This window comes from Lissotriton vulgaris, chromosome 8 (assembly GCF_964263255.1).
Source record: "Lissotriton vulgaris chromosome 8, aLisVul1.2, whole genome shotgun sequence".
Classification (NCBI taxonomy): Eukaryota; Metazoa; Chordata; class Amphibia; order Caudata; family Salamandridae; genus Lissotriton; species Lissotriton vulgaris.
The window spans coordinates 121,552,047-122,128,762 of record NC_141696.1 but is presented as its reverse complement, the minus strand read 5'-3'; the positions used below and the strand labels follow the sequence as shown (position 1 = coordinate 122,128,762).

General features: G+C 44.2%; 1 protein-coding gene across 1 annotated transcript; it reads left to right on the top strand.

Moving 5' to 3' along the window:
• Positions 1–114,557: 114,557 nt before the first annotated feature.
• LOC147693576 (solute carrier organic anion transporter family member 2B1-like) lies at positions 114,558–540,807 on the top strand. The gene is made up of 15 exons (XM_086933806.1): positions 114,558–115,334; positions 167,272–167,383; positions 217,904–218,041; positions 278,255–278,417; positions 304,978–305,199; positions 317,878–317,976; positions 344,270–344,400; positions 385,333–385,444; positions 395,568–395,732; positions 397,931–398,129; positions 462,777–462,936; positions 482,551–482,720; positions 485,481–485,545; positions 495,424–495,544; positions 540,154–540,807. Exons 2-15 carry the CDS (start codon positions 167,306–167,308, stop codon positions 540,314–540,316), a joined length of 1,986 nt encoding a protein of 661 aa, XP_086789932.1. The 5' UTR covers positions 114,558–115,334; positions 167,272–167,305; the 3' UTR covers positions 540,317–540,807.
• The last annotated feature ends 35,909 nt before the right edge of the window (positions 540,808–576,716 follow it).

The following is a 576,716-nucleotide window of genomic DNA, read 5'->3' as shown; positions in this document are numbered from 1 at the left end:
AGTCTTCCTCATTCTACGAAATAAAGAAAAAAGAGCTTTGAACAAGTGCAGTCCAGAAACCCTCACACTCACGACCGTGGTGGATAATGACCAAGGAGCCTCTGAGTGAATGAAAGATACAGACCATGAACATTGTGTGTGCTTGCTCATGATGCAATCCTCCTCACAGCCCTGACCAGAGGACTCTATTATACTGCACTTCAATCTCAAGCTATGAGTGTTTACCTGGAGTTGCTGAACTACTTCAGCACCTGTTTGATACATTTCAAATCAGGGATTTTATTACTTTTTTCAAGTAATCAAATTGCATTTCATGTTAAAGTAATATTTTCTAATGACATGGGCCAGGGTTTAATGCCTTTATACATACCCTGACCCAGTCTTATGCACATCAGTGTGTCAAAAACATGACATTTTCATGTAACTAAAGCACTATGAAATACATGCTAAAGCAGTGCTCTAATCACTCAACATAGAATCACAAAGAACCAAAATTACTTCACAACAGATACACCTTAGCACATATATAAAATCCCAGCAGTTTGTCTATGTATCATACTTGTTATAAAACACTTAGGAGTTCATTAGGATGGCGGGCTGATTGCTACTGCCGGCCCGGAGGTGGTGATCCGCCCGCCATCCCAACCCGATTTCCCCCCACCATATTATGATGCATCCACCGCTTTTCTTCCGGTCCAGGCGGATTTGGGCCTCAAAATGGTGGCGGTGCCTAGCAGTCACTACCATCCATATTAGGATGCAGGGTGTCACCGGCATTTCCATGTCGGCTTTGCCGCCATGGAAAGGCTGGAGGGGAATTGCTTTGGAGGCCATTTTGAAGTCCCCCGGAGGGTGGGGGCTGCACTTGGGGGGTACCTATGGTACCCCCCTACATTGCCATGCACAAGTTGGAAAGGCACCGCGCACTGCCTGCCACGTTGTGCATGGCAATGCACAACAAGGCACTTTATCATTTTGGTGGGTGCTGCTAACAGCCTCCACAATATCAAATATGCAGAATGCGACTGCCAGGGTGGCGGTCGCACCCTATTTATATGTACAGGACCACCACACGTATGGCGGCCTGTCCCACCACCGCGAGGATGGCGGGCAGACTAAAGTCCGCCCTCTGTCCTGATCAGCACTTACTTGCAGTCTTAGGATATAAGATTTTTTCCAGTGTGAAAGGTCATTGCGACAAACGCTGTTGTTTACTCTATTACTTGCTCCTAGAGAGAACACCACCCTAAAACTTGCTTAAAGCAGCCAAAGAGTTTTTAGCTTGGGACTCATTCAGACACCATTAAAAGCAATTAAGAGACAAATCTTACTGCATTGCTGATGCAGCCTATCGGCCAGTCATCCAGCTCACTGCTGTACATGAATCACTGTAAGCTCATGCACTACGGAGGAGGGGTGTGGGTCTGAGATAAGTGTGTGTACATCTGGGAAAAAGAAAAGATAATCACATACTTTCTTTCATGGAGTTTTCTGAAAAGAACCAAGTAGACATTCTTACCATGTATGACACCTGCATATCAAAGGTTATCATAAATATCGGACTCACTGTTTAAGAGGCAGCACCTTTAAGGATAGGTATGGTCACAAGCCTACTTGCCACTAAATAAAAGGGAAGACACTTAGGTGTGTCCAGTAACTGCAGCATGAGGGGGGAAGGGGCTCTGGTCTGGAGGGGACCTGTATACCCACCTGAACTTTTATGTACCCCAATGTACCCCAATCTAAGCCTAAGTAGCTACATGACATTTTACCTAAATGTGTCCTACCTTGCTCTGCATAACGGTTCTAATACTGTCCTTTTACCTAGTTAGGTGTAGAATAAATTTCAGTTTCCTTGAAACTAGCCTCATTTATTATGCATGAGGATTCTTAAAAAAGTCCCTGCACATGATGCACATAACAGGATTACCATACTCTGTGTAAAGGTCATGGTCATCTTCATCCTAGGGCACAATAACTACTTTGCATGATTGCAGGTATTGATTTAGGCTCATTTACATAATGGTACTCACAACATATCGACTGTGTAAAGAAACCCAAGACTATCTTTAAGGTAAAAAATAACCATACCAACACTTGATAGACAGGGGAGAAGCTTCCATTCTGATAATAGATGCTGAGGTCTCTGCCTGCAGAAGCTACAACACACAGCGGTCTGACATCCTTTGCAGGGTGTCCAACTTGTGACCAAGACTGGGTCTTTCGTTCTCTGACATCAGGTAATGGGGTTGGGTCTTTCTTAGGGGACCTTTGGCTTTACACCCACATACATGCTAGGTACACTTAAATATATTTTGCATCGTAGGAATATGCTTAATTACTGTCATTTGTCTATATGCCAGCATATATATTTACTTTTATAGCACCATGGTAGAATTTTACCTTTTATTTACTCTGTTGGTGCATGTCACACTATACATTTGCTTCTGTCTAATGATTGCCACAGCACATATGTTTTGTAATAGAATGATGCTGGTTCAATAAATGCTTATTGAAAATGTCCCCATCATTTATTCTGTGTTTCTCTCTGAGACTAAGTGAGTATGATTGACTGAGTGAAAAGAACTTTACTGTTTCCACGATCCCTGAAGGATCAACGGTTGTCATGTTCGATAGTTGCCAGAAACAATTCGCTCCTTAGGGGGCTTAGGGGGCACTGTGAGCTGGCTGGTCTAAAGGCTAACATATCCTTTGGGGGTGTATGGAATCAGTTTGGACACCAATCCCTTAGTTTATGTTGTCTAAACTCGCAGATCCTATGTCTTTTAAGGAACTACCTGACATGGCGCAGACAACGTTGCTTTGGTTCTTAGTATGACGGTCAAATCTCAGTTGTTCAGTCGTGCTTCCTCAGAAGACCCCTACTCAAAGGGAAAATCTGCTGCAGCTGAGTAGGTATATCCTATGTATTGGCTGTAGGTTTGTCCTAGCTTCAAGGATTATAACTTCCCCACATTGTGCAAAACCTTGTCTCTTTTTCTTAATGCTTCCTTCCATAATCTCTAACAATGGGAACACTGGTACGAGTGGTGCTAGTGCAAAGCAAGTTGAATAGGAAGGTGCTTGTAACATTTCAGAAAATTGCAGATATGCAATTACTATGAAATTAATAGAGTAGGGCCTCGCAGCAATGGGAGGACATGTTACCTTCATGATTGAGGCACACAAGCATTCAGGACAGGGGTATTCTATTTGAGGATCAAATTTCTACCTGCAGATGAACGCACAAAATTGTTTCACGCTTACATTGAAGATGAGACTCCGGAAGAATATTTTCCATATGAGGGAAGAGAAGTCCGATTAACTGACAAGAACATATTAATTGGTTTAAAGGCGGCCTCCCCCACACCACAGGAAATGTGAGACTCAGTACGCTCATCAGAGAAGGAGCGATCCTGCTGGTCCTAGCTGCTTATGCACCCTATCCAGAGGTTGATTCATTGTTGGCAGCAGACTTACTGAGGGAAGTCACTCCCGCAAAACAGGAGTTTGAACTAAGATTATCAAAGGAACATATACTTTGCTGGGTAGAGATAATTTGGGAGCAAGACTTGTGAAACCACAATTAACGAGCAATCCTGAAGAGGATAACTCAAATCAAGCACCCGTCCCAAACTTCTTTTATAACTCTTTGTTTTCTCAATGTCAGAAGGAGTTTGATATCTGTTCAGCCCGAACAGAACGATTAATTTATCATTTTGGAGGCTTTCTCTGCCATTGTTAACACCATCTCGCAGTTATTGAGGGCACCAGTACTTCGGCTACACAATGTGCCCCCAAGTTGGTTCAATTCAGGTTGCTCTTGAACATTGGGAACTCTCAAAAAAGAATTGAGTGCTAAACCTAGGGACCCTATTTTTGTCAAGAACAGGTGTGGTTTGTCTGCAGAAAAACGTGTTTATGTTTCCTGCAACTTCTATAAAATGTTACTTTTAGATCAAAACTGGACCTCACACATGAGTCATGCGACGGTATCACAGTGATCATTTGCAGTAATATTACTGCTGCTGTGTTACAATATTGAAAACGCACCTCACTATCCCTGAATATTAGATATAAACACATACAAAATTTGGAGGAGTGTGCCTGAGCACTGCCAGTGACCTGTCCAAAGAGGAAATGAAAGAACTGAAATTAGATCATAAATTAAAAGCTGTTCCGAACAAGGCCCCCAAAATACTTTTGGCCCAGGGCCCCCAAAATCTTTAAGATGTCTCTGTGGAAGGTGGCAGCACAACCTGAGGTAGACAGTATGGAACAGAAGGTAAAACATGAGTGGGCACACAAAGTACGGAGAAACACCAGAAAAGACTTAATTATAGCCTCACAAAAGTGGTGTAAGTCTTCTAAAGCACTCTCGTAACTCACTGGGTATGTTTCATAATCTAGGAAAATAACTTCACTTATTATCTTCAGTTCTTCCTTCTTGGAATACAACATCACTCATTTGGTGTGACTTGGAGCATTGCTATATATTTGTTGCCTTAGTTTTACTTCTTGGTGCATAATGTCACTCTCTGATTTAGATTCTTGTGACCTAGAGCGCAGTCTTTGGTATTTAGTGTGAATCCCGCCCTTTGCAATTCAGTCTGTCAATGGGTGTGTGCTGTATATCTTTGACCACAGTTTCACTTGTCATTGCCATTCATCCCTCAGATCTGCACTGTAGATTTTAATCCAAAACTACTCAAATGTCCTTCCTGTGAACCCATGTGCAGCACACTAATATATAAATCTTAAATATGTATTTTGTGCTAGGTTATTTAGAGTAAAATAACATCAAATGCATACAATTTACATTTATACCACAAAAGAACCATGTCTGAAAGTGCCAAAAGTCTGTCCCAAGAAGCCACAACCTTAAGCTAAGGCTCCTCTTGCATGGAGCTTATGTAATGATGCTAAAAGCCCCAGAAAGACATTGAATTCAATGTATGTAGCCATTTGGATCTCTCCAAATACTTAAGGGAATATTTATTACACAGTGTGCTGGCCCTTGCGCCACGCGAAGGGGAGCACGGATGACACAACTTCTTCTTAGTTAGATTTATCAAGCCACACAAGGCCACATCGCATAGCTTGATACATCTAGAGTATTTCAGTGCAGCGCGAATCGCTGCCTTGTGTTACTCTGCCTCAGGGAGGCGTTTCATGGGTGGAGCGTGTGTGTTCCTATGCATTTACCCATGGATTTTGAGACATTCACAGATTTACCACTACTAGTAGATCTGGGGCTGAGTTGAAAAAATACGCCTCCATGGTGAGGCGTAATGAGGAGAAATTTCTTTATATCTCCTTGTTCCTTTCTCTTTCTATGCAAATGCTGCAGAGGATTGGTTTTTGTGGAGGAAGGAGTTCCTTCCTGTTCAAAAACAATCTTGCTTCCAACGCAAGCACCTTGGCACCATGGTTCCTGGGTGCCTGCTTTGGCCCTAGGCAGCATATTGTGCACCAGCGCAGGGAAAAGACAGGAATGTACTGTGTAATGTTAAGTATGGCGCATTCCCACCCGATCCCTATCCCACCGTGCAGCAAGGTGACTTGCTGCCCAAGTTTTTGATAAATATGCCCCTTAGTGCTTTGCCCGGCCCTGCCACGCTGAAGGATTTTGACTTCCAGAAAAAAGTCCAATGGAGTGAATTAGGCCTAGATGTATCAAGCCATTTGCGTATCGCAAAAGGTCTATTTGCATGCTTTGGCATGCATCAAAAATTCGCAAAATAAGGAATCGCAAAAATTTGTGATTCCTTATTTTGCCATAGCATTTAAGGAATCGCAATTTTGCGATTCCTTAAATGCTATGTATGTAGCATTTTTCAATTGTGAATTTTGGTTAAGAAATCGCAAATTAACACCAACTTGTAGTTGATGTTAATTTGCGAATTCTTTTAAAAATGCACAATTTGGCATTTTTTAAGGTGGCATGTGACGCATACACATGCCCATAGGGCATGTATGTGCCCCATATGCACACACATGTACATTTCAGGGGTGCAGCAGGGTGTCCTTGAGAAACCCCTGCAACCTTTAAATTATTCTCAATTTGCAATTCGCGAACTGCGAATCGCAAATTGAGATTAATTTCACAATCATTCCTATGGGCCTCCTAGCCCATAGGAATGAATGGGAAATTATTCCTTAATTGAGAATTCGCAAATTGCGAATTCGCACACAAGGGAGATTAAGAAATCGCTAAAAAAAAGCGATTTTTTACATACATCCCATTTTGCGATTTCTAAATAGCGATTCCTTAAAAATCGCTATATAGAAATCGCAAAATGGAATCTTGATACATCCGCCCCTTAGAGCCGGGTGGAGGTCCCGCATCTGGGAACACTAAATGAACTCCTTAAATCAAAAATTAAAACTCTTGACAGGAATAAACTGCTAACTGTTGTCCAACCACTCTTCATCACCAGGATATCCAGGACCCAGTCAAAAATACTCATTGGATCCCATTGGATCCTGGGTTTTATTGTTTTCTAAAGATCTGTATAACTCTTGACCCCTTCACCCAAAATTAACTGTTTTCTGGCATTTTAAATATTGTATTTATTGCTATTAACTAAATTGGTTTGGAAATGCTAATAATTTCTTTTTAGAACTCTGTGAAGGTTTTGCTGTTTATATGCATCCTTCCTCTCAGGAAGGCTTTGCTGCTTATACCAAACTAACAAGAGTAAGCCAGCTTGTTTTAAATAGTGGGACCCTAGCCCAGTTCTTTGTTCTTAAAATATAACCAATTCTTGTTTTTGAGCCAATCACGCCTACCAAACAGGACCTTTTATGGCCATCTTTTCAAAGGAAGAGTGAATCTATTAGTAGGCCGACGTTTACTGCTGTTTTATAACTCGAAGCCATCCTTGAGACAGCCTTGTAGGTGAGGGCGTACAGCAGTGTGCACATGGTTAAGTAGTGAAAACATGAATTCCTGCAAATGAAAACTGTACAAATAAAAATTTACTCATGACACTTAACCTTAAAATATCGAATTCGGCTTTGAAAACAAATCCAAACACTGCTTTTTTATGTTTCATGTAGGTCATCTTTCAGATCGACTTTGAAAATTCCTGTGAAAGTTTATGTGGTGCTGTGCAATTCGGGGCCATCCATTCAGTTGGCATTTCCTCTGCCTGTCATCACTCCATTCCCATGTGTAATGAGGGTGATACATCATCCTCCATCCCGATTACTGTATCCTGCTGTAAAGCAGGGCACATCTGAGCCGCTCTCTTGTTTCAGGCCTTCCTGAGGGACAGGTGAGCACAATTATAAGTACAGTCCATTAACTCCTGCCATCTTTCTGCTGTTCCACTTGAAGTTATCAGTCATTTTGACAAAGAGAGCTGCCTGATTTACGAGGAGCTCTCATTCCTGGACCTTCAAGGCTGGGCTCCCTAAGAGCACTAGGACACTTATAGAATAGAATATTTGCATAATTGAGTGATACATATAATGAGGTCATTAGATGGGCCGGTTTGATAATTGTCCTTTTACAAAATGGAAACAGGAGATTGTGAAAGCTATTTTAGTTACAGAGCTTTATAAAAATGGCTTACAGATGCATTTTAACAAAATCCGATAACAAACCCCTCCCTATGAACTAGAATCAGAGAAAGTCAAATGCAGATCTACTTTCTGATGAGAAACAGCCTTTACGTACTGTCTATACCTTGCAGGACCTTTATCATGCAGACTTTACAACACCTAACATTTACACAAAGGACCTTTACCATGTGGAACTTTACCATGTAGGCAAGTATTTTCTTTTTTTTAAATAAAATTCTGATATGAATTTAAAAAATGGGTAAAGGTGTGTATAAAGAGAGATAAGGGTAATTTTAGGGTTTGGGAGTGGGCAAGTGATGCCACTTATCCCACCAAAACTGCCTTTAAAAGAAGAAGCCAAACAAGAAGACTACTTTCCCCATTGACCATCTGCACAGTAAGTGATATAACTGGATATCATATCATCCATCCTCACAGGAAGTGACATCACTATATTTTCCATCATCCATCTGGACAGGAAGTGACTTCACTGGTTTCTTGCCAAACCATCATTAAAAGAGGAAGCCAAGGAAGAGGATTTTATTTATCATTGACCATCTGCACAGGAACGGACATCACTGGATTTCCCAACATCCATCTACACAGGAAGTGACATCACTAGATTTCACATCATCCATCTGCACAGAAATTGACTTCAATGGTTTCCCACCACAGAACCCTGCTCTCTTCCAAGATCTATGTGGTGGCCGTTATAGCACAGGCACACCAAAGACACGCTAAAGACAAGCCCTGTCTGGGCCCAGCAGGAGTTCTGATCCCAACCACCAATATGCTGCTGTGCTCCTCCATGAACTTAACCCTGGCTGACGCTTGCCACTTGCTGTCACACACACACCACACAATACAGAAGGAACATTCACATGCGCTCCTGAAACTTCTCATGCACTCTCAACACCCTACACGCACCACTCCCACACCAAGAGTACCCAGCACTTCACTCACTCTGACTCACACAAACAAGCCACCCACTCATGCTCACACAGACCAAACACCACCCAAACACCACTCCACACTCGCATGCATGCTCCTCAATTTCCATTCGCTCACAAAACACTCCATAGAGATATGGGACCTACTGCACGGCTATGCTCTGGACCTGCTCTTTCTCACGAAATCATGGCTAAACCCAAACTCACCATCACTACAGGCATCCTGGCTGCTACAAGCTTATTAAGCCCCCATTTTGGAGTCCCCAGGGCACCATCATAAACTCAGACCAAGGGGATGAAGTTTCCGAGTCCATAGCATGGCTCAGGATTGGGGGGCGTACGCAATGTGTCAACTTGTTCTCCATTTGAGCTCCAGTTGCTTTCAGCAGCATTTCATCACCCTGAGTTGCTCTGTGCACCATCTGGCCTGTGGTGGGGCTACGGCTGTTCCGTTGCACTTGAGGGGAGCCAAAGTGTCAGCGCATGCAATGATTCAACTGTTGATATTTCTGGTGGATTTCAGCAAGTCGCTGGCATACCCGTAAAAAGCGTACGTCCACTCCTCTTTTGAGATGCTTTTCCAGCTGCGAATGGCAGTTCCAGAGGTGGTAGGTCTACGATAGTTGGATGAATATGCGAAAACTGATAAGGGCATAGTCTGTCCAGGTCATAGTTGCTGGCTTATTGACTGTGATGTTTATGATTGTGGAGAAAATTGGGCCCAATAGTTGTCCAGAGGTGTGGGTGGGTACAGTAATGTGCTGGGTGAGGCCAAGGTTTCCAAGGTTTTGTAGAAGGGCTGAAGAGTTTGAGTGCAGTGTTCAGGATGAAAGTTAAAGTCTCTGAGAATGATAAAGGTGCCGGCATCGATGATGAGGGGAACAACAAATTCTGTAAGGTCACTGGTGAAATTGGTGTGAGTTCCAGGTGGTCTGTATAGGATGATTCTACCCAGGTAGAAGTTGGTAGTGATGTATATCTTGAATGTGGGATGTTCCATGTAGCTGGTGGGGGTGTGTGTATAGGTGGTGCCACTGATGGCATCTTTAATTATAATGGCGATTCCACCTCTCGGCCTGTGTTGATGGTCTTGCCTAATAATCATAATGCATGCCCATGCTACAGCAACCATCTTTGAATGCTGTTTTGCAAAGGAAACTCCTTCCAAGATATCCACAGTACATGTGGATGCATTACAATGCATTAGCTGCAATTTTGGCATACTATCTTTAACTTAGCATAACAAGTGCTCATAGGCATATTTCTACTGCTTGGCCATCTGGGCAATAATACAACTTAAGCAAATAGGAAGGGGAGGATCAGAGGACAGCAGGTGGGAAAGCAAGCAACCTGGTAGCAGTGTGAAGCTAGTAGGCCTTCCTCCATTGAATAAAAAAAAAAGACCAAAGCAGTGTGGAAGGACAAAGGAGTACCAATGGATGTGCTAGTGGAGTGGGTGCTGCTAAGCTTAAGGAGACATCAGTGAAGAGTGAGAGAGCATGAAAGAAAACAAAAGGAAAGACATAAAAATACACAGAACCAAAATGAAAAAATTGTTCCATTACATTAGAAGTGGAATGATACAAATTAGCCAATCAAAGGTGAAAGTAAAGCCGAATTGCACAAGGAAAAGCAAACACTAGTATAAAGAGCAAAGCCTTCCATTAAAGGACTGTGAAACGAAATAGACAAAAAAGACATCAATTCATGAGAAAGAGGCTGAGAAAAAGCCAACTCTATTTAGTATTGCTTGCAGTGTTGGCTCTATTTTTAAGGAAAATAGGTCCGCTTGTAAGGAACAAATTGAGACCTCTAAGAAGGGGTAGTTTACACCATACTAACTTTTTTTCCACAAAAGCTATCCTCTCAAAATTTGCATAATTTTTTCCAAAATCCAGGAAACCCTAAAAGGACCACGGTTTTGTGGATTCCCCTGGAAGAAATTGCCAAAATATTGATACATTTTGTTTATTGTGAAAAAAATTATGTGAAAGAAAACATATTTTGTTTCTAAACCTTAACAAAAGATTTACTGTGATCACCATCTTCCTAGTTCTCAGAAACTAGTAAAGTTTTATCAAAAATGTTATTTCCCCCGTTATTTTAATTTTTCTGTTTTCCCTAATTTCTGTGTTCTCAGCCTACTTAGTAGTTTGTGGTAGAAACAGGTGTGAAATCTATAGGTGAGTCCAGAAAACTAAAACATTTCTGAAGGTAGACAATATTCTAATGTTAGCAAAGAGTTGTTTGTGTCGATCCCTCAAGGTTTTCTCAAAGAAAAAAAGACTGAAAATGAGTAGGTAAAAAACAGCCATTTGGGAAAATTTTCTCATCTGTAACTTCTTGTCATGCTACCAATTCACAGTAGCAGTGTTCCATTACACCTGACAGACTCTTGCTATACCCAGAGCCAACCAGTGAGTTGCACATCACAATATTTTTTTTATTGTATAACACCTAGATAGCAATCTAAATTAAAAAATATAAATAATAAAAAATGGGCATGCATGAAACCTATGTATAAGGAATAGTAGTTATTTGTACACCTTTGAATTTGTGATTACCCATACTATCGTGTGATTCAGAGGCTACTTTTAAAAATATCTTCATTCTTGCACACTGGTTTACATTTGGAAGCCACAAATGCAGAGAAATCCAATTTTTAAAACTCAATGTTCTACTATCGTTTGTTTTCACACTTCTCCTGACAAAAACGGTAGCACACTTGTGTGGCTGTGTCTAGCGCCAGTAGCAGAAATCGCGATCTGGAGTCATCACATCTCACCCAGCAAAATCAATGCTCTTTTTACAATCTGGATAGCTGTGGATTTAGGCTCTAGCTCAGCCTGCGCCTAACAAAACTAACAAATCCCAGACATTTATGAAAACTAGACACCAGGGGAAGCCAAGGGCGGTGGGACTTAAGTGGATCTCACAAGTTATTTTTGTTCACAAGCCCTTGCCAACCTCACACTTTGTCTAAAACACACATTTTCCTCATATTTCTAATTTCTAATTTCTAATTTAAAACATTTGTAAAGCGCGGCGTATACCGAACGGTTTCTTGGCGCTAGTGGAGGGGATTGGCTACAGAGACAAAAGGTGAACCCGGTGGTTGAGCCGGGGAGGGAGGGTTACACAGGGAATGCCTGTTTAAAAAGAAACGTTTTTAGTTCCTTGCGGAAGTATACATAATGGGTAGCCGCACGAAGGTGGTCTGGGAGGGAGTTCCAGAAAGTGGGGGCCAAGGTCGAAAAGTTGGACCCACCCCACTTTTTACGTCTGAAACGTGGGATTTGGAGGAGGGACTTGGTGGAGGAACGGAGTTCTCTGGGGGGAGCGTATTCTTTTATTAATGAGGAAATGAAGGCGGGAGCGGTGCCTTGACGAGCCTGGAAAACCATACAGGCAGTTTTGAACAGAGAACGTTCCTTGACCGGGAGCCAGTGGAGCTCCCTAAGGATGGGTGTGGAGTGGTGATAGCGTGGGAGACCAAAAACCAGCCGGGCGGCTTGGTTTTGGACTAGCTGTAGCCTCCTTAGGCTGTATGCTGGTATGCCGTTGTAGAGAGCGCTGGCATAATCCAGCCGTGATATCACCAGAGCGGCCATGATCATTTTGAGTGCCTGGGGGGAGAAGAAACGAGCAACAGTGCGGATAGTTCGGAGGGTGAGAAAGCAGGAGGATACTACAGAGCTGATTTGGGAGTGAAGGGTGAGCTTATTATTCATTTTAACCCCCAGTGTTTTGACCGTGATAGAAGGAGTAGGGGCGGGACCAAGGGTAGGGGGCCAGAAGAGAGAGTTCCAGGGACTGGACGGGCCTCCGGTAAGAACCAACTCGGTTTTGTCCGGGTTTAACTTGAGATGGTTATGGTTCATCCAGTCCCTGATGAATGTCATGGTGTGCTGGAAGCTGGAGACAGAGAGGGGAGAAGAAGATAGGTCGAAGATGAGCTGGAGATCATCCGCGTAATTATACACGGTGACCTCCAGCTGTTGAAGAGCGAAGATGAGGGGAAAGATGTAAAGATTAAATAGTAGGGGGGACAAGGAAGAACCCTGGGGAACACCGCACGTGACGGGGAGTGGGGTGGTTGTGAAGTCTCCAAGCCGGACCGCCTGAGTGCGGTCCCTCAGGAAGGAGGAAAGCCACACCAGGGCTGATCCCTCAATTCCGGCCGCCTTGACACGGGACAATAAGATGGTATGGTCTACCGTGTCAAATGGGGCGGAGAGATCAAGGAGCACCAGCGCCTGGTGTTTGTTGTGATCCATACCCATCCTGAGGTTGTCTAGGACTGATACCACGACTGATTCAGTCGAGTGCCTAGGTCGAATGCCAGCCTGGCGGGAAGCCAATCCCCCATTAGCCTCTACGTGGGTGCTGAGTACCGAGGTGACATATCGCTCCAGCACCTTGCCCAAATATGGCAGCAGGGAAATGGGGCGGTAGTTGGCTGAGATGGATGGGTCCGCGCCAGGCTTCTTTAGGATGGGCACTATGGTAGCTGATTTAAGCGTAGGGGTCACTACTCCCTGCGCTAAGGAGCTGTTAAGGAAGGTAATGGGGGGTTCAGGACAAAAGGTGTAAATTAGTTGGAGGATTCGCGCAGGACAGATGTCTGCCGGGGAACCTGACTTTACTTTGGGGAGTATGTTCAGGAATACCTCTTCCGTGAGGGGAGGGATGGAGGTGAGAAGGTTTTGAATAGTGGGAGGAGAAGGGTTGACAAAGGCAGACGAGGGGGGGGGATGTTGGCTTTAATGGTGGCGATCTTGTCAAGGAAGTAAGTATTTAGTTGATTACAGAGAGGCTGGGATGGGGGGATTTGGGGAGAGGCCCTATCGGAGTAGGCCAAGTCCTGCACTACGCCGAAGATCTCCCTAGGTTTGTTTTCAGCAGACATTATTTTAGTAGAGAAGTAAGAAGTTTTGGCGGCAAGAATTGCGGTCTTGTAGTCGGCGAGTGATGTCAGATAGAGGGTTTTAAGTGAGGGACAATAATTTTTCCTCCAGTGCCTTTCTGCCTGTCGAGTAGACAGTTTTAGTTCTTTTAGGTGGTCATTGAACCACCTATTGGACTCCTTGGGTCGCCGAACGGAGATGCGACGCAGGGGAGCCACTGAGTCACAGCCTTTAGCCAGCCAGGTGTTAATAGTGTTGGCTTGAGAGTCGGACGAGAGATCAGAGAGAGAAGGGATAGAGTTCCGAAGGTGGGACGTCAGGGTGGGAAAGTCAACTCTGTTCCAATTCCGCGCCCAGGTGTTTTTGGCGTGGGGGACTTTGGTTATTGGGTTGAGAGAGATGGAGAAGGAAATAAGGGCATGATCGGACCAAGGACAGGGGGAAACCGTCACCGGGGAGACTGGGAGGTTGAGGGACCAGACCTGGTCAAGAGTGTGACCATGAGAGTGAGTGGGGACAGAGATGTGTGATATAAAATTTAAAGATGTGAGAGACTCAGTGAATTCTTTCGAGGCTGTACACTCAGAAGGGTCCGAGGGCCAGTAATTGAAATCCCCTAGTACCAAGACCGATGCATAGTTGACCACCATGTTGGCCAATAGATCTTGAAAAGCCGGTAAGAACACGGGGGAAGACTGGGGAGGACGGTACATTAGGAGACAGGAGATGGGGGGGGGGAGAAGGCAAGGGAGCGAACTGTAAGGAATTCAGTGGAAGGAATGGAGGGAGAAGGGATGATTTGAAAATTTAGTTCCGACTGAACAATTATCGCCACTCCACCACCAACCCTACCTGCTGGGCGGTCAGCGCGTAAGGCCACATAGGAGGGGGGGAGGGTGGCCAGGAGAACGGGAAGGGAAGAGTCACAAAACCAGGTTTCGGTTAGGAGCAGTAGGTCAGGTTTCTCAGAATCGAGCAAGACGTAGAGCTCATGATGGTGCTTGACCGCTGACCTGGTGTTAAGTAAAAGAATGGATAGTGAGGGCGTAGGAGGAAGAGGGTCGGGGGGGAGAGGGCATTGCGGGGAAAAGGCAGGCGGAGGGAGCAGCAGAGTAGGAGTGGATGAGGGTGCGAGCCCTAGTGAAGTGATGCGCCTACGGACAGAGTCCGAGAGAGGCCAATAGCCTTGATGGATGGTAAGTTCCTCAGAGGAGTAGGAGATGAAATTGACAAGGGGTCGTGCCCCTAGCCCCGCCCGACCGCGGACGGGCGCAGACGGGCTTGCCTTAGGCGCGCCTTGGGCGCGCAAACGTCTCGCCCGCTGCGCTCGTCCTCTGCGCTTCCTGCCAGGACACATAATTTATGCCGATGGGTCGGAGTGTTGGAGGGGGTGTGGCCAGCAGAGGGGGCGTGTCTCGCGGCACGCCTCGCCCTCCGAATGGCGGCAAAGGAAGGGGGTCGTTGCAGCGTGTAGCGCTGTTTAAAAGAAGCCAGAAGATGCAGGTAAGTCAGGAGAATGCTTAAAACACAATATCACATCCAATAATTAAAATTACAATATATCCCCGCTCCCGGCTTTTCGCCTCAGGAGCCAATCGTAAGTGCGGCGCCTAGCATCGGCGCGCACTATTTATAAGTCTGGTGAGGGGGCGTGTCTCGCCAACCTCACACTTTGTCTAAAACACACATTTTCCTCATATTTCTGTGAAGTAAAATTTCTGAATCTGTGGAGATCCCAAAAATTCCTGTCATCCAGCATCCTCACTCATCGCCTGATAAAAACTATACCCCACTCGTGTAAGAGGGTCTAGCGCCCGTGACAGAAAAAGGCCCAAAATGCAACATATATCTAAATTTACCACTCAAAACAGACATTTTTTTACAATTTGGGTAGCTATGGAGTTCAGGACCTAGCTCAGATGGCACCCAGTGTACCCTACCAAATGCAGACATTTCTGAAAACTAGACCCCAGGGGATGTTCAGGCTTGTGTGATTTGCGTGGATCTCACAATGTTTTTTACTCAGCCGCCTATACAAGTTTCAAAGATGGGCTAAAAATACACATTACAGGTACTAATTTTGTGGGGATCCACTAATTTACTATTACCCAGCATTCACACATAATCCTAATACAAATGGTACCTTACTTGTGTAACTGAACCTAGCAGTTGCAATAGGAAAGAACCCAAAATGTAACATGGAAAAATCAAAACCTGGCATTGTGAGTTTTGGGCCCTAGCTCATCCAGCACCAAGCGAAATCTACCAAACCCAGATATTTACGGGAACTAGATATCCAAGCAAATCCAGGGCGGAGTGTTTTGGATGTCTCTTATAGTTTTTTATTTTTACCCAGAAGCCGTTGCTAAAACCTCAATCTTTATCTAAAAACATACATTTTCTTCAAATCTATTTGTTGAAAGGTTCCAGTATTTGCAGCGATCCTCAATTTTTTTTGTCAGCCAGTGTTCCCACATTTCTTGAACACCCTGTGGATTCCAGAGGTTTATCTCACAGAAATGAAAGGAAATTGGCTGATTTAGGCAAAGATTGCGGTTTGCAGGGCATTGTGAGTGAGAAAGCATTGTGAAATCCATATGTGGCACTCCACAGTGTACTCCCCTGGTAGTCTAGTTTTTGGGAATGTCTGGGTATGGTGCGTGTCCTTAGGTAGGGGTTGAGCCCGGATCCAATAACCACAGCTTCCCTATTGCCAAATTAGGACATTTTTTGGCAGGAATTGTTTATTATCTCTGCATTGCATTTTGCAGCTTTTCCTGCCATAGGAGCTAGACCCACTCACACAGCAGTGGTGTGCTATTTTTGGAGCAAGTGAGGAACCATTTTGTGGTTGGAATTGTACAGACCCCTGCAGATTCTGGAAGTTTGCCTCACAGAGGTGCATGGAAAATATGTGATTTTAGGCATAGTTTGAGAAGCATTATGGGTAAGAAAAACTTTGTTAGATGCACATGAGGCACTCTACCCTACACTCCCATCGATGTCTACTTTCCAAGAATGTTTTGGTTCGGCGGGTCTCGCGAGGTGAGGGATGTACCCAGGCCCAACTGCTGTTGCTATACTATTGCTGATGTTTTCACATTTAGTTTTGGGACCTTTGTGTTGCAGGCGCTAGGCTGATCTGCACAAGTGGGGTAGGGTTTACTTCAGGATAGGTGGAGAATGTTGGGTGGTAAGAATCTCCAGGATCACTGCAGATTCTGGAAGTTTGTGTCACAGAAATGCGTGATTTTAGGCAAAACTGACGGTTTGCAGGTCATTTTAGGTAAAAGAATGTCATGGGATGTTATGGCACACCACCCTGGACTCCTCGTGGTTACAAATGTTCAGGAATGTCTGGGTTAGGTGTACAAACTGTAACTGACCCAAACCCAAAAACTGCTACCATTCAGCAACACAAATGGGCAATATTGAGGTTTAGCCCACCTCTTCTGGCCCACAAACAATACCCAAAGGAATCACAATGTCCTCTTTGTTGCGATAGGGATGGGGATGCTTTAGTCCTCATGGGAACAGAAAGACTATTGAGGCTTTAGGTGTGGGAGTGAGCCTCATGGCAGGATGGGCCGGACACCTCCCCATTTATTTTTATAGGAAATATTGCTTCACACCAGAAGGTGTCCATTCCTGCACATTAACAATCTTTAAATAAATGATGTTTTACAAGTTCTATGTGTGCTAATGGAGTACACAGAAGTTGAAAACTCCATTTCAGATTGTTTATTTGCAGGTAAGGACACCTTTCTGTGCATAAACAATCATTCTCATGATGCAGGCATTCTTGCACCATGGTGCAAGGGTGCCTGCGTCGGCGCATGGCAGCTAATTGTGCGCCAGTGCTGGGGAGAACAAAGGGATCCGTCATATCCTTGTAGATATGACACATCCCTGTGCTGTGAAAGTGCTGCAACGTGGTGCAGCCAAAGGGCTTGCGGTGCCACGCTGCAGCCCTTTCTTTTAAATGAAGGTCTTAATGTTTTCTTGTTCCCAAAGTCCTCCAGCAGGGTAATGCTGGTGCCATTAAGGGCACCTCAAATCTGAATATGTTGTCTTCGAAGCCTTCAGTTTTGGAGCCAAAATGTCAGAGTGGGAAGGAAATAACAGGATTTTGCAGCCTCTGAGGCTGCTTCACCCTGAAGTACATTTGGTTCCTACCAGGTTTTACCGTCAGAGTTAGTCCCTTTTCTGGTTCTCAAAATCCTTCAGAATGGCAAGGCGGTAAGCTGTAGCTCTGAGGAGGACAAACCATATAGATGCTCCCCTCCTTGGGAAAGATTCAGAACCTTGCCATGGTGAAAACAGTACTAGTTCTAACAAAGTTGCTCCTGTGAATGTTTCTCTTGTTCACTCTTACTGGCCTCAGGTCCTCAGAACAGGCTTTTAGGCACCAGGTTTTTCTCCAGCTATTAGCCTCTTAGAGTCCCATTCCATGCGGTCAGCTTGGCTTTCTTTAGAGTTGGAAACCCTTCTGTGGTTGGTTCTCCTGGAAGAAGCAACAGGAGGCAAACTCTTGATCCCTGGCAAACACTTCAAGTCCCTAGGTGCCAGAAGGGGTCCGTAAGCTTTGGGTCTTCTTTTCCCAAGCAGTCAGACAGAGGTTTCTTTCTTTTGGGTGTTTGTCACAGGTTTCTGAATGTTCAGAGCAAGTTGTTGTGCAGTACCAGTCTAATCCTGTGCACCAGCTGGTATTTGGAGAATTCCTTCACCAAATCATGCCACTTTTTTCAAAGTAAATGTACTCCTTTTTTCTATTGCCATTCGTCGAGCAATTTTCAATAGAATATACTTCAAAAAGCGATCATTCATATCAGCACATTTACTTCAATTTAAAACTGACTAAATACCGCAGTTGTAACATAGTGGGAGATAACACGCCGACCACTAATATGAAATGACTTAACTGGACAACGTCTAACATCGAGGAGCTGCAGGCAAATGTGCAGAGACTAAAAATAGAAAGTGAGGTTACAACAGGTACCCAAACACAAAAATGGGAGAGCTTTACGGGAAAATTAGTAGCAACAACGTCCGTTCCAAATAAAATACATCCTCCCACTAACAAAAATTCTCTGCCTAAGAACTTGGCAAAACTCAAAATAGAGATAAGGAGAAACACCAGAGTATTAAAAAAGACAACTACGTCATCCAAAGACTGGATCCAAAGACAAAACCTTAAGAAAGAATATAAAAAGAAAATGTGGGAATACAAAAGATCTCTGAAAGATGACTTCTGGGAAAAACTACTCTGCTCCGCCAAGAACACCAACTCAAACGCATTTTGGAGGATTATTAACAGCTTAAATCACCCTTCAAATCCAACATCATCCAATGTCCAAGAAGCGGACTGGGTTGCGTTATTAACAGAGAGGTTCGCAGAGACCACATTAGATAGGCCCAACCCAGGAGCAATCCAACAACCTACCAACGGAGTGTCCCAAAAAATAAAGGGCAGCATTACTCCCAGGCTTCCCCGCGACGCGGTTAACCTATGGGAGAAGAGGGACGCAATAATTAAGGTCAAACAAACATGGTATAGCGAGGAGGACATAAGAAGAATCATAAGGAAGTCACGAGGCAATGGAGCACCAGGGCCGAATGGGATCACTCCAATAGTCTATAAAACCAATCCGGATTTTTGGTGCAGAAAATTAAAAATATTATTTGAAGAAATAATAAGCGAAAACTAAAATACCATCTAGTTGGCAGGGCTCCATAATTTCACACATCTTTAAGGGAGGAGACAGAACATCCCCAGCTAATTACAGATTGATCGCCCTCCTAGATGTGGAGGCGAAGTACTTTGCATCCCTCGTCCTGGAAGATCTAATAAATTGGTCCGACGACACAAAGAGAATACCGCTGAACCAAACAGGCTTCAGGAAAGGAACTGGGACACTAACTAATATTATGTCGCTCTCAGTAGTAGCTGATAAATATCTCCGAAGAAAGCAGCCCCTTCACTTATGTTTTATTGACTTAAAGGCAGCATTCGACAGTGTGGATCGGAACATCTTATGGAGGAAATTGCACAGTTGGAACATCCCGGATAAAATCCTGAGGGGGATCTTACTCCTTTATTCCAACACCTGGATGGAAGTTAAATTGGGGGACGGAACACGGCTCTCAAGAAAAATCAATACCAGCAAAGGTCTCAAGCAGGGCTGTGTTCTAGCTCCCCATCTTTTTAACCTTTTTATGGCGGACCTAACATCAAGTCTAAATAAGATCCCATCCCATCCACCTAAACTTGGCTCCATTCCGCTAACACATTTATCCTATGCCAACGATGTGGTACTGTTGAACCTAACGGAGATTGGCATCCAAAGGTTACTAGTAGGGCTGGCAGAATTCATAACAAACAACAACCTGGAGATAAACACAACAAAAACAAAAACAATGCTTATCACCAGGCGGCGGACAGCCAGCACAGCCTCTATCTGGAGGGAACAAAGCTAGAGGCTGTGTCCAACTTCAAGTACTTGGGCTTCTACTTTGATAATCGACACAGCCTTCAGCAGAAAATGTCGTACATCACCCAGAGATCAAATTCACTCTCATTTGCTTTTAGATCTTTGGCCAAAAAGCTCACGGGCCATCATATAAACCTCTACTGGCAACAATAAAAGCAAAAGTTCTTCCAACCCTGTCATATGGCAGTGTAGGACTGCATGGGAAAGATGCGGACCTACTTAACAAAATGCAGACAGCCATCTTTAAATCCACCTTCCAAATACAACAGAGAGCCTCACCAGCTCAAAGAGGTTAGAATTCGGAACAGTAAATGAAACAGTGGGAAGAAAGTACGCAAGTATTAAGTACTGGTACACACTGAAACAGAACACGTCAGCCTCGGAATTGCACCAAGCACTATGGGAAGAAATAAGATCTGACGCTAAGTCCCCATACAATCAGTATCTTGAAAAGTCCATAACTGAGACTGGAACAAGAAAACTTTGGGAACTTAACCTGCCTTACCCAGCGTTCAAACAGGCTATAAACAAGTCAACAAAATTCCATTCCCTCGTACTTGACAAAGCCACGTTTAGTACCAGAAAACACGCATGGAAGGTTATATCAAATTACAAAACACTCGTGGCAGCCCCATACCTAACAATCACATTTTCAGCTCACAGAAAACAGAAACTAATGGGACTCCGTTTTGGGAAATTTCCATCGATTATGGACCAACCAATCTGGGTGCATTATGGACCAAAAATCTGCAGACTATGCAGGAGGAGCAATGAGGACTTCATTCACCTTGTCTGTATCTGCCCGAATCTAGCTCAAGCTTGAAGTTCTCTTTAAAAAAAGTCTATAAACGAGCGGGGTATAAGAATGTGCAGATCTGCAATTATGGCAACCCTGAACCCAGTAGACACGCGATTGAACTGCCTACTACTAAAGTTCCTTGCAGCCCACTCTCAAGCGCTAAAATACACTGCGGCACCCTGTCAACAAAGGGATAATACAACTGTGGTAGCTCGGGGAGTGAGCTTTCCGGAACATTAAAAGAGGAAAAAATCAAGAACTTTAGAACTAAGCTATACAGACTGCATTTTAATCATACTTCATTTGGTTTTAAACAACAAACTCGGTATTAGACGGAGAATGTTATAGAATATACTAACAGAGATTGCACTTATATATTAAGAAATTTTAAACACATTAGTCGATTTTTAAAATGTATTGTTGTGGTTTTAATTAACTGAAACAATAAAAACTTTTTTCACTTGCACTTTCACTTACTCCTTTTTTCATCAGTTACTTTGGTACCTTACTGTAAACCTTCCCAGAGCTCTTCATCCAAAATGGCCCCAAATGTCTTCCATCTTGTTTTAGACAGTCTGACATTAAAATGAGGTACCGTTTCATCTCCCAGTGTGGGAACTAGGTTTTCCTCTTACTGAGAGCATGAGCTGAACGTTTAGGGTGGCTGTAAGCATGAATGGTTCAGTTCTGAGAACACTTTTGAGATCTCCACTTCAAAAGGATTAGCAGGAGGGGAATGGATGGTGGCCCCATCCTAGATGGCTGCTCCCTCATTGTGCTCAACGAACCACACCCCAAAAGGGTGTTTTTCTCAAAGTAAGTTGGTGATCTCTTCAGCTAAAACATCAATATCTGGGTTTTTGAAACAATGTGTATCTCGAAAATCGTATTGGAGCCAATTTTGCTCACTGGAAATGGAGTACATTGCCGGTTGGGCCACATGAGTGGCTGGGAGGTGCAAAATTCTAATGGAATCAAGACAACCCACATTTTTTTAGAGTGCCAAAGGAGTCTCTTGAAGCTTGAAATGCAGTGGCTATCGTGGATTCATTGAGCATAATTCCTCAAGTTTCAGAGTGCTCCTTTCTAGGCAGTCATTATATTTAGTTGCTGCAGCAGGAACCTTGATGCCAATAAATAATTGCACTCTCATCCAGAGATGTCAAGGACATTTGCCTTAGATAAGTATTCTGAATAGAGATTGTAGACTAAGGATTTGGATTTTACTTGCACTTAGCATTGGTTTCGTCCTGCCAAGGATTGCAACCTCAGTATTAGAAGTCGTTGTTTTGCAGGATTACGAACACGTATGCACATGTGCATGGGAACATGTAGTGAAACCTCTAACTCTAAACACTTTATGTATATTTTGAATCACTTTGTGTACTAAGGCATTGCCAGTGGTAGGGACGTTACTGCTTTTGGTCAGGCGTGATAGCCTAATACTAATGTGTATTTCTTATGTTAGAGATGATAACCTACCTGGATTAAAAACCATAAGAAATTACACAATTGAGTTATAACTTGGAGAAGGTAGTTATAGATAATAGTCAGTCAGTCAGTCAATAATACTTTTATTTGATTTAATTGAAAATCATAAAAGAGTGGATAAAACACTTAGTACAGAATGGTTAAAAAATAGGGGTTAAAAGAATACAAAAGCTTAAAACTTAATGCGGTCATGTACTCAATCATCATCGATAGTTAATACACAATGTATACATTTGTAATCAGAGCAAATTTTAAGCTATGCAAGGCAGTTCAGTGAGCAAAGAAGATCGGGAAATAATATCAGTGCAAATGAGAAAGGTCCAAGCAGTCTTGTCGAAACCACTCAGGTTCATTCATGTATGTTGTCTGATTGTTTGGCTGCCATTTTCCAGAACGTGATTGCTTTACAAGATAGCTCAATTGACAGGCCTCCAAGGCATTGTATGACTGTGGCTCTGCATGACCTTAGCTGTTTTTTCCAAAAAGCTCCCGAAGGACAGTTTTTCGAATTTCTAAAAGCAATAATAGAATGTGCAATATAATTCAGGTGATGCTGTATATTTATCAAAAAGATATATTATCTCTTTCAGCTCTAGGAAGACACAGAGGTGTCAGCTACCACAGAGAGTGGTTTATACGAGGATTCATCCTCGACTCCTCCCTCTCCATGTCTTAGCACGTCAACGCCGTCTCCTCCTGCTGCTACAAAACCCTCTGCATGCTCCGCAGGATCTACAAGTGGATCCCGACCGAAACAAGAAGAACGGTGACACAGGCCCTCGTCAGCAGCAGACTGGACTAGGGCAAAGTACTCTACGCAGGAATCCCAGCCAAACACCTATGACGACTACAACGCATCCAAAACACCTCTGTCCGACTGATCATCAACGTCCCCTGCCACAGCCACATCACACCCCACCTGAGAGACCTACACTGGCTCCCGGTCGAGAAGAGGATCACCTTCAAGCTCCTCACTCACGCAAACAAAGCTCTCCACAATTCCGGACCAGCCTACCTGAACAGCAGACTCAGCTTCCACACCCCCACCCAACAGCTCCGCTCCGCCAGCCTCGCCGCTGTCCCCCGCATCCAACGAATGACCTTCGGTGGCAGATCCTTCTCCTACCTCGCCGCCAAGACCTGGAACACCCTCCCTACCCACATACGGCAGACCCAAGACCTGCTCGCCTTCAGAAGACTCCTCAAGACCTGGCTCTTCGAGCAGTAGCAGCACCCTCCTCTCCCCTCAGCTCCTTGGGACCCTCACGGGTAAGTAGCGTGCTTTACAAGTACTCTGTAACAACCTGATGTCCCGGGATCATGGGCGACCCGTAATTACTCACAACCAACGACAACAGTTAAGGGCTTTACCGATTTAATGTAGCAAGGGTAAAGACTGTTGCGTAATACAGTTATTATAATGTTCACATGTATCAAAGTATATATACAACGATACCCAATCACAGCTCCTCTATGGTCTCACCGTCCTTCGCATGAACACCCGTCCTGGTGTTCTACCAGCGAAGGACACCGTGCTAAGTAACGGCCGACAATGCCGTTCGACAGCTGTGATGGGGAGGATACGTGGGGCCTTGTTCCTGATAGTGATAAGGGGCTCTGTCTCAGTATCAAACGAGGGAATGCCCAGCCGGGCTCTCTACCTTCCGTTTGCATGTGGCAGGGAGCAGCCGCTCGACCTGCAATGCTTCTTGACCCCTTCTCTTTTCTGGGCTTGGAGAGAGAGAGCAGCCGCTCTTCTCACATTCGAGTAGATTTTGATGTAAACTCAGAAACGCTGAGACGCGGCAATACACCTCCGTGGTGTGCGTCTCAGCAGCGGTGTGTGCAGCTATGCTGTGGGAGCCGTGTACTCCCTTTTCTGCCACAGCGTACTGCCGTCCCAATCAAAGCACAGCCGTGGTTTTCAGTTTCCGTGTATCAGACGCAGCAAGCACCTCCGTGGTGCGCATCACATACACAGCTCAATGCCGATACCAAAAGAGTCTGAGAGCGGCCGCTCTATCCGACTTCGGCTTCTTCGGTCAAAATCCTCTACGGAGCACAAGGGAGAGATTCATGCAACACCACCAACGGTTCGAATAATCGACGCGGCTTCCTCGAGGCGGCTTGCTTAAGTAGGCGTGTCTTTTCGCTCTGCTTCTCCTCTAAGCTTTCTGGTCATTGTAGTTCCTTTGGCGCCGCTCCGCTCCACGAGACCCTCCTTCCTTCAATGGATGTCCGCGGATCCGGGCGAATCATGACATACTCTGATTGATTGATTGATTGATTGATTATACAGAGATTGTCAAAAGGTAAATCATATGACATAGTAGAGATATTTAACTGTAATATCATTAACACCAAACAAAATTAATTATTCCTTGTTTTAGATAGCCACATCTCTGCATTGCTGGTTGAGTCAGGCAGTAGGAATAGGTGAGGTGAAGATATCCCATGTCTAAATTTCCCCCTCTCTCTCTCTTGTTCCATACCCCTTGCCCCAATCTATTGTTGATCAGCATAGATTTTTTTACATGGTCGTCAGTGGGTTCAGCCAAGTGTGGATACTAACTCCTTTTGGTTCTGGATTGCTAGGTTACTGTAACCTTGACTAGTTTCCTAGCACACATTATCGTTTCAAAAGATGGATTTAGAAGGGACCCTGTCTCAAACCTTAGACCTTACATCAGAGGGCTGGGTTGATGAAATCAGAGAATAAGACTTAATGTTCAGAGGTCATTCAAGTCACAGAGTAAAGACGCAAGTCAGATAATATTACCTACAGAAACTAAGGCCTCTTGTCCTTTGGCATCATCACCAGCAGTAAAGGACTCTAAAATAGACTTATATGCATGTGCGCCCACAAGTAAAACTTGTAATGCCACTAACACCTCCAGCAAGGTTTTCTGGTGATCCAACAATTAATTTTTCCTTACTCTGCCTTAGTTTCATTTCTTATGTAAACCCATGAATTTTCCTGAGGATCAAACTAAAGTAGCCCTTGTCATTTGCTATTTGAGTGGGAATGCTGCTAATAATAGGGTGAAATTAGTTGAGTGCAATGATGCACCATTGTATAATATCTTGACTTAGTGTGAGAAAATGTAAAAATTATTTGATAGGTAATCACATGCTCTTTCATTAGCTAGTGAATTACTGAACTTCACACAGGGCCACCAAGATTTAATAAGGTATATGACCACGAATAATTGTCTGGTAGTTGGGCTAGATCTGGGGTCCTTGGCATGGTTTCCCCTAACTTCTTTTTGCCTTCAGACCTCCTGTTTTTGCTGACATTGTTTTTTCTGTCCTTAGGATTCTGCCCACTTTACTACTTCTACCGAGTGCTAAAGTGCTTGTGGTCTTGCCCTAAAACATTGTATCCCCAATCAGCACATTTAATTTACTTATAAGTCCCAAGTAAAGTACACTACAGGTGCCCAGGTGCATTATAGTCAATACAACCATTAAAATGGCTACAGCTTCCAGGTACAAACATTTTCTAGGAACACTGCTTATAATGATACACACACTGAAGATTCTGATTTAAAAACCTATGTCTAGGGAACAATGAGATCAGAATTCAAATCCATGACACTTTAGATTGCATGCCACATCCAGAGGTCTGCGACTAATCCACATGGAATTGCATTACCAAGCCCATTCTCGTTCTCACCTGTAATCCACCATTCCTCGGGCACTACAATGTGAAATATGGGTTGGCATTGAACGTCAACTATAACTAATAATAAGACATGTTCAAAAACTATTTTAGAAAATACCTATCATCATCTGTAAATAATTCTGTTACAGTGCATGTAAAGGTATGCATAAGAAGGTAGGAGATTATCCAAGCAGCCAGTGACTCCCGTTTCTCTTCTGGACCATCTATTCCTAAATGTAATGCCAACGGACTTCCAATCCTGAATAGTGAATGCCATTAGCATTATACACAGTCAATATATTGTGTGAGATGTCCGTTATAATCATTGCTGACCAGCCTATCTGAAACCATGATTTTGAACTAACTGATGACATTGGGGCCGCTATTGGGGTGTGGGTTGAGTTCTCTCTAAATAACTCTTCTCCAAATCCATTAGAAACTCAACAAAATAAACGTAGCAATAAACCTTTGGTAGGGAACACTCCACTGAGAATTTTTCACCACTGAAGCTATCTTATTACAAGACTGGTGGACCTAGCCCTCTCTGCAGCGTCACCCCCCAAGCATTTTGCCTTCACCCATCTGTTTTTCTGAATTCTTTTTTGTTGGCTTTATGACTCAGTATACTGTACCACCTCTAACCAGTGCTCATTACTTCTCCATTAAATATGGTACCATTGGCACATTTAATTCACTTATTAGTCCCTAGCAAAGTGGTACTAAATGTGCCCAGGACTTATAAGTTATATCCTGCTACTGGGCCTCCAGCACTCAGTGTACCACCCACTTCATAGCCATATTAAACATGTCTCAGGCCTGCCATTTGTAGCCTGTGTGCAGTTTAAACTCTGCAAGAGTGGTACCCTGATCCCCAAGAGGGATCTTTCTAGGTCCTGGGCCCTTGGTTGGCATCAGAGTGTACTCCTCTGCCCCAGAAGGAGAAATCCTGAAGTTATGGGCTCTAGTCTACATGACTGCGAACAGGCCAGTTTGCAACAGGATCTTTTTCACCCACATCAGCCGTTAACAGGCATTTCCGGTGAACCCAACTCTTCACGCAACATTGACTCTCAATGACAACCAGCAATGAGAGTTCTGCACTTTTGCACAACTGCTTCGACAGCCCGTGGTAACTGCCAATGCAAAGCTCTAGTAACGAACATCCGTGATTTCCTGCTCTTCGCACTACAGCGATGACGACCCATGACATTCTCCTTGCTTCTCATGCCCTCCTCCACCACGAACGGAAGATTTGATGCTGGACTTTAGAAGGTAATTTTTTTAGCTGGACTAACTTGGTCCTTGCATCCAGACCTTGCTTCAGCGTGTCGGCCTGAACTTCTGACTTTCCCCCAGATTAGCATGACCAGATGACCTTGAGTGCCACTTTGTGCTTTTAGGTTCTATATTTACCTTAAATCTTTGAAATTGCACATCTCCAAATCTACTTATTGGATTTTTGTCATTTTCAAATAATTTAGTAAATTGTGCTCTTTTATTCCTAAATTGGTGTTGGATTGATAATGTGTTGTATTTACCCTTAATTACTGTTTGTGTGCTGCATAAATACTTTACACATTGCTTTTAAGTGAAGCCTGACTGCTCTTGTGCCAAGGTACCAGAGGGTTAAGAACAGGTTACTTTATTGAGCTGTTGTGGTTTACCCTGACAAGGATTATGGTTGTTGCTTGAGTAGGGTTTTATCCCCTTCAACCAACAACCCAATTTCTCATGAACACAATAAAAGAGGTGAGGTTAACTTCCGATATTTTAAAAATTCTGCATGGCTGGTACTGGTCCCATTAAAATTGCACAGAGCATGCCTTCATGCTCATGTCAAATATTTGCGATGCAACCAAATAATTTCAAGTTTATTTTATCAGCGGAAATACTTAAACTCATTGCTACAAAATGTGTCATAAAAACTTTCATTATAAATTGCAATTTAAGCGTGGCGTGGCCAGGCGCCCAGCGAGCATGGCGGCGTTTCCACGAGACTCCCAGGTCCGGCGCAACGGAAACGTGGTTGGAGAGCATTTAGCGCAAAGCTGCCCAGAGGAATCCCTTCATTAGAAGCTGCTCACAAAGATGTGAGCTTTACCGCTGCTATCCACAATATTAGACTGCCGTATTTCAAGGTAAACGCTCGAAAATCAGGTCGTGTTATCTTGGCCGCCATTTTGTTTACCTGGATCGTGACGCAAGTGTTTATTCTTCCTCATAAACGGTGAAAATGGATTCCCTCTAAAAACACCCCAATCTTTCCTGCATAGAATGGTTTCAATACTTTCCTCCAGTAGCGATTCGTAGCCATGCAGCAACCCAATTTCACCTCACTTTTCCACAAATTCTGAGGAGATGTGGTTGTGGCCGCCATTTTGAGGAGCATCTATGCGATTAATATGATGAACATTTGAGAATTTATAAGGAACGTACCTACTTTATTTGCTTTTCTCTCTGCATAATGTTTTAATAAGGAACCTTTCCTACATCTATTACTTCACCGCCTTTTTGTCATAATTTATGCAACATATATTGAATATGAGGGAGAAGACACACCAAGAAGTATAATAGTCCATTTTGCAATAGTGATTATAGCGGTCCTTGTTGTAAAAAGTCTCTGATTACCTCCTGGATTGTAATATACCTCAATATTCATCTTGGCAGCATTGTTTTGTCTAGCTGCGTCTCGTTTTAGGCTTACTCTGCCCCTTCATCTGCCAATTCCCTCACCATTAAGTTTGAATCCGCCTTCAAGATTCTCTATTTCACTTACCCTATTAGTCGATGGGCAAAACGAAAGGATCTTTCTTCACCGCATCAAAGCCAAAAAACGTTTTTATGAAACATTCAACACTCTTTTCAGAGCTTTCTAAACTGAAAACTCAGGATTTCTTGTGACAGAGAGCAGCAATACAATAATGGATCCCACACAAGCAACACAAGGAAAGTCAAACGCGAAACGCCTGAAAAAAAATCCCCTTCGCCACCCAAACCGGCTTCCCCAGTTTCAATGGAGTTGTTACTACAGGAAATAAGAGCCCTCAAACCTTTTCGTTGAGGAAACCAATTCCAAACATCAAATCCTTTCAGATGATTGGTCACAGCTTGATACCAGACTCACAGCAGTAGAGCAAAATGTTTCCTCCTTTAGTGATACTACCAAGAGTGTTACTTTCCTACACTCTCAAGTTGCAACACTCCAAAAGAAGGTCGGAGACCTTGAAAATTGTAATAGGAGAAACAACATACATATATATGGTCTGGTAGAAGGGGCCGAAGGTACGAATTCTATTGCTGTCTTTAAATCCCTCCTCTCTAAAATGTCTTTAAATCCCTCCTCTCTAAAATCCTTCATTTGCCAGAAGATACAGCACTAAACATACAGCGCACCCACAGATTAGGGCGTTTCTCCACCAACACTTAATCTTCACAGTGACCAAGAGAAGTCATCCTTTACTTTCTAGAGTATACAGATTTGTTGAAACTACTGTCAATTGCTAAAGCCATTCAACGGATTTCTTGGTCTTGTTCCACACTATTCTTTGCTCCAAGGTCACAGCAGCCAGTCTCGATGTCCTTACAGGTGAATCGGACTGTCTCGACCTGCTGGGGCGTGATCAGGACGCTCAATAGAATTCGCAGCTATCTGTCTCTTCAAGCACGCAAGCAGATTGCAGTCGCCCTTGTTGGTTCCAGGTTGGACTATTGCAACTCTCTCTACATGGAATCCAACAAGGGCCTCATACATCGACTGCAAATCGTGCAGAACGCTGCTGCACGCTTTGTCCTGGATCTTCCCAGGTCCTCTTCTGCTACTGCTGCGAGGAGAGACCTCCATTGGCTGCCTATTCAGCACAGAATTTATTTCAAAATTCTGTGTCTGACCTATAGAGCACTCGAGGATGGATCTAAAGGCGCTATCAGCTCCCTGCTTACCCGCTACCACCCCACAAGGTGTTTGCGCTCTTCGGGACTATTCCAACTTGTTGTCCCTCGTTTTAAGCTCACCAGATGGGGAGCCAGGGCTTTTTCAGTCGTTGCTCCACAACTCTGGAACAACCTGCCGATGGAGATGAAGACCTTACCCTCTCTAGCGCTGTTTAAAAAGGCCCTAAAAACGTGGTGCTTTTCTAGAGCCTACACAGGTTGAGCTGCAGGGGCTTTGTTATGAGCTGGATTTGAATTAGGCGCCTTGACGCCCATTGGGCTATGTTTGCGCATGATAAGACCCCTTTTATTATTATTAAAGCCTTCCTCGACATGAGACCAGACCTTCGCTCCATGGGAGCTATATACAGTCTTTTTCACCCATGTCTATTTAATGTCACTTATAACAACAGAACAACAACATACTAAGATCCAGTACGTCTGCAAAGTTTCATCAACTTGCACAAGCAGACCATATAGACTCTTCAAGATCTTCTTCCTCACATAATACATGACTTTCCTAAACTTTATATATAAGATGCCACCTTTTATTTGACTGCAGGTTTTATGCTGTTATTTACCTTCAATAGATTTACAGTTCAGTGCTACCTTTGAAAATCCTAGGTAATGTTACTTGGTTTTAATATTTTCATGTTCATCGTTAAACTTATAAACTATTGTTAAATATTTTTTTTTGTTGCTTCCACAGTTATGTTTACATTATGGCGTGCTCCTTCCCCGGTTCGGTCCAGTCCTCACTAGACGTTTCGTCTCTTCCATGTGGTTCCACCCACCCCCACATCCATGTTCCCTTTTTGTAGGTATGTTATTCGTTTTGTCTTTTGTTTTTTGTTTTGCCTTGCATTTTCTCACTCTTTCCTATTTTGGTGTCTCCTACATTTCCATTTCTTCCTATTTTCTCATATTTATAATTATACTTGTCATTACAAATCTAAATCTTTCTATCTCTCTATCCTTTCACCACCTATCTATTACACATATCTTTCTTTGTACTGCTCTATCTGATTTTCTTTCCTGGCTCCAGCTATCTCACTTTTCTATTTTTCTCTGTCCTGGGATTGAATTAACCATTTATTTCCTTCTTTTCTCCTTTGACATTCTCTATTGTCGTTTTATTGAATTGGACTTTTGCTTCATATTCCTAGGTCAATTTGCTTTTGACAATTTATGTCATTCCACTGATTCATGGAACGTTAGGGGGTTAAACTCCCCCATCAAAAGACAGAGAGTCTTAACTCATTTGGCTAAATTAGATGCTGATATAGTATGTTTGCAAGAAACATATCTCACAGATGTCGAATCATTAAAATTAAAAAAAGGTTGGGCAGGTTTCTTTTCTCAGGAAGATGGTAAATGCAATGGAGTAATGATACTTTGCCGTAAATCACTTCCAGTTACACTTCCATCACAAAAGTCAGATGTTGATGGTAGATGGCTGAATGTTAAACTGTCACTAAAGGGTGTTCCAGTTTCTTTCCTTAATGTGTTTGCCCCTACATGTGGTGACACCTCTTTTTGGCCTACATTGACCAAGCAAATTACCCATTGCATTGAAGACAATTTCATATTACCCGGTGACTGTAATCAGATTTTTGACCCATTATTGACAGAAACTCCAGAATTTCTTTTGTCCCCAATAAGCCTTATAAATCTTTTGTTCATACTATCACTCAGCACAAACTCCTTGATGCTTGGCATCTATATATTCCGACCACTAGAAACTAGACTTTTCATTCCCCAACCCACCAAACTCAGTCAAGAATTGATTATATATTTGTCTCTCATAACATTTCGCAAACCCTCACAAATGCAGAAGTTGGTCCCATTTTACTATAAGACCATGCCCCTGTCTTAATTGGCCTTGACATCCGTCCTAAAGTTACTGTTCATAGAAGGTGGTGTTTTAATAATGTTCTTCTTTTAAATCCAGAGTTTACCGCTTCCTTCACCATCTTTTTTGATGAGTATTTTGAGATAAATCTAACCGAGTCCATGCCATTCTCAACTATATGGGATGCTTTAAAAGCTTCAGCAAGAGACTTCATTATTGGCTTTGTTGCCATGAAATGAAAAAATGCACTTAAGCTTGCCAATGATCTCCTTCATGACACTAAGAGCATGGAACACTCTTATTATACCTCCCACTCGAAATATTGTTTAACAGCTCTTATAAATGCAAAATTGCAATTCAATAAGAGGTCGACAGATGATGCCTCATTATACTTGTTGAAATCTAGTGCAAAATTCTATGGAGGTAAAAATAAAAGCGGTAAACATATTGCCCAATTACTTAAAAGTTCGGCAGAACAAAACATCGAATCTATCTAAGATGAACATTCTGCTTTAACATTTAAAGTGTAGTGTAGTTCCTATATTCCCAATAGGCTCTGCACATTGGAATAACATAAACGATAGTTTAGACTTAGGACTGAAGTTGACTAGGTCTCTATTGAGTATGTTAGACTTAAATGTGAATGCCAGCTAGCTCAGAGGTCACTAGAAACTTTCTCGAATAAACAAGAAGGGATTCGTTTTTGACAACCATATAACATGACAACTGTGTTCCCCAAGAATAAGAAATATATCTTCAGAGTCGTGGAAACAATAGATGGCTATTTCACCCCAGTCAATCGTACATGCTTCGTTTCACCAGGGTTTTTGCAGAGAAATAGAGAGACGGGCGTTTTCAATAAAAAGGTTATTTATTGAGCAGTCGTCTTTCTCATGCAAGAGAAGTTAATTGCTACAATCGTAATACTTGCTATGAAGTAAAGTGCATCCAGTAAAAAGAGTATTATGAAATAATACTGTAAAAGCATTTATATGGTTTCTAAGACATAAGATACATAAAATAGATAAAATACATACAATGATAAATAATGACTAAAAGTACTCAACTGGTGCATCTAAAATACGCCTACCTCGGTGTAACTAACCAAAAGTCTAGTACAAGGGAAGAAGTAAGTGAGGTGTAGCTTGAGTTAAATAGTTTCTGCCAAGAATCTATCCTAGAATTCTCTAAGGGTCTAATCGGCTCAGTACCTTGGTTATAGAATGAAGGAGGTCTTGTATCTCTCTCTCAGGACTCGATCTCACAGTAACCCGCAAGGGTAGAAGGAAAACACTGGAGCTGGATTTCTCGGCAGGAGAAAAGACAGCGTCTCTCTCAGTGTGTCAGCTGGAGGGTCGGCTTCCTTCGGCACTTACTACAGCAGGGCATCGGGCAAGTAGTTAGTTGATCTGCTCCAAACCACCGTGTGTTTGCTAGGGCAGATGTGGGTATATTTATACCTGGAAGGTGATGAGTTTGACGTAGGGGTGGACATAATAACGTCACTAAGAACTCAAAGTTCTTTACACGCTCCAGGAGTTCTGGGAAAAATCAATACTGAAGCAGGGGGAAGTCCCGTCCTGCTGAAGGCTGGTTGTCTTCAAGAACTCGTTGTACTTAAGGAGCTTAGTGGAAGTAGCCATGCCGTATTTGGACTGCATTGGCTGTGCCTAAATATGGTTATGATTCTCATGCCTATATAAGGATATGTTAAGTTATACCTATATGAGGTCATTAATCGGGAAAATTACACTAGAGCCCTAGATACGTTTAAAACACCCACTCCACGTAGAATGTCCATCTTTACTAAATACTAAGCAGTTATAACATTTCTAAGCATGCGTTTGCAATACCACCCAAAAATACATAAAAATGCATTTGAAATGGTTTGTACACGAAAAATGAGTATTGTACTGTACGTTTTCTAAGCAGTGGTATCATTCAAATGCATATAGTTTTACATTTGAAATGCTGGCTGAATGGTTCACGAAATTACATTTATGAAATGGCTCTTAATACAGAAGAGAAGGTTGAGACCATTTCATCACAGATTTATATAATACTGTACATGTGCTAGAGGCTAAGTTAAAATATTGTCTCTAGATATCAAAAAATAGAAATCTTGTTCTCTGAGAATAGTTCTACATTAAGCAAATTACTCTGTGCCAAAAAAAGGTAAATATTTTGTAATTGAGAAAAATAATTTTGTTGTAGTAAAAAATAGTTCCAAATTTTAGAAGTTCTGTTTATCAAAACTGAAGCCCGAAATCAAAGTTCAGGGAATGCTGTGTGCTTGTTTCTCAAGAGTTCATCTCATTGTTAGGAGAAAACATTAACTCAGATAGGCTGGCAAAGAATTTGTCTACCACAGTAGATGAAAGTTGAGCCATTTCCGAAAAAGTAGAAATAGTGCATATATGAGGTGCATTACCAGCAGCGTGATCTAGATCAGTAATGTTCACAGAAAGTTGTATCTGTGTGCCGCTTTGATCTCGTACCTCACCGCCACCTAGTCGTAATGGTGAGGTCTCAACCAGTGCCGTCATCAGAATTGGTAGCCGCTGGGGACAACACGTTGCATGAGCCGTTACTGAACCAAGCAAAGTATCGACATCCATAGGTACTGCTGATGGAAGTGAGAGACAGATGTCTAAAACGTATTCTTCTCCGCAGAGCAGGCATCGTAGAACAGGTAAGATGCAATCTTGCCAGATTGGTCTGAATGATAGAAACCATGTGGTATTCAAATCTCTTAGAGCCAAGCCGAAGACCTGTGTTATCTTATTTCGGTACCGCCTTGCCTGGATCGTTTGTTCCATGGTAATCTGGGTATCGCTGGTGACTGGACTTGCCATATCGGAGCAGAAGGAACACAAATAGAATTCCTGCGACGAGTCCAAAAAAGGAGAGGCAGACCGCCGAACACACGAGTGCACGAAATTCAGGAAAATACTCAGGACTGCTTCAAAGGGTGTTAACAGTCCTGAAAAAAGTGTTTTAAATACATGTGCGATGCCACTGGTATCTGACATGTTTAAAATTTGACCTAACATTTCTACAAAATGTACAAGGCAGTTTCTTGATAATAATGTATGTATATCTGCTGAGGTCCTTGCAAATTGCTGATCATACGTTTCTCTAGACGAGGTCAAAGGCACAGTTTTTTGTAAAAGAATGGCTTTCATTCTGCTTAATGTATCAATGCGAATAGAAGAGATATTCAATGAAGGCCAAATTGTTGCCTCCTTGTCTGGCTTGCTGTTTGGATACAATACTTGCATACAACAAGTAACCCTGGATGTAACAATGACGAGATAGGCCGTTCCTGGCAACATGCCACAACAGCTATGGTCACTTAACATAACGTAGCTGCCGTTGGAAAGCTGCCTTAAAGCAGGTTCTATTTGTGTGGCTGGGGTGCCGTGCAAGTGGAAAGAAAGGTCATTAGATGAACCCTCACAGGCTCCATGTAAAGTAATTTCTTGACACAGAAGTGTACCACTAAGCGAGTTCTCACAATTTTTCCCACTGAGAAATACTTCTTTGTTACGCCCACTCCAACATCCATGTGTGTAAGGTAAATTTCAGGTCGACTTAATGTATCCTTTACCCAACCTTTCATACAGGCTCGCTGGTATATGCTGTAGGCAGTATTGAAACTGGAATGTCGTTATTGGTATTGTTATGGTACCATGTATTTTCCAGTCAATGACAGGCCTCTCGGAAACTGTTAATGGTAATCTTTCTATTTTTTCAATGCTCAGCACCGTATAGTCTGCTCCTTTTTGTGCCAAAGAAATTTGTTTATCTGTAAGGTTAAAGATAGAAAATAATGATGTTGTGTTGATTAGACACCAAGGCACGTAGCCTGAACGCAGATTTTGTAACATCCAGCCTTACTGTACAATAGAACGTAATTGGGACTGGCCATGTTGTAACATTAGCATATCCTGTTCTATTATTTCAATAGCAGATGATACAATGCTGTCCAAAGAATAAATTCTGGAGGACAGAGTCGTTAACCCATTGTCCACTACAGACAGTGCTTTTTCCAAATTAATACAATCAATTACTCGTATTTTTTAAGCAGTTTCCATTTGCGTTACTTTTCAAGCTTCTTTGTAAGCAGCATATATACCGGCGTATATTGAACGTTTTTGACGCTGTTTGGGAGGTCCCAATAATAAATCCCGCAAGTCAGCACCTTCTTTGCGTAAGGTCAAGTGATGCTTAATTTCAGGTAGTGTGGATTTCTGTAGCCATTTGAGGCATAGTTTTCCTACACTGTCTGTTGTTATCATCCCTGGATGTTGTATCTGGGAATATCTTGGGTCTGGCCTATTCTATTTGAACCCCTGTGTTTTGTCCAGGAATCTATCTTGACAGTTATTAGTGTCTGTGGGCCAGATCAACCATTTTTTCCAATCAGGATTAGTTCTGTTTTGGTGTAAAATATGGGACACGTCTAACCCCTCATCTGTAGTGCTATTTCTATCAGGCATAGGCTTTGGTATAGACAGGTTGTTCAAATCTTTTATCTTGGCTAGGCCAAGACAGGTTGTTTGTTGAATGGTGTCCTTCAGGAACATTATTTGTTCTGGGATCATGCAGGCGCTGAATAATGATTCTAATCCCTGTACTTGCCAATCTTTTGAACCCCAGATTGTTTTTGTTTCAATGTTATCTTTCCAGAATTCAAAACCAAATGTAGACAATTGTTCATAAAATTTTGCAGAATATATATGTTTTGTATTGGTCAACATATTTTTCATTCCTGTCTTATTCACATTTTTTAAATAAAACGTTTTTGGATCTGTGACATTAAACCCTGAGAAGTATGGAAATTTCTCATAAAATGTTTTCAAGCTGCCTTTTGGCGGTGTTGGACAATGTTCCCATTGATTATAATTGAAAACATTTCTAGGTTTTGCAGATTTATGCAAATAGTGGTGCCCATAATGATTAAAGCAATACATTTCTTCATAATCAGATGAACCTTCTAAATAATCATGATCTGTAAATTTTGCTGACATTTCTAAATCAGACATCATATTATTTAATAGTCTCAAAGTCCCAATCATCAGAGAAAGTGCTCGGTGAGACAAAGTCGCTTAAAGAAACCTTGAACTGGTGTGGATACTTCAAGAGTTCAACCGGGCCATAGATGCCGTAATCATTAGCTTCCCATGCTACACCACCAGGTATAGGAATGGCTGTGATGTTTACTGATGACAGGTCTCTTGTGTCCATTGTACTGTATTTTCCATCAATCATTCTTCCCAAGCTTAAAACCAAAATGAGCCAGAGCAGGAGGCAGAGTACACCTAACACAATCCACAATTCAACCCATGGTGAAATCAGATATATTTCTCCAAGTTGATGAAAGAGTTCTGTTATTTTTTCTTTGAATGTCTTGTTTGCTGGCTTTTCTTCATGTTCACTGTGATCTACAGAAAAGTCATCGAAATTGATGAAATAGAGGCAGTTTTGTCAATTGTTGGAATTGCATCATGATTCTTATTGATCTTTGTAGTTGCTTCTTCCTTTGTCATATTAGTATAGGCAGAAGCTACATCATTGTAGACAGGTGTTTATTGACAAACTGTTGCAATTTGGGTTTCAAGAGGCACAAGTTCCATGGCTTTGTTGCATAGTCCTTCTTTATTCACTGCAGGTTTATCAAATGTGATTAGTCTCTCAGTTAGAACCTCTTGAATTGTAGCAAGGTGTGGTCTTCTGCTACATCTTGGGAGTCCACTGGGCCTACAACTTATTATTGGCCATATGGTTGTGGTTTTACCAGGTTGATTGATACAACTCTGTTCTCCTTTTTACCAGCAAGGGGCGGTAGTACTACTGATCTTGTTCCGTTGATTGCTAAGACAGGTACTGCTTTTCTGTAAGAAGGCCCAAATTCCTTCTTCACCGCGATCTTTTCTCTGACCAGATCCCCAATCTTTGGAATCCAGACAGGTCTTGCTGGGACAGGTGGTTTTTCTTCAGTGGCCGTTGGCTTTAGCTTTGTGTTACTCAGTCTTCTTCTTGTTTCATTTAAGACCTGTAAAACAGCCAAACGATCTTTGATATCAAAGGTTTTCTTGTTCCACCACTGAAGTCTGACTATCGAGGTCTTCGATTATAATTCTAGTACCAAACAAAAGTTCATACAGAGTGATTCCACCCAGAGAATTTCTTGGCAGATTATTAAGACTACGTTGGACACTTATTAGATGTTTGACCAACCCATCACCCGAACCTAATACCCTCGCTGTTATGGATTGCTTAATGTCACGTTTTTTTCTTTCCACTACCGCATTACCCTCAGGATGGAAGGGACTAGAGTATCGCAATGCAACGCCCAAGCTGGCCATGGCCTCCTTGTAAGCTCGAGAGCTAAACGCAGGGCCCTGGCGAGAATGTTGAGTGCCGATTGCATATGTGCCGATAAAGACTCGCAAATCTTTTATAACAGTTCTGGCGTCAGCCGAGCGCTGGGGCCACATCCAAATGAATCTTGTCTTAATAGTTGTGGTGCCGCATCCGTCCGTAGGGACGTCTGCGTGTAGGCAGTCTAATGCTATCTAACAGAGGTGTCTGGGTTTTTGTCAGTTACCTGGCGGTGTTCATAACTGAGATCTCTGTTGCAGTTCTGACAATCCATTGCAAAGTTATAAATTTGCACGCTCACTCCCGGCAACCAGTACTTCATTTGTAATTCTATTAGAGATTTCAAGATTCCTTGATGTGTCAGACCCTCTTCCATATGTGCTTCTTGAACCAAGTAAGCTCTCCGCTTCCTGTTTGGAAATAATCTGTCCCCCACTCCAGGGATTTGAGCAAAAGGAACGGAGTTTTCATCAATTATGTATGTATTTCCGAGTGGATAATTTAGAGGTAAAGCCGCATAATTGCCTTCCATTGAGGCTTTTACTGCTAGTAGCGTTTCACCCTCTTTTCTTTTTTTAGAACGCTTAATTGTAGCTACCGAAGCTGTGTGGACGGCTGCCTTTGTGGCTTCATCAGCCAATGAATTTCCTGCAACGTGAACGCTATCACGTTGATGACTCAGTGTATGGATCACATGAGTCTTTTGTAGTTCTTTCTGTAAAAGAACTACTTGTTCCCAAAGTATTTTATGCTTTATTGTGCCACCTTTCGCATCTTTGAAACCGTTTTGAACCCAGTTCTGCAAGTATTCATTGTAAGACTGGACATAGTAATACGAATCGCACACTATTAGTGTGGGGAATTCGCGATCAGTATTCTCAAGCGCCATCTTGAAAGCCTGTAGTTCAGCTCGCTGAGCTGTACAGTCTCTGAGTGATTGAGTTTTTGTGACCATCGGTCTAAATTTACCTTTGCGCCAGCAACCTTTTACAATCGCGCACAAGGCTTGTTTACCCCCAATTGCAGACTGTGCTGATCCGTCTGTATATATTATACAGCCGTAATGTTCAAGAGGCAGAATTTCAGTTGGCAGAGGACATTCGTACTCGTATTGGAGAAATTCTTGTGTTTTCAAGCTAGGGTCAAAAACGTATTCAACGTCTGTTGCAGCAAGAGAATTAACCCATTGTATCCATCTTGGATGTAAAGCTTTAGCATTTAGAATGCTCGCTCTTGTCACTGCCTCTAAGGCAGGTACAGGTGTAACGACCGATATGCGTTTTCCCTGTGCGAGGGCTCTTTCTTTTGCTATAGAAGTTTGAACCGCTGTCAGAATTTTCTCAGTTGAAGTGAATTTTATTTCAGCTTGTGTGTACAAGTGTGATTTGTAAGCTATTGGTACCGTTTCACCTTCATTATAGGTCAGGTACGTGAATCCGCATCTTCCTGGGATGACTCGGATTACAAGGTTGCGTACGTTTACGCGTGTTTGCAGCTTTGTTTTAGCTAACATGTCTGTTTGTATTGAACGTAAAATTTCTGTGTGTTTCTGAGCCCAATTAGTTGGTTTGAAATCAGGTTTTATTAATTTGTAGAGAGGTTTAACCCTCTCTGCGTAATTCAGAACGTAGGTTCTTCCAAAACTCAGGAAACCTAGAATTGATTGTAAGTTTTTCAGCATTTTTGGTGCTTGGAGCAGCGCACATTTCTCTAAGAAATTGGCTGCTAGGCTTTTCCCTTAACTTGATAACTCATATCCTAGAAATAGGACAGCGAGGTGGGCAGTCCGTGATTTTTTAAAGTTGAATTTGTACCCTTCAGATGCGAACCCAAGTATAATGGTGTTCACTCTTTTCAAGCGCCTGTCCAAATCATCGTCTGTTAGATAGATGTCATCGACATAAGATAATGCCTCATCATCATACATTTGTAGTAACTCTGTTACTCTGGCTGAAAATAATCCTAGGCTATTCTTGAATCCCTGGGGGAGGTGGCAATATTGCCTCTGGGCCCCCATACTTGAGGAAGCAGTCAAATACCTGCTTTCTGGTGTAATGTTTTGACAGAAGAAACCATTTGAAATATCTAATGTCATTTTATATTTTTGTGCACAATGTTATTCAACAGTGCTGCACTGTGTTAATTTTGTACTGCAAATGTTTTGCAACTAGAGTTTAAGTGTCTGTAGTCCAATTCTAGACGATATGAATTGTCTGGTTTGGAGACAGGAAACAAAGGATTGTTCATTTGTGAGGTGCATGTTTCAATCACCCCCTGGTACTCAAGTTGATCTAAGATTTCCCTGACTTGTTTTTTATCTTCTTGCTTAACAATCTTGCTTAATAATCTGTGCAGTAGGTTGATTTTTTAACTGGATTTTATGGTGAGGGGATTCCTCATCCCATCCTACATGCTTTTTATAAAATGCAGGGGCTTGGGCCACTTCCCATTTTCTTGCATATGTGTATTTTTTATTAATTGGAATATGATTTGAGAAGGCAGGCATAATCATTTCTTCGCCGTGTGGGCACTCCCTAACAAATTCTGGTGGCCAGTCTTTCTCAGCTAGAAGAATATCATAGCCATTAGATAGATTCTCCCAAAAGAGAGTTCTTATTTTCCTAGTTATGTCCCCTTCAATACGCAATGTTATTTCATATAATTTATGGGGTACACTAACTCTGGTGTCTGCAGTTTCCACCTGAATGTATTCATTCGTGTCCACGGTGGAGAAGTGTGGCTCAATGATTAGAGCTGCAGACCCTGATGCAGAGGTCTAGCCCGGGACCAGGGTTCGATTCCCCGCCTCGGCGGGTCTTGGCCTCAAATTTCCACGGAACTGATAATTCTCGCCAGGTCTTGGCCTCAAATTTCCACGGAACTGATAATTCTCGCCTTGGTGCCTATTCCAATCATGGAGTCCCACTCTGCAACTCTGGGCAATAGCTTGCTTAATCTCCACAACGGCCCCCACAACACTAAGGATGCCTGGCCTCCACCTTGGGGGTGCCCAGGAGTGGACGCCTCACAGGGAAAGCCAGGATGGGTTCCACAGCGGTATTCGTACAAGTGCCTTGAGACCCTTGCGGGTGAGTAGTGCGCTATACAAGTATCAATTTACATTTACTGTCTCCAGAAGATTCATCAGGATCTTGCGAGCTATGGTCACTTCTGCTGCGCTGTCTAGCAGGGCCCACTCTCAGTTCTTGAGTTGCATCCTCAGGATCCTCGGCATGTTTTATCTTTATGCTTGCTACCTTCTTTTTGGAAAATTGAGATTTTTTACTTTGGTTCCTCGTCTTTGGACTTGACGCACTCTTTTCTTTATGTTTTGACCGTCCTCTTCTTTCCGATTTCTGTGAGGAAGTATGAAAAGATCGAGAGGGACGTGTATCATTATCTTGATATCTGTCAGCTTTTTTCAAATTATCCCTATTTCTGAGGTTATATCTTTTCTCAGAGGGCTCCTGTTGTGGGGACCTACCCCCCCGTTCTGGAGATCTATCTCTCCGTTGGGGAGCCCTTCCTCTGGACTGAAACTTTTGTCTTTAGGAAGAGTCTGTCTGATAGTTTCCCATTTCTTTTTAGGAGTAATTAAACTATTTTTAATGAAAGTTTTTTCAGGATTTTCTGTCAGTTGTGGTTTTAGTGGTTTCCCACCCAAACTATATCTACCTAATTCTTCTTAGGATTTTTCAATTATTTTGGCAAGTTTAAAAGGTTGTTCTGCTATATCTGTTTCTTTTAATTTTTGGCGGCAGGTTGTACCGTCAATTGTCAATTAAACTAATTGCATATATGCTTTTGTTAATTGTTTAAGTTGAACTAACAGTTCTCTGTCTGACATTTCTCCAATGTCAGGATGTGGTGTATAGCTGGCTAGAACCGGCCATGTGGCTCCTGGTCTACCTAGTGGACCGAGCCTGGTAATGTAATTTTGATGTTTTAGGGTGCCATTAAACCAGAGCTGATGCTCCTGGTAAGTTAGTGGAATTTGGACGTCCTCGAAAGGAACGCATTCCGCTGGAGGTTCCTCTGCTTTGTAGTAGTGGAACTCGCGTGTTACAGCATTCGCTGCTGGAAAAGTTATCCATGAGTAGAATACCTCTGTTATTGCTGATACTCATGTGCCTCTACCACAAATATGCCCATACCACCTCTTGATGATACTCCATTATTTATTAGTTTGTAAGTTACACTCCTTCTTACATTTATCGGGATGATTACTGCATCCGGGTTGTTTTGCTGAAGACTTGTGTCTTCTGCTAATAGTTGAGTTGCTATTCTAGCTCTCTCCCTTTTCAAGGAAACAAAGATTAGGTGCACAATATTTTGGAACACTGTATCCTTCAACGTTGAATAAACCGAAAACTAATACATAGGATTCTTGTCCTATTTAGTTCTGGCGGATACTAACCTTGCACCCACTCCAGACGTCTATTAGAGTTTTTACGGAAAAAGGGGTCTGTGTGAAGAGCACGACTGAGTTACTCTCGTATCTAGCGTTAAATTATCGCCTTACCAAACGTTGGGGGCCATGTAGTGTAGTTCCTATATTCCCAATAGGCTCTGCTTATTGGAATAACATAAACGATTGTTTAGACGAAGGACTGAAGTCGACTAGGTCTCTATTGAGTATGTTAGACTTAATTGTGAATGCCAGCTAGCTCAGAGGTCACTAGAAACTTTCTCGAATAAACAAGAAGGGATTAGTTTCTGACAACCATATAACATGACAACTTTGTTCCCCAAGAATAAGAAATATATCTTCAGAGTCGCGGAAACAATAGATGGCTATTTCACTCAGTCAATCGTGCATGCTTCGTTTCACCAGGGTTTTTGCAGAGAAATAAAGAGACGGGCGTTTTCAATAAAAAGGTTATTTATTGAGCAGTCTTCTTTCCCATGCAAGAGAAGTTAATTGCTACAATCGTAATACTTGCTATGAAGTAAAGTGCGTACAGTAAAAAGAGTATTATGAAATAATACTGTAAAAGCATTAATATGGTTTCAAAGCCATAAGATACATAAAATAGATAAAATACATACAATGATAAATAATGACTAAAAGTACTCAACTGGTGCATCTAAAATACGCCTACCCCGGTGTACCTAACCTAAGTCTAGTACAAGGGAAGAAGTAAGTGAGGTGTAGCTTGAGTTAAATAGTTTCCGCCAAGAATCTATCCAAGAATTCTCTAAGGGTCTAATCAGCTCCGTACCTTGGTTATAGAATGAAGGAGGTCTTGTATCTCTCTCTCAGGACTCGATCTCCTAGTAACCCGCAAGGGTAGAAGGGAAACACTGGAGCTGGATTTCTTGGCAGGTGAAAAGACAGCTTCTCTCTCAGTGCGTCAGCTGGAGGGTCGGCTTCCTACGGCACTCGTTACAGCAGGGCGTCGGGCAAGTAGTTAGTCGATCTGCTCCAAACCACTGTGTGTTTGCCAGGGCAGATGTGGGTATATTTATACCGGGAAGGTGCCGAGTTTGACGTAACAGTGGACATAATAACGTCACTAAGAACTCAAAGCTCTTTACACGCTCCAGGAGTCCTGGGACAAATCAATACTGAAGCAGGGGGAAGTTCCGTACTGCTGAAGGCTGGTTGTCTTCAAGAACTCGTTGTACTCTAGGAGATTAGTGGAAGTTGCCATGCCCTATTTGGACTGCATTGGCTGTGTCTAAATATGGTTATGATTCTTATGCCTATATAAGGATATGTTAAGTTATACCTATATAAGGGCATTAATCGGGAAAATTACACTAGAGCCCTAGATACGTTTACAACAAAAGATGTTGAAATTTTGAATGACTGTTCTCTCCTTTCTAAATCATTATATACATCTGAAACACAACCCACAGACCACTCCGTCACATTTCTTTTCTAACATCCAAAAACCCCAACATACTCTTCCAGACTTGTCTTCCTTGGAGTTAGACCTAACACAGCAAGAACTCTTAAAGGCTCTACAACACCCTAAAAAAGATAAAGCACCAGGCCCAGATGGTTATACAGTCGAATTTTATCTCCATTTCTTCAAACTCCTATTGCCCGAATTATACTCTCCGATAAACTCCTTTTGCTCCTTAAATAGTTCTTCTGGCTCTTTTTCAGAAGCACATATTTGCCTCATTTTCAAAGAAGGTAAAGATTCTAAATATTGTAAAAATTACAGGCCTATATCCCTGGTTAAAATTGACTACAAAATCTTTTCCAAAGTGTTAGCTATACGCTTAGACTCCTATTTACCAAATCTGCTGGGAAAAGAACAATCTGGCTTTGTTAAGGGACGATTCATAACAGATAATACACAACTTTTTTTAAACGTTTTATCTAAATCTTCCAACCGAAAACAACCCCTTGCGGCAATAGCATTAGATGCGGAAAAAGCATTTAATAGAGTTGAGTGGACTTACTTGTTTTACTTGTTTTATACCTTTACATGATTTGGTTTTGGTCCTAAATTTATATCCTTAATATCTCTCCTTTATTCTAACCCCCATGCTGCAGTCTGCACTAATGGTTTGATTTCCTCATTATTTGATTTAGGCAGAGGAGTGCGCCAAGGTTGCCCCCTCTCTACCTTCCTATTCAATTTGGCTTTGGAACCTTTTCTTTCTAAATTACGTCAACATCCAAATTGGCATGGTTTCCATACATTAAATTCCCACATTAAACTTGCAGCTTAAGCTGATGATATTTAGATTTTTATGTCAAGACCAGATGACTCAATTCCTGCCTTTTTAGCAGAAGTAAAGTCATACTCCCTTATTTTTGCCTACAAACTGAATAAGGATAAATGTGAAAGTTGCCCTTAACCAAATATACTTTTAAATCGGAATTTAGCGCTTCTAATTTCACATGGAGTCCCAATCACAATAAATATCCAGGATTACATATTACCTCTTCAATTTCGGACACAGTAGCATTATGCATGAATAAATGCATTCAAAAGATCTCAGACCTAACCACTAAATGGCATCCCCTCTACTTATCCTGGTGGGGTTGTTTAGACACTATGAAGATGATGCCCATAGTTTTATATACTATTTCCAATATCTCAGTCCCTATTCCCGCTAAATTGTTCAAGAAAGTTAACTACATCCTTTCTTCCTTCCTGTGGAACAACAAGAAATCCCGAATGTCTATACTAAAATTAACACACCCTAAGACAGAAGGTGGAGTGAATTTTCCCAACTTTCAAGCATATCAGAAAGCATTCCTCTTATGCCAAGCTTCTCTCTGGTTGCTTAATTCCACAGAAGATTGCCCTCTATGGACCTCAATTGAGCGTCTTTTTTTATCTCCCTTTTCCTTTCATGAGTATCTTTCCTTCTCACGTTGACCACCGTCACTCTCTATTCCCATAATTAAATTGACCTCCAAACTCCTTGAGTTAATTTCTCCTTCAACTCAAAGTACTATAGACTCCTTCTATATTCAACAATTAGGCACAACAACAACCTGCTTATTCGAAATAAACCCTTCTACTGGAAGACCTGGAGACAAAATGGATTACTATGGGTCCATCAGTTATTCTCACATTCGGCCTTTTTACCCTTTTCTTCACTTTGCCAATTATTCAATTCGCCTGCCTCATTTAATCATAAATATAACTTTCTCAAGAAATCTGTGATGGACACATACATCCAACTGCCTTCTGCACATGCTACTTCTATTATTTCGTACACCTCTTTACGACTCCACACTTTGTTAAAAACCATACCCAAAGTTTCCACTATATACAGCTAATTACAACGTAATGATACTGTCAGACAGAAGTCAAAAATAGAAGAGGCGTGGGAACGTGATTTTATGACATCTTGGCCAATGTCATTATGGAAGAACATATGGACCAAGATACGTTAGTCTTCCAGAGCATTTAACACAATGCAAACATTGTTTTTGTATACATTAGACTCTTACTAACTCCGAATGCTGTAAGCAAAAAGTTTAAGACTGTGCCAGATACCTGTTGGACGTGTTCTTCCTCAAATGCTGATTTATTTCATATGTTATTCTCTTATCCATATATATATATACTTTCTGTAAACAAGTATGGTCCCAAATTAACCTAATTTTTTTAACTACATTTTCTTTTTCATTTATTCATGTTTTCTTAGGAAGTCTCTCATCTGTTTGGGAAGATGTTCCGCTTAATGTCAAAATTATTGATTTGTTATTAGACTCCACAAAAATTTCCTATAAGGCCTGGTGGTATGCCGTTTGCCACAATCACAATCATAACGTTTCAACTTGTGGTCACCCGTTACAATATATCTCAACGCAAGTGCCAAACGTTGTTCCCAGCTACAGCCATCTCAGCAAGAAGTTCTTACACCTCCTTGATTCCCCCAAATGTTCCTAGAAGCTTCTATATTCTAATGTTATTCATGTTTCACTTATATCGTTTTGTTCTTTCTATTTTTATTAATAAGTCCGATTCATATAACTTTAATGTAGCAGATTTATAATGTAATGACATGAGTTTAATATTATGTACTATGTATAGACACCTTTATTCTTAGCAATAAAAACTTTCTTCAACTTAAAAAATAAATTGCAATTTAAGAGAAAGATAAAAAAGGATTTAGTAAAAAATCAGTTCAAATCAGTTCAAACCAGTTAATCTGTCATGTTCAAATGCAAGATTTAGTGAGTAATTCGTTAATGTAGCAGCTTTTAACCATTATAGTTTAGGCAGTACTCCATCCGGTTTTAGTGCTGAGGTGTGCCTGCAACCAAATAGGATATGATCTATCACACATTCTGCGGGGTGAGGGTTTCTTGAGCCTACTTTCGTATCGGGCATCCTTGTGGATTGAAATGTCCCACACTGAGACTTTCCACATTCCCTCTACAGCTTACATGTGATTGTTTGCAATACTGACATCTCATGCTTGACCCACAGGTAGGTTGCGACATGTCAGGTGGCTTCTAAGAAATGTATCCTTCATCCCTGGAGACAACTCTCTGTCCCCTCCATGGATGAATGGTTCATAGAAATGATCAAGAACAAACCACCCACATCTGATCCACTCACCCACACCATGCTGCATCGTCCAACTTGGTTTCACATGTCAGAAGCCTAGACTATGGGAAACATCCTTTAGGACGCAACTTTTACAACGCAGAGCCTTTACAACTCGGTATTTACAACGAAAACCATTACAACGCATTGTGCTGGGGGGCGCTCTAGGATAGGGAATACGTTTAATTTACTATCCAACACCTTCTCTAGTGTCCACGGGGACTGGAGTTGGAATAGTAAATTAAACTATTCACTATTTAGCACCCCAAAGCACTATGCGTTGTAAAGGTTTTCGTTGTAAATACCGCGTTGTAAAGGCATGCGTGGTAAAAGTATGCGTTGTAACGTCATACATCCCTAGAGTATGGCTCTTTGATATCCAAGTGCTCTTCAAAAAGAAGGAAAAACCTCACCTTTTCTATCCTACAAACCACTTCCTCAGTCAAGAAGCGCCTGAAATAGATTTAGATTGCAGTCAGGTCTTCTCCTTTACTCATTCATTCAGATGCTACCGCTTTAGTGGACATTGGAAGAGTAAACAGCCATTTATCAGTTCAGTTCCTGCTTGCAAATTTTCAAGCTAGCTAATGATGATTATGTAAACATTTAGGGGCCGATCAGGATGGCGGACGGAAATGGGTACTGTCCGCCATGGTGGGGGAAATTTTACTCCCGGCTGCGCCGCGGAGAAACCGCGTTTGGGATTAGGATATTCATGTGACGAAACTCCGACCGCGGCGGACGGTTCACAACCAACACCGTCCGCGGCGGTCGGAACACAACCAAGTCCGTCCGCGGCGGACGGAGTTCACTGAACAACCACTGCCGCGGACGGAAATGACCGCGGAAAATAAAACATGTACCGCCATACCTGAGAATACTCCGTGGCCGCAATTAGGATAAATCCGCCCGTACCACGGAACGCACAGCCATCCACGTCCGCGGCGGAAACAATGCCACGAGAACCACAGCATCACCGCGGAAGGGCAACACGCACAACATCCCTAGCGCCGAACAAAAGTCAGAAACTGCACCGCAAGTCCTAAGCAAGCATACGAACATTGACAAGCCCCCCCCCCCCAACACCAATCACAAGCCACCATGACAAGTCCCAATCATCCAATAATGCACACACGTCAACACGCCCACCTACCACCTGACTCGCAACAACCATTGAGACACGACTACAAAATGACACCCACACACAACCACAATCCTTTGCACCACAGCATTGCTGCCAGCAAGAGGGCAAATCGAGAAACTGCCAACTCACATAAAATCACATAGAAGACACCCACCCACCACCCTACCACACCCACCACACAAACACCCACCACACAAATCCGACACATCACACACCACACACCTGCACCTCCCAACTCACACAACTCACACACTGAGCACCACACACCATGGCACCCAAAAAAAATCCCAAATTCTCAGAGACAGAGTTGAGGGTAATGGTAGACGAAATAATCCGTGTCGAGCCCCACATCTTCGGGGCCCAAGTCCAGCAGACGAGCGTGGCGCAAAAGAACCACATGTGGGACAGGATCGTCACTCGGGTGAATGCGTCGGGGACTGTGCCGAGGACGAAGCATGACATTCAGAGGCGGTGGCATGACCTGAAGACCAGGGTCAAGGGCATCCGAGCGAAAAACGTCACTAGAGCCAATCATACTGGCGGTGGCACACCCCCGGAGCCATTACCCTACACAGATTGGGAGGAGAAGGTGCTGGGGACACTGCACCGAGAGAGCCTAGACGGACTTGACGAAGGAGAAGAGACTGGTGAGTACAAACCAACACCACGATCAGCACGACATGGTCAGGCTCACACAACTGAGAAGAAACATCCCCTACGCCCCAAACCATGCACGTTCGACACCAACTCACTAACATGTCCATGGCTCCCAACAGGCCCCCATGTTCACGGGGAGGGTGGTGGTGGTGGTGGAGGGTGGGGTGTGTGAGAGGCCCAAACTACAACTCCCAACAGGCCCCCATGTTCACGGGGAGGGTGGTGGTGGAGGATGGGGTGTGTGAGAGGCCCAAACTACAACTCCCAACAGGCCCCCATGTTCACGGGGAGGGTGGTGGTGGTGGTGGAGGGTGGGGTGTGTGAGAGGCCCAAACTACAACTCCCAACAGGCCCCCATGTTCACGGGGAGGGTGGTGGTGGTGGTGGAGGATGGGGTGTGTGAGAGGCCCAAAGTACAACTCCCAACAGGCCCCCATGTTCACGGGGAGGGTGGTGGTGGTGGTGGAGGGTGGGGTGTGTGAGAGGCCCAAACTACAACTCCCAACAGGCCCCCATGTTCACGGGGAGGGTGGTGGTGGTGGTGGAGGGTGGGGTGTGTGAGAGGCCCAAACTACAACTCCCAACAGGCCCCCATGTTCACGGGGAGGGTGGTGGTGGTGGTGGAGGATGGGGTGTGTGAGAGGCCCAAAGTACAACTCCCAACAGGCCCCCATGTTCACGGGGAGGGTGGTGGTGGTGGTGGAGGGTGGGGTGTGTGAGAGGCCCAAACTACAACTCCCAACAGGCCCCCATGTTCACGGGGAGGGTGGTGGTGGTGGTGGAGGATGGGGTGTGTGAGAGGCCCAAACTACAACTCCCAACAGGCCCCCATGTTCACGGGGAGGGTGGTGGTGGTGGTGGAGGATGGGGTGTGTGAGAGGCCCAAACTACAACTCCCAACAGGCCCCCATGTTCACGGGGAGGGTGGTGGTGGTGGTGGAGGATGGGGTGTGTGAGAGGCCCAAACTACAACTCCCAACAGGCCCCCATGTTCACGGGGAGGGTGGTGGTGGTGGTGGTGGTGGTGGAGGGTGGGGTGTGTGAGAGGCCCAAACTACAACTCCCAACAGGCCCCCATGTTCACGGGGAGGGTGGTGGTGGTGGTGGTGGTGGTGGAGGGTGGGGTGTGTGAGAGGCCCAAACTACAACTCCCAACAGGCCCCCATGTTCACGGGGAGGGTGGTGGTGGTGGTGGAGGATGGGGTGTGTGAGAGGCCCAAACTACAACTCCCAACAGGCCCCCATGTTCACGGGGAGGGTGGTGGTGGTGGTGGTGGTGGTGGAGGGTGGGGTGTGTTCGACAGGAAACCGAAATGGCTACAAATCCATATACCCATGTAATGTCCAAATTACTGACCAGCTCGATCTTCTCCCTCAGGTGATCCTCAACTGCCTGCGGAAACCAGTACCCGGCCGCCAGCCTCGCCTCTCACATCTACAGGACTCTCTGGTGACGAGGACACAGTCAGCTCCGGGGCGGAGGATGGAGCGGGACCAAGCACGCAGCCAGGGCCATCTGGCTCACAGGGACTCCCTGGACAGACCAACGTCGCATGTGTGACTCCAGCGGCACCTGTCTCTGTGATCTGCACAGTCCCCACCACCACCAGTACCACCAGTACCACCAGTACCACCAGTACCACCAGCACCACGACTCCTGCCGCTGCCACCCAGCAGAACCCACCGCGCAACGCTGGTCCAACGGCCCCACACACAAGCAGGGTGAGTGGGCCACAAACACAGGCAACGGGACAACATCCAATCAGGCGAGCCACACACCGCCGTGCAGAGGAGGAACAGCTACCCCAGCCAGTGGCACAGTCCCTACAAGCTCTTGCCAGGTGCCAGGCGTCATACGACCGGTCCCAGGCAAACGCTGATCGTGCACACCAGGACTCAGTGGACAACACCAACACCCAGCGCCAAATCGCTGGCATCCTTGGCCAGATGTTGCTGATCATGGGGCAGCAGGCAACGATGTGGAGTGAATGGGTTGACCGGAACAACCCCCCCCCCCCCTCCACCAAGTGTGGTAGCGCCACCGTCACCTCCGCCTCCCCCGCCACCTCCGCCTCCCCCGCCACCTCCGCCTCCGCCGCCACCTCCGCCTCCGCCTCCACCGCCGCCACCACCACCTGAGCCCCTGGCGACGGATGTGGCCCATCAACAACCTGCCCTCCCAGCTGAATCTGTTCCAGGTCAGAGACGGAGGGGCCGTCCGAGTAAGAAAGAGGCTGAGAGCAGTGTTGGAGCGCCAGGCACACGTTCCAAGAGGGGACGACCATGACAATGTCACTGCCTGTGCCAGACATTCACCCAGCTAAGTAGCCTGTCCCACAGACAATCATTCCCACTGGTCTGCTGGTCTACCCTGACACCCCCCAATGTGGCGTCAGCACGGACATTTCATCAGCCAATACCTTCAACTCCAACTCCCTCCACCCCACTGACTTGTAAATATTCACCAGCACAGAAGCACAACCTGTAAATAAAGAGCATTAATTCACACAATGATGTTTTGCCTCCATGTTTATTCACATGATTGCCATCTGATACAGACGTAAACAGGTACAGGGATCATAGTCGTACTTGATCATGGCGCTGCGGGAGTGACCTAGAGAAAACCAGAGACAGCAAACACACGTCAGTAAAGAGATTCACACACATCACAACACAATGCACAGCTACATTACACAAACGACAACCATCACACAAGCATGGGATGAGAGCACACACATCATGGACACTTCCATGTCCAAAGACATGAAGACACACATGTGCAACCATCACAAACAACACCCAGCTGATTAACCCCATACCCACACAACACCAGCAAACATACATGAGGCATTGTCAACCGCCACTACAGGCAGATACTCACATTCAAGGGAAGTAGCGATCTATGAGCTGGCGCCTCTGGTCCACACCTTCCTCCTCACCACTATCCTCATCAGTGGACATGGGTGGGATGGGAGGCCGAGGCACTCCTTCGTCTTCAGGGTCCAACAGCAGTTCAATGCCATTGCGTACTGCAATGTTGTGGAGCATGCAGCAGGCTATCACGATCTTGCATACTTTTCCTGGTGTGTAAGGCAGGGCCCCTCCGGTCTTATCGAGGCACCGAAACCTGGACTTTAGCAGTCCAAAGGTACGTTCGATGACTCTCCGTGTCCTTCCATGTGCCTCATTGTACCGCATGCCACCCGCCGTCCTCGGATAGCGTAGGGGACTGAGGAGCCAGGGCCGGTTTGGGTAAGCCGAGTCGCCTATGTAGGGGGATGACAGAGACAAACATCAGAAATACATATGGTGGGTACCCCATGCAACACAGAGATCACAAGAGTACCCACTGCACACTCACCAACAAGCCACGCTTGACCGGGTCGCAGATTTGCCATGAGTCGTGGGACATTGCTGCTCCGCATGATGTGGGCGTCAACATGGTTCAACATGGCCGGGCACGGCGGTCGTCCTAGGCCCGGCCGCTCCGGCCGGTGTACGGTGGATGATGCAAGGTGACTGTAAGGGGGGTCATGAAATGGCATGTCCATTGACTACATCTACAGGGTGTATGGGCCTGCACCTCCCCCGCTGAGTACGTGCACCGCCATGGAGGCGCCAGTGATAGTACATTGTTGCAACGGAAGCATCCGTGCCTGAGGCTTGCACGTGCGCTCGCCGATGTCTGCCCGTGACGGTCCATGCACATGCAGCCAATGGGGAGAGGGACGCTGGCCGCATATGGCCAATCGCAAGTAGCGGAAGGTGTGCACCGCAACTATGGGCCAGTCATTGGCCCATTTCACGATCACGCTTCCAGGGCTGACCAATTGCTGGCGACGTATGCCACTGACACGTGCAGAGGGCCCTATATATGTGTGTTGGCCAAAACGACGCTACCTACCCTGGGGACCAGTGCTGCCTGTGACCATCACCTCGACCTACTGCTGCTGCTGAGCTGACCACCGACTGCTGCCTGTGACCATCACCTCGACCTACTGCTGCTGCTGAGCTGACCACCGACTGCTGCTCTAGTGCCATACTCCGTGATCTTGCCATGTCGAGAGGCAATGAGATCCGGTCTCGACCCTTCACCGCCGCGGAGCTTGATGTCCTCGTGGACGGTGTACTCCGCAACTATGGACGCCTCTACGGCGCACCAGGACGGGTGGTAAGTGCAGTGTGGGACATGTTGGTGTGCATGAGGGGGCTAAATGATCTTGCCAATTTCTATCTTAGCTGTGTAGTGTGGGCTACACATATGTTCCCGATTGTGCATGGCTGCTGACAGTTACGTCTTGCCCCTATGTGTGTCACAGGCCACCTGTCCACTGACTAAAACCCTTTTCTCTTTCATCATGGTAGGTCAAGCTGCACCTTCGCAAGGACCTGTGGAGGGGCATAGCACGGGAAGTTCGGGCATTGGGGGTGTGCAACAGACGACATACACACTGCCACAAACGCTGGGACGACATTTCCAGGCTGAGCAAGAATGTAGCTGAAGTAACACTGGGCCTGATTCCAAGGACGCCCCGTCTGGCCCGACGCTCCATGACCCCTCTCATGCACCGTATAATTGCAGTGACGCATCCTGAACTGGCCGAACGTCTGAGTGCCGATCAACAGCAAACTAGCGGTGAGCATACTGTCTGTGTAGGAAACTTGTGAGTGCTATGCATGTATTGGTGCCCAGACACACTATTGAGTTCCGTGTTGCGTACGTATGCCTGTGCTGCCATTTTGGTCCCATTGGGTGGTACTCATTTGACAGCCAGGTCCGCCATGTTGACACGCCACTTGCTTAGTACTTGAGTGTTAATGCACATCCCCTAGTGGTCCATGGCCCCATTCCAGGAAATGTGAGGATGACTGGTAGGGGTGGGCCATGTGCAGGATGTGGGCTCCTAAACCTTTGTCTGCTATGTAATTTGGCTATCCTGTTCCATCTGTACGTCAGTCTGCCCATGACTCACACATCTTTTCTGTGCATTTCAGCTTTGACAGAGGACACTCTGCCACAGACGGTGGAGAGTAGCCGAGGAAATGAGTCCGTCTCAGACATCGCACACACGCAGACTGACACGGAGGAGGCCAGCGCCGGAGAGGGGGACAGGACCGTCCCTGAGGACTCGCATGTGGAGACACCATCGTCCTCCTCGTCGGACACTCTTGGTGAGCCTGCACTGTTGTCACAGACTGGGAGTGGGCACTCATCACCTTCTGTCGGAAGACAGCACACAGGGCCCACACTTCCACCAACTGCACCATGTACTGTTCGTGGCCGGAGGAGTAGGGGGAGCAGAGTGGCGTTCGGTGCAGGCACCGCTGCCCCTGCCACGGTGAGCCAAAATGCACTGTGTGCTGAGGCAGTTGATCTGCTGCGACAGCTGTGTGTGGGGCAGACCAATATGACGAATGCATTCCAGGACCATGATAGGAAGTTGGGGCAGGTGGTGGCATTCATGGAAGGGATGCATGGCGATCTTTCAGGTCTACACAGGACAGTGCAGTCATTGGCAAGCAGTGTGTCGTCTGCAATAGTTCAGTCGAATGCACAGGGTCATACTTCTGGTTCCCCATCTACACCGCTGGATGTCTCAGGGGGTAGTGATTATTGTGAGCAAGACTCAAATAAAGGTTATTGCACTCGAAGCAGCGTCAGACAGCACGTCAGGGCACGCAGGGCACAGACCACATCCCCTAGATCACCTACATCTGTTCACGTACACGACGTCAGATGCACTGGAGTACACACACAGGATCCACTAGTGTTGTTGGAGGACATGCCTTCAGGAGCTACACGGGCATTCAACACAAAAGGTACTCCCAAGGCATGGGATACTCACATGTCCATGGACTGTTCCTTGGACAAGGCCAGTGAGAAGACTAAGGCACCTACTAAGAGCAGGGAGACTCCCAAGAGCAGGCCCACAGCAGAGGTAAGGGACACTCCCAAGGACAGTGAGAAGACTAAGGCACCTACTAAGAGCAGGGAGACTCCCAAGAGCAGGCCCACAGCAGAGGTAAGGGACACTCCCAAGGACAGTGAGAAGACTAAGGCACCTACTAAGAGCAGGGAGACTCCCAAGAGCAGGCCCACAGCAGAGGTAAGGGACACTCCCAAGGACAGTGAGAAGACTAAGGCACCTACTAGGAGCAGGGAGACTCCCAAGAGCAGGCCCACAGCAGAGGTAAGGGACACTCCCAAGGACAGTGAGAAGACTAAGGCACCTACTAGGAGCAGGGAGACTCCCAAGAGCAGGCCCACAGCGGTCGATAGGAACACTCCCAAGGACAGTGAGAAGACTAAGGCACCTACTAAGTGCAGGGAGACTCCCAAGAGCAGGCCCACAGCGGTCGATAGAAACACTCCCAAGGACAGTGAGAAGACTAAGGCACCTACTAAGTGCAGGGAGACTCCCAAGAGCAGGCCCACAGCAGAGGTAAGGGACACTCCCAAGGGCATGGACACACACAGAGAGCAGGTGTCTACTGGAGACAGGTGCACCACAGACGACAAGTCTGCTGGCAGGAACAGGGCGGCGAGCAGGGCACAGGCTACATCCAGAGACAACACTCCACCTAAGGATAAGGCACCTCCTACGGACAAGGCATCTAGCATGGACATTGGCGCAATCAAGGACAGGCATACTCCACCCCTGGCTGCACTGAGGCTGATGTTTACTACTGGACGCAAAACTAATGTCTCCGCGGCGGAGTCCCCCCATACCTCCACTCCCATCCAGGCCAGTCAGAAGCAGAGGTGGGTGTCCCCTGTTGTAGCATCCCCCATTACACATCATTCCGAGTCCAGGCGGCAGGCACAGAGCAAACGACAAGCAGGCTCCAGCACGTCCCCAGAAACCAGGTCCCCGGCAGCAGTTGCTCCACCTATGCTGGGTGGTGATTCTTTGGAGTCCCCGCCACTTGGCAGTCCAGTCCTGTCCAGGGTGCACTCACACCTCCATAAGAAACGCAGACACACACCATTGACACCTGCCACACCCGATTTGGCTCTAGATGACCTATCACCAGCTCCCAGGCCCACCCTGCCTCCTGGCCCATACAGCCCTGTGGCTCATCATTTCAGTTGTCCCAGTGGCGCTGGTGCAGTTGACTCTCATGTATCAGATGGTGGCACAGTGTCAGTTGTGCCCTCTCCTGTTGCACGTCCTGGCAGTGTATCTGGGTCTATGGCTCACGTGTCAGTTAGGAGATCTGTGGCTGTGTTGCACACTCCTGTTTCTGGTGCTGCCAGTGTGTCTGGGTCAGTGGCTCACGTGTCAGTGACTACATCTGTGGCTGTGTCTCACACTCCTGTTGCTGGTGCTGCCAGTGTGTCTGGGTCCGTGGCCCATGTGTGTGTGACTCGGGCTGTGGCTGTGTCTCACACTCCTGTTGCTGGTGCTGCCAGTGTGTCTGGGTCCGTGGCCCATGTGTGTGTGACTCGGGCTGTGGCTGTGTCTCACACTCCTGTTGCTGGTGCTGCCAGTGTGTCTGGGTCCGTGGCCCATGTGTGTGTGACTCGGGCTGTGACTGTGTCTCACACTCCTGTTGCTGGTGCTGCCAGTGTGTCCGAGGCAGGTGGGTCACGCAGTCCCCCTGAGTCTGTGATGTGAGGTGCTGTACACTTCACTGAAATGTTACTTCACATGGTGTGTCCATTGGGAACTGCGTGGCACTCTTGTGGTTCCTGTGACGGGTTGGTAGGGACACGTAGTTGTGCAGCCTCTGATGTACCTGCTGTGTACTGCACTGTGCCCTGTTGATGCTCTGATACTGCATACTGCCCTCTCGTTACCTGCTATGATGTACCTGCTGTGTACTGCACTGTGCCCTGTTGATGCTCTGATACTGCATACTGCCCTCTCGTTACCTGCTATGATGTACCTGCTGTGTACTGCACTGTGCCCTGTTGATGCTCTGATACTGCATACTGCCCTCTCGTTACCTGCCTCTGTTGTACCTGCTGTGTACTGCACTGTGCCCTGTTGATGCTCTGATACTGCATACTGCCCTCTCGTTACCTGCTATGATGTACCTGCTGTGTACTGCACAATGCCCTGTTGATGCTCTGATACTGCATACTGCCCTCTCGTTACCTGCCTCTGTTGTACCTGCTGTGTACTGCACTGTGCCCTGTTGATGCTCTGATACTGCATACTGCCCTCTCGTTACCTGCTATGATGTACCTGCTGTGTACTGCACTGTGCCCTGTTGATGCTCTGATACTGCATACTGCCCTCTCGTTACCTGCTATGATGTACCTGCTGTGTACTGCACTGTGCCCTGTTGATGCTCTGATACTGCATACTGCCCTCTCGTTACCTGCCTCTGTTGTACCTGCTGTGTACTGCACTGTGCCCTGTTGATGCTCTGATACTGCATACTGCCCCTCTCATGTGCTGCCTCTGATGGACCTGTTCTGTGCAATGGACTGTTGATTCTCTGTGCCCCTCTCATGTGCTGCCTCTGATGGACCTGTTCTGTGCAATGGACTGTTCATGCACTTGGCCCCTCTCATGTGCTGCCTCTGATGGACCTGTTCTGTGCAATGGACTGTTCATGCACTTGGCCCCTCTCATGTGCTGCCTCTGATGGACCTGTTCTGTGCAATGGACTGTTCATGCACTTGGCCCCTCTCATGTGCTGCCTCTGATGGACCTGTTCTGTGCAATGGACTGTTGATTCTCTGTGCCCCTCTCATGTGCTGCCTCTGATGGACCTGTTCTGTGCAATGGACTGTTGATTCTCTGTGCCCCTTTCATGTGCTGCCTCTGATGGACCTGTTCTGTGCAATGGACTGTTCATGCACTTGGCCCCTCTCATGTGCTGCCTCTGATGGACCTGTTCTGTGCAATGGACTGTTCATGCACTTGGCCCCTCTCATGTGCTGCCTCTGATGGACCTGTTCTGTGCAATGGACTGTTGATTCTCTGTGCCCCTCTCATGTGCTGCCTCTGATGGACCTGTTCTGTGCAATGGACTGTTCATGCACTTGGCCCCTCTCATGTGCTGCCTCTGATGGACCTGTTCTGTGCAATGGACTGTTCATGCACTTGGCCCCTCTCATGTGCTGCCTCTGATGGACCTGTTCTGTGCAATGGACTGTTCATGCACTTGGCCCCTCTCATGTGCTGCCTCTGATGGACCTGTTCTGTGCAATGGACTGTTGATTCTCTGTGCCCCTCTCATGTGCTGCCTCTGATGGACCTGTTCTTTGCAATGCCCTGTTGATGCTCTGATACTGCATAGTGCCCTCTCGTTACCTGCTATGATGTACCTGCTGTGTACTGCACTGTGCCCTGTTGATGCTCTGATACTGCATACTGCCCTCTCGTTACCTGCTATGATGTACCTGCTGTGTACTGCACTGTGCCCTGTTGATGCTCTGATACTGCATACTGCCCTCTCGTTACCTGCTATGATGTAGCTGCTGTGTACTGCACTATGCCCTGTTGATGCTCTGATACTGCATACTGCCCTCTCGTTACCTGCTATGATGTAGCTGCTGTGTACTGCACAATGCCCTGTTGATGCTCTGATACTGCATACTGCCCTCCCGTTACCTGCTATGATGTGCCTGCTCTGGTGCCCACTTTGCCCATGCTCACGCATACACTGTGATTGAACCCCTATTTTGTGAAATAAAGGTGGTCTATCAAATCTCGTGGTTTTTCGTTGTCATTCCTGCTTGCGTACTACAATTGTGTATTCGTATTTGCTTCTCATCAGTGATTACGGTGACATGACACTCCCCCTCCCTACGTCACGTCCCTTGCTGGTATTCACCCCCAGACAGCCAATGGTTTGTGCCTTACCTGCGTCGTCCATAGTAGGCCATGACTAGGACGTGGTGGATCGCGAAGAGCATCGGGAAGGCGTGTAGCGCAGGGTCCATGGCGGTGGTGGTCAGCTTGCGGTGGGTATCTCGGCTATGTCACCTGTGTTCGCTGTAGGGATTCCGACGTGTTCAGACAGGTTGTTTTTCCGCTGCGGTTTTATGTGTGTTTTCCGCCATCTTGATTGGGGGGACGGTCTTCGTCGTCAGTACGTACGGCGGTGCGTCCGGATCTGTTACGTCCGCCGCGTGGTCGTGTGTAGTTGGCCGGCGGAGCGTGCTTTTCCGTCGCGGACGGAAATTTGACAAGTTTTCCTATCCTGATATGGCGGACGGAGTATCCGCGGCAGGCGGACACGGAAAAGGCTTTTTCCACCTACTCACGGGCCGCAGTGGCTCTTCCGTCCGCCATCCTGATCGGCCCCTTAGAACATGCTGGTAGCAATTTCATCTGACCCTTTGAAAAAAAACATATAATTCTATCAAAGCACTGTCCTGCTGTTTTAGTCATGCCATGCGCCATAAAGAGGGAATGGATTCTAGCCCCAGGGTAGAGCTGAGTCACTTTGCAATGGGGTAGGAGGGAGGCATGGCAGCAAAAAATGAACTACTGCTGTTCTTTCCTCTCCAAAACAGAATGCAAGTACTATTAACAATCTGGCTTGGTTTATTTTAAGGTCTGCAGAGGTCGGGAACATAGTGTACTGTATGTTTGCAGCATCGTGTCATGGTAATGATGACTTTGTAGAATGGAACTTTTTCCATGGTTTAAAATTTCTTTTTTTGCAGTTGTATTTTTGTGTGTCTAGGATCACAGCAATTACATGACAGTTGTTGAGTTGTGTGCAGTCCATGGGAAGTGCTGCTCTCCCCGTATTTTCTGTTGAATGTTAAATAATTACCTAACAAATGAAAACAGACGCATTATTACAATACAGGAAACACATTTGTTCACTAAATTATACATAGCATTGGTAAGTATAGAAAGTACCACAATAGGAGTACTCTTTTCAGTACTCTTACATGCCTTGGTGATTTGACCCTGAAACGACCAATCTTAATCGGGCGCATTCCTTTCTATTACTAATAATTGTATATGACTATTTCCTGAATGTTCCCATGTTCTTCCTATTGTTATGGTTGTGAATTGTTCCTTTGCTGCCAAATATTTATGTGTTACAAATTGAGGCCAGCTTAATGTTTCTTTTTAAGTTAACTACCCCCAAGAAAATAAGCAGTATAACAATTACATAACGAATAATATGTTTTCTATACACAAAAAAACACAAAGGTTAAAATGAAGTAAGTTACTGGTAGCCATGGTGTTTTGTTTATATGATTTTGACATACTTTTCAAACTACCTCAGAAATTCACTTAAAAATACTAAATGTAGTTGAGGTTGCAAAACAAAATCTAAAAACTCAGTGACATTTGTGAGTTATGGTTTGGTAAACTAACCATAATTTGCACCCCTTTTGTGCACTTCTTATGAAAATTAAATATAACATCAGTCATGACATTCTAAATCACATCTTTCATGACATCACTGATATTATCTCAAAGGACATCATTTATGACATCACTGGCAGTGTCCTGCAGTGGTACTTTGGTCATGCACAGCAGTGGTTATCCGAATGCCAAGCCCTGTTCCCAACCTTCTGAATGTGACCAGTCCATAGGTCCGTAGTGTGCATGGACTTTGTCAGTGTGCAGCGTGGTTGGACAATATTCTCTGTACTCAGTCTTCAGCTGTATCCATTGGTGGTCAGCAAGAGGCATGGCCAACTCTCCAGAGGTGGCCAATCCCTGCTGCCCACAGCCTTTAGACTATGTGCAGCAGGGGTTGGCCAGGCCCTGTGCCTGTTCAGGTTCACTGAATGGCAGCAAATGAAGTTGGTGGCAGGGCCTGGCCTATTGCAAGACTTTGGGACTAAGCCACAATGGTCAGCCAATGGCCGCTGCTCTTGGCCTTCGGTGATGCACAATGGGGGTAGGCTGTGAGGCCTGGATTTTTGGCGAGAACTGTGCTTATGGTCCGGGATGCCCGCCACCCCTTTCACCACCAATCCCAATGGTAGGAGACAGACACAGTTTGAGCTTTTAGAAGGCGGGGGGGCCTCACGACCCCCCCGGCCGTATTTATTAAAATATGAAACAAAATTTAAAAATTTAAATTAAAACGTTTCATGTATCATGTACAAAATTCAACTTTCATTACATTTGATGAAGACAGGAACCAGGCTAACCTTAACAAATCTCTAATACAAAGATTTTCCTCCCCGAGTCTAACATCATGACATAATGGATTACATAAAATGTTGTACATCCTATCATTAAGGGCCAACGGCAAGGTCTTAACCGGTGTCAGATCGCTATCACCAAATTTCCGCCCTCACGTGTGAGTGGCGCATGCGCAGAGGACTTTACCCTCGTAGCCAACTGTAACTTCCCTTGTCATGGGGGCCCCCTTTCACTCGGCGCCATCTTAAGGTCGTCCGAGTTCCCGTGCGGGGTATCCGTAAGAAGGACAACGTGGACTCCCCCCCTTTCCCTGCACTCTCTTCCGCCGGAGCGGATATCCGGCCCCCGGGAAATTCGTGGGGAGGGGCATATAGCCGTCTCCCCCTGGGAGGGAACTATGGCCGTCTCCCCCTGGGCGACCCATCCGTAATGGGTGCCGCCCCCCCGTGGGAGGGGCCAATGGCCGCCTCCACCCAGGCACTCCCATCCATAATGGGTGGCGCCCCCCCTAGGGACCTTGAAATCACTGCTCACCGATCATGACCTTACCGCCCGACCGAAGACTAAATAAATACGACAGTTAGTTACCTATGCCTAATCTAAATTACAGCTCGGTATATCACATGAACTATAACATTGCTACAAAGGAGAAAAGGTCCTATAGCAGAGAACGTTCTTTATTGCATACATTCCATTACGTTTCTACTAAGGAAAAAAGGCCTATAGGCAAGTATTCAGTTGCATACATACTTTTAGCATTGATTTAAGATGAGAGCAACGATTCCAACAAGACGTTTGGAAGGACACCCTGAAACCATATTCCTCAGATGTGTGGATCGCATCACCTGTCTTGAATATGTCCGCGGCACGCCTCACGTATGAGTGGCCCACGACCCAGACCACTCGTCTTCCATTCCTTGTTCCTGAAGTGGTGGTTAGCTGATACTGGGCCGGTCCCAATTTCAGCCCTGCGTCACAGGCTCGTGAAACTGTAATCCAAACAAAAGACAACAAGTGTGAGTGTACTTCTTCAGTAACTTACAACATGTGCAGCAGCACGTACCATTTGAAACAATTCGAAGACCAGCGGCCTAATTGTTTAACATTGTCTGCCTGCAGACCCCCAGCCATCGCTTCTGTAGCGGCCCCTATCCTGAATGAATGAGTCCCAAAATCACTCTGGTTCAAGCCCGCAGCTGCAATCGTGCTTGCCAGCATCCTCTGGAACTGAAACTTTGTTAACGGGTTTCCAACCTTTGTTTTAGGTAGGCCTCAACATGCCTCACTGGACAACAGGGACTATCTGGAGTGCGCTGTAACACAATGCTATTCCCCTGGGCCTCCTGGTCTGTCTTTGACCTGGCTATCGTGATCAGCAGGGAATCCCCCCTCACTTGCGTGTGGTCCCTGCGCAGGCCCCCTTCGGTGTCCCATTTGTTGGCAGCCACTAGTTCGCTTACCCATAGGGCCCCATAGAACGCCAACGCAAATGCTGCCTGGAATAGGACGACCTCGCTAGGTGAGGAGCATGTCTCCTCCAGTTTAGCCAACAAGGAGGTTAATCTGTGAAATCCTATCGGGTGCCTGGTATCCTTTTTGCGACCCTCTAGGCGCCGCCAACCGCGCAGCGCCTTTCTGACTATAAAGGAGTCCGTCGGGTCCCTGATCCCTTAGAGCTGAGCCATAAACGATATGGCCTTAACAACACCACTGGGTTTGCCACAAGCTAGTAATAAACAAAAGAAGATGCCCGTGCTGCTACCTAATTAATCACCCTACTTCTGGCCAAACATAAGAGGTAAAACAAATGTTTTTTGATCAAAATGTATCGTTTTTTTCTTTTATTTTAACTTCAGTCATTTATTCATTTTTTGTTTGGAAAATTAAATTTAGCCAAGTTCATATTTTAAGACCTTATGTTCAACAAAGAACAGAATAACATATACTCAAATTTCTATTTACAAATAAACAATCAAAAATACATTTCAACGTTATCTCATTCAAACAGTCAGTCAAACCACTTTCACACCACAATATATACAAAATATGTACAAAAACAGACAAAGAAGAAAATATATGAATTATTTCCAAGTTGTAATCTGATAAATTACAACAAAGCCATGAATATTTCTTATGTTTTACAAAAACCTATCAATATTTTTACAATTTTAGGTTATTTCAGGCTTTTAAAGTCTTCGCGTTTCGAACTCATATAATTGTTGAGTTCTCATCAGGACCATAGTCTCTCGATCAATAGAAACCAGAAGAGGTGCGGTTATCTCCGTCGATAGAAAACCATTTAGTAATGGAAAAGCGATCCCAGAGTATTTCTGGGTAGTCCGGTTTTATGTTTTCTCCATTAAGGAGTCGGACTTCTCTTCCTATGGGTTCTGAGCCTACGCCGGGAGTCTCGGTCCACCGTGGCAGTGTACGACGATCATCTCCGTTTGTTTTGGATCGCGTCTTAGTTGCATATGCTTCTGGGTCCGCAAAGGATCATGGGGCATCTTCTTTTGTTTATTATAAACGATATGGCAGCCTTATACCGACTGGTGGTTGCCACCGACCGGCCTTCCTCATGAAGTGCCACTATAAAAATTGGGTAAAGGACCCCTCCTGACCCCATCTATGCTCCCATGTAGGGCCCAAAAAGGCGCAGTACGAGCGGAACGCCCCTTCATAAGCTTTCCTTGTCCTGCGCACTAAACTGGCTGCCACGAGGTTTTGTAGTCCGGGGCGCCGATTTGCCATAATGCTTCGGGAAATGACGCTGCCACTAGCTCCGCTGAGGGTAAACAATCCCTGAAAGCCTGCATTTTGAAACGAGAGAGCACATCAACTGCATTATTCAGTACTCCCGGCACATGTTCTGCCCTGAATTGTACATTTATTCTCAAACATTTCAACACAATTTCTTTCAACAATCGCAATATCCACTTGCAGCGTGCTGCTTGCTGGTTAATGCACTCAACCACAGTCATGTTATCTGACCAAAATACCACCGAGCGGTTTTGGAACTCCTCTGGCCAGGCCGACAGCGCTACCCAGATGGGGAATAGCTCTAGAAAACCAATGTTGCTCGTCAAACCACTTGTCGTCCATCGGTTACCAAGGATCGCGCCAAACCCTACACTGCCAGCAGAGTCGGTCCATAAACCCAATTCTGCTGACGAATCCGGGGCTTTGCTCCAGACTACTCGGCCGTTGAAGTCCGCCAAGAATGCCAGCCAAATGAGCATGTCCTGGCGAACCTCTGCCCACAGTCTCGTGTGATGGTGCCCCTCCTTGAGGCCAACCATGGCCTGGGCAATGGATTGTGAGAAAGGGCGAGCCATCGGCATAACCCTCAATGCAAAGTTAAGCTGACCTACTGTTTGCTGTAGTTGGTGCAGTGTCACTTTGTTGTTCCGGAGACATTGCAACAAGGATGCCCTGAATTTGGCGATCTTCTCCGCCGGCAAGCAGAAGCAACCCTCCACGGAGTCTAGTTCGATACCCAGAAACTCCAGGGAGGTAGTTCGACCCACTGTCTTACCTGGTGCCAACGGCACCCCGAAACCCCGCATGAGCACGCAGAAATCCTGTAATGCCGTGCACAGTCCCGAGAGCCCGCCTGGCCGAGAAACAGGAAATCATCAAGATAATGCATCACATGTTGGTGCCCTGAGGCCTTCGAGAATACCCACTCCAAAAATGAGCTAAACATTTCAAAATAGGCACATGAAATTGAAGAACCCATCGGCATGCACATATCCATGAGGTACTTCCCCTGAAATGCAAAACCCAACAAGTGCTGATCCTGGGGATGAACCGGAAGCAACCTAAATGCTGATTCGATATCCAATTTTGCTAACAACGCCCCGGGCCTAGCCGATTCAACATTACCACTGCGTCATCGAAAGATGCATATCTTACACTGCAAATGTCTGCATCAATCGCCTCATTAACGGAAGCCCCCCTTGGTGCAGATAAATTATGAATGAGCCTGAATTCTCCCTGCTCCTTCTTGGGAACTACCCCTAATGGGGAACACACAAAATCGGCCGTTGGTGGTTCACCGAATGGTCCTGCAACCCGCCCCAAGCGAACCTCTTTTGCAATTTTTGTGGCGGCCACTGCCGGGTTGTGTTTCAACAGACAGTTGGTTTTTGCATGAGGGGGCCCCCCGAAAATTACCCGCCGGGATCCTGAAGCCATTCAAGAAACCATCTCGCAGGATCCCAGCGGACACCTGATCAGGGTATTTGTTCAGCCAGGGAGTCAAAGCCAGAATATCCACGGGTGATTGCCTGGACCTCCGAGGCACCGTGTCAATCCTGCTTGGTACCCTCTTTTCCACCAGATTTATTGCCTCTGGATCGGCAGCTCGGTTCGAGGTGGGAGGTGTTGCCACAACTTGGGCAGGCATGCCTGAACCTGCATGTTCCCTGCGGCCTGCTACACGTTCCTTTGTTAAAACCCCAATATACCCCTCGCTTATTCCCATTCCCGCCGGATCTAGACGGAGTATCTCCCCCGTAGGTTGGTCGAAAGGGCTGTGGCTGTCTCTGTTGAAAGGCCCTGGAGCCGTTTGCACTCGACCCCGATCCACCCGCTGCACCCGGCAGGAACTGCGCATGCCAAGATACAGTATCCAAACAATCCCAAGTCAGTGTTTCATTAAACTCTTTTGCTTTTCTAAATGCCACATCATACCCTTTCCATTCTTCTCCTCCATATTTCTCATGGAAGCCCGTGATACTGCTCTGGTAGCAAGCAAGGTCTCCCAACAGTTCTGGTGTTCGCTCACCCACAATCGTTGCAAAAACAGAGAAAGCCCTGATCCAGTTCATCATGGACTCTTCCACCCTGAATTCAGCCATCTTTGCCCTCCATACACTGGGGTGCCACAAATCCTTCTGAGTTTTGGCATATTCTAACTCACGATTGTCTGTCAACAATGAAAACATATTGATATATTTGTTTCCCCACACCATCTCCTTCGTTGCTAGAGGAACATGTTGCGCCAAGCATTCCCGCCTTGAGGGTACAGCGCCCTCCCCCATTATTGGCAGCGATCTCTTACCGGCTTCCGATGCACCTCCGGTCGTGCCTGTCGATTCCTTCCGATTTTCGACCGCAGCCGGGTTTACCACCTGCGGAGAAATAGAAGGTACATTCGCTGCCCCAGCGCCCCTTGTCTGCCTGAGCTGCTCGATAATCTGCCTAGCCTCTTCGGCTGGGTCTTCCACAGCCGCGGATACCCCCGCTCCCTTCTTCAACCAAGGTAACACAGCCGCCAACTGAATCGCTAGTTCGGGAGGCATTTGGTCGTTATCCAGCGGTGTGATAACCACAGGGATTGGCAATCCCCCATCCGGTGTGGGTACCGGGCTGGACGCTGGCACTACTGGGCCCAGCGGGACCTCCATCGGGACTGGGGCCTCGCTAGGACCCGCTTTCCCCTTCTTCTTTTTCCCCTTATCACCCCCTGGGGTAATGTTTGGCAAAGCAGGCCCCACGATCCTCTTAGGTTGCCCTGAGGGCCCTGCTTGGGCCTCCACCTGTTACTGGAGGGCCACTAAGCCGCGACCCAGCTGATCTACTTTACCGAACTTCCTGTCCATCGCCGACACTTGGCTCACCAGTGTGCGCAGCATTCGTTCCATCTCGGAGCTCTTTCCACTCTTCTTACCAGGCATATCTGCGTTCTGTTTTACCTCTGCCTGTTCTCCAGTAGTGACTTGGACTCCAGCTACGCCTTGACGACTGAAACAGAAAAACAACGATTATAAGTTCAAAAACTGCAGCTTGTTCCCTTGAGGGCTCACGAGCGACGAGTGGTGCAGCCTTCAGAGCGCAGGAACAAGAGGACGCTTACCTCGATTCCCGCGCCTTTTATCTTGTAGCGGGAAGGCGGGGCAGCGTCCTCATCCCACCCAGAGGTGCACGGACTTCCGGGCGGGTGTTAAGACAACCCTTTTTTAGGCGGCGGGGGCGTGCTCCAAACAAACGCCGCTATGGGCATACCGGCCGGGACACGCCCCCTGCCCGCAAAAGGTTTCCCGGGGGATCGGGGCACCCAGCCATACGTTCGGGGTGACCGAGTGGTTTCCCCTTTCCAGAAACATTTGCAAACAGCCATCCCTCTGCTGCACATGGCCTTCAGCCCAAAAGAGGGGGTTAGCTGCAGGTCTTGGCCAAAGGCCTGGCCATATGCTTAAACCTTTCTGGGTACCCAATCCCTGAAGCTCATAACCATAGGCCCCAATTATTTGTAATTGTTTTAGGTTCACAGACTAATGACAAAAGAAGTATCATGTGTGATATTAGAAATTATGTCATTTAACGCGTCATTGGTGATGTCATTAATATGTCATTTAAGATGCCCTAAGTGTTAACATATGTAAGGCCCTACGCAGTGCATGGTGGGCACGAGGTATGGTTATTTTATTTAGTTATAATGAACACATTTTTTTTAGGTTTTTGTTTTGTAATCATAACTGCAATTTGACAGTTTTTTTTTGTGTGAAATTGTTTTGTTTGTTTAGCACACACCTCATCCAACTGCTCCTCGCACTTATCATTTTCTCTGAGTTTGCCTTCAGATGTAGGATGCAACTATTTGTCATAGGTATTGTGGACCAGTTCCACAAAATGGCTTGTCGTTGTTTAATACAATGGTAAATGTGATCAGTTGTTAACAATGGGAGCCAGTGGAGTTGTTATATGATCATTGTGATGTGGTTGGAATTTTCCATACTGAACCAAAACGTTGCACTCTAATTTAGGATTTTTTTTAAATATAATATAGGGCCCATTTTTCAGTTTTAGAAATGTGGAATGTATTGAAACTAAATATTTGTGCTGATATCGGTAGCAGACACAGACCTGGATTTTAGTGTTCCAGGCACAAACTCAGACTTTCATTCTGCATTGTCCCCAGAAGTTTACTGTTTTAGTCTGGTGTAGACTATAAATAGAGGTATGTAAAGATTTTTGCAACATATATGGTAGTAGTTGATATTGATACCATCTTTCAAACAGGTTCATAGACAGTTTCATAGACATATGAATATACCCTGATGAGAGCCGCAGATTGAGAATTTCTCCCTGACACACCTTGTGTTGTATTTTGATTGTTTTCAGTGTAGACCAGACAAATGTTGAAGGATTCTTTATGTCATAATATGTAACAACCTTGAGTGTTTTGTTGGACTCCATCTTGAATTTATATCCTCACCTTGCTTGATCACAGCACCGTCCGCGCTAGCAATTGTTTTTTCAAGTTGCTATTTGATTTCACAACTTCTTATTATCCCACCAAGAGCATTTGTTTGAATGCATTTTTTATTGTATTTAAATGTGTTGATTAATTCCTATAGGTTTGAGATGTTTGCAAAAACATTTCTAATCAGTCCCACTGCACCATTGCACCATGTTACTATTATTTACTAGAGATGGGCGAGTCACCAAATTAACAAGGAGAGCTGAAGCAGAGAGAAGCTATGGGTTTGGCTTGGATCTTAGAGTCCATGCACAAGCCGAGCCCTGACAATATTGGCTATGTAAATCCATGATGTAAAATATGATAAAGTCTCTTCAAAATACAAAATTGTTTATTTCTTTAGTATCTGCTAGCTGTGAAATTAATACGTCACATTATAGCACTATAATGAGAAGTACTTTATTAAAAGTAATAATTTTTAAACAGGAACCTTTAGTGCACTATGAGGCAAGACAACTGTCATGTAAACCCTGTACTTGCTCAGACTATTAAAGAGTAACATTTCTTATGTTAAGGCTTTGTTTTTACCTCTTTGTGCACTTTTCAACACTTTTAAAATAGCCACATTGGAAGTGAAGGTAATTGAGCTCTTTACTTCAGCACCCTGGTCATTGTTTATAGGAATGGGGAAATTACTTGCCCAAAATCACAGAATGTTCAGATGACGCCACAACTCAAACCCGGTTCCCCAGGTCCAAAGATGCCAGTTCTGGTCCTAACACCACATCCAGGTTGGGAGAGAGAGGCAGGAACCCATGAGAGCTAAGCTCCAAAAAGACCTTGGGCCCGATTCACAGAACTAACTTAAGACAAAATCCTAAACTTATTACTTTTGGTATTCACAGAAGTTAGGATTTTGTCTTAAATTTGTCTTAAGACAGACTTAAGACAAAATCCTAACTTAAGTCTGTCTTAAGTCTGTTTTAAGACAAACTTAAGACAAAATCCTAACTTTTGTGAATACTAAAAGTAGTAAGTTTAGGATTTTGTATTAAGTTAGTTCTGTGAATCGGGCCCCTTGAGCTCAGCCAGATCCAGGCTTCAGGCTCGAGTCTGGCTAGATTTTTCAGTGGCTCGCCCACCTCTATTATTTACCCTGGTTCCATATGGGCATAGGTGTTAGTCCTGTTTTCTGTACTAGGTGCCCAGAGCCGCATTATTCACGGAAAAAGAATGAATAAGATGAATCAGAACTTTCAGAATTCATGTCATTATCCATGATGCCACAGCATAGGACCTAGTTAGAAAAGCAAGAACACGTGTCCCTTGTGAGGAGGTCCTTAGGAGCCAGAAATAGTAATGTGTGATTTTTGCTAAATAAGTACACAGTGCTCCCTTTCAACAGGCATCAGTAAACAAGTTTTAAGAATTTGGCACTAATTCCCATATGGATAAAGCCAAACTCTTTCCTGCTGCTTCCCAGGGCCCAATGGCATGCATGCCCCTTTTCATTTGGTAGCAGTATCCTTTCATAGCTACTGTTAGAAATTGGGTTTCTGGTTGGCAGAGTTATGCACCCTGTCCAAGCAGGAACCACAATCCTAGTCCGGGTAGGTCAGATAGAATCCATAAATTCATCTGTGCTCAGCCTCTGGCAGCTTGGCACAGAGCAGGCAGGCTTAACTTAAGGGGCAATGTGTAAAGTAGTTGTGCAAAACATCCCAGAGTAACACAATGAATACACCACAAAAATACTTTACAACAGGTTAGAATAATAGATATGACTTCTATTAATAAGACAAGTCCAACATGACAAAAATCCAAACAGTAGAAGTAGAGATAGGATTTTTTAAAGAATGAAGATATCTGTAATGCTTAGAATCCACAAGTGCCAATGGGTAGTTATCTGGTTGATCTGGACCGGAGCAAAGTCAAGAGTTGAGGCTGACTGTGATGGAGCGCAGGCTTGATACTGGAGCCACGCAAGGCCTCCTGACGAAAGTGCATTTGTCCTGGTTGTTACAGTGTGATCCAGGGTGCAGCAGAGCAATGCGTCAGTATTGATCAGTCGAGGGGATTTGTTGATTTTCTTCGCACATTTGTGGCAATGTGCTGGCTCTGAAAATGATGGGCTGAGCTGAGAGGCATTTGTTTCATAGATGCACCAGGTTTCTCTGTGCAATTCAGGGAATAAGTCGATCTTCCCACACTGCAGCGGCGGCAATCCATTGGTTCTGATGCGTCAGTTCTTCAAGGTGATGTGCTGGTAACTAATGCAATGCACCAATTCTGCTCCAGGACCAGTGACGATACATCGGTTCTGCTGCATGCAGACAGGAGATGCATTGGCTCCATTAGAGTGTGCACCTGGGTTCAATTCCAATGGGCCAGGCAGAGGAGCAGATGCTGAGACTTTGATATTCCTGAATCTCAAAAACACGAGGCAGGCCAAAATGCCCTAAGGGATCACTCTGAGTTCCAAACTGGGTCCAGCTCTCCCTCAGCATGGTCACAGAGCAGCAGGCAGCGCGGCAGCACAGCAGAGAAGCATTTCTTCCAGAGCAGCAGTCTAGCAGAGTGACAGTTGGTGTAGGAGCACAGCAGTTACAGACGTTCATTACAGGTCCAGAACTGTCTAATTTGGTGGGGTCAGAGACCCAGTACTTATACCCATTTGTGCCATTGAAGTGGGGGTGACTTCAAAAAAGGGTCTTTGAAGTGCACAGATAAACTTTCTTTTCAGATTTGGCTCCAGACTTGTCACAGGGTGATAATCAACCCTTTGTGTGGGGACAGAATACTGCCTGTTCAGGTGTAAGTGTCAGCTCCTCCCTTCCATCCTGCCCAGAATGAGTGCGCAAGATGCAGATGGACACACAGACACAACTAATCTTCCTTTCTGTGTGGCTGTCTAGAGGGAATGCACAAAGTCAAGCTTTCACTCACCCCAGATGTGTATTGGAGACAGGCTGCAGGCACACAGAGCTTTACGAGAAGAGAAATGTCCACTTTCTAAAAGTGGGATTTCTAAAATAGTATTGTGAAATCGCACTTTCCCAGAAAAGAGGATTTATTATTACCATTCCAAAGCTATGAAACATGACTCCTTCTCAATCAGAAATTACAGCTTAAAAATGGAATAAGGAATTCCTAATGCTAACCTATGAGAGGAGTAGGCCTCACAGTAGTGAAAAACAAATGTAGGTGTTTCTCATTACCAGGACATGCAAAACTTAAGAGTACATATCCTACTTTTGACTTACAAGGCACCCTGCCCTATGTGTTACCTAGGGCCTATCCTAGGGGTGACTTATGTGTAATAGAAAGGGAGTGTAAGGCTTAGCAAAGGATTTTACATACCAAGTTGACATGGCACTAAACTGCACACATAAGCTCGGCAGTGGCAGGCCTGGGATTAAAGGGCTACTTGTGTGGGTGGCGCAATCAGTGCTGCAGGCCCACTAGTAGCATTTTATTTACAGGCCCTGTGCACATGTAGTGCACTCTACTCGGGACTTACATATATAAATTACATATATCAATTGTGGATATACCTAATGTAACCTTGTTTAGGGGAGAAGCACATGCATTGTAGCACTGGCCAGCAGTGGTAGAGTGCTCAGAGTCCTCAGGCCAACAAAAAGAATCAGCATGAAGAGGAGGTAAACAGGCAAAATGTTTGGGGGAAAACCACCTTAAGGCGGACAGGTCTATCAGCTATCCAGCGTGGTTCCTCTGGGAGAGGGGAAAGAAGATGATCCGAGAAGTGGTACCTATTGTGGTTTCCCACTGCCACTTAGGTGACACCGGGAAACACAAACCACTGCAGGTTCCCTTGGCAAATAAGGAACACTTAGCCTTGTTTTAACAAAGTGCTAATTATACCTATATCAATTATATACCTATATGACTGTGAGCAGAATTAAAAATCAACCCCATTAGCTGAATTTGAAATAGAGAAATGTGGATGCATAAACCCACTTCACCAGTCGATGTACAAGGTAAACATTTTGCACCAAAGAGAGAAGTTAAACATTTGCAGGGTAAGATACAGATACAAGAATAAACCTCCTTGGAAATGTGGGGCATTTCCTTCACACAACCACATGCTCACTATTTTCTTTTTCATGCCAGTGATTTATGATTACACTAGCTTTTGAGCTCAGTGTAGTTTTAGATAATCTCCATTTTAGTAAACAGTCCAAAACTTTGTAATTATACTGCAAGGAGAAAACATCACTTTCACTGAGGCTGACTTTGATTATTAATAACAATGTATTTTTCCATTAGAGTTAGCCTTAATTTGTTAATTTGTTTAGAAAACACTATCAGAGTTACCTGTGAATTTTCAAGAAAGATTTGTAAGGTGCATTTCATGACTTGAATTTCTAAGTGTGTTTGTACAGGTTCTTTTAATGAAGGGGAAGCCTATTTTTTTTTAAATATTTCATTTGAATGAAAAATTCTGATGACTGGCAGATTCCACCTGCTTTACTAAAATATAAGTAAGTATCACACCAGGGGCATACAAATTCCCCGGCAACCCAAGGATGCCAACTAGGGGTAGTAGCAGTTACCCCAGGCTTGCCTATTGGCTCTCCTGGCACTGACAATGAAGGCAGCAGCTTGTCCCACCTCAGCCCATCAACAGTAAACGCAATACTTTTGATGAGCAAAAGGTGGGGCAAGGGATCAACTTGTGATGTCATCAGAGGTGAAAAGGAGTATCATGTCATTCCATTATCCCATGCCTATTGGTAAATTGCTGCTCATGCTGGAGCAGATGCATTGCATATCCTCTCCTGGCCCCCTCCATGGCGGGGCCCATGCTCTGATTTAAGGGTCCGGGTGGGTGCATACAGCTTCCAAAGTGCTACACTAAGGCACCCCTTATTTCTGATGAAATCTTGGAGCATTTGTTACAGCTCTCTGAATTTTTTTGCCTGGACATAAACAGTTAGATTTATGAAATAGCTCAATGTCTTTGTAAAATCACCATTTTAGTCAAGGCTATTCTGCCCATCACATTTAACAGCAGTGTTTTCCAAAACTTTAATTGGAATGGGATAGAGGAAATGGCTCTGACCAGGTTGCCATCTAATATGTCTGTTTAACTATGGTACACATAGATGTCCAGGCAACAGAAGGAAGTTGGTTGCCATCTAGTGGGTACTTCGTTGACCATAGGTCTAGGATCCTGGGTCTTGGTCTTAAAGGGATAAAGGCACAACGTATTCCAGTCTGCTTTCTAGCCCTAATGCTCAGCGAATCAGTGTAGGATCTCTGCTATAGTGCCTGGCACATTATTCATGTCCCTGACATACAGCAGTATATCATAAGCATGCAAGGATAAACGTGGAATCCCAAGGGGATGCCTCAGTCACCTCCTTTCCGATGGAGTTGCTCAGCTAGGGAATCAATGGCCAATGAAAATAATAATTGGGAACAGGTGGCACCCTTCTGGTGCCTCTGTCTATGGCCACGCTCTCTGATATTGTTCGACTTGTGCAGAGCCGAAGGGGAGGTTGTGTATACAGTAGCTTGACCTGACTAAGGAATGTGACTCGGAAACCACAGTGTAGGAGTACTGCAAACAGGTGGGGCCATTCAAGAGAGTAAAAGGCCATCTCTAAACTGAGGACCAAACACCCTGAGCTACACCAGGAGTGTGTGGCATATTCTTGAAGCTAGAAGAATATCTGTATGTTGAGATAGGTGTTACGAGTTGACACAAAGCCATTTTGATCAGGGTGTACCATTGACTGTACAAGCTGTGCCAATCTCGCCGAGATTACAAAGGCTAAAATGTTGTAATTGGTGTTAAGTAGCACCAGCAGTCTGTAGGAGCCTTCCTGAGTTGGGTCTCTGGTTTGGAGAGAATTTAACAACGATTCACATTGCTATCCAAAAGCATGTAGGCTGGCAGTGCAGCATCATACACCGTTTTTAACTGGGGTACTAGTAGCATGGTGTATGTCTTGTAGATTTCAGTTAAAAGGCCAGCATGGCCTGGGGACTTTCTTGTGGCCAGAACACCTATGCTAGCCAACATTTCCTCCGGGGCAACCTGTGCATCAAGTTCTATTCTTTGCTCAGGAGTTAGTCTGGGAAGGGATTTTCTGCAAGGAATTGTTGAATCTCCTCGGGTAGTGTGGTGGTGTTGGATTTGGCACAGATTTGCATAGTGTTGTGTAAATTTCTGCTCTGTATACAGAAGTGTGCTCTGTGGGGATCAGATTGATGTTATGGGGGCCTGATGTCCTCCTGTCTGAAAAAATACAACAACTAGAGAGAGAGGGAAGAGACGCTCTCAGTCCCCCAGGTTATTATTATAAACAACAAAAGAGTGTCAGCAGAAGAAAATTTGCGTAAAGCACAGGTGTGAGAAGAGGGAATGAAATCAACCTATGAGGAAGTCACTTAGGGATTTCTTGAGAAGCCCTCACTCACCACCCTGGGTGGTGACATGCTTCATCATCGGGCCCACCAGGAGAAGCCAAATGCCTCCCTGGTGTGCTGCAACGCCAGATTACTGCGGAGCTGGGTTTTTTTGTGACACTGATGTGAAAAAAGTGGGTTTAAAAAATGCCACCAAGCTATACCGAACAAAAAACTTTATTCTGTGGTTAGCCAGGCATTGATTAAAATGTATGTGTCGGGAAATTTACCAACTAGTGTGTTGGGTGTTTTCCCCTTAGAGTGGGGTCGACTTGTTTCTGCCCTTATGTGTATTGATTTAACTGGGCTTTCATCAGGACCATGTAGTTGTGTACCTCGGTGGTGTGGGCGCGCTAAGGCCCACCCTTACCAGAGGACGTGAAAGTTAACAGTAAGGTGTAAAATTAAGTGCAAAAAACAAACCAGAAAAAATGTGGTGGTTCCTTCGAAATGTGAGGAACCTGTGGTCTGAAAGGAAATGACAAACACACAAAGAAGACAACAGAAATAATATTAATGTTAAAACTGGAGCGTATTTTGCAAACACTGATCTCAAAGTTCTGTGCTTGGACTAGTCAAATGCGTGCCCGTGGTGAAAATAAAGTTATTTTATGCCTGAAACCATGTCTTGGGAGCCAGGCAGTCTCAGGGCATGCTTTTAGAAAAGAAAGAACAATCGCTAGATGGCAGGATGAAATGCTGTCACATCACTCGTGCTTATGCGATCAATGTGCCCAAATGGAGGATCGGTGTTGTTATAGAACAGGAATAGCTTTAACCAAACGTTTACAAATAAATTAAAATAAAATAAAATAAAGATGGCGAATTTCTCACTTGTTAGTTAAAAGATCCACACCTCATGGGTCTCGGGAGGGGAGTGGTGGCGACAATGGCACACCCTAAGAAAGCATGTAAACAACGGAGACATGATTAGCAAAGGGAATTGGGATACAGGTTACTTAGCTGTGCGCTGGTCGGAGTGGTGAGCGCTGATCGGAACCAGGTCTTACGCCCGCAACGCCAAACACCCACTCGGCACCTAGCGATCTCCTCAAACCGGACCCCGTGGATGGGTGCCCGGAGACCGAGTGCCGCTAAAGTACTGTGTGCGTGGTTGTACGCGAGGCTGAGGGCGTTGCAGGTGCCGGTTCAAGGCGTGGCGAGCGTGGGATGACGCTTGCGCCTCGATGTCCAATCACAGGAAGGGATCAGATCGAGGCTTGGAATACAAGTGCTCGCATTGTTATGTTGGTTACCAAAGACTGATTAGGGGAGGCCAAATACAGTCGGGCAGCCCAATGCGGTGAGTTAATCCCCGTACCTACAAATTATTAGTAGCGCGGGACAGGGGAGTGGAAGCATTTATGTACTATATTTAGTAATGAACACTCAAAAATGATTTAAAGGAAAAATTGATTTTAAGGAAAACGAGACCTGAATTATTGGCAAAAGGTATTGAATTAGGCATTTTTCTTGGGTTGGGTAGAGAGAGTAAAAACACTGCTGGTTAGTTAGATCTCCTACTTTATATACCTGCTAGATCAGTGAAAAAAATGGAATAACATCCACATCGTGCATTAGACTATGAGCTAAAAGATTAATTCATCAGAGGGGCAGTGAGCAGCAAAATGCAGTGGAACATAGGTCCACATAAGGAATTGGTCAACGTCTTAGGACTGAAGACCAAGGTATTTGGTCATTCAGCCCATTAATGTGGGTTCCCAGTCTGTACACCCAGCGTTGCTCTTTTTCAAAGAGAATGTTGGTGGTATTTCTTTCCGTGGTGATCTGTTCAATTACTGTCCAGCGGAGATCATTAGGTGTCTGGTTTTGTTGGAGGAAATGTTCACTCATTTTAGTTGTTGACTTGCGGCACCTGATGTTACTGCGGTGCTTGCAGATCCACTGTTTCACCTTTCGTGTTGTCATTCCTATGTATCTCTTCAGACACGGGCATGTTATCATGTAAACAACATTAGTCGAGTTACAGTTAGTGTGTGTCCTCTGTATCCATGTTTTTCCTGTTTCCAGTGAGAGTTGTTTGGTGTGCGTTGTTAAATGACAAGCGCTACAGTTTGCACAAGGAAAATGTCCAGTCAGGGGGGGTAAACCCCATACATTGGTGATGGACCTCACATTCCCGGAGATGGAAGTATCCGCTTTTGGACGTGTGTGTACCAAAGAGTCTTTTAAGCTTATACCTTTTTTGAAAGAGAAGAGGGGTTTCTCCCAGGTTCTCTTGTTGCTTGTTATGATTTTCCAGTGTTTGTTCACTGATTTTTTCATTGCATCTGAGATGGGCTATATGTGGTCACACTCGTTAGGGGTATTTCGGATGGTTCCCTGGTCGTGTCTTCCAGGAGGGCCTCCCCTGGTTGGTTTCTAGCACGTTTGTTTCATTTTTCCAAGATTTTTTTCGAGTAACCACGCGATTGTAGTCTTTCAGTGAGGTCTGAGGCTTGGTCTTGTAGTCCCTGATGTCGCCGGAAGGATACAGAGAGTCCGCCTCCCCCCGTTCAGATCCGAGGCCACCGAAGTCATCTGCAGCGCACCACAGGGATCATCGCTCAGCCCCACCCTCTTCAACGTCTACATGAGCCCCCTCGCAGCCATCGCACGCCAACACAACCTCAACATCATCTCCTACCCCAACGACACCCAGCTGATCCTCTCCCTCACCAACGACCGCGCCACCGCCAAGGCCAACCTACACAAAGGGATGAAAGACGTAGCCGAGTGAATGATGAACAGCCGCCTGAAACTGAACTCAGATAAGACGGAAGTCCTCATCCTGGGATCATCGCCCTCCGCCTGGGAAGACTCCTGGTGGCCCCCTGCCCTGGGAAACGCACCCAAACCGACGGACCACGCACACAACCTGGGCTTCATCCTGGATTCCTCCATCTCCATGACCAAACAAGTCAACGCCGTCTCCTCGTCATGCTTCAGCATCCTACGCATGCTACGGAAGATCTTCCAGTGGATCCCCACAGAAACCAGGAAGACGGTCACCCAGGCCCTCGTCACCAGCCGATTGGACTACGGCAACTCCCTCTACGCCGGAACCACTACAAAACTCCAGAAAAGACTCCAGCGGATTCAGAACACCTCAGCTCGACTCATCCTGGACATCCCCCGACACAGCCACATCTCCGAACACCTAAGAAACCTGCACTGGCTCCCCGTCAACAAGAGGATCACGTTCCAACTCCTCACCCACGCACACAAAGCCCTCCACAACCAAGGCTCAAGATACCTCAACGACCGCCTCAACTTCTACACTCCCACACGCCAGCTCCGATCGACCAGTCACGCCCTCGCCGCCGTCCCCCGCATCCGAAGAGCCACAACGGGAGGAAGATCCTTCTCCTACCTGGCCGCCAAGACGTGGAACTCCCTCCCCACCCACCTCCGCCTGACCCAAGACCACCTCGCCTTCAGGAAGCAACTCAAGACCTGGCTGTTCGAGCAGTAGCAGACCCCCCCCCCAAGCGCCTTGAGACCCTCCGGGTGAGTAGCGAGCTATACAAATGCCTTGATTGATTGATTGATTGATGTCAATACAATTCCTCCGTATCCTGAGGTATTGGCCGTAGGGTAGGTTCTCCCTTAAAGGTCTCGGGTGGAAGCTCGAGAAATCCAACAGGTTGTTTTTAGCCGTGGGTTTGTAGTGGGTTTTTGTTGTTAGACCCGTCCCACTTATTGTGATGATGACATCTAGAAATACCACTGATTCTTTACTGAAGTGGTTGGTAAACTTCAAGTAAGGGTCTCGAGTGTTGATCCAGGTTAAGAATTGTTCAAGGTTTTTTTATCACCCTTCCAGATTAGCAGGATATCATCAATGTACCTTTTCCATAATTTTATGGAAGACTGGAAGGGGTTATCATTGGGCAGGATATGTCTCATCTCAAAATCATGGACATAGAGTCCGGCTATGCTGGGAGCAAATGTACTGCCCATCGAAGTTCCTGTGCTTTGTAGGTAGAGTTCTCCTTGGTATTCGAAATAATTTTATTTTAAAGCCATTGTAGCACATTGGACTATGAATTCCTTTGGAGTTATGAATTCCACTCAATGGAGTCTAAAGCTCTTTCCATGACCCTGAGGGTGTCATCTTGTGGAATGCTTGTATAAAGACTCTCTATATCAAGTGTCACTAAAAAGATAGAGTCTTCTGCAAAGGTGACTTGTCCAAGCAGTTATAAGAGGTTCTTGGTATCCTTGAGGTACGTAGAGGTTTTTTGTACCAAAGGTTTAAGGTAGTGATCGCAGAAGGTTGAAAGAGGTTCGAGAACAGAACCAATGCCGGAGACTATCGGTCATCCCGGTGGTGGATTGATATTCTTATGTGTTTTTGGTAGGGTATAGAAGTAGGGGATGGTAGTCCCACCTCCCGTAAGGAAAGTTGCTTCATGTTTAGAGATCTGGTCATTTTCCTTTGCATCCTTGACAAGATTATGGATGCGTGCCTTCAGTTCTGGTGTCGGATCTGCAGTGAGCGGTTTATAGTTGATTCTATTATCCAATAGGGTGCGGCATGCTTTGTCATAATCTGGGGTATTTTGGATTACTATGCCCCCTCCTTTGTCCGCTGGCTTGATTGTTATATCTTTATCCTTTTTCAGTTTCTCTAATGCTTGAAATTCTAGAGCAGAGAAATTTTTGAACAGTGTTGTTAGAGGCAGAGATTCCATGTCATTGAAAACCGCCAGTTCAAAAGCGGTTATTTCTGCGGGGATGGTGTGAGGTGGTGGAACAGATGTAGATTTTAGTCTAAAGTTGGTGTCAAAGACAGGAGTTTCATTGTCAGTTTCTGTTCTGGCCTCGAAGAAAGCTTTCAATTTCAGTTTCCTAAAGAATTCGGACAACTCACATTGGAGTTTAAATTTGTCCGGTCTGGCTGTGGGGACAAAGCCTAGTCCTCTTTCTAGGACTTTTTCCTCCGTTGGGCTCAGCGTTTTGTTAGACAGTTTTGTTATTAGACTCCTTGGGCACTGGTGCTTGGTATCACTGTTTTGCTGCGGGTGTGGTCGCCCACTCTATCCTCTGTCTGACAAGTTACTTGTGTATTTTGATTGTTCCCTCTTCTCCTTCCCCTTCCCCTCCCGCCTCTCTCTAAACAAGGCGTCTGGTGTTGATGTTGGGGGTAATGGGGTTGCAAGTAGGGGTTCCACCCCATTAGGGGAAATGGTGGGTGTTGTGGGAACATGAATGGAGGTGGGCCGTTTCCTGGTGTTCCAAATTGTGGCCAACCGGATTGTTGATTATGAAAATTAGGTCGGCCTCTACCACCTCTGCGCCCTCTCTGTTTGTGGCCGTGGTTGCTGGAATTGCTACTGTTTGAAGAATTTCTGTCAGTATCATCTGACTTATTGGAATCTCTCCGAGGTGGAGTGTAATCAGGTTCTGAATAAGGATACAGTCTTGAACTCAAATTTCTTGAGGTCCTTCTGGAATTTAGTTACTTTTGATTGCATAAGAGAATCTTTATACTCTGCCATTTCCTTGTTGATTTCGTCCAGCTTTTTTTTAAAGCCAGTAATTGTTGTTTTGAAATGTGATTCGGTCTGCTGGATTTCGACCATTAGTGCTTCAGATAGGCGAAGTGCCGTTTTTATGATAAGCACCAGCCAGTCACGAGTGCAGTGCCAGGCTATCATTGCCCATTCTTTCCGAAATGTGGCGTCGTTTAGAAATATGCGTGGGGCATTGGTCACTAGAAGACCCCTTGGTGCAGTGTTGGTTGATAGATATTGTTTCAGAATAGTGCCATGTAAAATAGTTCTTATGCGGTCTCGTTTTTGTTCCGTTAATTTCTCCCATTCTGCTGTATGGGAAATAGCTTGCGATATTCCCGGATCCGCAAAGAGATTGGGATCAGCTAATAGTGCACTACCTCTTCCTCTGAAAAGGTGAGACCAAAGTTAGCCATATTTAGAGTTTAATTGGTTACGTAATGACGTACCAAGAATAGAAGTTTCTGATTTTTACTCTCACAGCTGTGCGCTGCTAGAACAAATACAACAACTAGAGAGAGAGGGAAGAGACACTCTCAGTCCCCCAGGTTATTATAATAAACAACAAAAGTGTGTCAACAGAAGAATATTTGCGTAAAGCACAGGTTTGAGAAGAGGGAATGAAATCAACCTATGAGGAAGTCACTTAGGGATTTCTTGAGAAGCCCTCACTCACCACCCTGGGTGGTGACATGCTTCATCATCGGGCCCACCAGGAGAAGCGGAATGCCTCCCTGGTGTGCTGCAACGCCAGATTACTGCGGAGCTGGTTTTTTTGGTGACAATGATGTGAAAAAAAGTGGGTTTAAAAAATGCCAACAAGCTATACCAAACAAAAAACTTTATTCTGTGGTTAGCCAGGCATTGATTAAAATGTATGTGTTGGGAAATTTACCAACTAGTGTGTTAGGTGTTTTCCCCTTAGAGTGGGGTCGACATGTTTCTGCCCTTATGTGTATTGATTTAACTGGGCTTTCATCAGGACCATGTAGTTGTGTACCTCGGTGGTGTGGGCGCGCTAAGGCCCACCCTTAAGAGAGGACGTGAAAGTTAAAATTAAGGTGTAAAATTAAGTGCAAAAAACAAACCAGAAAAAATGTGGTGGTTCCTTCGAAATGTGAGGAACCTGTGGTCTGAAAGGAAATGACAAACACACAAAGATGACAACAGAAATAATATTAATGTTAAAACTGGAGCGTATTTTGCAAACACTGATCTCAAGGTTCTGTGCTTGGACTAGTCAAATGCGTGCCCGTGGTGAAAATAAAGTTATTTTATGCCTGAAACCGTTTCTTGGGAGCCAGGCAGTCTCGGGGCATGCATTTAGAAAAGAAAGAACGATCGCTAGCTGGCAGGATGAAATGCTGTCACATCACTCGTGCTTATGCGATCAATGAGCCCAAATGGAGGGTCGGTGTTGATATAGAACAGGAATAGCTCTAACCAAACGTTTACAAATAAATTAAAATAAAATAAAATAAAGATGGCAAATTTCTCACTTGTTAGTTAAAAGATCCACACCTCATGGGTCTCGGGAGGGCGGTGGTGGCGACAATGGCACACCCTAAGAAAGCATGTAAACAACGGAGACATGATTAGCAAAGGGAACTGGGATACAGGTTACTTAGCTGTGCTCTGGTCGGAGTGGTGAGTGCTGATCGCTGATCGGAACCAGGTCTTACGCCCGCAACGCCAAACACCCGCTTGGCACCTAGCGATCTCCTCAAACCGGACCCCGTGGATGGGTGCCCGGAGACCGAGTGCCGCTAAAGTACTGTGTGCGCGGTTGTGCGCGAGGCTGAGGGCGTTGCCGGTGCCGGTTCGAGGCATGGCGAGCGTGGGATGAAGCTCGCGCCTCGATGTCCAATCACAGGAAGGGATCAGAACGAGGCTTGGAATACAAGCGCTCGCGTTGTTATGTTGGCTACCAAAGACTGATTAGGGGAGGCCAAATACAGTCGGGCAGCCCAATGCGGCGAGTTAATCCCCGTACCTACAAATTATTAGTAGTGCGGGACAGGGGAGTGGAAGCGTTTATGTACTATATTTAGTAATGAACACTCAAAAATGATTTAAAGGAAAAATTCATTTTAAGGAAAACGAGACCTGAATTATTGGCAAAAGGTATTGAATGCAAGCAAGTGCCCTGCTTTATCTGCTGTACTGTGGGTATGCACTAAGTGTGATGTATAAATGAGACATCGTAATCGTTCTAGCAATCTAATGTGTTCTGCTCTGTTCGCCTGAAGTTGTGTTCTACTTAGTGGATCTTCCACTACTTGTGTTTCGAGGTGGATAAGCCCTTCCTCCACCTTCTTAAGGTCAGTCTCATTACTCTACAAAGTCCTATTTGCGCACTTAAGCAGTGGCCTCGAAGTACCACTGTGTAAGCACCCCACTCGATTAGGGGTGATGTTGTAGTGCCTTTATTTTCATTGAAATAGCTTATAATTGTTTTGCTGAGTGCCTCTCAAAATGGTCTGTCTTCCAGTTTCTCAGGCTGTAAGCGCCACCTGGGGATTGTTGCAGCGGGGTTATCCCATGTTATTTGCAGTGTGTGAGGATTATGGTCAGAATGAGTTCTCTTCAGATATTCAGTTGTAGTCACTGCTGTTAAGACATCTTTTCTTTTGTACCAAGCAGACTATCCAACCAAACCTGTAAGCCATGGGGTCCTGAATAGTAGAAGTGCACCTTATCTGAGGGATTTCTTTGTCTCCAGACATTTACAAGATGCAACTGTGCCATCCAGTAAGGCTGAGCCCAAGAAACCTAAACAACAACACTCCTGCCAGTACTGAATATGATTGAATGTTTTTTAGAATGATCACTATGGACAAGACATAAAGATACGTTTTTTTATTTACGTCACTAGTTTATTCATTTCACACTAGTGAATCAGAAATTTATTTTCAACAAGCGAAACAATATTCATGTGTATAAACAAACAATTTGAAAAAAGCATTATAATGAAAACCTACTATTCAAAACAATTTATACAATATTTACAACACATCCACACTTTCACTTTGGCCAACGCATTCATCCATCTACATTCATACTACAAAGCAAAAAATACTTAGGGCCTAGTGTCAAACAACATAAGTACATATAAATTATTAAACAATGGATACAGATGGTAATCAATGTACTAAACTCAATCACATTGGTATTAGTCCTATTTAATAAACACTATTTATATACTAATTTCGATTTGACAGAAGAACCCTAAAAAAAAGGGTCGACGCGTTTCGAACTCCCCAATACGGAGTTCTCCTCAGGACCAACAATCTACAAAAACAAACGAAGATTCATTAGGAATTTCTATCCTAAAAGCTCTTACTAACAGTAACACGTCCAATCAAACACCTCTGTCCATACCTTATTGTAAGACAAAAAAACAATCTTCCTAGTAGATGGTGTGCAGCCAATCAGCCACTGTAGGTGAGGAGAATATAACAAAACAATTTATGTCTTGTCCATGAGGATCATTCTAAAAAAACATTCAATCATATTCAGTACTGGCAGGAGTGTTTTTTAGGTACTGTGCCATCCAGGCATTTAATGCCCTCATGACAATTGTTGTGGGTGCGCCAGGAAGGGGATGAAAGGCGCTGTCAAGAGACACAATTACCACACACTTAAAATCTCTACCTAGCAGCCAGGGTATACCATGCCAGTCGGAAAGTTTGCCAGACAGTGTATCTATAAATGCTGCCTGATCTGTGTTGGGTGCGTATATTGAGCCCAGTACGATGTGCCTACTGTCTAGGCAGCTATTTACAAGGACATATCGCCCCTCAGCATCTATCACTGATTCATCTGACTGAAAGAGAGTGCTTGGTCTAACCCATATCAAGGCGCCCCTGGCAGAAGCAGAATATCCAGTGGCATATATCTGTCTGGCATATATCTGTCCTCTCCACCTTCTCTGTAAGAAAACTCTTTCAGGAGCTGCAATATGCATCTCTTGAAGGAAAACTATTTGGGCCTGATGTCTCTTAAGATAAGAATATATTAAGCATCTACCGGAAGGTGCATGTATTCCCCGGACATTCAAGGTGCATACCTTAGTGCCTGTTATGGTGGAGGAGAGAGTAGAGTCAGAGAGTTCACTGGCAGCAGGAGAGTGGCTAGCTTTTATGGGAGGGGCCACTGCGGTGGAAGTCTGACCCTGCAAGTACATAATGGGGTCGATGTGTCATAGTTAACTAAACTTACATAAACTAACATGTGAAATACCGGTAGGGCTAAAGTGCAACATGCATCCGGCCAAAAATTCAAACAGGATGTCATGCCAGTGTTGACTGCTGGGGTCAGGCAATATGTTTGCCTGGTGTCAATAAAATGTAAAAGTGTATCACCCCCAGTGTTAAGGCCATTTGCGAGATCTAGGTTCTGGATAGGGTCAGTGTTCACACTTCTGAAGGCTATGAGCTAACTTAGGCTACCTTCCCTTGTGTGCACCCTAGTAGTATCAAAGGTGAGTTTATACATATATTACACAAATAAGACAGATAAGCAGTTCAAGAAAATATTGTGTCCTGTTATACTTGCATGGACTTAGCAGTTCTTCATGTGATTAGAGGAATAGAGGATTCAGTGTTCAGCTATATGATGTAATCTGCCGTTGTTGGTGTGATCTCTTGGAGAGCACTTGAGTCCTGCGAGTAGGAGGCTGCATCAACTGACTCCATATCGCTCACTCAGTCCGGCAAGCTTTCCTCTGACATCAAGTCACTGTGGTGACTCCTAATTTCAGCTGCTGCTTGCAGCATACTGTGGCAATCCTGGATCATTTGTTCCAAGTTAGATCTGGGGGACATGGATGATTATTGCTGCTTACAATGTTTCCCCTTGTGAGGTGCTAATTTGGCACCTAGATGCAATCTCCTCTGTGCGTTCCTATCAGGGGTCCCATGCAACAATGGGGGTATCAAAGAAATATGACTTGCCTTTCGCCACTACTCGCATGCATGCAGGGAAGAACAGTGAGCATTTAAGGTCAAGACTACGGAGATGTTGTTTCACTTCCAGAATAGAGTGTTGTTGTTTTGGTACTGCTGCTATGTAATCTGAGAAGAGCATTTCATGGCTGTTTGTTATCTGTATTGTTTGAAGCTTCCGTGTGTCTTGCAGGATCGTATATCTGTCTTTGTAGTGTAGTACAAAGAACAGTAGGTTCTGGAGCCGGTTCCCGGGGGGCGGTGGCCTTTCCGGGACCCTGTGCGCTCTTTCTGTGGCAAAGTGCTTCGTTAGAATACCATCAGTTAGCAGTCCTTGTATCCAATTTTCTACATATGTGGCAGAATCCTCACCTTCCTCGCCTTCTGGCAGGTCTATCACTCGCACATTATTTCATCTGAATCACCTTTCGGAGTTCTCTGCCCTGTGTTGAAGGACTTTCACTCGGGTCGACAGCTCTTTCAGGCGCTTTTCACTTCCTGAGGCTTGGGAGATAGCTCGTCTATGCCCATCTCTAGCGTGTGGGTTTTGTCTGCCAGGTTTTGGTGGTCAGCGTGCAAAAGGTTCAGGACACTGACTACTTAATCAATCTTGTTCTCTAGGAAGGTGCATGTGTGTTCTATGGTGTTCACCAGCTTCTACACTACATCCAATACTGCGTCGAGTTTTCTCAATATGGGGTCTGTAGATGACTCTCCAGATGTTTTATCCATCTGGGATCGGGTTGGAAGCGGGTGGCCAGCAGGCCCCTCAGCATCGAAATGAAGTTGGCACATGTCGAACATGGGCCGCCTGAATATATGATGGTAAATGAATGCACCTCAGCCCCTCGAGACCTCCTGTGGCTCACGGCCTTCTGTTGCCAGTTCAATGGCATTGCTCACTATCGTTAGTCTTGGATCTCAGAGGTATGCTTAGCAGAATATAGTTACAGGGCCCCTCCGATCTTCAAGTTATTATCTGCGGCCCCTCCAAATATATCCCTTTGCTCTATAGGTTTGTGAATTTGTCCAGGGGGCGCCCTACTTCGTGACGCAGTGGGCCTCTATTTGCAAGCAGGATGAATGGGTCTCACGCCCGCCTGCAGTATGTGCTCCATGCGCCCATCATGGCTCGTGTGTGGCTGGGGGACCTGGGCAAGCACCTGTCTTACAACGTAGATGTACTTGCCAGGTAGTTAACTGGGACTCTTTCACCCCCCTGCATATAGGCGGGAACAAACTTTTCTCCCTTAGGAGTGTCACGCTGCTCGGGAATTGTATCTTTGCTCTCTGATAAATGTAGCGTATACACCTATCTTGGGGTTATGAGCCTCATGGTCTGCTGAGTTTGTTCAGGTCCTAACATTGTGTTATGGAGTGTTCGCTATAATCTTCTGTTTCCCCCCATTTCAAGGGATTGTCAAGGGACTCCACTGCTGCATGCAGCCATGTTTTGCTAGAGAGGGTGGTTTATCTCTCCGTGGCACACCCTCACAGCAGGCTGCTACATGTGGCTGGGTCCGTTATTCTAACCCGCACCAAGAGTGTGGCACAGCTCCAGCATGTGGACTCCGTGCAGGGTGTCGATATAGATCCCTTGCAGCCCGGGCTCATCTGCTCCAGCTTTTGACTGATGTAAGCCAAAATGGGCCCGATCCTCTACGATTAGCCGAGCACTGCCATGAAACAGCCTTCCTTTGCTGTCCCAGCTCCGGTTGTTCCTTGCCGGCCCAGGTATTTTCACCTTACTGCCGTTTGCTTGCAGGCACACCTGAGGTTCGCCAGCTTGATTGCTAGTGAACCTCTAGTGTGGCCTGCTGTGCCTCATGCGAGGGCTTGGACTTGCGTGATCCATCCAGGCCCGCCTTCAATCTCACATAGCCTCACTGTTTAAAGGTGGGCTCATTGCTTCACTATCAGTGGGTGTGCGCTGCGCAACATGCAACGGCTCCCCACTGATGTCCCAACTTCTGCTGCTCCTCATCTTCACAGGTGGCCCACTGTGCTTTGTGCGACGCTTTGGACTTGCGAAACCATTCAGGCCTCCCCTCTCAACCTCACGGCCTGCCTCGGACCAATCGGGGTCACTTTTGTTAGTCGCAGGTGGTTTATCGATCCTCCTCAGTCGCGGGGTACTCCCAGCATCCTTGTGGCTGCTTCTGTACCTCAGGTTCTACTTTAGGCAAGACAAAACTATTGATTACGGGGGATGGATGGTGGAGCTCTAACAAGGCATGTCCACCATCTTAGCCCAAGTAGCCACACCCCTTGTCAGTTGATGACCTCTTGTATGAGTTGCAGGGACACAACAAGCTTCGGAAGCCTCAATGCAACTGCCCAGCTGGCCTGCAGTCACTGGACCTGTCTGAGCCCTTCTGTGGGCCCCTGCTGGAATGTGTTTTGATCCCATTAGGTGTCCCCAGGACCTAGACCCTTGACTGGCCTCAAAGTGCACTGCTCCTAAAGAAAAGTTGAAAATCTTCAAGTATGAGCTGCTTCCGATTGTGAACGGGCCAGTTTGTGCCAAAACTTTGCTGCCTACGATGACTGCCAATGCAGAGCTCCCGGCAATTAGAGACCTGCACTACGCACTACAGCAACAAAAGCCTAAGATGACTACCAACATGAAGCTCCAGCTAGCACTCGATCTTCGCGATATAGCGGGGATCGTCTGTGATGCTCAACTTGTTCTTCATGCTAAAAGCCTCCTCTTCGCCATCTCCTCCAACATGAATGGAACTCTTCACACTGGACTTAAGAAGGTAACTCTTCAGTGGGACTAACCAGATCCTTTTATCATTCTATACTCCATCGCTGTTGGCCTGAACTTGTGACTTTGTCATCACTGAGTCCCGCTCTTTTTAAAATATAAATGTATCCACTAGCAGACATTGTCTTGCCATATGAAATATCATGGGTGTCATATGTTGATGGCACCCAACTGGCAATATCTCTAAACCAAGGACTGAAGGCTTTTCCCCCCCAATCTGGAGAGATCTAGCAAGATGGGTGGCATATTCCTGCCTCAAACACAATGGGGAGAAAATACTAAAATGCCTAATTGTATACAAGTTTATGTAAATACTTACCTTTGAACCATGAGTACTTCTGTCTCATTGTCACATTCTTACCTTGCCCGGCCTATCGCTGTTCCACTTGTCACCTGCGCTGTCCACCTTGAGTGTCATGAGCACTTGTGTGCACAAAGTTCCTTGGGTTATTTACGTATTTATTGCCTACAGTGCTGTTACAACTGTTCCCAATTTCTCAGTTTTCACAAAGTTATGTTTTCCCTTGTGTTTTCTCAATACATGATGCCATTGGCACATTTAACAAAACAATGAGTCTCCCTCCTTTTTATTCTTGCAATGTCTTGTACATGCCGATTTACCAGTCTTGTAAATAATACAGGTTTAGATATTGTTGTTTGTATGGACAAATCATTAAGCACTCTTTCTGGTGCGAGCTAAAGTTCTACTTCCCCTGGCACATATTGTCACAACATGCTATCCTGGCTTTCACTTCACAGTCTCTGGACACATGGAACTCATCATTAAGTTCCTCTACCTCCATACCAATATTTTGATGGTCACGTAGTGTTTGATGTTCTCTGTAGTGTACTCTATTATTGGGACTAAAGCTGGGCTTCTTCTGTACTTTCTTCTGTCCTATACTTTCCTCTACTATTGTTCTAGTACATCCCTATCCCAGTTTCATTCCTCGCCTTTAGAAGGGTGCCGCTCGAAGCGACGTGCAAGGACTCTTGGAACACTGTGGTCGGTGACCTGAGCGGAGTTTCTCCTTCACCCCTGGAAGGCTGATTTTTGTTCATCAAGGCGTGGGGAGACGAGGGACTGCGAGTCCCAGGACCGCCAGCGGCTCGGCTGGCCGACGCACCTGAGACTCTTCCCTCCCGACCCCGCCCCCACCTGGGAGCACAAATCCGCGCCTCGCGGCCCCCGCTTCGCGGGAGCCACTCGAAGCGACGTGCAAGGACTCTTGGAACACTGTTGTCGGTGACCTGAGCGGAGTTTCTCCTTCACCCCTGGAAGGCTGATTGTTGTTCATCAAGGCGTGGGGAGACGAGGGACTGCGAGTCCCAGGACCGCCAGCGGCTCGGCTGGCCGATGCACCTGAGACTCTTTCCTCCCGACCCCGCCCCCACCTGGGAGCACAAATCTACGCCTCGCGGCCCCCGCTTCGCGGGGGCCGCTCGAAGCGACGTGCAAGGACTCTTGGAACACTGTGGTCGGTGACCTGAGCGGAGTTTCTCCTTCACCCCTGGAAGGCTGATTGTTGTTCATCAAGGAGTAGGGAGACGAGGGACTGCGAGTCCCAGGACCGCCAGCGGCTCGGCTGGCCGACGCACCTGAGACTCTTCCCTCCTGACCACGCCCTCTCATCCCAGGTGACGCAGCATAACTAATATAAAAGTTCTGTGGGCGACGCGGGACGCGCGCGGGCGGGCGCCGGGCTAAGCCCGGGCAAAGGGCGGGCCGTTTTAGGCCGTTAGAGGCCGGCAGAGACCGGACCGGGCCATCCCTCTGACGCCCTGCTTCTCCCAATATCTACCTCCTCTGGATTGCGACCTTTGTTTACTTTAATATAACATGGCCACCAGGGTATCCAGGAGCAAGGCTGCCCAACAGTGCACTGGCACTTTGGAGAAATAAGGCTAATGCTGTGGCTAATAAAGGACTAAATGTACTAGATAGCCAACCTGAGGAGGGTATATTAAATTTGTCACTGGACTCCCCGGATTCTTCAATTGATGCTAGCACACCACCACTTCTTGATGCCACCCACCTGTCGCTTATGGATAGCATTGATCAGACTATTGAGTCAGTCCTACAACAACTGAGGACACCTTCAACTCTCCAGAGGGACAGAGAGTCACTACGCCTCTCTGGGGTTGTAGATCCCTCCGCTAATGTGGATTGTATGGAAACAGAGCTGCAGGAGGGTGGTCAGGTTGCAGCTCCAACAGAACCCGCAAGTAGCAGAGGGGATCATCCATCTAAAAGAAAGAGGTCAAGGAAGCTAAAAGGCGCAAAGAGGGCTAAAGTTGACTCAACTATGCAAACCCTGGATGATAATACAGGCATTCTGGCCTCGCCTGGGGCTACTTCCCCGGGAAATAGGTCGGAATTTTCTAGCCCCCCACCAGCCTTCCTACCAGTGTGTACAGGGCCATTTATATTTGGTGGGCCCCCCCCCCCAATACCACAGACTTGCTCATCAGTTCACTCACGGACATTTTCAGAAATTTACTGAATCCTCTGTCTGATAAATTGGACTCTATAGAGGCTAGACTGATGGCTATAGAAAACATTCACAAGAAAAACGGTCTTGGTCCGGGGGTGGGCTTAAATGTACAGAGGGCCCCCAGGGAGATTGCCAGGAATAGTCTTCCGACCCCTGCAATAATTACCCAGGCCCCAAATGTTCCATCAGGCCAGCCAGGGGATATCTCTAGCAACAATACTGTTTTTGTCCCCCAATTGGTTCCATCGACATCCCAAATGACGAGGCCCCCTGTACCTGCTCCTAGAAGGTCCAAGCAACCGGCCCCGTCCCAGCAACCGAGAGAGGAAAGTTCAGCCAACGGCCACATTGGCCGTCCTATCAGCCCTAACGCCAGGCGCAGGATGGTTAATCTGCCCCCTGAGGCAGTAGCGTACACTGCGATTATGGTGGGTGTGCCTGAGCTTACCGGTGGTGTAAGGGAGCTGCAGGACTCACTGCGCAACAAGGTAATTGGCTGGCTTAATATCAATAGGCCCCTTCCACCTAATCTAAAAGGAGATGTTTTGATGGTCAGAAGGGTTCCATGGTTTGGATCTACTCCTAAGAATAGAGTGGGGGAATGTATAATTGTTAGTTTTAAAAGCCCACAGGTTGCCCCATACATTTGCAACTGGCTTGCTAGGGCTGATAATACCTCCATTGAATTAGTGTCTCTTTCACATTTTTACCCAAATGCATGTAATCCAGTTGTGGGGAGGGAACAGGGGTGGACTAGAGTTGGTTTTGCAGTGGATGGCTCACGATATAGGCCCAAGCACAGTGTATTCTCCACTCATGGTAATTTCATCCACCGAATAGATTTTCCTGCCTTGACCAGGTGGATTGACCACAAAAGGGTGATATTCAACAGGCCCCGGAAAGACCTGTTATCGGGGTGGTAGGCAGATGGGTGTGAGAGATGCTCATGTGACTATCAACAGGGCGCAGGATCCCGCCAAAGAGGGAAGGGCATCACCTAGAAGCATCAGGGGCCAAGCACAGTTTCCACTTAATACCCTGAATGGTACCAATCTGACACCGGCAGCTGTGATTGTTCCGGAAAATCTTGACCCTTCCTCAGGCATTGCACCAATTCCACCTGGCGGGGCAGGATCACCACGTGGCCCAGGGTTGAGAATTCTCTCCTGGAATGTGGCGGGGATTACAAATAAGGTGGACACACCATACTGGGATCTCCTGATAAACGGCAGTGATGTCTGCCTTTTTCAGGAGACATGGGCGAGGGAACCCCAGAGTAGAATGGGGTACGAAATCTTTGAAATCCCAGCAAAGTGGAATGGGAGGGGGAGGCCCTCGGGTGGCTTGGCGATCTGGGTAGCGAGCCACATTGGGTGCCAGGCGGAAAAGATGGATACGCTTTCGCAGGACATCCAGTGTGTGTTGCTTAGATGGCCTGGTAGAACAATATGGGCCATTATCAACGTTTATTCCCGCCCAGTCGCTGCCACTCTAGACGAATTGTCATCCTTTTTGGGACAACTGTCAGGTGACCACAAGATAGTGATGGGAGGGGACTTTAACTGTCACTTCGAACCCCTAGAAGGATTAAAGGAGGGTGCTCTCACCACTGAGGACGACTATTGGGGAGTCCCACCTTCGTCTTCACCCCACCCTAAATCCTGGTCCCCGCTGGCAGTACAGCTTATGTCCCTTACTTTGAACTTCGCAATGAGGGCTTGCAATGGGCGTACCCCATCCAATACCCCCTCATTGTGTACTTTCAACAGAAAGGACCATGAGTCAAGGCTGGATTACATATTAATAGACATTACCATGTGGCCCAAAGTTCACGACTTCAGGGTGCTACCAAGAACAGATAGCGGCCACAACGCCCTACAACTGGAGATACAGCACCCCGCACCTCCAGAGGCGACGACCTGGGGGACTTGCTCCTCTCCACAAACAGGCGCCGCGTAAAATAGGGAAAGTTGCTTAATACAGAAGATGGCATAAATAAGTTATACGGATTAGCACTCCCCAGGTTCAAGGAAGTGGATGATCTTATAAACCAACCGAGACCCACTGACTACAACGAGAAACTAGCTAATATTCATGAGGAACTAGTGAGGGGCCTTGCTGAGGTTTTCCATCCGGTGGTACCGTTACGTAGGAAAAAGACACGTACCCCGACCTGGTACAACTCTTCCTGTAGGAAGATCAAGTCAGACTTAATCGCTACTATAAAAGAGGGGTCTAACAAGGCCAAGGTTGCAGAACTCAGGAGTGAGTATAAAGTAGCAATGCTCAACGCAAGGGCCGAGTGGGACTGGAACCGTTGGCATGATCTGTCTGAAGCCCTAAATGCTAAAGACTCTAGGAAATTCTGGGCCCTGGTGAATACTGGGACAGGGGAACTCAAATCCGCAGTGGAGCCTAACATCGCTTCCTCTGTCTGGGAGACCCATTTTGGGACACTTTATCAAGATACCATCTAATTGCCCGATGGAGTGGCGCTTGAGCCCTCCGTCTCCCCGGAAGTGGCACTGGAATTTTCCCTAGGTGAGGTGGTGATTGCAATGGAGCGACTAGCGTTGGGAAAGGCCCCTGATTTAGATAAGTTACCGGGGGACCTCTTTAGACATCACCCTGAAATCTGGGGCCCGTACCTTCTTATTCTTTTTAATGCCATCTTAGGAGGTATGGCGGTCCCCTGCTCTTGGCTGGGGGCAGAGATTGTGCCAATATATAAGAAGGGGTCTCCTCTGCTCCCGGCCAACTACAAGCCGATTAGCCTCATAGCTGTCCCCCAAAAGCTTTTCGCGTGCCTCATCTTGAACCACCTGTTAGACTGGGTGGAGGCCAATGATATCATGAGCCCCCTACAGGCTGGCTTCAGAAAAAACACGTCGACCATGGATCAGATTTTCCGCCTCGTCCTGCTTTACTGGAAGACGGTGAGGTTGGAGGGGGGAAGGCTGTACATGGTCTTCGTGGACCTGAGGTCAGCCTTTGACCTAGTCCCGCGCAAGAAACTCTGGGAGGTCCTGGAAAAGTTAGGGGTACCCCCTCAGATACTCAGTATCATAATTAGGCTACACGAGAATAATTATGCGCAGGTTAGGTGTGGGAGGGATGGCAGTCTCTCATCCAGGTTCCCTGTTCGTAGAGGGGTGAGGCAGGGTTGTGTCCTGGCACCGACCCTGATTTGTCTCTTCATCAACAACGTTATATTCCATCTAGAAAACGTCAAGGACAATGACGCCCCACATTTGGCAGGCAGGAGGGTTCCGGCAATCATGTTTGCCGATGATACCCTCCTGCTTTCCAAATCTCCGATGGGGATCCAGAGGATTCTGGATGGATTTGGTCTCTTCTGCAGACAACATGGTCTAGAGGTAAACACAGAAAAGACCAAATTCATGATTTTCAACCCACCAAACAAAGCCAGGCCCAATCCCACCCTGGGTACTGCCAGCCTCGAGAGGGTAACTACCTTTACATATTTGGGGGTAAGACTACAGGAAAATCTATCATGGGACCGACAGATAGCAAGATCTCGGCTCAAATTGTCCCAGTTGTTGGGCGCAATCTTGAAGGTGGCCAACACTTCAACTTTTAAGCCCATAAGCCCGGCACTTGAAACGTATCGGACCCAATCTAAGGCAGCAGCTTTGTATGGGAGTGAGCTATGGGGGTATAAAGCAGGCCAAGAATTGGCGAGAGTGAAAAATAACTTCCTTAGATGCCTACTAGCTCTTCCACGAGGCACACCACTCCTGCCACTGAGATTAGATATGGGTCTCCCCTCTATTGCTGAGGAGCTTGAGTCAAAGCCGGTGAAGTTTTGGCACAGGCTTTGGTCCACTAATGAATTACATCATTATAGGCAGGACCTTACCCATGTCATGAGCCTGGCTTGCTTTCGTAAAAAATGAACTGCTCACTATGAACTTATCTGAGCTATGGGAGGATCCCGTACAAGGCTGCCAAAGGGTTTCACGCAAAGGCCTGACTCAAGTGTACAAAGACAAGAGACTCTCACTTCTGTTGAATGCTCAAAATAGCGGCACCCTTACAGTGCGATTTCTGGAATCCAAAAATTCTTATGCATTTGAACCTTTTATGGATTTTATTTTCCCCATCCTTGCGAGGAAATTGTTTGTACAATGGAGGTTAGGCACACTCCCTACTAGAATATTCACCCACAAATGGATTAAGGGGGGTGATAAAATGTGTCCATGTTGTAACACCTACGAGGAAGACGACCTCCACATTATGTTTGTGTGTCCTGCCTATCACAGACCTAGAAAATACTGGATAGCGCCGCTCTGCAGAAATTTGGGGTTTAGAAATTACTCACACGCGTATAGAGTAATGAAAACCAACACTCTTGGCCATATTGTGTTCGCAATAGCCAAATTTCTAATGGCAGTATGGTTGATCAGGAAGAAAAAAGCCCCTTAAACTGTGGTCACTGGTTTGATACGCCTTTCATTTCCTCGCTGGATTAGACGGGAAATTTTCAAAAGACAAAGAAAAGGGAAAAAAAACTGTATGATTTATGTTTTTAATATGTATTTTAAATTGTATGTGTTTTATATTGTATCTTTTATGGTCTATATGGCCGAAATAACGGATTTTTGGATTGGATTGGATTGGATTGGAATGCTTAGGGACCAGAGTCAGCTTTAACACTGGAAGCACCCAGTGCAACTTCTGTGACTCAGCTGCGTCGTAAACAATGTGCCACATTGCGACATATTTACAACATGTAAAGCCCTGCGCTACATTATTCCTGCGTCAGGTATAATGTATGCAGGGTGGGCGTTCCAACGTGAGAAAGTCTTGTAAAAGTGATGCAGTGAAATCTAACTGGGACTGTGCTGACCTCTGTGGGCACTTCCCATGATGTATATTGTTTTGTTTAGATGCAACTAGTATTGGTGGTTTTCCCCGTGGGCGTAACTCAGTATTTGTTTTCAGGGTTCTGTTGTGTTAGAAAATTGGTTCTTGGTTAAGAGGAGTGAAAACATTCTGAAGCTGCAATGACAGTTCTTGTCAGGGTGAAGCTACAAGCAAACCCAAATTAACCTGTGCGTAATCCTCTGAGAACTTTGCACAAAGCAGTCAATCTTAACTTAGAGGCAATGTGCAAAAGTATTTATGCAGCACTTCAAACAATGAAAACACAACGCAAGAGAAATTCTACACTAATTTAGAACAATGACTGTTTGAAGTGCTGCATAAATACTTTACACATTGCCCCTATGTTAAGCTTGACTCCTTTGTGCCACGCTACCAGAGGGTTATACACAGGTTAATTTGGGATTTTCCTGTTCCTCACCCTGACAAGGATTATGGCTGCTGCTGGAGTAGGGTTTCACCCCTCTCAACCAGTAACCCAATGTCTTACATTGGTGATCAGCAGTGAGGATTTGGACTTGCGTATGTGCATTGCCATACAGCGATTGTCAGGATTCCTGCCAAAGCTCACCTATCTTGACTATCACAATATAGCGGTGATCCAGCGGAAAGCCCTTGGCAATTCACAAACCTGATATCTCAATAGGGCCCATACACATTTACTCAAATGTTCATAAACACTCCCAGGAAAAATCCGCTAGGGGGGGGTCAAGTTTTATAATTTGCTTAAGTTCTGATTAGTTAATTCCCTGTAACCACAAACAATTTGTAGTTAAGTGCTTAACTCATCTTTCACAAATCAACACTATTTATCTAGTCAATGGACCAGTAGTTGAGTTAGTTGATGGTGATAGTGACGGTTAACTAACTAATTCACAGATCTCAGTGAAATAACCACAGACTCTGGGTAAGATTCATAAGTTTTATCTAAGATTTCAGTCATAAATTGAACACGCATTAATACAGTTTCACAGTGTAAACTCCATCATTCTTCATAAAGGACAGAAAAATTCATAGATTCATTGACACTCAATGCATTAGAGAGGCTAGATGAAGAGACAAAAGATACCAATCAAAAATACATTTGCAAAGAATATGCCAACTTTTGAGATAGAATACTATTAGAAATAGAGAAAACCATCCCTCCGGCCAAAGGACTGGTGGGGGTCCCCTGAATTAGAATCAGAAGACAAAGACTATAGGACAGGATTCGGACAGGGCAGATACTTACTAGTTTTTTCTACAAACCCTGTTGCATCAGGGCGCATCCCTCTCTTACACTCTCTCCCTCCCTGATGTTCTTCTGCAATCTTCAAATCTACTCAGGCTGTCATTCGGATCTGAATCTTCTCAGACTGCTCTCTTCTTCTCTCTCTCGACCCAGCAGCAGTAGTTCTCTCTCAGTTCTCTTCTCTCTGTGCTCTCAAATCTCTCTCTATCCAGCAGCCGTCTAAGCTCTCTTTCAAAGCTACTCTAGTTATAGTCTTCAGTTCAACATGTCCCACCCTCAATAGTTGGAAATATTAGTAAAATATGAACTATGATAAGACAACGTTAGAGGAGTCTTCATCACACTATGCTGATATATATTCATTGTTATTAAAGTACTATTGTCTTGCAAACTCTTCTTCTTTAGGTCATTGATGATTTTCTCCCATACATATATTGTTGCCATTGGAATATTTTCATTCAATACAGACTACATGGACGAGTGATACATGTCTTCTCTTTCCCACGTCTTCTGTGCTTGATGTCTGGCAGCTATTCAGCCTTTTGGTCATTGGGTCAATTCACGTATTCACTGAGCATGCGCGAATTGTTTCACCCGTTGCCATTTTCTCCTTCTGTTATTGGCTTAACAGGCCCAAATGCACTCTATTACTAAAAGAAACATAAACAAATGTTATTTTCTTAATCATGTAATTCTCAATGTTCACCACCTACTTCTACCCCTTGTTAGTATTATTTCTCTTAGCTAAAGCATTTACAACAGCAGCTTTCTTTTAAGTTCAAGCAAGCATATGCCGGGCATGAGGTGCCTCACAACTACATGTTAGTCCTTCTTGTGCATATGTGAGAGTTTTTCCCTCTCAAAGCGGGTTAGTCATGGTATCTCTAAATAATTCCAGTTTGCACTTGCACAAAGCATTTATCTGATTTAAAACGAGTTTTTGTCACGTTGCATTTTATTCCACATTAATTAAGCATGCGTAAAGCTTTCTCCCCATGTGTCGGTGTTTGGTGCGTATTAGTCTCCTCTCATCCACAGTTTTAGCGGTTAGTAAAAGTTAATGAAGGATTGCTCCAAGCAAGTTTATTTTCTTGAATCCTTGCTCCATCACCGGCATGACTCATATCATTGCTCCCAACACTTATGAATGAACAAGCGTTGTGTACCCTGATGTTTGACCATATTACATGCTGTTGTCAATAGCAGGCTCCTGCTGGTGTTCCCCAGTTTGTTTGAAAAGGCTTGAAAGCTTTTTCAAATGTTTTACCTTGCATATGCAAGGTCAGGTTTCAGGCACCACAGAAACATCCAGAAAATTCACCAGAACAAGCATCAAGCAACTGGCATAGATAACCTCAACGTGAACCTTCCGGAAGACAGCCCTCATCAAGTTAATTATCTGCACCTTTTCCTTGTTACACACAATTAAAATGTGACTTTTATGAATGTTCTAAAGCAGTCTTATTTAAAGATCGTCCACACTCCTCTCCTTCGCTTACCTCTTCGCCTGCCACTTACATGTTTCCTGGCTTCAAGGGCTCTGTCCTGCCCTCTCCCTTCATCCTCCTGCTCGGATCTCACTACAAAGCAAGACATCCATTAGTCTCGAGCCCAGATGGAAAAAAGAACAAAAAGAAAAGGAGAGACGCAATAACAGACTTGATTTTACTATGCGCTGAACTCAGTCACAACATTGTGCTGCAAACAAAAATAACCAGTTTTTTTGTTCAACTTGTGCAAACTGTTGGAAGGGCTTTGCCAGAGATTACTTGGGTGAAGCTATCCCAGTCCAAGTCTGCTTGTGGGTTTAATGTTGAAACCATACTCACTACAATTTCAAAACATTTCAGAAACGAGCCCCTATTGACAATCTAAATGAAAAAATAACAACAAAACTAAAGTTTGGTTAAGATTTGAAAAGCTTTTGTGAGGTGATACCTTAAGAGATAGAGTTAATGCTAGACTAAAGCCTTCCTATTTGTTTGTTTATAGGTATCATATCTGACAGTACCATTCATCAGACTGATGTGAATGCCTGCTGGTGTTGCTGTTAAGTAGATGAGCCACAGCATCTTTGACTCGACCCACTCTCTCCATCCCAACCCCCTTCCCCCTTGGATTTACCACCAGAGCAGTGGCTCCTCCTGAAAACCGAGGATAATTCTCAGGAGGATTCGGGAACTAGCGTGTCACCCCATTGTAATCATTTGGAATCCAGGTAGGTGGTTTATGACATTGATTTTGTGTGACACTCAAATCCCAAATAAGTTATCTGAGACCAATTCAAGTGTTTTCAAATTCTCCTTAGGTTTCAAATTAGCTGCTTTTCCATTTTTCTAAATTTAAATTCCCTAACTCTTTGACCTGTGTCATTGAAGTGGAGAGTATAAATGTAGATAACCTCACCTGGGCTGAGTTGCAGAAACTCTGAAAGGAGAGGGAGCTACATACAGGAAAGAAAGCCACAAAGATGACCCTTCAGATAGCTCTCAGCTCCTATGAGTAAGTCACAAGGATGCATTCCCAACCTGATGATTCTGAGAATCAGGACCCTTACAATCTGTATCCTGATGAGCGGGTGACTTGATTTGGGAATGTAAGGTGACTTGGCTGTATGCCCTGAGCAGGAGCTCCCAGAAGAGGGCGACCATCTCTCCATCGAAAGAAATCCCTGAGTGAGCATTGAAAGCAGTGTGTCATTAAAGGGGCTGTCACCAGAGGGCCTGGAGGACGGGCAGTCAGAAAGAGAGCTCAAGCTGCAGTTGGCTAAAATGAGATTAGAGGCAGAAGAAAAGAAGGCTGAGAGAACCTTAGCAGAAAAGAAAATGCTGCTACAGCATGAAAGAAGCCTGAAAAAACTGGAGACTTAAGCTAGACAGAACATAATCCAGTAGTAATGGTGGCAGCTTACCTGTAGTGTCTGAATGTGATGAGAAGGTCCTAAAAAGACCTGGGGCCCAACTATGTGGTCAGAGATAATACTAATATAATGTAATGTAAGGAGGTTTTTTACATAGTGCTGCAATTACTCCACGGAGCAACTTGGCGCTGCGAGAAAGCCAGGCAGAATGGAAACAGCACTGGATTAACTTCTCATCGGGGGGGGGGGCTGTTATTTTAGATTAGATTTTTGCAAAGAGTGTCTGGTAGAGTGTAGACCCAGGTTTTTATCGACTTCCTAAAGACCAATTCAGAGGTGATTTGGCGAAGAGGAAGGGGTAGTTTGTTCCAGGCCTTTGAGCCCAGGACCGCCAATGCCTTACCACCCCTAGTTTTAAGCATAAAAGGGGGGATGGTAAGCAGGTTAGCGTTGGAGGATCTAAGATTACGTGAGGGTTTGTAACGTTCAAACATCCTCTGATGGTAACTGGGCCTATTGAGTGATAGGCCCTGAACGTGATCAGTAGAACTTTAAACAAAACCCTCTTATGGATAGGTAGCCAATGGAGGGCGTCCATAGCTGCTGTGGCCGATGTTCTCCTATGCCATCTCAACACCAATCTAGCAGCTGCATGCTGGACAATCTGCAGCTTGTGAACAACCACCCTATTGGTCCCAGCATATAAGCTGTTACAATAGTCTAGGCGTGATGTTATGAGTGTAACCGCCACCATTTTTCGAGCTGAGAGGGGTACTAGATTGAAAAAATTTCTCAAGCCCTTTATAATATTGAAACAAGTTCCAGCCACGACCAGGGCCTGTTGTTTGAAGGATAGGGTAGCATTGAATTTGATCCCTAGGTTTCTGACTGCCTTAATGGTATTTGGGGGAACGGTGGCATCTTCTGGCCACCATTGTATGGGACTGAAAAGATTGTTATGACCATATGGCAAAATTTCAGTTTTCCCTGAGTTGCACCTCAGATGGTTATTGCTCATCCATTCAAACCTGGCTTTGAGGCAGTTTTTAGAGTTTTCTTCAGCCTCTGTGGTATTATCATCCAGCACCAGGATGAGCTGCGTATCATCCGCATACGAAATGGTGTTGATCTTAAAGGATGATATTAGCGCAATTGGGGGGCCATACATACATTGAGAAGCGTAGGGCTCAAACAGGAGCCCTGCGGTACCCCTGACGTAAGATGTTTTTCCCTGAGCTGAAATGGCCTAAGGTGATCACTTGCCACCTGTTAACCAGGAAGTTTTTGATCTAGCCCAATGTGTTTCCTGCTATACCCGCCGCGGCTAGATGGTCTACAAGGATGTTATGTGAGACCGTGTCAAAAGCCGCGGACAGGTCCAACAGTACCAGGACGGCCTTTTTTCCCTGGTCCATTGCAGGTCACAGTGTTTCCGTGGTAAAAAGGAGGGCTGACTCTGTGGAGTGTTGTGCCCTAAAACCTTCCTGATTTGGGTGCCAGGCGTTATTTTCCTCCAGAAAGGTAGTTAACTGTTTGTTTACAAACTTTTCAGTCAGTCAGTTTACAGAGAGCTGGAAGCAGCGAGATTGGTCGTAGGTTTGAAAGAGTTGTGGGATATGGTAGTTGCTTTTTTTGCACGGGTTTTACTGCTGCTAATTTCCATTCTGCAGGAATTGAGGCCTGGTCAAGTGATGAGTTTATTATGCTGCTTATGGTGGGGTTGACAATATCCACCATAGACTTTAGGACCAGGGGTGGGCACGGGTCAAAAGGGGAGCCTGATTTAATGGCCAGTATGGCTTTCTGGGTTTCATCTAAGTTGATCGGAGAAAATATATTCATGCTGGCGGAAACTGTCCCTATCCCACTAGCCCGTTTTTCATTTGATGGCATCGGGGGGGGGGGAAGTCTTTGGTAAGGGTGTGGATATTTTCTTCAAAAAAGTCGGCTATAGTATTACAGAGACTTTGAGAAGGGGGATTTCTTTCTGCATAGTTTTGGGGTTCATAAAAGTGTTTACTATCTTAAAAATGTAATTTTGTTTGTTGTTATTAATATTTATGGCTCCTGTGTAGTAGTCGGTTTTCGCGGGTTTTATCAGGGTGTGATACTGTCGTTGTGCAGCTTTGTACGTGTTCTGTTCATTTTTTTTTATACTTATTGCGCCATCTTCGCTCTAGGGCCCTCACCTCCCTTTGCTTTTCTTTTAGGGTCGCAGAGAGCCAGGGCGTGGATGTCTTCTTATTTCGTACTTCCTTTCTGGGGGCTTTCCTGAAGGCAGTGGGACCTGTCTCCATGCTAAGTTCGATTATCCAATCCGTCAATGACTGATTGTCTCCGATCTGGTCTCCTGTCAGGGAAGGTCTCTTCTCTAGAGCTTTATTTAAAAAGTCAGGCTGTCCTATGATGCTCTTCCAACAGGGTTTCCCCTGTGGCTGCATTGTCGCCTTTACTGTACTCTTGCCCACTGGGCAGTTCTTAACTAGCAGTTCAAAAGGGATGAAATTGTGGTCTGTCCATGTTTGTATCAGGGGCCATTTAACATTAAGTATATCTAGGTTAGAACAGATACAATCCAGGATGTGACCTGTCCTATGTGTGGTATCTGTTGTGAGCTGGGATGGGCCTAGGACACTCATTATGTCCTTAAAACAGGTTGCCGCTGAGGTCTGTGGGGGAGTCCATGTGCATGTTAATGTCTCCTAGAAGTGTAAAATTAGCAGACCTGAGAGCCAGGTTACTAAGTACTTCCCCAATACTCTCCAGGAACTCTTTATATTGCCCTGGTGGTCGGTACAGTAATGCTCCAACAAAGGTGAACTAGTCATGGACCTTTATTGAAAAGCCCATACTCTCTGCCCCTTTGAGGTCCGGGAGGTCGTATGTTAGACACTTCAGGGAATCCCGATAGATTATTGCAAGGCCTCCTCTACGTTGGTCAGGTCTATCTGCCCTTGAGATAAGGTGACCAGGGAGGAGAGTGTTTGCAATTCCTGGGTTACACCAGGATTTCAACCATGTCTCAGTTATAAAGAGGCAGTCTACATCCTCCTCCGTTATAAGATCAAAGATATGTAGAGCATGTTTGCTCATTGATCTTGCATTAATGAACCCGCCACGTAGGCATTTCAACTGACTGTCTTCCGGTGCCAGTTTGCAGGCCCCAAACATTTTCTTACATTGGTTGCAACTCAGAAGTCCCTCCCAATTTGCCATGTTCAGGGTCTGAGTGCACGTTTTAGGGTCAGTGTTTAGTGACAGGATGTAGTCCTTCGTGAGCTGTTGAGTTAGGTCTAGTGGTCCTAGGCCCGGTCGTGGTGCGGTGCGCCCGCTACGCGCGTCCGCTGCGCGTCCACGTCATCTAAGCTTTATATAGGGGGAGAGGAGGGGGAGAAATGGTCCTAGCCCGAAAGACTAGACCGTAACCTCGCCCATAGATGGCCTCCAATAATGTGCCCCCGGAAGTATGTCTGATTCACTCCCCGTGTGGCGCGCTTGTAGCCTCCCTCCACGCAAACAGCACAAGCTGCGGTGGACTGGGGAGAGGAAGCGGCGATTATAAAAGTAAGTGCCAATAATTCTTGCACCAAAATACTGTCTCACATGTGATTTAAATTTTAAAAATATCCACTGCTGCGTATTAATACAAACAGTGTGCCCTACTGGTAGTTTAAAGATGCTTTACTGAATAGTCACTCATTCAATATGCATACACAAAGTTAGAAATTCGTGTGTCAGGCTTTCCGCAATGAGCTGGTGTACCTCTGCTTGTACATTTGAGGTAGTCCCAAGGGCTCCCAAGTTTCCAGAGGAGCATGGGGGGAGGAGAGGAGGGTGCTTGTGGAAGCGTATGCCTACAGTGTGGAGGGATTCACTACTCACACTAACAGTAAATGACTAGACCAAGTGTGCCTCCATGAAAACCATCTTGTCACCAATTCTGGGCTAAGCCCTGGGAAATACCACCAGAGGTTCAGGTACAGTCAAAAACTCCCAAACTGATTATGATTGGCTGTAGAACCTGATTCTGAGGGATCAACTACTTAATATTTGTTTTACAGAGCCGCGCTACAACCTGATATATAGCAAGCTTACTGGTCCCAGGAAGCTTGCTGAGGATGCAGAGCTCTGGGTTGGTATTAGGGTATCCAAGAAGGCATCGGAGGTGAGACTCCCAAAGGGGTGGTCAGGGTTCCCAACAGAGAAGGAGGGGGGAGATAAAAGCAAAAATGAGTTCTCACAAGGGCCTAAAAATTAGTTGCAGGGGAAAGGATACCCTTCCCAGTTCCTAAGAAATACGTGTGCTACTATTATGGGTACATCAAGGGAGATAATAAGTAGTCCAGGAGAGCACAGGCCAGCCAGTGGTGGGCAGTCCCAGGGGTTGGCTAGTGTTTCATTTGGTGAAGAAATGGCTCCAGTAAGTGGGGGGGGACAGCTGAGGTTACTTTAGTACTTTAGTGTCCCTGCGTGATGGTACCTAAAGCCCAAAGGCCTGCCAATGCATCCAAGTATAGACACTGGGTAAAAGTCAATGGGCAGAGAGTGGAGGCTCTGAAAGACACAGGAGCCAGAATGACTACTGCCAGGTGTCATCCGGTGTCCTCAGACAAGGTGATACCCAATACATTGCACCAGATTGTAGTAGCAGAAAACCAAGAGCAACTACCCAGGGTCTCTCGTTCCCTTCTAGTTAGGGGAAGTTTTAGGTTATCTTTGGGTAGCTGTGAGCCCTGCTATGCCTGTGGAGTATTTGCTACGGAATTACATGAAGCACACTGCCTGGAAGGAAGTGAAACTCTGGTTGATCCTGGAAGCATTGGGGTTGCCTGAGTTGGTCTGAGCAACCACTCAGTCCATTGCTGCCTGAAAGGAGAATTAGGAGCGCATGGAAACATTGCCCAGGCAGCGGCAGGGAAAGGGAAGACAGGGGCATGGGAAACCAGCCACTGACACTCCCCCAACATACTGGTGGTTGGGGGGCCAGAGGACGTGGCCCCGGAGCTGACAGGAGAGGACATTGCCTCTCTAGGTGACCTTCCTGAGCTTGCTTGGTGGCAAGTTAAGGGCTGGTCCACAATGGAGGAATTCTGTAAAGCACAAGAGTATGCCCAACCCTACAGGGGCAGAGGTGTCACGACGAAGCCTAAGCAGCAGTAAACACTTCTGGAGATCATCTTATTTACTGGGAGAACAAACTATTTTGCAGTCAGCCTAAGGTGCTTGTGCATGTGACAGCAAGTATTGCAGGGCCTGCCTACTGGGTCTGTCTCATGAGATAACCTTGGCAGGACATCTGGGGCAGGACACAACCATTGACAGGCTTGTTACCCACTTTTATGTCCCCTGGATGAGACAACCTCAGTTGCTTTCTGTAAGACGTGTCTCACCTGCAAAGAAAGTAGGAAGACAGGGTAGAAGCTCAAGGCTCCCTTGACTCACAGGCCTGTCATTGGCTTCCCCTTTGAAAGGGTTTTCATAGATATTGGTGGGCCCTTGGACCCCAAAACTGCCTTGCTCAACAAGTGTTTCCTGGTGTAGGTGGACCATGCCACACAGTACCCAGAGGCCATCCCTCTGAGGGTCATCATTGCACCTGCAGTGGCTAAGGCCCTGATGGGGATTCATATCTAAGTGTGTTCCAACAGGAAAGTCAAACAGGGATACCAACTTAATGTCTGCATACAGGATGTCAATGCGGGAGGAATGTTGAATAACCTGCACATTCTCCACACCTTACCATCTCAAGACGAATGGACTGGTTGAGAGGTTCAACAAGGCTCTCAAAGGCATGATTATGGGCCTACCACAGCCGATGAAGCAGAAGTGGGATGTCCTCTTTCCCTGCCTACTCTTTTCATATAGGAAAGTACCACAAAAAATGAGCAGGGTTCAGTCCTTTTGAACTAAACTATGGTCTCCCTCTAAGGAGTCCTCTCAGCTTGTAGATGGAGGGGTAGGAGCAAGTTCCCAAGAAACCCCTCCAGGACATGGTTAGCTTAATGTTAGCCTTCATCAACCAAAGGCATATTTTCTGGAAAAAGGCTTCCAGAGAACCTAACAGCTAGCTAGGAGGTTATGAAGCAATGGCATGACCAGAAGGCCACTTTATTTGAGCCTTTGAGCCTGGCCAGAAATTGAGGATGATGGAGCCAGTTGAGCCGATAGCCTTCCAAGATCATTTAACAGGGCCCAATGAGATGATTCAGCGGAAGGGGCAGGCCATCTACCTACCTACCTACCTAGTGGACCTCAAGATCTCCACCTCAATCCCCTGAAGCCCAACTATGAGAGGTCTGAGATCACCATGTTGTTGGTGCCATATGATGGAGTAGAGGAGAAGCATGAACCTTTCCTTCATCCCCTTTCATCCAAGGAGAAAGATGGGTCGGTTGAGGATGTCAACCTCTCCCCTACTCTTCTGACCCGAGGGCAGCAGAGGACAGTTTGCTTTTTTTCCCTCTAATCCTTGGGCGTTCACACATATGTACCCACAATATTGACACTGGTGGCAGTCCCCCTGTAAAAAATTAAACTCACAGACTGTCAGACAAGGTGAGGGCCAACATCTGGGAGGAGGTCTGCAAGGTGCTGGAGTTGGGAGTGAGTGAGCTCCCAGTTCCATGGGTCAGCCCAGTGGTGCTGCTTCCAAAGGCTACCCCTCCGGGAACCACACCGGAGCTCTAGTTATGTGTGGACTACTGGGCCTCAAATCAGTCACAACGATTGATGCTCTCCCTATCACCTGAGATGATGAGCTCCTTGATCGATTAGGGGCTGCAAGTCCTTAAGTACTTTTAACCTGACCCCAGGGTACTGGAAGATTGCCCTAACAGAGGGGGCTAAAAACAGATATGTATTTTCCACACTAGAGGTCCATTTCCGATTCAAGGTAATGCCCTTTGGCCCGAAGAATTCCCCTGTTAATTTCCAGAGGCTGGTGAACCAGGTTTTGGATGAAATTAAGGCATTCAGTGCAGATTATCTGGACGACATATCTGTCTTCAAAAGCAACCAGGAAAACGACCCGCTTCACCCCAGGAGTTGCTCCAGGCTCTGCAACAGACAGCCCTGACTATCAAGGCCAAAAAGTGCCAGAAAGGGCAGGTGTCTGTGTTATACTTGGGACACCTGGAGGGCATAGGTAAGTTGAAGCCCCTCCAGGCCAAGATAAAAAAGCATCACAGCCTGGGAGCCCCTCAAAATGAAGGCAGAAGCGAGGTCCTTCCTGGGCCCCACTTGTTATGACAAAAGGGTATGGCACCATTGTAAACCCCGTAAAGAGATTCTAATAAGACTTCTACCAGAAAGTTTACACTTGAATGTATGTGAAGACATTAGGAGGGTTTGTAGGTGAATGCTGCATAGGTGTCGTAGAACAAAATTGTACTCATTTACAGAAGGGCACAAAAAAAAGATTCTGCAAGCAGATAATGTGTAACCTATATTAGCAGAAGCAATAAATGAGCTACCGGAAACTATGTTTAAATCAGTAAACCAAAGCATCAGGTTAGCAAGCATATCATGCTGGAGTCACCAACATATCAATAAACATGAGGAAGCTGCAAAGACCAAAGGCTTGAGCTAATACCACTGTGAAAGGGAGGAGCCCAACCTTCCTCACTAAGTTAGTCACTTGCAATCGATGGTCATATAATATTCACTGCAACGTGCAGATCAAAGTTGGAAAGCAGCTCTGAGGGGTGTTGACAAAGGAACTCTGGCATAGTGATAGAAAAATCCTGGTTTCACAGCATACCTAGCCTCCAACCCTCCAAAGCAAGCAGAGCTATAGGAAAGGTCATGAAGCGGAAGGGTTATAGCCTCATGTGGCTGCAGCCAAAGTCTAACTCGCTCCCTCACTAAAGGTCAGCTGATGCAATATGCATGGCTGTCTGGACACAATAGATGTTTCACGGTCTTCTTCCAAGCCAGGTCCGGCTTGCCTCCAATCTGATTGGCTGAGTCACTGAAAGGCTTAGCCAACTTGGGGAGGAGGCAGGAACTTGGGGGATGGACAAGTGAAGAGAGAGGAGGAGGGGCTTGCTTCAACTCACCCAATCAACATCTGAAAATACTGTTACTAACATATCCATGATCACCACACTTCACCTTCACTAAAATAATTTGTTTTTACATATCTAATTGGTTGTGGTCAGTGACTAGACAAGATCAATCAATCAATCAGTGACACTTATAAAGCGCGCTACATACCCGTAGGGTCTCAAGGCGCTGGGGAGGGGGGGTGCCGCTACTGCTCGAACAGCCAGGTCTTCAGCTTCTTCCTGAAGGAGAGGTGGTCTTGGGTCAGGCGCAGGTCGGTCGGGAGGGAGTTCCAGGTCTTGGCGGCCAGGTAGGAGAAGGACCTTCCTCCTGTAGTCGCTCTTCGGATGCGGGGGACGGCGGCGAGGGCGTGGTTGGCTGATCGGAGGTGGCGTTTGGGAGCGTAGAAGTTGACTCGGCTGTTGAGGTAGCTCGGGCCTTGGTCGTGTAGGGCTTTGTGTGCGTGGGTGAGGAGGCGGAAGGTGATTCTCTTGTTGATGGGGAGCCAGTGGAGGTCTCTCAGATGTCCGGAGATGTGGCTGGATCGTGGGATGTCGAGGATGAGTCTGGCTGAGGCGTTTTGGATCCGCTGGAGTCTCTTCTGGAGCTTGGTGGTGGTCCCGGCGTAGAGGGCGTTGCCGTAGTCCAGTCGGCTGGTGACGAGGGCCTGGGTGACGGTCTTCCTGGTCTCTGAGGGGATCCACCAGAAGATCTTCCGTAGCATGCGTAGGATGTTGAAGCACGCCGAGGAGACGCTGTTGACTTGCCTGGTCATGGAGAGGGAGGAGTCCAGGATGAAGCCCAGGTTTCGTGCATGGTCTGTCGGTTTGGGTGCGGTGCCCAGGGCGGGAGGCCACCAGGAGTCGTCCCAGGCGGAGGGTGAAGAGCCCAGGATGAGGACCTCCGTCTTGTCCGAGTTCAGTTTCAGGCGGCTGGTCGTCATCCACTCGGCTACCTCTTTCATCCCTTCGTGCAGGTTGGCTCTGGCGGCGGCGGGGTTGTTGGTCAGTGAGAGGATCAGCTGGGTGTCGTCGGCGTAGGAGATGATGCTGAGGTGGTGTTTGCGTACGATGGCCGCGAGGGGGCTCATGTAGACGTTGAAGAGGGTGGGGCTCAGTGATGATCCTTGGGGCACGCCGCAGATGACTTCGGAGGCCTCTGACTTGTACGGAGGTAGGCGGACTCGCTGTGTTCTTCCGTCGAGGAAGGAGATGATCCATTCCAGCGCCTTGTCCTGGATACCGATGTTGCTGAGGCGCCGTGTTAGGGTGCGGTGGCAGACCGTGTCGAATGCCGCGGAGAGGTCTAGGAGGATGAGGGCCGCTGTTTCTCCATTGTCCATCAGGGCTCGGATGTCATCGGTGGCGGCGATGAGGGCGGTCTCGGTGCTGTGTTTGGCTCGGAAGCCGGACTGTGAGGGGTCGAGGGATCCGTTCGTCTCGAGGAAGGCGGCCATCTGCTTGTTGACGGTCTTCTCGATGACTTTGGCTGGAAACGGTAGAAGCGAGATGGGGCGGTAATTCTTGAGGTCGGTGGGGTCCGCTGTTGGTTTTTTGAGTAGAGCGCTGAGTTCGGCGTGTTTCCAGCTTTCGGGGAAGATGGCGGTGTCGAAGGATGTGTTGATGATGTCTCGCAGGTGGGGTGCGATGACAGCGTCGGCCTTGTTGAAGACGTGGTGAGGGCAGGGGTCGGTTGGTGATCCGGAGTGGATGGAGTTCATCGTGCGGATGGTATCTTCTGTGCTGATCGGGGTCCAGGCGTGGAGGGTGGTGGTGGGGGGGGGTGGCAGGTCGGTCGTGGTGTGCGTTGGTTGGTTGTTGAAACTGCTGTGTATGTCCGTGATCTTGTTGTGGAAGTATGAGGCGAGGGAGTTGCAGAGGTCTTGCGATGGGGTGATGTCGTTGTTTCCTGCGCTGGGGTTGGAAAGCTCTTTCACGATGTTGAAGAGTTCCTTGCTGTTGTGTGCGTTGTTGTCCAACCGGTCCTTGAATGCTGTTCTCTTGGCGGCGCGGATCAGCTGGTGGTGTTTCCGGGTGGCCAGTTTGTAGGAGGTCCTGTTGTCCGGTGTCGGGTCCCTTTTCCAGACTTTCTCGAGGGCTCGGCAGTTCTTCTTGGAGCTCTTGAGTTCGTCGGTGAACCATGGGGCCTTCTTGCTGCCGGGTCTGCTGGGCGGGGTCCTCAGCGGGGCGAGCTCGTCCGCGCAGATGGTGATCCACTTCGTGAGGTTGTCGGCGGCCTGGCTGGGGTTCGCTGAGCTGGCAGGAGGGTGTTGGCTCAGGGAGGTGGCGAGCTGGTCTGCTGTGATCTTGTTCCAGCTTCTGCGGGCGGTGTGTTGCTGGTGTTGGTGGGTCGTCGTTCTCTTGAAGGAGAAGTGGATGCAGCTGTGGTCCGTCCATTGAAGCTCTGTGGCGTGGCTGAAGTCGATGTCAGTGCTGGATGAGAAGACGGCGTCGAGTGTGTGTCCGGCGAGGTGGGTGGGGGTGGACACCAGTTGCTTGTGTCCCAGGTTGGCGAGGTTGTCGAGCAGGGTGCTGGTGTTGTGGTCGTTGTTGTTCTCCAGGTGGAAGTTCAGGTCCCCCAGGAGGATGTAGTCAGCGGAGGGGAGGGCATGCGGGCTGACGAAGTCGGCGATGTCCTCGCTGAATTGCGTGCGTGGTCCGGGGGGTCGGTAGATCAGGGTGCCTCTGAGGGTGGTGTTCGGGTTGGTGTGGATCTGGAAATGCAGGTGTTCGGCGCTGGTCAGGGTGTTGTCGGTGCTGGTCGTGAGGCGGATGGTGTTCCTGTGGATGATGGCGATGCCTCCTCCCATCTGGTTGGCGTTGCGGTCCCTCCGGATGATCTTGTAGCCCTCTGGGATGGCGATGGCGATGTCGGGAGCTGAAGAGGCGTTCATCCAGGTCTCCGTGAGGAAGGCAACGTCAGGGGCTGTGGCGTCTAGGAGGTTCCAGAGTTCGATGGCGTGTCTGTGGACGGAGCGGGTGTTGAGCAGGATGCACTTGAGGTGGGTGCTGCTGGAGTTCGACTTGTCGGGTGCAGGTGCGGGGCTGGTCAGGCTGCAGGAGAACTTGCAGGTGTGGCAGCAGAACGGTCCGTGGGTGCGTTTTGGAGAGGCTTGGTGGCAATCTGGGAGTCGTCCGGTGTTGAGTGCGATGAGGGTGGCGGCTGAGTACGTCCGGCGGGTCAGCCGGGGTCTTCGAGGTCCAGGGGTCCTGGCGCTGGTCGCGATCCGGTCGCGGACGGGCGCAGACGGGCTTACCTTTGGCGCGCCTTCGGCGCACAATCGGCGCGCCCGCTGCGCGTGACCGCTGCGCGTTCGCACGGTCGCCATTTAAGGCGAAGTGCGCGGGTGGGCGGGGCAGCTGGGAGGCGGGAGCGGGGAGGGTTACAGAAGAAAAAGGGGCGGGGACAAGCGGCGGTGGCGGGAAGGGAGGGCGGGGGGTGGCGCGGTAGGCGGGCAACAAGGAAGGAGAGAGCACACTTTTAAAATACAAACAGGCAAGAATAAATGACAAAAAAACGGGCAAAACAGAGAAACCACAGATCGGCAACACAAGCACAAATGCTTGACAAAACAAGGAAAAGCGGCAAAAACACTCGCAGCGGCGGCAGCCGGCAAACGAGGCTCAAACGAGGCAGCAGGGCAGGCAAGGGGCACACGCAGCAGCTGGTGGCCGTGCGGCGCGGGGGTGTCCCACAAGATCTGGGTCTGAATGCTGGATTGACACTAGACCTTCATTTTTAGGTCTGGATTGACAGTGCAGCCGTTGCGAGACCTTACATGAGAAACAGAAAAGAGCTATATATACAACAGATTGAGTGCCTTTGGCTTCACCCACATGTTGAGTAATTTGAGCACACCATTTATTAGGGCAGAAGGTGTGTGATTCCACTGAATAAGAGTCTTTGTTGCTCTCTTTTCTGTGAGTGAAAGGTTATGCTCAGTACAGCAGGACTGAGTTGGTTATGGTGTAAAGCCAATGATCATTGGAATTGGTTTGGCTTGCCTATTATAAGGAGTTATGACAAAGTCAATAGTCCTAACATATATTGTGCAAGGTATAGGTTTAAACTAAAAGACATTTACAAATGGATTGCTATTACACTGTTGAAAGCTTTCAGAGAGGATTTGAGGATTTTTTTCACATGGAATGGCGGACTACAGTCATTTAGGGCCAGATGTAGGACACCAAATACCGGTCAGTAATGGCCGGTTTCGGACATTACCGACAGGTATTTGGTGTTTGACATGTAGGGGTCTTTAAATTTACAGAATCGGTAAATTTACTGATTCGGTAAAATACCGAATCGGTAAATTTACTGAATCGGTAAATCTATATGTAGGTAGCACTAAAAAGAGTGCCACAGGCCCTTAAGAATTCGTTATTTACCACCAAATACTATTTGATGGTAAATAACGAATTCCTGTGTACATGCACATCTGTGCATGTACACCTGTGCCATGTGGCACACATACATGCCCTAAGGGCATGTATGTATGTCACATGGCACACAAGCAAGAATCAGGGGTGCAACAGGGTGTCAAAAGTAACACCCTGTTCCCCTTGACAATTCAGCAATGTTACGGATTCGGTAATTACCGAATCGGTATTTGCCATTGATTCCTATGGGCTTCAAGGCCCTTAGGAATCAATGGCAAATACCGATTCGGTAATTAGTGAATCTGTAAATACCGAATCATACCGATTCGGTACTTTTGACCACATTTTTACCTACATCTCTTTTACCGAATCTAAAATACCAAATCGGTAAAATTCGGTATTTTAGAGTCGGTAAATGAGATTTACTTACATATGGCCCCTAGTGTTGCTTTGTGGAAGTATCTGTACTCAATTGATCACGGCAGTAGGCCTAAGTTTGTTATGGTGATGACAAATCTGCCTAGGTTTGGTAGGTTTCCTTGGGTAGGTCTCAAGCCCATGGTATAGGCGCAACATGAGGCTTATCGCCCTCACTCTATGCTTGTGTTTCCAAAACAAAAATTGGATGTCTAGTGGGCTTTATGCCTTCCAAGGGACAGACTGGAGGTAACCTCTCTCAATCTGCCCCAGTGGGAGGACTACTGGACCTGTTCTGTGGGTGAGAGCACAACCCAAGGTATGGGCAGATGGCCATATCCCTTCTTTTTTGGAGATCAGCTTTTTTCCTGGTGGTGTAGTGGGCTTTCTGCCACTTAAGGAGCAAAATGGAGGCGTGCTCCCCTAATGTATCCCAGGGGCAAAAAAAACTTTATTCATTCTGGGGAGATGCCTGGGCAGCCACACAACCACTTCATGGTTTTGGGCAAATTTCTTCCCTGATGAGCAGATTGGGGATGAACTAATCAAATCTGCCTCGGGGGGCAGGAGGACTGTCTGACCTACAGTGGATAAGAACACAAGCCATTCTCATAAGGAGGCCACTCCCGCCTCCCCCCCCCCAAAAAAAAACCTACAGCTACCATTCCCAGGCTTCTACTGAGCTTTCTGCCCTGGGGGGCAGACAGGGGGCAAACATCCCCTATCCACTCCGTAGGGGGGGCAGAAAGACTGATATCGCTGGGTTGGGGAGGCATGGAGGCACCTTACCCCCCCTGAAAAATAGTGCCTCTACTAAAGCCCTGGAGTCTAGTGGGATTTCTGCCCCCCCCCCCCCCCCCCACTCCTCCCGCAATCACTATTCCTGCTGGTTTAGTGGTGTGAATACCTGCTTGGGGATCACATGCCCAGCGTGTCCCCCAAGCAGGGATCCACCGGGGAAAGGCAGCGCTGGAAGTGTAACATTGTCTTCTTTTCAATGCTGCCTCTCCCATTGTGATACGTGCTAGGGCCAGAGTTATACGTCATTATAGCAGTCTGCTTTTCTCTTTTATTTTTCTGTTACCTCAGTGTGGAAGCTGTTTCCCCACATTCTGACTTTGATTTTGAAATAGAAAATGCTTCTGATATTCAAAACAGAAGCATTTTCTTTTTCAGTACCAGTGATGAACTGTTGATGACCTTAGCACTACAGAGGTAGTGCTGAGGATGTCAATGATTCGTCGTGAGCACTAAATGGATTAAAGGTGAATTGTTATTAGGTAGGGTTGAAAATTGCAGTGTTTTGTACATGGAATCTCACAGAATACTGTAATAGGCTGGGATTCTTGTGTTAGTTGCCCCCTCTGACAAGCCCTGGGTGGTAGGTGATTTAACCTGTGATACTCCTTGGTAGGTGATCATACTATCATCTGTACGTTGTTTTTCTCCCTGTACTTTTGTATATATTTGTGATTATTTGTGAATGTTTGTTTGTGTACTTGGTGATTGCTTTTTGAGAAAGCTTTTTCTCAGTACTGTAGGCCTTAATTGTTTAGGGAGGAACAGCAGTGGTAAACGCTATAGCCCTGATCAGTTCACTGTGAAAAGTTGCGTTGAATGCTCTAGGTCTCATTTTTGTCTTATGAAAAGGCATGACAAAGGCAAAAGGTCCAACATACTTTTTGTGAAAACCATTTGTTAAAATCAACATGCCTTTAAGAGACTGTTGTTATGCATTATGTTAAAGGCTGTAGACAGGAGTTCTTTTAACATGGAATATCATATATTACTGTAGTAGTGGAAGAATTTGTTATTGATTTGGTTTTCTGAAACTCTAGGCTTATAAGATGTTCACAGTGAAAATGCTTGTTGACCTCTTTCAGGAGGAAATGTATATTATTTGGCCAACTGGACGCATGTATATAATTCCAATTGTATTACTACATGCCTGATAGTTGGCTTGTGGGAAAGTTTGTGCTCAATATATAAGGCCTCAGTTAGTTATGGTGGCAATTAGTTTTGCCCTGACAAAAGATACAGCATTTTCAGCCTTTCGGACATGCCAGAGGACATCAAAGAACTACCCGGGAAGTGAAATAATTCCATTTTGGGAACATTTCAAGAGATTTGCTTTTGACTTTTAAAAATTGTACATTTTCTTGCTTTGTACATTTGGTGTCTGCAGCTTGTATCCTGGGTCACATGACTAGGTGTAGCTGGGAGTTGGCCTATGTGTATTCCTCCCAGACAGACAAGGAGGGCTTGTTGTTGGCAGGATGGGCCATCAGCCCAGGATGGGAGTGGCAGACTTTTTTACAGTCCCAATTAAATGTCCAAGGGTTGCATTAGCACACACAAAGCCTATTGTGACTCCCTCTAGGCAAACGGCAGCCAGGGTAGGGAAGCAGGGAATACCAGAAACAACTGTGGGAGGAGAACTCCAAAAGTTTCTTCCACTCCAAAGCTGACACCAGGATTAAAAATAGGAACCTCGGACCAACTCTTCAGTTTCTTTCTGGTCCTGTCTGAGGCTTGGTGTGTACTTCAGAAGACTGCTGTGCTGTGCTGCATGAGACCAGCTTTGCTGCTTGAACCCAGAGCTATCAAAGTGACTCCAAGGATAGTTGACTTCCCTCCCTTTCAGAGCATCAGGGGCAGAAAAAGATCCAACCATCTTGAACCTGCCATATGCCCAGCCTGAGTGAGTCCTTACCCTCCAAGTGGCATCCATCCAATTCTGGACCCTAGGAAGAGGTGCTAAAAGTGCCCAAACAACCCAAATCCAAAACTTGGGACTTAAAACAATTCAGGTATAAGGTGCTCCGAGAACCAACAGGAGACCGGGACTTACCTGCTGACCAAACTGCCCAAGGTGCATTACCAGTTAGCCTGACTTCACAGTAGCTCCTCCGTGTTCTTCTCTACAGCAGCTAATTCTGCTCAGCAGCTCACAGAAGGGGTATCCTGACTCCTGGAACTCTCATTGGTTACAGGCTGAAGCCTCATCCTTCGGGAGATTTTCAAATTCCAAAAGACTGACAAAGTCCAAACTTAGAAATCTTCACTACGACCTCTACAAGCGCTTCCTCCTCTGCTGCCGGCTGCCTTGCCCCATTGAACTTCACCTTCTCAGATATTTCTTTTAGAAACTTCTTCAAAAGTCTGAAGGTAAGCCAAGACCATGCACAGTTCAACTTCATGTATCCAAACCGCGCTCCATCGCGGTCAGCCATAACTTTTGAATGTGGCGCGGTTGCATATGACTGGATGTCAGAATTGGCACTTTGATCTCTTAGGCACTAGATTTCACAAACATTTTTAACAAATCATAACTATGGTAGTACTAATTGGATTTAATTTGTTTTGGTGTAATTTTATTTATTATATTTTTCTAAATTGATGTGGGATTTTTCTTGTGCTGTATTTTTATTTTATGAGTATTTGTGTGCTGCATAAATGCCTTACACATTGCCTCTAAGTTACGCCTGACTGCCTCGTGTGCCAAGCTAACAGAGGGTTAAGCACAGGTTAATCAAGTGACTTTTGTGGTTCACCCTGACAAGGATTGTTGCTGTTGCTTGAGAAGGGCTCACACTACCCTAAACCAGCTACCCAATGTCACACACCACTCATTTCATTGGCAGTGAACAGCACCCAATGTGTCCAACGGATTCTAAACCTGGTGGTCATCTTGAAATAGCATTGTTCATAGTTTATCATTTTATTACAATTACAAGATCCCCTTCATTAATCGGAGTAATTTCGGTAGTTTTGCATTACTCCATTGACATAAAATCACAGAAAATTCAAGATTACACCGGCTTGAATTAGTATGAGTAATTTGGAATAGATACCTTGCCTCAGAAGCACAGGAATGATGGAATTAGAGAGTACAAATGGCTTCTGACTGCAGGTGCTAGTGTTTTTCTGCATTTAGAGCTATTTTCCTAGCACAAAATGCATCCTGGAGTCCATTTTGGACACAAGGGTGCATTTTTCACTGCGAAAAAAACAGTAAATGCTAAATTACATTCTTCAAGTAATCTAGTGTATTTTTCTGTAATTTCATAGAATTACACTACAACAAATTACGTGAATTGTGCTCACCCTCTCACAATACCATTAAAAATAACCTAGTGTGAAGGTATCAAATTATGATTTGTAGTTCCCCGAAGCACCCCTTAATTGATATTAAATCAACCAACTTACTGGAAATCTTCTATATTACTTTGTGCATTTCTGGTGAACCCTCTGTCCATGGGCCATTGTTAACAGAATAGGATTGCTAGCTGTCCTCAGAAACTATGGTCCCCAGGGCGCACTGCTGCGATATGCAAACATTTATGTTAAAATATAATCCAATGTCCACAAAAAAAAAAGAAAATGGAGAAGTGCAGGCTTAGTTCTGGCAGCACAAAAGAGAGACAAGTGTCCCAAGATTTGGTTGTTACCAGCAAGAAAGAGGAACGTTTTCATCCAGTCTTTGAGCACATTGAGTCTGCATCAGAGCTGCAGCTCCCACTAAAAAAAAAAAAAATGTATTCAAGATGTCATGACCACTACTCAACATGTGAAAGGTGAGCATCTTTTTGTTTGAACTGTATACTATATGTGGTCTGCGTGGTTACATAGGTGAATATATTCTCCTGGGAGACGTCAAGCCTCATTTAAAGATTATTCTTTTTTTTTATTTAATTGTTGGGCATGATTAGCTTAACTGGATAAAAATATAAGTTCTTAACTGGTTTTGTGTTTTACAGTGTTAGTAAAAAATAAAAAAAACCAATGATGAAATACCTGGTTATCATAGCCACAGCTTTTTTTGCTACAAGTGCATCTATAATCGTTATAGTAGTTGGCAGACACACATTCCTAATGGCTGATCAATAAAAATGAGCAAATCCAATAATTATTCTTATTTGAAAATGAATTATTTCAAACCACGATATTTCAGAGGCATGGCTCTCTGCCATTCTCATGCTAATCAGGATGGGAACCCTTGGTAAAGAAGACTGATATTTGTCATTATGTCACCCAGGTTTTAGCCCGTGAGGTGGAATGACAGAGACAGAGACCCCCTTCACTGAGCCTCAAGCGGCTTGAGGCTCAGTGAAGGGGGTCTCTGTCCTGGACCTCAAGCTAAGCATCCTAGGTTTGTGTTAGAACTACCCTCTCTTTGATGTGCGCATTTTAAATGTTAACGTTTTTGAAACAAAAAATTATTAACTCTTCATCCCATAAAATAATATGACAACCATGAATCAAGCAAGTGAAAGCAGCAATCCCTTCTTGTGCTCAAAACCAAGACACTGACCAGCAAAGCTCGTCCTCGTGAAACACAACCAAAAGTATAAAAAAATAAACGAGGGAAAACGCAAAGTACAAAAGTTGCAATTAGTACTGCCCAGTTAAAACACACATTCAAACAACCTCTCAAACAAATATAGTTTTCACTAGGACAAACACACCACAAACTGATTAAACATTAAGAATTTGTGCAGCCTTTATTTATTGAAACATAGAGAAAATACATGTTTCAGGCAAAATAAGTCTGACCATTCATAACTACACAAATTGCAAACACCGCAAAATTGGTTCCTCTATTTTTGTTGAGGGTCTTTCTTTGACCATAGTTTTTTTGATAATATGTCTATAACTCATTATATATCAATATAACTTACTTAAAATTATGTATGGGTCAATAAACAAGCTCATGTGGTTTCAGACCTGTTTCTTCATTTCACTCTCGTGCAAAAACCTTCATGTAACATGGACTTATCAATGCCTCTTCATCTATGCAGCATTAGGTGAGCAGAAAGATGAGCAACGGTGAAGGAAGATTTGACGTGTTTCTGCATCAGTGAAATGTTCTGTGTCCCAGCCCCTGTTGGGTGTCATTTGTGTTGTGCTTAATACAATGCTATTCCAATTTGGGACATTTATGCACGCCCTAGAGGAGTTCTACTACATCTGTTTAATAAAACATTTGCATTATTTCAAGGGAGTTTCAAAGTCTGTTCAGGAACGGTCTTTAAAGGCGAATTGTGAAAAGTAAGCTCTGAAACGCCCAGGTTTCCTGGCGACACCTTCCTTTGCAGCATAAATCACTGACCCCCCCCCCCCAACCAAGTATCTGTATATTTAAATAAACCTTAAATGAAATTAGTGGCATGAATAATAGATGAAATTTAAAATGGAAGAAAGAACGAGCATTTGCAATGAAACAGGTCTCTCATTTATGCGAGTTTGAGCGATTGGCATTGACATAGCTATTTACAATGCCAGTATCTTAAATTCCGGCAAATACTAGACCTATTGTTCCAAATGCTTGTCAGTAATCTCTTTGACCTTGCCTGCCACACTCAGTGACCCCTGCTCCAGGGCACTCAAATCATGCTTGGAATAAATGAAGATGGCCTGGAAATGCAGCAAATAAACAAAGCTCGCACTTCCAGGCCATCTTCATTTACATATACTTGGAGAGGCATCTGCTCCCCTGGGAACCCATCCACGCCCCCCCTCCCCCAGGGGGGCGCGTCCCACAGTTTGAAGACCTCTGCCTAGCCTCTAGTTGTGAGAGGACAGCGCCACTTTTGTTGTTTTTTTACAGCAAAACGCTACAATTTCATTTTGGAGGTGACATGCTTTAACACTTATCTATTTATGTTAGCACTGATATTTCATTTAATGTTTGCCTTCCTGCATCGTTATGGGGGAAAACGGTGCTTAATTTGTCAAATCTGAAGTGCCGATGCTCAAATGTTTGTAGGAGGCCACACCTACTTTACTCTGGCTCCACCCACTTACTCTATTAGCCATGGCCGTCGTCACCCACATTTAGAGGTTCTAATTTCCTGTCTGTGTGGTCACAGGTTTAAATCCTGGCAGGTCCCCTTGCCTTTCATCTTTCTGAGGTCTATTAAATGAGTACCATTGAGTTGGGTAACTATAACGATCTGTTGTGAATCAGCTCCAAGATAGATACCCTTGGGTGAACGTGCACTTTATAAATTCTTATGTATACTTTATGTGATGATTTGCAGTATAATATTCTATTCTTCTACGTTTGACAGGCTAATCCAGAGATAAAATAACAAGTAACTAAATGCAAAACAACACTGTCATGGCGTGGTACTACAAGGGCACTGGGCATCCCAATAAAAGTTACAATCCTTTGCCAGGTTCAAGATGGTGCTTCCTTATCTTCCCAGCACCAGTGCGCCACAGAATCAAGTCATTCAACCTCTATGCCTGACATGCATCTCATGTGACCAAGCCAAGGTATTCTATTGAATAATGGTACATATAATATATCGAGTAACCGTCAACTTGCTATTCCTGCCTGTTTCTTATTGACAACAGCATCAAGCATTATGGGACTAGTAGTTCACTACTTATGGTCTACAAGACCGTGCGTGCTGATGCCAGGGGCGGGGTTAGATGTTGAAGTAATCCTAAACGCACGAGAGCAGAGTTCAGTTTAGCTACCTACTTTTAATTTTACTTATGACTTAGTTGTGCTGCTAGCCCCGAGAAGAGCACAGAACAGGCATTCCAACACTGCGAGAGTGAGAAACAGTCAGACGAGCCCGATTTTTGCCAGCCAGCCTGCACAGATTAATTTAGACCAGTTCCCTGAAGCAGGGGAGGATACATACTTCACGTTTGGCCGGGCGGGGGCAGGGCCTTTATCTTAACCCCGGAGAGGCCTGCCAATATCTTGTTATAACCAAGTGTACGGCCGGCGCCAGCTGCCAGGCCAGGCACTACAATATTCATGACCATTATTCACGAGCATCGAATTTTGTGGAGCCAGAGCTACCGTTGCACTGTGGTCATTTGGCCAGGTTATATCCTTGCCTTGCCTACCCTCAAAACTGACACAGCGCAATAACTAAATACCAAGGCGTGAACTGGAAAAATATACACAATAATGTGGTTCATGAAAATAACTTGAAGCCTTATCAGCCTTTCAAGTGCACCCGTGGAACTGAACAGGATTATTAGCTGAAATGCATGACTTCCAAATTCCGATGACCGTCACGCCTACGCCTCCACGCCGCTCCCAAAAAAGCGTTAGTTTGGCATGGTGTTTAAGGCATATTATTGGCAATGCATCGATCACGACCGGCCGTGGTGCAGCGGGTATGCTGGGGCGTGGCACTCACTGAGGGGAAAGCGTGGGCACTGCGCAATGAAAGCTGCCACAACAATCTGAAAAAATCTGTGAGAACGAAATCCAGCCCTGCCCAACAGTGTCCCGCCCACTGGGCCAGCCCAGCGACGACACTGCATCAACATTTGAGCCACGAGCAGTAAGTGAGATGAGATCCACAGAAATAATCTGATGATGATCCATTGAGAACCATCTTGAAGTAAGTGATGACGATCAAGTGAGTGACAGACACTGTCTTCGGAGTCCGGAGTCGGACCTCGGACGAGAAGTGAGTTTTAGTCCTGTAGCGATACGATAGCGAAGCAACTAAAAGCAAATAATTACTATAATTAAATAAATTACGTGCACGGTGCACCAGAGTGTGTTGACCCGACCTTGATAATTAGGTGCCGGTGCTTAGCACCGGCAAGCCCCTGCACAAATTAAGCACTGGTGAAGAAGAGAAAAGGAAAAAGCAATCACTGTTTTTTAAAAATAGCAACTATTGCTAAAAGCATGTTTATAGGTTGTGTAAAACATGCCTTCGTTTTGTCCAGGATCCCAAAAAACCTGATTCGTGGCACTCGATCTGAAGAGAATTAGGGACATATTCTCAAGGACTTATCACCTAGTTATCAGTACTTTATCGCAGCGTTCCCGTGCAAAAAGCAGTGACAACACCACTCCGCAACATTCTCAACGACCAGCCAGATCGGCGATAAGATCCCAAAACAGGTGATATGGCGCGAAAGCAGCAGGAACCTGCTCTGACCTGGCTTAAAGTCGGATGACAACCTGCACCAGAAAAGGGAGCCCAAGCCAGACCAACACTTAAAAAACAACAGATGCCATGGAGCTACTGATCATGCAGATCGGACCCCCAAGAGGTCCAAAACACCCACTTCCACCACACCCAGGCTTGCCCCCCCAGACTACCACAGAGGCAGTGCAGACAAAGACAACTGACCTTCAGAAAATGCACCAGTCTCACAGACCTAACACCAGAGGATGTCATTGCCCACTACAGGCTCAAAAGGACAACCATACTCTGCATCCAGAACATCATAGCCCACAGGCTGATGGTACCAACACAGCGAATAATCAACATCCCACCTCAGACAATGCTGCTGGCTGTGCTGCATCTGTTGGCCTCTGGTAACTTCCAACCAACAACTGCCTAAGTCGGAAGAGTCTCACAGCTAGCCTATATGCTTGGTACCCCAGCACCTTTACTACCCCCACACTGTGCAGGAACAGCTGGAGACCAAGCAAGGCATATACACCATAGCTGGCTTCCGGCACGTGTTGGGGGCAGTTGACTGCACACATGTCCTACTTGTGCCCCCTGCAGACACTGCACACAATTACTGCAACAGAAAGCACACGTATTCCATCAGTGTGCAGGCAATAGTGGACCACCGGGGACTCTTGACCAATGTTATTGCCAACTACCCAGGCTGTGTGCATGATTCATCCATTTTTCAACTGTACACCATCAACCAGCGCTTCCAGGATGGCACCTACAGAAATGCTCTACTCGTTGGCAAGAACCAAATGAACACTCCACACACCCCAACTCCACAATCATGCAACTCAGAACTCTGGGAATGCACATGTTACATACTCACATACAACATGCCAAACAACATGCCCACCCACCAGACACAACAGTACAATTTACTGTGGTGACCTGGGCTAGCCATGTACATGAGACATCAACTGCATGGCACCTCAGCTACACAACAGCAGATTGTGGGAAGAGGCAAGAAGCAGGTATGTGCGAAGGAGGCAAGTGACCCATGAATGAGAATGTCCACAATGCCAAGTGTGGTGTGGATGTGCTGGCCAGACTGCAGTATGCAGACCACAGACATATCCATGTCGACACACACTGCAGGTGTTTGGAGTGTAGTGGACAGTGGATGCAACCATGTCACCCCAGCCAGTGGGGAAGATCGCAGAAATGTAGCTTATTTTGTTCCCCCCGTAAGCGTGAGTGGGGTCAGCTGACCTGGCGTACCCCAGGCCAGTGTAGGGGTGTGAATAAAAAGCACATAGCTCTGGGCGTGGTTCTCTTCCAGAATGCCCAACGGGTCTGCCAGGGCGGTGTCTCTCACCCCGCCACGAGGCCGTCGCCATGAGCGGTTTTGCCCGAAATCCTGTGTGCCTGCTGCACCCCTGGCCGCTGGTCCTCGACCAGTCTTGCCTGCCCCTCTGCACCCATACCTCACTGCTCACCTGCCGACACTGGCATGTGTCAAAGAGGGCCCACCACGTGCCGGTGCAAGCTTCAAGGCCGAGGCCCGCAACCTTGGCAGCCTCCTCAGACCATCACTGCCTCCGCGACACAGGCCTGCAGTTCTCGTTGACGTACTCCACCGCTGCCTCCGGCCTACACTACGGTCAAGTAGGTCACACATGTGGAACTGAGTCTTGATATCCTGATGACCAAGTTCATATGTTAATTGGACGTTTGATATCGTGGTACTCCCTTCGATGTGGTGCCACCAACTCTTTGCATAGCATTCCAACCGCACGTGTCTGTGGTCTCTTGCTGACTACTGCTTTCGGCTCACACCGCGGTCCAGTAGGTCACACATTTGGAACAGAGTATTGAAATCTAAATGGCAGCGTTCATATCATTGCAAGCAAGGAGAGGCGTAAGAGGATGACGCGTTTCAGTCCGGAGGAAAAAAGGATCATCGTTACGGAGGTGATCGAACACTACCAACAACTGCTCTGGTGTCACTAACTCTAAGCATTGCAAGCCAACAACACGTGGCTGTGCACCCCTGCTGGCCACTGCCTCTGGCCTACACTGCGGTTGAGTAGGTCATACATTTGGAACTGAGACTTTATTTATTTATGGCAGAGTTTATATCTTTGTACAGGCCTCATCGCTAACTGCATCCCCTTTCAGCTCCAGTGCCACTAATTGTGTGCCCGACATTCATGGACACTCTCTGGTTGAACTTAGGTGGCTTCAAAAGTAGACCTAAAGTAAAAAATAAGAAGCAACGCTTTGAGCCGGCCCCAAGTCATAGTCTCATTGTCAGCCGGATACTATAAATTCAAATAAAGCTGAGGTAGAAATATTTCCTTCAGGTAAGGAGGCAGCAACATAAAAAAAAAATCAAGAGAGAAAAATTAAATCTTATTAGACTCCACAACAAGACAAAAGATGGGACATTCATTCACTGAATACATCTTTATGGACTGTCCACGTGTTGATGAATAAGCAAGCGCTCGAAGGGTTAAAGACTAAGTCAAGGCAATCATTGATAATGCTACAATTGAGGGCCTCATTCACAGATGAGCTGCTAAATATTGATTCAAGGAAAAGGGATATCATGGAAACAGTCCTTCAACACCACAGAAGAAATTTTCACAGAAGTCTTTGCTGCAATGATGGTACAAAAGGGGGTGGTGATGGACGGAGCATCTGAATCAATCAAACACTCACACCCAGTCAAAAGATCTGGGTTTAATCCATCACCGTTCTTTAGCCCATTCTGCCACCCCAGTTCAGACATGGCTATATGCAAATCAGTCTGACCCTGTGCCTCATGGGAACAGTCCAGCCCGAACTGCCAAGCCATGTCTTCCCTGGACCGGAAACAAGCTTCCGAGGACCGGTTTCTGGCATTCCAGCCGTCTTCAGCCCGGCTTGCTTGAATCCAGTGGCAAAGTGAGCAAGGGACTCACGTCTGAGCATACCCTGCCACACTTATGGCGGCCAAAAGCGGTACAAAAGGGGGTGGTGATGGACGGAGCATCTGAATCAATCAAACACTCACACCCAGTCAAAAGATCTGGGTTTAATCCATCACCGTTCTTTAGCCCACTCTGCCACCCCAGTTCAGACATGGCTATATGCAAATCAGTCTTACCCTGTGCCTCATGGGAACAGTCCAGCCCGAACTGCCAAGCCATGTCTTCCCTGGACCGGAAAAAGCTTCCGAAGACCAGTTTCTGGCATTCCAGCCGTCTTCAGCCCGGCTTGCTTGAATCCAGTGACAAAGTGAGCAAGGGACTCACGTCTGAGCATACCCTGCCACACTTATGGCGGCCAAAAGCAGTACAAAAGGGGGTGATGATGGACGGAGCATCTGAATCAATCAAAACTCACACCCAGTCAAAAGATCTGGGTTTAATCCATCACCGTTCTTTAGCCCACTCTGCCACCCCAGTTCAGACATGACTATATGCAAATCAGTCTGACCCTGTGCCTCATGGGAACAGTCCAGCCCGAACTGCCAAGCCATGTCTTCCCTGGACCGAAAACAAGCTTCCGAGGACCGGTTTCTGGCATTCCAGCCGTCTTCAGCCCGGCTTGCTTGAATCCAGTGACAAAGTGAGCAAGGGACTCACGTCTGAGCATACCCTGCCACACTTATGGTGGCCAAAAGCGGTACAAAAGGGGGTGGTGATGGACGGAGCATCTGAATCAATCAAACACTCACACCCAGTCAAAAGATCTGGGTTTAATCCATCACCGTTCTTTAGCCCACTCTGCCACCCCAGTTCAGACATGGCTATATGCAAATCAGTCTTACCCTGTGCCTCACGGGAACAGTCCAGCCCGAACTGCCAAGCCATGTCTTCCCTGGCCATGGCTTGGCAGTTCGGGCTGGACTGCTCCCATGAGGCACAGGGTCAAGGCTGATTTGCATATGGCCATGTCTGAACTGGGGTGGTGTGGAGTGCAAAAAAACGATGGATTTAGGCCCAGATCTCTGTACTGGGTGAATGTATGACATTGTTCTGCATTCTGTCCATCAACTGTGGTTTTGCATTTTGCTGCAATGACAGCAGCAGAACCACCATTGTTGATGGAGCAAACTGTCTTCTTCTTTTCCCCACAATACCATCCACCATTGATGACTGAGGAGCAGTCCATAGCAGTAAAGACAACATTTACAACAGTGAATAATTTGTCAATTCCAGCAACCTTACCACTGAAATTCATGTTGGGTTCACCAGAACTAGTAGTGATCAGAGAACAAGTGGACTCACATGACTAATACAGCAACAAAGAACCGATTGAAGCCTTTGTTTCATACCAGGATGAAGGAGAGAAAAAACCAACATTCCCAGGCTTTTTGAATATTGAACGAAACAACAGGAAACGCCTCCTGCATACATGTTGCACCATGTGTTTTCTTTAAAATCTCCAGCCACCGCTAGCTTTGAGTCAGTATTGCATGCTAAACATCTTCCATGTGCTCCAATTATTCATGTTCCAGTAGATCAACCATAGTGCAAGGATCCCTGCATTGAGCGGTATGATTGTGTATGTGCAGGAAAGTGTCCCTTCCTGCACATAATCAATCTGAAACAGATTGTTTAAACTTCTATGTGTGCTGCTTAATGCAGCACACATAGAAGTAGAAAAACGTTCTTTTTTTTAAATGATGGTTTATGTGCAGGAAGGGGAACTTTCCCACACATAAACAATCACTAGAGGTGACTTCCTCTTTCTATGTGTGATGCAGAATGCAGCACGCATAGAAAGAGAAATAATGAGGAGAAATTAAAACATTCCTCCTTGTGCCTTCCCCCCCTTTCTAGGGAGGCGTAGTATTCCAACGAATTTCCAGGTTTACAAATTCTCCTGAATCTGGAAATGTGGCAGAAGTCATGGGTGTTTGATGGGACCACCCACAACAACACCCATGGCACGCCCCTTTCACGCAAAGTGTTCCGTGTAAAGTTGCCATATTTACAAGGACACAGAAAGCCACGCACAGTGGCTGTACTTATTCTTGTAAATATGGAGCAGCAGGTTGCACTGTAGGTCAGTCACAATATGTGCTGCACTGTCGGTGCAATGGGCTTTTAAATGGCCTTGATAATATGCTCTATGAATTCCAATCGAAGCCCATGTTAGATGTGTTCACATTGTTTCCTGCCGATATAAGCGGCGATAATGTAACGCCTGTCCTTGATAATATGCCCCCTAGTATTTAATAAAACAGTTTCTTCTAGTCTCCGTAATCAGAGAGCTAAAAGATACCATATTATGCAAAGACAAACAGACATTATCACAAGTTGTCACCATAAGATGCAAAGAAATAACAAATATCAGTCTCAAGTATTAAAAACCAATGAAATTATCATGAGACACAATGGGCTTCAACTTCGTGGTCACATGTAGTTGGACTCTCACCAAATGTATCTTTTAGATAAATAGAACTGGTCTTTTTAATGAGTGTGTTTTAGAGTAACCATCTCGCTGATCGAGGCAGAAAATCAGTATCTGTTCTTTGCCTGCCCTCTCCTCATCGGACACAAACTTCTCATATGTCCCTGATTAAATACATGGGGCAAATCCCTTCTCTGCTGCCCTTGTTGCCCCTATTGACAGGTAGACTCACTCAAGTTTTCAATGTATCCTCTTCGTATTAAGCTACGGGGCTTTTAATTTGCTTCCGCCCTCCCATTCTTGTGTATGTAGTAATCCTGTCCCCTCAATCAGGTCTATTTCAGTCAAAACGCCTTTGCCAAAACACCCCTCATTTTTAATATGTTTTTACGTCATGGCATTGTTTTCATATAATGTATTTGATTAGATGGTCATGGTTCTATGTTGTGATCATCTATTACAATATGTAAATATATTTATCATTCCTATTTTATCTAGAAGTGCTTCACTATTGAAATATTGAGGAGAAGATCAAAAATAAGTATACAAATTCACAAATAAATTAGCTTCAAGAACAGTGACACTTGAAAGTCTGAGTTTATACAATACGGGCCCGATTCACAGAACTAACTTAAGACAAAATCCTAAACTTACTACTATTTACTCAGTTTGGTATTCACAGAAGGCACTTCTTAATTTTGGTATTCACAGAAGGCACTTACTCATTAATGAGTAAGAGCCTTCTGTGAATACCAAAATGAGTAAGTGCCTTCTGTGAATACCAAAATGGTAGTAAGTTTAGGATTTTGTCTTAAGTTATTTCTGTGAATCGGGCCCTACAAATTTAAATCGTAATATATTTTCTTCCTATACTTGTACACGCTTTCTATGTAGTTATGCATCTATTTATTTATTAAGTTGCTCTTACTGTAGAAGTAGAAAAATAACAACTTTGACTCTCTCCAATGCACTACTCTGTCTCACCCTATACCTCTCTCAATTTATCTTCTACCACCACTCTCGGACTCATTCAAAACAAACATTATTTTACTACTATAATCTGAAAAAAACCTTTCTAGACTCTTACCTCATCATTCTATTCAACCAAACTAGCAGACTTGCATGTCCACCACTCAACTCATATTTCCCTATACTAATCCACCACTAATCCTATTTGAGTTCCGAAGTGGTGTGCTTCTCGCCGAAAGGCGCTTCATTGCCTTGTCAGAGGTAGTAAGCACTATATAAATACAAAAACTATTTGTATGTAAAACAAGATACTACAATATTCCTTAATTTGTTTTTATTCATGAACATATCATGATTTCTCTTCATTTTGCTGAAAATCAATCTATTGTCTGAAACAGCTAATATAAGCTATGTTTGTTTTGTGCAAGAACTATATATCCCATATTTCATACCCCCATTAGGCATTGGCACTTGCGGGATGGCAGGGAAACGCTCATGCACAGACCTGAGCCTCCTTTCTGATAGACCTGTGAGAGAGCCTGCAGGACTCCCAGCCCTTCAGAATAAGTCTGTGGCTCCACTAACCAATGCTTTCTGAGGCCTTACAAAGCATGTCATGTTACCTCATTGTGCCGTTTCCTTATTCTCGCAGGTGAGGTTGTAGAGGATGGTGATGACAGTGGAATATATGTGTATTATTTATTACCAATAACTACCACCATTTTATTAGATTCTCACTGATATCAAAACGTGCCTTTAATTAGAAAATAATTCACACCAATGCATACTTGGAATTTTGCCTTTCAGCATGATTCTCTCCTTCCACAATGATTAAAGTTATAATGTGTAGTTATTGTGTCTGTTTTATTTTATGATTTGTCTGTTGTTTGCAATGTTTACTGCTGGATTTATATTAATTTGTTTATTTTCCACAGATTGTTTGAGATCTGTGTTTTTGGGTCAGGGTGAAAATAGGGAGCCATAAAGCTTTCCAATGTTTTCTTGTTTATTGAGGGTCTATGGTTGTTCTTTGTGCTCTGGGATTTTGTTGCTTCATATGGGGCATGTGTGCTACTTGATACTGTGGTTTGGTCTTGAGGGCACATGTGGACTGGTTGTGTTTTAATGGTAACAAAGCAGCATTTGAGAATTTCTGTATATTTGATGATCATCCTGTTGCCAATTATCCAACTTGGGCTGTCTCCACCGTTTTGTTGTGTGGGTGAACACTGATAGGAGTAACAATTGATTTGTACTGTTTGACAATGCTTTAAATGGAAATGTTGTATTGCTTGTGCTCACTATTCGTGGTACCTGTTTGCATCTGAAAGGTGCCATAGCTCTCCCATTAAAAGAATTGTAGCAGTGCTGAGAAGTGAAGCTACTCCCTCTTTGAAACTGAAGCAGTGCAGCAATTCAGTACTGGCCAGTACCAGCCCATTTAGAGAGCTGTTTTTACAGAACATTTTGTATCCAAATATGTGGTTTTGGCACTTTGTTGAATGTGTAGCACGCAGGAAGGTTTGTCTGGCATGTATTATTGGCTCTATTAAAGATGGTTGTTTGAGGAGAGGTTCTCTTTGTTGGAGAGCATGCTTGTCCAACCTTTCTGCTATGGTGTCATGCTGGGCACGTGAGGGCTTAGTGCAGTTTACCCATTGGTTCAGTTGAGACAGTGAGACTTTTTGTATATTTATGGAGACTCCTGAAGGACATGGGGTTTATCAGGAGGGTGCTTTACATCTTTTTCATTCTATCAATTTCATTACATTATTCTGCAATTCATTTTATTCAAATGTGTAGTTTCAAACTATTCAAATGTATAAATGTGTTAAACATGTAACAATTTGGTAACGTGTATTTCCATTACATTTTAGAGCGATGCCAAATATTACCTTTCCTCGTTTCATGTTGAAATATCTTTTTTATTAAGGATTGCTGTTTAACAGATTTTTATACCGAATAATGTTTTATAATTTGTAAATAAAACTGTAGAAATACCTTTGCTGTTATTCTTGAAGGATTAAAATAGAAATCTGGTATTGCCTATTCTTTTTCATAGATTGAAAAAACGAACTTTTTCTCTTCAACAATTGCTTATTTTTCATGCAGAGGGTAGAATGAATCCATCATTTGAGGGATTTCTGATAATATAGTGTGGTGTAAATACCTGCTTCTGAGAAGTTTTGTAATTCTTTTGAGAGATAATTTTGAAACGAAAAAGCCAAACAAAAGAACGTACAGTAAAATTTTAAATTGTGAATTTTGAAGGGGTGCTACTCAAATAGTCCAATACATTCATGATGTAATCTTCCAACTATGAAGATGATGTTTTATTCTTATCCTTCCTAAAAGCTCTCTCTGGATAAGATCCCCCCCCTACTTGCCATCATCAAGGCCTCACTCACTTAAGGATTCTTCTCCAAAGGTCTGACAACAGGCTAGATCCTCCTACTCCTGAAAAGCCCATACCAACCCTCATGACCTCACAAACTACTGGGTTATCATGCACCTACCATTTATCTGTAGGAGCACCAAAAAAGCAGCATTTGCACAACTCTAACATCACATTTGTGCCGAACATCTGCTCCACAATTACAAATTTGGATTCAGATATTACAGACACGGCTAATGTACACATCCTAGGCGATGCCCTCCTGATCAAAGATTAATGATTGCCCTTCCCTTTTGATATTCTGTAGACCTTTTTGTTGCCTTCAGTGCTGTTAAACATACCTCCTTCCATCCACTATCTACAGCCTTATCTAGTATTCAATGGCATTGCCCTTTACTGGAGTTCTTTCCACCAATCCATTCAACAACTGTTTTTTTATATAGGCATCTCTAGGTGCCAGAAAATCTCAATTATCTGCAACATCTCTTAATGTTCAATCTTGTCTCTGTAATCTTCTAACTCTACCAGTGAGCCACTATATATATATATATATAAATGTACTTTCTTCTCCAGACATCCATTATTCAAACACTGCCTACCCCTCACCCAGACCAGAGTAGCCAGCACCTTCCTGAAGCACAACCCCACCAAAACAGGATTCCTCTATTTGCAAAGAACTAGAAGCAACAATTACTTCAAATTTGACTCAAGAACTTGAACCAAGACAGAGTTGAACCCGAATTTTCACACAATGCCAAGTGCCCCTGATTGAGCCTATACAACACCTTCCAAAAAGGCCTGGTACCAGCTTACTTGGCTAAAAAAAGTTAACCATTCCTCTCAGAATGTGACTTCAGAAGTGCTGTTCATGGTCTTGTTCTTGCGCATCTGGATTGGGGCAAAACCCTGCTCCACATACTTCTAGACTACAGACTGGCCTCCTTTAACTGTATCTTACATGCAGCTCATCAAGGGCCTGAAGATGTATCAGCCAGTGAGCACACCTGATGGATCTTCCCTCTCTCCACTTACCTGATCACACCATCTTCAAAGGCAGCTGCGTTATCTACAAAGCTATCACAGCAGGCAACTCTGCCTTCTTGACTCTCACACCCACAGCCAGGACATAGTCAGACTGAAGATGAAGAAGTGCAAAAAAGAAAACTTCTACTCAACTGGCCTTCTACATCTATGAACCTAGGATTTAGAACTAAATTACCATATCCATCTGATTTCCCCCAATACGGCTCAAATGTTGGAAATTACATAAGACACATCTTTCAAAGAAAACTGCATAATGATGCAGTAATAATCCAGTTAAACCTGACAGCCGTAGAGTGGTTTTCTCCCCAAATATGTTGTCTACCTCCTCCATTTTTTGCTGATGTAATTGTTGTTGGCCTTAGGACTCAGTGAACATTACCACTATTACCCAGTGCTAAGTGCTTGTACCTTCTCCTTTAAACATGGTAAAATTGGCATACACTCAATTTTCACATTTCATTTACTTTAAGTCTCTAGTAAGGTGGTACAGCACATACCCAGGGCCTCGAAATTAAATGATACTAGTGGGCCTGCAGATCTTATTGTGCCAACCATTTCAGTAGCTCTCTAAGCACGTCTCAGAGCTGCAATTGCAACTTGTGTGTGCAATTTCAAACTGCACATTTGACCCGGCAGGATAAACCTCTTGCCAGGCTAAAACCTTCCTTTTTAATACATATGAGTCACTCTTAATGTACGCCCTAAAAAGCCCAAAGACCAAAATGCAGTGCATTTAAAAAGTTGGACATGTACTTAAAGTTTTACAAGTCCTGGTAGTGAAACACTTATGTTGGTTTTTCACTACTGCATGAGCTACCTCTCCTGTATGGCAACATTTGATTGCCTTATTACACTTAATAAGATGTAACTTTCAATTGGACGCAGGTAGGAATATTGAGTTTGGTATCTAAAGAATTGTAATTTAAAGCCCCCTTTAATGGTAAAGTTGGATTTAAGGAGTTTAATTTCCGAAAGTGCAACCTTTAATGGTAAAGTTGGATTTTAAGGATTTTAATTTCCGAAAGTGCAACTTTTAAAAAGTTGCCATTTTCTGTTTCTACCCATTTGGTGACTGCTGTATGTATCCTGATTCAAATGACGAGGTACAGCCGGCAGAAGGTCTTTGTGTATTGCTTCCAGACAGTGAAACAAAGGGCGATAGGTGATGGCAGGAAAAGCCATCTCTGACTTGAACATCACACTTGCACCTACCACACCTGCACATCACAATGCATTGGTTGAGCACACTCATGAAGGGTTTGACACCTGCCTATTGTGACTCCAGACAAGTTGGGGACCGGGCAGGGAGGCAAGACGTTTCACACACCTCTGGGGTGGAAGCCTCCAGAACCTTCACCTACTTCAAAGCTGGCACCCGGTATAAATATTGGACCCCTAGACCCAACTCTTCAGTATACCTCTTGAACTGTGGGAGACTCAGAACGACTGCTGTGCTGCTCTGCCAAAAGGACTGCTGCTTTGTTACCCTGCTGCCTGCTGTCCTGCTGCCTGAGGTAATGACTGCCCCTGCATCTTAAAACCAGGACCACCAGAGAGACTCTAAGGGATAGTTGGCTGACCCCTTTATCAGAAACCTCAGGGGCAGATCAGGCTTCAACCATCTTGAAATCAGCACCAGGACTCAGTCTGCTGTGTATCATGTCCCCCAAGTGGTGCCACCTCAGTCCTGGACCCTTGGTGGTCAACTAATAACAAACTCCTTGTCTGTTATTGGACCGGTCAGGCTTAGGGTGGTCTTCTCCCACAACCTTTTCCTAATCCCCTCCTGTTTTGATGAAATTAATTTTTGTGGGCCTTAGAACTCTGTGCACTTTACCAGTGCTAAAGTGCTAATGTTCAGTCCCAAAAACATGGTGAAATTGGCTTAAACCGTATTGCCATTCCTTATTAGTCCATAGAAAAGTGGGGTACCAATTATGCAGGGTCAGTGAATTAAATGTTACTAGTGGCTCTACAACACTAATTAAGCCACCATCGTAATTTGCCCCTTAAAGTTGTCTCAGGCCTCCATTTGTAGTCTTTAGTGCAGTTTAAACTGCAAGTTGATTTGGTAAAAATAACTCCTTTGCCACGCCTAAAACTCCCTTTGTAATGCATATAAGTACCCCTATTGCAGGCCCTAAACAGCCCAGGCAGGGTGCTATGTATTTAAAAAGTTAGACATGTGCTCGTCCTGGTAGTGAAAAACTCACAAAATATTTGTTCACTACTGTGAGATCAACCTCTCCCGTTGGATAACATTGGGTTAGTTTACTATTCCTAATAAGCAAGAACTCGGGTTTGGGAACAGGCAACATGAAAGGAAATAAGAGAATAAAATGGGCAGTACACCACAACTAGATGCTGCACCCTCACTGTTATCCCCACAAAACATTTTTATGAAAATAAGTGTCTATTTAGAAATGTGTGCTCTCTCTATAGACACCCTCCGCCCAAAGAATTCTGTTATAAATAAGTAATCTTCAGTAGCCAGATGATGTGTACTTATATATTTGTGGCGTGGGGTTAGAAATAGGCTGGAGGCTTTTTTTGATCAGTGAAGGTTTTATTTTCAAAAGGGATTTACGACTACTGGAGGTCATTCTCTCCCTAGCAAATTCCGCCCGGTCCGTGATGGCAAAAGTCCTTCCTCCTGCTTTGGACGTTCTTGACCTCTTTGCCGGTCCGCTGCCTCTGGTTTCCGGCGTTGTTCAGCCCCGGAAAGAAAACCAACAGAGGGAGGTCGTCAGTTATGCTATCTATGCACAAGTTGCCCACGAGGACACAGGGGTGTGAATGGGACACCAGTGCTTCCTATCAACAATGCTCAGGGACTGTGAGGCACAAGTGTGAGGGAAGGGGAGTTGGAAGGCGCGGGATAGGTAAGGTAGGGATTATTTACAAAAGTTAGAAGAGAGGACCGCCTCCCCTTCTCCCGACCCAGCCTGCCAAACGCCGCCGTACCTGTGAAACCCATACTCCTCCCTCATGAGTGTGGCATGGCGGTTCGCCTGGATGTTGGCCTCCTGGCACGCTTTCACCAACTCTCCCGTCTTCTCCGCTTTCTTTTCTCTCCTCCTTCGGTTTTTCATCTCCTCCGCTAACGCTCCCGACCTCCTGGCTCTGCTCCTCGTCTTCTCCAGTGACGCCGCATGCTGAGTAGAGGACTTCCGGACTCTTGTCCAGTCCGGACCCCCTGATGTCATATGGGGGCGTGGTCTCGTCTACTTCGTCACACGCCCAGTTAAATGCACCCTCTTCCCATTCTCCTCTGGCAGGAAGCAGCGGACATCGGGACCCATCTGTCTGAGGGGAAGGAGGGGAGGTAAAGTCAATTTTCCACCAGGCACTTTGTGACGCCTCCGCCACCCTGCTACAATATTGTAGATTTATTGATATGTAGACAGCATCAGAAAGTTACTGGAAGATGTTAAGTCCATGTGATGCCCCACCAGGAGCAGCCTCTGTCTTGCTCAGCCTGCACACTCCAACTGACACTCACAACCTCACCAGGCACCCATCATTCCGTGACATTCCGGACATCTCCAGCCACACCAACACTCATTCTGGCTGAGCAGTAGAGAAGAGATATATAGGCAAGGGGAAAGGCAACAGCAGATCATAACAAATTCCAATCTAGATTAGGAAACCCTTATAAGTATAGAAATAGTGGTGCACAACTTTAGCAATCTAAATATTAATACAAAGTGCATCCCCAAATTTCTAAACGTTTATGAACAATCTTCTCTTTATTGTTTCTTCATGAATATGTGCCAAGGAAAACCAGCCAACGCATTTCATCCACATGCAGTTGGACTTCTTCAGAGCAATAAAAGTCTCAAAGCCAAGTCATCATCCAAAGTAAAGGATTTATATGTAGCCAATAGTAGTCTCATGGTTCCGAGTACAGTTCCTTTAAAGGTCCATCCATTACAAAAAATACAAGAAGAAAGTCAGTAAAGAACGTTTCATCTTGCATCCGTAGTGCAAATTATCCAACCTGTGTCTTCTGCTGTCCGATAAAATATATACAAATCTGTCCTTTGTCCAGCACTTCAATTGGTGCTACTCAATGGTGAATGAGACAATCCTTGCGGTCCCAACCGGAACAAAAATTGCCTACTTTGTGGTGTTGTCCATAGTGGAAAGTTCAGACATAGGGTATTGCCTTCCCACCTTATTAATACCTCTCTAGGATTGGATACCGAGGGACAAGTCCCGTAGCAGTTGTCCGCCTATTTCAGCTTGTACTGAAGCACGTTTGGGGTTCGGTAGCCATCCCATTCAGCACATTGACCACTGGAGTTGTGATGATGCCTAGCAGCTAACATAAAATCCTTGGAACCAAAGGTCAAGAGCCGGGCTTTCAGTGACTAGTATTCACAACACTCGCTGGAGTTGGAATCACTATGTTTTTGAAAGAAAGAAAAGGATTTTTCTTTCTTGTGTCCTCTCACTCACCAGGGTTCATCATTGGGGCCATCCGAGGCATGCTGCGACTTGTGAACGTAGGAGCACTTTAAGTGATGAACTATGTGTGGTGCAAAATGCGTTGTGAAGTGGAGTGGTATTATTTAAGTGGGTTAAAACGGATCACTGACATAATATCGACTACAAAAATATAGGCATTTAAAATATCGATTCCAAAATACCGACTACCAAATATCGAAGTCCTATCTACAAACAGGTAAGTACAAAAATATTGAATCAAAAATATCGTTTAAAAATATGTACTTTGCAAAAATATCGAATTTATTAAAATTAATGTAAAATTAAAAAAATATTGAAAATAAATAACTATAATATACTTAAAAATACTTACATAACCTTAAAATTATTAAATAATGAATTTAAGTTATGAGGAAAATAAAATTTTATTTGTTAAAACATATATATATATATATATAATGACATAATATTATTAATAAATATACAATAATATTACCGTAGCATAGCAAGAGTGTTAAATCTACTATTCCCACTCCAATGAGTGCAACAGTAGGGAAAGCGTTGGATAGCATAGCGGTAAAAATTACTATTCCCACTCCAAAGAGTGCAACAGTAGGGAAAGCGTTGGATTGCGTAGGGGTAAAAATTACTATTCCAACTCCAAGAAGTGCAACAGTAGGGAAAGCGTTGGATAGCGTAGGGGTAAAAATTACTATTCCCACTCCAAAGAGTGCAACAGTAGGGAAAGCGTTGCATAGCATAGGGGGTTACAATTACTATTCCCACTCCAAAGAGTGCAACAGTAGGGAAAGCGTTGGATAGCGTAGGGGTTAAAATTACTATTCCCACTCCAGTGGGTGAAACAGTAGGGAAAGCGTTGGATAGCGTAGGGGTTACAATTACTATTACCACTCCTAAGAGTGCAACAGTAGGGAAAGCATTGGATAGCGTAGAGGTTAAAAATACTATTCCAACTCCAAAGAGTGCAACAGTAGGGAAAGCGTTGGATAGCGTAGGGGTAAAAATTACTATTCCCACTCCAGAGAGTGCAACAGTAGGGAAAGTGAATACTTCATATATTATTTAAAAAAATATAAATTAATATCTATAAAAAATTTATTAAAATTAATTACCAATTTAATATAATATAATAATTATTCAATTAAAATTACAAATTAAAAATAATTATTACAATTAGTTACCTATTAATACAAATTAATTACAAATTAACAATTAATTAATTAACAATTAAAAATAATTAACAATTAATTCAAATTAAATACAATAAATACGTTTATTTATTTAATTAATTATAAATAAATTACTTCCCACTCTATTCCCCTATTAACCCACAACCCGCTACAGAAAATAAATTAGTAAAATTACCATAATTAGCAATTAATCAATTAGGTAAAATTAATTGGCAATTAAAATTTTTATAATTACCCATAGAAAATTAATTAACAATTAATTCTAAATAAATACCAATAAATAATTTTACATATTTAATTAAATATAGATAAATTACTTCCCACCCAATTCCCCTATAAACCCACAACCCGCTACAGAAAATAAATTAGTAAGAATTACAAAATTAGCAATTAATCAATTAATTAAAATTAATTGCCAATTAAAATTCAATTAATTATCAAATATAAATTATTTAACTATTAATTAAAAATGAATACCAATAAATAAATGTACATATTTAATTAATTATAATTAAATTGCTTCCCACCCTCTTCCCCTATAAACCCACAACCCGCTACAGAATTAAATTACGCAACAATTAAGAAAACGAAATTCATTATTAAAAGTAAATTATAACATAAATACACACTTTTCACACATATCATAACATAAAAAACACTATAAAAAATTCGATATTATTAAAAATTCGTTAATTTTAACAACCTATATTATATACTTCGATATTTTAACTTTCTATATTTTTAACATTCAATATTACATTACTTACCTTAAAAACGATATTTTTGATGTCTATATTCTGTCCATTCGATATTTTGTCCATTCTATATTTTATACTCGATATTATATCCATTCGATATTTTTTACTGAATATTTTGACTGTTTACCGGATAAAACTACCTTCCTAGTGAGCTACAAATGATTTAATCTTGCTCCTGGGGGGTACATTAAAAATGGGGTGGGATGCTAAGGATCCTACTGGCAATGAGTTAGGTGTACCTAGCAGTTTCTGTCAACATGTTTCGAGCTTCCCCAAGCTCTTCCTCACGATTACACAGGGACCAGCCCTGTGTTCGCCACTCCTAAACGTGCTCAAGTGAGATTAATGTAAAAAAACATATTAAATTAAATGCTGCAATAATAAGGCATGCATTAGTACATACGCAAAATAATGATCCCGGAGGTTGCAGCGTAGGTGATTCAGCCTTGCTATGCTGATATCCAAATTGTAAGGGATACGAGCAGCACTCCGCATTCCATGGGGCAAAGTTAGGTACCTATACATATACTACGTGACCATTATTTTGCCAGTAGGATTCCTAGATTCGCACCCCGTTTTTAATGTCCCCCCAGGAGCAAGAATAAATCATTTGCAGCTCACTAGGAAGGTAGTTTTATCCCACTTAAATAATACCACTCCACTTCACAACAGGTAGTGCTAAAAGGAGTCCGAAATGGTTCTTGTGAATATTTAAAAAAAGACTGATTAAGAAGAGTTCTCTTTATCCCATGTACAAATATACAGTCCTTCTTAGATGTCCAAAAAAGCAGGAGCCTTAAAATTGTGTTTCAATTAATCCAAAGTTTTCTTTTATTTATTCTTTCAGTAATCATCCAAAATAAGCCCAGCCATTGTGTTTTGTCCCCAGTATGGGACTTCATCAAGATTTTGAATATTCACAAGAACTTCTTTGTACTCTTTTTACCACTTCCTTTTTGTATAGGATTCTGTTTTGATCTTGGTGCAATGCTGTCAGTTATAGGGGGGTTAAACTTTTAGCTAGCACCTTCCCTACAATTTCGTCATCAAGATTTAGTAACAGTAAGGGGTTGTAGGATGTTACATATAGCGGATCCTGTCCTAGGTATAGGAGAACCACTATCAGCATTTCTCTCCTAGAATCAGACAATATAACACTTTACAACATACGTTATGGGCACATCAAATAGATCTGCCATCATGGGAGTAATGTGTGGCCCTCTCCTCAAATCCTCTCGGATCTCCTCCATTTTAGCACAGATATGCAACAACAATGTGTCCAAGTTGGTGTCTCAGGTATTGGTCCCTGTTGTGTCAGCCTTTTTGATCACAGATAACACATGGGCTCTCTCAATGGGGGCTTGTTTCATTGTAGGTGTGATACAAACAATCCGGTTTTTGGGGAACCTCCACCTCTACTCGGTATTTATGAAGGATTGAGTCTCTCTTTTCAGTTCCAGTCAGGTCCACGCCGCCTTTAGTGGAGCAAAAAACAAAGCTTTGTGTTCATCCATTACTTTCAATTTTGTTGTGTATAATAGAGTGTACTTACCATATAGAAGGCTGAAGTTGCTGTTTCACTGTGTAAGGAGACTCTTGTGGTCTTCATACATCGGTTGTGTAATCTGGGAATATTGAGACCTTCCAGTTTTCCACTCACTGTGGGTCAATAGCTCTGGCTATCTGTCCTAAAGGTAAAAAGCCTCACTACTCCTGGTCTCGAAGTGGCCTCGGAGTAGGTGGTCTGCCAGGTACCCATGTGTCTGCTTCACTGAAAAGAAGATAGAAGTTTTACCCCCTATTGCTAGCTCTGTCAGCCAGGACTCTAAATAGAGGTACAATCCACAGACAAAAACATGGAATTTGACTTCCAATTTCAAATATTTTCCTTGAGCAATATGTTTGCTTCTCATGTCAGTAATCTCTTCACCCTTTAATACTGTTATCATATGCCATAACCTATGAGCCAGCTGTGAGATCATCCCCAACCTCAAGCAGAAAGCACACCAGTCAAACTTTTCCATCAAAGGATCTTAATTCCTACCTGTTCATAAATATCCCCAGCAGAAAACCAATCTTTCACATGCCAAGATCGCTTTAGAGAATAACCCAGCACTCAAACTACCACACTCTGCAACTTTCCTACCTCCTCCCACTCCACACCAACAGTCCCTTACAACAGAAATCTATTCCTGGCCCAGCTCACTCTCACTCAATATACCCTGCCTCAAGAGCGTTTCCCGCAACTCCGGCCTCATTAGTATATCAAGTGAACATGTTCAAATTCTGGTGAAACACCTAAAAAGAAGAAACAGAACTTCAAACCATTTGACATCAGAGACTAACAAGCACAACTAGACATGCACATTTGTAAAACAGCCAAATGTCCTACACTCAGCACCCTAGAAGCCAAAATGGTACTTTTTATGTAATGCGAAATCTGTTGCAAATATATTTAAAATGACTTTGCTACTGTAAATGTTCTCAAGACCATGGTGAAGCTGAAGTTAAATCCTCCCATTCCTGACCCTTGAAGCCACAATACAAAAAAGATCCTCACACTTGCCGATACACAACCTCCCTAAAAAAACAGTTATGTTAAGACCTTGCTTTGAAATTGACAAAGGTGCAGACCTTCTGATCTCACAGGTACTCATGCATTCTCCACATTGAGTAAAGAGTACTACAACAGATAGAAAAAAAGATATCAATCACAATAACCTATTAGACGTTACAACTACACACCCTTCATAATCTAGATAATAAATCCTGATTCAACTGCCTGCAACATAATTGCATTTTGGCCATAACACATTACAGTGAAATCGGTGATCTGGTCATCTTCAATAATCCGCATATACAATTCACCATAGAAACTTAGCTGAATGAATCATTACAACCAAAACAAGAACTTCTTTTTCCAACAGGATACTTTTTTATCCATCAGAATTAATTAGGGAAACCTAGGGAAGGTGAAATTGTTGACAAAGATTCCTTTAAAAACAAGAATATAAAATGTCAAATTCATGTCACTGAATGTCTTTCAATCGAAGTCCAGTCCATCAACCTAGAACCTGCTAAAATTCATCACATCTGTAACCCACGGGGTAACAACATATCATTTGTAGATAAAACATAATTCTCATAACAGATTAATCTACTTCATAAGGTAAAAATATCTTCTATGGCGACTTCATCTATAATGAGAAGCTCCAATGAAAAATCAGTGTCACTGCATGCCCCGTCCTTAGTAAATAATAACTGTGTGTGAGTCAATGATTATACCTCACATGTTACACGTCAACCCTATACTTCCTAGTTGTCAAAGAATAGATAATCAAATTTGAGAAGTCAATTCAATTGTCTAACCATTTACTTATCCTCTTTGCCATCCTGCCTATATACATCAACCATTAGAGGATCCATCAAGACCCTAATAGTGAGTTAGTGACCTTAAGACTATTAACTGGGGAAACCAGGCTAATAATATAGCTTTCTATTCAAAGGGCATACCCTCAAACAAAGAATTCAACTGTCTATTAACCAATGTTCAAATTCCATGACAGATCATGAATGCAACTTCTGCCTTGAATGCTTAAAAGAGTAAGACCAAAATATCACCACACTAGTACTCCAAAGACCAGAATGTAGAAGGTCAGGCCCTCAGAACTACAGAACGCATTTGGTGTAAACGTTCCTCTCCTTTAACACTTGTAAAAATGATGATGGATTGAAAGACATACAAACAACACATATGCAAAGCTACATAATTCCAGCTTTCAGCCTTGGCTTGGCTCCACTATCTTCTCACCAATAGAACTCAAAAAGTCCATTTCCCACCCTTCCACTCCTCCTCTTTCACCACCATTTGTGAGGTCCCTCAAAGTTATTCCCTCAGTTATACCCACTTCAACATCTATATTAATTCTCTTGCTCCTTTGATTTGGTCATTTGGATTCAGTCTCATGTCTAATGCAGACAATACTGAACTCACTGTCGCTATCAGAGATAACATCATCCATAATCAAGAAAGGTTTTGCCCCTATAGGACTACTGTCACCTGTTGGAACAACAACTGACATTAGCTAAAAGGTGATAAAACTCAGATTATCATCATGGATGCGCAGACCACCAGCTGTTCATCTTTTTGGTGGTCCTCAGAATTTAGCCCCATGCCAGTAATGTTACCACTGCCAACAATGTGGGCATTTTCTTTCATTCCTCTCTATCCTTCAGAAATCAATTTGGCCCTTTAGTTTTCTCATGCTTTTTTCTATTTCTGTGTGCTTCAGAAAAGCATTCCTCTCCATTTAATGTCTTTAAGGAAAACTGTTGTCCAAACTCTTAATCTATTACAGCTATGAGAACTTGACTATCTTACTTACCTATGCCAATGTGTTCACATCACTCAGAATGCAGCTGCCCATTTTATCTATCTTCGGAACCCTCTGTATGCCACCATTTTTAATCCCCCCAAAATTTTAGAATGGGTACCTGTTGCTAAACACTCCATTTTTAAAGCTATTTGAATCTAACATTGGGCTCTTTGAAACACAGGCTCACCGTATCTCAAGTGCAGATTCTAGCATTACACTCTTGGCATCTCATTGTGGTTCTCTTTCCCAATGCCCTTAATCTCTCTCACATTAGGCACACCAGAATCAATGGGTGCGATGTTTCCTTCTTTATGGACAAACATTGCAACTATTTGCACTCTAAACTCTGTAACATTGACAATGACATGTGCTTCAGAAAACACCTCAAAAACATGGTTCGTCCAGCTTTCATTAGTTCTGTTTTGTGTTTGGTCTTTTTTATGCCAAGACTCCCCAAAGGGTATCAGCTCATGCTTTACAGGTTTGATTCATTCCATCCTTCAGCCGTTCCATTCAAGAGAAATTAGCTAAGCAACTTACGGGACCAATCTACTGGACTTAAGGTAAATATAGGGCATGGTCCAAGGCAGCTTCAAGAGGTCATGCTGGTCTGCACTGGGATGGCCAGGTGCAGAGGTGCAATTCCTCGTCGGGTGCCCAGTGTTGTCCTATGGCAATTGGTCAAGTTGAAAAGAGGCTGCAGGCTCGGACTGGAAAACAAGTTGGGTTTAACCAGCAAGTGGGCTCAGCTTTCATGCTGCTAGGGGATGTGGGTACACCTTTGATACTCTTCTCTATGAGCCAGGGGCAACGGGTGCAGTGGTGTCCTGAGGCATTGTGTTTTTGCCACCAGGAGGACTCGCATGCTGCATTGTGGGGTCCCCTCCTGCCAAACACAAGCGGGGTTTCTTCTCTGGAGGGTTGGGGGACCATGCTGGAACCGTTGGACCTCTTCAACTCAACCTTGCAACGACATGTGCAGCGATGCCTATCGGTGTCGGGTTTTTGCAAACTTGGAGTCCTCTCAGGTCTCTTCGGGTGCCTTCAGGATGCAGGAAAGCAGCTCTGCTGCTCCACTGCAGTTCTTGAGTCTTTACTGAAGGTAGGCTTTGCAGGTACAGCAGCTGCAGGACAAGACATCTTTGGTGCAGTTTTGACGGGGAACTGCAGACAGGTCGTCAGGGCTGCTGCATAGTCAGTCACTCTTCTTCAGTCTTCTGCTTTCGCGGCTCTTAAGTATCCTACTTCTTTGTAGGTTGTCAGGATCTGATCTCTGGCTCAAGGGGCTCCCCTAAATATAAAATGTCGAGGTTTTTGGCTCCTGACACCTAGGGTCACTACTCCCCCTTTATAATCACTTTCTATTGGAAGTGGGCATAACCCTATCCCAGAATTCCAAAGATCACAATGATGGCTACTTCTGAAAAGTTGTGTCCACTTCAATGTAGCCCACCTTAGGGGTGGTACTAGCCTGAGGGTGGCAGGTCTACCTGATTATCTAATTGTTCCACTTGTCCAGGTGCCAGAGGGGGCTCTGGACAGGGGGTGTTAGCTTTCTCTCTTGTGGGGGGGAGCCAGATTCCTATTTCAAAGGCAGCAGCTTTTTGAAGCTTGCTGGCCTAGGAAGGCTAATCAGCAGGTCGTCCTGTGGGAGGTGGTGTGACACCCTCTTCCTGGAAAGGCTTTTGTATTGGGGCTTCTTAGAGCAAAAATCTTTCACCCCTGGAGAACAGATTAGTGTCTTGAGGTGGCAGGCTGGCAGTAACCAGTCAGCAAAAGCAAAGGCTGGTAGGTTTTCAGGGGCTCCCTCTAAGCTGTTCTCTGTATGCATCTATTGTAAAATCTAACACTGGCAGCAGTGTGGGTCTGTCCATATGAGATGCTTGATACTAAGCATTCCTATTTTTAGTGAGGCCATCATGTAGCTGGGGAACTCATTTTTACCAGTGTCCTGCACATGTTTGAAAATGGCTTTCCTGGTCACTTGTACTGCAGAAGTAGGACTGGGCACACAGGGGCCTGTCTGCTCATGAAGGTAGGTCCTCATATGTAATACTCAGAACACTACCTTAGGGATTAAATGCCTGCTGTGGGGGTTATTTACAAATATTACATGCAGTGTTTAGAGGGCATAGCACACAAGTGTGTGTCATTTAGTGCGTTCACTGTTTAGAGCACTTTGTCACACAGCCTGCAGTGGAAGTCTGTGAGAGTTTGGTGCTGGGTTGCTTAGAGTGGTACAAGATATGCTGCGGCTCTTGGGGACCCTCTTTAGTGCCTATGCCCCAGGTACCGGAGGTACCACTTACTAGGGAGTTCCAGGGGTGCTTAAGACCTGATCATATTCTTTATATTACCAAGTATATCCTTCATTTAATCCCGGGATATGTAGTGCAGAAAGTCCCCTCCTCGATCATACAGGAATGGTTCAATATAGGAATCAATACTCCTTAGACCCTGCTTCGGCTTCATTGTGCTGGTGTAAAGTGCTCTGTTACCCCCTGGTTCTAATCAGAGTGATATAAAATTACTAATAAAAAACTGCTGATGAATAAATGTACAAAATAAAATTAATGTGAAAAAAGGTGTGAATAAACAGTTTTTACATAGTAGGAGTGTTAAAGGAACCCCTGGTTAAACAAAATACACATACATATATTTCATGAGGGCGTGGGACCCTTCTAGAGGTAAAAAATGAAAATTCAAGCTTGTTTCAAGGGAGTTAATCAAAATGGAAAACAATATGTAATGTTTACATCATAATGAAGTGAGTAGTTTCAATCCTGTACTACTGGTAGAAGATGTGTGTTTGTGACCATTGAACAAGTGATGACCGATCACCACAGATAGGCTTTCTTTTGCATCAAAGAAGATGTTGGATCAGAGTAAGTGTGTGGTGCTCTGGAATGTGGCGCCTATTCAGCATGTGCCTTCTAGCAGTACACATGTTAGGATGAAACACAGATGTTCATAGGAATCCTCCAGTCTCACACTGCACACACTTTGGAGGAAGACTAACGATTGGCTAACAGGGATCAAGAATGCACATAATGTCAGTACTGCAGGTTGATATTGCTGGAACCTACCCATGTGCGCTCCTCAACTCGGTCATTGATGGGGCCTGATGGTGCCAAAGATATTATGTACTGTGTTGGACTGACACCACCCCTCATGATGCTCTAGGCTTCACATTCGTGGTTTGTGCTAAGCTCAAGAAAGATAGGGAACATTTGGGGAACTTATCTTCCCTGTGTCTGCTTCTCAAGGTTTTTCATGCATTGCAGAGATACATTCTTTTGATAATGAGGCTCATAATCGTATAGGTTGTTCGATTTTGGCTCGCTAATCCCAATCAACTAACCAGCATGACCACTAATCCCATTTATTGACATTATTGGCAAGCGCGAAATGGCAAGAACAGGTAGAAACACCAGTAGATGCAGACTGTAATTGCCTGAATGCACTGCCTGAAGACTAATGCACGGTCATCTGAAGAAAACTAAAGGCCTAATTTATAATTTGCCAGACAACACATCATTCCACCAGGACAATGGAGTAATATACTCTGTTTCCGTGGAACAGGAATCACCTGCCAAATTTATAAATGACTGCCAAGCAGATGTTCATTCATTCATGCTCGTTCATCACCACCCTCTCAGGATCGGTTTGTACCTAACCCCCAGCTCATCATTCACACCCCCCTTGCTAATGCTCCAACCTCACAAGTAAAAGGACATGGAACTTAGCCAGTCCCAAATGATCAACTTCCTCCCAAGGAACCATTCACCACCTCTGCGGAACCCACGGTCCTACACCAAGACCGCCCTTCCCCAATCGCTTTCCCTACACCCCCGCCAGTCCAACTCCCTGACTTGTCAGCACGCCTAGATGACATATCTCGCCAGTTGCACCTTATCACCTCTGAGCTACATGACCTGAAAGCCCTATATAATGATTAGCTCTCTCCTCACATCTACGAATTTGCCCAGCACTTCCTCAAGCGCTATTGATCACAGGAACCAGCCTCTAGCCCCCTCCATCATAAAATCCATTCCCCTACCTAACAATCCCTCATGGCCCAGAAGAGGTGTCACCCACCTGACGTCCATTGAGTTCCAGGACCCTCATAACTCTTACCGTACCTGGTCAAACCCCAACATTACCTCACCGAAATACAAACCATCCATTCAAACCCATACCGAGAACCTCCACGCATTCTTAGAGGCAGTAATATTGACAACCTCACTCATGTGAAAGTTACCCAGACGCCTTCCTCCCCAAATCCATTACGTCTTAAATGTGCATTACTCAATTGAAGATCAGCAAGTAAACATGCCTCCGATATCTTAGACCTCATCCAGCACAAGGACTTAGACATTATCATCCTCACTGAAACTTGGTTAAACCCCTCTTCCACTCCTATCTTAGACCTCCTAGTTCCTCCCACTCATACCATAATTAGGCTCGACAGAACCTGGAAGTTGGGCGGTGGCCTAGTTTGTATTCACAGAAACACTCTCTCGATCTCTCAAGTAGAGTCCTCTACTCCTTCCTCCTTTGAATACCTTTGTCTCAGCATCCCAAGCAAGAACCTACTGGTCTGTAAACTTCACTCCTTTTACCATTCCCTGGGAGACAAGTTCCCCTTCATCAATCAACTAATGGAAATCATCTCTGCTAATGTTGATTCAACCATGGCCGAAATCTTCCTCAGTGATTTTAACCTTCACTGGTCCAAGCCGAACGACCTCGCAGTATCCTGCCTTAAGTCTCTTTTTAAAATGATCAACCAACTCATATTAAAAAAGAAACTTTAGACCTCATTATCTCCAAAGAGCAAACCATCACTTTGGATTCCATTACCCCGTGTAAATGGTCCGACCACCATTGCATCCTCTTTTATATCAACAGAGATATTAATGAGGTTGGCTCAACCAACGAAATAAAAGATATGGAAAAGGGACCTCAGATCAATAGTCTCAGTTGAAATAGCGGCCCACTGTAATTTGGCTCTCGCCTCCCTAGCCGACCTGGTTGAGGTGCAGTCAGTCACCGACTCCTACAATTTGACCATCTCCCATCTCCAACATCATGGATGACATTGCTCCAATCCAACAAAAAAACTCAATAAAAATATCCAAACCCTGCTATAATGACAAATTGAACACGGAACGCAGCAACATTAGAGCACTTGAACGTTCCCGGCGATCCAATCCCTCTTCTGAACAACTAAAACTCCTTAGAGAAGCTAGGAGCCTCTATAACAAACAAATCAAGAGCGCTTAGTCTGACTACTTCAGACAACAACTGGACCAGGCGGCAGACGGCCCCAAGAAACTCTTCGAATTGGTTAAACAGCAATCAGTAGTAGGTCTCAACCACTCTGACCCTGGTGGCAACCCTCCCTTTTGCGACAAACTTGCAGCTTTCTTCACGGAGAAAGCAAGACTCATCTCATTTGACCTCGCCTCTAAGAAGCCTCTATTGTCTTCCTCCAGGTGACATACCATCCCATGACCTCTCAGAAAAGCACAGATCTACCAGCCTGATCACCAAGAACAATGCCTCATGGTGCACCTTTACTTCACTTAGTGAAAAAGACATCTACAAGATCCTTATGAATATCAACCCGTCCAACCACTTCAGTGACCTGTTACCCCTGTCCATCTTTAAAGATATAAAGAATGTACTCATCCCCACCTGGACACTGATTGTAAACGCCTTGCTTTCACAAGTTACGATCCCTGACAGCCTAAAAGCAGCTCAGGTATCACCTATACTAAAAAAAAACTAACTCTGACAAAGCGGATCTCAATAACTTCCGGCCTATCTCAAACATCCCCACCCTAGCAAAACTCATAGAAAAATGCGTACAGTCCCAACTCTGTGCGCATATAGAGAATTTCCAACTCCTTGACCATCATCAATCCGGCTTTCGGAAGGGGCACAGCACCAAGTCGGCGCTCACTCATGTCATGGATGAGTTGTTAAAAATGCTTGACCAAAAGGAATTCTGCCTCCTGATCCTCCTTGAACTGTCTTTTGCATTCGACACGGTTAATCAGGACAACCTCCTCGCCACTCTGAAAAATAGGATGGGTTTTTCTGGTTAGGTGCTACAAGGGCCCTCATCTTTCCTCCACCACAGATCTCAAAGGGTCAAGGCAAACCACTAGCTCTCCCAGCCCTCTCCAGTTCTCATGGGGGTTCCCCATGGATTCGCCCTATCTCCAATCCTCTTCAACCTGTTCTTGGAAACATTAGATAACTCTTTAAACTCCTCAAACACTCTTCTCCATATGTATGTGGACAATACGCAACTCTATTTGAAAATCTCTTCAGCCGAAAACATCATCTCTCTCAACTCGACCCTAACGTCTACTCAAAAAAGGATAACTGAGAACCATCTTCTACTCAACACCTCCAAAACAGAATTCCTGGTCATCTACCCTCCAAAACCAATTTTGACCTCTGGTTGAATCACCTTACTGCCTTCAACTGCACTCCTCTCATCATAGGCTCAGCCAAATCGCTTGGAATCACCTTGGATAGGCTCCTGAACATGAAAAATCACATCAGTAAAGCATGCAAGGGAGCAAACCACTTGAGGACATTCATATATATCAAACCTTCACTTCCACAAAACGTTTCAAGCAGGTGGTGCAAGCGCTTGTCCTGCCTAGGCTGGACTACGGCAGTGGACCCTCTGAGGCTTTTGCAAATACTGCCTGGCTCCACTGAGAGCATCACTGAATACAGCTGCTAGACTGGTTACAGGCACTAAGCGCAACACGCACATATCCCCAGTCCTAAAATCTCTCAAATGGTTGCCTTATCAAGCACATATTCAGTTAAAGATCAATGTTCTGCGCACAATGCCCTTCACTTCAATACTCCCAGATACCTGGCGCAAAAACTGGAGTTTCATGAAGCGGCAAGACTTTCCTCTTAAAACCACTCAGCTGTAGGAAAAAAGAACTTGTTGCAGCCTTTTCCGGCGCTGCCCAAAAACTATGGAACTCTCTTCCACCAGAAGTACGCCAAATCTCTTCAACAAAGGTGTTCAAATTCGAAGCCAAAAGATTCTTTATGAATAAATTCTTACCCTAATTGGGCTTGGCGCGCCTGCTCGAAGACATTGTTCTTACTTACATTTGACTATCATTTGCTATGGTTCCTTTTTTGTGCAACTGTCCCTGAATATGCAACCATTCCTGTTTTCTACTTCTACTTGATGTCTATTTTGCATCTATGTCCTTCCTCCCATCCTATTGTAAAGCGCTCTGATATTCCTCCGGATCTTGTTCGTGCTATATAAAATGTTATAAATAAATAAATAATGCATTGACAGAAACCATGATCAGAGAGGGCTGAGAGTTCGGGGAGAGGGCATGAGGTAGGAAGTGGTTGTGAGATGTCTGATGGCTGCCCGGTGGGGGCACGATGTAAGGTGACTGCCTGGTGGAGGCGTGTGAGTCACGTAATTGCGTTCGGGAAGGCGCGGTTGAGGTACAGGGTTTTTATGAGGCTTTTGAATTTTGGAAAAGAGTGTGTGGTTCTGATGTCGACAGGGATGGCGTTCCAGATTCTCGAAGCGTTTCCTGCAAAAGAGCGGGCCGCAGTCTTTTGTTTATGCGTTTTCAGGGGAATGAGTAGGAAGGGGTTGGAGCTCCTGAGGCTTCTTGATTGCCCGGCTTGCTTGAGTTTGGAGGTTAGGTATTCTGGTTTCCCTTTGTGCAGGGCTTTGTGTGTGAGGCAGGCAGTTCTGAAGCTGGCCCACATTTCCACTGGGAGCCATTTTAGATCTCTGAGTGCGAGAGATATATGATCACATTTTTTGATTCCGGTGACCATTCTGGCTGCTGCATTGAGGGTGGTTTTGAGTGGGGCTAGGTGGGAACGAGCTGTACCGGAGAGGAATCCGTTCCCATAGTCCAGTCTGGAGAACACCAGAAATTGGGTGGCTAGTTTGAGGTCGGTAGGAGGGATGTGGGGTTTGATTTTGTTGAGGAGCTTCAGATTGAGGAAGGCGCTCTTGGCGGAGTTCTTGATGTGATTGGTCATGGATAGTTTGTGGTCAAAAGTGATTCCCAGTGATTTGATTGAGATTGCTAGGGTGAGATTTCCGTTGAGGGCATCAATAGCTTTCAACCATTCAACTATTTGCGGGTTTTCTGCCTTATTAGAGATGAGGAGGATCTCTGTATTTCCCAGATTGAGTTTGAGGTGGTTCGTTGATAGCCATTCTTGGACTTCTCTGAGAGTATTGTTGAGTCTTCGGATGTCGTTAAAGGAAGAGGTTTCCAAGTAGATTTGGGTGTCATCTGCATATAGATGAAAAGGGATGTTTGCTTTTTTCAGAATGGAGGTGAAGAGTTCCATATATATATTGAACAGTTGAGGGGAGAGGGGATGGTACAGGAGGTGGCAGTGCACTCGATTATTGTTGGTGGTTTTGATGTTGGAGGTTAGGCATTCGAAAGAGTTGTAAATGATGTTATCGGTTTTGGACACCAATAGGTTATTGTTGTGGATAATTGCCACACCTCTGCCTTTTTGGTCTTTTCTATCTTTATTGATGATAGAGAAACCTGGGGGTACGAGCATATCCAGGAACAGGGGAGAAGAGTCATTGAGCCAAGTCTCGGTGATGAAGGCTATGTCAATGTCATGGTAGAGAATGGATTCTGCCAGCTCTGTAGCATGTTTCGTGGCATACCTGCAGTTTATGAGCATGCAGTTAGTGTGGGGAGTCTCTTTAATTGGTTCCATAGGGATGGTGATGAGGAAGGCCGAGGGTCTGGGGGGTATCTGGACAGAGTGTTCATTTCTGATCCCAGTGATTACCTGGATTGCAGATTGCAGGTCGTGGGTTGAAGGGGGGATGTAAGAGGAGGCCAGCTCGATCGCTTCCTCTGGGGACATGGCTTCCATAGCCCTCTTCGGTCTCAGGGCCTGGGAATAGGGAGGGTGAACTGACTGATTGGGGTACAGGGGGTTGGGCAGACTAAGGTGGGAGTGGGGGCGGAGATGGGGCTTGAGTCGGTGTTGAGGGGCTTGGTGAGTGACGAGAGGTTGGTTAGGATAAGATTCAGGCCTTGTAATAAGGTGGAGAGTTGGCTTTCAATGCGGGCTAGGCAGCAGTCCGTCTCTTCTTGACAGGGGGTGGGTTGCAGCTGGGAGTGATCTCTCTGGCGTGGGGGTGCGCTGGGCGAGTGGTGTTGACTTTTGTTGTTAGTGGATGGGTCAGTTTGGGTTATGGAATGTGACATAGGATGTGAGGGATTGGGATGAGGTGGTAGTCTATTTTCCTTGCTAGCGGGTAGATGACAGGGAAAGGGGGGCGTGGGGTGTGGATTGCGGTTGCCTGGAGCTGATTGCGGGGGGTTCCATGCCAGGGGTTGATCTGGAAGAAGAGGTATAGCAGGGGGACGGGCCATGTCATTGGAGGTGGGGGGATTGCCGAAGGTCAGAGGATGCGCTACGGTGGTTGTGATCACAGCAGGCAGAATGGGGGAGAGTTTAGTATGAGGGATTGGCTTCCCCGGTGGGCGGGGAGCGGAGGGTGGGGGGGTAGTGTGTGGGTGCTGTTTGTTAGTAGAGAGGGGAAGAGAAGGTCAAAAGCCTCCAGGTTGGCATTGTAAGCTTGCATCAGGACTGTGCTGTTCCAGTAGATAGTCACGGAGGTGATCCTGCAGTGTGGCAGGGGAAGGGGCAGACATATAGCCTTTTCTCTTAAGGCCCTTATTGCTTTTGGCTGATGGGGAGGTTTGGCTACAGCAGTGGCGGAATAGTCACCGCCATGTTCAAACCTATAGTGAGCCTGCATTTACATTGGGCAGGCGGACCATTATGTTGATGGTATGCATACTCTGTCACCATTGCCCGGAGTAAACACACCGTCAAAATATAAATTAAGCTCCAGGGTCTCATTTCGAGCATTACCCCACCAAGAGAAAATGTTAGCTTCTTCCATCAAATGTTCCTGCAGTTTGCTTTGTGGACCTCACCAGAGGCAGGCTATTCTTTTTCCCCAAATGTGGAATAGGCAGAATCAGCCTTATTTCTTTTACATCTCTTGCACAGCACTACTGCAGGTCTAACTTCATTCTGCTGCTAGATGAGACAAGCACTCACAATGCTAACAGGTCTGGGTTGTATGTGCTAATGTAGAACGAGACACACAGGAGGGGACATAGAAAGCTACAATTTTAAAGTGCTCCCTCATGCACTCAAGTGAGGCAGAAGGATACACTCATACAGCCAATAGCATTTGGTAAAAGATAAATACTCAACTGGTCTGAGCCAAGATATGATTGACAAAGTCTAAAAATAATGGAGAACCTGGTTGAAGAAAATCAATGGTTAAAAGGAGCAGACCCGAAGCTCACTGGACGTGTATAGCTAGTATTCGGTCTGTTAAATAGCTGTGCTTCCAAACTCCAAAACTTAAAGGGATAAGGTTTATTTCTAAAACACTGTGACATCGCCACATTCAGGTACTGTGCACCACCTGGAACTGTAAACTTTTTAAGTAGTTTTGTGCTGTGCTATGTCGTTCGAATATATCTACCACATATTTATTGGCTGGTGGCAGCCAATCTGAATTGCTGAAATAGTTTTTCTGTTTAAGGCTGTTTCAGAAATTTTGGTTGGTAGTCATAGGCTTCAGAGCCTTCTCATTGGCATAATGCAACATATTCATAAAATATCCTGAAGTCGCTGCCCATTTACACCATCACACAATTTTTCATGACTATCTGGCTGAATAGCGGGAAAGTAATTTCCAACAAATATGCATTTCATTGTGAGATACCACCAGCCTTTCACTGTTTTTCAGTTTAAGCAGGCAAAAGCAAATCATAGCATGAACCTATGAATTCTAAGAACCTCAAAGGTTCAATAATTAAACATATTGTATGTTAGAAGCAAGGAGGTTTCTTTTTTCTGCGGTCTTCCAGACTTTTCTTTTTGTGTTTATGGAATTGTAAGAGATCAGCTTATTAATTGGGGGCGAGGGGGTGAAATCCTTCTCAATCAACAGCCACAATCCTTGTCAGGATGAACCACAAACGTCACTAAATTAACCCATGCTTAACCCTCAGGTACCTTGACACAAAAACAGGCATGCTTAACTTAGAGGCACTGAGTTAAGTATTTGTGCAGCACATAAACAGTAATAATGTGATAAACACTATACAAGGTGCGCCTAAGGTAAGCCCGTCTGCGCCTGTCCGTGCCCGACCGGGACCAGGGGCCATACCCCCTGGTGGTGTCGCTCAAAACCTGCCCGCACTTGTATGTTATTCCCGTAGCGAGCTTCTATCCTTTGCAGATAAAGGGAATAAAGGGGTCTACAATGAGGGGTCCTGCACTCAGATAGGCCCTGGCATGGCTCATGGACCCATTTCATGTCGCTCCTGCAGATGGTCCAGTATAGGGCAACCACAACTTGGCCATCAGTCCAAACACAACGGCACTAATCTTCTTTGCCTATATCTTAATGCAAGATCCCTACCTAGACACTCTCTGGACATCTGTGACCTACTTAATTAAAAAAATCCTGACCTGGTCTTCATTACTGAGACTTGGTTATCTGACAGTAATGCTCCAGATTTAGCTAATGCGGTCCCCATGAACTACAAAATCATTAGGCAGGACAGATCTGGAAATCGGGGAGGAGGGGTCGCTGTTATTTTTAGAGATCACCTGACCTGCCTTTCGGAGCCGGTAACAGTCTATGACGAACATCAAACCCTATCCTTTCAAGTACTTCTTGAAGGCCATACCATTTTAGCTGAATCGGTAATTTATAGCCCTCCGGGACAACAAGCCAATATTGGTGCTAAATTGTTTACTCAACTTCTACCTCTCTGCTTAAAACATAAAAATTATGTAATAATCGGGGATTTTAATATTCATTATGAGAAAAAGGAGACCTCAGCGGTGACCCAACTGGAATACGACATGGAGATTCTTAATCTCAAACAAAAGGTAACGGGCCCCACTCACATAGCGGGCCATACATTAGACCTACTGTTCACCAACATTGATACCATTACTGTTGTGGAGGTCCTGCCACTACTTTGGTCTGACCACTTTCTTATAACTTTTATGTTAAACTTACCAATCAAATCACTTAAACCCAAGATAGATCACTTGATTTCAAAACGAGCATGGATATTGATTAATGAGGCTAGTTTTGATACGCACTTCCAAGAAGCTAACATCGAGCTCCTCGATGACTCATCAGTATGCTTGGATGCAGCATCGCTAGACTCTGGAATACTTCAAGTGCTAAACAAGTTAGCCCCTATTAGGAAATTCAGGACACGAACACACATGGAAAAATGGTACACCCCCCAATTAAAAAATCTTAAAAGAGAATGCCAAAAACTTGAGCATTCCTGGAGACAGTCCAAAGATAGCGCAGCCAAGCTAAGTTATGTGATCAAGCGGAAATTTTACAACCTTACTTTAAAAAATACGAAAAGGAATCACTTCTCACAACACATTTATGAGAATTGTAACTCAGCTAAGGAGCTTTTTAAAATTGTGAAAGAGTTTAGTAAACCCGCCAGCACCTCTCAAACACTTTTTCCCTTCAGTAGAGGCGTGTGAACAAATAAACACCTTCTTCACTGAAGAAATAGGGAAAATGTATTCGACCTTCAACCCCCAACATCTTCAAACTAACACTGGAAAGCCTCCTGACACAGAGATCACATCTAAAACTGTACTAGATTCCCCAGACTCACAACCCATACCAACCTTAAACAGTTTTGAGTCATTTACAATGGATGAGGTCCTAAAAAACATGCGCACAGTTAAATCTGGCTCTCCACTGGATCCATCTCCCCATTTTGTGTTTTCAAAAATTGCCCCTACACTTTGCCCCTTGGTCACACAACTATTTAATAAATCCCTTAAAACTGCAACTTTCCCGGACTACCGACCCATCTCCCAGCTCCCCTATTTTTCCAAAGTTCTAGAGAAGCTGGTCAATGGACAACTGACCAGATACCTAGAGACAAACCTTCTCTTAGACCCTTCACAGGCAGGCTTTAGGGCTAATAACAGCATGGAAGCAACGCTGCTGGCAGTGTGGGACAGTATCAGATCTGCCACCGATCAAGGAGGTGCGGTGGCGCTGATACTGCTTGACCTGTCAGCGGCGTTTGACACTGTCTCCCATAACTGCCTGTTGAACATTCTCCGCAGTAAGGGAGTTAATTCCATTGTACTAAATTGGGTACACTCCTTTCTGAGCAATCGTACCCAGGCAGTACATATGGGACAATTTCACTCCAAATCAAGCCCCATCAGTTGCGGAGTCCCCCAAGTTGCCTCATTAAGCCCCACTCTCTTCAATGTCTATATGTCATCTCTAGCCGATATTGGAAGAGAGTGGGGCATTGGCATCTGCTCTTACGCAGACGACACACAACTGTTGGTGGCTCTGGATGAAAAACCGGAGATTATTAAATCTAAATTGCACAACTGTCTCTCAAAAATGGCACAGTGGATGCATTCACATTGTCTAAAGCTGAATGCCGGAAAATCCGAGATCCTACTATTTGGGGGTGCCAAACGTATGTGGGACATCACGTGGTGGCCACCCTCACTAAGATCAGCCCCCACTCCGAAACAACACTGTAGGAACTTAGGTGTCATTATGGATGATGCCCTTTCTATGAAAGAGCATGTGCGAGTTCTCTGCGGGAAAGGTTTCGCAATCCTGAAGCTACTAGCCAGACTGTTTCCCTGGATCCCCCTGGACTGCAGACGTGCTGTCACACAGGCTCTGTTGGTTAGTCGTCTAGACTATGGTAATGCGCTCTTCGTAGGTATGAATGAGCGCCAGTTTACACGTCTACAAGTTCTACAAAACTTTGCAGCCAAACTCATATATAATAAAGGCAAGTTCGATTCTACCGCGGATTGCCTAAGAAAACTTCATTGGCTGCCTATGTGCCAAAGGTCTGTTTTTAAGCTGCTCTGCCATGCCCACAGGGCCCTCTGTAAAACTGGCCCCATCATCCTCCAGGGAAAGATTGAACTCTATGTCCCTACTAGGAACCTACGCTCCCTGCAGTACGCCCTAGCAAGAACTAAGCGCATATACAAAGCTTGGACTGGTGGACGCTCATTTTCCTATCTGGCTGCAAAGAAATGGAATGAGCTCCCCCTTGATTTAAGGCTAACCACCAATTACCTCCTGCTCCGAAAGAAATTAAAAACCCACTTATTCCCCAAATGTTAATGTTCATCTCAGTACAGCTTGCAGTAGTCTCAGTACTGGTATTAGCGCCTTGATATCCCTCGGGATGAGTGTTGCGCTCTACAAATACCACAAACAAATAAATAATACAAGGGATATTCTACACCACTTTAAAAAACAGAGTAAAATGTAAGAAATAAAATGGGACCAAAATGACAAAAAGGCAGTCAATACAAATAGAGATATTTAATTTTAAAGGTTTAGATGAAAGTAGAGCCAAAAGGCACAAAGTTCCAACTGTGAGTATCCGTTGATGCTAGACCAGGACAAAGTCACAAGTTCAGGCCAACTACAATGTAGTGCAGGATGAGCACAGGGCAACGTTTGGCCTGTTGAGAGCTGAACCATATGTGCTTGGTGTGTGTCTGCACAGTATTGCTTTGTGAGACTTTGCATCATTGGTTCCAATGAGGCTCTGTGACTAGAGTTGGCATTGGTTCTGATGCAGTTTGCAGCTGTGCAGCGAGTTTCAATGGGGCTTTAAATCCCTTAGGGTTGGTTCTGATGAAGCTCATAGCTGTGTGACAAGGCTTTGCAAGGCTTCACAATGCTTTGTTCTGGATTTGATGGAACCTACAGTTAGTCAAGTAGGAGCTCTATCCGATGCCAGCCAATGGTCCAGGACTGGGGGAGGCACCTTTTGGACATCAGGAACTCACTTGAGCAGAGGCTAGCAGGTCTCAGGTGGGTCCATTTTGCAGGTCCAGATGAAGCAGGTCAGCTGAGTTTTTGCAGTGAGGCATCTGCAGCTTGTTGTTTTCCTGTAGTTCAGAAAAGGAGGTTGGCCAGATGACCCTTGGAGTCACTCAAGTAGCCCAGAAACAAGGAGATGGTCCTCTCTCTTTCAAGTAGCAAGGCAGGTCTCAAGCAGAACAACAACAACAGTCTTCTGAAGAACAAGGCAGGCCCCAGGCAGAAGGGCAAGGCACATAGCTTAGACAGTGAGACAAAGGGTGTGATTTGCAAATTTCCCAACTAAAAAGCTGTATGCTGAAGGGTGGAGGGAGGAGATGACCAAGGTTGGGATACACTACAAACAAAGTAACAAGTTAAGATCTTTTATTCTAATAAGGCCAGAGAGAAAAATCAACAAAGGCATAGGAGATCTGACTCAGGGTGCGCAGACCCAACTCTCAGGCCAAGAAAGTATTTTTGTGGGTGGTACACACCAAACACCTCCCTTAAGCTTCACCCCTGAGCAGGGCATTTCTGAGGTTGCAGTAGGGCAATCCTCTGAGAAACAAGGCAGGCCTCAAGCGGCAGGACACTGGGCCCACTCATCAGGCGGGACATACGCTAGACCTAGTCCTAACTAACTCCTTGCAGGTTGAATGTATGCCCCCCTACCAAGTGGAAAGGACAGACCACTTTGTCATAGAATTCTACACTCCTATTCCTATCTTGCATGATATAAGACATAGTGTCTTATCAAGCAAAAGAAGACCTTGGCACAGATTAACCCAGCAAGATTTTTCTAAAAAATTTCTAGTGCCCACACCTTGCACAAGTGAGAACATTGATACTGCTTTAAATAAATATGAAGAGTTGCTTTTAAACACTATTGATGGGATTACCCCATATAAATCTTTTAAACCTAGACCTGCACGTAAACAGGAAATCTGGTTTTCAGAAAGCCTGAGATTGCTTAAGCAAGCCACCAGAAAACTAGAGAAAAAATGGAGATCCTCCCGCCAAGATACAGACAAGCAAATATACAGAAGTTCCTTGACAGCATACCACAAAGCCATTCGCATAGCACGGAAAACCCATATAGCTTCGCAACTACTGATGGCTGGAAATAACCCTAAAGCACTATATCAGATTTTAGAGACCTTTGTTAAACCAATAGCCTGTGAAAGCATGGAGGTGGCCAGTCAACAATTATGCGACAATGTCTCCCAGTTTTTTACTAAAAAAATTGACGCCATCTATGATAAAATTATACTCTCCAATCAAGCTAGTAGGAATGTTGATGACCCTATTATAAATACAGAAATGCAGCCTTAGGTCACGAATTCCCTCTCTGTATTTCCGCCTATTCAGATTGAGGAAGTGTCAAGACTTATCACCCAGATAGAGAGTGGCTGCCCGACGGACATTATTTCTGCACGGATTATGCCCATTCTGGTAACGGATCTAGGTCCTATTATCCAGAGGTTGATCAACCTTTCATTGAGCACAGGACAGGTGCCGAAAGGATGGAAGAAGGCTCTGGTCAAACCGCTTAGGAAGAATACAGCAATTCCTTGGGAAGAGTTATCCAACCTCAGACCTATATCATTACTCCAGTTTCTAGGAAAAATAACTGAAAAATACGTAAACAGGAAACTGTCCGAATATATTGAATCCGCAGGAGTACTGGACCAATCACAATCGGGCTTTAGGCCTCGGCACAGCACTGAGACTGCCTTGATGTCAGTCGTAAACGATCTTCACATGTACCAGGATGGGGGCTACTCCGCTATCCTGGTGCTGCTGGATCTGTCTGCGGCGTTTGACACTGTATCCCACTCCATCCTGACTGCCAGACTGGCCAATATCGGCCTGAAACACGAGGCTCTGGCATGGTTAAGGAGTTTCCTAGCCAACCGCACCTAGCAAGTCGCCATGGGTATGTTCAGGTCAGAGGAAGTTGAAATCTCTAAGGGGGTGCCACAGGGCTCATGTCTGAGCCCCACGCTTTTCAACATATATGTGGCACCCCTAGGTAACATCATGAGAACCTACGGATTCATCCCAATATCCTACGCGGATGATACGCAACTCCTCTTCCCCTTTAAGATCTTTACCCCTGAGGTGAGAAACTCCTTCTTCCAGGGCATGAAGGAAGTAGCCCTCTGGATGTCTACCAATTATTTGCAATGTAATGTTGGGAAGACAGAAGTCAGGTTGTTTGGTGAGGCTAAGTTACTTTGGACTCCAGACTGGTGGCCACAAGACCTTGGACCAGTACCTAAACCCAAATTAACTGTTAAGAACTTGGGAGTCAAACTAGACCAAGAACTTACTCTCAAACAACATGGCAACCAGGTGGTGGGAGGCTGCTTCCATGTGATTGGCTTACTGCGGAAAATCTTCCCCTTACTCCCAGAAACAGCTAGGAAGACTCTGGTACAGGCACTAGTCCTGAGCCGATTGGACTATTGTAACGGCCTGCTTTTGTCCGCCAACGAGGGAGTCACTAAAAGACTCCAGGTGGTCCAGAACACGGCTGCCCGTCTAGTTCTAAATGCCCCTCCACGCACGCCCTCTAAACCTCTGTTAGCTAAGTTGCATTGGTTATCTATCAAACAGAGGGCCAAGTTCAAAGTATGTTGTACCATACATAAAAGCATCAACGGGATGGGCCCTGCATATCTTGCCGCCAAATTCATCCCCTACATACCCTCTAGGACTCTCAGGTCCAGTGAACAAGGCCTTCTCTGTGTACCTAGAGCAAGGAAGGCCCGACTTGGAGCTAAGGCACTTTCTGTAGCAGGACCCTCCCTTTGGAACAGTCTCCCTACAACTCTTAGGCTATGCACTGATCACCTCCCTTTCAGAAAGATGTTGAAGACATTCTTATTCCAACATTAGGCTGGAATAACTGCACCACTGTGCTTCCCCTAAATCTTTTGTGGTAGGAGCCAAAGGTGTGGAGATACTCCTCCGTGAGTCGAAGCCAGCGCATTACAAGCCCGTAAATAAATAAATAAATAAAGTGCTCTGTGCACAAGGCAATCCTTCTCGTGCCTTCCACAGGTCAAGGAGTGTACTGAAAGGTAGGTCTGGTATATACAATATTTATACCTGGTGCCAGCCTTTGAACTGGAAGGAACCTCAAGACTCCCATCCACACATCTGGTTCTGTGAATTTCCTTTTTTCCCCTGCTGAGGCTCCAAGTGGCCTGGGGAGACAATAGGCTGGTGTCAAGTTCTTTGAGTGTATGCATGAGGATACCCCTTTCAAAAGTAAGTGGAGCAAGGAACAGCACCGCCCTTCCCATTCTGGCAGGATGGCCATTCTTGCCAACACAACACCTTATCTCCTTTATCTCACTGTCTGTAAGGTATACAAAAAGGCCAACTGCCTGCTACTGCCAGTCATGTGACCCAAGACACAGAATGCTGGCACCAAATGGTTAGGACAAGAACATTCCAACTTTCTAAAAGAGGCTTTTTAAGACTTAAACTCCAACTTTATCATTATGAAGTTTTTAAAATTACAATTTATTTGAGACCAAGCATGACTTTTCTACCCGTTCCCAATCAAATGTTAGCACATGTTGAATGTAATAAGGTAACACAGTGATACACTATGAGAGAGGAAAGCCTTGCAGAAATGAAATACACATTTAAGGGTTTTTCACTGCCAGAACGTGTAAAACTTAAAGATACATGTACAAAGCTTAAAAACAATGCACCCTGTCCTTTGGCCTGTTAGGTGCCTACCATAGGAGTGACTTATACATATTAAGAAGGAAGGTTTTGGCTTGGCAAAAATGTTTATTTTGCCATGTCGAACTACCAGTTTAAAGCTGCACACAGGCTTCTACGGCAGGCCTGAGAATTGTTCTGAAGGGCTACTTAAGTGGGTGACATAATAAGTGCTACAGGCCCACTAGTAAAATTTAATTTAAAGGCCCTAGTTACATGCATTGCCAATGTACTGGGGACATATACGTAATCTAAATGTGCCAATCAATTGTAGGCCGATGCTACCATGTTTTAGGAAGAGGGTACAAGCACTTTAGCACTGGGTAACAGTCAACAAAAACAAGTTCAGAAAAGAGGAGGTTTGGGGCCAAATGTTTGGGGGTGACCCTGCAAAGAGTTCAACAGGAATTGATTCTTGGAGCTAGAAAATGAATACACAGGTCATAGTACATGGAGTCTGACCCCTATACATAGTGAAAGTTTAGCAACCTCAATTGGATATTTAATTTTTAAGTAAGGCTTTTGTAATATGGTGCTGGAAGTGTATCCATGTCATTCTAAATGTTGCACATGAGAGGCAGTGTGGAATTACACTGCCCTATGAGTAATTGTAAATGTGTGCCTTTAGTCCTCCATTTGCATCTCTGAGCTGCTGTCAGCAAAGTTGCAGCAAGCTCCTGTCAAAGTAAACAGTTTTTTACATTAACTAAATAACATGTAAGCAGTGTGGCAGGGTGTTGGTAAAAATTTGCAAAATTGAGCCATGCCTGACACATAGATTAGTTTGTCCCTGCAGTGACAATGTATAAAAGATCTTTTTACTCCATAGTTGGTAGGTCCGAATATCATATATCTGACTTTTTTGAAAACCTAACCAGGTATGCCTTGCCCTACTGAGGGATTTGGATGTGTATTGGACTGACAAGGTACAACTATTGACCTGTATGCCCCACTAGGCTTAGCCATTTGCATTTTTTTGTATACCTGGAACTTGGACATCACAGTGTAGCACATCGATGAACGGTGAGATGGTGAGGTGAGAAACTGGATGAAACAGCACATAAAATCACAGACACCACCTAATCTTTTCAAAGCGCATTTGTTTAAATGAACAACTTCTAAAATGGAGGCAAAAAATATTAAAGAGTTCAACACATTTTCATTAAGATTGAGTGGGAATTTAGCCAGTTACACTTCTCACTGTGGACCTCAATAATGCAAACCACACAGTTCAGGCACCTCCAAATCTCCATAACATGTTTCCTAGCACAAAAAAGTAACAACACAAACGCCAAGGGCCTGGCCACACTTTGTACCTCCTTAAGGGCTGGGTAAAATATACATGACTCCACACATACAAGATTTCAATCATTTATCCTTTTTAATTTTTACTAAAAACTTTAAATATTTGTGGTCACCAACATTCACTGAACAGAGAAAAACAAAGTGGTGGCTGAATGAACTCCCCCCCAAACTTCCTAATCCTTATAGCCAGGCTGCAATGCAACAATATGACCCAAAAAACACTTTCCGTTTTCATGAATGACAGTCCTTCATCGTATGTTTTGTTATTAAACAGTGTTGCTATGCCTGCTTCAGGCAACCTCGCCCTTTAGAACATTACTCAGTTGTTCATTAGTAAGTCACATAAACCTGCATTGAAATTTGACCGCTTGTTTGCCGGACTCGGAATCAAAAGCAGTCCTGGCAAATTTTGTCAAGCCAGCCCACATACTTTACTTAGCATGAGAGCACAGTGTGTGAGCTTACGCACTGAAAGGGGGATTTGGGGGCAGAGGAGGTCCCCCCCAAGAAATGTTTGATAAAAGTGCAAACATGGTGTGTTTTACAGCACATCTTTCATTAGAGAACCTTGTCCTGTAATTGAAGGGGTAGATGAAGTGTGAAGACAGGGTTGCATGACTTAATTAATGAATAGTTGGATGGTGAGAAGGAGGTGGGCAAATTGAAATTAAATCAAAATAAATTTGATAAAGCGCTTGATTGCCCATAGGTGTCTTGGTGCTGGTCTAGCAACAGAAGAATGAAGAAGATAGCAGCCTAGATAAGAGTCTACAAATTAAGCAGACAGGTGTTAAAGTTCTTTCTGATGGATGGCAAGGAGGGACATACTTTTAAGTGGAGTGGCAATGCATTCCAATGTCTGGTTATCCCATAAATAAAGCCTCTACCACTTAAACAGGCTCTTTTGACTTTGGGGTTGATCAGATTGAAAGCTAATGAGGAACAAAAAGACTGAGGAGGAACATTCCTAATTAATTTCTTTTTTAAATAGTTTGGTCCTACATTCTGCACAGCCTTGTAAGCAATACACAAAGCTTTGAAGTCTATACACTTGTGAAGTGGCAACCAGTGAAAATGTTCCAATGCCTTAGACGCAGACTGATACTTGGTATTCCAAGCAGCAGACAGGAGCCATACAGGCAAGATCAGTGGGGCGTTGGGGCCGGGTGAGGGGGTTTTCGATAGACGATGACCAGCGACAACTAAATAAATCATTAATTTGCCCTGGTCATAGTCCGTCGAAATCCCTCCTCACCCAGCCCCACGCCCCACCGCTCTTACCTGTACGGGCTGCCACTGGGCAGCAGTTTTCTTTCTGCAGGATCTGCAGCTTATTAAATAAACGTGTCTGAAGATTACCATACAAGGAATTGCCATAATCAATTTTGGAGAGGACAAGAAAGGTTACAACTAGTTTTCTCAGTTCTATCGGAATAAAAGTAAAGATCTTTCTGAAAAAATTTAAGTAAGAAAAAGCAGAGAGGCTAACTGCATTCACCTCCTTGTCAAATGAGAGGTGGCTGTCAAAGACAAGTACCACATTTTTCACTTTTGATTGATGTTGGAAAAAGATTATCGCCTAGCTCAGTTGCTTAACAACAAAACTTCAGTTTTGTTAGAATTTAGTTTTAGGTAATTATTTTACAACCAAATAATAACACGTTGCATACAGCTAAGAAAATTAGTGGTGATTCATGCAGATAGCCAGATACTGAAACATCAATTTGGGTATTATCTGCATAGCAGGCAACACAAAAAACAAATGTATTTAGTAAGGTAGCTAAAGGAGTAACGTACAAGTTAAAAAGGGTAGAGCTCAAAGATGAACGCTGGTATACCCCGCAGGGAAGAGAGAATGAGCTAACATTACAGCTGACAGTTGTAACAACTTGTTCTCTCTCTGAAAGAAAGAATGTGAGCAATGCCAAGGCAATACCACTTATGCCCAAGTTTTGACACGGTCAATCAAAACCATGTGATTTTCCGTGTCAAAAGGGGCTGAAAGATCCAGTAAATTCAGCGCTGCAGGGTTTCCGTTGTCCAAAATTGCTCTAAATTCCTTCAAAGCAGTAATCAGATCAGACTCAGTGCTATGCTGGCCATGAAAACCAAATTGAGAATAATCCAACAGTTTACTGGATTCCAAGAAGTAAGTCAACTCCCTGTTAATAGCCTTTACCGCGATCTTCGATGGGAAAAGAAGAAGCGTGATGGGAAGATAATTACTCGCGACCAATTGATTAAGGTGCACATTTTTTAACAAAGGTTACATTTAAGCAGCCTTTAAATTTGTTGGAAAGTATTCTTGCTGAAACATTTCATTAAAAATCGTGGTAAGATATTCAGCTATGATGGCGGAGACCATTCGGAGGGTCACCGGTTGACAAAAGTCCTATGGAGAGCCAGAACGGATGTTAGGATTAAATCCTGAGCTTGGTTCACCGTCAAAAGGAAAAAGAAAGAAAGGGACGGTGAGCTGATGGTAATGTTGTGGGAATCTGAGAAGAAATATTACCAAAATCTGGAACATATGCCATCAGCGATGATGCTTGGGCTGGGCCCTTGCCACTGAAGAATGTAATATATACAACACCTTCTCCTGAAAGGCAGATGCCATATTATCAGAAATGGTCCAACTGCTTGTTTTGGTATCCTGTTCGCTAACATTGGCAGGTTTTTTAATTGTGGCAAAACGTTCTTTATTAGAGTCCTTAGCTGAGATTATTTTTTGTGAAAAGTAATCGGATTTCTCCACAATAATCTGGGCCTTATATACTAAGATTTACTGGTAATCAAGAGTCGTTTATGTGGAATTGTAGTTGAGTCCCCAACTGCGCTCTTGGGGCCCAATTCACAGAACTAACTTTAAGACAAAATCCTAAACTTACTACCATTTTGGTATTCACATAAGGCAAGTACTCATTTTGGTATTCACAGAAGGCACTTACTCATTTCGGTATTCACAGAAGTTAGGAGTCCTAAATGTAGGACTCCTAAATGCCTTCCGTGAATACCGAAAGTCTTAAAGTCAGGATTTTTCTCAGTTTAGTAGTAGTAAAGTTAGGCTTTTTCTCAGTTTAGAGTAGTAAAGTTAGGAGTCCTGACTTTCCTACTCCTACACTGAGAAAAATCCTGACTTTAAGACTTTCGGTATTCACAGAAGGCATTTAGGAGTCCTAAAGTTAGGACTCCTAACTTCTGTGAATACCGAAATGAATAAGTGCCTTCTGTGAATACCAAAATGAGTAAGTGCCTTCTGTGAATACCAAAAAGGTAGTAAGTTTAGGATTTTGTCTTAAGTTAGTTCTGAGAATCGGGCCCTTGAAGTCTGCAGAGCTGCTTTAAGTATCTAAGATTCTGTGAAAACCAAGGTTGAGAGGGGGTTAGCCTCTTCGTAAGGGATGAGCTACATGGGGCTAATTGATCTATGGCTAAATTGAGGCAAGAATTGTATTCAGAGATATCCTTTTGAAGTATTATAGAGGCCTTAGGAAAAGAGGGTAACAGTTTGTGATCAAACTGTTCAGCCTCTATTTTGTGCTAAGGTCGACAAGTTTTAACAGAGCTGGGAATAGCTTTCTTACACAGCTTGGCTATGGGATTAAGATGAAACAATTCTGCTGCATAATCAGACCAGGTAAGGGAAATGTCTCAGATAAGACAAGAGTGCTATTGTCAGAAAAGATGCCATCGAGTGTGTGACCGGCAGAATAAGAAGAGACAGTAACCAACTGATGTAATTTAAGTCTTAATATAAGGTCGATCAAGCTAGCTGAGTCTCTAACCTTCAGGTGTTCCAAATGGAAATATAAACATCAAATAACAGTGAAATCAGTAAAACTGACCTTATTCTCAAACAGATTACCAATATTAACCCCTTCACTGCGGCGGCTATTCCGCCGCAGTGCTAAGGGGGCGGGGCGGTCGCACGGCGGGCGCATGCTGGTGACGGAACCGCTCCGTCACCAGCGGCGGTTGCGCTGTGCTCATGACGGAGCGGTTCCTTCACGGCGCCGCCCGCTCAATGGAACATTCAGCGCAGGCGCGGAATCCGCGCCGCGCAGGCGTTCCGAGCGGCCCGTGACGGAACCGCTCCGTCATCAGCACAGCGCGACCGCGGCTGATGACGGAGTGGTTCCATCACCAGCAGGGGAGGGGTTAACAAGAAAAGCAGATCTTCGTCCTGGTGGGCAATTCAGGAATGGATGACAATGAATATCAACTTGTGTCTTTGTGGAGTAAATGGTCTCAATCCAGTGAACAAGGGTGGGTGCTGTGGGTTTCATTTTATCTTCTGCATTAAAATGTCACCCTACCCAAGCACAACTACCACCGATCCTTATAAAACATTCAGAGCTTGGATGTATTTAGCGCAGTGCACTAATTTAACACCTCAAACTATTAAACAATAAACATTAAGCTTTGCTCTAAAATAGGAGAGTATGAGATAACCAGGAATTGTTTGAATTGCACAACATGAAACCAGGAAACATTACATCAATCCTGGGTTGCACTTGACAACATTGGGTGATCCTCGGCAATTACTTCACAGTGCCTTCTCGGTAAACAACCTTTACAACAAAACTTTTACAACGCACTACCATTACGACGCAACTTTTACAACGCAAACCATTACAACGCATTGCGCTGGGGGGCGCCCTAGGATAGGGAATAGGTTTAATTGACTATCCAACACCTTCCCTACTACCCACGGGGACTGGAGTCGGAATAGTAAATTAAACTATTCACTATCCAGCGCCCCAAAGCACTATGCGTTGTAAAGGCATGCGTTGTAAAAAACGCGTTGTAAAGGCATGCGTTGTAAAAGCATGCGTTGTAACGTCATACATCCTGCCTTCTCTGCCTATCATTACACAAAAACACCTTGAACTACATCACTTTGGGATGGGCACTGTATAAAAAAATACTATATTGTTGCTATATCAATCTCAATAACCTAGGCTTCGTATAGGGGCAAAATACAGGTGACTTTCCTCTTGGTTCACTGATATCTTCATAGTCAGAGCAACCTTGATAGAAGTATAAATGTTTCTAAGTTCATGATTAGAATCTATCACTTCTAGCATTGCCACTCAATCCGATGTTATAATTTAAATGTGTTGCAAAGACCTCATTATAAATAAGCACACTTTTTCGCATTTTGAAGAGACTTTATTAAACATGTACTCAACTCTCTGAGCCAGTCAACAGCAGACTCCTCAGCCCTGTCCTCCTCCGAGAACCATGAAGGTCAGCCCTGCTTGGAGTGACTCTGCAGGAGACAGGAACAACCCACAATGCAAATACAAATGATTTTGAATCACTTGAAAACAATTTGCATTGGTATTTTTTTAAAGCATCAAGTGCTGCAGGCAGAAAATGTGGCCGGATTGCCCCAATCCCCGCAACAAAACTGGCCTCCACCTTGTCAGCCCCCACTGGAAAACACCAGGTAGTGTGCTCCTGGGCCTAATTATAAAAGTGTGTACCTACTAAGCAACAAGTGTTTATTTCTAAATGTTTCATTGTTGAACAGTATTAAAAAGACCAACCTAGCATGTTTGTAGGACTCCCTGGTTTAATGATGTTTTATTTTTTCAGACTATCCGGTTAATTAAAGTATACAGCCAGCAATATGGAAGCCACAACACCAAAAAACTGTGCAGACCAAAAAAGAAAAACATGCTCCAAGAATCCCTTTTCTAGTATAAAGGTAAGACAGTTAAGGAAAGGCCTGTTTTGGGTCGCACGCCAGGGGAATAGCGATAAAACGAAATCCTGCATGATAGTTTTTTTAAGCAAGGTTTGACTTTCTTACTTGAGAAATTCCATTTGTATCACATGCCATAAAATGCTATATAAACAATTGATTAAATGAAAAGCCAATTGTAGACAAACTGTCAGCGCTAAATTAAGCACAACACAATAGGGTGACTCAATATTCCCACAAGAGACTGGGTAGAAACATTAATAACACAAAGGGCCTTATTATGCTGTCGGGCAGTCTTACGTCTGCCCCCACACCGTTGTGGATTGGAACAGATCGCCCTCCGGTCAGCGGTCCCAACCACAGCATTACAACGCGATTGCACATGGTGAGGTTGCATACTTCCATTTCTCTATGGGTGCTTGTACTGCGGCCGCAAACCAGCCATAGCATGAACTCCCATAGAGAAATTGGAGAATCTGTTCATCCCTGCACTGTGTGGCAGGCACCTTGAGATGCCTGCCACACAGTGCAGGGATGATCAGGGGTTTTTTGTAGGGAAAACAGGAGTGTGACCCATAAACCAATCGGGATTAGGGTTCAAGGTATAAGATAAAACAATATCCCAAAAGGTATAAATGTAAGGACAATTTATATTGTATGCACAAGGCATTACATAGATCAGAGAAAGGAGACACTTATTCAAATGATTTTGAAAAACTAAATGTTTTTGTAATTTTGATAATCAAGCAAAGATGGCAAAATTCCTGTAGGAATAGTTATGTACAGCACACAATCAGGTAATTGAGGTGACAACCGGAAAAAACTTGGTGCACAATATGTACAAGTGATGTGTGGCAACTCAAGTGAAAGAGTGAACAGCGGCAGACGGCGCAAGGTGAGCAAAGTGAAATATTTACAGTGAATAGCTCAAAAAGTGACATAAAATCAGTGACTTTCTATAGTACAATTCCCAATTTCAAATGGATTCACAACAGAGTGTGCCTGTAATTTGCGCTGTGAGGTCGACGACGTTTCGGTCCTTAACCAAAGCAGACCATCTTCAGGACGGGGTTGTCTCGTTACAGGTGCTGTAAGCGGAAATATCTCAGCCTAGATCTGAAGGATCCGGCGAGGTTCGTGTAACCGCCCAGGGACTGAATCTTTTGTGTGGTAAAAATGGGTGTCACAGAACGATCAAGGTACTTTCGTATTTCGGCAGCCAGGGACCTGAATGGTATGCAGAGTCAAAGTCAGCGTCTCAAAGGGATCGCGGGAATTTGGAAAATCGGCAACCAGGGACCTGAATCTTATGCAGAGTCACGGAAAGCGTCGCGGGACGATCGCGTAGATTAAGTATTTCGGCAGCCAGGGACCTGAAAAGTTACATGTTCCGAGGGCGCAGTGAATGCGATCGGGCGTACCAGCCAAGGGTCACAGAGCCTTCTGTTAGCGCGTAAGTCGCTTCCAGCTACACTCAGCATTTCACTCTGGAAGCGACTTACGTGCTAACAGAAGGCTCCCTGACCCTTGGCTGGGACGCCCGATCGCATTCACTGAGCCCTCGGACCATGTAACTTGTCATGTGTACAAACTAGTGCATTTCCTAGCAGAAAAAAGGGGCTGATTATGTGTTATCCTTTTTCTGTAGAAGTACCTGTGTTAAGCTGCAACTACCTAATCGGTGTAGTGTTCAGGTAACAACAGTATCCAGCGGGTATAGCATCAGGTTATCTCATCCACCATTTGGTTGGACATCCCTGTGCTGATTCTTGGCACCTACCCCTCGCCGCTGGAATCCTATGTGTGTGTGTGTGTATATACATAAAAATATACATATATATATATATATTCAATGAAAATAACATAGGTTTCAGGGTTGTTAGTTAGCTGGACATTTCACTCGTACAAAACCATAGAAATTTCCCCGTTATAGTTAGTTCAGCTAACTATAACTCGCGTGCCCGCAATGCACTGCTGATGACATCACATATTACATCACTCATGACATGGTCAGCGACATCACTCATGACATCAGTGATGACATGTCAAATGACATCACTGATGACATCCAGTAAATGTGTGTATTTCTGAAAATAAATATGTTTTATATATGTATATCTCAAGGTCGATGGAAGAATAAATGGGTATATAAGTGTCTAAATGGATGATTTTTTGTTTGAAAAATTGATTATATTACTGACTGATTAAGTGTATCTTAGTAAATAAATGGGTTAGTGAGTAATGTTTAAATATGTAAATATCTGTATCAGTCTCTCACTTTGTGCATAAGTGGCTGCATGGGTTGGTGAGTAGCTACGTGAGTGTCTATATGAGTTATTAGTTGTTTTTTTGAGTATCAGTATGAGTGTGTGAGTGTCTGTATGGTTCAGTGGGGGGTATTACTTGGTGCATACATGCATGAATTAAGCATGAGCGGAAAATCCATTCCGCTCGCGGATTTCACAGATTTTCGGTAAATTCGCAATCCGCGAGATTCGCAAATTTCCCGCAAAATCCACAAACGAAAATCCGCGAACGGAACGGATTGGGTCAAAAGTTCAAGCTGACTTTTGTAACTCTTTTAGAATGGCACCAGCAAGCTGCCAGAGCCATTCTAAAATAGTTACAAAAGTCAGCTTCAACAGGAAGCTCTAATAGATAAATTAAAACAGGTGCTGCTCAAATTCAGTTACACAATCATTAATCACCCCAAACTTGGGGTGATTAATGATTGTGTAACTTAATGTGACCTTCAACTGGAGCACCTGCTTTACTTTATCTATTAGTGCTTCCTGTTGAAGCTATTTCTAGCTATTTTAGAATGGCGCTGGCAGCTTGCCGGCGCCATTCTAAGTGGGGCTGAGGGCAGAAGGGCACAAAAGTGGGACAGAGGGCAGAAGGGGACAAAAAATGAGTGGGGCACAGGGCAGAAGGGCACAGAAACAAGTGGTACAGAGGGCGGATGGGCATAAAAAACAAGAGGGTGGCAGTGATTAAGCAGGCAAAAGAAAACCCCCGCGAAATTGCAAAGCGCCTCGCGAACACCCGCGAACACGCAAAGCGCCTCGCGAACACCCGCGAACACGCAAAAATAAAAAAATCCGCAAATTCGTGCGAATTCGCAAATTTTGCGGATTGCCAATTCGCAAATCCGCAAATTCGCGAATTGCCAATTCGCAAAATTCGTCCATGCTTAGCATGAATAAGCGAGTCACTATTTGTATGTGTTGAAGACAGTATGTGTGCAGGACTGTATGGGTGGATAGGTGTGTGTATGGGTGTGTTAGTGAATGAATGATTGCCTCAATAGTGTCTTCATAAGTAACTACATATGTTTTAAACTAGTATATGTGAGTATTGGTGGATATAAGTGAGTATATGTCAGAGTGAGAGATTGGAATAGTTATGAATAAGTATGTGTTTCTATAAGTGATTGTTCTTGTACGAGTGAAATGTCCAGCTAAATATAAAACCCCTGAAACCTATGGTTTTTTCAGTGAATTTCTAAGGTTTTTTAAATACTAATTCCCAACTATAACATGCATGAAACCTATGGTTTTTTCAGTTAATTTCAAAGGTTTTTTAAATGCTAATTTCTAACTATGCCTACAGAGATAGGACATGTGAACAAAGAAGAAAAAACGCACAGAAAGAAAAAATTAAATGCAGAAAGAAGCAACAGAAGTCTTCAAAGACAAAGAAAAGTGCAGGAAGAAGGAAAACATGCAGAAAGAACAAACAGAAAAGCAGAAAGAAGCTTTGTTGCAAAATCATCCTGAACCCTCAACTTTTTCAGATGGGTACTGGTGGTAACTGACTCTGACTAACCAGTCCTAGAGCCAGTGCTATGTTAAAAGACACTTAGAATACAGTGAAAACACCTACATACACTAGGCAACACTATGTGTTGGGGTCTCCCTGTGATTAGCATGACCTCCTCTGTAAGCCCCTACTATATAATAGGGCAGGGGGATTAATACTACTTCTTAAATTGCGCCACAGGGCTTGTTTGCACACGTCACCTCAGGCCCTGTCCCCTCCCTTCCCAATTGTGCAAACACGCCCTGTGGCCATTTTAAGTTGGAAGATTAAGTCCCCTTGAATCCTGAGGGTCCCTAGGGTCCAACTTGCCCACTAGGTACCTCCAGTAAGTGCCACAGAACTGTGTTGCAGAGAGATGTAAAAAGGGGCACGGCCTAGACCACCTCTTGGCAACGCAGCGCAGTGGCGCTTACTGGAAGCACCTGGTGGACTACTTGGTCCCCAGGGTCCCTCAGGATTGAAGGGGAATTATTTCCCCAACTTAAAACGTGCCACGGGGCGTGTTTGCACACGTCACTTCAGGCTCCGTTCCCTCCCTACACCGCTGTGTAAACGCGCCCTGTGGCAGTTTTAAGTTGGGAGATTAGGGCCCCTTGAATCTTGAGGGTCCCTAGGGTCCAACCAGCCCACTAGGTACCTCCAGTAAGTGCCACATAGCTGCGTTGCAGAGAGGTGTAAAAAGTGGAAAGGCCCGGACCACCTCTCTGCAACGCAGCGCAGTAGCGCATACTGGTAGCACCTGGTGGGCTAGTCAGCCCCCTGGGTCCCACAGGATTGATGGGGAATTATTTCGACAACTTAAAACGCGCCATAGGGCTTGTTTCCACACGTCACCTCAGGCCCGTCCCCACCCGTCCCCACTGTGTAAACACGCCCAGTGGCCATTTTAAGTTGGGAGATTAAGTACCCGTGAATGCTGAGGGTCCCTAGGTGCAAATTAGCCCACAAGGTACATCCAGTAAGCGCCATTGCAGAGAGGTGTAAAAAGGGGCACGGACTGCACCACCTCTCTGCAGCACAGCGCAGTGGTGCTTACTGGAAGCATCTGGTGGGCTAGTTGGCCCCAGGGGTCCCTCAAGATTTAAGGTGAATTATTTCCCCAACTTAAAAAGCACCACAGGGCGTGTTTGCACACGTCACCTCAGGCACCGCCTCCTCCCTTCACCACTGTGTAAACGCACCCTGTGGCAGTTCTAAGTTGAGAGATTAAGTTCCCTTGAATCCAAAGGGCCTCTAGGGTCAAACTAGCTCACTAGATACCTCCAGTAAGCGCCACAGAGCTGTGTTGTGGAGAGGTGTAAAAAGGGACGTGGCCTCTGAACACCTGTTCGCAACGCAGCTCCCTGGCGCGTACTGGAGATGCCTGTTAGGCTAGTTGGCCCTCAGGGACCCTCAGTATTGAAAGATAATTAATTCCCCAACTTTTAACTCGCCACGGGGCGTGTTTGCAGACATGTCATCTCAGGCCATGCCCCCTTCCTTCACCATTGTGCAAACACGCCCTGAGGCACGTTTTAAGTTGAGGAATTAATTCCTTCTCAATCATGAGGGTCCCTGGGGGCCAACTGGCCCACCAGGTAACTCCACTAATACGCCAGAGAGCTGCGTTGCAGAGAGGTGTTCAGAGGCCATGCCTCTTTTTACAACACCCTGAAACGCAACTCCTTGGCGCTTACTGGAGGTACCTGGGGGGCTAGTTGGCCCCCAGGGACCCTCAGGGTTGAAGAGGAATTAATTCCCCAACTTAAACAGTGCCATAAGTTGTGGTTGCACACATGTCAACTCAGGCCCCGCCCCCTCCCTTCACCACTGTGCAAACACGCCCCGTGGCACGTTTTAAGTTGGGGGATTAACTCCCCTTGGATACTGAGGATCCCTGGAGTGCAACTAGCCCAAATTCCAAATGTACCAATTAAAACTTTATGTAGCTTACTTCAACCTTGTGAACTGACCTGTGCTGTTGGATATATTGACGGCTGTTGCCCAGCCGTGAAGTATTGCCCACTGCTTGGAGGCGGGTCCTGTGCAGGCTGATAGAATTTGTCTGCATACTATGGAACAAAGACAAACAGCACCATGACAGGATGGTGCTGGTTTGTGGCACTGTTTCGCTGCTGGAAAGCAAGGCAGACAGCACCTTTGGTGAGCTTTCCTTCCACTCGGAACTGTAATAACTGGTTTAAATTGTGAGACTTGTGAAGCTACCCCAATCGGGGAGGAATTTCAGTGCACTGCATTGTCCAGAAGGCTTTGCGCAACGCCACGCCCACTGTGGCAGGTGTGGGTAATATCTACTTAAGTGCGCAAAAATAAACTGCTCCTTACTCACCTCAACTATGCCTCTGAAGAAAGGATGAGAAGATCCTGAAACGCGTCAGGCAGATGATTACTTTGAAAGACTGCCATTGTGTTTGTATCTGCTGGCAAGCGGGGAAATAGATGCAAATTCCAGATGTGCTGATTAAAACTTCCTGTGGCTTTACTTCAACCTTGTGGGCTGACCTGTGTTGCTGGAGATATATATATATATATATATATATATATATATATATATATATATATATATATATATATATATATATATATATGTATGTATGTATGTATGTATGTATGTATGTATGTATGTATGTATGTATATATATATATATATATATATATATATATATATATATATATATATATATATATATGGAAATTCTTTTTCAGAGAAACTTTTTCGTGGGATTTTATCTTTGTCATATCGATACATGGATTTTAACCTGTTAATGATGTTTTTGAATTGTTGCCATTCGAATATTGTTTGGAAAACAGACTAGGCTACCATTTATCAGTAGTTTGTCCTCACTGTTTATCATCACGTGGTGTACTATGTAAAAAAAGTAAAAAAATGCATTTTTTCACTGCCCAGTGACTACTATTTAAAACGCATGCATTAACAACTCTGACTGTCTGTGAGCAAGGGCGGATGCCCGAAACGCGTCAGATTGCCTGGTTCAGCTTTTAAATAAAGAACTGTGCTTATACTTATTGGATCCGCGTGATTTCCTGGGTCGCTGTGGCCGGAGCTCGGGAGATTGCAGTTGTTTGATGTTAATTCGGAAGGTGATTGCTTCCGAGGTGGATCCACTCTCCAGAAGTTGGTTGGCGTGTTCAATCATCAGCAAAGCTTTTCGTGTTGGGAAATCCGTCAACGACAGCCCCTGTGCCTGCGGAGAAATCAGCTGCACGTTGGAGAATATCGGCGGCGTCTTTTTTTCGAAGTTTTGAAAAAAGGGCGCGTTGGCGCCAAAAAAACGCCTAACCTGCCGGAATCCAGCGGAATACGCTCCAGCATTTCAGCGGCACGGTGGAGAGGAATATTAAGCACTTGCCCGTTACCCTGGGAGCAGGATTGTCGAGCTCGGGTATTTCGGTGCAACTACATTTTCTAGCAATTTGAATCAGGCGCCATGTCAGAGGAGACTCTCCGTGGCAGGGAGGCGGCGGCGGCCGCTCTTTTCTCCAACCTACCTAAGGTAACAGCGGGTGTGGGAGGAGGCAGTAACAAAGCCGATCAAGCTGGTGGCTCCAATACTGTCGAAAGCCAAATACGTGTAGTGCTTAAAAGACTCGAAAAATGCATGTATTCCGAGATGTCCAAATGGTGGGAGCACAAATCTTTGACAATGTATTTAGAGGAAAATAGAGTTCCCAGGGGCTTACGTATCTTATTGGCACCGAGTTACGATAGACCCAACCCCAACATGCTGAAAGAATGGGGTCAAACAAATCTGGAATCGTCTGCGAAATTGTTGCAAATTCTTGTAAAATATGCAGTTATAGATCGAGAACAACTAATGAAGGAAATAGTGGAAATCAATGAGGAGTTGAACAAATGGGAACCACACGATCTTATAACTAAATCAAGAAAAGAAATTGATGAGCGTATTGCCAAACAAGAGGAGAAAATTAAAGCCCGCAAAATTTACAAGTTTGCGCGTGATAAAGAAGACTACGCGCAGGGGCGCATTTTTACATTTGCGCGTAAGTTTGACAATGTGAAACGCTCCAAATTTGCACAACAAACGCAGCAGGCCAAACAGGGAAAGCCGGATGGTCAGACATCCACCTCTGCACAAGTTCAAGGTACAGCATTACCGAGAACAGGCCAACTACATAGCGACAACGAGTCATTGACAAGTGCTCCCACCTCAGATGACGATGCCAGTAGCAGCTGGGAGCCTAGTTCAGTCATCCTTGATTTAGGTGAGGAAGTGGATTTTTTATCCAACGAGAGACTACAGTCACTGAGACCCCGGAACAAACAGCCGACAAAGGGGCAGCAGCAGCAGCAAAGCGTGCCAGGAACAACAGAAGACGGGGCCAGCGCCGGAAAAAACACAAAAGTGCCCAAAAAATCAAAGCAGCAATACTGGCGCAAAAACAAGTGAGTGATAATACCGTAGTAAATCTTTCCTCTATTGACCTTACCAAGGCTGAGCAACAACTTTTAAGTCTTGGTCTCTCATACTGTCCTACTACTGATTTCAACTATGCTAAGACCCGCATAGATGTCTACATGTACATTAGAAAATGGAAGCTTAAAAAATTCTTTGAGATCAAGGAAGGCTCAAATAATAAAACAACACAAGGAACGGATATAAGTGCCAACATCCTTCCTAATCCACTGACGCTTCCAGCTAGTGACACTCGTACAGCACTCACTGTATTAAATCTTTTGGGTAACAATGCTCCCACTGAAGAACTTGCATCCACACAGGATGAATTGAGGGCAGCTGATATTCCTCAAATTGGAGCCAACACAAGTCCTTTTAAACCGACGTCTAAATTTAATCCTACCATGCCTAGAGATTCCATTGATGTATTTCAGGACGTGGTAGTTGATGAGCTAAAGCGATTACATCATCAGATAAAGCACAAAAAAAGATATAGAAGCAAACAGGAAACGGACTACTATGCCCTGGTCAAAAAACTTAGCAGTGATCATAACATCATAGTGACCATGGCCGACAAGGGGGGCAACGTGGTCATCTGGCCCCAAGAGGAATACATCAAGGAAGCACAGCGACAACTTGGTGATGACACCTGTTATTCGATCACCAACATGAAACACTATGAAGCTTCAAGGCAATCACTCAAAAAATTACTTTTCAAATACAAAAGGGAAGGTATGATTTCCTTACAAGAATTTGAATTCCTCCACGTCGAATTCCCTGTTTTGCCAAAACTTTATTTACTTCCTAAGATTCATAAACTATCAAGACCAGTGCCAGGCCGACCTATCATTTCGGCCATTGCAGGAGTGGCTGAACATGTCACCGAATACATTGATTACTTCCTGCAGAGCCTGGTCCAGGAATTACCGACCTATGTTAGAGACACTGGCGATTTCCTGGCTAAAATTCAAAATATCCAGTGGAATGAACAAATGCTTTTGATCACTTTGGACATAGAGTCGCTCTATACGAGCATAGAGCATATGTGTGGTATTAAAGCATTAGAATTTTTTCTTGGCAACAGACCTATGAATTGCTACCAGCACAACAAAGTTCTGATCGAGCTAACATCCTGGTGTCTCCACAATAATTTCTTTCTTTTTGGGAGTGATTTATATCTGCAAAGACGTGGGGTCGCCATGGGCGCATGTTTCTCCCCCAGCTACGCGTGCTTGCACGTGGGTTGGTGGGAGGAACATGTCCTCAGGCAACAACACGCCCAAATTTATTCTGATCATGTTTTGCTTTGGCTACGTTATATTGATGACGTTTTTTTGTTATGGCAGGGTGACAAACACAGTGCACAACTGTTCATTGATTCCATCAATGTGAATAACCAAAATCTGAGATTCACTAGTTCCATCAGTGAATGTGAGGCTGAATTCTTGGATGTTAAAATCCAGATCCACAATGGCAGGATTACCACCAAGCTATACCGCAAAAGTACCGCGGGGAATAGTATTTTGCACGCGAGTAGTGCACATCCGCGCCATGTGGTAGATAATATTCCCCTAGGTGAACTATTGAGAATTAAAAGAATCTGCAGCACAGATTCTGATTTGATATCCTGTACTAATGAAGCCTTGGCGAGATTTCGTGCTAGGGGGTACCGTGAATCAGTTCTTACAAAAGCCATGGCCAAGGCCAAGACCAGATCCCGTGCCTCCTTACTCATTAATGACAACAGTGCCGATATATCTTGCACCTCTAATGAAGACATCACTAATCCCAGGTTTCTTACACCATATAGCAGACAGGCCAGACAAATTAAATCCATTCTATCAAAAAGCTGGCCAGTCCTTGCAACAGATCCTGTGCTTAAACCACAGATAGCAGAATCTCCCATTGTCACCTTTAGGAAGGGTCCCTCTCTCAGATCCCACGTCTGCCATGACTTTCCTGAATTAAGAAAGAAACAGGAATGGTTAAAAACTAGATCTGGCTTTATACGTTGCTCCTCTTGCAGGGCTTGCAAATTTGGCAAAAGTACTCGACAATATAACACACCGTTCAGTCCAGACCCCATTCAAATTAGGGGCCAATACAACTGTAAGACTGAATTTGCCATATATGTTTTAACCTGCACATGTGGACTCAGGTATGTCGGTAGCACCCGACAACCTGTGCACGTTAGAGTCCTCCAGCATCTACGTGCTATTGTTAACAACGACTCAGCCTACCCTGTAGCCAGGCACTTCAAAGCAATTCACAACAACAACCTGGAGTGCCTATCTTACTTTGTCATCTCCGCAATAGATAAACCTAGAAGAGGCGGGGACAGGGTAAAAATGCTGAGAAGAATGGAATCGCATTTCATTCTTGAATTAGACAGTAGATCCCCGAATGGTCTGAACAACACAGAAGACCTACATGTGTTTCTGTAACTATAGCCCTGCTTTTTACCGCATACTCTGTATCGCCTGAGGTGGTGGGGTTCATTTGGCTTATGCCCCCGCCTCCCTTCCCATGGTTTTCATTACTTGTCTCCTTGTTGAATTATTGCACGTATCATTCTCATTATTATTCACGGTGATTCATTATTTAGGTGTTCTACATATATTAAAACTTTTTATTTTCTTGACACATTTGATTGAGGACATAGACATTAACAAGCTGTTTTCTGTCATCCATGTATAAATATATTTTTGCAACAGTTCGCTAACTGACTATGATACTCCTATGGTTAGAAGCTATACAGCCCATATTTTATCAATTGATTTTGCTGCAGTCAAATGTTTACATGCTATGCTATTTTGCACGTTGATAGTTACAGATGTAACATAATGTTGTTTACATTCAAGCATGTTTTGCAAATAACCAATAACATTACTATTGGTTTTTAATTGCATCTGGCCTAAAAATACAACTATCATTTCTTAACTATGCACTAGGCACTTTGCACTTTGCACTTTAATATGCTATTGGGACTGTCAATATTAAAAATCAATGTGGGTTTCTATAATATACCCATACTTGGGCTTTACATAATCAACCATCCTAGCTTTTGCATTCTATGCTGTGTATAAAACAAATGTTTTTTCTGGAAATTCTTTTTCAGAGAAACTTTTTCGTGGGATTTTATCTTTGTCATATCGATACATGGATTTTAACCTGTTAATGATGTTTTTGAATTGTTGCCATTCGAATATTGTTTGGAAAACAGACTAGGCTACCATTTATCAGTAGTTTGTCCTCACTGTTTATCATCACGTGGTGTACTATGTAAAAAAAGTAAAAAAATGCATTTTTTCACTGCCCAGTGACTACTATTTAAAACGCATGCATTAACAACTCTGACTGTCTGTGAGCAAGGGCGGATGCCCGAAACGCGTCAGATTGCCTGGTTCAGCTTTTAAATAAAGAACTGTGCTTATACTTATTGGATCCGCGTGATTTCCTGGGTCGCTGTGGCCGGAGCTCGGGAGATTGCAGTTGTTTGATATATATATATATATATATATATATATATATATCCCAAGAAAAGTTACTCTTTGGCCCCGTGAGAGGTGGAACATGCTCCGGCCGAGCATGCTGGTATTAAATTTCACAAAAGATTCCACGTAAGTGAGCTCTCAGCATCAAAGTCACACCAGGCAATCAGTAGTCCAAGGGTGTTTATTCACCAACTAACATGTTTCGGCTTACAAGGAAGCCTTGGTCACGTAGTGAATGTGAGTGAAAGCCATCTTAATAAAGCATGTGTGCAAGTAAAAACATTGACATAAACGAAGGACTCACGTTTCAAATTGTTAACTAAATTACACGTCGGACATTTTGGAATGTGTCAGTGGCAACCTAATGCATAGCAGGTGTGGGTAACGGGTACGACTGATTGCCACATGAAATCCATGATTCGTACATAATGTGTCAAACCCAATACAAAAATGCTAACTCAAACGTGAAATGCATATTCGATATCCTTGTCTGGAGTAATTCAAACCAAACCGCACTGAATGAATGTGCACACAGTAGATGTGCCCGCGGAGTGAAAAACGTGCCATCCATCTTTATAGACTACATTCAGTGAATTAGTAGTCCGGCAGATTGATGCAAAGCATGCAAAATGAAAACATCACAAGGCACAGTGCCTGCTGGCCGCCCGAGAACAATGTCAACATGGTATCTTGTCGCGCAAATAAGGACTCTCACACAACTCTGAATATAGTATAAAAGGTCACCTTTATTACCAGGACAGCCAAAGACAGACCCGCAACATAACTTTTCCAACAAAACTTTATCTTTCTTTTTTCTCCAAACCTTTTCCATATAACCATTTCCTTTTTCCAATTCTTTCTTTTCCGATAACATAACTTGTTTTGATACCATCCTTGAGTTTTCCTTCTTCTTTTTCCATCTCTTCCCCACCTACCCTCCCAAGCCCTCCCCCTTAGAGAAAGGATGAATCCGCTCTAGATTATCCAATCCCCATCACACACGCCGACAAGACAACAAAAGAATCTGCCCGAGTTGTCCTGAGGTGACATCTTGACACTTTGACCTGAATCAAGAGGTAGACATGCATGCTTGACTTATTATCAAGCTGTGAAAACCTTCCATTGCAGCTTGTTATTTTTTTTTTTTTTTTTTTTTTTTATCTGAACAACACAAAGACACGACAGACAACAAAAAACACCTACCCTTGATTTGTTGAAATCAGGGCGGGTGGGTGGGTCAAAAAGCGACTCCACCGTTCCTCTCACTCGCTCAGAGTGACGTCCCCTCCCTCCCCACCCTTCACTTGACCCTAACCCCTCCCACCACCCAATCAGGTCGCGTGAGGTCGTCCCTCGCGCGAAATCCCCCAGGGGGACATTGGCTTTGCCAAGTGCCCCTGGGGGCCCATCGCGCAAATAAGGACTCTCACACAACTCTGAATATAGTATAAAAGGTCACCTTTATTACCAGGACAGCCAAAGACAGACCCGCAACATAACTTTTCCAACAAAACTTTATCTTTCTTTTTTCTCCAAACCTTTTCCATATAACCATTTTGTAGTGAAGGAGGTCCACTCAGGAAGGTGTAATGCAGGATGCTTTATTCATAAAGACAACAGGTTGTAAGGTACAGGACATCATGTTGATAAGTGATAGATCAGAGCCCCACCAGGAGCTGCCTGTCAGCTGCTCAGCCCATGATCAACTGTCGCTATGCCTCTCTCAGTCCCAACATTCCGAGGCATCATCAGACTCCAACATTCTAATGAGTCAGAGCACAGGCACTAGCAGAGCAGGGCTCGTAAAACACCTTACAGTATAATATGCAGGATACTACATATCCCCTTTCATTCTAACAGAAGCATTAAACCACTACGTGAATAACAACTGGCGCGAGAAAACCAAGGAAGAGATAACAAGGAAGAATAGCAGAGGAACAGAAACAACAACAAAGAAAGGTGTAAGCAAAGCAGCTGGAAGAGACATGTGGAAGGAAATGAGGAGTAGGAAGAGAAGAGTAAAGCGGGAACCGATAGAGATAACACAGACTCACGGACATAGAAAAGATGAGGGTAAGATGAGTAATCAGAACATGGAAATAACAAGGGGCAGAAGAACTCACATGCACCAAGGACTAAACCCCAAACACACCCACTGGCCAGGCAGGCAGGAAGGGGAGAAAGAACAAGGCACGATGGAAAACTGACACCAGCCTCCACACAGACACAGGAAAGAGGGAGTAACAGATTTCCTCCGAAACAGGGAAGGAAAGAGTAAAAAAAGAACGAAAGAAAGCTAGGAGGCAAAAGACGGCAACAAGACGTGTAGATCCAGAAACCAGGGATGGCAATGAGAATGACACCACGAGGAAAGCTGGACGAGTAGGAAAACAGAGTAGAGGCAAAGTAGATACAAACAGTATAACTACAACTTCCCTCCGTTTTCAATAAACAATATAGATGCGATGTAAGAGTAACATTGTGTTATTCAAAACAGCAAAATTACAAAATGTAAGAAGACAATATCAGTCATAAGGACTAAAACCCATGACCGTCCTCTACTCCTATGTAAGAGTGTGAGGAGCACTGTATATGGGACTGAAACCCATGTGACGCCCTATGTAGGGTGACCATCTAAATGTAAATGGGACTGTAACCCATAATAAGCCCTGTGTGTGGGTTAGATGTAAATGGGACTGTGACCCATAATAAGCCCTGTGTGAGGGTAAAATGTAAATGGGACTGTGACCCATAATGAGCCCTATGTGAGGGTAAAATGTAAATACACATGGGACTGTAACCCATAACACTGTTCCTTGTGTGAGGATACTCGTGTAAAAGTAGAAAGGGCTGTTACCCTAGCAACAGTGCCCTTGTAAGGCTAGAATTCGTATGTTACCTATGTAGGCACATGTATATGGGCAAAATGGGGTTAGAACCCATTCCCATCCCTTTGTAGGGTAAAAATAATGTGAACAGGCACATATATGTGGGCTAATGGGGCTAATACCCATTCCCATCCCTGTGTAAGGGTAAAGACAGTATGTAACTGTGCCCTTTGTGAGGGTGAAAACCGTGAATGGCCCGTGTAGGCACGTATATGGGCAAATGGGGCTAGAACCATTCCCATCCCTGTGTAGGGTAAAATAATGTGAACAGGCACATATATGTGGGCTAATGGGGCTAGTACCCATTCCCATCCCTATGTAGGGTGTAAAATATAGTGTTTCAATACCTGAAAATAAGCAATAAGTCCTCCCTATGTAGGGAAGTGAAAAGTGTGTGGTATACACTAGTTAAATGAAAATTGAACCCCTAAAAATGTGTGCTCAAAATTCCTAAACACATTATGTCAGCGATGAAAGATAATGTGCCATCATGTTTCACTAAACAATTTTTAAACTATATATTTTTTTATAGGTGTGTGTATCACTGTGATACTGTAACACAATCCAACATTTGTAAGTGAACAAACTAGAAGAGATAGCATACAGTAAATCTTGAAAAATAACAACCACGTGGACTGCCAGTTCAAATAAATGTCAAATCCCATCTTTGTAATAAAAGGAAGACTTGCCTCTATCCAGATAGGGTGAAAGTGTCTCTGAAAACTGACAGTTATGGGATTCATAGATGTGAGATGCTTATAAGGGCCATATAGACGGCTATCTGCAGGAATACACTTTCCTCTGAGGATTTAAGTTTCCAGCATGAGGCAGAGAAATGAATGAAAGCATCTGGAGCTTCAAATTGAAAGAGCTCCGTAGCGTAACAGAGTATTTCACCCCATCACTAAAAACAGGGAGGTACATAAAAGGCACTATTTGAAAAAAACTTCAAGCTGCAGGACGAGATGTGAAGAATTGCACCAAGCGTCTTCTTCACTTCATTTCCACGATGTCCCCGGTGTGATTCCACATCCGTGGTTAGCTGGGAATGATAAAAAATAAACGAGGTTTACTCTGGGAATTCGAAAGTTCGGAGAGTGTGTGCTGCCTGTAAATCAACAGGAAAGAACTCTGCTGCAATTCTGATGGGGGCACGCTGTGGTACGCAGTGCCGGGTGGCTCTCGTCCCGTATGGGTTTCAAGGTGTCCTTCAGCAGCTTTGAAAACTGCCTACCAACAATGACGATGACTGTGAGGCTCCACGCGACAAGGAATTCATTCAGGTAATCTTGCGCAAGGTGCCACAGTTAAATCGGTAGAATTCCAAACCGTAAAACAGCGGTTTAACTGCCAGAGAAACCGAGACTTTAAGCGCTAAACACCACAACTTCCAAGTGATGAGGAATAAAAGTCACACAAAGCATTTTCTTGAGTGAGAGGACGGCGAAAATTAACCCCTCATGAACCACCAATGGTGAACTACATCACAGACAGTTGTAGGCAATCCTTTCTTGAGAACGACATGAACAGAGTCAAAAGTATAAATTACCTTAAACGTTTTCCCTCACTTAGTATACAGCAGATTTTTATTTTATTTGTATTTATTTTTTACTCCCAAGGACAGAAACACTGTAGGTGAAGGGTGATTCCAGCACGATGTATGAGGCAAAGGTTAAAGCCTTTACTCAGTGGATGATGCCACCACAGAAATACGTTGTGAAACATCACAGCAGTCACACTACTGCAACCCCAAACAAAAGTCAGCAAAGGGTGCACAAGATCACACATTGCAGGGAGCAAGTGCTGAGGATCACACAGCTTTATGTAGTAAATAGGCATATCGTTCAGCAGCCACATCTTACCGCTTTTTTTAAATCAAGATGAAACAACCAGGTGTCTGTAAGTTGTAGAAAGCACGTGGTTTTGTAGCAGACTGAGATGATAAAGCCAAAGTCAAAAGTATGTAATGTAGATATCCACAGCACTCCTTGGCTAGGGCTGGCCGATGGTGAGGCCACTGGTGGGGCTTAAAGGCGAAGGGCTTTGTGCTTACTTGTTTCTTGTTGTCTTCTTTTACTTTTCTTTGTACTTCTTGTTTCTTCCATGTAGTTGTCTTCATCGTACTGTGTAGAATACGCATTTTGCTTCTTTGCAGTTATTACCTTCTTGTGGATACCTCCTCTTCTGTAAATTGTGGTTGTTTCCACTGAAGTTTCTTTATTTGTGCCATCTCCAGGTGTACTTTTAAATCAGGTACCTGAGATTTGCTTCTAGCTGTAGGTTCTTCGTCACCTCGTCGCCAAAATATGTAGTGAAGGAGGTCCACTCAGGAAGGTGTAATGCAGGATGCTTTATTCATAAAGACAACAGGTTGTAAGGTACAGGACATCATGTTGATAAGTGATAGATCAGAGCCCCACCAGGAGCTGCCTGTCAGCTGCTCAGCCCATGATCAACTGTCGCTATGCCTCTCTCAGTCCCAACATTCCGAGGCATCATCAGACTCCAACATTCTAATGAGTCAGAGCACAGGCACTAGCAGAGCAGGGCTCGTAAAACACCTTACAGTATAATATGCAGGATACTACACATTTCCTTTTTCCAATTCTTTCTTTTCCGATAACATAACTTGTTTTGATACCATCCATGAGTTTTCCTTCTTCTTTTTCCATCTCTTCCCCACCTACCCTCCCAAGCCCTCCCCCTTAGAGAAAGGATGAATCCGCTCTAGATTATCCAATCCCCATCACACACGCCACCCAGGAAAACCCTTGAGTTTTCCTGCCCCACCCACACAAACCCTCCCCTAATGCAGAAATAGTCCGCTCAAGACGATACCTAATGTCTGTGAAGGAAAACATTTATCCTCAAATTCTTACCTTCACTTCTTTGGTTTGGAGCACCACAAATCGACACACCAAAGATTGGCCCAAGTATCTCGGAGTTCCATCAAGTAATAGGACTGCCCCATTTGTGAGAGATGAACCCCATCCTCCCTTAACAAGTGCAGAATTTCGCCGTTAAAATGCTTGTGGGCAATGACCGTAATGCCCATTGCCACGCAGTATGTCTTCAATGCTTTACTAACTTTCTTGCGGGCCCTCTCAACAGCTGCCTGAACCCTAGCACCCTTCCACTGGCTCCTGTACAGAAATTCTGTCCACACAACCCTGGCCCCGTGCTATCTGACCAATTTGCTGTAACTCCTCTGCCCCCCAACCCACCTTCGCAGCTTCTGTAGCCGCACCTATTCTGAACGAATGCGTCCCAAACAGTGCGCATGTTCACCCACGAAAGTCAATGCTTACCGTAAGACCGCTAAGAATTGGAAACAAGTTAACTGTGTTTTGTTTTTATGGCAAAATATCCCACCCTCTCGAAATACCCCTGAAACCACAAATGCCTCCCATTCCCCAACCGGGCAGCAACCCTTCACCCCACTCCTGCCCAGGCGCACCAACATCCCTTTTCCTGCCTGGTCTGTCTTTGACCTTCTCAATGTGATTTGCAACACACCCTTGCCCAAAAGAACAATATCAGATGAACGGATCCCTTCCTGATTTCGTAACCCCAACAATTCTGATATCCGAAATGCACCGAAAAATAACCATATCATGCATAACTTGAACCGAAACCATTCCCACTCATCATAACAGCAGGAGGGCACACACCCAACAATTTTTTGGAACAAGTCGAACGTAATGGGGTCCCTCAACTTCTTTACCTGCCCAAAGGATCTCCCAAAACCCTTCAGCATTTTCTGCAAACGAAAGCCTTTCTGCACCTCACACCCCAATTCTAGTTGACTATAAAATGAAATGCCTGCCAACTTGCCTGAAATGGTTGAAGGCGACAAACCTTTGTCTATTAACTTCAGAACAAAACACCACATAAACTTTTCATCCCGCACTGCCGTACCATCCCTGCCGTGCTGTGCAGTGTAACTCAAAAACCCAGACCATGCCAGCTGATAGCTGTGTCGCGTGGATTCTGATAAGGACTGCTCCGCAAACTCTGCCATCCTCAATTCCCTAGGTCCCACATGTTCGGCGGAATCGGTGTTCTGCATTGGTCCGCTCCAGGTGCCAAATCCCGAAACCTCTGCCACTGGCAACGAGACAAAGCGTCGGCAATTGAATTGTTGACACCAGGGATGTGTTGGGCTTTAAACACAATATTCAGCTGCAGAACACGCAACATGAAGGCCCGCAACAATTGTAACACCCTTAAATCCTTTGCCCGCTGCCCGTTCACCAGAAAAACCACCGCCATGTTGTCGATATGAAACAACACGCAGCGGTCCCTGAACTCTTCTCCCCAAATCTGCAGCGCCACCAACAAGGGAAAGAATTCTAAAAAAGCAATGCTGCGGCCCTGCTGCAACCACTGTGCCGGCCACTGCTCTGCGCACCACCTTCCGTCCCAAAACACGCCGAAACCTAAGGCCCCGGCCGCGTCCGAGAATATCTGCACTGGCCAGACCGTGTCCTCTGACACAAAATTGATGGACACGCCATTGTAAACGTCCAAAAATTGCAGCCAAATGCTCAAATCCTCCTTGATTTTTGCTGTCAAACGTATGTGGTGGTGTGGCAGGTACGCCCCAGCCATAGCAAAGCCCAGCCGCCTGCAGAACGTCCTGCCTGCCCTGACAACTCGACAAGCAAAGTTTAAATAGCCCAGAGGCCTCTGGACTTGCCTCAGCTGCACTCTTTTAGCTCCCAGGATTTCTTGCAAAAAAGACCTGATCTCTTGTACTTTTGTTCTGGGCAAACGGGCCACCATCTCTATTGTGTCTATTTCTATGCGCAGGAAGGTCAACCTATGCGTTGGCCCTTCCGTTTTGTCCTCTGCCAAAGGCACACCAAACTCTTTAGCCAAGTCCTGGAAACAAGCCAAGACTTTAGTACATTGCTCCGTATCCGCTTTGCCCACAAACAAAAAATCATCCAGGTAATGGCATACAGCTGCGTGATCTGCGCGCTGGACTACACACCACTCCAAAAATGTACTAAAAGTTTCGAAAAGTGAGCAAGAGATAGCACAGCCCATGGGTAATACCCGGTCCACGTAATATTCTCCTGCAAAGTACATACCCAGCAAACCAAAATCGGCTGGATGAATAGGCAAAAGGCGAAAAGCGGCCTGTATGTCACATTTTGCAAGGTCAGCTCCTACCCCTGCCTTGCGCACCAATTCCAAAGCGTCATCCACTGACGCATATGTCACTGCCGAATCGAAAGTGGAAATGAAGTCGTTAACTGAAAGCCCCTCAGGCCAAGACAGATGATGTATCAGGCGGAACTCACCCTTTGCCTTCTTCGGGATAACACCAAGTGGTGACACAATTAGATTTGGCAAGGGGCAAAATTCGAAAGGGCCAACTACTCTGCCTAATTCCACTTCCTTCAGCAACTTCACTTCTACCACCGACGCCATCTCCTTTGCTGACTTCAAGTTATCAGCCCAACGTGAAACTCTGGGGCCTTGATAACCAATCCTAAATCCGAGCCGAAACCCCCAAAACAACTTGGCCGCTCCTTCCACAGCAGGGTAAGCTTCCAATGCGCTCAACCTGGCCTGTAACCTAATTGGAGTAGGCGCCTTTTGGCATAAGAGGCGGCACAGATCCTCTCCCCCCCCTCTGACCCCTCCCGTGATCTCCAGGGTGTTGGTTGGGGAAGCATTGGAAGACAGCATGACTGCCCCCACACTGGGAGCATTCATGTTTAAATTTACAATACTGGCGCACGCAGGAACCTCTGTTGAAGCTCCAACATGCTCCAGTTGTGGGCAACTGTCCACGTCCAACGCCATTTGCCCCTTGTGTGGCGGGACGCTGAGAAAAGGGCCGGTAAGGAATCGGCAACCCACTGGCTGTGTGGATCGTGTTGGCCGAAGAATGACCTGACATCCACTGCAACCACAACTCCTGATCAACCTCCCCCCATGGCTTATCGTGGAATAAACTCATTCGCGCCCGAAATTCTTCATCATAGTTCAGCCACGCGTAACCCCCTGCTTGCAAATGTGCCTTTCTTATGACATCTAAATATTTGAACAGCGAAACCGCCCTCTCAGGGTATCGTTCACTGTATACGCTGGCATATATCAAAAAGGCCGCTGTCCAGTTTTCTATTGTTTTAGGAACTTTGGGACGGTGGGACAATTCAGCCTCCTCCTCTTTAGAACCTTCCTTCGCTTGCAATTCCCTATGAAGGAGCCTGAACACGTCTACATAATCATGGTCCCAAATACGCTGCCTAGTTCTGGTCGACAAATGTATGCCCAATGGCATTGATACCCCCATGTAAGGCAGTCTCGTACCACTCACTCTAGGCGTCTCACTTTGATCTGAACCAGTAACCGATGAACCTGGGCTGTCATTCCCCGGCCTCCCCCCATGCCCCGGCGCTGCCTTTACACTTTCATCCTGTTTTGACCCCAAACCATCCCCAACCTCCACCCTCCCCTGACCACCCTCTGCAGGCGCCCCACCTGACACACCCACCAACGGCCGTGTCCAAGCAGCCCACCAGTCTGTCTTACCTGCTGGTAACTGCGCAGCCCGTTGCCGAAATTCTTCAAGACCGTCACGCCGATGACGTCCCCCTTGCATCCCGTGTGCCGGTGAGAGAACCGCTCCAGAACTCTGTAACACACTGGCAGAAGTTAATCTCCTCTCCCCCCTCCCAGCCCCAGCTCTACCACCATGAGACAGACCACCTCTTGTCCCATAATCATTCTCTTTATCATAATCACCATCATCACCTTCAAGGTGCTGCTCATTTTCCGACCTTGCTAAACTCATACCTGGCCTATTGCCAGACGCCAAGTTAGTAAAAACACTTTGAAACTCCGACTCAGGCCTCCGTGCAAAGCGCCCAGTCGCTGATGATAAATCCGCACCAGATCCGCCTCTCAAATTCGCCCCCCCCCCTAAACACCGCGCTCTGCGGCGCCGCCTGAGAATAGCAGAACTGCTCATCTGGTAACAGACCAGCAGCTTCAGAAGGGTACTCGCCGCTCGAGCGAGGGCCCGCACCATACTTACCTGCCACCTGAGTAGATGAAGTACCCGCCCTGTCTGGCACAGGCAGCTCTGTATGTTCCACCCACACCCATTGGCCTTGCGGAATCGCAGACCCCATGTTATGAATCACTTCAGGGCACCCAGGCGGGGGCCTGGCCTTTGGGAACATTGTAGAGGCTTCCTGCACCTGCCTGCACCCACCCCTGTCACCCATGCCCCCCCACCTCCCACCTTTGAACTGCCTGACTCGAGGCTTCCACCTCACACCACCCAACCCCTGCTCATCCTGTAAAACTTGACAATCACATGTTAAATCAACATTACAATCCTCCTCCACCAATTGTCTCGGGGGGCCTCTAGACCGGGGGACCAGAATGTTCTGGTAGTCCATGACAGAAATCTGCTGGGTTTGACCAACTATATCAGGTTCACCTCCCCCAAAAACGTCAACTTCATCAACCTCTGAAAACTCCCCTTCATCATACTGACTATCGCTGGAATAGTCCACCAGCATTGGGCTCCGCCTGTCATCCTCCACTTCTGGCGCTATGTCAATTCTCCTGCCCCTTGCCTGCTGACCGGCCGCAATCATAAGCACGCTCGTAGCCGCCTCCATGCTGGGTCGGGACACCGCATCCGCAAGCTCCTGTGTGGTAGCAGCGCGCATTACCTCAGAATCGCCGGCAGCCCCGCCGTCAAGAAGCTGTATATGGGCCACTCGCGTGTCAAATCCGCCGCCAGCGCTGCCTCCTCGCCTGCCAGCCCTACGTCTTGGCGGTGCCACACTGACCTTGCGATCCTCCTGAAACTCACTGGGAGCCGATGACGAGCGGGGGGGGCTGCTGCTTCTTACCCCAGCTTCCTCTGCTCGTCGAGCGCGCTCTCCGTGCTCTTGTCGCCGGCATCCTCCTTCCTTCATCCTCCTCATGAGGAGTATGGTGTACCGTTTGGCAGGCTGCTACTGCTCGTGACACACCCTCCGCTGCCAGGCGGCGCGGACGCTTCACCGCCACTGAAGAATCTACCACAGCGCCTGGCCGCAGCAAGTCGCTCCGTCCTACCTCCACCAAAGCGCGAACAGCCTCGATTGTGATATCTTCTACCGACATCCTTCCGTTTGTGACAAAAAATTCCCTTCAAAATACGCTTTCCCAAGCACAATTGACAGCTCTGACAGGAAAGTAAACAGGGCGCCTCAAAAAGCGACTCCACCGTTCCTCTCACTCGCTCAGAGTGACGTCCCCTCCCTCCCCACCCTTCACTTGACCCTAACCCCTCCCACCACCCAATCAGGTCGCGTGAGGTCGTCCCTCGCGCGAAATCCCCCAGGGGGACATTGGCTTTGCCAAGTGCCCCTGGGGGCCCATTGTGCAGCATAAGAATGTTCAAAGCTTAACAACATCCGCTACGCTCTTGAAGAATGATGAAAAATCACATCAGTGCAACCGGCGTGGGGCGTGAAGATGTACAACAAGTGAATATAGAGTGTGTTGTTCAATCTGCGACTAAAGCGAAATGAAGCCCAACTGGGAGAGATCAAATTGCTGGGCACTGGTATTTAGCACGTACAATACGAGAGTGCCATTTCTAGGAAAAAATATCTATACCATGCGTTGTACTAAATCAGCATGGAGTCCCAATTGGATGAGGTCAGACCGCTGGGAACTGGTAGTTAGCACGTGAAATACGAGGGTGCCACTCCTACAAATACCATACGTGGAAAACTGGTTCATGAATCAGCTGTCCAAAAGGATAACAGGACGACTTGCCATCGGGCAGCAGAAGACAAACACACAGTCCGATAGTACACAATGCTGTTTATGAAAGTCAATGGTACTTGCCACAGATGCCCATCAGTCAGGGTGTGCTCAGCGAGACGATGAAGTGAAAATAGTGAAAAGGGTAGGTTGCCCGTGAAAGTAAATGTGATGGTTGGGCCCCTTCCTTTCCTCCTGTGAGAAAAAAAATAAAAAAACAAAAAAAACGAATTAGTTACATTTCATTAAAAGCATGATTCATCACAATAAACATATCTCACATACACAGAAATCATTGGAAGAGGACAGTACGGGCGTGCAACACTGACTATGTCTGAGACCCACTAACAAACTGAGACAAGGTCAAAGAGACCCTGAAGAGACCCTGAGGTGAGAGGGGGTGCTCACTATTCCTCTCTCAGATGTATAGCTAGTTCCTCATCTTGATTGAGGTACCCCAGTTCCTTTGACTGAAAGTCAACGATGTATCTGGACTCCTTTTGTCTCAATTTCAACACTCTATTTCTTCCCCTAGGATTTCTAGTGATTTCTTCTAAAATAAAAAATCTGAGGAGGGAAGAGTTGGAGAAGTGTTTATCTCTGACATGTCTGGCCACCGGATACTTTTCATCATTGTGTGTGATTGCCCTGCAGTGTTCAAGAATACATTTTTTGGCCAATAGGGTGGTACTCCCTATGTACCAAAGCTTGCAGGGGCATTCAATTACATAAATCACAAAGGTGGAGCTACAAGTGAGGATTTTTTTAATCTCTTTTTTGACTCCATTGTATTCTATCATCTTGGTGAAGGTGCTGTTTTTACATGCTTTGCAATGGCCACAGGGAAAAATCAACTGAAGCCATGCTTGTGTCCTGTAGTGTAGGAGGTGATGTTGCTACGTACCAACATGTCCCTGATGTTTCTTCCCTTCCTGTACATTACACTAGGTCTATAGGAGATGCAATCACCAATGATGTTGTCACATTTCAAAATATCCCAATTCTTGGATAAGATCTTTTGAATGTGTTTGGACTCTGCATTGTATGTCAGAATGAGGCGGGTACTCTCCTCAGTATCAAGGGCACCCTCAGATGTCTTATCCTCCAAGGTTTGGGATCTAGGAATGCCATCTGCTCTTTTCTTGGCCCTGTTGATCCGCGCCGCCAAGAAAACAGCATTCAAGGACCGGCTGGACAACAACGCACACAACTGCAAGGAACTCTTCAACATCGTGAAGGAGCTTTCCAACCCCAGCGCAGGAAACAACGACATCACCCCATCGCAAGACCTCTGCAACTCCCTCGCTTCATACTTCCACAACAAGATCGCGGACATACACAACAGCTTCAACAACCAACCAACGCACACCATGACCGAACAACCACCCCCCACCACCACCCTCCACGCCTGGACCCCGATCAGCACCGAAGACACCATCCGCACGATGAACTCCATCCACTCCGGATCTCCGACCGACCCCTGCCCTCACCACGTCTTCAACAAGGCCGACGCTGTCATCGCACCCCACCTGCGAGACATCATCAACACATCCTTCGACACCGCCACCTTCCCTGAGAGCTGGAAGCACGCGGAACTCAGCGCTCTACTCAAGAAACCAACAGCGGACCCCACCGACCTCAAGAACTACCGCCCCATCTCCCTCCTCCCGTTTCCAGCCAAAGTCATCGAGAAGACCGTCAACAAGCAGATGGCCGCCTTCCTCGAGACGAACGGATCCCTCGACCCCTCACAGTCCGGCTTCCGAGCCAATCACAGCACCGAGACCGCCCTCATCGCCGCCACCGATGACATCCGAGCCCTGATGGACAAGGGAGAAACAGCAGCCCTCATGCGGCCCTCATCCTCCTAGACCTCTCCGCGGCATTCGACACGGTCTGCCACCGCACCCTAGTACGGCGCCTCAGCAACATCGGAATCCAGGACAAGGCGCTGGAATGGATTGTCTCCTTCCTCGACGGAAGAACACAGAGAGTCCGCCTACCACCGTACAAGTCAGAGGCCTCCGAAGTCATCTGCGGCGTCCCTCAAGGATCATCTCTGAGCCCCACCCTCTTCAACGTCTACATGAGCCCCCTCGCGGCCATCGTACGCAAACACAACCTCAGCATAATCTCCTACGCCGACGACACCCAGCTGATCCTCTCCCTGACCAACGACCCCGCCGCCGCCAGAGCCAACCTTCACGAAGGGATGAAAGAGGTAGCCGAGTGGATGACGACCAGCCGCCTGAAACTGAACTCGGACAAGACGGAGGTCCTCATCCTGGGCTCCTCACCCTCCGCCTGGGACGACTCCTGGTGGCCTCCCGCCCTGGGCACCGCACCCAAACCGACAGACCATGCACGCAACCTGGGCTTCATCCTGGACTCCTACCTCTCCATGACCAGGCAAGTCAACAATGTCTCCTCGGCGTGCTTCAACATCCTACGCATGCTACGGAAGATCTTCTGGTGGATCCCCACCGAGACCAGGAAGACCGTCACCCAGGCCCTCGTCACCAGCCGACTGGACTACGGCAACGCCCTCTACGCCGGTACCACCGCCAAGCTCCAGAAGAGACTCCAGCGGATCCAGAACGCCTCAGCCAGACTCATCCTCGACATCCCTCGAACCAGCCACATCTCCGGACATCTGAGAGACCTTCACTGGCTCCCCGTCAACAAAAGAATCACCTTCCGCCTCCTCACCCACGCACACAAAGCCCTACATGACCAAGGCCCGAGCTACCTCAACAGCCGAGTCAACTTCTACGCTCCCAAACGACACCTCCGATCAGCCAACCACGCCCTCGCCGCCGTCCCCCGCATCCGAAGACCGACTACAGGAGGAAGGTCCTTCTCCTACCTGGCCGCCAAGACCTGGAACTCCCTCCCGACCGACCTGCGCCTGACCCAAGACCACCTCTCCTTCAGGAAGAAGCTGAAGACCTGGCTGTTCGAGCAGTAGCGGCACTCCCCCCCTCCCCAGCGCCTTGAGACCCTACGGGTATGTAGCGCGCTCTATAAATGTCACTGATTGATTGATTGACTGTTGAGTACCCAAGTGGGATAACCTCTAAATTTTGAAACAATCTAACATTTCAGTGCATTCATGTTGATAAGCCTCCTCTGTGTTGCAGTTTCTCTTTGCCCTCAGCAGCTCTCCAAAAGGAATACTCCATTTGAGAGTTTCTGGATGGCTGCTGAGGGCATGAAGAATGCTGTTGACCGCAGTGTTCTTCCTAAAGAGAGTGGTGTGTAATTAGTTATCTTTTATGTCAAGCTTGACATCAAGATATTCCGCTGTTGTTTTACTGATGTGGCTGGTCAGTTTGATGTTGTTGGTGTTAATGTTCAGTTTCTCAATGAACTGATTGGCATCACACTCAGTGCCCTTCCAAATGATGAAGAGATTGTCAATGTACTGCCACCATGTGGTGACGTGGGCAAAGTGCCCTGCATAGGCGGGGTCTGCAAAGATCTTCTGCTCCCAGCAACCCATGAAGAGGTTCGCAAGGCTGGGAGCAAAGCATGAACCCATCGCGGTACCGACAACCTGCTTGTACAGGACCCCGTCAAACAAAAAGATGTTGTTCATGAGACAGAACTCCTTAATTTCTAACAGCATTCTATTGTGTTCCCTAAATCGGAGTGGACGGGAATTGGGAAAATGTTCACAGGCTGCTAGACCCTTGCTGTGGTCAATTATGGTGAACAGTGACTGTACATCCAGTATAATGAGAAGACAGTCATCATCCCACTGTATGACCTGTATCTTAGTAAGGAAGTCTATGGTGTCCTTAATGTAGCTGGGTAGCCCACTCACCCATTCACGGAGGTAGTGGTCCACACATTTGGAAACATGTTTGGACACAACGCCCCTGAAGGACACAATGGCCCGTCCGGGTGAATTCTCCTGATTTTTGTGGAGTTTGGGCAGCAAGTAAAGTACGGGGAGGATAGGATGATCGTTTTTGAGGTACCTGAACTCCTCCCACTTCAGGATACCCCGATCCTTCCACATATTAAGTTTTTCCCGTACATATATATATATATATATATATATATCTGGAAACACTCAAACCACTTCCTGAAGTCTCCCAACGGCAGTCAGGCGAGTAAAGAGACACAGACCTCCGAGGTTTTCAAGTGGGCAGTGATTTTATTAAGTGACCCAACACAACGCATTTCAAGCTCGTAAGCCCTTGATCACGTGTCACAGATTGACTACACCATCCTCTATATTTAAAGTGCAAAAGTGCCCCTCCCACTGTTTGCGTCATAGATCACATGTGCAAAGACATAGAAAACATCCCGTTACATTTTTGTCATCCACATTAACAACACTATTAGGAAAGGCATATTTCTGTTGACCCACTACAAAATAGTATAGTCATATTTATATATATATACATGACAATGCCCTATACATTGTACGCGTGCCACTGAACTTATTTAAAATAATAAATACAGTTCAATTTATTTAAAACTACTTCTCTATAAAGGCTGAATCCCTTTATAATTGCCATATTTTCCATCCTTGATCATGGGGGAATAAATAACCGGTTAAATCCGTTTACAAACCACCCCTGTGTTGTATAATTTGTCATAAGATGTTAATATAATTCAAAACGTTCTTTTGGTTTTCACACACTATGTAGTCTATAGAATTGGAGGGGTAATTAGAAAATGCTAGAAGTGCATCCTGTTAAAGTTGTAAAGTGCAAGTGCAAATGGTGTAAATTTCTCAAACTCATCAAATGTGTATGTTAGGTCTTATCATCTGTACACCAAAGGAACTAGATTAGTTCATTAATTATACTGGTTAAACAGTCTCTTGGAATCCTAAAAACATTTGAATGTATAAAAAATTATTATTTAACTTCAGCTAATACACTTTGAGAAATTTTTCTTGAGGAAAAATATATATACAAAATGTATATACAGTATTATTTACAAGGACGAATTCATTGATGTTGAATATGTACAAAACCTGAATGTTGAACCAACGTGTCAAGCCCATGCCTTGCCCAGCTTGTTTTACAGAAAGCTGTGCATGTCTTCCGTTGTATTCAACCCATTGGGCCATTTGCAATCTAAGGCCAAAATATATTTGGTCTCCAGTTGCCGGAGTTGGCGTTCTCTATTGCCCCCTCTCCTCTTTCTGCTCACAGCGTCAATTACATAGTAAGAAAGGCAATTGATGTTGTTTGCATGCACTTTCTTAAAATGTCTGGCAACAGGGTATGTTGCGTCCCTGTGCAGAATGGCCCTAATATGCTGCAATATCCTGACGTGCACCTGTAGCTTCGTGCTACCCACGTAGCGTAGCCCACAAGTGCACGTCAGGACATATACAGCATATTCGGTTTTGCAGTTGTAATTACCAGTTATCAAATTGTGTCGTAATTTGACAATGGCCGAGTTAGCGCTTAGCTGTGCTACACGTTTTCCCCCTTAACTTGACTATATTTGGAGACGCCATTTTGTAAATCGTGGCGGCTATTTTAGAGAATGAGCGGCCTCGTGGTCAGCATGCCCTTTAGTCCGTTGTCCGTGCAACTGACCACTCGACTCTGCCCAGCAACAGGCTATTTTTAGCCACGGTCAAGCCCGCACATGCGCAGTTCCAACTGACCAGTCACCCCTTAGGAATGTGCCGCCAAACTGACCAGTGGGGTTGTAACCCCTCCCATGAGTTGGCTGTGCTCCAAAAATGACCATATATGTACATAATCTCTGTAACCCTGTGCCGCCTATCTTTTTATTGCTTGTTAACTGTATAAAAGAGGGACTCACACCAACGTTCGGTGTGATACTTCTTGCATTGCCGAAGGGTGCTGTAGGAATGTACCACCACCCCATGGGGTCTTAATAAACTTGTTCTTTGTACTTTTCAGTTTCCGTGCCAACAGTTCTTTCAGTGTAAGTGGGTTATCTACGGAGCATGTAGGCCTTGGGAACCCGATACTACAAATTGGCGACCACGAAGGGACTCATCGGCGACTCGGATGCCCGAAGGAGAGGTCGTGACGAAGGTTTGGAAACTCGCCATGGACGCGTACGCTGCCACCGAGTGACCCGAGTCTTGGCACCCACGGTGTTTCTTCCCTTCCTTCCGATCTGACCTTCCAGGTGGCGCCGGTCTCCGACTGAGTTCTTGATCATCTGCGTTGCTGGATAAGTGCCGTTTGGCTGATTCGATTAAAGACCTTGGCAGTTGGAATCTGGACCTTTGAGATTTGGGTAAGATTTGTGATCGGTAAGGTAGTCTGCGGACGCTTACTGAAGTTCTATGATTTGTGATCGGTAAGGTAGTCCTCGGACGCTTGCCAAAGTTCTATGACTTGTGTCTATGATTTGAGTTAGCTAACATTTGTGACTTTGTGACTTTTGTGATCTTTGAATTATATGTGTAGTGCACTTCACATAGGCAGGCATGTAGAGATGTTTCTCTAATTTTGTTTTTTTTCCTTTGAGCGGCACATTTGTGTGAAGTACTGTAAGTGCCAGTTTATACGGTATCACGCTTTCGTGATACTTTTTGAACATGCCTGTTTTAAGCACACTCCGAGGGATGTGCTGTCTTGGAAATGGTACCACAATTAGGTTAGCGGAATCACAGCCGGCTCCCCCAGAAGGTACTCCGAATCGTGAAATGTACATTTGAGACTTTGTGAACTTTTGAACTATTTGAGACATTAAGAACTCTTTGAACTATGGCGTCTTCTGCATCACGAGATAAAAGAATACTTGGTGCCATCCTTTTTGTCTTGACCATTGTGGTGATAGCAGTGATAGCTTGGGTAGTTGAACTCGTGGTGCCTGCACGTGCACATTTGCTGCCGACTACCCCGGCTCCATCAGAACATTTTCATTTCACCTTGCCCTACCATGAAGAACGGCACTGGCAGACCTATTTGAACAATAGCTTTATTCAGATTCTGCATCATACGCATAACATGACAAACACTTCCAATTGTTGGGTGTGTGGGATGTTGTCTGGTCATCAGAAGAAAGGGGGCACTCCACTCATTCCGCTTCCGTTTTCACATAATGGGTCTTGCAATGCCTGGTACACTCTGCTATTCACTCTGCGATGGCCAACGAAAGGGGGGGTGCTTTTTCGTTTGAATAAAATTTGCTATCATGACCGGGATGGGTACCCACGAGCTGAGGGTACTCGATTTGAATGGGAAGAATACCACCCCGACAATGCATCTGCATCCCGTATTTACAGTAACCAAAGGAACATTAATGTATCCAGTTCGCATGTCATTAATGTTATTGCAACTAAAGCTGATTTGTGCATACGTAATAAAGGTACAATCCCGGTTGGGAAAAGTGAATGCAATACTACACTTACATTTGACAGCCCGAATGGCATATCGTTTGTGGCATCTCGTAATACTTATTTTATTTGTGGAACTAAGGGCTATCATCAGCTTCCGTTGGGATGGTTAGGCACTTGCTATGTATCCTTTGTATTGCCCCCTGTATTCATTGCCCCACCAATGTATCATAATGACTATGTGCTTTATCATGATTTCGTGTTAAATCGTGTTAAACGTACTGTTGTTCTGGACGATATCGACCAGACGGATACCGCACTGCAGCAATATGTGGACTTTAATTTGGGACTGTTCTCCTTTGTGGGGGCTGCTTTGAATAGTTGGAAAATACGACGATTGACCCGTGTTGTTGAGGCTGTAGCCAATGATACTGCTATTGCATTAGGAAATATTACCGAAGAACTTCAGATATCTAGGATTGTTACGCTTCAGAACAGAATGGTTCTAGATGTGGTTCTAGCCGATCGGGGGGGGGGGCATGTAGAATCATCGGAAGTAGCTGCTGTGTATACGTACCTGATAATTCACCATCCGTTTATGATGCCATTTCTAAATTGCACAAAATAGCAGCTGAAATACACCCGGACAATGGAACTTGGACTCTTTCAGGGTGGTTCTGGTCAATACTTACCACTTGGGGTTGGAAACTGCTAACGATTTTATGTATCATTGTTGGGATACTATTCCTTGTGTGTTTATGTATACAATGTGGCCCAGCATTATGTTCTATGTGTTTGTCGGCTTGTATACCATCAAGACGAGCTCTTGCTCACAACAAAATGATGCTTCATAAAGAAGTAGCTCAAATAATGTTAATTGATATTGAAGATGAACATCCCGATTACGTCCACTATGAGGTAGCTTCAGCTAAACGCTAAAAGGGTCGTCTGTCGTAATTTGACAATGGCCGAGTTAGCGCTTAGCTGTGCTACACGTTTTCCCCCTTAACTTGACTATACTTGGAGACGCCATTTTGTAAATCGTGGCGGCCATTTTAGAGAATGAGCGGCCTCGTGGTCAGCATGCCCTTTAGTCCGTTGTCCGTGCAACTGACCACTCGACTCTGCCCAGCAACAGGCTATTTTTAGCCACGGTCAAGCCCGCACATGCGCAGTTCCAACTGACCAGTCACCCCTTAGGAATGTGCCGCCAAACTGACCAGTGGGGTTGTAACCCCTCCCATGAGTTGGCTGTGCTCCAAAAATGACCATATATGTACATAATCTCTGTAACCTTGTGCCGCCTATCTTTTTATTGCTTGTAAACTGTATAAAAGAGGGACTCACACCAACGTTCGGTGTGATACTTCTTGCATGGCCGAAGGGTGCTGTAGGAATGTACCACCACCCCATGGGGTCTTAATAAACTTGTTCTTTGTACTTTTCAGTTTCCGTGCCAACAGTTCTTTCAGTGTAAGTGGGTTATCTACGGAGCATGTAGGCCTTGGGAACCCGATACTACAAATGGAAGTAGTCTTGAAAGGTGTTGAGTACGAGGACATGCTGCACCCAAAATTGCACGCTCTACATGTTTGGTAAAGCCTTTCTTAGATGGTAGCCAGGTAGTGACTTTTTTTATTTCCGGGGATACTTTGTCTAATCTCGTGCCCATAGTGCTGCTTCTCCTAAATGTGATCACCGGTTTTGCAGCTATTCTATTGTGGAGGATATTATCTGTCAGTACTACGGGCCAATGCTTGTTGATAATAGACCTGATCTGACGTTCCTCCCTATTGAATGTTGTTATTAATCTAGGGGTATTGATCACATTAGAAGGACTATCGATAATGGTAGTATTAGGGCTTTCCTCATCAGAAAAAAGGCTGGTTCTAGATCTAGTTTTTGCCTTTTCTTCTGCCTCCCTAATCATTTTAGTAGAGTATCCTCTGTTCTTTAGTCTAGTAACCAAGTCAGTTTTACATTTCTCAAATTGCTCCTCACTGCTACAGATTCTTTTTATCCTTAGGATTTCTCCATATGGGATACTAGCAATGAGGTGCTTTGGATGCGAGCTGGTTGCATGCAAAGTAATGTTACCTGACGTGGCTTTTCTATAGAGCGTGCTCTCCAGATTATTCTCATGGACAAAGATCTTGACATCAAGAAATTCAATTTCTCTTTTTTCAATGTGAGAAGTGAATCTTAGATTTAGTTCATTGTTATTGATCTTATTAACAAATGACATTGCTTCTTCCTCACTCCCCTCCCACAGAATGAACACATCATCTATATATCTCAGGTAAGATCTTATATGGGTATTGTATTCCTCTTGAAAGGCGGTTTTGAGGACCCGCTCCTCCCACCAGCCTACATGTAAACATGCATAGCTGGGGGAGAAGCAGGCCCCCATCGCCACTCCTCTCAATTGCTTATACAGATCTTTGTCGAACAAAAAATAATTATTGTTCAGACACCAGCTGATGAGCTGCAATAGAATTTTGTTGTGTTCATACAACGTGCTGGACCTCTTTTCCAAGAAATATTTTACAGAAGAAAGCCCTTGCGTGTGGTCTATGGATGTGTATAAAGCCTCTATATCCAGTGTGATAAGAAGCAAATTTTCAGACCATGGGAGATTATTAGTTTTCTGCAAAAAATCGCCAGTGTCCTTAACATAGCTAGGCAGTGACATCACCAAGCCCTGAAGGAAGAAATCGATATACTGGCCTACATGTTCTCCTAAGCTATTAATGGCCGATATTATTGCTCTGCCTGGAATAGGGACAACATTCTTATGTATCTTGGGAATTAAGTACAGCACCGGCAACACTGGAAACTCTACTACCATATACTTGTATTCCTCTGTGGAAATCAGACCCTGTCTTTTCCAGGATGCTAACAATTTGTGTAAGGCTGATTTGGCCTTTTCGTGCTCCCTCATAGTAGACTTAGCGTAACAGTTAACATCTTGTAATTGGCGAGATGCTTCGGCTATATATTCTTTCCTAGGCCACAAAACCAGGTTCCCGCCCTCGTCAGATTTTTTGACCACCACCTCTTGGTTATTTTCAAGTTTCCTAACCAGATCAAAATATGCCTTCCTTCTATATATATATTCACTGAAAAAACCATAGGTTTCACACCAGTTATAGTTAGGAATTAGCATTTAAAAAACCTATTAAATTCACTGAAAAAACCATAGGTTTGCCACCAGTTATAGTTAGCTGGAAATTTAACCGACATAAAACCCTTGAAATTCCCACGTTATAGTTAGTTGGACTCACTATAACTTGCGTGCCTGCAATGCACTGCTGATGACGTCACATATTACATCACTCATGACATGGTCAGTGACATCACACACATACTCAAAAAATACTCTTTTGGCAACAACACCATGATTCGCCATATGCGACGCCGGCACCCTAACAACTATGCTAGGGCAGAGATCAGAGAACTGGCCATAAACCCTCCCCAATCTTCTCCCAGCACCTCCCAAAGAAAAAAACCCACTCCATCGGGTCCAGAGGCAAGGGAGTTGATCCCAAACATTCAACCCAAGTTTGGCGAATTTAAAATCGTTTGCATATTTTGTGGAGGGACAATTAGCTATGGTGAGCAAAGCATTAAACTCATCAACTGTGCTGGTGACAACCACAAGTGCCCCAAAAACCCTTAATTTTTTCTGATTTTTTTTGCTCCAGTTGAGCCGTTTACAATTCCCTGTTTTCTGTTTGTCCCCATAAAAATAACAAAAAAATATAAAATTGTTCATAAAAGCCAAAAAAAGTAAAAAATGTTCCAAAAAACAATAAAAAAATATAAAACAACAAAAAGAATAAAAAACAGTTCTTTTTAGAACTACCTCCAATTTATAAAAAAATGCTTCTTTTTTTAAAAAATCTATCATTCTTTTTCCCCATGGTACGCTCCCCGGTACGCTCCCCGGTGCGTGTACACAGCAAGAAAATGTATAGGGGCATTTGCCCAAATTTGATTAATGGAGACTGCAAACAGATTAGAATTGCAGCATATGGCTGTTTGATAAAGTTTTCTTTGATTTGTACCAAAAGAAAATAATGCCGAAAATTGATTTAAACAGGGAAACAAAATGCATAAATAAAATGAAAGTGCACGATTTGTAAATAGGAATGAGATGAAATCATATGATGTAAATGCTTCCCGTTTTTCCTTTGAATCAACCACATTATTGTTTAGCAGCGAAAGTCTGCTTTTTATTTTTGTTGTTTAGGACAGGTCACATGTTTATTTAAAAACCTATCAGTGACAATACACTGACACTCGTGAACAAGGGAGGAGAGTTCCCGAAACGCGTCTAGTTTGTTTGGCTTTTGAAATGAAATAAAGGCTGTTTTTTCCACGAAGAGGTGTTCGTGTGTTATCTGGGCAGCAAGGAGTGCAGATATTGGTGAGTGACGTCGGCATTTCGGCAGAGGTGGGGAGATAGCAGGCGCGTAGGAAACAACTCGAGATACGATTCGGGTTGTATCAGCTATAAAGACCTAGTAGACAGTATGACAGAGGAGGCTGTTCGCCAGCGTGAAGCGGCAGCGGAGGAATTGTTCTGCAAACGGCCAGGAGCCAATACAAGTACTGTACCCACTGCAAGCACATCGACAGGGGCAGAGGAAAGTGAAAAAGTACTATTGAAGGACCTAGAAAAGTACATGCGTCTGGAAATCACCAAGTGGTGGGAACATTGCTCATTGACAAAATATGTAGAGGTTGGACGTGTACCGAGGGGTCTACGTATCCTTTTAGCCCCAAGCTACGATAACCCCAACCCAGCAATGTTGAAAGAGTGGGCACAAAACAATCTGGAGGCTTCCATGACCTCAGTACGCATTCTAATTAAGTATGCTGCAATAGATCGAGTGGAAATAGTCAAAAAAATAGAAAAAATCGAAGAGGAGCTTAAAAAATCCACCAAAGTGGAATACATCAAAAACGCCAGAACTGCCATTGAGGAAAGGTTGCGCAAACATGAAGAAAAAATAAAACAACGTAAAGCGCACAAATTTGCCAGGGATGAGGCAGATTATAACAACGGACAAATATTCACATTTGCGCGAAAATATAACAATGAGAATCGCAAGAAGTTTGGCGAACGTAAAGATACAAGCAATGTGGAGACCAATGTGCAGACAGCAGCAGTGCAAGGAGGAGCAACTGCTGACAGCGCCAGCCTTGACTCAATTTCCATCTCCAGTGAATCCAGCATAGAAAGCGGAGAGAGGCCCACGCCAGCCATAGTACTGGATGCAGGAGAGGAGTTGGATTTTTTAGTGGCAGAGAAATTGAGGTCATTGAGACCCAGGAAGGACAACAAACAACAGCAAAAAGCACAAGAAAAAACAGACGAAGAAAAGAAAGAAGAAAAGTCAACAAACAAAAAAGGAAAAAGCAAAAAGAAGAGCAATTGGACACGGAGAAAGTAGATCTGGATAAAACTATAATCAATCTGTCCGATGTACCTTTGTCTGAAGCGGAAAAAATGCTGCTATCCTTGGGTCTCAACTTCTGCCCTGGCCAAACTTTTAACTACAGTTCAACAAGGATTGACGTCTTTAGATTTGTAAGAAAGCTTAAACTGAAGAAACACTTCTCTTTAAAAAATGCAAAGGATAAAGACGCAGAGCTACAACCTGAAATGAACAATCATGAGGAAGGTTTAGGCATCAGGGCAGCGGACATTCCAATCTATCTAGACCTGCATGATTTAAATACTGGGGAGGCCGCAAACGACGAGATTGATTGTGACATTCCAACCCAAACCAGATTAAATAACATCAGTCTGCTACAAAAGGGTGCTGGGATCAGCCCCTTTAAGAAAAAATCCAAATATATTCCCATGATGCCCAGGGATGCATTGGACACGTTCCACGACTGCGTGGTTGAGGACATCAAAAAATTGAATAAACAAGTACAGTCTAAAAGAGGCAAACAGAAGAGACATGTCGAACAAAAGAAAAAAGACTATGCCAGGTTAATGAAAAAACTAAGCGAAAACAATGAAATCATCATTAAGAAATCAGATAAAGGGGGCAACCTAGTAATCTGGCCCCGAGAAGAGTACATCAAAGAGGCAAAACGCCAACTGGACAACATTGAATGCTATGAACCATCCAACGCCAAAAAATATAAGGCGGCCACAGACTCTCTCAAAAAGTTGTTAACGGGACTGCGCAGTGATGGCCTCATTTCTAATGATGAGTTCAAATTTATGCATAATGAGAACCCAATTGTACCTGTATTATATTTAATACCCAAAGTGCATAAAGGTATTTCTCCTATTCCTGGCAGGCCTATCATTTCCGCCATAGGAAGTGCAGCGGAACAAGTGGGCCAATATGTTGACTTTTTTCTTCAGAATCATGTAAAGAAACTGCCTAGTTATATCAAGGATACAGGTGATTTTCTTAGTAAAATCAAAGATATTCAATGGTCTGATGGGATGTATTTAATCTCATTAGACATTGAATCATTATACACCAGTATAAATCACCAGGCAGGAACTACAGCTGTAAAATTCTTTTTAGACCAAAGACCGTGCAAATTTTATCAGCACAACAAGGCCCTAGTCAGCATGATGAGCTGGTGTCTCAATAACAACTTCTTTCTATTCGGAAAGGAGTTGTTCAAGCAATTAAGGGGTGTGGCTATGGGCGCTTGCTTCTCCCCCAGCTATGCGTGCTTGCACGTTGGCTGGTGGGAGGAGCAGGTGCTCAAAAGGGACTATTCTTCCATTTTTGAAGAAAACATCGCACACTACTATAGGTTTATCGATGACATTTTCATCGTGTGGCGGGGTAGCAAAGAAAAAGCATTGGAATTCATTGAAATGATTAACATCAACAATCTGAATCTCCATTTTACCCACCACATAGACAGCTCCAGCCTAGAATTCCTGGATGTCAAACTATATGTAGTCAATGGGAGAATAGAGAGTACCCTATTCAGAAAATCCACCGCAGGTAATGTCACACTCCATGCCTCCAGTGCCCACCCTAGGCACTTGATCGCAAGTATTCCCTATGGAGAATTGCTACGTTTAAAACGGATATGCAGCACGGACACAGAATTCAACATCTGTGCTGCGGAATCCATACGTCGCATGCGAGCTAGAGGCTATTCAGAAAAGATCCTAACATCAGCTCTGATCAAAACATCTTCGAGATCCAGGGCGAGCTTACTTCCAGCCGCCACAGTTGAGAATCCAGTCCTGATCATTTCATCTGACCTTTCGGTCAATTCGGGCGCAAGTGACAGGGTCCAATGTCCTAGACTAATCACTGCCTTTAGTGAGAACGAACGAAAAATCAGAGCCATCATCAATAAAAACTGGGGAATAGTACTCACTGACCCCGTTCTTAGAATGAGTTTGCCATCTAGCCCCACCATAACATTCAGTAGAGCAAGAAACATGGGAGCTGTGTTAGACCCTACCAGCCCAGAGATAAGAACCAAACCTAATTGGTTAAAGCCCAAAGACGGATTCTATAAATGCTCTTCCTGTCGGGCGTGCAAGTTCGGGGTAAACACAACAGAATACCGCACACCATTCAGTCCCACACCACACAAGATAATGGGAAACTATAACTGCAAAACAGAATTTGCAGTATATGTTCTCTCATGTACCTGTGGGCTCAACTACATCGGAAGCACCAAGTTACAGGTACATGAGAGAATTCTTCAACATCTTCGTGCCATTTTGCATAGCGATCCCAATTACCCAGTGGCGCGCCACTTCAAACAAGTCCATGGTAATAATTTATCTTGTTTGTCATACTATGTGGTGTCATCTGTACCGAAACTTCGCAGAGGAGGGAATAGAGAGGCTTTGCTCAGAAAATTAGAAACTAAGTTTATTTTGAACTTTGATAGCAAATGCCCAAACGGTTTGAACAACACGGAAGATATGTATACGTGTTTGTGAATAGGTATTCTGAGTGCTACCCGGAGCAATGCAGTTGTTAATATCGCACAGTTTGATCTACATTGGCTTTCTGATCTGAATCAAGAAATTGTACATATGTGTGTTGGTATTGGTAAATTCCGTGGTCAGGATGAAAATGTGTTGTGATCCGGAACAAACCCTTTTATCACAATGGGTGTTTTTTTTATCTATGTATACTTCGGCAGAGATATTGCAATATAGGGAGGACAAAGTGTATTGGTATATTTTACTCAATTTGTTAAGAAAATTGAAAACTCTAATCATGTTCTGAGTTCACTTTGGATAACAGAAATCCTCGAGAATAGATGGGGGTTATCCATTGTCTAAGCATTGCTTTGTCCTACTGAGTGTCATGTCTCGACCGGAGATGGGCCACATGATAAATTTATTTATGTTACCCTCCCTTTTCTTCTTTTTTACTCACATTTAATCAACTCACATAAACACACATGTTTAGAGATTTGAGTTATAGATAGTTCCTCCATGCACTTTATATATTCATTGCACATTACTTCCAAACTATAGTCATAGATCTGTTAATGATTACATGCATTTATGCAGTCATAATGAAATTTTGATACTTGTTAAAAACGGTATCTGGATTTACCCAGAGATTTTTTAGAATGCCAAAAGTCTGTCTTTTTTAATAATTGACTGTAATTCCCAAGAAAAAGTTTTTATTTGGGTCAACATCTCCTTTACAATGTGATAAATTTCCGTTATATTAGGAAAGGTGGAGATGTACAATGTAAATATGAAATTTTTGGCGCTAATGTGATTATTTACATGCTACTGATTGCACTCGTATTTTGTAGTCTGTTTATCATGTTTTTCATTAACTTGTAGAACATGTGACTTTAAGTGGGAAGGGCTTTTCACTTTAAATGGGCGAAAATCAATCACAGCCTTTATGTGAACAAGGGCGCCAAGCCCGAAACGCGTCATCTGTCTGACTGCTGCTAGGCTGTAATTAAAACATCTTGCCTGAGAAGAAGTGGTTCGTTTCTCTTTTCTTCGCCGCTGTTTCAGTGGAAGTGGAAGGAGTGCTGTTTGCATATATATATATATATATATATATATATATATATATATATATATTTATTTATTTTTTTATTTTTTTTCAAAGCAATCGTCCCTTGCTGGAGGAGGAGCGGCCGGCCAGCTGGTGCAGGTGACGAGTCAAGGACAAGTAAATTATTTCCGAGCAATTCAATAAGAACACCGCACTCTTCTCAGAAGTTTCAAAGCTGTTTAATCCATCTCAGTAAAACTTCCTCACCTACGCGTTTCGAACAGTAAAATGTTCTTGATCACGGAAGTAACAAGTCCGTCTTTACTTTTTAGTATTTATACCCGACTGCCCACTTAACAATTAGGATGCATTGTGGGAGGGGTAGTTTGTGCTTGGTTTTGATTGAACCTTTGTCAATTTCCTTTTGCAAATTAACAAGCCACATTTTGTATGACAATTTATAAGCTTAAGTTGGGCTTAGTTGGGTGTTTAAGGGCTGAGTGCCCTATTAGACAGAAGAATTAGGTTAAGTTCTTCTGAATTGCGTATGTATGTAAGACTACTTGCATATATTTGCATATATATGTATGACTACATACACATACTGGAGTGATAGCTGAGTGCTACTAGCTTTAGTGAATTATGGGGCTTGTATGTTGGTATAGGCGATTGACAATAGGATACACATTCTTAAATTACGGGCAGTGCAAAAAACAAACAAAATTCTATCATGTTTTAACTCAATTTTTACCACTTCTCACTTTTAGATTCAATTCAAAATGTACTCAGAGGAGCTTCTAAACTGCAAGGTTCAAGCATAAAGTGTCCGTTTCTCAAATATTCCATTTGTTATTCAAGTTGTATTGTCTATTATCCCATATTTGCCTATTCTGGATATTATACATTTATGTTTTGAGATAAATTTCAGAATACATAGATCATATTAGTCACTTAAATATCTTTTTCATTGATTGTATAAGTCTTTTATAGATGTACATAAAGTTCTTCGTCCCCATTTAGGCCGGTCGGGATCTTGGTCTTAAATCTTATGATTAATTTGGATTCCAACCGTCTGAGTTTTTGTAGGCGATTTCCTCCTCTTTCGTTTTCTGGCACCATGGCTATTCCTGAGTACCTAACATTTTGCCAGGTTTTGTTTTTGTGAGTCATGAGATGTTTTGCCATCGCATATGTTTGATCTTTGTTTTGAATTGCTCTGATGTGCTCCAGCATTCGTTTTTTGAGAGCACATATCGTCGATCCAATGTACCGTTTGCCACAGTCACATTCTAGGAGGTAAACAACATAGTGAGACTCACATGTTATTTTATTCCTGATTTCAATTTGGTTGGCCTTTTGGATCATTCAAGGATTTTAGGTTTTTTCCAATCTTGCAGGCTTTGCAAGATATGCATTTGGTAAATCCCTTTTGCCTTTTTTTAAACCAAGATTGTTCCTTTTTGTCTACGAAGTGGCTGTTAACTAAGGTATCTCCAAGTGATGGTGCCTTTCTGAAAGAGATTAGCGGTGCATCTCCAATCATGTTTCCAATGTCCGGATCCTTTTTTAACACACTCCAGTATTTGGTGACCATTTTTCTGATTTGCACACTTTCCTTGGAATATTTTAGGATGAGACGTGGTTTATCCTGCATATTTTTTGTTTTTAAATCTTTCTTTTTTTCAATCAGTATTTCGGTTCTTGTCTTTTTACGTGCTCGTGTCTCTCCCAATTTGATGGTTTTCATGCTGTATCCTCTTTGTGAGAACCGTTGTGCAGTTTCAGCAAATTTTTCTTCCATTTCAATAGGTTCTGAACAATTCCGTTTCATTCGTAAAAATTCCCCGTAGGGTACATTTTGTTTCAAAGATATAGGATGGAAGCTAGTTCCATGGAGGATGCTGTTGGTGGAGGTCTTTTTTCGAAAAAGGGTGGTATGTATCTTGTTTTCTTTTATGTATACCTTAGTATCAAGAAAATCGATTTCTTTTTCTTGGATATTGAATGTGAATTGTAGTCCCACATTGTTGGTATTCAGAATAGTTATGTATTGGAGCAGCTCTTCCCTTGTGCCTTTCCACAATAGGAAGAGATCATCAATAAATCTCAGCCAAAGGACTATTTTGGCGGTGTACACCCAACTAAGCCCAACTTAAGCTTATAAATTGTCATACAAAATGTGGCTTGTTAATTTGCAAAAGGAAATTGACAAAGGTTCAATCAAAACCAAGCACAAAATACCCCTCCCACAATGCATCCTAATTGTTAAGTGGGCAGTAGGGTATAAATACCAAAAAGTAAAGACGGACTTGTTACTACCGTGATCAAGAACATTTTACTGTTCGAAACGCGTAGGTGAGGAAGTTTTACTGAGATGGATTAAACAGCTTTGAAACTTCTGAGAAGAGTGCGGTGTTCTTATTGAATTGCTCGGAATATATATATATATATATATATATATATATATATATATATATATATATATATATATATATATATATATATATATATATATATATATATATATATATATATATATATATATATATATATATATACATATATATATATACATACATAAATATATATATATATATATATATATATATATATATATATATATATATACATATACATATATATATATATATATATATATATATATATATGTTTATACAGTTTCCATAAAAAAACAAAGTTTACAGAGACATTATAGTTATGTTCACACTTTATATGTACAAAACCATACAAATTCAGCAGTTATAATTTGAGCTTTCTCAAGTAACAATAACTTGTGCCCTAAGGAAACTGTAACTCGTTCCTCCACCATGCACAGCATTCTCATAAATAAATTTACAGCAAATGTTGCAGTGGAATTATCAATGATGTCATTGAAGATGTCATTAGTGAAGTAATATGTTAGGAATTAGCAGTGCATGGCAAGGGTGCGAGTTATAGGTACCTTAGGACATGAGTCCTATGCTCAAAGAATATGTTGTAAAAATGGGAATACATTTGCTTTCAGTTGGTGGTCTTAAAAGTACACAGCTACCAGACTTAGCGGTACAACCACTGGGATCCTCCACAAAAGCCATTGTGATTGGGACTCTTTACTTCAGAGAGCACTAGAGATACAGCGGTCTGGTCGACCGTAGTAAAGCTCCGAAGCTTAACCTAGACAGCCGGAGCAGAAACTCAACTGGAGACACCACGCAGGAGTACACGTGGGATTCTGTAAACAACACCATCTCCAACAAATCCAACACTCCATACCACTGGCCCCTCAGTAGCATGAACTGCGAGCAACCAAGCACTAAAGCTTGCCCCGACTCCAATGGTCGTCGGCGCAAATGCTCAACCACAGCCTGTCCGCCCCCCTTGTTCCAGATCTTCACCCCTTGTTACTATTTAATCCACAAATCACTGTCAAATTCAACTGCTCTCCCTTTCCCCAAAGAACAAGTTTGCTGAAGCTGGCCATGGATACGAATGATGACATGGCCATACAAAGGAGGGAATAACAAGTCTTATAATGAATCAGAAGACAGCATTTGCAAACGACAAGCACACAAGCCAATGGAAAATAAGGGTGGGGGAGTGGGCAAAGCTTCTCTCCGTACTCAACTACCACAGCTCTTCGCAGAGCAGCGCTAGCGCGCTGACTCACACTAGACTATAAAATTAAGAATGGACAAAGAAAGGGGGAGCAGCACCCTTGTTTGTTCTGCCGATTTGACTGACACCATGTGTGATGTTTAGAAGCTGTATATTCTGGCTTTTATTATGAGGTGTGTTATTTATTTGGTTACTTTGATGGTTGTAATAGACCGAATAAAGTTTTACAGAACTGAACTGGCTGATTGACCCCAAAAAAACAACCCCTTGATTGCAAGAAGAACAAATGAATCTAAAGCTCCTTTAATACCACAAATAGGATGTCAACCTCCTCAACCAATTCAGCTTTCTCCCACTCATCCCTGCCCTCTTCATAATCTAACGTCAACTCATTCACACCCGTGTTCACTTCAGTCATGGTTTAGCCTGACACATCATCGCTCTTTAAACCAGGCACAGTCCTGTCCATCAGCATGGGTATTTTGTGAACGAGCCTGCGGTGTGCGGAAGGCCGCCGTAAACCCACTATGTCTTCCAACCAACATCAGGGGACCATCATGCACCTCGTTGGTACCACCAACTGTTCGCCAGCCTCACCTACTGACATCGTCATTCCAGGTACAGGTCGGCTGAACCAACCAGATGGGTGCCCTGCAGTACCTGGCCCTCAAACTACATGAGCTCCTGTGGTCTGTAACCCCTCCTGTTCCTCATCTGGCACCCATGACCATCACCCCCACTATGGCTTCCCAGCGTTGCCCCTGACTCCCTGGTCTTAGGTTTCCTCTATGATCCTGTGCTGTTCCCTTATGCTGGCCTCCAGGTCAAACCCCTGCCACCTGTTAGTGTGTCCCCACCTCAGCCCTTCCGGCCTGTGTGCAACACCTTGACAAGTTGTGGAAGGAGCCAGTCCTAACCCCACCAGCCGATCTACACTCCATGCATCCTCAGTCTGAATTATAGCCATCTCTGAACCCCCTCTCCCAGTGTCTTGCATGGGTCCTTGCACTGACTCCCCTTTCTTTCATTTTGTTTACTGGCATGACATTAGTATGCTCTGATGTCATCTTTTGGCCCCGTGGGCTGCCTTAGCTGTTAAGTCTAGTTGCATATCCAAAAGCGGAGGCCCGACTCCACTCTGAGCCCCCGCAGACTCATCATGCGCATACATGCAGCTTTCTACTTCGGACCTACCCCCATTGCACTGTGCCTCTGAGGCAAGCCGTTTGCTGATGGAGACTGCCGAAGCCATACGGGGAGACTCTGCCCCCTCCCTGGAGATTTCTTAGCTGGTGCCTAAGGCAACACGCTGCAGCCTCCCCCTCCCCACTTGCCATTTTGCTTTCCCCGAGGTGGGGAATAAGCCGCAATTGTGGCCGCCACAACACCTGATTCCATGCGAGTCAGGTTCGGTGCTCAGAGAGCGACTGGGAGGCTGTGCATGCTCTCTACCCAGGCTGTACAATACAGCCTGTGGAGAACATGCAAAGTGCGCATGATGGTTTGGCTGGCCCAGGACGGTTGGCCAAACCATCATGCGCACTTAAGGTGCAGCCACCACTCCTCCTCCCTCGATGTCAGGGAACCCGCACCCACCCCACCTTAACCTAACCTGTCTTCAACAGCAAGCTCAATACAAAAAAATAAAATGATAACAGAATGTCATTACCAATTTAATTTTTTGTATTGAGTTTGCAGTTGAAGCAGTGGCATGAGGCTCCTCTGCCTTAGCGGAGGAGCTGCCGTTGCTATGCACATTGTAGGCCACTTTTATTTTGCACACATTACTACAAGACATGCTTGTTTTTGTGCCGAATAGTATATTCACACAGAACCTTCACATGTTTTCATATTATTTTATTATGTTTCCGGGATCTAGTCTGAACACAGTAGACAAAGTCGAACAACAATGCCCCTTGTTATTTTCTTTGGTCACAAACTAGCACCTAGACATCAAAAGAAAGTGCAGCTGCTGTTTGTTAACACACATGTCTTGTCATATAACCGAGGACAAGGGTTCTGAAAAAAACCAACACTAAGAGAAGGTCCTGAAGCAGGAGTGCTGCATCAGCTGGATGTAGAACACTCACCTATTTGTTGCAAGGTATGGGGTCAGCCACTTATCCCATAGATTTATATTATACTAGCTTACCCGCCGCGCGTTGCGGCGATCTCAGAAGAAAATAAATTCAAGGAAACTCGTTATCATAACATTAAATTTACATTGTGTCATTGTTATTGAAACATATTCATTTTATTTTTGAAAGCATTTCTAAGTATGGCTTGAGCAGTGCGTCCTAGATTGGCTTCCAATATGGATTCTGGTTGCTCTCCTGTTTCATTTGAGCGGGCTTGAGCAGTGCATAATTGATCATTTTCCAATCTTGATTCTCGTTGTTCTCCTGTTTCATTCGAGCGGGCTTGAGCAGTGCGTAATTGATCTGTTTCCAATCTTGATTCTCGTTGCTTGTTCGTTTGAGAAGAACGGGCTTGAGCAGTGCGTACTCGATCGGCTTCCAATCTTGATTCTCTTTGCTTGTTTGTTTGAGAATTACAGGCTTGAGCAGTTTGTATTCGAACAGCATTACGGGCTTGAGCATTTTGTATTCGAACAGCTTCTAATCTTGCTTCTCGTTGCTCGGCTGTTTCTGAAACTCGTAATGCCTTTTTCTTTTGTGCTTCTGATGTAGATTGACCAATCGATTTCCTTTTGGGGGTCATAACTGTCGACGATGCTCGCAAATTCGCTGTCTATTTCAGTATTCGAAAGATTATGAGGGCCCTGGGGGGCCGATTTAAAAAAAATATTCCTGACAGAAACCTTTGCGGGAGTGTACTCAACAACTGCTCAAAGTTTCATGGCGATCAGATGAATGGTGTAGTAATGCATGAAGGACAAACAGACATACTTTTGTTTTTATATATATAGATAATAATCATTTTGCTTCAGTAGAAGGGGCGGGGGCATTTAGGCTATTGTGTCTTATAATATGACAGGGCTTTTTATGGTCAATGGTTTGTTAACCATGCTAATGATATTTGTGGTATGCATTTGTTTTTTAATTGCAGCAGAAATACTGCATCGTAGAGCACGATGATTTGAATAAACATTGCAAACTTCCTTCATGTCTCTTGTTAATCCTACTGTAGACAAGTACGAGTGAGTGAGCGAATGGGTGTGTCCTGTTACCGCGAAGCCTGAGAGGATCAAGAGTGTTGTTTTCTGGGGTGCCAACTCACTTGTTTCTCTGGAAAGGTTAGGAGGGCAATTGAAGCTCTATAGCCAGTCAGACTCAGGCTCAGAGATACTGACATGGTATGGTGACTCAGTCCCTACTTGCTGATGTTCTATGGTCCCAAGTATAGTTCTGTTCCTGAGCATAATCCCTGCAACATGGCGCCACCAACATTTTGGGCAGGTACTTATTTGCGGGAACCTGAGTAGTGCTTGTCCACAATACCCTCGCGCGCCATTTACCAGAGACATCTGTGGTGCTAGGGATTAATCCTCCACAGTTTTTTAAGGATCACTTAGTTCTGTTGGTTTTTCAAGCTTGGATATTAAAAGGTTACAACCCAGCTTGTGCTATGCTTTGAATCCATTAGTAATTACTAATGGCACAACCTATTGCTATTGCGGCCAACTGCCAGCGGTCTATGCACATTTAGTGCAACATGGAGTCCCCAATTGCGGGAGTTCCTGTAATCTTTGTAGTAGAAGCAGATGATGCATACCACTTTGAAGTCTTTTTTGTCACATTTCCAGCTGTGGGAGCTAACACAAACACTTTTCACGAATATACTGTCCCAGAGGCACCTGCTGCATATAGACCATATGCTCTTGGTTAAATACCTCTTTTAGAGTCTGAAAACACTATACTTGGCTTAATGGCCCCTTCCCCATGTGCCTGGGCCAGTTCAAATGGGTTCTCTCAGTAATGAGGGTGATGCTTGGTTGATATTAGCTGGATATACCCCCTACCCTAAATCTAATGCAAACCTGGGGTTTTTAGAATGTTCTTTGCGTCTTGTACAGACGCCTAACTCAGTTTATTTTGCAAACATTATTAGCGGGTCCAGCTAGACTTGGCCTGCAAACACAACACCGGTTGCCTGCAGCGCCTGTTATTAGTCCTATAATTGTTAATTCGGTTATGGGCAAACAACCCACTAGTCATGAGAAAAATCCATTTTAGATTGCTCAAAATAATTGATCAACTTAAAGCTGGGTTTCCCCTTATGGGACCACAAGACAAGCACAGAATTTTAACTATGTGCTTACCCATTGGAGTGGTTCCCACTTTTGGAAACTGAGGGACTATTTTTGCCACAGTCTATACTCTTTGTCATGGCACTCCCTCAATGGTCGTTCTGCTAAACATCCTCAAACAGATACAAAATGAATATAGGGCAGATCCTGCCCTGAATTTGGGGATGACACCAATGGGTAATTTTCCTCTAGTCTCCGAAATGATTCTCTCTAATTTTAAAGGTGAAACAGCATTTCTGGGTAAATGGCAATGACTTACCACAGTAGCAGTAGCAAACCACAAACATGAGTTACCAATCAACATAGCTAATGTATATACATCCTTAGAACACAATAACTTGGGAATCAGATGTCCAGTAAAAGCTCTTGGCAAGCCTACACTGATATGTATGCCAGACCACCCTGTGAGTTTGCTAAAAAACCAAGAGATGAATTTAAACAGCAACAGAAAGGTAAACCTCACAAAGGTTTTCCACCCTCCGAGTACTCTGAGAGATGGTACGATTTTCGTGATTGCACTAAAATCAAGACTGAGCTTGATACAATGATGTGTTAAGTCAGCCGGTGTATCAGGGCAAATCTGACCACTGAATGTGCACAGATTTAACCCTGAAATTAAGAGAGCTGAGTTCTAATCACAAATTCATATATTTCAGAAAAATTGTATAGTTCCGAGATACTGGTGGTACACCTCTGCTAAGTACTGTCTCGAGAAACTGTGTCATCATGCAGTTCAACCTAGAAGCATGCTAAGCCTGTTCTTCCTGTAGCATTGATTCTACACTGGAGGTGCGCAGAAAGAGCCAAATAGATATGCTGACTATTTGATCATGACTTTTAAAGCAAGAGAAGATGATCCCTGAGGGTGAAAGTAGCTCAAAGTTCAATCAATTTAGCCACATTAAACACAATGCAGATTTGCTATTGTACTTTTTAAATTAAGTTAAAATTAATTCACCGTGTAAACATGCTTTACTTTGAATGTTAGAAAAAAAATCAAAACTACCATAAAGTGCACAAAACTATAAACAAAATAAAAAGGGATTATGCATACTACTGGAACACCTCAATATCCATATCACCATCTACAATAGTAACTATGTAACAACCCGCAATCCATAAAGAGCATATGTCATTGTATTCTTCAAAACACTATTAAGCATTAGTATTGCAAGAAGATTCAAAAGGAAAGCAAGCCAACATTAATTCAAATGTATTAATCCATTCCCCCGATTGGAAAGAAAAACTCTTGCCATCACTGCATGTCCCCATTATGACCTCAGCCCATTGTTTGATATTTTATTTAAATAGGCTATCAGACCTAAATGGATCAATTCCCTTGCAATAACCATACATTACTAAACAAACTTTTTTTCACAAAGGGAGACATTGGAGTGGTCTTCCCCAAACAATTTGTCTTTGCCACTCGTGTTTTGCTGAAATTAGTTTTTGTTGGCCTTAGGATTCTGAGCACTTTACCACTGTTAACCATTGACAAAGTGCTAGTGTTGACTCCATAAAGTTCGGGAAAATTAGCTTGCTCCTGATCAGCATATTGTTTTAACTTATAAGTCCTAGTACAGTGGTACACCATACACTCAGGACTGCTAAACTAAATGGTACTAGTTAGCCTCGAGCACTTCTTGTGCCACCCACTTACAGTAGCCCCCTAAACATATCTCAGGCAGCCTGTGGGCATTTTAAAACTGCTAAGTCAAATTGGTAAAATAACCCCTTAGCCAAGATTAAACCTTCCATTTTTAATACATATGTGTCACCCCATAGGTAGCCTTAGAAAGTCCTTTGGGCAGTGTGCAATGTATTTAAAAAGGTTGACATGTACTTTTACGTTTTACATGTCCTGGAAGTGAAAAACTCTGAAATTCTTTTTTCAATCCTGTAAGGCCTACCTCTCTCATAAGATAACATTGGGTTAATTTAATACATTGAATAAGTAATAACTTGTGTTTGGGAACAGGTAGAAGGGTTATGTATGGTGTCAATTAATTTTTGAAATTTTACTTAATTTTTCTACATTGGTGTGGGATTTTTCTTGTGTTGTGTTTTCACTTCACTACTGTTGGAGCGCTGTGTAAACACTTAACACATTGCCTCTAAGTTAAGCCTGGTTGCTTTTGTGCCAAGCTACTGGAGAGTTAAGCGCTGGTTAATTTGGTGACTCTTTGTTAGTACACCCTGACATTGATGGCGCTGTTGCTTGAGAAGGGCTCAGTCGCCCCTTAACCAACGACCCAATTTATGACAGAAACATTTTCCAGTCTTTACATTTCATGTGTAGCGGCTAACTGAAAGGGATGTGAATAGATTTCTACCCCAAAAAAATAATCAATTTCTAATGCTGCAAGACCAGGACCGGTATCATAAAAAGTGCCCTGTGGCACAACAAGTGTGTGCATGTGTTTGTGTGCGTGTGTGTGTGTGTGTGTGCACCCACTTTCTGTTTTCTGCAGCACTTTGGTATTGCATAAGGGGCCAAAGATGCTTCTGCATCCCCTCTTAATAATCCAGATTGCATGTTCTGAGGTGGGACAGTCCATTACATTCTTAAAATTGGCCCAGATCACAGCTTTGAAGCTCATTCTTCATATTGCTTGTTGCTTGAAAATATATCTAGCTTATGTTAACCTATGAAATGTCAACCTTGAGCATTTATCGTGGGTTTTGTATCTTTACAGGGATGATCCCCTAATGTAATACGCATAATCTTCCGGAATAAGGTTTTTTATATTTAGTCATAAAATCGAGCTACTAATTCTGAAACAATGTTTTGGGAGTATAAAAAGAACACTACAGAAAATAAATAAAAAAACACTATTAAGATTTAATTATAAAAAAAACTCATTTTTATGGAGGTTTGCATTTCATCAACTTATGTTCATAAAACCTTTAATTTTTGTCTCTTCCAGTTTTTTGTTTGTTGTCATGGACTTCTCCAGCTCTCCCAGCTCCTAGTTTCCGGATATCTCAAAAGCTCTATTTCAACAATAGAGAAGCGTTTTGGATTATCAAGTCAGATGTCTGGATTACTGGCTTCATTCAATGAGGTACGTATGATATAGCTGTTTATTACCCTATATCAAGAAATATTCCTCTATAAAATTTGAATACACTTTGATTAAAAATCGTTATCACACTTGTTAGAAATGATAGTAAGAAATTGAAACCTGCTACCTTCTTAGCCCAACAAACAGTAGGAAAGATTAGCAAGCTCAGCTATTGTCCTTGCAATGCAGCCAATTTTAAAGATGCACATTCAAATACTTCAATTACAATTCATCCTGATCTGTTAAGGAATTATGAAGAATTCTTACAACCTTATATTTGGACCATGATGCGTTGTATATAGACTAAGCATCCTCTACAATGCCCTACTCCTAATTCTGTAAATCAGAATACGAGAAATAAAACTAATTGATGATTTAATTTTAATAACATGTTTCTGGCCTGCATGATGGAGGAAGATCTCTAACTAAGTTTCCTGGATAGTTTAGATTGCCTGGGTTGAGGTTGAAAAGTGAAGAAGAATTTAGGGTGTGAGAGGAGTAAGTTAATAGTAAGTTGTTGGTTTTAACTATGACCTTCTCAGCTTTTACACACCACAGGCTTCTAATGGCAGGGTCTGCTAGGGCTGTTGAACAAGATATGAGGTGCACCAAAGCTTACTGAATGACAGGAAGTAAGTTTTATCGAATAAGTTGTTAAGCCAAAAAAATCCTCTCCTTGCAGAAGTGAGGAACATCCATTTACTCTGGGCAAAAGCCTGTAGTTTGTAAACTCCAATTTCAGTCTTGGTACATTACTAAAGACCATCAATTTAATAGAATTTAGGGCCTCATTAGGATGGCGGTGAATCTGCATCCTCCGGGCCGGCGGAAGCCACCGCCAACCCGGAGGATGCGAATTCACCGCCGCGGCCACAGAAAGCACCCACCGCCCGATTAGGATGGCGGTGGGATTGCAGTGGGACCAGTGGCGGACGGCAGGTCCTTCCGCCACTGATCCGCTGGTTTTGGAGGGCTATTTGGTGGCGGTGTCTGCAAGACACCGTTAGCCAAATTAAGATGTGCATTGCTACATGCTTTTCCAGGGCGGTTTTTCCGCCGTGGAAAAGCATGTGGTCTTTGGTGTTTGGGGGCCCGTTGCGGGCTCCGAGGGTGTCAGGGGGTGGGGGGTGCACATGCGGGGTATCTATGGTACCCCCCAGCATTTACATGCAGAAAGCGGCAGGCACCGCGAGGTGCCTGCCGCTTTGTGCATGTAAATGTAAAACATGCATTGCGTCCGGTACTGCTTCAAACAGCAACCGCCGCAAGTTTAAAGATACAGGATGTGACCGCCAGGGTGGCGGTCAGATCCTAATTGCACCGGAGGGACCGCCGCTGCCCCTGCGGATGGTCCTTCCACCTCGGGGTGGCGGACGGACGCAGGTCCATCCGCCATCCTAATGAGGCACTTAGTATTGAACATGGCGCATGGCCAATACTACTTATTATATATACCACATAATTTGTTTGAGCACCTTTATTGTTTATGAATTAGTATTATTGTAATGCATGAAACACATGTTATCATATGTTTTTAATCCTTTTTTCAGTGGTCATCCCAAACCTTTAATTGTATGATATTGACGGTGTTTGATGAATTTATTATACAAATAAATATGACATTGAAGGGTGAATATTTTGATAATGAGCTGAAAGTTTGGTACATAGTGGTGAGAAGTGAACTTATCAACAAACTTTGAGTCTGATAATTTCATTGTAAGTCATAAATGAGGAACAGAGTAAATTCTATTCAGGCCTTGTGTTTTGTGGGTCTACACTAGGCTAATTAGACAGAATATCGAGGATAAAAAATTCGACCTATCAGAATATTGAGTTAAAATAGACATGTAATTAATAATTAGTTGGTAATTAACATCAATTCATTAATTGACAATTAACTTAAATGTTTAATTAATTACTAATTATTTGGTAATTAAAAAAAAATTAATTGACAATTAATTATGGTAATTGTGTAATTAATTTCAGGTGCAGGCTGTGGGGTTTATTGGTGTAAAGGGTGGGAAGTAATTTATTTTTAATTAATTAATAATAGTTGGTCATTACTCTTAATTAATTTTTGATATTTAATTAGTGTACTTGTTTATTTTGTGTGTGTGGGTTTTACCTTAATAGGGGTAAAGGGCAGGGAGTAAATTAATTTTACTTACTTTATAATTAGTTGTTAAATACTATTAGTTTTTTAATTGAAAATACGTTTTAATTGTGTATTATTTTTTAACAGTTTAATTTTAGCTGTGGGTTGCGGGATTATGGGGGTAAAGTGTGCGACGTTAATTCATTTTTATGAGTAAATTGTTTTTTAATTAATAATATTTCTTTAATTGGTAATTAATTATGTTAATTATGAAAGTACTTTTTTAAGTTAGATGTCAGTCATGAATTGTGTGGTGTTATTGAGTAGGGAATAAAAAAACGAAATGTATGCAATAATTAACGTTTTTGTTTCTAAATATTTTCTAATGAAAAATATTTCTTTGTTTGAAAATAATGTGTTTGTTTATTTAATATATTTGTCATATGTATTTAACATTACAATATGTTTTTATTTTTCAAATTTTTAATATTAACCCATTAAACGCGGTGGTAATTTCGCCGCGGTGCGGGCGTTTCCGTGCGCGGGTGAGGCCGCGTCGGCCATTGGCAGCACTGGGGAGGTGGTGCTGCCATCGGCCAATGGCCGACGGCAGCAAGGAAAGGGTTAAATATATCTGTATTTACATTTTAATTTTTTGTTGTTAGTATGTTTATTTGTTTTTAATTTTGAACTGACTAGTGTGGGAATATAAATTTACCCCTCCGCTATCCAACACTTTCCCCACTGTTACAATTATTGGAGTGAGAATAGTCATTTTTACCCCTCTTCTATCCAACACTAATCCTACTGTTACACTAACTGGAGTGGGACTAGTAATTTTTACCGCTATCCAACAGTTTCCCTATTGTTGCACTCACTGGAGTGGGAATAGTAATCCTCCCCCCCCCCACCCGCTATCCAACTCTTCCCCTATTGTTGGAGTTTAAAGATTTTTAAATAGTTTAATGTTTTAATTTATAATAGGATACATTTTTTAAATTAGATTTCATGTTATATATAAATATATATATATATTACAATAACACACATATGGGTGTGTGTATATATATATATATATATATATATATATATATATATATATATATATATATATATATATATATATATATTACCTACTGGCAATAGCCAGTAGGTATATATAGTTAGGATTAATTCCCTATGGGATTTCTGAAAATTCTATGTCTAATAACTTTGGCGTTTGAGGACGGAATCGGCTGAAATTTTCAGGAAAATGGCACATTTTGTTTTTGAGCAGCCCCTGAAAATTTGGTAGAGTTTCGTCAAGGGGGGGCTGAGAAAAAAGGGGGGTCCCAAAACGCGTTTTTCCCATTCATTTTTCCATAGGGCGGTTGGACTCACTTTTAGCTCGAACGGCTGAATGGATTTGCACGAAACTTGGCAAAATTGTAGGGACTGTTAGCCCGATGTGCCTTTGCTAGGTCTCAATATATGTGCTCCAGTAGTTTTTGAGAAATTAACGTTCAAACCAAGATATATATCTGTAACAGCGCTCTGGGCAGCGATCCGGTTCGCTTACTTTTCGCGAAACGGAACTTTGCGCGCAGAAAGCTGATTGGCTCTCCGGTGTCTGTCAACATTCTAAACAGTCCGGAGCGGCCGCCATCTTATCTCTCGGTAGGATCGAGAGAGAAGAGGTGAAAAACGAAGGGGGAATTTATTGAAAGGGTGCAAGGTATACCCCTCTTGACCCCCTAGGATTGTTGTTGGGGTTATTAAAGGGTCCCGTGGGGAAAATAAAAAAAAAAAGATTTTTCACGGTAGAAGCGTTTCCCGGGCCGCGAACTGGGCCGCAAACTGGTAGCGAAACGGGAATTCGCCATTTTGTACTTCGTTTTAATTGTTTAGAGACAAAAATTATCGCCGCACATCGGCCACAATGCATGAATATCGTTGAAAAGTCAGCGATATTCATGCATTATCCAGCAAATGCTCTTAGCCATGTTATCCACCTTCCATTGGATAACAGAAAGCTGATTGGCTCTCCGGTGTCTGTCAACATTCTAAATAGTCCGGAGCGGCCGCCATCTTATCTCTCGGTAGGATCGAGAGAGAAGAAGAGGTGAAAAACGAAGGGGGAATTTATTGAAAGGGGGCAAGGTATACCCCTCTTGACCCCCTAGGAATGTTGTTGGGGTTATTAAAGGGTCCCGTGGGGAAAATAAAAAAAAAAATATTTTTCACGGTAGAAGCGCTTCACGGGCCGCGAACTGGGCCGCAAACTGGTAGCGAAACGGGAATTCGCCATTTTGTGCTTCGTTTTAATTGTTTAGAGACAAAAATTATCGCCGCACATCGGCCACAATGCATGAATATCGCTGAAAAGTCAGCGATATTCATGCATTATCCAGCAAATGCTCTTAGCCATGTTATCCACCTTCCATTGGATAACAGAAAGCTGATTGGCTCTCCGGTGTCTGTCAACATTCTAAATAGTCCGGAGCGGCCGCCATCTTATCTCTCGGTAGGATCGAGAGAGAAGAAGAGGTGAAAAACGAAGGGGGAATTTATTGAAAGGGGGCAAGGTATACCCCTCTTGACCCCTAGGAATGTTGTTGGGGTTATTAAAGGGTCCCGTGGGGAAAATAAAAAAAAATTTATTTTTCACGGTAGAAGCGCTTCACGGGCCGCGAACTGGGCCGCAAACTGGTAGCGAAACGGGAATTCGCCATTTTGTGCTTCGTTTTAATTGTTTAGAGACAAAAATTATCGCCGCACATCGGCCACAATGCATGAATATCGCTGAAAAGTCAGCGATATTCATGCATTATCCAGCAAATGCTCTTAGCCATGTTATCCACCTTCCATTGGATAACATGGCTAAAAACCGCTCTGTGCGTGAGCTTTTTTTTTTTTGCTGCGTGACGTTTGTTAACGTTCGATTCGATGGAAATCAGGAAGTGTTGAACACCATTTTGTCACTGCGAGTAAATATTTTGTTATAAATGAATCCTTATTGATAAACATTGTCTGCGCCATCTTGCGTTTTTGTCCAATGCCACAATTTTGTCGTGCACAGCAGCCATTTTAGATGCCTTGACCAGGGCCACTCTCTGCACGCCGTCGATTCTCAGCATGGCTCCCCACCCTCGCACGCATCTCCCCCACGCAATGGTCACCCCCGCTCTCTCTCTCATGCATGGGCCATATACTTCCCCCATCTGCGCTGCTCTTCTCTGAGAATCACACCCTGTGCCCGTTCGACACCTCCCTTTCACCCTATTCACTACCGCACCCTCTGACACTTCTCTTCCTCTGTGTCCGATTGTCCAGGCCGGACCTAGGCTATCACCTAGCCCTGCGGATGTAGTGTATGGCTCCAGCTGTAGAGTATCCAGACATGCCAACCCTCCCGATTCAGGTGTGAGACTACTGATTTCAGTGCTAGTCTTTCGTTTCCCGATTCCTGCAAGGAAAAACCCGGGGGCATATTTCCAACAACTAGCGGTAATTTTTGTCTCTAACTTGTTTAGAGACAATAATTATCGCCGCACTTCGGCGAATTTTATCGCACATAAACCTTGCTATTAGCAAGGTTTATCGCAAATGCGATAAAAAACGGCCGCAATGCATGAATATCGCTGAAAAGTCAGCGATATTCATGCATTAGTCAGCAAATGCTCTTAGCCATGTTATCCACTTCCCATTGAACAAGCGCATGGTCTTTTAAAGATTTGTGAAGTACTCGGGGCGGCGGTGTGTGTGTGTCCTCTTTCAGGAGCGGGCGGGGGGGCACTGGCAGCAATTTGCAGGCCAGGCAGTGTTCAACACGTGCATCACCCTTTCTCTCCCTGCTATTGCGCTCCATGCTTCGGAAAGGTAAGAAAAAGAACGTGCATTTGAGTTTGAAATGTCCGATCTTGTAGCAGTACACTTGCAAAGCCCACACATGACAATAACCCGATTCAAGGCCCCATTCACCCGATTTTTAAAAAAAATATAGTACTCCAAGACAGTTACATTTTAAAACTTTATTAATATTTAAATATAACGAACGCAACAAAAACTGTAAATATATTTAACCATTTTTTGAAATTAACCAGAACTATAACGATAACAACAACAACAACAATAATATAACTTTTATGCCTAAATTACGCAAACATTTAGCTAATCTGCTAAAGGGGGGAGTCGCCATTTCTTTACAATAATCAATAATGAAAAATCCACATCAATAGTGTTGCCCGTTTTGTCGATGCAGCACTATAGTGCAATATACACAGCACCTGGGGTGTCAAGAGTGAACAGGTGTTTCTTTGTTCCTTAAGATGTTATCTCCGAGAATGCTGATGCATTGGTGTCTGTACACTTCTTTGTCAATTCTGTCAAGATGATAACTGCTTTATAAACAGACAATATCTTTGTTTCATCATTAGTGTTAAGTGTGTCTGAAACTACAGTGCCCTTCTGTTTTTTTTTCTTCAGGCTCTACAGAGTTTTGTGTGTTGTTCTTTTGAGCGACAATTATTCCAGAGGTTTCAGGTTCACTTGTTTTGTTCTGCAGTGAGTTAACAGCTTTAGAGAGTTCATGTTTATTTGCTATGTCCTGCTGTTCGTGAACTGCTTCAGAGACGTCAGCCTCATTTTTTATGTTTCAGTAGATCCTGGACCTGCCCGGCCGCGCCCAAAATGGCGCCGGTGTAAATGGGACTCGTAACTGCTTGTTCTGTACTGGTTGCCCAACTTTGATATCACGAGATACATATGCAGTTTTGAAGCACATGGCGGAGGCTTGTCTGCTGTAGTGGGGCGCCCCTTTATCGTTTCAGTCGCCATTCCGCCCGCTTTTGCTACACTGTGCCTCATCCGCCATTCAGCTGTTTACCGCCCGCTCTTACGGCTACAGCGTCTCGCTCACCATGTAGTTGAGTTGCTCCCACTCTTGCGGTGCAGCGGTAGGCGGCTTCCACAGGACTCTTAAAATGGCGGCCGGCTCTTCGGATTTGGGCCTGGTCCAGTAAAATGGCCCTGGGACACCTTGGAACTCGGACGCTTGTCTGCCAGGGCTTGGGTTCCATTCTCGAAAGCGTCCCCTCAGCCTTGAAGATTGTACAAAAGTCTTGGGCGCCCTCGACTCCCGCAGGCTTCCGGTGGGGAGCGGCTGCCATGATTGCTTGCGGAATGGCCACGACGGAGCTACGAGATGGTGGTGCTCTCATGGTGACGCCAGCTTCAGTCTGAAACATCCAGAAACAAGGTGGGGCTTTCATCGTTTGGGAAAAAAAAAGTTTTAATCCAATGAAAAGTGTTATTTTTAGGTCACATGACCTAGTCTTACATAATTAGGAAAAGAAAAGTAAAATGAACCAATGAAAAGTTTTATTAACAAGTCACATGACCTGTTATGCTTACGTTACGCGCTGCGCGGCGCGCTCTGGATCGTTTCCGGGAAGCTGCGCCTTGCGCACCGGAGCACATCCGGGTGCGCTAACGCGTCGCGTCATATGACGCATTACGCGACAATGCAGGTGCAGAATATAGTCAAAATGTCTCCACCAACCAGCGGTCGGAATTCCACCGCTTTCAGCAGTCCAAAAAGTTCGGTCAAATCTTAAGAGCGGGAGCAACTCAACTACATGGTGAGCGAGACGTTGTAGTCGCAAGAGCGAGCGGTAAACAGCTGAATGGCGGAAGAGGCACAGAGTACCAAAAGCGGGCGGAATGGCAACTAAAACGGTAAAGGGGCGCCCTACGACAGCGTGTCTTCAGGTGAAACGGATTGTGGGACAAGGTCCAGAATGAAAGATTCTTCAAAAGGGAAAAAATTCCGCCGGACCCCGGGAGCCGGCCACCTATGCCGGGGGCGATCTCAGGCCTCACCAGGGCAACATGACTTGGGGAGGGGGCAGGAGCCAAGCGCCCCCTCTCAGTCCGCGCCATCTCACCGCTCCTCGGGAGCCTCCGTCAAGCGGTTTAGGGAGGCACCGTATCACATTGTTTTCCAATGCAGTCAGGTCCACAAATGGACCCCACTACTTTGAATAGTGAAGCTGCAGCAGGTGCAAATAAGGTTTAAACAGTGTTACAAGAACTGCTTAGAACTCTGAAGTATGGCACTCAATAACCAGGACTTATACCATTTATGTAAGGCAGTGACATGGAAGCAACTCAGGGACAAAAAGCATGAACGAACATTCACGTATGAAAATCTTATTTGGAGAAGGGGTAGAATCCAAACGCCCCCTGCCAGTTCGCGCCACTACACTGTATGTGGAAAATCTGAAGCCATCATTCTACAAACTCTCAACGCTTGTTATCAGTGCATGACTTTCATGCTCGATCGATTGAGCTAGCCGGATCGGGCAATAAAAAGTATAAAATAGTTATGTAAATAGTTATTTAATAAAATGTTTTATTCTGTTTCTTTGGTGGTGTGTTGTGTATATTTATAATATTTGCATAGGGTTTGCCGTTATTTTGGGCGGTGTGGGTGGCGGAGTCGAGCTGTTTTGCAGCCCTCATGGTGTGGAGCTCAATTCATTTCACTATTTTCGTATTTCTCATGAAGGGTTATTCCTAATGTTTGTATTTTACCGAGGTTAAAAAGAGATCGAATTAGTGGTCTACTGATTTTGCTCGATTACTTTTATTTTTTTTGCACGATTTTTCACTATCTGCAAAGACTAAACAGAGTATTGCGACTTTGTGCTTGTTTGTAAATAGAGAATGATCCAAAGAGAACCAATTGTAAAACAGTAAATGCTTGGATAATAATCAATCAAATGGAGAGACAAGCAGGTACGACGGATTACAACAGGGGTAAAGGTCTGCGTTAACTACCCTTCACTATCTGCAAGGAGAGAGTACTACTAAGAGAAAAGAGGGGAGGGGGGGGCAGCGTTCAAAGCACATCAGCGTGCATAAACACGAAAACGTTTTTACCTATCACGTACTTGACATTTGACAGCTTTTGATGTTTGCTATTAAAAAACCATTGAAATTCACAGAAAAAACCATAGGTTATACTCCATATATAGTTAGGAATTTGCATTTACAAAACCTTGAAAATTCAATGAAAAAACCATTGGTTTTAGGCCATATATAGTTAGGGATTTGCATTTACAAAACCTTATTTTACTCACACAAAACCATTGAAATTCCATATATAGTTATAAGCGCTAACTATATATCGCGCACCCGCAATCCACTGCTGATGATGTCACATATTACATCATTCATGACATGGTTAGTGACATCACTGATGACATCACTGATGACATCTCAAATGACATCACTGATGACATCACTGATAACATCTCATTTGACATGACTGATCACATCACTGATGATATCATTCATGGGATAATACCATGAACCTCTTCAGACTCTAATATAACCTTAGATACAATCAGTGTAAACAGACAGTCACTCATCCATGGAGTTACTCACACACCTAGTCAGTTATGCCAAAAATCAATCACACCTCCATTTTCTCAACTATACAGTTATACACACCTTACTTATTCAAACATATACTAACACATATTTACTTTACTCTCTTATACAATCTCTGATACATGTTCACAATGATCCATACAGCCACTCACACATTCACAAGCTCTTATGCACAGTTATTTATAGATGTCAACTCTCACATGTATTGTGTTTTACATATGTACTTAATATGACATGTAGCACTGAGATATCCATTCACTCACTAATACACTCATGCACAGTCAATCGCCCATACAGCTGTTTCCACATGCAGTTTTGAATCTATACATATAGCGAATCAACTACTCACACATCTATGTACAGAGTCACACACCTCCTAGCCACCCATACACACACACTCAGTTTCCCATACAAATACTTGGACAACCAATCAATAACCCATACAGTTACTCATATAGCTACTGATCAACATATGCAGCAGTTTGTAGAACAACAGATATAATGATGCACAAATTAAAACAGTTTAGTCACTAACCCATGCACTCAGTGAGACACATTTAATCACTCACTCATACAGTCAGTCTTGCATCTACTAAATCCTTCATCCAGACACTTATACATCCACTCATTCTTCAATATGTAAGACATGTTTTAACTTTACAGAAACATACAGTCACTGGATGTTGTCATCAGTGATGTCATCAGTGATGTCACTAACCATGTCATGAATGATGTAATATGTGACATCATCAGCAGTGGATTGCGGGTGCGCGATATATAGTTAGCGCTTATAACTATATATGGAATTTCAATGGTTTTGTGTGAGTAAAATAAGGTTTTGTAAATGCAAATCCCTAACTATATATGGCCTAAAACCAATGGTTTTTTCATTGAATATATATATATATAGTTAGGATTTTATTCCTATGGGATTTCTGAAAATTCTATGTCGAATAACTTTGGCGTTTGTGGACGGAATTGGCTGAAATTTTCAGGAAAATGGCACATTTTGTTTCTGAGCAGCCCCTAAAAATTTGGGGGGGGGGGGTTCGTCAAGGGGGGGCCGAAAAAAAATGGGGGTCCCAAAACGCGTTTTTCCCATTCATTTTTCCATAGGGCGGTTGGAATCACTTTTAGCTCGAACGGCTGAATGGATTTACACGAAGCTTGGCAAAATTGTAGATATTGTTTGCCCGACGTCCCTTTGCTATGTCTTAATATATGTGCTCCAGTGGATTTTGAGAAATTAACGTTTTGAAAAACAGATATATCTGTGACAGCGTCCCGGTTAGCGCCCTGGTTTGCGTACCTGACGCGTAACGGAACTTCGCGAGGAGAAGCGGATTGGCTCCCCGGTGACTGTGAACATTCTAAACAGTCCGGAGCGGCCGCTATCTTGTGTCTCGGTAGGATCGAGACACAAGAGGTGGCAAAAACAAAGGGGGAAATGAGCATAAGGGGGCAGAGTACATCCTCCCTGACCCCCTAGGTTTGATGAGAGGGCTTTAAAAGGGCCCCGCGGGGCAAAAAAAGATAATTTTTATTATCGTTTTTTTTGCGGGGGGAGCGCCCGGTACGCGCACCGGGAAGCGGTCCGGGGAGCGTAATATAGGGAAAATAGAATGAAAGAATGTTCAAATAATGTATGTATATTGATTGTTCTTTTTTTAAAAAATGTTTTTATTTTTTTTATTTAAGTACCAACATGTAGGTACCAATGCAGAGTCTAAAAATAATAATACACCGTTTCCTTTGTAGATATCTTGCATGTTGTTTCAGAAGTTATTGTGGTATATGGAATTCATAGCATAGTCTGTGAGGAAAGCAGAAAGAATATGGAGGCAGGAGATGAAAAAGAGATGTTAAATACACGATTGGAGATAAAATAGTGGGAGAAAGGAAGTAACTATGAGCAATCTTACTATGTAACACAAAAAAGTTGCACAGTATATTTAAAGTCTGACTTTACATTATAATCAATTTGGTACTAGTTTAAAAAATATATATAAAAATGAATAATGTCGCAAACAATTTTTTAATTATTAAATATAAATTTATTTCTCAGATTCTTTTTCAAAATTTAAAAGAACTTTTAATATTTGATTGTCAGAAATGTTCTCATTTTCAATCAGGAAATCTACTGATTCTACACATTGAAATAGTTCATAGTCCTGTGATTCATCCATGAATTCTGAGTCATTGGGTTCAATAACTTTATCTTTGTTGCTTTCCAGAACAATTTCGATGGCATTTGTTTGCTCTCCTTCCATTTTTGTGCTCTAATTTGAATTTAAAAAAAATATATCAGTAGAGATAGGGCACTGTTGGGTTTAAATTCAGACAGGTAGTTTGGTTTTTTCTAACAGTGATTTTATCTTTGGGGAGTGTATGGTATCAGAGTGGAAGTAAAAATATAAAAACGTGTATGTGATAAAGCCTAAGTAAATTCATAATTATACAAGACAAGCCTAACTCCATCCATAACTATAACAGAGAAGTCTATCTTATTCTATAACTATTACAGAGGGATAGTATATATCAGAAAATGTTTTCCTAATTAACTTAAAGTGCACAACATACTTCAGTTTTTAAAATAACATCTTACCTTTCAAAAAGAAGTTTAAGTTGTCAGTTGAAATGCACTTGAAATGTACTTCAGGAAGTAGTAGTCAAAATGGCTGTGTTTCTCTCTCTTTCTTTATGTATATTCAGGTACATAACCAATCAAATGTCATTAAATAATTGAAGATAATGAAAGTAGCATTTTAATTGGTTGTCAATTCTAACACTTCATAAGTGTTTTTGTTAGGTAATTTACCTCAGGATATTTAATCAGGCCTACAGCATAATTTTCTCAATGGAATTCCATCAAATTTGGGTAAATGGTAGGGACTGCTATGTAGTAGGGCCTATTCTATATTTGATGAAAGTGTCTCTAGTGGTTTTTCTGTAAATTACTTTCCCACCTTTTTTTAGCGCGTGCTCACTGGTGCGCGCCCCGGTACGCGAACCGGCAGCGTTACGGGAGTCCTCAATTTTGTGTATCGGTACCGGGGAGCGTACTTTGGTGAAAAAAAATTAAAAAAGATAAACGTTTTGAATGATCAGAGGTAGGGTAGCAATGAAAAGAGCTATTGGGTTCTGTGGCTAATTAAGGTACTTACAAGTAGGTTCCAATGCACAGTTTTAAATTCAGGAGGAATATTCTATTCCCCTCATCGGAGAAGTGCACACAATCTCCTCTGTAGATGTCTTGCATGTTGTAACGCAAGTTATTGTTGTATATTAAAGCCATTGTAAATTCTCTCATGTAAGCAGAAACAGATTTATTCACATGTTTCCGTGCTTTCTCAAATTGTGGAAAAAATTGGTTGGACCACTTCTATTTCTGTCATTGGCATATATTGGAATATACCAAGGCAGTTTGGGGAAAAAGTGTCATCAATTGATGAAAGGTGTCCTTTAAAAGCATTTCCAGACCAACTCCAGTCATAGTCCCAAAATCAATTCCACCACAGTGCACTATTAAGAGTTTAGGGTTTGGCAGATGCATAAAAAAATTATATTACAAACATATAAAATATATTTTTCATTTAAAAGAATAATACATTTAACAGTTTTTGATATTTGCTATAAAAAAACATTGAAATTCACTGAAAAAAACATAGGTTATAGACCATATATAGTTAGGGATTAGCATTTACAAAACCTTATTTTACTAACACAAAACCATTAAAATTTGCATATATAGTTAGTTGCACTAACTATATATCGCGCACCCGCAATCCACTGCTGATGATGTCACATATTACATCATTCATGACATGTTTTAAAATGTACTTGTGAGCTGCAATATGTTGGCAGCATCAAATTACAAGTACATAACCGCATTTTACAGCATCTTCGGACCATAGTCAATTCTGACCCCAATTACCCTGTGGCACGTCATTTAAAATTGGTCCACAATAACAATCTAAATGTGTACAATATTTTGTTATTGACGCTGTCCCCTTATCTAAAAGAGGAGGAGATAGAGAAAAGAAATTAAGACAGTTGGAAAGCCATTACATAGTTCGGCTTAACAGTAAGATTCCTTATGGCTTAAACATGGGAGAAGATCTTCACAATTTCTTGTAAATATTTCTGTTTACTCCATTATTCGCACAGTATTTTAAATGGTTTTTACCTATTTATATGGTTTTACCTATTTTTATATTGTGCTGAGGATGCTCCATTGTTGAACTTATGTGGCTTATCTGTGGATTACTCTATGCAATTGTACATGTTTTATGAAATTCTTCTTTATGATGCAGTGTTATCCTTCTCTGATCAAGTTTTTGGATATATTTGTTATATCCTGTTAATCTATTTCCATAGATTGCAGTAATTTTGTACATTCCCTTTTTTAATTCTCTACTTTTATATATATATCTGCCGGTGACTTGCACTTTATTGCACTGTTGCACTTTATCACTGTTTGAATAATTTTGTGTTTGCTGCAGATAATTTGCTAGTTTTAGGAATTATCTTGCTCTGGTCCATTTCATGGATTTTAATATTTGCACTATTTTTGCACAACTTTAGTATGTGGTTTTTAACGTTTTTACTGGCTTTTGTCCGATGGACCTCCTGGGACTAGATAAATTACTCAACAATTTTATTGTTACCTTTATTGGCTGACTATGAATTCGGGCACTTGCCCTATACTTGCATTTTGTTCATTAATTTTATCGATGTATAATTGGAAATAATTAAGGAAATATTATGGTTTTAAACCCTGTCCTTTATTATGAAATTTCTCCAATATCGCGATATGATGAACTTAGTATTATGAAAAAGTATGTTTATAAGTGAACTTTGACTAGTTTAAGATTCTTGCCAGCCATTTCAGTTACAAGCAGTATTTTTTCTATGTCCGTGATGCTATGGGAGGGGCCATATGCAGTACTACCAGTATTTAACCACATGTATCTCTGGGTTTGTCATGTGATCAAGACCGGGTTCCCCGGACGAAACGTGTCATGTTGACGTTCCCATCGATGGAATAAAAGCAATTTATTTCGCCAAGAAACCCTCGTTGTGGTCTGTACCTGGTTTGTGTTCGAGCTGTCTTTTGGTTGCTGGCACTACAGGATTGTGGAGTCCTATATATATATATATATATATATATATATATATATATATATATATATATATATATATATATATATATATATATATATATATATATATATATATATATATATATATATGATTCAACAAGGTTGCCCCAGTAGAAAGGTCACACCTGGGGAGCTAGAACCTCCATTGTGAGGACAGCATTGGAGCCAGCATTCACCTCCCAGCACTCGCCAAACATGTTTCGGAATCTCTTCCTTGATCACTGGCAACAAGAGGACAAACACCAGCAATGATTGGAACACGCCTCTTTATTGAATAAAGTCCCGCCCCAGTGGGCGTAGAGGTCTCGCTGATTAAGCGCGTGCAAGGTTGCACTCTGGGTCTTGTAGTTCCGCTGATTAAATCCAAGTGGGTGCTGTTGTTATCCTCCTATTAAACAATGTTAACCCCAGTGGGTTTGCTTGAGGGGTTGATACATGGTGCCAATGCCAGTAACTTGGTCACTCACAGTTGTGTACCCCCCAGTCCATGACGGGTCTCCGAGTGAAGAGACCCTGGATCCGCTGGTGTCTGCTGCGGGACCTCTCCGCGACCGAGCCAGCCGCTATACAAGATTCAACAAGGTTGCCCTCAGTAGAAAGGTCACACCTGTCATTTGAGATGTCATCAGTGATGTCATCAGTGATGTCACTAACCATGTCATGAATGATGTAATATGTGACATCATCAGCAGTGGATTGCGGGTGCGCGATATATAGTTAGCGCTTATAACTATATAACTCAATGGTTTTATGCGAGTAAAATAAGGTTTTGTAAATGCAAATCCCTAACTATATATGGCCTAAAACCAATGGTTTTTTCATTGAATTTTCAAGGTTTTGTAAATGCAAATTCCTAACTATATATCCACTATAACTTATGGTTTTTTCTGTGAATTTCATTGGTTTTCTAATAGCAAATATGAAAAGCCTTAAAATGTCAAGTACGTGATAGATAAAAACATTTTCGTATTTATGCACGCTGATGTGCTTTGAACGCTGCACCCCCCCCCTCCCCTCTTTTGTCTTAGTAGTACTCTCTCTTTGCAGATAGTGAACGGTAGTTAACGCAAGCCTTTGCCCCCGTTGTAATCCGTCGTGCCTGCTTGTCTCTCCATTTGATTGATTGTTGTCCAAGCATTTACTGTTTTAGAATTGGTTCTCTTTGGATCATTCTCTATTTACAAACAAGCACAAAGTCGCAATACTCTGTTTAGTCTTTGCAGATAGTGAAAAATTGTGTACAAAAATAAAAGTAATCGAGCAAAATCAGTAGGCCACTAATTGGATCTCTTTTTGACCTCGCTAAAATAGAAATATTAGGAACAACCCTTCATGAGAAATACGAAAATAGTGAGATGAACTGAGCTCCACACCATGAGGGCTGCAAGACAGCTCGGCTCCATCACCCATCCCGCACAAAATAACGACAAACCCTATGCAAATATTAAAAATATAGACAACACACCAGCAAAGAAATAGGGTAAAACATTTTATTAAAAAACTATTTACATAACGTTGGTTTATAAGATGATGTCAGTAGTGGACCGATGTGTGAATAGGTCGAAAGCAGCACAAGGCTCCAAGATCCGGATGGCAAGCTCCTGGATGTTGGGTGCCATAGTTCAGAGTTCTGAGTTTGAGCCTTTTTCAATGCCTGTGCTTTGTTGAATCAAAATGGCGGCTTGACACAAAGCTGACTCAAGCGTTGCTACTGATGCTATGCAGACCAAAACTGGTTTTCAGTTTGTACATTTTTCTAGATTTTTCAATCCAAGTTTGGTTGACTTTGTAGAACGATGGCTTCAAATTTTCAACATACGGTGTGGTGGCGCTGACTGGGAGGGGGCGCTTCGCTCCTGCCCCCTCCCCAAGTAAGATTTTCATACGTGAAAGTACGTTAATGGTTTTGGTCCCTGAGTTGCTTCGATGTCACTGCCATTCTCAAATGGCATAAGTTCTGGATGTTGGGTGCCATAGTTAAGAGTTCTGAGCAGTGCTTGTAACACTGTCTGAAGCTTATTTCCACCTACTGCAGCTTCACTATTCTCAAAGTAAGTGAGTGTCGTTTGTGGACCTGACTGCATTAGAAAACAATGTGATATGTTACCTTCCTAAACAGCTTGACGGAGGCCCCTGAGGGGCGGTGTGATGGCCATGGACTCGGAGAAGACGCTTGGCTCCGACACCCTCCCCAAGTCTTATAGCACTGGTGTAGCCTGAGATCGCCCCCGACATAGGCGGCCGGCTCCCGGGGTCCGGCGGAACTTTTTGCCTTTTGATGACTCTTCAATTCTGAACCTTGTCCCACAATCCGTTTGACCTGAAGACACTCTGTAGTGGGGCGCCCCTTTACCGTTTCAGTTGCCATTCCGCCCGCTTTTGCTACACTGTGCCTCTTCCGCCATTCAGCTGTTTACCGCCCGCTCTTGCGACTACAGCGTCTCGCTCATCATGTAGTTGAGTTGCTCCCGCTCTTGCGGTGCAGCGATAGGCGGCTGCCACAGGACTCTCAAAATGGCGGCCGGCTCTTCGGTTTTGGGCCTGGTCCACTAAAATGGCCCTGGGACACCTTTGAACTCGGACGCTTCCCTGATAGGGCTTGGGTCCCATTCTCGAAAAGCGTCCCCTCAGCCGTGAAGATTCTACAAAAGTCTTGGGGGCCTCCGACTCCCGCAGGCTTCTGGTGGGGAGCGGCTGCCATGATTGCTCGTGGAATGGCCACGACGGAGCTACGAGATGGTAGTGGTCTCATGCTGACGCCAGCTTTAGTCTGAAACATCCAGAAACACTGTAGACTACCAATTCGATCAGTTCCGGTAGCGCCTCAACATGACCCGGAAGAGAAGAACTTGCCCTCCCCTCTTTGACTGATGGTTCTTGTTGCCTGTCCCCTCTGTTGTCATTTAACAGAACTTTTTGGACTGCTGAAAGGGGTTGTGTTCCGAACGCTGGTTGGTGGAGACATTTTGACTATATTCTTGACCTACGTTGTCGCGTAATGCGTTATATGACACGCCGCGTTAGTGCACCCGGAAGTGATCCGAGGCGCAGCGCGCAGCGCGTAACGTAAGCATAACAGGTCATGTGACTTGTTAATAAAACTTTTCATTGGTTCATTTTACTTTTGTTAATTTAATGATGAAAAGCTTGGTCATATGACCTAAAAATTACGCTTTTTATTGTTTTCGAACAATATTTTTTTTTCAAACATATGTTATAATATTCCAGGCTAATGTACTTTCCCGGAAAATTTACAACTGTCTTGCAAGTAAAATATATTCCTTTTTCGAGAAAAAGGGCGTTTCTTCCTTCCATGACGGAGCCGTTGAGTAAAAGAGATTCCGCCTGCTGTCTTAGTCGCCGATACGCCTGATTATCAGATTCTTATCGATCACTTTATGTTGCAGACATGAAAAACACAACTGCCCTTGACCATTTATCTTTACTGCGTTCCTACATATTATACCTTTTATCCGTCATGTAATTGGACTGCTTTATTTCACTTGCCTTTTACTGATTCGAAAACAGTGACTAAAAGTAAAAACTTTACCAATGTAAATACTACTACCGTGTTTTGTTTTAAAAACCTTTATTGTGAAAATGTCAGTATACAAATACGGGCCTATAACCACGTGGGCCAACCACGGAGCAAACTGAAATCGTATATGATGAGGAGACATTTACACTGTAGAAGAACGTAACGAGCGGGCCATTAGGTTGCAAGAACAAAGGTGTCTAACAGTTGCGGAATCGGTGGACGTACATTTTGTAATTAAAATAAGACAGGGCCACTTACAATAACATTTTCTAGATATACATTTGCGGGCAAGGAGTTACGAGTCCCATTTATACCGGCGCCATTTTGGGCGAGGCCGGGCAGGTCCAAGATATAGTCAAAATGTCTCCACCAACCATCGGCCAGACCAGAACCCCTTTCGGCCCTTTATGCTACAAGATGGTGTCTTCCATTCAGAAAATATTGTTGGCAGCATTTTGAAAGGAAACAGAAACAGCCGTTCTCCTAGTGAGTTTCACATTGTTACATTTAGGAAGAATGTTGAAGAGTAGTATGTGGAAAATCTGAAGCCATTTTTCTACAAACTCTCAATCAGACTTGGATGGAAAAAAAAAACCTGAAGAATGTACAAACTGAAAACCAATTTTTGTCTGTATAGCATCAACAGTAACGCTTGAGTCAGCTTTGTGTCAAGCCGCCATTTTCATTTAATCAATAGCGTCCCCCTGCACACATTCAGGGACCTGGTCGTGTCTTCAGATGAAACGGATTGTAGGAAAAGAAGCAGAAAGGAAAAGGAAAAAAGTTCCGCCGGACCTCGGGAGCCGGCCGCCTATGTCATGTGCGACCTTTGGCCACACCAGGGCAATAGTGAAGCTGCAGCAGGTGCAAATAAGCTTCAGACAGTCTTACAAGCACTACTCAGAACTCTCAACTGAGGCACTCAACATCCAGGACTTGCCATTCGGATCTTGGCGCCTTGTGCTGGTTCCGACCTATTCACACATCGGTCCACTACTGACATCACCTCATAAGCCAACGGGGCACCCCACACTGACTTTCGGCGCAGCATTGTAGGATGGCCACACCAGTGCGGCAACTTGCTGGACACGACCTCGGTGCCATCCGGATCTCGGCGCGTTCGAGTCACTGTACCGCAAGAGTGACCGGAACTCAGCTGAACACGCCGTCTTTCGGCGCAGCATTGTAGGATGGCCACACCAGTGCAGCAATTTGCTGGACACCACCTTGGGCAATAGTGAAGCTGCAAAAGGTGCAAATAAGCTTCAGACAGTCTTCAACTTACTCTGATTCTTATAATAAACTTCAGACAGTCTTACAAGCACTGCTCAGAACTCTCAACTGAGGCACTCAACATCCAGGACTTGCCATTCGGATCTTGGCGCCTTGTGCTGGTTCCGACCTATTCACACATCGGTCCACTACTGACATCACCTCATAAGCCAACGGGGCACCCCACGCCGACTTTCGGCGCAGCATTGTAGGATGGCCACACCAGTGCGGCAACTTGCTGGACACAACATCGGGGCCATCCAGATCTCGGCGCGTTCGACTCACTGTACCGCAAGAGTGACAGCAACTCAGCTGGACACGCCGTCTTTCGGCGCAGCATTGTAGGATGGCCACACCAGTGCGGCAATTTGCTGGACACCACCTCGGTGCCATCCGGATCTCGGCGCGTTCGAGTCACTGTACCGCAACAGTGACCGCAACTCAGCTGGACACGCCGTCTTTCGGCGCAGCATTGTAGGATGGCCACACCAGTGCGGCAATTTGCTGGACACCACCTCGGTGCCATCCGGATCTCGGCGCGTTCGAGTCACTGTACCGCAACAGTGACCGCAACTCAGCTGGACACCCCGTCTTTCGGCGCAGCATTGTAGGATGGCCACACCAGTGCGGCAATTTGCTGGACACCACCTCGGTGCCATCCGGATCTCGGCGCGTTGTGCTGCCTTCGGCCTATTCGCACATCGGTCCGCTACTGACGCCGCCTCACGTGCCAACGGATTTTCTACGCTTTTTGTAGCCCTATGCCGCATAACAGGTCATGTGACTTGTTTATAAAACTTTTCATTGGTTCATTTTACTTTTGGTTTCCTAAAGATGGAAGGCTTGGTCATATGACCTAAAAATAACACTTTTCATTGGTTTAGAACATTTTTTTTTCCCAAACGATGAAAGCCCCACCTTGTTTCTGGATCATTCAGACTGAAGCTGGCGTCAGCATGAGAGCACCACCATCTCGTGGCTCCGTCGTGGTCATTCCGCGAGCAATCATGGCAGCCGCTCCCCACCGGAAGCCTGCGGGAGTCGGGGGCCCCCAAGACTTTTGTAGAATCTTCACGGCTGAGGGGACGCTTTTCGAGAATGGAGCCCAAGCCCTAGCAGGCAAGCGTCCGAGTTCCAAGGTGTCCCAGGGCCATTTCAGTGGACCAGGCCCAAAACCGAGGAGCCGTCAGCCATTTTGAGAGTCATGTGGCAGCCGCCTATCGCTGCACTGCAACAGTGGGAGCAACTCAACAACATGGTGAGCGAGACGCTGTAGCCGCAAGAGCGGGCGCAACTCAGCTGGATGGCCGCCACCTGGGGAGGCCCGTTCACGCCGCCTCCCCCACGCCCCCCCCCCCGGGCCGCCGCACGCCAATTTTAGGAGCAGCATTGTAGGATACCAAAACCAGTGCGGCAGTTTACTGGACATCACCTGGGTGCCTGTCGTACATGTTGTGTCAGCCATGGGACACTGGACACAGTGCCATCAACATCTCAACGCGTTCTGCTGCCTTGGGACTATTCGCACAACAGACCGCTACTGACGAGGCCTCCCCCCGCACCACCCGGGACGCCCCACGCTGTTTTTCTGTGCTGCATTGTAGGATCCCAAAACCAGTGCGGCACCCAGGCGACATCACCTGGGTGCCGTCCAGAACTCTGCACGTTGTGCTGCCTTGGGACTATTCGCACAAAAGACAGCTTCTAACCATTGTTGCTTTTTGGGTTGAAAAATGTTTAAATGTTTTTAGTTTTTGTTCCGTTCATTATAGTTAAAAGTTAATAAAGTTTTATAATCTTACTTTGTTGGAGTGTTATCTATTTTTTTAAAAACGGGTGAATGGGGCCTTGAATCGGGTTATTGTCATGTGTGGGCTTTGGAAGTGTGCTGCTGCAGGATCGGACATTTCAAACTCAAATGCACGTTCTTTTTCTTACCTTTCCGAAGCATGGAGCGCAATAGCAGGCAGAGAAAGGGTGATGCACGTGTTGAACACTACCTGACCTGGCAAGTTGCTGGCAGTGCCCCCCCGCCCGCTCCTGAAAGAGGGCACACACACACCGCCGCCCCGAGTACTTCACAAATCTTTAAAAGACCATGCGCTTGTTCATGAGGTTTAAATGGTTTATCACCTCTTCTAGAACCCCTGCATCGACCCTCTGACGTTTCCTGGAAAAATTACCATGTAACACAATACCAAGCCCTGTCAGCTGAAACCCCCAAGGAATCGTGGGGAATATTATCAAGGGGGTTTATCTCCGCTTTTTTGGCTTTAAAAGCCATGAAAGCGGAGATAAAATTATCTCCCTATTACCAAGCTGTCGCTAACACCAGTTAGTGACAGCTAAAAGGAGATAGCGACCATCTTGGGCCCCGCTTTGCATGTCAGTGATACTTATCACTAATGACATGCAAAGTGGCGTGCCAAGATGTTAGCGACTGGAAACAGTCCCTAACATCGCTATCTCCTATTACCAACTTTTGGAGATATTCGCGCTAAGCGCGAATATCTCCAAAATCTAACACCTGCCCTGAGCAGTTCTTAGCCATGTTATCCAATGGGAGCATTTGCTCGATAATACATGAATATCGCTGACTTTTCTGCGATAATAGCAAGGTTTATCTGCGATAAAAATCGCCGATGTGCGGCGATAATTTTTGTCTCTAAACAAGTTAGAGACAAAAATTATCGCTAGTTGTTCGTAATATGCCCCCGGGTTTTTGCTTGCAGAAATCGGGAGGCGGGAGACTAGCACTGAAATCAGTAGTCTCACGCCTGAATCGGGAGGGTTGGCATGTCTGAATTCTCTACAGCTGGGGCCATAAAGTACATCCGCAGGGGTAGGTGATAGCCTGGGACCAGCCTGGCATCTAAAATGGCTGCCGTGCACGACAAAATTGTGGCATTGGAAAAAAGGCAAGATGGCGCAGCCGCTGGAAGAGATGTATCAACATATATCAGCCTCCTCAGCCACCCTCAGGAAACATAGGGGATTAGGATACGTCTCCCGCACCCCCTTATACCTAGTAATTTAAAGTAATTTAATTAACGAAGCACAAAATGGCGAATTCCCGTTTCGCTACCAGTTTGCGGCCCAGTTCGCGGCCCGTGAAGCGCTTCTACCGTGAAAAATCTTTTTTTTTTTCTTTTCCCCACGGGACCCTTTAATAACCCCAACAACATTCCTAGGGGGTCAAGAGGGGGATACCTTGCCCCCTTTCATTAAATTCCCCCTTCGTTTTTCACCTCTTCTTCTCTCTCGATCCTACCGAGAGACAAGATGGCGGCCACTCCGGACTGTCACGCAGCAAAAAAAAAAAAGCTCACGCACAGCCGCTGGAAGAGATGTATCAACATATATCAGCCTCCTCAGCCACCCTCAGGAAACATAGGGGATTAGGATACGTCTCCCGCACCCCCTTATACCTAGTAATTTAATTAACGAAGCACAAAATGGCGAATTCCCGTTTCGCTACCAGTTTGCGGCCCAGTTCGCGGCCCGTGAAGCGCTTCTACCGTGAAAAATCATTTTTTTTTTCTTTTCCCCACGGGACCCTTTAATAACCCCAACAACATTCCTAGGGGGTCAAGAGGGGGATACCTTGCCCCCTTTCATTAAATTCCCCCTTCGTTTTTCACCTCTTCTTCTCTCTCGATCCTACCGAGAGACAAGATGGCGGCCGCTCCGGACTGTTTAGAATGTTGACAGACACCGGAGAGCCAATCAGCTTTCTGCGCGCAAAGTTCCGAAACGCGAAAAGTAAGCGGACCGGATCGCTGCCCGGAGCGCTGTTACAGATATATATCTTGATTTAAACGTTAATTTCTCAAAATCCACTGAAGCACATATATTGAGACCTAGCAAAGGCACATCGGGCTAACAGTCCCTACAATTTTGCCAAGTTTCGTGCAAATCCATTCAGCCGTTCGAGCTAAAAGTGAGTCCAACCGCCCTATGGAAAACTCAATGTAAAAAACGTGTTTTGGGACCCCCCTTTTTTCTCAGCCCCCCCTTGACGAAACCCCACCAAATTTTCAGGGGCTGCTCAGAAACAAAATGTGCCATTTTCCTGAAAATTTCAGCCGATTCCGTCCACAAACGCCAAAGTTATTAGACATAGAATTTTCAAAAATCCCATAGGGAATTAATCCTAACTATATATACCTACTGGCGATAGCCAGTAGGTAATATATATATATATATATATATATATATATATATATATATATATATATATATATATATATATATATATATATATATATATATATATATATATATATATATATGATTCAACAAGGTTGCCCTCAGTAGAAAGGTCACAGCTGCGGAGCTAGAACCTCCATCGTGAGGACAGCATTGGAGCCAGCATTCACCTCCCAGCACTCGCCAAACATGTTTCGGAATCTCTTCCTTGATCACTGGCAACAAGAGGACAAACACCAGCAATGATTGGAACACGCCTCTTTATTGAATAAAGTCCCGCCCCAGTGGGCGTAGAGGTCTCGCTGATTAAGCGCGTGCAAGGTTGCACTCTGGGTCTTGTAGTTCCGCTGATTAAATCCAAGTGGGTGCTGTTGTTATCCTCCTATTAAACAATGTTAACCCCAGTGGGTTTGCTTGAGGGGTTGATACATGGTGCCAATGCCAGTAACTTGGTCACTCACAGTTGTGTACCCCCCAGTCCATGACGGGTCTCCGAGTGAAGAGACCCTGGATCCGCTGGTGTCTGCGGCGGGACCTCTCCGCGACCGAGCCAGCCGCTATACAAGATTCAACAAGGTTGCCCTCAGTAGAAAGGTCACACCTGGGGAGCTAGAACCTCCATCGTGAGGGCAGCATTGGAGCCAGCATTCACTTCCCAGCACTCGCCAAACATGTTTCGGAATCTCTTCCTTGATCACTGGCAACAAGAGGACAAACACCAGCAATGATTGGAACACGCCTCTTTATTGAATAAAGTCCCGCCCCAGTGGGCGTAGAGGTCTCGCTGATTAAGCGCGTGCAAGGTTGCACTCTGGGTCTTGTAGTTCCGCTGCTTAAATCCAAGTGGGTGCTGTTGTTATCCTCCTATTAAACAATGTTAACCCCAGTGGGTTTGCTTGAGGGGTTGATACATGGTGCCAATGCCAGTAACTTGGTCACTCACAGTTGTGTACCCCCCAGTCCATGACGGGTCTCCGAGTGAAGAGACCCTGGATCCGCTGATGTCTGCGGCGGGACCTCTCCGCGACCGAGCCAGCCGCTATACAAGATTCAACAAGGTTGCCCTCAGTAGAAAGGTCACACCTGGGGAGCTAGAACCTCCATCGTGAGGACAGCATTGGAGCCAGCATTCACCTCCCAGCACTCGCCAAACATGTTTCGGAATCTCTTCCTTGATCACTGGCAACAAGAGGACAAACACCAGCAATGATTGGAACACGCCTCTTTATTGAATAAAGTCCCGCCCCAGTGGGCGTAGAGGTCTCGCTGATTAAGCGCGTGCAAGGTTGCACTCTGGGTCTTGTAGTTCCGCTGATTAAATCCAAGTGGGTGCTGTTGTTATCCTCCTATTAAACAATGTTATTGGCCCATTTTAAAAACAGACAGCACATTAGCTCCATTTTTGGAGGACATGCCTAGTATTACTTTCCGTCGAGCACCCTCTATGAGGGATGCTCTGGTAAGTCCAGAGGTCAGTACTAAACCTAATTGGCTCTCCAATGGAACTGGGTTTCGGAAATGTAGCTCTTGCAGGTCTTGTAAATTTGGAGTCAACACTATGGAATATGGTGAGGGGCTGACTAATGCTGTCATTAAGATAAACAGTCTTTACACCTGTAAAACTGACCATGCGGTTTATGTTTTAAAATGTACTTGTGAGCTGCAATATGTTGGCAGCATCAAATTACAAGTACATAACCGCATTTTACAGCATCTTCGGACCATAGTCAATTCTGACCCCAATTACCCTGTGGCACGTCATTTAAAATTGGTCCACAATAACAATCTAAATGATTTACAATATTTTGTTATTGACGCTGTCCCCTTATCTAAAAGAGGAGGAGATAGAGAAAAGAAATTAGGACAGTTGGAAAGCCATTGCATAGTTCGGCTTAACAGTAAGATTCCTAATGGCTTAAACATGGGAGAAGATCTTCACAATTTCTTGTAAATATTTCTGTTTACTCCATTATTCGCACAGTATTTTAAATGGTTTTTACCTATTTATATGGTTTTACCTATTTTTATATTGTGCTGAGGATGCTCCATTGTTGAACTTATGTGGCTTATCTGTGGATTACTCTATGCAATTGTACATGTTTTATGAAATTCTTCTTTATGATGCAGTGTTATCCTTCTCTGATCAAGTTTTTGGATATATTTGTTATATCCTGTTAATCTATTTCCATAGATTGCAGTAATTTTGTACATTCCCTTTTTTAATTCTCTACTTTTATATATATATCTGCCGGTGACTTGCACTTTATTGCACTGTTGCACTTTATCACTGTTTGAATAATTTTGTGTTTGCTGCAGATAATTTGCTAGTTTTAGGAATTATCTTGCTCTGGTCCATTTCATGGATTTTAATATTTGCACTATTTTTGCACAACTTTAGTATGTGGTTTTTAACGTTTTTACTGGCTTTTGTCCGATGGACCTCCTGGGACTAGATAAATTACTCAACAATTTTATTGTTACCTTTATTGGCTGACTATGAATTCGGGCACTTGCCCTATACTTGCATTTTGTTCATTAATTTTATCGATGTATAATTGGAAATAATTAAGGAAATATTATGGTTTTAAACCCTGTCCTTTATTATGAAATTTCTCCAATATCGCGATATGATGAACTTAGTATTATGAAAAAGTATGTTTATAAGTGAACTTTGACTAGTTTAAGATTCTTGCCAGCCATTTCAGTTACAAGCAGTATTTTTTCTATGTCCGTGATGCTATGGGAGGGGCCATGTGCAGTACTACCAGTATTTAACCACATGTATCTCTGGGTTTGTCATGTGATCAAGACCGGGTTCCCCGGACGAAACGCGTCATGTTGACGTTCCCTTCGATGGAATAAAAGCAATTTATTTCGCCAAGAAACCCTCGTTGTGGTCTGTACCTGGTTTGTGTTCGAGCTGTCTTTTGGTTGCTGGCACTACAGGATTGTGGAGTCCTATATATATATATATATATATATATATATATCCCAGGGAGCTCCCAGGGACATAAGATATAATTTGCAGTGCCTGTAGGTACGGACACACTATGTCAGTGGAGTTCCACTACATAGCAGTCTCGAACCCCGCTCGCATCCGACGGGTAAACTACATTACCCAGCGGTATTGCGACCAGTTGCGAGTCATATGACACTAGGCAGAGACACGTTACATCATTGGAATCTCGCCCAATAGTAGTCTTGCTCTTGATGGGCGAACTACATTACCCTGCTGGCCTAGCGACTGCTCACGAGATTAGGCCAGTATACCAAACGGCAGTCCCTCAACCGTAATGGCATGAATTGTAAAACTGTAAATATGTAAATATGAGATCTTATCAACACTGTTTTCTATTTCTATGATTTTGTCATGAAAGACGGACTTAAATATGTTTGAAAACAAAATGGTGGTAACTTGATAAAGGCAAACGCCGAGACGAGTCGTCCTTGTTCCATAAGTGCACAATAAAAGGATTTGTGCTGGATTTTCCTGGTGTGCCGTTTTCTGTGTCCAGCTTTTGGAGGTGGACGGGAAGCAGGTTTGAATAGAGTGTGGCAGCTGCTGCCACCAACGGCGCCAGCGTTGTGAGGCCGAGGATCGTTTCTGCAGCAACTTGGTGGAACTAATATATATATATATATATATATATATATATATATATATATATATATATATATATATATACACATCAATCTTTTAGCTCCTTTCGCTGGCTGTGGCACTCTTAGGCTGTGCGTAACCACACGACTGAGCCCGACCGCCGTAAATTTTCCATACACTTTCCTTCTCCTATTAGACCTTGCCCAGTGGAGACTGAAACACGTTGGTTTGTTTGTCCCAGGAGAAATTGCAACCTGTAGAAATAAAACATCAAAGGTTTTGGAAACCGAAGACAGAGTGCAACCCTCTCTTTTCTTCCGTGGAAGGGAGGTGTTTGGAAAAAAAAATATATATATATATATATATTACCTACTGGCGACTGCCAGTAGGTAGTTATAGTTAGGACCTAGTTTCCATAGGAAAAGTGTCTTTTGTTTTCCCAATAATGCTGGTTGATGAATCTTCACGAAATTTTCAAAACTAGTGGCCCACTCCAGTCGGCTCCTGTCTTGAAAGTTTCGGTGTGATTCGTCGAGCGGGGGCCAAGGAAAAAGGGGAGTGCCAAAACACATGTAATTTTCCATAGGAAAGTTTAGACAAAGCAACAGCCCGAACTGCTGAACAGAATTACACCAAATTTGGCAACAAAGTAGCCCTTGGTTCGGAAAGAGCCCTTTTTTTAAATGGTGTAAATCCGTTCAGTAGTTGCTGAAAAATTTTAAAAAGAAAAAGTTTTGATATCTGGGGCAACTGTAGGTTTGCAAACCCTCCCGACCACGAGCTTTATTCTAATTGGTTGCCAACACTCCAAACCAGGAAGTGTTGGCAGCGATCCTGTGACTCGAGTCACAAGGAAACAGTGAAAAAAAGGTTAAAAACAGAAGAAAAGGGGGTGGGGTAGAAACACCATGACCCCCTAGGCCTGCTCAGAGGGTCCCACAAGTACCTCCAGGGCCCAAAAGAGCATTTTTAAAAATAATTTTGGCAGAAAGCACGATGGGGTCGCGAATTCCGCTGACATTATTTAAAAAAACGAATTTTGGACTCCCGCGCTTCGTTTTGAAAAAGCCCCGGGGTGGGCCAGGTCCCGGGGGCACTCGCAAATTCTTTTGTGGGGCCCCCGCAGCCCTGGGGACTGCCGTCTCCCTGGGGTTTATATTAATGTATGCGTGGGGCTATGCGGTTTCCCGCAGCCCTGGGGACCCCCACCTCACCGGGGCCTAAAAACAAGTGTGTGGGGGGTCTCATTACCCCCATTGCAACCCCGGGGACCGCCACCTCCCCGGGCCTCTGTAATTAATTTTAATAAATGTGTCCATCTCGGAACATATGCCCCTCGTGACACACATTTCACCCATCTCATAGATTGTGACTATTTCCGTTGAGTTTATCACAAAGCTCTAAAGAGGACAACACCTCTTTTCCCCTCTGGCCCAAGGTCTCCAGACCCCCTGTGCTGGCCCCCTAGCCTCAGGTGGGCAGCGGTCTCTTGAAGGGGAAGCTCCAGTCACTTGCCAGGCAGGGGGGCGTGAGCAGTGCTGTGGCGGTGGCTGCTGTGCGGAAGCTGGTACAGCCAGCTCTGTGGGAGGAGAGGAGGACCGTGCTCTTGCAAGAGCTGGGGAGGAGGATGGGGGGAAAAATAGCAGCATTGCCATGCTTAGTATGTGGGTTGGCTTCCCAGCGCTGGCTCCAACCCCTAGGCCCCACCCTGCAGAGGGAGAATCCCACCGGCTAAGGTGAACACCTCTGGAGCCTCAGAGTGATCGCAGAGGACAGAGACCTTGAGGCTGTGAGAGTGTGTGAGTGTTTCTACCTTAGTCGGTGTGCACAGCACGAGTGTGTACAGTGCACATGGGTTCGCATGCATGTATGAGTGTGTGCAGTGTGGGTTGGAAATGATCTGTCTGTACAGTGTGTATATATTATGTGGGTTTTGTGCCTTTGTCTTTGTGTGTGGGAGGGTGCAGTGTATTAAGGAATGACTGTGTGGAAAGGCTGTGTGTGTGGAGGCGTGTATTTGTGTGTCCGCCTGTGTTTCTGTGTTGCTTTAGGAATAAGCAGTGGCTATATTGTCTAAATATGTGCCTTTGCATTTAGGAACGAACAGAGTACATGTGAGCTAGCGCGGTGTGTTTATATGAATTTGAAATATTACGTGTCTGTATGCATGTGCAGTGTGTGCCTATATAGGGTTGGGAATGGTCTGTGTGTTTGTGCGTGCAGTGTGTGCCTTTATGTGGTTGGGAATGGTCTGTGAGTTTGCTCTTGCAGTGTGTTGCCTCTATGGGGTTGGGAATGGTTTGTGTGCCCGTGTACAGTATGTGCCTTTGGGGAGAATGGTATGTGTGGTGCGCCAAGTGAGCACCTTTGATGCTGGGAATGGTCTGTGTCTATGCGTGCAGTCAAACCCCATGTGCGCTTGGAAATAACCTGTGTGTGCCTTCATGTGTGCCTACATGGGGTTGGGAATGATGTGTGTGTTTGCCTGCAGTGGTCTGTGTGTGTGTCAGCGCCTTGAGACCCTCCGGGTGAGTAGCGCGCTATACAAATTTCTTGATTGATTGATTGATTGATTGATTGTGTCCTCTGTTCCTACATGGGGTTGGAAATGGCCTGTGAATGCATGTGCGCATACATGGGGTTGGGAATGTTAGGATTGTACATGGGGCGAGGGCGAGGGTGCATTTGGGGTCCAGGGAGGTGCTTGGAAACAACGTGTGTATATTTGTGTGCCTGCAGGTGACATATGTATGTGAGGCAAGTGATACTTGCACAGGCAATTTTGACTGTGGACATGAATCTCTCAGTATGTGCTTGCCTTTGGGGCCACTCTAGAGGTCTTGTGTGCACAAGAGGCAGAGTGGCCGGCGCACACCCGGGCACCTGCACACTGCAATGGGTAGGTACATTCTAGAGAGAACAGATAATGTAACATTTAGTGTCAGGGTGAATGAAATACTTGCAATTGGGGGCTCTCGAGCTAGAATGAGACCCCCTCGGTGGAGGCAGTGCTTGTTGGGGTGTGGGGAGTGCAACCATCACAGCCACTTCTCTTTCTTTTTTCTTTCGCACTCTCAGTTTCTCTTTTTTCCCTCGTGCTCTCTCTCTTTCTCTATGTCGCTCTTCTACCCCTCTGTTTCTCTCTCTCTCTCTTTCTCTCTCTCCTAGTCTCTTACTCTTTGTTTTCCTCTCTGTGTGTCACTTTTTCTCCCGTCTCTCTAAGTGTTTCTCTCTATCTCAGTCTCTTCCTCTTTGTTTTCCTCTCTCTATAGTCGCTCTTCTCTCCCCTCTCTCTTAGTGTTTTGCACTCTCTCTCTTTCTCTCAATCTCTTTCTCATTGTTTCCCTTTCTCACTCTTTGTCGCTCGTCCCCCCTCTCAGTATTTCGCCCTCTCTCTGTATCTCCGTCAGTCATCATCTATACCTTTTGCTCTTTCTATCTGTATCTCTCTCTGTCTCCCATTCTCTGCCTCTCTCTCTTCTCTTTGTCCCCCTTCCTTCCCACGCCTCCCTCTCTCTCATTTCACCACCTGTCAATCTCTCCTCACCTTCTTGCTCAGCCTCACTCTTCCCGTACTGTCTCTTCTCTTTACTCCTACCCCACCCTTTACCCCCCACCTTCCTTCTCCACCTTATATTCCACTCTAACGGCCAGATGTAGGTGGCCCAATACTGGTCAGTAACTGCCGAAATTACCGAATTTCAGCCGTTACTGACCGGTATTGGGCATTTGGGATGTAGGTGGCTTAAATTGCAAATTCAGTAACTTACCGATTCGGTATTTTAAGGAATCTGTAAATTACTGATTCCTTAAAATACCGAATCGGTAAATTACTGAATTTGCAATGTAGGGAGCACTCAAATGAGTGCTTTTCTCATTTTTGGATTCGTTATTTACCACCAACTAAAAGTTGGTGGTAAATAAGGAATACCTTTGAAAATGCAAATCTATGCATTTTCAACTGTGCCATGTGGCAGACATACATACCCTTAGGGTATGTATGTGTGCCACATCTGCACACAAGACGATTCAGGGGTGCAACAGGGTGTCAAAGTGACACTCTGGCACCCTTGAATGTTTCCCCCATTTTACCGAATCTGTATTTACTGATTCGGTAATTGCCATTCATTCCGAAGGGCCTCCAGGCCCATAGGAATGAATGGCAATTACCGAATCGGTAAATACCGATTCGGTAAAATATTTACCGATAATTTATCTACATTCCATTTACCTATTCTTAAATACCGAATCAGTAAAATTCGGAATTTAAGAATAGGTAACTTGGAATTACCTACATCTGGCCCTTAGTCTCCTATCCATGGTCTACAGTCCACCCAGTTCTCCCAGTTACTTTTTCCGTACTACCCCTTAACCCCCACCTGCCCTTAACGCACGGCTGGAAGAATGCGAGGAGTTGTTGCTACACGAACCCCCTGCAACCCACCCTCTCTCTGCATCTCCTCAGCACCCCCTGCACTTGTCGCTCCATCTTAGACTCTCACCTAGCTCTCTTATTGCTGGGCACCCTCTCTTTTCTGTGCTGCTTCTCCAGTACTCTGGGCTGTCTGCCCCCCCAGGTCACCCCCATACTTCGCTCCCTCTCTCTTTGTTCAGCCACAAGATCCTTCAAATACGAAGGACCAGTGTCCTGGGTGATGCAATGGCATGTGCATAATGTTTTAAACATCACTCTTTTCCTAACTGGTAGCCAATGCAAGGTATCCAAGGCTCTTTTAGAGGCAGCGCTCTTAGGCTGCGCAAGTACCAGCCGCACAGCGGCGTTCTGCCCAACCTGCAGTCTTCCAAGGCATTTAGCAGTGGCGGCCAGATAGATAATGTTGCCAAAGTCCAGGCGAGATGTAATGAGGGCATGCACCAGCGTCTTCTGAGCCTCTATAGGAAGGAGATCTCAAATGTTCCAAGATTCTCTTTTTCACAGGAAAAATAGTGCTACCCACGTAATGCAAACCACAAGCAAAGACCAGAACGTACACAACAAAATCAGTATTACAATTGATAAAATGCCTGATTTTCTATTTCCCGCTGTTAGGTAATGTCACCATTTTGACATTGGTGCAATGCTTGCGTGCTCTGTACTTGCTGCACTTGAAAAAACCTGGGAGTTCCCTCAACCAGGTGATCCTAAGTGAGTGCCCTGTATCCTCATATGAGTGCACCAGTATATCTTTGAGTGAGCTACATCTCCAATATGTTATCTGTGGCCTGGGGCTAGCTAGCTTACCAATGGTTCAGTCAGATTTCACAAAGTGCCCATGTTTACTCACAATAGCCCCTAATTCTGCAGATTTGGAGTTGTATGTGGTAATCAACCTCAATGTTTGCTTTCCTTTTCCCTTGGGTTGGGCTTAAGGAGACTACTCCTATCCACTCCCCTTAATTCTTCTAACTGCTGCCTTAACCACTTTGTGTTTGTAACCTCTGCTCAAAAATCTCTCCACCATCCTCTTCTCTTCCGTGTGATAGGATTGTACAAGACTATAATTCTTCTTAGCTCTCAGGAGCTCCTCATATGGGATGCTCCATTTAAATTTAACTGGATGATGGCTGCGGGCATGCAAAATGTTGTTTCCTACATCAGCCATCCTATGCAATCTAGAAGGTATTATGTCCTCTTTCACTTCCACGAAAATATCTAGGAAATCTATTCTGTTGGTGTCAGTTTTGCTCGTAAACTTCAGATTGAGATCATTTTCAGAAATCTTAATTAAGCTGTACAACTTCTTCTGTGGACCATCGCATATCAGAAAAACATCATCGACATATTGTGTTCACAAAATCAGATGTTGTGAAAAATCCTCAAACTTTTCAGACCAGATGTACTCAGACTCGCATCATCCCATGAACTTGCAGGCATAACTGGGGCAAAGTAACTTCTCATGGCTGTCTTGGTAAGTTGTTTGTACCACTGATTACCAAACAAGAACTAATTATGACCCAGACAGAACTGTAACATCTCAATCAGAGTCATGGTGTGGTCATATGTTGCTAGAGGTCTCTCCCTAAAGAAGTATCTGCAAGCCTTCAGCCCCAAGTCATGCTTTATACACATGTTCAGGGAAACCACATCTACTGTCCCCAGAATATAGCTAGATTTCCAAGGAATGTCAGATGGAAGCATTCTCAAGAAGACTATTCTTGGGGGAAATAATGGGTCTGCCTGGTGTTTCTGTACTGTGTTTGTGCACCTTTGGTAACAAGTAAAAAAATGGTGCTACAGGTTTCTTAACAGCCAAAAATAACAATTAATTCATACTCAAGATTCCCCTCTCATGACAACTGGCCACTATGGTATGAAAAAAATCTAATATTAGGCCTTATTGAGCAGCCTTGGGCTTTTGTACCTACCAGAAATATCCAACTGTCTTCTTGCCTCAGCTGTGTACTTCTTCAATCCCACAGCACAACGCTACCCCCTTTGTCCGATGGTTTGGTTACAAAGGACTTGGCTTTCTGTAGTGATTCCAAGGCTGCTCATTGGCCTCTGGTCAAATTGCAGGCAAACTGATTATTATCCCTCAACCTCAATTTCAAGAGGTCACGTAGGACCACCTCATGGAAGGTATAGATGGATTTATGTGGTGTTTTCAGGTTAAATCTAGATTTGGGTTTGAAAAAACTCCGACTTCTCCTGTTAACCTCCAAATCTCTGTTTTCCAGGAGTTCTTTTTCTTAAGGTAATAGTGCACAGTGGGAATTGTTTGGATTGCTTTGGCAAAGCCCTTGGTGGTTGAAACACATCAGCTTGCATTAAAATGTGTTTAAAAAAACTACCCCTGTCGTGAGGGCTTTCTTTGCTGCGATGGCGTGGCCGTGTCGGCATTATTGCTACATTTAGAATGGGTCCTGCATACATATATTTATTTATTTGTACATTTTTAATAATTTTGAAAATTATACCAAAAAATGAATTGTTTAACGTTTTTAATTACTTAAATTTTACTTTTTTATATATTTAATATGTATTATTTTATTTTATATATATATAAAAATCGATATTTTGTACAACTATATTTTTGGCATCAATATTTTTTTCGACACTTTTGTGCTTACCTGTTTAAGTATATGGAGTCAATATTTTTGCATTCTATATTTTTAGCTCTATATTCTTTCATCTATCATGGAACCCTACACTAGGAGACACTGTATTTAGATGAAATTAATGGTAACAGAATATTTGTATGTATATTCTTGTCTCCGGTCTGGTACTTTTCATCATTTTCATTCATATTTAATACATTTTCCAGTAAACTATCCAACTGGAAGTGTATTAACAAGCATTCACTATATTCTCCAAGTTGATGTGTAAAGACCTGGAAGACAAATTGCATAACTGATAAAATTTATACTGCACAAGTTTGAGTAGTTTAGGTGTATATTATGTAATGTCAGTAACAATGACTACGCACAACAATATTTTGCTACAGAGCTTAATCATAAATTATCATACAGTTTAGCTTTCTAGTCAGATATCACTTGTGCAAACATGTAGTGAGGTGTATTTTTCTGCCCTAACTTGCAAGCAAAGTGAAGAGAAGAATACAAATCTCATTCAGGGTGAAATATGGGACAGAAGAGCTTGTGAAATACAATTCTGCCGACATACTTAATATATGTCTTAACATTCCATATTAGATATTTATATTATGTAGCATTTGCCTGTATTAAGCACCATTTATCAGTGTCTCAACAGTATATTTTTCAAAAGTGAAAATCAAGTATAGGAACTGATAATATGTGGTCATTGGGGGGTTCATAGGTATACGTGAGATTAATAGGACTTGTTCTAATCTTATTTTAATTTCATGCGCTTCACTGACCTTGATATGAAGACTTTTTTCCAAATCAGCTGATAGAAATTAAATACAATGTTATGTTGGAAGACTGCTATGGTTGCATTAAATAGCTCATACATTTGTGTAGTAGAGCCTTTGACATACACATTGTAAATTAAATCAACATTTGTAGCTATGCATAGGCACACTGTCAAAACATGACAAAATATTGCTATCTGAATGCATACAGGTAATTCTTCTTAAACCAAAGTGCTGATCTACTAAAGATTGTACTTTAGTCACATAGAGGAAAAGACTTTGGATCTGACTTTGACTTTGTTGGACAGATTAAGTACTTTAATCCCAACACCGCAAGGGTAATCAGCCTGCAAAATTTTGAGATGTCTGCTGGCCCCGCGGACATCTCATGTACAGGAACAAATGTCACAGCGTTTTCTGAAAATACCTTGAAGGCTTGACGGACTATTCCCTCTACATGAAGGAGTCATACGATAAGCTTTCAACATGTTATTATTTATGCCAAAGTGGAATTTTCTATTTGAAAATAAATCAAGCAATGACCTCCCTCACCAGGGGAATTTTCTCCCATGGCAAGGGGGTCATTTTGCCTCCGAGGTCCCCCCTGGGTGCCTTGTTTTCAGAATTGTCTGGGTTTGGTAGATTTCCCTAGATGGCCGCAGAGCCCGAGACCAAAAACGCAGGTGACCCCCTTGCAAAACCACGTTGTTTTGTGATCGATAATTTTGATGTCTCCACAATATGTTTTTAGCCCTTCCCTGTCGCAGGCACTTGGCCCACACACACAAGTGAGTAAGCATTTTTCTTGGGAGGCCTGGAGAAATGCTGGGTGCTAGGATATTTGTGCCCGGCAATACAGATATATATTCAAACAATTTTTAATCAGACACACGTTAACGACTCAATGTGACCCAAAAGTTTTCCTTTAAATTTCATCTTTGTTTTATTTTTAGGGAAAACTTTTTACTTCATTATCAAATAATATTCAATGTATACAAACATCACAGATAAACTGTTATATATCTACACCCACAATTTTCAAAAAATACATTTTCCAACAATTTTTTTTACAAAAACACAAAAGGACCTAAACAAAACATATTACATACAACTGTTAACGACAAATTCTAGACAAAGACAAAACAATGTGCACACATCAATAGAACAACATTACAGTAATGCCCAAATAGGTTTGGTTCTATAACTTCAATTCTACAACCTTTCTTCTGGGCAAATATCCAAACTGTGCGCTGTTTGCAATATCTCCGATGTGTTTCAAAAAATGGAAGAAATGAATTCCCATTTATATTCCTATACTTGAAAACAACAAGGGGTAGTCTCTTTTTATTCCACTTGTTTGGATAAAGAGAGGTCAACGTGTTTCAAACCCAATTACAAATTTATAGGGTTCTCTTCAGGACCAAAAGCTGGAAAAGCAAGAACATAAATTATTTTTACCAACTGAATTGTTTCGTTTAAAAACTACACAAATGCACCTTCCATGCAAAAAAAAGTTCAATCAAAGATTGCCTATTTTTGAGATCAGCCAATTCCATCTGTTCAAAACTAATCTGACATCATTCTCAATATTTTTCACTCTGATAACTGCAGCACTACTATCGAAGGGATCCTGCTCTCACACAGATATGTGCATAGAGAGTTAGAACCTCAGTGAATTAGGGTGTGCCAAAACTCACCTTAGTATCCAAAATCCCCTACCAGACTAGCAGTCAGTGTCTCATTGGTTCTTATCGACCCCAATGATTTAGACAACCCAGAACTTGGACTTAGAACACCTCAGGTAACGTGGAACACATGAACACTCTTTCGTTATACTAACATATCAATCCAGAACGAGGAGTCAATAAGGACACATGCAAGTTTGAAAGGTTTAAATCTAATGCAGTGTTCTCAAGCGCTGTATCTTAGCTAATACAAGCAAACATATTATAAGGAACAAGGTTATCAGCATGGTTACTATTCCATAAAATACAAAGGGAGAAAGCATGTTAAAATGCTAAAGGGAAAAGGTCTAAATAGAACCTCAGTTTACCCTCCCTAGCTAGTATATTATATTATATCTACAGAAGGTCTCTTTGGGTTTAGAAGGGCGGCCCATACCTTTGGGTTCAGCAGAAATGGATCACATCATCTGCTGCACCAACTCTCTGCATGCGGGTATTCATCAAGTGTGTGTCTCATGCTCTGTGTAGTGCATTATTAATCACGCCTAAACCCAAAGTTGGCCACAGCTGCATACATATTATGTCTACTCAGTGCGCTGATCAAACCAACCAACAAGGGCTGTGTTGAAATAACCTTAAAGGCCTCGGCACTCACTGTACAGACATAGCTTACCAAGCAAGGCTGATATTATAAGCAAACATGTTATTCTCGTGTGAAGAAAAATATCCAACTAGGCAAAAAGCTTTAATAACAAAATGTGTTTTGTGCCGAGGCAGCAGAAAAGGAAAATGGTGTTTAAACTTCTAACAAGCTCAATGCTAACATAACACAGTGCAAAGGTGAAACCAAAACACAAGACACCCTCCCTTTGATCCGAGCACTGATAGGACAAGTAAGAAAGGGCAAATTTAGGACAGCAGAGTTCAAGATTGATAGTTCAATTACAAGTCTCCAATTTGGTACCTTAAAAACAGAGATCAAAGAAACATAATAGTGAAAAAAGGAAAGAAAGTGTTTTTAGGACATTGATAAAGTCAATAGGCAAGGGTTTCAAACAATTGAGGGACCCAAAAAAATCCAATAATGCAATGAAAGGTATCGGTCAAAAAAACGAGACTGCAAACACAGTTCATCCTAATAATGAATATGCAAAATATGCAGCAACAGCCTCCAACAGGAAGTCACTGTTATCTTCCGTAAATAATTCGCCCATCCAATTTAACAAAGGGAAAGAACATACATGCTCTTCAATTACCGGAGCCTCTTGCACCATCAGAGGACAACTCGTGGGTTCTCGAGGATGCTGCAAGCCAAGAAATCTTGCGCCGCTGCGAACATATTCCAACGACCCAGTGTCTCATCGATCGCTTCAAAGGCCATAATCCCTCCATCAGAGCAAAGCAATTCATGAGCAACTAAGGGACTCATAAATTGATTATAATCCACATCGGGAGACACCATATTGCAGAGACACAAATCCAGGGCCCATTCGAATTCGCAACTCAGGCAATGAAAGACAGGCTGGACGCATGTAAAGTAGGAAAATAGAAATGATAATCTATAAGCCGCACTCAGTGTAGCAAGCGGCAGCACACCATAGTACTCAAGCATCCGGGCGCGAAGGAGCCCTAGCCGAGACAGCTCACCGTGTAACACAGGATGAGCATCCATTTTGAAATAAACAAAACAGCAATAGGACGCCAGCTGCAAGAGCCAGTAGTAAGGGAAATCCACCAAACAGGCTGGAGAAAATAGAATGGAAGAAAGCTGGAATGACTCCGAAAATCTTTTGGGGGGAAGTCACTAAGCCACTGTTTACAAATTTAACAAAGTGAGCCAGCCCCGAAGTGGAGGACGCATTGAAGATTGTGTGAATGAATTCACCGAAGTGCAAGGGCAAATCAGTATTTAATAAGGTATGCACCTCTGTGCGGGTGTTAGCCACGTGAAGGACAAATGTTTCACGACCAGATGTGAGGGCAACTTATTTTTGGGACAATGGAGCTCTTATGTGACTCATCTTATTGAACTCTGCTTTCAAGGTCAGAATCTTAGGCCAGATGGAAATATCAACTTTCCCATGCGGGGGTGGATACATTACATTCTTGCAACAAACTACACGTTCACAGACTGTAATGACATAAGCAATCCCTTTTATTAACCCACAACAATCCTCATTGTTTAAAAGTAAATAACTCCCATTTGCCAGTAATGTGAATGTAGGAACAATTGCGGGCACAGGGGTACCTTTCAAAATACAGGCTAAATTAGGCTCGTTTTGATTACAAGAGCCATGTAATTGGATATGTTGACACAATAAGGAATAATCCGGTGTTTCAGTGCATTCTTCACCATTCAAATAAATTTCCTTTCTCTCCCTAAGGCATCTATATGTAAAAGTAAGCGACCAGGCTTCATGGAGATAAGAACTTCCAAGAGGCTCGTATCTACCTATAGCAAAGTACTTCATACAGTTTTTAAACTCGAACAAAGGAAACGGCAGTGTTATTAAACCTTGAATAAGCCACGTAGCAGTATTGACTTCTGCCACAGAAAACGGTAAAGGGTCCAACCTTTCAATGTGCAACATTGAAAAAGAAGCATCTTTCATTGATAGTAAACGCTGCTTGTCTGTCAAATTAAAAGGGGCAAACAATGATGATGTATTCATGTTATGCCAAGGCACTTTACCCGCCTTTAGGGTCTGAAATGTCCATGCAAACTGCATAATGGAACGCAACTGATTTTGACTGTGGTACAAAGCAGACACTTCATCTTGCACAATATCTACAACTGATGACACAATATTATCTAACGTGTAAATGCGGGAAGAGAGCGTGTTAATGCTGTTATCTACAACTGCTAGCACTTTTTCTAAATTAACTTGATCTATAGCTCTAAGGCGGGTAGCCGCCTCAATCTGGGAAGCTTTCCAGAATTTGTTATAAACAGCATATATTCATCTTTTAGATCTACCTTTAGCCGGGCCTTTAATAAAATCATTCAGATCAACATCGTCAGTCAGTTTAAATAAATGCAGTTTAACTGACGCCATGGTAGAATGTCTGAGCCATTTCTGACACAATTTGCCTACAAAATAGGTAGTCACAGAATGACCCCTTTCAAAACGGGGATCTACCCTGACCTGTGTAAAGCCATGTGCTAAACCCAGAAAACGATGCTGGCATGAGTCAGCGCTTCTGTGCCAGAGCAACCAGCCTTCGGGATCCAAACTGGATATGTTAAAGGAGGAATTCAACAATAGAGTTTGTAACTCTCTCATTGAAAATTTAGTAGTATTACTCCAACCGGAATATTCCTCTAAATCAGGAAAAGAATGAGCATTTAATTTTTTAGGAGTAGCCAATCCAAAGCATGTTATCTGTGAAATTGTAGAATTTAAGAACAACATATGGTTTGGGATGAGGCATGCACGGTGCAAAGCCTCAGTGCCTTGCACTTGCCAGCTTTTAGAACCCCAAACTGATTTAAGGTCAATTGTATCCTTCCACAACTCGTAGCCCCCAACAACCAACTTGTCTAGAAAGGACTTCAAATACAATAATTTAGTATCGGTAAGTCTAACTTTGGATGTGGACTTTTCACCCAGTCTCCAAGTACACATCTTCAGCAACAAAGGCAGCATAATATTTCAAAACAGAAAACAATGATTCAACGGCCTGAACATACCAATCATCAGAACGTATATTTTGTTTAACTACATCCCTCATAGACACTCTGAGCACATTAGGGACATTTATAACCTCAGTGGCCCATGGATTTGAAATCGAACAGCATCCCATACAATCCCATCTAAGACAGTCCACGCAGTGATATTAACTAAGGCCAAGTCTCTCTTCAATCTGTGTGATGAAGAATGGGGAGCCAATTTTCCATTGATATGTTGAATGCATGTTCTCTCCTCGACATAATGTCCATTGACCAGACGGAAAAAATAAAACACAAAACCAATTGACATAAAAAGGTAAATCGAAAAAAGCACCATCCAAATATAAGTCCAAGGGGGAATCAAAAAATGTTTTTTAAACAGTCTTGCCAAATCATAAATGTTCGAAGGCTTTTTTGATGTGTGGGAAACAGTGTCAAATGAAAATCTGGATTCTGTAACTAAGCGAGTTTGCAAATCAGGCATCGATAAGTCAGTAGGATAAGTATAGTCAGTTTCATCATGTTGAGTACCAGGCAGTATACTCAATAAAGGACTGGAAATTGCAGGCAACTTGAGAGCAACATCAGGCACAGGATTGGAAACCGGGGCCAAAACAGAATTTCTCAAAATCGAAGGACATGAGACTGCCGGTGTCATACTAAGAAGAATAGGCCACTCTGTGTATCTTGACATTGTCAATGGAGATATACCTGTTCTCCTTACGACCGGGAAGTGGTGGTGCAATGACTGTTCTTGTGCCCTTCACACCAAGCACTGGAACTGGAGCTCGATAAGAGGGACCAAATTCTTTCTTGTTATCGATCTTCTCACGAACCAGTTCTCCAACTTGGGGTTGCCAGCCAACTACTGGGATCTGCAACGCATCATCCGAGGTGGAGGGCAAATGTTCCTTTGCAAGACTATCTCTGGTCTTTTGTTGATCCTGCAAAACATTGCAATGTTAATCTACGTCAAAGGAGGCAGCTTGAGTCTAGAGTCTAGACCGTCAAGGTCCGGGACATACATCTTGATACTAAAGAGCATCTTGTACGGGGTCTGCCCACCCATAGACCTTCTAGGGAGATTATTAATAGCACGCTGCACGCTATTGAGGTGGGACAGCCAGTTCCTGCCAGTGCCTATAACTCGAGCCGTCAAAGACTGCTTTAAATCTTGGTTCACCCTTTCCACAACACTATTACACTCAGGTCTGTCTGGAGACGAAAACTTGACTAGGACCCCAAATGAAGTCATGGCATTCTTATACGCCTTAGAGGCGAAAGCCGGACCCTGATCCGAATGGAAGGTACCACAGGCAAAAATCCCTACAAAGATACGCAAGTCTCGTATGAAGGTCCCTGAATCAGCGCTGCGGTGTGGCCACACCCACACAAAGCGTGCGCATGAATCAACTGCTACTAAGATGTACTTATACGCAGTATCAGAAGAAAAAGGACCGCAGTAATCTCAATAAACAAAGCCAAGGGGTTTATTAGATATGTATAACTGTGTCTGGGGCGGACGAGCAGCAGTCGAAGGCTTAATCTGCTGGCAAATGTCACATTGAAGGACATAATCACGCGTCTGTTTGTACATCCCCCGCCACCAGAAACGTTGTTGTAACTGAGCTACAGTAGCCGAAGCGCCCACATGCGCAGACGCAACACCTTCATGGGCTGCGGTAATCAGTGTAGGCATGCGGTCCACGTTGGGAAGTAACCTCTCACCAACGTCAGGTATTTTCACATAGAGAACTTTATCAGGACTTAAGTTGTATGAATACTTCGAAGGGAATCCTTTTGGATATTTACCTCCCTTCTCAGTTGCAGCAATAGCTGCCAAGATATCATCATCAATCTTACTTTTGGAACGTGTAACTGCTGCAACCAAATATGTCGATACCGCTGATTTTGCTGCCTCATCGGCAAGCGAATTGCCAACAGCGTGGACTCCCCGGCGCTGATGACCGAGAGTATGAATCACAAACACGAGTGGCAACTGCTCTTTAAGCTCAGCAATTCAGACCCAGAACTTTTTATGTTTTACTGTGCTACCCTTGGAATCACAAAAATCATTCTAAATCCAAAACAACAGGTTTTCATTGTAAGACTGGACACAGTAGTAAGAATCACTAACAATAAGAGTCTTCACACCAGGATCAGCGTACTCCAATGCAAGCATCAGAGCACGAAGCTCTGCCAATTGTGCGGTGCAGTCCCCTAGAGTCTGCGTGTGCACGACCCTGGACTTGAACTCGTCATTCACCATGGCTCCTACCACAATAGCGCAAGCGGAAACGTATGCGTGCTTAGACCCATGCGCAACCTGCGCTGAACCATCAGTGTATATGATGCAATGGAAGTCCTCCAAAGGCTTCATAGCCAAAGGGGCAGGATGAACAAACTCGTACTGCAAAAACTCCTGCGACTGTAAGGAGGCATCAAAAATAAACGTGGCATCCGGAGACGTCAGTTATGCTGCCCATTGTATCCACAGAGGGTGCAAAGCTTTAGAATTTGGTACAGTGGCTTTTGTCACTGCCTCTAATGCAGGAAACGGGGTACAAACAACATGCGTTTTCCCTGCGACAGTGCACGTTCCTTGAGAATCACCATTTGCACTGCTGTCAACTTTTTCCAAAGAGGAAAACCGCATTTCAGCCGAAGAGTACAAGTGTGACTTGTAAGCAATAGGTACTGTGTCTACTTTGTTAAAAGTAAGGTACGTGAAACCCACCGCCCCAGGGATGATTCTTATCACCAGGTTGGTGTGGTCATCACGAGTCAGTAAGAATTTAGATTCTAGAAGATCAGCCTGCAAAGATTGCAAAATAGCTGAATGTTCCTGCAGCCAGCAAGATTTGGTAAAAGTAGGTTGTATCAAAGCATACAAAGGCTTGATACGCTGGCCATATTCGGGAATATAAGTTTGCCGCCACAGGTAAAATTGGTCCACTGGGAACTCAGTCCGTCCAAATTATGGGCAAAAAAAACGTTGGATATGTCAAGCGTGGTTTTAAACCGTTTACGTACAAGACCATCCACAAGAGCAGAGCCGTGAGTATTCTGTACTGCACAGGTACGGCAATACGAGTTCAAATGCCGGTAATCCAATACCAAACGGTACGAGCCGTCAGGCTTGGTCACAGTAAAAAGAGGGTAATTCATCGCTGACACACAAGTTTCAATCACACCTTGATATTCCAATTGTTCAAGGATTTCCGCGAAGGAAGCCTTAGCTTCACGTCGGATGGGATATTGAGGTTGAGGCCGTGGCATAGACCGTATTGGAATTTCGTGGTGTGGGGGAAATTTATCCCAACCACACTGTGTATGGTATAAAGCCGGCGCAAGAGCCTTAGCCCACTCTTCTGCAAAATTCAGCGCATTCTCTTTAGAGACTGTGTGTGCAAAACTAGGGAGGATTACCTCCTCCCCTCTCGGAGCTGCGAGTACAAAAGGTGGGGGCCAGTCAGCCTCCGCTAACAAAATGTCATAGGTAGTCGTAAGATTTTCCAAAAATACCCCTTTGATGGTACGCTGTATGTCACCTTCAATTAAAAGTACTATGTTAAAAAGTATCAGGGGGAGCTACTCTAGTATCAGCTGTCTCCACAACAACATATTGGTCAGTCGCTGTCACCTTCAGTAGCGGACTCAGGGCCTCTCGCACTATGGTAATCTCCGCCACGCTGTCCAGCAAGGTCAGAGCCCATGTCTAATTCCGAAGCTGCGTTCTCACTATCTGTGGCATATCTCGCCGTTAAAGCGGCAACTTTCTTTTTCTGAAACTGGGGTCTCTTCGGTGTCGAATCGTCCTGATTGCCTGTACTGTCTTTCGGGTGGGGCTGGTCGCGTCCCTGCTGGCCACCCCGACCTCTGCCACCTCCTCCACCACCGGTCGATGAGGCCGATGAGTCATGAAAAGAATGAGGGGAGCGTTGTTCAGAAATCTGAAAACAATCATGTGATTTTATCATCGCACGATCGCGCAAGTCATAAATACGTTCTGTAGGCGCAGGCACTGGAGATGCAGGATGAGACTCCTGTTTCTGCTGCTGTTGTTTACCCTTTTTCTGTTTTTTCGGCCAATTTTGCTTTTTAGCTTTGGGCTGTTGGTCAGTCTCTGACTTCAGTCCTTGGGTTGCTTTTTCTCTTTAGTGGAAAATGACTTGATACCCAAACTATTGCGGCCCACGGTCTTATAAGCCGCCACAATAATTCTTGGTAACTGTCGGGGTTTGTCCGCATCGGGCGCCGCCTGCAAAGCATTAGACACCTGAAATCTCACAGCATCTCCCTTGACATTCGCAAGAACGAGATCGGAAACTAAGTCAAAACTGCTGCAGAGGCGCATACCCAATTTAACTACTGCCTTAGGTCCGTGCTCATCTTGAACACGATTAACGACCGTCAGAAGGACATTAATTGACGGTGTGCCAAAGCACTTCGTATATAATGCCGCAAAGATCTTACCCCCTGACTCACAGTCACCAGCTTCTGGGATCAAGTCTTTAGGCATGCTAATTGTCAGAATCCTGTCTTTTTCACCAGGAGTCGTTTTAGGAAATAACGCTTCCAACTGGTCAAACTTCTCGGCAAGCCAGAAAGGAAAGTCATCCTTATTCTGGCCCATCACAGCGTTGACCATCACAGGACTAAGTTTCATTCTGCCCTGTCCAGTTGAAAGCGCCTCACCACCTGGGGCCCCACCCAGGGAGATTGCGGGTAATGTATTGCACTAAAGACCTAATTACATTAATTGCGACTGTATGTAACAGCCGCAAATCAGCAACGGCAATCGCTCCATGTCGAGGATGCGGTGTAAATCCAGCCAAAACAGGCCATGTAGCGCCTGGAATGGCCAAAGGACCTAATCTCGGTGCTAACGAAGAGCGGGGAGGACGTCATTAAACCAAATTTGGTGCTGCCAAGCGTTAATCGGAACCTCCTGTGTCCTATACGGAGCATATTCCTGTGGCACAACCGTGGGAGTGTACGTGTTGAACACATTAGTATTTGCGTTCACAGCCGGGAAGGTCACCCATGAATAAAAAATGTTGTATGTGTAAGCGACTTCCGCACTCACTACCATAATCACAGCCATGCCAGCCACGTGAACATTATAATTCTGCAAATGATTGCACACCGCAATGCGACTATGTTGCAGAATGTCTATGGCCGCCATAGTGACACAAAAGGGTAAAGATACTATAAAAACTGTATAGCACAAATGGGTAGTATTTCAAGGAAACCGTTTCGAAAGATTCAAGCTTGAAAAGACCTATGTAAGTATTGGTAGGTTTGTCCGACACCCCTGTTTTCCGGAAACAATAGTGAAGGGTTTTAAGGATCGATATGAGTACTACTCAAGTGTCATGTAATAAGACCACCAACGGTTGGGCGACATGTCGCAGGGGGCCTGCTCTCACACAGAACTTTGCATAGAGACTTAGAACCTCAGTGAATAAAGGTGTGCCAAAACTCACCTTAGTATCCAAAATCCCGTACCAGACTAGCAATCAGTGTCTCATTGGTTCTTACCAACCCCCAATGATTTATACAACCCAGAACATGGACTTAGAACACCTCAGGTAACGTGGAACACATGAACACTCTTTTGTTATACTAACATATCAATCCAGAACGAGGAGTCAATAAGGACACGTGCAAGTTTGAAAGGTTTATTTCTAATGCAGTGTTCTCAAGCGCAGTATCTTAGCTAATACAAGCAAACATATTATAAGGAACAAGGTTATCAGCATGGTTATTATTCCATAAAATACAAAGGGAGAAAGCATGTTAAAATGCTAAAGGGAATAGGTCTAAATAGAACCTCAGTTTACCCTCCCTAGCTAGTATATTACATTATATCTACAGAAGGTCTCTTTGGGTTTAGAAGGGCGGGCCCATAACTTTGGATTCAGCAGAAATGGATCACATCATCTCCAGCACCAACTCTCTGCATGCGGATATTCATCAAGTGTGTGTCTCATGCTCTGTGTAGTGCATTATTAATCGCGCCTAAACCCAAAGTTGGCCACAGCTGCATACACATTATGTCTAGTCAGTGCGCTGATCAATCCAAACAACCAGTGCTGTGTTGAAATAACCTTGAAGGCCTCAGCACTCACTGTACAGACATAGCTTACCAAGCAAGGCTGATATTATCAGCAAACATGTTATTCTCGTGTGAAGCAAAATATCCAACTAGGCAAAAAGCTTTAATAACAAAATGTGTCGTGTGCAGAGGCAGCAGAAAAGGAAAATGGTGTTTAAACTTCTAACAAGCTCAAGCTAACATAACACAGTGCAAAGGTGAAACCAAAACACAAGACACTACCGGAGAAATTGAAGAGGACAAAAGAAGAAGCAAAGAAGAGTTCAGTTTTATGTCAGTTCTTGTGGATATTGCTCTATATGTTTTTGAGACTATCAAAAGGAGAAAGTAACTTACTTATGTCCAATGAAGTGTTGTGTCTTGCGGTCATTCTTAACTCGTTTTTTGGTTGTGTATCTTTAGAAGACAGAAAATGAAGATCCTTTAATTCACAGAGTCAATGAACATGATCTGTCTGACGTTAATTCGCATACCTGTGACTTCGTCCTTTTTCTAAATGGGTGCCATGATTGTTGTTCTTTGCATGAATCTATACAAGATATATATGAATAAATGAATGGTCTACTGCAGGGCATGTCCCTTAATCCAAAGAAAACTTTCACATTGTCTTGCACATTTATGAATCAACCTACAAAATTATCTCACCAATGTAGGTCGGTGTCATGCATTGATGTGACTCGATTTTTGTTGCAAGACGTGGTGGTAGTAAAACTTGTTCAATCACGGCACCTCTAGGTGCACGTGTGTATTTACTACCTAAATGCAAGCCTCTTGCAACTGATAGAAAATGAAGGAGGAAAAAAAGGGGGGCCTACTTCTAATCAGAGATGGAAACTCTGCAACCTAACTATGCAGTGCATTTGGGATCACGGAATGTATCGCGGTCAGTCGCTGGTATCTACTCCTAACCGCAGATAACATGACTGCGGTGTACCTTCCCTTCACAAAAAATGGTTACGGTAACCGTACCTTTAAATTAGCTTCATTGAGCGCTGTGGCGTCCTTCCTCTGTTCCCGGTAGCCGTGGTAGCGTCCCAGTGATGTGTTCTTGCATTCTGCCTTTTCCAGATTAGATATTTAAATTTCCGAATGGCGGCTGTAATCGTCTTGTCAAAGGCCTGCCTATATCAATTCTGGGTGATGTAGTTCCGCTATTGAAATTTGGCTAAATGTGAAGGCTCACTCGGATTATGCAAGGGTTCTGTCTGGAAGCTTCCCTTTAAAAAACTGTGTGACAATTGAATGAACTGCCATCTATTGGATGACTCTTCAGCAAGTAATGATGTAGAAGCTTATTAGGATTTTTCAGTAGTTTCTTTCCAAAAAATAAGTGTGTGTTCATAAAATCATCATGGAGGCTAAAGGACATTGTTCAAACAATCCACTTACTATAAAAAAAAACTCTGTGGTAGATGAGGGTGTCTCCTATCATAAGATAGTTCTGCAATTATTGTCTGTCAATTATACTAGTTGATCACTCTCAGGGTGTATGTCTCTAGTGACCTAAGTCAAAATATATATTATAGTTTATATCAGATAGCTCATTTACTCCATCTACTGCTGTGTTGAATTTTACTATTAGCAAGGCTTCTCTTTGAATTAGTTTTCTTTCCAGGTCTCCTCCTCAGGGTCTTTTTTCAATCTTGGATATTATTGTCCATGATAGGTCCTTCTGTGCATGATTGTTGTTTATCCAATGGTTGACCAATGGGCCCTCGGCACTTTCTTACGGATTTGTGATTTATGTTGTATTATACGTTGTCGTACCTCCTGATTGGTTATCCCAATATAAAGTTTGGGGGAAGGGCACAAAATTCCATAAACCACATTTTTTGTTTTATAGTTAATAAATGTGTCATGTTGCCAGTTAACATATTTGTACGAAAAGAGAAATCCTTCGATGGTTTGATCGTAGCACACGCAGGTACCACACTTGTGGTGGCCCGTGATTGGTGGTAGGCATAAGTGATCACGCTGTGTATTTTTAGGTACTGTTCTTGGTAATAGTGCACAAATCACTTGATTACCAATGCTTCGTTCCTTTTTAAGGGCAAACAAAGAAGGTTTGGAGAACAACGTATCCAAATTTTGGATCAAGTGTCAATTTTGATGGATGACTTAAAAAAAAAATAGTGCTGGGGCAAAATGTAGTTACACAAACTAAGTGATATGTAGATGGTTTCTATTTTCTGTAAGAGGGTCTCTCAAGGTGTCCACTAGCCTCTCTTCATGGCATTTTTCAATAGTCCAAAACTTGAAAAGGAGATTAGTCTTCTCCTGGTAGAGGAAGGAGTCAAATATATTCACAAGCATATTAGCCGCACTTCTCTGACAAGCAAAAGTAGGATAATTTCACATGAAACAATTGAGGTCAGGCAGACCACTGACTTAAGTCATGCTAGGTGATGTTTCTTTGAAGCATGGAGATAAAAAAACATACCTTAGTAGGTGGAGCTTGGCTTGGGGAGAAGGATCTGTGCCAGTTATTTAAGCCTCCATTTTGTTTTTTCCCTAAATGCTGGTACTGTAGTTGGACGGCCTGTTGATTGCCCCTATCAGTGTCAGTTGTGTTCGAAAAGGTGATGTGGTAGCCATGGATTGGGGAGGGACTCCATCTTCTAGAATTCTTCACTTGCAATGTCAACCCCTTCACTGGAAAGAACATTTGTGAAACAGATTATTAGAAGAAGGAATAAAATGACACGCATGCCAGATAGAATGCTGTCTAGAGCATGGAGAACTTATTATGGGCTTGTACTCCTTGGCCTTTGCTGAACTCTGTCTCCAGTTCTGCGGCTCCAAAAGGATGGGAGTCTCCTTAGAATTCTTGTTGTTGTCCTACAAAAATATACTACATGCTCCTGCTTGACATTAGCTCCTTGCATGCAAGTGGCTGAAGGCTTATGGAGCTTGCTCAGCACAGGCAGGGAGAGTGGTCAGCTGTGATGACCATGGGGTGCTGCTTTCAAAACAATCCTGGCCATGATCACACTTGATCACACTCCTGAGGCGGAAGCCGGGAGAGCGCATAGCACATTGCATTGCTTTTTAAAAATTGGAAAAACTGTCACAAATTTACTTGTGCTAGCTTTTAAAAACTCACCACAGCAACTCGGCAAACTGCTAAATCGAGCACTTCACTCAGTTCAGGTAGCGGACTCTAACGCTGCCGGCTGACCCCTAATTGATCTACTCCTCTGACGCTCGCGGCGCGAGGACTCAGGCCACGCCCACTTGTTTGGCCACGCCCCCCGGAGACGACTACTTAACGCTGACTAAAAGCGCCAGGTAGCTCATTGATCACACTGCTGAGGCGGAAGCCGGGAGAGCGCATAGCGCATTGCATTGCTTTTTAAAAATTGTAAAAACTGTCACGAATTTACTTGTGCTAGCTTTTAAAAACTCACCACAGCAACTCGGCAAACTGCTAAATCGAGCACTTCACTCAGTTCAGGTAGCGGACTCTAACGCTGCCGGCTGACCCCTAATTGATCCACTCCTCTGACGCCCGCGGCGCGAGGACTCAGGCCACGCCCACTTGTTTGGCCACGCCCCCCGGAGACGACTACTTAACGCTGACTAAAAGCGCCAGGTAGCTCATTGATCACACTCCTGAGGCGGAAGCCGGGAGAGCGCATAGCGCATTGCATTGCTTTTTAAAAATTGTAAAAACTGTCACGAATTTACTTGTGCTAGCTTTTAAAAACTCACCACAGCAACTCGGCAAACTGCTAAATCGAGCACTTCACTCAGTTCAGGTAGCGGACTCTAACGCTGCCGGCTGACCCCTAATTGATCCACTCCTCTGACGCTCGCGGCGCGAGGACTCAGGCCATGCCCACTTGTTTGGCCACGCCCCCCTGTCCCCTCCCCCAACTATCACTATAAAATGTGCCTATGGCGGAAGCTCAGCGGACGAGCGCAGCGGGAGCGCCTTTTGCACGCCGAAGGCGCGCCTAAGCAAGCCCGTCTGCGCCCATCCGCGCCAGACCGAGCCCAGAGCCTACACCCCCGGCCGGTCCTAATCTCCCTCGAATCTCATATTCACAAGAGACTCTGTACCAACTCAGAGAACCGCTAAAAACCAGGTGCAACTGACCCATCACCCCGGAGGACGAACTTCCAAGATGCCCGAACTGCGCCTATAGGTTTACGCCCTCCCCCCTTCCAGAGCCAGCCTGCCTTGAGATGGCCCTGCTCAACTGTAGGTCACTTCCCAAACACCAGACAGAAATCAACCTACTGCTGACAGAGTCCACCATTGACGTCCTGTTTTTAACAGAAACTTGGCTGTCTACAAATTCCGACCCGGACATTATCCAAGCACTACCACCTGGGTACCTCATCAAAACCCTCAACCGCCCGACGGGTACGGGAGGGGGCCTAGCAATTATATACCGAGACAACCTATCATGTCAGTTTAAAGACAGCCCCATCTTAGATAGCGAAAACGTTCTGTTCTCCTAACACCTGCCGCCATCTATCACCCTATCTGGGGTCCTAATCCACCGCCCTCCAGGACAGGTAGGGTGCTTCATAAACTCTCTTATGGACGCCATTTCTTCTTTGGCCTGCGTTACGCCAAATTTCACAATCCTTGGAGACTTAAATCTCCACTTCGATGATCACGGCAACAAACTTGCTTCAGACCTAAAAACCAACCTAATATCCCTCAATCTACAACTGCTCAGCAATGAACCCACTCACATGAAGGGACATCTGCTAGATCCCATCTTTTCCAACCTCACCAAATTTTCCGTTCAAACCCCTCTCCCCCTCCCCTGGTCAGACCACTTTTTGGTTCCTTTTAAACTCCAACTTCCAGAGAAAATGACGGAAATTCCCCGTCCCCGGGTCCCATCACGCCCATGGAAAAAACTAGACACTAACCTATGGGAACGCTCTCTGTCAACTACTTTACCAATAGTAGACCCAGATCCCTCGAAAGCTGAAGTCCAATTGCATAATTGGATTAGCAACTCCCTTAATACAGTCTTGCCACTCAAACCTCTCCCACCCAGCAGGAAATCCTCCAAACTACCGTGGTTTACGCAGGAATTACGCGAACTAAGAAAGCAAGGAAAAAGGCTCGAGCGCCAATGGAGAAAAAACTGGAACACAGAAGACAGAAGTGAATACAGAGCCCATATCAGGCTCTATAAAAATGCGTTAAAAACAGCACAGGCCTCCTACTTCGAGGATCAAATAGCCTCAGCGGCCAACTCCGCAAAAGAGACCTATCGCATAGTCAAACTCCTCACCAAAATACAAGACCCACCGCCGACTCCAGACCTGGAGGGCAGTAAATGCAACCAGATGGCCGAATACTTCTCGGCAAAAATCGAAAAAATCCTGACCTCTCTACCAGCCCCTTCCATCTCACAAGGACGCCCTATTTCCCCTCCTCTCCAAGACGCCCCGAAGTTATCCTCCTTCCCCCAAATCACCACCGAAACGTTTCTTAACATCCTACATACGGTCAAAAGTGGTGCCCCGTCAGATCCGGCCCCGATTAGTAAACTCAAGCTGGTTGCCGCTACTGTATCCCCCCCTCTCATCAATTTGATTAACGCCTCTTTCAAAACTGGCACAGTCCCGGCAAACTGGAAAAAAGCCACAGTCAAGGCCCTTATAAAAAAGCCTCATCTAGACCCCACGGACCCATCCAACTTTAGACCTATCTCACTGCTACCGGCCATTAGCAAAATCGCTGAACGTGTAGCAAACCAACAACTGTCCGAGTTCCTTGAAACCAATCGCCTTCTCCCCAGTCCCAGACAGGCTTCAGACCAGGACAAGGGACTGACACCGCATTGTTAGCCGTGGTCGAAGAAACTAGGAGCATAATGGACGCAGGAGGATCAGTGGCAGTGATCCTCCTCGACCTGAGTGCCGCTTTCGACAAGGTGGACCATGCAACCCTTATACACCGTCTTTGGCTGATAGGAGTGGCGGACTCCGCATTAGCTTGGATTACATCCTTCCTCGAAGATAGGTCCTTCCAAGTGGCAGATGGGTTCTCCATCTCCAAGGCTCAGGCACTCAAGTGTGGGGTGCCCCAGGGATCTTCCCTGAGCCCCACACTTTTTAATGTTTACATGGCACCCCTCGAGGACGTTGTCAAACCTTTCGGCATCAAATCGATAATGTACGCCGACGACACCCAGCTCGTCGTTTCCCTCAACCAATCAGACAACTCCCTTTCTAATCTGTTCAGCTGTCTTGAGAAGGTGCACCAGTGGATGTGCGACTCCCGGTTAAAACTAAACGGCGAGAAATCTGAAATTCTCCTCTTGGGAAATCCTAATAAAATCCCCACACCCCTTCCCTGGCCGCCATGCATGGGAACTCCACCAACCCCCAAATCTGAGGTAAAGAGCCTGGGGATATGGCTGGACCAGGAACTCAGTTTTAAAACCCAAGCCAGGAAAACTGCGGGAACCTGCTTCGGCCTCATAAAGATGGCACAAAAGATCCTCCATCTACTCCCCCAGCAATCCAGGAAGCTCCTGATGCAGGGGCTGGTGAACTCCAGATTGGATTATGGAAATGTGTTGTATCTGGGGGCCCCAGTCTCTGTAGTCCACAGACTTCAATGTGCACAAAATGCGGCGGCAAGAATCCTCACAGGAACTTCAGCTAGGAGCTCCGCTAAACCATCCCTCAGAAATCTGCACTGGTTGCCAGTGAAAGAACGGGTCAACTTTAAAACCCTGTGCATTGCCCACAGAATAATGCACAATGAAGGCCCCCCCATTCTCAGACCACTTCTGACACAGCACCAGTCAAGCAGACAGTTAAGATCTAACTCCTTATCCCTTGCTAACGTCTCCAGAATCAGGAAGGCCAAAACCGGCGGTCGCCTGTTCTCGTACAATGCCCCGAAACTGTGGAACTCCCCTCCCACTTTCTCTGAGGCAAGAACACAACCACCTCAGGTTCAGGAAGCGACTAAAGACTTTACTCTTCCCCTGATCACTCTTCCCCTCTTTCCTTACCTTGCTGGAGCATGGTCAATAGCGCTGGGATGCCCTAGGGTAGCTACGCGCTCTACAAATCACAATCAAATCAAATCAAATGAGGCTACTAAGGCTGGACAGAAAAGCAGGTACAGAATCTTATAGCCTGCTGGTCGAAAGAAGAGAAAGCAGCAATGCCTGGGGCTGTACAAATCATAACTAAATCCATAAGGAAAGTATGAGGACTTGGGAGGCCCCACAAGGAGACTTCTAATGGTGGGGGAGAGGTCACACACAGAGTAGAAGCTGAACTAACATCATCGACATTGGGTCATCAGTTCCTCAGATATTGATAAAAGTAGCAGTCACACATATACGCATTTTGCTCCCTACAGCAGGTATGCTGAGAACTGTGAGCATATCCTGATTAGAGGTAGGGGAACCCGAGAAAATAGGCCACGCAGACTATGAGAAAGCTGGACTGACAACATAGGGAAGAGTCAACAATAAACTTTATTCGGCCCCATGTAACCATAAAAGTGAGCAATACAGATATAAACAATACATGTTAAAATGTACAATACACATAAAGAATATTAAGAATTATCAAGACAATGTTCCCTCTAAAAACCAAAAAGAACGAAAATCAGCAAAAAACTTCTAAAAAGACCTACTGAAGTGGGCTAAGAAGGGTCCGTCATGCTATCTAAGATATCAAAAGCTAATAGAAATTGATTATTAAACATTCTAAGACATAAAAACAAATCAAATTCCAATTAAGAACACATTGAAATCAAATGCAAAGTCCTGGCCTAGGGACGAGACATTAAGTCATCACTTCAACCTGCAACCTCTTCCTAATCATGAGGGCCCCTATTCAGAAACTGGCTACATTAAAACAGATAAGAGCACTTGTCAGCATTTTTAAATATACCAGTGCTGGTCTACTTGCTTAAAAGGTTGATCCTTAAATAAAGGCAATATGTATGGAAACTGTAACACTCTGTAATAGTCACAGAAAAAAGTAAGATGCAGAGTATCTTGTGGACAAAAGTCATCACATGAGGAAGGCTGTCTATGTTCCACCTTGTGTCTACCTAGTGGGACCACAAAGGACCAATACAAGAGGTTGAATCTAAATCTGGTCAGCAGGGATCGATGCTGATTCACAGAACTAACTTAGACAAAATCCTAAACTTACTACCATTTTGGTATTCACAGTCTTAAAGTTAGTATTTTTCTCAGTTTAGGAATAGTAAAGTTAGGATTCCTAACTTTAGGACTCCTAAAAGCCTTCTGTGAATACTGAAAGTCTTAAAGTTAGGATTGTTTCAGTATACGAGTCCTAACGTTAGGAGACCTACCTTTACTATTCCTAAACTGAGAAAAAAACTATCTTTAAGACTTTTGGTATTCACAGAAGGCATTTAGGAGTCCTAAAGTTAGGACTCCTAACTTCTGTGAATACCGAAATGAATAAGTGCCTTCTGTGAATACCAAAATGAGTAAGTGCCTTCTGTGAATACAAAAATGGCAGTATGTTTAGGATTTTTGTCTTAAATTAGTTCTGTAAATCGGTTCCCAAGTTTTTAACAAGATATAGGACCGAACTGTGGATTTATTGAGTTCCTGCGCCTCCCTTTCTGCGCCCATCATGGTGACAAAATGCTTCTTTCCCCAAATCAAATCCCTAATTATATTTCCATTTGGATGTTCAAATATGTCAAGTTGGCCCAATTTACATGTAACATCTTTTATATATTTAATCCATGGAATCTAGAGTGGCATTTCTAAAGTCAGACAGTACTTTCTGAATGCATGGTTCAGTTTGAGCCCCGGGATACATCAAACCCTGGTCCATCTAAGCAAGGGCGAAAGAGTTAGTTGATCACATATAAACCCAATCCTCAATTCTTTGTGTATTATATAGGTGTGTACTGACTGCGGGACAGCTAATAGACTTCTTAGAAATGTATTTTGCACTGACTGACGATCTCTCATATCATGCTAACCCCAGATATCACTTCCATAGCCAATTGGGATACATTTACCCTGATAGACTTTAATGAATGCCTGCATAGGTTTGGGCCCCAATCTTTTGGCATAATCAAGGGTCGCAACTGAGGCTCTTGAAAATGTTTTTCTGTTTTATTCTTTTTTTAATGGGGCCCAATAGCCTCTCTTATCAAAAAGGGACCCCCGAAAGCATGTTTTCTGATGTTTAGAAAGAAATAGTGGAATGAGCACCCATAGAAAAATAAGTTTTCAAGTCAATTTTTAGAAAACTTCTTCCTTTATTTAAATCCAACTTTAAAATTGTAAGTTCGAAAAACGAAAGCATCCAGCCAATGTGTGTCATTTAAGTTCCATTGAACATCATCAATGCTTTTTCTTATAACTTATTTTACATCAGTAAATGTTATCCATGTGAATTTGGTAATGCATGATATTTGATCATTCGGTGTAATATGGCCTTCTGCATCTAATCAAAGTAGCTCCTATGTAAGATTTCAATAGGCGTCGGGGTACATCCAATACCAGGATCAGTATCGTGAATGCACCATCCGGTCTCCTATGTACTGAGATTAGTGCATAGAGTTTATATGCAACAGTGAACCAGATTTTTTGATATGTGAGTCTCTTATCACAAAGTCAAAATCCAGAAATATATAGCAAGTGCTAGAAGTTAATTGTTGATACTGAGTGATATATCAAATGGAGTGACATATCATTCACTGAACATTAAAAACAGGACTAAAACCCATGTGCATATATGATTGTAAATTTCCAGTGTGCCAATTTGCAAGTTAACCCTTGCTTTATGTATGACCAATCAAGAATTATTAAATGAAGTTTCAGAAAATGTGATAATACAAATGGTTAAGCTAAACTATTGTTTATTAGATTGTTTGTACTCTTCAGTACATATGACAAGAGCCCTTGAATGTTATTGGTATATTAACAATCTATGGACATAGTATAGTAAATAAAGGCTTTGTAGAGTGCTCTATATAGTGCACTAAAAAGAAGTACACTGTGCAGAGAGTCCAGTGAGTCTCAAATTGGCTTACAGAGGCTAAAGTAGATAATATTAGTGATCTGTTTTGTAGTGTGGGTGAGTAGTTAAGCTTTTCAGAGGGTAGTGCTTAGCATTTATAGTATTCTCTGGGCAATAAATGAGACACACACTCAAGAATAAATCCGAGAAAAATAGATCTGCTTGATATATATTGTAACACCAAGAACTTTGTTCAGAGGTAAGTACTGTTATTTTTATGAATTATCACAGGTAAGTAAATAGTTCAAAGTCATGTGTTTTTACGCACAATGTAATCCTATGACAGGAAAAAGTATGTATGCATAGCATTCAGTACAGATGTTTTCAAGGTTTCACCTTCTAAATTCGAAGTAGATGTGAGCCAAGGTCCAAAGTTCTACCAGCAGTTTGTCAGGAGCATCCCGGATTAGGTCGGGAGAATAGTGCTGGGGTAGTTGGTAGTTGGTGGTTGGTATACCCAGGAACAGGCTACACAGTGAGACTTGTAGGCGAGTCAGAGGGCTACTAAATGGGGGCTTGGGTCACAAGGGCCTTTAGGACAAGTGGGCACAGCGGGTTTGTTGTTATCCAAGCTGGGTGGGCTATGTCCAGAGCAGATAGGTCGGCCAGGCTGTGTGTGTACTGGTGCTCCTTGCTGTCAGGGGCAAACAGCTAGCAGGTGCATAACCAGGACTGCTGGGCTACTCTTGAAGTGGGTCTCAGGGATGTTGACATCCCTTGACAGCTGCTTGTTTCCTGGGCAGTTGGAGTCCTGACTAACCTTGGGCAAAGCACTACGCTACGCTTGCGTAGTTTGCAAAGTTTGGCCTACTTCGGACATACACGAATTGCACGTAGCACAGTGCAAACACACGTAGGGTAGTGCAGCTGTCATTTTTTGCTTGCTCGCGGTCCTCAGCGTCAAGTTGGAGACCGCAAGCGAGCAAAATGACATCCCGGCGAGACTTTTACCTCGTTCGCGATCAGCAACATCAGGTTGCCGATCGCGAGGGTGTAAAATAAACCTCCCGGCAAGAATCTCAACGTGGGGAGGTCAGGTTTCTCATTGTGAGTGGTGGCGTATGCTCGCGACCCCTCGCGATGAGAAACTACCAGTCGTGTTAAGAAAGCTGCCGCTCGAGTAGAAATCTACTCGAGCGGCAGGAAAAGACTGCTTGCACTGTGCAATATGCAGTTTGCACTGATTGCACAGTGCGGGCAAGCATCCGGCACTGTGCAATCAGTGCGAACAGCATTTTGCACAGTGCACTACGCAGTTCGCGTTGCTCGCATAGTGTGAAGTGCACTTTGTGTAGCTACGCGTAGCGCTACTACACGAACAACGCCCAGGGTTAGTCCTGACTAGAATCTTTACTGTTGGTCTTTGTTCCTGTACCCAGGGGTATTGGTGCAACACGGCTCTAATTGGTCCTGGTGTCCTCACACTTGGTGGGGAGACATATCTGACTTTCCAGAGCATGGGTACCACTTCCTGTTTCTCAGCAACATCAGATGGACGAGGGTGCTCCAAGGTGGTGGTCCGGACTCTGCTTTTCAGTGCCTGCATCTTCAGGGGAGTAAGTCCACTACTCTAAGAGAGTTCTTAGGCAATCTGCAAAGGGCTGGTAGTGTTCTAGGGTTCTAAGAAGGTAAACGGCAGCAGGACGAGGCATTTCACCATGTTTGTCGAGGCTCGTGCAGGAAGGCAGGCAGGCAGGCGGGGTTTCACACCAAAACTCCACAGGAGGTCATTAGTTCTTGGATCAGCGGCTCTCCTTTGTTCTCTTCAGCCTTAGGTGCATCGAATCTGAAGTTCTGGGTCAAGAGGTCCACCTAAATACTCAATTTAGGGGTGTTAAGAGTAGTGTCATGTAGTGTCATGTAGTTGCAAATGGGTTGCCTACCTTTCAGGTGTCTATACCCTCTATATGACCACCTTCTGTGGGAAGTGGGCATAACCCTGACTTTAATAGGCTAATACTCAGCAAAAAAAGTATCTAAAAAGTGTGGTTCACATCAGCTGCTCCACCTTAGGGGTGGCGCTGGCTGGTTGTGGGCACACCTACCAATTTTTCTGACTGTCCTTCCGCCAAAAGTGGGGTCAGGACAGGGGGTTGGCATCTTCTACTACCTGGAGAGGCCTGGGTTGCATTTCAAAGTCAGCATGGCCTTTGAAGCTTCTTGCCCAGGGAGGCAATACATGCTTGAAGGAGGTATGAACACCTCCACCCAGAGCAGGCTTTCTACCCGGCCTCTGAGAGTGAAGGCTCTTACCCCAAGAGGCCAGAAATAATTTGAGAGAGGCAGCCTGGCTGAGACCAGTTAGTAACCACACTAGTAGTCTGTAGGTTTCAGGGGGCACGTCTAAAGTGTCCTCGGGGTGCATGTATTGATAAATCCACCACTGGATTAAGAGTTGGCTCGTCAATACGAGATGTTTGATAACAAACATCCCTATCTTCAGTGAAGCTATCTTATAACTGGGAAACTCATTTTCACCAGTGTCCAGTGCATGGTTTAAAATGGCTTTCCTGGTTACTTGCACTGGTAGTATTTGCACTGGCCAGCACAGGGGCATATATGCTTATGCAGATGTACCCTCACAAGTAATATTAAGCACCTTTCCTTAAGGATGTTAGGCCTGCTGTAGGGCTGACTTACAAATATCATATGCAGTGTTAGGGGACATGGCACACAGGGATGTGTGACATGTTGGGTTTTCACTTTTATCTGCAACAAGACACACAGCCTCCAATGGCAGCCTTGCATGTACTTGGTGAGGAGTCCCTTGGAGTGGCACAATTCGCGCTGCAGCCCTTAGGGACTGTCTTTGGTACCTAAGCCCCTAGGTATAAGGGTACCACTTACTAGGGACATAGAGGGTGGTAAAGGTTTTGCCAATTGGTGAAAACAACTGTATAATTTTAGGAAAGAGTGCAGGGGATGGGAAATTACATGAAATATCAGGCAAAAATTCAGGGTGACTATGTAAAAAAGGGGCACTATCCTACACAGAGCTATTGGGAAGATGTGTAGTCTAGGGAATTAGCTGCTAATCTCAATTATTCTGAAATGCATAAATCTATTTTTAGCAATCCACTTTGAGTTCAACTTCTCAGACGTTTCAAAGTGGGGGGCATACAAACCTATAATGGCTGTTAATTTGCATTTCAAATTATGACATTTGGCTTCCAAATATGTATTTGAACTAGTGTAATACACATATTAATTAAATTAGAATGGTGTTAGAATGGTTCTGTTGGTGAACTTGTGTTTCAATGTGCGTGTATCAATGGTTGGAATCATGTGTGACTTCCCAAAGTAAAAGTCTTAACGTATGTGGATCATTTCATGGTGTATATGCAACATAATTAAAGTGATGTGTAAACTGAGGATACAACACGTATCTTGCAAAACAACTAGTATGCATTCCTCACCCCAAAGTGGGGAAGTGCAATTAATGGTCAATACAGATCCTTATAATATCAGGCTTCACAAGTTTGGTGTAATGTAAAAGTGGTCGCGTTTAGAGCATGTAGAATGTAGATATAAGGCTGCACTTGTTTTACTAAGTAACCATGTCCATTTTCTTTTGCAGATTGGAAATGTGACTCTAATTGTCTTTGTCAGTTACTTCGGAAGCAGAGTCCATAGGCCTCGCGTGATTGGTTGTGGAGCCTTGGTAATTTGTGTTGCTGCATTTATCATGTCCCTTCCTCACTTTATGGTGGGACCATATGAATATGACCAGTCTATTGCCAGTAAGTAATTACTCTGTACAGATATTGTTTGAAATGCAAGCTGCTGTTGTTTATTGACATTACTTTAGAAACAGGAAGCCAGCCACCTGGGACCCAATACATAAATCCATTTGTTTAGCAGAGTTAAACTTTAGAACGCATTGTCTTGTGGTGCATGCTTAAATTAAGAGTATGTATTCACAAATGAACTAATACCTTCAAAGGGGGTTTACTCATATGTAGTTTTCCACCAGTAAATCTGCTCACCGGAGCACTGATAGGGCCTAGGTCTGATGACATTGAAAGTTAGTGAGTGCCCATTAGAATTTGAATGTCCACAACACTTTCAAATGGCAGGTTCTACCCAGCATGCTGTCATAGATGTACTGCTGTCAGTTGCAGGACTTAAACCCTGTCCTACTTATCTCTTATCCCTGAACTGGTGCACAGACCAAATTGTACTCCACCGGGAAAATATTTTCCGCATGGAAAACGAGAAAAAGATATGTCTTATTATGTAAACGCAGTTTTGTTAAAAATGCACAATTGTGTACATGTGTGCTAGTATATTGGCATGAGTAAATGCTTCTGTATGAGGCTACTGCTGGAAAACTGTTACTGTTGCATCTTTTTGGGTGTACCCAATCCTAGCCACTAGTTTTTAAGAAAGGGGATCTTTAGTACTCTTTGTCTTTAGGTACATGTTACCATCAGCAAAAACCACAAGGTAGAATGCTGTCTTTTGTGAAAAGATTGCTGGGCATATTTGCTATCTTTCATGCCATGCTGGGCAGCAACTAAATATGCTGTTTTGCGTGAAAGGGTTTAAACAGAATAATGCTCTATATTTTCAAAGAAATGGAGCATTTCTGCTCTCTCCTTACGATGGCGCACTCTGTGCAGCCTATCACCAATGCAGGTACATAACAAAGGGGTATACCCAATCACAGTTGTAAATGGGCTAATATTGATTCATGAAACAGATTTACTACTGCCAATAAATATAAGGGTGCAACAGAATGCAGATATTTACAATACCCCAACCCAATAACTCAAAATGACCAGGTTGAACCTGGTTTTCGATACATAGTTTTTGCGGACATGTATCATCCAATTACAGTACATGATATAGCAAAGGATGCTCCATAGTGATAATGTGACATAAAGTGCTCAAGGGTGTGCGTGTGAAGTGAAAGAATAGTGAGGAAAGAACATAAGGTATATGTCTTATACAACATTTACAATGTTATAAGATATGACCTATCTTGCAAAGTATATGAAAAATGAGTAATGAGGCCAACACGTAATGGAAGCCAAATTCAGTAATGAGCTTATCCACCACTAGGCTCAGATGCACATAGTACAGGTCGCTTTAGCAGGATCAAAGTCGACGTTTCAACCCCATGTGGACATAGTTGTTCGATCCCTTCTCTGGGGTCTTCCTCAGGACCAATACAATGGGCAACCTGCAAGGTAGTAAGCTAATGGTCACTACTCCGTCACAGTATTAGGGGGTATTACATTCCAGGAAAATAGCAATGAATGCTCACCTATATTAAGACACTGTATGATGTACAGTGTAAGATAGTGTAACATGTGGGCTAAATAGCTCCAAGAATGAACAGAGAGGGACACCAGCAGTGTCTACACTGAAAAACATAAAATGGCACAGCCTGTCAGTGCTCAATCATTTTCATCATCATGTATGAGTTTGAGATAAATGGCCCATATTCACATCAAAGCTTCATCGTCATTAAAGGCAATGACGCAATTCAAGGCTTAGTCTTGATGAGATAATAGGGAGTATCATAAATGGATTTAATCAACTCGCCTCTAGGAGTAAAATAACATAGTGAGGGACCTCCCTGCAAATACACATGGATTTAATGTGAAACGTATGGGTGGGAAAGCCCAGGAACCTCTATATCACTGTCCGGAAAGGGGTGCTTATGCTGATTGATAAGTGTCAATCAACCCAACATATGAGCAATCTCAATTACCCGTCTGCACCAGGGGCAATTCAATAATCATAAAAAGCATAGAACAGCACCCGACTGGTACTAGGTGTGGGATAACAGTATACACACAGGGGGATCCTCACTCCTATCTGAACGCTTTATAAGTTTCTCATGGCAGGAGAGAAAAAACTGCAATGGCAGCAATCGGGAAGCCTCCGTCCAGTCTATTGATGGGTTAAGAAACCTGCATATCAAAGACCATTGCAAGGGCCCCTCCACCATACCTTATTTACTCCTGGCTCGGCAGCTCAGCTTAAGTCTAATGCGAGGCTGAGCAGACTCTCTTTACATAAATGTCAGGTTGACGTGGAAACGTGCATGCCGTGACCGGGACGCCCAAGTCTTGCAGAAGCTTAATGCTGACACCAACAATGATGCGTATGCCAGCAATAGCCATGGCGATACGTCATCGTGACTACGTGCATCCCTAGATCAATTTTCACGGACACCATCTTAATAAAAATGGTTGTATGGCAACGTAACTCTTGAGTTCGTGTAGGCAACTATACAACCAGGTGTGGACAGACTAAAGATGTAAGAAAGAAGGCCAGTCATGCAGGCATGTGTCGTTAAACACATTAATTCTGATCCGGTGTTGCTATATCAGAGCAATCACGTGGTAATTCATAATGTTGCCATCACAATAAAAACTTGTTATACAGGTGTCAAACAGCACATTCTATTACACACAGAACATCATGTTTGCTGCTGGGATCATGTGTGAATGAGCATAGCATTAGTGTGTTAACATGGGTAATAATAATCATTTAATCCTATTGACATGGATAATCATAATCATATACGCCTATTAACAAAATAAAATGTATGTTGTCTTGTACCTGGACCTGTCATGTACCTCAGGCCCCCCATTATTAAATCTTCTATGTTGGCTAGAAAGAAAGAGGTGACACAGGAGGACAGCGATGTTCCAAAATGCACAGCCCACCAACATTAACAATGAAAAACAGGCACACACTGTGTTAACCGAAGGGTTAGTAATTGTAACTGCCTACTTGTTTCCTCCTGTTCATTAAGACCGTTTTAGATAGTGTCCAGATAATGCTCCATTTGCACTACTGTAGGTTCATAATGTCAGAGATATTGCCACCCCTAGGGCCGAGTGTAATCCTCTAAATTACTACCCATCTGAGGCGATTGGCAGAGTGTTGCTTGGACTGAAAGTGTTCTACTAGAGGGGGCCCAACAACATTGCACTTGATCCTACTACAATGTTGCAATACTCTAGCCTTCACCTTTTGACTGGTCTGACCAATATAGAGCAACCCAACGGACACCTGATTCCGTAGATAACATATGTGCTGTTGCAGTTGGTGTGTAGGGGCAGCACATTCAAGTGAAATACGGAGCAGCTGCTTCAAAGCTGCTCCGTGTTTGACAGTTCAGGCGTTTGAAGAAGACATAATTAACAATCAGAGGGGGGAGAGAGAGAAATCAGAATGGATTCATTCTCCCTGGGCATATTTAAATAAACAGTTAGAATCCACTCCTTGAGATTAAGGGTGTCTCCTTCACAGTGGGGAACACCTTTATGTTTTTAGTTCCCCTCACACACGAACAGACCCCTTGGCATCAGGTGGACAGTAGTTGAACAACTCCCATCTGAACAAGGACTCTTTGAGAAAAAGCAGAGATGGGTTTTTAGACTGGGGACTGACACTACAGGTCTAAATGACAATATCCCCTGGGGTCAGTTAACTTAGATGATGCCGTGATGAATGTCCTCTTCAACGCAGCGTAAATACAATTTATGTAAACAGAGTGTCTCATGAAGATTTCCAGACTTTCCCCACATGAGCATCTACCAGACGAACCATAATATGCCTGGGGGTCTGCATCTTTCATTCATCCTTAGAATATATATCCACTCATCCTGGTAATATGTATCTCTGCCCCTTGGCAAAAGAAAACAAGCAAACAATGAAACGCAGTATTATGAACAAAGTGGGCGTTTTTTCCAACGAAACGCCATGCACATTGTGTCCGTTAAGAGGAAAAACATCATTAGTATTGCCATAACTAACCATCATGAGATATGAGACAAGCGCAGGATAGCGCATGCGCATAACGGGTATCCAAGACACCCATAACAGCGCATGCGCAGCAGGACAAAGCACACCGCATGGACGCATGCGCGAAGGAAAGACGCGAGAAAACAATGACCGTGAGCAAGGAACCGACAATGACCATATATGGCCATAAGGAAACCACAATCATGCAATTAACTAACTAAAACCGACAATGACCATATATGGCCATAAGGAAACCACAATCATGCAATTAACTAACTAAAACCGACAATGACCATATATGGCCATTAGGAAACCTTAGTCATGCAATTAACTAATTAACTCCAACCCGGGAAAAGGTATAAAACCCCGGTTTCAAAATTCCTTCTGGCATTATCACCGGAGCCACGTAGGGAGCGATCGGGAGGTATTTCCTCGTAGAAATTGTGAGTAGAAAGGTCTGATGATTGTGAGCACTGCCACCACTACATGAATGTAAGTTAAACCAAGACCTGAATATGCCTTTGTTTCTCAAACAGGTGCTAGTTAGCACACCAGATCCTGACGTTTTGGCTCATGAAGGTGCTTCTGGCACCGAAACATGTTGACGCACACAAAAAGGAGGTAACGCACATTGTCAGCGTAGTAACCTCCCACCCTCATTTTTAACAGCACCAGCCCGGGGGCTTATTAAATAATTTTTAGTCACCCCACGAGCCAAGTTCTTTTTAACTATCACTATTTCCCAAACCCCACAATACACTCACATTTATTCAAAATACCCCCTCACTAACACCACACATAGTCTAACAAGTGCTCCCACGTCTCCGTAGGTCACAGCACGCCGTACCCCGTAGAGGGGTACGATGACCCCGATGATGAAGCATGACATCAAGGGGCCTGTTGGTGTGTGAGGGGACCTAAAAACATAAAGGTGTTCCCCACTGTGGAGGAGACACCCTTAATCTCAAGGAGTGGATTCTAACTGTTTGTTTGAAGAAGACAGACAGGCAGACAGGCAGGTGCACTGAGTGACTGTACCCATCTGTATGGGGATAACTGGGGGATTCATGGGGCTTCCTTTCTCCCCTTGAGAGGGCCACCTTAAGGAGGCATACTTTTGGTGCACCACAGTTTTGTGGTGCATTTTCAATGAGGGCATGTTTGCTCTGTGCACACATCCATAATATGGTCCGGGACAGAGACAAAGTGATTCCCTCATTTGCATGGGGCCACACCCATGTGCAAATGAAAAACCACTCTGTCATGATAGCACTAGAGCTACATGTGTGCCAGCGCTGTCAGTATTACAGAAGGTAACACACAAGCGTCTGCAGCCCCCATTGTGCCCAGGGGTGCACTAAGCAGACACACAGGCCCGTTGCACCCCCAGGGCATAATGTATAATATGGCCCCTGGTGCACAAACTAGTGTAGAAGAAATACTAATTCCCCCAGTCATGTTAAGAGTAACAATATAAGGGTACATTATTTGTGCAAGTGGCAAGATGTGTGAAGTACTTTGGATTTGCAGGATAAGGGGAAATATCCTGAGATTAAAGTCCTAAACAAGATATCCTAATGACGCCTGTACAGTCAGTGTAGAGGTAATGTGTAAATGTGTCACAAAGCTTTTGCCCCAGTGCAGACACTGTGTACTACTTCTTTAAAGGTTACTACAAATAACCAAGTATTTATGCAGCGTCCACATCATCCACACTCAGCATGTACTACAACCATGGCAGCACTCAATAGGTTTACTAATGGAATTTTTGTCCTTCAAATTTTCAGTTAGTAAAATATATGGTTGATTGTGGCCTGTTTAAAAATCCATATTCCAAGTCTCATCATCTTTGACATTAGTGCTTAGTTATTATTGTGTGAAGTTTCTGTGACTGAGGGTCTGGTGAGGGAATCAGTTTCTAATAATACAGCCCCACTCCCCAGATATGATTCCTGCACTCTGATACACCTAAGACCATATTATCAAGAACGGCAATAACATTGTTGCCGCTTTAGCGGCAGAAAACTGCAGCTAAAGTGGTGATAAGGGGCTTGATAATATGCCCTAGTGAATTCCAATACAGGCCCAGGTTTGTGGTCCTTTAAACCAGAACCTGGGCTTCGATTGGAATTCTCCAAGGCATATTATCAAGCTAATTATCACCGCTTTAGCGCAGTTTCCTGCCGCTAAAGTGGCAATAATGTTTCTTGATAATCTGGCCCACAGTCTTCAGCCAAATCAATTTTTAGCTTAGTATGTTCAACTAGAAATGTTGATCATGCATAACATCATAATCATAACATTTGTTTCCGGGAAAAATATGAGATACATTATAATGGATTAGCATGCAAGTTACATTGGGGAGCCTTTGGAAAGCATACACTTTGTCAAGCCAGTACCTGGGTCCCGAGGCTGTTTCCACAATTGAATTGCCGCCGTCGTCAGGAGCCGCGGTGGGAGCGCTAGCAGTGGTGTCCCCGTGCCCCCGTGTCCTCCCCGCCGCCGCTGTTTGAACATCGAGTGGTCACCGAGCGGGAGGAACAGGACCAGGACTGCATTGCCCAGAATTCTCTGTTTGGGTCCCGCCCACACACACAGCCACTTCCACGCCCGGAGGTGCTAAAATCAACCGGGCTCCCTCCGCGTCGCGGGTTACGTGCAGGACCAGCCGGGTAGGCCCGGGCAATGGGCGAGCCCTCTGTGGCCCTCAGAGGCCAGAGGAGAGCCGGCTGGGCCTATACTCTGACACCCCGGCCAGGACAGATTGTGCTATATTCTAGTGAGCTGACATACATCACTGTCTGGTCTAAGGCATCCTAGAAATACTGTCTGTGCTCCTTCATGTCTGACATTACTCTTATGCTTAAGTGTGTTTAAAATTGTCCCCTACTACTCCTGCCATGCACCATGGCCTCAAGTCTTACTAAAGGAACATCCACGTTGGTAGGAGGAGCAAATAGAGGAACATTAGACAACTATCTTATTAGGGCCTCTGCGGACAACGAAAGGGAAAGCATACTTGCTGAGCGACGGGCTGAGCGACGTCGCTCAGTTGAGCTTATTAAAAACAATCGCTATTCCGTGGGCCCGTTACAGCTAGCCACCTCTCCATACACGAGTTTTCATACTGAAAATGAGGACATTGACATATCTAGTAATGACAGCATCCCAATGCTCCTGCGAGACACAACTTCCTTACCCGATATGACTAATGAACTGCATATAAATGTTTCACCCTCCCTTAGTAACTCGATATCAGAGGTAGAAGTACTAGATGAGTCGCCCCCACCAGTTGTAGAGGTTATCCAAAAAAAGGCCAAAAAGTCAAAGCCACATCAAGTACAATGTTCACCACCAAGAAAAAGGAGAAAGAGGGGGAGCGAATCACAGAGAAGTAAGACTAGTCACATCAACTTTGGTAAATCCTCTACAGCCCCCTCATCAAACGCAGCCACTACACTAGGTTTAGTAACCTTACCACATTGTCCGTTAAAAGAAACATTGAGTACCGAATTAATAGGAAATATGGAACAACTAATTAGATCCTAGCGAAGCCTATACTGGCGCACCAAGCCACTGTATCATCTTCGAACCTTACTGCCTAAAAGGAAGCAAAAACGAATAAGTTAACATACTCAAAATCCCTGAGGCCAACATCTCCCAAATTAACACAGCAACCAGTACAAAACATTGATAGAGAGGCTCAGGTGTGAGAGAAATTACTTCACCGCGGAAATGTACGAAACAAAAAGGGCAGTAACAGTCCAGTCAGGGTAAGGAAGCCTAAGGGGCGTCAAGTAGAATTGCCACCGGAAGCGGTTCCATTTGTGGTGGTCCTTACGGGAGTTCCAATACAGGAGGATGGTAAGAGGGAAGGCTATTCCCAGCTAAAAAATAAAGTTATGCATTGGCTTAGCCAGATTCGACCACTTCCCCCAAACTTAAACGGTGAGCTCTTACACGTCCGGCGTCTCCCCTGGTTGGGAAACAGAACGAAGGACATAAAGGGGGACATAATTGTTATTAACTTTAGAGACCACAGAGCTGTTAAACACATCTTAAACTGGTTCCCAGAAAATGGTAGCAATTCCATTACAGCTTGTGAATTGACGTATTTCCCACAGCTAATCGCGGGGCCCTAACTTGCTACCCGGCCAATCGTCTTGTATCTCTCAAAAATCGGTATACGATTCATGCATCTAACCATTCGACCCTTGATAGATTACCTGGGTGGGATACTGTACCATTTAGGCACCACAGAACTAGGAGGGTAGACACATTGGGACAGCCTACTCCTGTGGAGGTCACAAATAGATTCAATGCCCTCTCAGGCATTGATGATTGTGACTGACAGATGGCGGATTCTATTAGTCATTCGCCTACTATTGAAGAACTTAACGTATATGTAAACCCCAGCTCCCATGCAAAAACCCTGATATTGGACCAGGCAACTCAACCATTAGCCACCACCCTACTAGCTAATAGACACACACCAAATAGTGAGATAGAGGAAAGGGTGGACATGAGTTCCAATCTCACAGCTGGGCCTATCAGCCCATTGGATTATGCACCGATCAAGCTAGGTTTAGCCGATGCACCAATTAAGATTCTCTCCTGGAATGTGGCGGGTTTGAAGAGTAAATTGCCCATCCCAGAATGGGGCACCTTAATGGCTTCACATGATATTTGCATGCTACAGGAAACCTGGGCGTTAAAAGAAAGCATAGTGCCGGGTTTTGCAACATTTGACATTTTGGCAACTACTGGAGGAAGGGGAAGGACCTCGGGAGGGCTGTCTATTTGGGTGGGCACCCATTTGTGAGTTCAGGCTACACAAATCACAACTAATTCATCAGACGTCCAGTGTGTACTACTTACCCCGCAAAACAGGCAAAACATAGCATTGATAAATGTATACTCAAGGCCAGTTAGGCGGGGCCTGGAGTCAGAGGCAATTGAAACTTTATTAAACGTTATCCAGTCAATAGATTCTTCCACCGCGTTAATTCTGTGTGGAGACTTCAATTGCCATTTTGAGCCTCTTGTGGGCCCGATTCTGGGTGACCAGGATGAAGTTGACCAGCTTTAGCACATCCCGCATTCATGGTTTAATGCCTCCTGCCGAAAGTCCAAAAAATCCTTGTTGTCAGTAGTAAAAACAAAGGACACTGGAGCTATTAGGGTCCAACGCTCTCTGTACAAAAAGGCAATCTATGACGCTAAGAAGGAATGGGAGGTCATGTTGTGGGAGGAACTAGGAACTGCACTAAGGTGTAGGGAGTCTAAACTATTTTGGTCCATTATTGCTACCGGCCTCAGTGGGTTTCCTCCTGTGCTTGCCCCTAATATTGCTCCTGCAATATGGGAAAAGCACTTTGGTGTACTATACGGTATTCCTGAGATTGACATCTTAACCCATGAAACCCCTGGACCCCAACAAACCCAAAGTCTCCCCGGGGTTGCAGATTGTGAAAAGATGACCGTAGTTCCTATCTGTCTCCCCCAGGTTGAACTTATCACACTGGGAGACGTTGAGGTAGCAATAGGAAAATTGCTCCCTAATAAGGCCCCCGGACTGGATAAATTGCCAAGGGATTTGTTTCGTACACAACCCAAAATTTGGGCACCTTACGTGGCCGTTTTACTTAATGAGATCCTGCAGGGAGCCAATTTGCCCCCAACTTGGTTGAGAGCTGAGATTGTGCCAATTCTTAAAAAGGGCTGCCCATTTACCCCCTCAAATTATAGACCCATTAGCTTAATAGATACATCACAAAAGCTAATGGGGAGGATCGTTCTCGATTGGATCCTTGGGTGGATTGATGAGAACGGGATTTTAACCACACTCCAGGCAGGCTTTAGGTCTGGCACCTCTACCCTAGATCAAATATTTCGCTTGCAGGTCCTGTACTGGAAAACAGCAAGTGTGGAGGGTGGCAGCCTCTACCTTGTGTTTGTGGACCTGCGGGCAGCATTTGACTTAGTCCCTCGAGCGAAATTGTGGAAGGTGTTGGCAGACCAGGGACTCCCGCCCTATCTATTGGCTATTCTATCTAGGCTCCATACAAACAATTATGCGCAGGTCAGGTGTGGAAGGTACGGCGACCTTACAGATCAATTTTTTGTCCAGAAAGGTGTGCGTCAAGGGTGCGTCTTGGCACCCACACTATTCAGTCTCTACATTAATGGACTTGTGGATCATCTGAACGGTGTGGTGGAAAACGATGCCCCAAAATTGGCCACAGGGAGAGTGCCCGCTCTGATGTTTGCAGATGACACTCTCCTGTTGTCTAAAACATCATCGGGCATTCAAAAAACACTCGCCGGATTTGTAGCGTTTTGCACGCTGCGGGGATTGGAAATCAACCTGGAAAAAACAACGTTTATGATTTTCAACCCCCCAAAGCGGACACGCCCAAACCCGGTCTTAAACGGTATTTCCCTCGAGAGTTTCAAGACTTTTCTATATTTGGGTGTTACCCTGACAGAGAGCCTTGAGTGGAACACGCAGATTGCCAAGTCGGCACTAAAATTATCGCAGTTAGTGGGGGGTATAAGTAAAGTATTTAGGGGGTTAGTCTTTAAGCCGGTGTCTCCGGCTTTGGAAATATATTGTCGCCAGGCCAGAACTGCTGCAATTTATGGTGCCGAACTTTGGGGGCATAAACAGATACTGAACCTCAAAAGGGTGGAATAAAGCTTCATGAGGAATCTAGTTGGATTACCGGCAAGTACTCCATTGATCCCTCTTAGATTAGACCTTGGGATGGAGCAAATAGAGGAGATCACAAGTACAAGACCAATTATGTATTGGAAGAGGTTCTGGTCAGTCCCAGGACTGGCCGACTGCAGAGCAGAACTATTTGAGGTTTGGACCTCCCTTAAATGCAAAAAGATTCCATGGCTGCAGCAAATAAGGGCTGTTAGTATCCGGATAGGCCTTCCGGAACTTTGGGAAACACCCGAGACTTATTGCCCTGAGATATCAAAAAGGGAACTCCACACTCAGATACGTAGGCAGAACTTTCTAACATTACAGAGCTCTGCAACTATGGGCAGGCTAACGACAGAGTTTCTCTTAGTTAAATCGGAATCTAAAATTGAGGAATTCCTGGATGTAATTGAACCCCCACTTGCTAGAAAGTTGTATCTTCATCTAAGGTATGGCACTTTACCTATTAGGTCATTTACATGTAAATGGTCAAAATCTAACAATGAAGCTTGCCCTGCATGTGATTTGCAAGAACCTCAAATTCCTACATTTCACTCAGGCTTGCAGGATACTGACCTATGATTCTCATCCTCCTATTGTGTTTGCCGTATCCCGTTATTTATTTAGTATGTGGCTTAGAAGACAAACTTTTTTAACCTAACGGTAGCAAATATGACATTGTCTATTTTCCCGCTCTTGATAACTCATAGTTCAATTCTCTTCTGAACAATTTGATTATTTATTGTTTTAATATTTCATGCTTGTATGTATTTTATGTGCATTTTTATGGTCTTTGACCGAATTAAAGTTATCAATTGAATTGGTATGAGCTCTTTTTATGCCTCCAATAAAAATGCAGGACTTGATTTACTGAGTCGTAGCTTCACCCTTGCGTAGCACAAGGCAACTCAGGGCAATGCAAAGGCTTATTTGAAATTTACCATGCCAAACAAGACCAGATTGCCAGGGCCTTGCATGGCTTTGTAAAGAAATGTAACAAAACGCAGATGCGTGTGCTGCATTACGTGCATTTCAATCTGGGAAGCTTTCCATGGATGTTCCTTCGTATTCACCTATGTATGGTGGTGCATTTCAGATTTACTAAAGCTAGTAAACCTGAGATTGCATCAAAAGCTCTTCCCCAGTGGGACGCAGTAAAGAGAAATAACTTTGTTTCTCCGTGTTATTTCTTCTTTCCACATGTGCTGCATTCTGCAGCATACATGGAAAGAGGAAAATCTCTATTATGATTGTTTTTGTGCAAAAAGGTTTCCCTGCACTATAGTGCCAGCATGCCTGCATTGGTGATACAGAACCCAGATATTTACAAGACCACAACTCAATAACTCAAATTTACCAGGTGGAACTTGGTTATCGATACACAGTTTATGTAGACATGTATCATTACAATTACAGTACATGATATAGCAAAGGTTGCGCTATAATGATAATGTCACATAAAGTGCTCAAGGGTGTGCTTGTGAAGTGCAAGAATAGTGATATTAGAACAAAAGGTATACGTCCTTTACAATATTTACAATGTTAAAAGATATGACCTGTCTAGCAAAGTACATGAAAAATGAGCAATGAGGCCAACAAGTAATGGAAGTATAATTCAGTAATGAGCTTAACCACCACTAGGCTCAGGTGGACATAGTACAGATCTCTTTCCCACAAAAAAGCAGATGTTTCTATTCCCCAGAGCAGCACCAGTTTCAAGCTGCCCTTGCGGCAGTGCATTCATTGTTACTGTTTGTGCCCAAAAAGCATAGAGAATGGCTTGTATCCTTCCATTATGCAATCAATGAGAAAATCACTCTATAACAATCATAACAACCCTCTTTTTGTGTGGTCACCTCCATTTCTGCTGACTGTTATTGCCAATCTTTGATCTTTGTTGACTGGGGTGCTGCTGAGCGGCCCCCAGTGTATGTGCTTTGACCCATAAATATTGGTAAAGTTGCCACATTCCCAACGGTCATGTTTAACCTGCCAATAAGGCCAGAGAAAAAGATGCAGACCAATAGTACAAACACAACGCAAACTTGGGAGATAAAAGCCTGTTAAAAAGGAACTATAAGTGAGTGAGTGACACAAAAACGCATCCTTCTTACATGCTACTACAAAAAATACAAAAACGCACTGTATGACCTATTTAATGGTGGTGTATGTACCAGCATTGGAAGGATGGAAGCCTTGGTGTAAACTACTATAATTTGAACACTCAAATTTGTGACCACTGCATGAATTCTTGCAGTGTTAACATGAGCAGAGCCATCTTGCTGGCTTGGTCATTAGTGCATGTGGGTCGGGCCTGTTACTTGCATGATCAGCTTACTTGAAGATGCTTTGATGATGAGGTCTGCTGGTAGCATAGGTATTTGAGCAACTGTAGATGTTCATAATCATCTTTATAAGAAGCACAAGTCCACCTTGTTGAATGAGATGGTCCTTGATCTGCCTAAGTGTTTCATTTTGAGGTCCATATGATCAGCTTTGCCACAGGTGTTTTGCAGCATTGTGAATCAGCATGCTTACCTTTGATACACCCTGAGGGCTGCAAGCGCACAAGCCCTGAGTCTTAGCATGCCTGGACAGTGCAAATATGAGTGGTTGGAGGAGCATCAGAGAATTTGCCGGGAGCAGCAAATCAGCATTAAAGTTGTGCTGTGAAGAGAAAATTAAAGAAAAAAAGTGCTGGTGGCAAAATCAGACAATAGGATGCTACAATGAAAAATAAGGTTGTTCAATGAATAAAATACAAGTGTCACATGAGTAACAGAATGTGGCAAAAAGTGTTATGACTGACAATACTCTTCAGATGTAAAATATTCAATTATGCATACTGAGGGAGGTGGAAGAATACACCCAAAGAGGGTATAGAAAGACAGTCAGACTGAAATATTACTGCATGCTCATCAAACATGTGATTGACAATGTCTTAAGCAATGGCTGAAGGGTTCTGACGCAAATCAATTGCTTGCTTAAGGAAGCTGATCCAATGCCTACTATATGCGTATGCTATATATGTTTTGAAAAGTAAAAGAAAGGTCTTGGCTTACCCCAGACCAAAAAAGAGTAGTTCTGTATAATTAGTTATGCGACAAAAGAGTAGATAATAGCAGTTTTGTACTGTTTCATAGTGCATGGTTAGCTGTTTCAAAGCACTGTACATAACAGGTGCTACTATTACCAAAAATAATGCTTCTCAATGTATTTAACTAAAGGGAATCTGAGGTCCGCAACAAATGTGTAATTCACTGAGCCATCTTGTTGGTTGTCGATAGGCCTCTGGTCACCATTACATTCACAAAGATGTCCCACTTGTAAGTACCCTACATGTAGAGTTGAAAACTAAGGTTGTAGGAGACAGACTTTGAGGACTACAAACATTCCCAAATGTTGTAATGTTGACATGATTTGAACAGAAGTGTAGCAAAAATGCTATGGGTCCCCCTGGTGCAAACAATGAAAATGCATGCATGTCAAGAGACCCAATTGTATTGAAGACTCCCAGTTTTGTATGTCAAAATAGTTTTATTTTAGCTGTCTCCTGCCTAAAATTGCCTCAGACTCAATTGAAGTAAATACGTTAAATACAGTACCTCAATTGTGTTTTTGTGAATACTTTAACTCACAACTCAACCCAAACATTGGGTCTTGGCACATGTCTATGTCTGCACTATGTCTAGCCTTCAAGGCTTTGACTCTGGCCTATAAAGCTCTCCACGCGGTGGGAGCAAAATACCTTCAAAAGAGACTGGTCTTCTATCAACCGACCAGGTCTTTGAGGTCGGAATCTCTGTTTTTGGCGGTTGTCCCGCGTGTGAAGAGAGCTCGCCTGGGAGGCCGCTCTTTTGGATTGCTGGCGCCACAGTTGTGGAACTCTCTGCCGCTTGCTCTGCGGGGAGCTACCAGTCTCCTTGCTTTTAGAAAGGGCCTTAAAACCTGGTTGTTTACTCAGTAGCCTGTTTGTCCTGTATGTACTTTTTCTGCATTTCTGTCCTTTCTTTTATCGGTGTTATGTTATTGTGTTGCAGCCTTCCTTTTCCAATAAAGCGCCGGGACACTCTTTTTGAGTAGCCGTGCGCTATACAAAAGAATAAATAACATAACATAACATAACATAACATAACTTTAATTAGTCAGTTATGAAAAAAGCATGCTGAAGTTGAATTGGGATTTGTAGTGCTATATCCATATTATAGAGCATATCTGTTCTGGAAAACTTTACTACAATCATTTTCATTTGTGACTATCTAAAGAACAGTGGAATTGGGAAGATGTAAACAGAAACCAGATGCTCTGTTTTGAAACAAACATTAACTTTCTCCTAAACTTTAACATAACAAACACCCATTAATGTGAAGCCGGTGTAAAAAAACTCACAAAGAACTCGACAGGCAGCAGCAAGAGGCAGATATTGAAAGAAAGAGGAAAAGACTCAAGGCCAAAATGGCCAATGTCATAAAAAAGACTTTTTACAATAGTCTTCAAAAATACCGTTTCCAGAGCAAGTTCACAACTTCGAAAGAGCAAAGGGACAAAGACCTTGAGGAACTTGAGCCTCCCCAAACCCTAGCCTCAGGAAGAACAAGAAGAAATCCATGAGGAGGAAGGGCAAGAACCAGTTTTATTTTTATTGTATGGCATTATTCCACCATCTAGTTGTTTGGTACGGAATATTCCCAAAATCGTGTTTGTCCTTCTACTATGTTTGTGTTTGGTGTTGGTGGGCATCAAAGCACCTCCATATGGTACACCTTGTGACTTTGTTGTGCTTCCTTCGGAAGCTTCCACCTTTGGTTGCCATCTTCAGATTTTTTTTTCCCCTCTCATCTTCTTGGTGGAGGAGGGTGGGTTCGCTTGTGAATCCAGAAATTCTTTAAGCTGCAAAACTACACCGACTGATAAGAAAATATGTTTTAGAGCATGACTCTTTTCTGGATTCACATGCTGTGCATTGATTCTGTAGCAGTTTTTACTACAATGGTGGTTGGGATGAAAATGAGCGTTGATTTAAAAAGAGATCTTGTAATACATTTGTTCCTACTTGTGCTTATTTGTTCATCTGAATGTCCACACAGTAGAGTTTTGTGAACCTGTGCACTGATGAAAAGTTTGCTGCCATACAAATGTCTTGAAGCTGAGTATTAGCTAGGAAAAGCCAATGTAGCTCCCTTCTTTCTTGTTGGGAGTACACCAAGATTTCTTTATTGTGTCACACATACCTGTTTGTCACATAATTGGATTGTTTGCACAATCCATCCTGCAATTGAGTTCTTTGTTACTGGTCTTCCTAGAAAATTATTAGCAAATGACAGGACGAGTTGCTTTGTCTTTTTTTGAGCCTTTGTCCTTTCTATGTAATCCATTACTGCTCGCCTTGCATCTAGAGTGTTTAATGTTCTTCCTGCGTGTGTCTTTGGTTTCTGAAAGGAACTTGCTATCTGAATACTCTGACTCATGTGGAATCGAGAGATCAACTTTGGCAAGAACTGCAAGTCTGTTCTCATGACAATTTTGTTCTTGAGTATCTGAAAGTACGGTTCCTGTAATGTGTGCTTGTAACTCACTGTCTCTGCGTAGTTATGTAAAGGCCACTAAAAAAGCAGTCCTTAGTATGAGCATTTGTACAGATGTCTTATGTAATGGTTCGAAGGGGGCTTTCATTAATTGTGTGAGCACTATAATTAAACTCCAGGTTGGAGTCGGTACACTTTTTGGGGTGCAATTCTTTTTACTCCTTTCAAGAACTGTTTGATGACTGGTGACGGGAAAAAACATCTTCTAATGTGACCTCTAGAGTGTGCCCCTACTGCTGCCAAATGCACCTTGAGGAATGAATTGGTTAGTTTACACTCTAAAAGGTGTGTTAAGTATCTTAGAACTGTCCTATGCTTGTATATTCTTTTCAATAACCCTTCTTTCCTGCACAATAGTGAGTATCTTTCCCATTTTGCTGTATAACATGTTCTAGTTGTTTGTCTTCTTTTCTGCTTCAAGACAGCCATTATCTTTTCTGATACTTTTAGATGTGTACATTCAAAGTCTTCTGTAGCCATGCTGTCAGACGTAAGGACTCTATTCCTGGATGGAAAAACTTTCCTTTTTGCATTGACAAGTCTTGTCTGATTACTAGTCTGTGAAACCTCCCCTGTGACAGGTTTATCAGATCTGAGAAATAAGGCGCTTTGCCCACTGTGGTGCAATCAGCATAGGTGTCATGTTGCTGCTCCTGCATTTGCTGATCACCATGTGGAGCAGTGGTATCAGAGGAAAAGTGTACAAATATTTCCCAGACCAGTTTATTGACAGTGCATACCCGAGTGATCAGTGATACTGTTGTCTCGAGGTAAACTGGTGGGATTTTGCATTCTGGATAGTTGCAAAAAGATCCATTTTAGGTGTTTCCCATCTGTGAAAAATCTTTGAGTACATTTTGGCTCAGTTCCGACTTATGAGACCATGAAGCTTAGTCTGTATGCTTCTGTATTGTCCTTCCCTGCTAGTTGGATAGCTACCATCTGCATTTCTCTTTGGATGGCCCAGATCCATATTTCTTGTGCTAGTCTCGACAGTGGTATCGACTGGGTCCCTCCTTGCCTGTTTATATAAAACATGGTGGTTGTGTTGTCTAGTCGGATCAATATGGATTTCCCCCAGAGCTATTTCAGAAAGGCGTTTCAGTTTAGGAATATTGTCTCCATTTCTAGCACATTGATGTGTTGTACTGCATCCTAGTCCTTTCAGACCTTTTGGACTGCGAGGAGTGACAGGAGCAGAGAGGGATCAGACCTTGTAGGCTTGGGAAAAGAGCAGAGTTTTGAGACCCTTCCGAAACTTAGTGTAGGAGGATGTCATCCGGAGTTCCGTCGGAAGGGAGTTCCAGAACGCAGGAGCGAGAACTGCAAATTTAGTTCCTCCAGCCTTTTTCTTTCGGAAACGGGGGGTAGTTAGCAGGGCCTGGTTGTTAGATCGAAGCTCTCTGCCAGGTATATAAGGTTTGATGGCTGAGCAAATAAACTCCGGAGCGGTGCCCATTTTGGCCTGGAAGGTGGTACAGCCAAGTTTAAACAAGGCTCGCTCTTTTACCGGCAGCCAGTGCAGTGCCTGCATTAAGGGGGTAACCCGATGGAATTTGGGCAGGCCGTGGATCAGGCGGGCTGCCTGATTCTGCACTAGCTGCAAACAGTGAATGGCGTAGGCTGGAGCGCCATTGTAAATGATGTTGCCGTACTCAAGGCGCGAGAGCACCATGGCCATCACTATGATTTTTAACGCAGGCAGAGAGAAGAAGCGAGAAATCTTCCTGATAGTTCTCAGGGAAAAAAAACAAGAGGAAACAACCGCGGTGATCTGTGAGTGAACAGAAAGTGAAGAATGGAGAAATATACCAAGGGTTTTGACCTTGGGAACTGGGAGCGGGGGGGCACCGAGTGAGGAGGGCCAGTGGGAGGGGGACCAGGGACTGCAACCACCTCCGGTCAAGACTAACTCAGTCTTGTCTGGATTGAGTTTGAGGTGGTTGCAGTTCATCCAGTCTTGGATGAACAACATGACGGACTGGACGTTCTGGGAAGAGGAAGAGGAGTGGGAAAGATTAAAAATTAGCTGGAGGTCATCGGCGTAATTAAACACCGTGACCTCGAGCTGCTGTAACATAAAAATGAGAGGGTAAATGTATAAATTAAAAAGAAGAGGGGAAAGTGAGGAACCTTGGGGGACTCCGCATACAACCTTGCGAGGGGCAGCGGTGAAACCAGCTAGGTGAACCGCCTGAGCCCTGTCGCTCAGGAAGGACTCAAGCCAGGCGAGGGCCAGGCCCTCGATGCCCGCCGCCTTGACACGGGTGAGAAGGATGGAATGGTCCACCGTGTCAAAAGCGGCGGACAGATCTAAAAGGATGAGGGCCTGCGGACAATTGGTGTCAATGCCCTCGCGTAGGCTGTCCATCACTGAGGTCACCACCCTCTCAGTGGAGTGGAGCGGGCGAAAGCTGGCCTGCCTGGAGGAGAGGCAGTGGTTGGTCTCCACATAGGTGCTCAGGGTACTGGTCACGTGGGTTTCTAGAACCTTGCCCAGGTAAGGCAGAAGGGAGATGGGACGGTAATTGGAAGGGGAAGAAGGGTCAGCACCGGGTTTTTTTAGAATGGGGATGATAGCCGCGAATTTGTGGGCAGTAGGGACCGCTCCGTTGCTGAGCGAGTCGTTCAAGAGTGTGAGGGAAGGAGTGGGGCAGTTTAGGAAGATTTCTCTTAGGATGTGAGCGGGGGCAAAGTCAAGGGGAGAGCCTGACTTTACCTTTTGAAGCAGAGGGAAGAGCGTGGCCTTGGTTAAGGGAGGAATGGAAGTGAGTTTGGACGTGACAACGGGCGGGGAAGGGTTGGTAAATGTGGGGGAAGGGAGAGGAATATTGGCTTTGATCTTTGCGACCTTGTCAATGAAGAAATCATTGAGTGAGTCGCAAAGCGGTTGGGAAGGGGGAATTGAAGCCGCAGCTCTGTTGGACGAAGCAAGTTCATGTACTGTAGCGAAGATCTCCTTAGTTTGGGATTCCGCTGCCAGTATCTTGTTGGAATAAAACAGGGTCTTAGCATCAAGGATACCTTGCTTGTATGCCTTGAGCGCGGAGAGATAGATGATTTTTTTTAAGGGGCAATATTCTCTTCTCCATGCACGCTCTGCTCTACGAGCGGCCAGTTTCTTTACCTTGAGGTCAGGAGTGAACCAACGGTTAGCTGCATGAGCTCGCTTAACCGTGATCCGCCTCAAGGGGGCAAAGTATTCGCCAGCCCGGGTCAACCACCCATTGATAGTGGCCAGCTGATCCGAGGCGGCGAGGCCAGAGAGATCAGGGCAGGAGTTGGCTAGGGATGAGTGGAAAGATGACATGTCTGCCTTACCCCATTTCCTAACCCAGGTGTTCTTGGGAAGGGGGGGTTTAACCACTGGGGCTAAGGCAAGGGAAAACGAAATTAAAAAGTGGTCCGACCAAGGGCAAGGAGAAATGGTAGGAGAGGAGGTGGGGATGTTCAGGGTCCAGACCTGGTCGAGTGAGTGGCCGTGCACGTGGGTAGAACTGTGAACATGGGGGGTGAAGTTGAGGCTGGTCATGAGATCGGTAAACTCTTTGGATTGGGAGCTTTCGGCAGGATCGTTAGGCCAAAAGTTGAGGTCGCCCAGGACCAACACTGATGAGTTATTAACGACCAGGGTTGCGAGGATGTCTTGGAGGCCAGAAACAAAAGTGGGGGTGAGGTGAGGGGGGCGGTAGATAAGAACAGCAGTTAGGGGAGTCGCGTGGGAGGTAGCGCGAATTATCAGACAGTCGACTTCGGGAATGGGGGGACAGGGAAGAGTCTGAAAGTGGAAGTCAGTATGAGCTATTAGGGCCACTCCACCGCCTCTTCTGCCCTCCGGTCGATCTGCTCGGACGATGGAATATGAGGGAGGGAGTGCGGCTAAGACGTTGGGTAGGGAGTCGGCCTTGAACCAGGTCTCTGTTAAAAACAGAAGATCTGGATTGTGGGTGTCAAGGGACTTTCCTGAGTCTTGTATTTAATCTTACACCCAAGATAACCCTTTCATGTTCTGGTTCAGTTGAGGACTTTTCCATGTGAATTGAAAGCCCTAGTTGAAAAAGAGATGTTATGACCATTTGCATATGGTGTTTGCATCGCTCATATGAATGTTCTTCTAATCTAGGTAGGGATAGATGTGTTTTCCCTGCCACCGTAGGTGTGCTGCTACTATTGCTAGGCACTTTGTGTATACTCTTTGTGCTGACTTTATTCCAAAGGTCAGTACCTTGAACTGATAGTGTTCCTTGTTTATAATGAGTCTAAGGAATCGTTTGTGACTTCTATTCATGGTGATGTGTAGGTAGGAGTCTTTCAAATCTATTGTGGCCATAAAATACCCCATTTGAATTTGTGGTATTACCCCATGTAGTGTGGACATCTTGAACCTCTGAGTTCGGAGCTTCCATCAATTTCACTGTCTCGTGTAGTCACCCAAGACTCTGATCCTCTGGGGGCTTTGTGATCAATACTCTCAATCAGAAGCAAGATAGCAGAGGAGACCACTAGGCTGTGAAGGACTCCCAGTGATGTAGGCCTGACTCCAAGGACCACAGACCTGCCGGAGCCTAAAAGACAACAGACAAGGTGATGCAAGGCCTATAATGAAGGCTTGCTGCTGGCTCTGGGGGATTTGAGGCCTGAGTTAATGTGTGGAGATACTCCTATACCAACCGGACTGATGTTACGGCTGATTGAATCATGGTATATCCCCAGTGAACCCTGAAATGTCCTGAACAGCCATCCTGCTGCCTCTTCGGGGTAGGCACCTCACTACTCTTCATCTCATTGCTGTTTCAAAGGCATCACCACCCTGGAGATGCCTCCAACCCATGCCTGACGCCAAAATGGCCACCTCTGGGACTCAATTCCTAATCCAGAAATGTCCCACTTTCTTAGTAACGTTCCGGCTGTGAGATCCACCCTGCTACCTCTTCAAGGTAGATACCTTGATATTCTGTGTTTTTCTGCTGTTTCAAGGGCACCACCTCCATGGCGATGCCTCAAACCCCTGCCTGACCTCAAAATGTCCACCGCTGGGACTCATGTCCTCCTCCAGGAATGTCTACTTTCTTAGGAGCATCCCAGATGTGAGATCCAACTGAAAGATACGCTCCCTTTCCGGGACGTCCTCAGGGGGGGAAACCTGTATGCACTTGTGATCTAGGGTCTTCTGGCAAGGGTTTTGTAATTATTAGACTCAGACATGAACGGTTTCAATTTGTTCGGACAGTGTCCATCGCAATTTGGCGCCCCAGCAAAGTTATAATTGATTCACCAAAAGAATAACAGTTCTTCCAACAGCAACAGCAGAAAACCCTCCTCTAGTGAACAAACCCTCACCGTGATGGCCACCTGATGCTCCTGCTATGCATAATCAAGCGCACCCGCCGCCCGCCACACATCAAAATGCCAAATCTTGACAATCTTCAGAGGAAATGCTGAGGATCTATCTCCTCCAAGGCTGTGGATGACCTCAGGAGGACCATCTTTGATGTAGCAATGGCTGCTTAGGCCAACTCCTATAACTTCCCAACTGTCATCAGCCTCCAACATGTTGTCGACATCTGTTGCCACCAAGTCCCCCCCCCCCCTCACCCCCCAGGGCCCCTTTCCAAATCCGGTGCAAATGCTTTCAAGATCAAATACACCCCCCCCCCGCAATCCTTCCAAACATGCAATGAAAAACCTGAAGAACAGGACCTTGAGAGACTTCCAGACTTCCCAGGAACCCTCTTTGCTGCCAAAAACTACTGTCAATGCAAAACTGACCTCCTCCTCTTCACACACAACACTGACCTATGGATCCAATCCTTATGCAGTTTTATCCCATCCTCTTCTCTATCTAACATCCCCCTTGGATGCAAACTCAAATTCTGCTCCCCCTTTGCCCTCCCGGGTAACCTTTCCATGTCCATTTACAACAATGGGAACATCATATTCAATGCCAATGATACAATTCTGGACACGATCAACTGAATTTATCTACCCACAGACCCTCCTACAAACTTCCATGATTCCCCTCTCTATCCCCTTCCCCCCCTTCAATTCGGCCCAGGAAAATCTCTCACCCCATACTCTTCTACAATCTGTTATGTCTCCCTCAACCGATAACTCAGCGCCTATTCCAGGCCTTGAATATCCCTCCCACAGATCATCTCCGCACCATTCGTCTACAATGTTCAACAAACCATTATCTCCCATGCAGGTTGCTGCTGCCACCCTTCTTTCATCCCCACAGTTGACCCACATGTCTCCCCTTCCACACTATTTTTTTCATCCCCTGCCCCAACACCAGACTTCAACAACCAGAACCTCCCCCCTCCTGCATACCAACCCATCAGAGTCCACTCCGAACAGTCTACCACCATCCCCTTACTAGTACTGAACAAAACTGAACAAAACTGGACTCTCATTCTCACACCTCTCTTAAAGAATGGATATCTTTACATTGGCTGTATCCCAGCTTAGTGACTCTTTATCTTCTCGCCACTCCTACCCCATCAGCCTCTGCAGACCATCCTCTACACTCCTGTAGCATAACAAAAACTGCCACCTATCCAGACAGAAACAGACACATACACCCCTAGACAACTCAGACCTACCAGCTTCAAATTCCTCTACCCCCTCCTCCTATCTTCCCACAAGGGGCTGCTCAATTTCCAACATCATCTCTGACACAATAAAACTCACACACCATCGCAGAGCACACTCAGCCCCTCTTAACTTGATACAAATCACAACTACCCTCCTGGAACAGCTAAGTCAGAAAGACAACAGCTTCTCCCTGAACTGCATTCTACACACTTGTCAATTTGCAGTCAAACACTGTCCAGAGTTATCAGTTATCAGATCCTGACCCATAATCTCGACATCCTGATCCACACAGAAATCAGGCTCAATGTCTCATCTAACCACGCTCTAGACCTTCTTCTTCCTTGCAACTAATCAATTTTGCGGTGCAAGCGGGAAGATAGATATGGTGGAGGTTTCACACTCATTGACCAAAACTCTCTGAGATGCCTAACACTCCCAATGTCTCACTTTCAGTTTTTGAATGAATGTCTGTGAAACTGTCCTCATCCACTACTTCTATCCTCAGATTGAATGTGATTTACTTCCCACCGGGGCAAAACAGCACCTTCATCAAGGAATCCATGGATTTCTTTACCTCTTAACAATGAGCTCTGACAACAATATCTTTCTTGGTGACTTCAACATCCACCGGGAAAACGTGGGCAACAGCTTTGTAGACACTTTTACCTCACTGCCATAAACCTACACCACTAAGGCGCCTTTCTTGATCTGAAGGTTTTCAGATCCCCTACCTAAAGATACACAACCCCATCCCAGTCGACTGGTCTGATCACATTCAGATACCTTTCCCTCTAACCGCTCTTCCACCAAAACATACAGTCAACTCAAGAAAGAGAAAATATGACTTAGAGACACATCCACCCTTGACAAAGAATCCATGCCATCATGGCCTTTCCCACCCGAATTGTGATTACACCTCATCTTGACATTAACAAGGCCACTGACAAGTACAACTCCTGCATGGAATCCCTTATTGACAAATGTGCACCCCTAGAATGCAACGTATCCAGACCAAAACCCTCCATGCCCTGGTTTTCAAAAGAGCTTTATGAAGAATGAAAGGCTATCAGAAAATGCGAGAAAGAATGGAGACAAGCAACATCTCCCATGAGTATAGCAAAGCTTTGCAAAGCGAGAGACCAATTACTCAGAGCCACATCCTACCATACCAGTGCCCTTGTGAATTCTGCAACAAATAGACTGAAGCACCTATTCAAGGTCATCGAACAGTGGACTAACCCCTCTATCACTTCCCTCCTAAGCCACCTGTGGCCCTTTGAAATGATTTTGTGGATTTATTGATTAAAAAAGTTAGAAACATCCATATATTTCTTCCTGTCAACAACTCCCTTCAAACAGTTGAGTCTTTACCATGCAAGGCACTATAATTATGGTCATCCTTTCCTCCGAGCAGGACATACAACAAATTACCTCCAAAGTAAAACCCTCAAACCATCATCAGGATGCCATTCCAGGCTCTATCAGAAAATCTCTTGCCAAACACCTACTCTCCATTTGAACCACCTTGGTTCAGTCCTCTCTCAAACAGGGCCTCTTCCCAGAATGACCAAGAATGGGTCAAATCACTCCACTCTTGAAAAAATAACCTCTCCATCCAAAGAACCTGAACAACTACTGTCCACACATCCAGTTCATTGAAAGATGCATAGTGTCCCAGCGAGCCTCACACATTCAAACAAACAACCTCCTAGACACTCTCCAATCAGGGTCTGTCAGGGTCACATTAAAGAAACTGCGATCCTCCATATTGTCAATGACCCCACTTAGAATCCTCGACTCCGGTAACTCCTACGTCCTGGACCTCTTCGATCTATCTGCAGAATTCAACACTGTCAACCATCATGACCTCCTTTGCATTCTTGAACTAAGCATGGGAAGTGGAGGCACCGTCCTCAAATGGTTCTTCGCTTTACCTATCAAACTGCCCCGAAATTTTGAAAATGAGCAACTTGTTCTCAAGACCAGTCATCATTCTCCAGGAGGTTCCTCAAGGTTCGATCCTCTCCCCGATCCTCTTCAACCTCTATCTAGAACCACTAGGTGTGGTTCTCAGAAACTCAGGGATTCTCTTCCACCTCTAGGCCTACAATACCCAAATATATGTGAAAATCTAATCCTGGGAGGGCATTGCCCTGCTTTCAAATACACTCTTCAAGATTCAAAACTAGATGTCAAACCACCACTTAAAACTCAACCCAACTAAAACAGAATTTCTCTTGATCTCACCTCCAAAAGAAATAAATCTAGTGCAAGAATTGATGGCAACATTCCATTCCCACCTTCAATGGCTGCTTCACCATTGTTATGAGTGCCAGATCACTCGGCATCACCCTTGATCATCGTCTCAATCTTCACAGCCTCATAGCAGCCAGGGCCAACAGAACACACCACAAACTTAATGATTCAGAAAAGGGGGTGGTGATGAACAGAGTGTCTGAATTAAGCAGACCACTCTTACCCAGTCCAAAGATCAGGGCTTGATCCATCACCGTTTTTTAGCTCACTGCACCATCCCAGCTCAGAACTTGGCTATATGCAAATTAGTCTGACCCTGGCTCAGTGCATCATGGGAACAGGGCAGACCAAACTACCAAGCCAATTCTTATACTGGGAAGGAAACAAGCTTCCGGGAGAATTGGCTTGGTAGTTTAGTCTGCCCTGTTCCCATGATGCACTGGGCCAGGGACAGACTGATTTGCATATAGCCAGGTTCTGAGCTGGGATGGTGCAGTGAGATAAATAACGGTGATGGATCAAGCCCTGATCTTTGGACTGGGTAAGAGTGGTCTGCTCAATTCAGACACTCTGTTCATCACCACCCCCTTTTCTGGAACACCACAAACTTAGGCAGCTTTGGGGAATCAAACAATTGATTTCGATCAGAATCTCAAAACAGTGGTGCAATCTCCCATTCTCTCTAGACTACACTTTGGAATTGCCCTTCTCTCAGTCATTCCCAAAGTTCACTTAGGCCCATTGAGAGCAACACTGCATGCCGCAGCACCCTTCGTCTTAGGCATCAAGAAATTTGACCATATTTCCCCTGCTATGCTAACCTTCCAATGGCTCCCCAATTCAAAATTGCATGCATTACTCACAGAGCGCTGCACTCTTCCTCACCTCCCTATCTAAATGAGAAAATCTCTGGAGCAAATAGAAGCTCCAGAAATGTCCAATCCCTGATCCTTAAACCGCCCACTTTTTGTCGAGAACAATTGAATCAGTCTTTCTCTGGTAGCGCCACTAGAATCTGGAACTCTCTGCCTCCCTCAGTCTGTTTAGCCACCTGCCTAGCAACCTTCAAAAAGAACATCAAGGTTCTATTTGACAGACAAGTTGGTTAATCCACCCTTGACCAGATTTAAGTACTTTCTCCACTGCGCTCTGATCTGACTTTGTGTAACTGTGTATGTCCTCTACCTAACTGTTGTAACTATCTCTTGTGGTAACTTTTGTATGCATCCACTAGATGTCCAAGCTTAAATACTATTACTATAACCTGCTGTAACCCTGTATCCTGTGTGTAGTAAAGCGCTCTGCTGCCTTCGGGTTCATGTCTGCACTATATAAAACTCCAAATAATGAGATCCGTCCTTGACCATTTGTTTTCCAATCTTACAGGCGCGTCCAGCAACTTTACTGACATTTGTCAGCTGGATGGGACCAGCCGGGCGCTGAATAATTCTAGCTGCAACAATCAGTCTGTAAAGGGGACCTTGCACGTCATATCCTTCCTCTTCATTGGCCAGTTTCTCCTCGGAGTGGGTGGAGTTCCTATCCAGCCATTTGGTATATCGTATGTTGATGATTTTGCCAGCAAAAGGAACTCGCCATTTTACATAGGTAAGTCGTACATATTGAAGCTGCCTGTAACTTTCACCCTTGACGTCCATGCCTCTTTTTCTCCTGTTCTTCGCAACATTAACAGTCTCTTTGCATACAGATATTTACCTCATACGTTGTCCCCTATTTTATTGAATTTGCATTTGACTTTGAAGGTCTTCTCCAGTCACTCCTTTAATATGAAACACTGGGGTATGGCTTCCCAAAATCTTGTGCAGGATTCTGAAAGTAGAAGGTTGAGCGTGTGCTTACTTCTAAAATGTGTCCAAATCTGCAAGCCAGGGTGTAGGAAGAGGCCGTGCAGAAGAACCAGACTTTTAAATGAGTATGCAGGAAGGAGGCACGCGACTGGTTGTGCATTAATACAACTGCAAGGAATATCTTTTATTGCATGCAGTATTTTCCATAGGGTCTGTCAGATAAGATCTCATTAAAAATTAAAACAATGTCCTGGGACATAATTCGAGGAAGTGCATTTAGTGATATGGTGAGTGGCGGCTGGCATTACCTGCCTCATTATGAATGAATCACAAAACCAGCCTTTGCTTTTTTTTGTGATATGTCAATACATTCAGCAGTGACAGTGCAGGGCCCTGCAAAGAGTGAGGCCTAGGGCAAACAGTCATGCCACACGCCACATCTAGGGAGGTGCGTCACGTTGTAAAGCCCTGTGTCACATTATACCTGCGCCAGGTATTCTATGCAGAATGGGCGTTCCAATGTGGGAAAGGCTTGTAGAAGCAATGTGGTGAACTCTACAAGATTTCACTTTGTCACTTTTAGGACGCCTCTGCGTCAAAACCCTAAAGCGTAAGAAGTGATGCAGTGTATTAGGAATAGGCCTCCCCATGCATTGTTGGAGTTGCATCCTGCTTGCAACACGACTCCAGTAATGCGTGACTTTTGAGCCAACAGATGTGACAGAATTTCTGATGCATCTGTCAAACCTCCTGCCATGGTGCGCTGTATTGTAAATATGGTGGATCCATGGTTGTTCAAGGGTTTAGCAGGCGGGAGCAGGGAAACTGACGCTTCTATCAAGATGCGTCAGTTTCTTGTAAATAAGCCCTTTGAAATGTGTGTGCATTAACACAAGATTCATACTCTAGCTAACTTAAGGAAAACTAATCCTCAAACTCCATCCTTACTGTGACATTTCATTCTCCTACGTGAATAGATTTGCATTTTTATGTCTAACTCGAATGAAAATTAAATGTGTCTCACATAGAAGGGCGAAGGCCTTCACAGGCTAATCTGAGACAAGGATTCACACTCAAGGTTAAACTCAGCTGTCCCAGGGAGAATCACATGCTATGTAACTTTACTGTTCCATGTGCAGATGTGTTATGTCTACAGAACACAGTGATGTAAGTAGAATAAAATGATGTAGATAGTAATGCGTGAGGTGGTGACAGAACATGGAATGTTCAAGGTAGGAGCTAGGAAGGTGGTGAATAGATAGATAGAGTACCATGGAGTGCTGTGTTGGTCATGTACCTGTCTGCTCGTTAATGTTAATAAAGTAATCTTCAGCTTATTTTGTGCGGAGAGATAAGTACATAATAAAAGTGGCGACGAGGATGGGAGAACCAAAGCTACATTAGCAATACATTCCTTCACGTTACAAAAATCAGATTCACATTCAGGTGACCACTCAAATTTGCTCTTATTTTTCGTTAACACCATGCGCGCTAGCGGAATTCCGCTCGCACGCTGGGATTTGCGAAAACGCACTTTACGTGACGAGCTGGGCTCGTCATCAGTGTGCGAGGAGGCTACGCCATGACGAGCCCAGCTCGTCATCAGCGTAGAAGGGGTTAATTGCCTAGTGTTGTAAGTTCTAGCCTCAAAATTCAGAATGTACTTTTAACACAATTCAGCCAGACCTATGAACAATCTTACTTCATTTTGCAACATGGAGCTGACACATTTTGCATGGCATCTACCAGGGAATGTTTTTGGTTAAAGGCCATCACAATTGGTTATATGTCGTACGTAAGTGACACTACTTTCAGCAACTATACATTTAGAATATTCAATATTTAAACCATGTGACCCCAGGATGTTCAAAACCTCTTTCAAAGACTTATCATGTTCCTTTTTTTCCCAAAGACGAATATATCATCTTAAAACAAATTTGGTGTATTTAAAACTTTCAGAATAGTTGGTGATTAAACCATTGAAAAACAGCATCTGTCAAAGCCAAGCCATATGGCATTCTTTTAAATTCATAAAATCTTTGCAGTGTAATAAATGCAGTATTTTCTATGTTGGCTTGCTGGCTTGCTGTCTTTAGATGGGGGAATTTGGTGGTATGCTGCAGATAAATCAGTCATGGAAAACAACTTAGCTCCTTTCAACAAAGACAGCATTTCCTTTATTTTAGGTAGTGGGAGTGGATCCACTATAATATTGCTATTCAGATGATGTAAATCTGCAGATAGGGGGCGATTATGATCTCGGTCTGACCAAGATCATTGGTTTAATTTCCAACTGCTTACTTACAATTTAGGAGGTCTGAAGTGAAACCGCCCTGTCACTCCGGCTGGATTCCGACGGGCTCAAGGAGCCCATCGACCCGTCAGAAATCATCTGGTAATCCATATGGACAACGTTTAATGCCGTCCAGATTACGATGCTCGGTTTACGGTAGGCTTTCCATGCTGGGCTTTCTGACATGGAAAGCCTGTTGGAGAGCGAGTTTGGGAGCCCCTATAGGGCCCCTTCTGTTTGCAGCCTCTGGTTGGGGGCCGAGGCTGCAAAAGGTGCAATCCCGGAACCCTGCCATGAGGTGCAGAAATGAACACAACCTCCCATTTCCCTATGGCAGCTTGTGCTACGGCCGATTTATGGCACATGTTCCCGTACGGAAATGTGAGTATGTGACCGCACCATGGGTGGTCGCACCATAACTAGGCGGTTGGGACCACTGACCAGAGGTCGGTCGTTCCCATTTCCGCATCCGCCCAACATCGTAGTAAGCCCCATAGTCTCAGTTTGCCATTGCTCCATTGTGCCAACACCAGTGGTGAAACCAATGCAGATGCCTCTATGTGTTCTATTATATCAGTAGCGAGTAGCTCATCCAGTTCCCTTGCTACATCTTTTCTTTGCGAAATGGGTACAGTCCTGACCTAATGAATTTTAGGTAAAGCTCCTTCTTTGAGCCAAATTTCAATCTTGAATCCCTTTAACTTACCGATCTTTTTCTCGAATACTGAAGGAAAAGTCTTTAACATCTTGCTCCTACTTATATAACCTCATCCATTACCAGAACCTGCTCTTTGCCATTAGGATATGGAATAATGTGAACGTTTTTTGACCCCTCCATCCTAGGACAGACGGTCCTTTCTTTGAAACATATAACTTCTGATATGTATGCCAGTTCTTAAACCTAAACCTGAACAAGTGACATCCAACCATTTCGAACTTTTCTCGTCCATAACTCTCTGGTTCAATATCCGAAGGAAATAATTTGGTACCCCCTTTATTCCTGATGATTTTCCTCCAAACTTCTTCATTTGTACTCGTGTAAGGTGAGCCAGAATCAGACTTTTTTAATGCTCTCTCCCCCAGTTTCCATCCAACACTACAAGCAAACATCCATCACTAAGAAATTCTTGAAATCCAAATTGCATTCCGATTCTTTCTCATCATTATTACTGGAATCACTTTCAATATCCTCACAATCCTGGATACATTTCACCAAATTGGATCTCCTCCTACCCACCTTAGTATAATGACCCACAATGAGGCATGTGCCACACTTAAGTTTCTTTGCAGGACATGACTTGGTGAACACAGAGTGATCCGTGCTGCCACATCTATAACACTTTAGTTTTTATCCTTATTGCACTCGCACACCCACTAGATGTTTCAGCCTTGTGTACAATTGCCAGTATATTATCTAAACATGCATCACCATTCATCGATAACTGTTCCTGAATAGCAGGGCTCGAGGCATGCATTGCCATTTGATCACAAATTAAGTCCTCTAATTATCCTCCAATGCACAATGTTATGTTATGTTATGTTATGTTATTAGGGTCTTATAATGCGCACAGCTATCTGAAGGTTTCCTGGCGCTGCCTGACAGGAACCAAGAGGGATATATTATCTATTGGTTAAACAACCAGGTTTTTAAACCCTTTCGAAAGTTACCATAAACAGTTTCATTTTGAAGTGACAGAGGAAGGGAATTCCACATAAAGGGGCCCAGATAAGAAAAAGACCGCCCACCCATTCGCGACAATTTGGCCCTTGGAACAGAAAATTTTGCCTGAGTGGAGAAGCGAAGCAGGCAAGGAGGTAAGTAGGGGTGGACCAAAGCATTGAGGTACTGAAGAGCTTTGCCAGATTTGATCTTAAACATATAGCTCAGGGCTCTGAACTTAATACGGTTCTCCACCCTGAGCCAATGAAGATTCCGAAGGTAGCCTGAGATGGAGACCATTTTGGGAGTCTGCCAAAGCAACCTTGCAGCAGCATTCTGCACCATCTGTAACATACGTATCATATCCTTATTGGCTCCCAAGTACAGATGTTGCCGTAATCCAGTCATGAGGTAACAAGAGCCTGGAACACAGTTCCTTGAGTGGAATCTGACAACATCTAAAGGATTTTCTTGAACCATTTAAGGATAGTGAAGCATTGATAGCTGGTCATCAATGATGAATCCTAGATTGCGCACCCAATGCTTAGGCTGGGAAAAAGCACCCATTTCGGAAGGCCAATGTTGAGTGCCCCAGAGATCTTTATTCTTCCCCAAGATTAACACCTCCATCCAACCTGCAATGTTCCTTAGTCCAGTCTGAAGAGAAGACAACTTAGATGCTCGTTCAGCAGAGAGAGGGATTATCTGGCTGTCATTGGTATAGGAAAAAATAGACAACCCAGCAGCTGAGAATAGGGTCCTGTGGTACTTCATAAGGTGAATCATGGGTTTTGGTACTAGCCATAGGAGAAAAAACCGGGAACGTGTGGTCTGTCAGGAAATCAACAAGCCAATTTAAAGCAGAACCGGTAATGCCCATTGATTGCAGGGCTTGCAATAACCATGTCAAGAGCGGCACTCAAATAAAGTAATATGAGTGCCACAGTTTCTCCGGCATCCAGGTGGCTTTGCATCATTTCTGTCACTTCAAAAAGAGTAGTTTCAGTCGAGAAGCCTGCTCTGATGCGGGACTACAAAGGATACAAAAATTGAAGAGAATCAATGAAATTAGTAAATTGAAGATTGATATGCTTTTCCAAACTTTTGGAAAAAATAGGAAGTAAAGAGATAGGCCGAAAGTTGGATGGTTGCGCGGAACCTAAAACACTTTCAGAAGTGGAAGGATCATAGCGTGCTTCCATTCCGATGGAACAGTTGCTTCCAGTAAGGAGGCATTAAATAGTTCCATGATTAACCTTATAGAAGGCAACTCCAACTTCTGCAACACAGCAGTGGGAAGAAGATCTCTAGGAGAGCTCGACTTGAGGCCATCAAGGAGCGCTTTAATAGTTGTTACATCTAAGAGGGACCAGTTTTCCAATCTATTAGTTGATTCAGCAGTCTGACAGTACAGCTGTTTAGGTTTTCTCAAGGTTACAAAATAATTTGTTGTTTGCTGTATTATTGTAGCTGGTTCAAAATTCAGGGGCCGATTCCGATCTGGGTCGGAAAGCACTCAGACTGAGCCAGATCAGGGGTCTTTTCTGACCGATCCGGACTGCTGCAGTCCGACCGAGCCAGTACCATACGGCCGTATGCTGTCGGACTCAATTTGGTCAGACTCCCATAGAAGTCAATGGGAGCCGGTCGTATGATGCGTACATGGGCTCCCATTGACTGAATGGGCACCTCGCGGGCAAGTGCACCCCCTACTGTGGGTACGCGTCGGTGCCATCTGCACCGTACATGCCTGTGTTGGGGCGACCCATGGGTCTCCCCCTGTGTCCGAGTTGTAAGGCTGCGGGTAACAGGGGGTCCGACGCGGACCCCTAAAGTCCAACTCCGGGAGCTATTGCAAGCCGGATGCTCTGACTCGATCCAGCTGTCCAAATCAAGCATCGTACTAGCTCGGTCGTGATAAGTCTCCATTGCGCGCCACGTTTTGCTTGTGACCGAGCCGTACAGAGCGGTTCGGACCCGGAACCAATTCGGACGGAGATTTTGCACTTCTTTGCATCGTACTTCGACGTCCGGACCCGTGTACGGCTCGGAAGGAAATTCAGCCTCTGAATCGGGTCCGCTAATGCCGAACCTGATGCGGTGCCCTTCCGACCGAGATCGGAATCGGCCCCTCAGTGTTGAGTATACTTTTTCTACTTTACTAAGGAAAAATGTTGCCAAATCCTCACATTGTTGATCCGTAAGCACAGGGAAGGTAGATTGAAAAGATGCCCCGGACAGATCTTTAACTAACTTAAACAAAGCTTTAGTATTATTCTGCGCTTTGGAATAGGGCATCAATAGAGTCAGATTCTAGTTGTTTCCTCTTAAAAACTTTTTATTACGTTATAATGATACAAACCTTTGGGGCAACATGCTTATCTAAGTTAGCCAATGCAATATTAAAAGCATTACCAACACCCCCTCCAGGAACTGGTTTATTCATCTGATATATGTTTTTAGCACTTTGGGTACTAAGGAGTGTAGTAAAATGTGTTTCTTGTGTTCAAAAGACATTTTCTCATCAGAATCTACTGTCTCGATGTAATTAAAAAAATACTCCTTCCACTCTGTCCATCTTAATGCTGGTTAAGATCCCTCTGGCCAAATTGCTTGTGGAGGACATAAATAAAATGTCTGTTGACTCACTTTATTTTGATTTAATACAATTTGGAATTGTTCAGTGTCTATAGTAATATGCAACTTCCAATCACTGTCCTTACTTCACCACATTTATTCATGTAACTGAGAGAAAAAAATACCATACAAGATATTGTTTCTGAGAAACTCTGTAGTAGAATAGTGAGAATCCTGTTAATTGTCTTCATATGTAAATGTTTTACTTTTGCTCTATTTTGATTGGTTTCGAGTCTGTGAACCATGCACTACTGTATTGAATGTATGAAATTCTTTGTTTTGAACCCTATGTAAAAGTGTGATTCTTTGATGTGGGCACAAGCCCTTTTTACCTGCTAAAGAAAGTGAATCTATGCTGGATTTCTTCTCCATCATAAGTGCTGTATTTTGATGAACTGAACTTTACTGAATTCCTGATCGATTCTGTGGTTTACTTGACCATTGCATTTGGATGTATTGACTAACCCCCAGATTCATCAAGAACACATTTTGCTATTCCTTAATAGCGAAAAATACCGATTCGCTATTAAGGAATAGCAAAATGCTATTCATCAAGAAATCACTTTAAAAAATAGTGACTTCTAGTAATTCCTTAATTGCGACTCGCAAATTGCGAGTCGCAATTAAGGAATATCCCCCCATTCATTCCTATGGGCATAGAGGCCAATGGGAATGAATGGGAAGACCATCTCAATTTGCTAATCGCAATTAGCGATTTGCAAATTGAGTTTGCGATTTCAAGGGTGCAGGGGTGTCCAAAGGACACCCTGTTACACCCCTGAAATTGATGTGTGCACATATGTTGCGCACACACATGCCCTTAGGGCATGTGTGTGCGCAACATGAAACTTTGAAAAATGCACTTTAGTGCATTTTTCAACATTTTTGCTATTTACCACGTAGTTAGACTTTGTGGTAAATAGCTGCCACAGATTGCGAATTCACAATTTTAACCGCATCGCTGCTGCGGTGATTTTTGCGCTGTGCTGCAATTTACCATTTTGCTGGTGTCATGACGAGCTCAGCTCGTCATCAGCACACGACACCCGTGGGTGATGATGAGCTGAGCTCGTCATCAGCATCGAAAGGGTTAAAATGGTTCATGAGTTGCATTTAAGGAATCTCAAATTCAGATTCCTTAAATGCAATTAATCGCAATTTAGCGATTTCTAGAATTGCGATTTATGCATTTGGGATGATGAATCCCAAATGCAAAAATAGCGCTCGCAAAGGGCCAGATTCTCAGAATCTGGCCCTTTGAAAGCCGATTTTAGTTTGATGAATCTGGCTGTAAGTGATTTTGACACATTGAAGTAAATATGATAGTACACCACATACATAGGTGTGCGTCCTGTTCTCAGGAGTGCTCTATACCGCTACTGTTAGTCCTCATTTCAAGGGGCTTCTGTATGATGCTAGGGGTACCACCTACATCCTGGTCTGTTAAGGGGTTATTTGGAGCCATCAGTAGCTCATGGGCTGCCTGTTCTTCCAAGGGTGCCCTGTGTTTGTGTGTAAGGCTGCTCCTTGGTTCAGGGGTGCTCCTCATCTCCTGGGGTTCTCTGTACCTCAATACCCTTTTGCATTTCCAGGGGTTCCAGGGATTCCAGCTGTATGATTTAGGTTTTCTCCTCTCCTGGGGTGCACTTGCCGGAATGCTTTGTGTGCTTGGAGTGCTCGTTGCTTCCTTAGGTGCTCTGTCCCCCTAGTGATGTTACTCACCTCCTAGTGTACCCAGTGGGTTAAAGGAACCCCCTCAACTCCTGAGATGCTTGCTCATCCCGTCTAAGGGTACATCTCATCCTGAGGATTATGCACCTGCAAGGATGCTCCACAAGTCCCTTTGAAAGTGCTACGCAATGGCTTTATGGGTGTTCCTCACCTGCACTGTCCCTACAACCGCCTGTGACTCTTTTGCTGCTTTCACTATTTTTGCGGTAATGCAAACTGTCTGACTTCAAGGGAAAAGGCAAAGAGAGGCTCTTACTTCCAAGATAGGGACTACACACATATACATGCTAAGACCACCTCCACACCATCCATCTATATGACAGGGGGACCTCTGCTCATCATTGATAGTTACATTAGAGAAGGTCAGGTCAAGGTCAAATGCTATAAACCACTGCAAATTTTCAGGCCCCTTATTTTCACTTTTAATGTTGTGTTGTTAGCATTTCATTGAGATTAGTATGCAAGCATGTCAAGTTGGTGGCCAGACTACTACTAACTACTAAGAGGGGTCCCTAGACGCAGAAGCCCAGAGGCACACTGGGGTAGGTTTGACGGCAAGTGTTACTGTCACAACTTGCTCCCTGTGTTCTCGTGCCCAACACCAGGGGTCTGAATTGTGGGACTTTCAAGTGTTCTAATAAGCTTCCAGACCCTCCCCTGCATGCATATTCTGACTTCCAGTCATTTGGATGCTACTTGGAATTTGCCATTTATTCCTAATCCATGCAATGTTTTGTGGAAACCAGTCTGCTCATACTTGAAACTCCATTCCCTACAGGTCCCTTGCTCACTGCTTCATCTCGTCCCCTGCAGGCCAAAGATGGTGGAGGAATTCAGCACACCTGTGGCTGGCTGATGCTAGCCTGTTCACACCTCATGCATGTGTTTAGTGTGATCTCTTTTAAGCCCAGGCTCCCTTCAGCCCAGTGTTCACCACTATAGCTATGTTCCTGTGAGACCGGCTCATGTTTCCTGAGCTTTCGATATTCTCGTTTCTTGAGTTCCTGAACTATAGTTATACCTTGAAACCTTGTTCCTGAGTTAGCACTGCCTTCAGTGCTACCTTGATACCCTGTTTTCTGAGCTGCAGCTATTCCTTGTTCCTGTACTAGCACTGCCTGCAGTGCTCTCTTGACTCCTTGATTCCTATGCTGTAGCTATTCCTTGTCCCTGAACTATCACTACCTGCAGTTACCTTGATTCCTATTCTGTAGCTATTCCTTGTTCTTGAACTAGCATGCCTTCAGTGCTACCTCGACTCCTGAACCTTAGTTATGCCTTACTTCTTTGATATCTTAATCAGTACTATGTAGTGCACCCTTGAAGCCTCTCTCTCTTGTATTTCCCTTTCCCAGTCCCTGCTTTTCTTCCCATTACCTTTGTTCTAGTTCCTAGTTTGCTATTTTCCTATTCCTATTCTAGTTTCCTTGTATGTGTGTTACTTGCTTTCTGCCAAGTGTGCGCTTTGTTTCCCCTCTTTTCCTGTTAAGCACTCCTCCTTGCTAGCTCATTGTCTATCTTGGCTGTGTATTTAGATCTATCCCCTTGCTGTTAGCTCCATGCATGTTCCTGTATGATCACCAGGATCTGTGGGCTCAGCTGACAACCTAGGTGGTGTTTCTTGTTCACAGTTACTTTTATAACATCAACATAGGCATCAGCTTCACAGACCCTGCCTTTGCATATATATCCTATATGTGGGTATTTGTAGTCAGTATCTGTAACAGCAATTGTGGGTGAGGAACTTATTGAACTTCAGTCCTACCGTGTGGAGCTCCCGATTGCTTTACCCCACGTTCCCTTCATTGTTAATGTTGTTATATGTGCCTTGCACATCAGTCCTGAGGGTTAGATATTCTGAAGGCTAAATTACCTCTTGAGTGACTGTCCTTTCTGTGTCTTAACCATTGAGAATGCTCTGGGCCAATCCTTCTTGATTTTCTTAGGTCAATGGACCTTTGTTGTAGCCCAAGAGGGAAAGGGATTACCTGAAAGATGGAAAACATGTCAAAAACAGCTTTCAATGACAATGTTAAATGTCCGAACTGTAAGCTTAAGGCCCACAGTCAAGCTAAATTAGCAGGTTACTTCAAAAAGCATGTACATCGTGCAGCGCACATTTAATCCTTTAAATGTATCAATAACATGCACATTATTTATAAATATTGTACTTTCACACATGCATATACTTTTATTAATTGAAACAAAAACTGGTCACGTAATAGGCATAACATCAACACACGCATGATTCATTCTTTTCTAACCCTTGGCGAATGGACTTCATTAAAATGCTTTTTAGCTCACCCAATACAATATTAGCCTATAGATAAAGATTATTAGCAATCCAGTTGTGTCTGTAAAGGAACACATTAATTAATGCACACACACACTCATGGTATAGCACACCATTACTGCACTATCTATACTAGTGCACCAAGTGTATTGATTATTTTTGAATCTCGCAAATACATAAGGCCAAAGGTACACACATATATGTGGCCTTATCAATGTAAAAGGGTACAGTAGAAATATGCTACTCCACCACCTTGTTCCCTTGTGCAGGCTTCCCCTTTGGTTCTCTTTTCTCCTCAGACTGCCTGTGTGATCCTGGGCGATGCTGTACTCTTTCTGCTTACTTTTTCTACCCAGCTACTAGTCCTTGCCTAAGTCCCTGACTGTGTCCCGCACAGAGTTGCGCACCGTCCGGACAGTTAGACCCTTGATCACTGGGCAGTCATGGCATTTGATGCCCACAATATATGTGGTCATCAGTGGCATGATATCAATTTAGACTCCTTTCCTGATAGAGATAGTGATGATTGGGCATGCATGCCAGGATTGGTACATGTGCGGCAGTAGTGCACAGGTGAATGATGAAATATTGATGTTCAGGGACCAAATGTGAATGCGCTAAAAATCAAAAGCTTGTATTTGGGACACAAATCTTATTTGGAATCAAATTTACTTTTATGCCTTAGAGTGAATCGCATTTATTTATGTTGTTTCAAAAACTGACAAGTGGATGCTTGGAGACAAAATGATAGCTTGTTCAATTTTCAACAAGCAATGGCTAAGCCAATGGGTCTTAAATATGCGAGAACTAGATAGGCTCTGTCAATGTCTTTTAGCCATGCTGTACAGCAGCGCTGCTGTGCAGCATGGCTGAAAGAAAAAAATATGGTATAACGCGGCCACTGCTGCCGCCTCATAGTCCTTTTTTCATTGCACTGTAATGCAGTACAGCGCTATTTTACATAACTTTAAGCCATGCTGCACAGCAGCTGCGCTGCTGTACAAAATGTCTAAAAGACATTGACAAGGGGGGCGTGTCCAAGATGGCGATGTGAGCGGTTGCTCTAGAGCTCACTCTGCTCTGCTCTATAGACCCTCACCTCTCCAAACCCAGGTCCTTTTGCCCACTATTCACTCTTGTTGTCTATTTGATGTCACTCAGACCCCTGTGGTGAAAAACATCCCCTTAATTCACTGTTACGCTTCTATAATTCTTAATGTTATCAGGAAAACCCTGCTTGAACAGCACATTCACCCATCATAAGGTGGTTCCTGAAAGGTTGACTAACATTGAGTCCAAAGGAGGGCTTCAGCATTACAGCTCCCTACTTCACTTTCCTCATATTGTGAAACTTTTAACAGTTAAACTGCGCTATTCCTTGCACCAGCAATGCTTGTAAGCACAATTTGAGTATTAATTGCAGATGCCACCACCACGATGACGGATGCAAACTTTGCATGCTGCCCCATGTAGTGCTCTGCAATCTGCTTCAAGAACGTTGATTGTTCCTGTCTCCAACTGTACAAAGACACAATTTCTAAGGTGTGACTACAAAGGACTAGTGTATTCCTTAAACAGTAGCAGGCAAGGATAAATCTAACACCCTTGCACTTCAACCATCAAGTAGAGTCCCCTATTACATTCTATAATCCCCCAAAGTTCACCCACAAGGTCCAAGTTAAAACATAAGTAACACTTAGCACTGCCCAAATGTAAATCCTTGTGGTATCAAAATGTTATGTTACTATATGCTTTAGTATGAGTGTTGCATTGCCAGTTTGTCTACTACTGCCTATGTTAATCTAAACCTAATCTACTTTTGAAATCTCTGTAGAAATTATAGTAAAATGTTTTGTTTTTTAAGGTATACTCTACGCTGTGGCTTTCATGGGCCCCGGGGCCGCCTTCATGTTGGGATCCGCCATTTTGCGCTATTATGTGGACATAGACAAACTCTCCGCAGGTAGGTTGACTGCTCGTGCTGGCTTTTTCATTATCTACACGGTCTTTCAGTGGATCTTTGTTTGGCAACAGAATTGTGATGCATGCTATTTGCACAGAACAATATGATGACGTCAAAATAAATAAATAAATTGAATGGCGGGGACGTTCTTCGATATGACAAGTTATTTTGAAATAAGAGAAACATAAGTGTTGTTTGCTCTTGGATCGGTTCCTAAATCTATATCCTACATCAGTAACTCGCTCATCTGCATTTATCAAATAAGCTGGGACTATGACTTACTTGTTTCTTCATATACAGAGTATATTTTTAACTTCACACCACAAGGTTGGAGGAGAGAAACCCAATCCTATCAATTCAATATTGTTTAAGGTATACTTATTAATAGGTTTATTTCTTAAATTAGGTTGCCAGTGTGGTAATCAACCATGTCAAAGACCCTGAATATACATAAGTGGAAAAACACATTATTTCAAACCACCAAAAGCAGAATGAACAGAAACATCAATGTTTTCTTTTGTAAGTAAAATACAGGGAGACTCTCTAGCACATCAGTTAACAAAAGAAAACTTTTCTTGCACGTGTACATGTAGCAATGGACATTAACTTCTCAGCTGATGGGCCTTCAACCCTTACCCCCTCTGTCCTAAGCCCTTTTGTGGCTATTTGGGGGTAGTTAGTGCTTAAGCCGCCATAACCTTTTGTCCACATAAGGTATCCACAACATGTGTCCTTTTTTCCAACATCCTGGGGATTCTAATGGTACCCAGGGTTTGTCAATTCCCTGGGTGAGGACCGAGAAAATGGACAAAATGTGGTTAAACTTTTTTTGTGGAAAAATAGGGAAAAAATGCTCTGAATAAAAGTGTCTTTTTTTTTTCATTAAAATGGAATCACCAAACGGTTTACTGTGATAATATCACCATCTTCCCAGTGCTCAGGAACATGCAGAGCTGAATTTTGGCACTTTTCAAAAGCAGACCATTTTCCTATTTTTTGTGCATCCAACATACTATAAGTTTGTGATGGAAATCAGTGTAAAACCCATGGTTGATCCAGAAATATATATTGCTGAAAACAAATCACTAACAAAATATCGAAGATCAGAATATCGACCTACAAAAATATCGAAGCAAGAATATCAAACTCAAGAATATCAACATACTATCTACATTATGGTAAGTACAAAACATATCGAAAAAAACTATCAATGTTCAAAATATTGTTGTTAAACATATTGTTTTTTTATTTAAGTTAAAAAAAGAATGTAAAATAAAGTAAATAATACATACAGTTAAAATAAACATAGTTAAAAATATTTTCAAATGTTTAAAAATTATAAGTAATATATATATATAATGTAAAAATAAATTAAACCTATTCATATAATATATAATATATATACTTACTAATAATTTTTAAGAATTATTTTAAAAACATATATTGCAGCGGGTGCGCTGATGGCGCGCCAAAGGAATGCCAAAGGCAAGCCCGTCTGCACCCGTCCGCACCTGGATCGCCCCGAGTGCCATGACCCCTGCCAGTTTTTTACCAGGTAATCAACCAATACACACTTATTCAAGAAGTGGGTTGCTACGATTAAATAATGTGGGTAGGAGTTTAAACTGTCCTTGCCTTTCCTTATATGAAGACCCGATAGATAACCCAACGTTCTGTCCATCAACCTTCCAACGCCCTAGTTTAGCAAAGTAAGGGATAAGACACCAGAGGTTACAGGCGCCGGAAGGAACAATACTACACAGGGCATAAAAGGAATCCTCCTTAACGCTCGGTCGCTGACCAAGCATAGCACAGATTGCACAGCACTGATAGAAGATCTAGGTGCAAAAGTGGCATTTATTACTGAGCGTGGACGGACGAAGATTTAGACACACAGGAATTATTAGACCTCATGAATGGACTAGACCTTTTACAAATAGTTAAAGGGGCCACCCACACGACAGGACATACGCTGGATGGGATTTTCTCAAATTACCCACAGTTATCTGTCATTGAGGTGTGCCCAGTAGTGTGGTCAGACCATGCTGCCATTCTATTTGAGATAGCCTGTTTAGATAAACAGAATCATGTGAAAGCTATAACAATGCCCAGCTACACACGTGCCTGGAACAAGATTGAAGCCAAAGATTTGTCAGACCTCCTGGAATCCTTCCTGCCCTCTTTGGTTGGTGAGGTTGACACGGCTACTACCAGATTTAATGATTGGGTTAATGAAGCTTGAGATAAGCTCGCCTCAAAATACGCTTCTACCCTAAAAGAATCTATCCTTCTTCCCCCTGCTATACCCCTAATCTAAAAGCTCATACATGTATCTGTAAGCACTCTGAACAGGAATGGATGAAGGGTTATAAGGCAGAAGCTAAAACAAAACATAAAGAAAGTATACGGGCATATAAGCAACTATTGCTTACGGCTAAGCAAGAATACTTTGCTAATCAAATTGAACTAGCCGAAAACTCAGCAAAAGAACTTTTTAAGATTGTCTTCAAATTGGCCAACCCAAATACGTCACAAGTGGCAGAGAGCCAGGAACTCTGTGATAAAATTGCCAGGTACTTTCTAGATAAAGTTGAGGACATTTTCTCAACCTTCAACAATGCCATCAATGGTCTCTCTCATGAACCAGGCATGGATATTAACATGGCCTCACAACCGCAGAACGCTTTTACTGAATTCCCTCTGTTAGCCAACACTGATACTGCCACACTTCTGCAAAATCAGGCTCCGCATATGACCCCTGTCCTATTAAAATAGCCAAATTGATTCCTCAAGCTTTCACTACGGCTCTGACTCACTTTTTTAATACAGTATTGGGGGTGGGCAGCTTTCCGGCATATTGGAAGACGAACTCCTTGATCCCTTTGCTAAAAAAAACTAATCTTGACTCAACAGATGTTCGCAACTTCAGACCCATTTCTCGCCTACCTTTTCCAACTAAAATGTTGGAGAAATGGATTAATAGACATCTGAGCAGATACCTGCATGATGCTGAGGTGCTTGATTGTACTCAATATGGCTTCCCTGAGTGCCCCAGTACAGAAACCACCCTCTTAAAATCCACTGACGAGATTAGGAAAACTCTGGATCAAGGAGGTAAAGCAGCAATGAGTATGCTGGATCTCTCTGCAGCGTTTGACGCGGTCCATCATGATCTTCTGATGGCCATTTGTCAGCCTGGGGAGTAAAGAACTCTGCCTGGAAGGTCTTAAAGTCTTTCCTCTCTAATCGAAGGCAGATAGTAGCTCCCTTGGAGAGTTTTACTCGCCCCCTTTTCAACTTCCCTGTGGGGTTCCACAGGGATCATCATTAAGTCCAACTTAACGTGTACATATCATCCCTGGCTCCATTGATAAGATCTTTTGGTTTCCATCTTACCTCTTATGAGGACTATACGCAGATAGTGGTATCCCTCCTTCCAGGACTAGAAGGGGCTGTTAGCCACAAGCTACACGATTGTATGGAAGCAGTTGGATCATGGATGGCCAGTAATTGTCTTAAATTAAACTCATATTTACAACAAGGGGTGGTGAAGGACAGAGTCTCTGAATTAAGCAGAAAACTCTCACCCAGTCAAGAGATCAGGGCTAGATCCAACACCGTTTTTTAGCTCACTGCACCATCCCAGTTTCAGAACCTGGCTGTATGCAAATTAGTCTGTTCCTGTCCCAGTGCATGATGGGAACAGGGCAAACCAAACTACAAAAGCCAATTCTTACACTGGGAAGGAAACAAGCTCCCGGGGACCGGTTTCTGGCATTACAGCCGTCTTCGGCCCGGTTTGCTTGAATCCTGATGGTGCAATGAGCAAGGGACTCACATCTGAGTATACCCTTCCACGCTTAGGGTGGACAAAAATATTTACAACAAGGGGTGGTGAAGGACAGAGTCTCTGAATTAAGCAGAAAACTCTCACCCAGTCAAGAGATCAGGGCTAGATCCAACACCGTTTTTTAGCTCACTGCACCATCCCAGTTTCAGAACCTGGCTGTATGCAAATTAGTCTGTTCCTGTCCCAGTGCATGATGGGAACAGGGCAAACCAAACTACAAAAGCCAATTCTTACACTGGGAAGGAAACAAGCTCCCGGGGACCGGTTTCTGGCATTACAGCCGTCTTCGGCCCGGTTTGCTTGAATCCTGATGGTGCAATGAGCAAGGGACTCACATCTGAGTATACCCTTCCACGCTTAGGGTGGACAAAAATATTTACAACAAGGGGTGGTGAAGGACAGAGTCTCTGAATTAAGCAGAAAACTCTCACCCAGTCAAGAGATCAGGGCTAGATCCAACACCGTTTTTTAGCTCACTGCACCATCCCAGTTTCAGAACCTGGCTGTATGCAAATTAGTCTGTTCCTGTCCCAGTGCATGATGGGAACAGGGCAAACCAAACTACAAAAGCCAATTCTTACACTGGGAAGGAAACAAGCTCCCGGGGACCGGTTTCTGGCATTACAGCCGTCTTCGGCCCGGTTTGCTTGAATCCTGCTGGTGCAATGAGCAAGGGACTCACATCTGAGTATACCCTTCCACGCTTAGGGTGGACAAAAATATTTACAACAAGGGGTGGTGAAGGACAGAGTCTCTGAATTAAGCAGAAAACTCTCACCCAGTCAAGAGATCAGGGCTAGATCCAACACCGTTTTTTAGCTCACTGCACCATCCCAGTTTCAGAACCTGGCTGTATGCAAATTAGTCTGTTCCTGTCCCAGTGCATGATGGGAACAGGGCAAACCAAACTACAAAAGCCAATTCTTACACTGGGAAGGAAACAAGCTCCCGGGGACCGGTTTCTGGCATTACAGCCGTCTTCGGCCCGGTTTGCTTGAATCCTGATGGTGCAATGAGCAAGGGACTCACATCTGAGTATACCCTTCCACGCTTAGGGTGGACAAAAATATTTACAACAAGGGGTGGTGAAGGACAGAGTCTCTGAATTAAGCAGAAAACTCTCACCCAGTCAAGAGATCAGGGCTAGATCCAACACCGTTTTTTAGCTCACTGCACCATCCCAGTTTCAGAACCTGGCTGTATGCAAATTAGTCTGTTCCTGTCCCAGTGCATGATGGGAACAGGGCAAACCAAACTACAAAAGCCAATTCTTACACTGGGAAGGAAACAAGCTCCCGGGGACCGGTTTCTGGCATTACAGCCGTCTTCGGCCCGGTTTGCTTGAATCCTGATGGTGCAATGAGCAAGGGACTCACATCTGAGTATACCCTTCCACGCTTAGGGTGGACAAAAATATTTACAACAAGGGGTGGTGAAGGACAGAGTCTCTGAATTAAGCAGAAAACTCTCACCCAGTCAAGAGATCAGGGCTAGATCCAACACCGTTTTTTAGCTCACTGCACCATCCCAGTTTCAGAACCTGGCTGTATGCAAATTAGTCTGTTCCTGTCCCAGTGCATGATGGGAACAGGGCAAACCAAACTACAAAAGCCAATTCTTACACTGGGAAGGAAACAAGCTCCCGGGGACCGGTTTCTGGCATTACAGCCGTCTTCGGCCCGGTTTGCTTGAATCCTGATGGTGCAATGAGCAAGGGACTCACATCTGAGTATACCCTTCCACGCTTAGGGTGGACAAAAATATTTACAACAAGGGGTGGTGAAGGACAGAGTCTCTGAATTAAGCAGAAAACTCTCACCCAGTCAAGAGATCAGGCTTGATCCATCACCGTTATTTATCTCACTGCCCCATCCCAGCTCAGAACCTGGCTATATGCAAATCAGTCTGTCCCTGGCCCAGTGCATCATGGGAACAGGGCAGACTAAACTACTTGCTCATTGCACCATCAGGATTCAAGCAAGCCGGGCCGAAGACGGCTGAAATGCCAGAAACCGGTCCCCGCTAGCTTGTTTCCTTTCTGGTGAAGAATTGGCTTGGTAGTTTAGTCTGCCCTGTTCCCATGATGCACTGGGCCAGGGACAGACTGATTTGCATATAGCCAGGTTCTGAGCTGGGATGGGGCAGTGAGATAAATAACGGTGATGGATCAAGCCTTGATCTTTGGACTGGGTAAGAGTGGTCTGCTCAATTCAGACACTCTGTTCATCACCACCCCCTTTTCTGATTAAATTAAACTCAGACAAGACTGAGGTCATTCTTTTTGGGAATGATATTAACATGTGGAATCCAGAATGCTGGCCTGATTCTTTGGGACCCCTGCCTATACCCTCCACACATGTGTAAAATCTGTGAGTTTATTTGGATGACAGATTGGACATGAGAAAACAGGTCAATGCCATGGTGTCATCCACAATGTTCACTATTAGAACTACTAAGAAAATCCTCCCTTTTCTGCCTAAGGAGAGTCGACAGACGGTGGTTACGGCACTAGTCATGTCAAGCCTGGACTATTGCAACAGCCTCTATTTAAACATCCAAGAGAGGCTGTTGCATAGGCTACAGATGCTGCAGAACACAGCTGATAGGCTGCTTTCAGGCATACCTAAGTTCTCCCCTATTTCTAGAGAAATCCGTAGACTTCACTGGTTGCCAGGGAGACAACGAATACACTTCAAATCCATGTGCCACGTTTTTAAGTCACTTCAGAAGCAGGGACCACGCAATCTTCAGGACCAACTTCAATGGTATTCACCAACTAGTCCTTTACGCTCATCAGCTCAAAAATTGGTGAGAGTACCGCCAGTGAAAAAAGCCCGCTGGGGCAGGAAAAGCTTTGTGGTGGGCGCAGCTAAACTGTGAAATCAGCTCCCCTATTATCTGAGGAGTTGCACGGATTTGTTACCATTCAGAAAAATGCTTAAAACTTGGTTGTTTTAAATCTACCTCTTTACCGTTCAACTCGTTTTCTCTCTCTCTCAGGAATAAAGATAGCGCCAAGACACCCACGGGTAACAGACGCGCTCTATAAATTAATTAACATAACATAACATATATATATTTTAACAATATACTTTATAAATACATCTATAACATAAAAAATTTTATAAATAAAAATTAAAAAAATATATATAACAAATGAAAAAAAATATTTTTAACATTTGTTATATTAATTATATACTAAAATAACTAAAATAATACAAAAAATATTAGATAGCCGAGGTAATACAATTACTAATCCAACTCCAAACAGTACAGCAGTAGGGAAAATGTAGGATTGAATAGTGGTAAAAATTACTATTCCCACTCCAGTGAGTGCAACAGTAGGGAAAGTATTGGATAGCGTATGGGTAAAAATTACTATACCCACTCCAGTCAGTGCAGCAGTAGGGAAAGTGTTGGATAGCGTTGGGATAAAAATTACTATTCCCACTCCAGTGAGTGCAACAGTAAGGAAAGCGTTGGATAGCGTTGGGGTTTAAAATTACTATTCCCACTCCAGGGATTGCAAAAGTAGGGAAACTGTTGGATAGCATAGGGGTAAAAATTACTATTCCCACTCCAGTGAGTGCAACAGTAGGGAAAGAGTTGGATAGCATAGGGGTTAAAATTACTATTCCCACTCCTATCGGTCCAACAGTAGGGAAAGTGTTGGATAGCGTGGGGGTAAACATTACTATTCCTACTCCAGTGAGTGCAACAGTAGGTAAAGGGTAGGATAGCGTAGGGGTAAAAATTACTATTCCCACTTCGGTGAGTGCAACAGTAGGTAAAGTGTAGGATAGCGTAGGGGTAAAAATGACTATTCCCGCTCCAGTGAGTGCAACAGTAAGGAAAGTGTTGGATAGCGTAGGGGTAAAAATTACTATTCCCACTCTAGTGAGTACAACAGTAGGGAAAGCTCTGGATAGTGTAGGGGTAAAGATTACTATTCCCACTCCGGTGAGTGCAACAGTAGGGTAAGTGTTGGATAGCGTAGGGGTAAAATTACTATTCCCACTCCAGTGAGTGCAACAGTAGGTAAAGTGTTGGATAGCGTAGGGGTAAAAATTACTTAACCCACTCCAGTCAGTGCAACAGTAGGGAAAGGGTTGGATAGCATTGGGATAAAAATTACTATTCCCACTCCAGGGAGTGCAACAGTAGGGAAAGTGTTGGATAGCATAGGGGTTAAAATTACTATTCCCACTCCAGTGAGTGCAACAGTAGGGAAGGTTTGGTGGCCTTGGGGTTAAAATTACTATTCCCACTTCAGGGAGTGCAACTGTAGGGAAAGTGTTGAATAGCGTAGGGGTTACAATTACTGTTCCCACTCCAGGGAGTGCAACAGTAGAGAAAGTGTTGGATAGCTTAGGGGTAAAAATGACTATTCCCACTCCAGCGAGTGCAACAGTAGGTAAAGTGTAGGATAGCGAAGGGGTAAAAAATTACTATTCCCACGTCAATGAGTGCAACAGTAGGTAAAGTGTAGGATAGCGTAGGGGTAAAGATTATTATTCTCACTCCAGTGAGTTCAACAGTAGGGAAAGTGTTAAATAGCGTAGGGGGAAAAATTACTATTCCCACTCCAGTGAGTGCAACAGTAGGGAAATTTATGGATAGCGTAGGGGTAAAGATTACTATTCCCACTCCAGTGAGTGCAACAGTAGGGTAAGTGTTGGATAGCATAGGGGTTAAAATGAATATCCCTACTCCAGTGAATGTAACAGTGTGGAAAATGTAGGATAGCGTGGGGTTAAATTAACATACTTATTAATTAAATAATTTTTATAAAATAAATAACATATTCAAAATTAATCAACTAAAAAATTTATAATAAATACCAATAAAATAAAATTAAATTAATATTTACTTAAATAACAATAAATTACTTCCCTCCCTATTCCCTCCTAAAAACACAACCCCTACACATAAAAAAAACATAAATATTTGAATGGTCAATTAATCAATTAATACAAATTAATTACCAATTAATAATAAATTATCAATACATTAATTAACAATATCAATAAATAAAAAATAATTATAAATTAAATATAATTAATGTAATGATCAAATAATCAATTAATAAAAATATATTATTGATTAATAATTCATCATCATAACATTAATATTCAATAACAATAAATAAAAACATAATAATTAATTCATTATAATTAAATTACTTACCACCCTAGTCCCTATAAACCCACAACCCGCTCTGATACTCAAACGCAAAATGTACATGAAAAAATTACTAATTTCTAAACATTTCATACATATATTAAAAATACATTACAAAAAATGTTAAACGTACATATACCATACATACTAAAATGAACACCACTAATCTAAATATCGATATTATTAATAATAATATTTTTGCTAACGATATAACTTACTTCGATATTACTAACTTCGGTATTACTTACTTCGATATAAAAAAAAAGATATTATTTACCTTAAGGTCGATATTCTGTTCAACGATATTCTTGACATCGATATTCTCTTCCTAAGATATTAAAATCTCCATTTTAGTGTAGGTCGATATAAAAAAATCGATATTTTCACTGCTCACCGCTGAAAACTTGACAAATTCAACAAGGGGTCATAACTGTAGATCCCTCATTATTATCCCAAAGAAAGCAAGTTTGAAAATATAGACACATTGAAAACGAGTAGTTGAAAACTCATTTGTGGCATCTGCAACTTGTTGTCATGATGGCCAATTTACAAAAGCAATGTGCCATAATGTTGTAGGCCTATATAAGGTTTGCAGGTTCTCCAAGAACCCGGGGTACCAAGGGCCAACAAGTGACCTACACCGTACAATGGTTTTGTACAGTCTACTGACTGTAGACCAATTCATATTGTGAAATATGTAGAGTGAAAAATAGGTATCGAAGTATCCTATGTATTTCTGAAATAGGCATATCATATGGAATTTAAGAGCAGGGGTTATTTGTACATCTTTGAATGTGCATATGAGTTAGACTGGTTTTGTTTTCAAATGTCTTATTTCTTAAACACTGGATTACATTTGGAAGGCACAAATGCAGCGAAATCCAATTGGTTATAACAAATATCCTACTGTTCTATGTGCCCCCATTTATTGTAATAAAAACAGTACCTCATTTGTGCAGATAGGCCTAGTGCCACCTACAAGATGCTGTCCAAAATGCAACATGGATACATCACATTTTTCCACTCAGAACTGACCTGTGTTTTTGCAAAGTGGGTAGCTGTGTATTTGGGCCCTGGTTCAGCTGGCACCTAGGGAAACCTAGCACCCCCTGTACATTTTTTAAAACTAGAAACCTAGGGGCATCCAGGATGGGTGACTTTTGTGACTTGTGTGGCCAGGTTGAATCCCCAGGATCCCATGCAAAGCTCAAACTGGCATTAGGTGCATGTATGAGGCAAACAGAGGGGGACTCAGTTACCTTTGACCACCTGTTATCGTCCCGGTGAACATAGCACATGGCCCTGGGCATTTTGTTTATCCACCATAGAAACAGTTCTTGACATATCTTCAAACAAGTCCTGCCTGCCCAGGGTCATGGCCATATTCCTGATAGCCCTCAGCCAGGGAAAGTCTAAGCCCCAGGACAGGGACAAACAGTCCTCAATTATCTTTCTATTTAAATATAGGGCCTCATCAGTCCAGACCCTATGCCACAGCATTATTGTGTGTGTCCTTAAACTATCTTCAAGATATAAAAGCCCTAGCTCTCTATGACAAGAAAGGTGGTGGTAGAAGGTGGGAGGTCCAGTAAGCAGCAGGTAAATGTATTTTCTATAACCTGTAAGGATGGTGCCACCTGTATACTGCAACCCTCCACCCCTAAATTGCTGTACTGACACATTGTGCATGGTAAATGGCCAGCATGTGAGCAAACAATCTTTTACCCAATTTGGCAGCAAAGGAGAAAACGGCAATAATACACCTTGCTAGTTGGTTGTTCCTAATTTCTAGCTGTGGAAGCAAGGAATCTCTGTAGTTAAAGGTTACTCCCAGGTTGCTAAAATTATCCATGTGTTTTGCAGTGCTAGCATGAAACTTGAAGGTTGGTTTCAGGTCCCTCCTATATCTAGAAGGCATTACAAAGGACGTAACAGTATTGATCCTTATATCGAGCACCTCTAAAAAGGAGGTGATGGGTATCTAAGAGCTGCTGCAGTGCAACAGGAGTGCTGCCCATGGTGACAGCTTTGTCAGCTCATAATAAGGCTTTGATTGGACGCTTTCCAATCTGGTGCATGTGAAAATAGAGGGAGAATAGGAATGGTGCAAGGACACACTCTTACCTGTCACCCCTACTTGCCCTAAATGTCTCTGAGCACTCTTTCAACAAACTACAGCTTTTGAGTCACTATATATTTCTCTGAGGGTATTAATAATGGGTCTGTCAATGCCCAGGTCTTCCATTATGCTCCACAGTTTAGTGTAGGATACACAATCAAAGGCGCTGGACAGATCCATAAAACTCAGGTGCCAGGATTCCCACGTAGCCACTGTGTACTTCCCCAAAAGAAGGCAAATGTTGATACATTAATCTTCCATCCCCAACCCTCTCTTGCACCCGTATTGGATATTTGAGAACATACAATTCTCCTCTGCTCATGACTCAAGGTGAGAGAGTAAGGCATGGCCCAGAAACTTCACCATGGAGTCAAAGAGAGATATCAGGTGATAAGAACTATGGTCTTCTTGACTCCCTTTATTGAAGATCTAAACTATTAGCAAGTCGGACCATGATGGGAACTTAGGGGAAAATCTTACTACTCTAACAAGGGGGCCCACAAATCAAGACAACTCTTGAATAGATTTAAAGGGACCCCACCTGGGTCAGGAGCTTTTGATCGGTGGCTAGATCTAATAACAGCTAACACATCTTCCAGTCTGGGGCAGTATTTGGAGAGAAAATAATCCTTTACTGTGTATGAGGGATCACTATCACGTCCCATATCTTTACTAATGGCGAGACCTCCCCAAAAAAGTATCCCATTCATAACAAGATATGGCATATATTCAATCACAGGTTCTTCAGGGCTTTTAAGGAATGGTTGATTTATAATGTTCCAAAAAGCCTTCTAATCATTGTTGAACCATGTTTCCTGAAGATCTTCCCAAGCCTTTAATTTAAGGGCATTTTTCCTTCATGTGTTAGCCATTTAATAGGCCTTCCAGCAACTAGCATCTTCGGGGGCAGTCCTAGGCTGTTTATGAAGAGAGGCCATTAACACTTTGTGGGATCTGGAACATATTGCATCACACTATCCCCTTCTCTTTTGAGGCCCCCAGGCCTACATAATGCTCCCGAAAGCTGCCTCTGAAAGAGATGTGAAGGCTTTCTTTATATTAGCTCCATCAACCTCTGAGTCTAAACAGACAGCAAACAAATTACGATTTCCCATGACCAATTGTGATATGAAAATGTCAGCATTAGCAAACTCCCACTAAATGGGGGTACCCTTTTTCTTTTGAGCGGAGATCCCAGTGACTCTCCTGGTGGGACAAATTGACTCCTTTCTGTAAGAGATGACTAAAACTAGGCATTGAGGAAGGTAATCGCTCTTAACGAGGTTGTATAATAGGTGATCTCCCACCATATTAGCTAATTTAGCACATAATAGGATAACGTCAATTGCAGAACCTTCACCCTTACCCACAAAAGTTGTTCATAGTGCTGCATTCATTGCTGAAACACATATTACATTTCATCATCAAATGGTAAATATTGTTACCAAGCATATCATGGGAAAAATTAAACACCTCAACTGAATACACGTGAGGGGTCTGGGGCAAAGATGGACATTAAAATCACCCCCACAACATTGCCACCTTTTGGTTTAATTGAGTCCAAGGCAAAATCCAGCTAGACAAAACATAACCTTTGTCTGCTATTAGAATGTTGCTATGAAAGTTAACAATGCCCAATTGGAAGCTGGACACAAATTTAAGTCCAAGAATCTGGTAGAATGGTGTGTCACCTGCATAGAGGAAGAGTTTGGCGTTGAGCATTGAGAGATGTAAATCGACAAGCTCCCCCTGGGATGGCCACACAAAGTTGGGAAGGCTGGTAAATGGAATGTTTTAAAGCAGTTGACATGGTTCTTGTTTAATGAAAACAGAGTATCAAAAAAGAACACACAAAATGGGATCATGTCTGGTTCCCAATTTTCTCTCTACACTTGCCATGTTCCTGGCTAAAAATGAAAGTGTGTAAGCATTGCCATTGTTGTTAGCATGGTTAGACCTTGGCTCTTAACCACTTGAAGATTCAGTTGGTGCAATGTTATCCCTAACTCATGTCGGGTTTTTATCAAAATCCTAATTCCCCTGTTAGTAAAAAATACCTTGGACTTCCTGGGTGAAAAATGTAGTGGGAATACAACATTTAGTTCCTTGGATAGGAATGAAATGCAGGAGTGGACAAAGTCCAGGTGCCATTGATCGCTTTTCACCAAGAATAATGCAGGAGATGGAATTGCACACATGGGGGGAACTTTATATATTTTTATTTATTTATTGAGTTTTATATAGTGTTAACTTGACCCGAAGATATCAGAGTGGATGGTAGAGGTCACAAGAGTTACCTATGTGGTAAATACTGTTATATGGGGTAAGCGTCAATATATAGAGACTGTGTGCAAAGCCAAAATCAAAACAATTACAGGTGTTTCATATAAGACATAAAGAGGTTCAAGAAAGAAAACATTAATCCCGAAAAATGTGTGTTGGTCTAACGTGAGCACAGAAGAGGTTGTTTAGGATACAGTGTAGATGTAATCTGCAGTGGTGGGAAGAAGTGAGTGTAACACATATAAGTAAATCATAGCATGCTACATAGTTGAGTGGCAACAATGCATACCGAAAGTATAGGGGGCGTTACATATCTATAAAAAATAACATTATGGAACCTGTGGCATAAAATAGTCCAAATGCATAGGGTTTTAGTGCTGAATGTTAGATACTTTCAGAATATGTCCTGGATATGTCTGAGGACCCCATCCACTAGCCCTGTTCCAGCAGCCAATCCACAAGAAAGGCTTGTGCTGTGCAGGGGTATTGAGCCAGGCGGCAGTTCGGGTGTCTTAGACGTGGGGCCGTATTACAGATGGTGACGCCGAGGCACAACGGGCATTTGCACCCACTTTGCATGCCCCCGGGGCATTTTGGTATTATAGAAGAGGACGCAGATGCTTGTGCGTACCCTTCTATAATACCAATAGCGCTGGCGCACTTAATGCACCAGCGCTAATAACAGAGGGTATTCCGTAATTTGCATAGGGGCGTGCCCTATCTAAATGAGGGAATTCCTTCGACTGCGCATGCGCCATATTACATACGTGGGTACAGAGTCAAAGAAGCCCTCATTGCACAGAAGAGATAGCGCAGAATAAACACTTGACAAATATAGGCTGGTGACCAGTTTACTGGCGTGGTCATTGAGCAAGTTGACAGTTCTGTTGGTAACTGAGACGAAGAGGGTATCAGTTCTTCATTCGATGCAACAGGCATGTTAAGTCCTGAGACGGCAGTGATCGGATTCTTAGAGTGTGCGCTAGCAGTATGAGTATTTATAGCTGATTAATTAGGAGAGGGCAATGGTGCCAAGTCTCTAACTCCAAACTGGGTATCTGGAGTTGGAACTTTCCCATCACTGTCATTGTCAATCTTTTGTTCTGGCTTTAATGCGGAATTGCATTATAAGTATGTTTTTATATTTCAGTAGACAACTGTTTACAAGGTGAAAGGCGAGTGAATGGGTTGCCTACAGAAATCTCATTAGCGAGGAATGCAGACTGAATGGGGGCTACACAAAGATGCAAGTTCCTGCCAGCACTCTGCTTATGTGTTGCTTTCCATAGCCTCTTACATTCCTTTTTAGTAGGTGCCTTCATGGTAGCTATCTGCTAGCCGACATGCTCTACCCCGTGAGTGGCAACACTAATTTTGCTATCATGTGGATTTGGAGGAAATGCTGCTGGAACACCCTTATTCCCACTGCTAGTGCTAGCAGGTGTAGGTTCAGAGATAATACATTGCACAAGTGCTAATCCCACAGATGCCTTGACAAAATTGGATCTAGTGGGAGGATATGGTGAACCTGCACACAATGGATATTTGGAAGTGCCTTTAGACAGAAAAGGGGCCTGACTACGCTCCATCTTGTCCCATTGAGCTGAGACAGAGTTAGACTGTTGGACAGGCATTGAAGTCCGATTCAGGATAACGTCCAATATTTGAGTATCCTAACAAGAAATTCAATCATACTGTGACAGGGGCAGGAGTGATAAGCAACAGCTGGATCTGACTGGAATTGTGTAATCATGTTGTTCAAAGCTGACAGTTTTGTATCAATTCCCACTATGTGGGCTGCCAATGCACTTACAATATCCACCTGCATATCAAGTTTGTCAGACTGATCAAATAAAGATGCAGAAACTGCCTCCAAGTTGTTGAGTAAAGTGCTCCAAATGTTAGCACTTGCGTTATGTGATAATTTCTCTTCAATCTGGCTACTGAGAGGTTTGTTTTTGAGAATCACATTCTTTCTATAGAGGCACTAAGTCGGAGTAGCATTAAGAGGCTATTTCATAAGTCACGAGGTGCTCATTTAAGGCGGTGTAGCTGGTCTCACCAATGACTAGGCTGGTAGTAAGGGGTTTATTAAACAATAAGTTTACCTTGATTGGACATAATGGGGTAAAAGGGATCAAATTACATGTGATTGTAAAATAGCCTGTGGTATTATTCCAATCTGTTAATTGGTCAAACGGGCTTTGCATAATTGGATAAGTAACCTGATATACCGTAAGGAGGTCAGTGGTATTATTATTGGGATTAGTTATGAAGTTTGATAATTTGCTCTCTTTGGTATCTCTCAAATTCTCAGTTTCTGCTTCCAATAGAAAAGAGGCCGAATGGTCAAATTCAGTCTCCAAAAATAATAAATTGCCCTCTTGGTGGTCTGGGGCCAATGCATGAACCTTGGCAGAGATAGTCAGTGCTGTACAGTGTGTACCAGGTTTACCAGGAGGGACGATGCCTCATTCACCCCTCAGGGGTGCAAGACGGTTGCCAGTTGACTTTAAGTAATCCGTAATCTTTGAGTGCTTATGTGGAGGAGGGATAAAGAGATATATTGAGATGGACTGAGAAACTGAAGTATTACAGTGGTTTACTTTATTGTACAGTTAATTAAAACTCACAATATGAAACGTACATCATTAAAATCGTTGTAAGCTTAAAAACGCGTGTATTATTAAAGGAAAAAAAGGTATATAAAACCATATTGAGTTATCGTTCTTGATTACAGTGTCTCTAGCCCACTTGTGAAAATTAAAAGTATGAGTCAATCTTCTCAGCTTGCTTTGGCTTGGCTGAACCTTGGCAGACTATTCCTTGATTGGCGAGTTATTAGATGCTGTTGATCACTGTGCCGTGTAGTTGAGCAAGTCTTGTGGATACAATGTCAAAAAACTTCGTCAGTCTGCAATTTAGTTGGACCTCTTCTGGGTTGAAGCATATCATCACGGCTTGCCTGCAGCTTTTTACACCTTTTTGATTCCAAAGTGGTCGAAATAAAGCGCGCCTTATGTCTATCAGGATAGGGCAAATACAGATTATGTGGATTAAATCCTCATTCCCTGATTTGCAAAGACGGCAAAGATGTTCATCTGGCCTCCTTTTCCATGGTGCCAAGTGAGGTAGAATTGGTAGAATTCCAAAGCGCAGATTTAGAAATTTATCTTTTGTCTTCCGCGTGAGGCCCATTTTCAGATATTTATGCGGTTTCAGGGAATTATAATCTTTCAGCACGACCCACCCATGTGCCCTCTTGGCCAGGGTTTCTTTATCTTCGATAGATGATATTAATTTAGTAGCTTTTGTTACCACCTTTTTGAAGCTGTTGTTGTCAGCTGATGACTCCCAAAGGCTGGTTAGGTCCAGATATTCCAAAGAGTTTAAAAGGTATTTCTTAGCGGGTGAGTTTGATCGTATTGACAATTCTGTCCATAGGTGTGCGTTTAGGGTTCCCCGTTCCGAGCATTTGATTTTGCGCCAGCATTTTATATAGGCGCCTCTTCTCTCTACCGTTTGTTTTTGGATGCCAAATTCGAGACGTATTTGGGCAGGGGAGACATAGTTTGGCAGACGGAAGATTGCCCTGTATGCTCTGCTGATTATTTTGTCTAGGGCGTTAGCGTCCTTCCCTTGCATGGGTTCGCTACCGTATGTGAGCATAGGCTGGAGGCGTGCATTAATCACCTGTAGGAGGGGGCCAAATGATCGTTCAGGGAGAACTTTTTGTAGCGGCTTCATTGTGAATTGAAAAGTAGTTCCCTTCCGTGCTGTAGCCTCTAGCTGGGGTTTGAACGAGCCTCTACTGTCTAGAAGTACGCCAAGGTATTTATAGTTGGTAACTTGGTCCAGCCTTTGACCATCCAAGGACCATGCCAATTTCTTTAATTTGTTGTAATTCACTGACATGACTTTAGTCTTGTTTAAGTTAATCTTCAAAGCGTTTTTTATTGAAAATTGGTTGGTAGTGTCCAAGAGATGTTGCAGTCCAATTGGGGAACGACTTACCAAGACAAGGTCATCGGCATAAAGAAGGTTTGATAGCAAGATATCTCCCAGCCTTGGTGCGTGTGAATTGGTTTTGTCCAACTCTCCAGGCAAGTCTGCGAGGAAAAGATTGAACAACATGGGAGCGAGGACGCATCCTTGTTTTAGACCTTTAGTGGTGTTGATTTGCCTGGAAAGGTGCGTCCCGCTACCAAGTTTGATCTTGACCCAGGTGTTAGTATGCAGTAGTATCAGCTGCTGCAGTAATGGCCCCGGTATCCCCCACTTGTCTAGTTTCAGCCAAAGTTTATTTCGGTCAACGTGATCAAACGCTGCACTATAATCAATAAAACATAGAAATAGTGAGCTCTTGGTTGTCTTGGCAGCGTCTGTCAGTAGGGTTAACGCCATGATATTTGTGATTGTGCTCTGTCCTCTGCAGAATCCAGTTTGGTTAATGGGGATGATGTGTTTTAGGGTTGCCCACGATGTTAATTCCTCCAGGAGGAGGCCCGCGTAGTACTTTGCCTCTGTGTCAATTAGGGCGATGAGGCGATAATTACTTGGGGTGCTCCTGTCACCCTGTTTGTGGATCGGACTAAGTATTGATCCGCTCCAGGTTGAAGGGCACATCGCTGTTTCCCTAACTTCCTGGAAGAGTGGCACCAGTGTCTCGCTCCAGAAGTTGGCTTCGTGCTTATACATTATTGGTGGGACTCCATTGGGCCCAGGAGCTCCTTCCAGTTTCCCTTTGGATATTTGTTTCTTAATCCTAGCTGCTGTTATTGTATGTTTTTTTTCCTCACTGCCTAAAGGTGGTCTAAGGCTTAATGTTCCGTCTATCTCCAGCGTTGCAGAGTTCCATGATGTCTTCACCAGAATTGTGTCTTTGTTTTCATTTGCATTTATTCGATGATTGGATGTCATTTTCATGTTGCTCTTTATGATCTTCGTAGTTAGATTTTTTCCTCTAGATAAGCCCACCTCAGTTGTTTTGTCATTGAAGTGTGTTGATAAGTAGTGGGCCCATTCGGGTTCGGATACATGGGAATTTATGCCTTTGTGGCTTGGACGTTGGAGGCTTTGTATTGTTTTCCAAAACCTGGCACTGTTGTTCTGTTTAGAGTCGTATACGATTTTCGCCCATAGGTCCTCGTTGATTTTCCTTTTCCTTTCCCAGATTGTCTTGTTGAGCCGAGTCTTTAGGGATCGCAGTTCCTCATGCAGGGGGTCGTTGTTTGGTTGTTTACGGAGTTTCCTAAGGATTATGGTTATTTCCCGTTTTAGTTTTTTTATCTCCTGTGTAGTTACTTTTACTGATGTGTAGGTTGATGAGGTCGTGGTATAGAATTTTTGCTCTGTGGCGAATTTTGTTCCGAGTTCTGCTACAAAGTCTTCCCAGGCCTCTAGTGGGTTCCTTGACGCACTTGAGATCTGATTCAGGATTACTCTTGCATTGATTGTAAGCTCTTCTACTTCATCAGTCTTGCACCTTATCCGTCTGAGATTGGTGGAGTGCTCAGTGCCAGCAGTTTTTCTTTCTTCCAGATCAATCCCTCTGGAACCGTATAGTTCCACTTCCTGTGGTTGATGGTCGCTTTCACCATTTACACCGATCTTGAATGAGCAAATTGCGTCAAACAGAGGGAGTGTTACGAGGGTAAAGTCGAGATGCGAAGAGGTAGATGAAGAAAAGTACGTGAATGCTGGAGGTGTGTCCTCTTCAAATCGACTGTTTAATACCCTCAGATTTAGTTGCTCTAGACCTCTTAATAGCTGACTTGAGCATCTTGTTTGCTTTTTGGGAGTAGGTGCGGCTTGGTTGGGAATTCCCCAAGCGATGTTAAGGTCTTGTACCATTTCGTCTTCTGATTTATCTCCGAAGAGTTGAAGGTTGAAATCACCTGCCAGGAGTAAGTTCTCTATTTCCCTTTCTTCCATCAATCTTGCCACCTCATTGACCAATTCTCCCGCTCCTTTTGATCTGTGCTTAGGATGTAAATATGTATTTATTATATGCAGTTGTTGGGCAACCTGGTTTATTTTGATAGTTATTACTATAGCCTGTATGGCACTTGGAGGTGTTATTTTTGCCTTTATTGCTTCTATTTTTCCTATGGTGAGTATCGAAGCTAGCGATGCCAGACCTCCTGAGCTGTGACCATAGGACGAGTTTCTTATGGCTGGGTGAATTTGGGTTGAGTATCCTTGAAGGGAGAACTCTTTCTCCTCCCAGGTTTCTTGGAGCAGAATCAGGTCGAATGATTTTAGGTGGTTTAGTGTGTTTGGGTCGTCTAGTTTACCAGTCAGACCGTTTATGTTCCAAATGCATATTTTTATGTTTGGTGCGTCAGCTTTTGTGGAGGAGTGGCTTGGTGACCTTTGTCACTTTGTGGCGCCTGCGGTTATTGTCCGCCGTATGTTTGCCCAGCTTGGGTTAAGTTGGTAGGTTGTCGAAGATGTTGAAGTGTCATTCGGTCCTGGTGAGTTACTGCGTGCTCCTTTTAGAATCGAGTTCACTTTTAGTGGGTGGTCTTTATTACTTCCTTCTAGGAGTGGGGTGGGATAAGCGGGTTTCTTTCCCGGTACCAATTTTATTCCCCATGTGGAGAATCTGAGTGTTTCCCCTAAAATTCGACCTGCTATTTCTTTTGTTTTCCATACTGACTTTGTTGTATCACTGTCTCGTCGGTCAGTTGGTGAGTGAAATTCAATTGATAGCAGATCTGCTGTGTTAATGTGTGATAGACTTTCAATTGAGTGGATGAGTCTTAGTATATTACCCCTGTTTAGGGTGTCCACTCTACCTCTAGATTTGAATTCGGGGATGAACAGAATGATGTCTGTCTCATTTGTTCCTGGGGACTGTCTGCACGGATAAGTGGGTGTCATGTGTTGGTTGACACTGTTTGGGGGTTCGACACTATGTAACGTGTCCTTGTAAGTAGTGGTGATTCCATGTTGATTCCAGGTGGTGGTGTTCTTACAAAGTTCAGCATGGATTATTGACTGGTTAGTGTTTATATTATCTTTACTGAAGTGGGTCAAAACCCCTTGGGCCTGATCTTTGTTGTGCGTTCCACATTGCGTTTGTTGTGACAATACTGTTGACTTTTTAACTTCTGTTATACTTCCGCTACTCCGTATGTCGTGTGCGGTATCTGTTGCAGGGGTAAGCTGTTTTGTAATGACTGGGCTGGTGACTTCCTGCTCCATCTGTTTGCCTGCTCCCTCTTTTACTTGTTTCAGTGTTGAGGTCTCTGCTAGTTCCAGAGTCGTAGTGTCGGTAGATTGGATATCTGTGGGAGGTGACTTTGTGTCCTCCATGAGCTTCTCGTTTTTTCGTTTTTGTTCTTTATCTCCTGGCGTTGTTATTGACTCAATCTTATTGATACAACAAATGTCTATTGTCTTTCTATTCCTGCCCTTCCTTTTTTGTTTACGGCGGGCACGTGCATTTGTAGATGGCTCTGCCCCTTCCCTGCCGATGGTGGAAGTGATCAGGAGGGAATCATCTCTAATGCTTATGGGTTTTGGGGATAGATCGCCTTGCTTGCTGGAGATGGGGTGGATCTTGCCACCTGGTGTTTTTTGGCTGGGACCTGTGCTGCTGGTCTTTGCCTCTGTGGCTAGCTGTGTTGTGATGTTTTCTTTTAAGTCCACCAGGAGGTTCCCCAGAATTGTCGGTAGTGTTGATAGCTTATCAATTATCGGGGAGCAGATGCACTCAGTTCTTATTATTTGTGATAGTTTTGCTGATTCTTGCCCTCTTTTTATAAGGCCATTAAGATCTGATAGTTTATTTTCTATCCCTGTTGTGGCATCTGCTAGCGCCTGGAGGACGGTTAGCTGCAGGTCCAGTTTGTCTGATTGATACTGCAGTGCTGTGGCTGACAGTTGAATTGTGTTCAGTAAGTTTGCCCAAAATATGTTGGTGGGACCGTTACTCCCTGCAATGGACGGGGAGGCGAGGTCTTCCGTAGAGCTGTTGTGGGTAGGCTTTACGCTGTATGAAGCTACTAAGTCCTCCCATTCTTGTGTTGCCAGAAAAGTCATGTCTGGATTACTGAGGTCCACAGGTGGGAGTTGTGAAGGGTGAGTTGGTGGATTGGAGCTCCTTTGCTGTTCCTCGACTATTAGGTTTTCATGATGCGTAACTGGTTGCATGTTTGGGTTGCAGTGTGCTGCATGGCGAGTTGTAAATAGTCCTTCATGTTTGCTCTGGGAGTTCTGATGTGTTTGAGGATTTAGGGAAGAGGGGGAGTGTTCTCTCAGGTCGTTGGCCTGCTGATGCTCGGATAGATCATTAGTTTGTGAGGCCCCATTTTTCTTGTCTGGGCTCTTTTCATTCACGGGCGTGAGTTTCCCAGAACTCTGTACCGGGTGCCCTGCATGTGGTGAGGAGTTGGTGTGGCGACTAAGCTGGCCGCTGTCCGCATCAGAGGCTTCTGCACTGTTACCATTTTGTCCCCCTTGTGCTGCGTCCCCCCTTTTGGTTTTCCAATGGGCTGTTGTCTCCGTTTCAGTTTGGGAGTTATGAATTTCAACTACTGTTGTTCCAGTTACTTGGAGTGTCTGACGTTCTGCTGCTGACTGGCTTTCCGCTGCCTCCGGTCGCAGTGGGGATTGTAGACCCGTAATGATTTTATTGTTTGAGTAGATTATGTTGCCAGGATCTTTGAGAAAGGTAAATTTTGTGTAAATTTTAGGCTGGTAAAGACTCGAGTGCTTTTTTGTTGACTGTTCATCTGTATCTATGTCTATGTCAACAATCTCGTCCTGCTTTTTCCTTTTGGCTCCTTTAACTCTTATTGGGGTTCCTTTTGGCTGTTTTTCACCTCCTAGGACCATTGTAGGTTGCAAATTCATTGCTCGGCTTTCTATTGGGCCGTCTGTTAGACGGACGTTTGTTTCCAGGGTGTCGCTTATGCTGATGGTACCGTTGCCCTCGGTGTTGCACCCAGTAGGGTCATCTGTTTCTGAGGTTTCTTTACTCCCATTACTCCCATTGAGTGGCTGTAGGGCTGCCTTCTTTTTGGGTTTGAGAGAAGGCCTTGTGAGGGTTCTTCTTATTCTTCCAGACCTCATGTCGGATATTCTATTGACCGTCTACTGGTGCCTTTATTTCTCCTCCACTCTGCCTTATGCCTCTTTAACGTTTAATGTTTTTCTAACTCCCCCCCCCCCCGGGGATCCGTGAGCTGTTCTGGGCCTCTGGCAGTGCTGATTCCCACTATGAATCAGTGGGGTCTCTTTGCGGTTTCCTTCCACCGCTGGTGCTGGTACTGGTGGTGTGGTGTGCTGCTGTATCCACCTTGTGCTCTTTCTAGTGCCTCCTTGTCCCCCTGTAGCCCCTTAATGGTGAGGTGCTGGGGTCTTGGTGTGAGCCAGGACAGACCAACACGACAACGTGACAGTGTGTAAGTGGGGGGCAGTATAGAGCTAAAAGCTTGATGCTCTTCCTCCTCCACTTGTGACTATTTCTTTTTTTGCTGGGGGCTTCCGTGAGTTTTTTTTTTTTTATGGCAGTCGGCTGTACGTGGCACCTCTCTGCAGTTAGAGTGGGGGGGAGGCGGTTGGGTGGCAGACCGGCGCTGGGGTTGAGGTGGTCGATTCCCCCACTCTCGCAGACTGCCCCCGGGGGCTCACAACTGATCGCCGCCGCCGTCCGCGCTGGACCGGGAGCACTGTTAGTGGAGCAGCTGAGCAAAAGCAGCAGCAGCAGCCCCAATCGCCCTGCACCCCCGCTCGCCACCAGGGAAAACAGCAGAGATGGCGGATGGTGGAGGACGGGCGGGCGGGCGGCGGCGTGCTCAGTGGGCTCGGCGGATCACGGCAGTACCGAGGATGCCGAGAGGGTGTCAAAGCCCGGTGTGCAAGTGCCAGCAACTCCGGCTCCCCGTGCATCAACGCCGACGCCGACACCACTCACCGCCGCTGCAGCCTTCCCGCAGTCTCCCGCGGTCTCCCTTGCTCCTCGCTCCTCGCTCAGCAGCAGCTCCTCTGCAAAACACAACTGAAAGTGAAACTGAAGTAGGCGCTGGTAGTATCAAAGTGTCACCTACTAAATCGTCAGTGCAGGTGGATGTATCGTTCATGTCAGTCTTTGTCTTCCCTTCTGCCGCCCCCTTCTTATTAATATGATGACCTGCCCCTAAATTCCTCCTGAACTCATCATAAACCAAAGTCAGAAAATTTACATTGAAATAGACAACACCACCCTAAGCTGAGTTGTGCACAACAGTGTCACGCAGGTCAATCTGAAGAGTTCTCCCTGATGAAGCCAAAGATTGAGCAGTGTGCACACATGGGTTGCAATCCCCCCCAGAGGAGCAAGCCGCACTGACCTGATGCCAGTGCCAATGCACGTCAAGGGAGCTGTAGCCTAGGCCCTCTCAACAGGCAGTCTCCAACCAGGCAAGAACCACACTGAAACCTTACTGGGACCAATGCCAAAACCCTGGCGAAACTGCACAATGTTCCTACTGTGACTACAGGCAAGGTAGAGGGCAAATGTTTCCAGCACTCTTTCAATTTGATTCCAGCCACCAGCGCCGCCTCACCTCCCCTATATTCCAGCTCAGCCTGAAAAGATCGGGGGGGCACGAGCTCGCTGCACGGTGTTGTAGACAATATGAGGCTCTTTCCAAGGGTCAAAGAAAAAAATGTCAAGTGTCTCTCATCAATTATTGGATCTTGTTTTCCTTTGACCTTGAGTCTACTATTCCAGGATTAGAGATGAGTTAGTGGACACCACAAACCACAGACCACAAGCCAGACCTAAACCTAAATGGGCCGCCGCTGCAGTTTCAGGACTTTTGGAACTCTACCGGAATGTGGGGGGCAAACCCTTCTGCCCCGCCTCTCCCTGGCTGCTATTGTGGCTGCTGTAAGCGTCTCTCCCTGTGCCCTTCTTGCACCTTGGTTACTGGTTCATCAGTTCTGTGCAGCCCCAAAACCAGGCACAAAGACCAGGCTCAGCTGCTCACCTCAACGGTCTCATCATTGTCACCCCTGAGGTTGCCAGCTGGTATTACAGGATCTTGCAGGTCTTCTTATTCACACACTCAGTTTGTTTCAGGTGCTCAGGGCTAATGCGGCTGTGGAGTATATCTCCTTCTCCACCTTTAATATCTATGGCCGATCTCCGTGGCCCCCCCAGAGTCGGGCACTGCAAGCTGGATCTTTGGCCTTAACTGGGTCTTTTATTAAAACCGTGCAGTATAACACAGGCTGTTTCATCTGTTTGAGCTGCTCTACCATCATACTGAATACTGTGTGGCTGCGGCAGAATCAGGTGGAACAAAGGGCAGGGGGACAGGGCTGCCAAACCAGATGAGCATGGGAATGTGAAGAACATTGCAGCCTTTTCTACCTCTCCCCCCCATTCAATCCTCTGTGGTCAAAGCAGCCTGGCTGCAGCCCTGCAGTGGCTCTGTGTCAGCCGCCTCCGCTGCGACAGCCCTGTGCTGCGGCCGCTACCTCCTGCTGTCTCCTCGCTATCTCACGCACCGACTAGCTGGCTGTGAATTCTCCCTAGCACGACCCTTCCTGCCATCATGCCTCAAGCTCTATTCCTATTTAATGAGGATCCTTTTGAGTAGAATACGTCCCATCCCTTCAACTTACACTGCCATAGATGCTCAGGAAAAGGAACATTTGGTGACCTCCAGCACACTGTTTCCCTTTTTATTAGGGGTAATTGCATGGTCATGCCCATTCAGGGCAGTCCCACCCATGTAATTTTATTTTAAAATAAATCCCTGGTGCCTAGTATGCTTTCTGCCCCCCGGGGGTGAGGGTGAGGGCAATTTCCTCCATGTGCCCACCGGGGGGGGGAGGGGGGCAGAATGACTGCATTATAGATAAATTGCCAGGGGAAGCTCAAACCCTTGACCAATGAGCTGCTCCCTCATCCCTTTTGGTGAATCCCTGCTCGGGGATCGTACTCTTGTGGCAATCCTCCAGCAGGGATCCACTGGGCAGAGGAACCCTTTCCAAACATTCCTGTAATTTAGAATCAGTGTTGGAAGAACTGAGATGGCTCCCAAGCACTGATTCAGTGAAAGAAATACGAGACCAGCGGATTGTTTTACTCTCATTTTTACTGCAATAAAGCCAGTGCTCCCTGCACACTGATCGTCAACAAAGGACCAGACTGCTTGGGAAGCTCTTTCCCAGCAGCCTGATTAAAAAAAAAAGGACTGTCTCTGGTGCTGAGCATTTATCTATCCTACTCTGATCTATTGTAGCCAGCTGCTCTTAAAATGTTGCAGCATCATGCAGCACATAATACCATGCACATACCTTGCACATGCACAGTCATTGGAAAGGCGAAATGGTTAGAGTTGCACATTACAGCTCATTTGCTCATAACTGCCAACTCCTCTAACATGTGGTCAGGAGGGCCTGATTGGTACTAGATTTTCAGGATGACCTTTGCGTATGCAAAATAGTTCCATTAGGTGTCACTGTGTGTAATTTTTTTTAACTAGATGTCATGAAAATCTGGTATGGATATGGCCCTCTACGTTTAGAGCCGGAAACCCCTGTTATGAGTTTTATAGCACTGCCCCTTGAAGAGCCATGCACTTCATTCTGAAGAAGCTTCTTAGGTGCTGGTCCAGTCTCCCGGGTCTCTCTTCCCTGTGTGCTCAGAGGAGACACCATTTTCTCCCAATTGAAGATGCTATTGTAAATATATATATCCATTTTCTAAACTTTTTCTCATGTTCATATTGTTAACAACATTGTCCTTGTAGTTGGTGCAGTGGGTTGGATGGAAAAGTAACCGTAATCGATAGGTTTTGCAGCTTCTCTTGTGCAATATATGAATCAAATAAATGTTTTGTTTCATTTTTTCGTAGCTGAAATTGTTCTCACTCCAAAAGATCCTCGATGGGTGGGTGCCTGGTGGATGGGCTTTCTCGTGGCCAGCAGTGTGGTGGGGCTTGCTGCTCTTCCCATCTTCTTCTTTCCAAAAGAAATGCAAAAAGAGGTAAGAACTTGTATATGTGTGCAAGTGTTGTAGCAACACTTAGCCCATTTTCAATGTTAGCCCTTTATCTCCTGGCACTACAATTTGGGTTCATTTACTTGGTTCTCCGATGTATCTTGAATTGTGCTGAGAGGGTTTGAATAACAGGGACCCAATCCAGTTAACCAATGAGGACCAGGAATCAGGTAACTGACCTACAAACTCGTAATTAGATTCATATATATAATTTCCAAAACTAAGCTATACAAATACAGTATTGTCACAGCTCGACCTAATCTCCTGAAGAGAATCAGTCGAACCTCAAGTTTGAGGGTGACACCTCCTAGGTCCCCTCATCTGGTCTGACTACTCATTCCATTGGTCAGTTCGTAAAGGGTGATTGTCATGCAGCAGGAAGACAACACATATTATAGCAAAAATGTGGTGATCATCACTTAAGCTGTCAAACCCAGTGGCGGTGCGTCCATTGGGGGCGTTGGGGCGTTGCCCCACTAGCCATGGACGACTGCACTGCCATGAATAATGACTTTTAAAAAATAAATCGGACTTTTTAAAATGAAATTTGAGCCGAGCGCACTGCGCGCTACCTGCTTTGGGAAAAGCCCGGCCGAATCTGGCATCCATAAGGAAGTGGGCCGAGGGGGGCGGGGCTGCAGCAAAGTGACAGGCAGGCAGGTCACACAGACAGGCAGCGAGGTGCTGACTGCGCATGGTAAATCCCGGAGTAGTCAATTTTTTGACTGTCCCGCGCAAGCGTACAGTAGACCTTCCCTCCCCTCCCCCTCCCTCCTTAGCACTCAGATACATAGGGGGACCCGGGGCCTCGGTCTCATGTAGGGCAGATAGTGTCCTGCTCGTAATCCAATCCTGGCGCAGTGGCGCTGTTCACGTGGCGCCAGGATTGGCTGCTGCAGCAGGATGGTGCAGCGCGTGGGTGTTGGCTGCTCGGAAGAGAGTAAGTGTGAAACTGAAAGTCACATAGCTGAGAGGGTCTGTAGTGGCGCCAACGGACCCGGGGCCTGCTCAGGAGTCGGACCTCAGGTAGGATTGTTTAAATATATATTTTATGTGGCGGGGTCTGGCCCAGTAGTAAGCCATCCATGTGGCTATTGTTGTGCAATTGTGATGCAATGCTCGTCTTGTCTGTGCGTAGGCGAGACTCGCCGATCTGTGGAATGAACCGTGTCTGAGTCTGGCTACAGTTCTGCTTACTCATATTTCAGCTTTTTTTTGCAATCAAATACTTATTCACTCGTACCGTACTGTAAATCATCTGACTCGTGCGTTTCTTTACCTATACTCCAGTATACTGATTCCCCCTAGGTCCAAAGTAAGTCTGGCCTGGCTGTTATCCTGAATCCTTGCAAGCATCATGCATTGCTCCGGCACCGCATTCATTGAAATCATGTATGGAGACGAGACAGTTTTGCATAGGGTGCCGGGCGATGCACTATTAATCTTAGAGTCGGAGATCTGAGTTCAGAGAGATGTGAGGAGCAACTACAACGAGTACAGGTGGAAAGGTCAGCGCTGCGGTAATGAGTGGGACTGGGAGTGAATATTAATAATGAACTAGGCTGACATCTTTGACCCTGAGTGACATTCAGGAATTTCTGGTCATCATGTAACTGTGTACAATCTTCTTGTTATGGCTGTCTTGACAGTGCGGTCGGGTTCAGTCAGAGCTGAAGACTTACGATTCCTAGCAGCCCATCCACATACTGCCAGTTCTTTCGTACACCGGAGCACTAGCGATATGTTCAGGCCGTCATCACAAACACAACACTGATGGCTTCTCTCAAACTGTGCAGCTTAGCACTGTCATGCCTTGATCATACCTGTTGCTGTCCCCATATCCACCAACATCCGATGAGTGAGAAACTGCTTTTAATAGGCTTCTCCGCTTATATCTACTTAAATTGAAGCACTTTCTGAAAGGTGTTGGTATATTAGAATGTCAACTGATTGTATGGGAGACACTGACACATGTAGCTCCATTTGAAAGTTCTCGACTCATAGGTCAATATTTTATTGGGCTCGATAATCCTTTTTTTAGGCGCCAACAGGTGCTTGCTTTTGAATCGGGATTTACAAGTAAAGTGAAAGTACAATTTTTTTTTCTAAAACAGAAATGTATCAAAATAATGCCTGGTGAAAACTGTACAATGAAACGCCACACCAATGCATGAAAACCTCTGTTGAGCTCTATGGGTTGTGATATTGAAGCTATACCTTCAGAGTTGGTACTCGTTTCTTTAAACTTTGCTGGTAGCATGATAAATGTGTAGTTGTGCGAGAGACCCAATATTTCTGTGTTGCATGTTCTCATGAAATTAGAAGGAATGAAATGACTTCCCCTCACAAAGGTGTTGTCAGCATTGACTCTGGCACTTAGCACGCGAGCCCTCAATCGCATGGAAACCACGCTAACATCACCACATTGTCTGTAACCAACAGCGCGCCATCGCGCACTATTTGAGGAAGATTCCTTATAGACCAGCAATAAGCTATGTTTTCATTCGCACAGTCTTCCTTTGCAATATTCTATGGGTGCACCCCGAAATTTGAATGCCTGAGGTGTCATGAACAAACATGATAATGGAATGAGAAAGACTTGACAGGGTATAATTAAATTAGTAATTTGTAACTTTTGTAGTCTCTTTTGGACGGCTCAGCTTAGTATCTAGATATAAATTGAAATAAATGCATTCTTGCTGCATGGTAGTTTGGTCTGGGGGCCCATAGTCTGGTGCAGTTTCTACGTCTGGGTCTGTACTCAAAAATGCATTGTATCGCAAAGTCTGTTAAGAAGCTCTGTGGTTATACTGAATACGCAGCTATGTATGTTATGACATCTCTTTATTAATTTAATAACTGCACTTTCACAATTTCTTTCTTTGACCTCCCTGGTTTATCAAATTTGCTTGAAAATGCAACATTTGTCCACTCTTTTGTCAAAAATTTCTTGGGGGGTTATCCCACCAAAACCCCTTCGGTTGTTCCCGCTCGCTTGCTACGGTGCAGTATGAGAATGATTTTACGCCCCACTGCTTTCAAATGTCACCAGCCGCCACTGGTCAAACCATCTAGTATGTATAGCTTCCAAACAACGGCCTTTTAGCAGAAGCATATCTGTGAGTTTAAGAGGTCAGTTTCTCACTGCACGTGTTCCCAAAGTAACAAAATTGTTGCAAACAGTGCTAGTATGCAAATGGGAACTCTATCAATGAGACGTAGTTTCTCTTCACATTGCAAGTTTGCGAAGCCTTTCCATGAGAACAGCATCAAGCGAAGTGAGGAAAATTGAATTTGGTTCATGAAATACAGATTATAGAAATAATGGAATTATGCATTCAGAATCCTTTGGGTCCCTATATATTTTATTTAATCTTTTTTGCACTCACAAAGCACTTTAGTTTTGTTGTAATTAGCACTTGTAACTGCAACATATTACTGTACTTTTAAAGTATCAACGTGTAAAATTATTTCACAACATAAATTATTAATATTGTTTCAAATAATTTGCATTAGTAAGTGTATGAATATTATTCCCTAAAACTTTCAAAGCATTTGGCCTCAGTATAGACATTAGGACCCATTTGTCTTTTCTCACTTGATTTCGCATATGCCAATGTGGAGTTTAAACCTGAATCTTTTCAATATTACATTTAACTTATTTCTAGACCATGTTAGATTTCGTTAGTACTTCACAGACATCATTATTTTGATAAGAATGGTTAACAATTTTATAACACCTAAATGCACCGCATTTTTCTTTTGATTTGATACACATTGGATTACCAAGTGAAACAAGTTAAACTATGAACCTATATTACTTAACCCCTTCGCTGCAGGGGTAATTCCTCCATTGTGATGGGGGGTGGGCGCGCACAGCACACCTGTGCTGATAACGCGCTCAGCTCGTCATGCAGCACAGTGCTGGTGTGCTGATGACGAGCTCAGCTCGTCATGACCACGCCCATTTAGTGGAACTATCAGCAAATTAGGGGAATTCGCCCAGCGTGCGAGCGTTCCACGGGCCATGACGAGCTCAGCTCGTCATCAGCACACGAGCACCGTGGCTGATGATGAGCTGAGCTCATCATCAGCATGGGAGGGGTTAATGTATTTGCTTCTATCTACGCAACGCTTTTACGATGATTTAGCTATGGGTACGATTATGATTGTCAGGCGGAGGCCATCCGACAGCTAGTCGGAGGCTTTCCGCTCAACATTAATGGTTTCTGTTCGACAGCCATATTACAATACTGACGGTCAGAGGGGAAACACGCAGTGGACATTCTGCTCAACTTCTGACAGGCTCACAGAGCCCGTCTGGGCGGCGGGCAGAATGGTAATGCTGATGTCGCTTTAAACCTGCTCCTTAATGGCGGCTCGCCCTTCATGAAAAGGCAGGTGGAAAGTGCATTTGAGGGCCCCTAGCAGAGCCCTTTTTCACCCTGGTCCCCCGCTATAGGGCCTGGCGGCCTTCGAAACATTCATGTACTGTGTGGCAGGCACCTCATGGTGCCTGCCACAAGGTGCAGGGATGTTTGAAAACATCCAGGTAACAATTGTAGCTTGTGCTGTGGCCCTTTTCTGCCTACTGCACAAGCTGCAATTGTAAAATGGATGTGTGTATCGAAATACCGTGGGTGGAACCGCCAATCTACGGTCGGGCGGTTCCATTCCGCAACAGTGGAGGTCGGACGCTTGTCTGACCGACATCCTAATTAGGCCCCAAGTCTTTTCATGATCTATTTCCAATGATTCTTCAACATATATTTTGCAGGGTTGGTGTACGTTTTTGAATTTTTATTTTTTTTAGATTTTTCTCCCAGATATCTCATGATCAGTCTGGCGCCTCAGTTAAAGGGATTCCCCTACCCAAGAATATTTTGGCTGGCAATTGGAATCGGGTTGATCTCAATTCTCTCGGTGCTTCTCTCGCTTCCTCTCCCCCCGATCTTCTTAACCTTTCCCTTGATCTTCAATTAGGCGCCGTGAATCACTGGCTGTCCTTTTCTTCTGACCTGGTTGCCCCCTCAGGAAAGTCAAGTCTTGCCGCCCCCATGATGCCCAAAAGTGGTTTACGGACGAGTTGAAAATTCTTAAACTGGACCTTAGGCGCTCTGAACTCCATTGGAGGCGCAACTACTGTCCTCTCTTGCGAGCTAAATACAAGTGTCTTCTAGCTAACTATAAGAGGGCTATCCTCTCAGCTAAAACCACTTACTTTTCGGAGAAAATCACCTCATAAGCCAATAAGCCCAAAGAGATTTTCTCGATAGTTCGCAACTTAGTTGCTTCTGACAGGGCCAATCTTAACCTCATCCCCTCCCAAGCGTTCTGTTTGTCCCTGAATGATTTCTTTTTAGAGAAAATCGTGAAGATCAAATCTAACATCCCTTCAGTATCTTAGCCACCCCTTCCCCTGCTCTCCCTCCGCCCACTTCTTCCCTTGACCAGTTTCCCCCCATCTCTTTGGACTCCTTTCTTGCTTTACTCCAGAAAGTGAAGTCAGGCTCCCCGGCTGACTGTGTTCCAGCTCACATTCTGAGAGAGCTCTTCACTCACTGCCCTGATCCCCCCCCCCTTTCCCTTCTTAACACCTTGGCTGCTAGGGAGATTTTTTCCTGTGCTGATATTTCATGACTCCCATTGTTCATGACGAGCTCAGCTCGTCATCAGCACAGCTCCGCTGTGCCTCATGACGAGCTGAGCTCGTCATGAGCATCGAAGGGGTTAATGCCTCTATCTCCTCAGGCCTAGTCCTGAAATCCTTGAAATCAACCATAGTTTCCCCCATTTTAAAAAAGCCGGCTTAGACCCCTCCCTTCCGTCCAACTTTAGACCCATTTATATTACAGTTATATTACAACTTGTCTCTCCACTTTCATTGAGGATAACCAACTTTTTGGCCTCCCACCAAGCGGGATTCCGCCCGGCCCACTCTACTGAGTCAGTGGTCCTGTCCGTTCTTGACGAGCTAAAGAGCAAGGCTGATTCCAACCTACCACAAGCCTTCGTGCTCCTTGCTTTGTCCGCTGCGTTTGACACGGTCGACCACTCCATCCTTCTCGGCCGTGTCCGTGCAGCGGGCGTTCGGGGCACTGCCCTCTCTTGGCTCGCCTCTTTTCTTAAAGAACAGACTCAGGCGGTCCATCTTTCTGGTTTCATTGCCCCCACCCGCTTGGTTCCATGCGGGGTCCCCCAAGGTTCCTCCCTGTCCCCTCTTCCTTTTAATCTTTACATCCACCCCCTTATTCTCTCTCTTCTTGACATGGGGGTCTCCATGTATAATTATGCGGACGTCCTCCAGTTAGTATTTGATCTTTCCTCTCCTTTGGACTCCCTACCTTAATTCCACTCTACACTAGCTTTCATCTCTGAGTGGATGAACCACAACCAACTTAAACTCAATCTGGACAAGACGGAGTTGGTCCTGACTAGCCCTACTACCTCCCCCTGGTCTGCCGCCTTTTGGCCCTCCACCTTTGGCCCCACGCCCATGCCAGCGGCCTCTGCAAAGACCTTGGGCATTAAAGTCAGTCGGGACCTCTCCATGCATGCCCAGATTAGCTCAGTTGTCTCCTCCTGCTTCCTTTCCCTCCGGATTATTCGGAAAGTGTCCCGTGTTTTTTTCTTCCGATGCTCTTAAACTTATTATTAATGATTCTTTCTCGTCTTGATTACGGGAATAACCTCTACGTGGGCACTCCGGCCTACGAACTACGCCGTCTTCAGGCTATCCAGAATCAGGCCGCCCGTCTTATCCTTCACTTTCCCAAGTTCCTCCACATCACTCCTGTTTTGAAATCCCTTCACTGGCTTCCCATTTGCCAGAGTTCCCTTTTCAAGATGGGTTGTCTGGCCTTCATGGCTCGTGCCCGCACTTCCCTGGCTTTCATTAATTCCCTCATCATTCCCTACACTCCCAACCGTGCCCTCTGTTCCTCCAATCAGGCTCTTCTCAATGTTCCGTGCTTCAGCTGATCCAAAACTGGAGGCACTAGATTCTCTGTAGTAGCCCCTCGCTTCTGGAACAGTCTCCCACTGTCCATTAGATCCATTCCAGTCTACCTACAATTCCGCAAGACCTTTAAGACCTTCCTTTTCTCCCAAGCGTACTCCTGCTTCCTTTCGGTAGAATTCCATTCATCTCAGCCTTCAACTTTAGCGCCAGGAAGCCGCTAGGTCACAGTGCGCTCTATCAAGAACTTTTAAGTTCAACTTTAACTTCCAACTTTGTCTGCTTCTTTACAAGTGATGGCTTAAAGTTTACCTTATGTGCTTAAAGCTTAGCCTACATGCTAAAAGTGTGACATATATGATTGGGACAGCAAAAGTGTATGCGGCCAAAATGACATTGATTAGTGACAAATATCTCATATTTATATTTCTTGTAATCGCACTAGAAAATGTGTGTTTTAAAGTTCTTCAAAAGTTGTGTATCTTGAGATGTCACATAGTCGAACTGAGAACCAAAAGCAGCCCTGTCAGAAAAATATTCATTTTTCCGTCACTTTGTATTAATTCTCTCTCTCTCTCTCTCTCTCTCTCTCTCTCTCTCTCTCTCTCTCTCACTCTCTCTCACTCTATCTCTCTCTCTCTCTCTCTCCTTTCTCTCTTTCTTCCTCCCTCTCGTTCTTTGCCATCTGCCATAAACCCAGAGGAAAGTCGATGGAATAAATGATCAGTCCAGCCCAGCTAGCCAAAGACCTTTTACTGTGTATAAATGAAATAGAGAGTGGATTTTGGGACAGTCCTCATCAGCCAGGCTCATTAAGCCGCTGCTTGTTTGAAGTATCCATCAGCATCAGCCCACGACATTCCCGATGTGCAACAAACAAACTGTCTGATGAACACATAGACAGCATGAATACATGCTATGTGCCTGGGCATCTGTATGCTCTACTCATGTGGTGCATGTATACATGCTGTATCTGTGTGCCTATGTATTAGTTTGAGTTGCCTCTGCATGTTGTGCTACATTTTTCTTGGGCGTATGTTCTCGGTACATGCCTGTAATGTTGGTGGTCTGTGTCGCACTGTAGGCTTTGCCGGGTCTTTAGCATGCTAAAGTATGGAAACAGTGGCATGTACAAATGCTGTTTGAATGCGGTAGGGCATTAAAGTCAGTTCTATTGGCTTTGGAAGTGCTGGGCTTTTCTTGCAGTGTACATTAGAGCATGCAAGTTCCCTCCTCATTCTTTGGCCCTGAGGTGGTGCATGATGCAGTTACATCTGATAGCATCCCATTGATGATCCCAAGGCCAATGCCAAGGGGAGTAGGATTGCATAGACAAACACAACCGAGTGTTGACATGTTTTTGCAGGCTGCTGCCACACCCTTCTACAGGTTATATGGAGTTTGTGGTTGGGCTATGTTTATTACCATAAAGACAAAAACACTGTCTCTGATAACATTTCCTAATGCTTTTGAGACATTAAGAGGATAGATGTTCTTTCTGGAATTGGAATAGCACTCTTAAAGATGGTCAGGATGCCACTACTTCTTTATTTCTTTGCAAATATATTTTTTATCATACTGAGTATAACATACAACATTTAGAGAAATAGAGTCTTTATTGAGTGAACTGATTCACTGTAATAGCAGGGGAAGAGTAACACTCGGTAAGCTTCAGTTACTCATCTCTGCAAAGAACCTTGGAGCACCTGATTCTGAGCTCTGTTACTTAGCAGCTCAAGGGCAGTGGACGTTTTGGACCAACAATCTGTTGAAAACCTTGGTTGCCATCAGCTACGCCCTTGCTACTCTAGATCTGATGGTTCTTGAAGGTTGCATCAGGAGCACAAAGGAAAAAGGGCTCACAAAGCCCTGTTGACCTTTTTTGGTTTTCTATCCATGTTGTATTCCTAGCCCCTCAGTAGTCATAGGAGTGTGATGCCACTCCATCTATCCTCAAAGTTTTGTTCAACTAAGTTTGACCCATAGAGTGTGTTTTGTTAGGATTCTTGAGCCGCTTTGCTGAGGGGATGCCACTTAGGATCTGAAAAAACATCTCCCTATCTATTAGGATTGCCCCAATCCTGCTTCAGTTTTGTAAATTGCCGAAGGCACACATATCTTAAAGGACAGTACATCATGATGCAATAACAGTTCACTTTTGCTCTTAAAAACAAGCTACCTGTCCAATCACATGTGACTGCGATTTGGCCCTGGACTCAATACAGCACTCTATTCCCTTTCAGCTAGATTTGCACTATATATATCATACCTACAGAGGTGCTGCTGATGTGTGTGCCAAATTGGGACCCTATCAGGGGTTGGCTTCACATACAGCAAGGAACAGCTCTGTTCCATCAAAGGTAAATAGTCATACCTTTAATGTAAATTTATTTTGAAATTTTTGTAAGAGAAATTTAACTTTCTTGTGTCAAAATTTCTATAAAAGACAATACAGCCAAATTTAGAAATTAGATAAAGTCAAGTCAAAGATCTTTATTCGGAATAAAACATCCATAAAAGTGCATACAGGATACAATTGCAGAAAAATACAGTACAATGATATAACAACCAACAGAGACGTAATCTGACCAATTCTACAAAAACGCAGGGATGTTTTAAAAAACAGTATATACAATTAAAAGATTTAGAGACAGCTAAAAATAGCGACAACAAAAGTAAAATCTGAGCAAATATATATACAAAATACAAATGTGCAAATTAGTAAAGATATAAAGTGCGAAGTGCAATGTGCAAATATTATCCATCAATGTGCAAAGTAGCTCGTGAGTGAACAGCAGATTTAAGAAAACAGCTCACTCTGAATATTATTTCATCTGAACCCAACAATAATAAGGTCCTCAATGCTATCCTAAAATCCGACAGGTCATGTTTCCGACAGTAAGGCATTAAATAATGAGCAGTAAACAATTTATAAAAGTCACAGAAGAACAAGAAATGCATAAGACTCTGTTTCATATTTGGGTTACACGGACAACTTAGGGTTTCCAAATGTTTGTTGTAACCCAGGGGGAAGTTTAATAAATTTACAATACTCCCATCCCGAAAGCGGAACAGTAGACTCCTGTTCCATCTACCGAGGTGTAAACGTAGGTATTTCTGGGGCGGGCCAGGGTGACTGCTAGAGGGCTCAAAATGGCCCATATACTTTGTAACAGTACACTTTGAAAAGTTTTTCCTTTCCCGCTCCTCTCTATATAGATTATATAGGGCCCTTTGAATCAAGGTCTTATGAGAACGATTTATAAAACTAGGGGAGGTAAACAAATGACCATGCCCTACACTCATTAAACATTTATTTACAGCTTTTAACCATGGTATACAATGTGCCCTATCACATTTTAAACAGTCCAAGATTATATCACGTGTCAATGCGGCAGCCGGATTCGTCCATATCTTTAGCCAGAAAAGTGCTGGCCTTGATCTAACAAAGTCCTCTATGTATGAGATGTTTAATTCGCTGTGACATATATAGTTTGAGGAACAAATGACTCCACCCAACACCTTCCGACAAAACCTATTTTCTTTGGTCTGGATATGGATACAGTTAGTATATCCCCATACCTCTGCACCATAAGTGCCCGTTGGAATACATTGGGTTTGATAAATCTTTACTAGTGGCACAATAACATCAGCATGATTAGGTTGGCGCAGGGAAGTAATCGAATTTATCGCTTTACCTAACTTGTTCCTTGCATAGGAGACATGTGGTTGCCAGGAACCAGTGTTGGAGAACAGCAGCCCCAGATATGGGAAGGTGCAGGTACTTTTTAAAACATTTGCCCCTGATGTAATCTCAGTAATTTTGTACTTTTTCGGGCCACAACTCATAATAAGGGATTTTTTTAAATTTGTGGTTAAACCTAAGTCGGCCATAAAACTGACAAAACCTGAAGTTAAAATACGCAGTACCTTTGGGGTGAGGCCCATTAGGACCGCATCATCTGCGTAAAGGAGGGTGGGTATGGGGGTCCCATTTACATGTGGTACATCTTTTGTTAGGGTACTCAGGGAACTGCTCAGTTCATTAATATATAAAATAAAAAGCAGGGGGGCCAGCACACATCCCTGTCTGACCTCCCTGCCAATGACAATATTGCTAGAAACTTTGCCAGATTGGTTAATACGCACACGTGCTCTTAGGTCGCTATGAAGATAGGATAAAAAATGAACCAAATAATCATCTAAACCATAATTGAGAAGGACGGACCATAAACGGGAACGATTTACAAAATCAAAGGCAGAACTTAAATCCATGAAACCAAAATATAAGGGGGATTTTTTAGCGATGTTATATTTTGCCATTATCAAATTTAAGTTCAAACATTGTTCAACCGTGCCCACACTACTGCGGAAACCTAGCTGGCTTGGGTGTAGAATTTTTCTTTCATCTGCCCAAATTCTAATTCTTTTAAAGATTACCCTACCCAAAACTTTCAGGGTTTTATCAATTAATGATATTAAGCGATAGCACCCAGGATCCAGCCTGTCGCCTTTTTTGAAAATAGGTACAATAGTACTGCACGACCATGTTTCTGGGATAGATTCGTTTGTTAGGTTGTTAAAAACATTACACAACAGAGGTGCCCAAAAGTTAATTTCACATTTTAGTTGATCAATCGAAAGGCCATCAGGACCAGGGGCTTTATTACCAGCACTTTCTATGATGGCATCCTCAACCTCAAACAGTGAGATGTTCAAGGGGGTTGGGGGGGAAGGGTTGCTGTGTGGTTGCCGGATGCGGCATAGATCTTAGAAAAATGGTCAACCCACACAGGCCTGATGATGTTACAGTTAATTGGTGTTATATTTGAATCTAGAGATCTTAGGTTCTTTACCTCCCTCCAAAACCCCGTGGTATCTTTTAGGTCAGCCATACGTACAAGGGATTCCCAGTGATCCTTGACTAATTCATTGGATCTGATGCGTAAGGTGGATTTGTACTTTGTTCTCAGCAACCTTACCTGGGAAATATCCTGTGGTTCGGACTTGAGTGCAGCTCTTAAATTCCGGTTTGCTCTGGAGCAAGAAGCATCAAACCATCTTGGGATTTCCACGGTTTTCCTAGGTGCTGGTTTGGAAATCTCACTTTTTATTGCGGAGCAGAGTTCACTAAATGATTTAATCACTTTTCCCCCACAACTATCAATAGTAAGGCAGTTTGCGATCAATGCTGGGTGTTTCTTAATTACCTTTGCCAGGACTCCCCTGTTATCCACTCCCTCCAAACAACCCTTAGTCTGTCCGTTGAAGCTTCCAAGTTTGTTGCTCCAATTTCATTTTGTGATAACTTACCCCCAAATGATTTCAAATAGGTCACAATGGGATAGTGGTCACTGTATACTTTACACACTACCTCAGCTTTGGATAAAACATCGGCGAGGGGGGGTGAAACAAATATATAATCAATTGTTGTTGCATTCTGATGGCCGATGAACGTCGCAATCGGGGCAGTGCTTATTTCAGTACCAGCAAACTCCATGCAATTTACAAGTTCTCTAGTTGCAAGGAGATCGGATAGTTCTACGCCTCTCCTACAGGGGGGATTGCTTGAGTGTATGTGTGCGTTGAAATCCCCTCCTAAACAAATGCCATCGAATTTCCCGTATTTCCGTCCCTCCGCTATTTCATCGATAAAATCAAACAAATCTATAAAATTACGATTGGGATGGGATAAAAAATCATTATTGTAGAAATTAATCAGACATAGTTTTACCCTCTTTGTATATATCAATGCCATAAAACTTGGGTGATTAGTTTGTATTACTTCAGTTTTGGCCTCTGCAGTTATTTTTACCCAAATCGATAAGCCCCCACTGGGTCGACCCAGGGAGGGGGCCGATACAATCCTATTATGACAGCTATACCCTTCAAATAACAAGTGGGTTGTACACCAGGTTTCTTGAAACATTAGCACATCGTGGCAGTTCACCCAATCCTTCCAAGTTTTAATTTCCATTTTTGCCTTCAGACCAGCAATGTTCCAACTCAGAATTGACAGGTTTTTATCAGGCCGTGGACAAACATCCTGAGTGGACACTTGGGTAGTTGCTATTTGGTTGTCCAGTGGGTTACATTGTTGGTTTGGAGGTAAGGAAAAGTCAGATGGTGTCAAAGGTACCTCAAACAGTGCTTCCTGTACAAATTCATCCTCAGGGACCACAACAGCTAGATCTTCATCAATAGCTGACAGTCAGGTGCCCAGGTCACAAAGTGCCGAAAATCTATTATGCAGAGGAAACAAGGGAGGTGGTTGCATCATTCTATGTGGGGGTCTGTAAAAATAACTCAGCGGTAAGGGGGTCACCACAGTGGTTGGGCCGTGCTGGACAAAATTCTTGTTCAACAAGAATTTTACAGTGCCAGGGTTCCTGAAATTAATTATGATACAGTCCCCGTTAATGTTTTTGAAGAGAGGACCGACCCAGGTTACCCGACGTGTGGATAGAATTTCTTTAGATATGTCGTAGCCGACCCCCTTGTGCTTGGTTAACCAGTCAATGCATTTGTTGTGTAACTGAACCCAAGATTCTCCTTGTCCCTCCCTAAGCGGTGGTATACCAGCCAGAACCAAGACGTAGGGGCATGCCTCAGGAGGAAGATGTAAAGCAGGACCTTGATGTTTTAACGGCCTGTTGTCCTTGTGTTGAGCCCTGAGCTGGCCAGGATTGGGGGATACCTTCTGCTTGTTTGTGCCTGTGAGAGAATTACACTTCTGGTTATTCTTTATGACGCTAGGAGCGGTGGAAGGTGGTAGAGAAATAGATGACAAGCTTGAGGCAGAATTGTTTTGCCTTATATTTGCTTCCACTGAGGGTGTTGTGAGTGAGGACGGACTACTAGCATTAGGTACTTCTTTGGCCCCATTTGCTGTGAGTGAATTACAGTTTTTAATAAGGTCACCACTGGAAAAGGCGCTGGTAATAGACTCCAAGTCTTTTAACAGACGTTCGCCTCTGATTTTATCTAGGCATACCGTACCCTTTCTCTTGGCGTCGTCATTTTTCACGAGGGTTTCCAATCTATCAAGTCTCTTAAAAATAGTATTGAATTGCTTGATCATTTGACCTTCAAGTTGTTTAAAAATTGTGTCAGCAATAGTCTCTATAAGATTTCCCTTTGATTTGGATTGAAGGCTACTTTCATTTGGGAATTCTGTCTGTGTAGAGATGGAATTTGTGCCATCATTTATTACAACGGTGTCACAGTGTTCTCCTCGGAGCAAGCTGACAAAGACCCTGTTTGTTGTTGTTTCTTCCCCCTAGTCCACATATTCTGTGGGGTTGGCTGGTTATTACTCCTAGGGGGCTGCTTCCTCTTATTTATTGTGGACTTAACTGGACCCCTTTTTCGCTTAGCTCCAGTGTTCTCAGTTGTATCAATGTTCGTAGTTATTGGTGGTGATGCTGGTTGCGATACCAGATCAGGAGCAACAACAGTGGCTGTATTAGTGGTGTTTCCCTCTATTGGTAGATCAGACAAGCTGACAGCAGGAATTGCTTTTACCACAATTACTTCAGGGAATAAGTGCGTGGTGTGATTAGGACTGGCTGTTGTAGTAGGTTGGCTAATATTAAGTGAGCCCAAAGAGAGCCTCCTCTCGGTTTCTGCAATCTCATTGAAGGCAGTATCTATTAGTGTCTCAAACGAGAGTTGAAAAGACACAGGAATTACAGTGTCTTGTGTGTCTGTGTTTGTGGTGTTACTTGTGGCGTTGCGTTTCCCCATTATTAATGCAGTGGGCTCACCTTGAAAATGAAAGTTAGATATGTGGCCCGCCCGACCACTGTTGACCTCTGAGGGCCTCAGAGGGCCCGCCCTTTGCCCGGGCTTAGCCCGGCGCCTGCCCCCGCGGTCCCGTGACGCGGGAAGTGATGCCCCTTTTTGTGCGCCTCCTGGCGTGCTCAGCCTCGACGCGACTTCCGTCCAGGTCGCGGAGGCTTCTGGGGCTTGTGGTCTCAACTCCCCCGCTCGGCGGCAGCACAGATGGTCAGAGGCTGCGACGGGGGGAGGAGACCGGCGATGTCAGGGCAGCGTACTGGGCGATACATGGCAGGTTCCCCGATGATGAGGGAAAGCCCAGCCAACAGCAGCAGCGGACAGGTAGGGAGCTCCGAGCGGCAAGCAACCGGCAAAGACACACCCGCTCCCCAGCAAGGGATGCCCCTTTTTGTGCGCCTCCTGGCGCGCTCAGCCTCAACGCGACTTCCGTTCAGGTCGCGGAGGCTTCTGGGGCATGTGGTCTCAACTCCCCCGCTCGGTGGCAGCACAGATGGTCAGAGGCTGCGGCGGGGGGAGGAGACCGGCGATGTCCGGGCAGCGTACTGGGCGATACAAGGCAGGTTCCGCGATGATGAGGGAAAGCCCAGCCAACAGCAGTAGCGGACAGGTAGGGAGCTCCGAGCAGCAAGCAACCGGCAAAGACAGATAAAAGGAATTTAGTAAAAAGACCACATGTGCCACAGTTCAATAGATGTATGTATACGCAGAGTGGTATAAGGATATTATGAGCCTATCCAGAAGGTAGCAGCATACAGTACAGTGTTACAGGCAACAATACAGTTAATGAGTGATTGGAGAATTCACTAGTGCTGGGAGCAGTATTAGACACTTGGCCGGCTTTAGGGCAGTACAGCCAGTGCAGTCCCACCTTGTGCTGAGCTCGGGGGGCTCAATGTTTAGCAATAACTTATAGGTTTTAAACCACCTGCTGTAGAGTTTCTTGTGTGTTCAGCATTTTTCAGGCAACAATAAGCATGTCAAGCTAAGTCTGGTGACAAATGTTCCTGCTGGAGTGAGATCAGTTTTGTCTAGTGTAAGTTTTGACTTATCAGAAAGTATTCAGAAGGTTAATTTGCCTGCTGGAAATAATGTGTCCCATGCAGAATAAAGAACTTTATTTTAAATGGATAGCTCAGTGGATTGCTGTTTTTGTCACTGAGATCCTTTTGCTACTTGAAGTTCATAGGTTACAATTCTAGTACAGCACAGTGACCTATCAACTGTTGTTAAAGAGCTGCATGGTATAGGTTAGTCTAGTCTGTGCTTATCCCAAAGTTGCCAAACAGTGTTTGTTTTAAGGTAAAGACATTCCTACTAGTAAAGACAACTCAGCCACTGTGGTACATTTTCAATCCAGAGTTTGTGCTTCTCCACATAAAATACAGTTCTATGATCTCCTTGTCTACATTCTTTGCAGCCGGCATATTAACCACTGTGCTATCTTATGATGAGCTACTAGACAAACTTTGATCTGCCCCTAGACAAAACTCTCTTCAGCAGGAACATTAATCACCAGAGTTATCTTTACAAAAAAACAGGGGTTTTGTCTTGTTGGGCCTGGGCTTCACACAGAAGTTGGGCATCCAGGGTTGGATGAGGCCTGGGCATTGTTTGAGGTGTAGTATCATTATGCTTAGAGTGGAAAATACAGAAAGAGACAATAACAGGTGATTTTGGGGCAGTGTTGGTAGCACATCAATGATGTTCCAAGGGTGTCCCAATGCATGGCTACTATAATATAACCAGGTCGCCTTATGAAATGTAATTGATAGTGATCCCCTAATTTCCACCCTTTCTCTGCTAATGTAGATCTTGAATTGGGCCTAGACTCTATCATATGTTTTTTTATAATCCTTTATATTTTCACCTCTTTAAAATGTAGTTGATAAAACATCTGAGAGCGCCTCCTGTAGAAAGAAGGTGCATAAAAGCAATAAATTCTAAACCTGATACTCCAGCTATAGCCAGTGAAACAGAAGTTTTTTGCAATGGAACACCAAAATATGTGGTAGTGCTAACTCAGTTATTCAGCAACAATAGACGGACAAATTATGCATTTTTATGTATACCTCACCTCCAAGTCCCGGAACGGACATAACCCTCAGTAGCAGACTTCAGGAAGATACTCGAGAACTGGCTTTTCTACTGGGCCCTGCAATCTAGCGCCTGGATATCCTCCTGGGTGAATAGCAGCACTCTACAATTTCTGATTGGTTAATTGAGTGACCACATTCTTTGGAAGTATATTATGTAATTTACCACACATTATACAAAGGAATCTCAGGTCAAAAATGTATAAACATTTGCCAGATTGTTTACTAATAAACAATGATGTTGTCTTACAGAGAAGCACAAGACTATATTGGTGTTAACACCAACCCCAGTAACTCCCAATGTAAAACAATTATGTAAAACAAGCAGTCTTACCAGTCAGCAAACACCAAGCCTACATGCACACTTGATGTATAGTAAAAGTGTGCTTTTTTCGTTCTACATTGCCCAATTAAGTTCGAGCTCTGCAGAACAGCACTGAACATTACCAATGTAAACTGTATCATGTCCCTCAAAACATAAGACTTTAAAAATGAAGAATATTTGTGATAATTCTATACTGTGGGCCCTCTCTAACTTCTTCACTGAGAGCAATGTATGTGAAGCGACATGAATTTGGACAAATAATGAAAGAAAAGGCTTCAGGACAAAGAAGGACGCATCATTTCAGGCGTTTGATTTACATTTAAAGGTGTAAGGATGTTTTTTTCATGCTGCGGACAAAAGCTGCTCTCTAGAGTATTAATTTGTGGCATTACTGCCCTCTGAGCAAAAGTGTCATCTCATTAGAACAAGTTTTACAACAAAATCCAGCAATTAACCACTGGACGATGGCCAGGTAACCTTTGCAAAATGTCTGGCAAATTATGCAGCAAATACTCATTATTAAATATGTGACAAGTGCAGTAAATGTATGATACCTAGGAAATTACAGCAGCCGTAGGATTACATACTTCTAATGGCCCTAACTTTAGAAAAACTAGATAGTGATTAGATTCAGACACTGGTTTTACTGCTGCAGGAAACAAGAATAGGTAGAAGTGGTACCATTTTTACTGAAAAGAATGAAGAAAATGTGTATTCACCGATAAGAATAACATCTACTCTTTGGATTCTTTTTTGTAAATTAAATTGCTCAATTTGACCTGAAAGTGCATTGATTGGAAACTACCACAAATAACCTACACATAGAAATAAGGCATCAGAGAAGATATATATGACAGATATACTGCCTTGCTTTGTCCATTTCTATACTTTTCAGGGTGAAGGCTTCTGATTGTATGGAAGTCACACAACTCAACAGGGTTGCTGTGCTGTGGACGCAGACGTTCTAGGGGAAGTGTCTATTGCAGGCAGGGTGTGCACATCCAGAAAACCCCAAACTGCACTGACTTGAACCAAGCTGTTTTGAGCTACCTAGGATTAAAGTGTTTTAATATGCTACATCTCCATGGTCCTTACACAGATAGTAAGAAATGAACTTTATTGTGCAACAAAAATGTGTACCATGATGCCCAGATTCAAATCAGCCTCTGCCATTTTATTTAACCAATTCACACAGTCATGGCCAACATAAGAATGTCAAAAATGATATTTTACATGTTCCTCACTAACCAGGACATTGAGTACTTGGTGATGATGATGATGATGAGGAGACATTTATAAAGAGCGACAAATACCCTGGGGTGTCTAGGCGCTGCCTTAGATGCAATCAGTGCGAACAGAGAGGTAAACAATTAAACCGAAAACAACCAAGTATTAAGGCCCTTCCTAAATTTAAAGATAATAGGTTCTTTTTTCAACGTGGTAGGCAACAAGTTCAAAAGGCTAGTAGTTGTAGCCATGAATCTCTTACCGCCCCATCTCACCCTGCTGACTCTAGTAACAATTAGGTTTCCCAGATCGGCAGATCTGAGGGCTCTGGCAGAGAGTATGGCTTAAGGAATTTTGTCAGCTGTGTTGGTCCCATGTTCTTAAGAGATTTAAAGGCGATACAGAATGATTTACAGTGGATCCTCTTGGCTTCTGGTAGCCAGTGGAGTCAAACTAAAGCTTTTGAGACTGAATCAAATTTAGAAATGACCGTACTCTAGCTGCTGCATTCTAAGCCGTTTGGAGTTTGTTGATGCTACGTCGCAGAGCACATGAAAAAAGGGCATTACTGTAGTTCAGTCTTGAAGAAATTATCACTGAGACCACTGTCTACTCAGATCCAACGGTATTGCTGGAATGATTTTCCTCAACATTTTCGAGTTAAAGAAACATGCAGAAGTGGCTGAGTTAATTTGAGCCTCATAGGACAGCTTGGTGTCAAAGATCACACCTAGATCTTTGGCTTTAGGCACTAGTTTGGGTAAAAAGCCCAATTGTACCGGCCACCAGCTGTTTGTCCAAAATGACGGATTGTTCCCCAGCAGCAAAACTTCAGTCTTGGATTAATTTAGTTTCAGACAATTGTCTGACATCCAATTTACAACTTGGCTCATACAGTCCCGACACCTCGTAGCTGTCTGGCTAGCAGAACTGCTCACGAGACGACGATCTGAGTATCGTCCGCGTACGACACAAGGGCAAAACCATAGCTTCCTACTAGACTGGCAAGAGCGATGACGTAGAGGTTAAAGAGCGTTGGGATCAAGGAAGAAACCTGAGGAACCCCGCAAGGCAGAGTAAAGGGGGTGACTCAATGTTCCTCAAAGCCACTTCCTGAGACAGCTCAGACAAAAAAGAGACTAGTAGGGACAGCGCCTCACCCCTGATCCCGATGGACCTCAGCCGGTCAAGCAGCTGCTCTGCAACAAAATATTCCCTCTTCGGCTCCTGGACTTCCCAGGTAGCTTGAGCAATGACGACTTGCTTAAAGAAGGTGGGAGCAACCTGTAAAGGAAGACAACCGGACAATACAACAGTAGTAGCAAATGTGTCAGAATGCAACAGAGTTATGGACTTGAAAGATTTTATTTTTTGTCTGTGTAGAGTCAAGTGTTATTCAGTCCCTTAGATTCTGCATAACATGAAACCAGACAAGAGACCTAAATATTAAAGCATGTGTCACATCCAACAACACAGCATTAATATTCTTTCTTGAAAAACTGGCAGACTGGAAGAGTCCCTTCTCTCAAAAACAAAATCCAACAAAATGCAGCTGTCTCCTTCTGCACTCCAAGGAATTACCCTGCCAGTCTAAAAATGGCATATCTAACCTTCGCACCGTGGCATCCCTCCAAAATTGACCCCCTCTTCCACATAGCTGGGAATCACCCTAGATCAAAATTTCATTATGAATCCTTACATTGAAACACTTGCACAAGCTGCCTTGTTCCTACTATTGCTATTATAAAAAGACTGGAATCTTGCATATTTCACACCAACTTTCAAACAGTATTGCCAGGTTAGGTCCTTTCTCACATGGATGGTAGAGACACTCTTCTCCTTGGGCTCCTGAAATGCACTCTGGTTCCCCTCAAAACCATTCTCAGTTCAGCATCTTGTCTCACTTAGGCGCAACAAGATCAGATCACAGAATTCCAATTCTTAGAGCACTACATAGCCAGAATTAACATTAAAGTGGCCTGTACAACATGCAAAGTGCCTCATCTCAGACTCCTCAGTTATCTCAATTAAAAACTGAACACCTCTGAACACCAATATAGAAGTCACATTCTCTGGTGTTCCTCTCACGTCAGGAGGTGGACATAAAACAGGCTTTATCATACAAAGTGCCAACCAACTGGAATCAATGTCAAAAGAATCATTGAAGAATCCCCCATTTGCTGTCATTTTGAAAGGCTTTAGACCCCACCTTTTCAATCTACATCTAGTAATATATCCTAGTCTTTGATATATCTCTATATATTGTTTATGTCCCCACTCCTTATTAAGATCCAACATATCTGCTCTTTGTTTCCTGTAAAGCTCTTTCTTGCCCTTGTGGCTTTCTCCACACTTCATAAGTGAATTAAATATAAAGTAAAAAAACAAAGATAGGACCTGATATCAAAGAAAACGGTAGGGTGGAAGAACAAAAGAGGTAGAGATGTTGACTACCGCCGAAGAGCACGCCTAATGGCAGATGCTCCAAAGGTGACCACAATCTTCTGAATGCACACTATCCAATGATCTTGATCATTATTTTAAAACCAATGCACTTAATGTTTTGATTACCCACATTCAATGAAAAAAATAAGAACAAAGCAGTTCTCTTATCAGCAGGAATCACTCATTAATTAATGCAGCTGCTATTTCCCCCCCTAAAATATCAAACGCTGCAACCATCCTGGGCTTAATCAAAGAGTTAAAGGTGTACGGGTTATCAGCACAGCCAATAGCATGGAGCCATAGGGCCTGATTCACAGAACTCTTAAGTCTAAATCCTAAACTTACTGTAGTCACAGAGGTTAGGATTTTGTCTTAAGCTTGTCTTAAAACAGATTTAAGACAGACTTAAGTTAGGATTTTGTCTTAAGCTTGTCTTAAAACAGATTTAAGACAGACTTAAGTTAGGATGTTGTCTTAAGCTTGTCTTAAAACAGATTTAAGACAGACTTAAGTTAGGATTTTGTCTTAAGCTTGTCTTAAAACAGATTTAAGACAGACTTAAGTTAGGATTTTGTCTTAAGTCTGTCTTAAGTCTGTCTTAAGACAAACTTAAGACAAAATCCTAACTTCTGTGAATACCAAAAGTAGTAAGTTTAGGATTTTGTCTTAAGTTTGTTCTGTGAATCGGGCCCACATGCATGTACAAATACGTGCATTAGCACATTAATGACAGACCTGTTGGCTTTGACAATACTTGTTGTGTTAACTGCTCATGTGTCAAAGGAGACAGCCTGCAAAACTATGCTACTGCCCAATCATAGAAACAAAACAATATGCCCAGTAAAGTATGTCATTGGTTACATTATGTGATGCACTTGAAGAGGCAGATTCTGTACAATTAATTCAACGTCGACGGTTTGTAAGTGTTAAAAACTCAATAAAAAGGTATGCAGTGTTGGTAGAAAGTATTGCTCCTATACTGAACTTCACTAATATAGATAACAGTTTAAATATGTCTCTCCATACATACAATTTGCTGTCTACATTGCTTTTAATATAATGACTGTATACAGACGATCCCATTATAGAAACATATGCAATAAGGCAAATATAAAGCTAACAACAGCAAAGCTTAGACGTGCTTCTACGCTGAAGCCAGTGTTGGTAATGTGCAACACCTATTTGTTTTAGGAAATTACATTGAAAAAAAGGCTACAGTGGAAATATAGGAGTTAAATGTACAACATACCTCGAGGGGGGAAATAAATTGGGTAAAAAGTTTATAACGATTTCATAAACAAAAATTCCTATTTATTTTATTATTTTAAAAAACAATGAAGGTAGATCTGGGGCTCGTCGCAGCTCTGATATGTTTTGTTTGGCTATACCATCTTATGCTCAGATTCCGACAGAAATGCGCACACAGCCCTAGATATGCACAGAACTGGGCTGCACCCGTAGCATACTATTGTAATTATATTGTAATCTATACTAATATAATAAAGAGAGAGCCCAAACCTTTGAGGTGGGTAATCTCAGGAACCACAGCACCAATCACAACCCCAATACAGTGTTGGAAAGGGCAGTTGCAGCAGAAGGACATAGGCTATGCAGACGCCCACCATATACATTTAAAAGGTAAAAGAACCGTGCCAGGAAAGTAGTCCCTTGTGGGCGTGTCTGCGTTGTGCTGTGGGCGTGTGCTGCGCGTGTGACAAACGCTGGGTGCGTGTGGTACATTCCGACCTTCATGCCATGTCTCATATCGTGTGCTGTGGGCGAGTGCTGGGGGCGTGGGCGTGTGCGGGGCGCGGGATCACGGAAAAAAATGAGCGTTGTGCCCAATATTTCATTGTTTTTTCTTCCCAGGTTCTGTGCATTCCAGCTCCGGGTGTGCTCGCCCCGCGCTCCCAGTGACGTGCACCTGCTTTACTATTTGGAGGTCAGGCATGGCGCTATTCCCAAGGGCCGGAAGGAGTGCAAATGTAATCTCGCCTTAACTTCCGGTGACTGCTGAAGCGCACACTGGAGATTTTCCACTTCTGTTGCGCACAGGCCTTGCGCCATGCACATCCGGACACAAGGCCCGCCTCCACGGAAATAGCAAGAAAGGGACTATCCCTGCCTGGGAATATGTGATGATATTCCGCAAACCAACATCCCGCATACCATTACTCCGCAATTTTTATAACGCAGGACTATTACTCTGCAAAGACATCATTTCTAAAACTTTTACAACGCATATGACTTTATCACGCATGCCATCATAACGCAAATGCATGTGTGGTAAAGTCATATACATTGAAAAAGTACATTATTGAAACATCAAATATATGTTTGTATATATCTATATTTATATACATATATATATATATATATATGTATATGTATATATATATATATATACAAATGTTTTTAATTTAATTAAAACATTTATTCTTTTAAATTGCATTATTTATGGTATTTTTATTTATTATTTTATTATATTACCCTCTAAACCCTAAAAACGAATCCCACCCTGCTCCCTTTAAATACACCTGCATCCCAAAATAATAACCCACCCTTACGCCTTAAAATACCCCAATCACGCATGCCATCATAACGCAAATGCATGTGTGGTAAAGTCATATACATTGAAAAAGTACATTATTAAAACATCAAATATATCTATACTACTATTATCTATACTACTATTATAAAGTAAAAACTTTTTACCTTTGAGGCGGGTAAACTCGGGAACCACAGCGCCAATCCAAACACACGATACATCATTAGAATTGTCAGGGTCTGCAGAGTGACATAGGCTATTTATACCCAAAAAATATTCTATAAAAAATATACATTCATAAAAAAGTAGTCCCTTAGAAGTAGCGCCGGCCGTGTGTGCTAGCGACGTGAACGTGCGTGCTGACATCAGAGGGGGGGGGGGGGGGAGTGGCGGACAGGAGCGCGAGGAAGTCGAGGAGCAGTGGACAGGAGCGAGGAACTCAGGCTGAGGTAGGTAAAGCGAGGGGAGGATCGCCCGTCCTAAAATCCTGCAGACAAGCGAGTGCTTTTAGCAAAATAAGAAATACCAAAAACGTCGAGTTTTTTTTGAAAGTATCTTGCTCTCCCGGAGAAAACCGTTATGCCCAAAAACAAAAAAACACAAGCTTACACACAAGTATCGCAGGCATTAAAACCCGATGCTGTTTTAACAACAATGAGGCCTGACAACAGACATGAAGCTTTGCTAAACGTTTAATTTTACCTTACCGAACAGCAAAGTGTGTGTTCTTGAAGCTGAAAGAGACCCCGGAGACAGCTGCTCAGGGGCGTAACACAGGCCCCTGCAGCCCCTGCGGTGCGGGGGGGAGGGCCACAGTGCTCCAGGGGCCCCCTCTGTGGCCATAGAGTAGCCAGCAGCGACAGTGCAAAAGGGGGATAATGATCGAGCAAAAAACCTAGGGACGCAGACAGTATAGGAAGAGAAAAAGTGCCGAAATTGAAACTCCGAAATTGGAACTGGGGAGGCGAGGCACGGCACGGGGAGGAGCCGCATGTTAAAATTCTATTTGGCCATGGCGGTGGGGACATAAGGGCAGTCATTCTGCCAGGGCGCGCAGCAGAGAGTTTTATTTTGTAGGGAACTTCAATTGGAGCTAGAGACTGGCTGCAGAGGTCACTCGGAATCATGGTGCTCGGCTGGCTGGCAGCACTGCGGGCTGCCTGTTGCTGTGGGGCTAAATCATCTATTGCCGCCCCTGGGCCTGACAGCAAATAATTATTATTCCGATCCGGAGCCCGTGCATGTGATTTAAGGGGTTCCGGGAGGTGCAGGCAGAGTGAGGCTGCTTCTCTTTGCAGCTGTCCAGCTCTCTGCAGGACTAATGGGCCCATTGTTGTACTCGAACACAGACTTGAGCCTTAAAAAAACGGAGTAAAGTCAAGCACCCTCAGAGAGAAGAAAAGTGCAGGACGAGCTGGGTGAGTCCGCCCCCTCCCCATCTCCACTACCGGTGGCATGTGTGCTGACCTCATTATACCCCCTTCAGTTGGTAGATATAATTTTTTTTTTATCAGAATGCCTATTTGTTTACAATAACCCCTTCCCCTTGCAGGCTCGGCCCTCCGCCATTTTCAAGCACGAGCTACTGTGGAGTTCTCCTATTAGGGATCAAATTTAACAGTGTTATTTCTTCCGCTATTCAAAAGGTGGTGCTGCTGTGGATGGTGTTTTTGGAGGGGGCACATGTGGGCCTGCGAGTGTCACTATTTTATTACTGTGTCTAGGCCTGCAGAAACCGGATAATTAACACTATTTCACACTTCCCAGTGAGGAGAGAGCACCCTGCCAGTGATTCTCTGTCCATCCTCCGATGTCCCATCTGCGACTCAGAACACTAGAGTATGTACATTGCAAGTCTGACGCAGGTAAAATTTGGAGCCTTTCGAGGTCTTTCACAGAGGTGGGCATGGTTGAGAGGGGCAAGTGCAGAGGCCATTTTTGCCTCTTTATTGCTTCATTTTGCTCCAGAGAAAGTGTCACTCATAGTCATTGAATGTCACTCATAATTACACTGACATTATAAAAATGTCACACATAAGCAATCTGAAACCTTGGCAGCTATGAGTTAGGGCAGAGGAGCAGTACGTGCTGCAGGGGACCACTTAATTGACGGGACATGTCTCAAGTGTGGGATGTCATTTCACTCTATGGCACATCTAATTCTTCCACACATGCAATTTGGCAAGGAGTGACTAAGTCCCATGACAAATTCGAATTGGAAGCCAATACTTGAAGTAAAATGCTAGCGGGAAACTTTATGGGTTTCCAATTCTGAAAGCAGAAAGACAGGCAGCCAAAGGGATTTTTACGAAAGTGAATGAAGGGCATGACCCACCAGAGCGACATCAAAGGGCAATAAACGTGGACCTGGCTAGATAAGAATACTTTTGAGTATACGCCTGAGACTCCAATAAAGAATGAAGCATGTGTATTGGCAAAACCAATACATCCCGCCTATATGAGAGCTATTGGCTTTGGCAATGTGTTTTAGCCATGTTGTACACCAGTTTGTCTGCTGTTCAGCCAGGGGCATAACACAGGTCCCCACAGGACCCCTCCCCCCCGCGTGGTCCAGTCGCAGCCACCAACCACTTAGCACTCCACACATCTGAACCTTCTCGGATGCTGGGAGTTACGTGACTTACGTTACACTCGCCGTAGTTGCAAGCGCGGCCGCCTCATCATAAATTAAATGGTGCACGGCCTTCACCCTCAGGGTGGAGCATACTACGGTTGGGCGTAGCCGGATCAAAGTCTGGTAACATTCTGCCCCTGGCTGGTGACTGCCACTTTTCTCTCCCTGCTCCGGGCGCCCCTGGCATACCTACGCTCAAGGAATCCCGCCTCAACTTTTCTTCCCCAGGCCGGCCTTTATCATCAGCATATCACGACTGGCGCTGCCCGCCCGCCCCTCACCCTCCCTCCGCTTAAAGCCTTGGTATTTGCAAACTTTGTAGCAGAAGGCACGCAATCAGGAAGCGGACCGCAGAAGGAAGACACCTCTTTGCACTGCCGGAGTTTCTTTCGCGGTCGGGCGTAAACAGAGAAGGTTGTTTGTGGAGCTTACTGGGTTGTGCATTCCGACACCATGGGTAAGGACTGCCCATTATCAATATTAATGGAAATATTGAACGATTATGCAGCGTATCACGCAAACCGTGTCATGTTGCTTCAATATTGGGTGGCATTTTTATTCATCACATCCACTCCGAAGGTTAAAGAGTCGAGTTGGTCCTGCAAGAGTTCGAACAAAACCTGCCTCTTAAATGTTACAACCCAGTGTTTGCTAAAGGGGCACGCATAACCACCAAGGCGCAGGTTCGAGCAGGGGGGTGTTACCCCCCCCCAATAAATGTGTTCTATCTATACTACTATAATAAAGTAAGAACTTCCAGGCTTTGAGGCGGGTAAACTCGGGAACCACGGCGCCAATCTACACACCCGATACACCGTTGAAATAGTCAGGGTGTGTAGATGGTTATAGGCTATATGAATGTAAAAAATAAATGTCTTTTACAATATTTATATTTTAAAAAATAGTAGTCCCCTCAAAGTAGCGCCGGCCGCGACGTGCATGCTCACTTCAGGAGCACGGGGAGGAGCGGCGTCCGAGGAGCGGCGGACATGGCGCGGGGGAGGAGCGGTATCGTCAGGAGCAGCGGACAGGCCAGCAGCGGTGCGAGTGGACAGGCGGGAGAAGCGGCGGCGGAGGAGGAGCGGCGGACATGGCGCGGGGGAGGAGCGGTCACGTGAGGAGCAGTGGACAGGCCAGCGGCGGTGCAAGCGGACAGGCGGGAGGAGCGCCGGCGGAGGTAAGGGGACCCATGTCGGGGCAGGCGGGGGACGGGCCGGGCGGGGGACGGGCTGTTGTAGTCATGCGGTCAGGCCACTCTGAAATATGCATAGTGGGAGAGTGGTTACTTTTTAAAGATTTGCCCTGCCTAGCAACGAAAGTGGGAGTTCGCTCTAGAGAGATATGTTGTACACAAGTCCATTGAGAAGTGGTTCGGGTCGGGGAAGGCGGGGGACGGGACGGGCGGGGGCCCGGCCTGATGGACAATATAGGGGCGGGCGGGGGTCGGGTAAGCTGCCTGTTGCTCCCGGACAAGGTCGGGACGGGCTGCTAGTGTTTTTATATATGTATAGTTATATACATATCTATACTACTATTATAAAGAGAGAACTTGCACCTTTTGGCAAGGTAAACTTGAAAACCACCAATCTGAACATCCAAGACATCTTAGAAAACCTCAGGGCAAGCAGAAGGACATAGGCTATTTAAAGTATAAAAATATTTCTTATTTAAAAAGTTAACATTAAAAAAAAAGTAGTCCCTTGGAAGTAGAGCCGGCCGTGACCTGCGTGTTGACGTCAGGAGCGTGGGGAGAGCGGCGTCCAGGAAGGTGAGTGACCTGCAGTTGGGGTTCCAGAAGCGGCAGGTACGTGCCCCTGCCAGAATGTCTAAATTTCCTCCAGCTGCTGGACCGCCGGGAAGATAGTGCCAACAGAGCCTGGATGAAGAACAGGCTGCAGAGTGCACCATCGACGCCCCGGTTTTCCCCGGACGGTCCCCGTTTGTAGGGAAGTGTCCCGACACTTTTTTCCAACTTAAGGAAATGTCCGGGTTTTTAAAAAGTGTCCGGGCGAAACATAGAAATGTCCCGGTTTTTCATTGTTCATTGGTGTTTTGGTTCAGCGTGTGGGCGCCTGCATGCTCTCTTTGCACTCCAGGTATGGCGTTAGATGAGCGTTGTAGGGGGAAGGAAATCCTTTGAAGAGAGACACTTTCTCTCGGGATTTCCCTCCTCTTTGTACAACGCAGCGCCACCTTCGTCATCGTGCCAGCCACCGGCCCTGGTGTTATGATTCTTCAGTTACTGCTGTTGGTTATGTCAGAGGTCTTCAAACGCAGATAGTGCGCACCGCTATGACCACTTTGCTTTGGAATTAAACTTAAGTGGCAGCGCCCCGCATGAGAGGAAAAATGTGAAGATCGAAAACAGCTAGAGAGTGGAATGGGAATACAAATTCCCTGCACCTGATGTACGATACATTTAAAGACTATTGCGGCCTGGATTGGCCTTGGACTTCTATGGTGCCATGTGAAACTCTCCTGAACATGGACAGACTCATGGAGATGTGTGTGTGTGTCATTTGAAAAATATGCCTCTCATACAGATGCAACCCTGAAACTGAATGAAAAATCAGAGAGCAGGGTCTGGAAACTCTATGTGGGACTTCAATAACAGCGCACTCCGAAGTTCTAAAAGGAAGTGACTGGTAGCGTTTTGAAACGCCATAATTTTCACAGCACATGCAATTACTAATTTTCCAATCAAGGATACAACAAACAAAATGATGGGTGTGAAAATAACTAGATGTGAAAGAGGTGCATACACATTGAACTATTCAAAATAATAGCAGTTGGCAAGTTGGATTTACTTGTGCACTCGTTTTATTTAAGAATTACAAATGCAACAGTTCTGTTGTCTCAAGAAAGGAAAACGAAAAGCAAATAAAGTGAAATACTTCTTTTCATATTAGTAATTGCAACATGGTGAAATAACAATATATTATAAAAACCACGAGACCCAAAATGCCCCTTAGGATATAAAAGACAGTACCACACACTTCTAATTGAAAACAGACTACCGTGAACAAGGCCGCAATGGCTAAAAGGCATGGGTGATGTTTGTGCAATGCTGTTTGCTCATTAAAGGAACATGATAATATGAGCTTCTGGGAGTGCAGCATCCTTCTTTTTGTTTGAAAATACTCTAGGCTACTGGTTATATCTCAACGCTTGCACCAGCAAATAGTGGGCGCGCCGCTATCACCACTTTGTTTTGGAAATATATATATACATACGTGTATGTGTGTATATATATATATATATATATATATATATATATATATATATATATATATATATATATATATATATATCTATACTACTATTATAAAGAGAGAACTTGCACCTTTTGGCAAGGTAAACTCGAAAACTACACCACCAATCTGAACACCCAAGACATCTTAGAAAACCTCAGGGCAAGCAGAAGGACATAGGCTACATAAAAATAAAAATAAAACGTTGTTTAAAATATTTACTAATAAAAATAAAGTAGTCCCTTGCAAGTAGCGCCGGCCGCGACGTATGCATGAGGGGAGTAGCGTCGTTCACAGCAACAGGAAGAGCGAGGAAATGAGTAGCGTCTGGGTGAGGGGAGGAGCAGGAGGAGCGGAGTTCACCAGCAACAGCAATACGGAGCGATGAGAAGCGGAGGAGCAGTGGCAGCGCTGGGAGGTAAGTCGGGACCTTGGGGGGGGGTTTACAAAGCCGGGGCGGGAGGCGGGCGGGAGACTCGAGGCGGGAGGCGGTAGGCGCTATGCGCTATGCTCAATGTCGGGTCGGTGCGGGGGCGGCGGGCGGCGGGCTCAAAGCGGCGCTATGCGTTATGCTCAATGCACAATGTCGGGTCGGGGCGGGGGGCGGCGGGCGGCGGGCTCAAAGCGGGAGGCGGTATAGCCAATGTCAAGGCGGGAGGGATGCGGACTGGGCAATGGGGGGGGTGTGGTGCGGTGCGGTGCACAGAGGCTTACAATGCTGCCCCCAGCCCCTTTCTGCCCCAGGCAACGCTGGGACGGGCTGCTAGTATATATATATATATATATATATATATATATATATATATATATATATATATATATATATATATATATCCACACACCCTCCAGACGAACTGTAGGAAGAGGCCACACAGGGAATTGCCGGAAAAGCCTTTAATTGGACCAAACAGCAGCTAAGGCATAATGCATTTCGACGCACTCGTCTTCCTCAGATGCCCCTGTTGCTGTACAAAGCAGTCCCATCTCTCCGCCTTGAGTGCCTCTGCAGACCTCCCACAGATATTGGGAAGCGCCTCCCCTTCCGTTGTTAAGCTCACCTGCTGTAGTGATGGTGGAACTACAGCACCCAGAATACATCATCTCTGGGCAGGTGCTGCGAGGGAAAATGGATGGTGAAAGTCCGTGTGGCTGTGGCGCGCTGCAGAGCGGAGAAGGCTGCTGCAATTGTGAATTCAGTCCTCGGGCTTCCCTGGGTCCCTGAATACATCTACCTGCCAAAGCACGAGTCCATGGAATTCGGGGCCGGCACAATGTCCAAACCTGACCGTGAAGTCACGGGCTGCCGCGTGGCAGCAAACTCCAATTGACCTGTACTAGGAAGGTGAGCTGTGATGATCCGATACCTCGGTGCACAATAAAACCTGCAGACGCAGATTTGTTTCGCCAGTAAAATCACAGCCGCTTTGCAGATGGAGCCTCTTAGAGCGTCTCTGGCTGACGCTGGAAATGTCCACACACCCTCCAGACGAACTGTAGGAAGAGGCCACACAGGGAATTGCCGGAAAAGCCTTTAATTGGACCAAACAGCAGGTAAGGCATAATGCATTTCGACGCACTCGTCTTCCTCAGATGCCCCTGTTGCTGTACAAAGCAGTCCCATCTCTCCGCCTTGAGTGCCTCTGCAGACCTCCCACAGATATTGGGAAGCGCCTCCCCTTCCGTTGTATTTGTATATATATATATACAAATGTTTTTAATTTCATTAAAACATTTATTCTTTTAAATTGCATTATTTATGGTATTTTTATTTATTATTTTATTGTATTACCCTTTAAACCCTAAAAACGAATCCCACCCTGCTCCCTTTAAATACACCTGCATCCCATAATAATAACCCACCCTTACTCCTTAAAATACCCCAACACCCTTAAACACTAACCCATCTTAACCCTATGAATATACCATGTACCCAAAAACCCAAACCTATCCCTAAACCCTAAAAATACCCCTGTACCCCAAAACCCAAACCTAGCCCTGAACCCTATAAATACCCCTGTACCTCAAAACCCAAACCTACCCTTGAACCCTAAAAATACCCCTGTACCCCAAAACCCAAACCTACCCCTGAACCCTAAAAATACCCCTGTATCCCAAACCCAAACCTAGCCCTGAACCCTTAAAATACCCCTGTACCCCAAAACCCAAACCTAGCCCTGAACCCTATAAATACCCCTCTACCCCAAAACCCATACCTATCCCTAAACTCTAAACCAACCCCTGCACCCCAAAACCAAAACTACATCTCAACACTTAAAATACCCAAACACCCCAAAACATATACCTCAGTACCCCAAAACTTATACCCCTATACCCATACTTACCGTATCCAAACATAAAAAAAATGCTTTTACCATTCATGCATTTACAACGAATTTCGTTGTAAATGTATGCATGGTAAAAGCATATAAAATGTAATGCCATGCATTATAATCATATTGTGGAGTCATGGTACTTTCGTAAGGAAAGTATGCGGAGTGATGGTATGCGGAAAGAAAGTTGCGGAATAATGGGTGTTTACCCTCGTCGGTAAGATCATTGGTGGCACGGCGGCCAACATCTCCAGCAACATACTCATATTTTTTCACCACCCATTTGAAAAATGCACTGGTCTCTCTCATTGATGGCCAGCACCGACATACACTTTTAGACACACCTCCCGCCACAAGTTCTAGAATTGCGAACCTTAGAGCTGGGGAGCTACGTTCGAATCTCGGCATCAGCTCAACATCCTGTGATTCCAGGCAAATCGGTTTGTGTCCCCGTGCTTACTACAAATGAATGCGTTCTTCTGTAATATATATTGTGCTGTCCATGTTGTTGAGTTTGCACTATATAATATTGCAAGGAAAAATAAAGTAGGGAACTCGAGTTCACACACTACTGAATGCGCACTCTTAAGTTCATCAGCAGTGCACTGTGAATCGGAGCGTTTCACAGGCCTGTCACAGATAAGAAATGCGATCAAAACGAAATCCTACAAAACAATATACTACAGGCTGGCAGCAATTAATACCCGGACAATGCTGGGACGGGCTTCTAGTTGCATTTATATAGTGCTTACTAACCCTGATGAACTGCAGAAGTGCTGTATGGGGAGTAACATGCTACTTTGCAACATAAGGTTAGTGGTTAATACAGTGGATATTGGTAATTATTGTGCTTAGTCATGTACACTCAACAAAAATTACATGCATTTACTTCAGTTACTTTGTGATAGATTATATTAATACAATTTAGGTGGGTCTGGTCATTAGTGAAGGCTAGGTGGTTTCAGGTGAATGGTTGGTGAAATCGATAGGCTCGAGGAGATTGAATAGTGCTAGGTTGCAGGGATAAGGTTTTTAAAGTTGGAGAGGTTGTGATCTATGAAATGAGGCATCAGCCAACTGCAGAATTACAATACGAGAGATTAAGGCAGACAGGCATGAGACTGAGAGGAGGATATACTCAGAAACAGAAGGCATGCAGAGGATGGAAGGTAATGAGAGGGAGACTGAAGGAGAGGAATCAAGCGGAAGGAAGTCATGCTCAATTTTTCATGCATGTTTTTAGGAATATGAGAAAGAGTGAGAATCAGAAAGAGTAAAAACAGAGATTGCAAAATGATAGTGCTGGTATATCGGATGGTATTTGTAGCATAACAGCACATGTGAAAAAGCACTGGAAAACCAGACATAATACTTTATACTGTCATACCACATGTAATGCTTGCCATATGGGAAGCATGTGGCAAAATACCAGCACTGGGAACACTGGAAATAATTCGTGGCATATAGAACCCCCTCCTTTGAAAACATCTTGCCACTGACATACTGGAAGTAGCTCTTAGTATATGGGGGTCCTGTGACAAAATACTGGTTCTGTCACATTATGGGTAATTCTAGTCATACGATTATTACATCAGGGAGTTGAGGCAACCACAACAAAATGCTGGCAGGAAGGGTCGCCCATGGTACATGGACAAGGGACATCTTAAGGAATTTGGGGGGCCTTGGACAAACGTATTTTGGGGGCACCTGTTTGAATCAGCTGTGAATTTCTGATCCAGTTTCAGCTCTTTCATGTCCTCTTTGGCCAGGTCAAGGTGTTTATTGTGAAAGGATTCTATGAAAGGTTTAATCTGCAGTGAGGTAAAATATATACCAATCATCGATTACTAGTTTATTTGGAGGACCTTTGATGTCAAAGACTTTCTCAAGAAATGTAATCACATTAGTAGTGGTGGGGACAGATGCGGACTCAACATATACCCACTTGGAAAAGTAGTCATGTAACACTAATAAATACCTCTTGTCACTGGTGAGTGATTTAAATGGACCCTCAAAATCTAACCCAACCTTACACCAGACATCTTCTGGCAAGGACACCATGAGGCCCATTAGGATCTCGGGCGGATCGCCACCGCCCGCATGGCGGTGGCGATCTGGCTGCGATCCTTCCCCGCCCGCCACCCATTTTCCCCGCCATATTACTATGGCAGGGGGACCGCAGCGGACAGAAAGACCGTCCGACGCTTTAATTACTTGTACAAGTTCTATGTACACAGACTCTCTTCTTTTACTATGATAGGGCATCTACCTAGGACCCAATCCCCAGGGAGAAAGCTCTGGTCTCTTACTCAATATTTCTTGCCAAAATGTGATTCGAGAATAGCTTGTTAACATTCTGTTCTCTTAGCTACATCTTTGACCATTTTGTGATAGCATTCATCTTTTTTGCATTTAACCCCTTTATCCAATCAGGGCAAACACTTGATCTTAGTTCTCTTTTTCATAGCAAACAAAAAGATGAAACTGGGTTGGTCCAATATGTCCATAAAATGTTGTTAGAACCTCCTGCGCTGGTGCTCCAATGGATAAAGCAGATTGTATACCTTCTTACAAAAATGTGCTCATCCTCTTGACTAATCCATTGGCTGTCAGAGAATATAATACCACTCTAAGGGGTGTGGAGTTGTGGGCTGGGCGGACCGGAATAACAGGCTGGGAGGCCGAATGTAGTGAGCTATGTTTACGGATTTATTCGGTGGTAAGGCACACACAGTATTGTTCCACAGAGGTAAAGGAAAGAAAGTCCGGAGGGAAGCGTCTACACGGGTGGGTTTTGATGTAGGGTAGATGTCTTGGTCGGGATCCTCTGCGGTCTGTTGTCATCAGGTTACGGCCGGGTGATGGGTCTCCTCGGAGATATGTAAGGGAGAGAGAGTACAAAGGGGTTAGTCCAGTTCAGCGAGGACTACCGAGTACTTCCACCTTCACCGGGAGTGAGTGGGCCAGGAAATGAACGTGGGGAAGGTGGGAAGGGTAGGTGGGGATAAGACCAAATGAGCAAGCGGGGAGGGTATAGTGACTGAAGGTGTCCGGGATTAGTGCGAGGTTATATACAAAGTGCTCGTGATTTTTCTCTTATCTAAGAAGGCTAGTGCAGGGTGCTCGTAAGGCTCTATATACAAGTCTTTACAGATATTTACATTATATTTACAAAGGGACACGGAGAAAGGATAGAGTGTACTCACGTGCCCCGCCGCAACTCTCGTCCGAGTTGTGGCCGCTCTCCAGCCACCTCCGGAGGTCGCCACCAGTCCTCCGACCACAGGTCCTCTTCCTCGTTCTCCTCTCCGCTTTCCGCCTTCTCTCCGATCTCCTCCTGCCTTCCGCTCTCCGTCGGGGGTTCCGCGCCGTTCGCTGTCTCCTGCCACGAGTCCGCTGGGCTGAACGAGGTCTTGTCTGTTCTCCCGACTTTTCTATGTTCCTGGCGGAGTGTAGTCGACGCGCTTCCGCTTCCGGATGGGTCGTGTTCCGGGTCACCTGCCGGGAATTCACTTCCGGTATCCGGCTTGTCTGTTTCAGGGTCTTCGTGGGTTAGCGGATCCTGTGGGTGAAGAGAGGAAGTCCGATGACCAAGGGATGCTGTTCGTTCCGGCGTGGGGGTGGGATACCCCTGTCGGTTCCGCCCTTCCGATGAGGTAGGGATTACTGATTTTCCACAGGGGTTAAATGTGAAAGGATTCTATGACATGTTTAATCTGCAGTGAGGTAAAATATATACCATTCATCGATTTACTAGTTCATTTGGAGGACCTTTGATGTCAAAGACTTTCTCAAGAAATGTAATCACATTAGTAGTGGTGGGGACAGATGCGGACTCAAAATATACCCACTTGGAAAAGTAGTCATGTAAGACTAATAAATACCTCTTGTCACTGGTGAGTGATTTAAATGGACCCTCAAAATCTAACCCAACCTTACACCAGACATCTTCTGGCAAGGACACCATCAGGCCCATTAGGATCTCGGGCGGATCGCCACCACCCGCATGGCGGTGGCGATCTGGCCATGATCCTTCCCCGCCCGCCACCCATTTCCACGCCATATTACTATGGCGGGGGGACCGCGGCAGACGGAAAGACCGTCCAACGCTTTTCCGCCCGGTCAACAAGTTGACCGGGCGGAAAAGTGTTTAATATGGTGGTGATGTCTGTTAGACACTGCCAGCCATATTACCATGGGTGCAGAAGGATGCCTTTCCATGGCGGCATTGCCGCCATGGAAAGGCATGCGGGAGTAGACTGTGGGGGCCCGTTGCGGGCTTCCAGGGACTCTGGGGGGGGTACACATGGGGGTACCTATGGTACACCCCAGCAGTTCCATGCACAACATGGTAGGCACCGCGCGGTGCCTGCCATCTTGTGCATGGAAGTGCACAGCATGCCTTCATGGCATTGTGGCGGGTGGTGCTGAGTGCACCGCCGCCACAATGTTAAGAATGTAGGATGCGCCCACAACTGTGGTGGGAGCATCCTAATGGCAGCCACTGGACCCCCACCCTTATGGCGGGCGGTCCCTTTGTACGACGGGTTGGCGGATGGACAAAGTCTGTCCGCCACCCTAATGGGGCCCCATGTGTTTAGGAGTCTGACAAGTCTTCCAATGTTTATCTGACATCAAACAAGTCCCACAGTTGGCTACCCAATTGGTAGCTTAAGTGTCCAGTGATGGCCGCCAAAAACATTGCTTGAGATCTTTGCAAGTTGCACTCACCCCAAGATGTCCTTCATGAGCTGTTTGAATAACATGCCACAAATTGAGGTAGGTGAAAGACAAACATTGTTTTGCATTAAAACTCCTTTTGAAATTGACAGTTCACTCTGTACCTGTGCTAATGGTTTGAGGGGTGAAGGTAACGATCTTTGTCAATGCCATCCCTTCTTAACATATTCCATGGCTAAAACTAAAACATCATCCTTCCTAGTTGCTTTCAACCAGTCTTGTAAATAAATTAAACCAGTGGAGTCTAAACCTTCTTCAAACACAGCCACCACATATTCCACCTCATCCTCATCTTCCTCATTTTCTTGACTATCCTAAGCCATTCGCCAAAGGCAATCAGCTCTGATCTTGTTACCTTTTCGAATTTGTTTCTTTGTAAAATTACATTCTTCTAGGGGTGACAACAGTCTGACTAACCTGAAAGATGCCTTCCCAGAACTATTTCCATTTAGTATATCAATTAGTGGTTTGGGATCTGTAAAGCAATTTAAATGTTTACAAATTGTTTACAGTCCATGAGCATGCTAATTGCTTTGAGTTCAGTTGTGCTGCAATACAATTCTGCTTGTTTTAAATAATGTGATGCAAATGGTACAGTTTGTTCTCTGTTGCTAACCTATTGTGATACCACTGCACCAAAGTCCAATTGGCTGGTATTTACAGTGAGTAAACACTTTTGACCAGGAGAAAAAAGCCACAGAGGTGGAGCCAAAACTATCAATTGTTTGACTTTTTTAAATGCCTTATTAACAGACTCCTTCCCTATACATTTCACACCTCTGATATAGATTCATTAAAGGCTGTTCTACAAGAGCATGGCCTTAGATGAACCAAGAATAGTATTCACTCATTCCTTGAAAAGATATGAGGGTATCTTTGGGAGGTGTCACATCTCTTAATGCCTGGATAAGTGATAACATAGGTTTGATATCTCTCAATGTGATACAGTGACCTAAATAGTCCAATTCCTCTGCTAGAAAATGGCATTTCTCGCATGTTAAGGTTATACCAACTTCTTTAAAAATTACCAAACGTTTCTCTAATATACTGTTGTGTTGTTGAAGTGTGTTGGCAAATATCAATACGTCATCTTGGTATGCTTGTACACCCGAAATGTCTGCTAATATGGTGTCCATCAACTTTTGAAATACACTTGCTGCAGATGCTTGGCTAAAAGGTAGACGGAAAAAGGTATATGACCCAAAAGGTGTTATAAAAGTGGTTAACTTTTGCGACTCTTCAGCAAGTGGTATTTGATGGTAGGAAGAGCTTAGATACAGGAGTGGAAAATACTTTGCAGTACTAATATTGGCTAGCAAATCTTGGCTCCTGGGCAGTGCATGGTAATCTATAATATTTTTTTTGTTGGGTGCAGAAATCAGCAGATAAGCAAATGTCTCCTGCCGTCTGCGTACAATGAAAATGGGACTGACCCCTTCCCATGAATCAGTTGTTGCAATCACACCTTCCAAATCCAAGTTTTCACCGGTATAGCATTTTTGTCAGTCTGACTCAGGGGCATATGTATGAAAATCCCCGTTTGCGATTCTCAAATAGAAATTTTTTGAGAATCGCTATTTGAGAATTGCAAAAAGGGATGTATGTATAAAATCGCAATTTTTTAGCGATTTCTTAGTTTTCCTTAATTGCGATTTGCAAATTGCGAAATCGCAATTAAGGAATACTTTCCCATTCATTTCTATGGGCCAGGAGGCCTATAGGAATGAATGTGAAGTTATTCTCAATTTGCGATTCGCAATTTGAGAATCGCAAATTGAGAATAATTTCAAGGGTGCAAGGCTGTCATAAGAACACCCTGTTGCACCTCTGAAATGAACATGTGTGCGCTTATGCGCCATATGGCACCTTCACAAATGCCAAAAAGTGCATTTGTGAAAGAAATCGCAAATTACCACCAACTTGAAGTTGGTGGTAATTTGCGATCTCTTAAGGAGAAATCGCAAAAATGGAATGCTTGATGCATAGCATTTAAGGAATCGCAATTTGCGATTCCTTAAATGCTTCCACAAAATTAAGGAATCGCAAATTTTGCAATTACTTAATTTTGCTATGCTATTTCCATCATACATACCGTTTTGCAAATTTGTAGTTGCAACGCTGCTTTTTTGCGAATTGGACCGTTTGTGACATTAAAATTGCTTTGATACATCTGCCCCTCAATGCTCAAACATTTTGATGGTTCCAATTTTTTTGATTAAATACCTCAGTAAATGTTTCAATGATGTTAATGGCATCACCATTACAGGTGTGTTACAGTATTAAAGCTACCCTGGCCAGGTCTTTCTAAACAACAATATTTTTCCCTTTAATCAGTGGTAGGTTAAGGTTCCAAGCTTTCTAACAGAGTCATTGTGCAATTCTAGGAGCTATGGCTATACAGAATAACGAAATTAGTAATCACAATCGGAAGTATGATAGAGAGATGACAGGGAGTCTTGCTGTAGAGGGAGAGCTCCACAGAGAAGCAGGGTAAGGGGTGGGCAGAGACAAGACTATAGCAGAGAACAGAAGAAAACATGTACTAGACAATATCACTGTATCATTTGAATGGATTATGTTGATATTTCATGTAGATTATTTCAAAAGTAGGAGTTCCTTCAATCTGTGGTTAAAAATAGAGAACATTGGGTCTAATGGAATTTCTACAGAGATGTTATTTCACATACTGGAGGCAAATACTGAAAAGGAGCCAATTACAGTAGAGGCAGTCACACATTTGGGGGCACATTTAAGGGAGTTCAAGTTACCTTGAATACAGTGCATTCATGTCCTTGCCCCCTGTGCTGGGGTCATTTCCGCAGCCTAGCTTCAACGCAGGTACCCTTGCACCATGGTGCAAGAATGCCTGTGTTGTAGGCAGTGTTGTTTTTGTGCAGGAAGGGGCTCTTATAAATTTAAAAGAAAACGTTTCATTTTTGTTTTTGAAACGCATTCCCGTTTTCCTTTAAGGAAAACGGGCTGCATTTCAAAATAAAAAGAATTATTTATTTGAAGTCAATCACAGACCTGGTGGAATGCGGAGCCCAGCAGGCCACCATCCTTGTGATTTTTACGATTCCTAGGGGGTCGCACATTGCGACCTACCTCATTCATATTCATGAGGTAGGTCATTTGCAATGCCCTAGGAAGTGCTAAAAGTGTTCCAAACACTTTCATGCATTCTATTTTGCGATTTCCTAATTGCAAATCGCACAGATTCGCAATTAGGAAATCGGAAAAGAGTTTCTTCATGCATCTGTCCCTTTCAGTTGTACGTTTATGGTTGCCTATGTAACTGAAATAAAGTTCTTTTAATTGAATTGAATTGAGTCCTATGTGGTGGTGTAAATTCTGAATGACACTTCAACAAAACAATGGCTGAATCCTGCTGACCCATAGCTCATCTCAGTGTAGTTTTTGTGTTATATTTTTTATTCATTCTAAAATCTCTGGAGAGGTAGACAAAGCTCTCCTTTCGCTAGACCTAACATGGGGTGGTTTAAACTAAAATGGAAACTTTTCCTTTAAATACATTTTGCCCAAATTTATCAGTTTAAAACACAAATCTAAAATACATACAGAGCTACTGGAATTATGCAATTCTGCTGCCGCAACACTTTCTGCATGATTATGGGTTTGCCGCATATGTTAAGAGAAAATGTGATGGGAAGATGACGCAGGGTGCGCTCATTCAACATGAAACAACAGGGTTTCTTCACTTATTTAAGTATCTTCCAAGTAGAGAATCAGACATTGGTTTAAATCATTCGATTATTTTATTCATTTCAAGTTGATGTGAATCATGTTGAATGAGCGCACCCTGCGTGATCTTCCCATCACATTTTATCTTAACAATTCAAGGCACTGTAAGGCACAGTGCGACAAGGATTGCGCCAAACAAAACTTCTTGATAAATTTTGTTCCTCATAAAAGAAGTGCACGGAGATAACAACAACCACATTTGCCGCATATGTCACGTAGACCATCATCAGCTGCATAATCTGCATATTTCAACAAACAATATTGTTTGTAGCGTGCATGAATCAAACGTTACTAAAACATAAAACATAGTGACATGTGTTCCCCTGCAGTGGAAGGCCCCTTGCAAAAGTTGACTAGTCATCTTTCAGTTGCTTTTTCCTGCATGTTGTTGTGAAATAGGTACCAGTGAGGTGCGTTGTTTGCTGAGACAGAGTTACCATGAATAAAAATGATAAAATAATGAGCTAATACTATCACGAAATATACTGCATTGCACCACATGCTTTGCATTTTGTTAATTTAGTTAACCCTACCCATAATTAGGCCCTCCCCTGCTACATAGTGCTAGTGACCCTTAAATGTATAACAAAAATATAGACACTCTTCTCATGTGGAATCTAAGAAGTCAATAGTGAACACCAGGCATAAAAGATAACATCACTGGTAATTTTTTGTCCCATCCATACCTGCAAATCTCTATCGCCCTGCTCTTCAATAAAGATTAGTACATGTACCTTTCTAATCACCTGATGAACTGATTTCTATCTCTCTGTCATTACTTAATGATGCATTTGTTTTTTCAGGAAGAAGAACTGGACAAGGAAACTGACAACAAACCAAAGACTGATCTGATTAGTGAATGCAAACCTAATCCTAAAATATATCAGCATCTTTCATTGATGGGTTTTATCAAGCGTAAGTGTATATATACTAAATGATATAGAAAGCATACAAGATTCTATAAGTCTGTGTACTTTCGCTCGGGTTCTGAAGTTTGCTTAACTAAAACGTGTATAGATGTTCAGATCTCCTTCGTTCTGTGTGAGGAGAGGTAATATTCATTTCATTGAGATAAAGTTCCAACTCACTGAAGCCAGGCAAGCTAGAACACAAGTGCATGATTTTTCTTTGTACGTTTGCTCCTCGTAGCTAATGTTGCAAAGTAAAAATCTTCAGGAAGTCAGGTTGTTGGTTCCAGATATATCTTTATTAGTAGTTCAGATACAGGGGACCTCATTTATGAAAAGTGACGCATCGCTGCGTGAAAACAGCGATGCGTCACTTTTCACTGCGCACTCCTTGCGACACCAATGATGCGTCACATTTAATGTATGACGCATCATGCCGCAAGGACTTACAGATACGTCAGTATTTCTGACGCATCTGTAAGCGCAAAAGTGACGCATTGCTGGAGTGTGTCACAAAAGTGACGCAACTCCAGCAATGCGTCCTTTCACATGGGGAAAGGCCCATGTGAAAGGGCTTGCATCAGTCTTACGCCTGCTGTGAGGCAGGCGCAAGATTTTGACGCAACAGCATCCTAAAAGTGACGCAGTGAAATCTCATAGATTTCACTGCGTCACTATTAAGAGGCTTTTTGCGGGGGAACGCCCCCTCTGCATACATTATACCCGACGCAGGTAAAATGTGGCGCAGGGGTTTAAAAAGTGACGCATTAACCTAGATGCGTCACTTTTTAAATATGGCGCAACAAGGCGCATTTTGTACGCCGCTGGTGCATCACAAAAAGTGACACACCGGCGGCGCAAAACTGACGCAAGGCCTCATAAGTAAGGGCCAGGAAGCTTAGATCGAGCCAAGTTAGTTATTAGGCTATAAAGTAAACCCCACCAGGAGCAGTATATCCTTACTGCTCAGCCTGCTGACACCAGCTGCCTAACCTCTGCACCTAACATTCTATGCAGTCATCACATTCCAACACATTCCTCACACCACTAGGCTGAACAACAGGAATGGAGTAAAGAAAGAAGAAGGGCGTGAAATAACCTCACAACACATATATACTCACAAAGGTAAACATATTTATGTGTTTTCTCTGTAAAGTTCCCATTTATTCAGTTTTTCTCTGCCAAACACTATTACTCAGGAGAACGCAGTAATCGTTTGCAAAGTATTACTGATGCAGAATCATTTTTTAATGTTAACTTAGGATAAATGGCCCTTCTATTGTTTCAAAAATGTTTTAGGGCGCAAATGTTGATACATAGCACCAGGACATGCAGAGGGGCCAGAGGGAGATGATAAATGAGACAGAAATAATTTCGGGATGAAACTCTTGGAGCAAGAGGTGTGTAGTTAAGTTTCTTTTGGACAGATTCAGTGGGAGAGTGCTCCAAGGGGGGACCCTTGATGGCTCAGGGACTCTCTTCAAACTCTTTAATTTGAAATGACTTTGTAAGAGAGTATAGAGGGATACTAACCTTGAGCATCTGTTCGGCTATTATGGGGTGAATAGTTTGGAAAGGTAGTCCAGGCTGTGCTGGCATATTTACAAGGGGATTGCACCACTGGAGAGTCTGGTGGTGCTATGCCCAGCCATTTATATACAAGGTGGCGCTAAGCCACTTTTCGAGGCTTAATGTCGCCTTGTAAATAAGGTCCTCCTCGATGTAGTTTTCTGCAGGAAATGGGGGTGGGGGCGTGCAAAAACATTGCTGTGGGTGTTCCACGTTACAAGAATCTGTAAATATGAGGCAGCACCAAAACCGTATGCCTCCCAAGGGGAGGCATAAGAGTGGCTTAACGAGGAGAAGTACTTTCATGTCTCCTCTTTGTTTGCTCTTTCATGTGTGCTGCATTCCTCATTACACATTGATTATTGCTTTTGTGCAGGCAACGCAGGCACCCTTGCACCATGGTGCATCATGGTGCAAGGGTGCATGTTCTGGCGTTAAGTTGCTTGTTTTTCACCGGCACAGGGGTGAGTACAGGAATGTGCCGTACCGTATAAATGATGCCGTTCAGCGCAGCAATCTTATGTGCGGCATTGCGCTGCACCATTTTCTTGTAAATATGGAGTGATTTCTAAGTTCCGCTAATGTGGTGCATGCATTTTAATACATATGAGTCCTGCTGCAAGGTTTTGTGCTCTTTGTTGGTTGCGTAGTAATTTGCAAATGTGGCATATTACAAACGTAACCACTTTTGCAAAGTTGCAAACTTTAGCATAGAACTTTGCAAAGGTTGCAACACCCTCTAAAAAAACCATTATCCTGATGTCAGTCCTTTCCTTGCTGTTATCTCCTTATGTTCCTTAGCTACAGGCATTGTAGTGTAGGATAAGATGGCAGAGAAAGTGATTGGTGTTGTCTATTGCTGGGAACTACCATCAAATCATCTTCTCTCTCTCCATGGAAAGTACAGATAGACCATCCCCCCTTCAGCTAGGCCTATGGAACATTGCATCATCGATGAATACTAATCAACTAAAACTAAACGGGTAGAAAACTGAGGTTGTGATCCTTGGCAAAAACAAAGATCTCTGGGGCCCACAACATTGGCCCTGTGAGATGGGAGCACTACCCTGTCCCTCCAGTCAAGTCCGCAATCTAGGAGTAACTATTGATGACTCACTTGCTGTGCACCATCAAGCATTCAAGGTAACCGCCACCTGTTTCACCATTTTGAAGTGGCTCAAAAAGATCAAATGGATGCTGCCTGATTTCACCCAGAGAACAGTAGTCCAAGCTCTTATCACCTCAAGGCTGGACTATGGAAACGTTCTTTATCTTGGATCCAACAAGGATGTGACTCACAGGCTGCAGGTGGTACAAATCTCTGTTGCAAGATTACTTTGCAGGGTTCCAAGAGCTACCTCCATCTCTAACCATCAGCTGGACTTGCATTGGCTCAGGGTTGAGAACCGCATCAAGTTCAAAGCCCTGAGCTACATGTTCAAAATCAAAATAGGGACAGCTCCTCAGTACAACCGTCTCTTCTTCCACACCCTAAGAGAAACCTCAGTTCAGCCGTCCTCTCCCTGGCCACAGTATCACGCTTCTAAAAGAACAGAGTGGGTGGAAAGTTCTTCTAATACCTCGCAGCCAAGACCTGAAACGACCGCCACCTCCGGCAAAGTCCTACATTGCTCTAGTTCAGTAAAGACCACAAGGCCTGGCTCTTCAGATGACCCCAATGGAGCTGCACACACCCCCACCCCTAGCACCGTGAGACCCTAACTGGTGAGTAGTGCTCTTTACAAACCTGATTGATTGGTTGAATGATTTTCTGAGGTTCAGTCAAGATAACTGGGACAAACAGTACACCGATTGTTGACTGCTACTAATGTATTTTGGTTAATGGGTTAATCAGAATGTTTCTTACATGAGAACTCAGATTGGTTTGCAGTGGAGCATCAATTTTTTACTCAATAGTAGACTTCACTTGGAGCCGGGGGGAGGGTGGGAGGCTTTAATAGATGTTTTAGCTTGACCGCAATGAAACTAAAGGATAATTTGACAATGTCAGCTGTAACTTCTGAAATAGAAAGTATCTTTCGGTTTATGATTATTAGTACACATGTTTATGTAGTATATAGCACCCTCCAACCTTTCCACCCGCACTCTTCCCAGATCTCCTCTCATGGACAAGTAAGTGGTGACAACATGTCATGAATGAAATGCAACTAAATGTGCTGGAATGTCAGTACAATAGACAACCACAATGTTTATCCACTGCAGTAACAGTCACTGGCAGATATATCTATATTTATATTTTGGTTCACATACAAGTTAACAAAGAATGTGTCAAGCTAAAGCTTTGTTCTTTCATTCATTCATTTATTTATTCATTCATTCAGTAGTGGGTTTCAAGAACGTACATCCAGAAGTTATTATGATCTGGGAAATTTGTGGTTATCCCTGTTTCCTGAATCAGTCTCACGCTGGATATTTGTTCTATACACTATCAGCAAACATTGAGATTGTGGCGCAATGTTACTTCTGCTAACATGAACAATTTGGATTTGAACAACAAGTTTGGTTGGTAGTAGTAGTAATAATATACGTTTTTTGTATTAATCAAAAGATTACAAAAAAAAGGTATAAAACATCACAATCCGTACAAGTATCGGGAGACCGGTAAAAGATTCTAAGATAATAGCATTGTCACATCGAGGCATAAAAAACAATCTACTTGCATTTGTACTCAGATGGACCATAATTCAGAGTATAGGTAATATATTTAAATCACAGAGTTGATGATGTGTGCACCTGATCTAAAAATTTCATTGGCATATTATTTCATTATTGTCCTTGAGACAGTTTCAAGCAGATTAAATGGTGAGTCTTGTTTTGTCCTCTTGACAATTCCTAGCACAATGTCATTCATTAAATACAAGTTTATAATTTTTGGGGGGTGGGGGGAATGCACAGAGACATATGATTTCCAAGCAGTATATAAAAACAGTTTGCATAAATCTTGTTACAAGTATATCCAAGCAAATTATGGACACATGCATGTGGGGCTTTGCAAGCCTGATCTAAAAATTTGGTTAGCATTATTGCACTGTCTTTCCTAGCGTTAAAACAGTACCTGACAGTTGATTTTAATTTTGCCTTGTTGAACATAGGCCACAAATATTTTCTCTTAAAATGCAACACTTTAAGGCAGATACATAAAACATACAGAAGGGATTCAATTGCATGCCCAGAAAGTCGACAAGCATTTTGGGGTATATGCATCAACCAAAATACCGGTGGCAAATAGGCCGATTTGCAGAATCGGCCCCATTGCAACCAGTATTTTGGCATTTGGGATGCATCAACCCAAATGCTAATTTGTAAAATAGGTAATCGCAAAATTTGTGATTACCTAAATTGCAAATGTATTTAGGGTATCACAAATTGCCATTCCCTATCTAGAATGCAACAAGCCTTTCCTAAATGCCACTTTGCATTTAGGACTTACCTTGAGGCATGTGTGTGTGCCACATGTGCACACATGCCAATTTCGGGGGAGCATCACAGTGGCTTTGTCGCGCCCTTGCACCCTTGAAATTGCATGCACAATTTGCGCATGCAATTCCCTTTCATTCCTATGGGCCTCGAGGCCCATAGGAACGAATAGGAAGCTATTCCTTAATTGCGAATCACAATTTGCGATTTGCAATTAAGGAATATGTAGGAATTGCTAATAATTTAGTGAAACCTACATGCATAGACAATTATGATTCCATAATTGTGATTTCTTAATAATTGCTATTAAGGAATCGCAATTGGCTACCTTGATGCATGTGCCCCTTTATCTTTAAAAATTGGGTTCCATTTGCCTTTGAATTCATAAAGTGTGATATAATACAATCTGAACTCTATTACATACCCAGGCAAATTTGACCCTAGATATTCTTGCCTCTGCAAGGAATAGTCCATACTTTTGCATTGTTTTGCCTGTGCCAGATCACAGTCCCTATGTTTCAGAGTAAAAGTTCCACAGAGTAGGTTTTTCTGGGTTGGCCGATTGTCAGTAGATCAGGTAGATCGTTAGTATCTATGTTTGTTGGTAAGATATGCAACTCTAAGCCCTTTTATGTAGCTTTGCTTACTTCCTGATAAATTAGGCATTTTAGTGATGTTGGATCCACTTTTACACAGTCATAGAAGAAGCTCATGGTGTTTCTGTAGAGGAGTGATGTTAGATATTTTTGACTTAATTCTAGCCTTGTAACACAGTGGCGGGTGGCAGTAAAGAGATGAAGTAGATTGTGTCAGGTTGCATACACATTTTATCAAGGCTGCATATGGTCTTGTGGTTCCACGCAAGAGATGCACATAGCAAGTATGGAATCAGTTTCATATTGAACACTTTCAGTGATGCGCTGATAGCATTCCTGCTGGACAGATTTACCTATCTTAGACCGATTTGGTAATCATTGGTGACTTCAGATTTCTGGTGGATTAATGGGCGGACCATAATATACCTTGATGTCAAATGTTACCCTGAAATAATCATGTTGTAGCATCTCCTAGTACCCATCACATGAATTTAGTTTCTTTCCAAATGTCATGAGCCTCAGTTTGGAAAATTTAGCAACTAACCCATTCTCCAGGTTAAATTTGTGTAAGTGGTTTAACTGATGTTGTAGGACACTACAGTGCAGTAGATATATCACCTTTTGTAGTCACTCATCTTGAGAAAGTGGTAGATGACACCATTCTTTGTGTGAGTGGGCCCATCATTGGACTTTAAGGGCCATAACTATCAGACTCTTGACGATTTATGAAATTTTAAATAAACATCTGCTTTTTGTTTGGCATTTTGTAACAATAGGCATTTTATATGGGACATATCTTAGCATGTCAACGCTTTAGTTGGGCTAAAGAAACACAAGGATACAATAGATTCTTATTTTATGTAGCTTTTTGGTTGACGTATACAGATTAGCATATCAGAAAGACAAATGCACTAGTCTGTTGGGTTCTCCCCACAATTTTTGTAACTTTTTCCATTTCTTGTATATGGAATTTGGTATATTTTTCACATATGTGTTTTTAAAATTGACATTTTTAACTCAATGTGTATATATTCTTTATGCTGCTTGAAACATTATATAATATGATACAGCATTAAAGATGTATTATTTAGCTAACTTGTAATATTTGATTTGTTCAGTTTTAAGGTCAACATTGAAGTATATATGAGATTATAGTGATAAATGTTAGAGTGAATGGTTGATGAGATTTTTTGGTGACTAACTGAGTTCCCAAAGGGAATTTTTATGACTTTTCAGTATTGGACAGAGCCCTTTCTATTGGGTCTGGGGCCCCTCTTATAATTCCTCCTTTTGGTGTTTATGAAAGAATCATCAAGTCATTTGCATATGTTATTTTTGTACCTCACAGCTTATGAGGAATGCCCTTATCTAATTCTAATGTTTTGGCTAAATCAGCAATGTGCAAGAAAAATGTTAATCAGGCCAAAATTCAACATTACTTGAGGCCGTTCTCTAGAGAAGGGGCACTAGGACCAGAGCTGCACCCTGAAATGAGTAAGCCTCGATCAGCGCTCCCTCACCTGGCGCTAAGGAGCCCGCCCAGTCTCAGAGGCTGCTCCAGTATCGCCTGAGCCCCAAATATTAAAGCACGGTATGGTCCATGGCTCTACGCTGGAACTGCGCTCTTGCATTTAATCCTGTGTGCTGACCTGCGGGGGCCTCCCTTGTAGTGGTCACTAAGGGCACAGATCCCCGCTGTGGGACACTTTGAAACTGGTACCAAGTGCTGCTTTATTGCCATAGCAGTTTGGGTTAACAGGGACAGGAGGGACAAATGGTCACAGCTGGAGGAGGTATAAGGGAATTTGATGGGTACATACAAACAAGAAATACTATGCAGGGGCAATAAGGTAAGCAGCTATTGGCACACCAACTCTGTGCTCAGGCACTTCAATGCAGAATACTGGAGATTGAGGACTCTCAGGGCACTAGGGTTGACCAGGATGAACCCGTAGCTCAGGAGTTTGAACACTTCCACTCTACTTTGTACATGGCTGAGGCCCAGGACTGGGGGGACGCTAAACATTACTTGGCGCAGGCTCACCTGGCCCATCTATCCCCAGATGGCTCCTCTATACTAGACATGGCTATACAATGTCTGAAGCCAAGCAAAGTGCATGGCCAGGATGGGTACACCTCAGACTTCTACAAAATGAATGCAACTATCTTACTACCTGTTCTAGTGACCTCTTTGATATCGACAGGATTATGGAATCCATACAACTCCAATATAACTGTGGCCTCTCATCCAGTGCTCATTGGCAATTTGTTGCCCTTTGACACTGGCTCCTGCAACCTCACATTCACCCTCAGACCTCCTTGGAAAAATTACTCCTCACTTGTTCTTCAGGTAGGCCCATAGTATCTGACATATATAAGTTCTTAAATACCCCATTTGTGCTTTATAAATCACTAGCACAACAATGCTAGGAAGATTGTGCACTACTGGTACTATACTCTGTCTAGGGAAGCTAAATGAAAGCAGAGCAGTGATGCACCATGTTGAAGTCAGTGTGGACAGACTGACACACTTACAAATCTTCTTCGACACTGCCCCTAGATACAACTGTTCTGGGCAGAGGGTTTGGTGGTGTAACTGAGATTTATGGCACAGACATCCCTTGTTGCCCAGACAAATCCTTCTAGGACTTTTCAACCCCCTACTTACCCTCTGAAATCGATAAGGGGTCGGGCCATCACTCTGGCACATGGCACAGCCAAACAGGTACTTCTGACCAGTTGGGGCACGGAATCGGTGACGATGCACCTGGACTGAATGCAAAAGTTATGGAATCTATTGGGGACGGAGTAATTAACAGCAGCCGTGGCCAACATGTTTACATTCTTTGCCAAAACGGGGGTGACCTGCATGCAATTTCTGTCAAATGAATTAAGGGAGATGAGTTTTCCAGCCTATTTACGGGTCCTTTGCCTTACACGCTTGGAACACAACACTCACCGATGTGCAGGGGGAAACCTTCACTACTCATACTTTCCCTCAAGCATTGGCCGCTGTATATTTTTTTCTGCTATGAGCTGCTGAGGAATTTTGTCCCATCTCTTTTTCTTCTCCTCTTAACTTTTAGGCCCATTCCCTAACCTTGTTGCCTTCCTTAACTATTACTTTTCCCTGTTATTGTTGCCTCCTTCTATTGTTCTAACTAGCCATTGGATGTATGTGGGATGCATGTTTTTATTGATTGCTTCTAAAAATAAATGAAAGAGTTGTAAACCTAAAAAGGTTAAGAATAGGCAAATGGAAACTTTCTGAAAGTGCAATTTTCTAACTTGTAATGAAAAATCAGACTTTACCATTAAGGAAGATTTATCATTACAATTTCATAGACACCAATCATGAAACATCTACCTGGTCCTAATCGGGAAATGCAGCTTATTAAATGTCATAAGGAATCCCCAATGTTATGTTATGTTATTCAATGCGAGGTGTAGGACTCACTGTGGTGAGAAATGAATGTGGGAGTTTTTCACTACCAGGACATATAAGACTTAGAAGTACATTCCAACCTTTTATTTTCACAAGGGTGACATATGTAATAAAAAGGGAGTTTAAGACTTGGCAAGGGGATTTTGATGCTAAGTTGACATGGCAGCTTAAAACTGTATTCAGGCTGAAATGTAAGGCTTGGGACATGTTTTTAGGGGCTACGTCAGTGGCTGGCACAATAAGTGGTGCAGGTGCTCTAATAGCATTTATTTTATTTACAGGATCTGGATATATGTTGTACACTCTACAACGATCTCACAAGTACATTAAATATGTCAGTTGTGTATAAATCAATGAAACCATGTTAAAAGGAGAGAGCACACGCATGTTGACACTGGTTAGCAGTGGTATAGTGCACAGAGTGCTAAGTAAAATACAATGTAATTCAGCAAAAAGTGGAGGAAAAAAGTCAAAACGTCTGGGGGGTGATCATGCAAGGAGGGCAAGGTCCACCAAAACCCTTCACATCGGGATAATCAAGCAGCTGACTAGAAGACTTTCAAACCATCCAACTCAGCCGCCAGAGTTATCCCTAACCTCCCACCCAGAACTCACACCACACCACACCTCAAGGAACTATATTGGCACCCGATACAAAAATGCATTGAAATCAAACTCTTCACCCACACATTAAAGGCAGTATACAACTGAGGCCCCAACTACCTCAACAGTCTAATTTACTTTGTCAACCACCCAGACACTTCGGGACAGAGGACCTACACATAACCAGACAAGGAGGATGTTTTTGATTTGGGATTCATGGTTCAAAAGCAGAGAAAGATAGAAGTAATCTCATTAAAATATAAGTAATCTCATTGAAATACCATATTCAAATGTGCAACCTGGCTTGAGTGTTTACATTGCATGAAAAATTGCAGAGAGCTCATCGACCTTAGCACTAAAGAAGATTAAGATTTTACATTGAATATGTTATTAGCATGAGCGTCATCATTTTCATATAAAATACCTGTATACATTTCTATGGATCAGTTGCTCATGTTTGTTCTGTTTATTTTCTTTAGTCTTCCCCAAGGTTTTAGTGAAAAACCTAAAGAAACCTGTCTTTCTGCTGGTGATTTTGGCTCAGGTGATGCTATCTGCAATGGTGGCTGGTATAATGGTATTTATGGCCAAATATATGGAGAGGCAGTTCTCTATCACAGCGTCGATGGCTAATCTGATAATGGGTAAGATGAACAAAACATTGTAGAAAGTTACTGCCTCAGTGTCTTGCCATGAAAGAATCAAGCTGAATTTCCATCTGTACAATCGGGTGGCAATCCAAGCAACTGTATAATATTCAGATTAACTAGCTGGTGCCACTGGAATTATTCAGTAATGGAGGTCCAAATTATCCATCAGGGTTGACTAAATTATAAGGCAATAAGTTGTACATTTTGCGGGTTATTGTACCACAGTCTAACAGTATTATTTTGATGTTTCATCATTTACCTACACATTATTGTTGGATGGGCACAGATTCCCCCTGATTTGTAACAATTTAACATCTGGATGCAATTATGGGTAAATGCAAGAGGACAAGTTAGTCTTTGTAAAAGTTTGCTGCCCCTGTGTGGCAACACTTACGGTTTTTAAGTATTTTTACATGTGTTTGAGCTAGGACCTTTTTGTAGTTTTAAGATTATCCTGCATATGGTGGATCAGGTAGTAAGTCATTTAAATCCATAATTATGTGGGAATGTGTTAGCAGCAGGATCATATAATTACTACAGCCTCAACTGTAGTATGGATATGTTATGGCAATGTAAATAGAGCTTGTAGAATGCCAAGATCAAAATATAATTCTACAATTAAAAGAATACTGGGTAAAAACAAAGCTTTCCGTAAGGAGAATTTGGATTGTATAGTAATTATTTCTTTGCATATATTTTCTCAGCAAAAAACTCTGCTTTTTGAAAACCACTATTGACATCTGATGTAATGCAGAATGGTATAGAGAAAGATATTTTCGGACAACTGCGAATATGTGACGTTTCAATGCATGCCATCACATCGCATGCCGTTGGAACAGCAACTTTTACATCGACTTTTTAGTCGGGGGAGCGCTGGAAGTTGGAATACATTTATTTTCTATTCCAACTCAAGTGTGTGCAACAGTAGGGAAGGTGTTGGAGTTAAATCCAACACCTTCTACCCAATGCTGCACACCTTTTTTGTTGTAACGACATGCGATGTAATGTCATGCGTTGTAACGGGTGCGTAGTAAAGGCTGCTTCCCAGTATTAGGGCCCACATTGTCTGTTTGAACTCTTTGTCTGGAATTACTATCTTTAATTTCAAAGCAAACTAAGGTAGTATTGAGCTTTGTTGGGTAGATTGTTTCTGTGATACTTTAGGGTCAGGTGCCTATCCGGTATGAAGCACAGGAATTGGGTGCATTGTACAATGTTCAGGTTACTTCCCAATACTTCTATCTCTTTAAACCTGTTTTGTGCAGAAGTTTATAAGATGGGAGGACTGATAAGTAGATATTAGATTTTTTGCAGATTTAGTTATAGATGGTGATATTTCAAGGTTGGATTTTGCTGAGTACTTGTGACAACCACTTGACATCTTTAGAGAGTAAAGCTTTGATATCTAGTTGAGTGTCTACAGGATGGTGGTGGTGGTCACTTTCAGATCTTCGTTCAGTTTTAAAATTGATTATAAGCAACACTATATTCAAGTTGACTAATGTATAGTCAAGGATGGTGCTCCTGAATGTAGACAAATGCATAGGGTTAGCAGAAATATCATCTGGAAACCTCCCATTAAGGGACAGGAGCCCTAAAGCCTCTAGCTCATTTGAGAACAGCATCTTCTCTCCTTGATACTCACTTTTTTGTGGGGCATAAACTGCTAGGCAAATGCCCCAGACTTGTTTGGTAATTGTCGAGTGTCTCACTGAAATGTTGTAATTAAACACTTGTAGCTGATGAGGTTACTTGAAAACCACTGCAGCACAAGCTGCAGACAATTTTAAATGTTTCCACAGATCATCTGTATGTTGGTCTATTTGTGGGCAGGGACTTCAATTTCATTACTTGGTTGGACAGTGATACCTGGTCCGAAAGTGAGAGGCAAGATACATCCTTTACATAGCAGAGTTTGTCTCCTATTCCCTGTTGTGCATAATACCCTTCCGTATCCGTAAACTCTTATGGGTTTTACTATAGAGTGAGGTGGAAACGTGGATAATTTTAGTTCATTCACATACTCAAGTCCTAGGGAAATAAAAACAGGTCTCCCATCAGGGAAACCCAGGAATATCTCCATATAGCATAACAGGGAGTACTAGAATGAAACATCACTTCTTGTTTGTATGTGCCGCTCCTCGGATTGAAACACTATACAATTACACCTGTCTTTTGGTTGCTCTTCTCAGGTGCTGTACACATTCCTACAGCCATGGCAGGAATCGTTGTTGGAGGGACAGTCATGAAGAAGTTCCAGATGTCTCTTAAGCAGTGTGGAGCCATGTGTGCCATCGTGCTGGCCCTGTGCATCGCCATAGCCCTCCCCATCTTTTTCCTTGGATGTCCAACACAGACATTTTATGCTCCAGGACATGTGCCGGTTGGAAGGTAAAACAAAGTTCCGGGACTGTCAAAATGTCAAGAAAATCTGTAACTCTCTTTTTTTGTGTGTTTAGAATGCTTAATTGAGATAATATACAAAGTAAAAAATCAGTATAAAACAAACGGAGGTCGAATAGTACCATTATCGGGATTGAAATAAAAGAAGTGAGATAGAGAAATACGTTGAACCATAAACAAATAAGAACCATCTAACTAATTAATCTAACTAACTAAGATGACCGCCGAGCTGGAGCTCCACATGGAAGCTCCGGTGCTTGGGATCACAATATTGGGAAAATCCCTACTTATGCCCCACACTCCATTGTGTTGCTTGACAGCCCTGCTTAGATGAAGCACACTGCTACGCAACGCCACTACTCTTTTTTAGATAAGCTGCAACTTCAAAGGATAATCAGAAGGTTAAACTCTACCTGAGTCCTGCTGGCGACTCCGATGCCTCACCAATGATTGCTGAATCATAGATGAAGCAGAGCCGAGGCTTTTCCAGTACGGATGCGGTGCTTTGTTGCTGCGACCTCTGGCTCAACAGCTCCCCGTGCTGTTCTTTGCTCCTCAGACCCAAAGTCTGCACCTGGCCGGAGCTCACAAGACTAAGGGGGTGTATTTTTGGTCCTGGGGAGATGGGGGCCTCCTCCCACTGCAGTTGACCTGAGCTCGGCTCGGTCCCTGGTACTCCTTTCTGGATCTTTGTGCCTGGCTCCAGGGGCTTTGAGACTGGGCTCCGGTCCGCATATAAGCCTTCCCTTCTCTGATCGAAGTCAGGAACTCCTTGGATTTCGAATGGAGGCTTAGGGCTCAACAGGTTGAGTTTGTCCCCCTCTTGCTCTGAGACCTGGGTTCCAAGATGGGCTTGTGGCCTTGTGGGTGACCCCCTGGTCTTCGCCCTGCATGCCTAGTGATCACCCTGCAAGCTTGTGTCTCTAAAATCCTGGTGCTTCTAGCTCTCCCTTGGACTGGGATGTGCTCCCCCACTCTGACCATCCCCACGGACAACGTGAGTCCTGGTCTTCGCCTTGCATTCCCAGATATTTCCCTGTGAGCTCGTGTATCAACAACAGGGCTGCTGGTGTATATGTCATCTCCTTTGCACGTCTCCAACATGGACCATCAGCACTCTACCACTGGCAGAGCTGCTGGGGCGAGCGCCTCGGTTTTGCCGAGATGAGCATTTTTCAGCACAGACCAATGCCGGAGCCCCGAGGTTGGAGCCGTGGCTCAACTCTGCGCGACCATCTCTCTCTTCCTCCCCTTTTCCTTGAGCCCAGCTCCACACTCATCGTCGCTTCCTGACTTCCTCCCCACCGCCGCTCAGAGGACTCCATCGCATCACTGCCGATGCCTTCTGACTCTATTTTTTAGGTTGGCCGCTGAGGAATCGGGCCGAGGCCACGACTCTCCCCCCAACCAACCCTCCACCTTCGGATTTTACTACCGCTGCTTGAATGCAATATATCTGTGACGTCTTGAATTGAGCAGAAAAATCTAGCAAGAGCATGGGTGTCGGATTGTGTGAGTTAAGGAAGAGTTCTGGTAATGGAGTTGAATAATAGATGATCTGAAATTAGAGTAATGATGTGCATGTGAGAGAGATATGCCATACTTCTCTTGGATCTCCGTTAAGTCAATTGGAGACCCCTTGACCATCAGGTGGTCAAATGTAATAACGCCTTTATCGATCCATTCTTTCCAGAATAGAGCTCTGTTTTTAATCTTTAAGTATTTGTTGTACCAAATAGGAGTGTGTGCAAAGATTGTCCGAGTGAGAAAGAAGTTGCAACTGCAGTAGAGTGCATGAAAGTAGGCAATAAAAAATGTCTGGGGGGCTGGGATAATAGTGAGGGCACATTAAAAGAGAATGGTGCATACTGGGATTGTTCTAATGAGCTCCAGGCCTTTGAAGGTGTGTGTGAGGAATCTGATAAAAAGATCCAAACTTGTTTCAGGGTGAATGAAGAGTGATAACATCTAAGATTAGGGAAATTAACCCCTCCTAATTCTTTGGGCTGCTGAAGTCGACTGAGTGATATCCTAGTCTTACGATTATTCCATAGGAATTTAGTTAGGGAGCGATTAATAATATTAAAGAGAGAGAGTGGGAGAGTGACTGGGAGCATGGAGGGATAAAAGTTAATAATTGGGAGCAGCATCATTTTAATCATGGCTAGTCGACCCCACCAAGACAAAAATAGTGGTGACCAACTGTCAATAAGTGCCAAAAGTTTTTTAAGTATGTCTGAGAGGATGATATTAATGGTTTCTTTGATACTATTAGTATAAAGGATACCCAAGCATATAATACTCTTGGGGTTCCATGTGAACCCTGTATCTGGAAACATATGAGAAAAGCAATGTTTATTCAATGGCATAACCTTGGATTTATTAATATTAAGTTTGTAAGCAGAGATCAGAGAATCATTTTTTAGCAAAGAGAAAAATGCCGGCAAAGAGGTAGTGGGGTTGGAGAGGTACAATAAAATGTTGTCCGTATATGCAGTAAACTTAATATCGGTATGTTTAAATTGGAATCCAGTATAGTGTGGAGAATGGTGACTTTTTACCAAAAAGGGTTCAAGGGTGAGAATAAATAACAATGAGGATAAAGGGCACCCTTGTCGGTTCCTCTGTGGAGTGGAAAGTATTTCGACTGATGTTCGTTCACCCAAATGGAAGTGGAGGGTGCAGAATACAACATCTGGATGTATCTGAGAATGGGGGGCTAAAGCCCTGCCATTTCAGTGCTCCAAAAATGAATTCCCAATTTATTCTGTTGAATGCCTTTTCAGCATCTAACGTGATGTCAGCAAGTGGTGAATCCACCTTGGAGGACTAACAGCTGAGGTACCAAAATTACTTGAAATAAAGAAAAAACTTACAGTAAAACTATCTGGACCTGGTGTTTTGTCCTTGGGGAGTTGATTAATAGTGTTTGTAATTTCTTGTTCTGCTATAGGACTATCAAGTGATGTGTGGTCAATGTGCTTATAGGAAGGTATAGGTATGGATTGAAAGAATGAATCAATTTGAACAGCAGAGGAGGTCGACTTGGGACAGTAGAGAGAAGTATAATACTCAGTGAAACACTCTTAGTATCTGTAATATGTCTGCATCCTGTCCTATCTGTTATGGCAATGATTTTGGACTATGTATTTTAATTTTAAGATAAATTGCTAGAAATTTGCCAGCCTTGTCCCGGCCACCATACATTTTAGCGTTAAATTTAAGAAGATTATTACAGGAATTAGCCCAATATTGTTTATTGTATTTCATTTGGTTGGACAAAGTATCAAGGCAATTTGTGGTAAAGTATTTGTGTTCTAGGGCCTTGGTTTGTTTTAATATAATGTTGCCACAGTAAGTGCTTTCTTTTTCTTCTGGGAGACATAGTCTATTATGAATACTCTAGCAGTGGCTTTGAAAGCATCCCAAATAAAATTAAATTGTGATACAGAGGAGAGATTATTATTCCAAAATTTCTGCATAAATTGTGGATATTGTTCAACAAATTTTGTGTCCAACAAAAGGGCATTGTTAAAACGCTATTTATGTGAAATAGGTGTGGATGTGTGATATTCCATATCCAATTTGACTGTGTGTGATCAGAGATGAGAATGGATCCAATCTTGACATTTGTCATGAATTGAAGAGATGATTGGGTAAGAAATATATCATCTAATCAGGAATGAGACCTGTGAACAGGTGAGAAGAAGGAAAATTGTAAAACATGAGGGTGGAAAATTCTCCATGCGTCCAGTAACCCTCTAGATGAAATAGCTTTGTGAAAGGTTTTCTGCATCTTATTAGGAATCAATTTGGTTTGGGATTTCCGATCTATAAAAGGGTTCATTGGTTGATTGCAATCGCCGCCCAAAATCAAGTTTTCAGAGGCATGAAAAGAAAGGAGGGTGGAGAGGTCATTCCATAATACTAAATCAATACATTACAAATAGAAAATGGAGTATTGTTGACTTCAGCATTCAATAAAAGCCATCTACCATTATTGTTTTTCACCCAGTTTGCAAAGAACATTTAGTGAGTTATGAAATAGAATTACACCTTTCTTGTTATTAACTGCTGGGGTACAAAAAATATCGCTAACCCATAATTTCCACAATAAGGACAAATTTTGCTCTTTAAGGTGAGTTTCTTGCAATAACGCTATGTGACATTTCAATTTAGCAAGATGGGATAATACACGTCTTTTTAACTGGGTTATGATACCCTTAACATTCCATGATATATTACGTATTTCACTGAGTGGAGGATCTTATTCAAAATCAAGCACACAATTACATGAAACTTTTAAAAAATGTAGTAAATAAGTAGCAAAAGGCAGAGTATCCTTAAGCAATACAAGAACTCAATGGAAGTAAATCCAAGAGAGAAAAACAGATAAAGGCCAGAAAATAAGAAAAGATAAGAATTGAAAAAAGGAAAGGAAAATAAAACAGATAGCATGACGAACACAATAACACATGCCAGATAGAGAACAATAATATTAAACCCGAAAAACGAAAGCATAGGGATAAAGAGAAGCTGAAATAAAATGAGAGGTAAAGAAGCAAGGAAAAAAGCAGAAAGAAAGGAAGGGAAGGAGGAGATAGGAAGTAGAAACAAAAGGAGAACCCTGTCTTGATAGAATTCACTTTTCGATGCCCCATCCATCCCTATTTACATATGTGAGTTAGCATCATGTGTCTAACTGATGAAGTATACATACACGTTTTTGCATTATTCTTACTCCTTACACGATTATTCATTTATATGTGTGATGATATTAGTTTTCTTAGCTTAGCTCGTGTGCCTCCATTTTGTATATCACTCTGTGCCTGCGAGTCGCACTCGCTCATCTCTGAGAGGTAACCACAGAGAAGATGACAAAAAGCCAAAAGACTTTAGACATAATATTCACATACAAAAAAACATTAATATAGGAGTGGGGTCGAAATGGAACAGAGACTGCCCAGAGAGGGACACCGAAGAGAAACAAACAAATTAATGACAACAAAAAATGAGAAAACTGTAATCTAATCTAAAAAAATGACCCCCTTTTTGCAAATTGGAGTGATATAGTTGTTTACCTCCCTCTCCCTGTTGTATGGACAGATCATTTCTTGGTCCCTTTTGCTATGAGACTGCCGGGGCCAAAGTCACGGGAAAAAGCAAAAAGGGGCATAGTGTTGAGATGGGCGGGCTTCTAACAGGAAAAGTTTGGCAGCGCCTTCTCGTTGGGGGGCCTACCTGGCGGCACAGATGCCAAAGGGGCATGCATAAACTTAGACAGGCAGATTACGGAAGCCCTGGACAGCACCGCCCCCTGGTCATATAAATTACCAGGTAGAGCACATAAATCTGCGCCTTGGTACTCTGACGCCTTAGGAACGGCAAAGGCAGATTGTAAACGCCTGGAAAGGCGGTGGAGGAAAGATTTCTCTGACCAGGGGAGGAGGGAGTATAAAGAGGCATTGAAGAGCTTCCATGGGCTCATTAGAAAAGCAAAAGCAGTATACATTCTGGAGAGATTTGGATTGGCGGGCAACTCTACGCGGGAACTGTTTAGGGTCTATAAGGAGATATCTTCCTTGTCTACGGCAGCGACTCCGGCTACGGGATCAGAAGAACTATGTAACCGCATGGCTGATTTTTTCTCGGACAAAGTGGAGAAAATATACTCCACCTTCCCTGACTCCGCCCGTGTAGGAGAGGAGGTGGCGGAGGAGACAGAGTATGTCTGTGAGAGCAAAGGGTTTAAGCGTTTTTCCATGCCCCACCCAGAAGAGTTAATTAAAATCTGTATTAGTATAAAACCGGGCTCTCCCAGAGACCCGACACCCCCTAAGGTATTGAGAGGGAGCCTGGATATCGTGGAGCCATATATTAGAAACTTGGTGGAGACTTCTCTTTGGACCTGTACAGTACCTGGATGCTAGAAGAAAGCTGTGGTAATACCGCTCCCCAAGAAACCTCATATAGGCCCAGACCAACTGGATAATCTTCGCCCCATCTCTCTCTTGCCATATTTTGCCAAGGTTGCCGAGAAAGGGGTTAAAATGCAGCTGACGGCTCATATTAGGAGATCTAATCCCTGCATCCCACTCAGTCCGGATTCCAAGCCTGCTACTCTACAGAATCTGCCTTGCTCTTTGCCACTGAGACCATCAGGCAATATGTGGACGCAGGCCAGACGGCGGCCTTGATCCTTTTGGACCTCAGCGCCGCCTTAGACACTGTTGCCCACAACACTCTGGTCCAGTGTTTGAAGAAAGGAGGTGTGTCGGACAGTGCCCTCCTGAGCTGGTTAAAATCTTTCTTGTTGGGCATAGCTTCCAGGTGAGGCAGGGCTCACATTACTCAAAAGTCATTGATTTAAGACAGGGGGTACCGACCCTGAGCCCGACCCTGTTCAATCTCTACGTGGCTCCCTTAGCGAAGATTGCTGATGGGTTTGGGATCAGGGTTGCGTCCTATGCCAATTACATGAAGCTGGTGGTCTCCCTCACACAGACACTGGATAAGGCAGCCTTCAACTTCGTGGCGTGCCTGCAAGAACTGGCGCGCAGGCAAAGAATCTGGGGGTGTGGTTGGACACAAGGCTCTCCTTTGAGTACAAAACCAGGCGGGTGGCAGGCCCCTGTTTTGGAGTCCTGAAGGTCCTCCGCAAAACCCTGGATATGCTACCGGCTGCTGCCAGTAAGACAATGGTCCATGCTCTGGTAACATCGCGCCTGGATTATGGCAACATTCTCTATCTGAGTCCTACGACAAAGAGTATGCTCAGACTCGAGGGGGTGCAGAAGGCAGCAGCACGTCTGGTTCTTATGCTCCTGAGGAGGGCCTCGGCGAAGGCAGCGCGGGCTGCACTCCACTGGCTGTCAATGAGGAAGAGAGTCCTGTTTAAGGCAATGTGTGTTTGCCATCGAATCCTGCAAGGGACTACCCCCTCCTGTCTGTCGGAGCTACTCACCCCCTATGTCCCTACACGCCAACTAGGATCATGTGGGGGGGGGTCTGGTGTGCATTCCTGCCACCAAGAGCTAGGATGGGTGGACGCTCTTTCTGCCTGCTGGCTGCCCAGCACTGAAACAAACTCCCTGTGTACCTCCGGATAGAGGTTCAAGAGAGCTTTTTCAGGAAAAATTCGAAAACGTACCTTTTCCCCCGGGATAACTAGGAAGAGAGGCTGTCGGGTGTGGAATTTGTGCAGTTGCACCGCAGCCCGGGGACACACTGGCCAAGTGTAACCATGCGCTTTATAAATGTGCCTATTATTATTAACATAAGCAACACAATGGAAGGGAACTTACCAAACATTGGGGAAGACAACGGAGTGAAGCATACACAATTCAGGTGAGGACTTCAGCGTTAAATAAGATATTAAGGGGTAATCTGTCAAACAAAAGAGAGAACATGTAAGAAATCATTTAAGATTTGCTCAGTTCCATAGCTTCTCCCTTGTGAACGTGGATAAACTTTCTGAGTTCCGCAGAGTCTAAGTTCTGTCCTTGTTCATTACTTTGAAGAAACATGGATGGATAAGACCATAGCAGGCTTTCAATGCTCTCAGCAATGGCCTACGGTCAAGAAAGTCTTTTCTGCAATTGGCAGTAGGCTTAGAGGTATCTTGACGAAAGAAGATTTTGTGGCCGGAAGATAACATCTGTTTATGCTACTTAGCTGCATTGGGGGTTGCCATGAGATCAGAAAATAATGTGAAATATGCAATGATTCCCCATGGTTTGCTTGAGGATGATGCATTCTGGGGGCCAATCATTTGTGGCCTTTGAATATTGAGGTCAATAGATTTCGGTAAACCAACAATCTGAGGGACGTGAATCTTCAAAAAGGAGATGAGATCTGAGCCTTCTGAGCCTTCCTGAATTCCATAAACTCGATTTTCAAAATCTTTTGTTGTTTTCTGCAGTTGCCCTACATCTCGAGAAAGAACGTCCACTTTGGCAACAACATCTTGTGCGTCACTAATCTTTTTTTCTACCTCTGAAAGCCTAGACTCTAAACCAGACCATTTCTCCTCAATTCTTTGAAGTGTTGCAGTGGTATCCATCATAAAAGGTCAAACCTTACGTAATTTGTCCATAATGTCTTCCAAAGTCAAATGAAGAGGTGATTTTGTTGGGTAGGACAGATCTTTTCGAACTTGTTTGTTGGTATTGCCGACCGAGTCTTTGCGACCACTGGTATTTAAACCAACAGCCCCTTGGGGCTTGTTTGGATGTATGTACTCCATGTTCAAGACAATGTATGTTTGTAGGACCTCAGAGAGAAAGCAAAACAAAAAAAATCTTCTCTCAAAACTGAACAATCAAGTGAAGAAGTTGTACTAACAAGCCAAAGGAAGGCCTGTCTGAAGATGCAAGAGAAGTAGCACTAATAGTATAATGGTAGAACGTGAAGGCACATGATTAGGAGAAGAATTAGCCGTTGCAATTATACATTATCAATGTAAAATAGCATTAATAATAGTGCAGAGGGCCTCAATGGGCAAAAACCACCGGCCACAGGGCCATTCTTGCCACGCCGTTTTCTGTGGAAAGTGCAAGAATCAGGCACACAAAATTGCGGCTGCAATGTGTGGCGACAGAGGCAGAAGAAAAAGAAGAAAAATTTGTCCAGAAAGACCGTTTGAGGTCTGAAAAACTTGCCTCATCGCTCCACACCACTTTCGACGAGGAAATACATATTTATATCCCCGCACCATTGGGAGAAAATTGGAAAGGGGCGACCAATCGGTCCCCCCGAACGTATGGTGGAGTACCACGATCCCCCCGGGAAGCCGGGGCGCGCCTTTTTCCCGCCCTAGAGTGGGCTGGCCTAGACACCAACGCGGCCGGCCACGCCCTCGGAGGCAGGCGGGGGCGGGTTCACGCCCACCCTGAAGACGGATAAAAGGAGCGGAAGCCAGGAAAGCATCCTCTTGTTCCTGTGCTCTGAAGCTGCACCTCCCCGCTGCACGTGAGCTCGAGACGGAACGAAGAGCAATTTTGAGCGTTGTAATCCCCTCTTTTTGTCTTACAGATATCCCGTCTAAGAATGCCCAAGAAGGTCGGAAAGCGGGTCGGTACCGACGAGATGCTCCGCATACTCATGAAGGAGATAACCGATCTGAAGAGAAAGGTTGAGGCTAAGGACGGGGAGGGAGGATCGAAACGGCCTTTACAGGGAACAATTCCCGGTGGAAAAAGCAAGAGGCCCAGAAGGGGAGCACTTGGGGGGGAGACCCCGGTTCCCAAATCCCCACGAGAGGAGCCAACCCCGGCGCCAAAGGAGGGGAATCCAATCCCTGTGGTGGTCACCCCTGCGAACAGGGAGGATATGCCCCCCGAGTTAGCGGCACAATTGGCAGCGTGGTTGGGAAACGATAGTGAGGGCGCCACGGCTGACGACGCCCGGGCAGTGATGAGGCAACTGCGGGAATCTAGGGAGGCTGCGAAGACGCCATCTTCTGTTCCCCCACAGGTCCCGGCGGCTGGAAGTACAGCAGGCCCAAGTTCGGCGACAAACGTGGGGTCTACTTCAGGTAAGCGGCCATTGCCGATTGCGGGGGGGGAGTCTGCACCTTCTCGTAAGGAGAAGATTGCCCAGCACTTCCCACTAGAAATCAAGGAATTGATTTGGGCAGATAAATATGTAAACATGTTTTCATTGCTTACCGACCATTACGAGATCGAGCATGTAAAGAGTCAAAAGGAGCTCATGCATCCGAGTGTTTGGCGCGCAAAAATGGCCGCCTTTAAGGTCGACGAGACCATTGGTACTTGGGGCAGAGCATGGGGAATTTTTACTTCCATCATGGGGGAGCGCAGGCCTGAGTTGTTGACCGAGTTACCCATTTATCAGTCACGTATTATGGAGTATTCTGTGGCATATGGGGGCAATCAATGGTTCTGCTATGATAATTTGTTTAGAAAAGCTAAAGAACACGACCCGTTGTTGTCTTGGGATTGTTACGACTCTGTGTCTTGGCAAAAAATGGAGAGTACAGGGATGTTGAAGGTGCCATTAGTAGGGAGTAACGGGGGGGAATCATCCCGCCAAAACTCTGGGACGCCCTTTCGGACGGGTGCAGGTAACGAGTTCCACACGAAACCGAGTGGCAACACAGGTAAAAGGGGGATCTGTTGGAATTTTAACAGGGGCAAATGTACCAGGCCCCAGGGGTCATGCAAATTCAGACATGAGTGTGGGGGGTGCGGGCAGGCATCCCATCCTGAGTCCATGTGCAGAGCCAAAACAGGTGATAACGGTTGTAAGGGAGGCGCCAAACAGGTCTAATATAGTCCGAGGGGCGCCTTTACCGACCCCGATTGATACCATGGCAATGATTCCTTGGCTCAGCGAATACCCGGATCATGCTTCCGCTGGGGTGTTACGGAACGGGTTTTCATATGGTTTCCGCATCCCAGTGGGGGATTTTCAGGGGATACCGGACTGTAAGAATCAAATGTCGGTCTTACAGCACACGGCAGTGGTACAGGTAAAGATTGGGAAAGAGGTGACTCGAGGTCGTGTCGCCGGTCTATTCGATTTGCCACCAGTTGCTAATTTTGTGTGTTCTCCTCTAGGGGTGGTCCCCAAGAAGGAACCGGGTGAGTTTCGGCTGATACATAATTTATCAGCCCCACGTGGTCTTTCCGTCAATGACGCGATAGACCCGGAAGTATGTTCGGTGCGGTACGCATCTTTCGATGAGGCCGTTGCCATGTTGAATCGCCTGGGGCCCGGGACGCTGATGGCCAAATCGGACATTGAGTCAGCGTTCCGGTTGCTCCCGGTACACCCAGACGATCAGCGTCTCCTTGGTTTTCAGTTTCAGGGTCGCTATTACATGGATAAATGTATGCCAATGGGATGCTCGATTTCATGTGCCTATTTCGAGAAATTCAGTTGTTTTCTGCAGTGGGTATTCACGAGGAAGACAGGTTTTCAACATGTTATGCACTATCTCGATGACTTTCTGTTTCTGGGGGCAGCCGGGGATTCTGAGTGTGGACTGGCCTTACATGAATTTTGTGTCCTAATGAATCAATTTGGTGTGCCATTGGCTCCAGGTAAGACGGTGGGTCCCTCGACCTTGATCGAGTTTCTGGGGATCGAGCTCGACTCGGTGGAAGGTTGTTTTCGATTACCTAAAGAAAAAGTGTTAAAATTCAGGTTATCCCTTGAGACATGTATTCGTGCAACGAAAGTGAACCTGCATCAATTGCAACAGGTGGTGGGTCAGTTGAATTTTGCCCTGAGAGTAATGCTGATGGCGCGCCCCTTTTCCCGCTCGATTGCACAGTCCATGGTCGGCTTGAAGGAAGGACATCATCGTACGAGACTCTCGGCAGAGGTTCGCCAGGACATGCGCATTTGGATTGCATTCCTGGCGGATTTCAATGGTCGAATTGTCTGGAATAAACCAGCAGTGTCTTCCGAGGAGTTGGGGCTATGGACAGACTCGGCGGGGAGTATGGGTTTTGGCGCCATATTGGGTACACAATGGTCGGCTCAAAGATGGCCGTCATGGTGGCATGAGTGCGGGTTGACGAGTAACATTGCTTTTCTCGAACTGTTCCCTATTCTGGTGGCCTTGAAAACATGGCCAGAAGGGTTTAGGGATCACTCTGTGGTGTTCTGGTCTGATAACATGACCGTGGTTGAGTGTATCAATAGTCAGGCAGCACGTTGCAAATTGATTCTGAGACTGCTCAAGGAAATTGTGTTGTTGTGCATGCAACTGAATGTACTGTTTAGGGCGCGACACGTGCCGGGGGTGATGAACCAAGCGGCTGATGCGCTCTCTTGTTTCCGTATGCAGGCCTTCTGGGGTTTTCTGCCCACAGCGGACCCGGTGGCGGCACCCTTTCCCGAAGCTCTCTGGTCTCTCGGTGCCCCGAACTACAAGACCTCGTGGGAGAGAGTTTAGCACCCAGGACGAGGAAGGCATATGAAGGGGCGTTCCGTTTGAGGTTCCGTGACGATTTGAACCCGTGTTTTCAAGTTTGTCGGAAATACATAATATTGGTATCAGCGAACCGCAAATGATCCATTTAGCATATCCTGGTGTTTTCGCTACGATACGAGCAAGAGCACTCCTGTTATGAACACATTTCTGATCTACCCATGGCATCCATCTTAGATCATGGCAGCCATTTTGTGTTTCCTTGCCCTCACATATGCAATAGCCTCTGATCACTTCATTCACTCCACTTTGATTAAGGACACGTAGCCTTAGCCGGAGATTCACCTCTTTCATGACACGTACACCTTAAACCAAATCACGCTGAAGCTGCATGACTCGACAAAGGCTGCCTCCTCTGCCCGAGGCCAGCCCACCTGAACTGGTTCTCGTGTCCATTGTCCTGATCATGATTAGGCGGCCGAAGCTGGTAGCCTTGCCCATTTACAACCCACAAACATCTCTTATCCCGTTTTTCTATCTTCTGCACCTGGCTCTGCTCCTTTCCTTCTGGGCCTTTATTAGGGGGAGGTAACGAACTTTACGATGAGGCGGTCCGGCTCTTGAATGCAATATTGACAAGGGATTGTGATGGACTAGTGAGAACCCCTCTTCGTGATGTTTGGCATCAGATATTATCGACAGTTCCTGTGTAACGCCAAATATTTATTGTTTAAGACACAAAGGTTTGGGAATGTACTGACATGTGAAATATTTGCCTGAAGCACAATTTTTGGTATATAAGGAGAAACCCTCAATGTACAAATGGAACAGTCTCCTAGTCTCTGCCCGTGTGTAGATTCTGTGATTTCTGTGTCCCTGCAGTAATAAACCTTTGGTCTTTGACGCCACCATCGAGAAGCCCGTGTTTCTGTTCATTTGCGCACCAAGGCAGGTGGAACTCCGGGGTCTTTGGGTGTTGTTCCCTGACACCTCTGGACGGAACCAAAAAGTCCAGAACTCCAATTGGCGCCCAACGTGGGGCGACGTCATTCGGTACCGGTCCAAAAGCCTGAAGAGTTCGAGAAGCTTCGTGTGAAGATTCCTGAGGGAGGCGCCCCACTTCATCGATCCCGGCATATCGCAAAAGTGGCCCTGAAGTTCTCTTCCACGAGGGTTCCCGTTCAGGACGGCTGCAGTGGGCCGTTGCCTTGACCGTCGCCCTGTCTTGGACCCGAGGTGCAGCCTTAGTACAGCGAAACGTGACGGGTTTCTCCTTGGTGACGTCTTCAGTGCCTCAGTTAAGTATTTAGTGATAGCTATCTGGTTACTTTGTGAGGATTGTTAGAAATCCTTGATCGGTTCTTGGTTTGGTTTGGTTTCGTAAGATTATCACTAGTTGTTCTGGTTACGATAATCTATTTGGTTCAGTTTGGGTATCGATACATTAGTTTGGTTTTGGTAGGCCTAAGTTCTTGGTTCAAGTGCACATATCTGTTTCGTGTTTTGTTTGTTTTGTGTTCCAGACTGAAAATGGTAAGTCGGAAAATGTTGTCTTGTTTCGGTTGCAACCATGACTCACGATTGGAGGATTCTTGTTTGGTTCCTCCAATTGGGACTCCCCTTTATGACCTATATTGCAAGTATGGCGTGGGTCCTATATCTTATAATGAGATATGGGTCCGTTACTGTAAGAAGGATGGTGTCCTTAGTTGGCCACTACATGGTAGTTTTGAACCCGAGATCCTTGATAATTTAGAAGCGAAATTGTTTAAGAAGAAAGCCCGGCCGGCAATGTTTGATTCTTTCCGTTATTGGCGAAAAGAATCTAAACAGAGAGAAATGAAAAGGTTGAAGAAAGAACAAAAAGAGCAAGAAGAGTTAACTCTAGAGCAAGCAACTAAACAACTGCAAGATAATGAGTGCGAAAAGGCTATAGACGTAGCAATTAGAGAGCATAATTTAGCGATTGACAAGTGCTACCCTGCCTTGCCATCGAAAACAGCTAAGATACTGGAGGATCCCGAAAACGATCCTCTGTTGTCCTATCTGTTACGTTCACCTCCACCGTACGCACAAGGTGCTGCGGCTCAACTTGTACCGAATGTTCAATTGCCGGTTGTTGGACAACCTGGTGTTCTTGTTCCTCAGAATCTAGTTCCTGTACCTCCTGTGGTTAATGTGAATGTTCCTACGGCTCCTCCTCTTCCTGGGTTGCCGACTTCTATACCTGTATCTGTCTCGCTTACACCTACTACTTCACAAACTATTTTCATCGATACTCCTACTGCTTCACAATCTGTTCCTACCTCTACTGTGTTCTCTACGTCTGCAAGTGTATTAACTCCACTTTCTGTACGTCGAAAAATAACTGATTCTGTTGCTAATATTCTGTCTCCTTTATATAAATCCTTAATTAAGACTCCTACTTCTGATTCAGTTCAGAGACGTAGTCAGCTACCAAGTACTGAAGAACGGGGAGTTTTAGATTCCACGGCTCTCAGATGGATTACGAAAGTTAGAAGATATAATACGAGAGATGTATTAGATACGTTTATGCAGTGGAAGGAACCAACGCAACGATACGTCTTTGATGAGATGTGCTCGTTGTTACGTGAGGAAATAGAGGAAGATGATGTTGAATCAGACTTGGAGGATTTAATTAAGGTGCAAAAAGAGTTTGCTGCAGGAATGATAGTGGGTGATAATATAAAAGAAGCGATGGAACTTATTTTGAGTTTTAGGAATGATCCATCTCTTCGTTCGCCGAGAGAATTAGAGAAAGGTAAAATGAAGCTAAGTCGCCAATATCCTATGAGGGAGGTTCCTCCAATCTGGCGCGAAGCAATACAACGTGATGATAATGCAGGTATTGCGGCCGCTCCAGCACAGTTCCAACGAGTGTGGATACACATTCCATGGAAGCGAGCTGAAGTACTAGCAGTGAAACAGGCCTTACCAGATCCGCGTAAGAATCCGGCCGGATATTACAAGGAATTGACACAGACAGTTGAAGCTTGTATAATGAATTTGGCAGACATTGACATGCTATTTGGCAATGTAGTTCCACAACCAGTGTGGGCTAAAATTCGTAGAGAGGATCATCAAGCAGCTTTAGGTGGTGATTGGGCAGCTATCACTGCAGCGGATGGTCAGCAAACGGGTGGTGCAAAACCCGAACCCCTAATTGCTAATCTTCCTGGTAGAATAATTGACTTAATGAAGACTCTGATGCCTGCGTTGCGTGTTAATTGGGATAAATTATCCGCATGCAAGCAAAAGAAAGATGAAAGTGTCTCCGACTTCTTCACGAGGTTTGAAGAGACTTTTGTAGACCATAGTGGTCAGGATATGAGCACTGAAGGAGGACAGAGATTGTTTGTCGATAAATTTGTGCATAATTTGTTACCTGAATTATGCAATAAATTAAAGGATTCAGAGAGTGCGTGGGCTGTTTCCACGACTGCGCAAATACTTGCGACTGCGCAGTACTACGAAAATAGGGATAAAGAGGAAAAGGAGAAATCAGAGAAGAAAACGAAAGATTTAAAGACTAAAGTTCTTTTACAGCAGGCGTATCCGCCTCGCACGAACCAGACTAATATGCAACAGAATTCGTATCAGAGGACAGATTATAGTTCAACCAGGCCTCAATATCAGTGGAATCAGTGTGCGTACTGTAAGAAAGAGGGTCACTACAAGAATGAATGTCCGATTTTAGCGCAAAATAACGCAGCAGCAGCTCAGAGAGGTCGTGGTGGTTTTGCGCAGAATTCTAGAGGTCGAGGTCGAGGTGCTATGCCTCCGCAAACGAATGATCGTCCCTCTAATCACTTTGATCAACGGAACGTACAGTCAGCTCAACAGAACAGATCTCAGCAATATCTTGTTGAGGATTATTGTGAAGTTGATGAGGGATTCCAGCAAAATGGGTACTAGGACAGCCATGGACAGAGAGAGGGAGTAGTATCAGTTCCAGTGGATCAGAGTGGGCCTTATGTCGCAGTAGCAACATCAGGTGTAGTCGAACCGTTTCTGTTGGATACTGGTGCCGCAAAAAGTTCTATCATTCATGCGAAACTCCCTGGCGCACCTTTGTCTGGCTCAACAAATGTTTCCGTAGGTTTTTCAGGCGCCCCTGTTTACAACCCGATATCTAATCCTTTGTCTATTTCTGTTGGACCATGCCAATTGAAAGCACCCTTGATTTTGACGACAGGTTGTAATGAAAATCTGCTTGGTTTAGATTTGTTAAAACGACTATATGCGACATTGTACTGCTCTCCGGAAGGAGTACAGCTTACTTTGGGTAAAAGACTCATTTCTCCGATATACTTGTCAATGGACGCACTCCCGCCAGAGCTGCGCTCACTCCCTGATTCTCTTTGGGCGACTGGTCCTAATGATGTAGGCCTTTTAGAAATACCACCGTATGTAGTAACTTTGAAAGCAAATGTAAAATTTCCTAGAATTCCCCAATATAAAATATCGAGTGAAGGAGAACGTGCACTTTTATTGATTGTGCAAGATTTGATTAAGAAAGGTGTGGTTGAAGAAACTCGAGGAAATGTTTGTAATAGTCCTGTATTGCCAATTCTGAAACGAACTGATCCTACGAAACCTCCAGTATATAGGTTTGTCATAGATCTTAGAGAAGTTAATAAGATTGTGGTTCCGCAGTTTCCTGTGGTTCCAGACATTACTGCCTTGTTAACATTGATTCCTGCTACAGCCAATTGGTTCTCAGTCATCGACTTGAAGAATGCCTTTTTCAGCATTCCGATAGCCGAGGAAAGCAGGGATATTTTTGGCTTCTGTCTAGGAGGTCGAAGCTTCAGATTTAAACGCGCTCCACAAGGCTACTGTGAGAGTCCATCTATTTACAGTCAAGCATTAAAAAGTCAGCTAGATTCTTTTGTGCTTCCTCCAGGTTCTGCCCTAGTACAGTACGTAGATGATCTTTTAGTGGCTGCCGATGACAAAGAAACTTGCAAAGCAGCTACAGTATCGTTGTTACATCATTTGTCTGATTTGAATCACAAAGTATCACCTTCCAAGATGCAATACTGCTGCCAAGAAGTGACCTACCTAGGTCATCTCTTGTCAAAGGAGGGAAGGAAGTTGACCCCAGAAAGAATAAAAGCAATTACGCAAATGAGTGTTCCACGCACACAGAGAGAAGTACGTGCCTTTTTAGGTATTACCTCCTACTGTAGGCAGTGGATTCCAAATTTTTCTCTTTTAGCGAAGCCATTGGTAGCTTTGACTGGGAAAAATGTTCCGAGTCCGGTGCCATGGTCTGATGAATGTCAAGAGAGTTTTACTGAATTACGAAAAGCCTTGTGTTCAGCTCCTGTATTGGGTACACCTGATTACAGTAAACCATTCACGCTCTACGTTCACGAGAGAGAAGGTTGCGCGTTGAGTGTCCTGACACAGAAGTTTGGTGATAAACAACGCCCTTGTGCGTATTTCTCATCAACATTAGATCCGGTAGCCAGAGCGTTGCCTAGTTGTTTGAGGGCTACAGCGGCAGCTGCGGCTTCCATTCGGCAATCTGCTGGTTTGGTGATGAACAACATGCTAGTGGTCATGGTTCCTCATGCAGTGGATACACTCATGAACCGAACGAAGACACAACACCTTACCAGTGCGAGATTATCTGGTTACGAACTGACACTACTAGCGAGTCATATTCAGATCAAAAGGTGTAATGTATTGAATCCAGCAACGCTGTTGCCGACTGATCAAGAGTCGAGTGATTCTGAGCCACATGACTGCTATTTTAAAACGGAGGAAGAGACAAAAGGACGCATTGACCTGAAAGATACTCCGTTACCTGATCCGGATGGTACACTATATGTGGACGGGTCATGTTTTAAATTGGAGAATGGTGATGTGACTGCTGCTTACGCGGTGACGACTTTGAAGACGATTGTGGAGACTGCAAGAGTGAGTCAGAATTCTGCCCAAGCTGCAGAATTAATAGCTCTAACGAGAGCATGTGTTTTAGCTGAGGGAAAGAGAGTGAATGTGTTCACAGATAGTCAGTACGCATTTGGTGTGGCCCATAGTTTTGGCCGGTTGTGGAGAGAAAGAGGTTTCATTACGTCCCATGGGACTAAGATCCAGCATGGTCAGCTAGTTAACGACTTGTTGGAATCTCTAACCTTGCCAACTGAAGTTGCAATTGTAAAGTGCAGTGCTCATAAAGCAATCACGGATGATGTTGGACGTGGGAATGCTTTTGCTGATGAAATTGCTAAACAGACAGCTAGAGATGTGATGAGTAGAATGTATGTTGCAACGTCTGCAAGATGGATCGCTGAGTCTGGGATGTGTGAAGATACAATGGAAAGTGTGAAGGAGATTCAGAGAGAAGCAACTGAGGAAGAGAAACGTGTATGGAGAGAGAGTACGGGCAAGTTGGACTCGAATGGATGTTGGATTGATTTGACAGAGCAGCAACGTTGGATGTTGCCGGATGCGTATGTGCTTGCAGTAGTGACAATGGCGCACGGAGTAGCGCATATAAGTTCTAAAGGTATCTGTAAGATGTTGGCTCCGGTCTGGAAGAATGATGGGATCAGTAAGTGTGCAGAGAGAGTGGTGAAAAATTGTATGGTGTGCTTGATGCATAACCCTGGCAAGGGAACTCCAACTCCAGCTGGTCATTTCGCTCCTCCTTCCTGTCCCTTTGAAGTGATTCAGTTAGATTTCATTCACATGGAACGCTGTAATAATTTGAAATACGTCTTGGTGGTGGTTTGTGCTTTTTCCAGGTGGATAGAAGCATACCCACTGAAGGACAATACCGCCTTATCAACTGCCAAAATTCTTCTCAAAGAATATTTCCCTAGATTTGGAATGCCACGGATTGTATGGTCAGATAACGGAAGTGAGTTTATAGGGAAAGTTATGCAGAGTGTATGTGCAGGCCTAGGTTTGAAACAAAAATTTCATAGTGCGAACCATCCCCAGTCAGCTGGTCTAGTGGAGGGTTATAATGGTACCCTCAAGCTGAAGATAGCCAAAATTCAAGCATCCACAGGTTTGGCTTGGCCAGACGCACTTCCTTTGGCCTTGTTATCAACGAGAGCAACAGTGCATTCTAGAATAGGGCTTTCTCCATACGAGATTGTGTTTGGCCGCCCGGCAAATGTCTGGGGTGTGCCAAGGCCTAAACAATTTTGCTCCATTGAATATCCTATGTTGATAGACTACCTTTACGACTTGACTGCTAAATTGAGTCTTATTCATCAACAGGTTTTCGATGCACTACCAAAGCCTCCGGAGAGTCCAGGGCATCAACTGAAACCCGGCGACCAAGTGGTGGTCAGAAACTTCGCGAGGACAAAGAATCTTCAGCCTCGCTACATCGGCCCCTTCCAGGTCCTGCTGGCAACGAGGACAGCCGTACGTGTTGCTGGCCGCAAGCACTGGATTCACGCTTCTCACGTAAAGCGTGTTCCGTTGCCGCTGCCTTACGACGACTGGGTGAAGAAGGGAATTGGTGCCTCCGAATCTGAAATCACCCCGAAATTTATCCCTTTCAGTGATGCCGATTTGATTACTGACACTTTGAAACCTGACTCTCCTCCTGAGAAAACTCCTTCGAACATTGAACATTTGTCTCCAGCATCAGAAGAAACTTTGTTATCTGCGAACTTAAACTCTGCAACAGCTGCTAGTGATACACTATTTTCCGATCAGACAGTACCAGCGAAGAAGAGATACAACCTTAGAAGCCATAAAAAAGACAAATAAAGCAGGCAACTGCATATTGTAATTTTGATATATATATATATATTGAACTTTTGCTTTTCAGCCAGGAAGTTTGCTATTGTTTATTGTTTTTAAAATTGCCTTGCCGTCTGGGTAGCCGTAGGGTCGTGGCTGTGTGCCTAGTTTGAATTTGCAGGGGTCTGACACAAGGTCGATCTTTCTGTTAGTTTTGGGAACTCCCAGGGCTGACAGAGGCATTTTCATCTACGTACACATCATCAGTGGTCGCGAGCGGATTGTAGAAGATGGAGCTTCCTGCGCTGCAACGAGAAAATGTGATTTATGTTCGCAGAAACAGACTGTACAAAATTCTTCGTAGCAAATGCTTTTTGATGCAATGTGCCGTTACATTTTTGATTATTTTAGCAACATTGGTGGGTGGAATCGTCTTTAGTATAAATATGATTTTTGTGCCAGTTACTACAGTACCTCCCCTTGATCCTGTCACTTCTACTGTTTCTTCTATACACTCTTTTCACTCGTTTCCTGAACATGAGCAAGCACGACGTACAGAGTTCATTAACAACACTTTTGTACAGCTCTTGCACCAACACCAACTGGTAGTTAACACTACAGACTGCTGGGTGTGTGGCTTGATACCCCACACTATGGATAAAGGTATTCCCTATCTGGTTTTGCCTTTCAGCTACAATGGATCATTTCAGGCCCTTCAAACCATCTTTGCTTATGCCCTTGAGACCTATCCTCCGCGTCCACCACGTTCCACTAAATATAACTCTGCCAACAAAGCTTTAGTCCAGGGAATTATTGACATGATCAAGGATGTCAATAATTCTCCATCATACCCTAGAGACGAACTACGAGTGTATTTGAGTTGGAATACTTCAGAGTATCGCCTTAGTTTAGGAGAAAGCAAGCGTAAAAGCTCAACTCCAATCTGGGTCGTACCTCACCGAGGTCAGGTCTGTTTGCAAGGTAATGGGAGAAATCCGAGAGCTCAGCTAGGGAGGAGTGAGTGCGTTGAGACTTATGTGTTTCCGGCTAACTCTTCCCCTGCCTTCCTTACTGCTAGGGGTACCTATTTCATTTGTCGAGACCGAGCTTATACATGGTTGCCTGCTGACTTTTCAGGTTCATGCTATATTGCTCGATTGTTGCCTCCAACATACACTGCTTCATCTGATTACCACAGAACCAGAGTAGCGAGAGGTGTCTTCAACAAGGAAGATACTGCTGGTCAGGAAGCTGGAGACTTCTTCAAAGGCTTCCTTCCGTTTTGGGGGCCTATGGCCAATAGTAGAAACATACGTCAGCTAACACGGGTAGTTGAATCTACTATTACCGAAACTGCTGGTGCCCTTAGCAACCTGACAGCTGAGCTTCAGGCGGATAGACTCATGACGTTGCAAAACCGTATGGTTTTAGACGTTATCCTTGCAGACCGAGGTGGGGTATGCAGAATGATCCAATCGAGCTGCTGTGTCTTTATTCCTAATAACGCTCCAACAGTCTATGAGGCGATCTCTAAGCTACACAAGATTTCCGACTCTATACATGTAGACAAGGGAAACTGGTCCTTTATGGAGTGGGTTTGGACTCTGATCTCAGCGTGGGGATGGAAGGTTCTAATGGTCATTGGTGTCATCTTAGTATTTCTCTTCTCATGCTGCCTGATTATCCAGTGTGGTCCAGCCCTGTGTAGCCTTTGTGCTGCAACCTGTTTTAGGAAACCACCTGCGTTTGGAGAAAAGGCACGAGAAAGGATGATGATACAACAGCATGTCACTGACCTGATGAGTATAGAACTAGACTCTGATATAGACTGAGTAATTGCCTATGTAAGGGCAAAAGGAGGGTCTGAGGTTCCGTGACGATTTGAACCCGTGTTTTCAAGTTTGTCGGAAATACATAATATTGGTATCAGCGAACCGCAAATGATCCATTTAGCATATCCTGGTGTTTTCGCTACGATACGAGCAAGAGCACTCCTGTTATGAACACATTTCTGATCTACCCATGGCATCCATCTTAGATCATGGCAGCCATTTTGTGTTTCCTTGCCCTCACATATGCAATAGCCTCTGATCACTTCATTCACTCCACTTTGATTAAGGACACGTAGCCTTAGCCGGAGATTCACCTCTTTCATGACACGTACACCTTAAACCAAATCACGCTGAAGCTGCATGACTCGACAAAGGCTGCCTCCTCTGCCCGAGGCCAGCCCACCTGAACTGGTTCTCGTGTCCATTGTCCTGATCATGATTAGGCGGCCGAAGCTGGTAGCCTTGCCCATTTACAACCCACAAACATCTCTTATCCCGTTTTTCTATCTTCTGCACCTGGCTCTGCTCCTTTCCTTCTGGGCCTTTATTAGGGGGAGGTAACGAACTTTACGATGAGGCGGTCCGGCTCTTGAATGCAATATTGACAAGGGATTGTGATGGACTAGTGAGAACCCCTCTTCGTGATGTTTGGCATCAGATATTATCGACAGTTCCTGTGTAACGCCAAATATTTATTGTTTAAGACACAAAGGTTTGGGAATGTACTGACATGTGAAATATTTGCCTGAAGCACAATTTTTGGTATATAAGGAGAAACCCTCAATGTACAAATGGAACAGTCTCCTAGTCTCTGCCCGTGTGTAGATTCTGTGATTTCTGTGTCCCTGCAGTAATAAACCTTTGGTCTTTGACGCCACCATCGAGAAGCCCGTGTTTCTGTTCATTTGCGCACCAAGGCAGGTGGAACTCCGGGGTCTTTGGGTGTTGTTCCCTGACACCTCTGGACGGAACCAAAAAGTCCAGAACTCCACGTTCCTCTTGGGCCTTTTTGGGTACTGCCGGAAGGGAGCTTTGGGGTCTGGAAGAGTGTGTAGTGAGATTCCTGCTCTCTTTACGTCACGCAGGCAAGTCAGTAGCTACGGCCCAGAGGCATCGGGCCGCCATTTCCTTCATGGCAAGGGCTCATGGGATCCAGGACCCGACAGCGTCTTTCGTTGTGCAAAAAGCGCTACGTGGGTGGCAACGCCTTGAGGGTCGCAGAGTAGACGATAGGCACCCGATAGGTCTGGATAGGTTGGCCCTGTTATTATCCGTGCTACCGGTAACATGTTCATCCCAGTACGAAGCAGTGTTGTTCCGAGCCGCATTTGCATTAGCATTCCATGGGGCTATGCGGGTAAGCGAATTAGTGGCAAAGAACAAGCAGGATACGATGGGGGGACTGTGCCGGGAACACATTCAGGTCAGGGAGGAGACAATGACGGTCTCGTTTGTCAGGTCCAAATCCGATCAGGATGCAATCGGGGACTGCGTAATCATCCAGAGGATCCCCGGGTCTGCCATGTGCCCTGTGGGGTGCGTTGAGGAATATTTAGCGCAGAGGGTGGCAGCATGGGGGGGGACCTTGTTAAGACACGCTGACGCCACCCCACTGACGAGGGTTCAGTTTCAGCGGGTGCTTGCGATGTCGATTTCTGCCGCGGGCTTGAACCCCGGCGACTTTGGGACCCATTCCTTTCGGATAGGGGCTGCTACGGAAGCTACAGCCAGGGGTCTGAACGTTGAACAAGTAAAACGTGTGGGGCGTTGGTCCTCGAACTGTTATAAGAGGTATGTGCGGTTGCACATGTTGTGAAGCTGTAATGATGTACTCACGCTTCTTGTTTTTGTTTGGTTTCAGTTGCGCAAGCCTACGAGGCGGGGCGGACTGTCCAGTCGACCCGACACCGGGGGGCCAGCGGTCAGACATTGCCGGCTGTGAAAAAGGAGGTGTGGGTCGTGGGCCACTCATACGTGAGGCGTGCCGCGGACGTATTCAAAGCAGGTGACATGATTCACGTGGCTGGGGAATACGGGTACAGTGTGTCCTTCTACGGGAAGGGCGGGCTCTGTATTGACCAGTTTCAATCTTTTTTCGAGGGTTTGCTAGGGCGGACAAGGTCACCGCCGTCTGTAGTCATAGTACATCTTGGGGGCAATGATTTGGTGACCACTGGTAGACGACTTCTTCTTGAGGCGATGCTTTCCACGGTAAGTTGGTTGGCGAGAAGAGTTCCAGGGTGCACAATTGCATGGTCCCATATGATCCCACGGAAAGTGTGGCGGGGGGCTATTTCTGTTTCTGCGCTGAATCATTCAGTAAGGAAAATTAATAATAAAGTGAGTAGATTGTTTCGTTCAAGTACACTGCATTCTGTTTCGCATGGTTGTATTAAAGGGGACAGTATGTATTTGGGGGACGGTGTTCATTTGTCCCGGGTGGGGAACGAATTACTCATAGGAGACTTCATAGCATGGTTAAGGAGTTTACAGCATGACCTTTAGGTAGGAGTGTTTTGTGGGGGGTCCGGATAGCCGGTCAACTATCCGGCCTGTGGCGGTAAGGTCATGATCGGTGAGCAGTAATTCGAAGATCCCTATGAGGGGGCGTCACCCATTACGGATGGGAGCGCGCGGGGGAGGTGGCCAATTGGCCCCTCAACGGGGAGGCGGTCCTGTCTAAGGAGAGGCCGCCGGAAGGAAAGGAAAGGTGGTCAAGGCCCCTTCCTGGATAGGAGGGGCTACGGCCCCTCCTGGGGAATTTCCGGGGCCAGGACATCTGCGACGGCAGATGGGTAAGTTGTGTGGGGTGCGGGAGGGGGTTTACGCTACCTTTTAGACACCTCACACGAGTCCTCGAACGACCGTTAAATGGCGTCGAGTTTATTGGGGCCCCCGTCAAGTACAAAGGGAAATTGGTAGATGCACTTGAGGTACGCCTCTGTGCGGTCGCCCCTCTCACAAGTGAGGGGGGTATTTCTGGTTTAGGGATCTGACACCGGTTACGATCTTGCCGTTGGCCCTTAACGTTAGGATGTACAATTTCAAGTCAAATGTTTTGTAGGATGTTAGTTCGGCTAGGAGAACCTTTGTATTAGAGATCTGTTAAGGTTAGCCAACATCGTAATGTGGAAATGAAATTGTACATTATATGAAACTGTTATTTTAATGTTTTCTTTTGTTTAATATTTTAATAAATACGGCCGGGAAGGGTGACTCCCTTCCCGCCTTCCAAAAGTTCAAGAACTGTTTCCGGTTTCCCAATTCTTGGGGATTGTGTTGAGAGGGGGTGGCGGGTATCTCGGCCATATGGAAAGGGGCGACCAATCGGTCCCCCCGAACGTATGGTGGAGTACCACGATCCCCCCGGGAAGCCATCTTGGGCGGGAGGCGAGTCTCGGCTGGTATGCCCGAAGCGGCGTAGCCGGGGCGCGCCTTTTTCCCGCCCTAGAGTGGGCTGGCCTAGACACCAACGCGGCCGGCCACGCCCTCGGAGGCAGGCGGGGGCGGGTTCACGCCCACCCTGAAGACGGATAAAAGGAGCGGAAGCCAGGAAAGCATCCTCTTGTTCCTGTGCTCTGAAGCTGCACCTCCCCGCTGCACGTGAGCTCGAGACGGAACGAAGAGCAATTTTGACCCACCCACCAGCCCCTGAGGACAGCGATTCGTTGTAAATACAGTTGATATAGTATCTTTTTGTTTTCTCTGTTTTCTTACAGGTTGTGATGATTGTCGTGAAATTTCTTAAAGATGCAATAAAGATTGGTTATTTTCAGTATGTTTTACTAATAAAGTAATTTTGAACAAGGATTGATCAGTATTTACGCTGGATAATAAATGTTATTTTGCTTTGTAAATCTTAGTAACTTAGTTAGAACTGTCGTATTTATTTTGGTCGGGCGGTAAGGTCATGATCGGTGAGCAGTAATTCGAAGATCCCTATGAGGGGGCGTCACCCATTACGGATGGGAGCGCGCGGGGGAGGTGGCCAATTGGCCCCTCAACGGGGAGGCGGTCCTGTCTAAGGAGAGGCCGCCGGAAGGAAAGGAAAGGTGGTCAAGGCCCCTTCCTGGATAGGAAGGGCTACGGCCCCTCCTGGGGAATTTCCCGGGGCCAGGACATCTGCGACGGCAGATGGGTAAGTTGTGTGGGGTGCGGGAGGGGGTTTACGCTACCTTTTAGACACCTCACACGAGTCCTCGAACGACCGTTAAATGGCGTCGAGTTTATTGGGGCCCCCGTCAAGTACAAAGGGAAATTGGTAGATGCACTTGAGGTACGCCTCTGTGCGGTCGCCCCTCTCACAAGTGAGGGGGGTATTTCTGGTTTAGGGATCTGACACCGGTTACGACCTTGCCGTTGGCCCTTAACGTTAGGATGTACAATTTCAAGTCAAATGTTTTGTAAGATGTTAGTTCGGCTAGGAGAACCTTTGTATTAGAGATCTGTTAAGGTTAGCCAACATCGTAATGTGGAAATGAAATTGTACATTATATGAAACTGTTATTTTAATGTTTTCTTTTGTTTCATATTTTAATAAATACGGCCGGGAAGGGTGACTCCCTTCCCGCCTTCCAAAAGTTCAAGAACTGTTTCCGGTTTCCCAATTCTTGGGGATTGTGTTGAGAGGGGGTGGCGGGTATCTCGGCCATCTCGGCCATAAGCCCTTGGGCTCCAGCATTTCCTTAGTATCGTGGAGCTCCTCTACCAGGCGGCCATCTTGTTTCGCTGCGCGCCTCGTAACTTTCTTTTCTTGAATGGTAATGTTGGGGCCTGTTCACAAAGGTATTTTGGAGTATGTACAATAGCACTCCTCTAGTACTCTTTTATGGGATCTCATACGCCTTTGTCGAATGGTCCCAAAGATTTTGAAATGTGAACACACTGGGAATATTATCAGGGAATATTCATTTAAAATGAGTAGAACTTGAAAGAAATGTGCCTTCTTTGTGTTTCAGGGCTGATTCACAAAAGCATATGAGTACTTAAAAGACTACTCCAGGGGTCTCCAACCTTTTCGTTATTGAGGGCTACTAATGTTCAATAAAACACATTAACAGCTACTAATATTATTAGTGCAGTATCATTTCAATTTCTTTATATGTATATTAATTCAACCAAGTAAAATCTTTCTAATTTAATAGGCAGGGCTGCACACAGGTGAGTTACTCAGAGTTAGCTCAAGAGCTACAGTAGCTCACGAGCTACTGGTTGGAGACCCCTGGACTACTCCTACCTTACTCCTTCTCATATCTATAATTACTTCTATGAATCAGCCCCATCAAATGTACTATTTTACAGGAATACACAGTGACCCTTATGCACTACAGACAATTAGCACATCTCTTATGCACACTTTGTGCAACTATGTATTGTGATAAGCTTCCACCAGTGCCCAAGTCTTGTATTTACATGTGGGGCATCCAGAGTGGGGAGGGTGGTGGCACCCTTGCAAATGCTGTGCAGGCCAGGCCTCAACATTTAAGAGACTATAGATGCATGCCCAATTAAGCACTGGCTCCATTGAGCTACCTGGGTTGATAGACTGGCCTGCAGATCTCAACCCACAATGGTGGAAATACCCAAATAGAAGTGGTTTCCCCATATGAATTCTGCCTTCTGCTGAGCCAAGCCTAACCTGGTGCATGGTAAGGGAAGAGCAGGATGTGAGAGGGTGCATGCACTTGTGTTTGTTAACGAAGGACATAAATGCTTCTTTTTCTGTTAGTCCCATGTACAACCTCAGCAAAAATTTAGTGTAAGGCTTACTTGTATATGATCAGCAGACGTGTTGAATATGCAACCAATTTTTTGCAAAGGTAGAAACAGTTTCGGAATTGGGCCATGTTTAAAATGCATCAACTTTATTAACCTGCATATACTTTTTTTCACAGAAAGGTTGAATGCAAATTTTGCAAACCTGGCCTTCTTACATTTGCAGGGATAGCTCAGTTTCAATAAGCTCCTGATGAGGAGTGGTCTAGTATGTTGCTGTAATAAATACAACGTGTTGTATAAATTAAGCCAGGGGCATCGGTGTCAGTGATTACTAGTTGCTTTGCTGTAGGACCCTATGGAGTGGCGACTTACATAAGGAAACTGGCTTTAAAGCACTGATATCCACAGTGAAAGCCATAATTCCAAGCCTTTTTACTGGCTGTTTTTTGCAGGTAGATATGTATCTGGAAACCCATTTGGTATTACCTACCGCTCCCAGGAATACAAGGCAAAGTAATACTGCACGACTCGTAATCCTGTCTCCGCCTAAAACTCCAAAAGCCGGACAACTGGCTGTGTTGCAGAGATGTAGGAGCCGATTCACAGAACTAATCTGACATACAATCCTAAACTAACTACTTTTGGTATTCACAGAAGGCATTTGGTAGTAGTAAAGTTCGGACTCCTTACTTACTATTACTAAATACCTTCGGTTAATACCAAAAGTAGTAAGTTTAGGATTTTATCCCAGTTTAGTCGTAGTAAAGTTAGGAGTCCTAACTTTACTATTACTAAATGCCTTCTGTGAATACCAAAAGTGGTAAATTTAGGATTTTATTTAAGATTAGTTCTGTGAATCGCCCCACTGACTTCAGAAATTTGGAGATTGTAGAACTCTGTATTCACATAACTGATATAAATGTGGAAACCTGTTTTAAACATACATAGAGTGAAGTCGAGTCATTCAAATTTGCCAAGGTCGCCTTCTCACTTAGGGCTGAATCTTTCACTCCCACGGAGGATTACAAGTACCTGGTCAGAATTCTGATGCTGCTTAAGAAGATTTTCAATGACATTCTGCTGTGGTACGTCACTGCGCAGTACAAGATGAACATTTGAGCAGATTACACAAAGTCGTAGAAAATACTTAACGGTTTGCAGAAAATTCATAGAGTAATTAATTTTTTTATTCATCTGTGACATTAATGAGATATTTCCACTGCTCACTCCTGTATACATTTAGAATGCTCTAACCCCACTGTGCCATGATTCTGCAATGAAAGGTGTGCAGATAAGAAGCCTGTGGCTCCACCGCTTTCAGTAATCAGGCCATTTTCAATAGTTTAGTCTAGTTTGTGGAGAAGTGTGGCTCAGGGGTTAGAGGCGGTAGACCCGGAAGCTGAGATCGGCCCTGGACCAGGGTTCAATTCCCCGCCTCGGCGGGTCTTGCGCTCAAAAATTCCACGGACTCGATAATTCTCGCTCCGGTGCCTTCTTGACTCACGGGTGGATTGGTGTCAGTACAACGCGTTATTTTACGTCGCATTCCGTTACAACGCAGATTTTACAACGCAGGATCCATTACATCGGATGCCATTACAACGCATGGCATTACATAGCAGATGGTATTACAACGCATGGCATTACATCGTAAGTATAGGTAAGTATACCTTTTTTTAAAAATGTTATTAAGTTAATTTAATTAATTTTATTTAAACAATTTAATTAAAATACATTTTAAAATAGTCATCAATTTAATTTAATAAAATAATATCTATTTAATAAATGTAATTTTAATAAAAATTGTAATTAATTTAAATAAATTCAAATAATGAAATTAGTTTAATGTACATATTTTTAAAATTGAAATTAAATTAAATTAATATTAATAATTTATTTAATTTAATTAATTTAATTTAAAAATGTAATTAATGTAAAATAATTAATTTAATTTATTAAATATATTTTAATTATTTTAATTTATTAAATATATTTTAATTAATTTAAAAATGGTCAATATAATTTAATTATCCCTAAACACAAACCTACCCCTGAACCCTAAAACACCCCTGTACCCCAAAACCCAAACCCTGCCCTAAAACCTAAAAACACCCCTGTACCCCAAAACCCAAACCCTGCCCTAAAACCAAAAAACACCCCTGTACCCCAAAACCCAAACCCTGCCCTAAAACCTAAAAACACCCCTGTACCCCAAAAACCCAAACCCTGCCCTAAAACCTAAAAACACCCCTGTACCCCAAAACCCAAACCCTGCCCTAAAACCTAAAATCACCCCTGTACCCCAAAACCCAAACCCTGCCCTAAAACCTAAAAACACCCCTGTACCCCAAAACCCAAACCCTGCCCTAAAACCAAAAAACACCCCTGTACCCCAAAACCCAAACCCTGCCCTAAAACCTAAAAACACCCCTGTACCCCAAAACCCAAACCCTGCCCTAAAACCAAAAAACACCCCTGTACCCCAAAACCCAAACCCTGCCCTAAAACCTAAAAAAACCCCTGTACCCCAAAAACCCAAACCCTGCCCTAAAACCTAAAAACACCCCTGTACCCCAAAACCCAAACCCTGCCCTAAAACCTAAAATCACCCCTGTACCCCAAAACCCAAACCCTGCCCTAAAACCTAAAAACACCCCTGTACCCCAAAACCCAAACCCTGCCCTAAAACCTAAAAACACCCCTGTACCCCAAAAACCCAACCCTGCCCTAAAACCTAAAAACACCCCTGTACCCCAAAACCCAACCCCTGCCCTAAAACCTAAAAACACCCCTGTACCCCAAAAACCCAAACCCTGCCCTAAAACCTAAAAACACCCCTCTACCCCAAAACCCAAACCCTGCCCTAAAACCTAAAAACACCCCTCTACCCCAAAAACCCAAACCCTGCCCTAAAACCTAAAAACACCCCTGTACCCCAAAACCCAAACCCTGCCCTAAAACCTAAAAACACCCCTGTACCCCAAAAACCCAAACCCTGCCCTAAAACCTAAAAACACCCCTGTACCCCAAAACCCAAACCCTGCCCTAAAACCTAAAAACACCCCTGTACCCCAAAAACCCAAACCCTGCCCTAAAACCTAAAAACACCCCTGTACCCCAAAACCCAAACCCTGCCCTAAAACCTAAAAACACCCCTGTACCCCAAAACCCAAACTCTGCCCTAAAACCTAAAAATACCCAAACACCCCAAAACATATACCTCAGTACCCCAAAACATATACTCCTATTGTCATACTTATTAAAAAAATTACTTAAATTAATATATTTAATTTATAATATTTAAAAACATAAATAAATATTTTTTTTATAATTAATAATAATTAAATCAATTATATAATATTAAATAAAATAAAAAAAAATTATATACTTACCAATACTTACGATGTAATGGTATGCGTTGTAATAGCATCTGCTATGTAATGCCATGCGTTGTAATGGCATCCGATGTAATGGATCCAGCGTTGTAAAATCTGCGTTGTAACGGAATGCGACGTAAAAGTTGCGTTGTAAGTGTTACACACCCTCACGGGTTCACACTCTGCGACTCTGGGCAATAGCTTGCTTAATCTCCACAACGGCCCCTCGCGGCAGGATGCCTGGCTTTCACCTTGTGGATACCCTGCCGGGGTTATCTCAGGGGAATACCAGGACGGGTTCCCTAAGCAAGCGCTTAGATACCGACCTTGGTCAGTGATTTGCGCTATATAAATACATGTACATTTACATTTTGTTCAGTTTATGATCAACAGTTTAGTCATCACTGGTTTAATAGTTCAGTCAGTGGTGGAATTCACCTTTGAAGTGCCCAATGTCATCCACGCCAAGCAGACAAAATGGGCATATTTACATGGAGTTAATGCCACCAGAACATCAGTTTTTGCGATGTTAAGCTAAGTTCAGTGGCCTAACGCCGCCTTGGAAATACGGCCTCTATTCACGCAGCACTTAGCTTAAAAGGGGCAGGCAATGGGTGTTGTAGTGGGCCTTCCACTGCAACACATATTGTTTTTTTACGCTGCCCTATATTACCAAGGTATGGGGCAGGGCGAAAAAAAAGACAAGGAAATACATGGTCTTAAACAGGCCATACAAGGAGAAATGTTTTCTTTCTCTTCAAATATTGCTCTTACCATGTGTGATGTGTCCTGCAGCACACATGGATAGAGCAAATCACCTGTTAAGATTGTTTTTGTGCAGGAAGGTATCCCTTCCTGCACATACACAACCCCCTTTGCAGTACCAGCACTCTAGCAAGAATCTGGCGCTAGGCAGCTTCTTTAGCACCAGCGCTAGGGGTAATGCAGGGGTGTGCCCTATTTTTGTGTAAATGTGGTGCATCCCTGTATTTTGAAACTGACGGAGCGCTGCATTACCAATTTTGGTGTAACGCTGCCATCCGCTTGTTTCTTTTACAAATGCCCCCAAATGTGTTAAATCTAGGAAAAAGTAACTTAAACATATGATGGTTTCTGGTAAGGTCTTTAATAGCAATTATAGCAAATCACATTTCTTTGCATAGCCTCTGTAGGTTTTTTTCCCTTTATGAACTTGCTTTTTCTGGTATTAGGAGAAACAAAATGTATACTTTGTACTGCTTGAAAACAAACTGGAATTAAAATCAGCCTGCCGCCTTACCTCCAGTGGCTTTAATTAGCTTCCTAATTAGGAGTGAACTGGACAATGAAGAAGTGGAAACACTGACTACTTAAAAGGGAGGAGTCAACTGGGTTGGTGCCGGAACCGGTGGCTACACAAAGGGCAACCACATCAGGCTTCTGTAACAAGTGGAAATCCCAAGAAGGGGTACAAGATTACAGAAAACACCCAGACCCTATGCCTGCTAATATGCATTTCTGTGTCCGCTGTAGGGGGCAACACTGGTTCTGGGACAGCAAGAGGGGGTGTTATGTTGTTTTCAATGTATCCCCATCAGAGTTTCTGATAAACATGTATAATCAGCAGAAAAGTCCCTTCACTGTTATCTTCAGACTATTGCAAACATCTCCTGTTTTTCAATGTTTGTGTGCACAAGATGATATTCAGAAGCCATTTACAAAGGCAGCTATATATGCACAAAGCTGCTGAGTTTGTAAAATATATGGAGTTGTATTTGTCCCTACTATTCGAACTAAGACACATAGGGCTAGATGTAGGTAGGAAAGATTTACCGATTTTAAATTACCGAATTTTACCGATTCAGTAATTTAAAATCGGTAAATCAATGGGTCTGATATGTAGGTATTCCAGATGTGCTGGAATACCGAATCGGATGAATTCGGTATTTACCGATTCGGTAAATACCGAATCGGTAATGCCCATTCATTCCTATGGGCTTTGAAGCCCATAGGAATGAATGGGCATTACCGATTCGGTATTTACCGAATCGGTAAATACCGAATTTCACAAGGGTGCAGGGGGCGTCACTTTGACACCCTCTGGCACCCCCAAAACATGCACAGGTGCCATTTGGCAGGCATACCTGCCCTAAGGGCAGGTCTGCCTGTCACATGGCATAGGTGTGCATGCACACATGTGCATGCACACCGTAATCGCTATTTTACAATCAAATTATATTTTAGATTTGATGGTAAAATACCGATTCGTTAAGGCTCCTGGGACTCTGAAGAGTCCCACCTACATATGGGTGGCTCCGAATCGGTAAATGTATTGATTTTTTATTTTACCGAATCGGTAACATTACCGAATCGGTAATTTTACCGATTCGGTAAAATATTGCCAAATTTTGTATATGCCAAATCCAAATCTTGCCAAATCTTGTATACCGGTCGGTAACGGCCGAAAATACCTATTTTCGGCCGTTACCGACCGACCTACATCTGGCCCATAGATCCTGTGTAATCTACAAATGGGTGCAAATCTAGCCTGTGAGCAGTACCACACTTCCTTATAAATCCCTGTAATTAATGTGTAAGCACACATACATATATGTTTACACATGTGTCAATTTAGCTGCCTCAGTTTTCCATTTGAACCAGTGCCCCATAGAACAACTCATCTTGATACAGACTACTTAGTAAGTTTCAAAAGCAGCATCTCAGAATAAATCTATATACTGCAGTGCTCCTGTCACTCAAAGGGAGAAATGGTATTTCGATTGGATGAGAAAAGAGAAAACCATTTGAAGCTTTACACATTCTTGCCATGACTTTAAATCAACATTGCATTACTGAAAGCATGGTAGGTTACCACTGGCTGAAATAAACAGTCTTTCAGGGTGATCTGCTGTCACAGAGATGCAGGTGGACAGGAAAGAAATGCTCTGCTTGTGATATTTTTCCATTGGCTAAGGATGGGACAATTTACCTTCTGCCGCTCAGGTCAGTGAATTGTCTGCAGTATGTTGTCTATGGCTGCGGAGTATACATTTGCCAATATTTGTGGTCTGATAAAAACTTTGCTGTTAGATGCCAGGAATGTGTTTCGGATTGCTGAATAATGAATTATTGGGTAGGGATTAGGCAGTGTCAGGCTGATGATGTTTATGCAGTGATATGGGACAGAGTTGTCCTCTATCGTCCCTTATGTTGATACTTGCTTGCATATTGACGAAAAATGGAAGATCTGCAATACAGGTGGGAAATAATAAACATATTGTTTCACTTTAAACAAATGATATGCAGGACCTGATATGTGATATAGAAGGGACATCGGCATGAGTTAGGAAAAAACAATCCTTTTCCATTGGGCTATTTGGGATGGTGATGTTGCAACATTATTGATTTGCCAAAAATCCTAGTAAGATGGTAAACATTTAATTTTATTTAGGATTTATGTTTACAACCCCAGAGCATGAGAGGTGCATGTGGGTGTCTGGCTGATGGGAAGGCTAGCCCTGGTGAGAATGGTCACAGTATCATGATCCTTGCATGTGTTCTAGGGTTGGTTGCATGTATCCTAGAACATCACAACTCTAATGCAATACTTGCGTCTTCACAGGTGGTTGCACTTGATGAAGACCTGTTGGCAGGTATGCATGATGGACTTTGACTGTATGACTTGCTCGCAATGAGCTTTAATCCGGAGGCTACTTTGCATTTAATGATGAATCCGGCTTGTCTACAGTGGTGACAACTATCTAAACTAATACGTTTGCATTTCCCTTATCCTCTGGACGTCCCATTAAAGAGGCTTCCTACCTGTAGGAAGGCAGCAGCCGATAGTAAATACTGATGACAGCCACAGGGCAAACTAAAGACCATCCGAGAAAAATCTATACCTTAAAAGTTACTCACTTTCCAGGAGGTCCAACATACTTACAGGATAGCACGCACCCAGTACCTGTGGTAAGCCAGTCAAATTAGGACAACTAAAGACATGTGGACCACATTACTAGACATTTCTGCGCTGTCTGACACACTCTTGCTGGGAATTTAGAGTTGGGAGGAAGGGACCTTTCATCCAGGTGCACTGGGCAATTGAGAGAACCATACTACAAGCCCCACTTGCCATTGAAGCACAATGGACAGCTGTTTGTGGTGCTGATGTCACTGACCTTTAATTGCCTGGCCAAAATACTGTAAACTAGGCTTACACTTTTCCAGTAATGCTAGTTTTAAATTGACTCTTTTTCATGCATAGCTCTGTGCTTGTATGACTCCTGCCATGCTACACCCGATTGTCCTTGATAGAATAAATAGATACCTTAAATGTGGAGGACATGGAAACAGATCTGTTGTTTCCAACATATACAAGCATTAGCATAGCCAATAGGTCTCACCGACGGGACCTTATAAGTGTTGAGCCATGCAGGAAAATAGGGTATGGGGCGTGGAGGTGGGTTCCCGTAGAATAGCGTCCCATCCGACTGGTATTTCACTGCGTCTTTCTGTTATTGCATCCAGATATATAATACAACTATTGGCATTGTCAAGGGTTGTTAGTTGCATAAGATAAATATGCAACAACTATGGCTTTGTTTTCCATAATATTGAAAATGCTCCACTTCTAATATGATGTGACTTTGAAACAACCATAAAGAGCCTCTTTGAACTTACATCAAACGCCGGTGAATGGTGGCACTGCGGCAAAGGTTGAAAAAAAAACATCAGCCTGAGAAAGAGGGCAAAAATGGAGAGATAAATAGGGACCCATCTCGACACCTGCTTTTTAGAACTACAGATGGTCAGCACTGGCAGGACCCGGCCCACCTTGAAGCCCGGGTTTTACCATCTGAAGGAGCGCACATTAAGCTCACTGACCCCTCGTCTCATCATACATTCAAACTTTTGATATCTAATTATGGAAACCCAAAACTATCAGCCCTGGACACTGGCATCTGGCCCTCTTATCACCAAAAACATTAGACCTAGCACGCATTCCGCACCACCCACAAGCTTGTGAGGACTGTCTGCTTGGCTGGAAATGGGTAGGACGCACGGGAACGAAGTTCCACCAGAAATTTTTTGCTGCAATTCACATCCCTGCTCGAGATTGTGTTTTTCATTAAGGGTGTGTCAGAGAGAGTCCATCCAAGCTGTTATGAGAGGTACAAAGGAGAAGTTTGCAGGTCAAAGTTTGAAAAAATAACTCATATGCTCAAAGTAATTCGTCTGTAGGCAGACCACGAGCTGCCAGGTGCCACCTTGGCACTGAGTTTGCCCCTCCCCACTGCAAACTCTCTCTCGTCGGTGAGCTCCCAGTGAAAATTATTTCTAATTCTAGTTGAGCCTAATTCTGCCTGTTAGTTTTGCTCATTTCTTTTCTTTTGTACTAGTGTTTGACGCTACTGTATGTTGGGTTGTGCTGGTGGAACACAAAATCAACCACAAACAGAACCAAGTACATCCACGCACATGTACAAGCATACACACTCATGGAAGCAGGCAGTGAAGAGGGGGCATGCGGGCACCTGCTCTACCAGCCAAAGTCTGGTCGCAGCTCCTCGTGCTGCACAAGGAGAGCTCCCCTGACACACTCTGCACCAGATGCCTTAAACACATCTCTTTAAACAAAAAAAAGAAATAGAAAGATTTTTAAAAAGGTGGCAACTGGGAAGGCGATGTAGGTGCCCAGGCAATGTGTGTCTTATTGCTGGGGTAAATATATACCAGCCATGGCCTAATATTTGAGGGTGAAAGGCAGGGGGGCGCTGGACATTAAAATCTGGGCTTTATTGAGGAGTGGGGGTGCTGTGATGAGAAAGACAAGAATTGGAAAGATTTTGTTCATGCTCGATGTTTTTTTGATGAATGTCACAAATTGCTAAATTGGCAACCAGTGCCCGTGCCAGGGAGAGATCGCCATGCCAGGTGAGTAGGATTTTTACAGCAACAATTATAAATCTTCTACTGAAACAAAGAGGACTGGTCTCCCTTAAGGGAAGAAAGAGAGAGAGATTTGGGTCTTGCAGAAGTAATAGTTAGCGATTTCTGAAACCCCTTGTCCCAGTTGTTCCTCTCCCCTCTCCTGCTCCTCACCCCATCCGGGAACCCCACACTAATGCCCAATTCGGTATCGGCTTGTCAGACAAGCATTTGCAAAGCCAAAAGGTACTGCCTTTTGGGTTTGCCAATGATTTTTGCTGACTGTTCAGCATTTTAACAAACAATAGTGTGCTGCCAGGTTAGGAGGGGTGCTCACCCCACGGGCCACCGCAAGTGGAGAGGGGGGTGGGAACAAACGGAATACAGACATCGGGTGGGGGCAAAGGGTATGCAGACAACAGGAAGGGGTGGGAGCCTAGTGAACATGGACAGCAGGGGGAGGAGGGTTACCTCACGGGCTGACGCAAGTGGGGAGGGGGCGGGTGTGAAAATTTACCCCTTTTTGTAGGAGTACACTGGTGCGGGGTCACCCTTATGTCCACTGGTTCAAAAACCAACAAAATAGAGATCAGCACTGGGAATAAATAACAATTTTATTAATCACTCATGAGTGGGACCATATTTACGCAGAACTCTCAAGTGCTGGAGGAGGTTGTACATTGAATTCACTTAACATAGGCCTTATATACAGCTTTTTCTGCACTGCCAAGCATGTGGATACATATAGAAAGTACAGGCCTACACAGGAATAGTTACCGACAAAAGGGGCAGATGGGAGATCACTTAGTCAGCAAAGTGAGAGGTGGAACAGAACTGTTTACACGAGCAGAAAAGGATTGATAGTTGAGTCTGAGACCAGGTGTTCTGGCAGCTTCAAACTCTTAGCATGCACATTGCTTTTAGCTGAGGCAGGAAGTCAACTAAAATAGACAGCACAGGCAGGGAAAAAGACGAGCAGCAGAGGATGGGAGAATCATCAAGGAAACTTAAATGGATACCATAGCCAAAATGGAAATATTACACATTTTCCACAGATAGCCCTTTTGGCATAAGCTAAGACATTTTCTAATGCTTTAAAAGGGTGTCAGGACTGTCAGACCTTGTGTCAGAAAAAGGTTGTCAGTAAACACAGTGGTAGCTAAGGCTAGCGGTAAGATCCAGAAGATATGTAAGCAACGCAAATAACCAGCACGTACTGACCCTAAGATGGCTGCCAAAAGTTGAGTGCTGGATCGGCATATTAGCGCTCTAGCACTCTATCTCAATCACTAAGATGCAAGTGATGCGCCCGTTCTGTGGCAGACTTCACCTGAGCACAGAGGAGAAGAAGACGTTCCTGAGAGAAGCGCTGCAAAAGTTTAGTTAGTGAAAGTAATCATCGTCGCGCTTAAAGACAATTGATTTTGGGCGGAGTTTGGGTATTTCGGAGGTGTCATATCAAAGAATGCAGTAAGACCATTCCTATTCTTTTAATATTCTGTGAGCATGCGCATGCTTATCTGAAGCGTAGTCAAGTATTGAGGCATGCGCATGCAGTTAGGAAGTGTTCATAGAGTTAAGCATGGGCTTAGTTGTTAAGGAGTAATTCTTGGAAGAGGAATTCAGAGTCAGCACAAGTCCCAATGTTGATATTGAGCAGCGCAGTGTAAAAACGCAACAAATCTCGAGAAGAGAATTCAGCCGCAGTCCAAGTCCTGAGTAGAACAGACAGCGAGGAGTGGAGGCAAAATGACATTTAGTTTATTTGGAAACTAGTTATACACATATAGTTTCGCTTAGGGAGTGAATTAACTGCGAAAATGTTTTCAGTTATTAAGAGCGAATACTAAGAAGCCAGAAAATAATCTACATTAAAAGGTGAAGCAGCACAAAGACATGTAATTTATACTTACCAATAAAGAATCCAATAAACGCCACTGCTGTGTCTAAGATAGATGAGGAAACTGCAAGAGATAAAGAGATATAGTATTAGATACTGAGTTCAAAAGATAATAATTAACCTTTTAAAAAACCTTTAGTTACAGCACACGAAAGCTAAGAAAAAAACACAAATAGAAGAGTAGCATAGGTCACATCAAGACGGGGTAGGTGTACAAGGTTGTAGATTAATACAGTGAAAAGGGAATGAAGAGGAATTAAGTGGTAACAAGTGTCATTATATTTTACAGTAAAATTATATTCGAGCTAGCCTGAAGAAGAAGGCAAGAAGAAAAATGTCTGAAGCTGTTGAAAGAATCAGACGCGGTGTGACTGTCTCTTCTCTGTCCCATCCCCTTTCGCCCTTGGGGTTTTATTGGCTTACATGCTTTGATATGCATGTGGCTGAGGAATCCTAGGAAGGAATTGGGAACTTGCAACATTCTGCTCCTGTGCATTGAGAAGAGCACGATCTGACAAAGGGGTACGATAAATGTTATACATATCAATTTGCATCATGTTGCTGGCTTCTTCATCTGTTGCTAAATGGGCATTTACATTTTGGACATTTGTTTTAAATGGAAGGAAAGTAGTACAAGTGGAAATACAGAGGGAATAAAGCATCTATCTGGTCGACTACAGAGACATCGGTTGCACGTTTTCCCCTCCTACCAGCATAGTGTTTGAGCAATTGCAAATCTTGATGGTAGGTTGGGGGAGCTAAAGACACAGGTGGTAGAAGGAAGACTATGTAACAGGTACCAGACCAGCCTGGATGTAGGAAGTAGTATGCCTTAGTTCCACAAACAAAGTAAGTGTGAAGTGATGCAAGGATGCTGCTTCGGCCTCTAGTAGACATCTGCAACACTGCAGTATAATTACTGTGGCCCACTGGCACATCGCCTGTACTTTGTACAAAAAGGGGGCCAGTGGTCATGGCAACAGAGATAATTAGAGGTCCATTTCCGTTCCCCAACCTACAATTTGAATACACATAGTTTGTTGCTGCACTTCTTTTACTATATTCTTCCATTTCTAAAGAAGTCCCATTTGCTTGTGGGTCTCCATCTTTGTTGGGGTAACAGACTTTAGTCATTAGAGGCATGTAGAAGTTTGAACCAAGCAGGGCATGAGCCACTGTGAGAGAATGGCAGGAGTGACAACGGGATTCCTTTTATGTTCTGATGAGGAGGAATCTTGCAACAAACCAAACAAAAACAAAGTAGCGTTGCTTAGCTGGTGTGTCTGATGCAACATTTGAAGAAATGAATTGTTTCTCAGATTTTGCCAGTATCCTAGTTCATGTTGCAGCAAATCAAAATGATGGTGCTCTTTTGCAGCAAGTGATGTAACAGTAATGTTATGTAAGGAGGCTCCAGGAATTTCTTCCTCCACTACCCACATTACAGCAGTGATGATGGCAGAAGTCAAAGTCAGACCAAGGATGCAGATTAAACAGCCATTGTACATTGTCGCAGCGATCTCCTTCTTCATAGGCGAGCTCATTTTCAACGGCAAACGACAAAACAGATGATGCCCTAAGGTCCTAGGCAAGCGTCTGTTTTTTCACCAACGTTGAGACGAGTAGTCACTAATTGGCTAACCCCCTTTGTAGTCAGTCTTTAACCACCCAGGGCAGTGGCTCAACAGTCTCTTTCTGCACTGAAATATCTTTCTTTCTGGACCGAAGTAGATATCTAGATGTACCAGGGATCATGCAGTCCGGGAAGACTTCCTCAGGTCCTTCTGGTAACGCATGTCGCCCTCCCTCGGTGACCAAAAAGTTGTGTTGATCTGTCAACGCAGCTGGGCTCACAAAGGAATGCGGCATGGAATCGCCATGCCGCAGATCGTGGCCTTCACCCTGCGACCTGTCCGGTAGAAGTTCCCGTACCTGCTGATAAATAGAAGACAAGCTATCAGTTAACTGGGACAAATAGTCACTCAGCAACACATGGGGAACATCATGTATAGGACGAGGCTTTGGGATTTCCCAAATATTCATAGGCCTGCCAAACACAACCTCATATGGAATAAGACCAGATTGTGCATGTGATATTGATCTGATAGAAAGTACTGCTAGGGGCAGGGCATCAGGCCATTTCAAAGACATGGAAGCCTGTATTTTAGCCAATTTCAATTTCAAGGTGGAATTGTAAGGCTCCACCAGGCCTGCTGACTGTCGTGAAAAGTGGCATGACATTTCTGCTTAATCTCCAACCCTCCATCACAAAAAAGGGCATTCACAGATGGACTAGAGGTCCCCTTGAGTATGATTGACATTACTATGCATGTGCAGGGAGGGTAACTAAGATTTGAATACCTTTCATCTCTCTGACTCAGACTGACTTTTTGCAGTGATTGAGACGGGACCTGTAAACAATTACAGTGTTGAAAGTAGTTTCTCTTACGGGGATGCAGCTATGCCGACGAGGGGCAACTACCCGGTAAATATATCATATCATACGTGATGCCTTGATTCCCCACAGATATCAAATATCTTTTTAACCTGATGCAGTTTCTGTTACATGTGTTGATGAAATGTGGTATGCTGTCTTTTGCAGGTACAATAAACGGAGAAAAGAGGTGCAGTGAGGACACTGACCCTAACCCTGATGAAATTGTCGCTAATTCTGTTAGGCAATGAAACATGTTGGTTTTAATTGAGCAGACACACAGCAATGAACAAAATAGTATAGCCTGTGGGTCTAGCTTGTTTTTAAACTAAGGTGCACCAGGTTTTCTATGCTAGATCCTGTTACTCCTTATAGGGTCACATGTATCACATAGAACACAATTTTTGGTTTTCTTTTACTCCTCACTATCTATTTGTTTTCTGAGTTGGCAGGTGCTAATGATGAGAACCTGAGGATACAGGCAATTACAAGTCTGTAAACTCCCAGGGTGTTATTACTGTGAGGCTCTGCCAACTTTTCCTCACCTTTTTTCACCTCTAGGTCCCCCTCACATTAGTGGGAGGATCTGATCAAGCAGATACAGCACCACATACGAGAAGTTTAAATTAGTGATTTAGAAAACTGTTTGGCAGATGTGAGATATTGATTCACTGCTGTGACACATAACATTGTGTTTGTATCTGATCCAGCGCTCCTACCAAAATTCTGCATAAATAATGTAACTATCTACCACCATACTTACCATTCAATACCAGGCCCATTAAAAATAACAGAGCAGCTGAATCATGAGGCGAATGAATCTAATATGTTGTTTAAACTATCTACAATAAACAAGACCAGCTTGTCATTTAGTAAGTTTATTCAAACATATTCATGGAAACTTAGGCTTTGGAACTTTATTAAACAAGTATTAGAAAATGTCATAAAGAAAGATTTATTCAGCATTTATAAAGAGAGCTTGTTTCAGGAAATATTAATCATTAACAGAAATAAGTGAGAAAATGCATTTCCAAACGCTAACTAATTCCCTGTCTCTACCCTCATTGCCTGAAAACAAAGTCTTTTAAAGGTCTCCTTTCCTTACGTGCATTCGTTGGTCAGCAGAACACGACCCTCTGGAATCAAGAAGCGTAGGCAAAAGTTGATTTAATAACATGCAGCAAAACATATTAGTTTTATTAAACATTATGGAAGTCTGACTTCACAAGCCTGAACTAAATATTGTTCATTAACCCGCTCCATCATATCTAAAAATAGATATGGTGGACGTTCATAGTCGTCCATATAATTAGACAGAACAGGTCCTTTTTTGTGGTGAAGTTAGTGAGTGGGGGGTGCCCGGTTCTCCTCTTTACCCCCTTGGCTCCTTATTGTGTATAATAATCTCCATCCCTTTAATGACATATTCTACAACTTGCCCAATGAAAAGAGGTCTGTTGTCCATTTTCAGGACCTCCAAAAGTGCAGTTGGTGTCGCAAACCCTCCTATTGGAGTTTGCGTTCACTTTCTAAGATTATACTGGAGACAGACCAGACAAGACTGGACTATATTTATAGCAGTGCCGGCAATGTCCATTTGGTCATATCTTTATTCCTCCAACAGCCCTCATCATCCAGTGTTCCCTCCTTAGACCATTGATTTAGCTTATCAGTGGAAGCAGATTGCTGTATGTCCAGCACCTCTTGCCTGGCATCATGCCAACGTTCAGCTTGTGACTTAACCACATATATGGATGTGGTACTTCGCTGCATTGCGGTCTCATGGGCTGTGTGATCTGCAAATGCATTTACCTGCTTCTATTTTGTCAGTCACTTTCTTGTGTGCACTACATTTAACAATTACTACTTTCTTAGGATAGGTTATGGCAATAAAGTTCTCCATGCACTATCTATGCCCAATTTGAGGTGAGGAAGCCCCTTTGTTTCTATAAGCGACGAAAATTATATGCCACCCTGACTGCATAATGGCTGTCAGTAAAAACATTGACAAGTAAGTCTGTACTAAGCTCACATGCTCTTGTTTTTTTTTTTTTTAATTTTCAAAAACCTTTATTCTCAAGCAGAGTATTGAACATAGCGTGCAGCCTACAACCCTGGGGCCGGCGTCTAATTCTCAAGAAATCTATCCACAATTTCATACACAGCCATTTAGCCGGCATCCCGGAGGCCCGGCGGCATAAATGTAGTACGTATTTCTAGAATCTCCAAGTATATCAACAGCCCCACAGCATTAATGTCAGCTCATGCCTTCTGTAAATGGGAATCCGTATATCCACCAGCAGTTATTATGCCCAAACCCCATGAGTCGCAGTACATACACAGTTTCCACGTTAAAACCAATCCTTAAAAACCTACCCCAACAGTCTCCCCCACCCACAATTCGCCAGCAGTACACTCACCCGGATGGATATCACAAAGAAGTATCTGCGAGACATCACTCCTTAGGTATTGGAGGAGGGAGACTAGCACCCCGTCCGGGATCTAGCGGCATACCCGTTACCCGCAGTACCTCCCAGTATACCTCTCCTAAAGTGCTCACTTCTTGGCTTATTGGGAAACGCTACATACTTCGCTCCAACACACCAGCCTAAGAGCCCCCCTTCCTCCCGACTCCAGCCCCTCTCTGTGTACACCCCTTCTCAGTGGATGTCCCTACTAATCATGTTCAGTGTGCTCCTCTGGTTCATCCTGCTCGTCAGTGTCCCCGCCCTGTTCCGCCTCCTCCGCTGCCTCGCTTGCGTGGACATACGTCTGGTACAAACCCCAGAAGTTCTTGGGGCGACTCCGTGGCGGAAGCAACTCACTGTGTGTTTCAGATTGAGTACAGCAATACATCATATCTCTGGCCCAACGTTTCTTTGTAGGCAACGGTCCCCTCATCCAACAGATAGCTACTACTCGTCTGGCCATCAGCAACGCCATGTCCGCTAGGCGCCTCAGCGCCGCTGGGAGTGTTTTTGAATATCCGATCAGCGCCAGCACCGGATTGACAACTATCTCCTCATCCAATATTCGGCTAAGTTCTGAGAAGACATCCGCCCAGAACTTATGGACACCCGGACAGTACCAGGCCATGTGCATAAAATCGGCTACTTGTGCATGACAGCGTTCACACTCCGCGGAGCGTCGCAGCCCGTACCTGTGCAGTCTCTCCGGGGTATAATAGACACGGTGCAAATACTCAAAATGTACCAGTCTGTGCCTCCCATTCAGAGAAATTCTTCTAGTGTTCGTGCAGCAGTATTTCCACATCTCATCATCTATCTGTGTTTGAAGATCATGCTGTCATTCCATTCTGGCTTTGGAAGGCTGAATTTGTTTGTGTCGGAGTCCCAGTTTGTTGAGGTTCGTGATTAGCTTGCGGGAAGACGTAGTTTTGATCACATATGTAAGTTCCGGTACCTCTGGAGGCTCCGCCAGTTCCGAACCCAAAAGTTCCAGCAAAGCGCTCCGGAGTCTGTGAAACTGAAAGCGCGTCAGGAGTGAGGCCTCCATCTGCAAGGGGAGTACCTGCTCCCAGGTCTTCAACACCCCGTCGATAAACAGGTCTTCTAACTTTGAGATTCCCAGCTGTTTCAGAACCCTTATGACCCCCTTCTCTTTCAGAAATGGAAGCCATATTGCCCATTCAATCAGCATTAGTGGGGAATATAGCAATTCGCAGCCCTGTGCCTGCGCCAACCCATGCCAAGCGTGGTTTGTGGTCTTTATTGAGTCCAGGATGCAAACTCTGAGGTCCACCGGGGAGCTGACATTGGCTGGCAATGGGAAAGGTTCCGCAAACAGTCGTTCGAGGATCACATGCGGAGTGAGAGGATTACCGTGTATCCAGGAATGTAAATGAGCTGCTTGCGCCACTCTATAGTACCTTTCCATGTCTGGGGCACCCAGGCCCCCCATCTCGTATGGAAGTGTCAAGATCCTCCATTGGATCCTGGGCTACTTACCCCCCCAAGCGAGTCTAATTAGGACTTGGGTCCATTGTTTAAAAAAAAACTTTGAGAGCACCACTGGAATATTAGTGAACAAAAACAAGAATCTTGGTAGGACCACCATTTTCATGATGGCAATTCTGCCCATTAATGACAAGGGAAGCTTACACCACAATTCAACATCAAGCTCACATGCTCTTGTAAGTGATTGTAGTCGGGAGTTCCTAATACTGGTACAAAACAAAGAGCTTGGTGTGACTGTTTGAAGGCATTCTGGAATTCAGTAGTCCATGGGAAAGGCATTGGAGTGTCTTTAGTCAAAAGGGCCACAAAGGTTTAATAATGTGTGAAAAACTGCCTACGAAAAGAAGTGAGGCCAATCAGTGCACAGACATCCTTCTAAATGTGCGGGGTACAGGAGTATTTAGAATGGTCTCAATGCGGTTTGGTGTGAGTGCACGTCCCTCCTTAGACAGGAGGTGACCTAAATAGGTAACCTGCTGTCTACAAAATTGCAATTTCGTTTGAGAGACTTTTTGATGATGGAAGGCAAGAAATAGGAACAATAACAGTGTTCCTTCTTCACAATAGGTAAGGATGCCAGAGCGGCATTGTTATTTAAAATAACACGCACATCTTCCTGGGAACAACGTATTGTGGCACAAAAATATTTAAGCATATCGATACGCACAATAGTGTCAGGTGTGGTGGGGAAAGCAAAAAATGGACATGCTGCAGTGAATTTGTGAAGTCCGAATTCAAGAGATTGTGAAAGTGGGCTAGGTGTAGGTGTCCCATCGAATCCTATCAATGTTATCATTGTGACGGACAGTGGTGCCCTAGGAACTAGTTTTAGACAGAGTACTACAGGCAGCCCCTGTGTCAACCAGAAACAAATCAGTAGATCCTAAGACCCTTGCATCAACATAAGGACCCATTTGATATACTGGCACCTCAACCTGTCCTTTACCCATCCTAGGCATCCCTATGCATAATCAGAATATTCATGAGCATCAGCAGAATAATCAGACATTTGATGTTGATTGTGTTTATCAAAAGTATTAGAGTAATTAGGTCCTTGTTCAACTGCTTCAAATCTGGGGCGAGCTCCTGTGCATCCCCTGTTTCCTAAATTCCCTGGGCGTCTTCTCACACTACCCCTTCCCTGTAGGTACTGGTGACCTCGCAAAAAGGGGCACTCAGAACGTCAATGCCCAGTATCAGGGGAAAGATTTGCTTGAGCAAGAGTGGGCACTCCAGGTGTATACATTGTGCGTCTGCCTCTTCCACCTCCCCTAAATGGTGGACCATATACTTGAGTCAACATACCTTTTATCTTTAATTCCTTAACCTTCTTATCCTCCCTGCCTTTTGCTTCCTATTCCTGTTGCTCATAATATTGGTCCATAGTCAAAAGGGAAACTGGGGAAGATGTGGTCCAAGAACTCTCGCTGGCCTTTAAGCGACTAGCTGTTTCTGGTAACATATTAGCAACACATTTATCAACAAACAAATGCATACCCGTATCATGGGCCAATGACTGACCACTAAAATCATGGAATGTCTCTTCAAATCTTGAAAAGAAAGCAGAAACGAACTCATCCTTTTTCTGTTTACAGGACGCTAACATAGTCCAATCTATTTTCTTAAGGGGTATGAGAGTCTTTAACTTAGTCACGATAGCTTTAGGAAGATCTAATGTCTCCTTCTGAGGTTTCTGCGCAGGGGCCCTTTTAGTATCTATTCTTTCTAATTCCACCCAGGTGTCACCAAATGCCGCATTTGTCATCTATTTTACGTATTGTTCTCCACATATCAGGGGGCAAAATAAGCCCAAAGAACATCGTTGGCAAGGTTATAGTGCAGGAGCTGAAGGCTCCTTCCACCGCCCCATAGAAGGCAGCAGGATTTTTCCAGAGGTTGGGCAAAGCAGCTTTAAGAGCCATCACATCAGCTCTACTCCACGGAGTGTAAACCCAATTATATAAAATATCCCTTTGCATCATCCAAAGTTGTATCATTATTGGTTCCCGCAAACTTCGGAGGAACATACAGGGGTGCAGTTTCAAGCATAGGTTTCATAGCAGACTCACTACTACTAGGTTTATTCGCACCACGGTATACAACCTTTACAACGAAACTTTTACAATGACCTACCATTACAACGCAACTTTTACCACGCAAACTATTACAACGCATTGCTCTGGGGGGCGCTCTAGGATAGGGAATAGGTTAATTTACTATCCAATAACCTTCCCTACTATCCACGGGGACTGGAGTTGGAATAGTAAATTAAACTATTCACTATCCAGCGCCTAAAAGCATTATGCGTTGTAATGGTATGCGTGGTAAAAACCGCGTTGTAAAGGGAGGCGTTGTAAAAGTATGCGTTGTAACGTCATACATCCGCATCCACCAAAGTATCTCCTTTCTTTGCATGAGAGTGAATTGCTTCTGCAACTTTATTTTTCCTAACTAATTCTTGCTCCTTTCGCAAACTCAATGTGTCATCTCGTAATTGGACCACCCGTCTAATCATGTCAGGTAGGTTTGAAAAAAGGAAAGTCCCATCTCCTAAGTGTTTATAATCAGTACTTACTTATATCATCTGGTTCTGCTGCATTAGAAATATGCCGCCAACCATATATTACCTCCCAAGTAAATTTAAAAAAAAAAAAACTGTTTGGAGTCTTCCCAAGTCTAAACTGTAACTGTGAGGGCCGTTGCTGTAGTAATCTGACATGCTTCCTCTCTAGCAATATCCCGCAAGTTATCTTTCTCTTCCCTAGATAAAGAAGAGTGAGTCTTCCGCCCAATTTGCTTATCTTTATCTTTTTCTTCTGAAGACAAATGCTCCTTATCAAAAACCTCATCCTGCGGGGCACTTGGAGTGGGGAATTTATACAGGGGTGGAGTTCGATCTGATAGGATGCAGTCATTCTGAGGTTTATTAAGTATGGGAGGCATAGGGCGCTGTAGTAATGAAGGTCCACGCATTAAAAGGTTCAAGAACATTTATTAAGTTCTGTTGAACATAGGTGCTCCCAGCTTGATGGCATCGACATCAACTTAACCTTCTATTGCTGTCCCGAGGTGACAGCACGGGGCATACCAAGTGGGAAAGAGGGATGGGGGTGGGAGGAAAGGGGAGGAAGGTGTTAAAACTTAGGCTGCAGCATCAACATTATCGGCGCCATCTTGCCCCCATTTCGAGCCCATTCGTGCGCGTAAGCGGCGGCCATTTTGAGTACCATGGCCTCTCTGCCCATCGTTGATAGCCAGCGCATCTCTCTCTCTCTCCTGACCTTGCAAAGCATCCCCCGCACGCTGACAGCCCCCGCTCTCTCGTACCTTGGGTCATAAACCCCTCTTCCACGCAGCTCTGCCTCGGAACCCCATCCTGTTCCCAGCGCGACACCTCCCTCCATTCCTTTCATGGTCCCGGATCCTTTGATAAAACCCCCTTTCCTTTGTGCCCGTTTGTCTTACTCGTTCCCAGGCCGCCACCTGGCCCTGCGGATACTGTTATTGCCTCCCCCCCCTCCTGTACAGTAGGAAGCTTCCCCCATCAAAGGATCCATGAGTTGATCAAAGCCCCCACCCCATGAGATCCGATCGACCTCATACATTCCGTGAATCGGCGGAATGTCCAGCTGCGCGATAATCATCACCTGTTGTGACCGGGGTGGGGACTTCAACTGTAAATGTGTGTGGGAACGGGCCTGAAGCGGGGATTCCGAGGATGTCTTTCCTTACATCAAAGTAATGACAGAGATGTGTTTGACGTAATAAAACAATAAACTTGTGTATAAGAGGCCAGGCCTCAGAGATGCGGTTAGAGCACCTCGAGAAGATACCCTGTTGTCTGATTTGACGTGTTCTGCTCCGTCGGAATAAAACTTCTGTTTCCTGCCTTCCAGTCTCCAGCGCCTGCCTTTTTGTTTGGTAACTTGAGTGGGTATAGAGGCGGTTAACGCCGGGCAACTCTGAAAAAGGTCATCGGCCCTACCTTTTTCCACAATTGGCGTCCCAAACGTGGGGCCCATCAGCGACTCGTGGATCCAGTGGGAGAGGTCCCAACGACAGAGTGAATGACTGCAACGATCGGGAGAGCTCCTGCCCGATAGACCCTCGTCTGACAGCCGATCATCCGAACTTCACTGGTTCCGAACAGACCTCTCTCGAGTGATCTACGGTCCTGACTGGGAACCATCAGGAGTGCCGCGAGGATCACGAAGAATAGAGGACGATCAGGCGCTGGATTCGGAAGACAAGAAACTGTCCATGCGGTCCGGGTAAGGTCGTGTAAACACGACGAATTGAGAAATGATTGTTTGATTTGTTTTTGAAAATACTAGTATTACTCTTTTGATTGATTTGTTTGGAGATTCACTGTCTGCAAACGTAGAAACAACAGGCTCTCTCTTTGCAAGCAGTGAAGGATAGGTAACGCAGACTTTTGTCCCCATTGTAATCCGTCGTGCCTATCTTTTCTCCCCCACTGATTGATTGTTTGAACCCGAACTACTGTTCGCGGATTGTTGTCTGGAGATTCTCTATCTGCAAACAGGAAAGAACAGGTTCTCTCTTTGCAGGTAGTGAAAGGGTAGGTAACGCAGACTTTTGTCCCCGTTGTAACCCGTCGTGTCTACTTATTCTCCCCATTGATTGTTTGATTGACCGAACATTGACTGTTCGATATTGGTTCTTGAGGTATTCACTGCCTGCAAACAACGAAGAATAGAAATATTCTGTCTAGTCTTTGCACGCAGTGATAAGATAGGTAGTGCAGACTTTTTGTCCCTATTGTGATCCGTCATGCCTGTCTTCTCCCCACTGATTGGTAGCCTGTTTAGCCCGGACCGCTTATTAGAGATGAACCATCCGACTCCACTGGAAGGCACCCCTAATAAGGACATGTTCATGAAGCATGGATTGACCGCTATAGCATATAGCAAGCTGTGGCATAAATATACGAAAAAGGATCGAGAAAGTCAGTGGCCACTGATAGGGTCCTTTGATGAGGATAAAATAAGCGCGCTAGAAACAGCCCTTGGGAAAAACAAGACAACGCCCACTATGCTTGATAGTCTTGGCATGTGGCGCAAAGAAACCGAACAGCGTAAAAAGAGAAATGAGAGTAGGTTGGGAAAAGAGCTGCGAAAGGCAGCCCACCTAGCTGCTAAGAAACTAGAAGAAGAGATTAAGGAAAGAGAGGAAGCCAAACAGAAACCAGAGGTAGAAACATCAAACCAGTGTCCGGTTAGAATGCCCCCTACGCTCTATCCTGAATTGCCCTTGAAACAACGAGCCAACGATGATCTTTTGTTAGGACGTCCGATCATCTATATGCCCCCTCCATACGCCCCTTCCCAACCTTTAGCACAGCATCCACTACCCCCAGGCACAAACGAGAGTAGCGCTACAGCTTCGGCCTCCATGGCCTCTGTGCCGGCCGAACTCCTTGTATTAGATACTACACAAACGACAACGTTAGGCGACCCTGAGACCCGAAGGGCTGGTTCCGCAAGAACTAACCGGTTAAGCAAAGATGAGCGAGCAGGGATTGACAAGATAGCAAGGACATTGGTAGAAAGAAAGGAAGATGAAGAATACATCACGGATATGTTCAACTCGTATACAGGGAGTCACAGGCGACATTTTACCGTACGACTGTGTTGTCATGTCTTGAACGCATACGAGGACCGATATCGAGACAAAGGTCCCGAGAGCCTAACGACTCTGTACCGGAAGGTCGATATCGGGGATGAGGGTGAGTGTGATGTGACGGACCTCCTTACGCGTACGCTTGAGGTTTTCCGCCACCTCACTGAACAAGAATCGGGAACTAAACCCACGACATCCGTAGCAACCGAACCACAAACTGAGCAATCTAACGCTATGATGCCGATACGAGAGGCTGCCCCTTACTGGGTTCCTCCACGAGGTGAAGGAACTAACGATGATGTTAATCACAAAGATGCAAGAGGGAGGGTAGTGTACAACTGGGTCTACCAGCCATGGGATCGGCAAGATATTCTGACGTTCCGGAAATCTCTGCCTGATCTACGTAAAAACCCCACTGCCTTCTATACTGAATTAGGTACAGCCCTAGGTTCGACCATTATGACCCTAGCTGACATCGACTTGTTTTTCAGGTTATGTCTACCAGCTGATGTGTGGAAGCAAATCCGGAAAGTCGACCTCCATGAGCTGTTTGGACATACCTGGTCACAACTCGATGGCATTGATAGACAACGAGAACCTGGACAGAAGCCATTGAAATCCATTTTAGACCTCCCAGATAAAATCGTACAGAAATTAAAAACCCTGATTCCAGAAAAGAAAGTGGACTGGTCGATAGTAACGGCCTGTCGCCAGAAACCCCAGGAGGATGTATCGGACTACTTCTCCCGGTTTGAAACAGTGTTCTCTGATTACAGCGGCCAGGACATGACCACTGCAACCGGACACCATCTGTTTGTCCAGAATTATGTTAAGGGTTTGTCACCAGAAGTCTCCCAGAAACTGCAGGCCAGCGAGAGTAGTTGGGCAGCCTCCAAACCTGCGGCTATCCTCCAGATGGCCCAATATTACGAACATCAGAAAAATGAAAACGATAGAGCAACAGAGAAAAAGAAGAAAGACTTGAAAGAGAGGGTGATGATTGCACAACTGCAAGGGGTGACTATAGGACGAGACCAATACAAGGGAAACTATCAGACGAACGTCCCTAGGACTGCACCTCCCAAAGACCGCTCTTCGACTCCCCACATTGGACGTACAGACATTAGAGAGGACGAGTGTGCTTTCTGTAAAGGAACCGGCCATTGGAAATCCCAGTGCCCGGTTCTTTTGGAAATAATCAGAAACAAAGACCCCAAGTTTCCAAGAAAAAGTTGCAATTCTGCCAACCCCAGGTCACTTACTTAGGCCACCTCCTGTCCAAAGACGGAAGGAAACTCACGACCAACCGAATCCAAACCATTCTCGACACCCCTGTCCCTAAGACTCAGAAACAGGTTCGCTCCCTACTAGGCCTCACCTCCTTCTGTCGACAGTGGTTACCAAACTTCAGTCTCATTGTAAAACCGTTGCTTTCTCTGCTTGCCAAAGATGTCCCTTCCCCCCTCCCTTGGACTACTGAATGCCAATCCTCCTTCATGGAATTACGAGATGCCCTTTGTTCGGCCCCTGTCCTAGGTACCCCTGATTACACAAAGCCCTTCTCCCTTTACACTCACGAAAGGGAGGGGTGCGCTTTATCTGTCCTGACCCAGTCCATTGGCCCAAAGCAACGACCGTGCGCTTACTTCTCTGCCACTCTTGACCCTGTAGCCAGAGCCTCACCTGCCTGCCTTCGAGCGGTAGCTGCCGCTGCTATCTCTATCCGACAGAGTGAGGGGATCGTACTCTCGAATTCCCTCACGGTACTAGTACCCCATGCAGTTGACACCCTCCTGAACCAGACCAAGACACAACACCTGACGAGTGCACGACTGACTGGATACGAACTGACTTTGCTTGCACCCCATATCACTCTGAAAAGATGCACCACTCTGAACCCAGCAACTCTGTTACCCCTACCAGAGAATGATCCCGATACGCCCCCTGTGCATGACTGTGTGACCCTTACGGACGAACAGACTAGAAGTAGAATTGACCTCAGAGACACGGCTTTTCCTGACCCCGACGGAGAGCTGTGGGTGGACGGCTCTTGCATCAAACTCCCTGATGGCACCACTTCAGCTGCCTATGCAGTCACCACGGCTCGAGCTGTAGTCGAGACAGCCCGGATCACGCAACGATCTGCCCAGGCAGCGGAAGTGATTGCCCTGACACGAGCTTGCATTCTAGCAGCAGGAACCACAGCAAACATTTACACCGATAGCCAGTACGCCTTCGGGGTGGTTCACCATTTTGGGCTCCTTTGGAGGGAAAGGAGATTCTTGACCTCACACGGCACCCCCATCTTACATGGAGATCTAGTCTCCGCCTTGATCGAAGCTGTCCTTCTCCCCAAAAGACTTGCGGTCATCAAATGCCAGGCACACAAGAAAGTGACAGACATTATTGGACAGGGAAATGCACTAGCCGACATCACTGCTCGAACGACAGCTGAAAATAGGACGACAACACGTATGTACGTGACCAGGTCACAAGCAGAAAAATGGACTGACGCTAGGGACACTATTAGAGACATTCAAATGGCTAGCACACAATACGAATTGACTGAATGGGCACGGGTGGGATTAAAAGACGACGAAGGCTGCTGGCGGACAAAAGACACAAACAAATGGTTGCTACCTGGCTCATACCTGATTCCCATACTGACTATGGCACACTCCCCTGCCCACATAGGATCAGCCCCCATGATTGAACTTGTCTCCAGAGTTTGGCACAATGATAAAATCACAGATTCCGCCAAACGTCTGGTCCAACAATGCTTGATATGCCTGCAACACAACACCGGGAAAGGAACTGTAGTACCCCGGGGAGGGTTTGGGGTCCCAAATCACCCGTTTGAAGTTCTACAGATGGACTACATCCAGCTAGACAGATGCCAAGGCCTGAAATACGTACTTGTTGTAGTGTGTGCATTTAGCAAGTGGGTGGAGGCATACCCAACCCGTGACAACACCGCTATGGCCACCGCAAAGGTACTGTTAAAGGAATTCTTCCCTCGCTACGGCCTTTGTCGAATTTTATGGAGCGACAATGGCCCCCACTTCATAGCCGAAGTCATCCAGCTCATCTTAAAGGGGCTGGGTATCAAGCAGAAGTTCCACGCAGTCTTCCACCCCCAGTCTGCCGGACTTGTCGAACGACACAATGCCACATTAAAATTAAAATTAGCCAAGATAGTAGCTACCACCAGACTGAAATGGCCAGACGCTCTCCCCCTGGCATTGCTATCGATGCGTTCCACCCCCACCAAGCACCATTCGACACCTTACGAGGTCGTTTTCGGCTGACCCATGAGCGTCTGGTCTGCACCAAAACCGACTTCCATTCATGGCGTCCCACACGTCCTAATGTCTGATTATCTGTATAAATTGACTGAAACTCTGTCTGTCATTCATCAGCAGGTGCAGCAGGCCATCCCCGATGCTTCCAGGGGTCCGGGCCACGACATCCAACCGGGGGATTATGTTTTGATCCGGAATTTTCAGCGGGCGAAGAGTCTGGAACCCCGGTGGACGGGCCCCTGGCAAGTACTGATCACCACCCGGACGGCTCTTTGAGTGGAGGGGAAACGGCACTGGCTGCACGCACACCACTGCAAAAAGGTCTCCTCGACCTTGGCCACAACAGAAAGCATCGACAATCAAGAAGAGCTCCTGAACAAGGACCGACCGTCACTAACCTGCTATCCTGATACCGAGGCACTTGAACTTACAAAATTCTCTGATCCCACTGTGCCATCCAGAGAAGGGTATTTCCTGCGTCGAAAGGAGGGAGCTCCGGCTAAGTAGACCACGGACTGAGTTAAATCTCAGAACGGTGACCTAAACACCACCAAGGGTCACCCGGAGAGAAGCTAAACGAAGTCTGTGGTTCTGCCCGCTACCGAGCACCTTGAAGATGATGGAAGCGCCAGATAAGAAGATGATGGAAGCGCCAAATGAGAAGATGATGGAAGTAACAGGAAATACCCACTACAGAAACCCAAAAACAGACAGACTCCACAGCTCAAAGACAATTGCACTTTTCATCACAATCCTTTTCTGCTTTCTCCTCATGACCACACTCTGGATTGTGGAAGAAAATGCACCTGCTCATGAAACATTCCTGACCACTGCTCAGCCTACCACCATGAAGGAACATTATCTGATTTCGCTCTCTCCTCAACTCAGAGAGAGGCGAAAGGAGTTTTGGAATAACTCCTTTGTACAGCTGCTGCACCAACACAATCTTGCCACCAATGCCACCAACTGTTGGATCTGTGGGTTGCTACCCCATGCCACTGGACATTCAATACCTTTCATTCCTTCACCCTTCTCAATTCACGGCTCCTGCCTCACTTGGCTGATCCTCCTGCAAGAAAGTTATAAGGACAATGCCACCTCCAGCAAAACCATAACGCATTTCTTCCACGAGGTCTGGCGAAATAAAACCAAGACTCACTTCTGCCCACAGACCTCCAACGACTCTATCCACATGGACATCCCTGCTAAAGAACGAATTGAAATACAGGTGTTCAACAATCCAACCAGACCCACCTTCTCCTACCTACGGAAACGAACGGCTGCCACCCTGACTGTGGCTCTATCTGTCATCAACGTCACAGGCCACATGTGCATAGAAGGGCTTGGGACACAGTTGGTAGTCCGCAGTGCTTGCCGTTTTACCAGAACTTTGGACTCCGCTGATCCACCTTCCTTCGTATCGTCCCCAAACATGTACTTCGTCTGCGGCACAAAGGCTTACACCTGGCTCCCTAAAGGCTGGGGGGCACTTGTTTCATCTCCTTCATCCTTCCTCCGACTTATGAGGCTCCAGCGAATCACCACAGACAAAAACGAGCCAAGGACATTGAACAAGCCGACTCAACAGGAGCACAGTTCCTCGATGCTATGAAGGGACTTGTTCCGCTCTGGGGCCCGATGGCAAACAGCCGTGCCATCCGACATCTGACTCAGACAGTTGAGACAACAATGAACATCACAGCTGGTATCCTTGCCAACAACACTGCCGAGCTTCAAGCGGTCCGCTTGGTGGCACTCCAGAACCCCCTTGTCCTAGATGTGGTTCTTGCGGACCGTGGTGGAGCATGCCGCATTATTGGGTCCAGCTGCTGTACATACATACCGGACAATTCACCCTCAGTGTACAAAGCCATCGAACATCTCCACAGACTCTCTTCAGAAGTCCACCAGGAGCAGGAAGAATGGTCACTTGGTGGATGGTTCTGGAGTACTGTTAAGAACTGGGGCTGGAGACTGTTCACCATTATCCTGATTCCTGTAGTTGCAATATGCGGTCTATGCTTAGGAATTCAATGCCTGCCACCTCTGTGTTCATTATGTACAAATTGTATTTGCCCTAAGACTGTGGACTTTGGAAATGAACGCATGGGAGCATTGTATGATACCGAGGTCAGGAATTTAATGAAGATCGATATCGAGTAGGCAAGATGGCTAGATATGTTGAAAAGGGAGGACTGTTAAAACTTAGGCTGCAGCATCAACATTATCGGCGCCATCTTGCCCCCATTTCGAGCCCATTCGTGCGCGTAAGCGGCGGCCATTTTGAGTACCATGGCCTCTCTGCCCATCGTTGATAGCCAGAGCATCTCTCTCTCTCTCCCGACCTTGCAAAGCATCCCCCGCACGCTGACAGCCCCCGCTCTCACGTACCTTGGGTCATAAACCCCTCTTCCACGCAGCTCTGCCTCGGAACCCCATCCTGTTCCCAGCGCGACACCTCCCTCCATTCCTTTCATGGTCCCGGATCCTTTGATAAAGCCCCCTTTCCTTTGTGCCCGTTTGTCTTACTCGTTCCCAGGCCGCCACCTGGCCCTGCGGATACTGTTATTGCCTCCAGCCCCTCCTGTACAGTAGGAAGCTTCCCCCATCAAAGGATCCATGAGTTGATCAAAGCCCCCACCCCATGAGATCCGATCGACCTCATACATTCCGTGAATCGGCGGAATGTCCAGCTGCGCGATAATCATCACCTGTTGTGACCGGGTGGGGACTTCAACTGTAAATGTGTGTGGGAACGGGCCTGAAGCGGGGATTCCGAGGATGTCTTTCCTTACATCAAAGTAATGACAGAGATGTGTTTGACGTAATAAAACAATAAACTTGTGTATAAGAGGCCAGGCCTCAGAGATGCGGTTAGAGCACCTCGAGAAGATACCCTGTTGTCTGATTTGACGTGTTCTGCTCCGTCGGAATACAACTTCTGTTTCCTGCCTTCCAGTCTCCAGCGCCTGCCTCTTTGTTTGGTAACTTGAGTGGGTATAGAGGCGGTTAACGCCGGGCAACTCTGAAAAAGGTCATCGGCCCTACCTTTTTCCACAAAGGAACCAAGGGGTAAGTTACAACACATCATCCTCCCTAGGGAAACCACGGTAGGTAGGGGAAGGGGAAAGAGAAACAACCAACGGGCAGGAGCAGGGCGGAAGGAAGGGAAACGAGCGGAGGAGAAAGAGAGAGAGAGAGAGAGAGAGTGAAAAATGGGGGGAAACAGGTGGACGTGGGAGGGGATGGGTAAAACGTATGCGCACAGGGCGCAACAATGGGTCTTGCGCAGAAGACACTTTACCAGGTAATACGCCGGGGTTGGGCAGATGGGAGAAGCCATGGCCTCTAACAGAGATGGCAGAGTGCCCCTAAACACATGTTAACCTGTCTATGCCAGGACGGGGTGGTGGTGCCTAAGACTATCTCTTCTTCGCCCCCCCCTTTCCTGTCAACAATAAACTGACTCCAGAACCCCTTAAACCCGACAGCTTTGAGTGAAAATAAACTGAATCCAGGACCCCTTAAAGCAGAAGGCTAGGGTGAACACGTAACACATTTCCTTGAACAGGAACTAAAAACAAACAAAATGCATGTAACCGATGAGACCAGCGATACTTGTACTACATAAGTCTGTTCTTGAAATGACCAAGTTGTCACGGAAAAGGTTACATTCCTCAGAGTCATTTTCTGCGTTTAGCTAAACCCCATCCGTGTGGCTCTAACCCTTCCACCTTCTCCTGTGGTGTTGCTGTGAACCAAGTTTGTTTGCTCCTTGTGGGCCATGGCCCCGCTCTGTCTCTTCCTCGAAATGGATGAATGGACTTACCAATAAGATACGATTGAGGCTGTTGGAAACCAGAACTTTGCTCCCCCTCTGTACCTATAGGCATCAAATCACTCCCATGTATACTTCATGGTGAGGTTTAGAGTGGGTACGGGTGCCTTTTAGTACTCTTCCATTAATTCCTCATGAGCCGTACAGCCCAAACGATTTCTCTGCTGACGTGCTCTAGTCCTCAATCTCTCGTACCATATCACCATCCTGGAGAGTGACAACCGCCTTAGGATCCTTTTTCTTCGGAAATTTCCTGGACCATGTTACACTGCTTCTAACCCTGTTCATACAACCGGTTTTCTTCTCATCGACTTCATAAGCATTGGGTCCAGCATAATTTCTCTTGTGGCACTCTGTGCCTGAGCCACTCGTACCTCCTTCTGTACATGCCTCCTCAGGGACTAGACTTTCCTCTGACTTCGTCAAATGGGTTCCACTTGAGAATGTGGCTGTGTCTCCTGTGTACCCTAACACATATTCTTTCCAGCCTTCTATAAGCATCCTGTTCCTTCCTCCCGGACCTTTTGAGTGCTGACCTGGTACTTTTTTGAGTGAATCCTCACTTTCCTTCTCAGACTCTATGCTATATAACCAATCCCAGTACTCTCCTTGCTTGTTATTCTTTGACTTGATCATACTCTGACAAACTACTCCTTCCAGGTACATGTTATCAACATATTTCTCACTTGACCTAGGTTTGGATTCGACCAGTGCCGTTGAGCTCCAAGCTTTCTCATCTTTGAGGCGGGTAAGCTTGCAAAGTTCCTCCTCTACCATTGTGGATTGTGTAACCACACACGTTTCCTCATAGATAAATTCTTTTACTTCCAGAACATCATGTTCACTGATTATTTTCCCTAAATTATTGCTTATATTGTCTTCAACATCCTTTCCCAATGATGTATTCTGTTTTCTTTCGAATTTGACAATAGCTGCTTCTTTTTTTCCCTTATACCTCCAAACCCCTTTTGTCCCTGCTTCATTGTCCATGGATGGAGGCGTTTTCACCCTCAACATCTCCAGCCTGGTAAATTGACTACTGTCATTAACAGCCAGCCCTCTCCTGAGCTCAGAACTTTTGGGATTTTGCGTTGTTCTTAATTTCCTTCGTTCCTCCCCTTCCAGTACAGCAAACTCTTCTTCCGAATTATGAATCTTACCCCTAGTACTTCTCTTCAGGTAACACCATTCCATCTCTCCTCCTCCACTCAAGATAAAGTTTTCACCCGTATCTGCTTCTTCAAATTAATTTCCTAGCGTTATTGACAATTCGCTCTTACATATGTTTTTGTCTACAACTGTACTATGTGACCCTGAGTCAGCGATAAAGCCCTGAAATACTCCACCTATATTGATGGTATACACCTGTTTAGCTTCACTTTTGTTCATCACCATTTTGTTATCTCCCTCTTCTCTGTATATTTTGTTCCCTTGTACATTGGCACTCCCTACTTGCTTGTAATGTTCACCTACAACATGCAAGACATTTTCCCATACGTTTCTGTCTGTTCCCTTAATGTTTCTCTTTTCTCTGTTAATATACACTTTCCATCCACCAGCTCCAAAACTGTGTAACAATATTTCCGCCTTTTTCTCTAGTTTCAGTGGTTCTTCCTTCTTGTCAAAAATGGATATACGCTTTTTATAACCATCCTTCCCCTCTTCCCAATCAGCGATACTTGTTCCCTCTTCTTTCATTAATGGCTCAGGTGGCGGTAAATTACACATTGTGCTTTTACTAATGTAAATTTCTCATAAATTTCCCCCTTATATTCACGAATACAAATTACTTCTTTCTGTTTATATGTGTTCCTCACGCAACAAAGTTTACACTCTCCCTAGAATTTAACTTTAAAGGATACAGTCTTTGTGCTCTACCAGCAAATGAAGCTCCGGAGATTGTTGTCGTGTGCCACGCTGTGCGTGATGTGCCCAGTAGGAACGTTCTGAAATACCTCATTCACTGTGCACTTAATTTCAACTCGTCTAGAAGTGCCGTTCGTACTATAATTCGTGGTTCAAGTTCCGATAAATGACTTTTATTTATGTATTTATTTATTACTTTCTTCTACCGCCTAAGATTATATATTTCTTTACGTTTTGATCATGTAACAGGGTTTCTTCACAAGGTGTCTTTCACCCTCAAGATGGCCCCTCTGACGCTCTACGTAAAAACGTTAGTTCCTTCAGGACGACGAAGTTCTGAGGAGAAGATCTTGTTTCCTGCTCCGCCTCCTGCTTCCCCTCTCGGCTTCCAGAGTTTACTTAAAATGCTTTGCGCAGATACCTGTGTGTGCTGACTACGGGTCTTCTTATTAATTTCCGCAGTATAATTCGACCCTCGCTTTTCATTATTTTCACTTGGAAGTGGCTATCATACACATCAAAAAAAAAAATACGGCATAAATGACGCTTGTATATTCAAAATCCTTGTCAACCTTAAGTTAAAGTTCTAAGGAGATTACGCATTACACACTTGCCGTGCTGCCTCAGTTCAATTTCAAATGCTGTACCAGGGGTTTACTGCACTCCCTGTTCCTCTCAAATCTCCTCACGCAGCTTCAACGCGCTGACTCGGTTCAGTTTCAAACTCGGTTCCAGGGGTTTACTGCACTCCCTGTTCCTCTCAAATCTCCTCACGCAGATTCCACGCGCTGCCTCGGTTCAGTTTCAAACACGGTACCAGGGGTTTACTGCACTCCCCGTTCCTCTCAAATCTCCTCACACAGCTTCAACGCGCTGCCTCAGTTCAGTTTCAAACGCGGTAGCAGGAGTTTACTGCACACCCTGTTCCGCTCCCATCTCCTCACACGGTTTCAAAGGCTACCCAAATGAACTTGCACCGATTCAGTGTTATCCAACTTGGGTCCAGCCTTCGGGAAATTATTATCTCAATTACATATCTGAATATGCCCGAATTCACAGAGACTGTTCTTTACTCGCCATCCGATAATACTTTGTGTTAGGAGATACCCGCTTCCCAATGCCGTCACTCACTCATGCTTCAATTGCTTGACGCACTGCCTCGGGTCAGTTTCCAATGCGGTGTCAGAGATTTGACTTCCTTCCCTGCTCCGCTCTCTTCTCCTCAGACAGCTTCAAAGGCTCCCCTTATAGAATTGCGCAGATCCCCTTGTTCTCCGACTTGAGTCTTGCTTTCCTGCACCATAACAATTTCACGGGAACGCCAACGGTTAAATCTGATTTTACTTTCGCCTTTAATCCTTTCCAAGTCCAAGTGAAAATGATTACCGACTCCTTCCCATATCATTTCTTGCTTGGAATTCACTGCACTTCAATTCGAAAATCCATAGAGTATTGAAAACTCACTCTTGTCACTGCCATCATACACTTTGGCTCTTCATGTCAACAATTCCTCACGTGGTAGGTTCACCGGTGTGCCGTGCTTATCACCGTTCAAGTTGCGACCAGCCTCCTTTCAAATCAGGATGTGACCGGCTCTTCAAACGGGTAAGTCATCAAATCACCTCCTCTTTTTTTTTCTTTTCTTTTCCTCGTCCAAGCTCAAACTCTTCCAGGGGAGAGACACCTTACTGACCCTGCTCAGCTCCGTTTCCCTCGTCGCCAAAAAATTTAGTAATGAAGGTCCACGCATTAAAAGGTTCAAGAACATTTATTAAGTTCTGTTGAACATAGGTGCTCCCAGCTTGACGGGATCGACATCAACTTAACTTTCTATTGCTGTCCCGAGGTGACAGCACGGGGCATACCAAGTGGGAAAGAGGGATGGGGGTGGGAGGAAAGGGGAGGAATGAACCAAGGGGTAAGTTACAACAGGCGCCTAATAGGATACTGGCCATTTACCACTAATCGACGTTCCATATCTTCTTTTTCTATTTTTTCCATCTTTTCGTTTTTTTTAAAATGTTAGCGCTTTTTGATATATCATTTTACGTTGTTCTTTGTCTGCTATAACTTCTGCTCTTTTTGCTGTCTCTCGCACATCTTTCTCCCACATACGCACACAATCAAACATATCCGGTCTACTTTTTCTTTTAAATAAACACTACTCTACATATTGATACTTTTTAAACTCAAATGACCCATTCACTGGCCATTGCAGATCAGAATCTTTTTTTGTGCATTTGTTTCATAGTGGACCGTTCATTATGGGAGAAATACCATATTTGACATATATGTCTTTATTAGGTGTCCCTTCTGGGGTAGCTGGCTGACTTTTTTGTAAACTTTGTTTGGTACCACCAGAACAGCAACATCACCTACGGAGTGTGCTGAGAACAGGCATGCTTCAAAAATGTATTGTAAAATATTACTATTTCAAAATATTTAAAAAGGAGTAAAATCTCCACATTACCTGCCTTTAATTTTTGCAAAAATTAAATAACAAATTCAAACAAAAACCCAGGCTTAACAAATCAAGAGTGCCGCTTTAGCGACCTTACCAAACAGAAGACTCCAACTCCCACCTGCTGATCTCTGGTCAACCTAATGGTCACTACAAAAGTGCGCCAAAGAAAACCCCAGTTGAGACCGGCCACCACCTGGAGGGTCAAATGAGGAAAACAGTAAAATTCCTATCGGCCTGCAAAGACAAAGATCTCCTCATGCAGTGCGATTCCTCAGTAAGATTCCAATCCTCCACCAAGACCACACATTCGGATGGCCACATCTCCAATGGGGGTCCCACGACGTGCACCAACTGCGGAATTGTACCCCATTTTTTAGGGGTACACTGGTGCAGGGTCACCCTTTTGACCATGGGTTCAAACACCAACAAAGTCGAGATCAGCACTGGAGTAGGGAATAAATAACAAGTTAATTAATCACTCATGAGTAGGACCACATCCACACAGCACTGTCATGTGCTGGAGGATGTTGTACATTGAAGTCACAGAACACAGGCCTTATATACAGCTTTTTCTGCAATGGTAAGCATGTTGATACAAATAGAAGGACAGGCCTACACAGCAATGGTTACCAACAAACATGGGCAGATGGGAGATCACATAGTCAGCAAAGTGGGATTGGGAACAGAACTGTTTACAACAACAGAAAATGATTGACAGTTGAGTCTGAGACCAGGTGTTCAGGCAGCTATAAACTCTTAGCATGCACATTGCTTTTAGCTGAGTCAGGAAGTCAACTAAAATAGACAGCAAAGACAGGGAAAAAGATGAGCAATAGAGGATGGGAGCATTATGAAGGAAACCTAAATGGATACCACAGCCAAAATGTCTGCATCTTATGCCAAGTAAAATATTACATGTTTTCCACACGGGAACAAAGGGCATGCTGACAACAGAAGGGGGATGGGAGCATGGTGAACACAGACAACAGGAGGGGGCGGGAGCAAAGCAACAGGAAATTAAACAAGTGGTCACCATTGTCCCACGCTAAATGTAAGCAAAGCATGTCATTGTGCCTGATGTAGGAGAAACTCAATAAAGAAAATAGTGCTTACAAGACTAAATAATACTTACAGTGTAACAACCGAAGAAAAGGGGCCAGTCGCCATGGGAGGTTACAAATGAAGACAATGCAGTACTAAGGAGGGACTAACAAGCCTAATAAGAAATCAGAAGCCTGCATTTATGAAGGACAATGACACAATCCAATGACAAATATGGGCAGAGAGTGGGTGTGGCTTCTATTCCCTACTCCACTACAACAAGTCTTGCAGCGCATGCTTGCTGCCTCTAGGCTCGTCCTAATAAAGTGGACTTTGGGTCAGCCCATGCACATGATTGCATGGCTTTTTTTGTCTCCTCTTGATTGAGTTCCTTTCTTTCCTTTTCTTGTGGCCTGCCCTGCAGCATTTAATTCTCACAGTGTTCTGAGTGAATGCCTTGTGTCCTTCCACTGCTAACATTCTTTGCATTCAGAAAACACATTTTCTTTAGGCACTCCATGGGAGAGCACATATTTACTTGCTTGCTCCCCCATGTGCTTCTACCCTCTTCACATTTCTCCAGTCCCTTGCACACCATGTAGCTTACCCGTGTCTCCCCAGCTAGTCCTCATTCTCCAAGTTGCTTCTCCCAGACCTCCACATCTCATCCATTGCTTCCTCCATCACTCTTGTTTTCAAACATTCTCCCACTGCTGCATTACTGTCATGTGCCTCCCTCCTTGTTGTCCCCTTACCCTTTGCAACTTCATTTCACTTATATTTAGCTGTTTACATTTTTTCCCCACTGCACTTTCAGCTGGCATTTCTCTTAAAATGGAGTTTTACCCATGTCAAGAAGCCTGTCTGTGAGCATGCTTGGTTAGGGCCAGGAAATGGGTTTTAATATTTGAACAAACCCATTCAAAGATGTTCATCAGCATGACGGCCATCTTTGAATGGCCTTATAATCTTTAAGCAAACCCATGTAACTATGGCCACCATAAGTATCCACAGCATGTATATAACAACAACAAAAAACATTGGCAAGGTTTGTTATCAACTGATGTGAGAGCCCCCTAAAATGGAATGGTTCTGTAATCACGTTACAGGCATGTTATTGAGTAGCACCAATCTCAGTACACAAGATTTTCTAAATGCCTGCCTTCTAACCATATCCTCTTACCCAAATAAGTGTAAAATGAAGCATAGAGGTATATGCAATCACTAGTGCTGATGAGACGTAGATCTTCAATAAGATGTATGATTGTGGATGCCCCCACTATGAAGAACTGGTTGAGAGATGTTGAAGAATAGTCCCTATCAGAGGAGGAACCTAAGAACTGATGAAAAGCTGGCAGATAACCAGGTTAACAGGGCCTCATTTTTGTAGGTATTGCTTCAGCTCAAGGAAACTCTGCAAAGGAGGTGATTTAATCCCTCCCAGTTTGAGTGGTGAGAGATATGCAGAATGATCCTGCATATTTTAGGTCTATGTTACATATCTCACATTACGTTATGTAGATACCTTACAAAGGATGATGTAACCGATCTGTCTCCAATTAGAATCTACACTTAGTTGTCTGTTGTTGCTCGGTAATGATCCATTATATTATGAAAAAAACTGTGTTGTGTGTCAAGGTTAGACATTTGAGGTATTTCGATGTGATTTGTAACACAAAGTCTTTCTTTTTTCCTAGTGAGGAAGTTGGACAAAACATTTCCAAATGTAACAGCAAGTGTCACTGTTCAGACACAGCTTATAATCCTATCTGTGGTTACGATGGCATTGAATACATCTCTCCATGCTATGCGGGGTGCGAAGATGTCAGTTTTGCCTTCACTGAGAATAAGGTTTTGGTAAGTTACCATGTTTTTGTAGGATGTTTATCGTGAGTCATTACCTCCTCATTCAAGTCCTTGCTCTAAGAGGGTGAGTATCACCTTGGATAAACGTAAACCCCACTGCTACCTCAGAAAAAGCTCCTGAATTTCCGCCAAATTCACTATGCTAATTTTTATAATCCAGCCTTTAGCTAAGGACACAATGCTGCTCCCAGTTCCTGTTTGTTTGTCACTGTCTTGCGATTGATCACTTTGTTCCCCATTCTGCTGTGGCCGGTAGGGGCTGCGATTCGTTACACTCTGCTCTGACAGGCAGTTGGGTGTGGGGAGGTGCTTCACCTCTGATTTTCCTGGTAGCTTGTTACTTGACTTTTTTTGGTGCAGTGCTGGTGTTCCAGTCTGATGTGGTTGACCTCATACTTGAGAGAGGCTCTGCTGCAGAGAGCACAGGATCTGTCATGCCCCCATTTGTGCAATACTCACCTTGAGCTTACTTAGTTGCTGCTGGCATAAACATCCCTGGCCCAGTGTCATTTATGGTGCTTCTCTTTTGGTTGTTTGGAAGTTTATGAGTCAGATCGAACTATGGTTTAAGGGTCAAGAATTTACACCATCATACTGACTCGCACACTGGTGGTGTGGTTTCCATGGGTTTATTTGACCATCTCATGGAACCTTCTGACAAATAGCTCCTATCCCATGGAAGATCTTAGTAGAAGTACCATGCACATTCGCTGATTTCCCATCTGGGTGTCTGCTGATAGTTACTTTTACATTCCAGTCCCACTGAAGATTTACCATCTCAAGTAGCATGTTAAGAGTTCCATCCGTGTAGGAGGAGGCTGCTAGGTGGAGGCTTTTGGTGTGAAGAGCAATCATTGTTGTAGTGCAGAGAGCCAATTGTTGCTGGAGCTTTGCAGTGGTTGATTGGATTGGATGATCGCTGTTGGCTTGAACTGCAGGTCTTGAGTTGCCAGTTGTTGTAGATGGATGCTGTCAGCGCAAACAGCAGGTCTCACTGGAGCTATAGGCCGATGGCCAGGAAAGGCCCAAACTTCAGGTTTTTCACTTTGTTTTTGTGGAGGAGCTTCTTACTAATGCCAACCAAGGATCCAGGACCTGGGAGAAACTCATAAGGATCAGGAGTTACTCCACCAGAGACCAGCAGCCAGAATAAGGTGGTCCCGGCAGGTCCTGGTCGTGCTAGTCAGCTTGGGAAGTTGCAGGGAGGTCTCTGGAATTTTGATGTGTCCCTGAGACTCACACACAAGGTCAGCCAACTGACACTTGGAGTCACTCTAGGTAGCCTGGAATCAAGGCAAACAGGTCTACCGCTGCAATAAAAAAACAAGCATTAAAAATGCAATATGTTTCGCTTTTGTTTGAGTTAAAGCTATTGGCATAGTAAATGGCAATGTCTTCTACCAATGAGTGTGATTGTGTCCACATCATTGGGAGGTCTTGTTAGGGCCTATCTTGTTGAGGTGCTGTAGTGCTTGATAAAGATATCTAATATTGGTTATATCTATGTTTGTGATTTCAGTTACACCTTCGTATAATCGTTGCTGGTGATGCTGTGAGCTTAATTAAATGAAAAACAAACTATTATCTTCTATAATAACAATATTTAGTTTTAGAAGCTGGTGGTGCTGTACATTCACTTTCTATTTGTAGATAAAACAAGCCAGTGAAAACCATTTGGGCAGCATTTTCTGCGACAGGAACCAAAGTTCTGTATTAAGTCACTAAAAATACCAAGACAGGCACCGCATAGAAATGCTGCCATTAGCCAACCACAAGAGTACAATCCAGAAAAGGGAATTATTTATTTGAGGTGGGTGAAGGTTTAGGATCTGTTTCCTCAAGTATTGTGTTGTTTCGATTTGGGAACATGTTTGACGACATTTCATATGAAAAGTGTTAAGAGGAAAGGGACCCTGCTTCAAAATGAACCTCCTGTTGAATTGCGCAACACAACAGCACTCTAAGCCAAGGTCAGAATGAGCACATCAGATAAACGTTAACTGTCTAGACAGGTCTGGGGGTGTGGGGAGTTGAAGCTTCCTATGTATGTCGTTGGGCCTATGTGTTGTAGCAGAGAAGTGGACAATCAGTGTGACTAGGGGTATAATGCAAGACTTCTGCACCCTTGTGGGGCAGGGGCTTGAGGGGTCCCAGTCAGCTTAAGGTCTATGAATATGTATAAAGTGCAAGAGTTTCATGGACCCTTTTCCAAGTTTTGTGTGTGGGTTCTCATCATTTTGCATTACGCCATTGGGTGTGACACGAGTGTTGTTATATTTATATATAAATAGCGTGTTTGCAAAATAGTCTTTCAATATCTACATGCCCGTCCGTGTTTAAAAGGCTAGTTTGGTGATTTCTTTGATGTGTACCTGAACCAAAGAATTGTGGGCCCGTGATCCCCTTGCCAGGTACTGTGGGGAGAGGGGCGCAAGGACAGACCCCTTAAGATGTGCATGAAATGTAAGTGTCTGCTGGTTTGGAGGGGGCGAAGAGTGAAGTGGTGTTGTAATGACTTAGCGTCATCCCCCACACCTCCGCTGATTACCGTGTGAAAGGGAAGTGCCAAGGCCGACACTTGAGGTAAAGGTTCGGGACCCCAACAGGCGACAACTGACATGGCTCTGCGCTCATCAGCACATCCCGTGTTTGTTAAACTGGCGATGACAAAGAAGAGGAGGCTTCTTCAAGGGAATGCTCTTTGTGTGATCCGAGACACAGCGCAAAAGGCTTGCCCACCGACCCCGGGACACGTTTGTTCTTCACCCAGGTAGGTGGTGCTTCAGAATGCAGTGTACGCCGCCTTCAACCATTCCCTTCTAGGGTGACCAACCGTCCGTAAATTTCACGGACAGTCCGTAATTTCGGCCGTCTGTCGGTTGTCCGTGAAGGATTGTTTAACGGACGCCATTTGTCCGTAATTTTAACTGGTCGCACAACCGGCACAGCTGGCCCCCACCTCCCTTCTTGACTGCGATGCTGCTGAGGTCGGGTGTAACAGACTCCGAGGCAGTACAAAAGCTCAGATACCCATCAGTATTGGCGAGGCACAGCGGGATGGCAACCCTCACACCTTCAGACCTTGATGAGCTGTTAGGAGGTGCTTGAAGGTGACAGAGGGAGGGGCGGCAGCTTCGGAGCAGGGGTATCTATTCAGGTGCAAACAGCACTGAATGCGTCTTGTATTTTCAATTGGTGTGAGACATTCCCCTTCTGCCCAGGCCCTGATTACACCGAGGCAGCACGTGGTTCACTTCACAGAGCTTTATTACTGTCACTAAATTGTAAACAAACCTTGATTCTTTAAACATGCAATCTATATTGTAATAAAATAGAGAAATGGCACAATCACATTCACACTGATTAACAAAGTATGGAGGACAATCAGTTAAATCAGTTCTCTTGGAGTATCTCCATTCAGTACTGTACATCAGTGTGTGGGGAGGGGGGCAAAACTAACATTTTGGAAACAGAGCCTGTCTTCTCGTTGTCTTATCCAGGAGGCGGTAAGGAGCCCTCCCCCCGACCCTGGAAGAGACCGAGATGATACTAGAATACTGCATACCCACCCCTGTGTCCACCCTGGTGGATCCTGTTCCCCCTCCAGTGATGGCTCTTGACCCCCCATGTGGTGGCTCCTGCCCCCCCCCCGCCTGTGATGGCTCCTGTCTCCTCCTGTAGTGGATCCTGTCTCTGCCCTGGGTGGCTTCTGTCCCAGTCCTGGAATGTCTCCTGCAGCGAGGGTGAAGTTCTTGATGGGCCTCTTCTCAAAAAGGCTCAGCCCAAAACTAATATGAAAAGGTGGGTGAGTGACTAAGTGAAGGGATGGCTGGATGAATTAGTGAAAGGGTGAATGGATGAATGAAAGATTGAATAGATGAATAATGGGAGGGGATGGATGGATTGATGAGTGAGTGGAAGGATGGAAGAGAGAAAACGGAAGCTGGATGTATGGGTGGAAGGGTAGCTGGATGGGTAAAAGGGTGGATGGATGAGTGAAAAGGCGGATGATGAGTGAGTGAGTGGTTGGATGGATGAGTGAAATGATGGATGGATTGATGAATTGATAAGTGCATGGGCGAATGGATGGATGGATGAGTGAAAGGGTGGATGTAAGGATGGATGAGTGAGTGAAAGGGAAGGTAGATGGACAAAATGATGGAGGAAGGAGTGAAAGGATAAATGGATGAGAGAAAGGATGAATGAGTGATAGGGTCAATGGATGGATTCATGAGCGGATGAGTAGATGGATGGGTGGGTGGATGGATGGATGGATGGATGGATGGATGGAAGGAAAGGTGGGTGGATGGATGGATGGAAGGAACGATTGCTAAGTGAAAGAATCAATGGAGAGAGAAAGGAAGGATGATGGATGACTGAAAGGGTGGATGGGTGGAAGGATCAGTGACTGGGTGGATGGATGAGTAGGTGAAAGGATGGCTGGAAAGGTGAAAGGGTAAATCGCTGGATGGATGAGTGAATGGATGGATGGGTTGAAGAGTGAATGGCTGAGTGTACAGATGGATAGGGTGAAAGGGCGGATGGATGGATAATGGATGGATGAGTGAAAGGATGGATGAAGGGATGGATGAGTGAAATAAAAGATGGTAGGATACATGATGGATAGGATTGCAAATGGCTGAATATGTCTAGATATGGCTGGGCTTACTTATATACAATTGCGCGACCTCTGATCTGTAAAACGTATCCAATTGTCCTGAAGTTTTGTCCTGAATTTTGACCTCCTGTCCTGAATTTTTGTCCTGAATTTTGACCCTTTGTCCTAAATTTTTACACTCACCGTCCTGAATTTGCACCAATGCCAGTTGTTCACCCTATTCCCTTCCTGACGACTGATTTTAGTCTACTTTTTGCAATAATGCTTTCCCACGTTAAGGGATTTTTTTAATGAATACTTATTTACTTTTTGGACCATTATGCTCGAGTGGGTGGAAATTTCCGATATGTGGCATGTAGACATTGAGATTAAATCAAACGGTACAATAGGATAGTAACTTTTTGTTAACTTAGCTACCACTTCACCCCTCATGCTTTTGAAATAAAAAAAAGTGCACAAAACCCTGCTGGGAGGTGAAGCGATCAATCGAGTTTTGAGCAGCTGTTTACGTACCAAACAGTAACATAAGCCGGGTATATAGTTATTCTCTTGCCGGGGTTCCCATCACTCCCACGGCGAACTACAACTCCCAGAATCCCTGCTCATCAGGTGACGAGCAAGGCAGGTCCAGGTGAACAGCACAACAGGGCTGTTCCTTGCCTATAAGGAAATACTGGGTCCCTTCCGATAAAACCACACCCGCACCCCCTCTTGCATTAACGGTACCTGTGTGCGGCAGGTCCTCCGGCCCATCTGCACTCCTGGCAGTAGAATCAGTGGTTTGGTTGGGGAGCTCAATAGTCATCGGCCCTCCCTGCAACCACCTACAGCCTCTGACAGATGTGCAGCCAGGGGAAAGAGCGTGAGCAGGAAGTGCGAGATTGCGCGCAACAGCAGTACCAGGCAGCCCTCCAGGTTGTGAAAGGAAAACTTAGCAAAAGTAAAGTACACACAATAACACTTTGTCATTTGGCCAGCGATTTGCTGTCAAAATAAAAATGACAAAAGCTAACATTTTGAACTAAATGTTGGGCACCGAGATGCCCGCTGCAGCCGAGTAGCTGCGGACAGGTTGAGGAAGATAGGTGGTTCTAGCAATGAAGCTGCAAGCTAAAGCTAGAGCATGGCGGAAGCATAAAAAAAAGTAGTCCCCACCAGGAACATACAAAAACGACAGTACAAGGAAGCTGTAGTTGGCCGGTGCTCCGCAACTAAAAAAATGGAAGTGACGTATCAGGAGCCCACCTGTAGGGAGCCAGGAAATGTAAGCGACGGAGGAATGAACCAACTGAAGTAGAAGGCTGCAGAAGGCAGGAGTATACTCCGTGTGGAGTAATTACACCCGGTCTTTCATACAGCACATGCGTGCTGATGCTCGACCTAAAAAGGGGCTTGCTTGTGGGCACCACGTGCACTTACTTGTGCTCACCAGGGCTCTTCAATCTGACCATGGGCCTCAGTCCTGGTGTGAGAGCATTTGAGGTCCAAACATATCCTTTCCCTCTTGGCACATGTGTACAAATTGCATCACTAGACCGGATGCCTCTGGAGCTTCATGTCATCTCCTAGTCCACCACAACTTGGCAAAGACTCCCGAACAAGTAGACTGGGGCAAAATCAGCCATGTGCAGGACACAGTAATTTGCCGCACTAAGCATTGGCATGTAGTGTAGCGTGCCTAGGTCTTCTCACTGGTTCGCCTACTGCTGATTTGGCTGACATGCAGTCCTGACAGTCTGCCACAGCACAATGCCTCTGCTTCAGCTGACTGCCCATCTGTGCTGTAAGTGGCTGCATACAGGCTCAGGCAGTGCTACAGGCTTGGGTAAGGGTCTGACTGAGCTAAGCTGTGCTGTGATTCTCCCAGCCCTCCTCAGTTTCAGCCTCTTTGCGTCGTTCCATCCTGGGGAACTCATCCTGTACTACAGTGCTCCGCGTGGGCCATGATCCATTGTTTAGCAGAAGCTAGTCTGAAGCAGGAGCTTTGTCAAAGTTGTGAAGGGGGTCACACTTCCTCATTCCCACATTCCATCAGGGTAGAATGCTTTGGCAAAGCCATGGGAGAGGGCACACACCATCAACACATGTAGGTCATGGTAGTGTGCTTGGACTAATCTGTGAAGAGGGAAGCATTCCAACACTAGAATACTCATCTTATGTTAGGGTATTTTAACAGCAATGCTCAATTAAGTGCCAGGACCCTAGGTCTTTTTCAAGAGGCTACTGCAGCTTGCACAACCCACTACCCTAGGCAGTGCTGCCAAATGCCTATACCAGTGCTATCCACTAAACATGGCACTCCTACACATGGAATGGTTGGGACTATTTCAGGTCACCCAAACCTGCATAAATGATCAAGGTACACAGATATAATTTTTTTAACTAAATTAAGTTGTTAAAATGTCTAAAAAATAATCAGGCATCATGACTATGTGGTCGACTATCTAAGTGCAGGCATTGATAAATATGTGCCAGTGTCAACCAGACGACCATCACCACCTCAAACCCTGCCACCACGGAAGACACCACCATGACCATGATCACCCACTCTGGAGCCCCCACGGACCCCACCCGCCACATACCACAGACCTGCCGCCATAGCACCCGAACTAGGCTGGACCATCAACACCTCCCTCGAATCCGGCACTCTTCCCCGATGACTGGAAGCAGGCAGAGGTCAAACCCCTCCTCATACGAGGACCCGCCCTCAAATGGATCTGATCCTTTCTCTTCAGCAGAACCCAGAGGGTCACACTCCCACACTTCCCCTCCGATCCCACAGAAACCAACTGCGGAGTACCCCAAGGATCCTCACTCCACCCCACATTCTTCAACATCTACATGGCCCCCCTCACCACCATTGTCAGATAGCATGGGCTCAGCATTGTATCTTACGCCGACGACACCCAGTTCATCCTCTCCCTCACGAAGAACCCCAAAGACACCAGACTCTGCTTCCAAGGAAGGGATGAAGGATTTCACAGCCTAGATGAACAACAGCTGCCTGAAGCTAAACTCGGAAAAGACAGAGGTCCTCGTCCTCGGACCCTCCACCACCGATTGGGGCAACACCTGGTGGCCCTCCGCCCTCGGGAGCTCACCCACCCCATCAGACCACACACAGAACCTCTGCATCATCCTCGATTCCTCCCTCACCATGACCCGCCAGATCAACTCCACCAGCTTCAACTGCCTCTGCATCCTCCGGAAGACTTTCAAATGGATCCCTACCCAATGCAGAAAAACTATAACCCATGCATTCATAACAAGCAGACTGGACTACGGCAACGCACTTTATGCTGGATCAACAGAAATCCCCACCACAAGCTCTAAACCATCCAGAAAACCATGCCGAGACTCGTCCTAGGAACCCCACGGCACAAACACATCACTCAACACCTACGAGACCTCCATTGGCTCCCTGTCGAGTAGAGAGTAACCTTCAAACTACTCACCCACACCTACAAATCCCTCCACAGCATCGGACCCAAATACCTCAATGAGAAAGTCTCCTTCCGCATACCCAAAAGGAACTTCTGCTCCGCTGACCTTGCCCTGGCAGAAACCCACGCATCTGTAGAAACAGAACAGGTGGAAGAGCCTTCTCCTACATTGCAGCCAAGGCCTGGAAGAGCTCACTGTCAACATCAGATGTTCTCCCACCCTACACACCTTCAGGAAGGACCTCAAGACTTGGCTCTTCGACTTTAACAGAGCTGCACCCCTCCCAGCCCCTTAATACCCTCACGGGTGAGTAGCACGCTTTATTGACTGATTCATTGATTAATTGAAGCACAGGTAACCACTGGCAGAAATTAAACACTGGTTAGCAGAACTATTTAGGCTAACAACAACTGATTTTAGTCTGTATTAGGGGTCGTTAGCAGAGCTGTCTGAGGTTATACGCTTTTATTAGCAGATGGAGGTCAGGATAGTGTTTAGCAGAGGTCAGCAGGAGTTCTGTCATAGAGCTGTCTCTTCCATTGGGCCATGAAATTGGTTCTGTTGACACAACTTAAAGCAGAACAGGGGAGAAGGAAGAGACAATGCGAGACAAAGAAGAGAAAGCAGGGATGGTGAAAAGTGAACAAATGGAAGAACAGCGGAAACGTGAAGATATAGCATAGAAGAAGAGGTAACAGGCCAGTGGTGACAAAGAAAAGAGAGAAAAGGGTAAAGTCGACTGAGGACAGATACTAGAGAGAGGGTATAGAGCCAAGCAGTGCAAATGATGGAGGGAGCAATGGTGCCATTAGGTAAGGTTGGCTACACCATAGTGGAAGAATACCACAGCCTCTTTATAAAAACTATGAGCAACACTCATTTTTGGTATAGATGAGGCACTGGTTCAATACCTCCAGATGATGGAGATTCCGCAGGTGCTTTTGGCCATCCTGCACATAATCATAAGAATGAGATCATCCAGAACTGAATTAGGTGACAATTTAAGTTTCATCATATTTTCAAGTAACCATGTTTTTCCTTCGTATTTTAAAATTGCATATGCTTGATTTATCGAGATCGATGTATGGTTAAACCTTGTGGGGCATATTTATCAAGGGATGCATTGCGTTTGCACCACACAATGATGTGCATGCATGACGCAAAGCCTAAAATACAATTTATCAAGCTACACAAAGCCACTTTGCATGGCCCTAAGTGGCTTGATAAATCAGAAGTAACACACCACAACACAGATTGCTGTGTTGCGTTACTCTTTCCTAAGGGAGAAGTTCCATGGGCATGCGTGGGTGTTAAATGCAACTCCTATGGATTTTGATGCATTCCCAGATTTACCATTGCTGGTGGACCTGGGAATGTGTCAACATGCTACACCTTCCCAAGGGAAGAGTAACGAGCAGATACATCTTAATTTCTCCTTGTTGCTTCCTCTTTCTTTGAGTGTACCATTCTGCAACACACATGGAAAAAGGAATATGCCTCTGAATTTTTGTGTGTGCAGGAAGGTGCTCCTTCCTGTACAAAAACAATCCAGCATGCAACGTAGGCACCCTTGCACAGTAGTGCAATGGTGCCTGCGTTGGCACTAGGCAGCTTATTGTGCACCAGCGGAGGGGAAAGGACATGAATGCGCAGTATTGTAATAAATACTTCTCATTCCTGCTCTTTGCCTGTAACACAGCACAGTGCAACAAGGTGACTTGCTGCACAGCGTTGTTTTCTCATAAACATGGCCATATTTATTTTAGAGAGAGATCCGTAGTTTTTCTTTGTTTCTATTAACACATAGTTTCCTTTTGGACCAACAGAGCTATCAAAATCTGTGCCATTGAGAACTTGTTGATGACAGTTCCTACCAGCTCATGGATTTATTTATTTTATTTATTTATTTTTTACACTTATATGGCACTCAGCTACCCAAAAAGGGTTCCCCGGTGCCTATGACATGTGGATGAGCAAAGGTATATGATGAACATGATTTAGCATAGTTGTTTCTGGAATAGCCTAGTCTTTATGTTCTTTCTGAACCTGGTATAGTTTTCTTCTTTGCGTATGTGTAGGGGAAGTGTATTCCACAGAATAGGCCCTCTGACAGAGAAAGATCTTCCTCTCATTCTTGTCAGTCTGAACCTGGGGACCGCGAAATTTGCTGCTGTTTGGGAGCGCAGATTTCACACTGGTAGGTAGGGAGTGGCTAATGATTGCAGATAGTCCGGTGCCGTTTTTGATTTTATCCTGAACATATAGCTCAGGGCTTTAAAACTGATACGGTTTTCTACCCTGAGCCAATGTAGATCGTTCATATGTTTTGACACCCTAGCGGTTTTTGGTATTCTGCACAGGAGTCTCGCAGCTGAGTTTTGAACCAGCTGTAGCCGTTTGATGACTGCCTGGTTTGAGCTCAGGTAGAGAATATTGTCGTAGTCAAGACGCGATGTAATCAGTGCGTTGACTACGGTCTTTTGGGTGGCAGGGGGCAGCATCCATAGGATTTTTTTCAGCCACTTCATGATGATGAAACACAGACCTGCCACTTTATTAGCCTGCTGTTTCAATGATAGGGCATTATTAATGATGACCCCTAGGTTTCTTACCTGGGTTGCTGGAGTGGGAAGATTTCCCAGTTCGGGGGGCCAATGGGAGGAGTTCCATAGCTCTTTATTTTTTCCTAACAGGAGGATCTCGGTTTTATCACCGTTTAATTTCAGCTGGTTGGTGGACATCCAGCTTAAGACTTTATGGAGCCCGTGTTTGAGAAGGGAAGGAGCTGAGGGTTTTGAGTCTGACAATGAAAAAATAATTTGGGAGTCATTAGCGTAGGTCATAAGGGTGAGTCCTACGCTGTCAGCTAGGTCAGCTAAGGGTCTGAGGTAAAGGTTGAAAAACAGCGGGCTCAGGATGGAGCCCTGAGGTACTCCGTGTGGGGCATTGAAAGTGTCAGAGCAGGCGAGGGTAGATTTAATCTGGAAAGTCCTATCTGTTAGGAAGGACTCGATCCATTTCAGTGCGTCACCACGGATACCATTCCTCTTGAGTGTGGCCAGGAGTTTACTATGTGAGATGGTGTCAAAAGCCGCACTCAGGTCTAATAGAATGAGTGCGACCGTTTGACCATCATCCAAGAGTCTCCTGATGTTTTCGGTCACACCCAGCAGGGCGGTCTCCGTGGAGAATCCTGCTCTGTGTTGGGTGAAGGAGGTCGTTTTTCTCAGTGAAGAGAGTGAGGGTAGAATGTATGTGCCTTTCCAGGAGTTTGGAGAAGGCCGGGAGCAGAGATATTGGCCGGTAATTTGCCAATATTGCGGGGTCAGCTGAGGGTTTTTTCAGAAGTGGGTTAACCATAGCGTGTTTCCAGTATGATGGGACTGTGGAGAGTTGAAGGGAAGAATTTAAAGTGTCTGCTATAATAGTTAGGGAAGGGATGTCGATCTGTTTCAGGATGCTAACGGGTACTGGATCACGAGGGGAGCCTGATGTGATGGTCTTGAGAGAGGATTTTAGAGAGTCCACGGTTATAGGAGGCCATTGCTCTAAAATGTTCACTTTGTCGGATTTCGCGGGGACGTCTTCCTGTGGGCCATTTCCGTCGGAGATTGAATTGATGTTAAGAATGATTTTTTCGATTTTTTCATTGAAAAAGGAGGCAAGGTCCTGGCATTGTTTTTTATTTAAAGGATGGGTTGTTGCGATTGTTTGAGCACCTGCAAGGTCCTTTACCGTGTTGAATAGTATCTTTGCTTTATTTGCGGCAGTGTTTATAGTGTTTGCTACATATACGGCACAGGCCCTAATACAGGAAGAGTGGTACACATTTCTGGCTTTATCGTATATCATCTTTTTTTCTTGGGTGTAGTCCTTTCGCCACTGCCTTTCAAGGGCTTTGCATTTTGATTTTTCGGTTTTTAGGAGTTCAGTGAACCAGGGGGGCTGGGGGGCGATGGACATTCTTTTTTGCCTGAGTTAGAGGAAGACATTTCTCGGCTGCGTTCTAAACCATAAGTTGGTTGCTTCGGCTATACTTTCCATATTCAGGGCATGGGTGGGTGGTCTGTTTGTGAGGGTTTGGTTCAGTTTTTCGACATCAAGAAGCTGCCAATTTCTCATGGAGGTAGCTGGCCAGGCCACATTTGTTTGGGGGACATTGGGTAAAGTGAGGTAGAAGTGAAGGAGATGTTGGTCTGACCAACATATGGGACTAGTTTGAACCCATTTTAGTCCGGGAATATTGGAGAAAATGGGGTATGATAGGTGTCCTGCCTTATGTGTGGGTCCTGAATTGAGTAGTGTCATATTAAGTGCTGCTAGGTCATCAATTAAGTTACAGCATGTCATGTTTGTTGAGTCCTCAAGGTGCAAATTTAAGTCACCAAGAAGTGTGAAGTTTTTGGAATCGAGATGAAAGGAGGTGATATAGTTTGCCAGGTTAGCCGCCCATGTGTTGGCATTTCCGGGGGGCCTGTATATTAGGAAACCGGAGAGAGTGAAATTGGGGTTTAGGGTGATTTAAAAAAATGCAGCCTAACAGTCTGGAATATTGACTGGCTCCAGGTTGCAGATAAGTTCTCTACGAAAAATGATCGCAATACCCCCACCTACTTGACCCTGTCTATCTCTTCTTATGATGGCGTAGTTTGAAGGGAGAGCGGTTGCTATATCTGGGCCGGAACTTTCATGTAGCCATGTTTCCGTTAGGAACAGGACACTGGGTACCTTGTCTAGCAAAAAGGTGAGGATGTCAAGTTTGTGCTGCGGTAACGATCTGCAATTAACGCTATAAAAAGAGTATTCGCAGGAGGCATGCTTTGGCCGTAGGGATGGTGTTAAAGTGCAGGGTTTGGGGTCAGGGTGGGGTTGGATATTTGTAAGGGGGAAATTACAATTTGTACAATGTGTGCTGTCTGATGACGTTAGCACGGTGCAGTTGCTATGTTTTGCAGGCCGTAAGGTTCTTAATTGGTCGGAACTCAAACCTGGGATAGGTCGGACTAGAGGGGTATGGTTCCATGCCCCTTGTCCCGGCCTGGCCCGGACGGGCACAGACGGGCTGGTATTAGGCTTGTCTTTGGCGCGGCTGTGGCGCGGCTGTGGCGCGGCTGTGGCGCGGTCACAGCACTTCTTCGCTGCGCGTCATAGGGAGTGTCCCGCTTATGTAGAGGACGGGCTAGTCTTCAGCTCCGCCTCTACACACTCGCTTGCCCAATCAGTGCCTGCCCCAGCCTGAAAGCCGGAAGAAGGTACCGCCCTGCACCCTCCACACAAACAACCCTAACGCTTGCGGTGGACCGCGGCTACAGGGGTAACAAGTGTTTTGAATGTGATGATCTTACTGAGGTAATTTAAGATTTCTACACACAGTGCAATTTTTAAAATCAATCGACGCGGTGCAATTTTAAAAGTTGAATGTTTTCGCGCTCAAAACATGAAATCGTTTTACAGCGTTGCTCGGCTGAGAACAGGTACTTAGCATTTACAAAGTAAAGCGGTGTAATTTGCAATCAATCACACAGCACGTCTTCTTGTCGTGTAGTGCATCAGCATACAGTTCGCTCGTCAATGTCATCAGGGAGAGCACAAAGTAATAATGGGCTTATGTAGAGGACGGGCTAGTCTTCAGCTCCGCCTCTACACACTTGCTTGCCCAATCAGTGCCTGCCCCGGCCTGGAAGCCGGAAGAAGGTACCGCACTGCACCCTCCACACAACCAAGCCTAGCGCTTGCGGTGGACAGGGGCTACAGGGGTAACAAGTGTTTTGAATGTGAGGATCTTACTGAGGTAATTTAAAATTTCTACACACAGTGCAATTTTTAAAATCAATCGACGCGGTGCAATTTTAAAAGTTAAATGTTTTCGCGCTCAAAACATGAAATCGTTTTACAGCGCTGCTCGGCTGAGATCAGGTACTTAGCATTTACAAAGTAAAGCGGTGTAATTTGCAATCAATCACACAGCAAGTCTTCTTGTCATGTAGTGCATCAGCATACAGTTCGCTCGTCAATGTCATCAGCATGGATGGACCCAGCTCCTAGATTACTGGCTACTTTAAAGACAATTGTAGAAAAGGGGAAATATGTGGGCTGGATCACCAAAGGGGAATCAGAGTTTCTGGTACAAAACAGCCTAAAACTCTGTACATCTACATCTTACCAAAAATATGCAAATCCACCAGACCTCCCCAAGGAAGATCCATTGCCTCCAGTATTGGATCATTGCTTGAACCACTTTCCCAATTCATGGACTGGTTTCTATTCCCTATCATGGAAGAAATGCCATCCTACCTACAAGATACAAAATACATACTGAATGTCCTCCCTGACTTTGCCTTTGACCCAGAGAAACCCTTTTGATGTGGAATCCCTCTACACCAACATCCCACAAGATGAATCTTTACAGTCAGAAAGCTTTTTTGACAATAGAAGGCAGGACATTTTGACTCCAACTTCTTTAGGATGGACTGTGCCACTGTTGCAATGAAATCATTTCTTCAAGTTACAGGAACAAATATACTGGCAGGACACAGGGACTTCAATGGGCAGTACCTTAGCCTCAAGCATGGCTAATCTCTACATGCACAATTTCTAGTTCAAATATATCTACCCGCCAGACAACCCGTTTTCTGCCAATCTCCAAATCAGGAGGTGATATATTGATGACATACTGGTGGTATGGGAAGGCTCTGCCAACTCCCTAGAAAACCTGGCTTAAGTCAAGGAATCCCCATTTTACATGCATGTGTAAATTCAGCAGGACCTCCGCTTTCTTATCTACGACTTTATCCTAAGGACGGTGGCATACGCTCACAGCTATTAAGGGAAACTATGGCTCGCAACTCCTTACTAAACTACACTAGTTTTCACCCACATGCTCGCAGAAACAACCTTCCAGGGGGACTATAACTCAGGATACACAGAAACAGCACAAAGTCACGAAGGACAGAGAGCCTGCCGTTACACTTAGCATCCATCTATCAGTGCGATCTTACCCTACCAAAACTCATAGAGAAAGCATAAAAAAGGACCAGGAACAACCACCAAAAAGCCCTCCTTGTAACATACACCAAAAGCCCCATGGACTGCATAGTCTGAGTCAGCACCTACAGTCACCTTACCAACATTATTAAGAGATAAATAAACAAGAACTGGTCCATTCTTAACCCAGGGGAAAACCAGTTGACCAGACCTCTTTTTGCCCTTGAACGCAGCAAGAATATTGGGGATATCTTGATACATACACGCCATAAAGCACCTCTCTATACACTGAGGAAAGCTCACCCGAACTCCCTATGGTCAACTGTGCCTGCCAAAGGACACTATACCTGTGGGCTGTGCGTTGTCTGTCCATATAACATTCCTATGTCCCACATCGACCTGGGCTTGTCCACCCCCTGGGAGTTACGCACTTTTACTAATTGCAACAAAGAGGAGGTCATCTAGATACCACGTTGCCCTTGCAGTTGCATCTATGTGGGTATGACCACATGCAAGGTGAGACAGATAATAGTAGAGCATCGGACCTTAATACGGTGCAAGTAAAATAGCACCATACTCACTAGACATTTATAGACACAGGCCACACAAAGCACGACATCCCATAGGCAATCATAGACAAACACAACTACCTCCAGACAATGGGGACTCATGAATCAGTCCTATTCCGCGGAGAACTAAGAAGGATTTTTAGGCTCCGCTTTGATAGACAGGGCTTGAAAGACGATATCCACTGGACTCATCTGGGATGGTAGACACATCCGTCCTTTAGATTATACACTATACAGATGTTAGTCATACCAACCTCGCGTAGATCAGGAACAAAATATATATGGCTCTCTCTCAAGACCATATATTGTCCGGCATACATCTGAGCAACTTCCACATGTATAATAACTGAAATAGCTAGTTTGTTATCGCAAATCATTAAAAATGAGCCCATTCCATTTCTGAACCTCTAATTTCATACACATCTCCTTCCCGGGCCTCTGCATCTCGGTTTCATGTTTTAACATATTTTCCTTCCTCCTCGACACCACCTTCAGTACGGTCTATTTCTCCCCCCCACCTCTGACAATCCAGAAGCCTGAGATTCTCATTGTGCATGACCCTGGACCAGAGAACTACATTTCCCATGGTCCATAGAGTTGAGTCCCCACACGTCTCGTCAGGTGTGTTTTTTCCAATGTATGCTGTCCTGGCATTTTTCTCCTTATCTCACTAGGAGTTCAGCATACAGAAATACAAGGACTGCCATGCAGGTCAGCTGGGCAGTGCAGTCTATTTAGACCTTGCGTTCTTCCCTTGCTTGCCCATATGACCCGTATAGCGAGAGACCCCCGATACTCTTAGGATCTGCTATTATTGTTATTGTTATTGTATTTCTTATATAGCGCCAGAATCGACCCCCGAAGGGGTATCTCCGCGCTTGCCTTGGGAACCCGTCCTGGTTTTTCCCTGTGAGATGGCCCCTACAGGGCATCCCCAAGTTGAAAGCCAGGCATCCCGCCGCAGGGGGGCCGTTGTGGAGATTAAGCAAGCTTAATGCCCAGAGTTGCAGAGTGTGAACCCATGATTAGGTCAAGCACCGAAGCGAGAATTATCGAGTCAGTGGACATTTGAGCTCAACACCCTGCCGCATCTGGAATTGAACCCTGGTCCCGGGTCTGACCTCTGCTTCAGGGTCTGCCTGCTCTAACCAGTGAGCCACACTTCTCCACACAGACGCTACAGACCTGACTGCCTTTGCAGCCACAATTGCTATTTCGGCATGCACCCTTCCCTAGTTTTATTAGCCCCGTTCATTTCAGTATCCTACTCCTGAAGGGTCACACGTTTTTTTGCCATTGTTGGTAAGTACTTGAAACGCGCGCCTTGTTTATGTTAACCTCATCGCTGCTATTGATATTTCCCCCCTGTGCTGCACCCCAATGATAATGGGTGTGGTCATGACGGAACCATTCCGTCATCAGCACAGCTCAACCGTGTCTGTTGACGGAATGGTTCGGTCACCAGCATCGAAGGGGTTAACATGCAACTGTAAATGTAAATGTAAATGTATTGGCATTTATATAGCGCACTACTTACCCGTAGGGTCCCAAGGCGCTTCGACCGCTGCGAAACCCTTCCTGGCTTCCCTGAGAGATGGTCCCTTAATGGGTATCTCCAGGGTGAGACCAGGCATCCCCGGCGGTCTGGTGGGGCCGTTAGTGAAGATGAGGCAAGCTAATGCCCAGAGTTGCCGAGTGTGATCGCTGATCAGAGTGGGCACCGAGGCGAGAGAATTATCGAGTCCGCTGACCCTGGTCCAGAAACCTGCCGCGCCGGGAATCGAACCCTGGTCCCGGGCCGTCCTCTGCTCTCGGGTCTGCCGCCTCTAACCACTGAGCCACACTACATGCCATGTATAAATACATACATGCCTAGTCTGGTGCATTGTTTAGCAATGGCAGGTTATTTCTTCCACTTCCCTTAACAGAACATGGCTGCCTTTGTTTCTTGATTATGTTACAGTCACAGCATGCCATAATTACTGACGTTATTTTTGGGTGAGAGAGGGTACTTATACTAAAAGAGGTCTCCTCCCATGAACAGGGCATATTCTGTGCCCGGTACCTTCACTACATCACATCCAGGGATTTTTCTTTCTTCCCCTTTTTCACCCTTTTGAGATGTACTTTTAGTACGTTCATATTGGGGCAGGGAGTAGTACAACCTCCCCTACAGGGTATCTTCCATGGATTCCTTGTGTGCATCAATATATTGTACATTCGGTGGACTGCGGATTCCTATTTTAGGCCCTCCAACACTTCACTCTATTAACTCACACCTACCTTCCTATACCAGGAAAAGCACATCAGTAACAACCCCCACAAAATCAGTATGGCAGAAAGCACAGGCTTGTTTTCTGGTTATAATATTGTTCAGTCTATCCTATAGAACCCCAGCATCTTTAAGACCTTCCTAATTGCATCGTCCAATCAGGAAGAGGAATGGACTAGATTGTCCAACTTTAAAAGACAGCAACTACAGACTGCTATACATGTGGCTATTCTTACAGAATACTTATGAGGGAACATAGCCCTGGAGGGCTTTGTCGTCACTAATGCTTGAGACTGTTCTTAGACAATAAGATCTTTAAGAAAAACTGGTCCCTGATCTCATGGAGATGCACACAGGACTGGCTGATCCTCCTGTTCAAAACTTCCAAAGAAGTAGCAGACCAACTCTTCATTTAGAACCAACAAAAGGAATCTCAGATCAAAGTCATTGTCCAGCTGACCACTTTCAATAATAAGCTAAAAGAGGTCAACAAAACCCTTACTGAGACAAGGGAAGGCATTCTAAAATACAAGATCAACAAACTGAAGAAGGACATGGAAAGGTTCACACATGAGAAAGCATACCCGTACTTAGCGGATGAATATGGATCACTCTCCTCCGAGAGGACCAACAGGAGAGGAGCAAGAGGCAGGAGACAGGGGACAGAAAAATTGACCTCCAATTCAGAAGAGTGGTGAAATTCGGAAGAATTCTATTCAAGTGGGTCCAATAACTCCCGTCAGATGAGGAACAGACAACCAAACCTCCACAACAACCTCCCCAGGACCCTGGTGGGAAACCCAAACTTGGGAATACCCTATACAATCTTTCCATCCAACCCCACTTGCAGTCCCAAATTACTTCCCTTTTTTCAGAACAGGGCCAAGCTGAAGAGGACAGAGAAGAAGAGGAAACACATCGACACAAGGGAACCAACAATACGCTCAGAGAGTACAGTGGGATCCGGCAATCAAAAAACGCCTGAAACAGAGCAGAACGAGAGATCCCTCCCCACCAAGTACCACTCCGATCTAGTCGTCAATCTTAGTCCCAAGGTTCTGTCTTCATTAAAACATGATGGCCTCAATAAGGTAATGGGCTTTGTCCCCACACACTTGGGTGACAATTTCTTCACACGGATTGACCTATCCCAGTTCATCAGAAAAATTTGATTGGCCTTCTTCTTTTCAGACAATACAGAAACTAATGACCTTGTAAGAGAAACCGATACATGCAGGAGTGATAAGTCTACTTTTATTCCACCTCTACACTTGGTCCTATCAGACATACTTTTAATGAGTTTATTATATGATAAAAAGATGCCATTCATTTTCCTTTGCTGCATTAGCTGAAGGTGTTCAATTTGTAGAACATAACTAGTACCTACAAGCATGCATGACACCATCACCCTACCTGCGACTCATTCATTGGTACATGGTATATTGCTTTTTGCAAGTAGCATTGCAGTTATCTTTCTGTTTCTCTATGGTACTGAAAGAAGTGGGGCGGATTATATTTACTCTGGTCCCTATTCTGTCTCTGTCTCCCTTTTGGATTTGGAATACATTGTTTTTGCTTTTTTCTCTATCAGTTCTCAAATTCTAAAAATAAAAAAGTCAAATGTTTCTTATATTCATTTTAATACACCTAATTCAGTACAAATGCTTCCTTACCAACATATACAAAGCTATCATCTGACATATTTTTTCTCATTACAGAATTACACTCAATGTAGCTGCATCCCTGGCTCTGGAAGTGAAGGATATGCTCAACCAGGTTCATGCGGCAGTGGCTGCTCCTATCTGCTTGTACCTTTTGTGGTTTTGTCCTGCATTGGTGCATTTATTGCAAGCACTTCAAAAACACCATCTTTCATCCTCATCCTAAGGTACTAAGCAGTGCTTGCATATCGCTTTCCTTTTAAAGAAGAAAACTCTTCAGTTTCCACAAGTTCGATGAGAAAAGCCTCGGCCAAGATTGATTGGACCTTCAGCCTCTGCTCCCTTGATGTAAATTGCCATTTTAGGAACAGGCCATTACAAAAAATGGGGTCACTCAAAATGGTACTGGACCTGGGTACAGTCTGGTATAAAAGACAATGGGCCTAAACCTTATTTATGAACAAGAGGTCAATCAGTAATCCTTTGGTATATTCAGTACATTATTTCTCGAGCATGCTAAAGGAAAATAAGTCTGCTCATAATACTTCATAAATGATTCAAACAAAAACAGAGAAAAACAGAGAAAATGCAACAAACCAAATTCTAAACCCAAATGCATTTTATTTTCTTGTCAAATGGTGAGGCAAACACATTGCTATACACTCTACATTTGATATTTAAGTGTAGGGGTTGCTCCAAGTGGAACATGCTTAAAGGAAGGGTGCTAAAGTGTGAAGTGATGAGGAGAAAAAAATGTCAGGGTGATGACATAAGGAAAAAACAGTAGTACAATTGAGAAGGGGCAGACTGGTTGTTAACCCTTTCGATGCTCATGACGAGCTCAGCTCGTCATGATGCACAGTTGAGCTGTGCTGATGACGAGCTGAGCTCGTCATGAATCATGCACTCAATCATTTTCCAGCACAGGGGGGGAAAACGCCTAGCAGCCAAGGTGTTAATCACCTTCCTTTTTGGCCTGGCCACATTGCAGTTTAAGCAGTATCTAATTACAATTTTACATAAAGATATATTCCCATGTGGCACTTTGGATATGGAGGTTGGGGTCCAGGCCTTTTATTAAAAGGGCTTCGACGTTTCGACCCGTCTTTGGGCCATAAGGGTAAGTTAGACCGTGGCTATGCGGGTCTTCTTCAGGACGGAGTGGAGCAACCCAGGGCAGGGTTTTAGAGAACTATCCTGTCTCGCTTTGAATCGCAGTTAGGTGAGGCGGGAAAGGGGCATCCACCTCCTTTAAGCAAGTTGGCATGCAGTGTATCAATCTTTTGTGACTACAGTTGTGGTCACAAACTATTGATCCATTACAGACACCCTAAAAACAAAAAGGGGAGGTTATCAGAATTATGATGGGCAGCCCCATAGGAATGGAAAGTGGTCCAGGACACCACTACAACCTGTGCCTGATGCCTCCTAAAATGTCAAAATAAAAAAACTAAAAAAGCCTCTACCCCTCTGTGGACCAGCATTGTTTACAAAAGACAAAAAATACGATTTTGACATCCAGATAATGCAAACGCAGAAATGGTGGGCGGCTGTCCCATACTGGTCTATAAATCTGCACATTGGCAGCAATTCACTGGGGAGATGCGGGGGCTACAAAATGCCACCTGCCCCATTAGTTTTAATGTTTCATTAATAATAATGTTTTGTGAACTGTGAAAATAGATTTTGTGATGCAACGGATTAGTAATACTTCAATTGCATCGCTTAGTAAAGCCCTGTCTACAAATAATGGGGCAGTGTACAATTCTCACATACTAGTTTGAGGAAAGCTTTGTACATCTGCCCCTTACAGCCTAAGTACTTACAGAATCAAAAAGCCAAAGTTTGTAGGTCTCACCTTTTTCTTAGAACATCGTACTGTATGGACCGCTGCCTCAGAAGCATTACATGAGACTAGATGTTATCCAGGAAGCAGGAGAACCTCTCCAAATGGCTCTTGGTGAAGCACAGTAATTACACCTCCCTTCACAGAAGTGAGCTTGCTTCTTTGCCTCTGTCATCACCAGCCACTTTAGCATTCATTCCCCTCTCAGGAAGCAGTCATGCTGAGTGCCTTGGCACAAATCATATTAAACAGGACACCACAGTAAGGGGCTGTAATACATATCATTTTCATGGATGTTCACCCACTTCCTCCCTCCTTGCCAACTTTTTCAAAATAAAAATACTCTTCCACACTTAGCCTTGCCTGAATCAATACAGTACTTATAAAGTGGAAGTTAAACTTCCAGGATCAAACCCTGGGCCCCCTTTTACATTTTTCTGTAGCTGCCACTACCCCATTCACTAGGCTGACCTCCTGGGCAGTCACTGCTCCACCAGGGAAGGTCTAGCTTGAAACATGCAATAGGACTCTCCCCAACCTTTAGTCAGATCTAAAAGTATATATTCCTGGGCTTACATTCGGCTTCCCTTGGTTAGGTATTGCACTTACCTGATGAGGCTGGCTGAGATCTGAAGAGGATGCAGAGTTACTAGATGACTTGCTTTGACTGAGGGTTGGCAAAAGGTGTCACCAATAAGCTGAAACGAGATAAACAATGCCTTTTTGTGGTGCACATTGGTTGAATTATTTTGAATACTGCTGTTAAGGCTAAACGTTGCAGAATATATTGATGGACATGCAATCTACTTCCTGTGGCACTTTCAGAAGTTACTCAAGCACGTTATTTCTTTAACCTTTAGATGCTTTATTAAGTGCTTCGTGCCCTGCAGGTGGAGCTATACTTAACTATAACCATCAGGATCAAGCTGCAATTTACTCAAAAACTCTAATATTTACCGTAAAACGTTTGTGTCTGTCGTGAGCTGATCCCAAAGCTTGGTAACGAACAGTGTGTCACATCAAATGTAGTTGTATTTCTACTGCATAAACCTCGATGGTTCTCTTGTTACAATGGTTTGGTTCTTTGTCTGGAGCAAGTAATTTATTTCTGATACAATGATTGTTTGCTTCCTCTTCACAGGAGCGTGGAGCAGGAACATAAATCACTAGCCATTGGAATACAGTTCATGTTGCTGAGAGTTTTGGGTAAGTTTTGTTGTAAAAGTACAATAACATATATATATTAGTTTTGTTCTGTGTGTCCTTCCTTACGTGTGAAGTGAAAGTGTGTGAAACATGGACCAAAAGCAAAATAAAATGTGCAGCATTTTCTCCTGCTCTCACCAGTGTGGTAGAAAAATATCTGTCTGTACACAACCAGTGAATGAATGCCGCCATATTAATGTGACAACAATTTCTCACACATTTCTATCCACCAATTTACCCACCACACAACCCAGGGCAAGCAAACAGTTCAAATTGATCTCTTTGGGCCAGAACGTGTAATTTATTTAGATATTTGCCACTGCACCAAGGTTGAGTGTTGTGAAAACTTAGCTAAGTTTAGCATTTTCTGCTGTGCACAAGGGGAATTGACAAACAGTCGTTCAAATATAAGGACCTGCTTTTAACAAGTTTCTCCTTGTTTGCTAATTAATATCTTGTATTCACCTACCTTTCTGTTCACATTGGAGCTCCTCTTTCTTTATTGAATGTGTAATTGAAGAAAGAACAAGAGACTGGCACCATGGCCACAGAAACCCAGAAGAAGTGGAAGTGTAATTTATCATTAGCAGTGCTCATTGAAAAAGTGATTTCTACTTATGCCACACAATGTGTGGTTCACATTCATGCTTCCCTCACCAGTCCTCCTGCCATGCATTAAGGCGATTGTAGTTGTGTACTGATGTTTTAATGTGTTTCATAGTTTTGGCCATACTTCAGATAGTTTATCCTTTCCTTTCTTGAGTGCTCCATTTGATGTACAGTGTGGTGATAGGTCTCTGGGCATACAACCTGAACCAAGCAGGAAGGCAATGTAGCAGTGTGCACGGTCAAAGCTAAAGATTCATCTAGGAGTGGTTAGGGAGGCAGCCTTGTTCTAATGTAGAGAAACTGGACTGTTACTGCATCTAAGGTGGTGTTCTCTAAAAAGTAAATTCTTCATCTCTTTCCTAAATTGTAGAAGTGTTGCAGCAGTATTAATGGATATGAAGATTTCATTCCAAATTCTAGGTGCATAAATGGAGAAGGCCTGTTGCCTTTTCGTCTTTTTTACACTTCATTGACTCAAATCTGATGGTGCTCTGGCTGCAGATGAGCTAAGATGGTGAGCTTGTCAGCAAAATGGGTAGGGATGTTGGTCATGATTGCTTTGCAGATGATGAGTGTTAGAAATTGAACTTTTTGCAGGGTAATCCCCAAACATTTTGCTTCTTCCTCATATTTTTTTCCTAACCTGTGTTCATTGGCTATAGGACTCTGGGCACTTTACCACTGCTGATCAGTGCCAAAGTGCATATGGTCTCTGTGTAAATTGATATTGTGATTGGTTATCCCTGATTGGCATATTTGTTTTACCAATAGGTGCCTAGTAAAGTGCACTGAGGGCCCGATTCACAGAACTAACTTAAGACAAAATCCTAAACTTACTACCATTTTGGTATTCAAAGAAGGCACTTACTCATTTTGGTATTCACAGAAGGCACTTACTCATTGATGAGTAACTTTGTAATTTTGAGTAACTTACACATTTGGGTATTCACAGAAGGCACTTATTCATTATAGAAGAGGTAGAAGGAATGGAATGGCTAGCTCCAGTAGTCGCTGCTCGTAAACCAAATGTAGATTTATGTCTAAACAATGACTTGCACCAATTAATTAAAAATGTAGTTGTGGACAGGTATCCACTTCCCAATATTAGTGAATTGCTTGTCTTGTTGGGAAGAGCAAAAATATTTAATGGAATTGACTTGACCTCTCCGTACCATCAAATTTAGCTTGAACAATCTTGCAGGGAGCTCACTACGTTTATCACACCATTTGGCTGCTTTAGATTTATTAGGATGTCTTTTGGCTTAGTATCAGCCTCGTCCGTATTCCAGCGTGCCATGGAAATTTTCCTCAGGATCTGGCTGGAGTTTGCATTTACCAAGATGACATACTCGTTTATGGTAATGATGTAGAGCAACATGATGTTCGTCTGAGTCCTGTTCTTGCAAGATTGAGTGAAGGTAACCTAACCACAAACATTGAAAAATGCTAGTTTAGAACAGATTCTTTAAATTATCTAGGTCATAACATTACTGGAAGTGGGGTTAGACGAAAAGAGGATTTGGTGAATACCATCTGCAACATGTGTTCTCCATCAACTAAAGAGGAGCTTATGAGCTTTCTGGGCATGATTGAATAATATGCTAAGTTTGTTAAGGGATTTGCAGATTTGACCACTAACATGAGATCTCTTTTGAGAAAGGGTGTCAATTTTGTGTGGTCGAATAAATGCCAAGAAGAATTTTCTCTTGTTAAGGAAAGTTTGAGCAATGCCCATTTCTTGCCAAGTTTTGACACTAGACTTGAATCAATTCTAACCACGGATGCAAGTGAGCAAGGTTTGGGAGCTGTTTTGCAACAGGTAGGTCCACATGGCATAAAAACTATCATGTTCCTTTCTAGTAGTTTGAGGGATACTGAAACACGCTATTCAGTAGTTGAGCGTGAATCACGTGCTGTGTTCTGGGCTGTGAAAAACATAAGAGATTCTTGTGGTGTGTTGACTTTGAAATCAGAACCGACCACAAACCCTTAGTTGAAATTTTTTTAAAGAAAGGTTCGGATTTGATCTCTAGTCGCATAACTAAGTAGATCATAGGTCTTCAAGAATATTCTTTTTCTCGCAGGTACATCTCGGGTATCGACAATAGAATTGCTGATGTTCTTTCACGCTTGGTCTCTAATGAAAATTGCGAAGACGACAATATCGATGCAAGCAGTGATTGGGTGTGTGCACTGGAGCTTAGCCATATATCTGAAGAAAAATGGTCTCACGAAGTTGAGCTTGATGTGACTCTCAAGGAAGTGATGTCCTTGTTACAGTGTAATTGGTCAAACGTTAAAATTGGATCAGAAGTGACTAAACCATTTTGGTGTGTAAGAGATGAGCTATCTGTTGATAAAAACATTTTGTGTCATGGTACCAGATTAGTTCCTACTATGAGCCTCAGGAAAATTGTAATACAATTAGCTCATGACAGCCATCCTGGGATTACCAAAACTAAAGAAAGATTACGCTTATCGTACTGGTGGCCAGGGATGGATAAATTGATTGAGAGAGATACGTTAGTGTGTTCCTTGTAATATAAGTGACAAAGCTAAATCTCTTAAGGTACAACTCATGATCTTGTGGACTCGGCCCAAACGTCCCTGGCATGATATTGCTTTGGAAATTTTGGGACCTATTCATTGCAATGGTTCTCAAGTGTTTCTCTTAGTGGTGATAGATATGTATTCCCATTGGCCAGAAGTATTTTTTTCTCCAATGTTGATTCTGCATGTATTATCAAATGTTTTATAGCATTATTTTCTAGAGAAGGGATGCCCAAGACTATGTTATCTGACAATGGTGTTCAGCTAATTTCAAAAGAGATGGAAGAATTTGTTGTCATCATGTGGTATAATACATAAAACATGTTCTCTATATCATCCTGAGGCTAATGGGATGGTGGAGAGGTTTAACAGAGTCTTGAAGGAGACTATAACCTTGGCAAAATCCTTGTCTCTGGAGTGGAGAGAAGTTCTTAAAAAGATCGAAAATACAGATTGACACCTCATTCCTCTACAGATAAGACACCGTTCTTACTCTTTCGCGGTAGAATACTCAACACACACCTTGAGCCTTTTTGGGTCAACAATTATTGTTTTTCCAAGGGAAGGGGAGACAATAATCAGACATCATAGAGAGGAGAATTACAGGATATCACACTTGCCTCCTGTTTTGAAGTCCCAGGAACAAAAGGACTTCACCCCCAGATCCCCTGAACTTTCTTGCTTGGAGTTCTGACCTGCCAGGAGGTGCCTGTAACTGTGTTAGGCCTCTGGAGGTTGTTTTTGCTGTTGGGAGCTGGAAGAAACTCAAGATAAGAAAGAATTCCTGTTTCCGACGCCATCAACGCCACCGCTGTGACGCCGCAACCTGCATCAAGGCCCGGGGAGCTTCTCTTGAAGTGAACGGCGGAGCACCCAGCCTGCTGCGCAGCCCCAACGCCCTACAACACCTGCCGACGCCGGCAGTGGTCAGCCATGTCCGACACCCTAGCTCGCATCGACTCCTTCCTCACCAGTTACTGTATCTTGTCATCGCGGCACCGATAACCGCTGAGGGTGACTCGAGAAACCGGAGCCGACATCAGCCATCCTCAATGCCGTGCATTGTCCCCGCAAGGGGTCTGTGTGACTCTGTGCCTGACACTGCGATCCTCGTGATCGGCGCAGTACTTTGGATTTCGTGCTGTCCTGACGTAGTGATAGCCCCAGTTGGTACTATTTGAGTTCTACAAGCTTATTTTGCCAATATCCTTTTCTAAAGACATTTTACTGAGTGTCTGTATGGTGGATTGTTGTTGTTTTGGCCTTGTCAAGTTTAGATGAAGATATTTTATTTTTCTATACTGGTGTGGTGTCCATTTGTGGTGTTTCACTGTGTTACTGTGAGTGTTGGCACAAATACTTCACACATCGCCTTCGGAATAAGCTTGCCTGTTTAAGCCAAGCTACCAAGGGGGAGAGGAGGGGTTCTCTAGAGTGTGTATTCCCCTTACCCTGACTAGAAGCAAGGGTCACTATTTGGACAAAGGTACCTACCTCGGCCAACTTGTGACCCCAATTTCTAACAATGAGCCTGGTGTGGAGGCTGGAGCAGTTCAATAAGGGGAGCCTGTGGAGCTCCATCAGGGTGTGGGTGATGTGGTCATTATTCGTCAGGCCCTTGATGAGGCATGCTACAGCATGTAGGTTGCCCTTAAGGTGGGTCACTGCAGAGTTTACTAGGGTGTGGATCAGGATGTTGCCACCATGCAGAGGTGAGAGTACAAGGGCTTGGCCAGCAATGTTTATTTCTCTTTCTGCTAGGAAAGGTTTTGCTTTCTTTAGTAGAGTGCTTGTAGCATGCATTCTTCCCTTTTCATGGAAAGCAATAGTATTAGAACAATTGTAGGAGGACATAGTTATTGTAGGTGCAGCTCTAACCAAACGTACTAAAATCCCTGTGGCATAGCAGATTTGAAAGATTTTGCCGCAATTTTCTATATCTTGCATCAGTTACGTAGAGCAAGATCTGGTGGACAGTATGGATGTAGAATTCAAGAAATCCTACAAAATATGGACACATTGTACTTTTTCCAGGATGAACATCAAAGTGATGCATAGTGATTCCAGAGTCAGCAAATGTCCAATATATAACTTTTATTTAGTATCTTCTCCATCATCATTTATTTCCACGGTATATGATGGTGATCAACTCTTTCTGTGTTTCATTTCTAGAAGGACTTTTTCATGAGTTGGGAATGTGTTCTGTGATGCTTGCTGATAGGCATAGTAAGTATAGTATACTAGAAGAGAAATCAATGTTAATGTATCAAAATCTGTACTCTTTTAATTATGTATTAATTTGTGTTAAACTCATATGTATTTATGTGATGTAGAGGTACTTGTAAAGTGAGAATGTAGGTAGGTAGCTTTGCAGAGTGTGAACGTAAGGCTAGAGTCCAAGGGTGCTTTGTAGAGGGTGACCATCGAGCAAGGAATTGGTAGGTGCCTATCAAGTGAGGTAGTAGTGTTCTCCAAAGAGATAAGTCTTATGTTCCTTTTTAAATTGCAGGGATTGTAGGATGGTCCAATGTTGATTAGGCATCATTTCTAATTCTATATGTGTACACTGAGAAGGCCTGCATTTCTTCTTTATCTCTAGTCTGATTAATTTGACATGCTTTGTGTGGTCTTGTCCACCCTCAATGGTGAACATCTCAGGCAGCTATGTGGAGGATTTTTTTATGGCTGTGTAGGTTATACGGGGGGTCTTGTCGATGATGCAGGCTGTACTGAGGTACAGTCCTGGCAGGCACCTGTGTAGGGCAGTGCTATCATCCAGGTGGGAGAGGCCTCTGGCCAATACTGTTGATCTGAAGACATATTTGGGCTAGTATGGATTTCACTTGTTTAGGAGGACATCATGGTAGTGAAGATTTCAAACATCAGCAGCATGAAACATTTTGCAGATTCGAGTCACTTAGGATTGCACATGCAGACTGGAAAACGAGGGCTTTTGAGCATTAAGGAGACAAGGATAGTTCTGCAGGTGAGAAAGAGTCTGTCTCTACCTTTACAACTCAGCAAGATTCTATGGATTATTTGGAGTTCTTTTTTTTGAAGAGCCCGTTACTTCATTCAAAAGGACTCTGCACTCGATAAATTAAAGTGGATTCCATCAACAAATGTTTGAAACATACCAGGCACGCTCTGCGTTTATTTTGTAGAAACATAGATGTTTGCGCCATCATTGTCATTTTCTTTGAAGGAGGTTGTGTTAAAAAATGTCCATTCTGTGGTGCTGCGTTCCAGAGAATCACTCTGTTAGTCATCAAAACGTTCTAGGAGCCACAAGAGATATTGGCTGACAAAGTGTAAACCAAATTTTCAAAACATTGCAGCACATTCAGACTTGGCTGAGAAATTTACAGTGAGGTGTATCAGAGTTACCTCTTCAGAAGGGAAGGTTTCAAAATAAATAAGAGAGGTACTGTGTATTAAGTTGTTCAAACTGTACCAATTCATCTTTGTTCCATGGAAGAGAGTAATCATTGTTTGATTCATCCTGATAAGGACACCAGAAGTCTCATTAGTGTACTGTGCTTCTTAGTAGTTATGCTTCATTGATCAACATAATATTAATTCCTAATAAAATAAATGCTGTCTTTGTTTGATTTTTCGATAATGTATCAGGGAGAGCACACCATATATCACATTAGCATTAGTACTTGTCAGTGGTTATTCTTAGGTGAGTAGCACACCTTTTAGGTAACAAAGTATTTTTCATTGGAAATTTCATTTTTTGTGCCTCTTGGATAACTTCTCTGGAGCACACCAAATTACTACATGGATTTTAAGTGCTTATGCTTAGATATTTCAGTGATTTTTTCCCTTTATTATCTGAAGAACAGAAAGTAATTCTAAACTTATTTGCCTGTGTCATTGAAAAATGGTTAAGTTGTTATTTGGGAATTATTTATTGACTCATTTCAAGAATTTCAGTAATTATTATTTTTAGTTTTTTGGGGGACAAAGATTTGCAACAATTATGCAAAGCGTGTCACGCCTCTGTTTTTTCTTAGTCTACTAGAAGAGCCGCCAATAATGTGGCCTAAATAGAAAAAAGTATTTTTGAACTATGCAAGGGTTTCTGGGACAAATCTTGTAGATGAAAGGAAATGGTCTCCATATGTTTGGAGCTTTAAGTAAACAGGAAACATCCTGTATTAGGTTGAACCCAGGCTCACATTTAGAAAAGGTAGGCAAGACATGTCAGTTAAACTGAACAATCACAGAACAGGACCAAATCGTTCAGTTAGGAGATGCTGTTTCCACAGTATAGCATCCTATATTTTAATAATTTGAAACATGAAGATGCACAGGGAGGTCGGTGTGTAGATAGAAAACAAACAGAAGCACAATGCAGGGTATGGCTTGAAACACAAGGTAAGAACAAGGAGAATACATAAAAAGGTGCCAGAAAGTTATAGCATTTAACCCCTTAGCGGTTAAGGCATCATCCACCCCCTCCCCTCAATACTGAGCCTTTTTTAATGTATGGAACATTTCTAACTTAATCAGACACACCAATTAACCCTGTGTCGTATGACAGCAGATGAATGCTGATGCTAATGGGGTGTCCCTTTCATAGGACGGTTTCCTTCACACACCCGAATGTGGCATGCTTCATCATAGGGTAAACTCCTCTCACTAGGAAACTAGTCATAGTGCGGGCTACAACCCCCTCACTGAGAGGGAGGATCTCAGGGATGTTTTGTTTGTTTGAAAGAGGTATACTAAAAACCTTATGTGAAATGTTTGTGGTGAAAGAAGTGAAAAGTGATCACACAATTGTGAGTTAAATCAAGTTCAGAAGCACACAATGAGTTTTATTCAGGCGTCCCCTGACCAAGATTCAAAAATATTTTCCTGATATTTTATGGGCTCTCTGCCTTCCGAACGGAATGGGGGATTTGGGAAGAAACCACTCACAGCCTACCCTCTCCTCCGGTAGGTGGGAGGTGGCTTAAAATGCTGCTCAGGCCATTTAGGGGTCGGGCATAGCTTAATTCTAGGGTGTGTGCCTGACCTCGCCCCTTTCTTTATTTTTTTGTGTTCTTTTCCATGGTATGCTTCCTGTCCCTGATGTGGACAATTTGTGACAGTAAATGTTATGAAAATGAATATTATCTTATCAAATAATTTATTTTGTGCTCTACAAAATTAGTTTTTCTCCATGTAGGGAAATCTCTCCATGTATATCCCGTAAAAATGTAGGGGCATATTTACAAGCACTATTAACTACATTCCTGTGGCAATAGGGACTATGCCTTATTTACAAGGCAGCGTTAAGCCACTTAACATGGCTTAACCCCGCCTTGTAAATAAGGCACCCTATCACACTATACTCGTCATGAAAGGGGTGGGCAATGGGTGTTGTGTTGGTCGTTCCGCTGCAACACTTAATAATTTTGACACAGCCCCCTGTTTACAAGGGTGACGTAAATAGGAGGCAGCATCAAAATTAAGACCAGCAAAAACTTAAAATGGCAAAATGAGAAAAATGCTTTATTTCTTATTGTTTTTGGTATTTCTATTTGTGCAGCACACACAGAAACAGTAAACTGCCATTAATGATTGTTTATGTGCAGGAAGGAGCCCCTCCCTCCGCATAAACATTAAATACAAAAATGAAATAAGAAAACACAATGCAGCACACATAGAAGTTAAAAAATCGACATTTGTTATTGTTTATGAGCAGGAAGAGACACCTTCCTACACATAAACAATTGTTCCCTCAATGCAGGCACCCTTGCCCTCTGGTGCAAGGGTGCCTGCATTGGCGCTAAGCAGTTTACTTTAGTGCCAGCGTTAGGGAACATGCAGGGATGTGCTGTACCATTGCAATTTGGGACATCATTGCATTTTCGGAATAAAATTTAAAATAGAAAAAACTAATCTATAAATACAGGATGAATACTTTGTAAAGAAATGATATAATGTGCAGAAACATAAAAAACAACAAAGAATTTTCATGCTGTCATTGAACCCCGTGGGATGTGATGCATCCAAGTTTCTTATCCAAAATATTTCCCTTTGTATTAAAAGCTTATCTTCTGTGGCTGATACCTTTTAAAGTCTTGAATTCTCAGCTGGCTGATGTTATGTCTTAGTTCATTGAATTCCATGGCTGTATGTGATTTTTGGTTGTTGGTCCAAATGTTACTTTTTTCTCTGTAAGTCTCAATTTGATTTTACTCTCAGTTTTCTCAATCTATTGAAGCCCACATGTACATTTGAGTTCATACATGAAATTCAAGGTACAACAGGCAGGGAAGTTGTGAAGGTTTTTTCCATTGTGTGGATGGGTTACACTTTCTTTTCTGACAATATGGATGCGTTGTATGCAATTTACACACTGGTGTTTCCTACCCTATTTTCATTTAGTACATCAATTGCAGCTTTTTCTTTGGTCACCAATTTCTTTTGTTGTATTATTGAGCATTATTATGGAAAGATTAATTTGTCTTTGTAAAGTCTTTGAAATCCTCCTCACACCGTAGAATTTCTCATCTTTCTTTCAACTTCTTTTAATGTTGTTGCTAACTGTCAGGAATTTAGAAAGAAAGGTAAATGGTGTGTTATTTGATTTGTTTTCTTTTGCAATAAATTGTTGTTTCTCTTTGTTTATATTCTTTTTTTTTATGTTTGTTCAAGTGTATGCATGAATGAATTGTACTCTTTCAATATCCGGGTTTAACAAAAATGAAGTTTCATTTCAGCCTGGCTGCCTTGCCCGTCCTTGTATGGCCATGTCATCGATAGCACTTGTCTAATATGGGAAAGAAAATGTGACAATAATGCATCGTGTCGCTATTATGACAACACACTCCTCCGAAAAAGGTACAACTGTTCTCTTTCATTCGTTAATTGATATTCCTGTTTTTGTCAGTAGCTGTTATTGAGGTAGGGCTAACTGAAAAGATAAATAAGGATTCTGAGAGCAACGCATAAAGAGAATCAGGCATGTACTCCTGAAGGGTCACACACGGTAATGTGAGTATATAATTTCCAGATAAAGAAATGCTACTGGTAAGGAGCATTTTCACTTCCAAAGATTTTTGTTCTTAAAGACAAAGTTTTCTCCATGGAAGAACCCCTTCCACTGCAACCAACAAATGTATGGGGTGCTTCTCCCTATTCTCACCTGGAAAAAGGACACAATTAAGTTGTTAATGTTCGGCTAATTAATTTTGACACTCCCACTCTGACATGCCCAAAACTCACTGCAGTGAGTAGATCTTATCCCACAAAAAATTGCAATAGCAGAAACTCTTCAGTTTTTAAATATACATTTTCTGCCTGACTTAAACTGATTTTTCCCATAAATCAAGGTATTTCCACAACTACGTCCTACATAGATGTGCAAATGCTTTTAGGATTACAAAGAGCTCCAGATTCTGAAACCATTTGTTTAATAGGCAGATTGAATTCCTTTTAACCCAGAAATTTACAATTAGCCCTGATATGTTATACTGAAATGACAGCTTCAGCTGGATTGAAGACCTGACACCAAAAAAGCTGACAATTTACGCGCACACAGCCAAGGGAAATACTTGCTGCCTTTTTCCTTTTGTTCTTGGGAATTTTGGGACATTAGGAGCACTCGCTGTCAAATTGCCAAATATTTTTTTACATTACCTTTCCTGAAATTTTAAATATATAGCTGCTTACCTGCACATCATCTCGCTGCTTTAGCGAGAATAGAATAGAAAACCGGCGTTCTTCCTCAGTACCATCTTGTGTGTAGGGATTTGAGATTGGCTGCACTTCCTGGGTTGCGCTCTAGTGGTCGGGCACTTGCCTGCCTATTAAGAACAGGCAATGCAAGCGGGCAGTGCGCGCGCAGCGGGAGTGTCAATGGTGCGCCAGAGACAAGCCCATCTGCGCCCGTCTACATCCCGGTCGAGCACAGCACTAGCCACACTGCCTGTGGCAGTCAAAATCAGGGCAGTATCAAATATTCCAGGGAACAGTTACTTGCTATAGGTAAGAAGGATGAAGGGGGGATCTGCCCACTGCCTACTGCCACGGGTCACTGTAAAGGTACTTTAAACTGTGGAATGATTAATTGATGATCCCTGGTGAAACACTATCAGGAGGTGTCCGACATGTTAGAAAACATAGATTTGGACGTCCTCTTTTTAACAGAAACATGGACTAGTCTATTCTATTAAAATTATTTATACAGCGCACTATCACCATCGGTTTCTTGGTGCTCCTTGATAAAGATTGCAGTGATCCAGGAAGGGGATTAGTCATATGCCGCTTGAAAGAGCAGAGTTTTTAGGAGAGTACGAAAGCTATCGTGCTTTGGACAAAGACGGAGAGAGAGGGGTAGGGAGTTCCAGGTGGCGGGAGCCAGGACAGAGAAACTCAGGCCACCGTGCCTTTTTCTTTTAAATCTGGGGACCTCAAGGAGATTCAAAGATGCTGAGCGAAGAGCTCTGGGAGGAGTATGACGGGACAAGGTTGATGAGATGAACCTGGGAGCTGCATCCTCGAGGGCCTTAAAGGTGGTACATGCCAGTTTGAAGATGCAGCGTTTGGAAACAGGGAGCCAATGCAGACTACGGAGTAGGGGGGTGACGTGCTGGTGTTTGGGCTGGCAGAAAATCAGGCGGGCAGCTTGATTCTGCACCAACTGAAGTCGGTGGAGGTGACATGCAGGGATTCCTGCGTACAAAATGTTGGCGTAGTCGAGCCTGGAGGTGATGAGCGCAATGACGACCTGGGTCATGGCTTCTTTGTTAAGAAACCTGCTGATCTTGCGAATTCGCCTGAGGTGGAAGAAGCAGGCAGAAGTTACCGCGTTGATGTGAGGTCTCATTGATAAATCTTGGGAGATGATCACCCCCAGGCTTTTGACTGAGCTCACAGGAGTGGGTGCCGTCCCCTAGTACTGAGTCATTGGTACAAATGGACTTTGCTTGCCCAGATAGATAAGATAAACCAAGGACTGTTGGGAGAGGAAGGGGGTTGGGGTGATTTGTAAGGAAAATTTTAATTTTTCACCTTTACAAGTAGACGATGTTACTGGGATTGAACGGTTGGGCTTTTCATTGCAAGAGGCTAAAGGTAGCCTCTAGGTCTGTTATAGACCCCCAAGCGCAGGAACCCAGTATCAAGATCTGTTCAACTCCATCACTGACCTGAGCCTAACCATTCGAGAATAATTATACTAGGGAATTTAACTTATGGGATAACGGCAGCCTAGATAAACCATTTGAGATACCTAAGGTACACTTGTGAGAACGTTAATTTACATCAAATGGTTTCAGAACTGACTAGTCAAGGAGGACATGTTTTAGATCTCCTGTTAGCGAACCAGGCCGAGACTGAGGTGGTCGATGTTCTGCCTCAAAGCTGGACCGACCATTCTTTAATCTATTTCCATATTATGACACCTAGTTCAGAGGGTAATAATAACAATTCATCGACCTATCGAAAAGGAAGGGAATGGGCCAAGCTGGTGAAAAATAGAACACTGCCAATCAGATCAGAATCTTTTTACTCCCTCTGCCCCTGTATGCGAAAATAATCAGATTTACTGTAATTATATAGCAGGAACCCTGGATTTAATAGCTCCAGTAAAACGTATCAAAAACTGGAAAACAATCTCTGCTTCCTGGTACAATGATGATTTAAAACAGCTACGGGCAGCATGCAAAAAGCCTGAGAGGAAATGGAGGAGGGCCTATCTAGATTCAGATAAGAAAGCCTTGAAATCGGTACAGGCCCAGTACAAGGAATCTATTGTCAGGGCCAAAGCAGACCGTTATGCTAAAACCATACTGCAAGCTCCAAATAGCACAAAAGTGCTTTTTAATATTTTTAGGGATTTATCTAGTCCTGCTTGTACGAACAATGAGGTGGTCACATCGCAGAAACTCTGCGATGAGATTGCTATTTTCTTCGAGAAAAAAGTATCTAAAATTGTTGGACAACTACATCATGACGGCCCAGATGATTTAGCCTGGATGTCAGATACAGATTCCCAAATAAATACATCATTGAATATCTTCCATGCCCCCAAGGAGGATTCCTTTAACCAGCTGGCTCAAAGTATATCCTCGGGCTCCCCGTTAGATCCTCTTCCAAATATAATCTGGAAAATGACCAGACCGATCTCCCTACTGCCATACCCTATTAAAATCTTAGAGAAGGTAGTTAGTAAAATTCTATCGTGCTACCTGGAAGATAATTCCCTGCTGGACAAGGATCAATATGGCTTCCGCCCGGGACAGGGTACCGAGACTGCTTTGGCAACCGTAATGAACAATCTACGAATGTGTGCTGACAATGGGAATCCTTCTGTCCTAGTGTTACTGGACATGTCAGCCGCATTTGATACGGTGAGCCATACTGTGTTAGTGGAGAGACTGAAAGGTATAGGGGTTAAAGGACGGGCCCTGCAGTGGTTACTATCTTACCTGTCAGAAAGACAACAGGCTGTGTCTCTGACGCCGTTCACCTCAGGCATGTCCCCAGTACATCATGGGGTGCGACAGGGCTCGGCCAGTAGCCCAATTCTTTTCAACATCTATCTACGCCCTCTATTCCCCATTATTAAATCTTATTGGGTAGACCTGGTCAACTATGCAGATTATACCCAACTGGTTTTTTCCCTGGAGGAGAAACAAGCGGTATCTATGGACACCTTCCAGGAGTGTACGCGCCAGACTGCTGGTTGGCTGGCAAAAAACTTCCCTACAGTTTAATGGGGGTAAAACAGAGGTGGTGTATTGTCATGCCACTATAATGTCTCGTCATCTATCGGTGGAGTTCAAATTCACCCCCGAGGATAAATCCCTGATTCCGGCTAAAGTGGTGCTTAATCTGGGGGTTATGGCGGATGGAAATCTTCAAATGGACTTGCAAGCCAATAAAATGGCCAGCGTTTGCTTCACCCTGCTGCGTATGCTACAGAAGGCTCTTCCGCTACTTCCAAAGGACACTCGATCCCTCGTGGTGAGGAATGTAATCCTGAGTAGGCTGGATTACTGATTACTGCAACCTCCTGTACCTGGGTCGCCACAATATATTGTGCAGGGGTTGCAGAGAGTTCAGTCTATGTTAATGTTAATGTTAGGTGGTGTTTTGTATAGCGCTTGGCTACTCCGAAGAGTGTCCTGGGGCTTTATGACCTACAACAGAAGCAGAAAGGGCAAACAAAAGGAAGAGAGGGTCTACTGAATGAATAGCCAGGATTTCAAGTCCTTTCTAAAAGCCAACAGATTGAAATTCTGGCGCAGAGCAATAGGCAGGGTGTTCCAAAGCTGGGGCGCCAGGCGCTTGAAAGACCGGCCCCCAGTTCGAGCTCTTCTTATAACTGGGACCACAGCAAGAGACTGCGACGCTGACCTCAGAGATCTAGCTGGGAGATAGAAGGCCAGCCGTTTTTGAATATATTTGGCCCCAGAGGCATGAAAATCCTTGTGGGCCAGAGTAAGTGCCTTAAAAATTATCCGTTTACGGATAGGCAGCCAATGCAAAGACCGCAAGAGGTCAGATGATTTAGTTCGGCTAGATAAACCAAAAATGGCCCGTGCAGCCGAATTTTTAGACCACTTGCAACAGTTGCAGAAGGTACTCTGGCAGGCCCAGGTAAAGGACGTTGGCATAGTCCAATTGCGACCCGATAAGGGCCTGCGCCGTGATTTTCCTATGCTCCAACGGAAGCAAAGGGAGAAACTTCTGGAGCATCCTCAGAAAGCCGAAGCATGTTCCAGCTAAGCCGAGAATCTAAGGCTTCAGTGTCAGGCCATTATCGACTTTCACACCGAGGTTCTTGGCTATCGTGGAAGCGGCCGATGGTGGGAACATATCAGCAGGCCACCAGTCCTGCCAGCTCGGAGCAGACCGACAGCCAAAAAAGAGCACCTCAGACTTATCTGAGTTGCAATTGAGGCTGTTCTGCTGGAACCATTTAAAGACAGCCCCTAGGCACCCCCGGATGCTCTCTCTGTCGAAATCCGATCCATTCCCGCAAGTGAAAAGGAGCTGGGTGTCGTCGGCATATGATACGATCTGGGCCCCATGCGACTCCGCCAGTGCCGCCAGAGGGGTCATGAAGATGTTAAACAGAGTAGGGCTCAAAACAGAGCCCTGGGGGACTCCAACTTCCAATGCCGGCACTACAGCGGAAAAAGGGGGGCCCAGACCGTTTGACAGCGGCCCGCTAGAAAGGATCTGAACGAGCTGAACACCCTCATGGGGGACGGTGTCAAAGGCCACCGACAGGTCGAGCATCACCAGCATAGCCTTGCCACCTCCATCCAATACCTCCTTGATTGCCTCCGTAACTTCCAATAGAGCCGTCTCGGTGCTCAGATTGGTACGGAAGCCGGATTGTGTAGAGTGTAATAGGTTGTGTGTTTCAAGGAAATTGGAAAGGGATGTGTGGACATGTTTCTCCACAATTTTGGCCAAGGCCGGCAGAGGGGAGATAGGCCTGTAATTGGCGTAGACCTCAGGATCCAGTCCCGGCTTTTTAAGTAATGGAATAACCATCGCCTGCTTCCAAACTGAAGGGACCACACCAGTACTAAGAGAAAGATTCAGCAGTGGATTGAAAAGGGGATTTATAACCTCCACCATTCTAGCTAAAAACTTGGCTGGGCAAGGATCAAGTGGAGAGTCCGATTTTAATTTAGCTAAGAGCTCCAAAGATGTACTTACAGGTAAAGGTGGGAAATTGGAAAGAGAGGGCTCAAAGCTAAGTCCAAACCCCACCTGGGCACTCACAATAGTGCCTGCCACTTCCCCGGCTGATACAAAGGAGTTCTGAATGGTCTTAATCTTGGTGGTGAAGAAATTGGCCAGTGCGGTCACCCAGGATTCTGAGTGCGCACATACCGGAGTATTCATTCTGGGGGCAGTGAATTCCCTTACAATAGTAAATATCTCTTTACAAGAGTTGGTGGCATCCTCAATTCTCTTAGAAAAATAAGATTTCTTTTCAAGCAGAATGTCTTGATGGTAGGCTTTGATAGAGGCTTTGTACGCCAGTTTGGCAGTGATGTCATACTGCCGGCGCCAGGCCCTCTCTGCGACCTTACACTGCCGCCGTGTCAGAGCCAATGCTTCCGTGAACCAAGGAGCAGAGGCACGTTTAGTAGATTTACGGGGTGCAATTTCAGGGGCAAGATCTTCTAGCCTATCAAAAAGCCAAGTCTGCATAGAGGCCAGATCCCTTTCTAAATCCCCAAACATCGGGCAAGGGTGAAGCAGACATGCCTGGGCCAACATTTCAGGGGTCACATGGTGATAGGCCCATGGGGTATGACATTGGCTTGAAAGAGTATTACATGGTGGTTTGTTAATGCCTAGGATGCAGAATTTGATCAAATAATGGTCCGACCACAGCACCGGTGAAAGAAAAAGCATATCAATAGGGGCGGTGGCAGCAAATCTGGTGCTAAACAGACAGCGCAGGTCCTCTACGACTTTGATCTACGACGTGAGTGATCTTCATTGGCTCCCTATCAAAGAGAGAATTTGTTTTAAATCTCTCTGCATCGTATACAGGGCAGCACATGGTCAGGGTCCTGTCCCCCATGCAGGAGATGTTCGCCTGGTATAATCCTGGGAGGCAGCTCCGCTCTTCTAACATAAATCTGATAACAACCACCAGATTTAAGAGATCTCCGATGGGGGGCAGAGCCTTTGGTGTGACTGCCTCACGTGTATGGAATGAGTTATCTCTGGACCTTAGACAGACCAGTTCCCTGACATGCTTTAGGAAGAGCCTGAAAACGTGGCTATTTCCAAAAGGTGATCTTTAGATTTCTCATTGACAATTGATTCTGCTTTGTGGTGTCTACCCGACAATCCAAGCACCAGGATACCCGTAGGGTGGTAGTTTTGCGCTATATAAGTGTTGAATTCAATTCAATTCAATTCAAAATATGGACTGATATTATGTAGAGGGATTTGTTTCACTTTGATCCATGGGGAATACAGAGGCAACAGACAAGCTTTCTAATCGATAAATATTGATTGAACGTTTCATGCTGCCAACTGCATCACCTCTAGGCACCTCTGTTTTATATTTCCAGACTTATAGGCAGAAATGTAATTACATTATTTCAGCATCATGTAAATTGGTCAAAGGTAAGGCTGGAATTTAATTTGAGGGTTCCTCTATGAGAGCCCGAGCAAGGAGGGTATGGGTGTGGGACAATGCTGACGGCCGGCTGAAAGCACCGTAACCACACTCCCTTCCTTCTTCGTTGCCGATGCAGGGCCGGAACAGACGTCAGACGCGGACTCAAACGGACCTGAATGCGGGAGACTGTCGAGCTCCGCAAAAATTTCAGTGGGAGCCGGGAAACACCTCCGACGCGAGGCAATACTTAGAGGCAGGAGTCTTCTATGGGTGCTCACATCTACTGTCACATTTCCAGCCGTATATCATCCTGAACTGGCTTACAGGCTATTTTCAATATCCTCTGGCTGCTTTCTCCTGCACTGCTGCTTGGACTTCTGAGGACTGTAGTTTCTCAGGCTTCTGCTTCCGGACGAATTTTTGCTGCCCGATCCACCAGGTTTCTCGCCAAGAAGGGGTAAGTGTATGTATTATCCTTACCCACTGGTTTACGGGAGTCCACCCATGCTTCTTGGCTGAGGGTTGCTGGGTGGGTCTTTGGCAGCAACTTTCTGGTTGTTTGGATAAGCGATCTATGCCACAACCACATTATGCAAAATCTAGATAAAGGAGCTAAAAGCACAACAACAGTCCACACTGATTCCCCAAGCCTAGGCCAGAGGGTGAAAAAGCGAGTTGGCCAAGCCGCCGCTAGCGCAAACCGCGCTGCGGCCCCCAGGAAGCATCTCAACTTAACTACTGAAACTGCTGAAATGGCAAGCCTAGAGGCTATGAATCAAGATATCATAAATGGGGGGGTCCTCTGCAGACTTGTATTCGAGCCTAAGCCTTTGTTCTATTGTAGGGACATCCATGCTATCAGATTCCACTAACATGAAGACACCAACATTACCTGGCTTAGCTGGAGCATACAAGGATCTAAACAAATATCCTTTGTTATTCAATGTTGAGTACAACCTGCCATCAGAGGAGCAGGCAGTGACAGGAAATGAGCCTCCCCCAATCAACAATCCTATAGACAACCCTTCGGCTCTGGAAACAGGCGGGAGTCTGTAAGATCCTTTAGACTGTGACCAATCTTTCCTACCTTCCTCTGCTCTACAGGGGCCATTCTCTGGGGTGGGTCCTCACCCTCATCAGATCTACCTACTCCTGTGATCCCTACTTTGTACATCCCAGCTGAGCATACATCTTCTTCTGGAGGGAGTTCTTGGTTGGATCGTTCTTCTCCTGAGGAATCTGTCCGACCTGCCTCAGTTGAAGCCATGCTCTCTACGCAGCCTTCACAGCCCAAAGGCATGCCAGAAGTATCTCAAGACAATCTCATACAGGAAAATAGATCATTTTCCATGCAATGGGACACCAAGAGCCTCCTCACCTGATCTTGGATGAGATACAAGAGCTGAAAGCCTTTAAATCTGCTGAAATAGCTGCAATACATGTTTGTTTATCCAAAATTCAGGAAAGCATGTCCCAGGTACCGCTGCGGCTGCTTGAGGCCGAGACGAGGATCTCGCAGCTGGATGACCAAGTCTTAACTATGAATAGTAAAGTTGCCATCTTCCAAAGCCAGAAAGCAACTTAAGATCATTCCGAGCGCTCAAATCTTCAGATTTTGGGTATCCCAAATGCCTTAAGGGATAGAAGACTCTACAGTGGGTAGACTCATTCATCAAAAAAAATGTCCTCCCAGAGATTAATGCCAATCTTACTCTCATGCGAGCACACAGGGTGCCTACCTATCTCCCTCCTAATCCTAAATTCCCTTGAACTATGTTGGTTAACTTTGGGGATTATAGGGTTAAGGAACAAATCCTACCAAAGGCAGTTCACCTCAACAGAAGTTCCACTTTGCCGCATCTTCCCTGACATGTCAGCTTCGGCAGCCAAAAGGCAGAAGGAATTTGTAAAAATGCTGCACTTATTTAAGGTACAGGGGGCACAGGCCATGATCGCCCAACAGAGCAAGTTGAAAGTGTTAGTCAAAGGACGATTCCACGTGTTTTGTAATGTTCCGGAAGCACAGGAACTATTGCAACAAATATCTATGAGGCATTCCTAAATGCCTGTACATTTTTCAGTCTCAAGATATGATATTACGTTAATGTTATGCTTTTCAATTTGCTCTCAAAATGTTTTGAATATGTTTTGTATTGCTTTTGGTTCTTTATTTTTTTGTTTTGAAGGAAGGGGGGGTAGGGAGGCCGGGGGAATTAGGCATTAGGCACCAAGTCATAGTTCCAGTTAAGAGGGAGGGGAGAAGCTTGTCAGATGTGAGCAGAGACAGCGGTTTGCTCATAGTGGCTGCTGGTGTTGGGTGTGGTCATGAGGGTGGAAAAGGGAGCATGGGGAAAAAACAAAATCAATTTTTTAAATCCATACACATATATATTCATTTTGTATCAACAGAATCATATCCTGTCAGCTCCCAAATGGGGCCATTTACCATTGTCATTGCCATAGTTTTTCCGTATACTTTTTATTAATCCTATTAAGGCTGCTAATCATCTTCTCTATTGTAAATGGCTTGAAAAGGAAATTCTGAGAGTGGCTTCTTTTAACGTTAATGGTCTTAATAACAAAAAGAAAATGAAGACAATTGAGGCGTGGATGAAGACCAGAAACCCATATACCTGCAGGGAAGCTACCAGACTTTTCTATGTTTAGATCCTGGGCAGCCTAAAGAGGGTTTTCCTCATCTTCAGTGTCCCATCGGGGCACAGCACCATTTTTCAGTAAAAGACTTCAGGAGGAAGTTGTTCATTTTGCAAATGATCAGAGCGGACAGTGGTGTAGGCCACCTGTAACTTAGCAGTACAAAAGGGGGTCTGAACTGGGGTGGCAGAGTGGGCTAAAGAACAGTGATGGATTAAACCTAGATCTTTTGACTGGGTGTGAGTGTTTGATTGATTCAGATGCTCCGTCCTTCACCACCCCCTTTTGTACCACCTGTAACTTAGGGCACAGACTTATAATTTTCACCAGTATATATGCCCCAGTCGAGGATATTCCACCGCAGTATGAGGAATTTTTTTTCAATCCCTAATTCAAGTACCCGGCGATCTGATATTAGGGGGGATTTTGATTTCTTGATGAATCCTAGAATCGACTCCTCTGCTTTGTCCAAAAAACTGCTGACATCTAAAGCTTTAAGAGTTATACAAAACTATGGCTCGACCCTAGACATATTGGATCCTTGGAGGGTGGCATTCCCAACTATGATCGCAATCCTGTTGGTCAAGCAGATTTCATACCTCATCACGCATCAATTTTTTTCTTATTTCTAGGAGTTTCAGCCAGCAGAGAATCCTTTAGAATCGATTCTCAGGTCATGCAATGTTGGTTCTTGAGTTACAGTTAGGGGATTACATTAGGACCCCTAAAAGATGGATGCTTAATTGGCAAAATCTATCAGAAGAAAATTGGGTGCTCTTTATTGAAACGGAGATGAAAGAATTTCTCATGCGAAACCATGACTCTGCACCCTGATATGTGGTTTGGGACTCACTCAAGGCTTTTATTCGAGGGCTGGCCATCGGAAAAGATGTGGATAATCTTAGGAAAGCTGAGGGAGAAAATCGATCACTAGAGCAGACAGTACAAAGGTCTCTTGAAGCATTTCTTAGCCGCCCCACAGTTTCTAACCCCTTGATCAGGCTAAACGGGATCTTAGCAAAAGGTATTATCTTAAGAGTTAATCCTTTCACCTGCACAATAGACAAAAAATGTATGAAGAATGTAATTATACTGGTAGGTCCAGATAACTGCATTAAAATGTCCTTCAACTGCTTCCCATTCTGACGACCCGGTAAAAATAGGTGATATAATGCTCCAACATTATAGGTCTATATACGGCCTCTGTTTGGCATTCCAGACATTCCTCGAATTCCAGAATGTACCAGTGAGGCGTGCTGAGAAGTGCACACTTCACCGGTACCGTCAGCGGAGCAGCAAGCAGGGAAATCATCAGAGTTTTTGCAGTGAGGCGGACAAGGAGATTTAGTTTTCTTTGTGACCCCTTTTCCGAAGTTAAACAGATTGTTTAATCAGTCAGAATTTCAGAAGTTCAAGGTCAGAGAGAGAATAGAAGAAAAGACGGAGTCAGAGAAAAGACGTTTATTTTACAGTGAGGAGTTGGTGGGAGGTTACATGCTTGGTGAACAGGATATCATTTTTGTCAGCTCACAATTGTTTTTGAAACCTGAGAAGCACCAGAGTGTTTATTTGGGAAAATAGTTTTGACAGAACAACCACAGAATTGACATTGTTATCTAGCGTGGTTAGCGCTTACCGGAGAGTGGTTCATTATTCAGGCTAGCGCTCAGGAAAACCAGTTTAGCTCAGTTATATTCGACTTACATGTAGAAGAAAAGGAAAAGAAAAAGACTACAGTGAGGAAGAATACTTCAGTAATATAACAAGACAAGACACAAATATACACAAATACTCACCAGTAAATTCCAGAACCCCAGTGATACGAAGCTTCAGCAAATAGGCAGATGAGAGGTCACGGAAAGAAAGAGAATTAATGAGTTTAAAAGAAGTTAGGAGACAGGAAGGGCAAATCATTTTGTATACAATTAATCTATTTCAGAGAGGAAGATTTTCCAATTAAAAAGAAAAAAAAAAGAATAGCTGAAGCAATAGAAGAGGAGCACAGGCTCTTAACTAATCGGGTAGGTTACAGTGAGCAAGGAAAAATAAGAACAAGGCTAAGGAGAAGTTGAGTGAATAGTAATAACCCATTTGTTTGCAGCTACTCAGTGACAAGCCAGAAGAAGACCATAGAGGTTAGAAGACAGAAGACACTGAGGGGTTCCGAGTAGCCAAAGAAGACGGGCGCAGTCTCTTCTCTGTACAATTCCCCTTCCCCCGTCGCCATCCACTTGGCCACACGCAGTGGTGAATTGCGTGGGCTGGGGGATAGTGGCGAGGAATTGGGTAAACAGGCAACGTTCTGCTCCTGCGCAAGACAATTGGAATTGAGAAGCTCCTCTGACAGAGTGAAGTGCCCAAGTATATATTGCGCCTGAGCAGAATGGCTGAAGGATTAGATTTTAAGAGATTAGGTGAAATTCTGGAAGGGCTACAGAAGGAATTAGTGGCAGTCCAGGAGGGTAACCGAGATCTTAGACAAGAATTACTCACCTCAAAAAAGGAGACCTCAGATTTAAACCTAAAAGTAAACAGCCTAGCATCAGGAATTAGTTTTAAGGTGTGAACAGAACAGGGAAATTATGGGGAAGATACCACTACCACCACAACATCAAAGTCTACTACACAGGTCATACACTCTCTATCCCCGGTCATCCCTTTGGCATAACCTGAGAGATTCAATGGGGATCCCCAGAAGGCACGGGTATTTCTGACACAATGTACTTTACATTTTATGTGCCGACCAGCGTTATTTCCTGATGTGCAGTCGCGAGTGGCGTACATACTGTCGTATCTTAGTGGTGACGCAGCGGCATGGTCCATGCCCTTAGTGTCAAGAAAAGATCCAGTGTTGTATGATATCGAGGAATTTAAAAAGGAATTTCTGCGCATCTTCGACAGACGCAAGGCTGCGCAAGCTACGGATAATGAGTTGTTAGAAATCAGACAAGGAAATCGAGATTTGATTGCATATTTGGCACAGTTCAACAAATTGGTGGTGGAAACAAATTGGCCAGAGAATAAGAGAGCGGCAGTGTTTTATCGCGGTTTGCGAGATGAATTGAAGGATGCCTTGGCCCAAGTACCAAATAGACCCACCGAAATTTCAGCTCTAATCGATTTGGTGTTGGAGATCGATTTCCGGCAGAGCGAGCATTGTGGTGAGAAGCGACGAGATTATAGGATTGCAACTCCCAGATTTGATCGAGCCAGATCTGAAAATCCAAGAGGAAATGAAGCTTCGCAAGGAAGTGAACCAATGCAAATAGGAACAATTGGTAGACCCTTATCCAAAGAAGAGAAGGATAGAAGGCGAATTAATAAGCAGTGTTTATATTGTGGAGCAGTAGGGCATGTCTGAAAAAACCCAAACAGAAGCCGGCGGAAAACGCGCAGCACCACCAGTAACAGGAGTTGGGCTGGTAGTTGCAGAGGAGGAAACAACTCCAAGGCTTCATTCGTTGGCAAACACATTACAGTCGGCATCTCCTCATTTGGTGCTCTTGGTAACCCTACAATTTCGAGAAATAATCTTGAGCCAAGTCACAGTAATGGTGGACTCAGGAGCTACTGGTAACTTTTGTGACCAAAATTTAGCCAGACGAGTTGGTTTAAGAGCAATTTTGAAAGACAAAAGTGAGCCAGTAAGAGCGGTGGATGTTACCAACTATCTTCAGAGCCCATAACCAGTCACACAGAATTGGTCAAGATAACTACAGAGGAAAGACATAGTGAGCAGCTACATATCAATCTCATTGATGCACCGCAATTTCAGTTAATACTGGGATTGCCGTGGCCACGGAGCACAATCCAACTATAGACTGGAGTGCCAGAACAATTACTTTGGATTCCCAGTACTGTAAGGAACAGTGTTTTACGAGCATCGAAAAGACGTGGAAGAAACCCCCGCAAGATTGTTGTGTCAAGTGGGAAGAACAATTTGTGTGATCCAAACGCAAGAACTGCCCGTAATCTACAAGGATTTCTTGGAGGTTTTTCAGTGAAGTTGAGGCGGAGAAATTGCCTCCACACCGGGAGTTTGATTGTAGAATAGACTTGGAGCCAGGATCTAATTTACCGTGTAGTCGTATATATGCACTCACAGAAAAAGAGGATCGCCATTTGAAAGAGTATTTGCAAAAGTACCTAGAAAATGGCTTTATCCGTCCTTCCCAGTTACCTGTGTCATCACCCCTATTTTTCATTTCAAAGAAGGATGGCAGTCTTAGCTTGTGTATCGATTACAGAGCAATCAATCGCATCACCATTAAGAACCGGTACCCCTTATCATTAATCTTTGTATTGTTGGATCAGGTTAAGCAGGCACAAATCTAAACTAAGCTGGATTTGCGGGGAGCTTATCATTTGGTTCGGGTACGGAAGGGTGATGAGTGGAAGACCTCTTTTCGAACCAAATGCGGCTTGTATGAATACCAGGTAATGCCTTATGGTTTGTGCAATGCTCCGGCTTCTTTTCTTTACTTTATTAATGACGTGCTGAAGGAATACCTAGATCAGAGCATCATTGTGTACATAGATGACATTCTGATCTATTCCAGTTCTGAGGAAGAGCATGTGAGGCATGTGAAAGGAGTGTTACAGCAATTAAGAGAGAATAACTTATTTGTAAAACTTGAGAAATGTGCCTTTCATGTGGATACTGTGGAGTTTCTGGGCTTCGTATTGTCTCCCAAGGGAATAACTATGGATGAAAGAAAGGTGCAGGCAGTAAATGAGTGGGAATCCCCGAAGACAGTGAAAGAGGTGCAAAGCTTCATAGGGTTTGCCAACTTCTATCGGAGATTCATTCAAGATTTTTCCAAGAAAGTGCTTTAACTAAACTTCTAAAGAAAGGAGTTAAGTTTTCCTGGACAGAAGAAGCAGAAAAGGTTTTTGCAGATTTAAAGAGTGACTTCACCACAGCGCCAATACTACTTCATCCTGATCCTACAGAACCATTTTATGTGGAAACGGACGCCTCCAATTTGGCTTTGGGAGGAGTGCTTTCTCAACGCCATAAGACTACCGGTCAACTGCATCCTGTGGCTTTTTGCTCTTGCAAGTTAACACACGCGGAGGTTAATTACACCATCACAGAGAAAGAACTGTTAGCCATCAAAGATGCTTTTAAAGAGTGGCGTCATTATCTGTTAGGCGCCCAGCATACTGTGACGGTTTACACTGATCATCAAAACTTGAAGTTTTTTAAGTCAGCAAGAACCCTTACGCCCAGGCAGTTGCGCTGGTCCTTATATTTTGAAGATTATGATTTTGTAATCACGTATCGACCAGGAGCATAGAATGGCAAAGGGGATGCTTTATCTCGGCTTGGTAATCAAGACGTTCCAGAAATCACTCAAGATCAAAACATCATAGCCGAGGAGCGAATTATTAGATCTGTGCTTCATGGGGGCATAGATGAGTCGCAGCAGCAGACGATGGGCGAGGATGAACTTCAGATTTGGGTACAACAGGATCCTTGCCGAGAACTTTGAGACAATCTGCCCTACCACAATGGGGCCTTATATTTACCGACTTTAGAACTCCAAAAGAAGACCTTGTATGAGTGTCATGATCATCCTTTGGCAGGACACAAGGGAACACGGAAGACCGAAGAGTTAGTGAAACTGAGTTTTTGGTGGCCAAATATGACCCAGGAGATTCGGCAGTATGTCGCCACTTGTGAGACTTGTGCTAGAGGAAAGTCAGAAAGAATGGCCCCAAAGGGACCCTTGCAGCCTTTGCTCCCACCCTCGGGTCCATGGCACACAGTGACAGTGGATTTGATTGTGGAATTACCCTCCAGTCAGGGATATGACACTATATTTGTTTGTGTTGATGCTTTTACCAAGCTGGCCCATTGTGTCCCTTTGAAAGGGGTGCCAACGGCTAAAGAACTAGTCCAGCACTTTAGTCAAGCCGTAGTTAGAGCTCATGGCATACCAAAGGTTTTGATCTCAGACAGGGGGTCCCAGTTCCTATCTCATTTATGAAGGGCTTTTACTAAGAAACTGGGAATAGAGGCCAGATATTCTCCAAGCTATCACCCAGAAACTGAAGGTCAAACAGAGAGGACAAACCAGGAACTGGAACAGTACCTTATATTATGTCTACTAAATCATGAGGGAGATTGGCCAGAGTACCTGTGGACAGCAGAGTTTGCTCATAACAATGCTCAGAATGTGTCCACTGGATATTCCCCCTTTTTCCTCAACTCAGGTAGACATCCACATTCCACTATCAGTTTCCAGCAGGTGGAGGTCCCAGCAGTAAAAGACTTAGTACATAACATCACTCAGGTACACCAGTCAGCTTTGCGAAATCTCACACAGTCCAAGAAGGAGTATAAGAGGTATGCAGATAAGAAAAGGAGGCAGGGCCCAGAACTCGGAGCAGGAGATAAGGTTTGGTTAGGCACAAAGAATTTATGGCTGAAAGGGAATCGTAAGTTTCAACCAAGGTTCATTGGGCCATATGAGATTAAGGAACAAACGGGTCCCGTGACTTATCAGTTGAAAATACCCAAGACATTACACATACATCCAGTGTTTCATGTTTCTTTGTTAAAAAAGGTTTCCAAGGATCTTAGATTAGGGAAGAAACCTGAACTAGTAAAAATAGAAGTTGGTGAGGAATTTGAAGTGAAGGAGATTATGGACACCAAGATCAGGAAGGGACAGCAGTACTACCTCCTAGATTGGAAAGGGTATGGTCCTGAGGAGAGGTCTTGGGAACTGAGTTCAGATGTAAATGCACCCAGGTTAATTAGGAACTTTCATAAAAAAATTCCCCAACAAACCAAGATTGGAAGGATCCCCCTTGCGGAGGGGTACAGTCAGGAACCAGACTAGCAAGGCACAGCGGCGGCGTTTTCAGGTCTGTTTCCGTCCCCGTGTGCATTCTACTAGTAGAGAGCAGGCAGAGGTCAATTCCAACATGGCCACCACGCTGACCCGAGGAGAGAGTCTGTTTGGCATTTCAGACATTCCTCGAATTCCAGAATGTACCGGTGAGGCGCGCTGAGAAGTGCGCACTTCACCGGTACCGTCAGCGGAGCAGCAAGCAGGGAAATCGTCTGAGTTTTTGCAGTGAGGCGGACGAGGAGATTTAGTTTTCTTTGTGACCCCTTTTCCGAGGTTAATCAGATTGTTTAATCAGTCGGAATTTCAGAAGTTTAAGGTCAGAGAGAGAATAGAAGAAAAGACGGATTCAGAGAAAAGACGTTTATTTTACAGAGAGGAGTTGGTGGGAGGTTACATGCTTGGTGAACAGGATATCATTTTTGTCAGCGCAACAATTGTTTGTGAAACCTGAGCAGCACCAGTGTGTTTATTTGGGAAAATAGTTTTTGACAGAACAACCACAGAATTGACATTGTTATCTAGCGTGGTTAGCACTTACCGGAGAGTGTTTCATTATTCAGGCTGGCGCTCAGGAAAACCAGTTTAGCTCAGTTATATTCGACTTACATCTAGAAGAAAAGGAAAGGAAAAAGACTACAGTAAGGAAGAATACTTCAGTAATATAACAAGACAAGACACAAATATATAGAAATACTTACCAGTAAATTCCAGAACCCCAGTGAGACGAAGCTTCAGCAAATAGGCATGTGAGAGGTCACAGAAAGAAAGAGAATTAATACGTTTAAAAGAAGTTAGGAGACAGGAAGGGCAAATAATTTTGTATACAATTAATTTATTTCAGAGAAGAAGATTTGCCAATTAAAAAGAAAAAAAAAAAGAAAAGAATAGCTGAAGCAATAGACGTGGAGCACAGGCGCTTAACTAATCGGGTAGGTTACAGTGAGCAAGGAAAAATAAGAACAAGGCTAAGGAGAAGTTGAGTAAATAGTAATAACCCCCTTATTTTCAGGTACAGAGTGACAAGCCAGAAGAAGACCGTAGAGGTTAGAAGACAGAAGACACTGAGGGGTTCCGAGTAGCCGAAGAGGACGGGCGTAGTCTCTGCTCTGTCCAATTCCCCTTCCCCCGTTGCCGTCCACTTGTCCACACGCATTAGTAAATTGCGTGCGCTGGGGGATAGTGGTGAGGAATTGGGTAAACAGGCAACGTTCTGCTCCTGACATAATGTCGGTTAGCGACATTTCTCACGTTATTCTGGTGAGGAATGCCTACTTTGCATATCATTAGAGATGCAAAGCTGGGCGTTAAGGGAAAGGGCGCTGAGGCAAGAGAATACGCGCTAGTGTGTCTTTGCTGATAGTGCAACAGAATTATCGCTGCTTTTCACCCAAAACGGACGTTAAATCGGTGATAATTCTTTTGCGGCCCCTTGCTGATATGCTCCTTATTTTTTAGTATGGCAACTTTATAGAACTCCACTTTTTTATCGAAAATTTATGCCAACCAATCAGCACAGTGCTTCAGTTGCCTTAACCATCCTTCAGCCAATTGGGCACTCAGTATACTACAATTCCCCTTGATCCAGATGTTCTGTAATGATATTTTCTTTTATCTGGAATGTGAATGCTGTATTTTAATAGGATTAAGTACCTGGCTAATAACACTTGGCCTTGACCCAGACCTTCTTCTTCCAGATAAGCTTATCAAACTATTATATATTGCAATGGCTGTAGCTAGATCACTTCTGCTCCAAAGATGGCGATCAGATCTTATACCATCTGTCCATGAAAGGGTCTGAAAAATGAAGCTAGTTAAATAGAGCGAACAAGCCTATCATTATCATTATTGAGCAACATGAAATCTGGCTCTCCCCATGATCTTCTCCCTGCCAGACTGACAAACAACCTGAGCAGAATACTATGCCCAATCATTCGAAAAATCCTCAACCTCTCCTTTAAAGAAGGTAAACTTCCTCAGCAGTGGAAAGAGGCAGTAGTGAATCCGATACGCAAAAATACCACCTCTCCTTGGACGGAACTTTCCAACCTCCGTCCCATCTCTCTTCTGCCCCTCCTGAACAAGCTGGCTGAGAAATTTGTTAACACCCAGATTTCCAGTTTCATAGAGGCGACAGGGGGCCTGGACCAATCTCAATCTGGGTTCAGGCCCAACTACAGCACCAAATCAGCACTCCTCTCCGTGACCGATAACATCAAGATGTCACAGGATAGAGGAGGCTCGATGATTCTGGTGCTGTTAGACCTGTCGGCCGCTTTTGATACTGTGTCCCATAAAATCCTGTTGAGCCGGCTGCAGGGAGTGGGCATTGGAGGTCAAGCCCTTGCATGGTTGGAAAGTTTCTTCTCTGGACGCTCACAATCTGTCAGCCTGGGCCCCTACCGTTCCATCTCCAGGGCGCTCACGAAGGGGGTGCCACAGGGCTCATGCCTAAGCCCCACATTATTTAATGTGTATGTGGCCCCCCTTGCTTAGATTGTGAGGAAGTATGGATTCACTCCAGTGTCCTACGCCGACGACACTCAACTCCTCTACCATTTCCATGCCCTTAACTCTAATGTTAGGGAAAACTTTGCTGAAGGCATGAGGGCTGTTTCAAATTGGATGGCTTCCAACTGCCTCCAATACAATGTCGGGAAGACAGAGGTAATGCTCTTTGGGAAAGCTAGCATACTCTGGAAGACAGAGGTAATGCTCTTTGGGAAAGCTAGCATACTCTGGTCTCCCGACTGGTGGCCTCTGGACTTAGGACCAGTACCCTCCCCAAAACTGACTGTCAAAAATCTGGGTGTGAAACTGGACCAAAATCTAACCCTAAAAGAACACGCAAACGTGATTGCAGGAGCTTGTTTCCGCACCATTGGCCTGCTCAGACGAGTTTTCCCTCTCTTACCGGACACCTACAGAAAGACCCTTGTGCAGGCCCTGGTAATAAGTCGATTAGACTACTGTAACGGGCTCCTGATACTAGCTAACGAGGATGCCATTAATCGACTACAGGTGGTTCTGAACACGGCGGCCAGACTGATTCTGAACGCTCCCACAAGAACACCTTCTAGACCCATGCTGAGAGAACTTCACTGGCTCCCAATACGCCAACGTGTCAAATTTAAAATCTGCTGTACTGTCCATAAGTGCCTGTTTGGAAACGGCCCCAATTACTTAACCCAAAAACGACAGCTTTACAAACCGGACCGCGATCTGCGGTCAAGCAATCAACTTCTGTTAAAACCCCCTCTTATCAAAAGGACCAGACAAGGCGGCCAAGCTCTCTCCCTAGTGGGGCCGACCTTGTGGAACAATCTGCCCCTCAGCCTCAGACAGATCACAAATCACTTATCATTTAGAAAAAGGCTAAAAACCAACTTGTTGGTAGAGGAATAACTAACTGTAGTTCCACCACTGTAACCTCAGCTCATCTGTAATGCCCTTGTTTCTCACCATCTTAGCGAGCAAAGCGCGGAGATACCCCGATCGGGGTCGATTCTTGCGCTATACAAGAAATAAATAAATAAATAAATAAATAAATAAATATGCATTGCAAATTGGGGGACTTAAGAAGTTTGAGAGGATCTGGGCAGCGTATTTTGATTAAAGATTTCAAAATTCTGTGTATGTTTTACTTAATCTATTATGCAGCATTTGACATTTTCTTGTGATTTAGTTACATTATTGTATATAGGAAGATATAGTATTTTCCACATACTCGCTGATTTTTAGGTATATGCTTATGTTCCCATGGTTTAATCAATTGTTTAGTTTATATTTATGACCGGTAGTGGATACTCTTTTCTTTGTCCTTTGTACACTGGCTTAAATGTTTTACACAGTTTATCTTTTTGGATTTTAGGATTTACTCCTTCTTGGTAAAATTGTGCTATTTAACAACTTTTTATTACTATTGTCATACTTAATGAATTTTTAGAGATATATATTATGGATAAAAAATGTTTGTTATATGGATTTAAAAAAAAAAAAAGGCTTCCTCTATGAGATAAAATGTAGCCAGTACTAGGGCCCATATTTATAACACATGAAAGGACCAGAAGTGCAATATTTAACATTATTTGACGCATAGTGCAAGAGTGCCTACGTTATAGATAGGGGCGTTTTTGTGCGGGAATGGACACATTCTGGCATAAAACAATCCTGAAAGGCATTGTACTCTTTCTACGTGTGCTGCAGGCTGCATTTTATCTTTGGATTGGGTGGTTTTTTCTTAGCTTCTAAAACCTAATATGTTAAGTGCATTTGTATAGCACACAGTGAAGTCCGAACCATTTTCATAAAACCAAACATGTATGTCATTAGAATGGTAGCAAAATATATAATCTAGATGCAATGTTTTTGCATTAAACAACAGAACAAATGAAATACCCCTGAAACTGACATATTATACAAATCATTATGTTTTCATAAACAGGAGTTTTCAAAAAATGTATATTTTTTGTGTAACCGGAACCTCCAAATGTTTGACATTTATGCGAGTGTTATCCTCCGAGCTTAGTTGAACAGCGGATGGTCACAGCTTTTACATTACATTCCTAGCGGGTGGCCAATCTTAACCCATAGACCCATAGAGATACAAACATTCGAACAGGCAGTTTTTAAGGGCATTGATGAAATAGCGAATGATGTACAGAAACCATTCCAGAACATCACAAGATCTGAACAACTGGCCCTGAACGCTCTGAAAAATGACCATGATATAGTCATAAAGCCAGCCGACAAAGGCGGAGGGATTGTCCTCCTGACCAGTACAGGATATAACCAACAATGTATGGATCTACTGTCAAATGACAAATTTTACAAGATTCTCACAACAGACCCCACACCGAGATTCCAAAGGACCATCGCAATGATGATAGAAGAAGGAGAGACCAACAACTGGATTTCAAAGAAAGAAGGGGATTATCTGAGGACGACTACACCACGTACCCCTTACTTCAATTCATTACCAAAGACACACAAAAGACGGGTACCACCACATGGACGCCCAATTGGGTCCGGCATAGGTTCAATTCTTGAACCTCTTTCTGAATTTGCTGATCAGTACCTGCGACCACTTGTCCAGAAAACCCCTACATATCTTAAAGATACTAGGGACCTTTTGAACCATCTACAACACACCGATTACTCACCAGACACCATGCTCCTGGTGGGGTTCGATGTAGAAAGCCTGTATACCAGCTTACCACAGGAGAAAACTATGGAAACTCTCGAAAACATACTCTTTAATACTACCTGGTCGTACAAAACTCCCAGACATTTCGTTTTAGAATGCTGTCGACTGGCCCTTATGGAGAACTTCTTTCAATACAGAGACACCCTGTATTTACAATGCCACAAGACTTCGATGGGCAGTACATTTGCCCCTAGCGTGGCAGGGTTGTATGTGAGCACTTTTGAAGATACATATATCTTGAACCAAACTAACAACCCTTATCATCAATGTATACTGTTTTGGAAACGATACATTGACGATATTTTTGTCATTTGGAAAGGGGACCAACAAAACTTATCAGATTTCCACACATGGTTAAATCAACAGGATGACTGTCTACAGTTTACATACTCTGCAGACAAAAAGAGCATTAACTTTTTAGACGTAACCATCTATGCTGAAGCCAACACTCTCCAAACAAGGACTTTTTTCAAGACGACTGCAAAAAACAGCCTTTTGTCCTTTAACAGCTTCCACCCAAGACCCCTACGAGAAAACTTACCGTACAGCCAGTTCCTTAGGTTATGGCGCAACTGCAGTAACACTTCAGAATACAAATCACAAGCTAACGATCTCTGTAAAAAACTAGAAGCTCGAGACTACCCGAAAAAAATCATTGCCAACTGTAAGAAACGGGCTAGGAACCAGAATAGAGATGCACTACTGGAGAGCATTCCAAAAACACCGCAAGAGGAAATCCTAACATGTGTCACCAAGTACAGTCCAATCACAAACAACATTAAGAAGATTGTCAATAAAAATTGGCGCATACTGACATCAGGCAATCTCACCTGGCCAAAACCGAGGTTTGCAAACAAGAGGAGCAGGAATCTAAAAGACATTTTAGTCCATACTAGACCAGCCCCAAAAACACCAAGAGAAAATGTTTCTCTGTGGGGCAACCCAAAAGTGACAGGCCATTACCCATGCGGCTCGTGTTCTGTTTGTGGTCTCACAAGACCAACAAAAGAAATACAGCTCTTACCGAATTTTAAATGGACTTTGAACAACCATACCAACTGCAACACGACGCACGTTGTATACATGATCACATGCTCGTGCAAACTGAATTACATTGGGATGACATGCAGGAGAGCGAAGCAGAGAATATGTGAGCATAGGAGCAACGTAAAATGTAAGAAGAGCACCACAAAAATGGCCACTCACTATCTGGAAAAGGGCCACACTGTATTTGATCTGCAATGGGTGATTCTTGAAACCTTACCGAACAAAGATCACAATGCTGAGAGAACCCTATTCGAAAAGGAACAAAGATGGGTACATAGACTCAAGACTGACAGCGAAGGACTGAATGACAATATACCTTGGCTGCCTTTAGCAAGAAAATAATTATCCTGTAAGGAATCTGGAGTCGAAACCCTCCCCCAGCATCTCCATGACCTGAGAACACCATGATTTACACCTCACATTACTTCTATGCATTTATGGTAGTTACCTCAGGCCAGACATTATCGTATTAATTACGAACAATACACCATCGTGGTGGTTTAAAAACCTTCATGATCGCTGTAACATTTCATTGTTCCGAAAAACACCTAACACAGAGGTTTGTCCCAGGGATAAGATTAACGACAAAAACAACAGGAAGGAACAGCCCACAAATGCCATAACGCATTTATTTACAGCCTGCTGAACCCAGTCTCCCCTTTTTTCTAAAACCAACTAGGCGGCGATCTAAGAACTAATCTGTCTATGCCGGCGCCCTACTTAATATTCTTTGTAAAACCGTAGAGTATGAAAAATAACACTCCATTGTGTAAACACGATCTCCGTACCGGGAACCCCGGAACGAAAGACAACGCTCAATCACTATGGTTACATAAACAAAAGGATCAGACCAATAGGAGATCACCAGCAATACAGTCACCGCCCATTAAAAACGACCCGGAAGCAACACCAACTGCTTCCGGTTCGGTAAGAGCAGAACAGCGCGCACACAGGGAAGCTGAGGAACGGGCGCAATAGGTAGCGTGAGGATACACCACGAAAACGCCCTCTACAAAACCGCAAGTATTCAACAATGCCCCTTCTAATTGCTGGCTTATCCTTTCCTCCCCTTAGCCTATTCTAAGAGCTCTACCACCGAAGGGAGTGTGCATAATAATTGCGCGAGGTAAAGAAATGACCCGGGAAGCGGCGGTGTTATCAATGCTGCCAATCTTTCCACCCGCAGTAAAACTAATAAACACCTTGTAGCCTGTCTCAGTCACGTTGTATATCTCACATCAAGCCGAGTGCCTCACTTAAGGGGAATACGCACTGATAAGCGAGACCTACCCTATTCACTACGCCACCTGAGTGAACTTCACAGCATAATGAGTGACAAAATAGGCACAATCACTGCCGATAGCAACATTAGAATTGCACAGGTATTGCTACACAAACCAACATAGATCCACGTTCGTTTGCCAACACATGCATGCTGATTCACCCAGAAGCATGCCATAGTCAACTGCATGAGTAAGGAAAGTATAAGAGAGAGTTGACATTGCCATGAATGAAAACCGGTCTTGTAAAGTATTGCCATTTTTTAGTTGTTTATTGTCTATCAATTGATAGAAATAAGAAGCAATCACTGCTTAACGTGTGTCCCCCCACACCCCCCTCCCTGTATGCGTGTTGCAAACTTGTGTTTACTCGTTACAGGTACCATAAGACCTCCAAAACATAGGAACAGGTCAATAACCTTTTTCTTTCACATTCTGAGCACTTTATTTATATATTCCTTCACGTTATCTCACTAACGGTCCTGATGAATGCCCGTAAGCCCTAGAATCCAGGCAACCAAGGCAGAAACATGTCGACCAATTTTTTAACCACCCCCTTTTTTTCAATTCTGTTACTCTAAGTGCAACTATTACTCATTATCAAGTTTACAAGATGCACTACAATAGAGTTTTCCCGACCCGAAACCAGACAGAATAAAATTCCGTATCTCTGAATTTTGGGTTTTTTACAATTTTTATCTCTGGCTCACTACTGCACCAACCTTGGGTAAGAACCTCCTGGTGGAGGCTGCATAACAAAATAGACCTAATGATTATGCACACACGTAATCTATAAGCGGAGAACCAAGATATACTGCTTCGAAACCACCATACCCATCACGTGCATGAGGGTCTTTTTTCTGGGACACCCTTTGCCAGTCCTGTATACTTAAGGTTGAGCAGGACAAGTGATCCTTTCTCCTTTGATTAGCATATATCTATTTGGAAAATGAATGGATCTATTTTCCACCTCTCCTCTTTTGATTAGAAGACAATCTTAAAATGTGTCATGGTTTCAACATCTCTGTTCTTTTGGTACAAAGGGAACGCTGGGTGTCTGCAGATTTCTGACATCTGAGCAAAATTATCAATTTATAAAGGCTGTAAAATAGCACAATGTTGCACGCACTGCTTGTATCTCATGTACAAATGAAACTTGGTTGCAAAAGTAAATGTCCCTGGGTTAGAAATTCCGTATACTGAATTGAAAGAATTTTTGAATCTTGAAGGGCTAGAGTGGATGGATCCGGAAACAAGAAAATATGAGGCTGACTCAAAATCAGAAATCTTTCATTCTTTATAAGTAAAAACAGTGTTTCTTCAGATTTTATTTCCCTATCATATTCTTCAGTTTAGCAGACAAGTGTGTGGTATATCCCACGCCACCACTAAAGAGAAGTTTTCATTGTCATCGTTTAGTTAGTATAGCATTTTAGAGCAATCGTATTATTATACATTTAATCATATACATGAACGGTGCTATAGGTGATGCTACAACGCAGCGCAAGTGAGTAAGATGTAGGGAAAATGACCATATTTGTGAGAGACACACTCAAACATATAAGGCTTTGGCAGCAATATCTATAGTTACTCAAAAAAGTTGATGGATAGTTCTGGTTTCTGCTAGTACTGTTCATTATGGAAAGAACAGTCCTCAGTGGGTCAATAACATGGTAGACCTCACAAAATGCATTAAGCGGGTCTTCATCAGAACTATGGTTACGGACAACTTGGAACAGTAGCTCTCAGGAAAATTAGTCTAATCTCAGATAGTCACGTGAACTGTCAATTACCAAAGAGGCAATGGATACCAATGTCCCAACAGACACTCAGGAAAACTCTGCCCGCAAATAGGCCAGGAGTCAGAATCTTCTGTGAAGGCTACCATCCCATTAACACTATGTGGGATCCACTCTTTTTTTACATTTCACAAGACCATCTTTGCTATCTAATATTTTCTGTGAATGGGCTGACATTAGGTTGAAGCCATCACAGTTTTTGGCCATGTCTTCTTGAGATACTGCTTAAATAAAGAACCTCTAATCCTAATTCAAGTCAAGCTTCTTGCCTCCTCCTATTCACTCAAGTTCACAGTATAGACTAGTATCTCTACCTTTTTCTACTCTTACATTACTGCCTTGGTCACTGTAAGTTTATTAACACCTGCAGTAAATTACGTCCTTATCCTCCTCAGCATAAAACGACACCATCCTCTGTAAAGAAACCATGGCAGGGGCAATGTATAGAAGACAGAATTAAATTTCTGTCATCTATATAATAATCAAAATGCCACCTGAACTCTAATCTGCCCATTGTCTACTCCTTCAGTTGACATCCTGGTACCAGATGAGGACTGAGGAATAGAAAGTGGATTGGGCCTGGTTGTCATATGTAAAAAGAGATTATTCCCCTCCTTAATGCTTTTGTCTGGGATGATAAAACTAATGCACAACAAAAACATATCAACAGCCCTGCTGCTCAAAGACTAATTGTCCTAGATACAATTAATAAGATACTAATTTCAGCAGCAATTCAATGCACAACTAACATCTTACTCTGAGACTTCATCATACCTGGAATTTCATTAGGAGTCCACTATCAAAAACACAAAAAGAAATCTGAAGTCTCCCTGTCATCTCTCAACTTGCCTCCTCTTAGACCTGTCAGCCTCAGGATATTCGTTCCTCCCCACATGTTTTGCCTTACTCCTCCATGTTTGCTGATCATGTTTTTATTTGCTTTAGGATTCTTTGTACTTTAGCAGTACTGACCAATGCTAAAGTGCATGCGCTCACTCTTTAAAACATGTTTCAATTCACTTATCCCCAAATGGTTTATTTAATTTATTTATAAATCTCTAGTAAAGGGGTACTACATGTACACAGAGCCTGTAAATTAAATGCTACTAGTGGGCCTTCAGCATTTATTGTCCCACCCACTCAGGTAGCCTTTCAAACATGTCCCAGTTCTGTAATTGCAGCATGTGTTTGTCAAAATTAGCCTTTTGACAGACCTAAATCACCCTTTTTAATAACTATATGTCACCCCTATGGTAGGCCCCAAACAGTCAATAGTGTAGTGTATTTAAAAAGTTGGACATGCACGTTTAACTTTTGCAAGTCCTGGTAGAGATAAAATTCTGAAATTCATCTTTCACTAATGTAAGGCCTTCCGCTCCTATAAGAAAACATTGGGTTACCTTCTTACATTTAATGGGTTATAACTTTCAATTGCAACCGGTAGAGATGTTGGTTTTGGTATCTAAGTATTTGTAATTTAAAACCCTCTTTATTGGTAAAGTTGGATTTTAAGTCACATTTCTGAAATGCCACTTTTGTAAAATTGACATTCTCTTGTCCCTACTATATGCTGCCTGCAACCTGTATCCGTGGTCACATGACTAGGTGTAGCTGGAAGTTGGTCCTGTGTACACTCACAAAGGATTTCACACTTTGTGCCACCAGAAAAGCCTGGGCCATGGCAGTGAGGAACGGAGGGATGGAGGAAGCTCCAGACATTTTAGTGGGTGTAAGCCTCTAGAAAGTCTCCTACTTCAAAGCTTGAACCAAGGATACATAGTGGACCTCAGACCCACCTCTTCAGTACACACCTGGACCTCTGGAAGACTCAGCAAAAAGGACTAGTGCGCTGCTCTACTGCAAGAAGGACTGCTACTCCTCTGCCCTGCAGCCTGAGTCAGAAGGACTGTACCTGCATCTTGAACCCAAGAACACCAGAGTGCCCCCAAGGGCTAGTAGCTGACCTCCTGATTAAAGCCCCATGCACAGAATAGGCTCCAATATCAGTGAACCCATCACCTGGACTCTGCCTACTTTAAATCCTGCTCCCCAAGTGGTGCCCTGCTCAGTTCTGGACCCTTAAAAGTGGGCCTGAAAGTGCCCTGACAGTCCAGCTGTAGTTCTGGAAGAACTAATGCAGCATGGCTCTGCATGGTATCTGTAGTGACGCATCCCAGACACAGCATCCTCAGTGCACCGCCACTACATGATGCATCCTCCACACAGGACCTCACATCCCATCCCTGCAACCCCCAGAACTGATGCGGGACGTCGCAACACTCTTGCAACCAGGAAGTAACGTATTTTGTTCAGCTCGACTAACTTGGTGCCTGTAACAGACCTACGCTCCATCAGCTTAACTTGTTACTTTGTCCAGATCAGGCACAACCATATAATGTTGCTTGGTGCTTTTAAGCACAATTTGTTCTTTAAAGATTTATTATTGCACATCTCAGTTCCACAAATTGGATTTTTGTTGTTTTCATCTCAAATATTTAATTACAATTTATTAAATGTTTCAAAATTGGTGTGCGATTTTTCTTGTGTTATGTTTCCACTTTCCTACTGCTTGAAGTGCTGCATAAATACTTTATACATTGCCTGTAAGTTAAACCTGATTGATTATGTGTCAAGCTACCAGCGGGTTAAGCACAGGTTAATTTGAGGTTTGCTTGTGTTTTACCCTGACACGAACTGTGGATGCTGCTTGAGTAGGGTTTCAACTAGGCCTGGGCGAAGATTTAATCATGCTTGAGTAAGCGGAGTCATTTCAACAATTGCACATTGCTCTTGTGATGCAAAATTTTGAAAATTATGCAATTACCCCAGCTTAAATAATTAGACAAAACTGGGGCAAAAAATCCTACCATAGGAGCTTTGTAACTACGAACTCAGAATGTGAGTGGCTGCTGGGTATTGCGGTTCATGTCTTTTAACATGTCGTGCTATTTTCACATTGCAAAATGCATCCTCTTGTCCATTTTGGATGCAAGGGTGTATTTTCTAGTAGGAATTTAGCAATACACACTGGATTATGCTTGTCATGCAATTACACATAATTATGAGTAACATTGGAGTAATTATGCGAGAGAGAATTATGCCAGTTACGCCCACCCCCTGGTTTCACCCCCCTCAAACAGTAACCCAGTTTCCTACACCTCCCTATCACCATGAAACTGAGGAAATAACTGGGACCTTGCAAGTCAATATGCCTGTTAACCTACATTTTTAGGGATCACTATGTGTTACTAGTCATACTATTCTGGTTACATTTTCAAAAAAAGATGCTAATATACATTGACTCCTGAAACCGCTGAAGAACATTTCAGTACAGCAGCTCTTTGAAGAACTTAGAAATCAGAGGAAATCCTCATATACAACTAACAAAATGTTACAATAAGTCACCTTAAACATCAGCAATCTCATTCCTACATTCACAGATCCATCTGTCTTGGTATTCCACAGTCATTAATACCTGCAAAGTAATAATTAGAAAATATGAAGAAAAAAATACATTAAGAAATGATTTGCCACATGAAAGCTAATTTCTTTATAATCAGATCACTGAGGCAAGAAGCTGACTTACAGTAGTTTTCCAAACAGTCAAGCTACGAATAAGCCTGAGGTGAAAAGCCACTGTTCAATGCTAAGGTAAAACTGTGGGCAACATTGCCAACACCAAAATTCAAAATATTTACAAGAAACTCAACCTGTCAAGTGGTGCTCTAAATATATCACAAAGAAACATTTCAATATAGTCATTCTTTCAGGAGTTGGACATGACACTTTACTACAGATCACTGCTTCTAGAAGCTCCTTGACCTTTATTGATGACCTCTTTCAAATGACCCTGTTAATATCTCTGTGCCTGAGCATTTCAAAAAATAAATTCTTCGATCGTATCACCAGCTCCTTCACAGGAAAGGTGAAACATTGGGCATCCTCTTGGCCTGGTTCTTTAGATGGGAGGCTTCTTGTTTACTGGTGCTCCATGTGGGGGACTCAGCGAGGGAGTTTGGACTCAGCGGGGCATCACTGAGACCTTGATGACTCACTTGGAGTGCATTTTCTTGCAGCCCTCATCTGCCAGCCCCAGCTCGCCTTTGCACTTTTATGGGTCTCATGCCCCTGCTTTGCCTGGAGGGAGAGGCGGTCCACGGATCTGGATGCCTATCTTACCTTAGAAGTGATATGTGTAGTGCTCTGACAGTTACCTCATGGCAAGGCGCTGGGTGGTGAAGGCCTATCAGCGGAGTTTTACCTGCCTTTTTTCCCTCCCTCACCCAGCACCTGCTGGAAGTATATCCAGAGGCTCATAGTGCCGGGCTTCTAACTGAAACTATGCAGGAGTGTTATATCTCCATGGTGTCTAAACCAGGGTCTGACGACTCGCATCCTTCTTCCTAGAGGCCCTTGTGCATGGTTAATATGGACACCAAAATACTTTGCAAGGCTCTCGCTCTCCAGCTGGGCCCACTTGTGTCCCACTTGGTCCCAGAGGATTAATGTGGATTCATCCCCAGACGCAATACCACTATGAATTTAAGGCTGTTGACCCATGTCTTGCACGAGGTGGAACATAGAGAAGACGACTTGCCATTGCTATCCACGACACCTTCAATGTCGCCACCGCCCGAACAACCCCTGAGACCTCCGCCCCCACAGCCACCCTCCGCACCAACCACCTGCTCTCCTGGACCAACATCAATGACGACGACCCTATCAAGATCATGAACACCATCCACTCCGGATCTCCGTCAGACCCATACCCACCCCACATCTTCAACAAAGCCAGCACAGACATTGCACCCCATCTTCTGAAAGTCATCAACACCTCCTTCAAGACAGCAACCTTCCCAGAGAGCTTGAAGCACGCCGAGATCAACCCCTTACTCAAGAAACCCAAGGCGGACCCCAAAGACCTCAAGAACTTCCGGCCCATCTCCCTGCTCCTGTTCTCGGCAATGGTCATCGAGAAGACCGTCAATGAACAACTGACCTGCTACCTCGAGGAGAACAACATCCTGGACCCTTCTCAGTCCGGGTTCTGCTGCAATCGGTGTACAACTGTTACCACGCATTTTTTACCATGCACTACACTTACAATGCAGGCATTACAACGCATACCATTACAACGCATTGCGCTGGGGGGCGCTCTAGGATAGGGAATAAGATTAATTTTATATCCAACACCTTCCCTAGTATCCACGGGGACTGGAGTTGGAATATAAAATTATACTTACCACTATCCAGCACCTCAAAGCTCTATGCGTTGTAGTGGTATGCGTTGTAAATACCACGTTGTAACGGTATGCGTGGTAATGGTATGCGTGGTAACGCCATACATCCGCTGCAATCACAGCACTGAGACTGCCCTCATTGCCGCCACCGATGACATCAAGTCCCTGCTGGACAACGGAGAAACGGCAGCCCTCATCCTTCTGGACCTGTCAGCCGCCTTTGACACGGTCTGCCACCACACACTACGAACACTACTTCACAACGCCGGGATCCAAGAGAAGGCCCTGGACTGGACCACCTCCTTCCTCTACGGCAGAGCGTCCGCCTTCCCCCCTTCAGCTCAGAAGCTATCGAGATCATCTGCGGCGTACCCCAGGGCTCATCCCTCAGCCCAAATCTGTTTAACATCTACATGGCACCGCTCGCCCACGTCGCCGGTCGGCACAACCTCAACATCATCTCCTATGCAGATGATACCCAGCTGATCCTCTCCCTCACCAAGGACCACCACACCGCCAAAATCAACGTTCACGAAGGAATGAACGCCAACACTGAATGGCTGAGAAACAGCCGACTAAAGCTGAACTCGGACAAGACGGAGGTTCTCATCCTAGGATCCACCCCTTTGGCCTGGGATGACTCCTGGTGGCTGACTGCACTCGGAACCGCCCCAACACCGACCGACCACGCACGCAACCTAGGGGTCATCCTCGACTCCACCCTCTCCATGACTAAACAGGTCAACGCCGTCTCATCCTCCTGCTTCAATACCCTCTGCATGCTCCGCAGGATCTACAAGTGGATCCCCACTGAAACAAGAAGAACGGTCACCCAGGCCTTCGTCAGCAGCAGGGTGGACTACGGAAACGCCCACTACGCAGGAGCCTTGGCCAAACTCCTGAGACGGCCCCAACGCATCCAGAACGCCTCTGCACGCCTGATCCTCGACATCCCTTGCCGCAGCCACATCACACCCCACCTGAGAGACCTGCACTGGCTCCCGGTCAACAAGAGGATAACCTTCAAGCTCCTCACCCACGCACACAAGGCACTCCACAACACCGGACCAATGTACCTCAACAGACAACTCAGATTCTACACCCCATCTGCCAGCTCCGCTCCGCCGACCTAGCCCTCGACACAGTCCCCTGCTTCCAAAGAGTGACCTCCGGTGGCAGGTCGTTCTCCCACCTCGCCGCCAAGACCTGGAACACCCTCCCCATCCACCTACGGCAGACCCAAGACCTACTGACCTTCAGAAAACTCCTCAAGACCCGGCTTTTCGAGCAGTAGCAGCATTCCCCACCCCAGCGCCTTGAAACCCTCGTGGGTGAGCAGTGCGCTTTACAAATTATATGATTGATTTTTTCAATAGATATTGCAAAGGCCTTCCACACTGTGGAGTGGCCATACCAGATGCAGGTCCTGGACGCTATGAGGACTGATCTACGGTTTTGCTCCTAGGTTTGGATGCTGTACGCACAGTCTGACGCCAGAGTGCGGGTGTGTAAATTCAGTTTGGACGCCTTGCCCATCAGTAGGGTCACATGCCAGAGATACCCAATGTACCCGCTCATCTGTGCCCTGGCCATGGGGCCTATGGCCATCTGGATTAGGCTCATTGGGGGATTACTGTGTGAGCCACCACTCATCTTGTATGCTTAAATGCTGGCAACACACTCTTTTATGTATCGACACTGCAACATTCACTTCCACGCTTATTAGACCCTCAACAGGTTCAGGGAGGTGTCCGGTCTTCCTATTAACCATTGAAAGTCCTTGATCTTACCACCAGGAGTGCTGTGGCCCTTGAAGCTACATTCTTACTGGCTATACCCTTGCGTTGGGATGCAGACAGCTTCCGGTATTTGGGCATGATGGTCACACATAAGATTGCAATACATCTCCAGAGTTCTTGGGGGGCTTCTGTCCTCCATTCCATTTTGGAACACTCTCCTGCTCTCCCTTCAGCATGTAGCAATTTCTATATAGGCCCTATTACAGTACAGTATTAACTGCATTCAACACTTTTTCAGCCAAAGTCCCCTGACCATCTTTTGTCAACTGGACTCCCTGATCTCTTCTTTGGTTTGGGAAGGTGGCCGCTTCAGGGTTGCTTGACGCATTCTGTTTCACCACTTGGAGGAGAGGGAATTAACAGTTCCCAATTTGGAATATCAATCAATCAATCAATCAATCAGAGCATTTCACTGTCCTGAAGAAAACCTCATTTAATTACTCTGGGCCCGATTCACAGAATGAACTTACTACTTTTGGCATTCACAGAATGCACTTACTACTTTTGGTATTCACAGAATGAACTTACTCATTTCGGTATTCACAGAAGTTAGGACTACTAACTTTAGGACTCCTAAATGCCTTCTGTAAATACCGAAAGTCTTAAAATTAGGATTTTTCTCAATTTAGTAGTAGTAAAGTTAGGACTACTAACTTTACTACTACTAAATTGAGAAAAATCGTAATTTTAAGACTTTTGGTATTCACAGAAGGCATTTAGGAGTCCATAGGAATGCCTACAAATAATACAGCAGCCAGTAGTATAATTTTTATTGACATTATCATCATTACACATAAGGTTGTCATTTTTTACATTGATATTGTTTGTACTGCTGGTAATAATGAGAATAAGTATGCTCTGGTCTGAATGTACATTTACATTGGTCTTTCTAGCAACAACAAAATTATTGTATGAGCATGGATTGTTGTTACCAACATTGATATCTTTGTTGCTGATGTCGGTGCTCCTGTGCTGGCACAAGTTACGATATACATTGAGATTGCACTGAAGGGCATTGTGCGGGCACAAGGAATAGCATACGTTCATATTGCATTTACTGGTATAGTCGCTATCGGGCATGCACATATCATGACATTCATTTACATCGTATTCACCCATCCCAACACCACAACAAAAGCACTTAGATGCAGCAGGGAAAGTGCTTATTTTGTTACATTATGGAAAATGTCCGTATTGTATATATTTCTAAGTAGTAAATTGCATTGTGCAGTCCGAAAAAGATAAATGCAGGTTTTGAACTTAAAAAAACATTAGCAGAGGCATAGCAATGACATCTGTAACGCTTTGTGCAGATGTGGCTAAATGCCACATGTCTGCCCAGTGACTGCTGCTCAGGGCTATAGACTGCACCTACTATGATGCACTCAGTGGGCACTCCATCTCTGTCAAAAAAGTTCATGGTACATAGCAAAAGGTCATGTATAGCCTGCAATGGTCAGTGACCCCAGAATATGTCCTCCCGCCAGCCCTTAGCTAAGAGCTCACAAAGGCTTCACACAGCAGGCTCTGGGCTTGTGACTGCATGCACTTCATTGCTCTGTGCATACATGCCAAAAGACCCCATTCAGGGGGGAGACTTCCCTTTTTTAAGCCAAAAATTACTTCATTTTGTCTGTCTCCCGCCTGAACTCGCTTCCGTTTATATAGCAGCCAATGGGTGAAAAACATTTCCCCTACACTTTATACTCTGTGTTGAGTGCCTCCTGATGTAGGATGCACAAGTGATTCAGCTAGCATGGAAAAACAGAACAGTGTGGCCAAAACCCAAGCCTGTGAACCTGCCCATTTTGTAAGGTCAAAGGGCGTGCATATTAGGTTACAGGAACAAAAGAACCAGGCATAGGGCAGCATGAAAATACTTGTCCCTACCCTGTGCCTGCTTCAAAGAGCAAAAAGCTATATGAGTACACAGAGACAAGGTGCTGTTCATGATCTGTGCCCCGAGGCACCAGACACTACAAAAAGCACAGCATACTCTCCTCCCCCCACTGATTACAAGTGAGTGTGTGGCGTGTGTTGTGGTCCTGAGGCGGAAGCCGGGACAGTGCATGAAACTTGACCAGCTTGACTTGAAAAGCCTTACCTGTTTTAAACTGCGCACTTAGGAAAAATATTTTTAAAATTTGCACTTTGCCAAGAAATACGAATTTCGGTATTTGTACCTTAATTGTCAGGTCGCCGCTGAGTTAGAGCGGATCCTGCTCCCCAGACTACTCATCAGAGCCCTCGACTCTCCTGCCCCATTCAAACTTTTGGACCCGCCATCTTGAGTGAGGAACCGATCACCTCTGTGAGGCCCCTCCCACCCCGAGGCACCAGACACTACAAAATGACTCCCCTTCCCAGGAGGCGCAGCGGACGGGCGCAGCGGCGGCGCCGGCGGGGCGCCGAAGGCGCGCCAAAGGCAAGCCCGTCTGCGCCCGTCCACGCCCAACTGGGCCCAGGGGCCAGGACCGCTGGCCAAAATCCGCCCATACACTATCCCTCCAAAACTTTACACCAACTTCGGCACTTCTCTAATGATCGGTGTCTCACAACCTGGGACCCTACATCAAAACACTTCAAGTGTCCACACTGTCCATTTCAAAGTCACCCCTCTACACCCCCCCCCTCGTTTAGCATGCTCCTGCTTAATTGCAGATCCCTTCCCAAACATGCCACCGAAATATCCCTGCTGATCATGGACAAAGACCCTGATGCCATATTCCTTACGGAAACTTGGCTTCAAAGTGACTCTGACCCCGATGTCATCCAAGCTCTCCCAGCAGACTACCAAATACTGCGAGCTGACCGCTCCCTAGGAAAAGGCGGCGGCTTAGCAATTATTTATAAAAAACGCTACATCTGCCGTTCCTCTCCAACTAATATAACCAGTTGCGAACACCTCACTTTTTCGCTGGATTTCTCCCCTACTTGCACATTCTCAGGGACGCTTATCTATCGACCACCCGGCACCTCGACTAACTTCATTAATCAGCTCGCCCCAGAGGTAGCCAGTGGTATCTGCTCTTCATCTAACTACACCCTATTAGGTGATCTAAATGTGCACTTAGACGATCCCACGGACTCGGCTGCCATTGAACTACGTAACAGTCTGCTAGCATTAGACCTCTCCCAGCTAGTACTGCAACCCACTCATGAAAAAGGACATCTCTTGGACCCCATTTTCAGTAACTGTACCCACCTCATAGTTAGTCCACCCATTACTCTTCCATGGACGGACCACTTCCTGATTCCATTCTTGTGGACTCCACCAGGTTCCTGCCTTCTAACTCTTCCTGCTCCTAGCAGAGACCGCAAGTGGACTCAACTTAATACCAACTTGTGGACCTCCACACTGGAATCCTCTGTTCCAGAGAATAACCCCGACCCTATTGTCAGCAATGACAACTTCAACAACTGGATCTCCTCTTCCCTAGACTCCATCATTCCACCAAAAATTATTAAATCTAAACACAAACCTAAAAATGCCCCTTGGTACTCACAGGAACTACGCTCCCTAAAAAGAGAATGTAAGAAATTGGAACGCAAATGGCGCCTTGACTACTCAAACACCAGCAAAACTGAATATCGAGCGTCTATAAAAACCTATAAAATTAACATAAAAAAGGCTCAAGCCAACTTTTTTGAAAACAAGATTAACGAAGCAGCATGCAAACCCAAGGAGATCTATCAGATCGCCAAAAGCTTGCTCAAACTCCCGGACAAACTACCAGACCCTCTGACCGCACAAACCCGCTGCAATGAGCAGGCTGACTATTTTTACAATAAAATAGCAACGATCTACTCCTCCTTTCCCCCTCTTCCTCATCCACCTCCAGAACAACAACACCCCAGACCCACCCCCCCTACCTACCTGGAATCCTTTACACCTCTGGAGCATACCAGCTTAGAAACTATAATGCTGCAGGTAAAGTCTGGATCCCCTAGTGACCCAGCCCCAGCTCGCTTCCTAAAAACAATCACGCCCACCATTCTCCCCACTATCCAGAATCTGATTAACAACTCTCTTTCAACAGGACTCGTCCCCCCGAAGTGGAAACAGGCCACAGTCAAAGCCCCCCTGAAGAAACCCAACTTAGATCAGATGAATCCAGGAAATTACCGTCCGATCTCCCTGCTACCATGGATCACAAAAATCGCTGAAAAACATGTAAATAAATGCATCACGGAATTCCTGGAAACAAACAACTCCCTGGATATCTCACAGACTGGGTTCCGTCCCATGCATGGAACTGAAACTGCATTACTTGCAGTGACAGAGAGAGCTAGAAGGATTGTGGATGAGGGTGGCACTGCGGCCATTATTTTACTGGACCTCAGTGCCGCCTTCGACACTGTGAATCACAACATCTTATGTAACAGAATGTCAGAGCTAGGAATAACCTCCATTGCGGCAGCCTGGCTTCACTCCTTCCTCTCTGACCGCTCCTTCCGAGTCTGTGAGGGCATGATCACATCGCCCAGTAAACCTCTCAGTTGTGGGGTTCCTCAGGGTTCGTCCCTGAGCCCCACACTGTTTAATATTTACATGCTTCCCCTTGCAGAAATAATACGCCCTTTTGGCGTTCAAGTCGTGTCTTACGCCGACGACACGCAATTGATAGTTACCCTTACCCATCCCTCCTCCTACACCAGTGATCTCAGAGGCTGTATGGAAGCAGTCTGCTCCTGGATGAGCCAGTCTTACCTAAAGCTCAACGGCGATAAAACTGAGTTAATGGTGCTGGGCAGCTCCCCTCAAAAATCTATTGACTCACTGTGGCCGCCAGCACTAGGTCCTGCTCCAGTAGCCAGAGATACCATCAAGAGCCTGGGCATCTGGCTGGATAATACACTAACCTTCGGCCACCAGGCAACCAAATTAGCAGCCACCTGCATGAGCATAATTAGACTCATACGAAAGATCCTACCCCTCCTCCCTCTCAAGGCCAGACAAATCATGATCCAGGGTCTAATCCTCTCCCGGCTGGACTTCGGAAACGCCCTATATTTAGGAGCCCCCGAATCCACCTTGAAAAAACTGCAGGTTATTCAAAACTGCGCTGCTCGGACTCTTCTACGCATTCCCAGGCCGCCAATCAGTGAAAACCGAACTCAGAGCCCTGCACTGGCTACCTGTAAAAGACAGAGTCAGCTTTAAAAGCATGTGCATCGCCCACCGTGCTTACTGGAGAAAGGGAGCAATCCTCAATCACACTTTGATTACCCCCTACCACCCCAACAGACAGCTAAGGTCGACTCTCGCCTTTCAAGTCATCACTCCCAGGTTTAAAAGAGAAAGAAGTGGAGGAAGAATGTTCTCAACAAATGCAGCAAGACTTTGGAACTCCCTTCCTCTTTCCATCCGGTCGGAACCTAACATCTTGCCCTTCCGGAAAAAATTAAAAACCTTCCTCTTCAACAGATAACCTCGACCTGCCTGACCCTCCTGTACTTCGGCTTGAGCGCTGGGACGCCTGCGGGTAGCTATCGCGCTTTATAAAAACCTATTCCATTCCATTCCATTCCATTCCCTCAACCTTAAGAGGCTGCACCCACTGGATATTTCGCATACACACCAGAAAATGTTGTAACATAATCCCACTGTGTGTACTAGCAATACTGGGTAGGGGGCTGCAGCAGCATGTACGCAGGGCCATCCTGGCTGTGGCAGGCACTGGGCATTACCCCAATAGGATGAAAAGAGTGGGGGTACTTTTTCTGCCCGTTGGGGCCGGTTTTGTCAGTGGGGGCCGGCTTTGCAGCAGTACTGCAATATCTGCCCCCAGTATCTCAATCTGGAGTGGCAACCTGCCCTCCCCTGCTTCCAGGCCCGGCCGGGCAGCATTCTGCCAGGGCTGGATGCTGTTCCCAGTCCAGCCCAGCATGTGAAGTGAAGTAGTGTAGCTCACTGGTTAGAGGCGGCAGACCCGAGAGCAGAGGACGGCCCGGGACCAGGGTTCGATTCTCGGCGCGGCAGGTTTCTGGACCAGGGTCAGCGGACTCGATAATTCTCTCGCCTCGGTGCCCACTCTGATCAGCGATCACACTCGGCAACGGGGATGCCTGGTCTCACCCTGGAGATACCCATTAAGGGACCATCTCTCAGGGAAGCCAGGAAGGGTTTCGCAGCGGTCGAAGCGCCTTGGGACCCTACGGGTAAGTAGTGCGCTATATAAATGCCAATACATTTACATTACATTTACATTTACATGTACGCTGCTATGCATGCGTGTGAGCAGGGAGACCACCAGTACTACTTCCTGCTGGTCATGCTAAACACCAGCTGGTGCCCTCCTGGTCTCCTCTGATGCTGGCACTACTGAGCTATGTTTAATGGCACCAGCTTAGCAGATAACAAGACACTTCCAGAGAGGGAGTTTGCTTTCATAGCAGAAGTGGCATTGTTTCTGTTCAAGGCCATAATGGTAACATCTATAGAGTGGCGAATCTGAGGTGCAGACTTTAAAACTCACAATACAGCACTCGGAAGGGACAGAAAATAGGCTTTAGCATGAAAATAACAGTATCCCCATTAGTCAATTAGATAGATAAACAAGTGGGCATGTTTGCAAATTGGGCAGCTCTAAACTTGTAAAGACAAAATGTATAACTGTTTTACTATGTGTGGAAGTCCGAAAGGATTCTTGCTTAACGTAGGCAATTTTTTTCATGTCAGGGAAAATCATCAGTGAAAACCCATTCAGTAGACCATAAAAACCTGCAAACCAACAGAAAACAAGCATTTGCAATTTAATCAGTCTCACCTTTGGGACCGTATATGCATTTAGATATGCAGCACATTAGCCTGGGTGCGGAAACATCTACTGTTCTTTAACATGGAGGTAAAGTAAGCACCAAACTCCGTGACACGCCAGTCATGGGAACACATGGACAGAAATATTGCCTTTCAGTGGGGAATGGTATAGTCCAAAGCTCTGATTTTATTATCAAAGCAGCGCCTTCAGTGGTCATATCACTGAAAATACAAGATTTGAAAAATATATTATTGTCTACGGGTGCTCGTGAAAGACAATTTCTATGGACTGAAATCTAGAGAATGCTAAAGTGATTTTGGTATTTTACTGACATCAGCTGGTTGTTTTCAATCAAGAAAGTTAAATAGAGGCAGTTGCCAGAAATTTTCTAAAAAATAAAGTCCCTTAGCAGAAAGCAATTCTGGTATTTTACTGACCTCTGCTGGTCGTTTTCTATCAAGGCAGTTAAATTGAAGCAGTTGAACAGAAAAAAAGTCCCTAAGCAGAAGCAGACAAGTCCTAGGGCTGATCTCCAGAGCCCACAAAGTACACACACACATAAGTATATACTAAAGTATATACAAGAGGTCTTGAATGCTTGACCTAAAAACATAATGCCAGAGCAGCTCTTCGGGTGCTGCTTGATTGCCCTATAGGCCAGTCTGACTATGCAAATCTACCGATAGTGAAACCACAAACCGTCAAACACAGAAAGGGAAGAAAGTCACCAATAATAGCAAAGTCACTGAGATTCTCTTGAAAGCCATTTAATCTTGAGAAAGGATAGACGGGTTGTATACGGTGCTGTCTGTGACAGACTGTTTGCAGTGAGACCGCAAAAATGGGAAATAAACACCCATAGTACAGTGAGAGTAAAAGATCTGTTCCCTGTGGACATCTGTACATAGCGGTCCTTTGTCAGGTTCACTGGAATTATGTGGTAATGGAGAGTCAAATTATGCTGCAGGAAATTATGGAGCACAATCTATGCCATTATTATCTCTATGCTGCAAACAGTTGCCTTTCCACAGTCAGTTAATCGGTGACGTTCATTATGCCTGGGCAACATTTTCACATCTTTACTTCATTTTGATACGCTGACAAAGAATCAACAGGTGAAATGTGACCATCTAACTTTTGCATAGTGATGCACCATGGTTAATTGTTTTTTTTAGAAAGTTTTAGCTCGAAAAATATTTTTGTGGAAATCTGTAAATTGTGCAGCTGAAGGTGGATTATGTGGCGAGTGTAGCCATCGTTAATTACGCAGGCACTGATGAGGACACAACTCTGGCCTTCATAATAATTTACCTCAGAACCTGGAGGCACAGGCAGGAGTACTATGCAAGACAAGCTCCACCTGAGACCTCTTCTCTTATGTGGCCCTATATTATTTTATATCCTGAAGTTGCTGCACCCTGTTTCCGGTCTGCTGCATCCAGCTCTTCCCTGACCCAGTTTATCGTGTAATATGTTTGACAAGAAGGAACTCCTTGAGAACAGCATGTCCCAAAACCATCTGTGTGTGCGTTCTCTTGGTTTGCTCTCTTGTGAAAGTTTCTGTTAGTAATGGGGTAAATTGGGGAGAGAATGTGGCCTAAAGGATATGGCGGGCGACCTCGGAGCTGGGGAACCGGGTTCGAGTCTTAGTGATGCATTTTTTACGCCACTGGTGTGTCACAAAAGTGACGCACCGGCGGCGTAAAAGTGATGCACAGCCTCATAAATGAGGCCCCTAGTGCCTATCAAAAATGAATGTGTCCTTCCAACATAACTGGTGCTCATGTAAAGTGCTCTGATAACTTCGGGTCTAGGTCCTGCTATATAAAACACCACAAAAAAATTATAATTGTACAGAATATGTATAGCATTCATTGACAGTTGTAAAACAACCAACAGAATTACATTATCGAAACAAAAATAAACTTGGCTGCTGAACAGATCAAGGCATGCTTTGCACACGCATAGGTGGCCTCAGACCACAAAGCATTGCTGTCCGTGAGCATGTCTGCAAACCCATAGTTAGCGTTGAGCCCTTGGAGTTCCCCTTCATCAGTGTGGTTGCACTTCTGGCTCCTTTGACTCATCCAGTCACCTCTATCCCATGTTAAAGCCTGTGTGTCCCAGTGCCTCCTGGACATCTGACACTTCATGATTATTAAAGGCACTCTTTAAACAACTGATGTAACTGCAATAACTAATGGTAAAACCGAAGAAGATGCACAACCTCAGGCAAAAGCAATGATCAATGTTAATTATTGAACCAAAGAGAAACTGCTTCAACATCAACAATGTAATGACCAGTTGTACTAAATATTGTATCAGTTGCAAAAACTCACATTTTGGATCAAAATGTGTTTTCTCATCTCCTAATTCCCTTTTAGGAGTACGAAAAGTTCTTCTGACTCCTACAATGGGACTGGGAATGGATACTGTTTCGGTATCTGGAAGGGGTGTGATCTAGGCAACTCTTCCAAATACTGAATGGTTATCTAAAGAATGAATGTTTTATGATAGAAATCCAGTCACAAAGCTTTGATATTTTACCCACATCTCAAAGGAGCTGGTAATGCATTTGCAAAAGTGAAAAAGTTGCCTTGGAACCCATTCCCTATATACATGTTAAAAAAGAGTAAGCAGGGGTGCACTAGAAACAAAATTGGGCTGCATTTTTTTTAAAAAGTGACCTTTTTTAAAAGCGTTTGTCGGCCTGTTGCCCCAGCAGGCCACCATCCCTGTGGTGGCGTCTAATTGTAGTAAGTTGCAATTTTCGACCTACTTCAGAATCATAAGCTTGTTTGGATTGGCACCTACCAGGATTTGGTGTTTTAAAAGATTAAACCTATTGATATATAAGTGAGTTCTTAGAAACCTTTGCTAGCTGTAATTGTCCACCAGTTATCTGGCCCTCAGTACCATCTGTAAAAGGCAGGCATCCAGATGAGTACAGTGCAGGCTGCTGAGTACATACAGCTCAAATACCTGCTTCCTTCCCAGTATGTGGCCCTGCCCATCCTTTGGTGAAACGGGGACCACAGATGTGCACACACACCCACCCCTTCACCTTTCCTGATTGGAAGTAGAACGTTAAATAAAACAGGGCGAGTCGGAAACAAGGGAGCAGAGGATGGCTAGAAAGAGCTAGAACAGTGAGGACATGAGCCCCATACCTTTCACTCATGCAGACATGAACATTTACAATAAAAGCTCTTTGTAAACTAACCAGCACACAACTACAAGCTGATAATCCCAGACTGACTTCTGAACATATACGCAAAAATGCAAACAGAAAGAGACTGCATGTACCAAAGCACTGCAGTGATGTATAAAAAGAAAGATATAAATGGAACAAATTCATAATTTCTTTAAATTGTTTATGTTTATTTTCCATTTTACTGATGCGATTGAAGGATGGATTTTGTATGTGTAAATATGAACAGGTCTATATCGGTTCTAACAAGACAGTGTTTCCTAAATAAACATTTTCAAAATCCATTTGTCAAGACAGTTCTGAGGCAGACCAATCGAAATACATACTATTGGGGCGATTTCTGGCAAAAATGGTTCTGGAAGAGAAGGCTTATTTCGTCTCAGATCACCTACTTTTCCCAATTGTATGACAGTCAAAGAGATGGACATGTTTTCAGTTCACATGCTGCAGTGTAATTCAATATATTGACTCTTTTCAACTGCAACTCTTACAGTAAAATCAAAAGTACTGGCAAAGTATAAAAGTTAGAGATATTGGCTTTGCCCATGTTTGCTGCAATTGCATTGAAGTACTCGTAGAGGGGAATCCCAGTCTTTATTATCCAGTCCCATTCACTGGATGCCTTGTGTTAAATGGGTGATAATTGTCAGATAACTTTTTATTTCATACATTATTGAAAAAGTTCTGTATGTAATTGGTAAAACATTTTGATATGATGTCTTGTTTCTTTGGGCATAACATACTACTTTGTGTATAGTATTGCAGAGTATAATTACAGCATGTCTCTCAGGGTTAAACCTTTTTCTCTATTTTTTTATCAAAATTGTATGAATTACCTAACCCCAGGACTGTTCATTGACCGCATTGGCTGCCTTTCTCATCACAGAGCTGACAGCGGTTGACTATGTGTAGGGCTTTCCTTCCCTATGACTTGAGAACACATTTGCTCTTCATTAAACTGTTTATTTTACAATAAGGACTATATACATATACACATACGAGAAAAGTAATCAGTGTTCCTGAAAAGAGCCTGATCTCCCACCCCAAATTCTTTATGTCGAGAGGCAATGGGCCAACCCCCTGTCTAGCACCGTGTCTTATAACACTAAGACTACTGCTGTCAAAGGCCTCAGCCTTCAAGGAGGCTATAACTTGTCTGCACCCAACCGTGAACTTACTCACACATTCATCTATAAAATCATGCATTCATCTCTTCATCCATGCATTCACCTGCTCATCCATTCACCCATGAATGTATCCTTCCATCCATGCTCGGTCACTGTTCATTCATCCATATAGTCGCTCATCCAACGCTTGACTCATTCTAAGTCACATTTCGATAATTATGCGCGAAAACTTGGCAAACACTGGAGAGGCACTTCAATTATAAACTACTAGACCTCCTGGATTTTCAAAATCTTGCTTACTTATTTTTCATACCACAACAACTTTTAACCATTTTTTGAATCTTTTTATCCTCACAGGTATCTGGGCCTTCAGTTAGTCTTTGAAGTGGCATCGTTCATTTGTTTCTTCATAGTCTTCCTCATTCTACGAAATCAAGAAAAAAGAGCTTTGAAAAAGTGCAGTCCAGAAACCCTCACACTCACAACCATGGTGGATAATGGCCAAGGAGCCTCTGAGTGAATGAAAGATACAGACCATGAACATTGCGTGTGCTTGCTCATGATGAAATCCTCCTCACTGGACTGCCCATAGGACTCTATTATACTGCAATTCAATCTCAAGCTATGAGTGTTTACCTGGAGTTGCTGAACTACTTCAGCACCTGTTTGATACATTTCAAATCAGGGATTTTATCATTTTTTTCATGAATTCAAATTGCATTTCATGTTAAAGTAATATTTTTTGATGCCATGGGTCAGTGTTTCAAGCCTTTATACAGACACTGACAAAATCATAACATTTTCATGTACCTAAAGCACTATGATATACAGGCTACAGCAGTGCTCTAATCACTTACGATAGAGTCACAAAGAACCAAGATTACTTCACGAAAGATACTCCTTAGCGTATATATAAAATCCCAGCAGTTTGTCTATTTAATAAACTTGTTATGAAACCCTTAGGGGGTCATTAGGATGGTGGGCGGATCGCCACCGCCAGCTCGGCGGTGGCGATCCGCCTGCCATCCCAACCCGATTTTCGTCCGCCATATGACGCAGTGGACACAAAGTGCGTCCGCCACTTTTCTGCCGTTCTGTGCGGATTTGGGCCTCAATTTGGTGGCGGTGCCTAGCCGTCACCGCTATCCAAATTAGGATGCCTGGTGTCACTAACATTTCCATGGCGGCTTTAACGGGGAATTGCTTTGGAGACTTGTTGCGGGCCCCGGGGGGGTGGGGGGCTGCACTTGGTGGGGTACCTATGTTACCCCCTCTATTGCCATGCACATGGTGGCAGGCACCACGCAGTGCCTGCCACATTGTGCATGGCAATGCAAAACAAGGCACTTTGGCATTGTGGCCGGTGCTGCTTACAGTAACACCCGCCCCAATTTTAGTGGTTGCATCCTAATTAGCGGTACGGGACCGCCGCACGTATGGCGTCCTGTCCCACCACCGCAAGGATTGTGGCCAGACTAAAGTCCGCCCGCTATCCTAATCAGCCTCGTGCTTGCAGTCTTAGGATATAAGAGCTGTGCACATTTATGTCATATTTTGTTTGTTGCCACAAAGCTATTTGATTTTTTCCCAGTGTGAAAGGTCATTGCGACAACCACTGTTGTTTACTCTATTACTTATTCCTAGAAAGAACACCACCCTAAACCTTGATTAGAGCAGCAACATAGTTTTTAGCTGGGGACTTAGGTCAGACACAATTAATAGCAACTTAAGAGACACATCCTACTGCATTGCTGATGCAGCCTATTGGCCAGTCATCCAGCTAACTGATGTACACGAATCACTGCACTACGAAGGAGGGGTGTGGGACTGAGATAAGTGTGAGTACATCTGGAAAAAGAAAAGATAATCACATAGTTTCTCTCATGGAGTTTTCTGAAAAGAACCAAGTAGACATTCTTACCATGTATGACACCTGCATATCAAAGGTTATCATAAATATCTGACTCACTGTTTAAGAGGCAGCACATCTAAGAATAGGTATGGTCACAAGCCTACTTGCCACTAAATAAAAGGGAACACACTTAGGTGTGTCCAGTAACTGCAGCATGAGGCAGGAAGGGGCTCTGGTCCGTGAGGGGACCTGTATATGTGGCACCCACCTGAACTTTTATGTACCTCAATCTATGCCTAAGTATTTACACAACCTTTTACCTAAATTTGTCCTACCTTGGTCTGCATAACTGTTCTAACACTGTCCTTTTACCTAGTTATGTGCTGAAGAAATGTCAATTTGTTTCCTTGAAACTAGCCTCATTTATTTAGGATTCTTAGAAAAGTCCCTGCATATGACGCACATTACAGGATTAACATACTCTGTATAAAAGTCGTGGTCATCTTCATCCTAGGGCGAAATAACTACTTTCAATAACTGCAGGTATTGATTAGGCTCATTTACATAATCGTACTCGCAGTCGCAACATATCCATTGTGTAAGGAACCTCATGGCTATCTTTATGGTATGAAAGAACCATACCCACAGGAGAGAGACAGGGAGAAGCTTCCATTCTGACACTAGACGCTGAGGTCCTGGCTTGCAGAAGCTACACCACACAGCGGTCTGACATCTCTTGCAGGTTGTCCAACTCAAGACTAAGACGGGGTCTTTCGTTCTCTCCCATCAGGTAATGGGGTTGGCTCTTTCCTAGGGGGCTCTTGGCTTACACCCACATACATGTTAGGTACAATTAGGTAGGGTTTGCATCGCATCATAGGAGTATGCTTAATTACTGTCATGTATCTATATGCCAGCATATATTTACTTTTATAACTCTATGGTACAATTTGACCTTTTATTTACTTTGTTGGTGCATGTCACACTATACATTTGCTTCTGTCTCATGATTGCCACAGCACATATGTTTTGTAATAGAATGACGCTGGTTCAATAAATTCATATTGAAAATGTCCCCATAATTTATTCTGTGTATCTCTCTGAGACTAAGTGAATATGATTGACTGATTCCACAATCCCTGAAGGATCAAGGGTTGTCATGTTTGATAGTTGCCAGAAACTAGTCACACCTCAGTAAGGTTAGGGGGCTTATGTGGGCACTGTGAGCAGGCTGGTCTAAAGGCTAACATGTCATTTGGGGGTATATGGAATCAGTTTGGATACCAATCCCTTAGTTTATGTTGTCTAAAAATGCAGATCCTATGTATTTTCAAGAACTACATGACATGACCCTACCAACGTTGGTTTGGTTCCTTTTTATTGGTCAAATCTCAGTTGTTTAGTTGTGCTTCCTCGGAAGACCACTACTCATATTTAATAAGAGACAGCTGGAGTGGGAAGGGAAAGTCCACCACAGCTGAGTAGGTATATCCTATGTATTGGCTGTAGGTTTGTTCAGGCTTTAAGGATTATAGTTCCCCACATTGTACAAAACCTTATCTCTTTTTCCTAACACTTCCTCCATAATGTCTAACAATGGGCACACTGGTAGGAGTAGTGCTAGTGCAGAGGAAGCTGAACAGGAAGGGGCTCGTAACATTTCTGAAAATTACTGACATGCAATTACTATGTAATTATCAGAGTATGGCCTCTCAGCAATAGGTGGACATGTTACCTTCATGATTGAGGCACACAAGGCATTACGGACAGAGGTATTCTATTTGTGGATCGAATTTCTACCTGCAGATGAACACACAAAGTTGTTTCAATCTTACATTGAAGATGAGACTCCTGAAGAATACTCTCCATATGAGAACTTAGAAGTCCCATTAACTTACCAAGAACATATTAATGAGTCTAAAGGCGCCCTCCCCCATACCAAGGTCGCTCAGCAGAGAAGGAGCAACTTTGTCGGCCCTAGCTGCTTACACACCCTATCCAGAGGTTGATACATTGTCGGCAGCAGACTTACGTACACTTTACAAAGAAATGGTAAAACTATACAAAAACGTTACACTGTTCGTAATGCGAAAATCTTACAATTCAACCTACAAGGATCACTCAAGCTGGTCAACTGCAAGGGACTTTGACACAAATAAGCCCAAAAATGCTGAGCGTGGTTATGGGATGGATGCCCACTAGGCGTGAGTGGATGCCGTTCTGAATAGCACAGAAAATAGCACAGCTTGAGTCAGTGTTTCCCCACATAAGCCAGCAGGAAAAACACGGAATACTAACAATTTGGTTGCCAATGTGAATAGCTCCCCCGATAGAGGATTGTACCACATGGGGTACAGTTTTCAATGCCGTTTACACCAGAACTCATGGTACCCCCTCAATTGCAGTCATACGAGAGGTATTGAAACAAATACAGAATGAACATGGGGCAGAACGTGCCTTGGCTTGAGGATGAAATTATTAGGCAGTTTAACTCAGGTATCAATCTACACCTGAGGGATGTCACTCCTGCACAACAAGAGCAAGAACTACCTAAGATTATGGAAGAAACCTATGCTTTGCTGGGTAGAGATAACTTGGTAGCTAAACCTGTGAAACCACAATTAACAAGCAATCCTGAAAAGGATAACACAAAGCAAGCACCCGTCCCAAACTTCTTTTATAACTCTTTGTATTCTCAGTGTCAGAAGGAGTTTGATATCTGTTCAGGCCAACAGAATGATTCATGTATCATTTTAGATGTTTTCTTTGTCATTGTTAACACCATCTCGCAGTTATTGAAGGCACCAATACTGCGGCAACACAAAGTGCCCCCAAGATGGTTCAATTCAGGTTGCTCTCAAGCATTGAAATGCTGAACTTGCAAGACATAGGAACTTATTAAAGGTTGAAGCATGGTCTGATTTGATCGAGGCCTTAAAAACAGCTCCCTCCACATTTTGGGGTATTATCAATAGTCCTTTTGGATGTAAAACCTGCTGTTTTTATGGAGACCCATATCACTGAAGACACCCGATTTAGCCATTTTGAGGATATTTTTAATCCCCCTCCTTCAATTTTCAGTGGTGGATCCGGTAACATCGGAGGGACGGCTGTCTCTTTATCCTTTTCATTCTAGAAGGTAAGGATGGGAATATTGAGTCTGTCCAAGAACAAGGCCCGGGCTCTGATGGCATCATACCTGAGCTTGATGCTTCTGATGTAGAGGTCTGGGTACCTATACTCACATCTATCATTAACACGTCAGTTATCACAAGCCTCTCAAGGTCATGGGCAAAGGCGATCATAATACCAGTCTTTAAGAAGGTTGACAGAGATAGCACTCAATGCTACAGGCGAATTTCTTTGCTTGATTCTATTGTAAATGTGGCAGGGCATGTCTTTTTGGACAGTCTTTCCACGTGGGCAGCTGAAAACAATGTTTTATCTGATGTACAGTACATATTCCGTCCTGGGCACTCAACGATTGCTCAATGTTATAATGTGTTCTTGGTATTAACCAAATACAGCATTGCCCGCTGTGGTTCTATCCATCTGCATCCATGGATTTGCTGTCTGCCTTTGATTGTGTCAACAGTTCCAAACTCTGACAGATTATGCTATCCATAGGGGTAGACCAAGACATTGTTCTTTTTTAAAGGGTTCTACACAAAGATAACATAGCTGCAGTACTTTACTAAAAAAAAAAAAATTCACTTGCCAATTTCTGATACAAAGGGGGGTCCGGTAGGGCTGTATTCTGGCCTCATTTCTTTTTAGTCTTTGTGTTAATAACTTGTGGCATGTTTTATAGGACCTAAATGTAGATTGTCCACAGGTGGGGCAACGTTGTATGCCGGTATTATTATATGCAGCAGATGCAGTCTCAAGGCCTGGACCACCAGGGGCTTGCAGGCCCTGTTGAACTCATTTGTCCATTTAATGGAGGATTTGGATGTATGGATCAATGACAAAAATCTTACGTGATGGTTGTGGGACCCCGATACACAAATCTCAGACTTTTAATGTTTGGCCCGCTCTAGTATCAAAGACATGGGTAGTCTCTTATTTGGGAGTACTTTTTGATTAAGCTATGAATTAGCATCCTTTCATATAAAAAAGATTTTAACAGGACAAACAGCACTGGCTGGGTAGCAGACCAACTGGGGCCCTTTTACAGATAGGCAGGGCTAAGTGTATCTCCAAAGTAATATATGGGATTGAGATCTGGGGATACATCACCCAGGATGAGCTTCAAATTGTTGAAAATCTGTTTCTGAGACAATTTTATCGCATTCCATAATCATTAGTGCAAGGAGAAATGGGGGTATCCTATCTATCTGACATAACAGCTTTTCGCCCTCTTACCCTCTAGCTGAAATTTTGGTCTAGCCCTGAGAATCATCTGAGCAAACAGATCCTTAAAGATTGTCTGAACCATGATCATTTCTATCTTATTGTTATCAACACTTGTAACGGGTAACCTGGAGCTATATTCCCTGTTGTAAATACATCAGGGATTGCTTCCTGAATCTCAGCCGGGGTGACTTACTTAGAGATCCATTGTGGACAAGATCAGCAAAAAGGATCTCATTTGGACGAAGGGTCACTTTTGCAGAAGGTAATTGCTGAAGAGGGAAGAAGGCGTTCTTATGAAGACTAGTGTACGTCGATATGCCATGCTGAAAACTATGCTTACTACAAAGCCCTAGCTCTTATGTGTTAAAGGCAGATATGAGTGTTCCTTATTAAACAGGTTCCTGCTGGACATTTTTGTCTTAATGTTAGCCTACCCTATTGGGATGAATAGGGGCCATACTTTCTTGCCCTGTGGCTGCGAAGATAAGTCTCTACTGTTCATATTTTATCATGTTTTCCAGTTTACATGCCATGCACACAAAGACATATATATTCTACCCGTCTAAAAAAAGGGCAATTTTCCCCGGTCCGCCTGCCTGGCCCTTGTTTATTTACAAATACTTTTGGGAGATATTGTTCTCAATATTCTCAGTTATTTAAAAGTTACTTTTAGGCTGCGAAAAAGTTCTGCTCAATAATACTAGCCATTGGAGCAAAGAATAATAGCTGTTAAATCTCCCTGGGATTCACTCTATTTTAAAATGATATAGGTGGCTCTTTTTATGGATTCTAATTCAATTTTATCTATTTTATGCAATCTTTTAACGTATATGTATTCTGTGATTTGTTGCACCATTATGCTTTTTTACAAAAACAAATAAAGTTCATGTTGATATATATATTCACTGAAAAAAACATAGGTTTCAGGCATATTATAGTTAGAAATTAGCATTTACAAAACCTTTGAAATTCACTGAAAAAACCATAGGTTTCAGGCACATTATAGTTAGAAATTAGCATTTAAAAAACCTTAGACATTCACTGAAAAAAAACATAGGTTTCAGGGGCGTTTTGTGTGACTCTGTGCATAGAAGTGTGAGTGGGTGATTCACTGGGTGCATGGTTTCAAGAGTGCATCTTTGATGGACTGTATGGGTGGGTGAGTGTGTGTATGGGTGTGTTAGTGAGTGAATGTATATCTCAGTGGTACATGTGCGAGTAACTACATATGTGAAAGGCAGTATATATGCTTGTTGGAGTATATATATGGCTATACATGAGAGTGTGTGATTGTGAGAGTGGCTGTATGGATGAGTGTGTGCTTTTGTCAGTGATTGTATAAGAGCATAAGAATGTGCTAGTCTTTGTATGAGTAAGTGAGCTGGTGTGCGTATAACTGTATAGGTGAGTAAATGGCAGTGTGATTGATTATTTGCATGCCTGACTAGGTGTGTGAGTACCTCTATGGATGAGTGGTGGTGTGTGAGTGTCTATATAGGTGTATGAGTGACTATGATAGTCATGTACTGAGTGACCATAAGTATGAGTGACTGTACGGATGAGTGAGTGGATGTGTGTGGAAACCTAAGAATCATTGAGTGGGTATGTAGTTATTGGTGTTGGAGTGTCTATGATTTGAGTATGGCAGTCTGTAACTTAGAGTGGGTGTATCAAAGGTTATATTAGGGTGTGAAAAGATGCATCAAATTGTCACACGGAGGATATAATCAGTGATGTCATTTGAGATGTCATCAGTTATGTCATCAGTGATGTCACTGATCATGCCATGAGTGATGTAATATGTGACGTCATCAGCAGTGCATTGCGGGGCCACAAGTTATAGTTAGCTGAACTATGAACTATTTAAAATCATCAAGCAGCAAACCACCAAGCCCCCCGTACCCCCCACCCAGGCCTCCAAGGAACTGTGTGAAAACTTTGCCATCTTCTTCGAAGAAAAAATCTCTAAGATTGAACACTCGCTAGACACTAACACCAACCCTGCCTGCGAAAGCCTGTCCCTAGCTCCTTTAGAAAGCACATGCCTACACCACACAAATCATGGAAGTCCTTCAATCCCATCACAGAAGCCGAGATTATCAAGCTAATCACAACCTCCAAACCCGCCTCTCACGTCCTGGACCCTATACCCACTCAATTGACTTAAAAACTCAAACTCTCCATAGCCCCGCTCTGGTGCAGAATCATCAACAGCTCCCTGAGATCCAGCATCATACCCGAATGCCTTAAAGTCGGAGAAGTAACACCACTACTAAAAAAAACAGGCCGTGACTACATTGACCTGAACAACTTCAGACCCATCTCCAATTTCCCCCTCCTAGCCAAAATCCTCGAGAAATGTGTCCTTTCACAACTGACTCAACATATGGACAACATCAAACTTCTTGACCCCCACCAATCGGGATTCAGAAGAAGGTTACAGCACTGAGACGGCAATCCTCAATATCACAGATAACATCCACAAGTCACTGGACTCCGATCACTGCTGCCTTCTCATTCTCCTCGACCTCTCGGCAGCTTTTGACATGGTAGATCACCAACTTCTCATCAAGGCCCTACAAGAAAGGCGCCTCTCTGAGCCCCACCCTTTTCAATGTCTACGTTTCATCTTTGGCCGACATTGGGAGGAAGTGGGGCATTGGAGTCTGCTCATATGCAGACGACACACAGCTGGTGGTGACTATGGACGAGGGCCCTGAGGTCATTAAAACCAAATTACACAACTGTCTGGGAGAAATGGCACAGTGGATGCACAAGCATTTCCTGAAATTGAATGCAGGGAAATCGGAGATCTTATTGTTTGGGGGAGCAAAACACGTGTGGAATGCCACATGGTGGCCACCCTCACTAGGAATGGCCCCCACTCCCAGACAACATGCCAGGAACCTGGGAATCATCATGGATGATGCACTTTCCATGAAAGACCACGTTAGATCCCTCTGCGGCAAGAGTTTTGCTATACTCAAATTCCTTGCCAAAATATTGCCCTGGCTACCCCTGGACTGTAGACGGTCTGTCACCCAGGCCCTACTGGTCAGTCGCCTGGATTATGGCAACGCACTTTTTAATGGGATGAATGACCAGCTATTTTCCCGCCTACAGATTGTGCAAAACCAGGCGGCCAAACTCATCCTCAACAAAGGTAAACGCGACTCAGCATCGGAGTGCTTGAGTAAACTTCACTGGCTCCCGATGCGTCAGAGGGCTGCCTTTAAATTACTCAGCCATGCTCACCAAACCCTACATGGAACAGGCCCCTCGATACTCCAAGGAAGGATCGAATTCTACGTCCCTAACAGAAACCTGCGATCATGCCAATCTGCCTTGGCGAAGTCTAAACGTATTTATAAGGTCAGAACAGGTGGACGTTCTTTTTCCCACCTAGCAGCCAAAAGATGGAACGAGCTCCCTTCCGACCTAAGACATACCACCAACTATCTTCAGTTCAGAAGGAATCTTAAAACGTATCTCTTCCCCAAGCCGTAAGCTTTCAGTATACACCTCAGCAGCTTTCCTGGTTCTTAGCGCCGTGATATCCCTCGGGATGAGTGATGCGCTGTACAAAAACCGCAAAATAAATAAAGAAAGAAAGGGTAAGTGCCGATGAGAAGGTCCTCCGCTGGTTCACCTTCTTCCTCCAGAACCGCTCGCAAAGGATAAAAACCAAAAACTTCGCCTCTGACCTCCACCTCGTCAGTAGAGGTGTGCCCGAAGGCTCAGTGCTCTCACCACAACTGTTCAACATATACATGGAACCCCTCACCACCTTACTCAAAAAGGCGAATATCCCCTTTCACCTTTATGCCGATGACATCCAGATCTATCTGGAAACTTCCTCCCCAGACGACATCCTCAGACTAAACAACACCCTAAAAGAAATTCAACACTGGCTCACCCTAAATCACCTTAAACTCAACCAAGACAAAACGGATATCCTCCTCATCTCCAACAAAGAATAGAACCCACAAATCGCAGAATGGCTTAAAGCTTTGGGTGCTCTAATTGCAATCTCACCCTGGTTAACTCTGTAAAATCCCTAGGGATCACCCTAGACCCTAAACTGGTCATGACCAAACACATCAAAAACTCTGCAAAGACTGCCTTCCTCAACCTAAAGCATCTCTACAAAATTAAACCATTCATCCCTACTAAAGACCTCAAACAAGCCACCCATTCACTGGTGCTATCCAGACTCGACTATGGCAACGCAACCTTAACCGGCACCACAAAATCACACCTTGCCCCACTCAAAACAACCCTCAATGCAGCAGCCAGAATGGTCACCGGAATCAGAAAATACAACCACATTTCTCCATCAATAAAAGAACTAAAATGGTTTCCAGTCAAACAGCGAGCTAACTTCAGAACGGCCTGCCTCACGCACAAAGCCCTTCATACTGGAAAACCGGATTACCTGGCCACCAAACTCAAGAAGGCCGGGCAGACAAGAAACCTCAGGAGCTGGAACTTCCTCCTTGTCATCCCCTAGAGAACACGCAAACACAAAAACGCTGCGAGGTCATTTGCTGGAAATGCACCAAAAAAATCTGGAACTCCGTCCCAACAGATATCAGACCTATCCAGTCCTTCACAAAATTTAAAAAACACCTAAAAGCCCTCATCCTCAACCGTTCCCTCCCAAATGGATAGCTGCTGCCGGCATGCTATCCCTAATGCCGATGCTCCCTGACTCTACATCGCTCAGATCCACCTCAGCCCGCTTCAAGGCAAATATGCAAACAATTAAGCTCCCTCAATACCTCAGACTACCTCAATAAAGCATCCAACGAGGCTACCTCAGGGCTCAACCACTACTGCTCTACTATGTAACTATTATGAAACAGTGTTGTAAAGATCTCCGATCCCCCTGGGTCAGGTCAGCGCTATATAAAACTCCAAGGTTTTGTACGAATGAAATGTCCAACTAACTATAACACCCCTGAAACTTTTGGCTTTTTCAGTGAATTTCTAAGGTTTTTGAAATGCTAATTTCTAACTATAACCTGCCTGAAACCTATGTTTTTTTGCTGTGAATTTCAAAGGTTTTTCAAATGCTGGTTTCTAACTATGCCTACAGAGGTAGAAAATGTGAAGAAAGATGAAAAACGCAGAGAAAGAAGCAAATAAATGCTGAAAGAAGCAACAGAAGTCCACAAAGACGAAAAAAAGTGAAGGAAGAAGCAAGACATGCGCAGAAAGAACCAACAGAGGAGCAGAAAGAGTCCTTATTGCAAAATCATCCTGTGCCCACACCTTTTTCAGACGGGTACTGGTGGTAACTGACTCTGACTAACCAGGCCTAGAGCCAGTGCTATGCTAAAAGACACTTAGAATACAGTGAAAACACCTACATACACTAGGGAACACTATGCGTTTGAGTACCCTGTGATTACCATGACCTCCCTCTGTAAGGCCCTAGTACATAATAGGGCAGAGGGATTAAAACTACCTCTTAAAGCGTGCTAAGGGGTACATTTGCACAGTGGTGAACGGAGGAGAAGGTCTGAGGTGACATGTGTGCACGTTTTAAGTTGGGGAATAAATTCCTCTTTAATCCCGAGGGTCCCTGGGGTCTAACTAGCCCACCACGTACCTCCAGTAAGCACCAAAGAGCTGCATTGCAGAGCAGTGTAAAAGGGGCATGACCTGGACCACCTCTCTGCAACACAGCACAGTGGCACTTACTGGAAGCACCTGGTGGGCTAGTTGGCCCCCTGGGGAGCTCAGGATTGAAAAGGAATTAATTACCCAACTTTGAACGCACCACAGGACCTGTTTGTACACATGTCACCTCAGGCCCCACCCCTTGAATCCTGAGGGTCCCTGGGGTCTAACTAGCCCACGAGGTAAACTCCAGTAAGCGCCACAGAACTGCGTTGCAGAGATGTGTAAAAAGGGGTGTGGCCTCTGAACACCTCTCTGCAACGCAGCTCCCTACATATTTTTTTAAATAGAAGGGGGCCATGTGGCCCCCCTCCCGAGGCCCTATTCGGACCGGGGATCCCAGGGCATATCAAGTGTTTTAACAAAATATAATATTAATTGGAGGGGGCTCGTGGCCCCCTCCCACGTAAATCATGGCCCTGTGGACCCCATCCCACAGGGCCTGGCCTCTTGGTGGGGACCATGGGGGATCCTCAATTCCCTCACGGTCCCTGCCGGCTCCCCGCGTCCTGCGGGAGCCAGCATTGCTTTTCCACACCGGGAGCAGCTGACATGCAGCTCCCCATGTGGAAAAGCAACCTGGTTTGGTTTTTGGAAGAGAGATCAGGTTTTTGGAAGAGAGGAGCTGGCCCTGGGGGGTGACAGTCCCCAGCGCTATCACTGGCTCTAGGAGGGGGCCGCGCGCCCCCCCTCCAAACTATGACACAGCCCCGGGAGGTGGTGGTCCCCATGGCTCGGGGATCCGTAACGGATCCCCAAACTTGTATATTAGTGCCCCAGGGAGGTGGCAGTCCCCGGGGCTGCGGGGGCAGTGTGACCCCACAAATATAATTAATGAGAGCCCCGGGGTTGGCTTAGGGGGGCCTCCCAAACTTTAAAAGAAACAAGCCCCGGGTGTGGCGGTCCTTTTTTGGGTCCTGGGGGTCATTGTAGGACCCCCTGAGCAGGCCTAAGTGGTCAGGGTGTTTCTACCCTGCCCCCTTTTCTTGTTTTGCGCGTTTGTTTTACGGTTTTCGTGTGCCTGGGTTCTACCAAGGCACAAGAGGGCTGCCAACACTTCCTGGTTTGAAGTGTTGACAGCCAATTAGAATGCAGCTCGTGATCGGGAGGGTGCGCGGATCCTCTGTGCCTTTATATATCGAAACTTTTATTTTTGCATTTCTCAGCAGCTACTGAACAGATTTACACCATTTAAAAAATTGTCTCTTTCTGAACCAAGGGCTACCTTTGTACCAAATTTGGTGTAATTTCGTTCAGCAGTTTCGGCTATAACTGTGTCTAAAATTTCCTATGGGAAATGGATTTTCCAACCTCTATATTTTTAATTTCTCAGGAACTATAGAACAAATTTACAACATTTAAAAAAAGGTCATTGGCTACCTTTTTGCCAACTTCTGTGTAATTCCGTTCAACAGTTTGGACTGTAGCCATGTCTAAAGTTTCCAATGGGAATTAACATTGAGAAAACACTTTTTGGGACCCCTCCTTTTTTCTTGGAAACTTTCAAGATAAAAGCTGCCTGGAGCACCCCATTAGTTTTGAAAATTTCGGGAATATTCATCAACCAGCTCCAAAGTTATTGGGAAAAGAAAAAATGCTTTTTGAATAAAAACAGGGTCCTAACTATAACTACCTACTGGCGACAGCCAGTAGGTAATATATATATATATATATATATATATATATATATATATATATATATATATATATATATATATATATATATATATATATATATATATATATATATATATATATATATATATATATATATATATATATATATATATATATATATTACCTACTGGCGGTCGCCAGTAGGTATATATAGTTAGGATTTTTTCTCTATGGGATTTTTGAAAATTCTATGTCTAATAACTTTGGCGTTTGTGGACGGAATTGGCTGAAATTTTCAGGAAAATGGAACATTTTGTTTCTGAGCAGCCCCCGACAATTTGGGGGGGTTTCATCAAGGGGGGGCCGAGAAAAAAGGGGGGTCCCAAAACGCATTTTTCCCATGTTAATTTCCATAGGGCGGTTGGCCTCACTTTTAGCTCGAACGGCTGAATGGATTTGCACGAAACGTGGCAAAATTGTAGGGACTGTTAGCCCGATGTGCCTTTGCTAGGTCTCAATATATGTGCTCCAGTGGATTTTGAGTAATTTAGGTTCAAAAAAAGATATATATCTGGGCGGAGCCTAACCACACATCTGATCTGATTGGCTGTCAGCGCTTCATCCAAGAAGTGTTGGCAGCCATCTTGGGACCAATATACATGATAGCACCTCATTAAAAAGCATTGTAGTTAATAGAGGGTTTTAGGACTTTAGTTACATTATAAATCATTTGTTGATGGTACCATACTCGTTTTAGGAATTGTGGTGGGTTCTAAGGTGATTTTACCATGTGAAAAAACCTTCAGCTGTGATATCATGAATATTGTTTGAAAGAAAACTAATATCTCATGATTTTCCCACAGTGGTTTGGAAGGGGATCTATAAGCTAAACTGAAAGCATATTTTCTGTAAATTGACATTATCTTTCTCAGTCATGTGAAAATGAAGTCTGACATTCTCAGTAAAACATGTACATCCAACAAGGACAGAGACTGTCAGTTGATTCCTTTGTGTTCTACTGCAGCCTCCTAGAGTGTTCTAAAGAACAACTAGAGCGCTAACAGTCCTACTTATTACAAAGGTATGGCACACCTGAAGCCATCTTGATTGGAATAAAGTGGTAACTCTTAAAACATTTAATTTAAAAAGAAACAACATGAGGGGGTATATTTTGCCATAGAAAGTATGATTAGTGCTGCAGAATGAAAAATTAGGGCACATTTTGAGTGACTTCTCAAATCCTTTTCTATTTCATTAAAACATTCTGACATGCAGTCTCCCAAAATGGCCACCAGAGACAAAAGAGCCCAAATGTAGCCCAAATATCACCCAGATGTATCCCAAGTATAGCCCAATGACAGAATGTCCCAGAGTGTTCTAAAGAACAACTAGAGCGCTAACAGTCCTACTTATTACAAAGGTATGGCACACCTGAAGCCATCTTGATTGGAATAAAGTGGTAACTCTTAAAACATTTAATTTAAAATGAAACAACATGAGGGGGTATATTTTGCCATAGAAAGTATGATTAGTGCTGCAGAATGAAAAATTAGGGCACATGTTGAGTGACTTCTCAAATCCTTTTCTATTTCATTAAAACATTCTGACATGCAGTCTCCCAAAATGGCCACCAGAGACAAAAGAGCCCAAATGTAGCCCAAATATCACCCAGATGTAGCCCAAGTATAGCCCAATGACAGAATGTCCCAGAGTGTTCTAAAGAACAACTAGAGCACTAACAGTCCTACTTATTACAAAGGTATAGCACACCTGGAGCCATCGTGATGGGAATAAAGTGGTAACTCTTAAAACATTTAATTTAAAAAGGAACAAAATGAGGGGGTATATTATGCAATAGAAGGTATTATTAGTGCTGCAGAAAGAAAAATTAGGGCACATTTTGAGTGACTTTTCAAATCCTCTTCTATTTCATTAAAAAATTCTGACATGCAGTCTCCCAAAATGGCCACCAGAGACAAAAGAGCCCAAATGTAGCCCAAATATCACCCAGATGTAGCCCAAGTATAGCCCAATGACAGAATGTCCCAGAGTGTTCTAACGAACAACTAGAGCGCTAACAGTCCTACTTATTACAAAGGTATGGCACACCTGAAGCCATCTTGATTGGAATAAAGTGGTAACTCTTAAAACATTTAATTTAAAAAGGAACAAAATGAGGGGGTATATTTTGCCATATGAATTATGATTAGTGCTGCAGAAAGAAAAATTACAAACAAAACAGGTGATGGACCGAATGTGGATCAATGTCACACATTCACCCCAGTCCAAAGATCTGGGCCCAAATCCATCGTTTTTTTGCACTCCACACCACCCTGGGTTAGACAATGGCGATATGCAAATCAGCTCTGACCCTGTGCCCCATGGGAACAGTCCAGTCCGAACTACAAAAGCCATGTCCTTCCCAGAACGGAATCAAGCATCCGAGGACCTGACCGGTTTCAAGGTAACACCTCTCATCAGCCCGGCTAGCTTGACTCCAGTGGTGTGGAGTGCCTGGGACCCACGTCTGGGCGTCCCCAGCGCACTTAGGGCGGCAATTGCAAACAAAACAGGTGATGGACCGAATGTGGATCAATGTCACACATTCACCCCAGTCATTTAAGATGTCATCAGTGATGTCATCAGTGATGTCACTGACCATGTCATGAATGATGTAATATGTGACATCATCAGCAGTGGATTGCGGGTGCGCGATATATAGTTAGTGCAACTAACTATATATGGAATTTCAATGGTTTTGTGTGAGTAAAATAAGGTTTTGTAAATGCGAATTCCTAACTATATATGGTCTATAACCTATGGTTTTTTCAGTAATATATATATATATATATATATATATATATATATATATATATATATATATATACATATATACATATATACATATATATATATACATCCCGATATGGTGAACTCTGGGATCTGTAGTTTATGTCTCAAAACTACAGTGGGTGTGTTATTATGTGATCGTGGGGTAGAGCTCCCCATCCAATGGGAGCACCGCTGGAGGTTTAAACGTGTGGGTTGAACTGTACCGTGTTTGCAGTGGCATTTGAGGAAGGCGATGGAGTGCCGAAATGCATTATGCCCTGTATCCTAATAAAGGCTTCCACCAGGATTCCACCGTGTGGCCCTTGCTTCTCTGCACCAGAGGGGTTTTGTTTGGATATTTGCACCCTGGCCAGTGGCGTGCTGAAGAGGTCACGTTCTATCAAGAGGCCGGCTCATCGCTGGTTGAGCTGTTGCTGTTTTTGCTTTCACCTAGGGATTGGTAGCTCCGGCCCGCCCGTCCCATGGCCCGCCTGCCATTTGCACGAGGGGCTGAAACATCAGTGGGGACCCATGGAAGCCCGCGGACATTTTTCCAATATAGGGCCATCCTTCTGGACATTGCACACCTTGCCCTTGTAATTAGGACTATTATGGTCTTTCCCCTAGCACAGCCCATCCCGACATGATGAACTCTGGGATCTGTAGTTTATGTCTCAAAACTACAGTGGGCTTGTTATCAGGTGATCGTGGGGAGGAGCCTCCTATCCAATAAGAACGCAGCCAGAGGTTTAAAGGTGTGGGTGAAACTGTACCGTGTTTGCACTTGCATCTGAGGAAGGCGATGGAGCGCCGAAATGCATTATGCCCTGTATCCTAATAAAGGCTTCCACCAGGATTCCACCGTGTGGCCCTTGCTTCTCTGCACCAGAGGGGTTTTGTTTGGATATTTGCACGCTGGCCAGTGGCGTGCTGAAGAGGTCACGTTCTATCAAGAGGCCGGCTCATCGCTGGTTGAGCTGTTGCTGTTTTTGCTTTCACCTAGGGATTGGTAGCTCCGGCCCGCCCGTCCCATGGCCCGCCTGCCATTTGCACGAGGGGCTGAAACATCATTGGGGACCCATGGAAGCCCGCGGACATTTTTCCAATATAGGGCCATCCTTCTGGACATTGCACACCTTGCCCTTGTAATTAGGACTATTATGGTCTTTCCCCCTAGCACAGCCCATCCCGAAATGATGAACTCTGGGATCTGTAGTTTATGTCTCAAAACTACAGTGGGCTTGTTATCAGGTGATCGTGGGGAGGAGCCTCCTATCCAATAAGAACGCAGCCAAAGGTTTAAAGGTGTGGGTGAAACTGTGCTGTGTTTGCACTGGCATCTGAGGAAGGCGATGGAGCGCCGAAATGCATTATGCCCAGCGTTCTCATAAAGGCTTCCACCAGGATTCCCCTGTGTGGCCTCTTGCTTCTTTGCACCGGAGGTGTTTGGTTTGGATATATATAAATTTGAGTCTTAATAGCAGTGAAGAACTCGCAGTACATCTGGGTTGAATAACTGTTTTAATGTTGTGATTCTTTTGTCTGGTAATTTGACTTGAAATATGACATCCAAGGCTTTGGATACCATTGTTTGTTTGCTGAGATATATGATTGGTATAATTTAAACTAAATATATTTAAATATACTTGATGGCCTTGAAATGTATAACTCCATAAAATCTGTTGATGCTGAATGAATTGAATTGATTAATATTTAAATCTAGAATCCAGGCTTAATGAGTGAGTAATCGTGCCCATCCAGTGCGTTATTGTCAAATGCACTAATGAATCTCTCGGATTATAATGTGTATATTAAAACGTTGATTTGACATGTGGGGAGCCCATCCATGGGCATTATTAAGTAATCCTCAATATACACGTATTTAATGGAGACTGTATTTAACAGATGCAATATTAATTGCATAAAGTTGCATTTTTGCCATTCAAAGATGGAGGGACCTTTTCACTTGCGCTATGGTGCTCCAACTGATTGTCAATTTCCGGGCATACAACACAAAAAACGGACCAATGTGTTTTATTGTATAAATATGCAATGGCGCCTGCGGTGGTTCGTGCAAATATTAACGAAGGCTAAGCGCCGAAATGCGTCTTGTGTACCCGGACTTTAAGTTTGAATAAAACTTTTGGATTCTACCCGTGAGTGCTGTCATCATTTAACAGGTACGATTAACCGAGGAACCTGGTAGCGCAATAATTTTGCGGGAACACCCCCGCTCGACGAGCACCGGTTTGCGAGTGCAGCAGGCTGGTGTACCAAAGGAGTTGCAATTAATCTATTTCCAGCTGTACTGTGGTCGCGTTCAGAGTGAAGATCGGAAACTTGAGTATTCATAACATCTTGTATGCTGGGAAGTTGCCACCTGAAATTCAAGATGGATGGTTAGCGCAACATAAAGTTTTCCGGTAAGGTGCCAGTGGCACAATGACTTTGTATTGTTGTAGATGATTCTAGGACTCTAGTTAATATTCCCGATGTCATGCCCTTTTGTGGTTATATCAAATCATAACCTTATACAGGCATAAGAATCATACCCATATTAAGACATAGCCAATGCAGTCCAAATACGGCAACGCTAAAGACTCCTAGAAAGCACAACGTGTTCTTAAACAAACCAAGCCTCCAGCAGCCCGGGAATTCCCCCTGCTTCTGTATTGATTTGTCCTAGAACTCTTGGAGTCCTCAAAGAACTGCCAGTTCTTAGCGACGTCTTATTTCCAACCTTACGTCAAACTCGGCACCTTCCAGGTATAAATATACCAGCATCTGCCTTAAGCAACACACGGTGGTTTGGAGCAGATCGGCTATCTACTTGCCAGACGCCCAGCTGATGCGAGTGCCGAAGGAAGCCGACCCTCCCTGCTGACGCACTGAGAGAGACGCTGTCTTTTCTTGTGCCGAGAAATCCAGCTCCAGTGTTTTCCGGTCACCCTTGCGGGTTGCTGGGAGATCGAGTCCTGAGAAAGAGATACAAGACCTCCTTCATTCTATAACCAAGGTACGGAGCTGATTAGACCCACAGAGAATTCTTGATTCAGATTATTGGCAAAAACTGTAACTCATCTACTCCTTCCCTGTACTAGGCTGAGGTTAGGTACACTGGGGTAGGCGTATCTTAAAAACACCAGTTGAGTACGTTTAGTCATTATTTTATAATTGAATGTATTTTATCCGTTTTAAGTATCTTATGGCTTAGAAACCATATAAATTCTTTTACAGTATTATTTCATAATACTCATTTTACTGTACGCACTTTACTTTATGACAAGTATTGCAATTGTGGCAATTCACTTCTCTTGCATGAGAAAGTAGACTGCTCAATAAATAACCCTTTTATTGAAATTGCCCGTCTCTCTATTTCTCTGCACTCCTGGTAAACCTAAGCATGCACGATTGTCTGAGAAAAATAGCTATCTATTGTTTCCGCGACTCTGGAGATATACTCCTTGTTCTGGGGGAGCAAAGTTGTCATGTTTATGCGGTTGTCAGGAACTTATCCCTTCTTGTCTATTCAGGAAAGTTAACACCTTCTTGTTTACTTGAGAAAGTTTCTAGTGACCTCTGAGCTAGCTGGCACACATAATTAAGTCTAACATATTCAATAGAGACCTAGTTGACCTCAGTCCTACGTCTACACTATCGTTTATGTTATTCCAATGCGCAGTGCCTATTGGGAATATAGGAACTACACTACAGTATTACCAACGCATTGACCACAGAACGAGAGTATAAGGACACATAATATCTGAGCTGTGTAAACACAGCCATTAATTATTACCATCATGTTTTGCGAGTCAAAACACAGAAAAGCAGCCCATTTTTAAGAAACATGACAGCATTAACCGAGTTGCTAATAAATAAGGGACTGTATTGACATCTAACTTGGCCTCATAATTTTCCGCTCTAGAATGTCCCTACGAGCAGGAGATAAGGAAAAGATGGGAGGCAACATCCTTGCAAAATTACATAGAGGTTGGGAGAGTTCTGAGGGGCCTCTGTATTTACACTGTCCCTGCCTATGAGAACCCCGAACAATTGTTGTTGGATGCTTGGGCAGAATATACAGCCCTATCCTGTAAAGGGATGTTGGAGATACTCATTAGATTTGCATGGAGTGATCTTGATAAGGCTTTGGAATGAATCGAGGTACTGGAAGTTAATGAAAGAGGAAGATCAAACTAAGTTGGATGAAAAGCGGGAACAGATGAAAAAAGATTAAAAACTATGAACAGAAAATTAAACAGTGGAAGGCGGAAAAATTTGATTGTGAGTAAAAGGATTACAGTCAGGGCAGAGTACTAACTTTTGCCAAAAAATATGACAATCCCAGAAAAGAACTACGACAAACAACAGCAAAATCAGTGAAGGTTTATCAAGATACCTCAGAATCAAGGTAACAGGGGATGACTCATCAAGTGAAGAAGGTCACAGTGAATTGCCGACAAACACACTTCCTTTTTACGAGGAATTCAAATTAATCAGGAAACAGCAACTACTGGGAGGCAAAGGCAAGCCTCCAGAACGAGCCGCAAGAGGAAGACGAGGCGGGGTCAAAATAATTGAAGGCTCTCCACCCGTAACTCGCAGCATAAAATCTTACAACAAGAGGAACTAAAAGAGGACAATCTAACTATAATTAATTTGACACCCAGAGTCCTGACTAAAGAGGAAGAATCAATTCTAAAATTGGGCCTTTCATTTTGTCCGCAAAAGAATATGGAATTGACTCAAACATGGATAGACTTGTTTAAATTCACCCGCAAGCTTAAATTACATAAATATTTTAAGTTGAAGCCATCTACAACTAAATCAAGACATCTTTGCCCTATAAGAACTGAGACAGATGACCTACCTGGCAAAGACATTGAAGCATGGACATTAGAAAGATTAAGAACTGAGGCAATGGAAATTGAAGAACTTGTCATGGTCCCAACACAAGTAGTGGCTCAATCAGAAATTCAACAAAGTGGTGGACTGGGTCCATTTAAACCTGCCTCTATATTTCTTCCTCAAATGGCTATGGACCCTATTGATACCTTTTTGGAAGCAGTGATAAAAGACCTAACACGCTTAGGTAATGGCAATACGTATAATAAGAGAACTATCAACTTCTCTAGAGATCAGCAAGGAGCATTGAGTACATTGTGTCAAGATACTTCTCTAATCTATAAGCCTTCAGACAAGGGAGGCAATATTTTTTTACTAACTCAAGGTCAGCATGAAAAAGAGGCTTTTTGCCAATTGAATGATGCTCTTTGTTGTGAAAGGACTAACAAACAGGCATATAATCAAAGCGTTACAGATTTTCATCTTTTGATTTCCTCTTGGTATAAAAAGAGCATGTTGGATATAGATGAATATTTATTTTTACTATGTCTTAATCCAACCATCTCTACATTTTATTACCTGCCAAAGGTTCATAAAGATATTTAAAAAAAACTCCCAGGAGACTGATTGTTGCCTCACAAGGCAGTTTAACTGAACATTTGTCTATGTACATTGATTTTTTTCTCTCTTGACATGTGATCAAATTAAAATCGTATTTGAGGGATACAAAAGATTTTCTTAATAACATCGAGAAAATTCAGTGGAAAGAGTGTTTTTGTTTGATGGTGCTGGATATCACCAGTCTTTATCACCTGTTTTGCTCATATGGATGGTTTAAAAGCTGTGAAGTATTTTTAGGAGTATCGTGCCTTAAAATACTTTGAACACAGTCAAATGATATTTGAATTAATCAATTTCAGTCTAACGCACTGTATTTTTGTTCCAGAAACAGCTATTTAGACAAGTGTCTGGTACAGCGATGGTCACCTGCTTGGACCCCAGCTACGCAAATCTTTTCACGGGCTGCTGGGAGGAGCAAGTGGCCTGGGGGCACACAATCAGATTTGGAACAAATGAATAATAGCTTGGCATCATTATATTGACGACCTGTTTATTGTGTTTGATAGTTCTGTGGAGCTGGCTAGCTCTTATATAGTATATATAGTGCTTTGTCTTGCCCTGCCCTGCTGAAGTATTTTGACTTCCAGAAAAAAGTCCAATGGAGTGATTTAGAGTCAGGTGGAGGTCCCGAATCTGCGAACACTAAGTAAACTACTTAAATCAGAAATTAAAACTCTTGACAGGAATAAACTGCTAACTGTTTTATTGTTTTCTAATGATTTGTATAACTCTTGACCCCTACATCTTAAATTAACTGTTTTTGTCATTGTAATTATTGTATTTATTGTTATTAACTAAATTGGTTTGGCAATGCTAATAATTTATTTTTTGAATTCTGTGAAGTTTTTGCTGTTTATATGCATTCTTCCTCTCAGGAAGGCTTTGCTGCTTATACCAAACTAGCAAGAGTAAGCCAGCTAGTTTTAAATAGTGGTTACCTAGCCCAGTTCTTTGTTCTTAAAATATAATCAGTTCTTGTTTTTGAGCCAATCACGCCTACCAAGCAGGCCCTTTTATGACCATCTTTTCAAAGGAAGAATGAGTCTACTAGTAACAGGAAGCTTTGTGCTGTTTTATAACTGAAAGCCATCCTTGTGACAGCCTTGTAGGTGAGGGCTTACATCAGCGTGCATAAGTAGGGAAAACATTAATTCCAACAAATGAAAGCGGTACTAATAAAAATGGACTCGCTAGACTTAACCTGAACATATTGAATCCTGCCTTGACAACAAATCCACCAAACACTCCTTTACTATATGTTTCATGTAGGTCATCTTTCAGATAGACTTCCCAAAATTCCTGTGAAAGTTGATGTGGTGCTTTGCAATTCCGGGCCATCCATTCATTTAGCGGTTTCTCTGCCTGTCAGCACTCCCTTCCCATTCGTAATGAAGATGATACATCTCCTTCCATCATGATTACTGTATCCTGCTGTAACGCAGGGCACCTCTGAGCCGCTCTTTTGTTTCAGGACTTCCTGAGGGACAGGTGAGCACAATTATAAGTACAGTCCATTAACTCCTGCCATCATTCTGCTGTTCCACATAAAGTTGTCAGTCATTTTGACAAAGAGAGCTGACTGATTTACGAGGAGCTCTCGTTCCTGGACCTTCAAAGCTGAGCTACGTAAAAGTAATAGGACACTTATAGAATAGAATATTTGCATATTTAAGTGATACATATAATTAGGTCATTAGATGGGCCAATTTGATCATTGTTCTTTTTCAAAATGGAAATATGAACATTGTGAAAGCTGTTTTCGTAAGAGATGAACATTTTGAGATGAAATGAAAACAGATACATTGTAACAAAAACAGAAAAGAACCCCCGCCCTATGAACTAGAATCACGGACAGTCAAATAAAGACCTACTTTCTGTTGGGAAACAGATTTTACTCCGCAGTCTATAACTCGCAGGACCTTTTACATGCAGTACCTTTACCATGCAGACTTTACAACACAGAACATTTACCATGTACAATCTTTACCATGTGGAACTTTACCATATAGGTAAGTATTTAAAAACAATGTATAATAAAGCTGTGTATAAAGAGAGCTAAGGGTAGTTTGAGGGTTTGGGGGTGGGTAAAGATAAAGGTAAAGAGAAGTAGGGGTAATATTAGGGGTTCAGGATGAGTAGAGATAAAGGGAAGTAAGGGTGATTTTAGGTATTAGGGGTGTTTAGAGGTAAAGGGAAGTAAAGGTTATTTCAAGGTTTAGGGGAGGGATGGATGAGGTAAAGGGGCAATGGTAATTTTATGATTCATGGGTGGCTAGAGGTAAAGAGAGGTAACACAAATTTTGAAGTTCAGAGGTGGGTAGAGGTAGAGTAAAGCAATGTAAGGATAATTGTAGGTTTTAGGGGTACATATAGGTGAAAGGAGGTAAAGGTGATTTTAGGGTTTAGGGATTGGTTGAGGAAAAGAGAGGTGAGGGTAATTATAGAGTTTTAGGATGGAAGGTAAGCATAATATTAGGGTTTTTAGGATGGTCCTTTAAAATAAGAACAGAACCAAGAGAACTTCATTTCCCAGTGATTTCTGCATTGGAATCATCCATCTGCGCAACAAGTGACATAACAGACCCCACCCAAACTTCCCTTAAAAGAAAAAGCCAAACAAGAAGACCAACTGACCATCTGCACAGTAAGTGATATTACTAGATCTCCTATCATCCATCCTCACAGGAAGTGACATCACTAGGTTTCCTATCATCCATCTGGACATGAAGTGACTTCACTTTATTCTTGCCAAAACTGTCATTAAAAGAGGTAGTCAAGCAAGAGGATCTTATTGCTCATCAACCATCTGCACAGGAACAGACATCACTAGATTTCCCAACAGCCATGTAAACAGAAAGTTACATCACTGGATTTCCCATCATCCTTTTGCACAGAAAGGGACATCACTGATTTCCCACCCACACAGGCATGCCAAAGGCATTCGAAATACAAACCTGGTCTGCGCCCAGCAAAAGTCAGCCACGTTCACCTCTCACGCACCAATATTCTTTTGTGCTCCTCCATTATCTTAACCCTGGCAACAGCTTGCCACATTCGTGGCACCCAGCACCACCCAACACAGAAGGAACATCCACATGCACCTCCTGAAAGTTCTCATGCACTTTCAACACAGTACACCCACCACTCCTACACCAAGAGTACCCAGCACTTCACTCGCTCACAGTCACACAAACAAGCAACCCACTTATGCACACACAGACCACATACCACCCAACCAACACTCCACACTCACGTGCATGCTCCTCAACACTCACTCACTCTCCAAACATGTGATAGAGATATGGGTCCTACTGCACAACGAAGTTCCAGATCTGCTCTTTCTCACAACCATGGCTAAACCCAACTTTGGCATTGGGCATCACTACAGCCATCCTGCAGTTTTAAGATTATTATGCCCCTATTTCCGGATCTCCAGGAAACCATCACAACCTCAGACCAAGGGGATGAAGTTACCGGGTCCTGGCTAAGGGACGGAGGGTAGCATATGCCCCCTCCCCTCAATTTAATGCATGCCCTGGTGGTAGCATCTTATTGCTGATTTGAAGATGGTTTTATCTGCGGTGTCTCGACTTGTTCTCCATTTGTGCCCCAGTTGCTTTGAGCAGCATTTTATCACGCTTCATTCATCTGTGTACTAGCTGGCCTGTGGTGGAGATACTGTTGTTTGATTGTACTTGAGGGCAGCCAGTGTGTCAGCGCATTCAATGATTTACCTGTTGATATTTCTGGTGAATTTCAGCTAGTCGCTGGCTTGCCTGGAAAGGACAGAAGTCCATTCCTCTTTTGAGATGCCTTTCCAGCTGAGAGGAGGCAATTCTAGGGGTGGTATGTCTGTGATAATGTTGGATGAAGATACAGAAACTGATTAGAGCGTTGCCGTTCTTGGTCATAGTTTGTGGCTTGTGTAGATGGAAGCCCATTCATCTTTTGAGATACTTTTCCAGCTGCGACCGGCAGTTCTAGAAGTGGTAGGTCTATGATAGTGTGGGATGATTATGCGGTAACATATAAGGGCATGGTCTGTCCAGATCATAGTTGCTGGCTTGTCACCTGTGATGTTGCTGATTGAGGAGAAAATTAGTCCCAACAGAGGTCCAGAGGTGTGGGTGGATACAGTAATGTGCTGAGTGTGGCCAAGATTTCCGAGATTATGTAGAATGGCTGTAGAGTTTGAGTGCAATGTTCTGAGTTAAAGTTAAAGTCTCGGAGAAGGATGACGGTGCTGGCATCAATGATGAGGGGAGCAAAAAGTCTGTGAGGTCAGTGGTGAAATTGGTGCTGGGTCCTGGTGGTCTGTATACGATGATTTTATCCAGGGAGAAGTTGGATGTGATGTTTATCTTGAATGTGAGTTCTATGTTGCTAGTGGAAGTGTCTGTGTAGGTTGTGTGCCTGATGGTAATTTTATAGAAGAGATGGCCGTGTTCTTTCAGAATAAAGTTCAAATGGTATATGATGGGCTAGCCACTGCTGCATGTGTCCCAAAAATGACAAGTGCAGATTCTTCGGATTGAGGTAATATAGATTTTTGGTCAAGTTATGTTCCCTAGCGCGTACCCCACCGACTCCATGTACGAGGTTAAAGTGCATGTAACTTCCCTCCTGTGCCAGCTATGAAGAGGCAAATACATTTGCATCCACCGTTAACATGTCCTCTTTCAGACCCACCATGAATGGGTTGAATAGGCCGTTCTTAAGTATGCTATGCCAACGTCTTTTTGTAGTGTACTCCTACGTTTTTCAGCTCTGGCAAAGTAGGCCTGAATTCCTGCCACGAGCCACTTTTCTGACTTCTGACTACGAGGGCCTCTGCCCAGGCTGCCTCTGTACCCGTGAACTCTGACTTACTTTCAGCGCGGCCCTCCGTGCTCAGCTCAGCCTGCTGCCTGCCAAGATTGACTATAACCTTCGAAGTTATCTGTTCCGTTCCCCGAAAATACATTCCTGCCTGCTAGCTTCAGTAAACATCCTTCCTCAGCTGCAGGGCCAAAGGGCCGACCTGTCTCTATGCAACTAATTCAAGTAATTCATAGCCTCCGTTGCCATGCTTCCATGGAAGGCCCCATGCCCCCACGCTTCTCATACAGACACCCAGGCGCTTATACACGCACTCACAGCAAGTATAGAATAGCTTCTGCTCTAGAGACCTTTCTGCCCAGATAGCTTAGTTCCTAAACACCAGATATCAGATATGATAGAAGCACAAGTTGATCTGACATGCCAGACTTCTGTCTCTTCCCGTCAGTGTAAATGTCAAGTCCCCTGCACCCCTCCAATTACACGTCATGCAGCTGCGCGCGCATCCAAGTTTCCGATTTCTGCTGACATGGCCATATTTCTGCTTAGTGCCACCCACTTGTGACACCTATCAGTGACGTTTCTAGCACACACCTCTAGTTCACGCCTCTTGATTACGCACTTGTACCACGTGTATATTGTTATCTTGTCTTCTCTCAGCTGTTACGCCTCTTGCACTGTTACTTATGGTATGAAATAAGTATATAAGCTATGTACTGTTAATAAAATGTAGCGCTCTATCCCTTCTGACACCCCTGTGGTGGTCAGAACATGATATCCTGGCCAAGACCATTCCTTTTCAAGGAATAAAACCCCTAAGAACTCTAACACCACGGACTCTGTCTTTTTTCATCCGATCTGAGTTATTATTGATTAAGTACTTACCTGCATAGAAATTAAGAGAGTAAATTATTTATTTACATCATTTTGGCGCCCGAATAGGGACCCCTCCCCCACCTCACGCGCCGGTTGGCGCATTGCAAGCTCCGTCCCCTGCCATCAGTTAGAAGGACCATACGCGTACCGGCAGGATTTCCTGCATCTCCCTCTGACCCACGGAGGTGACGAAGACTGCGATCAGTGCCCAGACGAGGCGGTGAGGAGTGCGGAGGATCCCGACCAGAGCCTAGCCGAAAGAAGCAAGGTCCGAGGTGTCAAGAGGCCCACCAGGTTTTCCGAAGTTTTCCGAAGTTTTCCCGAAGTTTTCCGAAGTTTCGAGTCGAGTCCAGTCGAGTTTTTCGAGGCCTTCTGTTTCCGTGCTTCCCGGTGAGTACCATTGCTGGGACGTATCTAGACGGGTTTGGGTACACAAGTCCGGTCTGCACTGTTTTAAGCAGTGTATCTGTACTGTTTAGCAGTATATCTAGTATTCCGAATTTCTGAATTTCTGCACTGTTACAGCAGTGTATCTGTACTGTTTAGCAGTACATCCGGTATAGGGGGTAGTCATCTATGTCTCAAATGTCTTTTTATGTGATTAATGTCGTGGTATGAGTGTGACTGTTTTTATGTGCATTATTGTGTTTTCTTGTATAAATAGTTATATTCAGAATTAAGTATCAAGGATCTCGCATTCAGTACTAAGTAAGGCAAAATGCAGTTTTTTAACAAGTTAAAGCAGATAGGAACTAGGAAAGGGATGTTAGAGGAGGAAATTCCGATCCCCCCCAGGGACACTCCAGGTAATTTCATGTATAATAAACATGGCATAGACGCCATATTGTATCTAGAATTATGGACCGAGTATACCAAGCACCTAGAAGAAAGACACAGATGGCCCGTTAACGGAACATGGGATGCCGAGTGCATCATGAAGGTAGAAGAAGCATTACGGAAAAAGAAAGCCAGACAATCTCAGAAAGACGCCATAGAATTTTGGCGTAAGGAATCACATAAACGTGCTGAAAGAGCACTCCGTAGAGAAGACAGACTTAAAGAATCAGAAAAAGCCCGAGAAAACGAATTAGTTATTGAAGGAATCCGAGTAAAATCAGAACAAATAGATCGCATCCGAAACAGCCAAGTAAACGGCATGTATCTTTTGGCCGAGGGTACACCTGAGGCCCTTTCAGAAATACCGAAAAACTTACCGCCACCATTAGTTCCAACTAAAGTAATGCATAAGACTACTAAAGACATATTCCTAAATTCATATTTAGAAGATGTAGCACCAGCTTACACCAATCTGCCTGTTCGTGCCCTGCCTACTGACAGGGACGGATGTGGCACTCCGCCCCCAGGTCATGTTCCGCCGGTACCGCGACAGACCTCCCCCGTTCCGCCAGCCCCGCCACTTCCTCCACTCAAAACAGACCTACCGAAACCACGTATACCAGATCCTACTAAAAGACAGACTCAAATACAGATTGCACACAGAGATGATGCCCAAGCTTCCGCTTCAGGAGGTGCGACCGCGGGTCCTCAGACCCCGCCCTTCACGCGCAGGTTATCCCTAGGGGACATGCGGAATCCCAGCATGTACAAATCACCCCGTCTTGATGCACTCAAAGGACAACTTACAGTCTGCAGATATGACCCAGTACCCGGAAAAGAGGATAGAATGATGATGGCATCATTGCGGTTACGTGCCGCTACTGATTTCCTGTTAATGTTTTCAGGTATGAAAGAACACCTAGACAGAATCTACCGGTTCATACAGACTGGAAAAGATCCCGAAAGTATTAAAGATGCCTTGGAGCATCAGAAAGTTGACACTCAAGCATATATATTACGTTTTTTCATAAACTGTCTAATAAGAGAGCGAGATAGGCCTGAGACAGATCAGAGTGAACTAGATGCACTCCACAAGTGGGGTCAAAATATATCGGAAGGAAAACATGACAAGCAGAATTGCATAGCAACTATGTACAGAAAAATAAGAAAAACAGTAATAGAGATACACGAAAAAGAGAAAGACAAAACTTCCTCCGAGGAGGAAGGAGAATCTGAAGAACCAGAAAGAACTGTAGGTACTATAGCCTATGTAGGTAAGGGAAATTACCTTAGGAAGGGCATCCGTCCAGAAAGCAAGAGAGTTTTCTTCTCTGCCTTGACAAATCCGAATTCTGCCGAGCATCAGTTCCAGGAAACTGATAAAAGGCTCCGAGACCGAGTTGGGTACCATGTACTCAATTCTATGGATGAACAAGAACTAGCTCGATCAGCTGTATCATGGGCCGAGAATGCAGACATATATAATGATGACACCGTAGCGCAGACATTTCTGAACCTCTCCCCAGACGAGCAAAAATTAGCAGGTGTATACATGATTCAGCACCTTCTCATCAAATACAGAAAGCACTATTCTGATCCAGGTCCCTTACATGAAACACTAGAAGCACTGCTCATGGATAGATGGAGAGGCTTAAGCACCAAATTAATTCAAATAATTCTAGAACAGCGACACAGATATAATACTTTTGTAAGCTCTGAATATGTTCCCGCCCCGCCTCCAGAAAGGAAAATGTACCACATGCAATGCGGTAGTGGCATTGAGAGTCAGAACCCCTTACGAGAAGTACACCCAGTTATGGGTGAGGACAATATCTTGAAACGCGTGTATGTACACACGCCTCTGACTAAATTAGAACTGTTAGAAATGAAGAAACTAGTCCCGTGCCATGATAAAGACCCTGCAGGTTTTCACAGAGAGCTTAAAGACATGCTACTGATGGGGGATTACACGTATGATGATATCATGAAAATGTTGAAAGTATTATTACCCACGGGTATATTCGAGAAATTGAAGGAAAAGGAATGGGAGGTGGGAGACACAAAGATTGCATGGGCAGAAATAGAAGATGAAGAGAAGAAACGGGTCCCAGGGTTAGGCCTTGGGGACAAAACTAAAGCATTACCAGGTTTGATAGTACAGGTTCTGCCCAGATTATTGACAACTAGAAAGGAAGATTGGGACGCCATCTCGTCCTGTAAACAGAAACATGATGAAGATACTAGTGACTTCTACTCAAGATTCGAGAAATGCTTTATTATTAATAGTGGTCTCAAGCCAAGTAGCGAGTCGTACCCGCATCTTTTTGTATCAAAATTAGTCGAGAACTCCCTACCGTTAGTTAAAAACCGTGTATACAAGGTCGAGAGTACATGGCAAGCAAACACGCCATCACAGATGTTACAGATGTTACAATATCACCAGAACAGAATTAGAGAAGAACAAGAACAGGAACAGAAACGTATGAAAGATACAAAGATGAAAATGTTAGTAGCACAGACGGTCCCAGCCGACGGTCACAGAAAAGGTACGACCCAGACAAGTCACACTACAGCTCCCGTTAAAGGGACATGTAATTATTGCAAGCAGCCAGGTCACTACGTACATGAATGCCCAGTTCTGAAACATAACATAGCGACAGGTAAAACTAAAGAAAGACCGCATCCGCCTAGACAAGACCATAACCAGCATCAGTCTTCGCAGAATACACAGAATACACAACCTATGCATGCTTCTTCACCTCCAGCACAGACAGTAGCAGTACCACAGCCACAGCCCATTGCCGCGACTCAGCAAGTTTCACAACAGATGTATCAGTATGCCCAGTCTGCTTACCCCGAATATTCCCGATACACATGAAACAGCCTAGAGAGGGAAGGTGGCTTGCCTCTTATTGAGATTCCTGTAGATCAAGAAGGTCCTTATGTACATAGTCAAGTATTGGGAAAAGACAGAAAGTTTTTAATTGACACAGGGGCAAGTCGCACTACAATCAGCCATGATGAAGTTCCAGGGGCACCCCTCTCAGGCTCACAGAATGTTTCCCTTGGTTTTTCAGGACAGCCTATTGTAAATGAGGTATCGCAACCAGTTCCCCTGGCTGTGGGTCCGTTATCACGTGTTACAGACTTGTTACTTACAAAATCATGTCCAGAAAATCTGTTAGGAATTAAAACATTGAAGGCTCTAGGAGCTATAATATGCTGTTCCCCGGAGGGAGTTAGACTCTTTCTACGGGATTTCAAGGGTCATTATGTTTTGCGAGAATTCGATGTCAGATTGAAAAATGTACCAGATTACTTATGGGCAAAAGGCCCAACTGATGTAGGTTGTATGCACATTACACCATACCGTGTCACTCTCAAAGTAGGTGTAGTTTTACCCAGAATCAGACAATACAAGTTACCACCCGATGCTGTAGTGGCTTTACTGAAAATCATTGAAGAGCTCATTGCCCAAGGAGTGGGCGTAGAGACCGACTCCAATATCTGTAATTCACCCATCATTCCGATTCTTAAACGTACTGATCCCAATGCACCGCCAGTATATCGGCTGGTGATTGATCTTCGAGAATTAAATAAATGCATTATTCCACAGTATCCTGTGGTCCCCGATATCTCCGCCCTATTGACTGCTATTGATTCAGAAGCAACGTTCTTTACTGTAATTGACCTCAAGAACGCCTTCTTCAGCGTGCCTATTGATCCAGAGAGCCAATATCTCTTCGGATTCAGTTTAAATGGACGCAGCTTCAAATTTTCACGCGCACCTCAAGGATTCACAGAAAGCCCCAGCATCTACAGCCAAGCACTGAAAAGACAACTCGATTGTATCACAATGCCAGTTAACACCGCTTTATTGCAATACGTCGATGATCTACTGATCACCGCACGAAGTGAGCCCGAATGTGAACAAGCATCACTGACAGTTTTACACTTTCTGGCCGACAAGGGGCACAAGGTGTCCCCTTCGAAGCTACAATTCTGTGTTCAGCAAGTTGTGTACTTGGGTCACTTGCTGTCCAAAGTGGGGAGACAGCTCACTCCCGATCGCATTCAGTTAATCATAAATATGCCGCAACCGCAGACACAGAAGGAAGTGCGGGCCTTCATAGGCCTCACCTCGTACTGCAGACAATGGATTCCTCAATATGCATTTCTAGCCAAGCCACTCATTCAGCTAACGACACAGGAGGCAGCGACTTCGACTGCCCTCCCTTGGACTCAGGAACACACACAAGCTTTTGAAGAGTTAAAGAAAGCATTATGCCAAGCACCAGTTCTAGCGACACCATGTTACAGCAAACCGTTTACACTTTTTGTTACAGAACGTGATGGTACAGCGTTGTCTGTCCTCACTCAAGATCAAGCAGGTTCACATAAGCCTTGCGCTTATTTCTCAAGTACATTGGATTCAGTAGCCCAGGCACTCCCTGCGTGCTTAAAGTCCGTAGCAGCAACAGCGTTAGCAATCAGACAAAGTGATTCAATTGTTCTAGGTCACCAGTTAACAGTTCAAGTTCCACATTCTGTAGAGGTTTTGTTAAACAGAACCCAGACTCAACACTTAACTATAGCACGATTGACAGGTTATGAATTAACGTTATTCCAGCCACACATAGAAATCAGACGCTGCAGTATCCTGAACCCAGCAACACTGTTACCTACAATTATGACAGATCCAGCCCCACATGATTGTATAGAAATCATTAATGCAGTAACAAAGCCACGACAAGACTTGACAGATGTCCCACTGACAAATCCAGACCTGACACTTTATGTGGACGGTTCATGCATGAGAACGAGTACAGGAGAATTAGTGGCCGCGTATGCCGTGACCACTGACACTGAAATTAAAGAAACACATCGTATTGACACACTGTCTGCTCAAGCAGCAGAGCTCATCGCTCTGACCCGAGCTTGTATTCTAGCCAAGAACAGAAATGTTAACATATACACTGATTCACGCTATGCCTTCGGAGTTGTACACGACTTCGGAGTCCTCTGGCAAGAACGAGGTTTCCTGACCTCTCATGGGGCCAAGATACAACACGGTCCCCTCATTCAAGCACTGTTAGAAGCAATACATTTGCCCTCGGGCATATCAGTCATGAAGTGTAAAGCACATACTAAAGTTACAGATTCTGTTTCCCAGGGTAACGACCTGGCAGACCAGACCGCAAAACATACAGCACTGACTCACACCCAGATTACCGATGTGACAAAGACAATAGTACCAACAAAGTGTATGGCAGTTAGAGATCCCGCCCTAGACGTAATTGATATCCAGACACATGCTACTCCAGATGAAATAAAGAAATGGACTGAACTAGGAGGGATTCAGACAGATCAAGGTTGGATAACGAAGGAAAAATCTATATGGTTTCTCCCCGACTCAATGGTTCAAAGCATGATAAATACAGCACATAGCCCAGCCCATCTAGGAGAGAAAGCGATGTTAGACAGTTTACAGAATCTCTGGTACAACAAACACTTACGAGCAGCAGCAAAACAGAAAGTGCGTACTTGCATGATCTGTTGTCAGTTCAATCCAGGTAAAAGCGTCCCTGTAGAGCAAGGTGGATTCCATCCTCCCGATCACCCTTTTGAAGTCCTCCAGATGGATTATATCCAGATGAACAGTTGTCGAGGATTCAAGTATGTCCTTGTAATTGTTTGTGCTCTGTCCCGTTGGACCGAAGCATACCCAGTCCCAGACTACACTGCTCCGACCACTGCCAAGCAGCTGGTTCGTGAATTCTTCCCACGGTACGGTTTGCCCCGTGTCGTGTATTCAGATAACGGACAGCCATTCTCGTCCGAGTTAATGAAGCAGGTTTCCCTTTTGCTAGGATATCAGTGGAGGTTCCACTGTGTCCGACACCCCGAAGCAGCAGGCCTTGTAGAAAGGCATAATCAGACGCTAAAAATACACCTTGCACAGATATGTCAGGAAAAAGGGGTCGACTGGATAGTCGCCCTGCCCGTGGCACTATTCTACATGAGGATGGTCGCCCACTCAAGATCAGGGCTATCCCCGTACGAAGTGGTCTTTGGCAGACCACCGAATATGTGGGGGACGCCCATTCCAAAGAAAATCACTGATGTTGATTGCAATATGTTGACAGATTACCTTGCCTCCTTGATGTCTGCACTCCAATCATGTCGTTCACAGGTTGCCGCAGCTTTCCCTGACAACACTGATGTAAAGCCGCACGAGGTCCGTCCTGGGGACCTGGTACTCGTCCGGAATTTCGACCGGAGAAACCCGTTGGAGCCCCGCTGGAAAGAGCCGAAGACCGTCCTTCTCACCACGAGGACAGCCGTGAAGATTGAGGGGAGAAAGGGGTGGGTCCATACGAGTCATGTGAAGAAATTTTGTGGACTGAAACCTGATCGAGACTCGTCCACCCCCACCAAAGACTGTGTTGAGGAAAAAGACTTTACAGTATCCGAACGAGAAAAGACTCCCCAAGAACAATACCGAATGAAACTCCGATCTAGCAAGTCAGACAGTTTAATTGTTTAAGTCCTCCCCTAGGTGAATCGGTTAAATAGTTTCTGACATGTATCCCCTAGATCGAGATAGAGAGAGAGAGAGACAAGTCAAAAGAAATACATACTGCAAATCACTGCGTAGTCACTGTATAGTGACGTTGTTAATAATGTTTTTTCTAAGTATTCTAATCATTATTGCCAGTATTCTGCTACCTATCTATTGGCCTATTTTCAAGCGTGAACAATCTGTCTATAATGTCTCTGCTGAACACACTTTTAGTGAATTACCTGCACACGAACTCTCTTACAGACTTGCGTTGCGCAACAATACATTCATTAGTATGTTACACCATTCCCATCAGACGAACAATGCTACAGATTGCTGGATATGTGGCCGACTCCCTCCCTACCAGAATTACAAGGGAGCTCTGCCCCTCTTTCCGTACCCGTTCACTCACAATGGCTCCTGTGGGGCCTGGTTTAAAATAATTAATTCCTTAGATCCTGATATTGCTGTTTTCGATGGGGGCTGGGTTTGGGGAAACTTGAACTTAGTCCTGCTCAACGTCTGTTACCCTGATAAAGAGGGACTTCCTACTCGAATAGGAACTGATCTAGAAAATGAAGTATATGGATTAGGTAACTACACAATTAGTCTCATGATCCTTACTGTTGAATCCGAAGCTGCTCCAGTTCTGCCCCATATGTTAGTATTACCGGTCACAGGTGAACTATGTGTTAGCAAGAAAGGTTCAGTACACGTAGGTCATAGTAAATGTACTACTGTGGTCGAATTCAGTGACCATGGTAAATCGTCCTTCAAAGCTATCAGTCACTCCTATTTTGTTTGTGGTCATACCGCATACATACGTCTGCCTCCAGATTGGGATGGTACCTGTTATATTGCATTCCTTCTGCCACCTGTTTTTCTAGCTCCCCCTGATTACCATAGAAATACAAATCTAGTACAGAATAGACCTAAAAGAGATATTCCACTTGTCGACTACACAGAAACGGCATGGGAACAATATACTGATTTCAATAAAGGATTCTTTTTCTTTTTAGGCCCCGTCCAAAACAGTAAATTAATACGCAGATTAACTAGAACACTTGAAGCTGTAGTACATGAAACTGCCTCCGCCTTAGGTAACTTAACAGAGGAGCAATCTGCTATGCGGGTTGTTGTCCTTCAAAATCGTCTTGTTATTGACGTCATCTTGGCAGATAGAGGTGGAGCCTGTAAGGTCATCGGGTCAAGTTGCTACGTTTTCATTCCACAAAACGCACCATCTGTCTATCAAGCTATTACCCGTCTGCATAAGATCGCAAATCAGATACATCAGAATCCAGGCACCTGGACTTGGTCCGGTTGGTTCTGGACAACGTTATCCGCTTGGGGATGGAAGATCCTATCCTTTCTAGGCATTGGCCTTGTCATAGTATTCAGTTGCTGCCTGTGCCTACAGTGTGGGCCAGCGATTTGTGGACTGTGTGCCACATCGTGCATTGAACATTCCAGTTTTCTCTCAAATAGTCAAAGGAAGAAAGATGAACATATAATGTTACAAGAACAGACTGATCGATTCATGAGGATCGATATATCATGAAGGGTCCGTAGGGAACAAGGAGGGAATGAGGTAATATAGATTTTTGGTCAAGTTATGTTCCCTAGCGCGTACCCCACCGACTCCATGTACGAGGTTAAAGTGCATGTAACTTCCCTCCTGTGCCAGCTATGAAGACGCAAATACATTTGCATCCACCGTTAACATGTCCTCTTTCAGACCCACCATGAATGGGTTGAATAGGCCGTTCTTAAGTATGCTATGCCAACGTCTTTTTGTAGTGTACTCCTACGTTTTTCAGCTCTGGCAAAGTAGGCCTGAATTCCTGCCACCGAGCCACTTTTCTGACTTCTGACTACGAGGGCCTCTGCCCAGGCTGCCTCTGTACCCGTGAACTCTGACTTACTTTCAGCGCGGCCCTCCGTGCTCAGCTCAGCCTGCTGCCTGCCAAGATTGACTATAACCTTCGAAGTTATCTGTTCCGTTCCCCGAAAATACAT

What these genes read in the sequence shown, in the direction of transcription:
- LOC147693576 (XM_086933806.1), top strand. Translation starts at nt 167,306, where the DNA reads ATGGAAGCCACAACACCAAAAAACTGTGCAGACCAAAAAAGAAAAACA. An exon ending in CATAGACAAACTCTCCGCAG is followed by an intron (nt 317,977 to 344,269) that starts GTAGGTTGACTG and finishes ATTTTTTCGTAG; the next exon opens with CTGAAATTGTTCTCACTCCA. An exon ending in TCACTGAGAATAAGGTTTTG is followed by an intron (nt 462,937 to 482,550) that starts GTAAGTTACCAT and finishes TTCTCATTACAG; the next exon opens with AATTACACTCAATGTAGCTG.